Source organism: Pseudophryne corroboree, chromosome 5 (assembly GCF_028390025.1).
Source record: "Pseudophryne corroboree isolate aPseCor3 chromosome 5, aPseCor3.hap2, whole genome shotgun sequence".
Classification (NCBI taxonomy): domain Eukaryota; kingdom Metazoa; phylum Chordata; class Amphibia; order Anura; family Myobatrachidae; genus Pseudophryne; species Pseudophryne corroboree.
Window position 1 is genome coordinate 647503359 of NC_086448.1, and position 576716 is coordinate 648080074.

Here is a 576716-nt window from a genome sequence, read left to right on the forward strand (position 1 = left end):
CGAAGCTTAATTTACAACACGTACGGCACGATGATACATGACCCCCCAAACACGGATTCATACACACATGCTTCTGCTATCTCACTAGGTCATACCCTCTTCACACCTACTCCTCTCTCCTCCCTTACCCAACCATGGAAATGAATTAACCCCTAACATATATTTTTCTCCTTTTGAAATGTTTTCAGGAAGTGGCAGTTATTGTTGACTGCCAAAGGGTGGACTGTCAAAGTCAGAAAAATATCTCTATGCACACTGCCATATTTGCACCTCATTCAGGTCCGCGCTGCGCATGCGTGCGCTCTCCCGTGAGTGCGCATACCCGCTGTTGCGTGCACCCGCTGGTGCTCGGTATGCGTATTTACGGTAAAGTTTGTGTAGTCGTAGCGTGCGACTCAATCGTTACATATTTTCACTAATAAGGTATTTTATAGATCATGGTCCCTTTGATAGATTCTGAAAGTTTGGTTAACATAGCATGTTCCTGAACGGAGAGATTCCTCTTTGTATTGTACGAAGGGTCTAACAGGGGTCATACAGTAGTGTTTGGTACCCATCGGAAGAGTATTTAAATAGCAATATTCCGGTGTTGGTTTGGAGCGGATAAATCGCTCGTGCGAATAGTTATGGACATAAGAAGTTTATGTCCATTTACTATTATTTGTTCTTACTTAGTCATGCGGCGGGAAACCCAGTATCCCACCCACCTGAACAGTTGGAAACAGTCACAGCCCACCTGTATGAATCAACCTATGACCTTTTGTTATAATGCGAAGCCGAATTCCTGTGTCCAATGGACAATGAGATTGTAGGGACCATTGAATTGTATTGTGTGTGGGGCATAAATAGGCAGGCCGACCATATCCAGATTCACTCTCATCAACGGTTCTAATTGCTGATAATCGGGAGCTGGATATCGAGGCGCATGCGATCGTTCCCCTTGTGCGTAAGTTTTCTCCGTAATCATATTGTCTTACTGTGAGCCATCTCTCTCTCTCTCTCTACTCTTTCTCTCGTATTTTCCTTTAATTGTATTGTATTGTATTTCCTGTGTAGTTATCTGGTTAGTTGGTTTATGTTATATTGTAGTGTATCATTTGTACTGTGATTTCTTTTGCAAGTATAATAGTTATAATACATATAATAGGTTTTGGACCCTAAGCCCAGGTATCTGTGTATTCTTTATAGGGTTAAGTATTCTCTGAGCGTCGGTGACGCTCAAGCAGCTTTGTAGTTAATCAGGTTACACCAGGTTGCACTTACACTCTGTCTCTACACTAAGGTATACTGTGTATCTCATTGTTAAAGGTATAGATATAAAGGTTTTAACGTTGTAAGCGTCTGCACCGCTGGTGATCTCCTCGTGGTCCCGAGCGTACGCTACGCTATAGCGAATCATTACGTTAGTCGGCAGCCAATAGCGAGCCTGCCTGTGATCACTGGGCCGTAAGCGAACGTGACGCTTGAGCGTCTCGACTACGGTTGAGCGATCGCTACACAACTTGCGTACCCTTACGGTACTTCTTACGTAGATAGCGTACAGTGTTCTTAGACCTCTTAAAGTGTTTTATATACGATAAATATTTGGCTTTATCAGGAGGGAGCCAGCGGAGGAATGGGAGAGCTGCACGGGGAGGGAGCCAGCGGAGGAAGGGGAGAGCCACACGGGGACGGAGCCGCCTGAGGAAGGGGAGAGCCGCACGGGGGAGGGAGCCGCCTGAAGAAGGGGAGAGCCACACGGGGAGGTAGCCGCCTGAGGAAGGGGAGAGCTGCACGGGGGAGGGAGCCAGTGGAGGAAAGAGAGAGCCGCACGGGGGAGGGAGCCGGCAGATGAAGGGGAGAGCCGCACGGGGGAGGGAGCCGGCAGATGAAGGGGAGAGCCGCACGGGGAGGGAGCCGGCTGAGGAAGGGGAGATCCGCAGAATGCCGCTCTTGTCAGCGGCGGAGGAGGACGGGGGTAAATGCCGCACACACTGCAGACGCTTCCCGCCGGGACTCGCCGCCTCCAGCGCCGCGTGTGGGCGTGATTGGACAAGTGGATCCAGCCCTGGATCTGCTGTCCAATCACAGGTGCCTCGCTGACATGGGGGTGGTGTCCCTGTCAGCGAGGCACTTGTATAAGTGCCGCTTCCCCATCTGTTTTGAATGGGCTTTTACAGCCCAGTGCTTGGCCCCGCCCCCCGCTCAGTCCCGTTTCAATTCTGTATGAGAGGCACCTGCTGTCAGTGCCTCCCAAGCACATTAAACCGCAAAAATTATTAGAATTAATTAAAGAAGATACTTATGACACAGAATATGTGTCATAAGTATCTTCTTTATATTATTTTAATAATTAATCACAGGGGAGGCACTGCCTCCCCTGCCTCCCCTGACTGCACGTCCCTGCAGTGTACATTGATTTTCACTGCACCCTGGAATTATTACAGCATACACTACAGGGCTAGTGTTCATTGATTTTCATTGCACCCTAGAATTATTACTGCATATAAGACAGGGCCAGTGTACATTGATTTTCACTGCACCTTTGAGTTATTACAGCATACAAGACAGGGCCAGTGTACATTGATTTTCCTTGCACCCTGGAATAATTACATCATACAAGACAGAGCTAGTGTACATTGATTTTCACTGCACCCTAGAATTATTACAGCATGCAAGACAGGGCCAACGTATATTGATTTTCACTGAACCCAGCAATAATTACAGCATGCAAGACAGGGCTAGTGTACGTTGATTTTCACTGCACCCTAGAATTATTACAGCATACAAGACAGGGCCAGTGTATATTAATTTTCACTGCACCCATGAATTTTTATAGCATACAGGGCCAGCAGCACCCCAATATTTTACAGCATACAGGAGCAGTGTGCTTTTATTTTTTAACAGCTGCACCTCTGAATTTTTACAACATACAGGGCCAGCCGCACCCCTATATTTTAAAGCATACAGGAGCAATGTGCTTCTAATTTTTAACAACTGCACCCCTGAATTTTTATAGCATTCATGGCCAGTGTAATGTTATTTGAACAGCAACACCCCCTATATTTTACAGCATACAATAGTGTGCTTTTAAATTTTAACAACTGCACTCCTGTATTTTTATAGCATACAGGGCCAGTGTAATGTTATTTGAACAGCAACACCCCTATTTTTTACAGCACACAGCAGTGTGCTTTTAATTTTTAACAATTGCACTGCTGAATTTTTATAGCATACAGGGCCAGTGTAATGTTATTTGAACAGCAACACCCCTATATTTGACAGCATACAGCAGTGTGCTTTTAATTTTTAACAACTGCACCCCTCAAATGTTATAGCATACAGGGACAGTGTAATGTTATTTGGACAGCATCACCCCTATATTTTACAGCATACAGCAGTGTGCTTTCATTTTTAACAACTGCACCTCTGAATTTTTATAGCATACAGGGGCAGTTTAATGTTATTTGAACAGCAACACCCCTATATTTTACAGCATACAGCAGTGTGCTTTTAATTTTTAACTGCACCCTGAATTATTATAGCATACAAGGCTAGTGTAATATTTGAACAGCAATACCCCTATATTTTACAGAATATAGCAGTGTGCTTTTCATTTTTAACTGCACCCCTGAAGCTTTACAACATACAGGGTCAGCAGCACCGCAATATGTTACAGCATACAGAAGCAGTGTGCTTTAAAATTTTAGCAACTGCACCTCTGAATTTTTACAACATACAGGCCCAGCAGCACCCCAATAATTTAAAGCATACAGGAGCAGTGTGCTTTTAAATTTTAACAACTGCATCCCTGAATTTTTATAGCATACAAGGCCAGTGTTATTTGAACAGCAACACCCCTATATTTTACAGCATACAGCAGTATTCTTTTAATTTTTAACAACTGCATCCCTCAATTTTTACAACATACAGGGCCAGCAGTGCCCCAATATTTCACAGCATACAGGAGCAGTGTGCTTTTATTTTTTTTAACAACCGCACCTCTGAATTTTTACAACATACAGGGTCATCAGCACTCCAATATTTTAAAGCATACAGGAGCAGTGTGCTTTTAATTTTTAACAACTGCCCCCCTCAATTTTTACAACATACAGAGCCAGCAGCACCCCTATATTTTCCAGCATACAGGAGGACAGCGCCCCTGCACCCTGTACAACACAGTGACAGCCAGGACAGCAACACCCATGTACAGCTGCAGCACATGAAACACCAGTGACAGCCAGTGACAGCCAGGATAGCACCCCTAACAGCACAGGTATACCACAGTGACTGCAGCAGCACCCCTACAGAGCACACACTAACCCCACCCGACGCCACCACCCACAGAGAGAGACAGAGGTATGTCTCCCTCACTCTCCAAGTCCAGAGTGAAAATGACGGTGACAAGCGGATGTTTATATGGGATCCAAATCCCACGAGAATCCGACAGCGGGATGATGACGTTTTGCCTTGTTCTGGTTTCCGAGTCTGGCAGGAAATCCCGAGCCAGGCTAGGAACCGGGCTCATAGAACCAAACCCGCTCATCTATAGTGTCTACCCAGCTTAACCTGACCACAGGACTTTCAGCAGAATAACTGAGTACTAGTAACATTTTCATAGATAAAAATTATAACTCAGATTCTATTCACTTATATTTTCCATACTGGCACTTTAATCACTAGTTATCAGAAATGTAGTGGCTAAATCATTGGGACATCTATTCAGTCCTCTGTAATCTAGAACAGACAGCAGTCTTACTACATAGGTCCTATTTTCAGTAGGGATGTGCACCTGAAATTTTTCGGGTTTTGTGTTTTGGTTTTGGGTTCGGTTCCGTGGCCGTGTTTTGGGTTCGAACGCGTTTTGGCAAAACCTCACCGAATTTTTTTTGTCGGATTCGGGTGTGTTTTGGATTCGGGTGTTTTTTTCAAAAAACCCTAAAAAACAGCTTAAATCATAGAATTTGGGGGTCATTTTGATCCCATAGTATTATTAACCTCAATAACCATAATTTCCACTCATTTTCAGTCTATTCTGAACACCTCACACCTCACAATATTATTTTTAGTCCTAAAATTTGCACAGAGGTCGCTGGATGGCTAAGCTAAGCGACCCAAGTGGCCGACACAAACACCTGGCCCATCTAGGAGTGGCACTGCAGTGTCAGGCAGGATGGCCCTTCCAAAAAATACTCCCCAAACAGCACATGACGCAAAGAAGAAAAAAAAGAGGCGCAATGAGGTAGCTGTGTGAGTAAGCTAAGCGACCCTAGTGGCCGACACAAACACCTGGCCCATCTAGGAGTGGCACTGCAGTGTCACGCAGGATGGCCCTTCCAAAAAATACTCCCCAAACAGCACATGACGCAAAGAAGAAAAAAAAGAGGCGCAATGAGGTAGCTGTGTGAGTAAGCTAAGCGACCCTAGTGGCCGACACAAACACCTGGCCCATCTAGGAGTGGCACTGCAGTGTCACGCAGGATGGCCCTTCCAAAAAATACTCCCCAAACAGCACATGACGCAAAGAAGAAAAAAAAGAGGTGCAATGAGGTAGCTGTGTGAGTAAGCTAAGCGACCCTAGTGGCCGACACAAACACCTGGCCCATCTAGGAGTGGCACTGCAGTGTCACGCAGGATGGCCCTTCCAAAAAATACTCCCCAAACAGCACATAACGCAAAGAAGAAAAAAAGAAAAAAGAGGTGCAAGATGGAATTGTCCTTGGGCCCTCCCACCCACCCTTATGTTGTATAAACAGGACATGCACACTTTAACCAACCCATCATTTCAGCGACAGGGTCTGCCACACGACTGTGACTGAAATGACTGGTTGGTTTGGGCCCCCACCAAAAAAGAAGCAATCAATCTCTCCATGCACAAACTGGCTCTACAGAGGCAAGATGTCCACCTCATCATCATCGTCCGATTCATCACCCCTTTCACTGTGTACATCCCCCTCCTCACAGATTATTAATTCGTCCCCACTGGAATCCACCATCTCAGATCCCCGTGTACTTTCTGGAGGCAATTGCTGCTGGTGAATGTCTCCATGGAGTAATTGATTATAATTCATTTTAATGAACATCATCTTCTCCACATTTTCTGGAAGTAACCTCGTACGCCGATTGCTGACAAGGTGAGCGGCGGCACTAAACACTCTTTCGGAGTACACACTGGAGGGAGGGCAACTTAGGTAGAATAAAGCCAGTTTGTGCAAGGGCCTCCAAATTGCCTCTTTTCCCTGCCAGTATACGTACGGACTGTCTGACGTGCCTACTTGGATGCGGTCACTCATATAATCCTCCACCATTCTTTCAATGGTGAGAGAATCATATGCAGTGACAGTAGACGGCATGTCAGTAATCGTTGGCAGGTCCTTCAGTCCGGACCAGATGTCAGCATCAGCAGTCGCTCCAGACTGCCCTGCATCACCGCCAGCGGGTGGGCTCGGAATTCGTAGCCTTTTCCTCGCACCCCCAGTTGCGGGAGAATGTGAAGGAGGAGATGTTGACAGGTCGCGTTCCGCTTGACTTGACAATTTTCTCACCAGCAGTTCTTTGAACCCCTGCAGACTTGTGTCTGCCAGAAAGAGAGATCCAACGTAGGTTTTAAATCTAGGATCGAGCACGGTGGCCAAAATGTAGTGCTCTGATTTCAACAGATTGACCACACGTGAATCCTGGTTAAGCGAATGAAGGGCTCAATCCACAAGTCCCACATGCCTAGCGGAATCGCTCTGTTTTAGCTCCTCCTTCAATGCCTCCAGCTTCTTCTGCAAAAGCCTGATGAGGGGAATGACCTGACTCAGGCTGGCAGTGTCTGAACTGACTTCACGTGTGGCAAGTTCAAAGGGCAGCAGAACCTTGCACAACGTTGAAATCATTCTCCACTGCGCTTGAGACAGGTGCATTCCACCTCCTTTGCCTATATCGTGGGCAGATGTATAGGCTTGAATGGCCTTTCGCTGCTCCTCCATCCTCTGAAGCATATAGAGGGTTGAATTCCACCTCGTTACCACCTCTTGCTTCAGATGATGGCAGGGCAGGTTCAGGTTTTTTTGGTGGTGCTCCATTCTTCTGTACGCGGTGCCTGCACGCCGAAAGTGGCCCGCAATTCTTCTGGCCACCGACAGCATCTCTTGCACGCCCCTTTCGTTTTTAAATAATTCTGCACCACCAAATTCAAGGTATGTGCAAAACATGGGACGTGCTGGAATTTGCCCAGATGTAATGCACGCACAATTTTGCTGGCGTTGTCCGATGCCACAAATCCCCAGGAGAGTCCAATTGGGGTAAGCCATTCTGCGATGATCTTCCTCAGTTGCCGTAAGAGGTTTTCAGCTGTGTGCGTATTCTGGAAAGCAGTGATACAAAGCGTAGCCTGCCTAGGAACGAGTTGGCGTTTGCGAGATGCTGCTACTGGTGCCGCCGCTGCTGTTCTTGCAGCGGGAGGCAATACATCTACCCAGTGGTTTGTCACAGTCATGTAGTCCTGAGTCTGCCCTGCTCCACTTGTCCACATGTCCGTGGTTAAGTGGACATTGGGTACAACTGCATTTTTTAGGACACTGTGGAGTCTTTTTCTGACGTCCGTGTACATTCTCGGTATCGCCTGCCTAGAGAAGTGGAACCTAGATGGTATTTGGTAACGGGGGCACACTACCTCAAGAAATTGTCTAGTTCCCTGTGAACTAACGGCGGATACCGGACGCACGTCTAACACCAACATAGTTGTCAAGGCCTCAGTTATTCGCTTTGCAACAGGATGACTGCTGTGATATTTCATCTTCCTCGCAAAGGACTGTTGGACAGTCAATTGCTTACTGGAAGTAGTACAAGTGGTCTTCCGACTTCCCCTCTGGGATGACGATCGACTCCCAGCAGCAACAACAGCAGCGCCAGCAGCAGTAGGCGTTACACTCAAGGATGCATCGGAGGAATCCCAGGCAGGAGAGGACTCGTCAGACTTGCCAGTGACATGGCCTGCAGGACTATTGGCTTTCCTGGGTAAGGAGGAAATTGACACTGAGGGAGTTGGTGGTGTGGTTTGCGCGAGCTTGGTTACAAGAGGAAGGGATTTATTGGTCGATGGACTGCTTCCGCTGTCGCCCAAAGTTTTTGAACTTGTCACTGACTTATTATGAATGCGCTGCAGGTGACGTATAAGGGAGGATGTTCCGAGGTGGTTAACGTCCTTACCCCTACTTATTACAGCTTGACAAAGGCAACACACGGCTTGACAAATGTTGTCCGCATTTCTGTTGAAATACTTCCACACTGAAGAGCTGATTTTTTTGGTATTTTCACCAGGCATGTCAATGGCCATATTCCTCCCACGGACAACAGGTGTCTCCCCGGGTGCCTGACTTAAACAAACCACCTCACCATCAGAATCCTCCTTGTCAATTTCCTCCCCAGCGCCAGCAACACCCATATCCTCATCCTGGTGTACTTCAACACTGACATCTTCAATTTCACTATCAGGAACTGGACTGCGGGTGCTCCTTTCAACACTTGCAGGGGGCGTGCAAATGGTGGAAGGCGCAAGCTCTTCCCGTCCAGTGTTGGGAAGGTCAGGCATCGCAACCGACACAATTGGACTCTCCTTTGGGATTTGGGATTTCGAAGAACGCACAGTTCTTTGCTGTGCTTTTGCCGCAAGTCTTTTCTTTTTTCTAGCGAGAGGATGAGTGCTTCCATCCTCATGTGAAGCTGAACCACTAGTAATGAACACAGGCCAGGGCCTCAGCCGTTCCTTGCCACTCCGTGTCGTAAATGGCATATTGGCAAGTTTACGCTTCTCCTCAGACGCTTTTAATTTTGATTTTTAGGTCATTTTTTTACTGATCTTTTGTGTTTTGGATTTTACATGCTCTGTACTATGACATTGGGCATCGGCCTTGGCAGACGACGTTGATGGCATTTCATCGTCTTGGCCATGACTAATGGCAGCAGCTTCAGCACGAGGTGGAAGTGGATCTTGATCTTTCCCTATTTTTTTTAACCTCCACATTTTTGTTCTCCATATTTTGCGCACAACTAAAAGCCACCACAGGTATACAATGTAGATGAAACGGAGTGAAAGGAGCGCTTAAGATGTATGAAAAAATAAGGGAAAAAGAAAATAATAATAAATTAAAATGAAAAATAATTTTTCTGCAAACACCTGTGAAAAGAAAAAATGGTTAGTGAGAAATGTTTACAGCACTTTCGTGCTAATGTGAGTGGTCCTGTGTGGGAGTCCTTTTTATAAATGCCGGCACTTTTGTCCGTACTGCGGCTGCAGTTGGGACGTCTAGCTAACTATCCCTATTGCTGCCTACCTTTCAGTCACGTCCAGACTGTAATTCTTTCTTGCGGATCGCGTCCTGCCGGCTGGTCCCAATGCTGGTGCACGCGCTCCCGTCTTTACACCTGTTCGGCGCAGGTGGGATGACGTCAGGGCTTCACTCACAGATTGTTTGCCAACGCGTTTCGGACTTGCTGGTCCTTAATCCTGGCTGATAGAGACACTTCCCAAAAGGTTCTCTTTATATAGCTTTATTGTTTAATTGGCTTGATTGGAGAAGGCTCGTTAAGTTAAAAACAGCTGAATAAAATTTGTCAGAAGCTTTTTCTCACTCATTTGACACAGGTGTTTGCAATTTTAAAGGGAAAAAGGGTGATTGTATAAAATAAAGGTTATGAGAAATAATTTAAATCAATCAATTATGAAATTAATTATAAAAAATTCATTATAAAAAGGAATTAAGCTCAAAATCTATATTGAGACCAGTGGGTTCCAGAGTTTGTAACATAAAAGTCCATTTTGCTTCTGCTCTTTTGAGCTTGTCCACTATGTCTCCTCCTCTCCAATTGGGTATGATTCGTTGAATCCCCAAAAAAGATAAAAGTTTGGGATCTTTGTTGTGTTTGTCCGCAAAATGTTTAGACACACTATGGGTTTGTAGTCCTTTTTTAATATTATAAATATGCTCTGCTAATCGGATTTTGAGCTTTCTTTTAGTCTGACCAACGTATTGTAGGCCGCAAGGGCATTGCAGGAGATAAACTACTCCCTCTGTTTCACAAGTTATTCTGTCTTTTACTTTATAGCTTTTATTTGTTGTATTGCAGGTAAATGTGGTTTCAGATTTAGTTGATGATTTTTTCGCTGTCCTGCATGGTAAACATTTTAAACATGAGAAAAAGCCTTTAGTTTCTTCTCTTTGTCTGGTTTCTTCAGGAATAAAGCTTTTTACTAATTCCTGCTTGATTGAAGTTGCTCTTTTATAAATGATGCGTGGTTTATCTTGTATCATGGGTGCTAGTTCCTTGTCCAGTGCTAAAATGTGCCAATGTCTGTTTAATATTTTTTCAAATGCTAAATATTGGCTGTTGAACTGGGTGATGAACAATAATTGAAAGTCTTTTTGTGTTCTTTGTTTATACTTCAAAGTCTCATTTCTGTCTATATTGGCTATCCGGTCAAGATGAGTATTCAATGCTTCTTCTTTGTAACCACTTTGAAGAAATCTCTTTTTCATCTGTATTGCTTGTTCATTGAATGTTTCTACCTGTGAACAGTTTCTTTTCAATCGTCGAAATTGCCCGCCTGGGATATTCTTTATCCAATTGATGTGATGATTGCTACATGTGGAGATGGTGTTATTGCCACTAACGTTCTTTGTATGAGTTCTTGTTTGAATAGTATTGTTTTGTATGAAAATCTCCAAGTCGAGGTATATGACCATGGTGTCACTGGTGACTGACGAAAACTCCAATTTGTAAGAGTTATTGTTGATATATTGCAGAAAATTGTGAAGTTCTTGTTGTGGACCATTCCAGATGAAAAACAGGTCATCTATGTATCTCTTCCAAGTTTGTATATATTGTAAATAGGGGTTGTTATTCCAGATATGGTCTTCCTCCCATTTTGACACATATAAATTTGCATACCCTGGTGCGAAAGAACTACCCATCGCGGTCCCCTGTATTTGGTTATAATAGATTCCATTGTTCCAGAAAAAATTGTGATGTAAAATGAAGTTAATGCAGGTTACTAAAAAATTAACTTGTGCATTAGGTAGTGATGTCTCTGTAGAAAGGAAGAATCTTATTGCTTCACACCCCTTTGTGTGGGGAATACATGTGTACAATGATCTGACATCACTTGTGCAAAGAATGAAATGATTTTTCACAGGTGTTTGCAGAAAAATTATTTTTCATTTTAATTTATTATTATTTTCTTTTTCCCTTATTTTTTCATACATCTTAAGCGCTCCTTTCACTCCGTTTTATTGTTACCATTTTTTAAAGGAGCAGCTCCACATTATTTCTAAAGCGCGGGTTATCCATTACATATACTGCAAAAAGTTTTTTATCACCTGCTGCTTTTTCATCATGAGTGTTCACATTACACATACACATAGAAACAATTTAGAAAGCATCTTCACAATTAACAATACACCAGTAGATTCAAAGATAGAGGACGAAAGATTTTGTTCTTTATATCTTATGTTAGAAAAATTCTACAATCAAGAAATTAGACAATGGTGGGAAATCACCACCCTATCCAAATATCAGGAATTAGGTTTAATTCCAAGGGGTTTACGGTTACAAAAAAATCCCACATTTGAGCCGGCCCAATCTAATTTCTTTGCCAAGTGGAATGATGTTTTAGATAAATGTTCAAATGAGCTTGTATCTTTAATAATAGAGGATAGAAAAATTTCTTTGGAACGGATTAATGACAATATCAAAAAAATTGAGGACAAATTTGAACCGTTAAAATCAATGGAGGATTATAGGAATTTAATGAAATTAACCAATGCAAAAATGCAAAAATTTGAAGAAGACATCATTAGCCAAAAGCAAAGGAAGTTCCAAAGAGACCATATAGAAAACCAAACTATACAAAAAAATGAGAGAAGAAAAATGAATCAAATAATGGAAACAAATAGAAATACATACAGAAAAACATTCAAACCGCAGAATCAATATCAAATTAGGAACACTAAACAGAATTTTCAATCAAAACAAAATATTCAAAGGACAAATCAAGGAAAGGGGAAAGATCCCTTAATTGACAAATACCCACATTCATCATCCCAGAGGAAAGATTATTTACCATACAACCCAAAGAACTTCACATATTCAAGAGAATCTCCAAGAGCACATCTTATTAGAAATTCATATCAGAAAGGAATAAACTCAGCCATTGCAGAAGAAAAATCTCATGCACTGGCCCTCATGCAAAATATAGAATCACGAAACTCCGAAGAAGAACAGAAAAATGGAGCAAGATCAAAGAAGAGAGCCTACACAATGGAAGAAGATGAATTTGAAGATGAGGAAAGTTTTTTAGAGTTTATCACAGACATAGAGAAACCCCCAGAGAGACTGAATCCAACAAACTGCCAGAAAAAACAAAGAACAGTGTTTTCCCCAGGAGAAGGGGTGTCCGGGGTGGCAAGTCGAAGAAACTTATGAAGAAAGGTCCCATAAATGAAGGGATTTACAACCTGAGCAGAATCTCTCTTACAGATGAACAATTATCCTTATTACGGAAAGGTCTCAAATTCTGCCCCCATTCAAGCGCAAATCAATTTGATCTATACATCGATACCCACAGGTTTATACGAAAACTCTGCATTAAGAAATTCTTCGCCCGCAAAGAAAATAACACTGAAGTACAATCCTCAGAAAACCAATTTAAACACACAACATTGAAAACCACATCAAAATTTTTCCCAAATCACGTTAAAGGTGCGCATATAGAAACGTTCCAAAAGCTAGTGGAAAAGGACATCAGAGCCATGACCGGCAAAGAGAAAATGAAATTCAACCTCACAATATCCGAAAAAAATGCCCTGAGGGAGCTGAAAGAGAATAAGGACATCATCATAAAGCCGGCAGACAAGGGGGGTGGCCTCGTTATCCAAAATAAGGAAGATTATGAAGCCGTAATCACAGACCTCCTAAAGGACGATTCCACGTATGCAGTACTAAAAGGGAACCCAACAGAACAATATCAGAAGGAATTAAAGGAAATATTGGACGAAGGTTTGGAAATTGGTATATTAACAAAAAAGGAATATGATTTTATATATATAAATCACCCGCTCGTACCTACTTTTTACCAATTACCCAAAATACATAAAGACCAAAAGCATCCTCCGGGGCGTCCAATTGTATCAGGTATCAACTCACTGTCTGCAAATTTATCCAGATATGTAGATTCCTTTTTGCAAGAGGTGGCACAATCACAAAAAAAGCTATCTCCGGGACACAATACACATTTTACAGATACTAAAAGAAATCCAATGGGAAAATCATTTCATTCTTTGCACAAGTGATGTCAGATCATTGTACACATGTATTCCCCACACAAAGGGGTGTGAAGCAATAAGATTCTTCCTTTCTACAGAGACATCACTACCTAATGCACAAGTTAATTTTTTAGTAACCTGCATTAACTTCATTTTACATCACAATTTTTTCTGGAACAATGGAATCTATTATAACCAAATACAGGGGACCGCGATGGGTAGTTCTTTCGCACCAGGGTATGCAAATTTATATGTGTCAAAATGGGAGGAAGACCATATCTGGAATAACAACCCCTATTTACAATATATACAAACTTGGAAGAGATACATAGATGACCTGTTTTTCATCTGGAATGGTCCACAACAAGAACTTCACAATTTTCTGCAATATATCAATAATAACTCTTACAAATTGGAGTTTTCGTCAGTCACCAGTGACACCATGGTCATATACCTCGACTTGGAGATTTTCATACAAAACAATACTATTCAAACAAGAACTCATACAAAGAACGTTAGTGGCAATAACACCATCTCCACATGTAGCAATCATCACATCAATTGGATAAAGAATATCCCAGGCGGGCAATTTCGACGATTGAAAAGAAACTGTTCACAGGTAGAAACATTCAATGAACAAGCAATACAGATGAAAAAGAGATTTCTTCAAAGTGGTTACAAAGAAGAAGCATTGAATACTCATCTTGACCGGATAGCCAATATAGACAGAAATGAGACTTTGAAGTATAAACAAAGAACACAAAAAGACTTTCAATTATTGTTCATCACCCAGTTCAACAGCCAATATTTAGCATTTGAAAAAATATTAAACAGACATTGGCACATTTTAGCACTGGACAAGGAACTAGCACCCATGATACAAGATAAACCACGCATCATTTATAAAAGAGCAACTTCAATCAAGCAGGAATTAGTAAAAAGCTTTATTCCTGAAGAAACCAGACAAAGAGAAGAAACTAAAGGCTTTTTCTCATGTTTAAAATGTTTACCATGCAGGACAGCGAAAAAATCATCAACTAAATCTGAAACCACATTTACCTGCAATACAACAAATAAAAGCTATAAAGTAAAAGACAGAATAACTTGTGAAACAGAGGGAGTAGTTTATCTCCTGCAATGCCCTTGCGGCCTACAATACGTTGGTCAGACTAAAAGAAAGCTCAAAATCCGATTAGCAGAGCATATTTATAATATTAAAAAAGGACTACAAACCCATAGTGTGTCTAAACATTTTGCGGACAAACACAACAAAGATCCCAAACTTTTATCTTTTTTGGGGATTCAACGAATCATACCCAATTGGAGAGGAGGAGACATAGTGGACAAGCTCAAAAGAGCAGAAGCAAAATGGACTTTTATGTTACAAACTCTGGAACCCACTGGTCTCAATATAGATTTTGAGCTTAATTCCTTTTTATAATGAATTTTTGATAATTAATTTCATAATTGATTGATTTAAATTATTTCTCATAACCTTTATTTTATACAATCACCCTTTTTCCCTTTAAAATTGCAACCACCTGTGTCAAATGAGTGAGAAAAAGCTTCTGACAAATTTTATTCAGCTGTTTTTAACTTAACGAGCCTTCTCCAATCAAGCCAATTAAACAATAAAGCTATATAAAGAGAACCTTTTGGGAAGTGTCTCTATCAGCCAGGATTAAGGACCAGCAAGTCCGAAACGCGTTGGCAAACAATCTGTGAGTGAAGCCCTGACGTCATCCCACCTGCGCCGAACAGGTGTAAAGACGGGAGCGCGTGCACCAGCATTGGGACCAGCCGGCAGGACGCGATCCGCAAGAAAGAATTACAGTCTGGACGTGACTGAAAGGTAGGCAGCAATAGGGATAGTTAGCTAGACGTCCCAACTGCAGCCGCAGTACGGACAAAAGTGCCGGCATTTATAAAAAGGACTCCCACACAGGACCACTCACATTAGCACGAAAGTGCTGTAAACATTTCTCACTAACCATTTTTTCTTTTCACAGGTGTTTGCAGAAAAATTATTTTTCATTTTAATTTATTATTATTTTCTTTTTCCCTTATTTTTTCATACATCTTAAGCGCTCCTTTCACTCCGTTTTATTGTTACCATTTTTTAAAGGAGCAGCTCCACATTATTTCTAAAGCGCGGGTTATCCATTACATATAATACAATGTAGATGGATGGATAGTATAGTATTACTTATACTTATGGACGATGAGTGCACTGACGACACAGAGGTAGGTACAGCCGTGGCCTACCGTACTGCTCCTTAGTGCTTATATATAAATATAATATACTGTATAACGGACCTGGTGGACATTGTCAGCAGACTGCTAAACTAGTATGAAGAAAGAAAAAAAAACCACAGGTATACAAAGTAGATGAATGGATAGTATAGTATTACTTATACTTATGGACGACGAGTGCACTGACGACACAGAGGTAGGTACAGCCGTGGCCTACCGTACTGCTGCTTAGTGCTTATATATAAATATAATATACTGTGTGTATAACGGACCTGGTGGACAGTGTCAGCAGACTGCTAAACTAGTATGAAGAAAGAAAAAAAAACCACCACAGGTATACAATGTAGATGGATGGATAGTATAGTATTACTTATACTTATGGACGACGAGTGACGACACAGAGGTAGGTACAGCCGTGGCCTACCGTACTGCTGCTTAGTGCTTATATATAAATATAATATACTGTATAACGGACCTGGTGGACAGTGTCAGCAGCAGACTGCTAAACTAGTATGAAGAAAGAAAAAAAAAACACCACAGGTATACAATGTAGATGGATGGATAGTATTACTTATACTTATGGACGACGAGTGACGAGTCGACACAGAGGTAGGTACAGCCGTGGCCTACCGTACTGCTGCTTAGTGCCTAATTATATATATAATATACTGTATAACGGACCTGGTGGACAGTGTCAGCAGACTGCTAAACTAGTATGAAGAAAGGGAAAAAAAACCACCACAGGTATACAATGTAGATGGATGGATAGTATAGTATTACTTATACTTATGGACGACGAGTGACGACACAGAGGTAGGTACAGCCGTGGCCTACCGTACTGCTGCTTAGTGCTTATATATAAATATAATATACTGTATAACGGACCTGGTGGACAGTGTCAGCAGACTGCTAAACTAGTATGAAGAAAAGAAAAACACCACAGGTATACAATGTAGATGGATGGATAGTATAGTATTACTTATACTTATGGACGACGAGTGACGACACAGAGGTAGGTACAGCCGTGGCCTACCGTACTGCTGCTTAGTGCTTATATATAAATATAATATACTGTATAACGGACCTGGTGGACAGTGTCAGCAGACTGCTAAACTAGTATGAAGAAAGAAAAAAAAACCACCACAGGTATACAATGTAGATGGATGGATAGTATAGTATTACTTATACTTATGGACGACGAGTGCACTGACGGCACAGAGGTAGGTACAGCCGTGGCCTACCGTACTGCTGCTTAGTGCTTATATATAAATATAATATACTGTATAACGGACCTGGTGGACAGTGTCAGCAGACTGCTAAACTAGTATGAAGAAAGAAAAAAAAACCACCACAGGTATACAATGTAGATGGATGGATAGTATAGTATTACTTATACTTATGGACGACGAGTGCACTGACGACACAGAGGTAGGTACAGCCGTGGCCTACCGTACTGCTGCTTGGTGCTTATATATAAATATAATATACTGTGTGTATAACGGACCTGGTGGACAGTGTCAGCAGACTGCTAAACTAGTATGAAGAAAGAAAAAAAAAACACCACAGGTATACAATGTAGATGGATGGATAGTATAGTATTACTTATACTTATGGACGACGAGTGACGACACAGAGGTAGGTACAGCCGTGGCCTACCGTACTGCTGCTTAGTGCTTATATATAAATATAATATACTGTATAACGGACCTGGTGGACAGTGTCAGCAGCAGACTGCTAAACTAGTATGAAGAAAGAAAAAAAAAACACCACAGGTATACAATGTAGATGGATTGATAGTATTACTTATACTTATGGACGACGAGTGACGAGTCGACACAGAGGTAGGTACAGCCGTGGCCTACCGTACTGCTGCTTAGTGCTTAATTATATATATAATATACTGTATAACGGACCTGGTGGACAGTGTCAGCAGACTGCTAAACTAGTAAGAAGAAAGAAAAAAAAACCACCACAGGTATACAATGTAGATGGATGGATAGTATAGTATTACTTATACTTATGGACGATGAGTGACGACACAGAGGTAGGTACAGCCGTGGCCTACCGTACTGCTGCTTAGTGCTTATATATAAATATAATATACTGTATAACGGACCTGGTGGACAGTGTCAGCAGACTGCTAAACTAGTATGAAGAAAGGAAAAAAAAACCACCACAGGTATACAATGTAGATGGATGGATAGTATAGTATTACTTATACTTATGGACGACGAGTGACGACACAGAGGTAGGTACAGCCGTGGCCTACCGTACTGCTGCTTAGTGCTTATATATAAATATAATATACTGTATAACGGACCTGGTGGACAGTGTCAGCAGACTGCTAAACTAGTATGAAGAAAGAAAAAAAAACCACCACAGGTATACAATGTAGATGGATGGATAGTATAGTATTACTTATACTTATGGACGACGAGTAACGACACAGAGGTTGGTACAGCCGTGGCCTACCGTACTGCTGCTTAGTGCTTATATATAAATATAATATACTGTATAACGGACCTGGTGGACAGTGTCAGCAGACTGCTAAACTAGTATGAAGAAAGAAAAAAAAAACACCACAGGTATACAATGTAGATGGATGGATAGTATAGTATTACTTATACTTATGGACGACGAGTGCACTGACGACACAGAGGTAGGTACAGCCGTGGCCTACCGTACTGCTGCTTAGTGCTTATATATAAATATAATATACTGTGTGTATAACGGACCTGGTGGACAGTGTCAGCAGACTGCTAAACTAGTATGAAGAAAGAAAAAAAAAACACCACAGGTATACAATGTAGATGGATGGATAGTATAGTATTACTTATACTTATGGACGACGAGTGACGACACAGAGGTAGGTACAGCCGTGGCCTACCGTACTGCTGCTTAGTGCTTATATATAAATATAATTTACTGTATAACGGACCTGGTGGACAGTGTCAGCAGCAGACTGCTAAACTAGTATGAAGAAAGAAAAAAAAAACACCACAGGTATACAATGTAGATGGATGGATAGTATTACTTATACTTATGGATGACGAGTGCACTGTCGACACAGAGGTAGGTACAGCCGTGGCCTACCGTACTGCTGCTTAGTGCTTAATTATATATATAATATACTGTATAACGGACCTGGTGGACCCTGCAGTGTCAGCAGACTGCTAAACAAACTAGCATGAAGAAAGAAAAAAAAAAAACACCACAGTGTTTTTCAGGCAGACAAACGTATACTGGACTGGTGGTCACTGTCAGCAAAACTGTGCACTGTACTCCTGCTATAACTGCTCCCCAGTCCCCACAATTAGGCAGTGTGAGCAGTGCACTCAGCACAGATATATCATGCAGCAGTGCAGCACACTGAGTGAGCACAGATATGGTGGAGCGTTTTTTTTCAGGCAGAGAAACAACGGATTAAACTCAAAACCCTGCACTGTACTCCCTAACAGCTGCTCCCCGTCCCCAATCCTCCCCACAATTATAACTAACTAAGTTCTAATATAATACAACGGACTCGGAGAGGACGCCAGCCACGTCCTCTCCCTATCAATCTCAATGCACGTGTGAAAATGGCGGCGACGCGCGGCTCCTTATATAGAATCCGAGTCTCGCGAGAATCCGACAGCGGGATGATGACGTTCGGGCGCGCTCGGGTTAACCGAGCAAGGCGGGAGGATCTGAGTCGCTCGGACCCGTGTAAAAAAAAAGGTGAAGTTCGGGCGGGTTCGGATTCCGAGGAACCGAACCCGCTCATCACTAATTTTCAGGCAGCTCACAGACTATCCCATTCACTTAATTACATAAAATGCATCAAAGCTATATCTCATGAGTGACATATTTTCATAGTCATTTCTCCTTTACATGAACCTGCAAAAGGCTTGACCTCCACTAACTGTACACATTACTAAGCCATCTAAATACACCACATATTCCTAGTATTGCACAAGGATGCACAGAACTATGGACCCATGTTGTTGGGTTCATGGTCTGTTATATGTCTAGGTGACACCCCCTCTACAAATCATGGAGCTTGGTGACCAACAGCATTGTGTACATCTGATAATGCTTTGTTTGATTAATGTCCAAGTTATCATGAAGATCATAAACTTTAATGGCAATGCCCTCGAATAACTGACCTTTTACTCACATTTTAGGCAGTAACTACGGATTATGATGTTCTGTTCACAGGATTATTCTCACAATGACTTATATTTATTTATTAATTATATTCTATACAATTCTTACAAATGATATCTCACAAGTGTTTGTGTACTAAGAGCCTCTTTTAAATGTAAAACCAAATCCAACTAATGAGTTTCAGCATTGCAATTAGATAACCCATGTTGGGGTGCAAATGGGGTGCATCCATGTTTGGGTTTATTCATTTATTCAGAGAAAATACTGCTTGTTTTGTAAATAGCACAGAAATCTTGGGCAGCTGTTCAGAGTTTAGTAACATGTTTCCCACCCAACTATAAATTTATCTGCACATTTTGGAGTGAGGCTGAGGGATACAGGAGTGATTAGGTCTTTAATACTTAATTAGGTCTTTAATATGCAATGGCCATTTTCCTGGGGATCTGTGCTTGCGCAGTAGAAAAATCGCAACCGCACCATTTGTAACTTTAGTCTGGAGCACCAGGAGATTCACTTAGCAGTTGTATTTTGTTCATTTATTAGCCATTACGCTTATATTTTTTATACTTTTATTGTTATTGCTTCATACTCAGATGCGTGCTTTTTTAATTGCATTAAAGGTTTTTTTCATTTACATTTTACACTGTCTCTGTGTGTACAAGTGCCACCCAGCTTTTTTTGTTCACTTCTCTTCATACGTGAAATGGGAATTTCAAGGTACCAACTGGGCAGATATTAGGCATACGCATGAAAAGAAACTGTCTTGCGTGAGTTTCATGGGAGTGCCGTAGGTGTGTAGCCAGAGTTTCCTTCTATGCTGAGTCACGTGTATTTATTATTATTATTATTATTATTATTATTATTATTATTATTATTATTCTTTATTTATATGGTGCCATAAGGGATCTGCAGCGCCCATTACACAGTACATAATCAAATGAGAAAACAAGAAAACAGCACTTACAGTACAAGACAATATAGGACAGGTATAGAAAACCCGGGGTTAGGTGCCATCAAAGGGAGTATGGAGTATAAGATAGTGTAAGTGAGAAATGGAAAGGCACATGAGGAAAGAAGTCCCTGCTCTTGCGAGCTTACAATCTAAAAGGTGAGGGGCTAACAGATCGGTTGACACAGAAGGGGTAGACAGCGAGCATAGACAAGAGGGTTAGGAGGACAGTTGGCTGGGTTTGTATGCCAATGAAATGCCCAATTCAAACTGATCTCTTGTATCCAGCGTAGGATAGGTGGAAGTGCTGAAACTAGTCATGGCGGCTGTGCTAGCAGGGCGGAATACAGTGGAGCGGTGCGATGCATACGAATAAAGAGCATACAGACCTCAGAGTCAGGCCCATTAGGCACCTTTTTGTATTGGTGATATCACCAGGGTTACTGATTGTGGGAAGGGGTAAGTACTGTATTTACACTTCTCTTGGGGTGGCAGATCATAGAGGGGCAAATGGGATGACTTCCTGGAAGCCTTCCTCCCATCCATGGCCCCACCTGATTGGATTATAGATGGGCACGTGACTTCCTGTTGGTCACACTCCCTGTTAGGCAGGTGGTGCAGCACCAGCTTTGCAAGGGACTGCATACACAGAGGGACACAGCAAAAGACTGCAGCAAGAGGGCATGCTGTTTCTCTAGAAGATGGTACTACTTATTGCCAATATCGCTGCAAATCTCTTCAGCAGTGGCCCAATTAGATTTACAGGCTTGCCATTAACACTAAACTAATCACCAAAGGAATCAGTGTTACTTGTTAAAATTACTCATAATAGTAAAAAAAATTAATGTAAAGAATCAAATCTGCAAAAGTTGAAAGAAATTCTTCACATGGCTAATCTCTACAAACAAGGGCTATGTATGAGTTACTTATTTTCTTATTGATTACTAAGCAAATACTCTGAATCAGCAGGTTTGCCATTATATAGGCACTAGTTTGCTCCTTATGGCATTCAGTATAAATCCTATAGCTTGATTGCTTTATTTTTGGCACAACATTATTGTGCACACATCACAGCAAGAATGACTTACTTCAATTTTGCTGCTTTATTAGCTGCAATTTTAATTTTTTCTGACGTCGTCCAACAGGTAAGTTATAACAGTATTTATATTAAAACAATTGGGAAGGGGGGGGGGGGGATTGAGATTTGGAAACTGTGTATACATGACTTTTAGATAAAGTGCACAACTTGGTATTTTGATTTGAGCTGGTGTTTTGCACCTTTTGCATCTGCCTTTTGCACAACCGCTTGTGCACAGAGGCCCTCATTCCGAGTTGTTCGCTCGCAAGCTGCTTTTAGCAGCATTGCACACGCTAAGCCGCCGCCTACTGGGAGTGAATCTTAGCTTAGCAGAATTGCGAACGAAAGATTCTCAAAATTGCGAATAGAAATTTCTTTGCAGCTTCTGAGTAGCTCGGGACTTACTCTGCCACTGCGATCAGTTCAGTCAGTTTCGTTCCTGGTTTGACGTCACAAACACACCCAGCGTTCGCCCAGGCACTCCCCCGTTTCTCCAGCCACTCCCGCGTTTTTCCCAGAAACGGCAGCGTTTTTTCACACACTCCCATAAAACGGCCAGTTTCTGCCCAGAAACACCCACTTCCTGTCAATCACACTCCGATTACCAGAACGAAGAAAAATCCTCGTAATGCCGTGAGTAAAATACCAAACTTCTTAGCAAATTTACTTGACGCAGCCGCAGTGCGAACATTGCGAATGCGCAGTTAGCGGAAAATCGCTGCGATGCGAAGGAAAATAACGAGCGAACAACTCGGAATGAGGGCCAGAGAGGGGTCAGAATCGTCCATGTGCAGGTGCAGAACAATATTATTATTTGGGGTAACATATTTGAAATATGCTGCTTATTAAGTGTAAATGATGTAACTCCACAAGATGATGCTTTCTGTATTTGCACTGGACACATGGACAGTGTATATGCTGTATTAAGATGAGTGTGACACAAAAATGTTATTGTGGATTGGTTTATGCATGCAAATCTAAATACATTTCTATAAGTATTTGTAGCACTAATGCAGGCAGTGTGTAATAAAAACCTCTGGCTGGTTGGAACTACAAGCCCCAGCATGACAGAGCAACCTTGCACTTCTTCTGTTGTGGAAGCGCAGGCTGCTTACAGTACAACAACTTGAATAACTACAAAGCAAAACTGTATTTCTCCGTATAAGTCCAATTCTGAATTTGAGAGAAATTTAAATTTGTTAAAAAAATTATTGTATTTTATATGCTTTTTTATGTAAATACGCTTAAGAATTGTTGTTTTTTCCTAGTGTACTACATCATATTTCTGAATTTACGTTGCTTGTGTCATTATCATGATTTTTTTAAATGTTACTATGCCTTGTATGATTATAGTGTCCTTTGTTTCTTGTGTGATTATTGGGGGTAATTCAGAGTTCATCGCAGCAGCAAATTTGTTAGCAGTTGGGAAAAACCGTGTGCACTGCAGGGGGTGGGGGCAGAGCCGGCCATAGGCATAGGCAAACTAGGCAATTGCCTAGGGCATTTAATATGCCTAGGGGCATCAGCAGCTTCTGCTGATTAAAATGATATGCGACATGCCTATATTCTGTGTGTAGCATTTCATATGCAGAAACAGCCACAGTCTCACACAGTATATAGGCATGCTGCATATCATTTTAATCAGTAGAAGCTGCTTGTGCATCCTAGCCACATAGCAATGCAAATAAAATGCATTTTCATTAAAAAAAAGGTGCCAGATGTTAGCATTGAGGCAATATTTATGAGGACACATCTGTATCCAAGCAGAGGCAGAGGTCACAGTGTTAGTGGCAGTGTGATTGCAGTGTGCATGTGAGTGGGAGAAAATGTGTATACTGGCGCCGGCTGTAAGTCAAATAATGATATACATAATACAAATATAAAATAGAAACACTCATTTTGATTAAACAATCTTATCAGATTCTAATGGTTAAAATATATATATATATATATATATATATATAGCAATTGCTCAAAATGGTAAATAATAGGTTAAAAATAGGAGGTACCACTGGTTATTCCCTTTGAAAATAAATGTCCAGAACTCCTGGCTAGGACTCTATTCCACTTATGCTCATAAGTTCAATTGATGAAATTAATTGTTACCAGACTTGCTTCCGGAAAAAAAATCCCCCTAGGTATCTCTTACATGAAGATCCAAATTGGCAAGCAGGGAAATATCCGGATCTGTAGATGACTTGTGGTGGAATTTTATCCGGTGGATGCAAAAGAGTCCATACCGTCAGGAATGTCAATAGGGAAAAACACCTTGTGGTCCTTAGATATAGCTGAACGCGTTTCGCTGGTCTTGTAACTGCCAGCTTCCTCAGGAGCATAAAACCAATGTGTTACTGGTATCCTTTATATACCCTTATAATCAAGGGCAACACAAAACATGACAGATGTGTCACATAAAAATGCATTAATAATGTGCAACATATGTGTAAGGGGCACTATGCGTGTCATTATGTGTATAAAGGCATTAATAATGTGCAGCATATGTGTAAAAGGGTACTACTGTATGTGTGTCATTATGTGTATAGGGGCACTAATAATGTGCAGCAAATGTGCAGGGGGCACTATGTGTGTCATTAGGTGTATAAGGGCATTAATAATGTGCGGCTTATGTGTAAGGGACATTATGTGTAAAAGGGCATTAATAAAGGTTGTCATAATGTGTAAGGCACATTATGTTTATAAGGACATTAATAATGTGTCTCATATGTGTAAGGGGCATTACTGTTTGGAATTATGTGTATACATGCATTACTAATGTGTGGCATTATGTGTATAAGGTGCTCTACTATGTGGCGTTGCATATAGAAAGGGCACTACTGTGTCGTCTAATGTGAATAAAGAGCAATAGGGTGTGATGTAATGTGAATAAGGGGCTCTACTGTGAGTAGTAACGTTTATAAGGTAAAGTGATACTACTGTGGGATGTAATATGAATTATGAACACTATCGCATGATCAAATGTGAATTAAGTTGCAGTACTGTGTGGCGTAATTGGAATTGGGCTTACTATTGTGTGGTCATGCCCCTTGCCAGCAAAAACACACTCCTTTTTGGGCTGTGCGCCAAATGTGCAAACTGTTCCTATTTAAAATATAGGGGATACAAACACCAAAATAAGGACTGCTATGGGCGAGGGGTGATGGTGCTGGGAAAGAGGTACAAGGTCAGAGGTGGAACCAGCGGTGGTGCTAGGGGGCACCAGCCAAAATCTTGCCTAGGGCATCATATTGGTTAGGGCCGGCTCTGGGTGGAGGGGGGGGGGGACAGATATACCATGTGCAGAGAGAGTTAGATTTGGGTGGGTTATTTTGTGTCTGTGCACAGTAAATACTGGCTGCTTTATTTTTACACCCCACCCAACTCTAACTCTCTCTGCACATGTTACATCTGCCCCCCCCTGCAGTGCACATGGTTTTGCCAAACTGCTAACAAATTTGCTGCTGCGATCAACTCTGAATTAGGCCCATAGGCCCTCATTCCGAGTTGTTCGCTCGCTAGCTGCTTTTAGTAGCAGTGCAAACGCTAAGCCGCCGCCCTCTGGGAGTGTATCTTAGCTCAACAGAAGTATGAACGAAAGGATCGCAGCGCGGCTACAAAAAAAGATTGTGTAGTTTCTGAGCAGACCTACTCCTACCTTACGTTCACTTCAGATTATTTAGTTCCTGTTTTGACGTTACGAACACGCCCTGCGTTTGGCCAGCCACAACCGGCGTTTCCCCTGGCACGCCTGCATTTGTATCTGACACGCCAGCGTTTTTACACACACTGCCCGAAAACGGTCAGTTACCTCCCAGAAACGCCCCTTTCCTGTCAATCACTCAGCGGCGAACAGTGTGACTTAAAAGCGTTGCTAGACATTGTGTGAAACTATGTCGGCTGTTGTGAAAGTACGTTGCACGTGCGCATTACGCCGCATACGCATGCGCAGAAGTGCTGTTTTTTTGCCTGATCGCTGCGCAGCGACCGAAAACAACAAGCGAACAACTCGGAATGACCACCATAGTGTCTTGTGTTTTTGCAAATTGTTTAATATTTGCTTATGATGAGTTTATTTGAAATTTTCAATCCTACATTACATTTCTTCTGCTATTAGCTATATAATACCTAAATTGCTGCTTGCTACTGTTTCATGTAGCTATTTTACATTCCAGGACAGTTATTTGTCATTTATTTTACTTTAAGACATTATTTTGGAGTTATAGCTTTTACTTTATTAACTGGTTTGCCCTCAGTCAGAAATTGTGCCTCCTAGATAGTCACAGGACTCTTTTGTAGGTAACTTTATTGTTTAAATAACAACAAATGTCTCTATAATTTGATATTACAATTTTTATATACAATTTAAGATTTTTACTTCTTGGCTTACCATACTTTACTAATATACTAAGACCTACTGTTTATTTTGAGACATTTAAAGGCTTTAGATGTATTTGTACAACATCTGTTGTTACCTAGTCAACTGAATTTTATGTTTGTGCATTTAGTATAAATCGGATATTTTTAATAACCTTTTAAGTGTTTTATCCATGTATTTATTTACAATGGTGTCATTTTTGCAATTTTTAAGCAAATCAACTTGTTTTACTTAGTTTTACCTTTACCTGTAACTTTTGTATGTTTGTCTGACCATGAAACTTACCAGACAAATACAGGTTGAGTATCCCATATCCAAAATGCTAGGGACCAGAAGTATTTTGGATATTAGATTTTTCCATATTTTGGAATAATTGCATACCATAATGAGATATCATGGCGATGGGACCCAGCTCTAAGCACAGAATGCATTTATGTTTCATATACACCTTATACACACATCCGGAAGGTAATTTTAGCCAATATTTTTAATAAATTTGTGCATTAAACAAAGTTTGTGAACATACACAATTCATTTATGTTTCATATACACCTTATACACACAGCCTGAAGGTCATTTAATACAATATTTGTAATAACTTTATGTATTAAAGTTTCTGTTCATTGAGCCATCAAAAAATAAAGGTTTCACTATCTCACTCTCACTCAAAAAATTCTGTATTTCAGAATATATGGATATGGGATACTCAACCTGTATAGAGTATCAGTCATCTCTATAAGAAATCTCAAAGCGATGAAGCACAAAGCACACAAGTTCTGAATCTGAGTGATGGTACACAACTTTGATAATAAAATACCCCCAAATATATTCTTAGTTAATATGTTAATAAACATCAATAACTATGGTTAATAAAAAAAAATCTGTGAGTGTTGCAGATGTTGTACATCTGGGCAGGGGTGCATAGGGGGGTGCAGGGATGTGGTGGCTATTATTTACCCGGACAGGGGCCTATAAGTGCAATCTCCTAGGGCAAATGGAGGATTTCTGTAGGGGGGTTTAGAAATGATTGATTTTAGAGCGATTGTTGCCAGCCCATGAAGGATGCATAATTAGCATGTAACAAGATATTACAGATGAGCGGGTTCGGTTCTCAGAGAACTTAAACCCCCCGGACTTCACGTCACAAGCCCGGATCCGAGTCGGCTCGGGTTTTCCCACCTGACTCGGAAACCAGAACGAGGCAAAACGTCATCATCCCGCTGTCGGATTCTCGCGGGGTTTGGGTTCCATATAAGGAGCCGCGCGTCCCCGCCATTTTCACTCCGACATTGGAGAGTGTAGAGAGGACGTGTCTCCGTCCTCAGTGGTAGTGTCTTGTGCTGCATCTGTCCAGTCACAGTGGTTGTGTCCTCTTCTGCCATATGTCCAGTGCTGCTGTATAAGTCCAGTCCATTGGTGCTGTGTTGTGCTTCATCAGTCCAGTGGTGGTGTCTTGTGCTGCATCAGATCAGTCACAGTGGTGGTGTCCTCTGCTGCCATATGTCCAGTGCTGCTGTATAAGTCCAGTCCAGTGGTGCTGTGTTGTCCTGCATCAGTCCAGTGGTGGTGTCTTGTGCTGCTTCAGTCCAGTCACAGTGGTGGTGTCCTCTGCTGCCATACGTCCAGTGCAGCTGTATAAGTCCAGTCCAGTGGTGCGGTGTTGTGCTGCATCAGTCCAGTGGTGGTGTCTTGTGCAGAATCAGTCCAGTCACAGTGGTGGTGTCCTCTGCTGCCATATGTCTAGTGCTGCTGTATAAGTCCAGTCCAGTGGTGCTGTGTTGTGCTGCATCAGTTCAGTGGTGGTGTCTTGTGCTGCATCAGTCCAGTCACAGTGGTGGTGTCCTCTGCTGCCATATGTCCAGTGGTGTTGTATAAGTCTAGTCCATTGCAGTGGTGCTGTGTTGTCCTGCATCAGACATATATAGTGTGGCAGATGCTCAATTAGCTTAGTGATATCATTCAGGTGTTTAAAAGGGAGGGGTATTTCTAACCAAGAAAAAAAAGGCATTTGGTTTCCCCCAGCACCCTGAATGATAACAGTAACCAACTTTAAATCCCACACAATATTAGAATTCAGAGATCTCGGTTACATATATTTGCGCAAATGTATGAATAAGCCCCAAAGCTTCATCAAGGTGTCTCTGTATATTTGGGGTCCCTAGAGCTATATCTAGGTGCAGGGTGTGGCAACCCAAAACACCAGCATAAGCCAGAAAGCCCAGGGCAGCATACCAGTGAAAAAACTATAGTGTTAAGAAATTAGTGTTAAGACACCGAAGCTATAAAGGTGATACAAAAATGAGATGTCATTAAAATGGAGAAATAGTGTTAAAGAAATTAGTATGTGAAAAGTGTTAATAGTATGCCACACTAAAGCAGGGACGTGCAGTCAGGGGAGGCAGGGGAGGCAGTGCCTCCCCTGTCATAATGATTAAGATAATACAAAGAAGATGCATATGACACATATTCTGTGCCATATGTATCTTCTTAATATTATTCTTAGCGTTGCTGTTTTGTATATGTGTTTGGGAGGCACCGATCGTGGTGCCTCCCGTTGTCACTGGGGAAAGTATGGGGAGCGTGGGGCGGGCACGGGCGGGGACTAGCCATGGGCTGTAAAAGCCCATTGAAAATATATGGGAAAGCGGCACCATTAGTGGTGCCGCTTTCATACAGGGACGTGCTTTCAACCTATGAAAGCACGTCCCTGCCAGTGAGGCCACAGTGATTGGCCAGCGGATCCGTCACTGGATCCGCTGTCAATCACTGTGTGGGCGACGCTGGCGGAGGAGGTGCGGGCGGCTGGATGCGGCGATGGTGCGGGCGGCGGGATGCGGCGTTGGAGCGGGCGTCGGCGGTGCGGGTTGCGGCGGCGGAAATTACCTTTATCCTGCAGAGTTTGGCAGCGGAGCGGCTCCAGTTTCAAAAATGGCGCCTCAGCGTCATTTTTGAAATTCAAGATGGCCGCCGCGAGCCAATCACGACTCGCCACGTCATCGCCCCGCCCCCTCCCCTCCGGCTGACTTATATAAGTCAGCGCGAGGCGGAGGAGAGTCAGTCCGACGGCGGAGGAGGAGCTGTGAAGAGCTCCTGAAGAATGAAGACGCCGGAAGTCCTGGCTGGGCGGCGGCTATGCAAAAGAGCTTAGCAGCCGCCGCCCACCAGGTGAAGACGCTGGAAGCCCTGGGGAGGTGGCGCCCCCCCAGGTGAAGACGCTGGAAGCCCTGGGAAGGCGGCGGCCATGCAAAAGAGCTTAAAGGCCGCCGCCCCCAGGTGAAGATCCAGTTTAATAAAGCTTATTTTCAAGACTGTGTGGTGTTTTTATTTTAATATTTTCTTTACAGGTGGACTACAGGTCCCAGCGGGCACTTTATGTCCAGGCATGCTGGCACTTGTGGTTCTCCAAGTGCCAGCATGCTGGGGCAGGCTTGCTGGGACCTGTAGGCTACCTGTAAAGAACAATATTACTATTCTTTGCAGGTGGACTACAGGTGCCAGCAGGGCCTTTGTGTCCGGGCATGCTGGCACTTGTGGTTCTCCAAGTGCCAGCATGCTGGGGCAGGCTTGCTGGGACCTGTAGGCCACCTGTAAAGAACAATAGTAACACAATGAACCCCGCACCCACCGCCTCCGGGGGTGCGGGGCATAGCACTGGGCTATCAGCCCAGTGCTGGTTATTGCTCGGGAGGGGGGACCCCATTTTTATTTTTTGGGGTTCCCACTTTCCGAGGAATTCCAACCCTGGGCTGACTGGCTGGGGGGCAGATTAATGTTATGGCAGGGGGACCCCACGCTGAGTGTCTCCCCTGCTATGGCATTACTCCCCCTGGCTGGTTCTGCCTAGTGCTGGTTTTACTGGTGTGTTGGGGGACCACACTTTTTTTTTTTCAGGGGGGGGGGGGGGCTTGTTAGCTGCCAGTGCCTCCCCAACCAGTGACCTCACCTTACGTCACTGCACTAAAGCCATCCAGCTCAGCCAGTCCAAAGGCACCACACCCCACACCTCCATTACCCCAATCTGGGTCTTTAACCAGCATGGAGCCACATGATAATGGCTCCTTACTTAAATATATCTAAGCTAAGAGCTACCTACCTTGGTGCAACCCCATAATGCTCCATATGGCATGTCAGGGCCTGCACCTCCTCCTAATGCAGGAACCTCTCTGCCTCTCACAACAGACCAGTCCAGTGGTGGTGTCTCTGTGCTGCCCTATATGTCCAGTGATACTGCCGTATATGTCCAGCAGTACTGCCGTATAAATCCAGTGATCCAGCCATATAATTCCAGTGATCCTGCCGTATAATTCCAGTGCTCCTGCCGTATAATTCCAGTGGTACTGGCGTATAAGTCCAGTGATCCTGCCGTATAATTCCAGTTGTACTGTCGTATAAGTCCAGTACAGTGATACTGCCATATATGTCCAGTGATACTGCCTTATGTGTCCATTGATACTGCCGTATTTGTCCAGCAGTACTGCCGTATAATTCCAGTGATCCTGCCATATAATTCCAGTGATCTTGCCGTATAATTCCAGTGATCCTGCCGTATAAATCCAGTGATTCTGCCGTATAATTCCAGTGGTACTGCCATATAATTCCAGTGATCCTGCCGTATATGTCCATTGATACTGCCATATATGTCCAACGGTACTGCTGTATAATTCCAGTGATCCTGCCGTATAATTCCAGTGGTACTGGCGTATAAATCCAGTGATCCTGCTGTATAATTCCAGTGATACTGCCGTATATGTCCATTGATACTGCCGTATATGTCTAGCGATACTGCCGTATAATTCCAGTGATCCTGCCATATAATTCCAGTAATCCTGTCGTATAAATCCAGTACTCCTGCTGTATAATTCCAGTGATGCTGCCATATAATTCCAGTGATACTGCCATATAATTTCAGTGATACTGCCATATATGTCCATTGATACTGCCGTATATGTCCAGTAGTACTGCCGTATAATTCCAGTGATCCTGCTGTATAAATCCAGTGATCCTACCGTATAAGTACTGTGATACTGCCATATAATTCCTGTGATACTGCCGTGTATGTCCATTAATACTGCCGTATATGTCCAGCGGTACTGCCAAATAATTCCTTTGATTCTGCGTATAATTCCAGTGATCCTGCCGTATAAATCCAGTGATTCTGCTGTATAATTCCAGTTATACTGCCGTATAATTCCAGTGGTACTGTCGTATAAATCCAGTCCAGTGATACTGCCGTATATGTCCAGTAGTACTGCCATATAAATCCAGTGATCCTGCCGTATAATTCCAGTGATCCTTCCATATAATTCCAGTGGTACTGGCATATAAATCCAGTCCAGTGATACTGCCGTATATGTCCAGCGGTACTGTCGTATAAATCCAGTGATCCAGCCATATAATTCCAGTGATCCTGCCATATAATTCCAGTGATCCTGCTGTATAATTCCAGTGTTCCTGTCGTTTAATTCCAGTGGTACTGGCGTATAAATCCAGTGATCCTGCCGTATAATTCCAGTTGTACTGTCGTATAAATCCAGTCCAGTGATACTGTCATATATGTCCAGTGATACTGCCTTATGTGTCCGTTGATACTGCCGTATTTGTCCAGCGGTACTCCAGTATAATTCCAGTGATCCTGCCATATAAATCCAGTGATCTTGCCGTATAATTCCAGTGATCCTGCCGTATAAATCCAGTGATTCTGCCGTATAATTCCAGTGGGACTGCCATATAATTCCAGTAATCCTGTCGTATAAATCCAGTAATCCTACTGTATAATTCCAGTGATGCTGCCATATAATTCCAGTGATACTGCCATATAATTTCAGTGATACTGGCATATATGTCCATTGATACTGCCGTATATGTCCAGTGGTACTGCCGTATAATTCCAGTGATCCTGCTGTATAAATCCAGTGATCCTACCGTATAAATCCAGTGATACTGCCATATAATTCCTGTGATACTGCCGTGTATGTCCATTAATACTGCCGTATATGTCCAGCGGTACTGCCAAATAATTCCATTGATTCTGCGTATGATTCCAGTGATCCTGCCGTATAAATCCAGTGATTCTGCTGTATAATTCCAGTGATCCTGCCGTATAATTCCAGTGATACTGCCGTATAAATCCAGTCCAGTGAAACTGCCATATATGTCCAGTGGTACTGCCATATAAATCCAGTGATCCTGCCGTATAATTCCAGTGATCCTTCCATATAATTCCAGTAGTACTGCCATATAAATCCAGTCCAGTGATACTGCCGTATATGTCCAGTGGTACTGTCGTATAAATCCAGTGATCCTGCCGTATAATTCCAGTGATCCTGCTGTATAATTCCAGTGTTCCTGCCATATAAATTCAGTGATCCTGTCGTATAATTCCAGTGGTACTGGCGTATAATTCCAGTGATCCTGCCATATAATTTCAGCGATACTGCAGTCTAATTCCAGTAATACTGCCGTATATGTCCATTGATACTGCCGTATATGTCCAGCAGCACTGCTGTATAATTCCAGTGATCCTGACGTATAATTCCAGTGATCCTGACGTATAATTCCAGTGATCCTGCCGTATCAGTCCAGTGATCCTGCTGTATAATTCCAGTGATACTGACGTATAATTTCAGTGATACTGCAATATATTTCCATTGATACTGCCGTATATGTCCAGTGGTACTGCCGTATAATTCCAGTGATCCTGCCGTATAAATCCAGTGATACTGCCGTATAATTCTCATGAAACTGCGTATATATGTCCATTAATACTGCCGTATATATGTCCAGCAGTACTGCCGAATAATTCCAGTGATCCTGCGTATAATTCCAGTGATCCTGCCGTATAATTCCAATGGTACTGGCGTATAAATCCAGTCCAGTCATACTGCCGTATATGTCCAGCGATACTGCCATATAAATCCAGTGATCTTGCCGTATAATTCCAATGATCCTGCCGTATAATTCCAGTTGTACTGGTGTATTAGTCCAGTTATCCTGCCACATGATTCCAGTGATACTGCCATATAATTCCAGTGATACTGCCGTATATGTCCAGTAGAACTGCCATATAATTCCAGTGATACTGTTGTGTGTATGTATATATATATATATATATATATATATATACATACCCTGTTGCAAAGCAGATTACCGAGGCCATAACAACTATGCTGGCACTAGACGTGACCTGCAGTGCCAACCCTAGATGGGCCAGGTGTTTGTGCCGCACACTTGTGTCGCTTAGCTTAGTCATATAGCTACCTCATTACCCTCTTTTACTTAAACATAGAAACATAGAAACATAGAATTTGACGGCAGATAAGAACCACTTGGCCCATCTAGTCTGCCCATTTTTTTTATCCTTTAGGTAATCGCAACCATTTTTGAACCTTAATTCTTTGTAAGGATATTCATATGCCTATCCCAAGCATGTTTAAATTGCTCTACAGTCTTAGCCTCTACCACCTCTAATGGGAGGCTATTCCACTTATCCACTACCCTTTGTGTGAAATAATTTTTCCTTAAATTTCCCCTGAACCTGCCTCCCTCCAGTTTCAGTGTATGTCCTCGAGTTCTAATACTTCTCTTCCTTTGAAAAATGTTTCCCTCCTGAACTTTGTTAAAACCTTTGGTATATTTGAAAGTTTCTATCATGTCTCCCCTTTCCCTTCTCTCCTCCATACTATACATGTTAAGATCTTTTAGCCTTTCCGGGTAAGTTTTGTGATGTAGGCCATGCACCATTTTAGTTGCCCCTTCTTTGTACACTCTCTAATGTATTTATATCCTTCTGGAGATATGGTCTCCAGAATTGGACACAGTATTTCAGATGAGGCCGCACCAATGACCTATACAGTGGCATTATTACTTCTCTTTTCCTGCTACTGATTCCTCTCCCTATGCAACCAAGCATCTGACTTGCCTTTCTCATTGCTTTGTTGCATTGCTTTCCTGCCTTTCTTGGCATGATGTGCTGTTGGGTTTTATTTTTTTTAAGTGCCATCCTGTCTGACACTGCAATGCCACTCCTAGATAGGCCAATTGTTTATGTCGCTTAGCTTAGTCATACAGCTACCTCATTGCACCTCTTTTACATCTTTGCATGATATGCTGTTTGGTTCCTTTTTTTTATATCTGCCCTCCTGTCTGACACTGCAGTGCCTCTCCTAGATGGGCCAGGTGTTTGTGCCGCACACTTGTGTCACTTATCTTAGTCATGCAGCAACCTTGGTGCACCTCTTTTTCATCTTTGCATCATGTACTGTTTGGGCCATGGTTTTTTAAAGTGGCATCCTGTTTGACACTGCTGTATAAGTCCAGGGGTACTGCTGTATTAGTCCAGGGGTACTGCCGTATAAGTTCACCAATTGCAGAATTTTTTAAAAATGACAGGGGCGTGCAGGAGATGCTGTCAGTGGACTGAAAAATTGCTGCCTACTTTCGAAACTCAGCCACTGCATGCCACTACTAGATGAGCCAGGTGGTTGTGTCGCTTAGCTTAGTCATACAGCAACCTCGGGGCACCTCTTTTTCTTCTTTCAATCATGTGCTGTTTAGGGCCTATTTTTTAAATCTGCCGTCCTGTCTGACACTGCAGTGCCACTCCTAGATGGGCCAGGTGTTTGTGCCGCACACTTGTGTTGCTTAGCTTAGTCATACAGCCACCTCGGTGCTACCTTTTTGCCTAAAAACAATATTGTGAGGTGTGAGGTGTTCAGAATAGACTGGAAATGAGTGGAAATTAATGTAATTAAGGTTAATAATACAGTAGGATCAAAATTACCCCCAAATTCTGTGATTTTAGCCGTTTTTACGTTTTTTTTCCAAAAATCATCCAGATCCAAAACTAAAACACAAAAGGGTTGTTTTGGCAAAACCAATCCAAAACCAAAACACGAGCGGGGAATTAGAACCAAAACCAAAACACAAAACACAAAAAGTGCCCGCAGCACATCTTTACAAGATATAGGGCCTAATTTAGAGTTGATCGCAGCAGCAAATTTGTTAGCAGTTGGGCAAAACCATGGGGGTCATTTCGAGTTGATCGTAGCTGTGCTAATTTGTACTAATGACATGCGGGGGTCGCCCAGCACAGGGCTAGTCTGCCCCGCATGTCAGTGCCGCCCCCCCCCCCCTGCACAAATACAAAAGCATTGTTTTGTATTTCAGGAGTTACTCCTGGCCAGTGCAGTAGGTCTCACGCAGCCGCCGCGGCCCGCCCCCCCCCCCCCCAATGGTTTGGCTATGCCTGCGTTGACCGGACTGCGCCTCCTAAACGGCGGCTTTACGCTGCCGTTCAGCCCCCTCCCGCCCAGTGACTGCCTCTGTCTCAGAGGCGATCACTAGGCAGCGACGACAGCCATGCGCCGGTGCACTGCAGCGCCGGCACATGCGTGGTTCCGAACCGAACGCTGCGCTGCAACAAACTGCAGCGAGCGATCGGGTCGGAATGACCCCCCATGTGCACTGCAGGTGTGGCAGATATAACATTTGCAGAGAGAGTTAGATTTGGGTGGGTTATGTTTTTCTGTGCAGGGTAAATACTGGCTGCTTTATTTTTACACTGCAATTTAGATTTCAGTTTGAACACACCCCACCCAAATCTAACTCTCTCTGCACATGTTATAGCTGCCCCCCCCCTGCAGTGCACATGGTTTTACCCAACTGCTAACAAATTTGCTGCTGCAATCAACTCTGAATTAGGACCTTAGTCTGCCCCTAACAAAGTGCATAACGTGTAATACAGTACATCAGACAGGGTTCACTACGATATGCCGGCGGTCGGGCTCCCGGCGACCAGCATACCGGCGCCGGGAGCCCGACCGCCGGCTTACCGACAGTGTGGCGAGCGCAAATGAGCCCCTTGCGGGCTCGCTGCGCTCGCCACGCTACGGGCACGGTGGCGCGCTACGCGCGCCACACTATTTTATTCTCCCTCCAGGGGGGTCGTGGACCCCCACGAGGGAGAATAAGTGTCGGTATGCCGGCTGTCGGGCTCCCGGCGCCGGTATGCTGGTCGCCGGGAGCCCGACCGCCGGCATACTGAAGACCACCCCATCAGACATATGCAGGCTCAATGATCACAGTAAGCCACTTTCCAGACTCTCTCTCTGGTGTGATGATTGAGATACACACACACACACACACACACACACACACACACACAGCAGATTTGGTGGGAAATCTGCTGCCACTGGGCATGTGCAGCAGCTAAATTCTGCCCTTTACACTGTATGTAGTGATCGCTGGCCAGTCTGTAGTGAAGGGGGGTTGCCAGGCAACTGGAACCCCCCTGCATTTGCCTATGATCGCCCCCACCTGTAACTTTTCTCTTTTATACATACTACTGCTGTGGCCGCATCTGTATAGACGTGAAGCTGCATTGGCACATCAGGCAGTGAGAGAGAGTTCTGCTGCTGAGATAATAGCAGTCTATCCCACTGGACTGCCTCTCTCATCCTGGAGCCACCCCTGTGTTGGGCACGCAGCAGTGCGCATACTGGGGCAGATGTATTAACCTGGAGACTTGATAAAGCAGTGATAAATACAAGGTGATAACATAGCCTCCAACATTGTACACAAAAAAACCGGGACAAATTAGAAAAGGGGGCGTGGTCACAGGTAAAGGGGTGTGGTCACGCCCCTTTTCCTATGCTTTCAATGGAAATTTGGAGAGTCAAAAATCGGTACAAACCGTAGAAAAAAGGTACTGTGCCTGCCAAAAAGGTACAGTTGGAGGGTATGTGATAACACAGCCGCCAGTCAGCTCCTGTCATTTTTCAAATTCGTAATTATTGGCTGGTGCGTTATCACCTTGCGCTTATCACTGTTTTATCACTGCTTTATCACTTCTCCAGGTTAATACATCTGAGCCAGTGGACTATTTATTAAAGAATCTTGGGAGGGTCATGGAAAGCCCCCCTACCCCTCCACCCGGGGTTTGCCACACCACCAGTAACAGGGCCTGTTGGAGCTCTAGATGGCCTTGCACCTGGGTTTTAAAAATCTGCCATCTACAAGAGTTCCATTTCTTAAAGTGAGAATTCAAAGAGCTGATCTATATGTCATCTACGTTGTTTGAAACTCCACAAGCTACACTACATACTTTTAAAATATAAATATATCTTTCTTTTTGGCTTCTAAAGGCACATGGCACACATGGGCAAGTAGATTCTGAGTGTGCTCTGATGATAAAAGTATTGGATGCTGTAAGAGGGACCCCAGCAGCCAAACTGCGTGCCAAGTTATTGAAACAGAAAGATGACAAAAGCTGGGACCTGCTGAATTCTGGGTAAGTAGCTGGCACCTGCATAGTGTTACATAGTGCTATTCAACAAATACAGCATTAGGAGTTACAATATGCAAAGCGTTTAATGTAAAAAATATTGTAACATTTATTTAAAACAGTTTGTAATGAAACCATTCCTTTAACACTGCATACTCCTGGTTAATAAAGGAGTATTGCAGCCAATCAGATAGGAGCGGATTAAATCCAAGAATAGCCGTGTAAATCCGAACCAGCATATCTCTACGCTATATGGAGCAGTTTTGAGAGTTCCACAGGGAGCATTTTTTTAAACTAATTAACCCCTTGACAAATCAAACTGTTTTAGCGTCAGTCTAACAACTCCATTTAACATAATTAGCCTCTTAAGTCACTGACTGCCACCAGGTTTTATACTGTATGCATTTCCTGTCACTCCGACTCCATCCCCCCAGGGCTATGCCACACACCCTTACCTATAAAGCCCTTAATATCACCTCTTTATAATCCAAGTACTCATATCAAAATGCTCTCCCTGTTGTCCTTTTAGATCCTCCTCTGACCTACTCTTCATATCTGATAGCCGCCTCCCACTTCTGCCTACAAGGCCCATGCCACTACGCACTAATGGAATTCTTTACCACACCTGATGAGACTCTCCTAAAGTCTTTAAATCTTTATAAGCTCCCTAAAAACTCATCTCTTTATTAGTGCTTACCCTACTGCCACCTATACTACCCACACTTATGCAGACTCAGAACCAGTCCCCACTCTGAGCCACACGTGCTCCATTTGTTTCAGTAGTGCCCTTTTTGACTCAGAATGTAAACTCTTTCAGGCTTGGACTGGCCCACAGGGGTACAGGGGAAACCACCAGTGGGCCCCACTGCCTGGGGGCCCACCTCCTGCTCCAAGGATCAGGTTCCAGACTGTGCACTTGAATTATACATCATACATATGTTACCATATGTACCTTATTAATCTGGTACATTATCATGCATGCACCAGCTGAATTATTTACGAAAGGGACCATATGTTGCACCCTCTAATGATTAGTCAAACCAGTGATGTGTCAAGCCACACCCCCTCTGTGGACTGACCACACCCCTAAACATGGGCCCCTACCACTACATCCCCCTGCTGGGCCCTACATGCCCCAGTCCGACACTGAGCTCTTTTATGATCAGGGCCCTCCCTACACTTTGTCTGCATTTATTTTGCCTACTGTACCTTGTATCTCCCTATTTTATGTATGTCCTGTTCTTCCCAACTTCTGCACTGCAGAGCATTGTGGCGCCTTACAAATCAATAATGATAGGCGTTTCTAAACTTTCTTTAAACGGTGCAGTGCATGAGGTGGTGCAGTGAGCGAGTGATTTGCGCATGCGTACTTGAGATGTCACCAGCAACAAGGCGCGGGCCTGATAATTGATAAATAAGTCTTTCTAGCATTAGAATCCATTATTATTAATGCAACGTGAGTTCTGCCATTATTTTATTAGCAGATGCTCACTATTTTATTTTAGAAGTCTAATGCTTTTGCTAACAAAAAAACTGAAAATGACATTGTTGAGTAAAGAAGTAAAAATGAATACATGAATGTGGAAGTCTGTTAACAAATATTTAATAAAATACTGTTTTAAAGGATAACATCTTCCGATGGAGAAATCCACAGCCTCATCACTGAAGAACAATTTGTTGAAGGAATATATAAACTGCAATTTGCAACCAAACCTTTTTGGAGCAAGCTGGGTCTTTCACCATTCCATGAATTTGTTGATGTAAGTGTGTAATATGTAGACATTTTGCCATTTTTAGTCACATTTCATTTTAATATCTATATTTATGTAGTATCCACACATATTATACCTTGGGTTTTATTCAGAAGACTTGGCATTTTCACCCAAAAAATGCTGTTTGCTAAAAGCAAATCTGGGTATTTCTTTTACAACCACCAACACTTTTTTTTAAAGCATGTTTAAAGAGGAGCTGATTCACAGTTGGGAGCAAAGAACAAAAGAAACATTGCACCTGCACACACCATGCTATAATGTAGGGGGAGCAATACATATATACAGGTTGAGTTTCCCTTATCCAAAATGCTTGGGACCAGAGGTATTTTGGATATCGGATTTTTCCGTATTTTGGAATAATTGCATACCATAATGAGATATCATGGTGATGGGACCTAAATCTAAGCACAGAATTCATTTATGTTACATATACACCTTATACACACAGCCTGAAGGTAATATTAGCCAATATTTTTTATAACTTTGTGCATTAAACAAAGTGTGTCTACATTCACACAATTCATGTATGTTTCATATACACCTTATACACACAGCCTGAAGGTCATTTAATACAATATTTTTAATAACTTTGTGTATTAAACAAAGTTTGTGTACATTGAGTCATCAAAAAACCAAGGTTTCACTAACTCACTCTCACTCAAAAAAGTCCGTATTTCGGAATATTCCGTATTTCGGAATATTTGGATATGGGATACTCAACCTGTATACAGTATGTTTGTGCCTGCAGGGTAAGTGCTGGCTCTTTTGCATTGAGACCACAAATGCTAATCACATTGAGTCTGTCCCTCCTGCTGTGCAACATGGGGGGTCATTCTGACCTGATCGCACGCAGGCAGTTTTTTGCACTGCTGCGACCAGATAATCGCCACCTATAGGGGGGAGGGAGCTAGAGCTGTGTTGTGCGATCGGCTGTGCAGAGAGCTGCACAAGCAACAAGTTTGTGCAGTCTCTGCACAGCTCAAGACTTACTCACCCGGGGCGATCATCCTTCCTGAAGCTGACGTCAGGATCCCTCCCTGCAAACGGCCAGGCACGCCTGTGTTTTCTTCGACACTCCCAGAAAACAGTGAGTTGACACCCCTGGCCGGCCTCTTCCTGTCAAACTTCTTGCGTTCGCTGCTGCAAACCCTTTCTCCTTTCAACCCGTCGCTGCTCGGCGATGGCCACAACGACACGCCTGTGCATTGAGGCCCACACGCATGCGCAGTTCAGACCTGATCGCACCGCTGCGAAAAACAGCAGCGTGCGATCAGGTTGGAATGACCCCCATGGTTTTGTCAAGTTGCAAAGTTACTTCCGTTTTATTTTTGCTTTGCTCCCTGCAGGGTATACCATTTTGAAAAATAGACAACCCATTGCATCAAATAAGGGGACCCCTGTGTTTATTAGGATCTGGACATTAGAACCCCCCCATCTCTGGACTTTTGTGTATTATAGGGTGTTACAGTCTGGTGATCACCAAACAATAATTACCATGAAAACAGATTGTTTACAATGGAGGCCACCCTCCTCATGTAAACCGTAATTCATCACTCCATAACACTCGCTGTCATTATTCCACTGTCCAGCTTTAGAACTCTTTACACCATTGTAAGCACTGGACTGCATTCATCTTTGTGATTAGAGGTTAATGAGCAACTGCTCGCCCATAATATCCAAGTGCTGGTAAGAACAAAGTGTTCTTATCAAAACCAGCACATTAGTAGCCATTTGGAACTTGTATGCAATGGTATGCATGGGACGACCCCTGTTTTTTTTTTTTGCAGATCCCTGGTTAGCACTCGCCAATTTCAGGGGTCTTCCATTGTGAGGTGCATTCCTGCAATGACCGTTCCTCTTCTACACATTTCAAGACATTTACATGAGAAACCTTCCAGTGGTTAGGATGAATCACAATTATAATTAGCAGAGTAGGGGTTAATGATTTCTAAGACTGCCAATAAGATAAGAAATAGATATTTTATTTATAATTAATATAACTAGAAAGCTACAAGTCATCTATTCATAAAAATATATTATGGTCTTTAAAAAAGTAACATACCGTATATATATATATATATATATATATATATATATACACACAATAGAGACAGAGTGCGCTATAGCAATACAACTGGTTGATAATTATCACTTCCAGATTCAGGGGAGGGACTTCTCTTGAATTCTTTCCCCTTAGGAAACTCCTGATTGGGGCCTAGAGAAAAACCCTCTCACCAGAAAGAAATCACCCGACAAAAAATTCCAAGTTTAGTAAATTAGTACTTTATATAAAATATTTAATCCATAATCAAAAATTTGACATCATAAAACATCATAAAACAATGTTACAATTATTTAGTACACACATCAAAAATGCTAAAGATGTTATAATGACGATCATCCTCACCTTAACGGTGTGAGCTCTTGGAGGAATAGTCACAACAAAAGGGATAGTGTACATTGTTGTAACATTGTTTTATGATGTCAAATTTTTGATTATGGATTAAATATTTTATATAAAGTACTCATTTACTAAACTGTGAATTTTTTGTCGGGTGATTTCTTTCTGGTGAGAGGGTTTTTCTCTAGGCCCCAATCAGGAGTTTCCTAAGGGGAAAGAACTCAGAGAAGTCCCTCCCCTGAATCTGGAAGTGATAATTATCAACCAGTTGTACTGCTATAGCGCACTCTGTCTCTATTGTGTATTTCTATTGTTAAGATCCTACTAAGAGGGGACCTTTCAGTAGTGCTGCTCAGTTTCAGCGCAGGAAGGGTACTTCTGATTTTTGTCTATTATATATATATATATATGTACAGGTTGAGTATCCCTTATCCAAAATTCAAAATCACACATTTTTGGTTCCCCTTCTGAGATAATGACACATATATGTATATATTATATTATATTTCTATATAATATATCTGTATATACACTTAATATTTAATATATATGTCAATATCTCAGTAGGGGACCCAAAAATTTGGGATTTTGAATTTTGGATAAAGGATACTCAACCTGTATATGTGTGTGTATATATAGCTGTTTGCAGGCATTAGCATTACCCATAGCATGTGGGAAGGTAGATATTGTCCTTGAAATTAGGAATTAGGTTCCTTGAGTTGGGTACCCACAATTTTATAAAAATGTTCAGTAAGAACCTTACATTTATTTCATGTATCTGACTATAAAGCATGTTGCAGAGTTTATTTAGCATTTATTAGACATATACACTATATAGACAAAAGTGATTGGACACCACTCTGCAAGCGAAATGGTGTGCTCCTGCAGCAGACATGAGTTTGTGAAGGTATGAAGGTATAAAATGGGTAGAGGGGCATTGATCAGATAATTTGCTAACAAAATGGCTTGCCAGAAGGAGCTAACCAAGTTTGAAAAGGCGCTCATCGTAGGCTGCTCGCTCGGGGGTATGAGTGTAAGAAGCATTGCGTATGTTAGGAAGATTCCGAAATCCACTGTGTTTTTTGTCATTACTGTGTGGAAGAAGAACGGACATTGCAGGAATGCACCTAGCCATGGAAGACCCCCGAAACGGGAGAGTGCTAACCAGGGAGCTGCGACAAAACAGGGGTCATCCCATGCATACCATTGCATGCAAATTCCAAATGGCCACTAATTTGCCGGTTTTGTAGGGAGGCCCATACACTTGTATATTATGGGCGAGCAGCTGCTCATAAACCCATAATCACAAAGATGAATGCAGTCCAGCGCTTACAATGGTGTAAAGAGTCCAAAAACTGGAGAGTGGAATAAATACAGCGAGTGTTATGGAGTGATGAATCACAGTTTACACGTTAGATCAGATGGACGTTTTTGGGTTTGGAGAGTGCCAGGAGAACGTCTGATGCCAGAGTGTACAGTACCTACAGTAAAGCATGGATGTGGTGACGTTATGCTGTGGTTATGGCATGGGTCCACTAGCTGTAATTCATGGTCACATTAACTCTGAGAAGTATAAAGATGTTCTCAATAACTCTGTGCTCCAGGGGCATTTTAACAGAGAAGGGGGTCCGTGTGCAGACTCCGGGTGGGCCCCCTCCTCTTCATGGTGCAGTAGGCTCTGCCATTGTGTCAGAGTCTACTGCGCAAGCGTAGGTCTCTGGAAATATGGCACACACCATGTTCCGGAGACTAATTTCACTACAGTGCATGCGCTGCGGTCATTTTGGCTGTGATTTTTGCAATGGATGCAGTCCCCGACGTGGGACTCTGGACAGGTAAGCAATGAAATATGGGTGCAGTGTGTGCGGTGTGGGCCCCCCTGGACCCGGGGTTCCATGTGTACCGCACATATTGCACCCATAATAGATACGCCATTGCTGTGCTCCCTACACAACAAATGTTTTTATCAGGACGAAAATGCCACCTGTCACAATGCTGCAAAAGGGATCTGTTAGGCACATAGGGAAAGAAAGGGAGCAGTGCACAAAGGGGGAATTGGTGGGGGACCGTACCAGCCATGAAGTCAGAGATCTGCCCCAGTTGGTGTGCATAATTTTAGTAACAGTTAAGCTTTCTGCAGTTGGGCGTGACCATGCCATATCACATTAGCCTAGTTGGATTGTATCTGTGCCCCGATTTCTCCTCTGCGCACTACTCCACTGTGAACATCCACGGAACAGAAACCAAGGAGTAAGATATGGAGGAAAGAGTGGAAATGTACCATTTCCTTTTGTACATATTTGCCTGAGTACACAGACCCTAGGCATTAAGGGTGTTTAAATAATTTTCTATATAGCCATTCTCAGCGGGTCTGATAGGTAACCCCAGCGTTTGGGAAGCTGGCGGCACCCCGATGTTTAAAATGCCAACAGGGGACGGGAATAGTTAATCTACCTCTCCCCTGTCCCCTTCCTTCATCCTCCTGGGTTGGGGGCTAGGGTTAAGGTAGTGAAGAGGAGGGGGGGGTGGCGAGTAGGGCAAAGACTCGGGGGGGGGGGGGGGGGTGAGGGGGATAGCTGCGGTTAACCTCCTCTGTAGTGTATAACCCTAACACCTCCTCCCCCTAAGGGCCCTAACTCTCACCCCAATACTTACACTCTGCATGCAAGCGGTCGAAGTTCCAATGCCGGAATTCCGAGTGGTGTCAGGATTCCGGCGTCTGTCACCTGAACATCGGCATCTACACCCCGCGGGATGCTAACCGCACCCCTTCTCAGCAACTTTACATACATTTCATGAATTTCAGTAGGAAGACACAGGAACACCAGGGTGCAGGGGGTGGATAATAAGAACTGGTGACCAAACCACCTGCATTTCTGTTTGTTATTTTAGCTGTGAATATTAATTTTAATAGTTTATTGTTTTGAATTGGAAAAGTATATAGCCTGATACCTAAAAGTATTACATGTAGTATATGGGCATGTTACACTGAGATAAATCTGAGTTCCACGAAGAGACTTTTAATCATTGGGACAAATGTCTGTTCATGTAACACTATAGATTTGTTGCTTGTGTTCTAGGTGGTGTTTACTGCTAATGATGCTGGTCACCGTCACTACACAATTGCTGTGCTCCTCACTCCGTATTCCTTCTCCACAACCGCTGTGGTCAGTGATCTGCTGCAGGAAGCCCATGACTGACTGACAGAAATTATCGTCTTTCCTCGTATTCAGTATTCTACGCATAACACATATTTTGTAGCTAACATTATTTTTTTTTTATCTTTTCAAAACAATCTAATGTCCATAGGTTATGTTAACCACAATTTTAAATAAAGTTTTCTTCTAACATATATTTGAATGACTTTTCGGCTATGTTACTTAACTGTTATAGGAATGCTGTCCCTGGGCCTCTCTTATGAAGCAAATATCAGCAAAGGTGCAGCACAGATCCTCTTTGGTGGGGACTTTTTCCAAACTCACAAGTTTGGAGATCTATCTGGTGTGTTTGTTAATGAGGCAAAAACTGCACATGCAAATGGGTGAATGGATAGGATGACAGTACGTATCCTTATAATGTACAAAATAGGCACTGCAGTGTCACACCACAGAGGTGTCTAGCTTTGTGGAGCTGCACTAAAACACGATTTCATTTTGTGGAACGAGACTACTGAAATTAGTTAAAGCGCTCATTGAGGCACATTTTTAGGGGCTATAGGGTCCAGCTTTTCTCACTCAGCAAAATGATTTTCTTGGAACCTGTTTTTGTGCTTTTGTGCATTTCACAAAACGTAATAAAATAACCTTGAGTTTCCCTCTTATAATGAATTTAAGCCAATATACAGTATTATAGGAGAAAATGAAAACATTTAATGTAAGCATAATTACCTACTGTCATGAAACAACTGAATTTTGGGGGTGCTCCTGGTATTCCCAAAAGAATACAGTTAGTAGGTGACCCTCCCGCATCTCACCCACTAATCATTGAAATGGGGAGCACAATGCTGCAAGTAGCAGGTCCATGAGGAGGGGATGGGACCAATATGACGTGATTCTCAAAGAGGGGCTTCATAACAAAAAGCCCCCAGGCAAGCCCCTATTAGTGGTCAGCTGCATGTCGGCAAGTATGAATGTAAGAGGTGGGGGGTTTTTCTTTAACACAATGCATGTCTTGATAGAGTTATTACCTATAGACTGTATTTTTGGCTAAGTAATGCAAAGCAATTGGGCACACATCACTTTCATAGAAATAATAACATATAATGGGGACTGTTATTCATTTTTAAGACTATTAGGGGGCGATTCAATACTCGTTGACGTACGACTGTACACATTAGAGAATTACGGTACCCCAACATTGTACATTTTCCTGCACAACTCTATGAGGTGCAAGGGAAAATATGCGTTATTCATTGATGCGAAGTCATTACAACCAGCACCAGCATTACAAGCGTTTCTCTGGAAGTTTATGACCATCACCGCTATTGGCCTCTCAGAATTCACAGAGGAATTCCATGATCATAGAACCACAGAAGGGCACAGGCCAAGTACCTTCATATAGATCATGCAACACTAAGGTGACTGTTAATATACTTATAATCTAGATAATTCTGAATACATAATCCTTTATTATATTCAAATTATTTTTTAAATGCATGAAATATAAAGTTCTTTAAATAAAATGTGACTGAAAAATCAGAATAAATGGTGTGAGAATTGTGAGACTAATAAATATTTTTGCCAAAGATAAGCATACTTTGCATTATCTGCACAAAGTCACCCTTTTTACTGATTTCATTTTAAGAACAGAATACAAAGTCTGATCCCCCCTCCTGCAGGTGCACTACACTGTTGCACCCATTTTTTCAGTATAATTTTGCACATGTGCGACCTAATGTCTATGCATGCAGAAATTGCACTAAAGTGATATCAATAGCTATTAATTCCCTGTTAAGCTGTTCCCCAGGACATCCTCTTCTTAGAGCATGAACTAATTGATAAATGGCAATAAAAGATCATTTCTTATTGCAGTGATATGTAGCAATATAAAATAATAATTAACAAGGCCTCATCTTGTTTTTTAATTAGTAGGCATCTCAAACTGAGGATAATTTGCAATGCTTTAGCTACTGTTTTCCTTGTATTGTAGTATATAAAATGGCCACTAGATGTCAGTCCTTACATAACAAATGTATAAAGAAATTATTCTTGAAAACCATTTTCCAAACTTTGGAGGGATATGACTGTCTCCAGTATGAGAAAATTGAAAGATTCCAGTGATTTTTTGGTGAGCTGCTAATCGATGTATGTAACAGAATGGTCGTGGCGTCGCAGTCACTAGAAATCCACCAGAATGAAACATGCCTGGCCGCAATCACCATCCTAGTGTTCTATTGTTAAGTATACAAGCCACTACATTTAATAATCAGGAAGATTGCAACTCACCACAAATGTACCATAGACAGTTGACAAACAATATCCCAGGTACGGCTGATGCAACTGTAGAAGGGAGTACACATACAGTGGAGTCCCACTTAGAGATGAGCGCCTGAAATTTTTCGGGTTTTGTGTTTTGGTTTTGGGTTCGGTTCCGCGGCCGTGTTTTGGGTTCGACCGCGTTTTGGCAAAACCTCACCGAATTTTTTTTGTCGGATTCGGGTGTGTTTTGGATTCGGGTGTTTTTTTAAAAAAACACTAAAAAACAGCTTAAATCATAGAATTTGGGGGTCATTTTGATCCCATATTATTATTAACCTCAAAAACCATAATTTCCACTCATTTTCAGTCTATTCTGAATACCTCACACCTCACAATATTATTTTTAGTCCTAAAATTTGCACCAAGGTCGCTGGATGACTAAGCTAAGCGACACTAGTGGCCGACACAAACACCTGGCCCATCTAGGAGTGGCACTGCAGTGTCACGTAGGATGTCCCTTCCAAAAAACCCTCCCCAATCAGCACATGACGCAAAGAAAAAAAGAGGCGCAATGAGGTAGCTGACTGTGTGAGTAAGATTAGCGACCCTAGTGGCCGACACAAACACCGGGCCCATTTAGGAGTGGCACTGCAGTGTCACGCAGGATGTCCCTTCCAAAAAACCCTCCCCAATCAGCACATGACGCAAAGAAAAAAAGAGGCGCAATGAGGTAGCTGACTGTGTGAGTAAGATTAGCGACCCTAGTGGCCGACACAAACACCGGGCCCATTTAGGAGTGTCACTGCAGTGTCACGCAGGATGTCCCTTCCAAAAAACCCTCCCCAATCAGCACATGACGCAAAGAAAAAAAGAGGCGCAATGAGGTAGCTGACTGTGTGAGTAAGATTAGCGACCCTAGTGGCCGACACAAACACCGGGCCCATTTAGGAGTGGCACTGCAGTGTCACGCAGGATGTCCCTTCCAAAAAACCCTCCCCAATCAGCACATGACGCAAAGAAAAAAAGAGGCGCAATGAGGTAGCTGACTGTGTGAGTAAGATTAGCGACCCTAGTGGCCGACACAAACACCGGGCCCATTTAGGAGTGGCACTGCAGTGTCACGCAGGATGTCCCTTCCAAAAAAACCTCCCCAATCAGCACATGACGCAAAGAAAAAAAGAGGCGCAATGAGGTAGCTGACTGTGTGAGTAAGATTAGCGACCCTAGTGGCCGACACAAACACCAGGCCCATTTAGGAGTGGCACTGCAGTGTGACGCAGGATGTCCCTTCCAAAAAACCCTCCCCAATCAGCACATGACGCAAAGAAAAAAAGAGGCGCAATGAGGTAGCTGACTGTGTGAGTAAGATTAGCGACCCTAGTGGCCGACACAAACACCGGGCCCATTTAGGAGTGGCACTGCAGTGTCACGCAGGATGTCCCTTCCAAAAAACCCTCCCCAAACAGCACATGACGCAAAGAAAAATAAAAGAAAAAAGAGGTGCAAGATGGAATTGTCCTTGGGCCCTCCCACCCACCCTTATGTTGTATAAACAAAACAGGACATGCACACTTTAACCAACCCATCATTTCAGTGACAGGGTCTGCCACACGACTGTGACTGATATGACGGGTTGGTTTGGACCCCCCCCCAAAAAAGAAGCAATTAATCTCTCCTTGCACAAACTGGCTCTACAGAGGCAAGATGTCCACCTCATCATCACCCTCCGATATATCACCGTGTACATCCCCCTCCTCACAGATTATCAATTCGTCCCCACTGGAATCCACCATCTCAGCTCCCTGTGTACTTTGTGGAGGCAATTGCTGCTGGTCAATGTCTCCGCGGAGGAATTGATTATAATTCATTTTAATGAACATCATCTTCTCCACATTTTCTGGATGTAACCTCGTACGCCGATTGCTGACAAGGTGAGCGGCGGCACTAAACACTCTTTCGGAGTACACACTTGTGGGAGGGCAACTTAGGTAGAATAAAGCCAGTTTGTGCAATGGCCTCCAAATTGCCTCTTTTTCCTGCCAGTATAAGTATGGACTGTGTGACGTGCCTACTTGGATGCGGTCACTCATATAATCCTCCACCATTCTTTCAATGGTGAGAGAATCATATGCAGTAACAGTAGACGACATGTCCGTAATCGTTGTCAGGTCCTTCAGTCCGGACCAGATGTCAGCATCAGCAGTCGCTCCAGACTGCCCTGCATCACCGCCAGCGGGTGGGCTCGGAATTCTGAGCCTTTTCCTCGCACCCCCAGTTGCGGGAGAATGTGAAGGAGGAGATTTTGACAGGTCGCGTTCCGCTTGACTTGACAATTTTCTCACCAGCAGGTCTTTCAACCCCAGCAGACTTGTGTCTGCCGGAAAGAGAGATCCAAGGTAGGCTTTAAATCTAGGATCGAGCACGGTGGCCAAAATGTAGTGCTCTGATTTCAACAGATTGACCACCCGTGAATCCTTGTTAAGCGAATTAAGGGCTCCATCCACAAGTCCCACATGCCTAGCGGAATCGCTCCGTGTTAGCTCCTCCTTCAATGTCTCCAGCTTCTTCTGCAAAAGCCTGATGAGGGGAATGACCTGACTCAGGCTGGCAGTGTCTGAACTGACTTCACGTGTGGCAAGTTCAAAGGGCATCAGAACCTTGCACAACGTTGAAATCATTCTCCACTGCGCTTGAGACAGGTGCATTCCACCTCCTATATCGTGCTCAATTGTATAGGCTTGAATGGCCTTTTGCTGCTCCTCCAACCTCTGAAGCATATAGAGGGTTGAATTCCATCTCGTTACCACTTCTTGCTTCAGATGATGGCAGGGCAGGTTCAGTAGTTTTTGGTGGTGCTCCAGTCTTCTGTACGTGGTGCCTGTACGCCGAAAGTGTCCCGCAATTTTTCTGCCCACCGACAGCATCTCTTGCACGCCCCTGACGTTTTTTAAATAATTCTGCACCACCAAATTCAAGGTATGTGCAAAACATGGGACGTGCTGGAATTTGCCCATATTTAATGCACACACAATATTGCTGGCGTTGTCCGATGCCACAAATCCACAGGAGAGTCCAATTGGGGTAAGCCATTCCGCGATGATCTTCCTCAGTTGCCGTAAGAGGTTTTCAGCTGTGTGCGTATTCTGGAAACCGGTGATACAAAGCGTAGCCTGCCTAGGAAAGAGTTGGCGTTTGCGAGATGCTGCTACTGGTGCCGCCGCTGCTGTTCTTGCGGCGGGAGTCCATACATCTACCCAGTGGGCTGTCACAGTCATATAGTCCTGACCCTGCCCTGCTCCACTTGTCCACATGTCCGTGGTTAAGTGGACATTGGGTACAACTGCATTTTTTAGGACACTGGTGAGTCTTTTTCTGACGTCCGTGTACGTTCTCGGTATCGCCTGCCTAGAGAAGTGGAACCTAGATGGTATTTGGTAACGGGGGCACACTGCCTCAATAAATTGTCTAGTTCCCTGTGAACTAACGGCGGATACCGGACGCACGTCTAACACCAACATAGTTGTCAAGGCCTCAGTTATCCGCTTTGCAGCAGGATGACTGCTGTGATATTTCATCTTCCTCGCAAAGGACTGTTGAACAGTCAATTGCTTACTGGAAGTAGTACAAGTGGGCTTACGACTTCCCCTCTGGGATGACCATCGACTCCCAGCAGCAACAACAGCAGCGCCAGCAGCAGTAGGCGTTACACGCAAGGATGCATCGGAGGAATCCCAGGCAGGAGAGGACTCGTCAGAATTGCCAGTGACATTGCCTGCAGGACTATTGGCATTCCTGGGGAAGGAGGAAATTGACACTGAGGGAGTTGGTGGGGTGGTTTGCGTGAGCTTGGTTACAAGAGGAAGGGATTTACTGGTCAGTGGACTGCTTCCGCTGTCACCCAAAGTTTTTGAACTTGTCACTGACTTATTATGAATGCGCTGCAGGTGACGTATAAGGGAGGATGTTCCGAGGTGGTTAACGTCCTTACCCCTACTTATTACAGCTTGACAAAGGGAACACACGGCTTGACACCTGTTGTCCGCATTTCTGTTGAAATAGTTCCACACCGAAGAGCTGATTTTTTTGGTATTTTCACCAGGCATGTCAACGGCCATATTCCTCCCACGGACAACAGGTGTCTCCCCGGGTGCCTGACTTAAACAAACCACCTCACCATCAGAATCCTCCTGGTCAATTTCCTCCCCAGCGCCAGCAACACCCATATCCTCCTCATCCTGGTGTACTTCAACACTGACATCTTCAATCTGACTATCAGGAACTGGACTGCGGGTGCTCCTTCCAGCACTTGCAGGGGGCGTGCAAATGGTGGAAGGCGCATGCTCTTCACGTCCAGTGTTGGGAAGGTCAGGCATCGCAACCGACACAATTGGACTCTCCTTGTGGATTTGGGATTTCGAAGAACGCACAGTTCTTTGCGGTGCTACTGCTTTTGCCAGCTTGAGTCTTTTCATTTTTCTAGCGAGAGGCTGAGTGCCTCCATCCTCATGTGAAGCTGAACCACTAGCCATGAACATAGGCCAGGGCCTCAGCCGTTCCTTGCCACTCCGTGTGGTAAATGGCATATTGGCAAGTTTACGCTTCTCCTCCGACAATTTTATTTTAGGTTTTGGAGTCCTTTTTTTACTGATATTTGGTGTTTTGGATTTGACATGCTCTGTACTATGACATTGGGCATCGGCCTTGGCAGACGACGTTGCTGGCATTTCATCGTCTCGGCCATGACTAGTGGCAGCAGCTTCAGCACGAGGTGGAAGTGGATCTTGATCTTTCCCTAATTTTGGAACCTCAACATTTTTGTTCTCCATATTTTAATAGGCACAACTAAAAGGCACCTCAGGTAAACAATGGAGATGGATGGATACTAGTATACAATTATGGACGGACTGCCGAGTGCCGACACAGAGGTAGCTACAGCCGTGAACTACCGTACTGTGTCTGCTGCTAATACAGACTGGTTGATAAAGAGATGTCGTAGTATGTATGTATGAAGAAGAAAGAAAAAAAAACCACGGTTAGGTGGTATACAATTATGGACGGACTGCCGAGTGCCGACACAGAGGTAGCCACAGCCGTGAACTACCGTACTGTACTGTGTCTGCTGCTAATATAGACTGGTTGATAAAGAGATGTCGTAGTATGTATGTATGAAGAAGAAAGAAAAAAAAACCACGGGTAGGTGGTATACAATTATGGACGGACTGCCGAGTGCCGACACAGAGGTAGCCACAGCCGTGAACTACCGTACTGTACTGTGTCTGCTGCTAATATAGACTGGTTGATAAAGAGATGTAGTAGTATGTATGTATAAAGAAGAAAGAAAAAAAACCACGGGTAGGTGGTATACAATTATGGACGGACTGCCGAGTGCCGACACAGAGGTAGCCACAGCCGTGAACTACCGTACTGTACTGTGTCTGCTGCTAATATAGACTGGTTGATAAAGAGATGTCGTAGTATGTATGTATGAAGAAGAAAGAAAAAAAAAACACGGTTAGGTGGTATACAATTATGGACGGACTGCCGAGTGCCGACACAGAGGTAGCCACAGCCGTGAACTACCGTACTGTACTGTGTCTGCTGCTAATATAGACTGGTTGATAAAGAGATGTCGTAGTATGTATGTATAAAGAAGAAAGAAAAAAAAACCACGGTTAGGTGGTATACAATTATGGACGGACTGCCGAGTGCCGACACAGAGGTAGCCACAGCCGTGAACTACCGTACTGTACTGTGTCTGCTGCTAATATAGACTGGTTGATAAAGAGATGTCGTAGTATGTATGTATGAAGAAGAAAGAAAAAAAAACCACGGTTAGGTGGTATACAATTATGGACGGACTGCCGAGTGCCGACACAGAGGTAGCCACAGCCGTGAACTACCGTACTGTACTGTGTCTGCTGCTAATATAGACTGGTTGATAAAGAGATGTCGTAGTATGTATGTATAAAGAAGAAAGAAAAAAAAACCACGGTTAGGTGGTATACAATTATGGACGGACTGCCGAGTGCCGACACAGAGGTAGCCACAGCCGTGAACTAACGTACTGTACTGTGTCTGCTGCTAATATAGACTGGTTGATAAAGAGATGTAGTAGTATGTATGCATAAAGAAGAAAGAAAAAAAAACCACGGGTAGGTGGTATACAATTATGGATGGACTGCCGAGTGCCGACACAGAGGTAGCTACAGCCGTGAACTACCGTACTGTGTCTGCTGCGACTGGATGATAAATAATGATATAAAAAAAATATATATATCACTACTGCAGCCGGACAGGTATATATATTATATAATGACGGACCTGCTGGACACTGTCTGTCAGCAGAATGAGTTTTTTATAGAATAAAAAAAAAACACCACACAAGTGAAGTCACACGACGAGTGTTTAACTTTTTCAGGCAATCACAATATAGTATACTACTAACTATACTGGTGGTCAGTGTGGTCAGGTCACTGGTCAGTCACACTGGCAGTGGCACTCCTGCAGCAAAAGTGTGCACTGTTTAATTTTAATATAATATGTACTCCTGGCTCCTGCTATAACCTATAACTGGCACTGCAGTGCTCCCCAGTCTCCCCCACAATTATAAGCTGTGTGAGCTGAGCACAGTCAGATATATAATATATACATAGATGATGCAGCACACTGGGCTGAGCAGTGCACACAGATATGGTATGTGACTGTCTTGTACTCCTGGCTCCTGCTATAACCTATAACTGGCACTGCAGTGCTCCCCAGTCTCCCCCACAATTATAAGCTGTGTGAGCTGAGCACAGTCAGATATATAATATATACATAGATGATGCAGGCATGCAGCACACTGGGCTGAGCAGTGCACACAGATATGGTATGTGACTGAGTCACTGTGTGTACCGTTTTTTTCAGGCAGAGAACGGATATATTAAATAAAACAACTGCACTACTGGTGGTCACTGTGGTCAGTCACTAAACTCTGCACTCTCTTCTACAGTATCAGCCTCAGGTCAATCTCTCTCTCTCTCTCCTAATCTAAATGGAGAGGACGCCAGCCACGTCCTCTCCCTATCAATCTCAATGCACGTGTGAAAATGGCGGCGACGCGCGGCTCCTTATATAGAATCCGAGTCTCGCGAGAATCCGACAGCGTCATGATGACGTTCGGGCGCGCTCGGGTTAACCGAGCAAGGCGGGAAGATCCGAGTCGCTCGGACCCGTGAAAAAAAACATGAAGTTCGTGCGGGTTCGGATTCAGAGAAACCGAACCCGCTCATCTCTAGTCCCACTGCTGTAGTGGCAATTGACCCTAGGCCAGTGAGCAAGGCACTGTGCTTCCTAAGGGGGTCAGACCTACAATAAAATGTGCTTCCACCCTGAAGAAAATAGCATAGTGCTGATATCACTAGGGCTCATCTCAACTACAGAAGAGCGGGTTCGGTTCCCAGAAAAGGGTTCGGTCCGTCCCCCCTACACCCCCCCCCCCCTCCGAACTTCCCGGTCCAAGCCAGAATCCGAGTCTGGCTCGGGACTTCCTGCCAGACTCAGAAACCAGAACGAGGCAAAACGTCATCATCGCACTGTCAGATTCGCGCGGGTTTTGGATCCCATATAAACAGCCGCGTGTTGCTGCCATTTTCACTCTGGACTTAGAGAGTGAACGAGACAGACCTCTGTCTCTCTGTGGGTGGTGGCATCGGGTGGGGTCAGTGTGTGCTCTGTAGTCTGTAGGGGTGCTGCTATTGTCACTGTGGTGTACCTGTACTGTTAGGGGTGCTGTCCTGGCTGTCACTGGTGTTTCATGTGCTGTTAGGGGTGCTGCAGCTGTTTATGGGTGTTGCTATACTGGCTGTCACTCTGTTGTGCAGGGGGGAGGGGCACTGTCCTCCTGTATGCTGTAAAAATTCAGGGGTGCTCTTGTTAAAATAAAAGCACACTGGTCCTGTATGCTGTGAAAATACAGGGGTGCTGGACCAGTCTTGTATGCTGTAAAAATTCAGGGGTGCAGTTGTTAAAATAAAAGCACACTGGTCCTGTATGCTGTGAAAATACAGAAGTGCTGGCCCAGTCTTGTAGGCTGTGAAATGGAGTACAACAATTTGGAGGAAAAAATAGTGGAAGATCAGGAACCACTTCCAGTTCCTAGTACTAGTGCTGAAGCTGCTGCTGCCACCAGTCATTACATTGATGATGCAATTCCATCAAAGTCATCTGCTAAGGCCGATGCCCAATGTCATAGAGGGCATGTAAAATCCACGAAGCAAAATTTAATATTCAGAAAAAGAAAAGAAATTATCTGATGAGAAACGTAAAATTGTCAATATGCCATTCACGACACGAAGTGGCAAGGAAAGGCTAGGGCCTTGTCCTATGTTCATGACTGGTGGCTCAGCTTCTCATGAGGATTGAAGCCCTCCTCCTACTCGAAAAATTAAGCTTGTTAAAACACAGGAATAAACAACTGTGTGTCCACGGCTGCGATGTCTAGGCCTGAACTTCCCAAGACTGTATGGAAATTAAAGCTTGTTAAAGCACAGGAAAAAACAACTGCGTTCAGAGATATAACAAATCCTCCTGGCGAGTGCAAGTGTGTCGCGGTTGCGATGTCTAGGCCTGACCTTCCCAAGACTGTATGGGAAGAGGAGGCTCCTACCAACATTTGCACGCCCCCTGCAAGTGCTGGGAGCAGCACCGCCAGTACAGTTGCTGATATTGAGATTGAGGATGTCACTGTAGACGTACACAAGAATGAGGAGGATATTGGTATAGCTGGCGCTGAGGAGGAAGTTGACGATAAGGATTCTGATGGTGATGTGGTTTGTTTGAATAAGGCGACAGTGGTTGTCCATGGGATGAGAAAGCCCATTGTCATGCCTGGGCAAAATACCAAAATAAGACACCTCTTCGGTGTGGAATTATTTCTCCACAAATCCGGACAACAGGTGTCAAGCCATGTGCTGCCTTTGTGAATCCATAATAAGTAGGGGTAAGGACGTTAACCACCTAGGACCATCCTCCCTTATACGTCACCTGCAGCGCATTCATCAGAAGTCATTGTCAAGTTCAGAAACTTTGGGTAAGAGTGTAAGCAGTCCACTGACACCTAAATCCCTTCTTCCTGTTGTACCCAAGCTCCTGCAAGCCACATCACCAACTCCCTCAATGTCAATTTCCTCCTCAGTCAGGAACGTAAGTAGTCCTGCAGGCCATGTCACTGGTATGACTGAAGAGTCTTCTCCTAACCGGGATTCCTCCGAAGGATCCTTGAGTGGTACGCCTCCTGCTGCAGCCACTGCTGTTGTTGCTGCTGGCAGTCGATCGTCATCCCAGAGGGGAAGTCGGAAGACAACTTGTATTACTTAAATTAAGCAATTGACTACTTCTTCAACTAAGCAATTGACTGTCCAACAGTCCTTTGCGAGGAAGATTAAATATGACAGCAGGACTTCCGGTGGGTGGCGCATCCAAGATGGCCACGTTTTAATAGAGCTGTGCTCATCAAGACTCTATCTACCGCCATCTACCTGCTTTAAAGATACCCATCGGGGTAAATTGGCCACAGCACCCTTCCCCAAGTGTTGGGAAGCCTGTTGCTGCCTATCTGGAGAGGATCGGTAGAGAGGAGACCCTTTTTCCCCGGAGTCGGGCCCTCGTTGGGGCCGCCGCATGGTGAAGACCCGCCGCCGCCCGCCCTCCTAAACGGATTGCCCTGTGAATGCTGTTGGACTGCGGGAGAAACCAGCCGCGCTGTCCCCTTGTGCCGAAGCTTGTCTACTACTGCGGGGGAGACCTGCCGTGTAGCCCCCTCGAGCCGCTGCTCACCGATCGTGGTGCAGAGACCTGAGCCCGGACACCCGTGGCCGCCCGCCGAGGTGCCTGTAGTGCTGACGGGCCCGAGAACGAGACACCCCAGAAGGAGCGCTCACCTGCCCCAACTCACTCTTGGGACTCCTGCAGACATCGGACCGGGGCTGCGCGAGCGACCTGCGACCCAAGGCGTTCGGGGCTCCGTCGCCTTGGCTGTCGCTAGGTTAGCAAGCGCGCCGGGGTCCCTTTGTGGGAGAAACCGCTACGGATCTGAAGCCCTCACGCTGCCTATACGCCCGCTCGTGTGACCCAGTGGTGAGAGGCACAATATCTACAGAGCCCTGCACCAACCTTGTATTTGACTGACTGTGGAGCTGATCGGGACGGAGGAGAGAGGCTGAGACGCCAGGAGCCGCAGCGCCCGGTCGGTGAGAGACACAGTGCACCAGCCCGCCCTAACACTGCAAGCCTGCTGTTGCTGGCCCTCAGAGATACTGCTGATACGACTGGGAGACTTGGCCAGGCACGGAGCCACAGAGGCGACATTCCCTTTAAAGGGGGAAATAGATGCTCGTTTTGAGTCTGGGGACTGTTGTGAACACCTGATATCCTCACTGTGATAGCTCCTGGGACCTGCTGAATCCTTTGGAAAGTGGTATCACTTTTCTTTCCATTTGTACCTATAATATATAGCACAACTTCTCTTTATTCTTTTACTCTTTCCTCTGAGACCTCTCTCCCCATCCCCCTACCTCCCCTGCACTATTCATTATTTTTCTATTCCTCCTTTTGTTTCCACCATATATCCTATCTTTCCCTATACTGCTCACTGGCCTGATATATATTGCCACCTAGTGGCCGAATACCGTCATTGTGAATATTATATACCTCACTGGTATACTATTGTTACTTTATACTCTGAACCTGTTTAAACTTCTACCCACTGGCCTGGTATACATTGCCATCTTGTGGACGCTTACCGTCATTGTGAATATTATACACTTTACTGGTACAATATTGTTAACTTATACTCGGAATCGGTTTAAACTTTCGCTCACTGGCTTGGCATGCATAGCCACCTTGTGACCGTTTATCGTCATTGTGAATATTATATACCTTACCGGTACAATATTGTTAACTTATACTCTAAACCTGTTCCCGTTACCACCCCTATTAGAATATCTACCACTTTAGAACCTCTCTTTTGATATTAGAGCCTACTGTTACACTACAGGCGTGGTAGATAGTTAGGCGGCGTTGGATTTATATTTAAATATGTGATATCTTATATACCCTACTGGGGCGATATACTCTACGAATTCAGATGCTAATCATCTGATACTCTCACTAACTGGTGAACAGTACCCGATCCTCTTGGATCTTCTTTATTAAACATTCCATAATTAATGGAGAGGTTTTTGAATAGAACTGTATCCGAAACCATGGTAAAAAATAGAAAAGCAAATAAGACAGGTGGCTCCTCCCCACCGCAATCACAGCCTGCAACAACTGAGGATGGGAACCCCGACCTCACGCCCCAACCCGACACGACCCCCCCAGTGTCCCAAACGGCCAAAGAGATTCTCTCGGTGCTAATGCCCCATATTGACAGAAAATTAGACGAATTTAGAGATTCATTTCAAACAGCTCTGAGAGACGTGGCTTCGAACACCTCGAGAATATCGGAGGTGGAGCAGAGAGTCAGTGACATAGAGGATACGGTCCGCAATGTAGAGTCATCATCTGACTCGTCCATTGGCATGATCCGGGAGCTCCAAGACAAGCTAGATGAACTAGAAAATCGAAATAGGAGAAATAATCTTCGCTTTATTGGTATCCCGGAACATGTCAAACCCTCCCTACTGGGCGACTTTATAGCCTCTCAAGTGGTTCCTGCCCTCCACATATCTGACAAAATAGAATTTCCTCAGGTTGAAAGGGTTCACAGGGTGGGGGTCGAACGGGAAGGTCCCAATTCCCCTCCAAGACCGGTGGTGGCCCGTTACTTTGATTATAGGACAAAGGAAACTATACTACGGGCATATAAAAAAATGGGCAAATTAGTTGTTGAAGGCACCCGTATATTGATCTTTCAAGATTTCTCAGTCGTGGTCACCCAAAAACGTAGAGCGTTTTCACCGGTCTGTAAATTTTTAGTAGAATCACAAAAACGCTTTGCATTACTATACCCGGCTAGACTGAGGGTCACAGATAATGGCCGCACCCTTTTCTTTGACGACCCAGAAGAGGCCCGTAGACACTTTCTATCTCCTCTCTCCACACAGAGTTCACCAGTAACATTATCCCAAAGATCCCCCAATCGCTGAATAGATCTGCAAACACAGATGTGATATTTGTAGTACTGCATTGCCTTAAATTTAGCGATAGGGGACAAGGTTCTGTTTTTTATTCGCCCCTAGTCGGTTAACAGTTAACATGATATTATGCAGGAGACTGGCTCTCCAAGTTCAGTTCAGTATTTGTTTTTTGTTGATTCTCGGAGATGGCCGCAGTGTTGTCACTGTGTCCACTCAGATAAATCTTTGGAATGAGAAAATTCAGAAAAGATTATTGAGGCATGACTTCTCATTTTTGGACAATGGTAACATGTTTAAACCACTGTATTTACAAATATTTATGTTATATTTTGGAGAGATGACGGCAGAGAGATGGGAACACCTAGCCGAGAAAGGGCTAGAGAGGTTACCCCCCGCTTGCTGGGACGGGGGACCCCAAAGAATATTATGGAGACCGTGTGGTGAACAGTCCGTAACGCGATTTGGGATCGGATGATGGCAGGTACCACGCACAATTTACCATACAAACCTCCCCATGACTCGATAAAATGCCTGTCATGGAATGTAGGTGGGCTAAACACCCCTATCAAGCGCCAAAAAGTCCTATCCCATCTGAAGAAATTCAGTCCCGATATTATTTTCCTGCAGGAGACCCACTGGAGGGAGGGGGATGGCTCTTCACTTCGCGCTGGCTGGCTTGGCGATTGCTTTTCGGCCTCATTTACTAACAAAACAAGAGGGGTGGCCATCCTTTTTGCACGATACATCCCATACACTATTTTGAACGTTGTCCAAGATCCTGATGGCCGATATATAATGATAGATGTTAAGATTAGAGATGCTACATATACCCTTGTGAATATGTATGCCCCTAACGTACAGGTTTCTGAATTCCTGACTAAAGTAACCTCTCAGATACAACAACGGATGAATTTTCAATTAATACTCGGAGGGGACTTCAACACGGTGCGTGATCCGACTCTGGACAAAACCCCAATCCCGTCCAACTGCCATTCCCCTATTTGGTCTACACTTGCAAAATTTACACTGGGGCTCCAAGTGACCGATGTCTGGAGACTCTTCAACCCATCAGATAAATCTTTCACTTTCCACTCGGGGGTCCATCGTACTGTTTCTCGTATAGACTATTTTTTAGTGGCAGATTCTCTAATATCAGAGGTGACTTCTGCAAACATCGCCGAAATTTTGGTCTCGGATCACGCACCGATTGAGTTTTCATTTAGGTTGCCACATACAGGCCTCACGCACCGTACTTGGAGATTCCCCGCATATCTATTTCAATCAGAAAAATTCAAGGAATACTTGAAACGCAATTGGCTAGACTATATAGACAATAATATCACGCATTGGGATGACCCGGTTCTTTTCTGGGAAGCATCGAAATCTGTGATGCGTGGTAGTATTATCTCATACGTATCGGGGCGCAATAAGACTCAAAAAGATCAATATCGCTCCCTCTCCCACAAGGTCCAGATTACATTTGCCGAATATGTAGCGGACCCTTCGGAGGAGAAACTAACTATATATAACCAGGCTAAATCCGTATTGGAAAACTTTTTGCTTTCCCAGGCCCAATCGAGATTAGACTACACAAAAAATAAATATTATAGATGGGGAGCCAGAACGGGACGCTTATTGGCCTCGTTAACTAAAGGCTATAAACGAAGAAACCACATTGTCTCCATTAAAAATAATAAGACCTCTCCCTGTCTGACAAGCACATCAGACATATCAAAGGCTTTTTATGACTACTATAGCAAATTATACTCCGCAAGACCATCGACCCCAGAATTACTAGAAGAAGTTATCAAGGAGGCCAACTTACCTAGTCTAGACCCAGAACAAACTGATCTATTAAACTCAGAAATTACCGAAGAGGAGATAAGGTTGGCAATCTCATCTCTACACACTGGCAAAGCTCCGGGACCAGATGGATTCTCAGGAGAATACTTCAAAATCCTATCCACAGACATTGTCCCGACGTTATTAGAACTATACCGCACTATTCACAAACAACGCCCACATTATCCCTCTTTTAACGCTGCTTACACAACTCTCATCCCAAAGCCTGATCGTGATCCCACACAATTAAGCTCATATCGCCCTATTACCCTATTAAATGTGGACTTCAAAATTTTATCCAAAATAATGTCGTCTCGATTACAACTATTTTCCTCTTCCCTTTGCTCACCACATCAACTAGGATTTACACGAGGCAGACAGTTAGTTAAGGGTATTCGAACAGCTATTGCTTCTATTGTGGCTTCCAATCAGAATCCCACTATCCCCAATATGCTTTTAAGCTTAGACGCCCAGAAAGCTTTTGATACTGTATCATGGCCATTTTTATTTAGAGTTCTGTCAACCAGAAATTTTGGCTCGGACTTTATCAATCTGATACAGTTCTTCTATAGTTCCCCCACAACTCACCTTTTAGTGAACGGCACGAGAAGCGATCCTATTGTCATGTCCAGGGGCACACGCCAGGGCTGTCCTTTATCCCCACTCCTCTTCAATCTATCCCTCGACCCCTTACTCCGTATAATTGACTCATGGCCTATATTAAAGGGCATCTCGATTGGCTCGGTGGAAGTAAAGCTCACCGCATTTGCAGACGATGTTTTGATATACGTGTCTAATCCTAAACAATCCCTCGGTCCATTGTTAGAACTACTGGATCGGGTGGGATCCCTATCCGGTTTCTTTATCAACTTTGAAAAATCCAACGCACTTTATCTTAAAAAGGGCTTCCACAAACCGACATGGGCAAGGCAGCTACCTCTAGATTGGGCTAAAAAGAAATTGCCATACCTAGGAGTCACCCTTCCCAAAAACATTATGGACCTTTATGATGCCAATATTGGTAAAACACTTTTAAAACTTACAAGGGACATTGAGGCAATGACACAATTGCCACTCTCCTTTTTAGGAAGGGCGAACATAATAAAAATGATTTACTTCCCGAAACTTCTCTACCCACTACAAGTCCTACCCCTCTTACTTTCTAGACAAAATCTCTTACAAATCACGGCGACCTTTAGAAAATTTATTTGGAACAATAAAAGAGCGAAAATTGGTCTGTTCAAACTAGGTCAGCCTAAAACAAATGGGGGAATTAACTTCCCGGACATCCTGACATATAGCTATGCTTCCCACGCTCGTTATATCAAAGATTGGTTGTCCAACACTCACACATACGCTGACTCATCTCTCGAACAAAATTTTATTCCACGGGTGTCCTTGGTAGCCTTTTTACACTTAACTGACGCCGAGATTTTACCTGACTTAATGATCAACCCCCTCTTAATGACCACGAGGAAAGTCTGGTTATCTTTGAGACACAAATACAAACTACACAAACATATATCTATCCATTTGCCCTTTCTAAATAACCCGGGCTTCCAAAATGGAGAAGCTGCCTCCCCCTTCAAGGAATGGAAAACCCTGGGAATATGTAACATAGACCAACTCCTTAATCCTAAATCCCATAAACCATTAACATATGCAGAGGCCCTATCTAAATTCCCTGATATTGGTCCACAGAATTTTGCTTTTTTTCAAGCCCAACATTATATAAGTAAAATTTCCAAATTGATACCCACAACTGACTGGGGGAACCAATTAGATTACATATTGATGAGACCAGAACAAGTTAAAGGGGCTATCTCATTCTACTATAAACAGCTCCACACCGCATTAGACCATTCGGTATACAAAACTGGAATAGCACAATGGTTGGAACAATTCCCCAATCTAGAAGTAGAGGGGCTATTAAGCATGCTACATTTTTCAATAACCACGTTTCCAGCCGCCAAATACACTGAAATGTACCTAGGCATATTCCACAGATCCTACATTTCTCCCCACAGGGGATTCAAGATAGGCCTACTAGCTGACTCTTCTTGTCCGAAGTGTGGCCACCCCTCTGCCGACCTATATCATTGCTTCTGGGCCTGCCCGCTTTTGAGAAGATTCTGGTTAGCAATATGGCGCTTTGCTTCTCAGCGATTAGTGAGTTACACTCCCCTTACACCGGAATGGGCCATATTTGGAATTATACCCCCTGGCATTAGAGTTTCCAAACCTGTCAGGAGGTTGTTATTGGCAATTTCCTCGGCAGCTAGGAAAGCTATCCTGCAAATGTGGGTCCATAGCTCTGCTCCGACACTGGAAATGTTTAGAGACAAACTTTTTTTTATCTGCCATATGGATTGGCTGGAGGCCTCACTGCAAAAAGAGTCTCGCACGGAAATCTTTTTTGAAACATGGGAGAGTTTTGTTGAAACACTTCCTATACATACCAAGGAGGCCATCGGTCAATGCTTTCGCAACACACTTTGGTATGAAACCAGAACCTTTCTTGGAGACCCTCCCATAGAACTTGATGGTGCTAGTTAGATACCCCGATGTGTTCCCATCTCTCTGTGAATATATGACATATTTATAGAGGATATCCGGTATTTTTAAATTTTATGCAAACCGCTTGTATACTGACTCCTTTTTAAGTCATGTACTGTATTTGGTAAACACCATGATATATCCGTCTGTCCTAATGTTACATTCTTAGACTGAAACTTACAATGTCATTGTATCTATTGTTATTTTTGCTCAAAGAAATGCTTCAATAAAGAAAGAAATGTTTAAAAAAAAAAAAATATGACAGCAGTCACCCTATTGCAAAGCGGATTACTGAGGCCATAACAACTATGCTAGTGTTAGACATGCATCCATTAACCGCCATTGGTGCAGTGGGATTTAGACAGTTGATGGACGTACTGTGTCCCCGGTACCAAATCGCGTCTGTATTCCACTTCACTAGGCAAGCGATTCCCGGACTGTACAGGAACATTAAAAAAAGTGTCCTCGGTGTCCTGAAAAATGCGGTAGTACCCAGTGTCCACTTAACCATGGACATGTGGACAAGTGGAGTAGAGCAAACTAAGGATTACATGACTGTGACAGCCCACTGGGTAGATGTGTTGTCTCCCACAGCAACAACAGCAGCGGCACCAGTAGCAACATCTAGCAAATGCCAAATCGTTCCTAGGCAGGCTACACTGTGTATCACTGATTTCCGTAAGAGGCACAGCACTGATAACCTCTTACAAAAACTGAGCTACATCATCGCACAATGGCTTACTCCACTTAGACTCTCCTGGGGATTTGTGATATCTGACAATGCCACCAATATTGTGCATGCATTACATCTGGGCAAATTCCAGCATGTCCCATGTTTTGCACATTCAATTAATTTGGTGGTGCAGAATTTTATTAAAAACTGACAGTGGCGTGCAGGAGATGCTGTCAGTGGCCCGAAAAATTGCGGACCACTTTCGACATTCAGTGACTACGTGTCAAAGACTGGAGTGCCAGCAAACACTGCTGAACCTGCCCTACCATCACCTGAAGCAAGAGGTGGTAACAAGGTGGAACTCAACACTCTACATGCTTCAGATGATGGAGGAGCAGCAAAAGGCCATTCCAGCCTATACATCCACCTACGATATAGGCAAAGGAGGAGGAATGCACCTGACTCAAGTGCAGTCGCGAATGATTTCCATGTTGTGCAAGGTTCTCCAACCCTTCAAACTTGCCACACGTAAAGGCAGTTCAGATACTGCCAGCTTAAGTCAGGTTATTTCCGTCATCAGGCTTTTGCAGAAGCAGCTGGAGAAATTGAAGGATGAGCTAAGATGGAGCGATGCCGCTAAGTATGTGGGACTTGTGGATGGAGCCCTTCATTCGCTTTGCCAGGATTCAAGGGTGGTCAATCTGTTGAAATCAGAGCACTACATTTTGGCTACTGTGGTTGATCCTATGTTTAAAGCCTATGTTGTATCTCTCTTTCCGGCAGACACAAGTCTGCAGAGGTTAAAAAACCTGCTGGTGAGTAAATTGTCAACTCAAGTGGAATGTGATCCGTCAACAGCTCCTCCTTCATATTCTCCCGCAACTGGGGCTGCGAGGAAAAGGATAACATTTCCGCTGGTGGCGATGCAGGGCAGTCAGTAGCAAGTGTTGACATCTGGTCCAGACTGAAGGAGCTGCCAACAATTACTGACATGTCTACTGTCACTGCATATGATGCTGTCACCATTGAAAGAGGATCATATGGGTGACAGCAACCAAGTAGGCATGTCAGACATACTGATAGGAAAAAGAGGCAAGTTGGAGGTCCTTGCACAAACTGGATTTATTTTACCTAAGTTGCCCCTCCTCCAGTGTGTACTTCGAAAGAGTGTTTAGTGCAGCCGGTAACCTTGTCAGCAATTGGAGTAGGAGGTTACTTCCACAAAATGTGGAGAAGATGATGTTCATCAAAATAAATTATAAATTCCTCCACGAACACCTTTACCAGCAATTGCCTCCAGAAAGTACACAGGGACCTGTGATGGTGGATTCCAGTGGGGACGACTTATTACTCTGTGAGGATCAGGATGTACACACTGAAAGGGTTGAGGAATCAGAAGATCACAACAGCTTGCCTCTGTAGAGACAGTTTGTGCAAGGAGAGATTAATTGCTTCTCTTTTGGTGGGGGGATTAATTGCTTCTTTGTTTTGTGGGGGCCAAAACAAACTTAGTCATCCAGCTACCTCATTGCACCGCTTTTTCTTCTTTCCATTATGTGCTCTTTGGGGCCTAGTTTTTAAAACTGCCATCCTGTCTGCCACTACAGTGCCACTCCTAGATGGGCCAGGTGTTTGTGCGGCCCACTAGTGTCGCTTAGCTTAGTCATCCAGCGACCTCTGTGCAACCTTTTGGCCTAAAAACAATATTGTGAAGTGTGAGGTGTTCAGAATAGACTGGAAATGAGTGGAAATGAATGTTATTGAGGTTAATAATACCGTAGGATCAAAATTACCCCCAAACTCTGTGATGTTAGCTGTTTTTATGTTTTTTTTCAAAAATCATCCAGATCCAAAACCAAAACTCGAAAGGGTGGTTTTGGCAAAACCAATCCAGACCCAAAACAAGAGCAGAGATCCAGATCCAAAACTAAAACACAAAACCCGAAAAGCGTCCGCCGCACATCTCTAATCTCAACACCCCAGGGCTGTGGTTGTTGGGGTAATAAATAATGTTAAATGTAAGAAAAATGTAAATGTATTGGCACACTAGAGGTCCCAACAAAAGTAATATATTCTATGGTGCGCAATTAATGTGATAATGGCAGCCATCACATATTATAGGTAACACCCCATCCCTATAAACCACAATACATTAAAAAATATATGTGCAAGCAGGCGCCTTTATAATAAAGATGTATCTAAAAAACTGAATAGGTGTTTCAGGATAAAAACACACTTTTAATACACAATATATACAGCAGAAATGTAATCAACAGACTGGATATAATTGCACTGAACCCAGATATAAATCTCTCACCCTCCAATAGAATTGCGGTGGGCAATTGCTTAGTAAAGCAATAAGGGTCCCGGTCTAGCAACACGGCACCACCGCACAGGCTTGTTCTTTGTTAGAGAGAAACAGTTTTCAGCAGCACAACTCCAGATGTAAAACGTCCATGTCGTCCAAACGACGCATTTCGGAGATAATCTCCTTTATCAAGCTTGGATAACATGGATCCCTCCAGACCTAATACTTATACCCCTCTTAATTAGAACAAATTAGGACAAATTGATTAAAAAAAGCCGCCCATCCACTTCCGGATATGTCAACAGGAAGTGACGTCTGTGTTCCACTACTGACTTCCGGTTGCGTTCCACACAACTCCCATCCACTTCCAGATTCATCAACCGGGAGTGACGTCTGTGTTCCACCGCTGACTTCCGGTTGCATTCCAAACAGCGACCATCTTTCAGGAATGCAACTTGCGCTCCACATAGAGCTTCTGGTTAGCAGTCATCTAATTCATACTCAGATGGAATTTCCAATATATAAGATTCAGTTCCCCATCCTCCTCACCTTTAATTAGCGATACTTTATATTCCAGGCCAGTCCATCCTAATTACTGGGAGAGAAGGAGAACTCAATGGGTCAAAATCTTATAATGATGTCCATTCAGATTTTTATATGCAAAAGAAAAGAGGGCATAAAGATAATAAGAAATACAATATTAAAAATGGGTAAAAATATGTAAAAATATGTTTAAAAATCACTCAAGAAACCATTTCAACTCAAAGTCAGCATTATGACCTCCTGGCTGAAGAGTATTCAAATTAAAAATCCACTTTCTTTGACTTTGAGCTAGCTTTTTCTCTGTTTCTACATCGCTAATTCCCCTTAATTAGTTGGATACCTAAAAATCTCTTTATTGTTCACTCACATTTATTATGTGAGGTTGCAAAATGTTCCGACAGGGGATGAGTGACTAAAGCCTTTTTAATATTATAAATATGTTCAGAGGATCTTGTTTTTAAGCACCTTGTAGTCTTTCCTATGTATATTTTTCCACAAGTACACTCCATAAGGTAGACTACATTCTGTGAATGACACGTAATAAAATCTCTTATTTTGTACCTTTTTCCTTTTACTACAAAATCAGTGGTTTTTCTATTGATGTCACTTCTTGTTGTAGATTTGCACATTAAACAAGAACCACAATGAAGGAACCCAAAACTCCTTTTGCTTGGTCCTTTCTCAGTTTTTAGAGCACTCTGTACTAAGATGTTCTTTAAGGAAGACGCTTTCTTATATGTATACAGTAAATCTAGGTCGCTCTGGTATCACTTCACAAAGAATGGGGTCATCTTTCAAAATCCTCCAATTTTTCTTTGTAATTCATTCAATTTTCTTATGATGAGCCCCATACTTTGTGATGAAAGCTCAGTCGTAAGTATTATCTTTTATATTACACTCAGATTTTTCTTTGAGATGATCGTTTCTTTCAATTTCCTGAACCTTTTGTCTGGCATTAGATAAAACACTATTAGAGTAACCTTTCTGTTGAAAACGAACAGTCATTTCCTCGGTTTGTTCTCGTAAATTGCTTGCATTTGTACATTTTCTCTTTAACCTCTTATACTGCCCAAGAGGAATATTTTCTAACCATCTTTTATGATGTTGACTGGTTATATCAATGTATGAATTTGAATCAGTGGGTTTTCTATATGTTTTTGTGCAAATATCATTAGTCTCAATATAAACCACTAAATCCAGGAAAACAAGTTCTGTAGTGCTTCTATTAAAACTAAAATTGATGTTACAAGAATTTTTATTAAGATCACTACAAAAAACAACCAAAGACTCCTCATCTCCTTTCCAAATAAAAAATGCATATTCAATAAACCACCACAAGCACACCAGGTTCGCCCCTTCTGTCAGCCTGGAATTAATCATTAACCTTTCCCAATAGGCCATAAAAAAAATTGGCAAAACTAGGGGCGAACCTCGTGCCCATGGCGGTCCCTCTAATTTGGAGGTAGTAGGAGCTATTAAAATAAAAATAATTATTTCTAAGGATAAAATCAATAAATTCCAATATAAAACTCTTTGTATCCTCTGAATATTCACAAAAAAAATAAAAAAAATATGACACAACTTCTTTACCCTGCTCCCATTCAATTATAGTATAAAGGCTAGTGACATCTGCACTTATTAATGTACATTCATAGTCCCATATGACACTTTCAAATTCCTCAGAACATCTCCTGTATCTTTCAAAAAGGAGGCAGTTTTGGCCACAAAGGGCTGAAGGAAATGATCCACCATTGATGAGAGATTAGAAGAGATACTATTAGTCCCAACAATGATGGGTCTTCCAGGCGGTCTTGTGGGATGTTTGTTTACTTTTGGTAACACATAACTTGTAGGGACTGTAGGATCTTGGATGTTTACATAATCCATCTTGTCCTTCAATATTATACCACTATTAAAAGCTTTACTCATTAACTCAAAAAGCTTTTAGTGATATTAGAGGTGGGGTCATCCCTTAATTTCTTATAAGTCTGCATATTTTCCAACTGCCTATATATCGGCCGGCTTAATTATGAGATCCTCATTTTTTGGTAATGATTCAATAGCCGCAAATTCTTGTTAAGAAACAATTTTCCTTCTTACATTGGTGAGTTTTTTTATTTCTTTTGTAACAATGGAATTAAAACAATCAATGCTACCATTCCTTAAATGTTTAGGATAAAAATTTCGTTTCATTTGGAAAAACGTATTTATACTCACTTTTCTTATAAACTTTTGAAGGTCCACAAAAACCTCAAAGAGGTTAATATTAGCCATTGGGGCTAACTTCAACCCCTTTTCTAATATTTTCCATTCATCCTTTGTTAAAGAATGATCACTCAAATTAAACACCTTACTTAAACACCCTTGTTCTCCATCTTTAATCAAATGTTCCCTAACAGAAGTTTTTCTCTCTCAAGTTCTGGGGTTTTGCATACCCCCTCTTTTTCATCTATGAGGTTTTTTTCAGATCTAGATGCATCTACTCTCTTCTTGGGGTCCATGGGTCCCATGTAAAAAAAAGACTTGTGTCTAGATTCCATGTGGGATGAGTCCATCCTTAAAGGACTAAATCTATTTCTAACTAGTACATGGAATTCTCTCTCCCGGTTTTCATACCTTGAGTTTCTTCTCCATGTATAATGATCATCCCCTCTATTTTTAAAGGGAATGCTTCTAGAAGATTTCTCTCCAACCACATTTTTTTTCTTTGGATTATACCTCTATTTGTTAACATGCTTGGGATCCCTTTTATATCTATACAGTGTTCTATATTGCTTAGGGAAGGAATTAGTTAGAACAGTTTTCTTTTTATTATTTTAGTTTTTACTTTTATTCCCAAACTGATGAACTTCCTGTGATTTGATCTAAAAAAAATTATATTTCAGATCATCTTCTAGTTCAGTTTCATTTTCTTTCATAATTCCTACATTGCTTATAAACTTGTTATGTTTTTTCATTTTTAACTCTTTGGAACTCCTCTCTAATTTAATCCTGATTTCCTTTTCCCTACATTTGACCTCTTCTAAATCAATAAAGGGATCTATAAGCAATTTAAATTTTTCTATATCATGAAGAAACTCAAGATATGAAAACCAGTAGAGAGAATTCCATGCAGTGTCGGACTGGGGCATGAAGGGCCCACCGGGGCATGCCGTGGTAAGGGCCCATGTTTAGGGGTGTGGTCAGTCTCCAGAGGGGGTGTGGCCAGCTGCTACATTGGTTTGCCTAACCATTAGTGAGTGCATGGGCTGGGCCCTTTGACATATATAGAAATACTGCTAGTGCGTGCATGATAATGTACCAGATAAATATTGGCAATATACTGTAGAGAATACATCATAGTCTTGTGCAGTATAATGTAACATATGTATAATGTATAATTCAAGTACACAGTCTGGAACCTGGTCCCTAAAGGAGGAGGAGGGCCTCCAGGCAGTGGGGCCGACCGGTGGTTTCCCCTGTACCCCTGTGGGCCAGTCCGACCCTGATTCCATGTACTGGTTAGAAATATATTTAGGGCCTAATTCATACCTGGTTGCATGCAGGCTATTTTTTGCACTGCTGCAACCAGGTAATCGCCGCCTACAGGGGAGGGGATAATCGCTGTGCAGGGGTGCGATCGGCTGTGCTGTCAGCTGCACAAACAAAAGTTTGTGCAGTTTCTGCATAGCCCAAGACTTACTCAGCTGCTGCTATGATCCTAGAAGAAGCTGACATCAGGAACCCTCCCCGGAAACGGCCGGGCATGTCTGTGTTTTCCTGGACACTCCCTGAAAACGGTGAGTTGACACCCCCGGACGGCCTCTTCCTGTCAATCTTCTTGTGTTTGCAACTGCAAACGCTTTCTATGTTAGTTCCATTGCTCCGTGGCAACAGCTGTCACCGGCGACCGATACACATGCACATTGCAGCGCATGCGCTGTTCGGTTCCAGTATGCAAGATAGTGTCTAGTTAGACAATCAATAGATAGACACCATATGTTAGAGAGACATTAGGTCGACAGGGTCAAAAGGTCGACATGGTCATAATGTCAACAAGAAAAAGGTCGACATGTCAAAAGGTCGACAGGGTCAAAAGGTCGACATGAAAATGGTCAACATGAAAAAGGTAGACACCATGTTTTTTGCATTTTTGTGGTTTGTGTGGATAGTTTTGTCATCTGGGACCCCCAATTGTAGAAAGGCATACCCTCGCGGGACTCGCTTTGCTCGCCACGCTTCAGGCACGGTGGCTCGCTGCGCTCGCCACAAGGTTTATAACCAACTCTATGCTGACATGGATAGAGAAAGTATGAAATAGTCCAAAAACATGTTACATTAAAAAAACATTTGTCTATCTTTTTTGTCGACCATTTTCATGTCGACCTTTTGACCATGTCGACCTTTTGACCATGTCGACCTTTTGACCATGTCGACCTTTTGACACGTCGACCTTTTTTCATGTCGACCTTTTGACCCTGTCGACCTTTTGACCCTGTCGACCTAATGTCTGTCTAATATATGGTGTCTATCTATTGACTGTCTAACTAGACACTGTCTATCAAATGGATTGGGCGCTGTTCAGACCCGATCACACGGCTGCGAAAAAAGGCAGTGTGCAATCGGGTCTGAATGAATCCCATAGTCCTTTAAGGATGGACTCATCCCACATGGAATCTAGACGCAAGTCTTTTTTTACATGGTATCCATGGACCCCAAGAAGAGAGTAGATGCATCTAGATCTAAAAAAAACTCATAGAGGTAAAAGAGGGGTATACAAAACCCCAAAACTCAAGAGAAAAAAACTTCTGTTAGGGAACATTTGATTAAAGATGGAGAACAAGGATGTTTAAGTAAGGTGTTTAATTTGAGTGATCATTCTTTAACAAAGGATGAACGGAAAATATTAGAAAAGAGGTTGAAGTTAGCCCCAATGGCTAATATTAACCCCTTTGAGGTTTTTGTGGACCTTTAAAAGTTTATAAGGAAAGTGAGTATAAATGAATGGAAATGTTTGTGCTAAATCTGAAGAGACCACCAAAAAAACTCCTTTTAAACATAGGTCAACATTTTTATCCTAAACATTTAAGGAATGGTAGCATTGATTGTTTTAATTCTATTGTAACAAAATAAATAAAAAAACCTCACCAATGTAAAAAGGAAAATTGTTTCTAAACAAGAAGTTGTGGCTATTGAATCATTACCAAAAAATGATGATCTCATAATTAAGCCGGCCGATATGGGGGGAGGGTTTGTAATTATGAATAGGTCCAACTATGTACAGGAGATATATAGGCAGTTGGAAGATCTGCAGACTTATAAGAAATTAAGGGGTGACCCCACCTCTAATATCACTAAAAAGCTTTTTGAGTTAACGAGTAAAGCTTTTAATAGTGGTATAATATCGAAGGACGAGATGGATTATGTAAACATCCAAGATCCTACAGTCCCTACAATTTATGTGTTACCAAAAGTACACAAACATCCCACAAAATCCCTTGGAAGACCCATCATTGTTGGGACTAGTAGTATCTCTTCTAATCTCTCATCAATGGTGGATCATTTCCTTCAGCTCTTGGTGGAGACTGCCATGGGCACCAGGTTCGCCCCTAGTTACGCTAATTTATTTATGGCCTATTGGGAAAGGTTAACGATTAACTCCAAGCTGACAGAAGGGGCGAACCTGGTGTGCTGGTGGCGGTTTATTTATGATGTATTTTTCATTTGGAAAGGAGATGAGGAGTCTTTGGTTGTTTTTTGTAGTGATCGTAATAAAAATTATTTTAACATCAATTTTAGTTTTAATAGGAGCACTACAGAACTTGTTTTCCTGGACTTGGTGGTTTATATTGAGAATAATGCTATTTGCACAAAAACACATAAAAAACCACTGATTCAAATTCATACATTGATATAACCAGTCAACATCATAAAAGATGGTTAGAAAGTATTCCTCTTGGGCAATATAAGAGGTTAAAGAGAATCTGTATAAATGCAAGCACTTTACGAGAACAAACTGAGGAAATGACTGTTCATTTTCATCAGAAAGGTTACTCTAATAGTGTTTTATCTAATGCCAGACAAAAGGTTGAGGAAACTGAGAGAAAAGATCTTCTTAAAGAAAAATCTAAGTGTAATATAAAAGATAATACTTACGACTGGGCTTTCATCACAAAGTATGGGGCTCATCATAAGAAAATTGAAGGAATTATAAAGAAAAATTGGAGGATTATGAAAGATGACCCTATTCTTTGTGAAGTGATACCAGAGCGTCCTAGATTTATATATAAGAAAGCGTCTTCCTTAAAGAACATCTTAGTACAGAGTGCTCTAAAAAATTAGAAAGGGCCAAGCGAAAGGAGTATTAGGTTCCATCGTTGTGGTTCTTGTTTAATGTGCAAATCTACAACAAGTAGTGACATCAATAGAAAAACCACTGATTTTGTAGTAAAATGAAAAGGTACAAAATAAGAGATTTTATTACGTGTCATTCACGGAATGTAGTCTATCTTATGGAGTGTACTTGTGAAAAAATATACATAGGAAAGACTACAAGGTGCTTGAAAACAAGATCCTCTGAACATAATTATAATATTAAAAAGTAGTCACTCATCCCCTGTCGGAACATTTTGCAACCTCACATAATAAATGTGAGTGAGCAATAAAGAGATTTTTAGGTATCCAATTAATTAAGGGGAATTAGAGATGTAGAAACATAGAGAAAAAGCTATCTCAAAGTCAAATGGGGTGGATTTTTAATTTGAATACTCTTCAACCAGAAGGACATAATGCTGACTTTGAGTTAAAATGGTTTCTTGAGTGATGTTTAAACATATTTTTACTTATTTTTACCCATTTTTAATATTGTATTTATTATCTTTATGCCCTCTTTTCTTTTGCATGTAAAAATCTGAATGGACATCATTATAAGATTTCGACCCATTGAGTTCCACTTCTCTCCCGGTAATAGGGATGGACTGGCCCGGAATATAAAGTACGGCTAATTAAAGGTGAGGAGGAAGGGGAACTGAATCTTATATATTGGAAATTCCATCTGAGTATGAATTAGATAACCGCTAACCGGAAGCTCTATGTGGAACGCAAGTTGCATTCCTGAAAGATGGCTGCTGTTTGGAACGCAACCGGAAGTCAGCGGTGGAACGCAGACGTCACTCCCGGTTGACGAATCCGGAAGTGGACAGTGGTTGTGTGGAATGCAACCGGTAGTCAGCAGTGGAACGCAGACGTCACTTCCTGTTGACATATCTGGAAGTGGTTGGGCGTCTTTTTTTAAATCAATTTGTCCTAATTTGTTCTAATTAAGAAAGAAGGGTATAAGTATTAGGTCTGGAGGGATCTATGTTATCCAAGCTTGATAAAGGAGATTATCTCCGAAATGCGTCGTTTGGACGACATGGACGTTTTACATCTGGAGTTGTGCTGCTGAAAACTGTTTCTCTCTAACAAAGAACAAGCCTGTGCGGTGGTGCCGTGTTGCTAGACCGGGACCCTTATTGCTTTACATTCCAATTGCCCAACGCAATTCTATTGGAGGGTGAGAGATTTATATCTGGGATCAGTGCAATTATATCAAGTCTGTTGTTTACATTTCTGCTGTATATATTGTGTATTAAAAGTGTGTTTTAATCCTGAAACACCTATTCAGTTTTTTATATACATCTTTGTTATAAAGGTGTCTTTTTCCACATATGTTTTTTAATGTACACTAGAGGTCCCAGCAAGCCCTGTTATGTGCTATTTTAATGGCTGCCATGGCATTCAGGAACTTGGAGAATCACAAGTACAATCAAGTCCCTGCATCAGTAGGAAGACCCAGTAGGACTCTCTTGTGGGCAACTTGCAAAATCTCCTATCTGAGTGGTGACTGAGACCAGCAGTTGTGAAGCTATTTTTATTTACCTGTGGAACCAAATTGTACCATAGTATGAAAAACAAACATTGGGGTAAATTTACTAAGATGGAAGTTCTATTTAAGATGGGATGTTGCCCATAGCAACTAAAGAAGGAGAAGGTATGGAGCCACAGTTAAGTTGCAAGGACATTCATAAAAATAAGGTAGATGAAAGTACACTTACAGAGGAGAAGGTCCTTACAGAACTTTCAAAACTAAAAGTGGATAAAACAATGAGGCCAAGGATACACCCAAGGACACTAAAAGAGCTAAAAGATGGGCTGGTTACACCTTTAACAGAATTATTTAACCAGTCACTAAATACAGGTGCCATTCCAGAGGACTGAAAAGAGCAAATGTAGTTCCACTGCACAAAAGTGGAAGCAAAGAAGAAGCAAGTAACTACAGACCAGAAAGTCTTACATCAGTAGTAGGGGAAAACTATTAAAAGAAAGAGTTGTGGAATGTCTTAAATCAAACAACTTACAGGATCCAAAATAGCATGGATTTACTGGTGGGAAATCATGCCAAATAACTCTTATTGACTTTTTTGACACTGTGACGAATATAATAGATCAAGGGAGAGCTTGCAGATGTAGCATATCTAGACTTTAGTAAGGCATTTGACACTGTCCCACATCACAGACTGCTAAATAAACTTGAAAGCGTGGGGGTGGATTATAAAACAGTTAAATGGATAAGAACCTGTCTGCAGGATAGGAAACAGACAGTTGCAGTAAATGGAGTGCAATCTATGGAGGTCATTTTACCAGTGGAGTACCCCAGGGATCTGTACTTGGTCCTGTTCTCTTTAATATCTTTGTTGGTGACATTGCAAATGGTATGGAAAGAAAGTATGCCTTTTTGCAGATGATACAAAGATATGCAACACGGTAGACATACCAGGAGGAGTAAAACAAATGATTGATGACCTAGGTAGGCTTGAGAAGTGGTCAAGAATGTGGCAAGTACAGTTTAATGCTAAAAAAAATGCAAAATCATGCACCTGTGTCTCAGAAACCCAAAGGCTAAATATAGTATCAAGGGTACTATAATGGAAACTGCTGAGGAGGAAAGGGATTTAGGAGTCACTATTTCAAGTAACTTGAAGGCAGGAAAGCAATGTAACAAAGCAATGAGAAAGGCAAGTCAGATGCTTGGTTGCATAGGGAGAGGAATCAGTAGCAGGAAAAAAGAAGTAATAATGCCACTGTGTAGGTCATTGGTAGGGCCCCTTCTGGAATACTGTGTCCAGTTCTCGAGACCATATCTCCAGAAGGATATAAATACATTAGAGAGTGTACAAAGAAGGGCAACTAAAATGGTGCATGGCCTACATCACAAAACTTACCCGGAAAGGCTAAAAGATCTTAACATATTACGGTGCACAGTAGTCTCCATTATTCACAGTAGCGCCACTACACCAGGTAGAGCCCCTTTTACACATTATGACAGAAAGATTCCCCTTTTTACACATTGCAGCAGACAGTATCCCCTTTTTTACATATTACGGCAGTGTCCCCTTTTTACACATTATGGCAGACAGAGTCCCCTTTTTTACACATTACGGCAGACAGCGTCCCCTTTTTTACACATTATGGCACACAGTGTCCCCTTTTTACACATTACGGCAGACAGCGTCCCCTCTTTTACACATTACGGCAGACAGCATCCCCTTTTTTACACATTACGGCAGACAGCATCCCCTTATTACACATTACGGCAGACAGTCCCCTTTTTTACATATTACTGCAGACAGAGTTCCCTTTTTTACACATTACGGCAGACAGCGTCCCTTTTTTACACATTATGGCACACAGCGTCCCCTTTTTACACATTATGGCAGACAACGTCCCCTTTTTTTTACATATTATGGCAGACAGCGTCCCCTTTTTTACACATTACGGCAGACAGAGTCCCCTTTTTTACACATTACGGCAGACAGCGTCCCCTTTTTACACATTACGGCAGACAGTGTCCCCTTTTTTTAAACATTACGGCAGACAGCGTCCCCTTTTTTTAAACATTACAGCTTCCCCTTTTTACACATTACGGCAGACAGAGTCCCCTGTTTATACATTACGGCAAACAGCATCCCCTTTTTTACACATTACGGCAGACAGCGTCTCCTTTTTACACATTACGGCAGACAGCGTCCCTTTTTTACACATTACAGCAGAGTCCCTTGTTTTACACATTACGGCAGTTTTACACATTACGGCAGACAGCGTCCTCTTTTTTACACATTACGGCAGACAGCATCCCCTTTTTTACACATTATGGCAGAGTCCCCTTTTTTAAACATTACGGCAGATAGAGTCCCCTTTTTACACATTACGGCAGACAGAGTCCCCTTTTTTACACATTATGGCAGACAGCGTCCCTTTTTTACACATTACGCAGACAGCGTCCCCTTTTTTTACACATTACGGCAGACAGCGTCCCCTTTCTTTACACATTACGGCAGATAGTCCCCCTTTTTACACATTATGGCAGACAGGATAGATAGATAGATAGATAGATAGATAGATAGATAGATAGATAGATAGACAGACAGACAGAACAGATGATACTTTCTCCGCTGGCTCAGGCAGTCAGGCTCCTCGGGGCAGGCAGATCCCGGGCAGGGAACAAGGAGGAGGAGGGAGCCGCAGCAGCGCAATGTAATTGGTGGCGGCACCGCTGCAGCTGTCCCTCTCCTTCAACATTGGCTGGCCGCCGCCGCCACTGTGATGAGGGAAGCGTATCCCAGCATTCACAGCGGCAGGGCCAGCCTATGTGGAAGGAGAGGGACAGCTGCAGCGGTGCCGCCACCAATTACATTGCGCTGCTGCGGCTCCCAAGTCCCTCTCCATCCTCCTCCTTCTCCCCATGGCTGCCGGCTGTGTCCCTGCTCTCTGCTGCTCCTCTCTTTATCGGCCCGCATCACACAGCAGCAGGCGGCATGTAATGAGTCAGTTTGACTCATTACATGCCGCTATCTTTGGGCCCCTTGACAGCGGTGAGGCACCGCTTGCACTAGTGGTAGTTCCGCCACTGCACGTATACATTTATAGACTGCTGCAAGAAAATTGATTTTTAGACACAAATCCTCTATATACCACATTCATGCACTTAACCTGAGAGCTCATTGTTATTTAGTTCCAAAGCCCTTTGTTAAATAACACATTTCAATATATTGCCTTACCCAGGATTTAAACCTATAACCTGTTGAATTCTAAATAAACACTTTACTCATAGAACTATTTAATCCTGCATAAAAACTATCAACACTATATGAAGCTACTGGTACTTTGTAAAAAAAATAATAATCAGCATTGCAATTGAGCAGATCTATGTAGTGTGTAGTCAAACATTTAATCTCTTGCAGCCACACACTACATAGATCTGCTCAGCCGCAATGCTGATAATTCTTTCACAAAGTACAAGGTAAGCTTCAAATAGTTAGAATTAACTAGCTTACAATTATCTATCTTTCTATGCAAGAGCTCAATGAATAGATTGACTGCAATGCCACAGGCAATGAGTTTGAATCCCGGGCATGTCAGCTTCTTGAAATGTAATAAAGGACAGTGTTACTGAATAACAAAGAAATCTCGTTAAGTTCATGAATGCTGTATAGGTGTTAGCGACAGAAGGGGTCAGGGCGGAGACAGCGGCATTCAGGAGATTCTTTGCTTCAAAAAGGGGGGAAGCTGCAAGTGAAAGTGATTAAAACAGATAATTGAGAAATACCGACAACAGCGCCCCCTACCCTGCAGCGATATGTGCGGTGCCCCCTCCGCACATACCTAGTTACTGTCCTCGTATGATACACAGATGTAATTGTGTACTACTCTGAATCAGGCACATTTTTATCAAGTGCTTTTACTCTAAAATACATGGTGCAAATGTACTAAGCCGCATTAACACATAAAGTTAACGCGCATTAACTAAACACACCTATTGCGCAATAATTCTGATTATCGCCATTATGTCCCATTTATCACGCAGTTCAATTATAAAAACGAGGAATTGGCATTTGTGTGATAATTCTTGCTTGTGTTACAGGCGTTAAGTATAGGTGAAAATGGGGAACTCTACCTGTACAAATAAAAAAAGACAAACTAATATAGAATACCAGCATAGAAATCTATTATTGGCCATAAAATAGAGAATTTGGGGTTCTTGAAGTCTGTCAAAATAAATGCTCTTCTTACATTAGGCGTATATAAGCTCTCACGAGCAGGGCCCTCTTCCCTCATGTGCTTATCCTTTGTCTTACTTTAATAATCTTCAACTGTACCACATCCAGCAGTCTTCTGCCACCTGATACTTATTCCAGTGTCATCTGCTGATGTAACTTTATTTACCCTGTACTTGTCCTATACTGTCATCAACTGTAAGTTGCTGTTTTCCTGTTTGATTATTTATGTACTCTGTAATTGGGCGCTGCGGAACCCTTGTGGCGCCATATAAATAAAGGATAATAATAATAATAATGGATAATTGTATATATTTGGGTCATTTAAAGACATTTTTTACAAAAACGAAACCCCCCCGATAACTTCAACCTGCAAGTTTATTAACACCTGTACCACTCATTAAGCACCCCATATACCTGTCCCATACCTTGTACCCCAATTTCCTGCATTTTTTATTTTTTCACCCAAAAAATAACGTCATTATTAGGCAAATGAAGATAATTAAAATTTCTAAGTGCCTAATTAGTCATTAAGGGGGTGTTTCAATGGTCTCAACATTTTTCCCTTAAATAGTGATTTTCCCAAACTTTTCACCTGCTCAGGAGGTGGTGAAAATAAATCCCCATTAAAACATATGGAGAATTACCTCAGGTAGAGAATAATTTGAAAGGTCAGTTTTCTCGAGTTGCGATAAAAGCTCTTTAAACATGAGAAAGGGTTATCGCGACTAATGTAACCCCCCTAAATTCCAACCAATCAGCTTCTAACGGTTGTGTTACAAACTTAGCCTGTAACATGACAGTTAGGAGCTGATTGGCTGGTACTTTATCTCTTTCCTCTTTATCATTCTCCAAGGTTTAGTACATCTACCCCATAATTACATACCTCCCAATTAATTACATACGGCCCTGAAGAGGGGTGTGGCCTCACGGGAATGCCGTAATTGTGAGCCGAGCCTCCGACTGTGGGACACTGTGGCCCGCAGGTGGGATAGCCCCAAATAAATGGGACTGTCCCACAAAAATTGGGACAGTTGGGAGGTATATAACCACAGTATCTATCTTTATGTGTGCATGTGCTTGCATATCTCTGTCACTTGTTCCCACCTTGCCCTTGCAGTCAAGCTACTTTTTGTCAGGGGCGTAAATACCATGCTTGCCTCTTGCACTCTGTGCCCTTGTTTATGCGGCATGCCTATGGGGCCCCCCTCAGTAGATAAAGACAACCTTTCTGTCAAACTGACAGGTGGCAACACCCCCTTTCTCCTAGGCTCCACCCCCTTTAATATTAAATGATAGTGTTTAATATCGCTTTAATATAAAATTTAATATAAAATTTTATATTAAATTTATAGTGTTCGATATTAAACCGTATTAAAAGATAATGACTTTGAAAAGAGTGTCACGCAACACCAGTCGCAGAATGTCACGCAACGCAGCGCGTCAAATCAAGCGGATGAAAGATGCATATTACACAGTGTTAAAACCAGGTAGTTTTAGCGGCATTGATAAATATTATGGGTCGGTTAAAAATAAATTTAATAGATCCGACGTAAGAATGTGGTTACAAGAACAAGACGCCTACACGCTGCACAAGCCAGCAAGAAAAAACTATAAAAGGAACATAATTTGTGTATTGGGTATAAACCAACAGTGGCAATGCGATTTGGTCTCGCTGATACATCTGTCAAAATACAACGATGGTGTTAAATACATATTAACAATCATCGATATATTCAGTAAGAGGGTGTGGGGTGAAAGTCTGACCGCTAAGAACGCAGCAACGGTCACTAATGCTTTTGAAAAAATATTCCAGCGCGGTGATGTGCCGATGAAGCTACAAACCGATAATGGTAAAGAGTTTCTAAACAGAAACCTAAAAAAGGTGTTAGAAAAATACGGTATAAATAATTTCACGACCAATAACGATGTGAAAGCGGCTGTTATAGAGCGCTTCAATAGGACTTTAAAAACACGCATGTGGCGCTATTTCACGGCAAAGAATACCTACAGATATATAGATGTTTTACAAGACTTCATACGCAGCTATAATAACACATACCATAGAACGATTAAGTGCGCTCCAAACGATGTGAATGACTCTAACGCATTGAGTGTCTTCAAAACGACCTACGGTGATTACTTTAGAAGTAAGAAAGCCCCCGTTTGTTTAGGAATCGGTGACCACGTCCGTATTTCTAAATATAAGGACATATTTCAGAAAGGTTACGAACAGAGCTTTTCTGAGGAGATTTTTGTTGTACATAGTGTGAACACTAAAGGGCTTAAACCGCTTTATAAGTTGGCAGATCTGTACGGTGAAGTTATAACAGGTAGTTTTTACCCCGAATAGCTTCAAAGCATACCAAAAAACTATAACAGAGTTTACAAAGTGGAAAAGATTTGAAAAACTAAGACGGTCAGAGGCCGTAAATACGCGTTAGTCAAGTGGCGCGGGTACCCCGCAAAATTTAACAGTTGGGTCGCAGCATCGGTGATAAAAGACATATAAATCTCATCAGTATCTAAACAAGACGAGCGATGGATGACAAGGCGTTCTACATAACCTTACCCAGCAACGCATCGGCTGTTACTTTCCCGCAAAATAAGATTTCTAACTATACGACAAAGTTGGCTAAACCGATAGACTTAAATGGCGAATGGGAAGTAGCACTTACTGAGATACAATACCCGCATACGTGGAATACATTGGATTTACAAGATTGTAGACTGCAATTATCATGGGATGGAACGGCGGACCAGCCGGTGGCGAGAGTCGCGAGTTTGTGCATTAAACCCGGTTTTTATGAAACAATCGAAGCGTTACTGAACGTAATCAACGCTGAAATTGTACAACTGAAACTGGACGTTGGATTAGGACTAACGTATGATCCATTTGCACGCGTTGTAACATGCGACAGTAAACTGTTGTATCAAATCCACGCCGGTTCTAAGCTGACATGGATACTGGGTTTACAACCTAAAACTAATATTTCTAAACCATGCGCCGACATCAAAGGCGGCAAATATACGATGTACGTGTACACAGACATTATCGAACACCAACGGGTCGGGGATAGTTATGTGCCGCTACTTCGCACTGTTGAAATGAAGGGTTATAACAATGAGGTTGTCACAATACGATACGAGAAGCCTGATTACGTACCATTGTGCAAAACACATTTTGACACGATAGCCATAGAGATAAAGAACGACCAAAATGAGAACATGGCATTTAAGTTTGTGAAAGCGATCGTGAAGCTACACTTCAGACGCCGCAAAACTGAATTTTATTAACTAAGCAGAATGGTCGCTTTTAAAAATTATGGCGATCCGGGCCTCTATGCGCAATAATATAAATCTCAAGCCGGTAATGGATTACCAGGTTTTCACGGCAGCGCATACATGTACGGCTGCGGTTTAGGCGGTATTTTTCGAAGTCTTTTCAGAAAAGCTGTTCCTCTTTTCCGGAGAGGTTTAGAGTTGGCTAAACCGCATATGAAGACAGCGGTTCGTAATATAGCGAAAGATGTTATCGGGCAAGCCACAACGGCTGTGGTGAATAAGATACACGAGGCGAACCAAGCAAAGCAAGACGGTTCAGGACTAATATATACAAGAAAAGGCGTGTCTAAAAGAAAACGGAAGCGTATGATAGCGCTTCCGCCTTGGGACATACCCTATTTAAATAAAAAACAGAGTCGACGCAACTCAAAGAAGAAGAGAAAGCCGAAGAGCGCCGTTGGTGATATTTTTTAAACATGTCTTTTATACACCACGAATCCGTTGAATGTGCAAAAACAGAGCTGGATCTCTTTGACGTACCCCCGACACAAACTAGCATAGGGAAAAGTCTATACGTCGAAGTTCAACCTTTAGCGGCGTTATCCGACACAGCTCCGCTTGAATTTTATATAGCAGCCAGCGGTGAACACTACTACGATCTGAACAACACGCTGTTGTACGTGACATGCAAGATCGTACGAATTGATAACACGCCGATACCGCAAGGTGCGCGGGTCGCACTTATTAATTACCCAATAGCGACTTTATTCAACCAAGTAGATGTAACTTTGGGCGACAGGCTCATATCACAATCCAACAATCTTTACGCATACCGCGCGTACATTGAGACTATATTGAATTACAGCTCGGATGCATTGTCAACAAAACACACAACAGGATTATTTTACAAAGATGCGGCTGGTGAATTTAACAACACGGCGCTGGACGGGCCGAATACGGGGTTCAAAAAACGAGCAGGAGCAACAGAGCAGAGTCGCACTGTTGAACTGCTAGGACCGCTTCACTGCAACCTTTTCCATCAACATAAACTAATTTTAAACGCCGTTGATCTGAAGATTAAACTAACCAGAAACAAAGACGCATTCTGCTTAATGTCGTCTAAGGCGGATGCCTTTAAAATACAGATCACAGCGGCATCCCTGTTCGTGAAAAGAGTTCAGGTCTCACCGGCCGTGCGGATTGGGCACACGCAGGCCCTGTTAAACGGTAACGCGAAATACGCGATTGACCGCGTTGGGATGAAAATCTACAGCGTACCAACAGGCAGTAGAGTATTTAATCTAGAAAATCTATTTTTAGGACAAGTGCCGAAAACAGTTATAGCCGGTTTTGTGGATAACGAATCATTTTCAGGAATCCATAACCGGAACCCCCTTTGCTTTGAACATAAAAATTTAAGTTTTGCGTCCCTTTATCTGGATGGAACGCCGCACCCCGCCAAGCCATTTCAACCCGACTTTGAACGCGGTAATGCTGTAAGAGAGTATATGTCACTCATACAGATCACAAATAAGCAGAAATCTGACAATGGTATACTGATTGACCGCGAAGAGTACCTCAGGGGCTACACGCTATTTGCTTTTGACCTTTCACCAGAACAGGAGTGTGGAGAACACCTTTCCCTGATAAGAACAGGCAATCTACGTGCCGAATTCCGCTTTGCAGAAGCGTTGGACCGGACAGTCAATGTGATAATATACGCTCTATTTGATAACATCATCAAGATTAATCAAAGGCGCGATGTGCTGTACGATTATCTATAAATGAAATAAACTAACACTACGCTGCTGAAAAAATGAACACATTACAGATTAACTGTATTCTGTACGCCGTGCAAAGCACAAGGCATATTTTTAAAGGAACGTATCCGTGCGATATGTTACCGGTCAGTAAACTGTCGCAATACCCCTGCGTGTTTGTAATCAATACGCATAGCAGCGGGCAGCCGGGTGAGCACTGGTTGGCCGCTTATTTTAACGAACAGCGTGAATGTTACTTTTTTGATTCTTACGGGTTAGCCCCTGACAGCCCCCTATTCCCAAAAGCAATAATACATTTTTTAAACTTGAATTCAAAAAGTGTTTATCACCAAAATAAGCAGTTGCAAAATTTTAACAGCACCGTTTGCGGTCAATATTGCATATACTTTATATTTTACATGTGTAAAAAATACAAATATGTGGATGTACTGGCCCGTTTTAGTGATGACACAAAACGTAATGATTGTTTTGTTTCAAATTTTGTAAGACGACTCCCAAGAAGCCATTGTCTGAGTCATTATGCATATAGATATATACAGAATTGTGTAACTTGTAACCAACGCTGTGCGTGAAGCGTTTTATGTATAACGCGTCATAACTATGGCACGTTGTACATAAAACGTTTCACGCACAACGTTGTGTGTGAAGCGTGTTACGCACAACGTTGTATTGTTTGTGTAACTTGTAATCAACATTCTGTTTGATACGTTTTATGTACAACGCATCATATCTATGATGTTTTTCTAATAAATAACGTTGTTTATTAAACTTTATATCGCGTGCTTGAAATTTCTTCCGTTTACAGCAATAGAAACAAAGAACAAAACGTTGTTTTATAAAGCATAAGCATATTTTATTGATATATATATATATATATATATATATATATATATATAACACGGTAAAGAAGCATTTAAAACATTACATAAAATATTATTGACATAAGTTAAACATTGTGGCGCAAAATACCAACACAAAATACAGTGTATAAAAATATTATAAATTAGTTATATGTTATAATTTCAGCCACTGTGAATCCTGAAATAGATTTACGGATCTTTTCCTAGGCAGTAAGTAACCGTGCGGTGTTGTTAAACCTGGGGGACTTAAAACACTTATTCGACCTTTGTTAAGGGTTTGTAACGACATGGGCGATGTCACAGCACTATCAGAGGCCTCCTGCATCTCAGCTTTTAAGCGTTCTAAGCACATTCTATTTGCAGCTTTGGCTATGACGGTTGAGGGAATATTTAATTCAGACATTGCCCGCATAAATTCAGGCCACCCATTCGGTATATTACGGATCGACACACCGTGGCTTTGCGTGATGCTTCTTATTAAATCTAACATGTTGGAACCAGGCACAGCGATGCCTTTGTACAGAAACTCCCCTTTACTGTTCCAGTCTGTGATGTGTTTAGAGCGTGTCTTTTTACTCAATAGTATTTCACAGTTTTTCTTATACCGGTCATTAACACCGCTCAAAAGCTCATGATAAACAGCATCGGGCGCAACAGGTTGTGTCGTGTTATTTGATTCATCAACAGATTTTGCAACGGGTGATAAAAGAGCTAAAGTTGACATTTCACTATCAGCCTGTTTACTCAACACCAGATATCTCTGCAACAACATTGTATATCGCTTCGCTTTTTCATATTCTGATAAATCATTATTCTGTAGTATTTTCACGATCTCTGCATCTAGACCGTGCGTTGCTGTTTTACGTATGTCGTCGCTGTTCGGTTTGTTATGTAAACGGTCTATCTGATTCTGAGGCACCAGATACATTTTCTTAGCGTACTCCATCAGCGATTAGACAATAGTCCTGTAATTAGCGGTATAGCAAAACCAAGCAGCGAACCGATTAAACCACCCGACTGTTTAACCAACCTCTTCTTTTTTCCAATGGCACATTTCTTATTACAAAGTGATTTTATAAGCGCTCGCTTCTTTTTAAGGTAGTTCAACTGTCGTTGAGACAGCGATATTTTACCTTTAAGCGTGCTGAGCGCTATCTCACAAATAGCCGTGACTAAATCGTTTGAAGCGTTAGATAAAATATCATTTCTTTGGATTGGTGTTGCTTTAATTAACGTTTTTAAAAGCACCCAATTACGTCTTATCCGTCCCGACATGTTCACCGTTGTTAGAATGACAACAAATGACTAAAGGTTGTACGGTTATAGCTTTATAGAACCACGCTTCTTAATAACAAAAGCGACAGGCGTGTCTGGTGGGAATAAGCCGCTTCATAAACGATAATCGTCAAGAGCGTTGTTTCTTAAATCAACCAGTAAATACCCATAAGAGGCAGCCATCGCGGATTCATAGGATTCGAGAAAAAAACGATGTTTCGATGGGTACATTTGTCTAGCCAGAATGCCCATCTGCATTTTATCCCTGGGGTTTTTGAACAGGACCATATATTTTGTGTTTAAATGTATAGTTCTGCTCTTTTTACCTTGACAAAATATGTTTTGGACAAGGTACAGGATACTGAGATTACGATGGTGTACATACTTTGTGAAAGCTTTCTCAACCTCAGAATTATTTCTTGCGGCGTCCATCAAATCATCAATCACTGTTAAATTAATCTTATCAGGGGGAAAAAGTTGATCATCGCTAAAAGACTCTGGTAAGCCCTCTATAAAATGCGTACCGGGGTAATCACACAGAAGTTGGTCGTATATAGGTTGCCAACAGGTGTAAAACCAAACAACATTATCAGGTACATGAGTCATATGTGTTGCAGCGTGTTGCAACAGCGTTTTCACAAAATAACTTTTACCCGAATTGGACGGACCCGCTAAAATACATAAGAAAGGGTGCTGAAATCTGGTGTCCATCTTAATAGCCGAACGGCAGTGTTGTGAAGTTGTCCGTAAGAGACCGTTTAGTATAAACACACCTTTGCGTCTTCTGCAAAGTACGCGTCTCTATCTGCCAGCACTTTTTCACACGTACTATACCGGGTTGACGGATCACAACCTTTTTCTGGTCATCGCCTTCGGGGTTTAAAGGATAATCTAAGACCAGTTCTTTCAGGCTGTCAAAGTTAACGTGCTGCGCATTATCAACATTGAGCGTTATACCTTTAACTTTTAAACAGGTCTTTCCGTTGTTTAGTCGATAGCCGTATGACTTGGGACCGGCTGAGACAAATTCTGTTATATGGGTGCCTGTGGGTAGTTCGCTGGTCAACTCGCCTAAATAATCACCCAATGGCGGGCTCCAGTCACCGGGTCTACTGACAAAAATTACAGAATCTGTGTCGTGATAAAGACATCTATCTTGTAATCTATACAGTAGTTTGTACAGTTCAACACGTGCATAAGCAGTTGTAAAGATGGCTATAGTTACATTTGAAATTGCGCTCCTGGTGTAATGATCTTTGGCATACTTCCAATTTACCATAACTGTATCATCGTCAACAAAGTCCAAAGCGGACACGTCATAGTACGGTAAGAACGCGTATTCAAAAAGTTTGTCGGGATCGGTCACTAGACACGTATTGGGCATGTTGCTACGTTGACCAAATTTACCCCATAAGGAATTTAAAAACAATTTTGAAATTTGTCTTTTAGTGGGGTTGATTTCTATGTGATCGGGTCGTAAAGACACGCCTTCATTTTTTTGATAGGCGTCTATATACTCTTGGCATTTCTCGGCGTCTGTACACCATTCGGGATAACCAGAGGCCTCTTGTTTATCCCTGAGGTGCGTTTTAATGTAGCCTGAAAACAATTTGTCAGATCTCTCATCAAAATGCCACACCTCATAGATTTTACACACCATGTACCCCATTTCTACAGCCAAGTTTATTTCCACGGTACACCATGTACCGATGAGTGCACGTTTTTCTGAATCATGAACGCACGGCTCAGTCTGTCCAGACTCAGCGCATGTGCGACATAATGGAAACATTAACTTGCCGCCCATTTTAACCGGCAGAACCGGAAAGAATAGACCACGAGGCGGGTAAACTTTAACCCTGGCAAACCGAAATACTTTGTGACATCACCAAAATCCTTATAAATAATGCGTGGGTGCTGTATAGGATACGTTTTGGTTTTGTTAACATACGGGTACAGACTGGTGAAATCAAAATAGTGAATTTTTTCATCACAGCCTGTTTTGTGATACAGCTTTATGGCGTTTGTGCGCCCGCCATAAAGAGCATCACGCGCCTCCAAGGGTTCGGGTAATTCTTTACCCTTCAGAAAAGCCTGTAGATCCGCATCAGAATCTAGCATAGACTTCCATTCACAACCCCAGATTTCACGTATCTGAAATCCACAACGTTTAAGGTAGTGCAACTTTACCTGCGTCTTGTGGTGTAATTGACCGTAGGTTGTTTTAGTCAGTTTGTTTTTATCATCGGCGTTGTAACAAGCACCACAGCCGTGATAAAAACAACCTTGGAATTCAAAAGCAGTGGGTGTGCCGTTAATCACGGCGTAACCATCCAGGCTGTATTTACCAACTTTCTTCTCACCCCCTTGTAAAGCGTGTCTTATACTCACACCTTCTTTGTGTTCTATGTACATTAACCACTGTATGGCTGGCGTTGAGTAACGCTTCTGAGTCTTGTGATAGTTATCACCCGGTACAAGGGCCAGTGTCTTTTCCTGTAAAAATTTACAACGGTACATGGCCATGCATACGGAAGCCAACGTGACTAATTGAAAAGCTTCGATGTGACGTTTAACCACAACCTTTTTTTTTTCTTTGTTATTAGAAATTCCTGTTCTGTCATGGCTATAACAGCCGATCTGAAAGCATCACAAGCTTTTTGTAATATTTTCACATCTTCTTTACAATATCGTACAAGCTCTTTTTGAAAGTTAAACGGTTTGTGTACATACTGTTTATACCAGGCTGTAAACTCAGATAATTCATCAGGTATCATGTATTGTGGACCAAAATACTCTATTGATGGCATAGCGCCTATGTAATTTTGGTTATCAGCTGTGTTAAAAAAATGTGGGAAATAACCTTTGGTACCGTCAAACCCCATCGCCTTTGGTAACTTGCTAAGCCGCATGGGTAAAAAATTTAAAGAGTCGATAAATCTTATCTTCAAATATTTTACCGTGATGCACATTATGTTGCCGCCTCTAGATAATAATTCCATCTTTAATTTCTCCTTAATCAGCTGGCGCAGCACAAAATACGCATCATAGCGACCTGCATTATGGGCTATGAATGTGTAATGCTCAAATTTTGGTTTCATGAACGTCTTTACAAAGTCTTCGATACACGCAACACCCTTAAACTCACAGTCTTTCTCCCCCGTTAATGTTAAAGCGTAACAGTAGTTTGGTATGTGCACACCCGTCTCCTGCATACACTCAAAATCATAAAAGATGTATTTCTTTGTGGGCTCTTCCGGCTTGATGGTTTGTATATAGCACAAATGGTTCGAAAACCCATCAACGAACACCTTACAAATGGGACACTTTAGGCCTCGACAGTTATGATCTGTTCGCCTGTAGAGACAACACTTGTCACAATATACATGTTCAAGACAGGATATTTTGTGATCAAGAGCTAAAGCTTTGTGTAGCTCTAAACACTCGTTTGATCGACAAAATACCCTACACACCGAACACCTTAACGCAGTCACACCGTCGTCAATACAATCCGGCCTGTGACAAGCCTTACAAAAGAAAAGACAATTGTGATTATTTCTATGATGGTAAGCGCTATGACAACGGATGCAATAATATCGGGCTCCAAGAAACGCTTTGATATCGAGTATCCCATAAAAGTGACAATCGTGATATAGCACAAACAGCGTGTCTTTGTAACGGCTGTCCGTACAGTAGTATTTCCAATCCCCTTGATTGTAATAAAGGAGATTGATCGAAACATTTAAATAATTTTAAAAAATTGCAACATCGCTAAAGCTGACCGCTTTATCAAGCGGCAGATTCAAAGCTTTATGTAGTTGGATCGCTCTCTCCTGTATTACATGATCATTGGCATTGTTACCTTTATCCAGAAGTTTACAGACGCTAGCGGCCACACACAGGTTATTACCGATGCGTCTGAAGTCATAGAGGTATCTCTTTCTTTTATTTATTATTAAACTTTGGGGCAAGCGGTGTAAACTTCTACCGGTCAAACCACTTCCTGGTCTGTTTCTAAAAATAGTGATCACAAATCTTAAGCCTGTGGATAATAAGAATTCAGCGTTACTTTGAAGCGTGTTTGTAATCTGGTTCAAAAAACTGGCAGCGTCTAATGTTTCTTGCGGCTTACGATGCGAATAGATGGCGTTGTGTAACCCACCCCCCTCCAATCTAAGCTGAACGCGGTCGTCAGGATCCACGCCCGCAAGGACGCCATCGAGCATGGCCTGTATAGCAGTATGAATGGCTCGAACCCCCTCTACAAATTATGTAACCCTGTCCAAATTAACAAACCGATAGTGATTGTGGTACTCAACGGCTCTGAAATACGGTCGTTGTCGTTCATAACTGTTAATTGCTTCTAAGTATACATGATGCCGACCTTCGTCATTACCGGGTGACTCAACACAGCTTGCATCATCATATATGGGGCTTGCAATGCGCTCAATATTGTCAGTCTGTGATTCGTCAATCGGTAATGCTTGGGGTGGCGATTGATCTAAATCTACATACATCGCACTCTGCTTCCTGCCTACCACATGTTCCCTGTGCCGCTTGCGCTTTCTCAATCTGGTTAATGTTGTTACAGCCTGTTTCACCTTTGCACATCGGAATAACTGTGAGATCTTGTATGTTAAACAAGGTTTAATTCGTGGGTTTTTTTTACAGGCATTTAAATTTAAAACACGTTTCAAACCATTGCCTAACATGCCTAGTCACGGCTCAGTTTCATTTATTTCTGCAAAATTATGTATGTTGGCTTTAATAAATTCAGTTGTCTTAACTGACCGATCTATGTATTTTGACATGACATTCATATACGTCTCAACAACTTCTTTAACAATGTCTTGTTTACATTTACTACCGTGGCTCACACCTTTAATGTGTTTTAACAAATATCCGGCTTTTACGCCCATGTTCTCAACATCTTCCCGTATCTTACCCAACAACGCGGAAAATTGTATTTCGGCGTCTTGGCCTAATTGTTCTGTATTTTGACATTCATCAACTATGTCGGGCGCTATCCCTCGCGCCGGTGCACAAGCATCAGCCGATGCGTGTACCATGGCTGTCGTTGTAAAAATATTGGGCATTGATGTTACACAATCAACCGTTGTAGTATTACCAGGAATTCCTGCAACGGCTGATAATACTTCATCAGAACTATTCTGCGGTTCTTGTGTCGTTGACTCTACACAGTTTGTAATAAGCTCTTGCCCATTTATGTCATCAATATCTGATATCACAGGATTACCAGCTATGTGTCTTGTTTCTGTTTCAGAGCAATCCTGTGTATCGGGAATAGTGATGACATCGGATTGCGACAATTGCTTAACATTACTTCTTGAGTCAACATTTGATAACAAACCAATGCCTGCTATGTGCCTTGTTTCTGTTTCAGAACAAACCTGTGTATCTGGAATTGTGATTACAGCTGATTGCGGCAATTGCTTAACATTACTTCTTGAGAGACGCGATGCCCTCTTAACCTTTACAGTCTTTGTATTACCAGCGACATCCCGGTCTGCAGTGTTAAACGCTGTGTGTTTTGATGTTACAGCAACATCGTTACTTACGCTTGATACAGTTTGTAACGCGATCCTTCTCCGTTGCGGCTTATCATTTTCGGAATATGACAATTTTCTTTTAAGATCTGTAAATGCTGAATTATGACTTCTCTCATTCGTTCTTGGTCGAGCCGGCCTTCGTTTGTTCGGGTTGATACAACCGTTATGCACTACCATAACCGATGACCTAGCAACATCCTTTAGGCTGTTATGTACAATCGACAGCGTTACGAATTGATGGTTCTCCGTTTCAGCGGCGGTTGTGCGTTTTGATGTTTTCCCGCTCGTACTAGGCCTGTGTATTTGCGCGACGGTATCACGGCCTGTTGGTATCGTAGGATCATATCGCCTTGCTACAGCATCATCTGTAATACATATATTATAAAATAAATATAAACGCCAATGCACGTAAATCAGCATTTAAATCACAGCATAACAATATACCATATAACAGTGTTTGATTACACACCTGCTGTTGCGAAATGATGGTTCTCCGTTTCAGCGGCGGTTGTGCGTTTTGATGTTTTCCCGCTTGTACTAGGCCTGTGTATTTGCGCGACTGTATCACGGCCTGTTGGTATCGTAGGATCATATCGCCTTGCTACAGCATCATCTGTAATACATATATTATAAAATAAATATAAACGCCGATGCACGTAAATCAGCATTTAAATCACAGCATAACAATATACCATATAACAGTGTTTGATTACACACCTGCTGTTGCGAAATGATGGTTCTCCGTTTCAGCGGCGGTTGTGCGTTTTGATGTTTTCCCGCTTGTACTAGGCCTGTGTATTTGCGCGACTGTATCACGGCCTGTTGGTATCGTAGGATCATATCGCCTTGCTACAGCATCATCTGTAATACATATATTATAAAATAAATATAAACGCCGATGCACGTAAATCAGCATTTAAATCACTGCATAACAATATACCATATAACAGTGTTTGATTACACACCTGCTGTTGCGAAATGATGGTTCTCCGTTTCAGCGGCGGTTGTGCGTTTTGATGTTTTCCCGCTTGTACTAGGCTTGTGTATTTGCGCGACTGTATCACGGCCTGTTGGTATCGTAGGATCATATCGCCTTGCTACAGCATCATCTGTAATACATATATTATAAAATAAATATAAACGCCGATGCACGTAAATCAGCATTTAAATCACTGCATAACAATATACCATATAACAGTGTTTGATTACACACCTGCTGTTGCGAAATGATGGTTCTCCGTTTCAGCGGCGGTTGTTCGTTTTGATGTTTTCCCGCTTGTACTAGGCCTGTGTATTTGCGTGACTGTATCACGGCCTGTTGGTATCGTAGGATCATATCGCCTTGCTACAGCATCATCTGTAATACATATATTATAAAATAAATATAAACGCCGATGCACGTAAATCAGCATTTAAATCACAGCATAACAATATACCATATAACAGTGTTTGATTACACACCTGCTGTTGCGAAATGATGGTTCTCCGTTTCAGCGGCGGTTGTGCGTTTTGATGTTTTCCCGCTTGTACTAGGCTTGTGTATTTGCGCGACTGTATCACGGCCTGTTGGTATCGTAGGATCATATCGCCTTGCTACAGCATCATCTGTAATACATATATTATAAAATAAATATAAACGCCGATGCACGTAAATCAGCATTTAAATCACTGCATAACAATATACCATATAACAGTGTTTGAATACACACCTGCTTTATATTCGAATGTTTTAGCCCGACCCCCTGTCGCGTGGGGGAAACACGGTCGCTCATCAACAACATTGCTGGTCTGTATAACGGCGTTGTGACAATATTCAGGTTTGTTCAATATGTCCCGTAGAATACCGTCAGCCGTCGCATCATCCATTTTTGTGGAATCTTTAGCCGGTGAAAAAATGAAAAAATAAATATTACATACGGTATAAAATTAGAATAACATGAAAAAGAGATGTATTATTGAGAATATAAAGTGTGTACAGTTGACAACAAATCAGCACAACTGTACAAGATTTATTTTTAATTCTTTAGCCGTGGAAAAATAAATAAATAAATAAATAAATAAAAATAATAATAAAAATAAATAAATAAAAATATCATGTTACTCACAGGCTGGAGCCAATTCCAAAATATTAGTAAAATCGGGTATAACGCTGAAATCTAAACCAAATGGGCTATCTCCAACCGAATCGAAATTCTCTGTGTTTGTGGTTACTGTCATTAAATTGGGAGAAATAAAAATGAGAAAATAATAATTATTTAATTACTTATCAATGTATCCAGACTGTTGTACGTTCATACTATTTAAACTTTTAAAAATAAGTAAAAATGAACAAATTGTAGACCTTGACTATAATTTCGTACTATTTAAACTTTAAATATAAATAAAAACGTGTCAATGGTATTTATAGACATAGCTTACCATGGGTCGTTTGATAACTTGGCAAATCATCATCGGATCTGGATGTACACATGAAATCATCTTTGTTGTTGATGTTCTGCATTGTCTGTCTCTGAACCAATAATGAAAATGAGATACGATTAATATCTGTCAAACGATTTACATGAAATACAGTGTCGGTGCATTCCCAAAATGAACCACTAGATGGCACTATTACCACATATTTAAACAACCTTCAGGCAGTCACATTAATTAAAAACCAAAAGAAATCCCTGGTGCTCGTATGATCAACTATCCTGCTCGTTTTATCATACACAAAATTAATTAATTTAATCAATACTAAGCGGCTCCCAATGGTACTTACTAACAATACTAAGCTGCTCCCAATGGTACTTACTAAATACCAATTGTAGATTAAAGTGCAAAAGTGGAATATAAAATGTTAGGAAGCGCTTCCTAACATTTTATACACCTTTTTGCACTTTAATCACATTAATTCACAGCTATATTTGTAAAATAAAAAATATGCAATTTGTATAAACATGAGGTCAGTCAAATGATTTACATGAAATACAGTGTCGGTGCATTCCCAAAATGATCCACTAGATGGCACTATTACCACATATTTAATCTGCAACCCTGCATAATAATAATAATAATAATAATAACACTTAAGTGCCTTGGGTCCTATTGGAGAAAGAGCGCTATATACATAAAATTATTATTATTATTATTATTATTATTATTATTATTACTTACCATAATGTCTTCACGTGTGTATAGCGATGCAACTTCGGTTGAAATTCCTTCTCAGTGCTCTGTCCCACTTCAGAGCTGTGTCCTATTCTTATAGTCATGGCTATGAGCCATATGGCCCCCACCAACCTGTGGTATGCCGTCCCACATTTCCAAGATGCTGGGGCGGGGTTTTTAAGCATATAAACTTTGGTTTATACATTAGTAAATGTAATAATTATTTTCAGTTACAATAAAGATATAATCTGTTAGCTGTACCTTACACACCGTACTCAGCGCTTCAAAAACATACCAAATACTTATATATATATATATATGGATGCAGTGGTGGCCGGCACTCCGTTTGTTGCAGCGTAATGGCCTGGGTGCCCTCCTTACCACTAAAAGTGGAATTTACAGTTGGAGGAAAGCTGGTGGCACTCTCAGGACTTTATAAATAATAGTAATATAAAGGCAATCAAAGCCTATAAAGCATCAACGTTTCAGTTTTATTTGAAAAACTTTCGTCAGGATACAGAGCATACAAAAACACATACCTTTATAGAAGAAATCACCCACAGTGTGAACTCGTGGTCCGGAGGCTGCGGCTAGGGTGAGTGATGTCACAACAATTGCGACGGGTGCCGAGTCTGCACCGGAGACCCGTGAGCCGTTGCCAGGAGACCATTACAAACAGACGGAGACATACCAGTGTAAATATACAACCTCAAAAACATATGTCACAGAGAGCATACTGAGCGGGATGTCATAAAAATGATGATGATTGTGTCAAGCAGCACCCATCATGCTGAAATTAATCCTGCAAATTAGTAATATACGTTATTAGTACCGATGATGACAATACCATGTGTAATCAGCATAAGGAGTGTAGTCACTCATGACACTACTTTTGACATTTATTGAGAAAACGGATGACGCTGATATATGTCAATATATCTAAACACCTTACCAACGTCATCACAGTAACACCATGTGTCAATGTCTATAATCAAGTCATATAGTGCGCTAGGCAGATATTTTCAAAAAAGGCGCTTCAGGGAATGGGCTGCGCCGATGCTGATATATACAGGTCATGACACTCGGGAATATACAGGATAAACGACTAGTATTTGCTTCAATATAAATGCATGTCTATACTTAACCATAGCTGGAAAACAACCATGATAAAAAGAGCAGAAGTCACAAGATAACTACATGTAATAGCAAAAAATGATGTCAACAACACATGTGGCAAACTATGTTACAAGTAACAGTTCCATGAAATGTATTCGTTTAGACCGGCTGGAGCAACAGTGTTCAGTTTATGTATCCAGCGGGTCTCCAAACGTAAGAGCTGTTTTGCTCTGTCACCCCCTCTAATACTTATTGGCACATGGTCAATAATCTTGTACTTGAGAGATGATAAATTGTGCTTGTACATTTTAAAATGTCTCGCCACTGGTTGGTCATGATTGGCTCCTTCTAGGGCTTGTCTAATGGCCATGCGATGTGTGGCCATTCGTTCCTTAAACATACATGTGGTCTTGCCAATGTATAGCAGTCCGCATGGGCATCGGATATAGTATATAACGAATCTGGTACTACAGGTAAGTATGTGCTTTATCGGAATACGAATTCCTGTATGTGGATGGTTGAAGTCTTTGCCCGTCTCCATATAGCTGCAGGTTATGCACCCTGTGCATCTGTAGCAACCCGGCTTGCGGCTGAGGAAATGTGACTGATCATTTCTGCTGGTAGTAGAGATGTCATTTCTACACAATAAGTCTTTCAAATTCCTATTCCTAGTGAAACTGGGAAGGATGTTAGTTTTTTTTGTAAACTGCAAATCTGGATCTAGAGCAACTACTGGCCATAGTTGTTTGGCTTTTTTAGAAATGGAAATGCTAAGAGGATGGTACTGTTGTACAAACACTTGTTTCTTCTGTAAGGTAGTTTTGGATAAGGCTGGCGCTAACAATTGTGCCCTGGGGAGGGCGAGTGCTTTCATTTTAGCTTGCATCAGGTCTGCATATTTGTAGCCTCGTTGCATGAACTGTATAATCATGGCATTTATTTCCACATCAGCTTTAGCTTGTGTGTCTGAGATCCTGCATGCTCGCAGAAATTGCGAGTATGGCAGGCCTTTGATGCATGCTGGTGGATGTTGGCTATGTGCATGTAGGTAGGTGTTTCTGTCAGTAGGTTTTTTGTATAGTCCAGTATGTATTGCGCCTTCCTCAAGGGATATGTTCACATCCAGATAGTGGACTTGTGTCTCGCTCATCTCCCATGTGAACTTAATGTTAGGGTCCAAAGTGTTAATATGTGTCAATTGTAATTGCAACTGCAATTTAGTACCTGTCCAAATGAATAGGAGGTCATCTATATAACGGATAATCCAGAGTAGGTTATCCGTAAATTCTCTGTTGGAAAAAAATATATGTCTTGCTCAATTTTAAACATATAGATGTTCGCGAACGACGGAGCTACGCAGGAACCCATCGCGCAGCCCCGTCGCTGGCGATACCATCTGTTGTCAAAAAGAAAATAATTGCGTTTTAAAGTGAGGTCCAACAGGGACAAAAAGAAAGACAAATCTGGTCCAGTGTAGAGCTCATTGTCCGTTAGAAAAGATCTAACAGCCTCTATGCCCAAATCATGCGGGATGTTTGTATATAAGGAAACTACATCTAATGTGCATAATATGCTATGCTCTGGGACTGGTGATACTGAAATTAATTTGTTAATCAAAGTGGTAGTGTCTTTTAGGAACATTTTATGTGTCTGTATGAGAGGTTGAAGGTACGTGTCTAAATATTGAGAGATTTTGTAATAAATCGAGTTTCGTGCCGATTGTTAGCGCCAGCCTTATCCAAAACTACCTTACAGAAGAAACAAGTGTTTGTACAACAGTACCATCCTCTTAGCATTTCCATTTCTAAAAAAGCCAAACAACTATGGCCAGTAGTTGCTCTAGATCCAGATTTGCAGTTTACAAAAAAAACTAACATCCTTCCCAGTTTCACTAGGAATAGGAATTTGAAAGACTTATTGTGTAGAAATGACATCTCTACTACCAGCAGAAATGATCAGTCACATTTCCTCAGCCGCAAGCCAGGTTGCTACAGATGCACAGGGTGCATAACCTGCAGCTATATGGAGACGGGCAAAGACTTCAACCATCCACATACAGGAATTCGTATTCCGATAAAGCACATACTTACCTGTAGTACCAGATTCGTTATATACTATATCCAATGCCCATGCGGACTGCTATACATTGGCAAGACCACATGTATGTTTAAGGAACGAATGGCCACACATCGCATGGCCATTAGACAAGCCCTAGAAGGAGCCAATCATGACCAACCAGTGGCGAGACATTTTAAAATGTACAAGCACAACTTATCATCTCTCAAGTACAAGATTATTGACCATGTGCCAATAAGTATTAGAGGGGGTGACAGAGCAAAACAGCTCTTACGTTTGGAGACCCGCTGGATACATAAACTGAACACTGTTGCTCCAGCCGGTCTAAACGAATACATTTCATGGAACTGTTACTTGTAACATAGTTTGCCACATGTGTTGTTGACATCATTTTTTGCTATTACATTTAGTTATCTTGTGACTTCTGCTCTTTTTATCATGGTTGTTTTCCAGCTATGGTTAAGTATAGACATGCATTTATATTGAAGCATATACTAGTCGTTTATCCTGTATATTCCCGAGTGTCATGACCTGTATATATCAGCATCGGCGCAGCCCATTCCCTGAAGCGCCTTTTTTGAAAATATCTGCCTAGCGCACTATATGACTTGATTATAGACATTGACACATGGTGTTACTGTGATGACGTTGGTAAGGTGTTTAGATATATTGACATATATCAGCGTCATCCGTTTTCTCAATAAATGTCAAAAGTAGTGTCATGAGTGACTACACTCCTTATGCTGATTACACATGGTATTGTCATCATCGGTACTAATAACGTATATTACTAATTTGCAGGATTCATTTCAGCATGATGGGTGCTGCTTGACACAATCATCATCATTTTTATGACATCCCGCTCAGTATGCTCTCTGTGACATATGTTTTTGAGGTTGTATATTTACACTGGTATGTCTCCGTCTGTTTGTAATGGTCTCCTGGCAACGGCTCACGGGTCTCCGGTGCAGACTCGGCACCCGTCGCAATTGTTGTGACATCACTCACCCTAGCCGCAGCCTCCGGACCACGAGTTCACACTGTGGGTGATTTCTTCTATAAAGGTATGTGTTTTTGTATGCTCTGTATCCTGACGAAAGTTTTTCAAATAAAACTGAAACGTTGATGCTTTATAGGCTTTGATTGCCTTTATATTACTATTATTTATAAAGTCCTGAGAGTGCCGCCAGCTTTCCTCCAACTATATATATATATATATATATATATATATACAGAAAAAACTATTCCTGAGTGCTCTAAAGTTCTTGTATAGATTGAACGGAAGTCCTTCCAAATGGGTATATCGTATACTGTAGAAGATGAGGTTTTCTGGATTCCTACAGTGGATAACCAACCACCAAAAAAGTCACCCAAACAAACAATTAGAATAAAATTATTTAATAACAAAATTAATTCATAAAAAGCCCATAAAATTATTTAATAACAAAATTAATTCATAAAAAGCATTATACAGAAGTTCTTATGAACTAATGTTCATGAAAACAAATTATTTTATGATTCCATAAATATCCACTGGCTTACTGATTTGTAGCTAAAATTACTTTCAGGCTGTGTGTATAAGGTGTACATGTAACATAAATGCATTCTGTGCTTAGATTTAGGACCCATCACCATGATATCTCATTATGATATCTAATTAATCCAAAATACGGAAAAATCCGATATCCAAAATACCGCTGGTCCCAAACATTTTGGATAAGGGATATATATATATTTATTTAAAAGCACTGTCATTTGAGTCAACACATAACCCTGTAGGTGGCGCTAATGTTCTTCTACAGAGATAACAAGCTGGTTTAATAAACAGGTGTCATCATTACAAGTTTTGTATTCTGTAGTACTAAGACTTTTGAATTTGTTTTGTCATGGTAGTCCGTAGATCTGTGGATTTTTAAATTGTGCTGTCATCATTTATCACGTATGGTCATTAAAATCAATATGTTTTTAAATTAGTGCCATGTGTGATGCTTCCGTACATCTAAGAAAATGGACATGGTCATATTGTAGTCCGTAGATCTGTGGATTTTTAAAATGTGCTGTCATCATTTATCACGCATGGTCATTAAAATCAATATGTTTTTAAATTAGTGCCATGTGTGATGCTTCCGTACATCTAAGAAAATGGACATGGTCATTAGTCATTATGCTTTTTAAAACTGTACCATGTGTACCAAGCGTGATGTTTAAATTGTTGGAATGTGTGAACTATAACAAAGTAATGTTTGAAAGTGTACAGACTAGTCAAAATAGTGAATTTTTTCATCACAAGCTGGTTTGTGATCTTTATTGCGCATTCTGCGCCTGGTGTTGCGTGACACTCTGTGACTGGCGTTGCGTGACACTCTTTTCAAAGTCATTATCTTTTAATACGGTTTAATATCGAACACTATAAATTTAATATAAAATTTTATATAAAATTTTATATTAAAGCGATATCAAACACTATCATTTAATATTAAAGGGGGTGGAGCCTAGGGGAAAGGGGGTGTTGCCATCTGTCAGTTTGACAGAAAGGTTGTCTTTATCTACTCCCCTCACTTGCATTCAGATAATGCTGCCAGATGCAAGCTGCTGATAGATACCCAGATTGTTCACGGTTCCCCGCTCAGCACTCCCTGTCGTATATATCACGCCGTCTCCTCTGCTGTGTAGTGTACGAGCTAAATGCCTGATATGCACATCAGAGAGTCCACGCAGGATCTTGGTGCCAGAGTATAGAAAGGCACAAAAAATAAGATTTTAAACCTACCGGTAAATCTTTTTCTCGTAGTCCGCAGAGGATGCTGGGGACTCCATAAGGACCATGGGGATAGACGGGCTCCGCAGGAGACATGGGCACTTTAAGAAAGACTTTAGATCTGGTGTGCACTGGCTCCTCCCTCTATGCCCCTCCTCCAGACCTCAGTTAGAGAAACTGTGCCCAGAGGAGACGGACAGTACGAGGAAAGGATTTTTGTTAATCCAAGGGCAATATTCATACCAAAATAACCCAACCTTCCTGGCGCTGTGATTAATCAGGTGAAGTGCCGCAATTCTCAGGGGTAATTGGTCAAGCCCCTTATAATAAAATCCAAGAAAAAGAAATATGGTTTTTTTACAAAAACAATGAGAATGCGCTACCTCAATCTGATATGATTTTTAATATTTATATAAAACAATACACATCACATTGATACCGGCCAGTATCTTAAATCTAGATTTAATCAGATCACCTGTCCATTGCATGTTCCACAGGACACGTCTAGCAGAAATCGACATAGCGTTGACTCTAGAACCCAGTAGACCAATGTCTCTTTGAGCATGTCTTTATATATAAGACAGCATCTTTTATATATCCTAGGGTCAATAACATGGTATCCTTATCTAGGGTTTCAATCTCCGCTGATAAGGTATCTGTCCACGCTGCTACAGCACTATAAACCCCTGCCGACACAATCGCCGGTCTGAGTAGTGTACCAGGATGTGTGTAAATGGACTTCAAAGTACTTTTCTGCATGCTATCTGCAGGATCCCTGAGGGTAGCTGTATCTTGGTATGTCAGCGCTACCTTTTGGGTAAACGTGTCAACGCCTTGTCCACCCTAGGGGAGGATTCCCATCGTATCCTGGCCCTAGCAGGGAAAGGATACGCCATGAGAATTCTTTTGGGAAACTGCAGTTTCTTGTCTGGAGATTCCCACTCTTTTTCACACAATTCATTTGGTTCATGAGAGGGGGGAAATGTTATCTCAGCTTTCTTCCCCTTAAACATGTGTACCCTCGTGTCAGGGACAGATGGGTCATCAGTGATATGAACAAGAATTTGGGAGGAAAAACGAGAGGAAATCTGCACTGTTGACGCACTGGACAGAATGAATGAATCATAAAATATAACCTTTATTAAGTATATATTAAAATTGGATATATATTAGTGTTATTATCCCAAACTGCAGTGAAACATAAAGGTTAAAATCACAAGACTAACATACATGTGAATAAAGAAAATAAAGAGATGTGAAGAAGAGTTTAAAAAGCGTGTCTACGTGTGGTTATTTTTGAAGGTACAACCCTGACAGGGTTGTTTATATAAATATATATGTTGCTAATAATCACTTTCTAGCATAATGTTATTAAATAGCTGTTAGTGTCTATGTCGTCTGGTACCACTGGGTCTTATCCTATACACCCCCTTCACTCAATTGGGGTTACCTCCCGGGAAGCCATCCCCATTGGCGAATTTATGGGGGTGAATGGGTATGACAGGTAAGCTAACCTCCAATTGTGGAATGTTTTGGTAATTAGCGATTACTATTTCTCTGTGTCTCCTAAGACCATATTCCTAAATCCAATGCCACTGGAGGATAGCTTTCCATATAACGGATACTGAATCACTTAATAAGAAAATCTCCATACATCATGGAAAGGTCATATTTATTAATATCCAAGAGGGAAAATGAATAGCTTTAAATTAGCCGTTTAGGTATAGTTAATTGGCAAGAGATATACCAACAGGTGGGGTTGCCTTAAGGAATATAGCAATTCCAATTCTCATATAAATAGCAACCTTCCTTCATATAATCAGCCAGATCTTATTTAATCTGATCCAGATATAGCCGTTTAGGTATAATTAATTGACAAGATATATCAATAGGTGGGGTTGCCTTAAGGAATATAGCAATTCCAATACTCATGTAGATAGCAACCTTCCTTCATATAATCAGTCAGATCTTATTTAATCTGATCCAGACATAGGCAATATTGCTTTCCTTAGAGGTATAGCCACCTCAATTCTTATTAGAAAGCAGAGTATATATCATAATGGTTTAGTGCTTACTATTTCATATCCAATTTATCTGAGAAATAATTAGTTCCATGTGTCGGAGATTTATTAATTTCTATTTACACTGTTAATGAATTGACCCTTATTATATTACAGTGTAATGAAATTATCATATAGGGAGATGTAGCAATCCCATATACTATATATATAATAGCCCTTAGTGGTCCAGATTCCAGAATAAGAGATTTTCTTTGTTTTATAAACTGCTAGGACACACAGCTGCTTGACTGACTTCCAAATATATATATCACTTTGTAACAGTCTTATGATAGAGATACTGTTACATATTCAGTCACTTAATTATCTAAAAGTTAGCAGATTCTGTGTGAGGGTGGTATAATGTATCCAACACACTGTCAGTGATCGTGGTGACTGGTATAATAATGTGGTATACTGAGTATGCTGGTAAGGCATGCAGCTGCTCTCCAGCCCTTAAGTGTTACCAATCAATTTGTTACACTGTAAAAAAAATTTGGTGTCCTATTAGGACATGCAGCTACTAGGCTGACTCATACAGATTTGTCTATTTGTAACAATTATGTAACAGTTATATACGTGTTACTGGTATTACTTAAAGATAGTATGACACATGCAGCATTATATTAATATCTATAACAGCCAATGTGATATCTCTGCTCTGTCATAATTGTCTGGTTATTACCAATCTAGACGGCAGGAGTAATATATATTCATTGATTAGTGGCTATCTGTATGCACTTTAAACATTATAGCTGCTGAGTGACATCTTTTCTGGTATATTCCTTTCCTATGGCTCAGCTTTTATTCCCTATTAGTGGAGACTAACAGCTAACATCACAATCGTATACATTTGTTTTATAACATTTCATATAGATCAAATACACGCGGACACGCCGTGCCCTACACGCGTGTTTCACTGCATCTATGGCAGCTTCGTCAGGGAGCAACCTGAAATGGATAAATCTTTATGAGTCAGCCTAGTAGCTGCATGTCCTAATAGGACACCAAAAATCTTTTACAGTGTAACAAATTGATTGGTAACACTTAAGGGCTGGAGAGCAGCTGCATGCCTTACCAGCATACTCAGTATACCACATTATTATACCAGTCACCACGATCACTGACAGTGTGTTGGATACATTATACCACCCTCACACAGAATCTGCTAACTTTTAGATAATTAAGTGACTGAATATGTAACAGTATCTCTATCATAAGACTGTTACAAAGTGATATATATATTTGGAAGTCAGTCAAGCAGCTGTGTGTCCTAGCAGTTTATAAAACAAAGAAAATCTCTTATTCTGGAATCTGGACCACTAAGGGCTATTATATATATAGTATATGGGATTGCAACATCTCCCTATATGATAATTTCATTACACTGTAATATAATAAGGGTTAATTCATTAACAGTGTAAATAGAAATTAATAAATCTCCGACACATGGAACTAATTATTTCTCAGATAAATTGGATATGAAATAGTAAGCACTAAACCATTATGATATATACTCTGCTTTCTAATAAGAATTGAGGTGGCTATACCTCTAAGGAAAGCAATATTGCCTATGTCTGGATCAGATTAAATAAGATCTGACTGATTATATGAAGGAAGGTTGCTATCTACATGAGTATTGGAATTGCTATATTCCTTAAGGCAACCCCACCTATTGATATATCTTGTCAATTAATTATACCTAAACGGCTATATCTGGATCAGATTAAATAAGATCTGGCTGATTATATGAAGGAAGGTTGCTATTTATATGAGAATTGGAATTGCTATATTCCTTAAGGCAACCCCACCTGTTGGTATATCTCTTGGCAATTAACTATACCTAAACGGCTAAATTAAAGCTATTCATTTTCCCTCTTGGATATTAATAAATATGACCTTTCCATGATGTATGGAGATTTTCTTATTAAGTGATTCAGTATCCGTTATATGGAAAGCTATCCTCCAGTGGCATTGGATTTAGGAATATGGTCTTAGGAGACACAGAGAAATAGTGATCCCTAATTACCAAAACATTCCACAATTGGAGGTTAGCTTACCTGTCATACCCATTCACCCCCATAAATTCGCCAATGGGGATGGCTTCCCGGGAGGTAACCCCAATTGAGTGAAGGGGGTGTATAGGATAAGACCCAGTGGTACCAGACGACATAGACACTAACAGCTATTTAATAACATTATGCTAGAAAGTGATTATTAGCAACATATATATTTATATAAACAACCCTGTCAGGGTTGTACCTTCAAAAATAACCACACGTGGACACGCTTTTTAAACTCTTCTTCACATCTCTTTATTTTCTTTATTCACATGTATGTTAGTGTTGTGATTTTAACCTTTATGTTTCACTGCAGTTTGGGATAATAACACTAATATATATCCAATTTTAATATATACTTAATAAAGGTTATATTTTATGATTCATTCATTCTGTCCAGTGCGTCAACAGTGCAGATTTCCTCTCGTTTTTCCTCCCAAATTCTTGTTCATATACACTGTAGTTGACAGCACCCCCTTATACAATAACATTGTTAATTATTGGGGAAAAGGGGTTTCCATCAAGTGGGTATATGTTGATGAATTACATATGCCCATGATACTCTAATACTGTAAGAGTGTGCAGATACCAAGTTTGTGTGTCATCAGTGATATGCAAAACATCTTTTATTACAATAATTATATATTGAATACTTTTCTGCCATTTTTGGCTGTAACTTTGCATCATCGCAGTCGACACTAGAGTCAGACTCCGTGTCGGTATCAGGGTCTATTATTTTGGATAGTGGGCGTTTTGACACTCTGAAGGTCCCTGCGACATAGGGACAGCCATGGGTAGATTCCCTGTCTGTTCTCTAATCTTTTGTGCAATAAATTTACCTCAGTACTTAATTCCACATATCCAGTCAGGTGTCTGCGTTGTCGACGGAGACACCACACACACACATTTGCTCCATCTCCTCCTTAGAAGAACCTTTTACCTCAGACATGTCGACACACACGTACCGACACACCACACACTCAGGGAATCCTCTAATCTGAAGACAGTTCCCACCCAAGAGCCCTTTGGAGAGACAGAGAGAGAGTATGCCAGCACACACCCAGCGCTAATACTCCAGGAAAAACACACAATGTGTTTACCCAGTAGCGCTGTAATACTATTATTTGCTGCCAATTATGTGGCCCCCCCCTCTTCTCTGAAACCCCCTTTCACCGTGGATAAGCAGGGGAGAGTCCGGGAGCTTCCTCTCAGCGCTGTGCTGTGGAGTAAATGGCGCTGGTGAGTGCTGAGGGAAAAGCCCCGCCCCCTCGGCGGCGGGCTTCTGTCCTGCTTAAATATAATAAAAACTGGCGGGGGCTCTTTATATATACAGTGCCTAGCTGTATATATATCTCTTTTGCCAGAAATGAGGTTTATATTGCTGCCCAGGGCGCTCCCCCTGCGCCCTGCACCCTTACAGTGACTGCCGTGTGTGAGGTGTGTGGGAGCAATGGCGCACAGCTGCACTGCTGTGCGTTACCTCAGTGAAGATCATGAAGTCTTCTGCCGCCTCTGAAGTCTTCTTTTCTTCTCATACTCACCCAGGTTCTATCTTCCGGCTCTGTGAGGAGGACGGCGGCGCGGCTCCGGGACGAACTCCAGGGTGAGACCTGTGTTCTGACTCCCTCTGGAGCTAATGGTGTCCAGTAGCCTAAGAAGCAGAGCCTTGAAACTCACAGAAGTAGGTCTGCTTCTCTCCCCTCAGTCCATCGATGCAGGGAGTCTGTTGCCAGCAGGCTCCCTGAAAATAAAAAACCTAACAAATATACTTTCTGTCAGAAAGCTCAGGAGAGCTCTCTGAAAAGCACCCAGACTCCACTGGGCACAGTATCAAACTGAGGTCTGGAGGAGGGGCATAGAGGGAGGAGCCAGTGCACACCAGATCTAAAGTCTTTCTTAAAGTGCCCATGTCTCCTGCGGAGCCCGTCTATCCCCATGGTCCTTACGGAGTCCCCAGCATCCTCTAGGACGTAAGAGAAAGAGCAGATAACTACTGAGGAGTAGGAGAAGGTGAGGCAGAGAGCCAGCAGTGATATGAACCACACAAGTACAGAACCACCAGGAGGAGCTGAAGTAAGGCAGTGTTGCTGGAACATAAATACTCTGACCATAGAATGCAGAGTAGACAGCCACGGCCCATGGCTGCAATCTGTCAAACAACGGACAGGGTACTACAGGCAAGTCCAGATCCATTTGACTTGGGTAAATGGGCAATGCTCACAAAAACAAAGGAGCCTTTCTCTCTCATTCTGGGGGAGATGTAATAAGCTTGGAGAGTGATAAAGTGGAGAGAGATAAAGTACAAACCAATCAGCTCCTTACTGCCATTTTACAGGTTGTGTTTGAAAAATGTCAGTTAGGAGCTGATTGGTTGGAATTTTATTTCTCTACACTTTATCACTTTCCAAGGCTTAGTACATCTGACCCTCTATATTGTACTGTAAATGATCTCTATCAATGCCATCTCTGATTTCATTAGCAACAAATACTGTATAATTGTGCCCAATATCATACTCGCACTCTCCCGAGGTGACAAACAAAAATCTGCGAATGTCAATCTTTTTGATGCCCAAATGCAGCATGCCCAGTACTTTAGGCAGTTTAAAGGAAATTTTAAATTTTCTGATCAGTAGCATCTTTAAAACCACTTAACTGACAATTTTTTCCCTAAGAAAACGCTTAGAAATTATCATTTTTATATGAGTGTATTATGAATTTAACCCTATTCAAAATGATTTTAGTTTAAAAAAAAATTTCCCCAAACATCAGAAAATCGATCGGGAACATTGCGACCATAAGAACATCGGTAACATCGTGACCATTGCGACTTTAGTTTTTTCCAGCCCGGACAGCTGCCAGGTACACAGGGGGGTCTGGGGGTGGCTTGGGGCGATGATATACACTTACCAATGGCTGCTATTGTCTGCAGCCGCTGGGGGTGGGGGATCCTGCCGTGCTGACCGATCAGCAATGATCAGCAGCATGGCAACACTGGGGGCTGGGTGCTGGAAGGCAGAGGGACCTTCCGGTCCCTCTGTGAGCAGCAGCGGAGGGAAGTTTCTCTTCCCTGACGCTGCTAACACTGTTTATCTGACTGGTCACATCCTGTGCGACCAAGTCAGGTAAAGCACTTGTAGGCATGGTCGCATCTGACGTGACCATGCCAGGCAAGTGGTTAAGGGATAATGCATATGGAATAGGGAACCTGACTAGACGAGCAGCGTGGGCATCCATGGAAGGTGGAGTCTCCCACGTGGTCCTATCCTTAGCTGGCAGGGTATAGAAAGAAGCTGTGCATTTGGAAACTTCCTTGAAGGCTGTGCCCAAGCCATCTCCAGGAGGTCCTCTAGCTGTGCAGAAGGAGAGAACTCGGTTGTCACCTTCTTCTGAAGCTTAAACACTGGACCCTTGTTCCGTGGAGTTTGCTCTGAATCCTCCACCAGGAGAACAGATCTGACTACCTTGAATACAGCCTCCAATTCCGCCTAAGACATAGACTCACCTGGCATGGAGGAGCACCAGCGTTCTGTTCTAAGGAAAAATCATTATCGGATTCATTCTCCAACAGGGGGGTGAAGGTCTTCCTCCTAGAAGATAAAGTATAAAACGAATGGTTTGTAACCTAACTATGCTCATCCCCTACATTTCTGAATGATTGTAAATGAATTTTAATCGAGTACACCAGGTAGTAGTTGGTCAAAATAATAAGTTTTACTAAGATACTGATTGACCCAAAAATAAAATGATTGTATTGACACACAAATATGCAGTGAAGTGAAAAAGGAAAATATAATGAAACAAAATGAAATAAAATGAAATTGTAGTTATAGGTAATAGACTCCAATAGTGAGCACTTCAAGTAATTTCCTACAAATGCTCTGTCCTTGTACCACTAATGTTAATGGTAAATTCCTTGTGGTATATAGCATGAATGAAGTGGCACACAGAATAATGGAACTGGAAATGGAAATTTGAGTCAAAAATGCTGTAGAGGCTTTCTTATGAGTCTATAATGCACATGGGTATAAAGATATCCCTAGTCCTGATCGGACTGTAAAGGTTCTTTCAGTGTCTCTCCTTACAGTAGAGGACGGCGTCCCGTACCTCTGTAAGTGAAAGCAGGTGTTAGTGCACTTTCGTTACGGCCGTAGTGATAAGGGGTACAGGTGCGGGGGGGCTGCGGGATCTCTCGGCGGCTCCGGACAGACTTACCACTCTGCTCGTGTGCCCGCTCTACCGGTTCGGCCTGCTGCGGATCTCCCCGTGAGTTTGCAACAGTCGCCGGGCTAGTCGTAATCAGGGGGGAGGGTGGTTAGTCGCAGGGTCTGAATGGAACCTGTGACAATAGCGCACCTCCCCACAATGGAGATCTCACCTGTGGGATCCACTTGCTGCCCGTCCATCTGTACGGCTTACCGGTGTCTGCGCCGTGGGTCTCAAGATCTTGCAGCACTCTCCTGTTGTCCGCTGATGTGTGTTTAGCGTCCTTGTTAATCTACAACGCGTTTCAACCGATTTGGTCTTCCTCTGGGAGTCTTTCCTCCTAGAAGGCTTATGCTTGGCTGACCTATCCTTGTTCAGAAGTTGCTGAACAGAGGCTGAAACCTGCACCTGTACAGATTGTGCAAATGATTGCATCCACAGAGGCTCCATCATAGAGATTCATAAAGCATAGAAGAGCCCTGTTTTGCGGAAAACAGGGTTTTTCTCTGCTTTGTGCTAATCATGGAGCAGGTTACTGTGGAATAGTCCTTGACTTCTCCAGCGGCCCTCGTGCTCAGTGGCTGAATCGCATCACCATACTTGGGTATGGTGAGTGCAATGTATGAAGGTAAGCTTTCCAATGGAGTTCAGGTTCTCCATCTCAGGATGGCGTAACCTGAATTGCGTTGCGGTAACTTCAGGGAAGCTCAATGCTTCCCTGCTCTCTGTCCGGCACCCGATGGTAGTGCCGTCCCGGTGACCTCCCATCAGCCACTGCAGCCTTCCGGGAGGTCAGCTGGTGGTGCATGCGCAGAGGGACCTGCCAGCTGACTATAACATTGCAGAGGAACACCGCTGGAGGAGACAGGATTTTTTTACTTACCCTAAAATCCCTTCCTCGAAGTCCATCTGGTTGGTGCCATTACTTTGGGTTATATATCTGTCCTATCGGAGTCTGGTACTAAACAATCACTTCTTACCTTCCTCGGTCTGCATTTAGCAAAGCCACCCAATACCAACAAGGAATCTGTACATCGAAGAGATGCCGTACGTTCCAAATAAATATGTAACCACATCCAAGAGAAATGAAGGTGAACCATCTTCAGAGATCGATGCCTGTTTAAATGACAATGTCCTGGTTCATGTGAAATCTGGAAACTACCTTCAGATGAAAAGATGGTTTTGTGCGCAAAACCACCCTATACAAATGGAAAATAATGAGTGGAGGTTTACAAGAAACTCTTCTTGCTGGGGAAATAGCCATAAACAAAAAAAAGCCTTCAACGTAAGGTTACATAATCCACTGATTTGAGGTTCAAAAAGAGCCTTCTGTAAAGCCTCAAAGACTAAATTTAAATCCCACAGGGGAACTGGAGGAACATAAGGGAGTTGAATACATAAGACACCCTGGAGGAAAGTATGAACCTGTGGAATGTAATCCAACCTCCTTTGAAAAAGGATAGATAAGGCCGATAACTGTCCCTTAACTACTTAACTGACGATTTAGTTCGCCGAAAACCGCTCCGAAATTGTTGGGGGGTTTTATGAGTGAATTAAGTGAAGAACATGAATACAACCCTATCCCAAATGATTTTAGTTAAAAAAAAAAGGAAAAAAAATATTTTTCAAAAAAATATTTTTCAAACATCGAAACATGGGCCCTCATTCCGAGTTGATCGGTCGCAAGGCGAATTTAGCAGAGTTACACACGCTAAGCCGCCGCCTACTGGGAGTGAATCTTAGCTTCTTAAAATTGCGACCGATGTATTCGCAATATTGCGATTACTAACTACTTAGCAGTTTCAGAGTAGCTTCAGACTTACTCTGCCTGTGCGATCAGTTCAGTGCTTGTCGTTCCTGTTTGACGTCACAAACACACCCAGCGTTCGCCCAGGCACTCCCACCGTTTCTCCGGCCACTCCTGCGTTTTTTCCGGAAACGGTAGCGTTTTCAGCCACACGCCCCTGAAACGCCGTGTTTCCGCCCAGTAACACCCATTTCCTGTCAATCACATTACGATCGCCGGAGCGATGAAAAAGCCGTGAGTAAAATGACTTTCTACATAGCAAAGTTACTTGGCGCAGTCGCAGTGCGAACATTGCGCATGCGTACTAAGCGGATTTTCATTGCGATGCGATGAAAAATACCGAGCGAACAACTCGGAATGAGGGCCATGGATCGGGAACATCGCGACCATCGGAACACCGGGAACATCGCAACTACCGCGGCTTTCATTCTGAAAGCCGGGACAGCCTGCAGGTATGCAGTGGGGGGGATCCTGCCGTGCTGACCAATCAGCAGTGATCGGCAGCACGGCAGACAAAGGGGGAGAGTGCAGGGAGGCAGAGGGACCGGAGCAGAGGAGGGAAGTTTATCTTCCCTGCCCGTGGCGCTACCGTAACCACAAAAAGTCCAAAGCGTCTTTTTATTGGTTCCACTCACATAGATAAACTTTTATCAGTGCATATCATCCTCATACGAGGTGTATCCAATTCTCCATTTGGTATTCCTGCGCTTCCATTATTTGGTAATCGACTCTACACCTAACGTCTCTGGCAGCTGGGATTCCTTTCTGGATGCAGAGGGACTTTGGTTCGGTGCAGTGGCGGGATATCAATTGACATACTACGTGATTGGTGATATATGCCCTTTATCTTTTTTAAATTGTGAGTGTATATTATATTTTTTTTATTACATTTTGTTTCTTTTAAGACTATATTGCACCATATTGGTCTTTTTAAGTCTTCAGTATTTCGCTGGGAATTTCTGGATATTCCTCTTATAAGGATGACGCATACAGATTAATTTCATCTATTATCCTGCTGATGACCCCTGGATACACCTCGTATGAGGATGATATGCACTGATAAAAGTTTATCTATGTGAGTGGAACCAATAAAAACACGCTTTGGACTTTTATCATTATATATTACACTATTGTGTTTATTTCTTTTATTGTTCTAGAATCCAGTTATATCTATGTAAGTGGATTATACTTTGGTCTTGGTGAATCATAGACCACCTTTTCTGAATGTGTTTTTGGTTACGGTAGCGCCACGAGTTCTCATTTTGGTTTTTGTATGGTGTATAGATAAAGTCTTGGTGAAGGCTTTTTTGTGGGAACACGGGCTGTCATCTTAACCTGTAAGCACGGTTCTGGGATAAAACCTATATTTTCCATATCTTCCCTGCCGCTGCAAACACTATCTGACTGGTCGCATCCTGTGCGACCAGGTCAGAGAGAGCACTTGCAGGCATGGTCGCATCTGATGCGACCATGCCAGGCAAGTGGTTAAAGGTGGTTACACACTATGCGATATGCTTCATGAGCGTTATGCATAGTGTTTCCCCAAACCTCCCAGGCCACAGACATAGTGCATACACACTGTGCGATAATGTAAGTGATATCGCACAGTGACATCATGACGCGGCTGGCCCTGCATGTACAGCCGACAGCGGGGGTTGAAGCGCGCATCGGGCATCGCTCGTAGCATACACATTGGGCAATTGGGGATCATTCTGACCCGATCACACACTGCAGTTTATCGCAGCAGTGTGATTGGGTCAAAACTGCGCATGCGCCGGCGCATGCCAGACGGCCGAAGGCTGACGTTGCCTAGCGATCGCCTCTGCCTGATTGACAGGCAGAGGCGGTACTGGGCGGTAGGGGGCTGGACGGCGGCATTAAGCCACCGCTTAAGGGGCGCAGTCTGGCCAACGCAGGCATGGTCGGACCATTGGGGGGGTGGGCCGCATCATGTCACACGCAGCCGCTGCGACCTGGGCAGCGAAGAGGTTCTCCCGGCCAGCCGTAGGAGCTGCGCTGGCCGGGAGGTACTCCTAAAATGCAAAAGCATTGCCGCTATGCAATGCTTTTGCACTTCTGCGGAGGGGGCAGCACTGGCATGCGGGACGGACTAGCCCTGTGCTGGGCGTACCCCTGCATCAGTGCCAGATTAAGGTCCACACTGGCCTGGAGCTGAAGTTTATGAAGGGCCTATTGTGTGCCATCAAAAGGGGTGTGACCAGCACCACAGGGTGGGTGACTAATGATGTGGAGGGCATAACCAGTGCTTTGGGGAATGATCTGTACAGGAGGTATGTCTAGCAACATGATGGGATTAGTACTGCCTACCTTCGTTTATTTAACCATCTGTAATTCCTCTCACCACCACTCCCTTGTCATCATGCAGACGCACAAACACCCCTCACTCGCCATCATGCCCTGACCACACAGCAGACGCACAAAACCCCCTCACTCGCAATCATGCCCTGACCACACAGCAGACACACAAACACCCCTCACTCGCCATCATGCCCTGACCACACAATAAACACACAAATATCCTTTCCAAGATCTGACAAAAAAAAAACCCCTAAAGAAAATTGTATAATATTTTCATTTCTTAAATTAATTTGCCCTACCTCTCAGTGTACTCGATGTTATTCATTCCTGCTCCCGCCGGATGTATTAGTTTGAGCTGTTGTTATTATCCAACACTGGCCTGGGACACAGTGGTATCCCACTTTTAAGGGGGGGTTCATAAAAAGCAATAAAAAAAAGGCACAAATACAGTATATAAATTAACACACAGGTAGATAGAATATCTATTATGATTCTAAAGATAATGTTAGTGTAAAGGCTACTTATCTAAATATACTGTATCAACCTCAAAACATCTCATAGAGTAGGTAAATGGGGTCAAGTAATAATAACTGACTATACTGACTACATCCCCATTTACCTTTTTGGGTCTTATATATTTGCACAGATAGCCTTTAATCTAATATTACTATTGCAATCATAATATACATTCTATTTAGATTATTTTTTCCATCTTTGATTTTTTTCTTCTTTAAGTGTCCTCCGTCCTTTCACATATGATTGTACCCCTTTATGTCTAATGTTCTGTATTGTTCCCCCCCCCCTTCTTTCATATCTGTATGTGTTGCCCTAAACTTCCCCCTTCATCTGTATTTTTTGCATTGTGCTCCCGAATTCATGTGTGTTCTGTATTGTGCTACCCCCTCATCTGTATGTACTGCATTGTACATTATTCATTATCCCCAATAAAAAGGAGGAAAAAACTGTACAAAATATTGTTGGTATATATCTGCTTATTGCTAAAATCGATAGGAGTCTTCTCTTTATACAAATAAAACAATATTTATTGTCCTGAACACATATACAAAAAACTTACACAAAACTCAGACATACTGTATATAACAACACATAAATATAAAAGCCCTTTTTAGCTAAATTAGCTTATTCATATAGGTTGTAAATGGTTTCATCCATTGTAGGAAAAATATATTATAATAACAGTTTATACAAAAAATCCACTTATATATATATATTGCAGGTGAATAATATAGGATAAGTTACCATACCACGTTTAGTTCATTAGTAGGTGACTTTTAGATGTAAATCGTCTCTTAAAGTTTGCATGTTCAGGTACCGGCAAGCCACACTGGCATCCAACACGCTTTTGAATTGTTGCCCCGCCGAGCAAGCGGTTAATGAGCCGGATAGTGCAAGATGAGGATATCCCCAGCGTATTGTTGTCTTGCACGTAGTGGTGCCCCACTTCAAGCAGGTTTGGTAGCGCTTGGGAAGCTTAAGTAGATATAGTGATATCCAACAGATACGTATCTGTGGGGATATCTTCATCCTCTCCGGCTCATTAACCTACAGTACCATATTTGCTCGGCGGGGCAACAATCCAAAAGCGTGTCGGGTGCCGGTGTGGCTGGGCGGTACTTGAACATGCAAACTTTAAGAGACGATTTCCATCTAATGCTGCTTTCAGATCGCTAATGCCAGATCCTACCCGGTAAGAGAAACGTGTCCTTACCGGGTGGGATCCGGCATTTGCTCTCCTCTGCTGGCTTTCCGACCGGGTCAGTTGCCATAGCAGCGGGGGGCGCAGCAGCAGCAGGGGCGGGGGTGGAGGCGGCGCTGGGAGATGAGCTCATCTCCTGCACCCCCTCTCCCTATGCTGTGAATGGGAGCCGTGTCGCATCGAAACGGCTCCCATTCACACTGCACCTGACCCGGTATTCAACCCGGTAATAACCCTTCTTTTTAACCGGGTTGAATTACCGGGTCAGGCGACCCGCTAATTCGGCAAAAGCGCTTTCACATCGCACACTGACCCGTTTCTACACGGCAATATGCCGTGTCGATACCGGGTTATTTGTGCGATGTGAAAGGGGTATAAGAGTCACCTACTAATGAACTAAACGTGGTATGGTAACTTATCCTATGTTATTCATCTATATATATATATATATATATAGATGTCCAAGTGGTCGGCACTCCTGATTAAATGAATATAATACCTGGTGCCTTCTCTTGCAGAGTTATCCACTGTATAAACAAATAGAATTGAGCGGCACTCTCAGGACTTTAACAAAGAACGGGTCCTCAGCCCATCATAAGTTTGCAACGTTTCGGTAATTTTATTTCAACCGTCGTCAGGCATAATAACATATATGCTTATATGTTATTATGCCTGACGACGGTTGAAATAAAATTACCGAAACGTTGCAAACTTATGATGGGCTGAGGACCCGTTCTTTGTTAAAGTCCTGAGAGTGCCGCTCAATTCTATTTGTATATATATATATATATATATATATATATATATATATATATATATATATTAATAATATATATTTTTGTATGAACTGTTATTATAATATATTTTTCCTACAACGGGGGAAACCATTTACACCGTATATGAATAAGCTAATTTAGTTAAAAAGGGCTTGCTATTTTTGTATTTGTATATGTCTATGTGGATTTTGTGAAGGTTTTATATGTGTTTAGGATAATAAATATTGTTTTATTTGTACAAAGAGAAGCCTCCTATCAATTGTATCAACAGGCAGATATATATACCAACAATATTTTGCAGTGTGTCGCCCGATGTCCATTATTATGCTCCCCGTGTCAATTATTATGTCGTCTCCTCCTATGCCCATTGTTATTTGTTCCTCCTCTGTTCATTATTATGCCCCTCCCTGTCTATTATTATGTGCCACCCCCCTCTGTGCCCATTATTATGTGCCACCCCCCCTCTGTGTCCATTATTATGTCCCACCCCCCTCTGTGCCCATTATTATGTGCCACCCCCCCTCTGTGTCCATTATTATGTCCCACTCCCCCTCTGTGTCCATTATTATGTCCCACCCCCCCCCTCTGTGTCCATTAATATGTGCCATCACCCCCCTCTGTGTCCATTATTATGTGCCACCCCCCCCCTCTGTGTCCATTATTATGTGCCACCCCCCCTCTGTGTCCATTATTATGTGCCACCCCCCCTGTGTCCATTATTATGTGCCATCCCCCCTGTGTCCATTAATATGTGTCCCCCTCTGTGTCCATTAATTTGTGTCCCCCTCTGTGTACATTATGCACCCCCCTGTATACATTATTAATCCTCCCCTCTGTGCCCATTATTATGTTCTGCCACACCACTGTGTTCATTATGGTGTTCCTCCCCTCCTCCTTTGTAGAGTTAATGCACCCTGAAGTTTACTTACCTTTTCTCTTTTCTGTTCCTCTGACTCGGCTCCTCTTCCAGGCTTACGCGGTCCACGGGTCTCCTCAGCGCTGACAGGAAGGTCAAGAGCTGCCAGCATACAGTGACCGGCAGCATCCGGCAGTCAGGAGGATGCACTGGCGGCCGGTTCCTGTCTTCAGTCCACTGCATGCATAGTTATCGGCGGCACCCGTGCAGAGCGCCTAAGTGACGTCATGCATTGCAGTGTCACATGGCGCAGAGAAGGGGAGGCACACTATGCGGCACAGGGAAGGTTTGGGAAGCCTTCCATTGTGCCCACGCAGCCCTTTCAACGTATGTCTGGGGAGTGGAGGTTGTTGAGGTGGGGTTTGAATTGGCAGAGCGGAGGCTCGGACGGCCGCTGCTGGTGCCAGGAAAACATTTTTTTTTCTGTCTCCAGCGGATCCTCCTTGGTGTTGTGGGCCTATTTTCATGGGGGGGCCTGGAGCTGCAGCTCCACCCGCCCCATTGTTAATCCGGCCCTGCCCTGCATAACTGAGTGTCTGATCGTAGCTGTGCTAAATTTAGCACAGCTATGTTCAACTCGGAATGACCCCCAATATTAATAAACAATATCACTCAGAAGGGTAAAAGTTAGTGGTATTGTTTACAATATCGCCTAGTGCAGTGATCTCCAACCGGTAGCTCGCCGTAGAATTTTCGGTTAGGAGCTGATTGGTAGGAAGTTTATATCTCTACACTTTATGACTTTCCAAGGCTTAGTACACCTGACCCTCTATATTGTAAATGATCTCTATCAATGCCATCTCTGATTTTATTAGCAACAAATACTGTATAATTGTGCCCAATATCATGCTCGCACTCTCCTGAGATGACTAACAGAAATCTGCGAATGTCAATCTTTTGGGTGCCCAAATGCAGCATGCCCAGTACTTTAGGCAGTTTAAAGGAAATTTTTAAATTTCTGATCAGTAGCATCCTTAACCACTTAACAGACGATTTTTTCCCTAAAAAAACACTTAGAAATTGTCATTTTTTTTATGAGTGAATTATGTGAAGAACATGATTTTAGTTTAAAAAAATTAAATTCCCCAAACATCAGAAAATCGATCGGGAACATTGCGACCATCAGAACATTGGTAACATCGTGACCATCGCGACTTTAGTTTTTAGAGCCCGGGCAGCTGCCAGGCACACAGGGGAGTCTGGGGATGGCTTGGGGTGATGATTTACACTTACCAATGGCTGCTATTGTCTGCAGCCGCTGGGGGTGGGGGATCCTGCCGTGCTGACCGATCAGCAATGATCAGCAGCATGGCAACACTGGGGGCTGGGTGCTGGAAGGCAGAGGAACCTTCCGGTCCCTCTGTGAGCAGCAGTGGAGGGAAGATTCTCTTCCCTGACGCTGCTAACACTGTTTATCTGACTGGTCGCTTCCTGTGCGACCAGGTCAGGTAAAGCGACCATGCCAGGCAAGTGGTTAAGGGATGATGCATATGGAATAGGGAACCTGACTAGACGAGCAGCGTGGGCATCCATGGAAGGTGGAGTCTCTCACTTGGCCCTATCCTTAGCTGGCAGGGTATAGAAAGAAACTGTGCGCTTAGAAACTTCCTAGAAGGCTGAGCCCAAGCCATCTCCAGGAGGTCCTCTAGCTGTGCAGAAGGAGGGAACTCGGTTGTCACCTTCTTCTGAAGCTTAAACACTGGACCCTTGTTCCGTGGAGTTTGCTCTGAATCCTCCACCAGGAGAACAGATCTGACCACCTTGAATACAGCCTCCAATTCCGCCTAAGACATAGACTCACCTGGCATGGAGGAGCACCAGCGGCCTGTTCTAAAGAAAAATCATTATCCGATTCATTCTCCAACATTCTCCTCCTAGAAGGCCTATGCTTGTGTGGGCGGGCACCAGGCTGGGGGAGCAAGGGAGGTCTCTTACCTCCGTCTTCCCCGGGCAGGCAGCGGTGGTACGTGGTGGGATGTGGCAGCGCGGCGAGCTTCCGGGATGGAGGGGCTTGCATCTGCTGGGATTCAAGGCACTCCAATCGCGTCGCTGCCATTTGCATTTGGCGCCGGGCAGGAGCCAAACGGGGCTCGTGCCCGGTCAGCCAATAGGAACGGGCCACGACGAGCCAATCAGGGCTCATCGCGTCATAGCTCCGCCCCCTCCCAGCATCATATAACAGAAGCTGCGGAGCGGGAGAGCTCAATCGGGCGCCGGAGCGGTAAAGAGTTCCAGAAGAGGAGAAGGCGGCGGAAGAAGATCCGGCGGTGGAGGAAGAGCCGGCGACGGGAAGAAGAGGAAGCGGCGGCCGAGGAAGAAGAGGAGGCGGAGCCCGGGATCCAGCGGTGGAGGTCCGGTGGAGAGTGCTGCAGTGTGTGGGCAGCAAAGAGCTAACAAAGCTCCCCACTGCAGCCTCTCCCTACGGTCCGGGTAGGTGACCTTGGGCCAACAGCTTATCCTCCTAGACCACCAGGGTGTCAGGCATTAGGCCTGTGGCCACGGATGGGCAATAGGCCCGAGCAGTAGTTAGGAGGAGAGGGGCCCCACATTTATAAGTAATCTTGGCATTAGGCCAAGATTACTATCCCCCATTAGGCAGGCGCTAGGCCTGAGGCTGCAGTCAGGCACTAGGCCTGTGTCACAGATAGGAGAGAAGAGGCCACAACTTGTATAAGTAGTCTTGGCATTAGGCCAAGGCTACACCACCATTGGTAGGCAGGCACTAGGCCTGTGGCCCTAGATAGGCGGGCATTTGGGCCAAGGGGCAATATCGGCAGTAGGCCGCGGGGAAGCTAGATAGGATTTGGATTGTGGCCTCTGCTGTAGGGAGCTCTATTCCAGGGTTGGCACACCATGGGAGAAGTTCACAGTACAGATTCGCCCTCTCTGGCTGGGTACCCCCAGCGGGTGGGCTGTACGGTAGCTTGCTCGGGGCCAGTTGCAGGTCGGGTGCGGAGGGCCGGCTGGCCTTCGTATTCTGTACACCGATTTAGTGTTTTGGAAAGACTGTGAAGAGACTGTCCGGCCTCACACTGCCTATCCCGTGACTCTGGAGTGGGCGGTGGCCCCCGTAGGTAATTAGGTTGCGCAGGCAATTGTCCACCGGCGCGAAGCGGCTGAATCTTCCACCAAACCGGACTAAAGAGGTAACTCACATTTTGGTTTATTGTCATTTTGTTATCCTGTATGTGCTTGTACTGTTTGCTGGAGTTAGGTGTAGTAGCTAATCAGGATGCACTGTTTAGAGTTTATAGTAAATTGGCTCAGTTTCATTGTTTGCCCATTTATTAGTTTGTAGGGAGGCTGCTGTCATTCTCTTTCCAGGAACAGCGACTCGCGGCAGGCAAGCTGACAAGAGTGCCATTGTGAGTATACTCTGTGTGTGTGTGTCCTAGTCCGCGTTGAGCGCCGGTTTGCGAGACCCCGCTAGACCTAGTGGGCTTACTTTTACCTAGGTGCGCAAGTGCTGAGTAGGTGATATTTGGGTGCCTGAGGCCCGTGGGCCAGTGATGACATTCACTCTACCGGTGAATGTCGCGGCCACCCCGGTGTGCCCTCTTCGCCATCGCGGAAGGAGTGGACACACGGTGATAGTGTTTCTTTTTCCTCTAGCCATCGGGCCCTCCAAGCTGAGTCCCCGTCTTGAGGTCTAAAGGAAGGATTTCACCAGATGAAGTGAACACGCGGTTGGGAACAGAGGAAGACAACTTGAGGTAAGGAGCGCGGTACACCTGCATGGCAGCAGACACTACACGGTACTGCCACCCTTACATTTGGCGTAGTCGGCAGGATCCTCTTGTAAGGATGGACCGAAAGGACAAGTCGGAGAGCAACAGTGACAAGTCTCGGGCCAAGCTATCCATTGGGGCAGCCCTGCCCCATCTAGACAAGTTTGATGGACAAAATATGCCCCTGACAGAATGGATCGAACAGTTGGAGACCACTATCGAACGCTACCAGATCCCAAAGAGCGTACAAGTTAATTTGGCATTGAAGGTCCTAACTGGTGACGCCCGGAAGATGGTACAGGTACGCCCCAAAAGGCTCAGGAGGAGCCTGGCGGACGTCTTCAAATTCTAAAGGGCGTATATGGAGACAAGGCTACTATGACCACGCTTTAGAAGCACATTTTTGCGCGGGTCCAAAGGGAGGATGAGACCATCTCCCAATTCTCCAACGCGATACAGGAATATATGACCGAGATTCAGACAAGGGAGGATGAGGAATTGATGACAGTAAATCCGGATTCGACCTTGAGGGGTATCCTAATTGGTGGACTGAGGAGTAGGTCCCTGCGGAACTATCTCCAAGACAAGGTCGATGGGGATGACAAGCTTACCTTCTTTGAAGTATTAGGTATGGCGCTGAAGAAGGAAGAAAATGTGGAATTTAGTTCCAGTGCCATATCCACACAACAAGCTCAACCGGTAGATAGAGTTCGGACACCGGAGGTTAGTCCCTTGGAGGGCTGCATCAAAGCACGACACTCCTGCTCGTCCAGGAAGAGGTGTCCCAATTGAGGCAGAGAGTGGAACGGGCGGAGAGTCGAGATGTCGACCAAGAGAAGAGGGGTTGGGATGAGGAGGATTGTTATAAAGAAAAGTCCCCTCGGAAGAGAATTGAACAGGAGATTACTGGACGTTGGGGAGAGGAGGTGCGCCCGAGGGGATCTAGCGAATTGGTGTGTGCTGGGAGTGTGAGGAGCCTGGACACTTTGCTCGAGACTGCCCAGTCCGCCGACAAGGCAGAGAAGGGCGCAGGAGACCTTTAAACTGAGGTCCCTCGCGGTGGCGGGACAATCCGCGCGGGGGGGGGAGGCGAGCGAGTAGATGTCGTCAACTCATCCGATTTCACTGTAGTAGCGAAGTTTGGAGGGAGGGATCAACGTTGTCTTTTGGATACCGGATCACAAGTGTCCACTATGTCTGGGAAACGCTTTAAAGAAGACTATGCCCATCTCACGACGACCAGTGTCGGGAATTGGGTGACCCTCGTGGCTGCGAACAATCTCCTTATTCCCGTAAAGGGGGTCGTGTAGATCGAGGTGGAGGTGTATGGACAATCCCTCGGGAAGAAAGGGTTTGTAGTGGTCAGTGGAGAAGAATTCCAACATGGACCGGTGATCCCGGGGATGAACATCCTTTGGAGTCTGGACCAAGTTCTCGTTCAAGACAAGGGTCCACAGTAATGGAAGTACCTCGGAGTACAGAAACCGGTGCAACAAGCTTTTCAGAGGGTCGTCCGGCGGAATGAAGAGGCCGCCTCCGTGGAGTCTTCACGTCCCCTAGGTCTGATCAAGACACGGCACAATCAAAAGGTGAGGATCCCAGCAAGACAAGAGGTGGTCCTGGAATTGACCGTCCATTCGCAGCAGCGGTTGGATGGGAGAGAGGTTGTGATAGAACCTTGTTGATTCAGACAAGTGAAGGCCGGTTTGCTGCTGGCCAGAGCCATAGCGGTGGTGAGGGATGGCGTTGTACCCCTACGTGTGTGCAACCTGGGAAACTCTCCAATCAAGATTCCTGCTAGATTGGTGTTGGCCCATCTGGAGGCTATTCCTGAGGATGGTATTGAACCTGGCCCCAGGGTTACCCTAAGGCCTGATGCATGTGAGCCTTGGACATTGGCCGTCACCATCGAGGAGAAACAAAAGCCAACCGCTGAATGGAATGGGAGAGTAATTCTGGAACTAATGGACGTATCACTGGAGGGCCTTAGTAAAGCAGAGGTAAACAGGGTGGAGCAGATGCTGTGGGCACGACAGAAATCGTTTTTACGTAATGAGGAAGACTTCGGTCACACGACGGAGATAGAGCATGAAATTAACACTGGAGACAGTTCGCCTGCTCGGGAGCAATATCGACAGATTCCCCCAAAGCTGTACCAGGAGGTCAAAACTATGATTCAGCAAATGTTGACCAACGGTGTCATCAAGGAGAGTAAGAGTCCATGGGCTGCCCCGATTATTTTGGTGAAGAAGAAGGATGGGACGATTCGATTTTGTTGATTATCGGAAGTTGAACCGCTGCACTGTTCGGGACGCCTATTCGTTGCCCCATATCGAGGAATCACTGGCTGCTTTGGGAAAGTCTCTGTATTTTTCCACGCTGGATCTGGCCAGTGGGTACTGGCAGGTGCCCGTGGTGGAAATAGATCAGGCGAAAACAGCGTTCATCACTCCCATGGGACTCTTTGATTTCTGTCGAATACCCTTTGGGCTCTCCAATGCACCGGCCATGTTCCAATGCCTCTGGGACTTAAACTTTGAGGCGATTCTTATCTATTTGGATGACATCATAGTGTTTGCCCCTACTTTGGAGGAACACTTGCATAGATTGGAAAAAGTGCTCCAACGATTGGAGCAGTACGGTCTCAAACTAAAACCGAGGAAATGCCATCTCTTGAAGTCCAGTCTGGAATACCTGGGACATGTGGTCTCGGAGGAAGGGGTGAGGCCCACCCCCAACAAAATTTTGCCACAGTCCAAGGGTGGAAAACTCCAGGCAATGTGACGGAGTTGAGAGCATTTCTTGGATTGGTGGGCTACTACAGGCGGTTTATACGAGACTTTGCTAAGATCTCGGGACTACTACATGAATTACTGCGAGGTGTTGCTACCGATGTACGGAACTGGGTGGTTGCATGGAATCATGCTCAAGAGGATGCCTTCACTTGTCTGAAACAGGCCCTCACCCAGGCTCCAGTACTGGCTTATGCCGACTTTGATAAGCCGATTATATTATACACTGACGGGAGTCACCAAGGACTGGGAGCTGTACTCTCCCAGATACAGGAGGACCAGGAACGAGTGATTGCTTACGGGAGCCGGAGCCTCCGAGAATCAGAGCGGAATCCAGACAACTATAGTTAATTCAAGCTGGAGCTACTGGCAGTCGTCTGGGCGGTTACCAAAAAGTTTGCGGAGTACCTAACTGCCGCCGACTTTGAAGTTGTCACAGATAACAACCCTTTGTCACACCTGAATACAGCCAAGATGGGCACTCTGGAACAGCGCTGGGTGGCTCGCTTGGCAAAATTCTCATTCAAAATTCGATACCAACCAGGAAAGGTGAATACGAATGCGGATGCCCTGTCCCGCTATCCAGTGGAGTTACCTACTGGTCCCACAGATGAGGAGCAAGAAGGACAGGAGATCCCTGACCTCGCCAGGATGATTCCCCCTTCGACAGAACCAAAGATGACGTGTGGAATTTGACTACACAAGACCTTGCCGGACTGGGCTATAGAACAAGGGCGGAATCAGGAGGTGCAATGGGTCCGCAGGTGGAAGGAACGGGATCACTGGCCTTCCTCTTCGGAAAGACTACAACTTAGCCCGTGGGGTAGGAAGCTGCTACATCAATGGGATCGGATGGCCATACGGGAAGGGGTGTTATGTCGTCAGACTAACCTTGAGCAGGAGCTTCGGAATGTGTGGCAGATCGTTCTCCCTAAAGATTTAGCCTGTGCTCTGGTGACAGAAGCGCACGAAGAAGGGGCCCATTTCGGAGCTGAGAAGATGCTACAGTGGATCCGTCATCAGTATTTCTTCCCTAGCTTGCAGACACTGGTTGAAGGGGTATGCCAGACATGTAGAAGATGTGCTGTTACGAAGGGTGATGAGCAGCGGGCACCGGTACAGACCATTAGGACCACAAGACCCCTTGAACTCCTCATGGTGGACTATGTTTTGATAGGGGAGTTGGTGCGTGGGTATCAATATGCTATTGTGATGACCGACCACTTTACTAAATTTACGGTAGTTGTCCCTACCATGGACCAAACGGCCGGCACGGCGGCCAAGGCTATTGTTGAACATTTTATCCGCAGATATGGCTGCCCGGAGCGCATCCATTCCGATCAAGGTGCGTGTTTCCAAGGCTGGGTAATGGAGCGGCAGTGCCGCACCTATGGCATGCACAAGTCAAGGACCACACCATACCACCTGCAGGGAAATGGAGCCTGTGAGCGATTTAATCGGACTTTGCTTCAGATGTTGAGGGACCTAGAGGCTGAAAAGAAGCGGCGCTGGCCTGACTTCGTTCCGGAATTGGTATGGGTGTATAACAATAGGGTTCACCGGATCACTGGTTTCTCGCCGTATTTTTTGCTGTTTGGCCGACCAGGGAAGGAATTGCAAGACGTTGATATGTCCCTACCCATGGAGGATGATCAGTGGATGCACAGTGGATGGATCGAGGAGCAGAAACGGCGCCTAAAATTTGCCAGGGATGTGGCGGCGGGGAACATTGGATCCAAACTGCATCCTAGTCCTGGACGGACGTTGGGAGGACCGTTTGCCGAGGGTCAAAGGGTGCTAGTTCGAGAGAAGCGACCTGGGAACAAGTTGAGCGAGCAATGGGAGGTGACGCCTTATATCGTACAGCTGACAACCCGGTCTATGAGGTGAAGGCAGAAGACGGAAGCGGACGTGTCTGCACTTTACATCGGAACATGCTGCGACCTTACCTCTTCGAGGATTTGTCTCCCCTTGAAGCGGTCCCAGTGGCCACCCATGGACTGGATGAAGATGATTGGTGGGTTCCTCCATCTGATGTAACACAAGAGCCCTTGCCATCGGAAAGATCAGCAGAGGCCGCGGATCCAGAAGGATCTGTTTCGCCCCCAGCTACTCTGCCTAGGCGTACCCGAGCGACGTTGGGAGTACCAGCCCCCCGTTTTGCAGATCCAAACTTTGAGTGGGCGACGGCTCGCATCTTTGTAGGGACTACAAAGGAAACACGGGGGAAATGTGAGCGGGCACCAGGCTGGGGGAACAAGGGAGGTCTCTTACCTCCGTCTTCCCCTGGCAGGTGGCGGCGGTACGGAGGGGCTTGCATCCACTGGGATTCAAGGCACTCCAATCGTGTCGCGGCCATTTGAATTTGGCGTCGGGCGGGAGCCAATCGGAGCTCACGCCCGGTCAGCCAATAGGAACGGGCGACGATGAGCCAATCAGTGCTCGTTGCATCATAGCTCCGCCCCCTCCCAGCGTTATATAACAGACGCTGCGGAGCGGGAGAGCTCAGTCAGGCGCCGGAGCGGTGAAGAGCTCCAGAAGAGGAGAAGGTGGCGAAAGAAGACCTGGCGGCAGAAGAAGACCCAGCGGTGGAGGAAGAGCCGGCGGCGGGAAGAAGAGGAAGCGGCGGCCGAGGAAGAAGAGGAGGCGGAGCCCGGGATCCAGCGGCGGAGGTGTGGCGGAGAGTGCTGCAGTGTGTGGGCAGCAAAATAGCTAACAAAGCTCCCCACTGCAGCCTCTCCCTACGGTCCGGGTAGGTGGCCTTGGGCCAACAGCTTATCCTCCTAGACCACCAGGGTGTCAGGCATTAGGCCTGTGGCCACGGACGGGCAATAGGCCCGAGCAGTAGTTAGGAGGAGAGGGGCCCCACATTTATAAGTAATCTTCGCAATAAGCCAAGATTACTATCCCCCATTAGGCAGGCGCTAGGCCTGAGGCTGCAGTCAGGACCTAGGCCTGTGTCAAAGATAGGAGAGAAGAGGCCACAACTTGTATAAGTAGTCTTGGCATTAGACCAAGACTACACCACCATTGGTAGGCAGGCACTAGGCCTGTGGCCCTAGATAGGCGGGCATTAGGCCCAAGGGCAATATCGGCAGTAGGCCGCGGGGAAGCTAGATAGGACTTGGATTGTGGCCTCTGCTGTAGGGAGCTCTATTCCAGGGTTGGCACACCGTGGGAGAAGTTCACAGTACAGATTCCCCCTCTCTAGCTGGCTACCCCCAGTGGGTGGGCTGTACGGTAGCTCGTTCGGGGCCAGTTGCAGGTCGGGTGCGGAGAGCCGGCTGGCCCTCGTATTCTGTACACCGCTTTATGTTCGGAAAGACTGTGGAGAGACTGTGCGGCCTCACATGGCCTATCCCGTGACTCTGGAGTGGGCGGTGGCCCCCGTAGGTAATTAGGTTGCGAAGGCAATTGTCCACCGGCGCGAAGTGGCTGAATCCTCCACCAAACCGGACTAGAGAGGTAACTCACATTTTGTTCTATTGTCATTTTGTTATCCTGTATGTGGTTGTACTGTTTGCTGGAGTTAGGTGTAGTAGCTAATCAGGTTGCACTGTTTAGAGTTTATAGTAAATTGGCTCAGTTTCGTTGTTTGCCCATTTATTAGTTTGTAGGGAGGCTGCTGTCATTCTCTTTCCAGGAACAGCGACTTGCGGCAGGCAAGCTGACAAGAGTGCCATTGTGAGTATACTCTGTGTGTGTGTGTGTCCTAGTCCGCGTTGAGCGCCGGTTTGTAAGACCCCGCTAGGCCTAGTGGGCTCGCTTTCACTTAGGTGCGCAAGTGCAGAGTAGGTGATGTTTGGGTGGCTGAAGCCCGCGGGCCAGTGATGACATTCACCTAACTGGTGAACGTCGCGGCCAGCCCGATGTGCCCTGTTCCCCATCGCGGAAGGAGTGGACACACGGTGATAGTGTTTCTTTTTCCCCTAGCCGTCGGGCCCTCCAGGCTGAGTCCCCGTCTTGAGGTCTAAAGGAAGGATTTCACCAGACGAAGTGAACACGCGGTCGGGAACAGAGGAAGACAACTTGAGGTAAGGAACGTGGTACACCTGCATGGCAGCAGACACTACAAGGTACCGCCACCCTTACACTTGGCTGACCTATCCTTGTCCAGAAGTTGCTGAACAGAGGCTGAAACCTGCACCTGTACAGATTGTGCAAATGATTGCATCCACAGAGGCTCCATCCTAGAGATTCATAAAGCATAGAAGAGCCCTGTTTTGCGGAAAACAGGGCTTTTCTCTGCTTTGTGCTAATCATGGAGCAGGTTACCGTGGAATAGTCCTTGACTTCTCCAGCGGCCCTCGTGCTCAGTGGCTGAATCGCATCACCATACTTGGGTATGGTGAGTGCAATGTATGAAGGTAAGCTTCCCAATGGAGTTCAGGTTCTCCATCTAAGTATGGCGTAACCTGAATTGTGGTGCCGGCACCCGATGGTAGTGCCGTCCCTCTGACCTCCCATCAGCCACTGCAGCCTTCCAGGAGGTCAGCTGGTGGTGCATGCGCAGAGGGACCTGCCGGCTGACTACAACATTGCAGAGGAACACCGCTGGAGGAGACAGGATTTTTTACTTACCCTAAAATCCCTTCCTCGAAGTCCATCTGGGTGGTGCCATTACTTTGGGTTATATATCTGTCCTATCGGAGTCTGGCACTAAACAATCAGCTGACTCCCTCCCCTACATAACTCCTCCTACTTCTACCTTCCTCAGTCTGCATTTAGCAAAGCCACCCGGGGAAAGAAAGAAAAATGCTAATACACACAATCCACAATGATAATGTGCAAAGAAAATGGTACAAACCAGACAAACAGGGAGGGAGCTGAGTGTCCCCCGGATGGACCTTCTAGGAAAAGATTTTATGGTAAGTAAAAAATCCAATTTCCTCTATCATCAATCTGGAGGACATAATTTCTCTGGGATTTCTCAAAGCAAGTTAATCATGGGAGGGAATGTCAGAAGAAACGTTTCACAGGATCTTAAGCCCAACACTGGTGTGACTTGCTCCAAAAGAATGGAAGCGATAACATTTTGTAATGGTGTGTGCCAATGATCAGGTAGCTGCCCTGTACAACTGATCCACAGATGCGCCATGTCGCCCAGCCCAAGAAGCTCCTACAGCACGAGTCCAGTGAGCTTGAATGGTGTCAAGTCACATAAGAGGCTGCCCATTCACGTTATGGTGCATCTACCAATACCAACAAGGAATCTGTACATCGAAGAGATGCCGTACGTTACAAATAAATATGTAAAACACGGACCACATCCAAGAGAAATGAAGGTGAACCATCTTCAAAGATCGATGCCTGTTTAAATGACAATGTCCTGGTTCATGTGAAATCTGGAAACTACTTTCAGATGAAAAGATGGTTTTGTGCGCAAAACCACCCTATACAAATGGAAAATAATGAGTGGAGGTTTACAAGAAACTCTTCTTGCTGAGGAAATAGCCATAAACAAAAAAAGCCTTCAGCGCAAGGTAACACTGATTTGAGGTTCAAAAAGAGCCTTCTGTAAAGCCTCCAAGACTAAATTTAAGTCCCACAGGGGAACTGGAGGAACATAAGGAAGTTGAATACATAAGACACCTTGGAGGAAAGTATGAACTTCCGGAATGTAATCCAACCTCCTTTGAAAAAGGATAGAGAAGGCCGATAACTTTCCCTTAAAGGTGGGTACACACTATGCGATATGCTTCATGAGCGATATGCTAAGTGTTTCCCCTCCCGGGCCACAGACATAGTGCATTCACACTGTGCGATAATGTAAGTGATATCGCACAGTGACATCATGCCGCGGCTGGCCCGAACATACGGCTTCTGAGAATATTGTCAGCTTGAGCTGCATGTACAGCCGACAGCGGGGGTTGAAGTGCGCATCGGGCATCACTCGAAGCATACACATTGGGCAATGGGGATCTTTCTGACCCGATCGCACGCTGCAGTTTATCGCAGCGGTGCGATCGGGTCAGTACTGCGCATGCCAGACGGTCGAAGGCTGACGTTGTCAATCAGGCAGAGGCAGTACTGGGGCTGAATGGCGGCATTAAGCCGCCGCTTAAGGGGCCCAGTCTGGCCAATGCAGGCGTGGCTGGACCATTGGGGGGGGGCGGGCCGCATCATGTCACATGCAGCCGCTGCGACCCGGGCAGCGAAGAGGTTCTCCCGGCCAGCCGCAGGAGCTGCGCTGGCCGGGAGGTACTCCTAAAATGCAAAAGCATTGCCGCTGTGCAATGCTTTTGCACTTCTGTGGAGGGGTAGGGCGGCACTGACATGCGGGACGGACTAGCCCTGTGCAGGGCGTACCCCCGCATAACTGAGTGCCTGATCGTAGTGTGTTAAATTTAGCACAGCTATGATCAACTCGAAATGACCACCAATATTAATAAACAATATCACTCAGAAGGGTAAAAGTTAGTGGTATTGTTTACAATATTGCCTAGTGCAGTGATCTCCAACCCGTAGCTCGCGAGCTACCGGTAACTCGCCATAGTATTTTCGGTAGCTCACAGAGCGCACGGGCTTGGGCAGTCACTGGCACTCCTTCTCCCTTCATTTTTAATATGGTGCCGGCCGTCAGCAATCAGAGCTCGTGGACCGGCAGTGGTGGCACCTGATTGGCTGCCGGACCGCAAGTTTTGATTGGCTCACTTACCAACACCATATTTTAAATGCTCGCCGCCGCCGGAGACTCTGTCACCCTCACCGCAGCCGCTCTTCAGACTTCACAGGAGAGGCACGCGCTGCGCTCTCCTCCCCTTCTGTCCCTCATACAGGAGGAGCAGTACCGACGGCAGTAGAAGATGCCAGCAAGGGTTAGCACTGTGTGGTGCACTGTATCGGACACTGCGGGGTAACATTTTATTTGGCGCTGCAGGGGGCAATTTTAAATGGCACGGCGGGGGAAATTGTATCTGGCACTGGTGGGGGCATTGTATCTGGCACTGCTGGGGGAATTATTTGTGTATCTGGCACTGCTTGGGGCATTATTTGTGTATCTGGCACTGCTGGGAGGCATTATCTGTATATCTGGCACTGCTGAGGGGCATTATTTGTGTATCTGGCACTACGCGGGGGGGGGGGGGGCATTACTTGTATTTGTGACTCCACATCCACTTTCACAGTAACGTATGCGCATTGGGGGATGGGGTAGCTCCTTCAGAGGTTTTATTTTCCGAAAGTAGCTCACACCCCAATTAAGGTTGGAGACCACTGGCCTAGTGTGTATGCACCTTATGAGAAGACAAGTGAAGGCACTCTGAAAAACGTTCCTTGAGAAAAGACAAAATACGAGAGACACGAAAAACCTCTGGTTGCCAGTTATGACATTCACATCAGGAAATGTATTTGTTTCCATATACAATGACAAATCCTTGAGGTATCTGACTTGCTGGCCTGACTCATGGTTTCTACTACCTTAAGGGAAAACCTTTAGCTCTCAGAATTTTGGATTCAAGACCCAAATCCGTCAAAGCCAACCAATTCAAATCAGGGTGAAGACATGGCCATTGATCTGGGTGTAATGGAAGATCTTGATGTAATGGAAAACAGATTGGGTCTTCGGCCACCATGTCCTGAAGAATGGTGAACCACCGATGGTGTGGCCAGTATGGTGCTATGAGAATGACTGACCGAGCTTCCGATTAATTTGCTGAATCACCTGAGGAAGCATGGGCAGAGGCGGAAAGCTGTATCCCAGCTGGAATGTCCAGGGGGCTGTCACGGCATCCACTAGAAATGCCTTTGGATCCTTTGGCTGAGCCCTGTATGCCAGAAGCTTATTGTTCAGACCTGAGGCCATGAAGCTGATGTCTGGGATCTGGATACAATCTCCAGAAATACCTCCTGGTGTAATTCAAAACTCTCCAGGGTGTATCTTGTGGCAACTTAAAAAGTCCATCTGACAATTGCCCACCAGTGGAATGTAAATTGCTAAGATTGATGGAATCCAAATCTCTGCCCACCTGAGGATGTGGGAAACCTCCTGCATTATCCACCAGCTCCTTGTTCCACCTTGCTTGCTGATATAAGCCACTGTTTATCTTAAATCCGTACAGGTAAATTCTGCAGAAAGGACTTGATCTTTATTAATGCCAAATGAATCATTCTCATTTCCAAAATGTTGATTGGCAATGTGGCTTCCTGAATTAACCGTTGCCCTTGCAAATGTATGTTTTGTACCCCCCACGCCCAGGGCCAGATTAAGCCTTGAGGAGAGCCCAGACAGGGGGGCACGGGTGAAGGGGGGGAGGTATATTAAATTGTGATACTTTAAATGGGAACCTGGACATGCTGTGATATTTGCTTTAAGTGCTGGCTGAATTTGGAGACTGACTATATACGGCACTCAAAGGTTATGATTGACATTTCATGGTTTTTATATCATCCTGAAGAAATGGTATAAACAACATGAAACGTCGATCATAACCTGTGTATTACAGTGTTGTGATTTGCAAGATGCCTTTGAGTGCCACCTCAGAAGCAAACCTCTCTCTCTCTCTCTCTCTCTCTCTCTCTAAATAATAGTACATATAGGGAGCACACACACACACATATATATATATATATATATATATGTATGCATATATACGGTAAATGTATATATATATATATATATAGAAAGACTGTGAGGACCGGCACTCCCCCTCCAGGACTCAGTGCTTAGGTGCCATCTCAGGTGAAGATGGGTAGAGAGAACAAGTAAAGCGGCACTCTAAGTCTGTCAAAAGTCAAATGTATTTCACACACAAAGTGATCCGACGTTTCGGGGTCCAAGCGCCCCTTTGTCAAAGTGAACAATACAATACATAGTGAAACTCATACCTTATAAAGATGAAGAAAACCCGTCAGTGTCCGTTCACGCCCGCCTGGCCGCGTGTGTTCCGTCCCCTCTTCCGGCTCCCTCAATCGACGTCATGCACAGCGCGACTCGCATGTGCGTCGTAACCATGGTGACCCGATGCTGTAACCGGCCGGGCTGCGGCGCTAATGAAAGATAAAGTAAAGTGCATAATACTTACAGTACAGAAACCCACACACCATAAGGATAAAACAGATTGAAACAGATTAAGAGACACTCAGTTTGTCTGAAGTGGTAACTAAAAGTACACATAAAGGAAAAACAAGACAATGCAGCTATGTAGACCCCCCTTTTTTTTGCCCGCTGAAGTGCCGCCCTTCGCCATCAGACGATCTAGCAGACACTCTATTAATACAATATTGATGTTGTTATTCATCTTAATATTCTCTATTGGGCTCCCCAGGCCAAATCCGCATAAGGACCTTCAAGTACCACCTCAGTCAAAATGTATAATGTCCCCTGGATAGAATACCTAATACATATATGGGACTATCCTCAATTAATTGATACTACTATGACAATTGATGCTGCAATCAGAAAAAAAACAATCCATCTGTACTAAATGCACCTAAAACTTATTTAAAAATGTTCCAACTCAGTTTCTCATTCAATCCATGGGGATTGGTCGTGTTCAGTTCGAAAATCCCTTTTGCTTCTAGTTGTAGAAGCCTGCCATCTCTGTCCCCACCTCTTATGTGCTTAGGGACATGGTCGATGATAATGTGTCGAAGATCATTCATGGTGTTTGGCCACTGCAAAGTGCCTTGCCACTGGTTGCTCCGATTCTTTACCTGCCAATGCTTGCTTGATGTTCTTACTGACTTGCCCACATAGTGGAGTCCACATGGACATTTTATGAGATATACTATGTGTGTGGTTGTACAAGTAAGTACAAAATTGATCTTATAGGTTTTGTCCCGATGTGGATTGTCAAACTTGGAGCCAGTTATCATGTTCTCACAAGTAGTACATTTAATGCACTTGTAGCATCCAGGTTGAGGTGGTACTTGAAGGTCCTTATGCGGATTTGGCCTGGGGAGCCCAATAGAGAATATTAAGATGAATAACAACATCAATATTGTATTAATAGAGTGTCTGCTAGATCGTCTGATGGCAAAGGGCGGCACTTCAGCGGGCAAAAAAAAGGGGGGTCTACATAGCTGCATTGTCTTGTTTTTCCTTTATGTGTACTTTTAGTTACCACTTCAGACAAACTGAGTGTCTCTTAATCTGTTTCAATCTGTTTTATCCTTATGGTGTGTGGGTTTCTGTACTGTAAGTATTATGCACTTTACTTTATCTTTCATTAGCACCGCAGCCCGGCCGGTTACAGCATCGGGTCACCATGGTTACGACGCACATGCGAGTCGCGCTGTGCATGACGTCGATTGAGGGAGCCGGAAGAGGGGACGGAACACACGCGGCCGGGCGGGCGTGAACGGACACTGGCGGGTTTTCTTCATCTTTATAAGGTATGAGTTTCACTATGTATTGTATTGTTAACCTTGACAAAGGGGCGCTTGGACCCCGAAACGTCGGATCACTTTGTGTGTGAAATACATTTGACTTTTGATAGACTTAGAGTGCCGCTTTACTTGTTCTCTCTCTCTCTCTCTCTCTCTATATATATATATATATATATATGAGATGTGCGGCGGACACTTTTCGTGTTTTGTGTTTTGGTTTTGGATCTGGATCTCCGTTCATGTTTAGGATCTGGATTGGTTTTGCCAAAACCACGGTTTTGGATCTGGATTTTTTGGAAAAAAAACATAAAAACAGCTAAAATCACAGAATTTGGGCGTATTTTTGATCCCATGGTATTATTAACCTCAATAACATTAATTTCCACTCATTTCTAGTCTATTCCGAACACCTCACAATATTGTTTTTAGGCCAAAAGTTTGCACCAAGGTAGCTGGATGACTAAGCTAAGCGACACAAGTGGGAGGCACAAACACCTGACCCATCTAGGAGTGGCACTGCAGTGGAAGACAGGATGGCAGTTTTAAAAACTAGGCCCCAAAGAGCACATAATGCAAAGGAAAAAAAGAGGTGCAAGATGGAATTGTCTTGGGACCTCCCATCCTTATGTTGTTTAAACAGGACATGCACAGTTTAATAAACCCATCATTTCAGCGACAGGTGGTCCCCCTGGAAAAAGCTCGCCACTTCTCCGAATCATAACTAGCTACAAACAGACCACCTCCTTCTTTGATGACTTTTCACATTATGAGAAGAGGCAAGAGGAAGAGGACAGTGTCAAGAAGGTGATTAAAAATTAGAGAGGCACAAACAATCAGGAACACCACACAGGCTTTAACCTCTACTCCTATATTGGTGGGGAATGGAAAAGACTTCAACCAAGCAAATATATAATTACCACATTACTGGACAAACTCAAAAACTAAGGGCCAAAGCCTCCACATTTGTACCCCCTTCTCCATTTTCAGGGATTAAGATAATCTCGGATTTAATGCTGGGATGCAAATAAACTTGTGTATACCACAGGATCAAGATTGGATATTTTCCCCTCCACAGAGTCTGGAGACTTAGGGCCAAATGTAATAGAGTGAGAGTTTCAGAAAGTGAGAGATTTGGTAAGGTTTTTTCCAGTTTTTTTTAAAGTGGCAATAATTTACACTGTAAAACCAGATTGATCTTGCTGTGTAAATGATTGCCACTTTTAAAAAAAACTGCAAAACCTTACCAAATGTCTCACTTTTTGAAACTCTCCCTCTATTACATTTGGCGCATATTTTGTGAAAATCTTGTGGGTTTCATTTTTCCATTTTTAAATTGTATTTATATTTACATATTTTGTGGCAGATGCCTTATTTTCATTTTTCACAGCTCCCAGTGCATGCATGTGAGCATACCTGTGTGTCCCAGTTACACACATATGAGCATGCCTGTGTGTCTTGTTTATTTTATTTTTTAAATAAAGCAGCCCCTTAGATGTTTTAGCAGCCCCTCCTTAGCCCCCATAGCAGCCCCGGATGGGGCAAGTTGAGTTAGGGTGGGTTCGGTACAGTACTAAGCAGGACTGTGCAGTGAATTTTTTGTTACTGAGCCCCTGCCCTAGTGGAGTTTACCACTCTACTGTCGAAACTCATTTCATACTATAAGTAGGACTGTGGGAGGAAGCAATGCTAACCTCTGTGCCCACAGCATGCCTCAGCCTGGCAAGCCAGACTACTTTCTGGCTGTAAGCCACCATAAGACTCTATACTGGGCCTTATTCAGTAACGGTTTGTGCCTCACAGGAGTTTCTGGCCCATCTAGTGTTGCAGTGCAATGGAAAGCTGATGCAATGCAAGATCACTGAAACTGTTTTTCTAACATTGCGAGGTCTTGTGATATCCCTACGCAGCCCTTAGGAAAAGAACCCTGTACAACAAATGCGCATCTTGTAAATAAATAATCTTAAAATGTGGAACATTTATAATAATAAATCAAATTAAGGTTGACTAATTGGAGCCATTCATTTGAGTGAGTCCCTAACAGGAAATAATTGAGAAGTCCTATCTTTAATGCTGGGTTCATAGTGCACACTAGAAGATGTAGATGAGCGGGATCAGACAGGGCACCCCTGGAATTATATGGCAGACATATAGACATTTTTCTCCGGCATTTGCGCTGGATTATGATTCTGTCTCTTCTGAGTCTGACTGACTTTGGCCACAAATGTGGTATCATTGGTAAACTTTGCCAAAATTGCAATTTCCATGTCCACCTTTGCGGATATATGTTTTCACAAATCTGTTTGTGATGTTGAAGCTTGTTTCATATGCTAGGCTTTAATTTAAACCTACAAGTAAGTACAGCAGCACCACTGGAATTATACGGCAGCTCCTCTGGACTTATACAGCAGATAGGCAGCACCCCTGGATTTATACAGCATAGGCAGCACCCCTGGAGAATTACATAGCACAGCAGACAGGCAACAGCACCCCTGAATTTCAACAGCAGTGGGGCAGCACCCCTGGACTGATAGGGCAGAGGGGCAGCACCCCTGGAATGATGTGGCAGACAATGAAAAGACGGGCAAGATGGAATTGTCCTTGGGTCTCCCCCACCCACCCTTGTATATACAGAATATGCACACTTTAACAAACCAATCGTTTCAGCGAAAAGGGTCTGCCACACGACTGTGGCTGAAATGATTGCTTTGTTTGGGCCCCCACCAAAAAAGAAGCAATAAATCTCTCCTTGCACAAACTGGCTCTACAGAGGCAAGTTGTCATCCTCATCCTCAGATCCCCCCCTTCAGTGTTTACATCCTCAACCTCACAGAGAAATAGTATTCAAACAAACCACATCATTTAGGTGTCAGTGGACTACTTACGCTATTACCCAAAGTTTCCGAACTTGACAATGACTTATGATGAATGCAATGCAGGTGACGTATAAGGGAGGATGTTCCTAGGTGGTTAATGTCCTTACCCCTACTTATTATGGATTGACAAAGGCAACAGATGGTTTGACACCTGTTGTCTGGATTTGTGGAGAAATAATTCCACACAGAAGAGGTGTCTTTTTTGGTATTTTACCCAGGCTTTTTCATCACATGGCCAACAACTGTCTCCACTGGTGCCTTATTCAAACAACCACATAACTATCAGAATCCTCATCGTCAACTTCCTCCTCAGTTCCAGCTACACCAATATCCTCCTCATTCTGGTGTATTTCTACAGTGACATCCTCAATCTCAATATCAGCAACTGTACTGGCAGTGCACCTCCCAGCACTTGCAGGGGGTGTGCAAATGGCGGTAGGAGCTTCCTCTTTCCATCAAGTCTTGGGAAGTTCAGGCCAAGACATCGCAACCATGACACACTTGCACTCGCCACGAGGATTTGTGATATCTCTGAACGCACAGTTGTTTTTTCCTGTGCTTTAACAAGCTTTATTTTTTTAATTTTTCAAGAGGGAGGAGGGAATCCATCTTCATGAGAAGCTGAACCACCAGTCATGAACATAGGCCAAGGCCTTAGCCTTTCCTTGCCACTTCGTGTCGTGAATGGCATATTGTCAATTTAAATTTCTTATCAGATAATTATGTGGCTTTTTTGGTTCTTAATTTTTGCTTCTTGGATTTAACATGCCCTCTATGACATTGGGCATCGGCTTTAGTAGACAACGTTTATGGAATTGCATCGTCAATGTCTAAACTGGTGGCAGCTGCATTAGTGCTATTTTTCCTCCAAATTTTTGTTCTCCATTTCATAGAACAGCACCCCTTTATTATTACAGCACATAGAATAGTGCCCCTGAATTTTTACAGCATACAAGACAGAGCCAGTGTACATTTATTTTCACAGCACCCCTGAATTTTTAAAGCATACAGGACAGTGGCAGCACCCCTGTATTTTCATAACACCCCTGAATTTTTACAGCATACAAGACAGTGCCAGTGTACATTTATTTTCACTGCACCCCTGAATTTTTATAGCATACAAGACAGGGCCAGTGTACATTTATTTTCACTGCACCCCTGAATTTTTATAGCATACAAGACAGGGCCAGTGAACATTTATTTTCACTGCACCCCTGAATTTTTACAGCATATAAGACAAGGGCAGTGTACATTTAATTTCACAGAACCCATATATTTTTTTACAGCATACAAGACAGGGCCAGCACCCCTGTAATCACAGCATACAGCAGGACAGTGCCCCTGTACAGCACAGTGACAGCCTGGACAGCAACAACCATGCACAGCTGCAGCACCCCTAACAGCACATGAAACACCAGTGACAGATAGGACATCACCCCTAACATCACAGGGACACCACAGTTCAAGGACAGCACCCATAGAAAGCACACACTGACCCCACCCAACGCCAACACCCACAGAGAGAGACTGTATGTAGTGCCGGTTTTTGATAAAGCAGTCAGGAGTCGCTCAGCCTGCCCTGCATACGGCGACGCCGTGCCAGCGTTTGGCAGTGCAGTGAGGGAGCTGGGAGCCCACTTACCCCCAGGTGCCCCCACCCCTTAAGCCGGTTCTGCGCACGCCCCACCCTGTAAGACTGGCATCTGTGGTAACAATCACCCAATTCCAGATTGTCATCAGAGAACCTCTTGTTAAATTTGTATAACCACCAAAGCAGTAACTGACAAGTTTGTGGTGATAGTCTGAACATCTGCCTGTCTTATCAGTCATCTGTCTTCAACCAGGGATCGAGCAACTGGTTCTGTAGTGGCCTGAGATGAAATCTGGCTAACAGGACTGCTTCGAAAGATGCCACCATCTTTCCCACCAGCTGCATGGCCCTGAGAATTGAGACCTGAGACAGTAACAAAAGGTTTCCTACTCCATATTGGATCTCGAGAACAGTTTATTGTGGAAACAAAAAACTGCGACACTGTGCGTCAAAAAGAGACCAAGAAACCGCATCCTCTGTGAGGGATGTAAGTGGGATTTGGGAAAATTTACCATCCATCTGAAGTTTTGGAGTGTGTCTAAAGACAATTGAAGATGTTGCTGCAACAGGCTTACTGACTGAGCCTTGATCAGCAGATCGTCCAGATTTGATATAATCTTTATACCTAAATTCCTGTGGAGAGAGATCATATGGGCTATGACCTTTGTAAAAACTTTGGGCGTTGGTGACGGACCGAAAGGTTCCCTACCACAAATCTTTGTAAATGGTGATGTCCTTTCCATTTGGAAATATGGAGATAGGCATCCTTGATATCTACAGAAGCAAAGTATTCTCCTTCTTCCATGGAACTGATCACTGATCGCATTGACTCCATCTTGAATTTTCCCAAATGAAGGGAAGGATTTAACTACTTTAAGTTGATAATTGGATGGACTGATCCATCCAGTTTCTCTACTAAGAAAAGACTTGAATAAAAACCCTGGCCTTGTTGATGTTTTGGAAGTGGAACAATTACCCCAGACTCTAGAGAATGGGCTGCCTGTATGCTTGCTCTTCTCTTGTCCTGATCCTGAGGGAGAGAAGAGACCAAAAAATGGTGTTGAACTGGACTTTCCATATGTAGAATGTAACCTCAAGAAACAATTCTGGTAGCCCTATAGTCTGGTTTAGATTGAATCCAAACATCCTGAAACTTGAGTAAAAGGGCCCCTACCCTATGCATATGAAGTGGAGCCCCAACCCGTCATGCAGATTGCTTGTCTGGTGTTTTGACCAGGGGTACCCCATCCTCTAAATCAGGGCTGGCCAAACCAGTCCTCGAGATCTACCAACAGCTCATGTTTTCCTGGCCTCCTGGAGATCTGTAGAATTGTCAGTTAGGAATTAATGCAGCACATCTTAATTAGTAATGACTACACCTGTGCACCAGCTAGGTGGTCTGGAAAATGTGAACTGTTGGTAGATCTCGAGGACTGGTTTGGCCAGCCCTGCTCTAAATTAATTTAGTATGATATCCCGGTTGTTGGGATGCCGGTGGTCACATGACCGACACAGACATCCTGACATTGACCATCCCAACATTGTAGGGGGTAAGTATTTTTACCTCCCTGTCCCCTACCTCTCCAGGGTGGTAACTAGGACTAACCCACAGGGGGAGGGCAGCTAGGGCTAACCGTACCCTAGTGCCTAACTCCCCAGGCATTAACCCCAAAAACAATATTTTACTTGTGACTTTTATGCGCTATAAATACAAGTGCATGAAATGACTAGAGACCACATCAATGTAATAGAAATATGTATATAGAAAGTTTCTTTTATGTAAACATTAAAAAACTTATATAAACAGATATTTAATATCACTTAAAACGACAACTTCAAATGGCATCCAGTGTTATACATAATGTCAAAGTCGAAAAATATTGTAATGCATACATCATGTACTAACCACACACACATGCCCGCTGCGCGTGCACTTGTTCCTCCGTGCGTGCACATATCCGCAATTTGCGTATGATCGCTCCCGCGATTCTGCGCGTGGTATGGGTATTTACGGCAGAGTTTGTGAGCGCATAGAGGGTTATCAGAACATTACATATTAAACCCAAATAGTGCACTTTGTACACATAGCTCCCTGCACCACATCAGAAAGTATCAACAGTTTAAATGATTCCAGGACTAAAGGATTCACCTTTGCATGATAGGAAGGGACAGACAAAGGTTATAGGGTGATGTCTAGTATCCAGCTGTAGGGTATTTTAAGGGTAACATTCCGGTGTTGGTTAGAGAAAGATTGCATGTTCCTGCGTATAGTTATGTGCAGAAGTAGAATATAGATATAAACTGTATTTACTGTATATTATTTATGCGGCGGGAATCCAGAGGAGACCACCCACAAGAGCAGTTGAGAAAGACATCGCCCACCTTTTCAAATCAACCTATGACCTCTCCTGTAATGTAAAGATGCATCTCTGTGTCCAATAGACAAAGGGATTACAGTGACCATTGTATTGTATATGGAAGTAGTGTATAAAAAGCCTGTTGCTGCCTGGCTGGTCAGAAGACTCTGAACGCTATCTACCTGATGAGCGGAGGACTGGTCCAGGTTGCGCAAGCGAACATTCTCACATATGTACATTGACTGTAGCCATTATTCTGTTGTAGATTTATCTTGTTAGCCTTGTAGTGTATAACTTGTACTGTTATCCCTTTCAATTAATCCACTGTGGTGTTAGAACCCAGCGGTTAACTACAAATCGGTGTTGTGTCCTCATTTCCCTGCTAGGGTTTAAAGTGTATTTAACTGTATAAGGTTTAAGAGTGTATTGATAAGATGTGTACGCACAGCAAGTACTTTATACCGTCAGCGCTGCGTAAGGTTTAAGGTGTAACATCATTACAGTGCTTTGCGGCACATGGTTTAGAGTGTAAGAATAACATTGCATTGCATTACGAATAAGGTTTAAAGTTTATAAGGAGTGTGTGCACGCTGTGCGTACTTTGTACTCCCAGCGCGGCGTGTGTATGCTAAGTACGTACAACGTACGGGACTCTGTACGCAAATAGCGTACAAAGTGCGTAGCGTGTATATTAAGTCTAGCGGCCGCAGCGGCTCCATGGTAAAAGTGTGTTTAAAGGTATGGCTTTATGGTTTAAGATAATATCGACATTATCAATTGGAGGCAACGTCCGGTTTTTCCTCATACCCGCAACCTAGCAGGTTACAGCAGACTTTATCTATCAGCAAAGGGCGGACAGGTATCCACGTAAGCCTTCTCCTGGTTGGTGAATACACTGGTAAACCCTATCTCAATTGCTGATAAGATAAGCGTCTGCTCTGCATGGTTTGTAGGGATGCTGGTGGGATCCGTAAGGTAAATACGCAAAGCTATTTTAAAAGTGTAAATCTCTGTTTGGCGCCAAATACGCACATAACACACGCATACACCTGTATTTCTGTATTTTGTACTTTGTATACCTGCTCGCATTGTTGCCATAAGTAGTGATTATTAGATTAATTTTGACCTGTACTGAGAAATTTGTTGCTATTTAGTTAAAACATAGACTAGATATTAAGGAAGTAAAACGTAAAACACAAATACAGTCTGGCCTAGTTAAACAGGTTTATACAGAAAGATACTGTGTTGTGTTAAGTAAACGATTATAGGTAATATCGCTTACATTTATATAAGTGTGGGATTTGTACTACTGCGGACGTACGGTCTTTGTACACGTGTCTCGGACAAAGTACGGGACTGCGTACGCAACGTAAAGACATACGCACGGTCGCGTGTTTATGCAACGTGCGTAAAGGTACGACCGCTAAGTCCAAATTACACAAAAGCAGTGTTTAGTTAGGCGCGAAACGGTAGCCACGCGATAATAGCACAGATTGCTCAGTGTCCAAGATTTAGTTTAAATAAAATCTTTTTTACTGTATTACCTCTGGTACTAAGGCTGTTTATCTGAATGAAAGTTAATTTTCTGTACAGAAAAACCAAAGTGTATTTGAGTGAACGAGCGTGAGTGTGCAAACAATAATGGTTTTGTGGACCCAGGGAATTCGGGATCCCGTAGGAGACCACACCAGGTGAGTGGGGACTTGGTGGCGTGAGACTAGCTTGCTCACGTTAACATAGATTAAAGTACAAAGGAGCAAGGTAGCAGATACCGCAGGCCAGAAGGTCAGCGAAGGTTTAGAGTACCGCAGACGAAAGGTCAGCGAGGTTGTTGTTTAGGTGCCGCAGCCCAAGGGGTTAGCGAAGAACCCATATAGGCCCGATTCGATACGCTCCGGCTGAGGTTTCGCAGCCTGAAAAATCGATTCCATTGGTCGTACGGTGGATAAGTAACAGTTACCTATACGCTGTGCGATTGGACCGCGCGTTCGTGAGTGCAATACTTAGCGCAAGGTGATACCCTTTTTACGAGCTTTGCATAAAATCGCGGGATCATTAGCGCTAGGTGTAGCATACGCAAGCGTGATTTGTGTAAAAAAAATTTTGTTTTAAGGGAGTTTCGCTGGTCACTCAGGAAATCTCCAACAACCAATATTTACTGGAAAGGGTAAGTCACTCCCATATACTTCCAGTGAATAGAGGTTACATAGGGGCCCTAGGTTGGGTACGTACCGGCGCTGACGACAGTGTTTGGGGGTATTGGCCAACGTGGGCGGTGAGTGGGTGAGAGCACTCGTTGAACTTTCACCGTTGCCTTATATTGAGTATTTTTTTTTTTGTGGGAATTAGCTGAGAAGGCAATACCTGCAAAATATGGGGGCCAGTTGCTCAAGTAAGGGACGCTCAACCAGGGTTCAGGTTGATATTCCGCGGCCCAGGGGGTCAGCGAGGTACATAATGTGTGAGAAGCATGGATCACACACTGAAGTTTTATGCAATGAATGGGAACATATGACTGCGGAAGATGGGGAACCATTCCCTAAGGTAGGCAGTTTTGAACCAGAGGTGTTGCAGAATTTAAGGTTTAGGATATGTCTGATAAAATCCCAAAAGCAAAGGGTCAGACACACAAACTGTTTAAATTTATGGCAGCAAGAGGGCGATATGCAGAGGGAACTAGCTCACGCAGCCGGTTCCAAACCTAGCAGGAAACTGATGGCAACCGCACCACCACCACCGTATATTAAAGGGGAGGAAATGGCTACAGACAATGGCATATTGGTATATGATAAGAGTAAAGTTGATAAATGTACTAATGCTAACCCGTGCAAGTTGTATCCCATTTTAAACTTCCCTCAGGACTGCGAGCAAGAAGATGAGCCCAGCACGATATCGGCACTCTCTCTAGCAGCCACCATACAAGACACCCAGGTTGGCACGGCCCAACCAGTAAGAGCAGTAGCAAAGGCCCCTAGCGGAGGGATAGGTGAGGTCGTGTCCACAGGTAAGTACGGTACTGTACATTATGCAGAGACAATAGCACCTCAGATTGTAGAGTCAACTCAAAATGATGTAATTGAACTAAATCCTGTCAGGGTGATCGCAGTACCCAATGGGAAGACTGAAGCTCAGGTAATCACTCCCGTCAGGAACATTGCTATGCATTGTCCATGGTCCCGGACAGAATTGAGGACAATTATGTCTGAATTTCCCGATCCCAGAAAGGATCTAGCCGCATGTCAGAGGTTTATTAAAGAATTAGGTAATGCCACCGAACCCACAAACAAAGATTGGTGAACAGTGCTATGGGCATGTTTACCCTCCAATATTGACCCCGCAAAATTCATTACTGATTGTAAATTAGACGTAGAGGTACCTCTCACTGATGAGTACACTCAGGAGAATGTACGACAGATCAATCTACAATTAGGAGTATATTTCCCTCCTGTTGTCAAATGGAATAAAATCTTTTCCATAAGAAAAAAAGAAGGTAAAACGGCATCTGAATATTTAAATCGAGCACTGCAGGAAATGGCTAGATACACTGGGGTCAAGGACATTAAGGAAAATGTACATCACATGGAGGTAGCTGTGTCAGTATTAATGGACGGGTTAAAAGACACACTGAGAACCAGGGTACAAACCTCTCTACCGAACTGGAGAGGTATCTCGGTGGCTGCATTAAGAGAGTCCGCTATCGAGCACGATCGGAACATCATTAAGCACAGGGAGTCACAGGGGGATAAGCTGATGACAGTAAGTATAAGTGCCCTTACAACCAAACCACATCAGCCAAAACCCCAGACCCCTGATGGTAAGTCGCATGAAGTAGTATGTTATAACTGTAAGAGGAAAGGACACTATGCACGCAATTGTAGGTATAGGGACTAAGGTATACCGACCCCCTAGACCAGGATATGAACCACATTATGATACACGTAATTGGGACCAGGGATCGCATAGGAGGAGTTATGAGCCACATGCAGGGGAAACAAGGAGGTACCCACCTAGGAGGGACTGGCAGACCTCTGAAAATTCTCAGCTACCCCCCCCCCCCACATATTGTAGCTGCCAGCGCGCTGCGGGAGGGTCACAATATACAATAGGGGTTAGGCCACACCTGTAGTCTGCAGCCAGTAAAGTTGGTTGCTAGCCTAGGTCGTGAACCTGAGGTCACAGTTGATGTAGCTGGTAGATCACTACCTTTTCTTGTAGGTACAGGGGCGGCCAGGTCAGTGTTAAATTCAACGGTAGGTATGAAAACCACGGGTAAAACAATTTCAGCAATGGGAGTAACAGGAATAGTGCAACACTACCCTTTAAGTAGACCAGCGGAGATTACGAAAGGCCTTTGCAGACCAAGCATGCCTTTTTGCTAGCTGCATCGGCTCCGACTAATCTACTTGGGAGAGATTTATTGTGTAAAATGAGGTGTGTCATATATTGTACTCCTGAGGGTGTCTTCTTGGATATACCCGAGAATCACGTTCAGGAAGTGCAGGATATGTTAGACACCCCACAAAGGTTGATGTCACACTCTGCTGTTATAGACAGGTGTCCATCCAAGGTAGAGGAAATGATCTCCCAGATACCGGAATCCCTCTGGACCAAAGATGGACACGACACTGGATTGATGGCAAACGTAGCTCCTGTAGTAGTGCAAGTAAAAGATGGTAGGATAGCTCCAAAAATCCCACAGTATCCTCTGAAGCCAGAGGTGGAATTAGGAGTGTACCCAGTCATAGAGCGCTTGCTACAACAGGGCATCCTAGTTAGGACGTCCAGCACTGCCAATAGTCCCATCTTCCCTGTGAAAAAGAGTGGGGGGAGGGGTTACAGGCTAGTGCAGGATCTAAGGGGGATAAACAAGATAGTTGAGAGACAATTCCCCGTAGTGCCAAATCCAGCTGTCATTCTCATGCAAATTGCCCCTACTGCAACATTTTTCACTGTAATTGACCTCTGTTCTGCTTTCTTTTCGGTCCCTCTGCACCCTGACAGCCAATACTTGTTTGCATTCACATACAGGGGAGTACAGTACACCTGGACTCGCCTACCCCAAGGTTTCATTGACAGCCCAAGTATTTTCTCCCAGGCTTTGCATGACTGTTTACAATCCTTTCAACCTGAGAGCGGGTCAGTATTAATACAGTATGTAGATGACTTACTGCTGTGTTCTGATTCACTCGAATCGTCCTTGAAAGACACAAAACAGCTTCTGTCTCACCTTTCTAATACAGGACACAAGGTTTCAAAGGACAAGTTGCAGTTGTGCCAGACCAAGGTAAAATATTTGGGACATTGCTTGACACAAGGACTTAGACACCTCACCGCTGATAGAATACAGGCGATTCGCGACATGAAAGTAATACAGAACAACAAAAGAAACTACTTGTTCAGCGCCTCAAACAAATCAATCATTTAAATAAAACCAACAGATTAAGGTACAACAGGCTCCTGAGACACTGCGCTTGCCACACCACTATGTGAGATGGATTGGAAGACTATAGAGCAAGAAAAGTGGCTGCGCTGTGTGTCAGCAGCTATATAAAATAGAGAGCACAACGTATAAAATGTAAAGAATTTATTCTCTTAATCAATATAGTTATAAAACATGTAGGTTAATAATACACCTATATCTGTCTCAGGTGATATAAAGGTTCAGCCGTGTGAAAAAAATGGCTATCCAATATATTAAATCCTAATTGTGCAATAGGGAGGGAACAGGAGAATTTGTAGATGTAGTTCCAGATAAATGTAAACATATACTACCTCTCCGGCAAGGGCTGGTATAAACTTGGCCGGGCGTCCCCGGCTAGTGAGTCCTGCGTTGCCCGATGTTCTGCACAGAGGAGTATTGCGGTGCCCAGTGCCGAGCACCTCCCAATAGAAAGAGATGTATGCTCGTCTCCTGTATTCCTGATCGCCAGCCGGCGATGAAGCAAGCTGCTGAAATGCACAATGTGATTGCACAGCGGAGCGGAAAGGTGGGTAACCCAATACTGAGTACCTGCCGCCAGGAGGAAATGTGCGGTCGTCTCCTGTTCTCGTAATCGCTGGCCGGCGGTGATAGCAAGCTGCTGTCGGAAAGTCAAAGGCGGTTTCTTGCATTTCAGCAGCTTGCTTCATCGCCGGGTGGCGATCAGGAATACAGGAGACGATCATACATCTCTTTCTATTGGGAGGTGCTCGGCACTGGGCACCGCAATACTCCTCTCCTCTGTGCAGAACATCGGGCAACGCAGGACTCACTAGCCGGGGACGCCCGGCCAAGTTTATACCAGCCCTTGCCGGAGAGGTAGTATATGTTTACATTTATCTGGAACTACATCTACAAATTCTCCTGTTCCCTCCCTATTGCACAATTAGGATTTAATATATTGGATAGCCATTTTTTTCACACGGCTGAACCTTTATATCACCTGAGACAGATATAGGTGTATTATTAACCTACATGTTTTATAACTATATTGATTAAGAGAATAAATTCTTTACATTTTATACGTTGTGCTCTCTATTTTATATAGCTGCTGACACACAGCGCAGCCACTTTTCTTGCTCTAGATTCGCGACATGACTCTGCCACAAACCCAGCAACAGATCCGCACTTTTCTTGGAATGTGTGGGTACTGCCGAAACTGGATCCCAGGGTTCTCCATACTGGCTTTACCTTTGCAGGAAATGGTCTCCTCGAACAAACCAGATCAGATCTCTCACACAGATGAGTCCGAACTGGCATTTGAGAGACTTAAACAGTGCCTATCACAGGCACCTGCATTAGGCATGCCAGATTATGGGAAACCCTTTGAATTGTACGGTACGGAAAGTGCTGGGTGCGCGGCAGGTGTCCTAACCCAGAGACATGGTGATGCCAGTAGGCCGGTAGCTTACTACAGTGCACAGTTGGACACCGTAGCGCGGTCTCTCCCCAAATGCTTGCGAAGTGTTGCAGCGATAGCTTTGCTAGTGAGTAAAAGCGAAAACGTAGTGTTAGGACACAACCTGACCATCCATACACCTCATGCAGTGTCAGCCTTACTGAACTCTGCCCAAACCAGACATGTCTCATCTGCACGGTTTACAAGGTGGGAATTAGCACTAATGGCCCCTGTAAACATCACCATAAAGAGATGCAGCGCACTAAATCCTGCAACTTATCTGCCAAGTGTGCCTGGACAGGCACAAAGGGTGGAGGATGAGACTGATGGTGAAGGAGGATTTAGTAGACACTGACACACATGATTGTATGGAATATCTGAACCAAACTTTCACTGCAAGACCTGACATTAGTGACAACCCACTGGAAGGCGTAGATTTTACTTTTTACACTGACGGTAGTTGCCACAGACAGACGGACTCGGGAGACTTGTGTACTGGATACGCAGTCGTAGATGACAGAGGTATCATAGAAGCTGAGCCCCTGGGCCCACCGCACTCAGCACAAGTTGCTGAGCTGGTCGCCCTAACCAGAGCGTGTGAATTGGCCAAGGGAAATTCAGCCAATATATATACAGATTCTAGGTATGCCTTTGGAGTAGTGCATGATTTTGGGGCCCTATAGCACCTCAGAAATTTCATGACGGCAGCTGGCACACCTGTAGCGCATGCATCCCATATAAAATGGCTTCTAACAGTGATACAAGAACCAGAGTGGCTGTTATCAAGTGCAAAGCCCACACTTACAGTCAAGACCCAGTGTCACTTGGTAACAGCTGGGCAGACGAAGCTGCTAAATCAGCAGCCAGTACCCCCATACAAACAGATATTACATCACTGATGATATTCAACACCGTCAACACGCAAAAATTAAGTGAAATGCAAAATTTGTGTTCCCCACAGGAAAAGGCAGTCTGGAGGTCAAAGGGGTATGGCCAGGAGTCCTCAGGACTCTGGACAGATGGACAGGGTAAGCCAGTAGCCCCCAGAGCATATCTTCCAAGCTTAGCTGAGGCGGCACACGGTCTGACTCATCTGGGTAAAGAGGGTATGTGTAAGCTGGTGAAAGCCTACTGGTGTGTGCCAGGATTCTCTTCTCATGCGGGTAAGAGAGCAATGACATGTCTTATCTGCTTGAGGAAGAATATTGGAAAGTCAATACCAACAGAACCATCCCATATCCCGCCGGCAAACGGCCCTTTCCAGGTAATACAGATTGATTTCATACAGTTACCACCCTGCAGAAATTTAAAATATGTGTTAGTCTGTATTGATGTGTTTTCTAATTGGGTAGAAGTGTTCCCTGCTGCCACAAATACTGCTACGTTCACTGCAAAGAAAATTGTGCAGGAATTTGTGTGCAGATATGGTATCCCTAGAATAATTGAAAGCGATAGGGGTACCCATTTTACAGGTGAAGTCTTTCAGGTTATGTGTAAACTGATGGGAATTAATAGCAAGCTGCATACTCCGTACCGCCCACAGGCGAGTGCAAAGGTGGAGAGAGTAAACAGCACTATTAAGAACATGCTGAGCAAAGTGATGGCTGAAACTGGATTGTTGTGGCCAGAAGCTTTGCCACTTGTATTGTACAGCATCAGAACCACTCCCAGGTCCCCACTTAACCTATCACCCTTTGAGATTCTTTTTGGTCGACAACCCCATGTAATGATTGACCCCCAAGATGATTTGAAATGCAATAACGAAGTGACTGTAAAATATTTGGTTAAGATGAGCCAGCAGCTGAGGAATCAAAACAGAAATCTAAATCTGGTGATTCCTGACCTACCGAACAGTAATTGTCATGACATTGAACCTGGGGATTATGTAATGATTCAAAATTTTCTACGCTCAGGTTGTCTCATTGACAGGTGGGAAGGACCGTACCAAGTCTTACTAACCAGCACGACAGCATTAAAGGTTGCCGAAAAAGAGACTTGGGTCCACTCGTCCCACTGTAAGAAGGTCGCTGACCCAGAGAGAATCCGTGACAAAGAGCAGAGTGTAGAGAACATCGTATCACTGGAGTGTCTGTTCCGGGAAGGCTGAGAGGCAGGACTGTTGTCACTGCACCTGAGCGCGGAGAACAACAAGACCAGAGGCGGTTGTCGCACCAGTTTTCTTTTTCCTTTTTGTTATTTTCTCCATCTCCCATTACCCTCCTTTCCTCCCCCTTCTTGTTCCCTTTCTCTCCCCTTAACAAGATGGACTTACCCCAAGAGACTGCGTTCCGGGTTTTCCTGTTAATCCTGTTGTTGACGAGGACAGTCTGTTTCGGTGAAAGTACCAGTGAGGTCGAGAAAGGATCTGGAATGGGTTCTGATGGCAAGGACGGATTTGTAGAATTCCAAGAGCAACACATCCATCGAGCAAAGGCGAGTATCAGAAAATGATCTGGTAGTCAGGAAACTAGGAGGCACTGTGAAGGGTTATTGGCTGAGGAAAATTGCATTTGTAGGAATTGTGAGAACATAGTTGAGGATGGGTGCATCCAGAGATGTCAGTCCAGCCTTAATATCAACATGGACCGTCATCCATTGAGTGATTACCACTCACTATTGGGTAAGGTCTTAAACCAGACAGAATTCTGGGTGTGCTCACAAGTACCTCAAGGTCAGAGCAAGTCAGGATTAGTACCGTACCCTTTAGCAATAGATGAGGTACTCGAATTACTGGGTGGGAGACCGGTGGACAAGAAATTTAATATTTCTAGGCCCCCTAGTTTGAAGCTCCACCAGTATCATGTAGATAGATCCTTAGTGTGTTTCAACATTTCCAATTCCCGAAAGCCGGGAAATTGGGAGGTGACATGGAATAACCAGACCATGGCACAGAGCTGATAGGATACCTGTAGACTCTGAACTTATACGCCAAATAGCCAACAGTGGAAGGTATTTTCGGTATAGGTATACCCAAGGAAGTAAGACCATGCGGGTTGGAGAAGTATCACCAGGGTACTGTGCTCATATCATACAGCCAGATACTTGTACTGAACAGATGAGAGTTAGGGATAGGATTTTTCACCTGGAAAGTTTGTAATATGGTAATGTCATATTCTGTCCCATATGTTCTCCCCGATCATGCTTATTTCTTATGTGGGAGGAAGGCGTATAAGTGGCTTGCCCCAAACTCAAAGGGATTGTGTTACATTGGAAGAGTGTTGCCAGAGGTCATGACCATAACCCATGATAAGATGAAAGACGTTCACCGCAGTGCTAAAGCTCCTTATACTCATACTCATTATGAACACATCGTTAAGAGACACCTCATAGATAGGACAGAGCACGTAGCCTCTGATTTGATCCACGAATCCACCGGGATTCAATTCCTTCTCGCATTAGATATCACCCGTACTGCCAGAGGAATTATAAATTATAGGTATATCCATGCGCTAGCGAACCTGATAGATAATATCACTGAGATGTATGACGACACCTTCAGGTATACGGGTAGGGAGTTGCAAGCTTACAAAACGGAACTGATCCAGCACAGGATGGTCCTCAATTATATCACAGCCGTGACGGGTGGGTACTGTGTCACTTTGGCAACTCAATATGGTGTGTAGTGCTGCACGTATATTACAAACAGCACTGATGACCCAACCGAGATCATCGATCAAAAGATGGACGATATCTTGCAGTTGAAGTGGGAGTTCCGAAGGAGACACAACCTTACCCTGACAGCTGTGAGTAATCAACTGACCGGCTGGGTCTCATGGTTGAACCCACGCAATTGGTTCTCAGGTTTAGGAGAATGGGCTCAAAATGTTATGATGAGTGTAGGAAAGTTTCTCCTTTGTATCCTGGGAGCCGTCATAATTATTGGCTTGATATTTAGGTGTGTTCGAATTTTAACACGGCACAAAATTGATGAGTCTAAGGAGCAGGGGCATTGTTACAGCAACATATTTAATTTACGACCCATCCATAGAAACAATGTTGTGATAAGGATTGCGAATGAATTCCACGGCCCGTTTCTTTCACCCGTTTTTCCTGTGTTTCCCCCTCAGCAAAAATACACCCATCCGGAAAAAACTTCGATCAACACCCAAGAATGATTACGCAAATGTTATGTGAATGTATTGTACATATGCGTCTTATCTTCATCTCTACAACCTTCAGTTAGTGACACACATAGTCGACAGGTGATATCCACATATATTAGCACTCACATATGTTCCCCCTCCATGTATCATCAACTAAATGTGCACCCCATTTGTTGGAACAAGAAGCCGAAAAGAGCTCGGTAGTGTTTGTTGGCCCACTTACAGACCCTTAATATGGGATGAGAAGGATTTAATGTATACTTCACAATACCTCGAAGCTTATCTAGAACATATACGGCATGATGATACATGCCCCTCAGAGATGAATTCATACACACATGCTTTTACTATCCCACTATGTCATACATTTCCCACCTACACCTCTCCTCCTACCATCATCCAATCATCTGTAGATATTGTATTGTATATTTTTCTGTTTAATGTTTAGATAGTGGCAGTTATTGTTGACTGTCAAAGTCGAAAAATATTGTAATGCATACATCATGTACTAACCACACACACATGCCCGCTGCGCGTGCACTTGTTCCTCCGTGCGTGCACATATCCGCAATTTGCGTATGATCGCTCCCGCGATTCTGCACGTGGTATGGGTATTTACGGCAGAGTTTGTGAGCGCATAGAGGGTTATCAGAACATTACATATTAAACCCAAATAGTGCACTTTGTACACATAGCTCCCCTGCACCACATCAGCAAGTATCAACAGTTTAAATGATTCCAGGACTAAGGGATTCACCTTTGCATGATAGGAAGGGACAGACAAAGGTTATAGGGTGATGTCTAGTATCCAGCTGTAGGGTATTTTAAGGGTAACATTCCGGTGTTGGTTAGAGAAAGATCGCATGTTCCTGCGTATAGTTATGTGCAGAAGTAGAATATAGATATAAACTATATTTACTGTATATTATGTATGCGGCGGGAATCCAGAGGAGACCACCCACAAGAGCAGTTGAGAAAGACATCGCCCACCTTTTCAAATCAACCTATGATCTCTCCTGTAATGTAAAGATGCATCTCTGTGTCCAATAGACAAAGGGATTACAGTGACCATTGTATTATATATGGAAGTAGTGTATAAAAAGCCTGTTGCTGCCTGGCTGGTCAGAAGACTCTGAACGCTATATACCTGATGAGCGGAGGACTGGTCCAGGTTGCGCAAGCGAACATCCTCACGTATGTACATTGACTGTAGCCATTATTCTGTTGTAGATTTATCTTGTTAGCCTTGTAGTGTATAACTTGTACTGTTATCCCTTTCAATTAATCCACTGTGGTGTTAGAACCCAGCGGTTAACTACAAATCTGTGTCCTCATTTCCCTGCTAGGGTTTAAAGTGTATTTAACTGTATAAGGTTTAAGAGTGTATTGATAAGGTGTGTACGCACAGCAAGTACTTTATACCGTCAGCGCTGCGTAAGGTTTAAGGTGTAACATCATTACAGTGCTTTGCAGCACATGGTTTAGAGTGTAAGAATAACATTGCATTGCATTACGAATAAGGTTTAAAGTTTATAAGGAGTGTGCGCGCGCTGTGCGTACTTTGTACACCCAGCGCGGCGTGTGTATGCTAAGTACGTACAACGTACGGGACTCTGTACGCAAATAGCGTACAAAGTGCGTAGCGTGTATATTAAGTCTAGCGGCCGCAGTGGCTCCATGGTAAAAATGTGTTTAAAAGTATAGCTTTATGGTTTAAGATAATATCGACATTATCAATAATTTATCAAATGGATTGTTTGTATAGCCACGTGACTCTTCCTGTATTGAATACAGATACAATGTATAAATATGTCCTCATTCAATAAATTGTATTAAAAAGTTACCCTGATACTTACCTTCTGGGTGGCGGCTGTCGGTCTTCTGGCGCTGGTCTCCCGAGTGGTGTCAGGATTCCGGCGTCTGTCACATGGCCACCGGCATCCCGACTGCCAAAATGTTCTTCTACGCGAAACTCTTGGTACCTGAATGGCATCTAATAAGGCATCTACACAAAAGCCAAAGCCTCACTAATAAGCTCAAATAAGTAGTTAGCTGCAAAAGAGTCCCCTGACTCTCAACCAACTGAGCCACCCAGGCACTAGCCAAAATAGGTTGCAAGGAGATCCCAGACAGAGATTACACTGTAGGAATGGCTGTAGTCCTAGCTAATCCAGTTATAGGCGCATCCACTTTAGGTGGAACCTCACAAGGGTTAGTGTAATTCTCTTTAAAGGGATAAAGGTCTTTGAATTTCCTTGGCACCTGAAATTTACTGTCAGGTTCTAGCCATGCCTCTCCAAAATGGGAAAATTCTGGAAAAACAGATACCCGTTTCTTTTATGAAGCTAAACTGGTTACTGGAGTATTATCATCAACCTGTAATTGTAAAGTCTGACAGACTGCATCAATAAATAGATCCATTTCTGAACTGGGTAGGGAACCCCTCTCCCAAGCAGAAGTATCTTCCCAGGATGCGACTAGTCATATAGCGAGTGTCTGCAGCAGCAGAGAAACTTCCCTCTGCTGCTGCTCTCAGAGGGACTGGAAGGTCCCTCTGCCTCCCCGCACTCTCTCCTGTTTGCCGTACTGCTAATCACTGCTGAGTGACTAGCACGACATGACCCCCCACCCAGCGGCTACAGACAATACCAGCCACTGGGGAAGTGAAATGAAACCCCCCAAGCCCCCCTCCACCCCGTGTACCTGGTGGCTGTCCCGGCTTTCAAAATGAAAGCCACGATGGTCGGGATGTTTCTGACGGTCACAATGGTGGCGACCGATGTTCTGATGCTTGAAAAATAAATCAAAAAACCATTATAAATTTTATATATATATATATATAATTGTTTTCTTTTTAACTAAAATCATTTTTAATAAGGTCTAATACACATTATACAATTACTTTACTCGTAAAAAAAACCTGACACTTTCTGAGCGTTTTTTTCTGAAAGTAATTAGTCAGTTAAGTGGTTAATGTGCATCTTTAGTGAGGCAGTGGGTTGGATTTCAGCTGCCTCCTCATCCAATAATCATTGATGAGAAATACCATGATGTAAACCAACTCTGTACAAAATGGTATATTTTCTTCCCCCTGTCATGACTTACAAATCATTTCCCTTGCTGCTCGCACCATGGGGGTTATTCAAAGTTGTTAGCAAACCAATAAAGCACACAAATGGACTAATGGGCAAACCCGCAGGTGGGGCAGATGTAACGAGAACTGGGAATTAGATTTGGGTGTGGTGTGTTCAAACTGAAATCTAAATTGCAGTGTAAAAATAAAGCAGCCAGTACTTACCCTGCACAGAAACAAAATAACCAACCCAAATCTAATTCTGTCTGCACGTTATATCTGCCCCACCTGCAGTGCACATGGTTTTGCCCAATTGCTAACTTTTTTGGTTTACCAACAACTCTGAATAAACCCCCCCCATGTCTTTAACCAATTGCTAAATCTGATCCTACCATCCCCAGACTTGAGAAACCTGCAAAACAACTAAGGACACAGAGGACCTTATCTGCCCAAGGGGGAATTCAATTGATGTCGCCATTCGATCTCCCATCTAAAGTGACGGGAGATCGCAGGGGCAATATTCAATTGATGTCGGTTATCACACCCAATAGTGTTAGGTTTAGCTGTGTAAAAGCAGGTAAACCCGACCAAACTAATGGTCACGATTACGAAAAGTGCCGTTTGGACGCCCAAATGGGAAACACTTCACACATTTCAGCTCTTCAGCTCAGGGAACTGCGAGCTGAAATGTGTCTCCCCGCAGGTCAGCGCACCCAAACGGAGCTACAAAAGAATTGCTCCGTTGGGCACCATCTAATGGTGGCTACGGAGAGAATCCCCCAAATGTCTTTCCTACGAGACAAAGGGGTATATTCAATTGAAGTCGAAAGCTGCGGTCTGTCGAAAAGACGGCAGTTCTCGACTTTAGGTCGGAAGGAGTTCCGACCTATTCAATCTAACCCCAAATTATTCGACAAGTCGAGGAATTCGACTTGTTGAAAAGCGCGTGAATCGGCGGAATAACTGCCGATCCGCGTGCTTGTGTCGAAAATGGGGCCAAAACAGACAGGTTTTGGTCCCCTTTTCGACCATTTCAATTCAACTTTAAAAAAAGTCGAAGTGAGATGCGGAAGCAGAGATGGGGAGAGCTGCGGGCAGACGGGGGAGAGCAGCGCCGCAGGATGTCACAGCTGCCGCTCACAGCAGCGTCCACTAGGTTCCAGCAAGCGAGACCTTGCTTGCTGGAGCCGGGTGGACGCTGCCGTGAGCGGCGGCTGTGAAGCGGGTGCAGAGACAGGGGAGAGGAGATGGGAGAGCCGCAGGCAGCGGACAGAGTTGTCGCTTGCTGCAGCCGGGTGGACGCTGCTGTGAGTGGCGGCTGTGACATCCTCCGACTACGCTGCCCGCTGCTGCAGCGCTGCTCTCCCCCGTCTCAGCTCCCGCATCTCAATTCGACTTTTTTTTATAATCGAATTGAGATTGCATTGAATAGCCCAGGTCGGATCCATTCCAACAAATGAATGTTGGAATGGATCTGACTTCGATTGAATATACCCAAAAATGCTCTGCACTGTTCCATCATAACAGATATGTTATTAGTAACATGTACTATACATCACCATAACAATCCAATCCCCTAATTCCGCAGCTTTACCATGCACCTCCCCTCATTCTGAGCAGAAGCTTTTGGCTGGCATCTAACCTCTATTTCCTTCAGAGCCAACATCCATATTAATACCGCCTACAAAATCATCCCTTATACAGGCACCTTACACTCAATAGACTCTACTTGGGGGAAATCACTACTTACATTACCATTAAATTCCTGGTGGCTTGTACCAAATGCCTCCTCCATTAACACCACAACTAAAATATCACTTATGTTCAGTGTGAACAGAGCAAGAATTATATAAAAGGGACAACAGCTGGAATATCTGATGGTACAGGTTATAATCAACAGTCTCAAGAGATACTACAGTGGTCAAAATTGCTCTTCTCCTAGGAAGTGGCAGCATCCAGGAACCTGCTGAGTTTAGAGTAACCTTGACAGTGTTATTATTTGCAAATATACCCCATCTTATTATGAAAATTGTAGACCGATAAATTAATCCTTAGATCTACAAGCAACAAAATAATCGTAAAGTACATGAAATGTGTACACAGAACGCGAGTGCTTTGGCCCTTAAAAAGGTGCAACAAAAAATGGTGTTTCCCAATTATTTAGAAAAAATTAAACTGTCAAATTAGATTTTTTGACATATTCTACTTGCAGCTGAGACATGGCAATGCAGGAATGTCTAACAATGCATTAGAATTGTTTGTCACAGTAGACTCGCATTGAAGAAAAGCATCTGTATGTCACAACCCTAAACGCAGTCACATGAATGGGTGTTAGAAAAAAGGCTCATAATCTGAATATATAAACAAACAAGTTTGATTTTATTTCAAGTTTATTATGTAACCAAGGTGGAATAACTGCAAAATAGGATGACCTTTATTGAGACATGCAATGCAAAGAAAAGTACTTTTGTTCATATTCAGTCTACTACAAATTAAATAGTGTAAGCGTCCCAGTTCATAGACATTATTGCTATTGTACTGAAGAGCAACATTCTCTTCCAAGACTGCATAACCGTTAGCCTATTTAATAAATAAAGCACTTAACTTAAATAATATAGTCTTCATGCCTTTATATTACAAAATGTCACACTTCACAAGATCCCATACAGTATTTCAATACTATCCAAATTAATTAATAAACAAGGCACAGTAAACATGGCCTAGATTTTGTTTCTCCTTTGAGAGAAGAATGCACTCAATGTTTAATTAGCAGTTAAGTGTCTTGAGGACTGTGTCTAGAGGTTTTCTTTACAAAATGTAGAGAAAAGGTTGCAGATATGAGAGTGCTCCTGTGAACAGTGAAAGCAGCCACTGTGGCATATCGCGTCAATAGTAACCAGTCATATTCTATAAATTGGTGAGCACATAAAATGGCTGCCTGCACATCACAAGTGACATGGGCTTGTTGATATTTTGGTACATTATATAAATGTGAGTAAAAGCATATATTTCGTTCCTTTCCTACCTTTCTCGACAGATCATTAAAAATGCATATTGTTCGATATACAGTACTTAAACAATTGAATGAGTTGATGTATCAAGCCAGTTTTAGTAAACTTAAGCCTTCAAAAAGGTACAGTACTTTAACTTAATATAGAAAGTGTACTAAGGCAACCCTCCCCCCCCCCCCACCCCATAACAAAAAAAGTATATAAAACAAATCTTAGTGTATCTTGGTGAAAATTGCACCATGTCAGTCATACAGAGCTCTCTCATGGGATTCAAGATGGCAGCCTCCTCTGAAGTAACTTTTTTGCCAGCAAGCACAGCATAGTGAACCACACCACCACCAAGTGCTATGACACAGATAGGATGACCTTTACCCCACAATGACTCCAACCACAAGTTGCCATTAAAATGGTCCTGTACAGAATTACAAAGTGTCAAAGACTTGTTAAGAATGATTTTCCAATTGTCACCGCTTATATTGTATAAAACAATGCTAATTAAGTGCTTCACTAAATTACCGTGAGAAATGGGAAGTAGGTTTAAGACCACAGATGTACAGTAGTCTTGAAAAGATGAAACATATAAGGTCGCTGTATAAGTTCAGTAAGGACATTACTTGAACAGAGTGGCATCTTGTGGATGGAGTTACCTTGTTGGAAAGGGCAGTATGTCCAGTCAACTCCTTACTGATTCCAGATGAGCACCATGAATGTTTTAATGAAGGTTCAATTTTAAAAAATTAAAAAGCTTTGCTTTTGCTATACTATATAGTACTTTTTTTTCCTGTTCTACTGTTTGTACTATAGGAATATTAACAGAAGGGAGAGAGATGTACTACGTACGAGCCAAAAGGATAACCTTTAATGGCTACACATTTAGCAGGTAGAATGTATACCAGGCCCAGTCAACCTGGGCCTCACCAGCTGTTGTGAAACTAAAAGTCTCAACATCCCTCTCACAATTTTACTATTAGGGAATGCAAAAACTGTGGCAGGGCATGCTGGGATGTGTAGTTTCACAAAAGCTGGAAAGCCACAGGTTGTCCAGGTCTGGTCTATAACACATGGTAGTGGTGTCGTTTATATACTACAAAAGTAGGCTTCCTGATCTGTATATTATTTTCAGAATACTTTATATTAATTTGATGTTGGAAATGACCCTACATTTAACAGGAACTATAAAGAATATAAAAAAAAATCTCTAAAATTCACAAGGGTGGATAATGCTGAACTGTAAAGCTTTTCTGATTGCTAGAATGAAGCATTGCATCCATTGTATACCATATGTAAACTAAGCTAAATCTCCTAACATTCCTGCATGGGCACATTTATGAAAACTGGTTGTTCACACAGACCTTATGTACGTAGAGAGATTATTTGCTTTCATTTTGCAAACTATACTAGTCTAGAACAGTATTTTATTAGTGTTGATGGTGCAATAAGGCTGAGCTGCATTCAGATGCTTGCTAAACACAGATTAAACATCTAAATTGTAGTCCCTAGTTATGCCCTATGAGAATGTCCACACGGAATGGGGCAATGGACAGTAAGTAACTGAAGCAATTTATTCAACCCTATGTTCAATGTATAGTTGATTATAGAGAGGTGTTACAGCAGGTGGAAAGCCCTAGTTGCTTCTCAATATTTATTGTCATTGATTGGACAAGCCTGTAATAGCATGGTGTTTCTGGCCAAAGAGGGTGCAGTTAGAATAGCAGCGTTCCTACCCTGGATGCCCTCTTAGGCTAGGTAAGTGCGACTGCTGCCAAGTCCCCTTGCAGCAGAATATTCCTGCATCACACCTTATGTACCTTGCCCTAACCTGATTGGTTACAGAACCTTTTTCCTGCACATCAGTATTCATAAATGTTCATGGAAGTGTGATGAATGAAGTGCTTCTCAACACCAAAGCAATTTGTTTTGCATTCTTCAGCACAAAGTATCAAATGTTGAACACAGGTTTACATTTTAGAACTTGTAACATAAAAAGACATAGCAAATACACCAAACTTATTTACCTCCGAAAATGGAGAATAAAGTACGTAATATATTCTCTGAAGCAATGTGAATTATATTGTACTCTTAGAAAAACATCACCAATATAATATGTAATACAAGAACATATTTTTTGGCTCATTCTGAATTTCACAAGAAGTAATGTGCTGAAAATAAAAATATACAGTATAAAAAAAACCTTAAAAATAAATTAGCAATGTAAAAACAAAAACACAAAACAAAATGTATTCTTGGCATCAACTCCCTGACATTTAACAAAGTTGGCACAATTTTTTTTTTTTTACAACCTGTATGTATATAATGATATGTACCTTTTTTTTTTAGATACAATTTACAATACAGATGCCATAGAATAAATCATAATATTATAAATGATATGGGGACTAGCTGTACATTCTGTAGCACTGTGGCTGCGGCTGTATTTGATCAATTTATTACAGGACCCTTTGTCGTTCAACTGAAGAGATGACAATTAAGAAATGAACCCCTAACAGACTATTCAATAAGGCCTTAAGCTCACAAACCTTTATAACAGTTTACAGTCATAGCTGGCCGTTAATTATAAACATTTCCTTCATTTTACATAAAGCGTAAACATTTTTTTAAAATTCTAATATGTACATGTTCCTTTTTTTCATGCAAATGAAGACAATGCTGTATTAAAAAAAATACAGTTATAGCATAAAGACATGCAAGGTGTAAAACAGGGGTCATTAAAAATCGCTGGGAGGAACTTTACATCAATCCGTGTGTGCATACATGAATGTAAGTACACATATATACACACAAATATAACCAATGTATTTACAAAAATCAAACTAATATATACATAAACATGTACACCTGCTGAATACAAAAATAATAATAAAAAGGCCTAATTTTCCTTTTTTTTTTTTTTTTAGACAGGGTCAAAGAGCACATTTAACTTAAGCAGCTGTAGATTGGTGCAAAAATGATAATAAATTCTGTTCTTGGAAAAGAAAATCACGGCAGAGTGGAGTGAGAGATGGAAAAGTCTAGCATTTGGTGAGACAAGGCTTGCAGTATGAGCAGTCTTCTGCTGTAAACACTGATATATAGCAGCTGCTGGCTTCAGACGTAATGCATGGTCACACATTCAGAGAACTGGAATTTGATATCAGTCACTAGTATCACATTGGAGGTGGTCCATTACTTCCGTTCCTGATCCAGTAGGCATCACATTGGTTTTATGTCAGCGAGGCTCCCATTAATAGTCCTTTACTGGAGCCAGCTCTGGCACTAGATTTACAGTGATGTTTTTATACAACTTGTCTATGATGATATTTGGAGCGTATATCAAATTATTCAATCCATCAAGATACTGACGTTCTTTAGAGTATCGTAACAACTTGTACCTGCCAAAATAATGCAAGAAGATAGTTAGTATCTATACTTGAACAATATGACTTAATAATCCTAGAATATGTACAAGTGCATAAGCATTGAAATGTACACATATTGGGCATGGTGCACAGTAAAACATACGCCATTCATGGAGTGTATCATACACAATTTCGCACTACGCATGCTCCAAAAATGTTTGCACACACACGTACAGATTCTAGAGTCATAGGTATTTAGAACACCTCTACACATATGCCTGTAAAGGTGTAGCAGGAAGCTTTTACCTAGGCCATGCAACCATGGGCCAAACAGACATGGACGTAACCATAGGTTTTGGATTGGGGGTTGCAAAGAGTCTATGTACTGGGTCACAAAGCGCAAAGCGTCTGCCTCTAAGCTTTCTCCTCCTTTCTCCCCACAGCCGTTCTCCAATCGCCCCCACGGCTCTCCTTCACTCTGCACTCAGCTCCACTTCCTGCTGTGTGCGGCTGGGACCAGCCCGGCGCCCTTCTCACCTCTCACTTCATATGTTCCTTCACTCCTCCCCCATTGTACTTTTTATACCGCCTCACAGCACTCACAATCTTAGAATATGTGCACACATATTCCACAGCACTTTAGAGAGACTACTTGGCCATTCTCATAAGTCCCTGCCCCAGTGGAGTTTACAATCTGTAGTCCCTATCACATGTACACCACACACATTCACTTTAAGGTTATTTTTGTTGGGAGCCAATTAACCTACCAGTATATTTTTGGATTGTAGGAGGAAACCGGAATGCCCGGAGAAAAACCATGCAAGCACATTTAGGGCCATTGTGGGAATCAAACTCATGACCTCAGTGCTGCTCAAATCTACATAAAATAGATATATATCCATCTCTGTCAGGCAGGTGTTGTGGGTGACTTTCAACAATTTAGGGGCACCACAATGAAATTCTAACTTGCCCCCCCAACTTAAAAATTTTGTGGCGCCTCTGGATGGAACAAAAAAAATAAGATTTTACTCACCGGTAAATCTATTTCTCGTAGTCCGTAGTGGATGCTGGGAACTCCGTAAGGACCATGGGGAATAGACGGGCTCCGCAGGAGACTGGGCACTCTATAAGAAAGATTTGGTACTATCTGGTGTGCACTGGCTCCTCCCTCTATGCCCCTCCTCCAGACCTCAGTTAGGATACTGTGCCCGGAAGAGCTGACACAATAAGGAAGGATTTTGAATCCCGGGTAAGACTCATACCAGCCACACCAATCACACCGTATAACTCGTGATACTATACCCAGTTAACAGTATGAAATATAACAGAGCCTCTCAACAGATGGCTCAACAATAACCCTTTAGTTAGGCAATAACTATATACAAGTATTGCAGACAATCCACACTTGGGATGGGCGCCCAGCATCCACTACGGACTACGAGAAATAGATTTACCGGTGAGTAAAATCTTATTTTCTCTGACGTCCTAGTGGATGCTGGGAACTCCGTAAGGACCATGGGGATTATACCAAAGCTCCCAAACGGGCGGGAGAGTGCGGATGACTCTGCAGCACCGAATGAGAGAACTCAAGGTCCTCCTCAGCCAGGGTATCAAATTTGTAGAATTTAGCAAACGTGTTTGCCCTGACCAAGTTGCAGCTTGGCAAAGTTGTAAAGCCGAGACCCCTCGGGCAGCTGCCCAAGATGAGCCCACCTTCCTCGTGGAATGGGCTTTCACTGATTTAGGATGCGGCAATCCAGCCGCAGAATGCTCCAACTGAATTGTGCTACAAATTCAGCGAGCAATAGTCTGCTTAGAAGCAGGAGCACCTATTTTGTTGGGTGCGTACAGGATAAGAAGCGAGTCAGTTTTCCTGACTCCAGCCGTCCTGGAAATATAATTTTTTAAGGCCCTGACTACGTCCAGTAACTTGGAATCTTCCAAGTCCCTAGTAGCCGCAGGCACTACAATAGGTTGGTTCAAGTGAAAAGCTGATACAGGTTGAGTCTCCCTTATCCAAAATGCTTGGGACCAGAGGTATTTTGGACATGGGATTTTTCCGTATTTTGGAATAATTGCATACCATAATGAGATATCATGGTGATGGGACCTAAATCTAAGCACAGAATGCATTTATGTCACATATACACCTTATACACACAGCCTGAAGGTCATTTTAGCCAATATTTTTTATAACTTTGTGCATTAAACAAAGTGTGTGTACATTCACACAATTCATTTATGTTCCATATACACCTTATACACACAGCCTGAAGGTCATTTAATACAATATTTTTAATAACTGTGTGTATTAAACAAAGTTTGTGTACATTGAGCCATCAAAAAACAAAAGTTTCACTATCTCAGTCTCTCAAAAATGTCCGTATTTCGGAATATTCCGTATTTCGGATATTTGGATATGGGATACTCAACCTGTACCACCTTAGGGAGAAACTGGGGACGAGTCCTCAATTCTGCCCTATCCATATGGAAAATCAGATAAGGGCTTTTACATGACAAAGCCGCCAATTCTGACACACGCCTGGCCGAAGCCAAGGCCAATAACATGACCACTTTCCACGTGAGATATTTCAGATCCACAGTTTTAAGTGGCTCAAACCAATGTGATTTCAGGAAACTCAACACCACGTTGAGATCCCACGGTGCCACAGGAGGCACAAAAGGGGGCTGAATATGTAGCACTCCCTTTACAAAAGTCTGAACTTCAGGCAGTGAAGCCAGTTCTTTCTGGAAGAAAATCGACAGAGCCGAAATCTGGACTTTAATGGAACCCAATTTTAGGCCCATAGTCACTCCCGACTGTAGGAAGTGCAGAAAACGACCCAGCTGAAATTCCTCTGTTGGAGCCTTCCTGGCCTCACACCACGCAACCTATTTTCGCCAAATACGGTGATAATGGTTTGCGGTTACTTCTTTCCTGGCTTTTATCAGCGTAGGAATGACTTCCTCCGGAATGCCCGTATGCTTTAGGATCCGGAATTCAACCGCCATGCCGTCCAACGCAGCCGCGGTAAGTCTTGGAACAGACAGGGCCCCTGCTGTAGTAGATCCTGTCTGAGCGGTAGAGGCCATGGGTCCTCTGATATTATTTCTGTAAGTTCTGGGTAGCAAGCTCTTCTTGGCCAATCCGGAACCACGAGTATCGTTCTTCCTCCTCGTTTTCTTATTATTCTCAGTACCTTTGGTATGAGAGGCAGAGAAGGGAATACATAAACCGACTGGTACACCCACGGTGTCACTAGAGCGTCCACAGCTATTGCCTGAGGGTCCCTTGACCTGGCGCAATATCTAGTTTTTTGTTTAGGCGGGACGCCATCATGTTCACCTGTGGCCTTTACCAACGGTTTACCAACAGTTGGAAGACTTCTGGATGATGTCCCCACTCTCCCGGGTGTCGGTCGTGTCTGCTGAGGAAGTCTGCTTCCCAGTTGTCCACTCCCGGAATGAACACTGCTGACAGCGCTAAGACGTGATTTTCCGCCCATCGGAGAATCCTTGTGGCTTCTGCCATCGCCATCCTGCTTCTTGTGCCGCCCTGTCGGTTTACATGGGCGACTGCCGTGATGTTGTCTGATTGGATCAGTACCGGCTGGTTTTGAAGCAGAGGCCTTGCCAGACTTAGGGCATTGTAAATGTCCCTCAGTTCCAGAATATTTATGTGTAGGGACGACTCCTGACTTGACCAAAGTCCTTGGAAGTTTCTTCCCTGTGTGACTGCCCCCCAGCCTCGAAGGCTGGCATCCATGGTTACCAGGACCCAGTCCTGTATGCCGAATCTGCGGCCATCCTGAAGATGAGCACTCTGCAGCCACCACAGTAGCGATACCCTGGTCCTAGGAGACAGGGTTATCAGCCGATGCATCTGAAGATGCGATCCCGACCACTTGTTCAAGAGGTCCCACTAAAAGGTTCTTGTATGGAACCTGCCGAATGGAATTTTGCTTCGCAAGAAGCTACCATTTTTCCCAGGACTCGTGTGCAGTGATGCACCGATACCTGTTTTGATTTCAGGAGGTCTCTGACTAGAGATGACAGCTCCTTGGCTTTCTCCTGCAGGAGAAACACTTTTTTCTGTTCTGTGTCCAGAACCATCCCCAGGAACAGTAGGCGTGTGGTAGGAACCAGCTGTGACTTTGGAATGTATAGAATCCATCCGTGCTGTTGTAGCACTTCCCGAGATAGTGCTACTCCGACCAACAACTGCTCCTTGGACCTCGCCTTTATAAGGAGATCGTCCAAGTACGGGATAATTAAAACTCCCTTTTTTCGAAGGAGTATCATCATTTCTGCCATTACCTTGGTAAAGACCCTCGGTGCCGTGGACAGTCCAAACGGCAGTGTTTGGAATTGGTAATGGCAATCCTGTACCACAAATCTGAGGTACTCCTGGTGAGGATGGTAAATGGGGACATGCAGGTAAGCATCCTTGATGTCCAGGGATACCATGTAATCCCCCTCCTCCAGGCTTGCAATAACCGCCCTGAGCGATTCCATCTTGAACTTGAATTTTTTAATGTATGTGTTCAAGGATTTCAAATTAAAAATGGGTCTCACCGAACCGTCCGGTTTCGGTACCACAACCAGTGTGGAATAGTAACCCCGTCCTTGTTGAAGTAGGGGCACCTTGACTATCACCTGCTGGGAATACAGCTTGTGAATTGCCTCTAGCACAGCCTCCCTGCCTGAGGGATGTGTCGGCAAGGCAGATTTGAGGAAACGGCGGGGGGGAGACGCCTCGAATTCCAGCTTGTACCCCTGAGATACTACTTGAAGGATCCAGGGATCCACCTGTGAGCGAGCCCACTGATCGCTGAAATTTTTGAGGCGGACCCCACCGTACCTGGCTACGCCTGTGGAGCCCCCGCGTCATGCGGTGGACTCAGAGGAAGCAGGGGAAGAATTTTGATTCTGGGAACTGGCTGCTGGTGCAGCTTTTTCCCTCTTCCCTCGTCTCTGTGCAGAAAGGAAGCGCCTTTGACCCGCTTGCTTTTCTGAAGCCGAAAGGACTGTACCTGATAATACAGTGCTTTTCGTAGGCTGTGAGGAAACCTGAGGTAAAAAATTTTCATCCCAGCTGTTGCTGTGGATACGAGGTCCCAGAGACCATCCCCAAATAATTCCTCACCCTTATTAGGCTCTATGTGCCTTTTAAAGTCAGCATCACCTGTCCAGTGTCGGGTCTCTAATACCCTCCTGACAGGATGGACATTGCAATAATTCTGGATGCCAGCCGGCAAAATATCCCTCTGTGCATCCCTCATATATAAGACGACGTCTTATGTTCGCAAAATAGTATCCCTGTTTGAAAGGGGTACAGACCACGCTGCAGCAGCACTATCTGCAGGTCTCAGTCTAGTACCTGAGTATGTAAATACAGACTTCAGGATAGCCTCCTGCTATTTATCAGCAGGTACCTTCAAAGTGGCCGTATCCTAAGACGGCAGTGCCACCTTTTTTGACAAACGTGTGAGCGCCTTATCCACCCTAGGGGATATCTCCCAGCGTAACTTATCCTCTGGCGGGAAAGTGTACGCCATCAGTAACTTGTTAGAAATTACCAGTTTCTTATCGGGGGAACCCACGGTTTTTCACACTTCATTCACTCATTTGATGGGGGAACAAAACACTGCCTGCTTTTTCTCCCCACACATAAAACCCTTTTTTGTTTTTAGTGGTACTTGGGTTAATGTCAGAAATGTGTAACACATTTTTTATTGCCGGGATCAAGTAACGGATGTTCCTAGTGGATTGTGTATATGTCTCAACCTCGTCGACACTGGAGTCAGACTTCGTGTCGACATCTGTGTCTGCCATCTGAGGGAGCGGGCGTTTTTAAGCCCCTGATGGCCTTTGAGACGCCTGGGCAGGCGCGGGCTGAGAAGCCGGCTGTCCCATAGCTGTTACGTCATCCAGCCTTTTATGTAAGGAGTTGACACTGTCGGTTAATACCTTCCACCTATCCATCCACTCTGGTGTCGGCCCACAGGGCATCTGCTCCGCCTCCACATAAGCCTCCTCATCAAACATGTCGACACAGCCGTACAGACACACCGCACACACACAGGGAATGCTCTGACTGAGGACAGGACCCCACACAGCCCTTTGGGGAGACAGAGAGAGAGTATGCCAGCACACACCGGAGCGCTATATAATGTAGGGATAAACACTATCACTGAGTGAATTTTCCCCAATAGCTGCTTGTATAAACAATATTGCGCCTAAATTTAGTGCCCCCCCTCTCTTTTTAACCCTTTGAGCCTGAAAACTACAGGGGAGAGCCTGGGGAGCTGTCTTCCAGCTACACTGTGAAGAGAAAATGGCGCCGGTGTGCTGAGGGAGATGGCTCCGCCCTTTTCGGCGGACTTTTCTCCCGCATTTTTCTGTATTCTGGCAGGGGTAATTACCACATATATAGCCCCTGGGGCTATATATTGTGGCTATTTTGCCAGCCAAGGTGTTTTTATTGCTGCTCAGGGCGCCCCCCCCCCAGCGCCCTGCACCCTCAGTGACCGGAGTGTGAAGTGTGTATGAGGAGCAATGGCGCACAGCTGCAGTGCTGTGCGCTACCTTGGTGAAGACTGAAGTCTTCTGCCGCCGATTTTCCGGACCATCTTCATGCTTCTGGCTCTGTAAGGGGGACGGCGGTGCGGCTCCGGGAACGAACACCAAGGACGGGTCCTGCGGTCGATCCCTCTGGAGCTAATGGTGTCCAGTAGCCTAAGAAGCCCAAGCTAGCTGCAAGCAGGTAGGTTCGCTTCTTCTCCCCTTAGTCCCTCGATGCAGTGAGCCTGTTGCCAGCAGGTCTCACTGTAAAATAAAAAACCTAATTTAAACTTTCTTTCTAGAAGCTCAGGAGAGCCCCTAGTGTGCAACCAGCTCGGGCCGGGCACAGAAATCTAACGGAGGTCTGGAGGAGGGGCATAGAGGGAGGAGCCAGTGCACACCAGATAGTACCAAATCTTTCTTATAGAGTGCCCAGTCTCCTGCGGAGCCCGTCTATTCCCCATGGTCCTTACGGAGTTACCAGCATCCACTAGGACATCAGAGAAATAAAAATAAATGTTTTTCAGAGGCTGGTGCAAATGGGCTTTGTTAACTAGTACCAAACCAAGCTAACAGACAGAGGGCTGGTGAACCGCAAGAGTTCTACAACTTTGCATAGGGGTAAATCTTGCCCCCTGTCCCATGGGGTCTGGGACTCCAGGTCGACAACAAAAAGGTCGACACACCTTAGGTCGACATGGGCAAAAGGTCGACATGGGCAAAAGGTCAACATGAGTTTTTTGTGTTTTTTTGGTGTCGTTTTCTTCGTAGAGTGACCGGGAACCCCAATTAGTGCACCGCGTCCCCTCGCATTGCTAGCGAACTTCGGGCATGGTGCCTTCGCTCGGCACAGATTACCGTTCCAATCGTAGTCCACGTGGATCGTTAAGTATGAAAAGGTTCCAAAAAAGAAAAAAATTGTGAAAAACTCATGTCGACCTTTTGTCCATGTCGACTTGTTCCTGCCGTCCTTTTGTCCATGTCGACCTTAGGTGTCTCGACCAATTGGCGTCGACCTAAGGTGTGTCGACCTTTTTGTTGTCAACCTGGAGTCCGGATACCGTCCCTGTACGCAGTGAGGGAGCATGTCCGGACAAATTTCGTACAATTCTACCTCATGACCATTCAGAGTAGGTGGAAAAAGGTGTTTTTTTAAAGTCTTGTCCATGTTTTGTTCTCTTGGCCTGAAATAGCACCATGAGCAGTTCAAAGATTACCCCAATGCTCAATAACTCATTTAAAACCAATCACCAGATCATGTTTATACAGGTTTCCTACATCGGTCGAAAAGATGGTTCTAAAGGCCCGTTTGTGCTGCCATCTACTGTCTCAGTAAACTGAGGTTTGTCATAAAGTACCTGGCATAAACAACTATACTGAAATTTAATCTTGCATCATCACAAATTGAAAGGACAGCAAACAAAAAATGGGGTCCTCCTGATGCGATTTTTATACTACACAGATACAAATTGGCACAAAGAAACTAGTGGTTCTGGCAAAGGAAGAACATTTATTCTAAAAGACAAAGTGATAGAAGAAGTTGCTAGAAGGAGAGTCTGATAGACTTTGAATTACAGTGCATCCGGAAAGTATTCACAGCGCTTCACTTTTACCACATTTTGTTATGTTACAACCTTATTCCAAAATAGAATAAATTAATTTTTCCCTCAAAATTCTACACAAGACCCCATAATGACAACGTGAAAAAAAATTTTGGAAGCTTCTTGCTAATTTATTAAAAATAAAAAACTAATAAATCACATGTACACAAGTATTCACAGCCTTTGCTCAATACTTTGTTGTTACACCTTTGGCAGCAATTACAGCCGAAAGTATTTTTGAATATGATACCACAAGCTTGGCACACCTATCTTTGGCCAGTTTCACCCATTCCTCTTTGCAGTACCTCTCAAGCTCCATCAGGTTGGATGGGAAGCGTTGGTGCACAGCCATTTTCAGATCTCTCCAGAGATGTTTAATCGTATTCAAGTCTGGGCTCTGGCTACGCCAGTCAAGGACATTCACAGAGCTGTCCTGAAGCCAGTGCCGTTTCTTGCGGCGGGCGAGCCGTGCAACTTCTTGAGCACTAAATCCCCCCTCTCCTCCTGAGTGCCCAGCTCGGGGGGCGGGGTTTCGCGGAATGACGCGTTTGCATCGTGACGTCACGACGCAATCGCGTCATTCTGCGAAACCCCGCCCCCCGAGCTGGGCACTCGGGAGGAGGGAGAAGGGGGAGCCAAGCCGGCCGGTGCCGCACAGACGTGGGAGAGGCGGCTGAAGAGCAGGAAGAACCGCTTCAAATGTAAGTCAGCCCCTCTCCCTCTCTCTCCCCCCCTGCCGTACTGTGTCAAATGGGGACACTTGCCTGCCGTAATATGTAAAATGGGGACTCTTGCCTGCCGGAATGTGTAAAATGGGGACTCTTGCCTGCCGGAATGTGTAAAATGGGGACTCTTGCCTTGCGTATTGTGTAAAATGGGGGCACCTGTCTGCCATAATATGTAAAATGGGGACTCTTGCCTGCCGGAATGTGTAAAATGGGGACGCAGTCTGCCGGAATGTGTAAAATGGGGACTCTTGCCTTGCGTATTGTGTAAAATGGGGACACCTGTCTGCCGTAATGTGTAAAATGGGGACTCTTGCCTGCCGTAATGTGTAAACTGGGGACTCTTGCCTTGCATATTGTGTAAAATGGAGACACCTGTCTGCCGTAATATGTAAAATGGGGACTCTTGCCTGCCGGAATGTGTAAAATGGGGACGCAGTCTGCCGGAAAGTGTAAAATGGGGACTCTCTTGCCTTGCATATTGTGTAAAATGGAGACACCTGTCTGCCGTAATGTGTAAAATGGGGACACTTGCCTGCCGGAATGTGTAAAATGGGGGCACGTGCCTGCCGCAATGTGTAAAATGGGGGCACGTGCCCGCCGTACTGTGTAAAATGGGGGCACGTGCCCGCCGTACTGTGTAAAATGGGGACACTTGCCTGCCGCAATGTGTAAAATGGGGACACTTGCCTGCCGCAATGTGTAAAATGGGGACACTTGCCTGCCGCAATGTGTAAAATGGGGACACTTGCCTGCCGCAATGTGTAAAATGGGGACACTTACCTGCCGTACTGTGTAAAATGGGGGCACGTGCCTGCCGCAATGTGTAAAATGGGGACACTTTCCTGCCGCAATGTGTAAAATGGGGACACTTTCCTGCCGCAATGTGTAAAATGGGGACACTTTCCTGCCGCAATGTGTAAAATGGGGACACTTGCCTACCGTGCTGTGTAAAATGGGGACATTTGCCTGTCGTGCTGTGTAAAATGGGGTCGCGTGCCTGCTGTAATGTGTAAAATGAGGACTTTTTTTTTTTTGTATTATCCTGTGGCGGCCGTGATGATGAGATCAGATGAGGCCACGCCCATCTTAAAACCACGCCCCCTTGCAGGGAGCGCGCGCGCATGGTTTTCCTCCTAATATCTATGGGGGGGGCGCATTTTTTCTATGGGGGGGGGGGCATTTTTTAATCTCGCACTGGGAGCCAAATTGGCTAGCAACAGCCCTGCCTGAAGCCATTCCTTTGATATCTTGGCTGTGTGCTTAGGGTCGTTGTCCTGCTGAAAGATGAACCGTCGCCCCAGTCTGAGGTCAAGAGCGCTCTGGAGCAGGTTTTCATCCAGGATTTCTCTGTACATTGCTGCATTCATCTTTCCCTCTGTCCTGACTAGTCTCCCAGTTCCTGCTGCTGAAAAACATCCCCACAACATGATGCTGCCACCACCATGCTTCACTGTAGGGATGGTACTGGCCTGGTGATGAGCAGGTGCCTGATTTCCTTCAAACAGGACGCCTGGCATTCACGCCAAAAAGTTTAATCTTTGTCTCCTCAGACAAGAGAATTTTGTTTCTCATGGTCTGAGACTTCTTCAGGTGCATTTTGGCAAACTCCAGGCGGGCTGCCATGTGCTTTTTACTAAGGAGTAGCTTCCGTCTGGCCACTATACCATACAGGTCTGATTGGTGGATTGCTGCAGAGATGGTTGTCCTTCTGGAAGGGTCTCCTCTCTCCACAGAGGAATGCTGTAGCTCTGACAGAATGACCATCAGGTTCTTGGTCACCTCCCTAACTAGGGCCATTCTCTCCCGATCGCTCACTGTAGACAGCTCTAGGAAGAGTCCTGGTGGTTCCAAACTTCTTCCATTTACGGATGATGTAGGCCACTGTGCTCATTGGGACCTTCAAAGCAGCAGATATTTTTCTGCACCCTTCCCCAGATTTGTGCCTCGAAACAATCCTGTCTCGGAGGTCTACAGACAATTCCTTTGACTTCATGCTTGGTTTGTGCTCAGACTTGTACTGTCAAGTGTGGGACCTTATGTAGACAGGTGTGTGCCTTCCCAAATCATGTCCAATCAACTGAATTTACAACAGGTGGACTCCAATTAAGCTGTAGAAACATCTCAAGGATGATCAGTGGAAACAGGATGCACCCGAGCTCAATTTTGAGCTTCATAGTAAAGGCTGTGAATACTTATGTATATGTGATTTCTTAGTTTTTTTATTTTTAATACATGTGCAAAAATCTAAAAAAAAACAAAAAAACTTTTTCCACATTGTCATTATGGGGTATTGTGTGTAGAATTTTGAGGGATAAAATTAATTTATTTCATTTTGGAATAAGGCTGTAACATAACAAAATGTAGAAAAAGTGAAGCACTGTGAATACTTTCCAGATGCACTGTATCTGTCAGATCCCCTGTCTTGTAGCAACATTTTTTCATCTGGTCATTGAACCATGATGACATCATGTCAATATAGGGCTTGCCCCATCTTTTCACACTCGCATGTTGAAAAACTTCCAGTCCATGGGATGTTTTCTTGACTGGAGTACACGTCATACTTGCTGAGAAAATCTGCTTCTACCCCAGGGAAAGAATATCTACACACAAGCTGGAACATTCCATTTTGCATTCCATGGGCCATGGGGTATAGGGCTGTAGAAAGGATATCTTTCTCCATATCAGGTTAAGAATAGTGTCTAGATCAAAAAAGATATTTGAAGAGATGGGTAGGGGTTCCAGAGACCTTATGGCATGCAATTCCCAGGCACTAAACCAGAAGAATAGTCAAGCTGAGACTGCAGAGACTTAAAATCCAGCCCAGCATCCAGCGCTGCTACCCTTCGCATCCAGTGCTACTATCCTTTACCACTCTGCAGACCTTCTACCAGTTACTCTACCCATCACTCAACATCCTTACTGGCCAAAGACAAAGCAAACATGGGTACAAAGAATGCCCTTGCAGCAATGTAAAGTCCCATAGTCCTGCTGTCCCATAGGTCCACAGTATTCACAATCAGAATAATTGGTATTTGTAGACAAAGGCATTAGTGGGAGCATGCAACTGCAGAAGAACTTCCCTTTTACTGTATCAGCAGCAGTGAGATAATGGTCTGCAATCTTTGTGAGACCTGAAGCCTCAGATTAGATCGGGTCCATGATTCACTTAATAGGTCTTACGACTGAGTAGAAGAGGACAAGGAAATTCTATTTTTTCTCCAAAGCATCAAACTAAACAACTGCCGAGTATACTGCCAAACTGCAGTGTGCAATTGTAAAACGGACACAGGCTCCACAGCAAAGTGACTGAGAAGAATCTCAGTCACAAAACCTCCCCTCACATAACTTCCTTTCAAAAAGGTAGAAGGAGAGCAGCTGGTTTATGTCTGTATCCCATTTGGCAAGCTTGCCTACCGATGCCCTCCACAACGGTTGTGGAAATTCCAGTTACACCAGAAGAGTAAAATAAAGGAAAAATAAAAAGGTCAACAATCCAGCTACTTAAGAGCAGCCCAATTGCAGCGGACCCTTGAAACAATGGGAGGTATCTCTACATTTCAACAAATGTTTTGCCAAGGAGCTATAAACACTATGGCCCAGATTTATGAAGCCTTGGAGAGTGATAAATTGCACAGTGATAGAGCACCAACCAATCAGCTCCTGTTATTTTTTTTTAAACACAGCCTGTAACATGGTAGTTAGGAGCTGATTGGTTGGTACTTTATCACTCTGCAATTTTTCACTCTCCAATGCTTGATAAATCTGGGCCTACGAATTTTAGGATAAATTAAACATTTCAGAGTACCATTTTATAGCGTTTCCACTAGGCTGTTTTAGCACGGCACTGTGTTCTGCCCGTGTTTTTTTTTTTTACTGTTAATATATACCCTGCCTTGTTTGCAAAGGCCAGCATACCCCCACAGTGATAGAAACAGGAGGGGTGGGCCACAAGGCCATTCACCATCCCCACAAGACCACGTCCCTTTCAGGCACACACGCTAAAGGCATGTGCAGGCGAGTCCTCCTTCGTAAGCGGCACCCTGAGCTATAGAGTGAACAATATTTTACGTATAGAAAGGTACTTAAAGTAAAAAAAAAAAAAGGGAGCCTAAATGGGATTATAAAAAAAATACTTATTTTAACACTATTGCAAGTGCACACTGTATGTATATATTGTTCTTCTGTCATTCATTAATAGATTACCGATTAGAAAGGAAAGATAAATTTAATTTAAAACCACATTTTCTACGACAACACGTTTGTTACTTTTCAATGTACTGTTTGCAAATTAGTGCCAGACATATAAGAGGTAAGTAACCTAATGACACTTACCGGCCTAAGAACTGGACCTCTCCCCTGTGGTGATGAGGAATGGACTTGTATTTCCCGAGGTCTCCTTCTGGTCTAGATACATTAAATCCAGCATAATGCACCCTGGAGTGATCAACAAACATAATACAAATGAATAGATTCATAAAAACTACAGATGCACACAATGAGAAGGTGTCTGCAGACATATACAGTAAGCTGTAAAGCTGTTTAGAACTGGTAACAACTGTCTACTTTGAAAAGTGTATAGCAAAACATAAGGCAACACTGGGACCAGGTTTGCTAAAAAGTTGTGGTTTTTTTTTTCTTACTCAGAATTTTATTTTTTAAAGGTAAGAATGGTCATATGACAGAAGTGATTTGCAGTCACTAGTGTTCCATAATGTGTGATGCCACTCAGTGTACAGTATTTTTTATTATACTTAATAAAGCACTGACCTATTACACAGCGCTGTACGTTAAATGAATCATGATACAAATAAAAAGCATACAATGACATGAAATAAAAGGTAATGAGATTCCCACTGTCCACACACTTAGAATTAAGTGCACTGGGTAGCGTAGTAAGTCTACATGATTGGCATACAGATGGCAGTTAGAGGTGGTGGCACTTTAAATAAGCTCACAAATTTGTGATCTTAGGTTATATATGCAGTTCTGGAACTACAACTTTAGGGTGAAAAGTGTCATACAAGATGTGAGCAAGTTTAATATCTTAAAGGCCAGATTTGGAATCTAAATATATCACTGGTACAGTAACTATGAAATCTTGATGGGTTGTACCTCAATGGTAGTTATACTGTTGTGCTGCGGGAGAATGCGATAGAATGGCTGAAGGACACATTGCGCTAAAAACTGCAAGAGAAATCAAAGAAGACGTGCACAATATACAGATGTGCCCTCAGACAGTTAGCCTCAATACACCATGCACTGTAAGATGCCACGCTGGAGTAAGCTTGCAGTTCCCGGACAGCTCTGCTAATGTCGGGTATCTTTTTTGCTGAAAATGCGTCTTATTCGCATTGCTATGTGACTAGGACACACAAGCAGATTCTGCTCATTAAATTGATATGTGGTATGCGTATATTCTGTGTGTGACTGAGCCTGTATCTGCATACAAAATGCTACAGGAAAACACAGTAACATAGCATGTCATATGCAGATACAACTCCAGCAGAACGTAGTATATATGCATATCAGAGTCTGCTTGTGCATCTTATTCAAACAGTGATGCGAATTACAGTAAGGTGCATTTTTTTGGGGGGAAATGCACAAAAAGATGCCCGGCATTAGTAAACGCACTCACACTACCCACAACTAGAAGGGCTGTTAAACGTGACTGCAGCAAGGAGGTAGGAGGACACATCTGTAGTGTAGACAGGTTACAGGGCTTAGTCAAGTGAAATAGAGTAGGGATTAAAAATTCAGGATATTAATGGACCCTGACCTTTTCAACCCTTGTATTAATGGCCTTGTAGATAGCCTAGAATGTAATGTAACTGTACTTGCTGACAGTAAGCAATGTAGTTATAGCACAAAACAGGATGGTAATTTCCTGAAGAAAGATTTACACAAAATGGTAAATGAAGACAAGACATGACAGATAAATCTGAATATACACACACTATACGGCTTAAAGTATATGGGTATCCCTTCTAATTAGAGTGTTTGGCAATTTCAGCCACACTCAATCCTAATCAGTAAACCATACAGCCATGTAATACCTATAGTCAAACAGTCTTAAAAGCTACAAAAGCAGGCTTTGCTACATAGGAAGGACTCATAATTAATTCAAATGTGGTGTACATATAACGTAACCAAGTACAAATATGAAATAAGTAAGAATGTATATCAATGTAAGAATATGGATAATCTCATCTGGGGACTTTGGCGAAGTTGGTCAGCTTAACAAATGTTACACCAAGTCTACATAGGTATGGGACTCTAGGACGACACCAATTAGGTCAACACCCATTGGTCGACAGTGGATAGGTCGACACTAGGAATATGTCGACACTACCGTTAGGTTGACATGAGTTTTTAGGTTTTTTTTGGTGTCGTTTTCTCCGTCAAGTGACCGGAAACCCTAATTAGTGCACCGCGTCCCCTTGCATGGCAAGCGCAGGCTTGCTTCGCTCGCCATGCTGCGGGCAAGGTGCCTCGCTGCGATCAGCACAGGTTACCGTTCCCAATCGCAGTCCACATAGATCGTAAAGTATGAAAAAGTCCCCCCAAAAAAGTGAAAAACTCATGTTGACCTTGTTCATATTGTCATATCCACTGTCGACCTAGAGTCCGGATACTGTCTACATACAAAGGCATTGTTTCCTTCCAGGTACATCCATTCAGCCACAAGAATATATGCGACTCCTGCATGTACGAGATAGAATAACCCTAAGACACATACACTCGGCCTAACCGCATATACAGTGCTAACAATTAAAAGATTTGTCTGCAAAACAAAGCATCTCTTGGATGCAAGTCTGATTCATCTCCAAGTGCTGATGATCCAGTTCTCTGCATATTTCCAGCGTCACGCTTTCACACTAAAGACTATCTGGGTCGGTTCGGGTTCCACCCTGGTTGCAACACACAACTAGGGTAGACCCTTTCACACCAATCCAGGATCCAGGTTCCCCCCGGCAACATCCTAGGTTGGAGGCTTGCTCCAAAAGGGGTATAACTGGGAGCTTTAAACAAAAGATCTCCTATGAGCCTCGCAAAATGTTACTGGTGTAAATAATTGCTTATTTTTGCTTAAACCTTTATACAAATAAGGTCGGTTTTCTGCAGCGTAATATCTAGAAATGTGCACGGAGTCTGAAAGGCCATTCCACCGTCACGTACGGGACATTTGTACACATTTTAACATAATCAATTCTTGTTAAAACTTAACACAAAGAAGTATTTTTTAGGTAGAAGAAAAAAAGAAAAGAAAAGAAGTTCTCCTTTATACCAAGCACAATATCACAAAATGTAGTTGTAACATACAGGATAAGCGAAGTCCACCACCGTTTTGGAAAGGAAACTTCTACTTAATACATCTCCAAATTAAGGGCCTAATGACTGTATGGAATTACACTGCCGCAAGGAAGCAGGTGTTTAATACCATTTCATTAAAATGCAAATGCAACAGGAGGCGTCTACAGGAGATAGATGTATTTTGTTTGCATTTGTGAGATCAGAGTACTGCGTCTGAGGAAGCAGCCTCGGATCACCATCCTGACCATTGGCTGTGATTCGCAATGGTTTCAGGCACCGGCCGGCCTGCGTAAGCTGAAGCTTACTCAGGCTGACCGTAGGATTCAGTCAGCGGATTTCAGGAAGTCTGTGTCCGACGACACTGCCCTGGACTTGTCACGCGAACAGTGCTGCCCCCCAAAACGCAGCAACCGCTGCGAGCCATATCGCAAGACCCGTTCTGCCTATACGCAGACCCCCAAACATTGTATTTGTATATACACCGTTGGGTTTCCGTACAGATATGAATTAGGCCCTAAGGGACAGTGTTATTTTTTTTTTTTTTTTAAATGCTGAAAAATAAAAAAATAGACCGTTACAGATTTTTTTTTTTTTTTACAGTTTCGTGTATGAAACCTTTTTAATCATTTTCATAAAATGACCCTGAAGCACAAGGTGCAACTGTCATTTCATTAAGCGCAAGGCTAACCTTGTGCTTAACTGAATGATTCAATTCAAAATGGGTAATAGTTGTGAAGGATGAAAGTATGAAACAATCCCAGCATTGTCCTTGCGATTCTTTGTATTCTCAACATTTCTCATTTCATGAACTAAGATTATCTCATTTTTAAAATGTACCATCCTACATATGGCCGGAAATTTACCTGTTCCACAAGTCATCATCCTCACCGCCCCATCCCCAGAACGCATTAGGAAATCCATTGATCTTTCTAAACTGTTCCACAGTCAAACCACTCACCCCTCCAAAGCACTCATTGTATGGTAGACTACAAAACATAAAACAAATGAGGACAAGATTATTATGCAGTTTCCCAACTAGATGATAATCTAAGCATTTTCCCAACTATCCCAACTAATATTCTTTTAGCAAATAATGGAGTCTTACCATACACTTGAAATTGAAGGCTCATAAAGAAACAGAAGACAAACTTGGATCAATAAGCAACTGTAATATAAGTTATCTTTAGCACTCAAAAATGTTTTTCTCTTCCTTTTTTTAGATATAATCTATGGACCCACAAAATGTATCAACGCCAAATAATAGAGAACAGAACAAATCTAAAACAAAGACAAGTTAAAGATGTACAGGGTATATGTGGTGCAATCCGGTTGAAGGAGACATGAGGAAAAAAGGGGCTTTATTCAGATGTGGTTAAGGTGGGTACACATTAGTAGATCATTTTAAATGATATGAACAATATATTGTTAACGATATTTTCGTGCGTATCGTCTAATGTATACGCACTATATCATTAACTATGCACGCTCACGCGCGTGAGGCACGGCTGCAGAAAACTAGGAGGTAACTGTCAAGCTACAGTTATTCTGAAACAGTGAGGTTGCATGGTCTTACACCATGGTCTGAAGCGAGGAAAGGCTGCAAAAAAACTAGAGGTAACGGTTATCATGAAACAGTGAGGCCTCATGGTCTTACACCATGATCTGAAGTGAGGAAAGGCTGCAGAAAACTAAAGGTAACAGTTATCGTGAAGTGAGGTCTCACACCATGATCTGAAGTGAGGAAAGGCTGCAGAAAACTAGAGGTAACAGTTATCGTGAAGTGAGGTCTCATGGTCTTACACCATGATCTGTAGTGAGGAAAGGCTGCAAAAAAACCAGAGGTAACGGTTATCACGAAATAGTGAGATCTCATGGTCTGAAGTGAAGTAAGGCTGCAGAAAAGTAGAGGTAAGAAGCCTGGAATGGAGTCACATTTGACTTATGAAAGCATAAACTCAAGAACAGTTTGCAGTTTTACAGTTAAAAAAGGGTTTTTATGGCACAGGCTTTAGCAATTTAATTTTTTTTACTGTCATTTGCCGAGCGTATACAGTTCTGTAACCTACAAAAAGATTTGTTTCAGGCACTTATCTAGCTTATTACTAATATCACAACGGGTAGGATTGGTATGGAATCCTGGCGGCCGGGATTACGGCGGTCAGAATCCCGACACCAGGCTCCCGGCCGCCAGAATGCCGGCAGCGGGGAAAGCGCTAGAAAGTCCCTTGCGGGCTAGGCGGCTCGCTGCAGATTCTATTCCCACTCTATCGGTGTCGTGGACACCTACGAGTGGGAATAGCCCTGGCGCAGCTGTCGGCATTCTCGGCAGTCGTGATCCCGGCGGCGGTATTCTGACTGCCGGGATATTAAACTACATCCCCAATGGGTCACTTATAATTTGCAGCATGGTAACAACCGATTAGAGACGGCTACTGTAAGCTCACCACGTGTCCTCATTTAGTCAAAACGAAATTAGACACCGGTGTTTACTTATACGTGGGGAAATGGTAAACACAGTCGGAAGTGTCCCCAAACCCCCAAAAACACCTAAACACAAAAGTTCCTGTCTACAAAGACTGACAAGTATGAAGTCACTGGATTTAATGGGCCTGATTTCCATGCCAGATTACAGGCTTTTGCTAGCACTGATAAACACAGATTTAGGCATGCATTTGATACCAGAGGGAATATGAGGTCTTGCAGGTTATGTTTGAACATATTTTACTTTATTAAATTACTCTGAATGCAGTATTCCTTTAAAGTAACTGAATAATGTACTACAGGAAAAGTAAAGCAGAGAAGGTAGAGAGTTTTCTAATACTGACAGCTGCACAGCCTGGAATAACTGAGCGGCGGATGGTAAAGGGTTCGGAAGGAAAAGGCGCAGATAGCCATTGCTACAGAACTGGTAACGGTTTTATAAAGGAGAGAACAAATAAATGGAATTTAGAAGTGACTATTTATGAAACAGAAAAACACTAGATTGAATCCAATTTACTTACATGTACATGTATTTGTCAAGTTTTGTAGCAAAATGACGTGGCATCTCTCCACATCCATAATAATTTCTATCATTTTCAGGAATGAGATCCACATCGTGGAAAACTACACAATCCCATTTCCGGTCCTTCATGGCTTCTTTAAAACCAACATTAAACAGCATTGCTCGATTGAATGTCTGAGTTCCAGCCTGAAAAAACAAGAATAATTATTGAATAGCGGCATGACTGAATCATGTACGTAACATGCGCTACTCACAAACATACAGTGAAGGCAGCTACAGTGTGAAGGGCTCCAATAAACAGGCACCACGTAGAGACAAGATGGAATAATAAACCCAATATATTTGAAGAGTTAAAGTAAATTGCCTGAATGCTTTAGAGGCAGCCAACACGTGCATTAAATCACTATCACAAGAAATAGCTTCAAACTTCTCAATGCCTATTATTATGATGGAAACACGAAGTGCCTCAGCGCAATCACTTGTTTATTATTATTACAATTTACTTAATAGTGCCAGCATATTGTACTGCGCTTAACAATTTATGCAACAATAACAAAAGGAGCTCATCAAACTGCACAGTGCCTCATAGAAGTCACTTGTTCTCAGTGATGTTACTGCAATATATACTGCCTCCACTGTGTAACGACAGGTGTACCAATTGTAATCCACTATATATGAGCAATACTTCAAAATCACTTTTACACTTCTGCCACTAGAGGACACTACAAACAAATCATCGACATTTTGAAAGGAAAAAAACATTGCATTGTGTTTCCCCAAGTTTAAAATGGATTTGCAAATCTAATTTTACAAATAACTTGACAGCATTTGTAGTCAGAGTTTAGGTAACCACTCCTACAGTCAATGTTAGCCTATGTAGGGGCATAGGGAAGGGTTGATCAGTGCAGCTGCAGCGTTGTAAATTAACAAAATTACAAAGTGCCTCGTGAGATATACCTGACTCAGGGCCTAATTCAGACCTGGTTGCACGCAGGCTATTTTTTTGCACTGCTGCGACCAGGTAATCGCCGCCTACAGGACGAGGGGGTAATTGCTGTGCAGGGGTGCGTTCGCTTGTGCTGGGAGCTGCACAAACAAAAAGTTTGTGCAGTCTCTGCACAGCTCAAGACTTAATCAACCGCTGCGATCATCCTTGCTGTAGCTGACGCCAGGAACCCTCAGTGGAAACGGGCGGGCACGTCTGCGTTTTCCTGGACACTCCCAGAAAACAGTGAGTTGACACCCCCGGACGGCCTCTTCCTGTCAATCTTCTTGCGTTCGCCACTGCGATCGCATTCTTCGTTCTTTTCGTCACTGCCCGGTGAAGACCGTCGCTGGTGGCCGACGTGCCTGCACATTGCGGCCCTTACGCATGCGCTGTTCAGATCCAATCGCGCAGCTGCGAAAAAAGCAGCGTGTGATCAGGTCTGAATGACCCCCTCATTCTCTTCCCTTCCATCTATCAATAATGTGCTTGTGCTACTAATTGCCATGTGCAGCAAGTTGCATCCAAGACCTGTCTGACCCAGCCTCCCCCTTCTCTATCCTCCCAGCAAAACCTGCAACTGCACACATCACTGGGCACGTGATAACTTGTCTGGACTCCTCCCCCCTCCCTGCATTGTGAGATTCGAAAATAAAACAATGTGCATGTTACACCCTAATATTACACCTATTTTCAACTTAAATGTTCGCTATAACAATGGTTCAAATGAGAAACGTGTTAATTCACTTGTAGTACATAGCATCCATTACTACAGTACGTAAACGCCAAGACATTGCTTGACTGCTTAAAAACAGCAAGTATTAAACTAAAATAAATACTTATTACCATGTTATGTTATTGTTGCTCTAATAAGTTGAAAATGATTTGGGTAAAGAAAAAAAACTTGTCAGAATTGTGAAACAAAACAGAATTTGCTGCGCTATATAAGAAACGGTCATTAAATTATAAAATAAATAAATAAATAGAACTGGCAGGCCAAAAATCTGTCCTGGTGAAACAACCGTGGTCTGAGCAGAGGTAACTGTCAATCACTTGTAGTTGTTCTGCATTTTGCTGCAAGTTACATCTGCTGTAGTCACACTCCCAATTAATTTTAAATACTTTTAATTATTATTGACAGAATCTGTCATTCAAAGTAAGTTGCTCATATTTATAATGATTAAACCACTTGGTTACCCATACTGCAAACAAAATGTATCAATGGTTATAAACGGAGAATCGTACATGAGCTACACTATTGCAGCAAAATTGGCCAGTATTAAGAGTAAGTTTAACAATTGCTACATCTATACAAATTTCCAGAACTTCAGCAATACCAAAACTAGGTTAGCAAAAATTAAAATGAATATGACAATTGTTAATAATTATATACATTAATTGTAATGAATACATCAGATGTGTAAATAGACTTTTCTATCCACTTTGTAAATATAATCCCTTTCCCTTCCCGTAGCCTAACCCTAACCTATCCTCCCCCTCCTCTTCCTCTTCCCCTCCACAGGTCAACCCTAACCCCCCTGCCTGGTGCCTAAACCTAACCCCTCTCTCTTGGCCCTAAAGCTACGCTGCAGTGTATACTTACGGTCGGGATACCGCTGTCTTTCTCCTGGCCCCTTCGGAGTTCCGGTGTCTGTATTTCGACTGCCGGGATCCCGATAGCAGGCATTGTGACCGCATCCCCATGACACAAAGGTGTATATTGCCATATACACCTTTGAGCTTTCAGTTTAAATCAAGTTTTAGAAATATTTTGGCTTAGTATTTTTAAATTCCTGAAGTTGTCCAAATGGCATGGCAGTAGGGGCAGGCTATACGTAGAAGGCACAGTATAGTTGTCCCCTAAATGTACAAGAGAGGTAAGGGCTAGATACATTCTACTAAACAATGTATCTAACAAGGACAGACAGGTAAGGGTTACATTTGCAAACTTAACCCATACATTCCATACAGTAGGGCCTGTATTTTAAATAAAATTATAAATAGCATGTATAAACTGAAATTACAGCTAAAGAACATAACCGTGTGTCTTATTATAAGCTTGGTTAATTAAACTTTCTGGGGGGAAAACAGTGATGTTGGTGAAAAAAACTATTCAATATTACAAATAGTTTTCCCATTAACAGGAGTTTGAAAGATATGTAACTTCACACTAGTGATCTTAAAAATCTGGAGGGCTGAAGTTACAGGCAGAAACCTAGATACAAAGAAACCTGTATTACAGCATAAACCAGTCTGTATTAAGAGGTGAGACCTGGAAAATTGCTACACCCTATGCAGTATCTGATATTCAGCACTTTATCTCAGAGACTGTGTGCAAGGGGCATCATGCTACATGTATATTGTGATGCAGGTATTTCTGAAATGTGATGCCGAAATAGACTATGTTTATACAAGCCTGACTGCTCTTTTGGATCTCTATGTCAGAACTTTGTGACCTTAAGCTGTCCATATACTTACAGCTTTGCCTAGTCAGAGTTTCCCAATCTCCGCCATTGCAGTCCAGGTTTTAAGGGTATATACATGCTTGAATCCAGATGGCTAAATCAAATTGACTGAGGTTCTAATTAAGTCACATGTGCGCAAGAATGGATATCCTTAAAACCTGGACTGTAATGGTAGAGTTTTGGGAATCTCTGGGACCCTAGCCAATTGGTTGCTACTTGTATGTGTAACCAACCCCCAAATTGTATCAATCAGATGGAGAACTAGACTAATGGTAAACCTACATTAAGATTTTCACTCCAACCTACCAACCTGGATGGAAAAAAAAAAAAAAAAAAAACTGGTAAAGGATGGGAGCAAATGACAATGGAGCAACTTGCTTCCAAACACTGGAAAACAGAGAAAAACGGCCGTTCAGACAAATTAGTAAAATCAAATGGGTTTGATGTAATCCATCTGATGTAACTAGGGAAGCCAATCCCGGGCCGTTTTTTCAATCCCGGGATTCGGGATTGAAAAACGATCAATCCCGGGATTCCCGGGATTGCAGTAGGGATCAGTGAAGAAGGGTGTAGGGAGCAGCGCTGGAGGGTAGGTAGCGGTGCGGGAGGGTGTAGGTAGTGCGGCGGAGAAGGGAGGGAGGGTGTAGGTAGCAGTGCAGTAGTGTGTAGGTAGCTGGGTGGGAGGGTGTAGGTAGCGGTGCGGAGGGTGTAGGTTGCTGGGCGGGAGGGTGTACAGTAGGTAGCGGTGAGGGTTGGTAGCGGCGCAGGAGGGAGGCTGGGTGTAAGTAATAACACTTACTATTAGGTGGGCGCCAGCCATGGACACACTGAACGTGGCAGCATTTCAAATGAAGCGCCGGCCGCCAGCAAACCAGAGCTGGCGGACCAGCAGCCAATCAAGGAAGCGGCCGCAGCAGTCGCTCCTGATTGGCTGCCGCAGCAGCTTCCCTGATTGGCTGGCGGCCGGCGCCACATTTGAAGTGTCGCCGCGTTCAGCGTTCGTCTATGGCTGCCGCCCGCCTAAGTGTAAGTAGTATTACTTACACACACTCCCTCCCGCACATGCGCAGTGCAATCCGATTCAAATCCCGGCATTTTTGGGCCCAAATCCCAGGATCCCGCCGATCCCGATCCCGGGATTGGCCTCCCTAGATGTAACCAATTTGTCTGAATGACCGTTTCTGTCTGTATTCCAGAGTTTGGTTGGTTGGAAAGAAAATCTTAAAATGGCTTAACTGCCCGTTTATGATATGCTAGGGTGTGCAGTCCACAGCTAATCATGCTGGCTGGACTGTAGGGGACCCAAATGATTTCCCACAGTGCTTGGGATGAGCAACAGTTGTAACAGAGTTCAGTATATCAGGGAAATTCCCGTATCCTGAGCTGCATACTATTATGTGACCTTACAGTTACATATATATAAGCCAACAGTTGTTGAACTGCATTCTACAAAAGGTTTATTGATTAATAGTGAGCTGTCTGTCACTGCACATCAAACATGTTTGTACTGTATACTTGCACATACCATACTACAATAGGCACTGTAATGGGAATTTGTCTAGAAATGCCATGCAATGGGTTTACAGGGTGTTACATGAAGCATTATCATTAAAGATGATATTGGACATACAGGGAATACAATGCATGCAATAAGATTTTTAAGGTGAAATTATACATTCAATGAATCAAGTTTTGCTTAACAATGTTATAGCTAGGATTCATTTTTCATTTGAAAGAACCTTTAAAAAAACCAAACCAAACAAAAAAAAAAAAAAAAAAAAAAAAAAAAAAACAGCTGGTATATAGCAATACGCTTGACTTGTACAATATGTAGACATTATAATGTTAAAGCTAGTGACAATGGAAATACATATGCAGAAAAACTCAAAACCCTCTTTATGGTGAACCTGATTTATAAAAAAATAATCATAATTATCATTATAAAAAATAAAATAAAATAGATGACACCGCTGAGGCCAAGTGGAGAAAACATGCAGTGGGTTTGCTCTCTGTTAAGCACAAGGCAGACAATTGTGTGCAGTTAAGGAATTCAAATCTGCACCTCACAGTATTTTGCAGTTGATCAATCTTTATTACAATAGTGCAGGGGTTCTCAGGACCCCACACAGGTCATGTTTTCCAGGTCACCTGTGGCAGATGCACTGTGTATCACCAACCGTCACATTTTAAAAATCCACAGGTGACCTGGAATACATGAACTGTGTGGGGTCCTTAGGACCAAGTTTGAGAACCTGTACAATAGTGTTTGCATTTTGTTTTTCTGCGTGTCCCTATCCTGCCATGCTTATGTCAGAGTCTACTCAGTGAGATCAAGAACAGGAATTTACAGAGAATGCTGTAAATACTTTTTTTTTTTTAAATATTGAAAAAAATAAGAATTTACTCACCGGTAATTCTATTTCTCGTAGTCCGTAGTGGATGCTGGGTACTCCGTAAGGACCATGGGGAATAGACGGGCTCCGCAGGAGACTGGGCACTCTAAAGAAAGATTAGGTACTATATCTGGTGTGCACTGGCTCCTCCCTCTATGCCCCTCCTCCAGACCTCAGTTAAGGAAACTGTGCCCGGAAGAGCTGACAATACTAGGAAAGGATTTGGAATCCAGGGTAAGACTCATACCAGCCACACCGTACAACTTGTGATAACTATACCCAGTTAACAGTATGAAACAACAAATGAGCCTCAGTAACAGATGGCTCATAACAAAAACCCTTTAGTTAAGCAATAACTATATACATGTATTGCAGAGTATCCGCACTTGGGACGGGCTCCCAGCATCCACCTCGGACTACGAGAAATAGAATTACCGGTGAGTAAATTCTTATTTTCTCTGACATCCTAGTGGATGCTGGGTACTCCGTAAGGACCATGGGGATTATACCAAAGCTCCCAAACGGGCGGGAGAGTGCGGATGACTCTGCAGCACCGAATGAGCAAACTCAAGGTCCTCCTCAGCCAGGGTATCAAACTTGTAAAATTTTTCAAAAGTGTTTGAACCCGACCAAGTAGCAGCTCGGCAAAGTTGTAACGCCGAGACCCCTCGGGCAGCCGCCCAAGAAGAGCCCACCTGCCTTGTGGAATGGGCTTTTACAGATTTAGGATGCGGCAGTCCAGCCGCAGAATGTGCAAGTTGAATCGTGCTACAGATCCAGCGAGCAATAGTCTGCTTTGAAGCAGGAGCACCCAGCTTGTTGGGTGCATGCAGGATAAATAGAGAGTCAGTTTTCCTGACTCTAGCCGTCCTGGAAACATAGATTTTCAGGGCCCTGACTACGTCCAGCAACTTGGAATCCTCCAAGTCCCGAGTAGCCGCAGGCACCACAATAGGTTGGTTCAAATGAAACGCTGATACCACCTTAGGAAGAAATTGGGGACGAGTCCTCAATTCCGCCCTATCCATATGGAAAATCAGATAAGGGCTTTTACATGACAAAGCCGCCAATTCTGACACACGCCTGGCCGAAGCCAAGGCCAACAGCATGACCACTTTCCACATGAGATATTTTAGCTCCACGGTTTTAAGTGGCTCAAACCAATGTTACTTTAGGAAATCCAACACCACGTTGAGATCCCAAGGTGTCACTGGAGGCACAAAAGGGGGCTGAATATGCAGCACTCCTTCAACAAATGTCTGGACTTCAGGCAGTGAAGCCAGTTCTTTTTGAAAGAAAATAGACAGAGCCGAAATCTGGACCTTAATGGAACCCAATTTTAGGCCCATAGTCACCCCTGACTGTAGGAAGTGCAGAAATCGACCCAGCTGAAATTCCTCCGTTGGGGCCTTCCTGGCCTCACACCAAGCAACATATTTTCGCCATATGCGGTGATAATGTTTTGCGGTCACATCCTTCCTAGCTTTAATCAGCGTAGGAATGACTTCCTCCGGAATGCCCTTTTCCTTTAGGATCCGGTGTTCATTTTCCTTTAGGATCCGGTGTTCAACCGCCATGCCGTCAAACGCAGCCGCGGTAAGTCTTGGAACAGACAGGGCCCCTGCTGCAGCAGGTCCTGTCTGAGCGGCAGAGGCCATGGGTCCTCTGAGATCATTTCTTGCAGTTCTGGGTACCAAGCTCTTCTTGGCTAATCCGGAACAATGAGTATTGTTCTTACTCCTCTCTTTCTTATTATCCTCAGTACCTTGGGTATGAGAGGAAGAGGAGGGAATACATAAACCGACTGGTACACCCACGGTGTCACTAGAGCGTCCACAGCTATCGCCTGAGGGTCCCTTGACCTGGCGCAATATCTTTTTAGCTTTTTGTTGAGGCGGGACGCCATCATGTCCACCTGTGGCCGTTCCCAACGGTTTACAATCAGCTGGAAGACTTCTGGATGAAGTCCCCACTCTCCCGGGTGGAGGTCGTGCCTGCTGAGGAAGTCGGCTTCCCAGTTGTCCACTCCCGGAATGAACACTGCTGACAGTGCTATCACGTGATTCTCCGCCCATCGAAGAATCCTTGTGGCTTCTGCCATTGCCACCCTGCTTCTTGTGCCGCCCTGGCGGTTTACATGGGCGACCGCTGTGATGTTGTCTGACTGAATCAGAACCGGTTGGTTTTGAAGCAGGGGTTCTGCTTGACTCAGGGCATTGTAAATGGCCCTTAGTTCCAGAATATTTATGTGTAGGGAAGTTCCTGACTCGACCATTGTCCTTGGAAGTTTCTTCCCTGGGTGACTGCCCCCCAACCTCGGAGGCTTGCATCCGTGGTCACCAGGACCCAGTCCTGTATGCCGAATCTGCGGCCTTCGAGAAGGTGCGCACTCTGCAGCCACCACAGCAGAGACACCCTGGCCCTCGGGGACAGGGTGATCAATCGATGCATCTGAAGACGCGATTAACAGATCCCACTGAAAGATCCTCGCATGGAACCTGCCAAAAGGGAATTGCTTCGTAAGAAGCTACCATCTTTCCCAGGACTCGCGTGCAGTGATGCACCGACACCTGCTTTGGTTTCAGGAGGTCCCTGACCAGAGATGATAATTCCTGGGCCTTCTCCTCCGGGAGAGACACTTTCTTCTGTTCTGTGTCCAGAATCATGCCCAAGAACAGCAGACGCGTCGCAGGAATCAGCTGTGACTTTGGGATATTTAGAATCCAGCCGTGCTGAAGTAAGTAGCACGTCCTGAGATAGTGCTACGCTGACTAGTAACTGCTCCTTGGACCTCACCTTTATAAGGAGATCGTCCAAGTATGGGATAATTATAACTCCCTTCCGTCGAAGGAGTATCATCATTTCGGCCATTACCTTGGTAAACACCCGCGGTGCCGTGGACAGACCAAACGGCAACGTCTGGAATTGGTAATGGCAGTCCTGTACCACACACCTGAGGTACTTCTGGTGAGGTGGGTAAATGGGGACATGCAGGTATGCATCCTTGATGTCCAGCGACACCATAAAATCCCCCTCTTCCAGGCTTGCAATAACCGCCCTGAGCGATTCCATCTTGAACTTGAACTTCCTTATATAAGTGTTCAAAGCTTTCAAATTGAGAATGGGTCTCACCGAACCGTCTGGTTTCGGTACCACAAACATTGTGGAATAGTAACCCCGTCCCTGTTGAAGGAGGGGTACTTTGATCATCACCTGCTGAAGGTACAGCTTGTGAACAGCCGCCAGTACTACCTCCCTTTCTCTGGGAGCAGCTGGCAAGGCTGATTTGAGGTAACGTCGAGGGGGAGTAGCCTCGAACTCAAGCTTGTATCCCTGAGATACCACTTGCAGAACCCAGGGATCCACCTGTGAGCGAACCCACTGGTCGCTGAAGTTCCGGAGACGCGCCCCCACCGCACCTGGCTCCGTCTGTGGAGCGCCAGCGTCATGCGGTGGACTTAGTAGAAGAAGGGGAGGATTTTTGTTCCTGGGAACTGGCTGTCTGGTGCAGCTTTTTCCCTCTCCCCCTGCCTCTGGGCAGAAAGGAAGCACCTTTGATCCGCTTGCCTTTCTGAGGCCGAAAGGACTGTACCTGATAGTACGGTGCTTTCTTAGGTTGTGAGGGAGCCTGAGGTAAAAATGTCGATTTCCCAGCTGTTGCTGTGGATACGAGGTCGGAGAGACCATCCCCAAACAATTCCTTACCCTTATAAGGCAAAACCTCCATGTGCCTTTTAGAATCAGCATCACCTGTCCACTGCCGGGTCCATAATACCCTCCTGGCAGAAATGGACATTGCATTAATTCTAGATGCCAGCCGGCAAATATCCCTCTGTGCATCCCTCATATATAAGACGACGTCTTTAATATGCTCTATGGTTAGCAAAATAGTATCCCTGTCGAGGGTATCAATATTATCTGACAGGGTATCAGACTACGCTGCAGCAGCACTACACATCCATGCTGAAGCAATTGCAGGTCTCAGTATAGTACCTGAGTGTGTATATACAGACTTCAGGATAGCCTCCTGCTTTCTATCAGCAGGCTCCTTCAAGGCGGCCGTATCCTGGGACGGCAGTGCCACCTTTTTTGACAAGCGTGTGAGCGCCTTATCCACCCTAGGAGACACCTCCCAACGTGACCTATCCTCTGGCGGGAAAGGGTACGCCATCAGTAACTTTTTAGAAATTACCAGTTTCTTATCGGGGGAACCCCACGCTTCTTCACACACTTCATTCAACTCATCTGATGGGGGAAAAAACACTGGCTGCTTTTTCTCCCCAAACATAATACCCTTTTTAGTGGTACCTGGGTTAATGTCAGAAATGTGTAACACATTTTTCATTGCCGTAATCATGAAACGGATGCCCCTTATGGATTGTGTATATGTCTCATCCTCGTCGACACTGGAGTCAGACTCCGTGTCGACATCTGTGTCTGCCATCTGAGGTAGCGGGCGTTTGTGAGCCCCTGATGGTCTTTGAGACGCCTGGGCAGGCACGGGCTGAGAAGCCGGCTGTCCCACGGCTGTTACGTCATCCAGCCTTTTATGTAAGGAGTTGACACTGTCGGTTAATACCTTCCACATATCCACCCACTCTGGTGTCGGCCCCGCAGGGGGTGACATCACACTTATCGGCACCTGCTCCGCCTCCACATAAGCCTCCTCATCAAACATGTCGACACAGCCGTACCGACACACCGCACACACACAGGGAATGCTCTGACTGAGGACAGGACCCCACAAAGTCCTTTCGGGAGACAGAGAGAGAGTATGCCAGCACACACCACAGCGCTATTTATTTACATATACAGTTTGCGCCTAAATTTAGTGCCCCCCCTCTCTTTTTTACCCTTTGAGCCTGGAAACTGCAGGGGAGAGCCTGGGGAGCTGTCTTCCAGCGGAGCTGTGAAGAGGAAATGGCGCCAGTGTGCTGAGGGAGATAGCCCCGCCCCTTTCTCTGCAGACTTCTCCCGCTCTTATATTTATATTATGGCGGGGGATTTTTGCACATATATAGTTTTTTAGACTATATTATGTGCTGTTTACCAATGTAAGGTACTCTAATTGCAGCCCAGGGCGCCCCGCCCCCCCCCAGCGCCCTGCACCCATCAGTGACCGGAGTATGTGGTGTGCATAGGGAGCAATGGCGCACAGCTGCAGTGCTGTGCGCTACCTTAATGAAGACCGGAGTCTTCAGACGCCGATTTTCAGGATGTTCTTCTTGCAACTGGCTCTGCAAGGGGGACGGCGGCGCGGCTCCGGGACCAGACGACCGAGGCTGAGCCTGTGTTCGATCCCTCTGGAGCTAATGGTGTCCAGTAGCCTAAGAAGCCCAAGCTAGCTGCAAGCAGGTAGGTTCGCTTCTCTCCCCTTAGTCCCTCGTAGCAGTGAGTCTGTTGCCAGCAGATCTCACTGAAAATAAAAAACCTAACAAATACTTTCTTTACTAGAAGCTCAGGAGAGCCCCTAGTGTGCAACCAGCTCGGGCCGGGCACAGATTCTAACTGAGGTCTGGAGGAGGGGCATAGAGGGAGGAGCCAGTGCACACCAGATATAGTACCTTATCTTTCTTTAGAGTGCCCAGTCTCCTGCGGAGCCCGTCTATTCCCCATGGTCCTTACGGAGTACCCAGCATCCACTAGGACGTCAGAGAAATGTGCATTACCTATTGGTATACTGGAAGCCATAAATGTGATTTCACCATGTGTGTGACATTTCAGTTAAGACTTGCAAGCACGTTCTACAGACGCTGAACACTGTACTGTGAGCTGCATGAAATTCCAGTGGATTTATAAAATATCCAAAGAGAGCAATCGCTTTAAGGTAAACCCCCCCACTCCCCCCAAAGGAAAAAAAAAAAAAATATGAACATGGGTCTTTGAACACTAAATAGGTAAGTATGCAGAATTGCCGCAAAAGGCTAGAACATGATTCTAAAATTTACCTGTTCAATTACATAGAAGGAAAACTCTAAACGTTGTCTCTGGAGCATAGGTATAAGATGCCTGAAGAAGACAGGTAAATGTTCATGGCGGTTTCGGAATGGAATAAGGATTGCTACCTGCAAACATGAGAAAAAGCAGAACCATTAACATGCCATACGTTTCTATTTGATTGCCAAACAAATTAGAAGCAAAGGTTCTTGTAGACATTAATAACCATCACAAACAAGATGAGCAGTGAATATTGGGTTTCCATACATTTATGCAGATTACTAACTGGAGTCTGGAGCCGCCCTGATCCGGCAAGTCCCATGACATTTACCATGGTGCAACGGTGTTCTCTTCACTCTGAGGACGTTTGTTATAGGAAACTCACTTCCTGCATGATAATCTGAATAGACAGGAGTGAGGAGTGTCCTGTTAGGTCTGCCGAGTTTCAGGTAGCTACCAAGGTAGGCCGGCGGCCGACATTGAGGGACTGCCCAGTATACCAGTAACATAGGTCACGCTAGTGACAATGAAAATCCTGCTGGTGTGTCCATCACCGTGCAGAATATCTGCAAACAACATAGGGCCTAATTCAGACTGGATCGCTGCACAGTCTGAAGCCCTTGCTGGAGTGCACACCCCGGGAGCCCAGTGAGATGCTATCAGCATCTCAGGGCTGCGATCGCCTCTGCCTGATTGATAGGCAGAGACAGTCGTGGGGAGGGAGGGGGCATGCCAGACCACTGTGGGGGCGGGCAGCGGCGGCTGCTTGACGTCACACGCAGCCGCTGCAACCCGGGAAGTGTTGAGTAGCGGCCTGCCAGCGCAGAAGTGAATTGGTGGGCTCCTGCAGCAGACACGTGTTCGTGGAGGTATAAAACAGAGTAGAGGGGCACTGACTAGCAGAAGGAGATAATCAGTTTTGAAAAGGGGATCATCATAAGCTGCGCGATGTCATGACAGAAATTTCGGTAACCTGGATGAACTGGCCAGCTCAAAGACCAGCTCTGGGACGAACTGGAATTGACGGGTGCATTCTAGACCGACTCAACCTTCTTCAGTGTCGCAGTTGGTCACTGTATTTAAGGTGGAATGGCAAAACATACCACCTGCTGTTGTCCAGGAACTTGTGGACAGTTTACCAAGAAGGGTGTCTGCAGTAATCACTGCATGTGGTGGACCTAAAACGTACTGACGTCAACAAAACCTTGTTGATCTATTTGCTGACAGTGTCCAATCACTTGTCTTCGTAGTGTAGAAATTACTTCAGAACTCAAAGACTTGGTAAAGTGAATTATCCATCCGCTCATTTAAAATGAAACCACTGAAGTCTACGTAATTCAAGGATCACTGCACTAGAATATTATTCAAAGGACACAGACTAAACCCAGCACAGAATAAGGCCTCATTCACGTGCGGAGGATAAGAAAGTAAGTCATTACACAGCTAATGTCTTAGAGCAATGAAATAATCACATTACAAACTATATACAGATCTACTTTATGTAATCCAGTTTATTACAATAATTGTGACATCAAACCAGATGAAAGAAGAGAGGGATCAAATAATTCTACAAAGACCTTTTAATGTAATCTTCCCTGGATCATTATAATTGAATATGTCAAATAAATGGTAAATTGTACAAAGGCAATTTTCTCCACTAGAAAGAACTCCTAATACCAATTATTGCAGCAAGTGTGTTTACAAGTGCGTATTCCATACAAAACCATGACTACTTCCTCAAACGCACAATATCAAAGCACGTGTGGTTATAATGTCATTAGTTTTATGCTTCATTACGGTGGGGGAGATGTACTAAGACTTGGAGAGTGATAAAGGGGAGAGAGATAATGTATCAGCCAACCAGCTTCTGCCATATTACAGGCTGTATTTGACAAATGGCAGTTAGGAGCCAATTGGTTGGTACTTCACCTCTCTCTCCAAGGCTTAGTACATCTGCCCGTGAATGTGTCAATGCCACATATTTGATGGTAACACCAACAAAGCTCATCTCACTGTCCACAGCCAAGTGGACTATTTATATACAGACCGGAAGGTAGCACAAACGTAGCGAACAAGTGCTACACAAACAATACATTTCCCAGCAGTATAACAGCTCTTTGGATGGGTTCGGTATGTAATACCGCCGTCCAGGATGCCGAATGCACTATCCCGACATCGGCATCTCGAGTGGTGGAATGCCGGCAGGGGGGCGAGCGCAACTAAGCACCTTGCGGGCTCGGTGGCGAGCTATGCTCTATTCTTCCTGCATGGGTGTCGTGGACAACCGTAGAGGGGGAATCACCTACCTCGCCAGTATACCGGCAGCAGTATGGTCGGGATCCCTGCGTCTATTGTGACTGACGATCGGTATGCTAACCGCTTACCCTTTAGATTACTATATTACAGTCACATGAAAATTATTTTTCATATACTTTGAGATTTAAAAGATAATTCGCCATTATAACAGCTTAATAATTAATTACTAATTAAGAAATAAGAGAACATTGGTTGCATTTGCATTCCATTACACCCTCACGCATTATCTTTGGAATGCAATAACCACAATGCAACTGCCAGCTGCCTGACAAGTCAGGGATCCAATATCAGCAATTTCAGGGTAATAATCATTTGATCAAAGTGATTTTGGTGCACTTTGAAATCATTACATGATCACTGCCTTGCAGCACAAAACTTCCTTTTATATGAACACTGACACTACATATTCACTTCCCTTGTACATACAGAGCTGTAAACATTTAACTTGACTAGATAGCGGTAATATTTAAGGAAATATAAGGCATATAATATTTATTTTCAGAACTTCATGGCTACACAAGACTGATATTTCTTTGTCTAGATATCTGCAATGTTAACGTCTTTCTAGCCAGGATATTATGCAATTATATACAGTAGCAATCACAATTTTAGGATGTTGCTTAGGAAGTGTGTGTCACAACATTACATATTTCCTATATTAAGAGGATCTATAGTGCACCTGTCCCCTACACACACCCACATACAACTAGCAGCTATTTGTGGCACTGAACCAATATTTATCAGCCAAAGAGAAGCTCTTTAATGGAAAAGAAAAGTCATAGAAACTAAATGTCCTTTCTCTAACGTCCTAAGTGGATGCTGGGGACTCCGTAAGGACCATGGGGAATAGCGGCTCCGCAGGAGACTGGGCACATCTAAAGAAAGCTTTAGGACTAACTGGTGTGCACTGGCTCCTCCCCCTATGACCCTCCTCCAAGCCTCAGTTAGATTTCTGTGCCCGACGAGAAGGGTGCACACTAGGGGCTCTCCTGAGCTTCTTAGTGAAAGTTTTAGTTTAGGTTTGTTATTTTCAGTGAGACCTGCTGGCAACAGGCTCACTGCATCGAGGGACTAAGGGGAGAAGAAGCGAACTCACCTGCGTGCAGAGTGGATTGGGCTTCTTGGCTACTGGACATTAGCTCCAGAGGGACGATCACAGGCCCAGCCTGGATGGGTCCCGGAGCCGCGCCGCCGGCCCCCTTACAGAGCCAGAAGAGCGAAGAGGTCCGGAAAAATCGGCGGCAGAAGACGTTCCTGTCTTCAATAAGGTAGCGCACAGCACTGCAGCTGTGCGCCATTGCTCTCAGCACACTTCATACTCCGGTCACTGAGGGTGCAGGGCGCTGGGGGGGGCGCCCTGAGACGCAATAAAACATGATAAAAATACCTTACATGGCAAAAAATACATCACATATAGCTCCTGGGCTATATGGATGCATTTAACCCCTGCCAGAATATACAGAAAAACGGGAGATAAGGCCGCCGAAAAGGGGGCGGAGCCTATCTCCTCAGCACACTGGCGCCATTTTCCCTCACAGCTCAGTTGGAGGGAAGCTCCCTGGCTCTTCCCTGCAGTCACTACACTACAGAAAGGGTTAAAAAAAAAAGAGAGGGGGGCACTAATTAGGCGCAGTATTAAAACATACAGCAGCTATAAGGGGAAAAACACTTATATAAGGTTATCCCTGTATATATATATAGCGCTCTGGTGTGTGCTGGCATACTCTCCCTCTGTCTCCCCAAAGGGCTAGTGGGGTCCTGTCCTCTATCAGAGCATTCCCTGTGTGTGTGCTGTGTGTCGGTACGTTTGTGTCGACATGTATGAGGAGAAAAATGATGTGGAGACGGAGCAGAGTGTCTGTAACAGTGATGTCACCACCTAGGGGGTCGACACCTGAGTGGATGTACTGTTGAAAATTACGTGACAGTGTCAGCTCTGTATAAAAAAAACAGTGGTTGACATGAGACAGCCGGCTACTCAGCTTGTGCCTGTCCACTAAAAAGGGGTATTATGTTCGGTGAGGGAAAAACTACCTGTAGTTTTCCTGAATCTGAGAAATAAAATGAGGTGTGTGATGATGCGTGGGTTTCCCCCCCGATAACAATTGATAATTTCTTAAAAAGTATTGGCTGTATACCCTTTCCCACCAGAGGTTATGGTGCGTTGGGAAACACCCCCTAGGGGGGATAAGGCGCTCACACGCTTGTAAGAACAAGGGCTCTACCCTCTCATGAGATGGCCGCCCTTAAGGATCCTGCTGATAGAAAGCAGGAGGGTATCCAAAAATGTATTCACACACATACTGGTGATATACTGCGACCAGCAATCGCCTCAGCCTGGAGGTGCAGTGCTGGGTTGGCATGGTCGGATTTCCTGACTGGAAATATTGATATCCTAGATAAGGATAGTATATTATTGCCTATAGAGCATTTAAAAGATGCATTTCTATATATGCATGATGCACAGCGGAATATTTGCCGACTGGCATCAAGTATAAGTGCGTTGTCCAATTCTACCAGTAAAATGGTCAGGTGATGCGGATTCCAAACGGCATTTGGAAGTATTGCCTTTGAAAGGGGACATTTGGGGTCGGTCTTTTAGACCTGGTGGCCACGGCAACAACTGGGAAATCCACGTTTGTACCCCAGGTCGCCTCTCAAAATAAGACGCCGTATTATCAGGCGCAGTCCTTTGTTGGCAAGCGGACAAAAGGTTCCTCTTTTCTGCTCGTGACAGAGGGAGAGGAAAAAGGCTGAAGAGATTACCCAGTTCCCAGGAACAGAAATCCTTTCCCACCTCTGCAAAGCCCTCAGTATGACGCTAGGGCCTTACAAGCTCAGGCACGGTGGGGGCCCGTTCTCAATGAATTTCAGTGCGCAGTGGGCTCACTCGCAAGTAGACCCCTGGATCCTTCAGGTAATATCTCAAGGGTACATATTGAAATTCGAGACGTCTCCCCCTCGCCGTTTCCAAAAGTCGGCTTTACCGACGTCTCCCTCTGACAGGGAGGCAGTTTTGGAAGCCATTCACAAGCTGTATTCCCAGCAGGTGATAATCAAGGTACCCCTCCTGCAACAGGGAACGGGGTATTATTCCACACTATTGTGGTACCGAAGCCAGACGGCTCGGTGAGACCGATTCTAAATCTAAAATCTTTGAACACTTACATACAGAGGTTCAAATTCAAGATTGAGTCACTCAGAGCAGTGATTGCGAACCTGGAAGAAGGGGACTACATGATGTCTCGGGACATCAAGGATGCTTACCTTCATGTCAAAATTTACCCTTCTCACCAAGGGTACCTCAGGTTATGGTACAGAACTATCATTATCAGTTCAGACGCTGCCGTAGGGATGGTCCACGGCACCCCGGGTCTTTACCAAGGTAATGGCCGAAATGATATCCCTTCGAAGGAAGGGAATTTTAGTTATCCCTTACTTGGACGATTCCCTGATAAGGGTAAGATCCAGGGAACAGTTGGAAGTCGGTGTAGCACTATCTCAGGTAGTGTTGCGGCAGCACGATTGGATTCTCAATATTCCAAAATTGCAGCTGGTTCCGACGACTTGTCTTCTGTTTCCTAGGGATGTTCCTGGACACAGTCCAGAAAAAAGGTGTTTCTCCCGGAAGAGAAAGCCAGGGAGTTATCCGAGCTAGTCAGGAACCTCCTAAAACCGAACCAAGTCTCAGTGCATCAATGCACAAGTGTTCTGGGTAAAAATGGTGGCTTCCTACGAAGCAATCCCATTCGTTAGATTCCACGCAAGAACTTTCCAGTGGAACCTACTGGACAAATGGTCCGGGTCGCATTTTCAGATGCATCAGCGGATAACCCTGTCACCAAGGACAAGGGTATCCATCATGTGGTGGTTGCAGAGTGCTCATCTTCTAGAGGGCCGCAGATTCGGCATTCAGGACTGGGTCCTGGTGACCACGGATGCCAGCCTGCGAGGCTGGGGAGCAGTCACACAGGGAAGGAATATCCAGGGCTTAGGGTCAAGCCTGGATACATCACTTCACATAAATATCCTGAAGCTAAGGGCCATTTACAATGCTCTAAGCTTAGCAAGACCTCTGCTTCAAGGTCAGCCGGTGTTGATCCAGTCGGACAACATCATGGCAGTCACCCACGTAAACAGACAGGGTGGCACAAGAAGCAGGAGGGCAATGGCAGAAGCTGCAGGGATTCTTCGCTGGGCGGAAAATCATGTGATAGCACTGTCAACAGTATTCATTCCGGGAGTGGACAACTGGGAAGCAGACTTCCTCAGCACGACCTCCACCCGGGAGAGTGGGGACTTCACCCAGAAGTCGTCCACATGATTAAAAAACTCGACAGGTATTGCGCCAGGTCAAGAGACCCTCAGGCAATAGTTGTAGACGCTCTGGTAACACCGTGGGTGTACCAGTCAGTGTATGTGTTCCCTCCTCTGCCTCTCATACCCAAGGTACTGAGATTGATAAGATGGAGAGGAGAAAGCACTATATTCGTGGCTCCGGATTGGCCAAGAAGGACTTGGTAACCGGAACTTCAAGAGATGCTCACGGAGGATCCGTGGCCTCTACCTCTAGGAAGGGACCTGCTCCAGCAAGGACCCTGTCTGTTCCAAGACTTACCGCGGCTGCGTTTGACGGCATGGCGGTTGAACGCCGGATCCTGAAGGAAAAAAGGCATTCCGGATGAAGTCATCCCTATCCTGATCAAAGCCAGGAAGGATGTAACCGCAAAAACATTATCACCGCAATTGGCGAAAATATGTTGCGTGGTGCGAGGCCAGTAAGGCCCGACGAAGGAAATTCAACTGGGTCGATTCCTACATTTCCTGCAAACAGGAGTGTCTATGGGCCTGAAATTGGGGTCCATTAAGGTTCAAATTTCGGCCCTGTCAATTTTCTTCCAAAAAGAACTAGCTTCAGTCCCTGAAGTTCAGACGTTTGTAAAAGGGGTACTGCATATACAGCCTCCTTTTGTGCCTCCAGTGGCACTTTGGGATCTCAATGTAGTTTGGGTTCCAAAAGTCACATTGGTTTGAACCACTTAAATCTGGGGAGTTAAAATATCTCACATGGAAAGTGGTCATGCTGTTGGCCCTGGCCTGGGCCAGGCGCGTGTCAGAATTGGCGGCTTTATCCTGAAAAAGCCCTTATCTGATGTTCCATTCGGACAGGGCGGAATTGAGGACTCGTCCTCTGTTTCTCCCCAAGGTGGTTTCAGCGTCTCACCTGAACCAACCTATTGGTGGTGCCTGCGGCTACTAGGGACTTGGAGGCCTCCAAGTTGCTAGACGTTGTCAGTGCCCTGAAAATATATGTTTCCAGGACGGCTGGAGTCAGGAAATCTGACTCGCTGTTATCCTGTGTGCACCCAACAAGCTGGGTGCTCCTGCTTCTAAGCAGACTATTGCTCGTTGGATTTGTAGTACAATTCAGCTTGCACATTCTGTGGCAGGCCTGCCACAGCCAAAAATCTGTAAATGCCCACTCCACAAGGAAGGTGGGCTCATCTTGGGCGGCTGCCCGAGGGGTCTCGGCTTTACAACTTTGCCGAGCAGCTACTTGGTCAGGAGCAAATACGTTTGTAAAATTCTACAAAATTGATATCCTGGCTGAGGAGGACCTGGAGTTCTCTCATTTGGTGCTGCAGAGTCATCCGCACTCTCCCGCCCGTTTGGGAGCTTTGGTATAATCCCCATGGTCCTTACGGAGTCCCCAGCATCCACTTAGGACGTTAGAGAAAATAAGAATTTACTTACCGATAATTCTATTTCTCATAGTCCGTAGTGGATGCTGGGCGCCCATCCCAAGTGCGGATTGTCTGCAATACTTGTACATAGTTATTGTTACAAAAATCGGGTTATTATTGTTGTGAGCCATCTTTCAGAGGCTCCTCTGTTATCATGCTGTTAACTGGGTTCAGATCACAGGTTATACGGTGTGATTGGTGTGGCTGGTATGAGTCTTACCCGGGATTCAAAATCCTTCCTTATTGTGTACGCTCGTCCGGGCACAGTATCCTAACTGAGGCTTGGAGGAGGGTCATAGGGGGAGGAGCCAGTGCACACCAGTTAGTCCTAAAGCTTTCTTTAGATGTGCCCAGTCTCCTGCGGAGCCGCTATTCCCCATGGTCCTTACGGAGTCCCCAGCATCCACTACGGACTATGAGAAATAGAATTATCGGTAAGTAAATTCTTATTTTTAAAGTCCTTCCCTCCAACCAGTTTGAAGAATGACCCTTCCTCAGAACCCTGCATTTAGAATTGTGAAGACAATCTGCACAAGTCCCAACTATTTCCAAAATTCTCCACATACCACAAACAGACTGAGCAGTTCTAAAAAAGGGTTCAATGACTAAACAAACCTGGGAATCCCATTGAAGGATCTGGAGTTCTCGTTTTAACTAAATTCTACGTACAATTTCAGTGACAATTTCAAGCACAAGACAGAACAGAATTCAATACAGCGGCACCACTAGTCACTAATTAATTACTGGAGTTAGTAACTTTAAATGTCTGCTGCTTGTTTTATAATGTAATAGCTGATCTCTATGTATGGCATTAAATGCATAATAATTCTATAAGTTATATGCAATGTCTAGAATCCAGTAATTCTGTACAATTGACTGCTTTTATCCAAATTATAAAATAAATGATCCGTAAAACAAGGCTGCGACAGAAGTCTGGGTGTCTGTCGTCTCTTGACATTTTCAGGCTAAATGTATAGGGGGAAATTCACAGCCACACTAATGGATCCCTGGAGCACAATTGGCCCCAACCTCCAGCTGTATCATTGATTTTATTCACCTGCCTGAGGCAGGAGAAAACAGAATATGCGATAAGACCCGTTTTTGTGGCCGCAATCATGAAAACGGTTGAGTCACAAGTTTTACAAGCAGATAGACTTACAAGTTTTTCCAACTATTTACACACACACACAGAGAGAGAGAGAGAGAGAGATTTTATGTACCCCAACATACTGTAGACACTTATTAGCTGCAATACACTTTCTGGCTATAATTTTCCATCATTAATAAAGTAACAACATACAAACCCTTGACACCATACAGGGCATCCTATACTTTCCTTATAGCCATGAACAGCATTATCTTATTTGGATAATTTACCCGCTCTTCCATGCACATTCCATAGGTTGCAGACTGCAGAGTCAATGTGTAACATTGGCACGGCAGCAATTTGCCATTTCTAGCTGAATTGTGTTGGCATTGTGTGCGCGCTTCATGAAAATATCCTGCTTGTTTCATTTAACATGGGTCTTCATAGTACAGAACTACGTTCATTCAATTCAGCCCATAAAATGCAGAAAAAGAATTCCATAGCTAAGCAGCGTAAACCTGTCAGGGGTGAGATGATACACCTGTCCCTTTGTTGGCAGGGGATGCAGTTAAAATACTGGCTGTCGGGATCCCAGCAATCAGGAGACCAACGCTGGAATACCATCATTCAGGAGACCGATGCCAGAATCCCGACAACCGCAGGTCATTCCCACTCGGTTGGTGGGTCCACGCCACCAACCGAGTGGGAATATAACCTGTGGCAAGCGTGGCGAGCGCAGTGAGCCCACAGAGGAACTCACTGCCGGGATTCTGAAAGATGGAATGCCACTGTTGGTTTACTGGTAGCCGGCATCTTGTCTGTCGGTAACACATATGTATTCCGTTGCCAGCTATGCATACATGGAAGGACATGTACTCTAACTGTGAAATGGTTAAACAGAGGTTAACTAATGGGTAGTCCAAAAGGGGGGGAATCCAGTTGTTTTTGGGGTGCACTAAATCTGACAGAGCGATTCATTTGATGCTCTGATGGGCACAAATACTGCAAGCACCCATTATTTCTGCTCGCACCCTTCTGAATCGGTGAGCAGAAATGTACAAAAAGTCCGGCTTTTCGTGCCCAATAGTTGAGACGTGTTTAGTAGCTTTACGCAAACAATATATTACTGCCTGTTTAAAGTGATAGGTGATTGGACGCATTAAAACAACTGAATCTCCCCAATGTTACTTAGGAAACCTTTTAGATGTATAGCAGACAGACTTACACACAGAAATTGGTCATTAATCAGGAAAGAAACTGTTTGATTACAATGAAAAATGTAAAGTAATACGAGTCACACAGATGTATAAATTGTATTTTATACTGATTTCAAATAGGTATGACTGTTTCTGTTATACCAGACACAAATGTGCAGTTTATGCAAAGAAACAAATACAGTGCAGTAAGGATGGTGTAATGGTTAGCAGTATTGCCTCATAGCACTGAGGTCATGGGTTCGATCCCCACCATGGCCCTGTGTGGAGTTTGTATATTCTCCCCATACTTGTGTGGGTTTCCTCCGGGTACTCCGGTTTCCTCCCACAATCCAAAAAATATACTGGTAGGTTAATTGGATCCCAAAAAAAAAAAAAATTGACCCTAGCTTTAATGTGTGTGTGTGTGTACACATGTGGTAGGATATATAGATTATAAACTCCACTGGGGCAGGGACTCATGTGAATGGACAAATATTCCCTGTAAAGAGCGGCGGAATATGTGTGCGCTATATAAATAACGGTTAATAAATAAATAGACCAAACGTCGTCCCTTCATTCTAACATGGGCCTGCTCCCCACTTTATAATGCCCGGTGTACAGTGCAACACACCAGGTGTGTGCACTGTACACAAGTATACTGCTCCTATTACAGGCCACCTACTTTATTACTTCTATCATATGTTGCCACTCTAGCGATCAGGTCAGTTTCAACTTCAGGTGTCCCTTTTTCCATTCTGCACATTTCCCAGTCCTTTTACATAAGATATTACGAGAAAAAAAATTCAGAAGTAAAACCAAATTGTTAAACTTCTTGATGTGTTTAAAAAAAAAAAAAAAAAAAAAAAAAGGAATAATTTTCTGGCAGCCGATGCGAGTGCTAAATAGTGAAAATAAAATACAGTAGCCCTGCTTTCCTACATTCTTTCCATTTACAGTATATCTACTTTTCGGGAAACAGTGGGCAGGGTAGATGAAGCAGATTACTGGAAATAATGCCAGTTTACCTACAGGAAGTACAGGAAGTTTCCCTGGGAAATACCCTATTACATTATTAGCCTTTTGTAATATAAAACTTCTACTATGTTCTGTAGGTCTCCTAGATACAGCTTCCTAGCTGCTCGCATTGCTTGGAGCAAACAGAGTCATGGTTCCAAAAGGGAGGAACAAGGCGGCTTACATTTTATAGACCTTTATCTACTGCGCTTTATTTGCAAGTGGTAGTTAAACACTAAAAAACATTGGGTACAAGTGTTTTCAGATGCAAATATACATATATATATATATATATATATATATATATATATATATATATATATATATATATATATATATATATATATACACATACATATATACATACACACATATATACATACATAGTCCGGCACTCTTGATTAATCAAAGCAACTTAGACCGGCGCCTCCACAAATAAAGTAAATATCACAGCCGAAGGTGCGGCACTCAGGGCACACAATAAAGGACATTGTGCTGACAAAAATCAACACGATTGAGACGTTGACACCAAGCAATATATACCCCGCTTCTGGGGTGGCGAGTGCCGAGGTTATGTGCACACCACCCTATGAGTGGTGAGTGCACTTTTTTTCCCCCGCTTCTGAGGTGGCGAGTGCTGTGGTTTTATATTTCTGTGTATATTGCTGGATTAGTCTAACTCTTATTAACTGTGACCACTAGCTTATTAACCTACCACTCCTATCGTCAGGCCCTGGACACTGCCAAACAAACATATTTCCAATCTGTCATCTCTTCTCACGCCACCAACCCCAAGCGACTTTTTAATACATTTAAATCACTTCTTTACCCTCCCTCACCTCCCCCACTAGCTACTATCCGTGCACAAGAATTTGCTTCCTACTTCAAGGATAAGATTGATAAAATCCGAGATGAAATTGTATGCTCTAACTCAGCCAGTGACCTGCTCAATTCCCTACCTGAACCCTCTGGCACTTTCTCTTTATTTGATCCCACAAGTGAAGATGAAGTATCAACACTCTTTTCATCCTCCTACTCCACTACCTCTCCTCTTGATCCTATACCCTCACAGGTCAGTAAAACTTTGTCTCCTGTGCTTATCCCAACCTTAACTAAAATCTGTAATCTCTCTCTCTCTACTGGTATCTTTCCTTCTCTGTTTAAACATGCAGTCATTACTCCCATTCTAAAAAAACACAACTCTGACCCAAACACACTCTCTAACTACCGTCCCATTTCTCAGCTACCCAGTCCCTCCAAGCTACTTGAGAGACTTGCCTACACTCGCCTTACACACTTTCTTAACTCACACAACTTATTGGACCCACTTCAGTCAGGCTTTCGTGCCCAACACTCCACAGAGACGGAACTGACCAAAGTAGTGAATGATCTAGTCACTGCTAGATCAAAAGGCCATTACACACTACTTATTCTTCTAGATCTCTCTGCTGCTTTTGACACTGTTGACCACTCTCTTCTCATACAAACACTACAATCCCTAGGTCTTCAGGACACAGCCCTTACTTGGTTCTCATCCTACCTATCTAATCGCTCTTTCAGTGTTCACTTCTCTGATTCTACCTCCTCTTCTCTACCTCTATCAGTTGGAGTACCGCAAGGCTCAGTCTTAGGTCCTCTGCTTTTCTCAATCTATACCTCCTCTCTTGGTAAACTAATCAGCTCCTTCGGATTTCAGTATCATTTGTAAGCTGATGATACTCAAATCTACCTATCCTCCCCAGATTTGTCACCATCTGTATTGGCTTGTGTCACTGGATGCCTGTCTGCCCTTTCATCTTGGATGTCATCTCGCCACCTCAAACTCAACATTTCCAATACAGAATTAATTATTTTCCCACCAGCTAAGAGTAGTTACCAACCTGATATCTCCATAACTGTTGACAATGCAACTATCCACCCTACCCCACAAGCTCGTTGCCTAGGTGTCACCCTTGACTCTGAACTGTCCTTTGTTCCACACATTCAATACGTCTCTAAATCATGTTACATGCACCTTAAAAACATATCCAAAATAGACCCTTATCTTACACAAGACACTGCAAAAACTCTAATCCATGCACTCATCATCTCCCGCATTGATTATTGTAATAGTCTCCTTACTGGTCTTCCCAAACATAGGCTCTCACCACTTCAATCCATTTTAAATGCAGCTGCGATACTAATCTTCCTCGCCAGACGTTCTTCATCTGCTGATCCGCTCTGTCAGTCAGTCCCTCCATTGGTTACCGGTATTCTACCGTGTCAAATATAAAATACTTTTACTTACATACAAGGCTATTAACCAAACTGCACCATCATACATCTCCTCATCTCAAAATATCTCCCTACCAGACCTCTCCGCTCTGCACAAGATCTGCGTCTCTCATCCACATGTATTACCTGTTCCCACTCAAAATTACAGGACTTTACCTGGGCTTCACCCACTCTATGGAATGCACTCCCACGCACAATAAGACTCTCCTCTAGACTCCAAACCTTTAAACGTTCCCTGAAAACTCATCTCTTCAGACAAGCCTACCAAATTTCAGACCCACACACATAACCTTCAATGCTTCCCTATCAAGTTACATCCCCTCTGTACAGTCCACATAAACTCACATTTTGTCTTCCAACATTGCTGGGTGATCATATCATACAACCCATTAAGAACCTAGCAATCTGGGGAACCATTATGTAACAGGTAGCATCTATCCTTGTGTATCAATGCCTATTTCCCTATAGATTGTAAGCTTGCGAGCAGGGCCTTCCTACCTCTGTCTGTCTTTGCCCAGTTTTGTTCTATAACTTGTTCTAATTGTAAAGCGCAACGTAATATGCTGCGCTATATAAGAAACTGCTAATAATAATTAATAGCTTTCTCATGCACCCCTATGTAGACTCAATTATCCTTAACCTGTGTCAGCTGTTACTTAGTAATTTATCAGTGTACATTTAAAAGCCATAAGGTGTGTGGCAGGTGCACATTAAACCAAGTAGGCATATTTGCAGTTATATAATGTGTGAAAGAGTTGCCAGGTTTTAAGACTCTGTAATAGTGTAGGACCTGCATGAAGGTGGGGTACCTTGGCGATCGGTTTGTAGGCATTTGTGCATTGGCCAATTCACTAACTAAACCCCCATGTGTTGAGGATAAATGAGCTTGCTATGGTGAGTGCTGGGTTTTCTGGATAGATAGACAGAAAGACAGACAGATGAATAAGTAAAATGAAATATGTCTTACAGATGTCACAGCTCTGTCCTCATACACTGTTGCCCTTACCAGCCAAATAGCCCCTCAAGTGCGCCAGGTCTTGTAGGACATAGCTGTGCATCTTTTTCTCTTGAGATCACCAGACAATAAGCAAAACAGTACACCTTATCTTGCATAGATGTGTCGAGGCAAACGTCCCATACAGCGGTATTTCAAACACTTATTATATATTTTGTGGCTTTAACCTTTTAGCAGGAAACAGTTCTCCTTTCAATATTTGCAGCAATACAAATAAATGTCCATTATAATGACACTCCCAAGAATGTGTGTCTCATGACTGTACGTGTTATGAAGACAGACAGCCAGTGACTCATTTCACTCTCACACAGTCATATACTGCTGGTCTCACCTTCCAGCGAGGAGTGCAGTCTGTAGGTTTCCAATGTCCTCCAGGCCCAATATCCATATTAGAAAATAGCTGGTGAATTTCTTCTAATGTGATCTCGCTCATGTTAATGTCTGTACGCCCGTCTGCATTGAACAACATTCTCAGTTTGGTTAAATAATAATGAAAAGAGGAAGAAAGTGGAAAAAAAAAAGGCCTAATATTTGTGTAACCACAATAAATTACTTCCTGAAAGGTCCAACGCATCTAAAATATAATGATACCATTCAGGAAACCGATAACTTATAAAGTGATGCCATTTACAAACAGATAACCCAGGACAGGATAGGGAGATAAAAAAATTCTTCTCTCTCTCTATCATATATATGAGATAACACGGGCAGCATTCTAGACAGCTTAATGGAAATAACTCTGGATCCCCATTTCTGTATGTGCGGATTATGTATTTCGAATACATACCGGGTTAGATTCAATTAGCTGCCACTCGGGAGGGTTAATGGTTAGGCTGCGGGGGTAGGGAGGTTAGGGTTAGGATGGGGCCAGAGGTGGTTAGGGTTACGCACCACCGGGGGAGGGGGGGATTAGAATTAGGTACTTAAGGGGGAGGGTTTGGGTTGGGCTGCAGGGGGGTTAGGTTTAGGTACTAACCGGGGAGGTTAGTGTTGGGCACTAATGCGGGAGGTTAAATTTAGGCTGCGGTAAGGGAGGGTTAGGGGATGAGTTAGAATGCATAACTCAACCATAGGGATCTTCATCATGGAGATGCCAGCGTCTGTATTCTGACCACCAGCATCCTGTGCACTGGGATCTTATATCCAACTCCATATACCACATAGAACACATCACACACATTTTCCGTGGATGCCCCAATCCATAATATTTGGTCTCCCTGGGTTTCTTACCATCAAGCCCAGACACATAATTGATTGATCCATATAGTAATTCCTGGATCTCACTCATATTGTCCTCTTCTTCCTTCCTCCTCTTTACCAACATCCCGCAATGTTTTTCCTGCTCACGTTTATTTTACTTTCAAGCCCTCCCCCTTTTTTTTTCCATCTTTCCTGGCCCCCATGCTTCCAATAGAACCCTTTAAGGAATTCTAATTATACATTGCCCTAACACAGTGGTTCCCAATCTGTGTGCCGTGGCACCCTGGGATGCCTCGGAACACTTGCAGAGGTGCCTTGGGTTGGTGGTCCAGAACCAATTTAAAATTCTGCATGGTCAATGTAAAAAACAAAACCAGTGTTAATGGCTGCCAATCATAAAATATATTGACAATCAGAAGCAAATCTTGTTCCTCACCACATAAGTTACCCTAAGGATGACATATAAAAACAATTTACTTAATTTAATATTTCTTTCTAAATTTTTCAATATGAAACTATTGGCTTAGGGGTGCCATGAAAAGAATTCTGATACTCTAGGGTGCCGTGATTCAAAAAAGTTTGGGAACCACTGCCCTAACAACATTCATTAAAATGCCATTATTATACAGGATTCATCTTTTTGCCTACCAATAGATGTAAATTGAAGGTTATTGTTATTATCTAATTTTGTATCTACTAATTGTTATCAGTTTCCCTTCTCCCCCTTAGGCGTCTTCCCTTGTAAATATTTGAAAATTCATGTTAATTATATAAATATATAAAAACACAACCACGTGGTGGGCAGGAGATAAACTGAGACTACCGAGGAGCAAGAGAGAATACTGTATGTACCCACTGACATCAACAGATATTATCAAATGGCAGCACTGTGTTGTACACCTGCACAAATGTTTGGACGATGGGAGTCCCTAAGTATAAATGATGCTGCCTGTTAAGTGCAATTGTCTAGTAATCAAATATCACCCAACGCTACGCAGAATCGTGTGTTTTTTATGAAGATATGAGGGGCGGGGGGACATTACATCGGGCATTATCTCTCCCATAACAGCCCGCACACACATGGAGCTCCCTTTTAAAAAAAAAAAAGGGGTGTCTCTTCTTTCGAATGATAAGCCCTCTTAGTAGTTATCATGCAGTGATCACCAGATAATTACATAAAATACAAAAATACGGGCTATGATGCACAGCTGTGCACATATGAGGCATGTATGGTAGTTCCGTCATCACAAGTTATGCCATGGCCTCTATGAGGTGCAAGAGAAAACAAGCGTGCCTGTAGAATGAGACGTAACGTTCCAGAAGTGCACATCGCATCAATACCAGGAATTGAGTCCCTCCCACCCACCCCCACTGATTCTTAAGGTGGGTACACACTGATAGATATATCTGTAGATCAATTGATCTGCAGATATATCTATGGCTGTATCGGGCAGTGTGCTGTGCATACACACTGCCCGATCCGTCTGGTACTGACGTCATGAACTGTGTGGGCGTGTACACACGCCCGCCCAGTTCAGCTGTCAATCACAGCCGGCTGCCGCAGCATGTGTACAGGCAGCCGGCTGGTCGCCCGTACAGACAAAGCGACCAGCCAGCCGCCTGTGCTGCGGAGCTGACTCGATATGTCTGTAAACGACGTAGTTCACAGACATATCGCCCGTACACACTGGCCGACGGACCCACGATATATATCGGCCATTCAATAGAATGGCCGATATATCGGCCAGTGCGTACCCACCTTTAGAGAAGGAATGAAATTACAGATGTGTCCTCATACATCTAGCCTCAATACGTCACGCAGCAGGAGGTTCCAGGCGCTAGTTAGCCGGAAGTTCCTGGGCTGCTCTGCTAATGTCAGACATCTTTCTTTGCCGAAAATCCGGTGGAAGACTCAGCATTTGTGAATAAGGTAAACCATTAACCAAAGAACGCGGATGGCAACTCTGGGCTTGCAATAGCGTGTTTCTATCCGTAGCTTTAGAAAAAAGGCTAGTGTGTATACCACGATTTATAATAGAAACATGCACATCAAGAAAATCTAGCGACACCCTACTGTAAGTATAGGTGAACTTAATTGGGTTATCTGTGGCATTGTGCTCCTCCAATATCGATTGAAGGCCCACAATGTCACCCCGCCAAATCAGGAACAAATCATCTATGTACCTCAGGAGCAACACAATATGCTCCTTAACACTTTCAGAACAGAAAACCAGTTGTTCAATAAAAAACATAACTACGTTGCGGTTTGACTGTGGCATGATTTGCTAACACTGTAGCATAGCATTTTGTATGCAGATACAGCCGCAGTCACACACAGAATACAGGCATGCTGCATATCGTTTTAATCAGCATAAGATACGTGTGTATCCTGTCCCCATTTATACGGAACATAAAGACGCTCGGCGATACCGGGTCACGGCACGGCGTGACTAGAAGGGCTGATTAACGTGACTGAAGCAAGGATGTGGAAGGACACATCTGTATTTATAGAAAATAAGTGGGACTGCCAACAAAGGAGATTTAGCATAAATTAAATAAAGATAAATTCACTAAAGAGAAGAAGACAGAACTATTGTTGCAGTATGTGCTACTTGGTTAGATAACTGGTCACCTTTTGTGACTGTAGTCAGTAGTTTGAAAGCAAGCCATGTACTTTTGTAGTCAAATAATAAGTTGCATAGGAAAAACATATCACACATACCACATTTTCTATTATTAGGTTTGAAAATACAGGATGGTGACTTTGGAAGCTTCCTGCAAATTCCTTGCAAAGACATGTCAGGTTACAATACTTAGACTAAAACTCTGAATAGATAAATGAAAATACTTACGCATAAAAGGCAGCTTTTCTGGACAGAGGTTGTGTGGAGAGAAAGTGAAGTTTTCAGGCAGATACATCATTGACTGCGCAGTGAAATCTGTAGAATTTGTACCATCTGGGTAATCTTAAAAAAAAATAAAGGGGGAAGAGATAAAAACATATCACCAAAGTCCTACTAAAGCAAAGCAGTGCACTACTTTTTGTCCTGTCATAGTTTCCATTTTTTCACTAACGGTGAGTATGCGCATCCAGCATGCTGCTGTGTTGGTAAAGCAGGATAGTAAATGCTATAGATAAGATATAGGACAACAAATAACTGCAACAGCATATCACAATATGGGGGGGGGGGGGGGGGGGGATTAGATTAGCAGCAGTAATTGACTGGGGACCAACTGATCCCCGGGGACTGTTCAATAAACCCAGAAGACAGCCTGCAAATCAGTAAACATATAGGTCTGGGAACTTATCCAGAATTGTATGTGTTAACACCCAAAAACAGTCCGTTTTCTGGGCAAGAAAAAGGGTCTCTAATTGAATAGTCCTGGGTGTTAAAGCCTGAGGCTACCACCCTTTTTCACACCCGTTATTATTATTATTATTATCCTTTATTTATATGGTGCCACAAGGGATCTGCAGCGCCCATTACACATTACATAATCAAATGAGCAAACTAGAAAACCGCACTTGCAGTACATGACAATATAAGACAGGTATAGAAAACCCGGGGTTAGGTGCCATCAAAGGGAGTATGAAGTAAGTAAGAAAAGGAAAGGCACAAGAGGAAAGAAGTCCCTGCTCTTGCGAGCTTACAATCTAAAAGGTGAGGGGCTAACAGATCTGAGTGACACAAAAGGGGTAGACAGTGAGCATAGACAAATTAAATAAACGTGTCAAATTGAATTCCCCCCTAGGCAGGGCCGGCTCCAGGCATGTTCGACTAGAGCGGCCGCGCGGGGCGCCACTCTTACAGGGCGCCGCACGCTGCGGCCGCCATATTCCTGCCTGGAGCCAGCCTCTGTTTGTCCCATTACCGGCCGCTTGTGTGCGCGCTATGCAGCGCGCTGTGCGGCGCCGGCGTCTGACGTTGGACGCCGGCGCCGCGCAGCGTGCATAGCGTGCAGACAGTTTCGAACCTCCGTCCGCGGCCCGCCCGCGCCCACAGCAGTATTCCCGGCTCCCAGCAGCACCGCAGTGTCAGTGACAGGTAAGTTAAAATCTGTCTGGCACTGTGTGGGGCCGTTTATGTTTCTGGCACTGTGGGGGCATTATTTTTCTGGCACTGTGGGGGCATATCTGCACTGTGGGGGCATTATTTTTCTGGCACTGTGGGGGCATTATTTTTCTGGCACTGTGGGGGCATATCTGCACTGTGGGGGCATTATTTTTCTGGCACTGTGGGGGCATATCTGCACTGTGGGGGCATTATTTTTCTGGCACTGTGGGGGCATATCTGCACTGTGGGGGCATTATTTTTCTGGCACTGTGGGGGCATATCTGCACTGTGGGGGCATTATTTTTCTGGCACTGTGGGGGCATATCTGCACTGTGGGGGCATTATTTTTCTGGCACTGTGGGGGCATTATTTTTCTGGCACTGTGGGGGCATATCTGCACTGTGGGGGCATTATTTTTCTGGTACTGTGGGGGCATATCTGCACTGTGGGGGCATTATGTTTCTGGCACTGTGGGGGCATTATGTTTCTGGCACTGTGGGGGCATATCTGCACTGTGGGGGCATTTATGTTTCTGGCACTGTGGGGGCATTTATGTTTCTGGCACTGGGGGCATTTATGTATCTGGCACTGTGGGGGCATATCTGCACTGTGGGGGCTTTTATGTTTTGTGGCACGGCGGGCATTTATTTATCTGGCACTGTGGGGGCATTTATGTTTTGTGGCACTGGGGGCATTTATGTATCTGGCACTTATGTATCTGGCACTGAGGGGTCATTGATGCATCTGGCATTGTGTGGTCATTTATGTATCTGGCATTGTGGGGGCATTTATGTATCTGGCACTGGGGGCATATCTGCACTGTGTGGCCATTTATGTATCTGGCACTGCTGGGGGGCATGTCACGTGTAGCTGGCACTGCTGGGGGGTATGTCACGTGTAGCTGGCACTGCTGGCGGGCATGTCACGTGTAGCTGGCACTGCTGGGGGGCATATCATGTAGTGTATCTACTAGGCGTCTGTGGCTAGGCAATGTGTCTATCGTGCGCTGCCCGGTGCAAAGTGTCTATCGTGCGCTGCCTGGCGCAAAGTGTCTATCGTGCTCTGCCTGGCGCAAAGTGTCTAACGTGCTCTGCCTGGCGCAAAGTGTATAGGAGGTTCTACCTGGTGCAAAGTGTATTAGCTGCACTACTATGTGGTGTAATGCGAATTGCCACTATTCTGTGGTCATGCACCTTCCCCACGAAGCAACGCCCCTAAATTTTTGCTGCGCGCCTTCGGCGCGCACTGTCCCTGCTTCAGCATGTGGGTGGAGGAGCACCAAGCATTACAGTATGTACATCATTTTGCCCTCCTTACTTAAAAATGTGCCCTCCTTGTGATCAGCACCCTGCCCTAAAACGTGAACACTATCATGTGTAGCTGGCACTGCTGGGGGTCTATTGTGTGTAGCTGGCACTGCTGCGGGGCATGTCATGTGTAGCTGGCACTGCTGCGGGGCATGTCATGTGTTGCTGGCACTGCTGCGGGGCATGTCATGTGTAGCTGGCACTACACTGGAGACATTGTGTGTAAGGAACACTACTGTGGCTGTTCTGCATAAGGCTGCTAATTGTGTGCATAGAGGGGGTGTGAAAAAATATATTTATTTATAGTTTAATAATATGAAGTTACGAGGCCACACCCACTTTCCCAGGAGGCCACGCCCACTTTCCCCGAAGCGCGCGCGCCTTCGGCGCGCGCATAGGGGTTGGGGGGCGCTTTTACATTTTCTCGCTCAGGGTGCTAGTATGCCTGGAGCCGGCCCTGCCCCTAGGTCCTAAACAGTGGTGGGATTCAAATAAATTAACAGGTTCTATGTCCTAATGACCATTTTAAGTATAGTAGAGTGGGACTAGCAGAGGACGGAAAAATAAGATTTGAAACCTACCAGTAAATCTTTTTCTCCTAGTCCGTAGAGGATGCTGGGGACTCCGTAAGGACCATGGGGTATAGACGGGCTCCGCAGGAGACATGGGCACTATAAAGAAATTTACAATGGGTGTGCACTGGCTCCTCCCTCTATGCCCCTCCTCCAGACCTCAGTTAGAGAAACTGTGCACAGAGGAGATGGACAATATGAGGAAAGGATTTTGTTAATCTAAGGGCAAGATTCATACCAGCCCACACCATCCACACCGTATAACCTGTAATATACGCAACCAGTTAACAGTATGAATTAAAACCAGTATCAGCTAAAGACTGATCACAACTGTAAAATAACCCTTATGTAAGAAACAACTATATACAAGCCTTGCAGATTTTGTCCGCACTGGGACGGGCGCCCAGCATCCTCTACGGACTAGGAGAAAAAGATTTACCGGTAGGTTTAAAATCTTATTTTCTCTTACGTCCTAGAGGATGCTGGGGACTCCGTAAGGACCATGGGGTTTATACCAAAGCTCCAGACCGGGAGGGAGAGTGCGGACGACTCTGCAGCACCGACTGAGCAAACGCAAGGTCCTCATCAGCCAGGGTATAAAACTTATAGAACTTTGCAAAAGTGTTTGAACCTGACCAGGTAGCTGCTCGGCAAAGTTATAAAGCCGAGACGCCTCGGGCAGCCGCCCAAGAAAAGGCCACCTTCCTAGTGGAATGGGCCTTTACTGAATTTGTTAACGGCAATCCCGTCGTAGAATGAGCCTGTTGAATCGTGTTACAGATCCAGCGAGCAATAGTCTGCTTCGAAGCAGGAGCGCCAACCTTGTTGGCTGCATACAGGACAAACAGTGCTTCTGTTTTCCTAACTCGAGCCGTTCTGGCTACATAGATTTTTAAGGCCCTGACTACATCCAGGGACTTGGAATCCTCCAAGTCACCCGTAGCCACAGGCACCACAATAGGTTGGTTCATATGAAATGAAGAAACCACCTTAGGCAAAAATTGAGGCTGAGTTCTCAATTCTGCTTTATCCACATGGAAGGTCAAATAGGGGCTCTTGTGAGACAAGGCCGCCAATTCGGACACCCGCCTTGCAGATGCCAAGCCAACAACATGAGCATCTTCCAAGTGAGAAATTTCAATTCAACCGTTTGAAGAGGCTCAAACCAGTGAGACTTCAGGAACCGTAACACCACGTTAAGGTCCCAGGGTGCCACTGGGGGCACAAAATGAGGCTGTATGTGCAGCACTCCCTTTACAAATGTCTGGACTTCTGGGAGAGAAGCCAATTCCTTCTAAAAGAAAAAAGATAGGGCCGAAATCTGTACTTTAATGGAGCCTAATTTTAGGCCGATATCCACTCCTGTCTGTAGAAAGTGGAAAAAACGGCCCAGATGGAAATCTTCCGTAGGAGCATTCTTGGCTTCACACCAAGAAACATATTTCCTCCAGATACGGTGATAATGTTTTGCCGTCACCTCCTTCCTAGCCTTTATCAGAGTAGGGATGACCTCCTCTGGAATACCTTTCCCAGCTAGGATTCGGTGTTCAACCGCCATGCCGTCAAATGTAACCGCGGTAAGTCTTGCAACACGCAGGGCCCCTGTTGTAACCGGTCCTTCCTGAGAGGAAGAGACCATGGATCTTCTGTGAGCATCTCCTGAAGATCTGAATACCAGGCGCTTCGAGGCCAATCTGGAACAATGAGTATTGTTCTCACTCTTTTTTGTCTTATGATTCTCAATATTTTTGAGATGAGAGGAAAAGGGGGGAACACATAGACCGACTGAAACACCCAAGGTGTCACCAGGGCGTCCACCGCTTCTGCCTGAGGGTCCCTTGACCTGGCACAATACCTCCGAAGCTTCTTGTTGAGGCGTGAGGCCATCATGTCTATGTAAGGAATTCCCCAAAGACTTGTTATCTCTGTAAAAACGTCTTGATGAAGTCCCCACTCTCCTGGATTGAGATCGTGTCTGCTGAGGAAGTCTGCTTCCCAGTTGTCCACTCCCGGAATGAAGACCGCTGACAAAGCGCTTACGTGATTTTCCGCCCAGCAAAGAATCCTGGTGGCTTCCGCCATTGCCACTCTGCTCCTTGTCCCGCCTTGGCGGTTTACATGAGCCACGGCTGTGACGTTGTCTGATTGAATTAGAACCGGTAGGTCGCGAAGAAGATTCTCCGCTTGTCGTAGGCCGTTGTATATGGCCCTTAATTCCAGTACGTTGATGTGTAGACAAGCCTCCTGGCTTGACCATAGGCCCTGAAAACTTCTTCCCTGTGTGACTGCTCCCCATCCTCGGAGGCTCGAGTCTGTGGTCACCAGAACCCAGTCTTGAATGCCGAACCTGCGACCCTCTAGAAGGTGAGCACTTTGCAGCCACTACAGGAGAGACACCCTGGCCCGAGGGGACAGGCTTATCTTCTGATGTATTAGTAGATGGGACCCTGACCACTTGTCCAGGAGGTCCCACTGAAACGTCCTTGCATGAAACCTGCCGAAGGGGATGGCCTCGTAGGCTGCCACCATTTTCCCCAGAACTCGAGTGCATTGATGAACCGACACCCTTTTTGGTTTTAGCAAGTCTCTGACCATGTTCTGGATGTCCTGGGTTTTTTCCCTCGGGAGAAAAACCCTCTTATGTTCCGTGTCCAGAATCATGCCTAGGAATGATAGTCGAGTCGTTGGAATCAATTGTGACTTTGGCAGATTGAGAATTCAACCGTGTTGTTGTAGCACTCTCAGGGAGAGCGACACGCTCTTCTGTAATTGATCTCTCGATCTTGCTTTTATCAGGAGATCGTCCAAGTATGGAATAATAGTGACACCCTGCCTGCGCAGGAGCACCATCATCTCCGCCATCACCTTGGTGAAAATCCTCGGGGCCGTGGAAAGCCCAAACGGCAACGTCTGAAACTGGTAATGACAGTCCCGTACAGCGAATCTCAGGTACGCCTGATGAGGAGGATATATGGGGACATGAAGGTATGCATCCTTTATGTCGATTGACACCATAAAATCCCACCCTTCCAGACTGGAGATCACAGGCCGGAGCGATTCCATCTTGAATTTGAACTTTTTCAAGTACAGGTTTAGGGATTTTAGATTTAAAATGGGTCTGACCGAACCATCCGGCTTCGGGACCACGAACAGGGTCGAATAGTACCATTTCCCCTGTTGAACTAGGGGAACCTTGACAATCACTTGCTGTTGACACAGCTTTTGAATTGCAGCTAACACTACTTCCCTCTCTGGGGGAAAAGCTGGCAAGGCCGACTTGAAAAATCGGCGAGGGGTCACCTCTTCGAATTCCAGTTTGTAGCCTTGGGATACAATATCCATCGCCCAAGGATGCACGTCTGACAGGACCCAGACCTGGCTGAAGAGTTGAAGACGTGCCCCCACTGGTGTGGACTCCCTCAGTGGAGCCCCAGCATCATGCGGTGGATTTAGCAGAAGCCTGGGAGGACTTCTGCTCCTGGGAACTAGCCGGAGCAGGTTCTCTCTTTCCTCTACCCTTACCTCTGGCGAGGAAAGATGAGCCCCGACCTCTTCTGGACTTATGCGACCGAAAGGACTGCATCTGATATTGTGGAGTTTTCTTTTGCTGCGGGGGAACAAAAGGCAAAAAGGTAGATTTACCCGCGGTAGCTGTGGCAACCAGGTCCGCGAGACCTTCCCCAAATAAAACTTCACCTTTGTATGGCAAAACCTCCATATGCTTCTTTGAGTCGGCATCACCCGTCCATTGGCGGGTCCACAGGGCTCGCCTAGCAGAAATCGCCATGGCGTTGGCTCTCGAACCCAGCAGCCCAACGTCTCTTTGAGCCTCCCTCATATATAAGACTGCGTCTTTAATGTGGCCTAAGGTCAATAAAATGGTATCCCTATCTAGGGTATCAAGGTCAGCTGACAAGGTATCTGTCCAGGCTGCAACTGCACTACACACCCATGCCGATGCTATTGCCGGTCTGAGCAAAGCATCTGTATGCTCATAAATAGACTTTAAAGTAGTTTCCTGTCTGCGATCAGCAGGATCCTTGAGGGCTGCCGTGTCTGGAGACGGTAGCGCCACCTTCTTGGACAGGCGTATTAAAGCCTTGTCCACCCTGGGTGAGGATTCCCAACGTACCCTGTCCTGTGCAGGGAAAGGATACGCCATAAGAATTCTCTTGGGAATCTGCAGTTTTTTATCTGGAGTTTCCCAAGCTTTTTCAAATAACTCGTTAAGCTCATGGGATGGGGGAAAGGTTACCTCAGGTTTCTTTTCCTTATACATGCGCACCCTCGTGTCAGGGACCGAGGGGTCATCTGTGATATGCAAAACATCTTTTATTGCAACAATCATATAATGAATACTTTTTGCCACCCTAGGGTGTAACCTCTCTTCATCGTAGTCGACACTGGAGTCAGAGTCCGTGTCGGTATCAGTGTCTGCTATTTGGGATAGGGGACGTTTTTGAGACCCAGAAGGGCCCGGTGACCCAGCCGAAGCTGTGGATTGACTCCCTGCTTTTTCCCTGGACTCTGCTTTGTCCAATCTCTTATGTAATAAGGTCACATTTGCATTTAAAACATTCCACATGTCCATCCAATCATGAGTCGGCGTTGCCGACGGAGACACCACAATCATCTGCTCCACCTCCTCCTTAGATGAGCCTTCCGCTTCAGACATGCCGACACACACGTACCGACACCCGCACACACTCAGGGATATATCTATATGGAGACAGTTCCCCAATAAGGCCCTTTGGAGAGACAGAGAGAGAGTATGCCAGCACACACCCAGCACCAACTGACACTGGAAAATAAACTCCCAGATAATAGCGTTTTTATATTAATCACTGTGTTAATACACTCACTGCGCCTTACAAGTGCCCCCCCTCCTCTTTTCAGCCCTGTGTCACCGTGTTCAGCAGGGGAGAGCCTGGGGAGCCAGCTTCTCTGCAGCTCTCTGTGGAGAAAATGGCGCTGGTTAGTGCTGAGGGACAAAGCTCCGCCCCCTCCAGCGGCGGGCTTCGGTCCCGCTCAAAGTAACTCAAACTGGCGGGGGATTCAAAGAATTACTGCCTCCGCAGTGTCCAACCTTATAATGCCAGATAGAGAGGTTTTATTGCTGCCCAGGGCGCCCCCCCTGCGCCCTGCACCCATCAGTGCCCGCTAGTGTGTGTAGTGTGTGGTACCAATGGCGCGCAGCGTTACCGCTGCGCGCTTACCTCAGTGAAGATCTGAAGTCTTCTGCCGCCTTGAAGCTTTCTTTTCTTCTTATACTCACCCGGCTTCTATCTTCCGGCTCTGCAAGGAGGACGGCGGCGCGGCTCTGGGACGAACAGCAAGGGGAGACCTGCGTTCCGACTCCCTCTGGAGCTATTGGTGTCCAGTAGCCTAAGAAGCAGAGCCTATCACTTAAGTAGGTCTGCCTCTCTCTCCTCAGTCCCACGATGCAGGGAGCCTGTTGCCAGCAGTACTCCCTGAAAATAAAAAACCTAACAAAATTCTTTATCAGAGAAACTCAGGAGAGCTCCCCTGTAATGCACCCAATCTCCTCTGGGCACAGGATCTAACTGAGGTCTGGAGGAGGGGCATAGAGGGAGGAGCCAGTGCACACCCATTGTAAAGTTCTTTATAGTGCCCATGTCTCCTGCGGAGCCCGTCTATACCCCATGGTCCTTACGGAGTCCCCTGCATCCTCTAGGACGTAAGAGATAGTGGGACTGGCAGAGGGCGGAAAAGTGCATAGAGTATTATATATATATATATATATATATATATATATATATATATATATATATATATATATATACACATATACATATACATATACACACACACACACACACACACACATACATACATACACACACACACGGTGTTGGTGGGGGATATAAGGTAGGATGTTTTAAAAGTTGGATTGTAACCTGATGAAAATCTGTTAAGATTGAAACGTTGTTGCAGACTTGGTTGTCGCCTGTTTTCTTCCTCAAGCCTTGAGTGCCGCGCCGTCGCCTGCCTGCATCCTGTTATTTGCGAGGGCACCGGTTGAAGGTAACCTACATTACAGGAGTGCCGGACATATTGCTCTTTTACATTAGGAACAGGCTCACCACCTGTATCTTGTCAAGGCACCCATGCTGTCTTTTGTTTGAATATTCAGCCGCTTCATCATGTTCAGCCTTGCATATTGCACTGGACTTTTAAACACGTGGTGTTTTAATGTGTGTATTTGTGTGGAGATCTTCATGTTTTAAGCAAACTGATTGGATTAAGACTGTCTATAAAGCATCAGGTTCAACAATTAACAAGTCAAATGAGAATAAGTCTTCTTTAGAGGGAAAATGATCTCTTTGCACCAGCACTTTATGCATTCTTTGATTGATCGCTGCTATAAATGATCTTTTTGCACCAGCACTTTATGCATTCTTTGACGGATCGCTGCTATAAATTTAATTGTATTTTCAGTGTTTTGAAAGTCTTGATAAGTGGATGTTCATTTTCCTGGGGTGATTGTGATTTTCTTAAATCATCAAGATGGCTGAATCCCGTCAGGATGATACTGTATTCAATCCATTGCTATTTCCAATGGAAGAAATGTTTAGTTATTCAGAATCAGAGGCGGAAGTAATCTTGCTTAACGAACAAATGTCAGATCAAATTGAAAATGTACCACTTGAAACTGTGTACCGCGACCTGATAAGACTCAAAAGGAAGGAAGTGGATTACCACCTTCATGGGGTCTCCCTTAGTGACTATTTTAGGTGTAAAAGAATCCCCAGAGGACTGAGCGTGCGTAACTGTCCCACCATAGGTCGCAATGATCCCGTTTTCTGTAAACGATGGATCGCCATCTTGAATAAATGTTCATTTGATTTAATACTACTAATCATTGAACAAACAAGAAAGGAATCTGCCATTCTGAAGGATAAAATCACAGCTTTTGAGAAATCACACATGTGCAATTTGCAGGCTGATACAGAAACCGATTGGGTGAGTAAAATTGCGACCCAAATAGCCACATACAAACGTGATCTTATAAAATTCAAAAGTGAAAAACTGCGGAAGGTGGAGGCAGATTATGAAAACCACCAGGTATACCAGTGGCTAAAGGGTGGTCGCCAAGTTGAACAAAGGAGAAGGCCCTTTTTCAGACATGGCAATCATCCCAAATCAACATTAGACACGGAATCATCATGGGATACTCCAGTTTACAGCAGTGGTTCAGAAACGGGTGGTGCCCGTCGCAAGGTCATCAATAAGAACAAGAATAAAAACAAAGCTGCAACTGCCATCCCTTTAGGACGATTAACCAGGATGCAGGCACGAGGAAGCACAGAAGATTTAACAGGAGGGGTGGACAAAATCAAAGATCAACCGGTCGCCAAGAAACCACCCACCAACAAGAGCAAGTGATTTACAATCTCTCGTCCTAGGAGCTTACTGCTAGTGAAAAAAGTCTCTTGTCAAAAGGTCTGTCTTTTGTGCCCTCCACAGGGTTTGATAAGGTACAATGGCAAATGGAAAAACACCGTTTGATACGGCAGTTAAAACTGAAAGAATTTTTTATGAAACATCCACCATCAATGGATAAAAATGAAACCATGAATATACCTCCAAAACTTCAAGCATTGAAAAAAGCATCCACTTTTGAACCGTTGTCCAACCGTGCCACCATCAAAACATTCTCACGAATGTTAGATGAGGAGGTAGGGGAATGTGTCAAGAATTATAAAACGCATCCCAATTTAAGCCAGTCTGAAAGGACTGCATTAAGAACTCTTTCTCAAAACACCAATCTGATAATACGAGCCGCTGATAAAGGTGGAGGTGTGGTGCTCCAGGATCGAGAAGACTATAAGAAAGATACCTTGCGGCAGTTGGGGGATAAGGAAGTATATAGAATGTTAACCCATGATCCAACTGCTCAGTTTAAAGTAGAACTGAAAAAGGTCCTGTTGGAAGCTTTAGAGGTGGACCTTATCAATGAGGATATTTTTCCATTATTACTTCCGGATTTTCCTAAGACTCCACTCTTATATACCTTACCAAAGGTTCACAAGGGCCTAACACCCCCTCCGGGACGTCCAATTGTGTCCGCCAGGGATTCTTTATTACAACCTACAGCGATTTATTTAGATTCCATTCTCCAACCTATTGTACAAAGTCAAGAATACTTCTTGCTGGACACCACTATGTTACTTAACAAATTAGATAAAGTAAAGCGGATTCCGCATGATGCATGGTTGGTGACTATGGACGTAGTTAGTTTATACACAGTCATTCCGCATAACGACGGGATATTAGCAGTGAAGGAGCATTTAGAAACATACAGTGATCTTGCCACTGAACAGCGAACTGCAGTCTGTAAGCTGTTAAAGTTGATATTGAGTATGAACTATTTTCTTTTTGACAACAATTATTATTTGCAGGTTAGCGGGTGTGCGATGGGGTCATCAGTGGCTCCTGTATATGTTTAAAACTGAAAAGCAAATCTTTTTTGAGGATTTAAATATAGCTGGTAAAATCATTTTTTATACACGGTTCATTGACGACTTGTTGATGATATGGACAGGTAGTAAGGGTGAGCTGATGGATCATATTGAGACACAATTCTTCTGATTCAGTGGTAAAATTCACAGTGACTATGAGCCAAATGTCATTATCCTTTTTGGACGTATTGATTACATTGAATGATGGAGAGCTATGTACCACTGTTTATTCTAAACCCACTGACAGGAACACCCTACTCCATTACAATAGTTGCCACCCAGTTAGTTTGAAGTTGGGTTTACCCTACTCTCAAATGTTAAGAATCTGGAGAATTAACAGCAGTCGGACCGCTGCAGTTCTTCAGCTAGATTCACTTGTAGATAAATTCAGGGAGCGTGGATATGATCGTGACCAGTTGCTGGACATTAAGGATAAAGTCTTGAATATGGATAGAAAGAAGTTATTAATTAAGACGGATAAAGATAAAAATCTTAAGAATATACCATGGGTTAGCAAATACAATACATGTTCGCGTAATGTCAATAGGATTTCCAAAAAGCTTTGGAGGATTGTCAAATCTGACAAGGAACTTCTTTTTAATGATAAAGATCTGATGCCGTGCTATACTCGTTCTAAAAACCTGAAAGATATATTAGTAAAAAACGATCTCTCTAGAACACGGTCAGAGGTTGCCGGTAATTCTGTAAGGTTAGCCAGAGGTTGTACTAGGTGCCCATGTACCACGTGTAAGTACTTGATTCCGGGTGACACCTTCCTACATCCGAATAGTGGTAAGAAATATATCATTAGGGATCACCTTACTTGTAACAGTAGTTATGTCGTATACCAGATTATTTGTCACTGCGGACTTTCATATATTGGAAAGACCCAACGGAAATTCAAGGAGCGGATGGCGGTACATCGTTCCAGCATCAAATTAGCGCTAGAGAGCGGTGCCAGCAAGACATTTCTTAGAGGCACTTCATACTCTAGCTGGCCTCAGATATCGTATGATCGACCATGTCCCAGCATCTGAGAGAGGTGGGGATAGAGGGGCACTGTTGATCAAAAAGGAAACCGAGTGGATTATCCGTTTGGGTGTTATGGCACCTAAAGGGCTTAATGATAAACTAACCTTAGGTGCAATGTTGCAATTATTTAAATTTAACGAAGATTTTTTCTTTTGTTTGATAAGTTTAATGCCTTATGGGTTATTTATAATAAGGATCGAGTCCTATAAGATTGTTATTTACAATATATAGTGTGGTATTATTCCCTTCTGTTGGACTAACTGGTGCATACTCGTTTTATATATGGATATGGATCCTGACATGATGTCGTTCTTACAGACGTATTTGTACTATTTGTACTATTTGTGTTCTTCTTTTCTTAACAGTTTGCATATCACTGTCCGGTTGCTATGGTGATGGGGGCGTGCATCGCGCTTGTGCGCGATGACGTCATCAAGCGGCACTGTGGCCGGGGGCTCCCGTGGTGACTGCGGATGGATGCGTGTTGACGGCATCGGACCGCGGCGGCACGGGTGGGACGCCGGCGCAGACGTCACGCTCACATGGTGTTGGTGGGGGATATAAGGTAGGATGTTTTAAAAGTTTGATTGTAACCTGATTAAAATCTATTAAGATTAAAACGTTGTTGCAGACTTGGTTGTCGCCTGTTGTTTTCTTCCTCAAGCCTTGAGTGCCGCACCGTCGCCTGCCTATATATATATATATATATATATATATACATACACACACACACATACATGTACACACACACATGGTCCAGTGCAATTTAGATTTGATTGACAGTAGTAGCGTAAGAAAAAAAAAAAACCCCAGTACATCTAGCCTTACTTACAGGAGAGGGAGAGCTGGCTCCCCTATCTCCTCCAAGCCGCACACACACAGCCATGCAACCTCCACTGGAATCAAACAGGTTCTCCTTCTTCCCTGCTGCCTGCGCGCCCAGCCAATGACTGAGCCGCAGGCTGCTCCTGTGCACAGACTATTGGACAGCTGATCCGGCGCTCAGCTGTCCTGTGATGCGGCACTGGCGCCAAGAGTGTAAAGTTGGGAGCTGGGAGCGCAACCGCAGATCGGATCGGTAAGAGATCCGATCTGTGGCGGGTGGTGGGGGCTGCAAATGGTTCTCAGAACCATACCTGACATTAGGTATCTATTTCTGCAGAATCGGTGTGAACCGGCTGAATACCACAACTGTCCTAAACAATATAATGCAATTCTGCATCTTAAGTTGATAGACTGATGATAGAGTGGTTAGTATTGCAGCCTCAAAGTGCTGGAGTCATGGCCTTCATTCTGGCCACAACCCTATCTGTATGGAGTATGTTTGCTCACTCAGGGATTGTGTTAGTTTCTTTAAGGTGATCTAGTCCCTTCCCAAAGACATACTGGTAGGTTAATGTGTGCTTCCATTTGACTACTGTGAATTATCAAATATTCTTTGTAAAATGCTATGTGAAAAGAAGGTTTTATATAAATAACAGTTTAAACATAATCTAAGTCCCCCTCATTACAGGTATGTTAAACAATGTAATTTTCACATATTCTCAAGCTTTCAGTGGTATTTAATGCACCTGTCAACTAGGTGCAAAGAATACCACGTATATCTTTCCAGGTTCACAGTCACCCAAACAACATAGTTGTGTGTGTTTTTATCAGTATAACAAAAAACAATTATAACTAGCGCTTCAAACAATGGTGCAGCAAACAGCCCCTAGGGTGGTCACAACAACCCAGAGTTTGATGTTTGCGGTTGTGTGCACCCCTGGGATAATGCACTCTGAACAAGGTACAAGGTACAATTTCCAATCCCTATACAGGTCTCCCCAAGGTACTTCCTATGGAATCTTTCTGTTGATCTTGCCACCAAGTTTATAGAATAATCTCTTCTTTTCCTTCTGGTGGTGTGACTTTGGTGTTCTTTTGCAGTCCACACTCATCCAAAAAGTAAAGGAGAAGAGGATAATGATGAAAGTATGCTTTTAATCCACAATAATAACACAAAAAATATCAAATAATTACGATCCACCAATAATGAAAACACAGTTTGTGTACCAAAATTCGTGGGGTGTCAAGCGTGCCCACCCACAAACCGCATGTATTATCCGATACCCTACCGAATTTTTAGAGTGCCAGTTCTTTCGTGGGGAGCTCGGTGGTATCTGTCCCAACAAAAATCCGGGGTGGCCAACCAGTCAGAGGCAAAGAGCCAGAAAAGATCTGTAGTCAAGAGCAAGAGCCACTATCATGCGCAAATATGGGGGCATGGCCTAGTTATCACAAACACACACCCCATTTTTGTTTGCACACCTTTCATTATGACGTTTGTAGATGTATGACCTCATATCATAACCCCGTTTTTCATCATGTTGTACAGTGCCACATGCATATAATGCCCCAGTACAGTGCCACGTACATATAAAAACGCAAAAAAAATGGGTGCCTCCACAGTGCCAGATACATATATGCCCCCACAATGCCAGATACACGTCCCCTCAGTGCCTGCTATGCCCCCAGTGCCAGATACATATGCCCCCACAGTGCCTGCTATGCCCCCAGTGCCAGATACATATGCCCCCACAGTGCCAGATACACATGTCCCCACTGTGCCTGCTATGCTCCCAGTGCCTGCTATGCCCCCAGTGCCAGATACACATGTTCCCACAGTACCTGCTATGCCCCCAGTGCCAGATACACATGTCCCCACAGAGCCTGCTATGCCCCCAGTGCCTGCTATGCCCCCAGTGCCAGATACACGTCCCCACAGTGCTCACCCAGCCCCCCTGCGCCTCGCTGCTCACTCTCCGGCGGCGGTGTCTCTCTTTAATTAGGAGCCGGTCCGTGAGCCGATCAAAGCTTGCGGTCCAGCAGCCAATCAGAAGCCTTAGCTGCCGGTCAGCGAGCTCTGATTGGCTCACGGGTAGGCGCCGTATTGAAGAGAGACCCCGCCGCCGGAGAGGCGTACGTGTGTCTGGGGCTTGGGGTAGCGGTGGCCAGAAGCCGACCGAGCCGCATGCGGCGGATGTAAGAGCCGTATGCAGCTCGAGAGCAGCGGATTGGCCACCGCTGTGTTAAATAGTTCAACATTCCCTCTACAACTGAAATAATTATTACATCTAGGTGGGAGAAAGTATGTGTCTAATTTTTGACCCTAGCTGGATTTCATATCGGCTGCGTTTGGGAGCAAACAGACTTTTATCATTTGCTCCCACACACTAGAAGAATATCGTCCCAACTTCTTGCCTTGGTTGATATCGTCCAAGTATATGGCCAGCTTGACTCTTACATTCTACAGTAGTTCTGTAAGCAGAGCAAATTACAGTCCATTACCGATAATTGAAGACCCACCCACATATATAGGACAGTCCATATACGACAGTTCAAAAAGCAGAGAATACAGTAATTTGAGCTGCTGTGATATCACTGGTCCTGCCACTGTGTCAACCAAACCACACACTTGCCGTGCAGAAACACACTGTCAGTCACTCTGTTTCGTTTCAGAAGCAGCTCAACACAACAGCTGCTGAGGAGTGAAAAAGCAATGTCAACATATTCAATCATTTCCGCTACTCCGTAATCCAAAACCTTTGGCATATATTAATGTTGAATACTAGATTTATTTGCTATTTAACAACATCACATCATTGACTCAAGCTATTATTTCCATTACTTTCCCCAAAACACCAGAATGCTTTTGTCTGGCTAGAAACCAGTAGTAAGACTGGTTTATATACTACTCCTGAGCTCTTACATTCCTTTGTTTCATACGCACAGGTCCATTGCTGAAAACAGTATCCACATGATAGGTCGACATGTATATGGTCGACATGGTCAAAAGGTTGACAGGCTCAGATGGTCGACATGACTATGGCCGACATGTGTTTTTGATAATTTAAAAAAAAAACTTTTTCAAACTTTACCATCCACGTGGACTACGACTGGGAAACACTCGCCATGCGAGGGGACACGGTACACTAATTGGGGGTCTATGTGCTGGAAGCTAATTTTTTTTAACATCCAATTAAAAAAACTTAAAAAATTAAACACTTTAGTCGACCTTTTTCATATAAACCTTTTGGGGTCGACCTTTTTAATTTTGAACCATGGTCCTAATTCAGACCTGATCGCAGCAGCAAATTCGTTCTCTAATGGGCAAAACCATGTGCACTGCAGGAGGGCGACAGATATAACATGTGCAGAGAGAGTTAGATTTGGGTGGGTTAGATTGTTTCTGTGCAGGGTAAATACTGGCTGCTTTATTTTTACACTGCAATTTAGATTTCAGTTTGAACACACCACACCCAAATCTAACTCTCTCTGCACATGTTATATCTGACGCCCCCCCCCCCCTGCAGTGCACATGGTTTTGCCCATTAGAGAACAGATTTGCTGTTGCGATCAGGTCTGAATTAGGCCCCACATCCGCTGAAAACATGCAGATAACCATCACTTACTGCAGAGTTTCTCAAACTATGCCATTACAGTCTAGGTTTTCAGCCTATCCATGATTAAGCACAGGTGACTTAATTATAGTACCTCAGCCAATTTGATTTAACCATCTTGACTCAAGGATCTCTATAAACCCTGCACTGCAATGTCAGAGTTTGGGAAACTATACCTTACTGTATTTCCTATCAGACTGTAAGCTCTTGAAACGGGCTTCCCCTGCATTTGCCTTTGGTGTTGTGTTCCTTTATTACAGCTAGCTTTGGGAATGTATTGGCAGTCAGTAAAACGAGAATAATATTTAGCACATCACACAGTATGATGAATACGTAAATATTTAGCATGCACTGCATACAGTAAATGGATCTACTACTTGCCCTGCCATAAGGGCAAAAACACTGCATGGACCCCCCTAGTAAGAACTAATGAAATACTGGGGCATATGTATTAACCTGAAGAAGGCATAAGGAAGTGATAAACCAGTGATAAGTGCAAGGTGATAAACACACCAGCCAATCAACTGCAATATGTAAATTGACAGTTAGGAGCTGACTGGCTGGTGCATTTATCACTGGTTTAACACATTTTTATGCCTTTTGCAGGTTAATACATCTGCCCCACTGATTGTCCGGGTTCCAATGTATAGATAGACTGTTAAAAGATAGTCATTAGGTCGACATAGTCAAAAGGGTCGACACCTTGTTTTTTTAGGGTTTTTCATGCTTTTATAACTTTTGACACATTTACTATCCATGTCACAAACTATTACCTTTAGTAACCTTGTGGCAAACGACGTGGAGCAAGGCACTGAGCCCGAAACGTGTGTCGGCCATTTGACCCTGTGGATTTTTTGACAATATGGTGTCGACCTAATGACTGTCCATCTTTTAACCACTACACCATATTGTCCAGTATATCATAACGGAATCAAACCTTTGAAAGAGGACAGATGAAAAAGTTGCCTCTAGCAACCAATCCAGTTCTAGATATCACTTCACATTATGGACTTGATAAATGACAGCTAGAAGCGGATTGCTATATCTCTCCCATGTCCATAGCATACACTCCTATGTCCAGCATACACCATATGCAGTATATCCCATAATATTACCCCATCACAGCCTCATGCAATCATGCCACCACCCTCATAACATGAAGACCCCTCAGCACTGTTATTTGTGTTGTGCTGGTGTTTGGTCCATGAAGCTGCACATTAGCAATGTAATCCGTCACAGGGCTGTGGTCTCCTCCTTTTGGGACAAAATGAAAGAGGAGCATCCGACAGCCATGCAGAGTAGATGCAGCATTACTGGAAGCAACAAAGCATTTTACTGATATATTCCCTGCACAGAGCTCCCCCAGCAATGCTTGTTTATCTCTAATTACCCTCTGCCTCAGTAGCTACATTCAGCACAGCCTCACATGCTGTACCACAATCAGAATGAGACCTCTCTGTTTGTTTAGCTTTCAGTGGTTACAAGAGCAGCCAAACTGGGACAACTGCAAACAGCAGGAAACCCTAATCAGGGCGAGAGAATTTATCTCCATAAAAACTTGCACTTATAAGTTGGCAACACATTTCTCGAAAAATGTCTCTTATTTGTAATGCAATGCGACCACCATACCGGCGCTGGAATCCCGTCCGCCGGCATATCGACATCTTTTCTGCCTCTTGGGGGTCCACGACCCCCCTGGATGGAAAATAGATAGCGTGGCGCGCCACCGAGCCCGCAAGGGGCTCATTTGAGCTCGCCCAGCTGTCGGTATGCCAGCGCCGGGACCCCGACTGCCGGCAAACCATACTACACCCGGACACATATCTGTGCGCCATGGAGTCTGAATCTGCATATGAAGTGCTACAGTATACCATCCGCAGCTTGTTTCCAATATAAGTTTTGTTATGCTCCGTATACAGTCTCAGTCACACAATATACAAGTGTCAAATATCACATTAAGCAGTACAGTGTCCTTTTCTGTTCTAGTCGCATTGTGGCTAAGACCTTTTCGGAAAACAAAAAAGACACCCAATGTTAGCAAAATTGCACGGGACCTGGCGGATCACTCACACCAGGCATCTCACGCTGCATGGCATATGGAGGCTGGTTGTATGAGAAGATATCCGTATATATAGGACACCCACGTAACACCCAAATTCTGTGCCAAGAAAAATACTGTGTGTGTGTGTCCAGTTTTCAAGTTCGGCTGTAGCAAATAAATAATAATGCATAGAGGATTATAAATGTGTCCTCTGTAACTGAAGTGGTTATAATCTTTGCATTGTAAAACAGAAAAGTTAAGCAGAGGGTTAAATTAGATCAATAGTACTCAGGAGGAGACGTTAAAACACCACTGTCACTAGAATAAGAACAAAATAAACGCCTGTTGTTCTACTAGGGTAATACTGTAAGCCGTACATGCTCACTTTCACTCACATCCGAATGCTGTGTTATACAGGCAGCCACAGCAGTGATGCGATTTACAGTTGTGTTCCAGTATGAGAGGTGGCCAGGGACGAGACAACTACATTGTATGAGCTCTAGATTGAAAAAAGAATTCAGCTGCGCAATGAAATTGGAAACATGAACAAAAGCCGACGCATGCGGAGATAAATTATAAAGAAAATTTAATATGACAATAAAATAAAATTTCATACAATAAAACATATAGTCTGGACTTAAACCTTATAAGGAAATAGTAAAATACCCTGTACTGGATATCAGCTAAAACAAGCACTTGTGGTGTGAGCAGTAACAATATGCAACATTTGTATCCAACAAGTAGAAACAGTATCGTATCCTGGATATGAATTGTTAGAATGTGGAGTAATTCAAAAGTTTTAAACTGGTAACTGCAGTCCCATGAATGTATTAATGGAGCTCCTTTATGTAGAAATGCTCCGATGTCAGATGAAGTCAAAATTACCTCTCCCGTGGGCAGGTTTCTAACTGAGCGTCCTTGGTTAGATTATCCTGCGTTGCCCACCACGTAGCTGTCACTGGGAGGGAGAGTGCAAAGCTTGCACCGGGCGAAGACCTACACGGAGACGTTGCTGGAGGTATAAAGGAGCCGTTATGGAGACTGAGTTGCCAATGCTGCTCGGCAGGCCTCAATGTCAGCTGCGGCGTGCAGAGAATAATATGCCACTGCAGGGGCTGCAAGGCCAATATCGGTCTCTTAGTATAGATGAAAGTGCTTGTCATGCAAAAATAAGATTTTACTTACCGATAAATCTATTTCTCGGAGTCCGTAGTGGATGCTGGGGTTCCTGAAAGGACCATGGGGAATAGCGGCTCCGCAGGAGACAGGGCACAAAAAGTAAAGCTTTTCCGATCAGGTGGTGTGCACTGGCTCCTCCCCCTATGACCCTCCTCCAGACTCCAGTTAGGTACTGTGCCCGGACGAGCGTACACAATAAGGGAGGATTTTGAATCCCGGGTAAGACTCATACCAGCCACACCAATCACACCGTACAACTTGTGATCTAAACCCAGTTAACAGTATGATAACAGCGGAGCCTCTGAAAGATGGCTTCCTTTAACAATAACCCGAATTAGTTAACAATAACTATGTACAACTTATGCAGATAATCCGCACTTGGGATGGGCGCCCAGCATCCACTACGGACTCCGAGAAATAGATTTATCGGTAAGTAAAATCTTATTTTCTCTATCGTCCTAGTGGATGCTGGGGTTCCTGAAAGGACCATGGGGATTATACCAAAGCTCCCAAACGGGCGGGAGAGTGCGGATGACTCTGCAGCACCGAATGAGAGAACTCCAGGTCCTCCTTAGCCAGAGTATCAAATTTGTAAAATTTTACAAACGTGTTCTCCCCTGACCACGTAGCTGCTCGGCAAAGTTGTAATGCCGAGACCCCTCGGGCAGCCGCCCAAGATGAGCCCACCTTCCTTGTGGAGTGGGCCTTTACAGATTTAGGCTGTGGCAAGCCTGCCACAGAATGTGCAAGTTGGATTGTGCTACAGATCCAACGAGCAATCGTCTGCTTAGACGCAGGAGCACCCATCTTGTTGGGTGCATACAATATAAACAACGAGTCAGATTTTCTGACTCCAGCTGTCCTTGCAATATATATTTTTAATGCTCTGACAACGTCCAGTAACTTGGAGTCCTCCAAGTCACTTGTAGCCGCAGGCACTACAATAGGCTGGTTCAGATGAAATGCTGACACCACCTTAGGGAGAAAATGCGGACGAGTCCGCAGTTCTGCCCTGTCCGAATGGAAAATCAGATATGGGCTTTTGTAAGATAAAGCTGCCAATTCTGACACTCTCCTGGCAGAAGCCAGGGCTAGAAGCATGGTCACTTTCCATGTGAGATATTTCAAATCCACCTTTTTTAGTGGTTCAAACCAATGAGATTTTAGGAAGTCCAAAACCACATTTAGATCCCACGGTGCCACTGGAGGCACCACAGGAGGCTGTATATGCAGCACTCCCTTAACAAAGGTCTGGACTTCAGGGACTGAAGCCAATTCTTTTTGAAAGAAAATCGACAGGGCCGAAATTTGAACCTTAATAGATCCCAATTTGAGACCCATTGACAATCCTGATTGCAGGAAATGTAGGAATCGACCCAGTTGAAATTCCTCCGTCGGAGCACTCCGATCTTCGCACCACGCAACATATTTTCGCCAAATTCGGTGATAATGTTGCACGGTTACTTCCTTCCTTGCTTTAATCAAAGTAGGAATGACTTCTTCCGGCATGCCTCTTTCCTTTAGGATCCGGCGTTCAACCGCCATGCCGTCAAACGCAGCCGCGGTAAGTCTTGAAACAGACAGGGACCCTGCTGAAGCAAGTCCCTCCTTAGAGGTAGAGGCCACGGATCTTCCGTGATCATCTCTTGAAGTTCCGGGTACCAAGTCCTCCTTGGCCAATCCGGAACCACTAGTATCGTTCTTACGCCTCTTTGCCGTATAATTCTCAATACTTTTGGTATGAGAGGCAGAGGAGGAAACACATACACCGACTGGTACACCCAAGGCGTTACCAGCGCGTCCACAGCTATTGCCTGCGGATCTCTTGACCTGGCGCAATACCTGTCCAGTTTTTTGTTGAGGCGAGACGCCATCATGTCCACCATTGGTCTTTCCCAACGGGTTACCAGCATGTGGAAGACTTCTGGATGAAGTCCCCACTCTCCCGGGTGAAGATCGTGTCTGCTGAGGAAGTCTGCTTCCCAGTTGTCCACTCCCGGGATGAACACTGCTGACAGTGCTATCACATGATTCTCTGCCCAGCGAAGAATCCTTGCAGCTTCTGCCATTGCCCTCCTGCTTCTTGTGCCGCCCTGTCTGTTCACATGGGCGACTGCCGTGATGTTGTCCGACTGGATCAATACCGGTTTTCCCTGAAGCAGAGGTTCTGCCTGGTTTAGAGCATTGTATATTGCTCTTAGTTCCAGAATGTTTATGTGAAGAGACGTTTCCAGGCTCGTCCATACTCCCTGGAAGTTTCTTCCTTGTGTGACTGCTCCCCAGCCTCTCAGGCTGGCGTCCGTGGTCACCAGGATCCAATCCTGTATGCCGAATCTGCGGCCCTCCAATAGATGAGCACTCTGCAACCACCACAGAAGAGACACCCTTGTCCTTGGAGACAGGGTTATCCGTAGGTGCATCTGAAGATGCGACCCTGACCATTTGTCCAACAGATCCCTTTGGAAAATTCTTGCGTGGAATCTGCCGAATGGAATCGCTTCGTAAGAAGCCACCATTTTTCCCAGGACTCTTGTGCATTGATGTACAGACACCTTTCCTGGTTTTAGGAGGTTCCTGACAAGCTCGGATAACTCCTTGGCTTTTTCCTCCGGGAGAAAAACCTTTTTCTGAACCGTGTCCAGAATCATCCCTAGGAACAGCAGACGAGTTGTCGGCATTAACTGGGATTTTGGAATATTCAGAATCCACCCGTGCTGTTTTAGCACTTCTTGAGACAGTGCTAATCCCATCTCTAGCTGTTCTCTGGACCTCGCCCTTATTAGGAGATCGTCCAAGTATGGGATAATTAATACGCCTTTTCTTCGAAGAAGAATCATCATCTCGGCCATTACCTTTGTAAAGATCCGAGGTGCCGTGGACAATCCGAACGGCAGCGTCTGAAACTGATAGTGACAGTTTTGTACAACGAACCTGAGGTACCCCTGGTGTGAGGGGTAAATTGGAACGTGGAGATACGCATCCTTGATGTCCAAGGATACCATAAAGTCCCCCTCTTCCAGGTTCGCTATCACTGCTCTGAGTGACTCCATTTTGAACTTGAACTTCTTTATGTACAGGTTCAAGGACTTCAGATTTTGAATAGGCCTTACCGAGCCATCCGGCTTCGGTACCACAAAAAGAGTGGAATAATACCCCTTCCCTTGTTGCAGAAGAGGTACCTTGACTATCACCTGCTGAGAGTACAGCTTGTGAATGGCTTCCAACACCGTCTCCCTTTCGGAGGGGGACGTTGGTAAAGCAGACCTCAGGAACCGGCGAGGTGGATCTGTCTCTAATTCCAACCTGTATCCCTGAGATATTATCTGCAGGATCCAGGGATCTACTTGCGAGTGAGCCCACTGCGCGCTGTAATTTTTGAGACGACCGCCCACCGTCCCCGAGTCCGCTTGAGAAGCCCCAGCGTCATGCTGAGGCTTTTGTAGAAGCCGGGGAGGGCTTCTGATCCTGGGAAGGAGCTGCGTGTTGCTGTCTCTTCCCTCGACCTTTGCCTCGTGGCAAATATGAATAGCCCTTTGCTCTCTTATTTTTAAAGGAACGAAAGGGCTGCGGTTGAAAAGTCGGTGCCTTTTTCTGTTGGGGAGTGACTTGAGGTAGAAAGGTGGATTTCCCGGCTGTAGCCGTGGCCACCAAATCTGATAGACCGACTCCAAATAACTCCTCCCCCTTATACGGCAAAACTTCCATATGCCGTTTTGAATCCGCATCGCCTGTCCACTGTCGCGTCCATAAAGCTCTTCTGGCCGAAATGGACATAGCACTTACCCGTGATGCCAGTGTGCATATATCCCTCTGTGCATCACGCATATAAAGAAATGCATCCTTTATTTGTTCTAACGACAGTAAAATATTGTCCCTGTCCAGGGTATCAATATTTTCAATCAGGGATTCTGACCAAACTACCCCCGCACTGCCCATCCAGGCAGTTGCTACAGCTGGTCGTAGTATAACACCTGCATGTGTGTATATACTTTTTTGGATATTTTCCATCCTCCTATCTGATGGATCTTTAAGTGCGGCCGTCTCAGGAGAGGGTAACGCCACTTGTTTAGATAAGCGTGTTAGCGCCTTGTCCACCCTAGGAGGTGTTTCCCAGCGCTCCCTAACCACTGGCGGGAAAGGGTATAATGCCAATAATTTCTTTGAAATTATCAGCTTTTTATCAGGGGCAACCCACGCTTCATTACACACGTCATTTAGTTCTTCTGATTCAGGAAAAACTATAGGTAGTTTTTTCATACCCCACATAATACCCTGTTTAGTGGTACCTGTAGTATCAGCTAAATGTAACGCCTCCTTCATTGCCAAAATCATATAACGTGTGGCCCTACTGGAAAATACGGTTGATTCGTCACCGTCACCACTGGAGTCATCGCCTGTGTCTGGGTCTGTGTCGACCGACTGAGGCAAAGGGCGTTTCACAGCCCCTGACGGTGTTTGAGTCGCCTGGACAGGCACTAATTGATTGTCCGGCCGTCTCATGTCGTCAAACGACTGCTTTAGCGTGTTGACACTATCCCGTAGTTCCATAAATAAAGGCATCCATTCTGGTGTCGACCCCCTAGGAGGTGACATCCCCATATTTGGCAATTGCTCCGCCTCCACACCAATATCGTCCTCATACATGTCGACACACACGTACCGACACACAGCAGACACACAGGGAATGCTCCTAATGAAGACAGGACCCACTAGCCCTTTGGGGAGACAGAGGGAGAGTTTGCCAGCACACACCAAAAGCGCTATATATATATATCAGGGATAGCCTTATAATAAGTGCTCCCCTATAGCTGCTTTGTTATATAAAAATATCGCCATAAATTTGCCCCCCCTCTCTGTTTTACCCTGTTTCTGTAGTGCAGTGCAGGGGAGACACCTGGGAGCCGTCCTGACCAGCGGAGCTGTGAGAGGAAATGGCGCCGTGTGCTGAGGAGATAGGCCCCGCCCCTTTTCCGGCGGGCTCGTCTCCCGCTATTTTGAGAAATCAGGCAGGGGTTAAATATCTCCATATAGCCTCTAGGGCTATATGTGAGGTATTTTTAGCCTTTATAGGTACCCATTTTGCCTCCCAGGGCGCCCCCCTCCCAGCGCCCTGCACCCTCAGTGACTGCCGTGTGAAGTGTGCTGAGAGGAAAATGGCGCACAGCTGCAGTGCTGTGCGCTACCTTTAGAAGACTGCAGGAGTCTTCAGCCGCCGATTCTGGACCTCTTCATGTCTTCAGCATCTGCAAGGGGGCCGGCGGCGCGGCTCCGGTGACCATCCAGGCTGTACCTGTGATCGTCCCTCTGGAGCTTGATGTCCAGTAGCCAAGAAGCCAATCCATCCTGCACGCAGGTGAGTTGACTCCTTCTCCCCTCAGTCCCTCGCTGCAGTGATCCTGTTGCCAGCAGGAATCACTGTAACATAAAAAACCTAGCTAAACTTTCTCTAAGCAGCTCTTTAGGAGAGCCACCTAGATTGCACCCTTCTCGGCCGGGCACAAAAATCTAACTGGAGTCTGGAGGAGGGTCATAGGGGGAGGAGCCAGTGCACACCACCTGATCGGAAAAGCTTTACTTTTTGTGCCCTGTCTCCTGCGGAGCCGCTATTCCCCATGGTCCTTTCAGGAACCCCAGCATCCACTAGGACGATAGAGAAATGCTTGTTAGGCAGAGTAGAAGTCCAGTGGGTAAAAAAATAAGATTTTACTCACCGGTAAATCTATTTCTCGTAGTCCGTAGTGGATGCTGGGCCTCCGTAAGGACCATGGGGAATAGCGGCTCCGCAGGAGACTGGGCACAACTAAAGAAAGCTTTAGGACTACCTGGTGTGCACTGGCTCCTCCCACTATGACCCTCCTCCAGACCTCAGTTAGGATACTGTGCCCGGAAGATCTGACACAATAAGGAAGGATTTTGAATCCCGGGTAAGACTCATACCAGCCACACCAATCACACCGTATAACTCGTGATACTATACCCAGTTAACAGTATGAAATATAACTGAGCCTCTCAACAGATGGCTCAACAATAACCCTTTAGTTAGGCAATAACTATATACAAGTATTGCAGACAATCCGCACTTGGGATGGGCGCCCAGCATCCACTACGGACTACGAGAAATAGATTTACCGGTGAGTAAAATCTTATTTTCTCTGACGTCCTAAGTGGATGCTGGGACTCCGTAAGGACCATGGGGATTATACCAAAGCTCTCAAACGGGCGGGAGAGTGCGGATGACTCTGCAGCACCGAATGAGCAAACTCTAGGTCCTCCTCAGCCAGGGTATCAAACTTGTAGACTCTTGCAAAAGTGTTTGAACCCGACCAAGTAACAGCTCAGCAAATTTGTAAAGCCGAGACCCCTCGGGCAGCCGCCCAAGAAGAGCCCACTTTCCTCGTGGAATGGGCTTTTACAGATTTAGGGTGCGGCAGTCCAGCCGCAGAATGTGCAAGTTGAATCGTGCTACAGATCCAGCGAGCAATAGTCTGCTTAGAAGCAGGAGCACCCAGCTTGTTGGGTGCATACAGGATAAATAGCGAGTCAGTTTTCCTGACTCCAGCCATCCTGGAAACATATATTTTTCAGGGCCCTGACTACGTCCAGTAGCCGCAGGCACCACAATAGGTTGGTTCACATGAAAAACTGATACCACCTTAGGAAGGAATTGGGAACAAGTCCTCAATTCCGCCCTATCCATATAAAAAAAATTTAGATAAGGGCTTTTGCATGATAAAGCCGCTAATTCTGATACACGCCTGGCCGACGCCATGGCCAACAGCATGACCACTTTCCACGTGAGGTATTTTAGCTCCACGGATTTAAGTGGCTCAACCCAATGCGACTTCAGGAAATCCAACACCACGTTGAGATCCCACGGTGCCACTGGAGGCACAAACGGGGGATGACTATGCAGCACTCCCTTAACAAAAGTCTGAACTTCAGGCAGTGAAGTCAGTTCTATTTTGGAAGAAAATTGATAGAGCCGAAATCTGGACCTTAATGGAACCCAATTTTAGGCCCATAGTCACCCCTGACTGTAGGAAGTGCAGAAATCGACCTAGCTGAAATTCCTCCGTTGGCGCCTTCCTGGCCTCACAGCACGCAACATATTTCCGCCATATGCGGTGATAATGGTTTGCGTTCACTTCTTTCCTAGCTTTAAGAAGCGTAGGAATAACTTCCTCCGGAATGCCCTTTTCCTTCAGGATCCGGCGTTCAACCGCCATGCCGTCAAACGCAGCCGCGGTACATCTTGGAACAGACAGGCCCCCTGCTGCAGCAGGTCCTGTCTGAGCGGCAGAGGCCATGGGTCCTCTGAGATCATTTCTTGGAGTTCTGGGTACCAAGCTCTTCTTGGCCAATCCGGAACAATGAGTATAGTTCTTACTCCTCTCCTTCTTATTATTCTCATTACCCTGGGTATGAGAGGCAGAGGAGGGAACACATACACCGACTGGTACACCCACGGTGTTACCAGAGCGTCCACAGCTATCGCCTGAGGGTCCCTTGACCTGGCGCAATATCTTTTTAGCTTTTTGTTGAGGCGGGACGCCATCATGTCCACCTGTGGCCTTTCCCAACGGTGTACAATCATTTGGAAGACTTCTGGATGAAGTCCCCACTCTCCCGGGTGGAGGTCGTGTCTGCTGAGAAATTCTGCTTCCCAGTTATCCACTCCGGGAATGAACACTGCTGACAGTGCTAACACATGATTTTCCGCCCATCGGAGAATCCTTGTGGCTTCTGCCATCGCCATCCTGCTTCTTGTGCCGCCCTGTCGGTTTACATGAGCGACCACCGTGATGTTGTCTGACTGGATCAGCACCGGCCGGTGTTGAAGCAGGGGTCTAGCCTGACTTAGGGCATTGTAAATGGCCCTTAGTTCCAGAATATTTTTGTGTAGGGAAGTCTCCTGACTTGTCCATAGTCCTTGGAAGTTTATTCCGTGTGACTGCCCCCCAGCCTCGAAGGCTGGCATCCGTGGTCACCAGGACCCAGTCCTGTATGCCGAATCTGCGGCCCTCTAGAAGATGAGCCCTCTGCAGCCACCACAACAGCGACACCCTGGCCCTTGGAGACAGGGTTATCCGCCGATGCATCTGAAGATGCGACCCGGACCACTTGTCCAACAGATCCCACTGGAAGATCCTTGCATGGGACCTGGCGAATGGAATTTCTTCGTAAGAAGCTACCATCTTTCCCAGGGCTCGCGTGCATTGATGCACCGACACCTGTATTTGTATTTGGAGGTCTCTGTCTAGAGACGACAACTCCTTGGACTTCTCCTCCGGGAGAAACCCTTTTTTCTTGTTCTGTGTCCAGAACCATACCCAGGAACAGTAGACGCGTCGTAGGAACCAGCTGCGACTTTGGAATATTCAGAATCCAGCCGTGCTGTTGTAGCACTTCCCGAGATAGTGCTACTCCGACGAACAACTGCTCCCTGGACCTCGCCTTTATAAGGAGATCGTCCAAGTACGGGATAATTATTTCGGCCATTACCTTGGTAAATACCCTCGGTGCCGGGGACAGACCAACGGCAACGTCTGGAATTAGTAATGACAATCCTGGTGAGGAGGGTAAATAGGGACATGCAGGTAAGCATCCTTGATGTCCAGTGATACCATGAAATTCTCCAGGCTTGCAATAATCGCCCTGAGCGATTCCATTTTGAACTTGAACCTTCGTATATAAGTGTTCAAGGATTTCAATTTTAGAATGGGTCTCACCGAACCGTCTGGTTTCGGTACCACAAACATTTTGGAATAGTAACCCCGGCCTTTGAAGGAGGGGTACCTTGATTTCACCTGCTGGAAGTACAGCTTGTGAATTGCCGCCAGTACTACCTCCCTTTCTCCGAGGGCAGCAGGCAAGACTGATGTGAGGTAACGGCGAGGGGGAGTCGCCTCGAACTCCAGCTTGTATCCCTGTGATACTACTTGCAGAACCTAGGGATCCACCTGTGGGCAAGCCCACTGGTCCCTGAAGTTCCCGAGACGCGCCCCCACCGCACCTGTCTCCACCTGTGGAGCCCCAGCGTCATGCGGTGGACTCAGAGGAAGCGGGGGAAGATTTTTGATCCTGGGAACTGGCTGTCTGGTGCAGCTTTTTCCTTCTTCCCTTGTCTCTGTGCAGAAAGGAAGCGCCTTTGACCCGCTTGCTTTTCTGAAGCCGAAAGGACTGTACCTGAAAATACGGTGCTTTCTAAGGCTGTGAGGAAACCCGAGGTAAATTTTTTTTTTCTTCCCAGCTGTTGCTGTCTATACGAGGTCCCAGAGACCATCCCCAAACAATTCCTCACCCTTAAAAGGCAGAATCTCCATGTGCCTTTTAAAGTCAGCATCACCTGTCCACTGCCGGGTCTCTAATACCCTCCTGGCAGAATGGACATTGCATTAATTCTGGATGCCAGCCGGCAAATATCCCTCTGTGCATCCCTCATATATAAGACGACGTCTTTAAAATGCTCTATGTTAGCAAAATATTATCCCTGTCTAGGGTATTAATATTATCTGACAGGGTATCAGACCACGCTGCAGCAGCACTATTCATGCTGAGGCAATTGCAGGTCTCAGTATAGTACCTGAGTGTGTATATACAGACTTCAGGATAGCCTCCTGCTTTTTATCAGCAGGCTCCTTCAAAGTGGCCGTATCCTAAGACGGCAGTGCCACCTTTTTTGACAAACGTGTGAGCGCCTTATCCACCCTAGGGGATACCTCCCAACGTGACCTATCCTCTGGCGGGAAAGGGTACGCCAGCAGTAACTTTTTAGAAATTACCAGTTTCTTATCGGGGGAACCCACGCTTCTTTACACACTTCATTCACTCATCTGATGGGGGAACAAAACACTGGCTGCTTTTTCTCCCCAAACATAAAACCCCTTTTATGTGGTACTTGGGTTAATGTCAGAAATGTGTAACACATTTTTGATTGCCGAGATCATGCAACGGTTGTTCCTAGTGGATTGTGTATATGTCTCAACCTCGCCGACACTGGAGTCAGACTCCGTGTCGACATCTGTGTCTGCCATCTGAGGTAACGGGCGTTTTTTGAGCCCCTGATGGCCTTTGAGACGCCTGGGCAGGCGCGGGATGAGAAGCCGGCTGTCCCATAGCTGTTACGTCATCCAGCCTTTTATGTAAGGAGTTGACATTGTCGGTTAATACCTTCCACCTATCCATCCACTCTGGTGTCGGCCCCACAGGGGGCGACATCCCATTTATCGGCCTCTGCTCCGCCTCCACGTAACCTTCCTCATCCAACATGTCGACACAGCCGTACCGACACACCGCACACACACAGGGAATGCTCTGACTGAGGACAGGACCCCACAAAGTCCTTTGGGGAGACAGAGAGAGTATGCCAGCACACACCAGAGCGCTATATAATGCAGGGATTAACACTATAACGGAGTGATTTTTTCCCCCAATAGCTGCTTGTATACACATATTGCGCCTAAATTTGGTGCCCCCCCCTCTCTTTTTAACCCTTTGAGCCTGAAAACTACAGGGGAGAGCCTGGGGAGCTGTCTTCCAGCTGCACTGTGTAGAAAAAATGGCGCCAGTGTGCTGAGGGAGATAGCCCCGCCCCTTTTTCGGCTGACTTTTCTCCCGCTTTTTTCATGGATTTTGGCAGGGGTAATTTATCACATATATAGCCCTGGGACTATATATTGTGATTATTTGCCAGCCAAGGTGTTTATATTGCCCTCAGGGCGCACCCCCCCCCCCCCCCCCCAGCGCCCTGCACCCATCAGTGACCGGAGTGTGAGGTGTGCATGAGGAGCAATGGCGCACAGCTGCAGTGCTGTGCGCTACCTTGTTGAAGACAGAAGTCTTCTGCCGCCGATTTTCCGGAACACTTCTTGCTTCTGGCTCTGTAAGGGGGCCGGCGGCGCGGCTCCGGGACCGAACATCGAGGTCGGGTCCTGTGGTCGATCCCTCTGGAGCTAATGGTGTCCAGTAGCCTAAGAAGCCCAAGCTACCACCAGTTAGGTAGGTTCGCTTCTTCTCCCCTTAGTCCCTCGCTGCAGTGAGTCTGTTGCCAGCAGATCTCACTGTAAAATAAAAAACCTAAAATATACTTTCTTTTTAGGAGCTCAGGAGAGCCCCTAGTGTGCATCCAGCTCAGCCGGGCACAAGATTCTAACTGAGGTCTGGAGGAGGGTCATAGTGGGAGGAGCCAGTGCATACCAGGTAGTCCTAAAGCTTTCTTTAGTTGTGCCCAGTCTCCTGCGGAGCCGCTATTCCCCATGGTCCTTACGGAGGCCCAGCATCCACTTAGGACGTCAGAGAAATAAGATTTTAAACCTACCGGTAAATCTTTTTCACCTAGTCCGTAGAGGATGCTAAGGACTCCGTAAGGACCATGGGGTAAAGACGGGCTCCGCAGGAGACATGGGCACTCTAAAGACTTTAGAATGGGTGTGCACTGGCTCCTCCCTCTATGCCCCTCCTCCAGACCTCAGTTAGAGAACTGTGCCCAGAGGAGACGGACAGTACGAGGAAAGGATTTTTGTTAATCTAAGGGCAAGATACATACCATCCACACCGTACAACTTGGAACATACGAACCAGTTAACAGTATGAAACAAAACAGCATCAGCCAGAGATCAAAACTGCTTCATAACCCTTATGTAAGCAATAACTATATACAAGTCTTGCAGAATTTCGTCCGTACTGGGACGGGCGCCCAGCATCCTCTACGGCAGGGCTGGCCAAACCAGTCCTCGAGATCTACCAACGGTTCATGTTTTCCAGGCCTCCTGGAGATCTGTAGAATTGTCAGTTAGGAATGAATGCAGCACATCTTAATTACTAATGACTACACCTGTGCACCAGCTAGGTAGTCTGTAAAATGTGAACTGTTGGTAGATCTCGAGGACTGGTTTGGCCAGCTCTGCTCTACGGACTAGGAGAAAAAGATTTACCGGTAGGTTTAAAATCTTATTTTCTCTTACGTCCTAGAGGATGCTGGGGACCCCGTAAGGACCATGGGGATTATAACAAAGCTCCAGACCGGGCGGGAGAGTGCGGATGACTCTGCAGCACCGATTGAGCAAACATGAGGTCCTCCTCAGCCAAGGTATCAAACTTGTAGAATTTAACAAAATTGTTTGACCCTGACCAAGACGCCGCTCGGCAAAGCTGTAATGCCGAGACGCCTCGGGCAGCCGCCCAAGAAGAGCCCACCTTCCTAGTGGAATGGGCCTTTACCGAATTTGGTAACGGCAATCCAGCCGTAGAATGAGCCTGCTGAATCGTGTTAGAGATCCAGCGAGCAATAGTCTGTTTAGAAGCACGGGTGCCAACCTTGTTGGCTGCATACAGGACAAACAGTGCCTCAGTTTTCCTAACCCGAGCAGTCATGGCTACATAAATTTTTAAGGCCCTGACTACATAAAGGGACTTGGAATCCTCCAAGTCACCCGTAGCCACAGGCACCACAATAGGTTGGTTCATATGAAAAGATGAAACCACCTTTGGCAAAAATTGAGGACGAGTCCTCAATTCTGCTCTATCCACATGGAAAATCAGATAGGGGCTCTTGTGAGACAAAGCCGCCAATTCGGACAACCGCCTTGCAGATGCGAAGGCCAACAACATGACCACCTTCCAAGTGAGAAATTTTAATTCAGCTGTTTGAAGAGGCTCAAACCAGTGAGATTTTAGGAACTGTAACACCACGTTAAGGTCCCATGGTGCCACTGGGGGCACAAAAGGAGGCTGGATATGCAGCACTCCCTTTACAAAAGTCAGGACTTCTGGGAGAGAAGCCAATTCCTTCTGAAAGAAAATTGATAGGCTCCATTAAGGTACAGATTTCGGCCCTAACATTAGGCCCATATCCACCTCCTGTCTGTAGAAAGTGGAGAAAACGGCCAAGATAGAAATCCTCAGTAGGAGCATTCTTGGCTTCACACCAAGATACATACTTCCTCCAGATGCGGTGATAATGTTTCGCCGTCACCTCCTTCCTAGCCTTAATCAGAGTAGGGATGACTTCCTCCGGAATACCCTTCCCCGCTAGGATTTGGTGTTCAACCGCCATGCCGTCAAACGTAACCGCTGAAAGTCTTGGAACACGCAGGGCCCCTGCTGCAACAGGTCTTCCCTGAGAGGAAGAGGCCACGGATTTTCTGTGAGCATTTCCTGTAGATCTGAATACCAGGCCCTTCGAGGCCAATCTGGAACAATGAGGATTGTCTGCACTCTTTTTTTTGTCTTATGATTCTCAGTATTTTTGAGATGAGCGGAAGAGGAGGGAACACATAGACCGACTGAAACACCCAAGGTGTCACCAGGGCATCCACCGCTACTGCCTGAGGGTCCCTTGACCTGGCACAATATCTCCGAAGCTTCTTGTTGAGGCGTGACGCCATCATGTCTATAAATGGAAGTCCCCACTAACTTGTTATCTCTGCAAAAACTTCCTGATGAAGTCCCCACTCTCCTGGATGGAGATCGTGTCTGCTGAGGAAGTCTGCTTCCCAGTTGTCCACTCCTGGAATGAAGACCGCTGACAGATCGCTTACGTGATTTTCCGCCCAGCGAAGAATCCTTGTGGCTTCCGCCATTGCCACTCTGCTCTTTGTCCCGTCTTGGCGGTTTACATGAGCCACAGCTGTGACGTTGTCTGATTGAATTAGAACGGGTAAGTCGCGAAGAATATTCTCCGCTTGTCGTAGCCCGTTGTATATGGCCCTCCACTCCAGTACGTTGATGTGTAGACAAGCCTCCTGGCTTGACCATAGTCCCTGAAAATTTCTTCCTTGTGTGACTGCTCCCCATCCTCGGAGGCTCGCGTCCGTGGTCACCAGAACCCAGTCTTGAATGCCGAACCTGCGACCCTCGAGAAGGTGAGCACTCTGCAGCCACCGCAGGAGAGACACCCTGGCCCTGGGGGACAGGCTTATTTTCCGATGTATTTGTAGATGGGACCCCGACCACTTGTCCAGAAGGTCCCACTGAAACGTCCTCGCATGGAACCTGCCGAAGGGGATGGCCTCGTAGGTCGCCACCATTTTTCCCAGTACTCAAGTGCATTGATGGACTGACACTCTTTTCGGTTTTAACAGGTCTCTGACCATGTTCTGGAGTTCCCGGGCTTTTTCCATCGGGAGAAAAACCCTCTTTAGTTCCGTGTCCAGAATCATGCCTAAGAAAGATAGCCGAGTCGTTGGAATCAACTGTGACTTTGGTAGATTTAGAATCCAGCCATGCTGCTGCAGCACTCTCAGGGAGAGCGACACGCTTTTCTGCAATTGATCTCTCGATCACGCTTTTATCAGGAGATCATCCAAGTACAGGATAATTGTGACTCCCCGTCTGCGCAGGAGCACCATCATTTCCGCCATTACTTTGGTGAAAATCCTCGGGGCCGTGGAAAGTCCAAACGGCAACGTCTGAAACGGGTAATGACAGTCCTGTACAGCGAATCTCAGGTACGCCTGATGAGGGGAATATATATGGGGACATGAAGATATGCATCCTTTATGTCTAGTGACACCATAAAATCCCCCCCCCTTCCAGGCTGGAGATAACTGCCCGGAGCGATTCCATCTTGAATTTGAACTTTTTCAAGTACAGGTTCAGGAATTTTAAATTTAGAATGGGTCTGACCGAGCCATCCGGTTTCGGGACCATAAATAGGGTTGAATAGTACCCCTTCCCCTGTTGAACTAGGGGAACCTCGACAACCACTTGTTGCTGACACAGTTTTTGAATTGCAGCTAAAACTATCTCCCTTTCTGAGGAAGAAGCTGGTAAAGCCGATTTGAAAAACCGGCTAGGAGGCACGTCTTCGAATTCCAGCTTGTAGACTTGGGATACAATTTCCATTGCCCAAGGATCCACGTCTGACTGAACCCAGACGTGGCTGAAGAGTCGAAGACGTGCCCCCACCGGTGCGGACTCCCTCAGTGGAGCCCCAGCGTGCGGTGGATTTAGTAGAAGCCGGGGAGGACTTCTGCTCCTGGGAACTAGCCGTAGCAGGCATTCTTTTCCCTCTACCCTTACCTCTGGCGAGGAAGGAAGAGCCCCGACCTCTTCTGGACTTATGCGACCGAAAGGATTGCATCTGATATTGTGGTGTTTTCTTTTGCTGTGGGGGAAAAAAAGTAGATTTACCCGCGGTAGCTGCGGAAACCAGATCCGCGAGACCTTCCCCAAATAATACCTCACCCTTGTAAGGCAAACCTTCCATGCGCCTCTTTGAGTCGGCATCACCCGTCCATTGGCGGGTCCACAGGGCTCGCCTACCAGAAATCGCCATGGCGTTGGCTCTCGAACCTAGCAGCCCAACGTCTCTCTGAGCGTCTCTCAAATATAAGACTGCGTCTTTAATGTGACCTAAGGTCAATAAAATGGTATCCCTATCTAGGGTATCAATGTCAGCTGACAAGGTATCTGCCCAAGCTGCTACAGCGCTACAAACCCAAGCCAACGCTATTGCCGGTCTGAGCAAGACACACATGTGTATAAATTGATTTTAAGGTAGTTTCCGGTCTGCGATCAGCAGGATCCTTGATGGCTGCCGTGTCTGGAGACGGTAGCGCCACCTTCTTGGACAAGCGCGTTAAAGCCTTGTCCACCCTGGGCGAGGATTTCCACCGTAACCCGTCCTGTGCTGGGAAAGGATACGCCATAAGAATTCTCTTGGGAATCTGCAGTTTTTTGTCTGGAGTCTCCCAAGCCTTTTCAAATAACTCATTAAGCTCATGGGATGGGGGAAAGGTTACCTCATAGAAGATCTTAAGTCTTCTGCCGCCTTTGAAGTCTTCTTTCTTCACATACTCACCCGGCTTCTATCTTCCGGCTCTGTGAGGATGACGGCGGCGCAGCTCCGAGACGAACGGCTAGGGTGAGACCTGCGTTCCGACCCTCTGGAGCTAATGGTGTCCAGTAGCCTAAGAAGCAGAGCCTATCATTTAAGTAGGTCTGCTTCTCTCCCCTCAGTCCCACGATGCAGGGAGCCTGTTGCCAGCAGTGCTCCCTGAAAATAAAAAACCTAACAAAAGTCTTTTTCAGAGAAACTCAGTAGAGCTCCCCTGCAGTGCACCCAGTCTCCTCTGGGCACAGGATCTAACTGAGGTCTGGAGGAGGGGCATAGAGGGAGGAGCCAGTGCACACCCATTCTAAAGTCTTTAGAGTGCCCATGTCTCCTGCGGAGCCTGTCTATACCCCATGGTCCTTACGGAGTCCCCAGCATCCTCTAGGACGTAAGAGAAAAGAATTGAGGAGTCCTAACTGGTTTCGTCACGCTCCACGTGATACCTTTGAGAAAGTCACGTGGAGCGTGACGAAACCAGTTAGGACTCCTCAATTCTTTTTTACCCACTGGACTTCTACACTCTGCCTAACAAGCATTTTGCATGACAACTACTTTCATCTATACTAAGAGACCGATATTGGCCTTGCAGCCCCTGCAGTGGCATATTATTCTCTGCACGCCGCAGCTGATTTTGAGGCCTGCCGAGCAGCATTGGCAACTCAGTCTCCATAGCAGCTCCTTTAAACCTCCAGCAGCGTCTCCGTGTAGGACTCCGCCCGGTGCAAGCTTTGCACTCTCCCTCCAAGTGACAGCTACGTGGTGGGCAACGCAGGATAATCTAACCAAGGACGCTCGGTTAGAAACCTGCCCACGGGAGAGGTAATTTTGACTTCATCTGACATCGGAGCATTTCTACATAAAGGAGCTCCATTAATACATTCATGGGACTGCAGTTACCAGTTTAAAACTTATGAATTACTCCACATTCTAACAATTCATTCATATCCAGGACACGATACTGTTTCTACTTGTTGGATACAAATGTTGCATATTGTTGCCAGGGCCGGTTCTGGCGCTCTGTGCGCCCCGGGCGGCAATAGGGCGCGTGGTTTCGTACAGGGGGCGTGGTCATTTACGCCCCCTGTACAGACTGAAATGATGTGCGGTGCGCGATGACGTCATCGCGCACCGCACAGTAAAGGACCTCTCCACGAAGGGAAACTAGACGCGTACGCGTCTAGTTTCCCTTCACAGGGGCAGCGGCCAGCGGCAGCAGGGGGGCACACAGCAGCAGCGGATCTTGCCCTGGTGCGGCGCCCTCCGGATGGCGCCCTGCGGAAGGCGGCGCCACGGGCAAAAGTCCTACACTCAAATATATTCCTATGAGTAGCAAAAAAGGGAATAAAAATCATAAACCGATGTGGCTTAACAAAAAGATTAAGGAACTTATGGGCAAGAAAAGGCGAGCATTTAAAAAATACAAATCTGACGGGGAAGCAGAGTCATTTCAGCACTATAAGGAATGTAACAAAAATTGCAAAAAGGAAATAAGAGCGGCTAAAGTAGAAACTGAAAAACTAGTAGCAAAGGAAAGCAAAGCGAATCCCAAAAAGTTCTTTAAATACATTAATAGCAAGAGATTAAAAAAGGAGAGTATAGGCCCTTTGAAAGACAAGTTGGGAGTCTTAAGCAAAAATGATAATGACATAGCGGACACACTAAATGAGTTTTTTTCAACAGTATTCACTAGAGAGGACCCAATTCAGGGACTGACACACAATCTCAATAATGACAATATCACACTGATAGGTACTTATTTAAGCGAGGAAGTAGTCTGTGACCGAATAAAACATTTAAAGATTAATAAATCACCAGGGCCCGATGGTATTCATCCAAGGGTTCTAATGGAGCTTCACTCTGAACTGGCAAAACCGCTATCTTTGATCTTTGAGGATTCAGTTATATCAGGTATGGTTCCCAAAGACTGGCGTATAGCGGAAGTAGTGCCTATATTCAAAAAGGGAAGTAAAGCTGAACCAGGTAATTATAGACCAGTTAGTCTTACATCTATAGTGGGGAAAGTATTGGAAGGTATTCTAAGAGATAATATTCAGAAGTTCCTTGAAACCAATAAGGTCATTAAAAGGAATCAACATGGGTTTATGAAGGACAGATCCTGTCAAACCAACTTACTTGGCTTTTATGAAACAGTAAGCGCAAACCTAGATCAGGGTAAAGACGTGGATGTAATCTTTTTAGACTTTGCCAAAGCGTTCGATACTGTACCACACATGAGACTTATATACAAGCTACAAGAATCAGGGCTAGGAAGCACAATATGCACTTGGGTCAAAAACTGGTTAGATAATAGGAAGCAGCGCGTTGTGGTTAATGGATCTTTTTCAACTTGGACTGAAGTGCTAAGTGGTGTGCCGCAAGGCTCAGTATTAGGACCGCTATTGTTCAATATTTTCATTAACGACCTAACAGAAGGTCTAGAGAGCATGGTGTCAATTTTTGCAGATGATACCAAATTGTGTAAGGGTATAAATACAGAGGAGGATGCCGAGTCTCTTCAGAACGACTTAGTTAAATTAGAAGCATGGGCAGCCAAATGGAGAATGCGCTTCAACACAGACAAGTGTAAGGTAATGCACTGTGGTAACAAGAACAAAAATTACACCTACCTACTAAATGGGGTAAAATTAGGGGATTCTGTACTGGAAAAGGACTTAGGTGTCCTCATAGATAGCAAGCTAAGCAGTAGTACCCAAAGTAGGACTGCAGCAAAGAAGGCTAATAAGATATTAGCATGCATAAAACGGGGTATTGATGCTAGGGACGAGAGTATTATACTCCCGTTATATAAATCACTAGTGAGGCCACACCTTGAATACTGTGTACAGTTCTGGGCACCGTACTACAAAAAGGATATCCTGGAGCTTGAAAAGGTACAGAGGAGGGCGACCAAACTAATTAAGGGCATGGAGACGATGGAATACAAGGAAAGGCTTGAAACATTGGAAAAGCGGAGACTGATAGGCCCTACACACTGGCCGATTTTTGGAAAGATATGAACGATCTCGTTCATAAATGAACGAGAACTCGTTCATATCTTTCAGTGTGGAGGCTCCAGCGATGAACGATGCGCGTCCCCGCGCTTGTTCATCGCTGGTCTCCCGTCGGCTGTGCATGCAGGCCAATATGGACGATCTCGTCCATATTTGCCTGCACTTCAATGCAGCCGCGTGACGGGGGGAGTGAAGAAACTTCACTCCCCCCGTCACTGCCACCCTGCCGCCGGGTCGCTCGTCGGCCGTATCCGCCGTCGGGCAGCTCGGCGGCGGATCGGCTAGTGTATAGGGCCCCTAAGAGGGGATATGATCAACATCTACAAATATATAAGGGGACAATACACAGAGCTTGCGCGGGACCTGTTTTTGGTTAGATCAACACAGAGGACTCGTGGACACTCGCTCAGGTTAGAGGAGAGGAGATTCCGCACAATACGGCGTAAAGGCTTTTTCACGGTAAGGACAATACGGGTTTGGAATTCCCTGCCCGAGGGAGTTGTAATGGCGGAATCTGTCAACACCTTTAAGAATGGGTTAGATAAATTCCTATTGGATAAGGATATCCAGGGGTATGGTGCATAGTCATGCATTATAGTTACTATAAATAGGGATAAAATGCAATGGCTGACAGCAGCATCAGTCAGAAATTTTAGTCAAATCATCATGCATAGGACACCACAAATAGGTTGAACTCGATGGACAATTGTCTTTTTTCAACCTCAGATACTATGTTACTGATTGTTACTGCTCACACCACAAGTGCTTGTTTTATCTGATATCCAGGACAGGGTATTTTACTATTTTCCTTATAAGGTTTAAGTCCAGACTATATGTTTTATTGTATGAAATTTATTTTATTGTCATATTAAATTTTCTTTATAATTTATCTCAGCATACGTCAGCTTTTGTAAAAGTTTCCAATTTCATTGCGCAGCGGAGTTCTTTTTTCAATCTAGTTTCCTTCAATTAGGCAAATACACAGTGCCTACACAGCAGCGCATTGAAATTGGGGAATTTTTTTTATATACAGTAGAACAATTTATTGCGAGGCGCTTTCAGCAGTTTTTGTTTGTTTTATTGTATGAGCTCTCCCTACTGTATGCTTTAGCAAGAGCGTGCTTAATGACCCTGTATGCTGCTCTGAAAAAAGGTAGGGCTATATTTCAGATTTCAAAAATGGGCAAGCTGCGGCACCCTGCTGAACTAGCCTAGCAGGAACACTACATAACATGACTAAAGTACAGCACAATATCAACTTGTGCACTTCCAGTTGTGTGCAAGTGCACCTAGCTTTTCCTAAAGCAGATTGGGAATACAGAACAAATTACTGGAGTTTGTGGAGGAGCAGAAGTTTGGACAGGTGACGTGGGGGCTAGGGTTACTAAGAATGGAATAGATTTGGCTACTTTTGCGGAGCAGTCTGAAAACAAGATTTCATTTTGCTTAAGCGAGTCTACAGAGGAGACAACGGGGCAGATAGGTATATCAGAGGCGTTCCTTGCTCTGCATATGGCCCTTGCACTCTGAAAACAAAAAGACTGATTTTCTACCAGCTCAGAGCTTCTGATCTTTGGGTCTCATCAAGGTTGGAAAAATACGTAAAAAAAAAAAAATATATAAATAATAAATATATATCTATATATATTTATATTTTTTTATTACTATTTTTATGTTTTGTTTAAACCTTTTTTTGCATTAATATTTTAAGGGAATAAAAACGTAACAGTGCTGCTTATATTAATACTGTGAAACATTGCTATGTATTATAAACCTTGATCAACCATATTTTAGTGCATTCTAACAAAGTTATTAGGCTTTGATATGATTTATTTTACATCTTTCAATAAAATATTTACCGCTTATTATTCCGGTTACCTGTATATACATGTAGATAGACTAAACCTATCAAAATATATAAAGTAAGAAATTGAAAACTAGGGGGAATTCAATTGTTTTTCATGACAGCTGTGCGTCCAAACTCCCATCTAAGGTGACTGGAGATTGCGGGGCGCAATTCAATAGGTTTTAATTTTTTCACACTTGTTGCGCCCAAAATTTCATCTCCAGGGGCTGCAAGCTGAAATGCCGGAACAAGCAGCTGTTCCATCCCGAACAGAGCAAAAATTTAAATGCTGCAATCAGACGCCGTTTAGTGGCTGCTGAAGCCATAAACAATTGAATTCACCCTTAATGTTAAGCATTAGTCCTACTTATTACTTATAATGAAATAAATCTGAATAGTAACGCAAAATGGAAAATAACTTTTCAGAGATACACACAAAAAAAGGAGTTAAGCATTACATTAGCACTGGGCATGCCACAGGCATTAAACAATATTAATAAAAACACTAGTAGTATAATAGGCTTTTTTATTTAAGAAGTCACGTACCTATGTTTTTTTTGTCATTATTATTATTATTATTATTATTATTATTATTATGCTGTGACTAGAGTGTTTTCATAAAAAAAAATTGGTTTAGGCATGCCAACCCTGGTTCTAATCATAGGTTTTCATATGGGGCACATTTTGCACCTAAAAATTGCACTTCAGTGTAGAAATGAATTACAAAGCACACGCCAAGTCATGCAATAAAATATTTAAAACACACGTGAAAAATGATACGCAATATACAATTATATCCCCCTGACCTTCAGGATAAACTTAAGCCATAAATCAGTAGTTCATAAGAAAAATGCAAGTTTTATTTACTGAAATGGGAGGTTTTAAGTGGTTGGAGTTTAATGTGACGTTCCAATCTTCTTCAGAAGTAGTCATCTCTCTGCACACATAAGCATGCTGCTAGCTCAGAGAGGAGTGCCCTGAGAGTACACTAATAAACTGCAAGAACAATCCCCATAATCACCACAAAGAATAGTATAGTGGGAAGCATTCCCTGATCATGCAAACACGGTCTGAGTGACTTTACATAGGTCACGGGTCTCCGCACCATCTAGTATTTCCATAATCTACAGAATAGGTTTGTTATTCCTAATAATACTAAAATTATATTTTTTACATACATGAAATATAGAGTTGTAAATGTGACTAAAAATAAGACAACGTGATGTGAGAGAGAGGAAGGAAGACACGAGGGAGGAAGAGGTATGTAAAGTTATCTGCACTTGGCTGATTGCCTCTAATTACTACTTGTTGCTTTAACATCAGAGCTCTAAATGCAATCCTGATGTCCCCTCACTGTTAGGAATGAGGCATAAGCACACAGCAGTTCTATTTAAAGTGGTGGATCTAAGGTGGGTGGTATGATTGCAGTTCTGCACAGCGTGCCTCCGGATTTCCCATCAGTGTGGTATATGTCGACATTCATAATATGTCGTCCCTGGCAGTCATGTATATGCGATTTCTGTCGCAGCAGTTCCAGTGAGTATATTTTCCCTCCTATACCTAACCCCCCCACCCCACCCATGTCTAACTGTAACCTCCCCCAAGTGTAATCCTATCCACCAACCCCCTCGTCATGCAGCCTAACCCTAATGTTGACATTTCACTTGCTGACATACACAATAATTCATTGCGATTCCTCTTCTAATTTGCCCGATAGAAATGCTGTTTTTACTTCAGTTTGACATCAGATTGGTCAAAAACTTTTTATCACAAGTGCACACATATTTGCCCTGGGCCAATCAGAAAGCACCCTTTGCAGATGACTTCCAACACATATAATCTCCTTAGAATATATATATGACTGACATCACTGACTATTCACCCAAATTGGGTATCTTCGGCACCAGCAAAAAACCTGGCAGCTATCGTTGCCTATCTTGTACCACTTGTGCTGCTTTGATACCGGGATCAGAGTTTGTCCACCCCTTAACTAAACAGAAATTTAGACTACAACACGTCATGACATGTACCACTCGTTTCATCATTTATTGTATCATTTGCCCTTGTTTACTGATTTATGTAGGTCTTTCTAGTCGCACTTTGAGAGAAAGAATGGCATTACATCGTTCTAACATTAATCAAGCACTAGCCGGCAAGTCTAATGACCAGCCGGTATCTAGGCATTTCTGTGCTAAAGCCCATGCTTTATCTGATTTAAAATATCAGCTTATTGACCATGTTCCCCCCTTATATAGGGGTGGCGATAGAATACTGGCTCTACACAGATTAGAAGCAAGATGGATTTTAAAACTCAATGCCTTACAACCATCTGGCTTAAATGAAAAGATTAATTGGAATGCCCTTCGCACCCTTTGACTGTGTCATTTCTTATGATTAGTCTATTTATTTCTGGCTCACTGCGTTTGTGGTCATTCAGAGTCTTCCAGTTATTTTTAGCTTTTGCATTACATATTATACAGTCTTTCCTTGTCTGTATTGATTCCCCCTGAATATGGATTCTGTTTTTGCAAAATACGTATGTTGATACAGGGTTGGTATATCGCCCCTGATCATATTACTTTATACTTATGCGGTGTATATATTTGCCATATGCCACTACATTGTACTTTTTTATAAGTGATGTGGTTTCTTATACGTTTGTTCTTCCTAACTAGCCTCCCAGTGCAAGGATAATGCGTTCCAAGCGGCGGTGAAGTATGCGGTGCACACGGGTTGCCATGGTAACCGCGCATTGGGATGATGTCACCGGGACTGCGCCCGTCGTCCACCGGAAGCACCACGCCGTTCTGAAGCCGCACATGCAAGCAGGGTGAGTCTATTTAGGTAAGTGTTTTGTGTCGTTTGTATATGTTTGTCTTTTCTTACAGCACTTTCACCTACCTGAAGAAGGGACCCTGCAGGGCCCGAAATGCAGCATCGTTCTGATGATTAAGTGCTTATGGTGATGTACTGATTTTCATGTCTGCTGTTTACATAAAATTATTTCACTGAAAAAGTCCTGTAGTGCCGTGCCTGTTCTGAATGTGGACTATTCTGAACCTTAGTAGATATATATATATATATATATTAGATAGATAATCTAAGGAGATTATGTGTTGGAAATCAGTAAATGAGGGCTTTTGCATGTGTGTGTGTGTCAGACTTGCCTACTCTCCCGGAATGGCCGGGAGGCTCCCGAAAATCGGGTGACCCTCCCGGCCCCCCTGAAGAACAGGCAAGTCTCCCGATTGCAAGGGTTCCCCACTGCCCGGCCGCCCACTTAGCGAGTAAAGTGGGCGGTCCGGGCAGGCGATGACACGATTCTTGTTGAATCGCGTCATCATAACCACGCCCCCTGCTGTATAATGCAGGTAATAGCGGCATTACACAGTGGGGGGCGTGGCTTACGTGACGCGATTTCTGCAGCCACACCCCGTTCCGCCTCTGTCACGCCCCATGACGCCTCTGGCCCGCCCCCTCTTCACTCCCCATCACTGCCCGCCCCGCTGCTGAGCCGACCTGGCTGCTTTCTCCCGTAGAGAGCAGCCAGAAAGTCGGCAAGTATGGTATGTGTGTGTAGCAGTGACGTGCGGTGAGGTCAATGGCTGGGGAGGCACTGGCAAATAACAGGGTCGGATTTACACTAATGTACAGTGTATGAACTTGATGGTTCTGTGGGCATTATACAAAGGTGCAACAGTATCTATTGTATTCAAAAGGTGTTCCACTCTCATTTTAAATATGTTATACAAGCAGCAGATTTATAAAATTTTGAAGTATAATGTAATGAAATAACTTTCTAGCAATTTTCTTATAAATTTTCCCTAACTGTCCTGTGGCATCTGCTGAACACTGAGGAAGAAGGATGCCAGTAATTTTGATGTGTCTGCTCACATACATTTTGGGACACTGCTGAGTGCATTACAATAGTGGCTACCCCATACTTCCCAACTGTCCCTCATTCAGAGGGACAGTCCTATTTTCCAGGGACTTTTCTTTTTGTCGCGCAGGGACCTTCGGCACCAGAGGGGTCCCGCTTCCCAGCTGTTCATAGTTTGGAGGTATGCTATCCTCCCCTGCCTTTCAGAACCTGGCATGTGACAGCCCGGAGAGTGAGCCTGACCTCAGTATGATTACTCAGCATTCCTGGCAGTATAGAACCAGCCTCCCTTTCTCTCACAACAGATTCATGCAGTAGCTTCTATAGTTAAGAGCTCAAGCCTCTGTCTTCCTCTCAGCCAGGGCTGTGCTGCAGCAGCGTGTGTGGGAAAGGGAGGTTCTCAGGTTACTGCTTATCAGTTACACACAGTGTCGGACTGGGGCATTAGGGGCCCACCAGGGAAATGTAACTCCAGGGGCCCACTGAAGGGGTGTGGTCAACTGCTAGTAGGTGTGGTCATCAATGGGAGAGGAGTGACCATCCCCATAAACGACACATATTATGTAGTATAGAAGAAGTATAGAGAACGAATATGGCGCCACCGGCAAAAGCAGCTACCCCTTTGCACCAATGGTATTCCCTTATACCAGTGTGTAATAGTGAAAAAGATAGATTAGGTGCAATAGGGTGCGCTAAATGCGTGAAATACACATAAGAGTAGATTTATGTCTTATGTGCTGAAATAAAAAGTAATACTTCCCTTAATACTACCTGATGAAGGGATATTCCCGAAACGCGTAGCAGCAGGAGAGTGAAGTTGCTGACCAAACCCTCAACAGGTGAAAGGTTATTCCAGACGATTGTAACGTGGACGTGGGAACCCGGTTCCGGAGCCAGTTACCCCAAGGTTACATCTGATACGCTCACTTACTACTCTTATCTGGTAATCCTCCACCTTATTACCCTCCATTTGGGAGAAACAGACTTTTATCATTCCAGATCTGCATTTTATGTGTGTTTTGCATGTTTTATTTTGCATGATATTATTCATATTATTCATTGTATTAAATCTTGCCCTATTCAAATATACTACACTATATGCTGTTTATTCCTCTTTTTACATGTGGAACGAATTCAAGAACATATTCATATAGGTAGTATTAAGGGAAGTATTACTTTTTATTTCAGCACATAAGACATAAATCTACTCTTATGTGTATTTCACGCATTTGACACATATTATGTATTCTCCAATTTTCCAAGAAACAGGACTGTGCACAATTTAATGTACCGTCTTTGGCACTCAGTCACTGCCACATACTCTGTGTCTCTCACACACACTGTGGGCGGGATGTACCAAAGGATCGCGGTACATTTCGCCACTTACTGCATTGATACTAATCGCATATGATTCGGGAGTCCATCGGTGTATGCGCAGAACAGTGGTATCCGCAGGGGATGCTGGGAGGGTTCTGTGACCGAACCCTCTCCACATCGCACTGCGGAAGAAGACCCATAGGCCTCTACAGGGTAACACCAGCAAAAGCTGGCGTTACCCTGTGCGCGTAGAACTGGGGCATGGAGGTAAATACATGTGAAAATGCGTTAAAAACCCAGAAAACAGGGTTTTTGCCACATTTTCACTTTAGTACATCCTGCCCAGTGTCTCTCTCTCTCGCTCTCTCACACACACACACACACACACACATACTGTACCTCTATCTAACACACACACACACTCACAGTGCCACTCTCTCTCACTCACACATACAGTACATGCACTTATTATTACATCATACCCTTAAACCCAGCAACTAGTTTTTACACATTTGTACTTATTGCCACACTGATCCTTTCCTCTGTGTTATATGTGTGCCCCTTCACTATGGCAGTCTGCAGTGGTACTGTATGAGACGTTGAGCAGCCACCGCTTCCTGGTTCCCTCCTATGGGGCCGGGTTGCGCATGTATGTGACAGGAGGAGGGATGGATCAGGCCTGGGCTGGCCAGTGTGGCCATTGCGGTAGCTGGTCCCTGGGGCAGACAGGTAGATTGACATGACACCGGCAGGCAATCGGGCAGGTGGATGTGACACAGTCAGGCAGGTAATATAACACAGTCAGGCAGTCAGACAGGTGGATGTGACAATTGGCACACGGGTAGATGTATGTGACGCAGTGAGGTATATGTGGGTTATATGACACAGGCATGCAGACAGGTAGGTGAACGCGGGGCAGACAGACAGGTAGTGGATGTGACGCAGAGAGAAAGGCAGTAGGTGGATGTGACGCAGTCAGGCAGGTAGTTGTGACGCAGTCAGGTAGGTGGATGTGACAGAGAGAAAGGCAGTAGGTGGATGTGATGTAGTCAGGCAGACAGGTAAGTAGTTGTGACGTAGTCAGATAGACATGTAGGTGGATGTGACGCAGAGAGAAAGGCAGTAGGTGGATGTGACGTAGTCAGGCAGACAGGTAGGTGGATGTGACGCAGAGAGAAAAGCAGTAGGTGGATGTGACAGTCAGGCAGACAGGTAGGTGAATGTGACACAGAGACAGGCAGTAGGTGGTGTTGCCATATGGGTAATTGTCTGCACTTAGTATAATATTAGGCTAATAGATGTTGTCTGAATCAAAATATAATTCATTATAAATAGGCGATGTTACCATAGTGGACAGTATACTGGATATATATAGTAAGGAATAGATATGAAATAAGTTTGAATGTATGAGGTAATGTTTAGCTGATTTAAGAAATTAGGTTTGTGTTTATATAGATATACTGTATATTTGTGTTTTACTGCAAGATGGTAAAACAGTGTAGGGAACAGGTTTATTCTGCTCTAGTCATAAATAAGGCTAGAGAGGTCACATTAAGATCAAGAGTCATTGTAGAGAAAAGGTATTAGGCCATAAATGATAATAGGTATGTGACAGAGCTCTGTTGGTCATTGGAATTCCCAGGTGTGCTTACAGTAGATCAGAATCAAGATTGCAATACCTATCGCAATTATAAAACTGGTTTGTATATTGTCCAGTAAAGGTTAAAGCTAGGGAGCATAAATTAACTACTATGAAAAGAGATCACATCCATTGATAAAACATGGTGTAACCCACCCCAGGAAAACTTGTCAATACAACAGAACTTTGGATGAAAAGACATTCCAGATTTTACAATACTATACTTGCTTAAGGCAGTGTGGACACCACACTTTTATGACACCATGCCTCTGTGAACAGGACACGACAGCCCAGTTCAATGTTTGTTTTATTACACCTTGGAATCTGACAAACCTATAATTACCTATTCCATTGGAAACTATGAGAATATGATAGTTTGAATTGGTAAAATATGGGATAAAAAGCAGCAGACTTTTTAGTTAGGAGTTAGAGGGAGAAGAAGGAGAAGGAAGGAAGTCAGTCAGGAGGAGAAGAAGTCATGGAGAGAACATGCAGGAGGAAAGGATGCAAGTATACATTTTATGTTAGCAATTGAAACTGTTTGTGAAACTTATGTCATGTTGTTTTATGTTATGTAACGAAGGAAGCTTAATATATAATTTATATATATATCACTACTGTGTATATCTTATTCTGTACGATTTGATCTGCCTGTAAATAAATAATCATATAAAAAGAGCGGTAATATTCAAGCTTGAACTCTCTTTAAGGAATCTAAACTTCATAAATTAATAAGTCATATATATAAGGACTGCATCTATTTATCAGTTTGTAAGCCTGACATAATATATTTGCAGATATATATGATAAATGCATATTAATTGAAATATATCAATATATTAAATACCATATATGATATATTAAATATTAATATTCATAAATATGATTCCATAAATCAATAGTGGATAGACGCAGTCAGGCAGAAAGGTAGGTAGTTGTGCCACAGTCAGGCAGACAGGTAGGTGGATGTGACGCAGAAAGAAAAGCAGTAGGTGGATGTGACACAGTCAGGCAGACAGGTAGGTTGATGTGACACAGAGACAGGCAGTAGGTGGATAGACGGAGTCAGGCAGACAGGTAGGTGGATTTGACGCAGACAGGTAGGTGGATTTGACGCAGACAGGTAGGAGGATGTGACGCAGACAGGTAGGAGGATGTGACACAGACAGACAGACAGGTAGTAGGTGGTTGTGACGCAGACAGGCAGTAGGTGGATGTGATGCAGTCAAGTGGATGTGACCCAGTCAGCAGGCAGGTAAGTGGATATGACGCATACAGACAGGCAGTAGGTGGATGTGACGCATACAGACAGGCAGTAGGTGGATGTGACGCAGTCGGGCAGACAGGTAGGTGGATGTGACACAGTTGGGCAGACAGGTAGGTGGTTGTGACACAGACAGGCAGTAGGTGGATGTGACATAGTTGGGCAGACAACAGTTGGTGGATGTTATGCACACAGATAGGTATAGGGATGCAGGCAGAAAGACAGGTAGGTGTATGTGACACAGGCAACTATTTAACACATTTACTCTGTACTTACTCTCACACATGCTTTCCACGTTACATGTATGTCCCTTCATTGCTCGGTGTGGCTGAGGCTCCCTGGTTCCACCTTCTTATTTTCTTCAATTTCTGGCTCTTTTGACTGCTATGCATGGCGCACATGCAGATTGGCTCCTCCCCACTGATTCTTGCTGCTGCTGCACCACGACGGAAACTGCTGCCCGCCTCCTCTCCTCTGTGCACCTCACTAGACAGCACTCCTCCCCACACTGCTGCAGCCGCAGCACTGATTCTAGGAATGTAATCAGTGCAGCCGCCGTCTCTGTGCAAGGACACGGAGCGGCTGCAGCTGGACTCCTCTTTGACCCTTGCTGACGTAATCGCGCTGATTCCAGCAGTAGCGGAATCAGTGCTAATGCTGCTCCTCAAAGGGCTCACTGATTGATCCGGCTGCAGGCTCTAACAATGCAGCGTCCTTGCCCTGGTTATAGTAAACGGCGCTGGCACTGTATGCTCCGCCCTCTCGCAAAAGAGGGCATGTCTAATCATCAGTAGGGCCTACCGGTGGTTTCACCGGCTCCCCGGTGGCCCAGTCCGAGCCTGGTTACACACTCCATCCGTCCGCAGGCAGGAGCCGATGGCTAGAAAACTAACGTTGGAGCAGACACGCAGCCTGCTCCTGACATTACCCTGACCAAGCAGCCTGGCCATGGAACATCAATCTCACTCACCGACAGTCACTGGTTCGGAGGGAGAGCTGGGGATCACCACAATGACAACCATATACAGTCGCTGGCACAGCTCAGTGCTGTCCGCTGTCCAATAACATCAGCTTCACTAGAGAGGCGTTGCTTGATATGGGCTGAAGGCACACCTCTCTCACTGAGGCATATATGCTGGTGCCGCTTATCTGCTCTTTTTTCAATGGCCATTTCCAGCACTTCGGCTTGGCTCCGCCCCCTGCCTGCACCCTGCTCTCGCTGCCTCCCATCCACATTCAACACAGCAAAAATTATTAACAAAATACAAAGCAGAAATCTATCTATAAATAGCTTCTTTGTATTATTTTAATAATTAGGACAGGGGAGGCACTGCCTCCCTGACTGCACGTCCCTGGTGTAGTCTGTCAAACTGGGGGCAGGTTACCCTATACAACCTATTAAAACAGGTAGAAGTCATTACATTGAATATTTGTAGTACTTTAACATTTTATTTTAAAAAATAAAAATAAAATAAAGACCAGAAAGGGGGAAACTGTCACATCTTACGTTACTGAGAGAGTTCCGCCCATTGGTGATGAGCAGTTTCTGCATAGGAGAGCAAGGCCGGACTAGGGGCCACATGGACCTGGTGCTGAAAATGATCACTGGCCTATTGTAAGAAGCAGAGGGGCTGTGACCAATGCCGTGTGGGTGTGTACACCTCCTACATTATCAGTCCCAATGTCTCCTTAAATACATAAAAGTATGTTACATAATTTTGTGAGGAAAACAGAAATAAAACTCTATCATTTATGATTTAATAGCTGCTGTGTGGCCAGCTGAGCAGTTGGTCATCAGTATCCTGTCATGAAGATGGAAATATTTTTATGTGGAAGTCTGGAGCTGTAGTCCCATCCATCCCATTGCTAACCTGGACCTATAGGGGAGGATCTTAGGTTGAACCAGGTGCTGGAGGGGTTGGGGCTGTACTGGAGCCTAGGCGGGGCCAGGTGCTGGAGGGGATGGGGCTGTACTGGAGCCTAGGCTGGACCAGCTGCTGGAGGGGTTGGGGCTGTACTGGAGTTTAGGCTGGACCAGGTGCTGGATTGGTTGGGGCTGTACTGGAGATCAGGCTGGACCAGGTGCTGGATTGGTTGGGGCTGTACTTGAGCTTAGGCTAGTCCAGGTGCTGGGGGAGTTGGGGCTGTACTGGAGCTTAGGCTGGGTCAGCTGCTGGAGGGGTTGGGGCTGTACTGGAGATTAGGCTGGACCAGGTGCTGGAGGGGTTTGGGCTGTACTGGAGCTTAGGCTGCGTCAGGTGCTCGGGGAGTTGGGGCTGTACTAAAGCTTAGGCTGGGCCAGGTGCTGGAGGGGTTGGGGCTGTAACCAGCTGCTGGAGGGGTTGGGGGCTGTACTGGAGCTTAGGCTGGACCAGCTGCTGGAGGGGTTGGGGCTGTACTGGAGCTTAGGATGGGCCAGGTGCGGGATTGGTTGGGGTTGTACTGGAGCTTAGGTTGGACCAGGTGCTGGATTGGTTGGGGCTGTACTGGAGCTTAGACTGGACCAAGTGCTGGAGGGTTTGGGGCTGTATTGGAGCTTAGGTTGGGCCAGGATCTGAGGGGGTTGGGGTTGTACTGGAACTTCGGCTGGGCCAGGTGCTGGAGGGGTTGGGGCTGTACTGGTCAGTGCAATTTGTTTGCTGATCTTGATTAAGATGGAGGGAGAGAGAAGTAGAGGAGTGATGCACAGAATAAGAAGTAGGTTATTGTACACAGACACCACAGCAAAATGAGTTGCTGTTAGAGAAGTATTTTATTACATGCAATAAAAGCCTTTACATAAGCTATAAACTTAGCATTACTCCACAAAGCGATAAAAGATGTGTCATACTGTCCCTAGGAAATGTGGATGACATACGTGCACCAAATCCCCTGTAAATACATACCCAATATTTTGATGGTACAAATAAGTATTCAGAGGAAAGCAGAAAAGCAAGATAGTGTAAAAACAAGAAAGAGGATTTGGGTACAGGTTGAGTATCCCATATCCAAATATTCCGAAATACGGAATATTCCGAAATACGGACTTTTTTGAGTGAGAGTGAGATAGTGAAACCTTTGTTTTTTCATGGCTCAATGTACACAAACTTTGTTTAATACACAAAGTTATTAAAAATATTGTATTAAATGACCTTCAGGCTGTGTGTATAAGGTGTATATGAAACATAAATGAATTGTGTGAATGTAGACACACTTTGTTTAATGCACAAAGTTATAAAAAATATTGGCTAAAATGACCTTCAGGCTGTGTGTATAGGGTGTATATGAAACATAAATGCATTCTGTGCTTAGATTTAGGTCCCATCACCATGATATCTCATTATGGTATGCAATTATTCCAAAATACGGAAAAATCCCATATCCAAAATACCTCTGGTCCCAAGCATTTTGGATAAGGGAGACTCAACCTGTATTACCACAGACAAATACATTCTAGAGCTGGGAACATATAAGGAGGTTGTCTGGCCGAGTTGCTGGCAACTAACTCTCTGGCTAATCAGACCACGCACAGGAAGGTATATTTCAGAAAGGTTTTGCAGTCTTGGGGAGGCTATGTAATAGAGCTTGACTGCTTCAGAAGCAGCAATGCTAACAATTTTGTCTGTAAATTTAAAGCAGCAATAATTTTAAAAGGCAAGGTTTTGCCTCTATAAATCTGCAGCCAGAATTGCCAGAATCGCACTGCTGCCGAAGGCTTGGACCCTATTAAATAGCCCCCTTGGCCTTTTCAGAGGAGAGGCTAAGTAACTGACTCCATACATTCCACATAGCCAGTCACACTAGAACATGTCGAGAGGATTATGAATTATTTCAGTTGTCAAGATTGAATCCAATGTTAGTCACACTTAACAATTGCTGGTGTTCATGTCAGGGTCTCACACACACACACACACACACACACACACACACCATGACAAAGATATGTCCTCATACATCTTTGCCGCAGTCACGCCAAACAGCCCCTCATGCCACGCCAGGTCACATGAAAATCTTCTAGTGTCTGGTGTATTTTTTTGCTTTTTTCTTTTGCCGAAAATGCATCTGATACCCCTTTTCCACTAGCTTTTAAAACACGGGTAAATGCGCGGGGGCGCGCATTTACCCATGTTTTTCCATAGTGGAAAAGGGTCCCCCTGCAAATTCCCGGATCAAGTGATCCGGGAATCCTACCCGGGTAGCTTGCCGGGTTGAACACGTGTTCAACCCGGTAAGCTGTGTAGTGTGAACGGGAGCCGTTTCGTGGCGACACGGCTCCCGTTCACAGTGTATGGGAGGGCGGCGCTGGGAGATCATGTGATCTCCCAGCGCCGCCCCTGCCGCATCAGTAGCAGCGTCACCATCCCGGCAATATGCCGGGTTGGTGAGCACTGTGTGAAAGAGGGCTGTAGCACGGGTCGCAGCCGTGTCAGGCAACACAGCTGCGACCCGTGCTACAGTGGAAAAGGGGTATTAGTCACAAGGCAATGTGAATAGGACACACAAGGAGACCGCTTCATTTGATATATGCCACTTGTATATCTGTGCGAATTAGTCTCTGAATCTGTATATGAAGTGCTGCAATGTAGCAGCCGCAGCTTTTTACCAATACATGTTCTGTTCCGTATACAGACTTACACAATATTCGTCATATATCACATTAATCGGAACAGTCTTCTCATGTGTCCTAGTCGCATTGCTTTGAGACTAAAATAAATTTTCAGCAAAAAAGATGCCCAACGTTAGCAGAGGTCCTGGCAACTCATAGACGCCAGGCATCTCGCATGGCGTAGAGGCTGGATGTAAGGAGGACACATCTGTACGAGGACAAATCTGTAGGTCAAGAATTTAATTTGTATCCCAGATATGCCTTATTAATTCCAAATGAACCCCATCCTCCCCCCACAAATGTTATTGCCTCAAATGACTGCAGTCTTTCCATGCTCACATTATGCATAAAGACGTCATAGTCAAGTACATCTTTCAACAGTCAACCCTGGTAAGGTTAAGGTTTAAAGTTGCACGATAGGGCAGAGGCTCTTAAAAACTCGGTCCTCAAAGCACCCCAGCGGTCCAGGTTTTACATTTATCCATGCTTGGCCACAGGTGACTTAATTAGCACCTCAGTCAATGTGTTTTACCCATCCGTACCGAGACAAGGGTATACCTAAAACCTGGACCATTGGGGTGGCTTGAGGACTGCGTTTTAGAACCTATGACATAGGGAAAATATTTTACTAATGTGCCTCCTTTTGCCTAGCTGGAACACTGGGGTCAGTGTCATACATCTATTCCTCAGGCCTCCACCCTTTCACAACTCTACCTCAGAACTGGAGAAAGTTGAGGGGGGTAGAGTGTGAACAGGAACACTAATCAATATATCCTTCTACTCACCTGACCCCTCTGCTTCCACTAAACAATGGTGAATTTAATGGATTTGCTGGTTCTGTATTTCCCCCCAGTGTTCCGGCTGTAGGGAGGGGACATGTCAGTTAAAATATTTCGCTCTATAGTAGCATAGCTTTAAAACGTATTTATTATATTTTAGGTAAGATATTCAAAATAAGGACTAAAACCGTATATTTAAGGCCACAACCATTGAAGATAATAGATTCCATACCTACATAATCAAAATAACCTGACAAAACTCTATGTAATTAAACTTTACACAACAGAGCACTGCCAATGTTCCCGAGAAAATAAATAGCTCATCTAATTGAGATGGCCTTAATTGAAAACAATGCTGTTATTAAATCAATACATCGGAACAAATGCTAATCATATGTAGATGACAAGCTATTCAGGGTTGCACGACTTGAATCAAACAACGCATTCAACTATGTAAAGAACAAAGTATTTAATAAGAATATTTCATTCATTCAGATCTAGGATGTGTTATTTTAGTGTTCCCTTTATTTTTTTGAGCAGTGTATATACCAAATGAAAACATTTATGGATATTAGACTGAGATGTTCAGGGGAAATATAAAAGGCATGCTGCACAGGGTAAGGAATTATGTGGTGCAGTATAAGGTTCAGTATGGTATGCCGGCGGTCGGGCTCCCGGCGACCAGCATACCGGCGCCGGGAGCCCGACCGCCGGCTTACCGACAGAGTGGCGAGCGCAAATGAGCCCCTTGCGGGCTTGCTGCGCTCGCCACGCTACGGGCACGGTGGCGCGCCACGCTATTTTATTCTCCCTCCAGGGGGGTCGTGGACCCCCACGAGGGAGAATAAGTGTCGGTATGCCGGCTGATGGGATTCCGGCGCCGGTATACTGTGCGCCGGGATCCCGTCAGTCAGCATACTGAAGACCACCCGGTTCATACATAAAATAAATAAATACTGCTGGTGAAAAGATCCAGAACAGCATCAGCAAAAATTATTTTAAAGGGGGGTGGGGGGGGGGGGGGGGGGGGGAGAGAAAAAAGGTTAGCTTGTTCAATTAGGAACTGCTTGCCAAACTAGCATTATACCATTTTTGGGTACAATTGACTAGGCTCAGGACACGTATTGCATTCATTTCTCTAATCAGGGGATACACAGATGAAGAAGCAGGATTAGAGCAATCTGTAGCCAAGCAGAGCACTGGAATGTTAAACAGACTTGCAGAACTCTACAGCTCAGCCATGTGTAGGCCAGTTTGATATGGGTGAGGTTTGATCTACATGTCACCAAATCCAAGCATCTAAACATTAACGGACTGCCAAATGTAAAATAAGTGCGCCACTTCCACTTCTTTCATCAAGTATTTACCCTGCTCATCTCCAGTTATGAAGGGCGTTATAGAGAAAATCTACCAAGGAAGCATTTACCCCTTTCTTGGGGAAGGGGGGATTTAATTCAGCACTATGTGCTGCATGTAACTGCCAATGACAGTGGCCCCTCCGTATTGCAAGTTTTCCTACGCACCTCCGTGAGCTGCATGGCAAATATTTGCAATTTGTTTTCACCGAGAACTGAAATCCTCCCTTACGGTCTAAAGTTTGTAGAAATGTTTAAATTATGCTGAGCAATCTAAAAGATAAATTGAGTGTCTGTTACCTAGAAGCCAACCTAGAACGCAGAAGCTTTTGATCTAGAACGCAGACGCTATATCGCATTATAGAGAAATCTATGTTCTGTATCCCTTCTGGTTAAGCCTCGTACATACTGACCCTAAATTCATGTGCCCCAAGGGCACAGTTCATGCTTTCCAGCAAAGCCTAGCAAATTACACTAATGCTGGGGATCTAAATATAAACGTAAGTATACGGACCAGTACACGAACACATCCTGACAAGCATTTGCTTTGTTTCATGACAATTCTGACACGCTATTTATATTATGGATTAGTATTCTGTGTCCATGTCAGTATCACATAGAAAAACATGTCGGTAACAGTGACCCCTAGAAATATAAAGGAATATAAAATAAGAAAGTAAAACTAAAAACATTTTGTAGCTTTCCCATCTAGGCACTGCAGAAAATACTACAAATTGAGTATCCCATATCCAAATATTCAGAAATATGGAAAATTCCAAAATATAGATTTTTTTGAGTGAGACTGAGATAGTGAAACCTTTCTGATGGCTCAATGTACACAAACTTTGTTTAATACACACAGTTATTAAAAATATTGTATTACATGACCTTCAGGCTGTGTGTATAAGGTGTAGATGAAACATAAATGAATTGTGTGTATGTACACAAACTTTGTGTACTGCACAAAGTTATTAAAAATATTGGCTAAACTGACCTTAAAGCTGTGTGTATATAAGGTGTATATGAAATATAAATGCATTCTGTGCTTAGACTTAGGTCCCATCACCAAATATTTCAAAATACGGAAAAATCCGATATCCAAAATACTTCTGGTCCAAAGCATTTTGGATATGGGATACTCAACCTGTATTGTGTTTTATTAGCTTCCTTGACTTGAAAGTATTGAAATTTCCCCAAATGTAACATGGATATGCAGACATCTATTCACATCCAGCTCTTCAGAGTAAGATGTGCATAAAATTTAGTAATGCGTTTCAGGGGCAAACTGTCCTCTTCCTCAGACTGTGTTTATGTCAATATCGGTTTGTATTCCGTCTTCGTGTTCCCCTTTAATTGGCTGTATTTATTATATCATGAGCTATACTATTGGTTCCGTGCCGCCGTGTCATCAAGTAAGATGATCAGATGCTAAAGACGTAAACACGGCACGGAACGTATCTCTGTATCATATTTATATACATACACACAGAATTAAATAGAATTAATGGAAAGGATGGGGGCAATATCACTCTCTCCCACTGTTTTGCATCAGCTGCGAAATCAGTTCATGTCAAGAGAAGGAAACCATTCCATGTGTGTTAACATGAAGAACATGGAGCTGCGACAACTGCAAAGCAATTGTCTTTCTGTATCTTCACTGAGTCCGTGTATAAAATATTGTCTACTTCAATTAAAATCTAAAAAAGTTTTGTCATTTTATTATTTTCAGGTTTGGGAAATATACACTGCAATTACTTTAAAGCTGGCCATATTTTAACCAACTTGCCTAACCAAGTAAAACAATCATGAAGTGTTCTCCTTACACTACCCAACTGTTTCCTCAGACCAGCCAAATTAATGGCTTTTCTATCCAACTGAACGATTTTCTGTCACAGAAGTAGGCAGATACTGTCTGCACGTTACAAAGTCAGTGGGGACCACACACACACTTCCTTTCATTTTAGAATTTAACACTCATAAGCAGATGAGATGGACATTGTCCCCCTACATCTAATCTGACAGGCTGGGGGGTCAGGAGTTTCCAAATGTAACCCTTTACTGGAACTATAATCTGTTGGTTGGGTTTCTTACAGCAAACATGTTTGATTTAACAAAGATGTTGGAACAAACGTTTTTGGACGTTTAAGCATTTTTCAGCAACCAAACGTTGTTTTCGCTTATACACTGGAAGATTGTCTTTCCTGCCAGCCGGCGGAACAATTATCGTAAAGTGTATGGCCAGCTTAAGAATTTGTTTTTGTTTCCAGGATGGAAAAGACAGAACATCAGAGATGGGGACTATTATTGGACTACTTGTTCCTGGAGCATTTCTAGATCATATTAGGCGATTTTTTTTTTCTTCTGTTTTTCTTTTATAGCAAAATGAAAGTTAAAGTTCCTGCATAAGCACAACCTAGTCGATAATTCAGCTAGAATTCAGTCTAGAGAACATCTTAAGGCCCCCCCATCCACTAGTGCGATATGGCCTGTTTTTATGCCATTGAGACTAACTGCTGAGATGGGCTGCATGAAAAGTGTCACATTGCATGTCCTTTTTGCGCGATTGCGATGCGAGGCGCGGTCCTGTGTGCCTCGCATCGCAAATCACACGGGCTGACCGTTCTATTCATCTCAATTGCACAGAAATATTTTATTATTTATTTATTAACAGTTTCTTATATAGCGCAGCAAATTCCGTTGTGCTTTACAATTAGACACAATGATACAACAAAACTGGGTAATAAACAAACAGTCAGAGGTAGGAAGGCCCTGCTCACAAGCTTACAATCTCTAGAAATAGGTTTAATAACGTTAAATCACATGAGATAAATCACATGTAACAAATACACTCAAGTCGCAAATCGCAATCGCAGGGCTCCCAGAAAGCTCCCAGCCAGATTGCAGGAAAAATGGATCCAACTCATTGCGGAGATAAAACTCCATAGTGGATGGGGGCCTTTACACCTCATGCCATCAGCAAACGCCTCAAACACTGATCTAGGAGTTATGCCAGTGAACATGCTAGCACTGCATGATCACATCTGAATGGGGAGCACATAGTTGATATCCCTATAATCTCACATGTGCTTACACATCATTACTTATACGCACATAGAAAAAGTGGTGCAGTTGTATCTATGGATGGTCTACAGACTTTCCGGTATCCCAACTGGTGAATCTCATTTTATTTAGCACATCAGAGACTTGAAGAGTCAGTCCCTGAAAACCTATTGTAAAAAACTATTTTTTTACCAAACACTTGTGCAAATATAGCAATAATAATTATATTCAACAGAATATCACATACACTGAGAACACATGAAAGATAGAATTCTTCTTACCTGTTCCATTGAGTGTACCATTTTTATTGGTATACTGTCTAAGCATATGCCCAATGGTTCGAACGTTGTCTCTTAGCATTATGCCTTGTGCTTGCACCATGAAGAGGTAGGTGTTTGCTGGAAATACAGAACATCAGAAATCAGTTTGAAAGTCCTCAATATCCTGTAAACAATGATTCCCAATAATAAAACATTCAGATATTGATTTACTAAGTCAATCCAAGGATCAGCAGCAATTACTGACCGATTTCAAATGACACTAGTAATTCAATTCTAACGTCTGATTTAGTATAACGAACTATTGCTATTTGAAATCTATCGGACAAAGCCCCCAATCATCACTGACATTCTGTCTACCCCTTAGAATACTGTTTCTCAAACTCTGGTGCAGATGTATTAACCTGGAGAAGGCATAAGGAAACAAGTGATATGTGCAATGGGATAAAGGCACCAGCCAATCAGATACTAACTGGTGTCTTTATCACCTTGCACATATAACTGGTTTATCACTTCCTTATGCCTTCTCCAGGTTAATACATCTGCCCCTCTGTCCTCAAGGTACACTAATAGGCCCTACACACTGGCCGATCCGCCGCCGAGCTGCCCGACTGCGTATACGGCCGACCCGGTGGCGGAGGGGCAGTGACGGGGGGAGTGAAGTTTCTTCACGTCACCCGGCTGCATTGAAGTGCAGGCAAATATGGACGAGATCGTCCATATTGGCCTGCATGTACAGCCGACGGGGGACCAGCGATGAACGAGCGCGGGGCCACGCATCGTTCATCGCTGGAGCCTCCACACTGCACGATATGAACGTTAACTCGTTCATATCGTGCAGTCATGTCGGCCAGTGTGTAGGGCCCATTACAGTCCAGGTTTTAAAGAAATACATGCTTGTGCACAGATTGTATAATCAAACTCACTGAGGTACCCATTAGGGAGGCCAATCCCGGGATCGGCGGGATCCCGGGATTAAGGCCCAAAAACACTGGGATTTGAATCCCGGGATTGGAGCTTCCAATCCCGGGATTATACTGCACATGCGCAGTTCCCCGCTTCGCTTCCCTCGGCAGCCTCTATACCCGGGCAGCGCTGAGCACTTGGCTCAGACGCTGCCTTTTGAACTAAAAGCGCGGCATCAACGCCTCCTTCCCCCCTCACTGCAGTTTCTGTTCCCGTGCAGCAGCGCTGAGCACTCGGATCAGACGCTGCCTTTTGAAACGTGGCAGCATCGCCTTCTCCCCCCCCCCCCTCCCCCCAGCAGTCTCCCTCCTGGGCAGCGCTGAGCACCCGGCTCAGATGCTTCCTTCTAAAGCCGGGCAGTAAGGGACCCTCACTACCAGACGCCTGCTTTTACTTCCCCTCTGGACCTTGGGGACCGCTCTACTTATTTGTGAGTATGTTTGTTTGTTTTTTACTTGTAACCCCCCTGATCCCCTCCCCCACATACATAAATTAAAGGAGAACAGTTCAATCCCGGGATCCTGGGATTAAAAAAACGTCCCGGGATTGGCCTCCCTAGTACCCATTACCTCATCTGTGCTTAAGCATGGAAATATTTGAAAACTGGACTGTTAAGCTTACCTTGAGGACAGAGGACCTTATTCAGCTTCAGTTGCAGTTTTTCTGTTTTAACATAACTGCAACTACTTGCCATCGCATGTTAGGTGCCGCCCAGCACAGGGCAAAGCCGCCCAGCATGCAAATGCATGGCAGCGATGCGATCACAATTCCATTGCGTTCGCATCGCTGAATTGTGGAAGACGCCCTGCCTCCGCAGCCTGGTGTGATATCACACTGATGCCCCGAACATGCCCCATTTCCGACAGCACGCCCCCTGCAACGCTGTGTCAATGCTCCCGCAATGCCACATAACCGCCCCGCAAACATCTCTGCCTGTCAATCAGAGGCTTTGCATAAGTAAGATGCGATCGCATCTCACCATGTGACCACAAGCAGTACAGCTCCTGCTCACTGAGCATAAATAGTTCAGGATGCGATCCATACTGAATAAGGCCCAGAGTTTGACAACTACGGTCTTAAGAGTAAGTTATTTGCTTTAGATTGTCTAGGTTTTCTTCAAGTAAGGAAATAGGGAAGATCAAGTAAAATACAAATAAAATCAAACAGCCTATACCAGTAGTTACCAAACGCGGTCCCCAGGGCACCACAGCAGTCCAGGTTTTAAGGGGTGTGAATCATAGGGTCGACAGTTACTAGGTCAACATGAAAAAAGGTTGACATTATATTTTTTGGGTGTCATTTTCTTCGTAAAGTGACCGGGAACCCAATTGGTGCACCGTATCCCCCCGCATGGCACGCCATGCTTCAGCCAAGGTGCCTCGCTCCGCTAACACTGCGCTCGCCACAGGCTACTATTCCCAATTGTAGTCCACGCAGATAGTAAAATATGAAAACGTTTTTTTTTTTTTAAATTGGGAAAAAGTGAAAAACTCGACTTTTTCATGTGTCGACCTTTGCTATGTTGACCTAGTGATCATGTCGACCTAATGAGTGTCAACCTAAAGACCGGATAACGTTTTAAGGATATTTATGCTTAGGCACAGGTGACTTAAATGAGTACCTCAGTCAGTTTGATGATGCCATCTGTGTAGAAGCAGGGATATCCCTAAAACCTGGACCGTTGGGTGCCTTGAGGACTGCATTTGGGAACCAGTGGCCTATGCATATCCAAAACATTTATTTGCTATGCAAAACCAAAGTTTAACAAACTTAGCAATTCTAAAGAGATTTAATGACACATGCAAAATATTGCTAATGCGGTATACATCACAGATCCATTAAAAACATCGCTTTAAGTATTTAAAAAAAAAAAAGAAAGAAATCAAAGTTACAACAAAATAAACCCTGAACATGATGAACCCAAATTATTCTTCCAATCAACTGATTGGTCCATGACAATATTCTAATGAACGCGCATCTCCTTTTCCAGTTGGAAACATTCCCTATGGGGTCAGAGAACTGGCACTATTGGTAATCACAACTAAAATATGTCATTTAGTTTTAGTACCTCATACAAGGTGCAAACTGTACATATCTGTTTGCACTCCTGTTGAACTACAAAAATTAGCTACTATACTTCATAGTGCAATCTTACAGTAAAAGCAAGCAGAGACACAGCAATGGATATACAATTGTGTATTTGCCAGGCTAGATCTTTACACAAGAACATAATTTTGGCATTTTCTATGATACCAGTATATAGGCATTGGTTCTCATTTCCCTGGACAGACTAGCAATGTCATGTTCTGTTCCTGGGTTTTCTCTTAAATAAATGATTGCTCTGCTGAAGCCTATACTTCCCCTGACTACTATTAAACAATGCCTCAGAGACGACTGTTGTTTGCACCAGGAAACACTGGCAGATGTCCCAGTAAAGTAGAACTAACTCAATTATGTATCTCCCAAGGTGAGCGATTACTTCCTGCAGTACCATATGGAGCAACAACAAAAAAAAAAACACAGACTGGCACGCCACAACTTAGTCAGTGCTCTGCTACTTTTACATTTTCTAACTGCAGTAAAACTGTATTCATCCATTTATTAAGTGGTTCCGTCAATTCAGCCAAGGTTACTGCAAGTTGAAAAGTAGTATGGATGGTGTGAGTAAACAATGGTGTATCTCGCCGGTTCTTAATTGCAGGCTTGAGAGGTTTTTTTGGTGCATACCCCCCCTACCCCCACCACATTTAACCTGTATAATTAAATGGATGTATTACAGTATATCAGTAAACTAGTTACCAGCCCCTCCAAATGACAAAACATCATAACAGTAATGCTGTGCATGCCTGAACGGAGTAACACTTGAACTTCTCCGTTGGGCACCATCTAATGCTCTTGGATTCCCTCCATAGAGAAGAGGAGCAGCATTAGCCTTTATTATATAGGATAATGTGATACATATGCAAATACAGATGCTACTTGTAATCTAAAAAAAAAAAAAATAGACTAGAGACCAACTAGCACCATGAGCTATAAACTGTACTAGTGAATTTCAAATAGATTTCATCTAAGTTCACTATCAGTTCCTTCCTTGAGATATGAAAACGTGAACGATAAACGCTGGGAGGGGAAAAGTAATCAAAAACCCGTGAGAAATTTCTAAATTTTATTTTATCAGAGTTTAGCCAAGCCTCCCTGGCCAGGGAGTTTAATTCTTTAGATACAGGAAAAGTTGCGGAGGTCTTTGGTCTAACATTAAAGTACAACTCCTCATCTGGTTCTGCCTCCTGATCCGGTATGTGAAGGACCTCTCTTACAGCAAAAATGAGAGCCTCCACCCCAGAGGACAGGGAGCTGTCCTCATCCATATCATCATCATCATCCACATCAGGCTGATCAGAATCAGACTGGAGCACCTGTGGCAGTGAGCGTTTATGTGAAACAACTAGAGGGGGCTGAGAAGCCTTTTTGGTATGCTGCTGCTTTTGCCACACAATCAATAGAGTACTTTAACACCTGTCTCTCCTTTTTTGCTGCAGCTAATTCTGAATTTACATCCTGAATCATGCTTTTAAAACTATCTAGCCAGTCAGGTGCTTGTGAACAGTGTCCCTGTGGAGATCAGGAACATTGTTCACACATGAGTGACCCCGCTGACGATGGGGAAGAGTCACAAGCAGCACACATAACCATGTCAACAGACATCTTACACAACTGTAATACAGCGCAGCTCCTGACAAACACCTCCACACAGACCCTAGAGAGCCCTTGGAGTGACACTGAGGAGCAGACACCAGCACACAGAAGCACAATGTGTATGACCTGATAGGAGTGCAGCGGCGCTACCGCTGGTGTGCTCCCCCCCTTCTATGACCCCATTGTACCAGTACAGAGTCTAACAGCGTGGGTCCCTGGAGGAGCAGCGTGCATGCAGCCTTGAAGATCCGCAGCAGCAGGAAATGGCGCCTTCCTGCCACTGGTCCCGCTCTGGGAAGCCCCGCCCCTTGCAATGGCGCGCGGTCCCTGCTGTATTTGGTTATACTGTTAAAAAAAAAAATTTTATACATACCAGCACACGCAAAACCTTTAGTGACAGTAAGCACTGTGGGGCATAAACCCAAGACAATATTGTCCGCGGCGGGCACCGCAGCTCGTGGCCCGTGACCACCACGTGACATGCCGCCCAAACTGCACCGGGGACCCGCTAACCGGGAACCCGGTATAATACTCACCGCATCTTGAATTTTGGCATCTGTTAGAGGGTGGTGGCTAGCTGCCAGCGTGGGCAAACATACTAACAATACGTGATCAGCACCTAAGGAGCTCAGTGTCCCGTCAGCTGGGATTACGAACCATTAACCCTCAGGGGGTTGGTTCGGTCCCCCCCCTCTAAGTACACGAAGCAGGTAGCCTGGTTGCCAACAAGGGCTACATGAAAATAAATAACTACCGTAAATTAAAAAACAAAAGGAAACTCTCTGGAGATCCAGAGAAATGCACCCGGCTCCTTGGGCACATTTTTCTAAACGGATGTCTTGTAGGAGTGGCATAGAGGGGAGGAGCCAGCATACACATACCCACACTCAAGGTTTTAAGGTGCCAGGCTCCAGTGGTCCCGATCTATACCCCGTGGTACTGAAGTACAGAACCACAGTATCCACTAGGACTAGAAATATAGTTTATAGCACTTTCATGTTATTCAATAACCGTTACGTTCATTACACATGTATTGGGGGTACAAATAGGTGTACCCAGGTGGGAAATGTAGGAGAACCACTGGTCTATATGTTAGATATGCAGAACAAGTATAGTCTACACGGGGAGATTCTGTATAGTGTTTCACTACCGCTAATGTTGCATTGCTTGGATACTCTGACATTAGTTGCGGTAGTGTAATGGTTTGCACAAACTCATTTATTAGAAATGTACACGTAAGCTATACGTGTCATTATGCAATGCACAGATTTGGGGAATTGATGTCCCAATCAGAGTTTCTCCACCTCTGCCGAAACTAGTCCTGGCATGGACTAGCAAAACTGACAGTCAGTACAGCATGTTTATTTTTTTATGATGGGTTTGATCACGCTCTATGGGATATTAAAAGGGTACTTGAAAATAAGAATTTACTTACCGATAATTCTATTTCTCGGAGTCCGTAGTGGATGCTGGGGTTCCTGAAAGGACCAGGGGGATAGCGGCTCCGCAGGAGACAGGGCACAAAAAGTAAAGCTTTAGGATCAGATGGTGTGCACTGGCTCCTCCCCCTATGACCCTCCTCCAAGCCTCAGTTAGGTACTGTGCCCGGACGAGCGTACACAATAAGGAAGGATTTATGAATCCCGGGTAAGACTCATACCAGCCACACCAATCACACTGTACAACCTGTGATCTGAACCCAGTTAACAGTATGATAACAGCGGAGCCTCTGAAAAGATGGCTCACAACAATAATAACCCGATTTTTGTAACTATGTACAAGTAATGCAGATAATCCGCACTTGGGATGGGCGCCCAGCATCCACTACGGACTCCGAGAAATAGAATTATCGGTAAGTAAATTCTTATTTTCTCTATCGTCCTAGTGGATGCTGGGGTTCCTGAAAGGACCATGGGGATTATACCAAAGCTCCCAAACGGGCGGGAGAGTGCGGATGACTCTGCAGCACCGAATGAGAGAACTCCAGGTCCTCCTTAGCCAGGGTATCAAATTTGTAGGATTTTACAAACGTGTTTGCCCCTGATTAAATAGCCGCTCGGCAAAGTTGTAAAGCCGAGACCCCTCGGGCAGCCGCCCAAGATGAGCCCACCTTCCTTGTGGAATGGGCATTTACATATTTTGGCTGTGGCAGGCCTGCCACAGAATGTGCAAGCTGAATTGTATTTTTTTTACACATCCAACTAGCAAAAGTCTGCTTAAAAGCAAGAGCACCCAGTTTGTTGGGTGCATACAGGATAACAGCAAGTCAGTTCTCCTGACTTCAGCCGTCCTGGAACCTATATTTTCAGGGCCCTGACCACATCTAGCAACTTGGAGTCCTCCAAGTCCCTAGTAGGCGCAAGACACCACAATAAGCTGGTTCAGGTTAAACACGGACACCACCTTAGGGAGGAACTGGGGACGAGTCCGCAGCTCTGCCCTGTCCGAATGAGAAAAAAAACCACCAATTTGACACTCGCCTGGTCCAGGCCAGGTCCAAGAGCATGTTCACTTTTCATGTGAGATGCTTCAAATCCACAGATTTGACTGGTTTTAAACCAATGTGTTTTGAGGAATCCCAGAACTACGTTGAGATCCCACAGTGCCACTGGAGGCACAAAAGGGGGTTGTATATGCAATACTCCCTTGACAAACTTCTGGACTTCAGGAACTGAAGCCAATTCTTTCTGGAAGAAAAATCGACAGGGCCGAAATTTGAACCTTAATGGACCCCAATTTGAGGCCCATAGACACTCCTGTTTGCAAGAAATGCAGGAATCGACCGAGTTGAGATTTCTTCGTGGAGCCTTCCTGGCCTCACACCACGCAACATATTTTCGCCACATGTGGTGATAATGTTGTGCGGTCACCTCCTTTCTGGCTTTGACCAGGGTAGGAATGACCTCTTCCTGAATGCCTTTTCCCTTAGGATCCGGCGTTCCACCGCCATGCCGTCAAACGCAGCTGCGGTAAGTCTTGGAACAGACAAGGTACTTGCTGAAACAAGTCCCTTCTTAGCGGCAGAGGCCATAAGTCCTCTGTGAGCATCTCTTGAAGTTCCGGGTACCAAGTCCTTCTTGGCCAATCCGGAGCCATGAGTATAGTTCTTACTCCTCTACGTCTTATAATTCTCAGTACCTTAGGTATGAAAAACAGAGGATGGAACACATACACCGACTGGTACACCCACGGTGTTACCAGAAAAGTCCACAGCTATTGCCTGAGGGTCTCTTAACCTGGCGCAATACCTGTCCCGTTTTTTGTTCAGACGGGACGCCATCATGTCCACCTTTGGTAATTCCCAACGGTTTACAATTATGTGGAAAACTTCCCCATGAAGTTCCCACTCTGCCGGGTGGAGGACGTGCCTACTGAGGAAGTCTGCTTCCCAGTTTCCATTCCCGGAATGAAAAACTGCTGACAGTGCTATCACATGATTTTCCGCCCAGCGAAAAGTCCTTGCAGTTTTTGCCACTGCCCTCCTGCTTCTTGTGCCGCCCTGTCTATTTACGTGGGCGACTGCCGTGATGTTCTATCCCACTGGATCAATACCGGCTGACCTTGAAGCAGAGGTCTTGCTAAGCTTAGAGCATTATAAATTTACCCTTAGCTATATTTATGTGGAGAAAAATCTCCAGACTTGATCACACTCCCTGGAAATTTTTTCCTTGTGTGACTGCTCCCCAGCCTCTCGGGCTGGCCTCCGTGGTCACCAACATCCAAAACTGAATGCCGAATCTGCGGCCCTCTAGAAGATGAGCACTCTGTAACCACCACAGGAGAGACACCCTTGTCCTTGGATATAGGGTTATCCGCTGATGCATCTGAAGATGCGATCCGGACCATTTGTCCAGCAGATCCCACTGAAAAGTTCTTGCATGAAATCTGCCGACTGGAATTGCTTCGAAGGAAGTCACCATTTTTTTTTTACCATGGCCCTTGTGCAATGATGCACTGATTTTAGGAGGTTCCTGACTAGCTCGGATAACTCCCTGGCTTTCTCTTCCGGGAGAAACACCTTTTTCTGGACTGTGTCCAGAATCATCCCTAAGCACAGGAGACTTGTTGTCGGGATCAGCTGCGATTTTGGAATCTTTAGAATCCACCCCTGCTGTTGTAACAGTATCCGAGATAGTGCTACTCCGACCTCCAACTGTTCCCTGGACTTTGCCCTTATCAGGAGATCGTCCAAGTAAGGGATAATTAAGACGCCTTTTCTTCGAAGAAGAACCATCATTTCGGCCATTACCTTGGTAAAGACCCGGGGTGCCGTAGACAATCCAAACGGCAGCGTCTGAAACTGATAGTGACAGTTTTATACCACGAACCTGAGGTACCCTTAGTGATAAGGGCAAATTTGGGACATGGAGGTAAGCATCCCTGATGTCTCGGGACACCAGATAGTCCCCTTCTTCCCGGTTCGTTATCACTGCTCTGAGTGACTCCATCTTGATTTGAACCTTTGTAAGTGTTCAAATTTTTTTAGATTTAGAATAGGTCTCACCTAGCCTTCTGGCTTCAGTACCACAATATAGTGTGGAATAATACCCCTTTTCTTGTTGTAGGAGGGGTAATTTAATTATCACCTGCTGGGAATACAGCTCGTGAATTTTTTCCCATACTGCCTCCTTGTCGGAGGGAGACCTTGGTAAAGCAGCCTTCAGGAGCCTGCGCAGGGGAAACGTCTCGACATTCCAAACTGTACCCCTGGAATACTACTTGTAGGATCCAGGGGTCCTATACGGTCTCAGCGTCATGCTGAGAGCTTGTCAGAAGCGGTGGAACGCTTCTGTTCCTGGGAATGGGCTGCCTGCTGCAGTCTTCTTCCCTTTCCTCTATCCCTGGGCAGATATGACTCTTATAGGGACGAAAGGACTGAAGCTGAAAAGACGGTGTCTTTTTCTGCAGAGATGTGACTTAGGGTAAAAACGGTGGATTTTCCAGCAGTTGCCGTGGCCACCAGGTCCGATGGACCGACCCCAAATAACTCCTCTTCCTTTATACGGCAATACACCTTTGTGCCGTTTGGAATCTGCATCACCTGACCACTGTCGTGTCCATAAACATCTTCTAGCAGATATGGACATCGCACTTACTCTTGATGCCAGAGTGCAAATATCCCTCTGTGCATCTCGCATATATAGAAATACATCCTTTAAATGCTCTATAGTCAATAAAATACTGTCCCTGTCAAGGGTATCAATATTTTTAGTCAGGGAATCCGACCAAGCCACCCCAGCTCTGCACATCCAGGCTGAGGCGATCGCTGGTCGCAGTATAACACCAGTATGTGTGTATATACTTTTTATGATATTTTTCCAGCCTCCTGTCAGCTGGCTCCTTGAGGACGGCCCTATCTATAGACGGTACCGCCACTTGTTCTGATAAGCGTGTGAGCGCCTTATCCACCCTAAGGGGTGTTTCCCAACGCGCCCTAACTTCTGGCAGGAAAGGGTATACCGCCCATATTTTCTATCGGGGGGAACCCACGCATCATCACACACTTCATTTAATTTTTCTGATTCAGGAAAAACTACGGTAGTTTTTTCACATCCCACATAATACCCTCTTTTGTGGTACTTGTAGTATCAGAAATATGTAACACCTCCTTCATTGCCCTTAACGTGTGGCCCTAATAAGGAATACGTTTGTTTATTCACCGTCGACACTGGATTCAGTGTCCCCGTCTGTGTCTGTGTCGACCGACTAAAGTAAACGGGCGTTTTAAAACCCCTGACGGTGTTTTTGAGACGTCTGGACCGGTACTAATTGTTTGTCGGCCGTCTCATGTCGTCAACCGACATTGGCTCGTGTTGACATTATCACGTAATTCCCTAAATAAGCCATCCATTCTGGTGTCGACTCCCTAGAGAGTGACATCACCATTACAGGCAATTGCTCCGCCTCCTCACCAACATCGTCCTCATACATGTCGACACACACGTACCGACACACAGCACACACACAGGGAATGCTCTGATAGAGGACAGGACCCACTAGCCCTTTGGAGAGACAGAGGGAGAGTTTGCCAGCACACACCAAAACGCTATAATTATATAGGGACAACCTTATATAAGTGTTTTCCCTTATAGCATCTTTTTTATAGATTTCTAACGCCAAATTAGTGCCCCCCCTCTCTGTTTTAACCCTGTTTCTGTAGTGCAGTGCAGGGGAGAGCCTGGGAGCCTTCCCTCCAGCCTTTCTGTGAGGGAAAATGGCGCTGTGTGCTGAGGAGATAGGCCCCGCCCCTTTTTCGGCGGCCTCGTCTCCCGCTCTTAACGGATTCTGGCAGGGGTTAAATATCTCCATATAGCCCCTGGAGGCTATATGTGAGGTATTTTTAGCCAAAAAAGGTTTTCATTTGCCTCCCAGGGCGCCCCCCTCCCAGCGCCCTGCACCCTCAGTGACTGCCGTGTGAAGTGTGCTGAGAGGAAAATGGCGCACAGCTGCAGTGCTGTGCGCTACCTTAAGAAGACTGAGGAGTCTTCTGCCGCCGATTCTGGACCTCTTCTCGTTTCAGCATCTGCAAGGGGGCCGGCGGCGAGGCTCCGGTGACCATCCAGGCAGTACCTGTGATCGTCCCTCTGGAGCTAATGTCCAGTAGCCAAGAAGCCAATCCATCCTGCACGCAGGTGAGTTCACTTCTTCTCCCCTAAGTCCCTCGTTGCAGTGATCCTGTTGCCAGCAGGACTCACTGTAAAATAAAAAACCTAAGCTAAACTTTTCTAAGCAGCTCTTTAGGAGAGCCACCTAGATTGCACCCTTCTCGGCCGGGCACAAAAATCTAACTGAGGCTTGGAGGAGGGTCATAGGGGGAGGAGCCAGTGCACACCATCTGATCCTAAAGCTTTACTTTTTGTGCCCTGTCTCCTGCGGAGCCGCTATCCCCCTGGTCCTTTCAGGAACCCCAGCATCCACTAGGACGATAGAGAAATGTTGTTACAGTCTTGGTATTTTTAAATAACCTATTATTACATCCATAGCTAGCTTATAAGCAGGGCTCTCTTGCTCCTCTATCTGTATGACAAAATCAATCCGTGTTTTATTACTGTGTTTGCTTCAGATTGTACAGACACAGAATATGATGGTGCTATATAAACACATGTTCAGAAATACAGAAATTTGGACTTAAATGTATCTTCATGAAGACAATTTGGAAATGCAGTAATTAACCCTGCCACCTCTATTTAAATGTATTTACATTGATATCACTTGCACACTAGGGGATGGTAATCAATTATCTGACTTCTTAGGCCTACCGGATTCTTACATAAATCAATTTTTGTCTATTTTCGATGACGCAAAAGACCTATGGCTTACTTTATGCGACAACAGTCATATATGTTGATCAGTGGTAAGGTTTGCCAACACAATTTTGATTTTAAGAAATAATAATAATGTTAGAAAGTCAGAGCAATACAGCTAAAAGATGACTTAGGTGTCCTCATAGATAGCAAGCTAAGCAGTAGTACCCAAAGTAGGACTGCAGCAAAGAAGGCTAATAAGATATTAGCATGCATAAAACGGGGTATTGATGCTAGGGACGAGAGTATTATACTCCCGTTATATAAATCACTAGTGAGGCCACACCTTGAATACTGTGTACAATTCTGGGCACCGTACTACAAAAAGGATATCCTGGAGCTTGAAAAGGTACAGAGGAGGGCGACCAAACTAATTAAGGGCATGGAGACGATGGAATACAAGGAAAGGCTTGAAAGACTAGGCATGTTTACATTGGAAAAGCGGAGACTAAGAGGGGATATGATCAACATCTACAAATATATAAGGGGACAATACACAGAGCTTGCGCGGGACCTGTTTTTGGTTAGATCAACACAGAGGACTCGTGGACACTCGCTCAGGTTAGAGGAGAGGAGATTCCGCACAATACGGCGTAAAGGCTTTTTCACGGTAAGGACAATACGTGTTTGGAATTCCCTGCCCGAGGAAGTTGTAATGGCGGAATCTGTCAACACCTTTAAGAATGGGTTAGATAAATTCCTAATGGATAAGGATATCCAGGGGTATGGTGCATAATCATGCATTATAGTTACTATAAATAGGGATAAAATGCAACGGCTGACAGCAGCATCAGTCAGAAATTTTAGTCAAATCATCATGCATAGGAGACCACAAATAGGTTGAACTCGATGGACAATTGTCTTTTTTCAACCTCAGATACTATGTTACTATGATTGTTATAGCTAGTCACTGCTAATAACATATATTGCTAAAGGTGAATAATATAAAATGTACTGCAGCAGAATCATGAAACTCTTATGATATATTAAGGGATATACCATATGAGAATATGGTATAATAAGAATTTACTTACCGATAATTCTATTTCTCATAGTCCGTAGTGGATGCTGGGGACTCCGAAAGGACCATGGGGAATAGCGGCTCCGCAGGAGACTGGGCACAAAAGTAAAAAGCTTTAGGACTACCTGGTGTGCACTGGCTCCTCCCCCTATGACCCTCCTCCAAGCCTCAGTTAGGATACTGTGCCCGGACGAGCGTACACAATAAGGAAGGATTTTGAATCCCGGGTAAGACTCATACCAGCCACACCAATCACACCGTACAACTTGTGATCTGAACCCAGTTAACAGCATGATAACAGAAGGAGCCTCTGAAAAGATGGCTCACAACAACAATAACCCGATTTTTGTAACAATAACTATGTACAAGTAATGCAGACAATCCGCACTTGGGATGGGCGCCCAGCATCCACTACGGACTATGAGAAATAGAATTATCGGTAAGTAAATTCTTATTTTCTCTAACGTCCTAGTGGATGCTGGGGACTCCGAAAGGACCATGGGGATTATACCAAAGCTCCCAAACGGGCGGGAGAGTGCGGATGACTCTGCAGCACCGAATGAGAGAACTCCAGGTCCTCCTCAGCCAGGGTATCAAATTTGTAGAATTTAGCAAACGTGTTTTCCCCTGACCAAGTAGCTGCTCGGCAAAGTTGTAAAGCCGAGACCCCTCGGGCAGCCGCCCAAGATGAGCCCACTTTCCGTGTGGAATGGGCTTTTACAGATTTTGGCTGTGGCAGGCCTGCCACAGAATGTGCAAGCTGAATTGTACTACAAATCCAACGAGCAATCGTCTGCTTAGAAGCAGGAGCACCCAGCTTGTTGGGTGCATACAGGATAAACAGCGAATCAGATTTTCTGACTCCAGCCGTCCTGGAAACATATTTTCAGGGCCCTGACTACGTCCAGCAACTTGGAATCCTCCAAGTCCCTAGTAGCCGCAGGCACCACAATAGGCTGGTTTAAGTGAAAAGCTGAAACCACCTTAGGGAGAAATTGAGGACGAGTCCTCAATTCTGCCCTGTCCGTATGAAAAATTAGGTAAGGGCTTTTATAGGATAAAGCCGCCAATTCTGAGACACGCCTGGCTGAAGCCAGGGCTAACAGTATTACCACTTTCCATGTGAGATATTTTAAGTCCACAGTGGTGAGTGGTTCAAACCAATGTGATTTTAGGAATCCCAAAACTACATTGAGATCCCAAGGTGCCACTGGAGGCACAAAAGGAGGCTGTATATGCAGTACTCCCTTGACAAACGTCTGAACTTCAGGAACAGAAGCCAGTTCTTTTTGGAAGAATATTGACAGGGCCGAAATTTGAACCTTAATGGACCCCAATTTGAGGCCCATAGACAGTCCTGTTTGCAGGAAATGCAGGAAACGACCCAGTTGAAATTCCTCTGTAGGGGCCTTCCTGGCCTCGCACCACGCAACATATTTACGCCAAATACGGTGATAATGTTGTACGGTTACATCCTTCCTGGCTTTGATCAGGGTAGGGATGACTTCATCCGGAATGCCTTTTTCCTTCAGGATCCGGCGTTCAACCGCCATGCCGTCAAACGCAGCCGCGGTAAGTCTTGGAACAGACATGGTCCCTGCTGGAGCAGGTCCTTTCTTAGAGGTAGAGGCCACGGGTCTTCCGTGAGCTTCTCTTGAATTTCCGGGTACCAAGTCCTTCTTGGCCAATCCGGAGCCACGAGTATAGTCTTTACTCCTCTCCTTCTTATGATTCTCAGTACTTTTGGTATGAGAGGAAGAGGAGGGAACACATACACTGACTGGTACACCCACGGTGTTACCAGAGCGTCCACAGCTATTGCCTGAGGGTCCCTTGACCTGGCGCAATATCTGTCCAGTTTTTTGTTGAGGCGGGACGCCATCATGTCCACCTTTGGTTTTTCCCAACGGTTCACAATCATGTGGAAGACTTCTGGGTGAAGTCCCCACTCCCCCGGGTGAAGATCGTGTCTGCTGAGGAAGTCTGCTTCCCAGTTGTCCACTCCCGGAATGAACACTGCTGACAGTGCTATCACATGATTCTCCGCCCAGCGAAGAATCCTTGCCACTTCCATCATTGCCCTCCTGCTTCTTGTGCCGCCCTGTCTGTTTACGTGGGCGACTGCCGTGATGTTGTCCGACTGGATCAACACCGGCTGACCCTGAAGCAGAGGTCTTGCCTGACTTAGGGCATTGTAAATGGCCCTTAGTTCCAGGATATTTATGTGAAGTGACGTTTCCATGCTTGACCACAAGCCCTGGAAATTTCTTCCCTGTGTGACTGCTCCCCAGCCTCTCAGGCTGGCATCCGTGGTCACCAGGACCCAATCCTGAATGCCGAATCTGCGGCCCTCTAGGAGATGAGCACTCTGTAACCACCACAGGAGAGACACCCTTGTCCTTGGAGACAGGGTTATCCGCTGATGCATTTGAAGATGCGATCCGGACCATTTGTCCAGCAGATCCCACTGAAAAGTTCTTGCGTGGAATCTGCCGAATGGAATCGCTTCGTAAGAAGCCACCATCTTTCCCAGGACCCTTGTGCATTGATGTACTGACACTTGGCCTGGTCTTAGGAGGTTCCTGACTAGGTCGGATAACTCCTTGGCTTTCTCCTCCGGGAGAAACACCTTTTTCTGTACTGTGTCCAGAATCATCCCTAGGAACAGCAGACGTGTCGTCGGAATCAGCTGCGATTTTGGAATATTTAGAATCCATCCGTGCTGTCGTAGTACTACTTGAGATAGTGCTACTCCGACCTCTAACTGTTCTCTGGACCTTGCCCTTATCAGGAGATCGTCCAAGTAAGGGATAATTAAGACGCCTTTTCTTCGAAGAAGAATCATCATTTCGGCCATTACCTTGGTAAAGACCCGGGGTGCCGTGGACAATCCAAACGGCAGCGTCTGAAACTGATAGTGACAGTTCTGTACCACAAACCTGAGGTACCCTTGGTGAGAAGGGCAAATTGGGACATGGAGGTAAGCATCCTTGATGTCCAGAGACACCATATAGTCCCCTTCTTCCAGGTTCGCTATCACTGCTCTGAGTGACTCCATCTTGAACTTGAACCTTTTTATGTAAGTGTTCAAGGATTTAAGATTTAAAATGGGTCTCACCGAGCCGTCCGGCTACGGTACCACAAACAGCGTGGAATAATACCCCTTTCCCTGTTGTAGGAGGGGTACCTTGATCATCACCTGCTGGGAATACAGCTTGTGAATGGCTTCCAATACCGCCTCCCTGTCGGGGGGAGACGTTGGTAAAGCAGACTTCAGGAACCGGCGAGGGGGAGACGTCTCAAATTCCAATTTGTACCCCTGAGATACTACCTGCAGGATCCAGGGGTCCACTTGCGAGTGAGCCCACTGCGCGCTGAAATTCTTGAGACGGGCCCCCACCGTGCCTGAGTCCGCTTGTAAGGCCCCAGCGTCATGCTGAGGACTTGGCAGAAGCGGGGGAGGGCTTCTGTTCGTGGGAAGAGGCTGTCTGCTGCAGTCTTTTTCCCCTTCCTCTGCCCCGGGGCAGATATGAGTGGCCTTTTGCCCGCTTGCCCTTATGGGGACGAAAGGACTGAGCCTGAAAAGACGGTATCTTTTTCTGCTGCGAGGTGACTTGGGGTAAAAAGGTGGATTTTCCAGCCGTTGCCGTGGCCACCAGTTCCGATAGACCGACCCCAAATAACTCCTCCCCTTTATACGGCAATACTTCCATATGCCGTTTGGAATCCGCATCCCCTGACCACTGTCGCGTCCATAATCCTCTTCTGGCAGAAATGGACATCGCACTTACTCTTGATGCCAGAGTGCAAATATCCCTCTGTGCATCTCGCATATATAGAAATGCATCCTTTAAATGCTCTATAGTCAATAATATATTGTCCCTGTCCAGGGTATCAATATTTTCAGTCAGGGAATCCGACCAAGCCACCCCAGCACTGCACATCCAGGCTGAGGCGATTGCTGGTCGCAGTATAATACCAGTATGTGTGTATATACTTTTAAGGATATTTTCCAGCTTTCTATCAGCTGGTTCCTTGAGGGCAGCCGTATCAGGGGACGGTAACGCCACTTGTTTTGATAAGCGTGTGAGCGCCTTATCTACGCTAGGGGGTGTTTCCCAACGCGCCCTAACCTCTGGCGGGAAAGGGTATAATGCCAATAACTTTTTAGAAATTAGCAGTTTTTTATCGGGGGAAACCCACGCTTCATCACACACCTCATTTAATTCATCTGATTCGGGAAAAACTACAGGTAGTTTTTTCACACCCCACATAATACCCTTTTTTGTGGTACTTGTAGTATCAGAAATGTTCAAAACCTCCTTCATTGCCGTGATCATGTAACGTGTGGCCCTACTGGAAAATACGTTTGTTTCCTCACCGTCGACACTGGAGTCAGTGTCCGTATCGACCTGAGGTAACGGGCGCTTTAGAGCCCCTGACGGTGTTTGAGACGCCTGTACAGGTATTAACTGATTTGCCGGCTGTCTCATGTCGTCAACAGTCTTTTGTAAAGTGCTGACACTATCACGTAATTCTTTCCATAAGACCATCCAGTCAGGTGTCGACTCCCTAGGGGGTGACATCACTAACACAGGCAATTGCTCCGCCTCCACACCATTTTCCTCCTCATACATGTCGACACAACGTACCGACACACAGCACACACACAGGGAATGCTCTGATAGAGGACAGGACCCCACTAGCCCTTTGGGGAGACAGAGGGAGAGTTTGCCAGCACACACCAGAGCGCTATATATATACAGGGATAACCTTATATAAGTGTTTTTCCCTAATATAGCTGCTGTATATATTTATATGCCAATTTAGTGCCCCCCCTCTCTTGTTTTACCCTGTTTCTGTAGTGCAGGACTGCAGGGGAGAGTCAGGGAGCCTTCCTCCAACGGAGCTGTGAGGAAAAAATGGCGCCAGTGTGCTGAGGAGATAGGCTCCGCCCCTTTTTCGGCAGCCTTTCTCCCGCTTTTTTATGTAAAAATAGGCAGGGGTTAAATACATCCATATAGCCCAGGAGCTATATGTGATGTATTTTTTGCCAAAAAGGTGTTTTTATTGCGTCTCAGGGCGCCCCCCCCCCAGCGCCCTGCACCCTCAGTGACCGGAGTGTGAAGTGTGCTGAGAGCAATGGCGCACAGCTGCGGTGCTGTGCGCTACCTTAGTGAAGACAGGACGTCTTCTGCCGCCGATTTTCCGGACCTCTTCAGTCTTCTGGCTCTGTAAGGGGGACGACGGCGCGGCTCCGGGACCCATCCATGGCTGGGCCTGTGATCGTCCCTCTGGAGCTAATGTCCAGTAGCCTAAGAAGCCCAATCCACTCTGCACGCAGGTGAGTTAGCTTCTTCTCCCCTTAGTCCCTCGATGCAGTGAGCCTGTTGCCAGCAGGTCTCACTGAAAATAAAAAAACCTATTTAAACTTTTACTCTAAGCAGCTCAGGAGAGCCACCTAGATTGCACCCTTCTCGTTCGGGCACAAAATCTTAACTGAGGCTTGGAGGAGGGTCATAGGGGGAGGAGCCAGTGCACACCAGGTAGTCCTAAAGCTTTTTACTTTTGTGCCCAGTCTCCTGCGGAGCCGCTATTCCCCATGGTCCTTTCGGAGTCCCCAGCATCCACTAGGACGTTAGAGAAATATTGTTTATTGGCCATAGCTCTATTGATTCTAAACGGTATGAAGTCCTCTGAAAATGAGTGAGTGAGCAAACATCCTCTTTCCCCAAATGCTTGACCATTCAATCCAAAATGCAAATAAAAGATCCAGAGGAATTGTGCAGGTAAAAATAATCGTTATGGTACACTTACCATTGATAACGCTATTTCTCCTAAGTCCACAGGATACCCAGGATAACATTGGGATATGAGGTAGCGACAGCGGATTGGCAACAAACGATCAAAGCTTTCGGGCTCTCCCAGCATGCAACGGGCCCGTCCCTACATTCCGCCTCCTGGCTCAGACAAATCAGTTGTTTTTCCAAAGCTCAAGGCAGGAGCATCATAGACAGCCCTAATCAGGTGAGAAGAACACACATGCACACCCTTACATACAAGAAGGAAGAGGTTAGTGAGTAAAGTATCCTCAAATCAGGTGCGTCAGGGTGGGATCCCTGTGGACTTAGGAGAAATAACGTTATCAACGGTATAACGATTATTTTTCTGGCAGGGTCCACAGGATAACATTGGGATGTCCCAAAGCAATTTAGTGGTGGGGACCCTCCTGATTGGATGGGAGAATCCTTCGCCTGAATTCAGTGTCCTGAGAGGCAAAGGTATAAAAGGCATAATGTCTAATGAATGTGTTAATGGAAGACCATGTGGCTGCCTTACATATCTGTTCTGCTGAAGCACCACATTGTGCTGCCCATGATGGATCTACCTTATGAGTAGAGTGAGCAGAGACATTAGCCCAAACAGGGAGATCAGCTTGAGAATATGCTTCTAAAATCGTCATCCGAAGCCACCTCGCCAGTGTCTGCTTACCAGCAGGCCATCCTCACTTGTGAAATCCGTAGAGAATGAAGAGAGTGTCTGTTTTTTCTGATGGCACTTTTACGATCCACGTAGATCCTTAAGGCATGGACTATGTCCAACAATGCAACTCCCGCGGAAAGGCCCAGCCCTTGGAAGGCCGGGACTATAATTTCTTCATAAAGTTGGAATTTAGACACCACCTTAGGAAGATACCCAGATTTGGTTCTGAGAACCGCTCTATCTGGATAAAAAAAAAAAAAATCAGGAAAGGAGGGAGACATAAAGCCCCTCAATCTGAAACTCTTCTGGCTGAAGCAATAGCCAGTAGAAAGAGAACTTTAGCTGTCAACCATTTAAGATCCACTCGTTTTAGTGGTTCAAATGGGGCAACCTGAAGGGCCTTTAGGACTAAACTTAAGTCCCAAGGCACTGTAGGAGGAACAAAAGGAGGTTGAATGTGCAGCATTCCCTGGAAAAAAGTGCGCACATCCTGTAGGTTAGCAATTTTCTTTTGGAACCATACAGTCAATGCTTACACGTTTGAATTACCTGTTGTGAGAATCCTCTTGCTTTCAGGATGGAAGTCTCAAGAGCCACGCCGTCATAGACAGTCGATACAGGTGCTATTGATAGCAAAGACCCTGAGACAGTAGATCCGGACGTTGAGGGAGTAGGAATGGACCCTTCATCAACATCCTCTGCATATCTGTGTACCAATGTCTTCTGGGCCAAGCTGGAGCTATTAGTGTCACGGCGCCCTTTCCTTGTTTTACCTTTCGCATTGCCCTGGGTAACAGGGCGATAGGTGGAAACACATAGGCCAGATGAAAGTCCCAATTCACTGACAGGGCATCCACAAAGATCGCTTTGGGATCATTTGTTCTTGACCCGTATCCGGGAACTTTGTTGTTCTGACGTGACGCCATGAGATCTATCTCCGGTAACCCCCATTTGTCTACCAGAATTTGGAAGACCTCTGGGTGTAAAGCCCATTCGTTTGCATGAATGGCGTGTCGACTAAGAAAATCCGCTTCCCAGTTTAGGACTCCCGGAATGAACACTGCGGACAAGGCTGGATGATTAAGTTCTGCCCACTTTAACGTGTGACTTACCTCTTTCATTGCATTATGGCTGCGAGTTCCTCCCTGATGGTTGAGGTACGCTACTGCCGTTGCATTTGCCGAGCAGATTTGGACTGGTTTCCCCTGAAGGAGGTACTTTGCCTGCATGAGTGCCATATATATGGCCCGAAGTTCCATTATATTTATTGGCAGGCAACTTTGTTCCTTGGTCCACTGCCCCTGGAAGCAACTCCTTTCTGACACCGCTCCCTAGCCCTGAAGACTGGCATCCGTTGTCAGAATTTCCCATTCTGATATCCAAAAGGGTCTCCCTTTGTCTAAATTGGATGTATGTAGCAAACAGGCTAATGACCTCCTTACTTTCAAAGGAAGGACCATAGTCTGCATTTTTATTGTCTGATGAAAACAATTCCATTTGGAAAGGATCAGACGTTGCAGAGGCCTCGAATGGTATCGAGCATACTCCAGCATGTCGAATGTCGACACCATCAACCCCATCACACGCATTGCGGCGTGAATGGATACCTTTTCACTGTGTAGCAGCTCCTGAATCCTTGACTGAATTTTGGATATTTTGTTCAGAGGTAGAATTACTCTCTGAAGACCTAAATCCAGCACAGCCCCAAATGAGTCATCCATTGTGACGGAATCAGGGACGACTTTGCCCAATTTATGAGCCAACCGTGTCTCTGTAAACAAGCTATTGTCTGTTGCAGTTGACACTGAAGCAATTCCTGAGACTCCGCCAGGATTAATAAGTCGTTGAGGTATTGAAAAATCCATACCCCCTGCTGACGGACTTACCACCAAAATGTTGGTGAATACTCACTCTGGGAGCTATGGCCAGTCCAAATGGTAGGGCCTGAAACTGAAAATGATGCTGGAGGATAGTAAACTTGGAGATAGCGCTGATGGGACAGTGTTATAGGAACATGTAGGTAAGCATCCTGGATATCCAGGGATACCACAAAATCAAACGGCTCCATGGCCAAAATAATGGAACGCAAAGTCTTCATATGAAACCGAAGCACCCAAATATACTTGTTCAGCACTTTGAGACTGAGTATGGGCCAGAACGACCCATTTGGCTTCTGAACTAGAAACAGGTTGGAATAAAAACCTTGTCCTCGTTGCGCAGGAGGAACTGGAATTATCACTCCTGACTGAAGCAACTTCTAAACTGCCTCTTGCAAAGCCCTGGCCTTCGTTTCCACTGAAGATGGGCTGGTACAAAAAAACCTTTGAGGAGGGTGTTTCTTGAACGCAAATGCATAACCGTGAGATACCGCTTTTTGCACCCAGGCATCTGTGGTATATTGCTGCCAGATCTGTGCAAACTGAAGAAGTCGGCCTCCCAACCTGGGGTCCCCCAGGTGGAGGCACACACCATCAGGCTGATGGCTTATCTTCTGATTTGGAAGCCGGTCCTCTGGTAGCCCAATGCTTTTTAGTCTTACCAGACTTGGCAGATTGAGGCTGTTTGCCATAACCCTTTCCTTTTGCTTTTCCTTGAGTCCAAAAGGGCCGAAAAGCTGGAAATTTAGGCTTGGATTTGTGTGTGGAAGGAAACTTTACTTTCTTGGAATCTGCTTCTGACTCCAAAATAGTGTTTAATTCTTTACTAAAAAGAATATTTCCAATAAAAGGCAAAGACTCCAGAACTTTCATGGATTCTGAGTCAGCTTTCCATGTACGTAGCCAAACCGCTCTGCGAGCTGCTACTGCTGAGGTTGATGCCTGAGAGGCAACTGTACCCATATCCAAAGCTGCTTCTTCCATAAAAATAGCCACCTGTTTGATATATGCAATATGCGATTTTTGCTCTCTAGATGCCATTAAAAGATCACCCTTCAATGCATCAGCCCAGGCTGCCCCTGCTTTTGCCATCCAGGCAGAAGCCATGGCTGGTCTTATGATTGCCCCAGACAAAGAAAAAATGTTTTTTAGAAAACCATCTATTTTCCTATCCATGAAATAATTTAATGATGTTGAAGGCAGAGGTAATGTAGATTATTGCACCAATCGAATGATATGCGTATCTAATTTGGGAGCCACCTCCTTTTTTAAACAGTCCCCAGACAGAAAAGGATAATGGGAATTCAATTTCTTTCGAATCCTAAACTTCTTACTGGGCGTAACCCAGGCCTCTTGCATAATTTCCGTTAGCTGATCTGACCCAGGAAACTCATTCCTAACTGTTTTGGGACGTTTAAACACAGGTGCCTTAGATTTTAACAAAGGCTCTGCTGCCTCCTCTAAGGATAGAATGGCTTTCATAGCACTAATTAGCTCAGGTATGTCCACTGAGCTGAGGCCTCACTCCGGGTGAGGCCTCAGCATGCACTCCGGGTCTGTATGCGGGAAACTCGGAGGAAACTGGTCATGAACCAGGGGGAGGGGCGACAAAGGGAGCGTCTTACTCCCTACTGCTCACATCAACCATAGAGATCGCGGCCTCATACTACCCCCTGGAGCCTATGATCCCTGAGACCTAGCGCTGGTGCACCCGATGTGGCAGCCGCGTCAGTGACTGTTCGGTAGTCTCCATCTCGAAACAGTGCAGCTGTGTCTCTCGTTCTCCCCGTACTCCGGCCACAGCCTTGTAACGTCTGCTGGACTTGCTAGTACATCCTACACAGACGCCCGCCGTAACAGCACTGTACACGTGGGTAGGCATTGTCGCGACCCGGTGGGAAGATGATGGAGCGACACTTTCCAAGGTACGTATAGGACGCTTTTTAGAAAGATCGCTCAAAAAACATAGTAAGAATATAAAAATAAAATAAAAAAAGCTTATGGCTGCTAAAAACCAGGAGCCCATTGACCATGGTCCGGCTCCTGCCGCACAAAACAAAAAACTGTTTTTGCCTGAGCCAGGAGGCGGGGCACGTCGCATGCTGGGAGGCAGAAAGCGTTGATTGTTTGGTGCCAATCCGCTGCCGCTACCTCATATCCCAATGTTATCCTGTGGATAACCTGTGGATGATGCCGGAGAAAACATTCCCCCTGCATTACTCCAAAAAGTTAAAGATTGTGGGGTCTATTCATGAAACAGTGAAAAGAGTGGAGAAGTGAGCCAGTGGAGAAGTTGCCCTTGGCAACCAATCAGTATTGAGTTAACATTTATAAAGTGCATTCTACAAAATCAAAAGAAGCAGCTGATTGGTTGCCATGGACAACTTCTCCACTGGCTCATTTCTCCACACTTCTCTAGACCTCTATGTTCTAATGCAATGTGATACAGGTCAAAAGAGTGATAATGAAGACACATCGCACAAGACTCCAATGGGACATAGTGTAAATATTCCAGTTATTTAATTCGCTGAGTATTACTCAGTCATTTATACATTTATTAATGTCAATTAGTGGCTATACATACACACTGAAGTTGTATTGCTTTAAAACAAGCATAGCCTAATTGACTTGCCACACTGGTATTACGGAAACAGCAGAGACCTGAGAAAGGCAGCTGCGTGTAGAAGGTTGCATTGCAGCTTTAAGTAAAAAGCTGTTCAACCTTATAAATTATTACATGTGTGCACATCAAAAGCCAGTGTTTATTTTGTATTTACTTAACACAGTGCGGACCCCACTATAACTATATGATATTCATTGAACAAAACGCAGCCAGTTACCTATAATTGCACCGTTAGAAATAACTCGACTGACCGAAACACTAGGAGTGGCTGGTGATGGTCAGATGAGAGATGTTAAATATATATTAGGGGGAGATTTATTAAACCTCTCTAAAAGCAGTGTTGCCCATTGCAACCAATCAGATTCTAACTATAATTTAATGGGTTTGATTTTCGGTCAGCATTCATAATGTTGACACTGATAAAATGTAGATATGATCAGAAAGTTGACAAAACAGTACTGGTGGTGCAGCTGCTTCATTTACCTGCCCTGTTGGTCAGCTGATGCGGCGTTCCAAAGAAGTAATTTGATGAAGTGGTTCCAGAGGCGAGGACACTAAACCTATACCCTCCCCCTAGAACCTAACCCTAATGTTGGCATTGTGCAGAATGTCAACATTTCACTGGTCAATATTTCAGATGTTGACATTGTAAATATTTATCTAGAACACAGGTTCTCAAACTCGGTCCTCAGGACCCCACACAGTGCATGTTTTGCAGGTCTCCTCACAGAATCGCAAGTGAAATAATTTGCTCCACCTGTGGATCTTTTAAAATGTGTCAGTGAATAATGAATACACCTGTGCACTTGCTGGGTTACCTGCAAAACATGCACTGTGTGAGGTTCTGAGGACAGAGTTTGAGAACCACTGATCTAGAACATTCAATAAATTGATAGCATGAATCTCATTGGTCACTTTAAGCAACATGTTTACTTATCTACTATAGAAGATTTGCAGTGCAATGTGCAATGAGGTAATAAAGAAGACAAAAAGTAAAAAGTAAAAATAGAGAATAGAAAGTAAACTTCCCAATGTCACAGCTAACAGACATGTTCTGTATAGGTTGCAGATCCAATGTCTGATAGATAGGGCAATGTCTTGGATTTTTGCCATTGTACACTGTCATTTCTGTATTTAGCCTTATTCCAGATCCCATTTGTACACTGTCTAATTGTAGATTAGGGTATAGCTATTTGTAATTGGATTGTGGGATGGAAGGGGGTGTATTGAAGTAGTTGCCCCCCTCCCCACACACAAAAGGGGAGGAAGCGCCTATAACACAGGTGTTTTGAACAGCAGCTCTTTCTAGGGGTGGTATTCAGTAAGTCGGCTGTTGGGATCCCGGCGCCCTTTCTAGATGACACTGCTGAAGTGACTGAAAAGCATTCTCTCTCTATCACATGGGAGTGATTACTGTCAGAGAACTATGCATGCAGCCTCTTAGAAGCTAAGTCTCTCCCACATGGAAAGCATGTTCCCCGGTCACTGCAAAGAGTCAGCTTAGTGTGATTTCAGCATGAACGAATGCCAACTTTCAAAGCACCTGTGTAACACCACCCTAAATCTACAAATTCATAAGGTAGAAATCATTGTTTATGGATAGTCGATAAAAAGCAGCTCATTAGAAGAGCTTAAGGACAAACATAGGCTAAAGGAAGACCAAACTTCTTCAGAATTCCAGTATTAGCAGGTTAATGGGGAAGTAAGATGACCACTCTGATCTGCAGTGGAAATTGTGTTTAAATTGAGGGAAGACTGATCAATGAGCAATATAAACTGCTGAACATCGCCATATATAAATAATTAATTTTTATTCCAAACCTTCTAATCTATTAATAATTGAATTATTTTAAACTCAGGAGATTTGAAGTCTACTCTTTTGGACAAAATGGACAGCTTTTCACATTCATTTCAAATGGCAATGGCCGCAGGAAGCCTTTCTGAACTGCAAAGCCGAATGAATGAGGAAATGTCGGCCAATCACAAGCTACTGAGAAAAAGTCAGTCACTAAATAGGAGACTTGGCTAAAAAATAAGAATTTACTTACCGATAATTCTATTTCTCGGAGTCCGTAGTGGATGCTGGGGTTCCTGAAAGGACCATGGGGAATAGCGGCTCCGCAGGAGACAGGGCACAAAAGTAAAGCTTTTACAGGTCAGGTGGTGTGTACTGGCTCCTCCCCCCATGACCCTCCTCCAGACTCCAGTTAGGTACTGTGCCCGGACGAGCGTACACAATAAGGGAGGATTTTGAATCCCGGGTAAGACTCATACCAGCCACACCAATCACACCGTACAACTTGTGATCTAAACCCAGTTAACAGTATGATAACAGAGGAGCCTCTGAAAGATGGCTTCCTAAACAATAACCCGAATTAGTTAACAATAACTATGTACAAGTATTGCAGATAATCCGCACTTGGGATGGGCGCCCAGCATCCACTACGGACTCCGAGAAATAGAATTATCGGTAAGTAAATTCTTATTTTCTCTATCGTCCTAAGTGGATGCTGGGGTTCCTGAAAGGACCATGGGGATTATACCAAAGCTCCCAAACGGGCGGGAGAGTGCGGATGACTCTGCAGCACCGAATGAGAGAACTCCAGGTCCTCCTTTGCCAGGGTATCAAATTTGTAAAAATTTACAAACGTGTTCTCCCCTGACCACGTAGCTGCTCGGCAGAGTTGTAATGCCGAGACCCCTCGGGCAGCCGCCCAAGATGAGCCCACCTTCCTTGCGGAATGGGCCTTAACAGATTTAGGCTGTGGCAGGCCTGCCACAGAATGTACAAGTTGAATTTTGTTACAAATCCAACGAGCAATCGACTGCTTAGAAGCAGGTGCACCCAACTTGTTGGGTGCATACAGTATAAACAGCGAGTCAGATTTTCTGACTCCAGCCGTCCTTTAAATGTATATTTTTAAGGCTCTGACAACGTCCAACAACTTGGAGTCCTTCAAGTCGTCTGTAGCCGCAGGCACTACAATAGGCTGGTTCAGGTGAAACGCTGATACCACCTTAGGGAGAAAATGCGGACGCGTCCGCAGCTCTGCCCTATGTCGAATGGAAAATTAAATAAGGGCTTTTATAAAACAAAGCCGCCAGTTCAGATACTCTCCCGGCCGAAGCCAGGGCCAGTAACATAGTCACTTTCCATGTGAGATATTTCAAATCCACATTCTTTAGTGGTTCAAACCAATTGGATTTGAGGAAATCTAAAACTACATTTAGATCCCACGGTGCCACCTTAGGCACCACAGGAGGCTGTATATGCAGTACTCCTTTGATAAAAATCTGGACCTCAGGGACTGAGGCCAATTCTTTTTGGAAGAATATTGATAGGGCCGAAATTTGAACCTTAATAGATCCCAATTTGAGACCCATAGACAATCCTGATTGCAGGAAATGTAGGAAAACGACCCAGTTGAAATTCCTCCATCGGAGCACTCCGCTGCTCGCACCACGCAACATATTTTCGCCAAATACGGCGATAATGCTTCGCGGTGACTTCCTTCCTTGCCTTTATCAAGGTAGGAATGACTTCTTCTGGAATGCCTTTTCCTTTTAGGATCTGGCATTCAAACGCCATGCCGTCAAACGCAGCCGCGGTAAGTCTTGAAAAAGACAAGGACCCTGCTGAAGCAGGTCCCTTCTCAGAAGTAGAGGCCACGGATCGTCCGTGACCATCTCTTGAAGTTCCGGGTACCAAGTCCTTCTTGGCCAATCCGGAGCCACTAGTCTTACTCCTCTTTGCCGTATAATCCTCAATACCTTTGGTATGAGAGGCAGAGGAGGAAACACATATACGGACTGGTACACCCAAGGTGTTACCAACGCGTCCACAGCTATTGCCTGCGGATCTCTTGACCTGGCGCAATAACTGTCCAGTGTCTTGTTGAGGCGAGACGCCATCATGTCCACCATTGGTTTTACCCAACGGTTTAATAGCATGTGGAAAACTTCTGGATGAAGTACCCACTCTCCCGGGTGAAGTTCGTGTCTGCTGAGGAAGTCTGCTTCCCAGTTGTCCACGCCCGGGATGAATACTGCTGACAGTGCTATCACGTGATTCTCCGCCCAGCGAAGGATCCTGGCAGCTTCTGCCATTCTGTTTCTTGTGCCGCCCTGTCTGTTTACATGGGCGACTGCCGTGATGTTGTCCGACTGGATCAACACCGGTCTTCCTTGAAGCAGAGGTTCCGCCTGGCTTAGAGCATTGTAGATTGCTCTTAGTTCCAGAATGCTTATGTGAAGAGACTTTTTCAGGCTCGACCACACTCCCTGGAAATTTCTTCCCTGTGTGACTGCTCCCCAGCCTCTCAGGCTGGCATCCGTGGTCACCAGGATCCAATCCTGCATGCCGAATCTGCGGCCCTCCAATAGATGAGCCTCCTGCAACCACCACAGAAGGGATACCCTTGTCCTCGGCGACAGGGTTATCCGCAGGTGCATCTGAAGATGCGACCCTGACCATTTGTCCAACAGATCCCTTTGCATGGAATCTGCCGAAAGGGATTGCTTCGTAAGAAGCTACCATTTTTTCCCAGGACTCTTGTGCATTGATGTACAGACACCTTTCCTGGTTTTAGGAGGTTCCTGACCAGGTCAGATAACTCCTTGGCTTTTTCTTCGGGAAGAAAAACCTTTTTCTGAACTGTGTCCAGAATCATCCCCAGGAACAGCAGACGAGTTGTCGGCATTAATTGGGATTTTGGAATATTCAGAATCCATCCGTGCTGCTTTAGCACCTCTTGAGATAGTGCTAAACCCATCTCTAGCTGTTCTCTGGACCTTGTCCTTATTAGGAGATCGTCCAAATATGGGATAATTAATACGCCTTTTCTTCGAAGAAGAAATATTATCTCGGCCATTACCTTTGTAAAGACCCGAGGTGCCGTGGACAAACCAAACGGCAGCGTCTGAAACTGATAGTGACAGTTTTGTACAACGAACCTGAGGTACCCCTGGTGTGAGGGGTAATTGGAACGTGGAGATACGCATCCTTGATGTCCAAGGATACCATAAAGTCCCCTTCTTCCAGGTTCGCTATCACTGCTCTGAGTGACTCCATCTTGAACTTGAACTTCTTTATGTACAGGTTCAAGGACTTCAGATTTAGAATAGGCCTTACCGAGCCATCCGGCTTCGGTACCACAAAAAGAGTGGAATAATACCCCTTCCCTTGTTGTAGAAGAGGTACCTTGACTATCACCTGCTGAGAATACAGCTTGTGAATGGCTTCCAAAACCGTCTCCCTTTCTGAGGGGGACGTTGGTAAAGCCGACTTCAGGAAACGGCGAGGTGGCTCTGTCTCTAATTTCAACCTGTACCCCTGAGATATTATCTGCAGGATCCAGGGATTTACCTGCGAGTGAGCCCACTGCGCGCTGTAATTTTTGAGACGACCGCCTACCGCCCCCAAGTCCGCTTGCGAAGCCCCAGCGTCATGCTGAGGCTTTTGTAGAAGCCGGGGAGGGCTTCTGTTCCTGGGAAGGAGCTGCCTGTTGCTGTCTCTTCCCTCGTCCTCTGCCTCGTGGCAGATATGAATAGCCCTTTGCTCTCTTATTTTTAAAGGAACGAAAAGGCTGCGGTTGAAAAGTCGGTGCCTTTTTCTGTTGGGGAGTGACTTGAGGTAGAAAGGTGGATTTCCCGGCCGTAGCCGTGGCCACCAAATCCGATAGACCGACCCCAAATAACTCCTCTACGCATCGCCTGTCCACTGTCGTGTCCATAAAGCTCTTCTGGCCGAAATGGACATAGCACTTACCCGTGATGCCAGTGTGCAGATATCTCTCTGTGCATCACGCATATAAAGAAATGCATCCTTTATTTGTTCTAACGACAGTAAAATATTGTCCCCGTCCAGGGTATCAATATTTTTGATCAGGGACTCTGACCAAACTACCCCAGCACTGCACATCCAGGCAGTCGCAATAGCTGGTCGTAGTATAACACCTGCATGTGTGTATATACCTTTTTGGATATTTTCCATCCTCCTATCTGATGGATCTTTAAGTGCGGCCGTCTCAGGAGAGGGTAACGCCACTTGTTTTGATAAGCGTGTTAGCGCTTTGTCCACCCTAGGAGGTGTTTCCCAGCGCTCCCTAACCTCTGGCGGGAAAGGGTATAAAGCCAATAACTTCTTTGAAATTAGCAGTTTTTTATCGGGGCACCCCACGCTTCATCACACACGTCATTTAATTCTTCTGATTCGGTAAAAACTACTGGTAGTTTTTTCACACCCCACATAATACCCTGTTTAGTGGTACCTGTAGTATCAGCTAAATGTAACATCTCCTTTATTGCCAAAATCATATAACGTGTGGCCCTACTGGAAAATACGGTTGATTCGTCACCTTCACCACCGGAATCAGTGCCTGTGTCTGGGTCTGTGTCGACCGACTGAGGCAAGGGGCGTTTTACAGCCCCTGACGGTGTTTGAGGCGCCTGGACAGGCACTAATTGAGTGTCCGGCCGCCTCATGTCGGCAAACGACTGCTTAAGCGAGTTGACGCTATCCCGTAATTCCACAAATAAAGGCATCCATTCTGGTGTCGACCCCCTAGGAGGTGACATCCTCATATTTGGCAATTGCTCCGCCTCCACACCAATAACGTCCTCATACATGTCGACACACACGTACCGACACACAGCAGACACACAGGGAATGCTCTATACGAAGACAGGACCCACTAGCCCTTTGGGGAGACAGAGGGAGAGTCTGCCAGCACACACCAAAAAGCGCTATATATGACAGGGATAGCCTTATGATTAAGTGCTCCCTTATAGCTGCTTTTATATTGATATATTGCCATTTATTTTGCCCCCCCTCTCTGTTATACCCTGTTTCTGTAGTGCAGTGCAGGGGAGAGACCTGGGAGCCTTCCTGACCAGCGGAGCTGTGACAGAAAATGGCGCCGTGTGCTGAGGAGATAGGCCCCGCCCCTTTTCCGGCGGGCTCGTCTCCCGCTATTTAGTACATTTAGGCAGGGGTAAATATCTCCATATAGCCTCTGGGGCTATATGTGAGGTATTTTTAGCCTTTTTAAAGGTTTTCATTTGCCTCCCAGGGCGCCCCCCTCCCAGCGCCCTGCACCCTCAGTGACTGCCGTGTGAAGTGTGCTGAGAGGAAAATGGCGCACAGCTGCAGTGCTGTGCGCTACCTTAAGAAGACTGCAGGAGTCTTCAGCCGCCGATTCTGGACCTCTTCTTGCTTCAGCATCTGTGAGGGGGCCGGCGGCGTGGCTCCGGTGACCATCCAGGCTGTACCTGTGATCGTCCCTCTGGAGCTTCATGTCCAGTAGCCAAGAAGCCAATCCATCCTGCACGCAGGTGAGTTCACTTCTTCTCCCCTCTGTCCCTCGTTGCAGTGATCCTGTTGCCAGCAGGAATCACTGTAAAATAAAAACCTAAGCTAAACTCTCTAAGCAGCTCTTTATGAGAGCCACCTAGAATTGCACCCTTCTCGGCCGGGCACAAAAATCTAACTGGAGTCTGGAGGAGGGTCATGGGGGGAGGAGCCAGTACACACCACCTGACCTGTAAAAGCTTTACTTTTGTGCCCTGTCTCCTGCGGAGCCGCTATTCCCCATGGTCCTTTCAGGAACCCCAGCATCCACTTAGGACGATAGAGAAATGACCATTGCCAGATCTCACCCTAAGTGTCGTTTGTCTTGTTTATGCTCATAGAAAATTTACATTTTTGTGTTTAACTTGTTTTCTCCGACGTCCTAGAGGATGCTGGGGACTCCGTAAGGACCATGGGGTATAGATGGGATCTGCAGGAGACATGGGCACACTATAAGACTTTGAATGGGTGTGAACTGGCTCCTCCCTCTATGCCCCTCCTCCAGACCTCAGTTAGACTCTGTGCCCAGGAGTGACTGGACACACACTAGGGGAGCTCTACTGAGTTTCTCTAAAGACTTTATGTTAGGTTTTTTATTTTCAGGGAGACCTGCTGGCTACAGGCTCCCTGCATCGTGGGACTGAGGGGAGAGAAGTCAGACCTACTTCTTCTTAGTTCAAGGGCTCTGCTTCTTAGGCTACTGGACACCATTAGCTCCAAAGGGTTCGATCACTTGGTTCGCCTAGCTGCTTGTTCTCGGAGCCGCGCCGTCACCCCCCTCACAGAAGCCAGAAGAGAGAAGCCGGGTGAGTATGAGAAGTACAGAAGACGTCAGAAGACTTCAGTAACGGAGGTAAGTGCAGCGGTAGAGCTGCGCTCCATGCTCCCACACATCAACGGCACTCACAGGGTGCAGGGCGCTGGGGGGGAGCGCCCTGGGCAGCAGTTACTGAGGTCTCGTTGAGACTGGCAAAAGAGCAGAGTCGGGCCCCGGGCACCGCGTACGATACCCCCGCCAGTCCATAGCAGCGGTCGCGCTGCGCACCAGTGCTCCCACACACCAACGGTTTTACATGGGTGCAGGGAGGGGCGCCCTGGACCGCAATTTATATATTGTTTTAGGATGTGTATAGGGTATATACACTATATACGGCCCCCTGCCTACTTATAGAAGGATAATATAACGGGGCTGAAGCGCGCTGATGTGGGGCGGGGCTTAGCCCTTACACACAGTGTTCAGCGCCATTTTCTCACTGTCCCCGCCAAAATATGTGTACAGCACAAACAAGGGGGGGCACATACTTTTTGTTATGTTGAGGGATATATAAACACTATTTGCTTTTAGGAATGGGTGTGTAATCATTGTTGTGTATAGTCTCTGGGGTCAATTATATTCTCCGACAGTTGAATAGCGCCGGGAATTAGCTCCCGACGCTATTCAATTCAGCTCCAGTTAAGTCGGCGATGGCCCGTTCTCGCCGACTAAACAGGTTGAATTGTCGGGAGAACGGGCATTCTCCGACTTAACTCCCCGACGCGAGGCTGATTCCCGACAGAATCAGCCTTGCGCCGGCCGCGAGGCAGCACTTTTGTCGGGTTTCTTCTCTCATCCCCCGGGGATGAGAGAAGAATTCCCGACAATTGAGGGTCACTCGTCGCTGTATTGAATGGCGCCGGTGTGTGCTCCCTGTCAGATATAACTTCTATAGTTCACTTGTGTCGACATGCGTGAGTGTTCTGTCACAAACACCTATGGGGTTCACTGTCTGCATCGCCGACACCTGTTTTGTACTTGATACAGTAGATGCTGAGTCAACAGGTCGATAGTGGTTTGCTTGTTAAAAGTAAACACTGTATGGGAGACACAGTAGTATGTGGGTGATCCTGTCGGCACCAACTGTTATTACCGGGTGTAAATTGACATGCTGTAACTAACTTATATCTGTATATATCTTTATATGTATATGTATGGTACGGTTCCATGGGCCTGTAGTTCGAGCACAGACATGGTGATATTTGTGGGGGAGTGATATTAAAATTATATATGGATACTTCCCTCGGACCCCTCGGGGTCGCAAGAATGTTATTTTGCCTGGTTATTACTCCCTGCTGTCGACGAATACTAGGTTTTCTGTCGACTATCATGTTTCCTGGTAGATCCACAACTGGGGCATTCAGTACATGATCATACACATTCAGAACACATTAATGTCACTAGGGACACGAAGGCTCCGGACAATCCGCTTATATGTATGTTATATTTATATATTCAGGATGTGTGTATATGTGTATTACAATATGTATATCATACTTGCCTACCTGACCCTCTCCATGAGGGAGAAAATGCTCTGTTCCTGGACTTTCCTGGTAATGTATGATTGCCATCACCTGTGGTGAGCTAGGTAATTGATAAGAAAGGTGTTTCACCACAGGTGATGGCAATCATACATTACCAGGAAAGTCCAGGAACAGAGCATTTTCTCCCTCATGGAGAGGGTCAGGTAGGCAAGTATGATGTATATTCATCTTATGATTTATAATGAATGCTGAAGTAATAGTATTCCTTCTCATGTGCTGGTCGCTCTGTTGATAAAGCTCTAGGTCGGCTGTGACGAGTTGGTCTCACATCCTCTCAAGGAGTCCGAATGTTTATTCTTTTCCCGCGGCGGATAGAATACTGGGAAAGTCAACTCCTGGTCGACACGGGGCCCTGTCACAAAGGATCGTATACAGGAAGCTAAGTGATATTTTATTTCTATGCTTTGGGCTTATTTGCATTACATGCACATAAGGGTGTGTTTATATTCGGAAAAACATCCGATAGAATTATCCTAAAGAGATAGGGGATGTTCCTTATGTTGGTTCTTCTCTATAACATTGCGGCAGGCTGCCGTGCGTATACAGGAGGTGTGGCAGGGGGAATGCTGAGGCTGACTCCGAGAGATACTGGAGTTTTTCCCTGGAACGGTGTACCGCTGTTTGGGGATGCCTCAGTTCAGTCAATCTCGGTGGATACTGCTGGTAAATCTAACTTCGTGAGTTAGATTCCCTCACAACGGTTGGTGACGCATTTTTTTTGTGGGATGCAGTCGCTTTAACTGGTTCGATACCGTTCTTTTTTCCTTTTCTGTGCAGACAGTCGAAGGTGAAAAGGTAAGTGTTCTGCAGCCTTGTTAGGTTCGCAGAAGCAGATGTCGTTTTCTGTCTCTACCACATCCACCACATGGCGCTGTGTCTATCTGGCTGGACCCCACTCCGGTGGCGAGGTCAAGACACAAGTGGTGCAAATCGTTGTTTCTCTCTGACTCTCTTCAACACAGGGAATGGCTGTTCTTCCCAACGATGCAGATGTCGGAGGTGGGTATCAGAGTAGATACTGAACAGTTGAGGTTCTGTGTTTTTCCTGTGGAAAGAGGTCTGAGGATCCAGAGTCGGATCAGATTTGCAGTGACAATCCATCAATATGTTCCGTTAATGAAGCGGATGGGTGCGGCCTAAGAGGCCTTTTCGGTAAGCAGGTCAAATGCCAGAGTGGTTTTCAAGGGACCAATGGGAAATGTGGTCCGGGTCTCACCTGCACATGCACCGGAATATGATCTTAATGGCCTGGACATCGCTCCTGTGGTGTCTGCTCGGGTCTCACCTTCTAGAGGGACGAAGGTTCGGGATCCAGGATTAGATCCTGGTGTCCATGCATGCAGATCTCCGAGGCTGGGGAACAGTCCTTGCAAGGGACGTATTTCCGGAGGAAAAGGTCAAGCTGGGAAGCTTGTCTGCATTATGCTTTCTTGAATTAAGAGCTATTTTCGACAAACATATTCGTGGTCTGCCCGTTTTAGTTCTGTCGGACGACTTGACAGCAGTGGCATAAGTAAGCCGCTAGGGCGGAACAAGGAGCAAGGCGGCAATGGCAGAAGATGCAGAAGTTTGCCGCTGGGTGGAAAGACTGGTAAACGCTATATTAGCGGTCTTCGCTCCGGAAGTAAACGACGGAGAAATAGATTTCCTCTGCAGACGCGATCTCCTTCCGGGAGAAATACAGTCGTCATAGAGAAGTTTTCACAGAAGTGACAAGTCTTTGAGGAGTGCCTCAATTGGACTTGTTGGCGTCTCACTTCAACGAGAGGCCTCAAGGATATTGTTCCAGGTCAAGGGACACTCAAGATATGGCAGTGGACGCCCTCGTGACACCTTGGGTGTTTTCAGTCGGTCTATGTGTCCCCTCCGCTTTCACGCTTTCTGAAGGTGATAAACGTAAGAAAAACAAAGGTTCAGGAGAGCCTCATTGTTCCGGTCTAGCCAAGGAGGGCTTGGTATCCAGTTTTTCATGATTACTCATAGAAGATTCCTGGCCGCTTCCTCTACGTGAGGAACTGTTACAAAGATCTGGGCGTGTATCAAGACTTACCACGACTGCGTTTGACGGCGTGGCGGTTGAATGCCATATCCTAGCCCGAAAGGGTATTCCCAGTGAAGCCGTTTCCACACTTCTTCTGGCTAGAAAAGAAGTAACGGCAAAGTCTTACCACCGTAGTTGGCGTAAAGATGTGTCTTAGTGTGAATCCAAGATGGCTCCTACGGAAGACTTTCAGCTGGGTCGTTCTTCTCTATTCCTTGCAAGCAAGTGTGGATGCAGGCCTAGAGTTAGGCTCCATTTCAGTGCAGTTTTGGCCTTATAAATTTTCTTTAAAAAAAAAAAAAAAGAATTGCCCACCTTTCTGGAAGTTCGGACTTTCGTGAAAGGAGTACTGCACATCCAAACTCTATTTGTGCCCCCATTGGCACCGTGGGTCCTTGACGTGGTGTTGCGTTTTCTTGTGTCACACTGGTGGGAACCTTTATGAAAGGTTGTGTTAAAATTTCTCTCTTGAAGAGTGGTCATGCTACTGGATTTGGCGTCCGTAAGGCGGGTGTCGGAAGTAGCAGCTTTGTCTCACAAGAGTCCCTGTTGGATCTTCCATGTGGATAGAGCGGAATTGAGAACTCGGATAATAGTTCTGCAAAAAAGGTGGTTCTGTGTTTCGCAGAAACCAGCTTATTGTGATGCCTGTGGTTACTTAAGCATTGGCTGATTCAAAGTCTCTCGATGTGGTCGGGGCTTTGAATATTTATGTTGCCACTTTGGCTCAGCTTGGGGAAACAGAGGCTCGGTTTGTCCGGTATGCTCCCAACATGATTGGGGCACCTGCGTCTATGCAGTTTGTTACACGCTGGATCTGTGATACGATTTGGCGTGCTCATTCTACGGCTGGATTGCCGTTACCGTAGTTGGTGGAGACCCATTATACTAGGAAGATGGGCTCTTCTTGGGCAGATGCCCGAGGAGTCTCGGCGGTTCAACTTTGCCGAGCGGCTACTTGGTCGGGTTCAAACTCTTTTGCTAAAGTTCTACAAGTTTGATACCCTGGCTGATGGGGACCTCATGTTTGCTCAATCGGTGCTGTAGAGTCGTCCGCACTCTCCCGCCCGGTCTGGAGCTTTGGTATAAACCCCATGGTCCTTACAGAGTCCCCAGCATCCTCTAGGACGTGTGAGAAAATAAGATTTTACTTACCGGTACATCTATTTCTCGTAGTCCGTAGTGGATGCTGGGGACTCCGTAAGGACCATGGGGAATAGACGGGCTCCGCAGGAGACAGGGCACTTTAAGAAAGAATTTGGATACTGGAGTGCTCTGGCTCCTCCCTCTATGACCCTCCTCCAGACCTCAGTTAGAGAAACTGTGCCCGGAAGAGCTGACAGTACAAGGAAAGGATTTTGGAATCCAGGGCAAGACTCATACCAGTCACACCAATCACACCGTATAACTTGTGATAAACTTACCCAGTTAACAGTATGAACAACAACGGAGCACCAGATCAACCCTGATGCAACCAAACATAACCCTTATTCAAGCAATAACTATATACAAGTATTGCAAAAGAAGTCCGCACTTGGGACGGGCAACTACGAGAAATAGATTTACCGGTAAGTAACATCTTATTTTCTCTAACGTCCTAGTGGATGCTGGGGACTCCGTAAGGACCATGGGGATTATACCAAAGCTCCCAAACGGGCGGGAGAGTGCGGATGACTCTGCAGCACCGAATGAGCAAACACAAGGTCCTCCTCAGCCAGGGTATTAAACGTGTAGAACTTTGCAAAGGTGTTTGAACCCGACCAAGTAGCCGCTTGGCAAAGCTGTAATGCCGAGACCCCTCGGGCAGCCGCCCAAGAAGAGCCCACCTTCCTTGTGGTATGGGCCTTAACTGATTTTGGCAGCGGCAATCCAGCTGCAGAATGAGCCTGCTAAATCGTGTTACAGATCCAGCGAGCAATAGTTTGCTTTGAAGCAGGAGCACCCAGCTTGTTGGGTGCATACAGGATAAACAGCGACTCAGTTTTCCTGACTCTAGCCGTTCTGGCTACATAAACCTTCAAAGCCCTGACCACATCTAGTAACTCGGAATCCTCCAAGCCACAGGCACCACAATAGGTTGGTTCATATGAAAGGATGACACCACCTTTGGCAGAAATTGTGGACGGGTCCGCAATTCTGCCCTGTCCATATGGAAAACCAGATAGGGGCTTTTATGCGACAAAGCCGCTAATTCTGACACACGCCTAGCTGAAGCCAAGGCTAATAGCATGACCGCCTTCCACGTGAGAAATTTTAACTCCACGGTTTTGAGTGGCTCAAACCAGTGTGACTTCAGGAAACTCAACACCACGTTAAGATCCCAAGGTGCCACTGGAGGCACAAAAGGAGGCTGAATATGCAGCACTCCCTTTACAAACGTCTGGACTTCAGGAAGAGAAGCCAGTTCTTTTTGAAAGAAAATGGATAGGGCCGAAATCTGGACCTTAATGGAACCCAATTTCAGGCCCAATGTCACTCCCGACTGTAGGAAGTGAAGGAAACGGCCCAGCTGGAATTCCTCCGTAGGGGCATTCCTGGCCTCACACCAAGCAACATATTTTCGCCATATACGGTGATAATGTTTAGCCGTCACGTCCTTCCTAGCCTTTATCAGCGTAGGAATGACCTCATTCGGAATGCCTTTTTCTGCTAGGATCTGGCGTTCAACCGCCATGCCGTCAAACGCAGCCGCGGAAAGTCTTGGAACAGACAGGGCCCTTGTTTCAATAGGTCTGGTCTTAGAGGCAGAGGCCATGGGTCCTCTGTGAGCATTTCTTGCAGCTCCGGATACCAAGTCCTTCTTGGCCAATCCGGAACAATGAGTATTGTTCTCACTCCTCGTTTCCTTATGATTCTCAGCACCTTGGGTATGAGAGGAAGAGGAGGAAATACATAGACCGACGGGAGCACCCACGGTGTCACCAGTGCGTCCACAGTTATCGCCTGAGGGTCTCTTGACCTGGCGCAATATCTCTGCAGCTTTTTGTTGAGGCGGGATGCCATCATGTCCACCTGTGGCAGTTCCCACCGACTTGCAATCTGCGTGAAGACTTCTTGATGAAGTCCCCACTCTCCCGGGTGGAGGTCGTGCCTGCTGAGGAAGTCTGCTTCCCAGTTGTCCACTCCCAGAATGAACATTGCTGACAGTGCTCTTACGTGATTCTCCGCCCAGGGAAGAATCCTGGTGGCTTCCGCCATCGCCACCCTGCTCCTTGTGCCGCCTTGGCGGTTTACATGAGCCACTGCGGTGATGTTGTCTGACTGAATCAACACCGATTGGTCGCGAAGCAGGGTCTCCGCTTGAATTAGGGCGTTGTATATGGCCCTTAGTTCCAGGATATTGATGTGAAGGCAAGTCTCCTGACATGACCACAGACCTTGGAAATCTCTTCCCTGTGTGACTGCCCCCCACCCTCGGAGGCTTGCATCCGTGGTCACCAGGACCCAGTCCTGAATGCCGAATCTGCGGCCCTCGAGAAGCTGAGCGCTCTGCAGCCACCACAGGAGAGACACCCTGGCCCTGGGGGATAGGGTGATCAGCCGATGCATCTGTAGATGTGATCCGGACCACTTGTCCAACAGATCCCATTGAAAGGTCCTCGCATGGAACCTGCCGAAGGGAATGGCCTCGTATGATGCCACCACCTTTCCCTGGACTCGCGTGCAGTGATGCACCGACACCTGTTTTGGTTTTAATAGATCTCTGACCAGTGTCATGAGCTCCTGAGCCTTCTCCATCGGGAGATAAACCCTCTTCTGGTCTGTGTCTAGAATCATGCCCAGGAAGGGCAGACGAGTCGTAGGAATCAACTGCGACTTTGGAATATTTAGAATCCAGCCATGCTGTTGTAACACTTCCTGAGAGCGTGCTACGCTGATCAGCAACTGCTCTCTGGACCTCGCCTTTATGAGGAGATCTTCCAAGTATGGGATAATTGGGACCCCTTGCTTTCGCAGGAGCACCATCATTTCCGCCATTACCTTGGTAAAAATTCTCGGTGCCGTGGAGAGACCAAACGGCAACGTCTGGAATTGGTAATGACAATCCTGTACCACAAATCTGAGGTATGCCTGATGAGGTGGATAAATGGGGACATGAAGGTATGCATCCTTTATGTCCAGAGACACCATAAAATCCCCCCCTTCCAGGCTTGCGATGACCTCTCGGAGCGATTCCATCTTGAACTTGAACCTTTTCAGGTATATGTTCAAGGATTTTAAATTCAATATGGGTCTGACCGAACCGTCCGGTTTCGGAACCACAAACATGGTCGAATAATAACCCTTTCCTTGTTGAAGGAGGGGAACCTTGACCACCCTCTGCTGAAGATACAATTTGTGAATTGCAACTAACACAATTTCCCTCTCTAAGGGGGAAGCTGGCAGGGCCGATTTGAGGTATCGGTGAGGGGGCATCTCTTCGAATTCCAGCTTGTATCCCTGAGACACAATCTCTATTACCCAGGGATCCACCTGGGAGTGAACCCACTTGTGGCTGAAATTTCGGAGATGCGCCCCCACCGGGCCTAGCTCCGCCTGTGGAGCCCCAGCGTCATGCGGTGGATTTAGTAGAAGCCGGGGAGGACTTCTGTTCCTGGGAACTAGCTGTGTTGTGCAGCTTCTTTCCTCTACCCTTGCCTCTGGCAAGAAAGGACGCACCTCGGACTTTCTTGCCTTTTTGTGAACGAAAGGACTGCATTTGGTAATACGGTGCTTTCTTAGGTTGTGAGGGAACATATGGCAAAAAATTTGACTTTCCAGCAGTAGCTGTGGAGACCAGGTCCGAGAGACCCTCCCCAAACAATTCCTCACCCTTGTAAGGTAAAACCTCCATGTGCCTTTTTGAGTCGGCATCGCCTGTCCATTGCCGAGTCCACAGGACCCTTCTGGCAGAAATCGATATTGCATTTATTCTAGAGCCCAGTAGGCTAATGTCTCTTTGAGCATCTCTCATATACAGGACAGCGTCTTTTATATGCCCCAGGGTCATTAATATAGTATCCCTGTCTAAGGTATCCAGATCCTCAGATAAGGAATCAGTCCATGCTGCTACAGCACTACAGACCCAGGCCGACGCAATTGCCGGCCTTAGTAAGGTACCTGAATGTGTGTAAATGGACTTCAGGGTACCCTCTTGCTTTCTATCCGCAGCATCTTTTAGGGTGGCCGTATCCTGTGACGGCAGGGCTGCCCTCTTGGATAAGCGTGTTAGAGCTTTGTCTACCCTAGGGGAGGATTCCCAGCGTAACCTGTCCGTTGGCGGGAAAGGATACGCCATAAGCATCCGTTTGGAAATCTGCAGTTTTTTATCTGGAGATTCCCAAGCCTTTTCACATAACTCATTTAGCTCATGTGAAGGGGGAAAGGTCACCTCCTGCCTTTTTTCCACATACATATGAACCCTCTTGTCAGGGACAGGGGTTTCCTCTGTGATGTGCAACACCTCCTTCATTGCTATAATCATATTACGTATAGCTTTAGCCAATTTAGGCTGTAACTTTGCATCATCAAAGCCGACACTGGAGTCAGACTCCGTGTCGGTGTCTGTGTCAGCAATTTGGGATAGTGGGCGCTTCTGAGACCCTGACGGCCTCTGCGACATAGGATCAGGCATGGGCTGAGACCCTGACTGTCCTAAGGTTTCAACTTTATCCAACCTTTTATGCGAGGTATTAACATTATCATTTAAAACCTTCCACATATCCATCCAATAAGGTGTCAGCGCCGTCCCCACATTAATTTGCTCCCGCTCTGCTTCCACATAGCCTTCCTCGTCAAACATGTCGACACAAGCGTACCGGCACACCACACACATACAGGGGATGCTCCTTTTGAAGACAGTTCCCCCACAAGGCCCTTTGAAGAGACAGAGAGAGAGTATGCCAGCACACACCCCAGCGCTATATGTCCCAGGAATCACACAGTAACTTAGTGTTAACCCAGTAGCTGCTGTATAAAAAGCTTTTTGCGCCTAAATTATGTGCCCCCCCTCTCTTTTTACCCTCTTCTACCGTGTTTCTGCAGGGGAGAGCCTGGGGAGCTTCCGCTCAGCGGAGCTGTGGAGAGAAAATGGCGCTGGTGAGTGCTGAGGAAGAAGCCCTGCCCCCTCAGCGGCGGGCTTCTGTCCCGCATTTGTGTGTAAAATAATGGCGGGGGCTCATGCATATATACAGTGCCCAACTGTATATATGCTACTTTTTGCCAAAAGGTTTCTAATTGCTGCCCAGGGCGCGCCACCCCCCCCCCCCCCTGCGCCCTACAGTGACCGGAGTGTGTGGGTTTAATGTGGGAGCAATGGCGCACAGCTGCAGTGCTGTGCGCTACCTCAGTATGAAGACTGGAGTCTTCTGCCGCCGATTTTGAAGTCTTCTTGCTTCTGTCACCGGCTTCTGTCTTCCGGCTCTGCGAGGGTGACGGCGGCGCGGCTCCGGGATCGGACGACAAAGGGTGAGATCCTGTGTACGATCCCTCTGGAGCTAATGGTGTCCAGTAGCCTAAGAAGCAGGACCTATCTTCAGTGAGTAGGGCTGCTTCTCTCCCCTCAGTCCCACGCTGCAGAGTCTATTGCCAGCAGATCTCTCTGAAAATAAAAAATCCTAACAAAATACTTTCTTATAACAAGCTCAGGAGAGCTCACTAAGTAGCACCCAGCTCGTCCGGGCACAGATTCAAACTGAGGTCTGGAGGAGGGTCATAGAGGGAGGAGCCAGAGCACACCAATATCCAAATTCTTTCTTAAAGTGCCCTGTCTCCTGCGGAGCCCGTCTATTCTCCATGGTCCTTACGGAGTCCCCAGCATCCACTAGGACGTTAGAGAAAATAGGATTTTAATACCTACCGGTAAATCCTTTTCTCTTAGTCCGTAGAGGATGCTGGGCGCCCGTCCCAGTGCGTACTGTGTTTGCAGTTATCGGTTATGGTTACACTCTTGTGGTGTTTCTTGTTGCCGACGTTGTGCTTGCCATGGCAGGCGGTGTCTTATTATTGGTTGTGTTGACACACTGGTTGTGTTACATATTCTCTCAGCATGTGGCTGTGTATTTTTCATGCCGTTGGCTGGTATTCTATTGAATGCCACGTTCTGCGGTATGTTCGTGGTGTGAGCTGGTATGACACTCACCGGGTTTAAACAATAAATTCTTTCCTCGAAACGTCTGTCTCCCTGGGCACAGTTTTCTAACTGAGGTCTGGAGGAGGGGCATAGAGGGAGGAGACAGTTCACACCCATTCAAAGTCTTATAGTGTGTCCATGTCTCCTGCGGATCTTGTCTATACCCCATGGTCCTTAGGGAGTCCCCAGCATCTTCTACGGACTAAGAGAAAAGGTATTAAAATCCTATTTACAGTAATATCTCAGACTGCCCTTTCAGACATAAGGCAAAACCCTGGGTTTTTTGACATGCATGCAGATCAACCCAGGTTTGGCTTATGTCTCAAACGACCAGGGTTATTTTCAACCTGTCTCAGCGCTCCAACTGTGTTAAAGATATGATCCAGATCACGCCTAAAAAAAATGTAATTGGTGGGTGACAGTAGGGTTTGGAGATTACATCATCTCCAAGTGCCTACTGTAATTCCGGGTACACATTCGGACAGTGTGTACCCAGCAAGACATTGCGGATTATGGGGCCCGGTGGGGGGGGGGGAGGGGGGGTTTACTGGCATATAGACATAAGCACTTGTCAATGCCGGTAGCTAAGCCTGGGGGTACTGGGGGTATGCTGACTCAGCAACATCCCCAGGTTGGGCTGCATGTAAAGATGGCGGGGTATGTCATTAGCAGCCCATAGGGGCGCACATTGCCAGCGACGTAGTGGCGTAGTGGGTACCTATTAGGATGATAACTCGTCGTTATTGGGCAGATCGCTCAAATTGTCAGCTAATGTGTACCCAGCTTTAGCCAGAAGACCTAGGTCACTGGAAGATCTGGGTCTAGTGTGAAGGGTGATGACCCGTGATAACCCAGGTCATCACCAACGTGTGAATGGGGTTAAGTACAGAAAACCTTGACTTCAACCCCTGCTGAGTGTCCCGGCCTGAGCTGGGTTAAAGCAGGGGTTTTATATCTGAAAAGGGCATAAGTTACTGCAAAAAACTACAACTAAGCAAACAGTTCTAAAGAGAACTTAAATAAAATCCTGGTGTCACAGGATATTCTCCTTAAAGGATTTCTCATAGCTGTGCTAGTTATAAGGGATAAGGATAACTGCAGACATGTGTTGGCAGATAATGTAAAATCTGAAATTACCAGTCTCACACAATACATGTTACCTGCGGTCTAAAGCCATGTGGCAGGCAAACACATTTACTTTTCTTTTAAATATATAAACTGTTACAGCATCAGCCCAAGAGTATAGATTATGGACTGCATCACCTGATAACAAAATACGTACTACACCACACCTTAGCAGCACCTGACGTTTACCTGAACAAACAAGTATTGCTTACTTTCTATGGCGTAAATAACCACAAAGGCAGACGGCTTGACACAGGCAGACAGAAATTGCTCAGCAACCAGAAACTTACTACAAAGCACTAACACATGCTTATGCCGAATTTCACGTCATCTTAGAAAACCCAGACTTGTGTCAGCATTGACATTTTCCAACAATTACAATATCATTTCGTATAATTAGGTCTAGAAAACATATAAAAGGGGTACTAGAACCTTTGTGTTTCAAAGCTTTTTAAGATAGGACACTGAAAATAATTATATATATATATATATATATATATATATATATATATATATATATATATACATACATATAATTATATATCATATAATTATATAATTATTATATATAATTATATAATATAATTAAATATATATATCAAGCAGAATTCTGGCACTCACCCAAGCATGTATTACAAGTGAAATAAGCTCCGGTGCCCTCAATATCACACTGCTGTAGAAGCAGTGTTACCAACACAAACTCTCACTGCTGCAGCACTCAGAGGTAAAAAAAATAGGATTTTGGTACCTACCGGTAAATCCTTTTCTCCTAGTCCGTAGAGGATGCTGGGGACTCCGTAAGGACCATGGGGGTATAGACGGATCCGCAGGAGCCTAGGCACACTATAAAGACTTAAACTGGGTGTGAACTGGCTCCTCCCTCTATGCCCCTCCTCCAGACCTCAGTTAGAAAACTGTGCCCAGGAGAGATGGACATTTCGAGGAAAGAATTTATAGGTTAAACACAGTGAGTGTTATACCAACTCACACCACGAACATACCGCAAAACATGGCCTGCAACAGAAAACCAGTCCACGGTAAGAAAAACATCCAGCCATATGCTGAGAGAATATGAAACACAACCTGTGTCAGTGTACCAATAATAAAACCACATGTCATGGCATGAACAACGTCAGCAATAGGCTGACAGAGAAAAAACACCACAAAGTGCCACCAAAATCTACAACTGCAGATATAGTACGCACTGGGACGGGCGCCCAGCATCCTCTACGGACTAGGAGAAAAATGATTTACCGGTAGGTACCAAAATCCTATTTTCTCTTACGTCCTAGAGGATGCTGGGGACTCCGTAAGGATCATGGGGTCTATACCAAAGCTCCAGACCAGGCGGGAGAGTGCGGACGACTCTGCAGCACCAATTGAGCAAACATGAGGCCCCCATCAGCCAGGGTATTAACCTTGTAGAGCACAGCGAAGGTGTTTGAAACCCGACCAAATAGCTGCTCGGCTAAATTGAACCGCCGAGACTCTTCGGACATCCGCCCAGAAGAGCCCATCTTCCTAAGAGGATGGGTCTCCCCCCAACAACGGTAACGGACAACCAGCCGTAGGACGATCACGCCGAAACGTGTCACCGATCCACCATATAACAGGCTGCATAGACGCCGGTGCCCCAATCATGCTGGGAGCATACCGGACAAACAGAGCTTCTGTTTCCCAACCTGAGCCAAAATGGCAACAAATTAGTCAAAGCCCTGATTACATCGAGAGTTCTAAACATTGTGACACAAGAAAACGCAATACCACATCAGGGTCTTCCGGAGCCAATGGGCACAACTGAGATTGGATGTGCAATACTCCGTTCACGAAAGTCCGAACTTCCCGAAAGATGGCATATTCTTTAAGAAAATTTATAAGGCCAAACTGGACTGAAAAGGAGCCTAACTTTAGGCATCATCCCCAACTGCTTGCAAGAAATGGAGAAGAACGACCCAGTCGAAATCTTCCGTAGGAGCCTTCTTGGAACGACACCAAGACATAGCTTTTCGCCAACTACGGTGGTAAGGCCTTGCTGTTACTTCCTTCTAGCCAGAAGAAGTGCGGACACGACTTCACTGGGAATACCTTTTCTGGCTAGGAAATGGCATTCAATCGGAACACCGACAAACACATCCACATTAAGTTTTAATATACATCCTGATCTTTTTAACAGTTCCTCACGTAAAAGCAGCGGCCAGGAATCTTCTATGAATAATCATGAAAAGCTGGAAAACCAAACCCTGCTTGGCTAGACTGGAAATGAGGATCTCCTGAACCCTTATTCATCTTCCCCCGTTATCACCTTCAGAAAAAACCGAAACCGGAGGAAACACATAGATCGACTTAAAACGCCCCAGGTGTCACAAGGGCGTCCACTGTCATGGCTTGAGTGTCCCTTGACCTGGAACAATATCCCTGAGGCCTCTCTTTGAGACAAGACGCCAGCATGTCTAATTGAGACACCCCCCAAAGACTTGTCACTTCTGTGAAAATTCCTCGATGACTACTGTATCTTTTCCGGAAGGAGATCTCGTCTGCAGAGGAAATCTAATTCCCCCTCGTTTACCTCCGGAGCGCTGACTGCAAATATAGCGTTAACCAGTCTTTCCACCCAGCGGCAAACTTTTTCAACCTCTGCAATTGACGCTGTGCTCCATGTTCCGCCCTAGCGGCTCACTCATGCCACTGCTGTCAAATCATCCGAGAGAACTAACACGGGCAGATCACGAATAATATGTTCGTCAAACTTAGCTCCTAGTACCGGAAAACATATTACAGACAAGCTTCCCAGCTTGACCTTTTCTTCCGGAATACGTCCCTTGCAAGGGCTAATTCCTAGTTCCGGAGATCTGTACGCCTGACCACCAGGATCTAAACTTGGATCCCGAACCATCGTCCCTCTAGAAGGTGAGAACCGAGCAGACACTACAGGAGCGAAGTCGTGGCCATTAGAATCATATTCCGGTGCATTGGCAGGTGAGACCCGGACCACATAACCAACTGATCCCTTGAACCCTGTCTGGCAGTTAACCTGTTCCCTTAAACGGCCTCTCAGTCCTCATCCATCTGCTTCATAACGGAACATAATGATGGGTTTTCACTGCAAACCTGATCCGACTCCCGATCCTCGGACCTCCTGCCACAGGAAAAACATAGAACCTGAACCGTGCAGTATCTACTCTGATACCTACCCACAACATCTGCGACGTTGGGAACAATAGCCATTCCCTGTGTTGAGGAATAGTCAGAGAGAAACAACGCTTTGCACCACCTGTTTCTTGACCTCGCCTTAATCAGGAGAGCTTCTCAGTACAGAGTAACAACGGCTCTTATTATTGAAAGAAACCATCATACTGTCATCACTCCGGTGAAATGGCAAGTACAAACCTGGATATCCAGCGAGGTAATCTGAATGCGGAAAACAACGCATTTACACCTTTTTTTTTTTTTTTTTTTTTTTTTTTTTAACAGGGAACAGTAGTACAATGCCCTGAACCTGACGCTCTCTGGTCTGGCGTCGCGTATTATCTCCCCTTCTATAGGGGAACCGGTAAGATCTATTAGAAAACAGTGAGGGGAAACATCTGTAACTCCAGAGTGTCCCCCTCTGGAATTTAAATTTACCTCACGGGTCCTGGTCTATTTCCGTACTAACTGAAAAGTAGTAGACGAGTCCCCACCGGAGTGGAGACCAGCCAGATAGACTCAGCGACATGTGGTGGATGAGTAAGAACCAGAAAACGACATCCGCTTCTGCGAACCTAACACGGCTGCGGAACACTTACCTTTTCACTTTCCATCTGCACAGAAAAGTAAAAAAAGAACGGTATTGAACTAGGTAATGCGACTGCATCCAACAAAAGAATGCGTCACCAACCGTTGTGAGGGAATCTAATTCACGTAGTTAGAGTTACCAGCAGTATCCGCCAAGATTGACTGAACTAAGGCATCCCAAAGAGCGGCACCCGACTCAGGGAAAAAATAAGAATTTACTTACCGATAATTCTATTTCTCGGAGTCCGTAGTGGATGCTGGGGTTCCTGAAAGGACCATGGGGAATAGCGGCTCCGCAGGAGACAGGGCACAAAAAGTAAAGCTTTAGGATCAGGTGGTGTGCACTGGCTCCTCCCCCTATGACCCTCCTCCAAGCCTCAGTTAGGATACTGTGCCCGGACGAGCGTACACAATAAGGAAGGATTTATGAATCCCGGGTAAGACTCATACCAGCCACACCAATCACACTGTACAACCCGTGATCTGAACCCAGTTAACAGTATGATAACAGCGGAGCCTCTGAAAGATGGCTCACAACAATAATAACCCGATTTTTGTAACTATGTACAAGTATTGCAGATAATCCGCACTTGGGATGGGCGCCCAGCATCCACTACGGACTCCGAGAAATAGAATTATCGGTAAGTAAATTCTTATTTTCTCTATCGTCCTAGTGGATGCTGGGGTTCCTGAAAGGACCATGGGGATTATACCAAAGCTCCCAAACGGGCGGGAGAGTGCGGATGACTCTGCAGCACCGAATGAGAGAACTCCAGGTCCTCCTTAGCCAGGTTATCAAATTTGTAGGATTTTACAAACGTGTTTGCCCCTGACTAAATAGCCGCTCGGCAAAGTTGTAATGCCGAGACCCCTCGGGCAGCCGCCCAAGATGAGCCCACCTTCCTTGTGGAATGGGCATTTACATATTTTGGCTGTGGCAGGCCTGCCACAGAATGTGCAAGCTGAATTGTATTACACATCCAACTAGCAAAAGTCTGCTTAGAAGCAAGAGCACCCAGTTTGTTGGGTGCATACAGGATAACAGCAAGTCAGTTTTCCTGACTCCAGCCGTCCTGGAACCTATATTTTCAGGGCCCTGACCACATCTAGCAACTTGGAGTCCTCCAAGTCCCTAGTAGGCGCAAGACACCACAATAAGCTGGTTCAGGTGAAACACTGACACCACCTTAGGGAGAGAACTGGGGACGAGTCCGCAGCTCTGCCCTGTCCGAATGGACAAACAGATATGGGCTTTTTTGAGAAAAAAACCACCAATTTGACACTCGCCTGGTCCAGGCCAGGTCCAAGAGCATGTTCACTTTTCATGTGAGATGCTTCAAATCCACAGATTTGACTGGTTTTAAACCAATGTGTTTTGAGGAATCCCAGAACTACGTTGAGATCCCACAGTGCCACTGGAGGCACAAAAGGGGGTTGTATATGCAATACTCCCTTGACAAACTTCTGGACTTCAGGAACTGAAGCCAATTCTTTCTGGAAGAAAAATCGACAGGGCCGAAATTTGAACCTTAATGGACCCCAATTTGAGGCCCATAGACACTCCTGTTTTCAGGAAATGCAGGAATCGACAGAGTTGAAATTTCTTCGTGGGGCCTTCCTGGCCTCACACCACGCAACATATTTTCGCCACATGTGGTGATAATGTTGTGCGGTCACCTCCTTTCTGGCTTTGACCAGGGTAGGAATGACCTCTTCCTGAATGCCTTTTCCCTTAGGATCCGGCGTTCCACCGCCATGCCGTCAAACGCAGCTGCGGTAAGTCTTGGAACAGACATGGTACTTGCTGAAACAAGTCCCTTCTTAGCGGCAGAGGCCATAAGTCCTCTGTGAGCATCTCTTGAAGTTCCGGGTACCAAGTCCTTCTTGGCCAATCCGGAGCCATGAGTATAGTTCTTACTCCTCTACGTCTTATAATTCTCAGTACCTTAGGTATGAAAAGCAGAGGATGGAACACATACACCGACTGGTACACCCACGGTGTTACCAGAACGTCCACAGCTATTGCCTGAGGGTCTCTTAACCTGGCGCAATACCTGTCCCGTTTTTTGTTCAGACGGGACGCCATCATGTCCACCTTTGGTAATTCCCAACGGTTTACAATCATGTGGAAAACTTCCCCATGAAGTTCCCACTCTGCCGGGTGGAGGTCGTGCCTACTGAGGAAGTCTGCTTCCCAGTTTCCACTCCCGGAATGAAACACTGCTGACAGTGCTATCACATGATTTTCCGCCCAGCGAAAAGTCCTTGCAGTTTTTGCCACTGCCCTCCTGCTTCTTGTGCCGCCCTGTCTATTTACGTGGGCGACTGCCGTGATGTTTTATCCCACTGGATCAATACCGGCTGACCTTGAAGCAGAGGTCTTGCTAAGCTTAGAGCATTATAAATTTACCCTTAGCTATATTTATGTGGAGAAAAGTCTCCAGACTTGATCACACTCCCTGGAAATTTTTTCCTTGTGTGACTGCTCCCCAGCCTCTCGGGCTGGCCTCCGTGGTCACCAACATCCAAAACTGAATGCCGAATCTGCGGCCCTCTAGAAGATGAGCACTCTGTAACCACCACAGGAGAGACACCCTTGTCCTTGGATATAGGGTTATCCGCTGATGCATCTGAAGATGCGATCCGGACCATTTGTCCAGCAGATCCCACTGAAAAGTTCTTGCATGAAATCTGCCGACTGGAATTGCTTCGAAGGAAGTCACCATTTTTTTACCATGGCCCTTGTGCAATGATGCACTGATTTTAGGAGGTTCCTGACTAGCTCGGATAACTCCCTGGCTTTCTCTTCCGGGAGAAACACCTTTTTCTGGACTGTGTCCAGAATCATCCCTATCCCTGGACTTTGCCCTTATCAGGAGATCGTCCAAGTAAGGGATAATTAAGACGCCTTTTCTTCGAAGAAGAACCATCATTTCGGCCATTACCTTGGTAAAGACCCGGGGTGCCGTGGACAATCCAAACGGCAGCGTCTGAAACTGATAGTGACAGTTCTGTACCACGAACCTGAGGTACCCTTAGTGATAAGGGCAAATTTGGGACAGGGAGGTAAGCATCCCTGATGTCTCGGGTCACCATATAGTCCCCTTCTTCCCGGTTCGTTATCACTGCTCTGAGTGACTCCATCTTGATTTGAACCTTTGTAAGTGTTCAAATTTTTTTAGATTTAGAATAGGTCTCACCTAGCCTTCTGGCTTCAGTACCACAATATAGTGTGGAATAATACCCCTTTTCTTGTTGTAGGAGGGGTAATTTAATTATCACCTGCTGGGAATACAGCTCGTGAATTGTTTCCCATACTGCCTCCTTGTCGGAGGGAGACCTTGGTAAAGCAGACTTCAGGAGCCTGCGCAGGGGAAACGTCTCGACATTCCAATCTGTACCCATGGAATACTACTTGTAGGATCCAGGGGTCCTGTACGGTCTCAGCGTCATGCTGAGAGCTTGTCAGAAGCGGTGTAACGCTTCTGTTCCTGGGAATGGGCTGCCTGCTGCAGTCTTCTTCCCTTTCCTCTATCCCTGGGCAGATATGACTCTTATAGGGACGAAAGGACTGAAGCTGAAAAGACGGTGTCTTTTTCTGCAGAGATGTGACTTAGGGTAAAAAACGGTGGATTTTCCAGCAGTTGCCGTGGCCACCAGGTCCGATGGACCGACCCCAAATAACTCCTCTTCCTTTATACGGCAATACACCTTTGTGCCGTTTGGAATCTGCATCACCTGACCACTGTCGTGTCCATAAACATCTTCTGGCAGATATGGACATCGCACTTACTCTTGATGCCAGAGTGCAAATATCCCTCTGTGCATCTCGCATATATAGAAATGCATCCTTTAAATGCTCTATAGTCAATAAAATACTGTCCCTGTCAAGGGTATCAATATTTTTAGTCAGGGAATCCGACCAAGCCACCCCAGCTCTGCACATCCAGGCTGAGGCGATCGCTGGTCGCAGTATAACACCAGTATGTGTGTATATACTTTTTATGATATTTTCCAGCCTCCTGTCAGCTGGCTCCTTGAGGACGGCCCTATCTATAGACGGTACCGCCACTTGTTCTGATAAGCGTGTGAGCGCCTTATCCACCCTAAGGGGTGTTTCCCAACGCGCCCTAACTTCTGGCGGGAAAGGGTATACCGCCCATATTTTCTATCGGGGGGAACCCACGCATCATCACACACTTCATTTAATTTATCTGATTCAGGAAAAACTACGGTAGTTTTTTCACATCCCACATAATACCCTCTTTTGTGGTACTTGTAGTATCAGAAATATGTAACACCTCCTTCATTGCCCTTAACGTGTGGCCCTAATAAGGAATACGTTTGTTTATTCACCGTCAACACTGGATTCAGTGTCCCTGTCTGTGTCGACCGACTAAAGTAAACGGGCGTTTTAAAACCCCTGACGGTGTTTTTGAGACGTCTGGACCGGTACTAATTGTTTGTCGGCCGTCTCATGTCGTCAACCGACCTTGCCGCGTGTTGACATTATCACGTAATTCCCTAAATAAGCCATCCATTCCGGTGTCGACTCCCTAGAGAGTGACATCACCATTACAGGCAATTGCTCCGCCTCCTCACCAACATCGTCCTCATACATGTCGACACACACGTACCGACACACAGCACACACACAGGGAATGCTCTGATAGAGGACAGGACCTACTAGCCCTTTGGAGAGACAGAGGGAGAGTTTGCCAGCACACACCAAAAACGCTATAATTATATAGGGACAACCTTATATAAGTGTTTTCCCTTATAGCATCTTTTTTATATATTTCTAACGCCAAATTAGTGCCCCCCCTCTCTGTTTTAACCCTGTTTCTGTAGTGCAGTGCAGGGGAGAGCCTGGGAGCCTTCCCTCCAGCCTTTCTGTGAGGAAAAATGGCGCTGTGTGCTGAGGAGATAGGCCCCGCCCCTTTTTCGGCGGCCTCGTCTCCCGCTCTTAACGGATTCTGGCAGGGGTTAAATATCTCCATATAGCCCCCGGAGGCTATATGTGAGGTATTTTTAGCCAAAAATAGGTTTTCATTGCCTCCCAGGGCGCCCCCCTTCCAGCGCCCTGCACCCTCAGTGACTGCCGTGTGAAGTGTGCTGAGAGGAAATGGCGCACAGCTGCAGTGCTGTGCGCTACCTTAAGAAGACTGAGGAGTCTTCATGCCGCCGATTCTGGACCTTCTTGTTTCAGCATCTGCAAGGGGGCCGGCGGCGAGGCTCCGGTGACCATCCAGGCTGTACCTGTGATCGTCCCTCTGGAGCTAATGTCCAGTAGCCAAAGAAGCCAATCCATCCTGCACGCAGGTGAGTTCACTTCTTCTCCCCTAAGTCCCTCGTTGCAGTGATCCTGTTGCCAGCAGGACTCACTGTAAAATAAAAAACCTAAGCTAAACTTTTCTAAGCAGCTCTTTAGGAGAGCCACCTAGATTGCACCCTTCTCGGCCGGGCACAAAAATCTAACTGAGGCTTGGAGGAGGGTCATAGGGGGAGGAGCCAGTGCACACCACCTGATCCTAAAGCTTTACTTTTTGTGCCCTGTCTCCTGCGGAGCCGCTATTCCCCATGGTCCTTTCAGGAACCCCAGCATCCACTAGGACGATAGAGAAAACTCTAGTACCTCTCAGAGTCAGCCTCAGTCTTTCTCCGGACACCTCCTGTATACACACTGCAGCGTGTTGTGATATATAGAGAAAACCCAACATAAGGAAAATCTCCTAACACTACAGGATAAATTTCATCGGATGCTGTCCATACAATGCAAATAATAATAGAAATAAAAAATAAGAATTTACTTACCGATAATTCTATTTCTCATAGTCCGTAGTGGATGCTGGGGACTCCGAAAGGACCATGGGGAATAGCGGCTCCGCAGGAGACTGGGCACAAAAGTAAAAAGCTTTAGGACTACCTGGTGTGCACTGGCTCCTCCCCCTATGACCCTCCTCCAAGCCTCAGTTAGGATACTGTGCCCGGACGAGCGTACACAATAAGGAAGGATTTTGAATCCCGGGTAAGACTCATACCAGCCACACCAATCACACCGTACAACTTGTGATCTGAACCCAGTTAACAGCATGATAACAGAAGGAGCCTCTGAAAAGATGGCTCACAACAACAATAACCCGATTTTTGTAACAATAACTATGTACAAGTAATGCAGACAATCCGCACTTGGGATGGGCGCCCAGCATCCACTACGGACTATGAGAAATAGAATTATCGGTAAGTAAATTCTTATTTTCTCTAACGTCCTAGTGGATGCTGGGGACTCCGAAAGGACCATGGGGATTATACCAAAGCTCCCAAACGGGCGGGAGAGTGCGGATGACTCTGCAGCACCGAATGAGAGAACTCCAGGTCCTCCTCAGCCAGGGTATCAAATTTGTAGAATTTAGAAAACGTGTTTGCCCCTGACCAAGTAGCTGCTCGGCAAAGTTGTAAAGCCGAGACCCCTCGGGCAGCCGCCCAAGATGAGCCCACTTTCCGTGTGGAATGGGCTTTTACAGATTTTGGCTGTGGCAGGCCTGCCACAGAATGTGCAAGCTGAATTGTACTACAAATCCAACGAGCAATCGTCTGCTTAGAAGCAGGAGCACCCAGCTTGTTGGGTGCATACAGGATAAACAGCGAATCAGATTTTCTGACTCCAGCCGTCCTGGAAACATATATTTTCAGGGCCCTGACTACGTCCAGCAACTTGGAATCCTCCAAGTCCCTAGTAGCCGCAGGCACCACAATAGGCTGGTTTAAGTGAAATGCTGAAACCACCTTAGGGAGAAATTGAGGACGAGTCCTCAATTCTGCCCTGTCCGTATGAAAAATTAGGTAAGGGCTTTTATAGGATAAAGCCGCCAATTCTGAGACACGCCTGGCTGAAGCCAGGGCTAACAGCATTACCACTTTCCATGTGAGATATTTTAAGTCCACAGTGGTGAGTGGTTCAAACCAATGTGATTTTAGGAATCCCAAAACTACATTGAGATCCCAAGGTGCCACTGGAGGCACAAAAGGAGGCTGTATATGCAGTACTCCCTTGACAAACGTCTGAACTTCAGGAACAGAAGCTAGTTCTTTTTGGAAGAATATTGACAGGGCCGAAATTTGAACCTTATTGGACCCTAATTTGAGGCCCATAGACAGTCCTGTTTGCAGGAAATGTAGGAATCGACCCAGTTGAAATTCCTCTGTAGGGGCCTTCCTGGCCTCGCACCACGCAACATATTTACGCCAAATACGGTGATAATGTTGTACGGTTACATCCTTCCTGGCTTTGATCAGGGTAGGGATGACTTCATCCGGAATGCCTTTTTCCTTCAGGATCCGGCGTTCAACCGCCATGCCGTCAAACGCAGCCGCGGTAAGTCTTGGAACAGACATGGTCCCTGCTGGAGCAGGTCCTTTCTTAGAGGTAGAGGCCACGGGTCTTCCGTGAGCATCTCTTGAATTTCCGGGTACCAAGTCCTTCTTGGCCAATCCGGAGCCACGAGTATAGTCTTTACTCCTCTCCTTCTTATGATTATCAGTACTTTTGGTATGAGAGGAAGAGGAGGGAACACATACAATGACTGGTACACCCACGGTGTTACCAGAGCGTCCACAGCTATTGCCTGAGGGTCCCTTGACCTGGCGCAATATCTGTCCAGTTTTTTGTTGAGGCGGGACGCCATCATGTCCACCTTTGGTTTTTCCCAACGGTTCACAATCATGTGGAAGACTTCTGGGTGAAGTCCCCACTCCCCCGGGTGAAGATCGTGTCTGCTGAGGAAGTCTGCTTCCCAGTTGTCCACTCCCGGAATGAACACTGCTGACAGTGCTATCACATGATTTTCCGCCCAGCGAAGAATCCTTGCCACTTCCATCATTGCCCTCCTGCTTCTTGTGCCGCCCTGTCTGTTTACGTGGGCGACTGCCGTGATGTTGTCCGACTGGATCAACACCGGCTGACCCTGAAGCAGAGGTCTTGCCTGACTTAGGGCATTGTAAATGGCCCTTAGTTCCAGGATATTTATGTGAAGTGACGTTTCCATGCTTGACCACAAGCCCTGGAAATTTCTTCCCTGTGTGACTGCTCCCCAGCCTCTCAGGCTGGCATCCGTGGTCACCAGGACCCAATCCTGAATGCCGAATCTGCGGCCCTCTAGGAGATGAGCACTCTGTAACCACCACAGGAGAGACACCCTTGTCCTTGGAGACAGGGTTATCCGCTGATGCATTTGAAGATGCGATCCGGACCATTTGTCCAGCAGATCCCACTGAAAAGTTCTTGCGTGGAATCTGCCGAATGGAATCGCTTCGTAAGAAGCCACCATCTTTCCCAGGACCCTTGTGCATTGATGTACTGACACTTGGCCTGGTCTTAGGAGGTTCCTGACTAGGTCGGATAACTCCCTGGCTTTCTCTTCCGGGAGAAACACCTTTTTCTGTACTGTGTCCAGAATCATCCCTAGGAACAGCAGACGTGTCGTCGGAATCAGCTGCGATTTTGGAATATTCAGAATCCATCCGTGCTGTCGTAGTACTACTTGAGATAGTGCTACTCCGACCTCTAACTGTTCTCTGGACCTTGCCCTTATCAGGAGATCGTCCAAGTAAGGGATAATTAAGACGCCTTTTCTTCGAAGAAGAATCATCATTTCGGCCATTACCTTGGTAAAGACCCGGGGTACCGTGGACAATCCAAACGGCAGCGTCTGAAACTGATAGTGACAGTTCTGTACCACAAACCTGAGGTACCCTTGGTGAGAAGGGCAAATTGGGACATGGAAGTAAGCATCCTTGATGTCCAGAGACACCATATAGTCCCCTTCTTCCAGGTTCGCTATCACTGCTCTGAGTGACTCCATCTTGAACTTGAACCTTTTTATGTAAGTGTTCAAGGATTTCAGATTTAAAATGGGTCTCACCGAGCCGTCCGGCTTCGGTACCACAAACAGCGTGGAATAATACCCCTTTCCCTGTTGTAGGAGGGGTACCTTGATCATCACCTGCTGGGAATACAGCTTGTGAATGGCTTCCAATACCGCCTCCCTGTCGGGGGGAGACGTTGGTAAAGCAGACTTCAGGAACCGGCGAGGGGGAGACGTCTCGAATTCCAATTTGTACCCCTGAGATACTACCTGCAGGATCCAGGGGTCCACTTGCGAGTGAGCCCACTGCGCGCTGAAATTCTTGAGACGGGCCCTCACCGTGCCTGAGTCCGCTTGTAAGGCCCCAGCGTCATGCTGAGGACTTGGCAGAAGCGGGGGAGGGCTTCTGTTCGTGGGAAGAGGCTGTCTGCTGCAGTCTTTTTCCCCTTCCTCTGCCCCGGGGCAGATATGAGTGGCCTTTTGCCCGCTTGCTCTTATGGGGACGAAAGGACTGAGCCTGAAAAGACGGTATCTTTTTCTGCTGCGAGGTGACTTGGGGTAAAAAGGTGGATTTCCCAGCCGTTGCCGTGGCCACCAGGTCCGATAGACCGACCCCAAATAACTCCTCCCCTTTATACGGTAATACTTCCATATGCCGTTTGGAATCCGCATCCCCTGACCACTGTCGTGTCCATAATCCTCTTCTGGCAGAAATGGACATCGCACTTACTCTTGATGCCAGAGTGCAAATATCCCTCTGTGCATCTCGCATATATAGAAATGCATCCTTTAAATGCTCTATAGTCAATAATATATTGTCCCTGTCCAGGGTATCAATATTTTCAGTCAGGGAATCCGACCAAGCCACCCCAGCACTGCACATCCAGGCTGAGGCGATTGCTGGTCGCAGTATAATACCAGTATGTGTGTATATACTTTTAAGGATATTTTCCAGCTTACTATCAGCTGGTTCCTTGAGGGCGGCCGTATCAGGAGACGGTAACGCCACTTGTTTTGATAAGCGTGTGAGCGCCTTATCTACCCTAGGGGGTGTTTCCCAACGCGCCCTAACCTCTGGCGGGAAAGGGTATAATGCCAATAACTTTTTAGAAATTAGCAGTTTTTTATCGGGGGAAACCCACGCTTCATCACACACCTCATTTGATTCATCTGATTCGGGAAAAACTACGGGTAGTTTTTTCACACCCCACATAATACCCTTTTTTGTGGTACTTGTAGTATCAGAAATGTTCAAAACCTCCTTCATTGCCGTGATCATGTAACGTGTGGCCCTACTGGAAAATACGTTTGTTTCCTCACCGTCGACACTGGAGTCAGTGTCCGTGTCTGTGTCTGTATCGACCTGAGGTAACGGGCGCTTTAGAGCCCCTGACTGTGTTTGAGACGCCTGTACAGGTATTAACTGATTTGCCGGCTGTCTCATGTCGTCAACAGTCTTTTGTAAAGTGCTGACACTATCACGTAATTCTTTCCATAAGACCATCCAGTCAGGTGTCGACTCCCTAGGGGGTGACATCACTAACACAGGCAATTGCTCCGCCTCCACACCATTTTCCTCCTCATACATGTCGACACAACGTACCGACACAGCACACACACAGGGAATGCTCTGATAGAGGACAGGACCCCACTAGCCCTTTGGGGAGACAGAGGGAGAGTTTGCCAGCATACACCAGAGCGCTATATATATATACAGGGATAACCTTATATAAGTGTTTTTCCCTAATATAGCTGCTGTATATATTTATATGCCAATTTAGTGCCCCCCCTCTCTTGTTTTACCCTGTTTCTGTAGTGCAGGACTGCAGGGGAGAGTCAGGGAGCCTTCCTCCAACGGAGCTGTGAGGAAAAAATGGCGCCAGTGTGCTGAGGAGATAGGCTCCGCCCCCTTATCGGCGGCCTTTCTCCCGCTTTTTTATGTAAAAATTGGCAGGGGTTAAATGCATCCATATAGCCCAGGAGCTATATGTGATGTATTTTTTGCCAAAAAAGGTGTTTTTATTGCGTCTCAGGGCGCCCCCCCCAGCGCCCTGCACCCTCAGTGACCGGAGTGTGAAGTGTGCTGAGAGCAATGGCGCACAGCTGCAGTGCTGTGCGCTACCTTATTGAAGACAAGACGTCTTCTGCCGCCGATTTTCCGGACCTCTTCATTCTTCTGGCTCTGTAAGGGGGCCGGCGGCGCGGCTCTGGGACCCATCCATGGCTGGGCCTGTGATCGTCCCTCTGGAGCTAATGTCCAGTAGCCTAAGAAGCCCAATCCACTCTGCACGCAGGTGAGTTCGCTTCTTCTCCCCTTAGTCCCTCGGTGCAGTGAGCCTGTTGCCAGAGGGTCTCACTGAAAATAAAAAACCTACTTTAAACTTTTACACTAAGCAGCTCAGGAGAGCCCCTTAGCCTGCACCCATCTCGTTCGGGCACAAAAATCTAACTGAGGCTTGGAGGAGGGTCATAGGGGGAGGAGCCAGTGCACACCAGGTAGTCCTAAAGCTTTTTACTTTTGTGCCCAGTCTCCTGCGGAGCCGCTATTTCCCATGGTCCTTTCGGAGTCCCCAGCATCCACTAGGACGTTAGAGAAATAAGAATTTACTCACCGGTAATTCTATTTCTCGTAGTCCGTAGTGGATGCTGGGTACTCCGTAAGGACCATGGGGAATAGACGGGCTCCGCAGGAGACTGGGCACTCTAAAAGAAAGATTAGGTACTATCTGGTGTGCACTGGCTCCTCCCTCTATGCCCCTCCTCCAGACCTCAGTTAGGGAAACTATGCCCGGAAGAGCTGACACCACAAGGAAAGGATTTGGAATCCAGGGTAAGACTCATACCAGCCACACCAATCACACCGTACAACTTGTGATAACTATACCCAGTTAACAGTATGAACAACAAATGAGCCTCATTAACAGATGGCTCATAACAAAACCCTTTAGTTAAGCAATAACTATATACACGTATTGCAGAGAGTCCGCACTTGGGACGGGCTCCCAGCATCCACTACGGACTACGAGAAATAGAATTACCGGTGAGTAAATTCTTATTTTCTCTGACGTCGTAGTGGATGCTGGGTACTCCGTAAGGACCATGGGGATTATACCAAAGCTCCCAAACGGGCGGGAGAGTGCGGATGACTCTGCAGCACCGCATGAGCAAACTCAAGGTCCTCCTCAGCCAGGGTATCAAACTTGTAGAATTTTGCAAACGTGTTTGACCCGACCAGGTAGCAGCTCGGCAAGTTGTAATGCCGAGACCCCTTGGGCAGCCGCCCAAGAAGAGCCCCCTTCCTCGTGGAATGGGCTTTTACTGATTTAGGATGCGGCAGTCCAGCCGCAGAATGTGCAAGTTGAATCGTGCTACAGATCCAGCGAGCAATAGTCTGCTTAGAAGCAGGAGCACCCAGCTTGTTGGGTGCATGCAGGATAATAGCGAGTCAGTATTTCTGACTCTAGCCGTCCTGGAAACATAGATTTTCAGGGCCCGGACTACGTCCAGCAACTTGGAGGCCTCCAAGTCCCGAGTAGCCGCAGGCACCACAATAGGTTGGTTCAAATGAAACGCTGATAACTCCTTAGGGAGAAATTGGGGACGAATCCTCAATTCTGCCCTGTCCCTATGGAAGATCAGATAAGGGCTTTCACATGACAAAGCCGCCAATTCTGACACACGCCTAGCCGAAGCCAAGGCCAAATATATATATGACCACTGTCCACGTGAGATACTTCAACTCCACGTTCTGAAGTGGCACAAAACAATGTGATTTTAGGAAATCCAACACTACGTTGAGATCCCAAGGTGCCACTGGAGGCACAAAAGGGGGCTGAATATGCAGCACTCACTTAACAACGTCTGAACTTCAGGCAGCGTCTTTCCTAGCCTTTAACAGCGTAGGAATCACTTCATCTGGAACGCCCTTTTCCGTTAGGATCTGGCGTTTAACCGCCAAGCCTTCCAACGCAGCCAGGGTAAGTCTTGGAACAGACAGGGCCCCTGCAGTAACAGGTCCTGTCTGAGAGACAGAGGCCATGGGTCCTCCGAGATCATTTCTTGTAGTTCTGGGTACCAAGTTCTTCTTGGCCAATCCTGAACTACGAGTATAGTTCTTACTCCTCTTTTACGTACTATCCTCAGTACATTGAGTATGAGAGGAAGAGGAGGGAACACATCAACCGACTGGTACACCCACGGTGTCACTAGTGCGTCCACAACTATCGCCTGAGGGACTCTTGACCTGGCGCAATACTTTTTTAGCTTTTTGTTGAGGCGGGACGCCATCATGTCCACCTGTGGCCGTTCCCAACGGTTCACAATCTGAGTGAAGACTTCTGGATGAAGTCCCCACTCTCCCGGGTGGAGATCGTGCCTGCTGAGGAAGTCTGCTTCCTAGTTTTCCACACCGGGAATGAATACTGCTGACAGTGTTAGCACGTGATACTCCGCCCATCGGAGAATCCTTGTGGCTTCTGCCAACGCCATCCTGCTTCTTGTGCCGCCTTGTCGGTTTACATGGGCGACAGCCGTGATGTTGTCTGACTGAATCAGCACCGGCTGGTTTTGAAGCAGGTGTTCTGCTTGCCTTAGGGCATTGTAAATGGCCCTTAGGTCCAGAATATTTATGTGTAGGGAAGTCTCCTGACTCGACCATTGTCCTTGGAAATTTCTTCCCTGAGTGACTGCTCCCCAACCTCGGAGGCTTGCATCCGTGGTCACCAGGACCCAGTCCTGAATGCCGAATCTGCGGCCCTCGAGAAGATGAGCACTCTGCAGCCACCACAGCAGAGACACCCTGGCCCTCGGGGACAGGGTGATCAGCCGATGCATCTGAAGATGCGATCCTCACTTGTCTAACAGGTCCCACTGAAAGTTCCTTGCATGGAACCTGCCGAAGGGAATTGCTTCGTAAGAAGCTACCATCTTTTCCAGGACTCGCGTGCAATGATGCACCGACACCTATTTTGGTTTCAGGAGGTGTCTGACCAGAGATGACAACTCCTTGGCCTTCTCCTCCGGGAGAAACACCTTCTTCTGTGCTGTGTCCAGAAACATGCCCAATATCAGCAGACGCGTCGTAGGAACCAGCTGCGACTTTGGGATATTCACAATCCAGCCGTGCTGTTGCAGCACTTCCTGAGATAGTGCTACTCCGATCAACGACTGCTCCTTGGACCTCGCCTTTATAAGGAGATCGTCCAAGTACGGGGTAATTATAACTCCCTTCTTTCGAAGGAGTATCATCATTTTGGCCATTACCTTGGAACACACCCTCGGTACCGTGGACAGACCAAACGGCAACGTCTGGAATTGGTAATGGCAGTTCTGTACCACAACCTTGAGGTACTCCTGGTGAGGTGGGTAAATGGGGACATGTAGGTAAGCATCCATGATGTCCAGTGATACCATGTAATCCCCCTCTTCCAGGCTTGCAATAACCGTCCTGAGCGATTCCATTTTGAACTTGAACTTCCTTATATAAGTGTTCAAGGATTTCAAATTTAGAATGGGTCTCACCGAACCGTCTGGTTTCGGTACCACAAACATTGTGGAATAGTAACCCCGTCCCTGTTGAAGGAGGGGAACTTTTATTATCACCTGCTGGAGGTACAGCTTGAGAATTGCCGCTAGTGCTACCTCCCTGTCCTGGGGAGTAGCTGGCAAGGCTGATTTGAGGTAACGGCGAGGGGGAGACGCCTCGAATTCCAGCTTGTATCCCTGAGATGCCACTTGTAGAACCCAGAGATCCACCTGTGAGCAAACCCACTGGTCGCTGAAGTTCCGGAGACGCGCCCCCACCGCACCTGGCTCCGTCTGTGGAGCCCCAGCGTCATGCGGTGGACTTAGTAGAAGCAGGGGAGGATTTTTGTTCCTGGGAACTGGCTGTCTGGTGCAGCTTTTTCCCTCTCCCCCTACCTCTGGGCAGAAAGGAAGCACCTTTGATCCGCTTGCCTTTCTGAGGCCGAAAGGACTGTACCTGATAGTACGGTGCTTTCTTAGGTTGAGAGGGAGCCTGAGGTAAAAATGTCGATTTCCCAGCTGTTGCTGTGGATACGAGGTCCGAGAGACCATCCCCAAACAATTCCTCACCCTTATAAGGCAAAACCTCCATGTGCCTTTTAGAATCAGCATCACCTGTCCACTGCCGGGTCCATAATACCCTCCTGGCAGAAATGGACATTGCATTAATTCTAGATGCCAGCCGGCAAATATCCCTCTGTGCATCCCTCATATATAAGACGACGTCTTTAATATGCTCTATGGTTAGCAAAATAGTATCCCTGTCGAGGGTATCAATATTATCTGACAGGGTTTCAGACCACGCTGCAGCAGCACTACACATCCATGCTGAAGCAATTGCAGGTCTCAGTATAGTACCTGAGTGTGTATATACAGACTTCAGGATAGCCTCCTGCTTTCTATCAGCAGGCTCCTTCAAGGCGGCCGTATCCTGAGACGGCAGTGCCACCTTTTTTGACAAGCGTGTGAGCGCCTTATCCACCCTAGGAGATATCTCCCAACGTGACCTATCCTCTGGCGGGAAAGGGTACCCCATCAGTAACTTTTTAGAAATTACCAGTTTCTTATCGGGGGAACCCCACGCTTCTTCACACTTCATTCAACTCATCTGATGGGGGAAAAAACACTGGCTGCTTTTTCTCCCCAAACATAATACCCTTTTTAGTGGTACCTGGGTTAATGTCAGAAATGTGTAACACATTTTTCAATACCGTAATCATGCAACGGATGCCCCTTGTGGATTGTGTATATGTCTCATCCTCGTCGACACTGGAGTCAGACTCCGTGTCGACATCTGTGTCTGCCATCTGAGGTAGCGGGCGTTTGTGAGCCCCTGATGGTCTTTGAGACGCCTGGGCAGGCACGGGCTGAGAAGCCGGCTGTCCCACGGCTGTTACGTCATCCAGCCTTTTATGTAAGGAGTTGACACTGTCGGTTAATACCTTCCACATATCCACCCACTCTGGTGTCGGCCCCGCAGGGGGTGACATCACACTTATCGGCACCTGCTCCGCCTCCACATAAGCCTCCTCATCAAACATGTCGACACAGCCGTACCGACACACCGCACACACACAGGGAATGCTCTGACTGAGGACAGGACCCCACAAAGTCCTTTGGGGAGACAGAGAGAGAGCATGCCAGCACACACCACAGCGCTATTTAATCAGGGATTTTCACTAACACAAAGTGATTTTTCCCTATAGCTGCTTTACATATACAGTTTGCGCCTAAATTTAGTGGCCCCCCCCCTCTCTTTGTTACCCTTTGAGCCTGGAAACTGCAGGGGAGAGCCTGGGGAGCTGTCTTCCAGCGGAGCTGTGAAGAGGAAATGGCGCCAGTGTGCTGAGGGAGATAGCCCCGCCCCTTTCTCGGCGGACTTCTCCCGCTCTTATATTTATATTATGGCGGGGGATTTTTGCACATATATAGTTTTTAGACTATATTATGTGCTGTTTGCCAATGTAAGGTACTCTAATTGCAGCCCAGGGCGCCGCCCCCCCCCCCCCCCCCCCCCCAGCGCCCTGCACCCATCAGTGACCGAAGTATGTGGTGTGCATAGGGAGCAATGGCGCACAACTGCAGTGCTGTGCGCTACCTTAATGAAGACTGGAGTCTTCAGCCGCCGATTTTCAGGATGCTTCTGGCTCTGCAAGGGGAACGGCGGCGCGGCTCCGGGACCAGACGACCGAGGCTGGGCCTGTGTTCGATCCCTCTGGAGCTAATGGTGTCCAGTAGCCTAAGAAGCCCAAGCTAGCTGCAAGCAGGTAGGTTCGCTTCTTCTCCCCTTAGTCCCTCGATGCAGTGAGCCTGTTGCCAGCAGGTCTCACTGTAAAATAAAAAACCTAAAATAAACTTTCTTTCTAGGAGCTCAGGAGAGCCCCTAGTGTGCATCCAGCTCGGCCGGGCACAGATTCTAACTGAGGTCTGGAGGAGGGGCATAGAGGGAGGAGCCAGTGCACACCAGATAGTACCTAATCTTTCTTTTAGAGTGCCCAGTCTCCTGCGGAGCCCGTCTATTCCCCATGGTCCTTACGGAGTACCCAGCATCCACTAGGACGTCAGAGAAATATCACTTAGCTTCCTGTATCCGATCCTCCGTGGCAGGACGCCGTGTCGACCAGGCGTTGACTTTCACAGTATTCCGTCCGCCACGTGGAAAGAATAAACATTCGGACATCTTGAGAGGACGGGAGACCCACTCGTCACAGCCGACCTAAAGCTTTATCAGCAGAGCGACCAGCACATGAGAAGGAATACTATTACATCAGCATTCATTATAAATCATAAGATGAATATACATAATGTAATACACATATACACACATATCCTACATATATACATATACATATACATTAAGCATACATATAATCGGATTGTCCGGAACCCCTGGGACCCAATCAATGTGTACTGAATGTGTATGACCATGTACTGAAACCGCAGTTGTTGCTCTATCAGGAAGCATTATAGTCGACAGAAAAGGCAGTAATCGTCGACATCAGAGAGTAGTAACCAGGCAAACAATCTACTTGGGACCCCGATGGGTACAAGGGGATTATACATAAATAATTTTAATAATATCCCCCCACAAAAATAACCATGTTTGCGCTCGAGCTACAGACTAATGGAGCCGAACCATATAAATAGATTTAAATATATATCTATACATGTATAAGTTAGTTACAGCATGGTAATTTACACCCGGTAATAACAATAGGTGCCGACAGGGTCACCCGCATACTACTGTGTCTCCCATACCGTGTTTACTATGAACCAGTATACACAACCGAACTGTTGACTCAATATCTACTGTATCAAGTACCAAACAGGTGTCGACGATGCTGACAATGAAACCCAGAGGTGTTAATGACAGAATATTCACCCATGCCGACACAAGTGTATATCAGACAGGGAGCACTTTCCGGAGGGAAATGGCGCTGACTCCTTCATGAGGACGAAGCTCCGCCCCTTCCCGGCGCGCTTAAACCCTCACCTAATATTATAACCAAATACATATAAAATACGTAAACCGGTCTGTCAGTGTATATAGTGTAAAATCACTATTTACCAAAAGAAACAATGCCGCACAGGGCGCTCCCCCCTGTGCGCCCTGCACCCAACAGACCCTCAGCGTGTGGGAGCACTGGCTCTCGACACGCCCCTGCTACTAGACGGCGGGGTTTTCACACGGGACGCCCGGGCTACCAGAGTCCACATATACATAAAAGCTGCCCAGGGCGCCTCCCCCCCCCTCCCCGGCGCCCTGCACCCACGGTAGCCGGCGGCGGGGAGAAATGGCGCGCATCGCGCTACAACATGCTGGCGGCGGTCCGGGACACGGAGCCCCGGCCCCGCCAGTTTAAATCACCAAACATAAATGTTGCCCAGGGCGCCCCCCCCAGCGCCTTGCACCCGCGGGAGCCTGGCGGCGGAGGAGAAAAGGCGCGCAGTGCGCTGTACATAGTGGCGGGGGCCCGGGCCACGGAGCCCCGGTACCGCCCGAGTAATCCTTCACAGTCCCCAAATCAAACTGTAAACTGCTGCCCAGGGCGCTCCCCCCCAGCGCCCTGCACCCGTGGAAGCCGGCGGCGGGGGAATAATGGCGCGCAGCGCGCTGAGAAAAGCTGGCGGGGGTCTGAGACACAGTGCCTCGGCACTGAAACGCTTTTATGCCAGTCTGAAAAAGAAATCAGTAATATGCTGCCCAGGACGCCCCCCCCCCCCCCAAGCGTCCTGCACCCTGTGAGTGCGTTAATGTGTGGGAGCATGGAGTGCAGCACGATCTGTTACCTCCATTACTGAAGTCTTCTGCCGTCACTGAAGTTTTCTTTTCTTCTCATACTCACCCGGCTTCTTTCTTCTTGCTTCTGTGAGGGGGGTGACGGCGTGGCTCCGGGAACAAGCAGCTAGGCGCACCAAGTGATCGAACCCTCTGGAGCTAATGGTGTCCAGTAGCCGAGAAGCAGAGCCTTGAAACTCACAGAAGTAGGTCTGCTTCTCTCCCCTCACTCCCACGCTGCAGGGAGCCTGTAGCCAGCAGGTCTGCCTGAAAATAAAAAACCTAACCTAAAGTCTTTCAGAGAAACTCAGGAGAGCTCCCCTAGTGTGCATCCAGTCACTCCTGGGCACAAAGTCTAACTGAGGTCTGGAGGAGGGGCATAGAGGGAGGAGCCAGTTCACACCCAGTTTAAGTCTTTATAGTGTGCCCAGGCTCCTGCGGATCCATCTATACCCCCATGGTCCTTACGAAGTCCCCAGCATCCTCTAGGACGTAAGAGAAAAGACAATAGGCAGGTCTCCTGGTCAACGTTGCAATGTTCACATATTTTCGTCCTGGCGAAAATGTGTGAACATTGAAACTTTGACCGGGAGACCTGCCCATTGTCTTATTTACTTCTGAGTGCCGCAGCAGTGTGATGTTGTCTGACTGTATCAGAACCGGCTGGTTTTGAAGCAGGGGCATTGCTTGACTTAGGGCATTGTAAATGGCCCTCAGTTCCAGAACATTTATGTGTAGGGAAGTCTCCTGACTTGACCAAAGTCCTTGGAAGTTTCTTCCCCGTGTGACTGCCCCTCAGCCCCGAAGGCTGGCATCCGTGGTCACCAGGACCCAGTCCTGTATGCCGAATATGCGGCCCTCTCTGAGATGAGCACTCTGCAGCCACCACAGCAGAGACACCCTGGTCCTTGGAGCCAGGGTTATCAACCGATGCATTTGAAGATGCGATCCGGACCATTGGTCCAACAGGTCCCACTGAAAGGTTCTGGCATGGAACCTGCCGAATGGAATCGCTTCGTAGGAAGCTACCATCTTTCCCAGGACTCGCGTGCAATGATGTACCGACACCTGTTTTGGTTTCAGGAGGCCTCTCACTAGAGACGACAGCTCCTTGGCTTTCTCCTCTGGGAGAAACACTTTTTTCTGGACTGTGTCCAGAATCATCCCCAGGAACAGTAGACGTGTCGCCGGAACCAGCTGAGACTTTGGAATATTCAGAATCCAACCGTGCTGGTGTAGCATCTCCTGAGATAATGCTACGCCGACCAACAACTGCTCTCTGGACCTTGCCTTTATCAGGAGATCGTCCAAGTATGGGACAATTAAAACTCCCTTTTTCCGAAGGAGTATCATCATTTCGGCCATTACCTTGGTAAATACCCTCGGTGCCGTGGACAGGCCGAACGGCAACGTCTGGAATTGGTAATGACAATCCTGTACCACAAATCTGAGGTACTCCTGGTGAGGATGGTAAATGGGGACATGCAGGTAAGCATCCTTGATGTCCAGAGATACAATGTAATCTCCCTCTTCCAGGCTTGCAATAACCGCCCTGAGCGATTCCATCTTGAACTTGAATTTTCTTAAATATGTGTTCAAGGATTTCAAATTTAAAATGGGTCTCACCGAACCGTCCGGTTTCGGTACCACAAACATTGTGGAATAGTAACCCCGTCCTTGTTGAAGTAGGGGCACCTTGACTATCACCTGCTGGGAATACAGCTTGTGAATTGCCTCTAACACAGCCTCCCTTTCTGAAGGAGTCGTTGGTAAGGCAGATTTGAGGAAACGGCGGGGGGGGGGGGGATGTCTCGAATTCCAGCCTGTACCCCTGAGATACCACTTGAAGGATCCAGGGATCTACCTGTGAGCGAGCCCACTGATTGCTGAAGTTTTTGAGACGGCCCCCCACCGTACCTGGCTCCGCCTGCTGAGCCCCAGCGTCATGCGGCGGACTTAGCAGAAGGAGCGGGGGAGGACTTTTGTTCCTGGGAAGTGGCTGTATGCTGCAGCTTTTTTCCCCTACCTCTGCCTCTGGGCAGAAAGGACGCGCCTCTACCCCGTCTGCTCTTTTGGGGGCGAAAGGACTGCACCTGATAATACGGCGCTCTCTTTGGTTGTGAGGGGACATGTGGCAAAAACGCTGACTTCCCAGCTGTTGCTGTGGACACTAAGTCTGAAAGACCATCCCCGAACAACTCCTCACCCTTATAAGGCAAAACTTCCATGTGCCTTTTGGAATCTGCATCACCTGTCCACTGCCGGGTCCATAACCCTCTCCTGGTACAAATGGACAGTGCACTTATTTTTGATGCCAGCCGGCAAATATCCCTCTGTGCATCTCTTATGTAAAAGACAGTGTCTTTAATATGCTCTACGTTTAGCAATATAGTGTCCCTGTCTAGGGTGTCAATGTTTTCTGACAGGGAGTCTGACCATGCAGCTGCAGCACTGCACATCCATGCTGAGGCAATAGCTGGTCTCAGTATAATACCAGTGTGTGTATATATAGCTTTTTGGAGAGCCTCCTGCTTTCTGTCAGCAGGTTCCTTTAGGGCGGCCGTATCCTGGGACGGCAGTGCCACCTTTTTTGATAAGCGCGTAAGTGCTTTATCCACCCTAGGGGGTGTTTCCCAACGTGACCTATCCTCTGGCGGGAAAGGGTACGCCATTAGTAATTTTTTTGAAATTACGAATTTTTTATCGGGGGAAGCCCACGCTAGTTCACACACTTCATTCAATTCTTCAGAAGGGGGAAAAACTACTGGTAGTTTTTTCTCCCCAAACATAATACCCTTTTTTGTGGTACCTGGGGTTACCTCAGAAATGTGTAAAACATTGTTCATTGCCTCAATCATATAACGAGTGGCCCTATTGGACATTATATTAGTCTCTTCGTCGTCGACACTGGTATCAGTATCCGTGTCGACATCTGTGTCTGCCATCTGAGGTAGCGGGCGTTTTAGAGCCCCTGATGACTTTTGAGACGTCTGGGCAGGCACGGGCTGAGAAGCCGGCTGCCCCGCATTTGGCATGTCGTCAAATTTTTTATGTAAGGAGTCGACACTTTCGCGTAATTCCTTCCACAAGTCCATCCACTCCGGTGTCTGCCCCGCATGGGGTGACAACACATTTATAGGCACCTGCTCCTCCTCCACATAAGTCTCCTCATCAAACATGTCGACACAGCCGTACCGACACACCGCACACACACAGGGAATGCTCTGACAGAAGACAGGACCCCACAAAGCCCTTTGGGGAGACAGAGAGAGAGTATGCCAGCACACACCAGAGCGCTATATAAATCAGGGATTAACTAAATTATATCCCCTTATAGCTGCTATATGTATATTGCGCCTAAATTTAGTGCCCCCCCTCTCTTTTTTACCCTTTTCTGTAGTGTAGACTGCAGGGGAGAGCCAGGGAGCTTCCTTCCAGCGGAGCTGTGAGGGAGAAATGGCGCCAGTGTGCTGAGGGAGATAGCTCCGCCCCTTTTTCGGCTGACTTTTCTCTCGCTTTTTTATGGATTCTGGCAGGGGTATTTATCACATATATAGCCTCTGGGGCTATATATTGTGATATATTTGCCAGCCAAGGTGTATTTATTGCTTCTCAGGGCGCGCCCCCCTCCCAGCGCCCTGCACCCTCAGTGACCGGAGTGTGAAGTGTGTATGAGGAGCAATGGCGCACAGCTGCAGTGCTGTGCGCTACCTTGGTGAAGACGGATGTCTTCTGCCGCCGATTTTCCAGATTCTTCTTGCTTCTGGCTCTGTAAGGGGGCCGGCGGCGCGGCTCCGGGACCGAACACCAATGGCCGGTTCCATGCGGTCGATCCCTCTGGAGCTAATGGTGTCCAGTAGCCTAAGAAGCCCAAGCTACCACCAGTTAGGTAGGTTCGCTTCTTCTCCCCTTAGTCCCTCGCTGCAGTGAGTCTGTTGCCAGCAGATCTCACTGTAAAATAAAAAACCTAAAATATACTCTCTCTCTAGGAGCTCAGGAGAGCCCCTAGTGTGCATCCAGCTCAGCCGGGCACAGGATTCTAACTGAAGTCTGGAGGAGGGTCATAGTGGGAGGAGCCAGTGCACACCAGGTAGTCCTAAATCTTTCTTAGCTGTGCCCAGTCTCCTGCGGAGCCGCTGTTCCCCGTGGTCCTTACGGAGTCCCCAGCATCCACTAGGACGTCAGAGAAATTATTTATTAGATGCTATTCAATGTTAAGCAGCTAAACCTCACCAATGCTATATTATTTTTCTCTATCCCTTCTAAACTTGAACATATAATTACAAAGCTGAAAAATTAAGAAATACATCTAACACACTTGTTATATTAAACCAAAATAAAAAAGGAACATTGTGCTTAGTGCAGCGGGTTTAACCTGTGTTTGAACAAGGAACGAATTAATCAAGTAGTCAATACACAGGGTGGGGATCTGGTTACCGGAGTCAGCTCTACTAGTGCAAAAGTTCAAGTGTGAGACTGTAGCATACTTTACGCATCTGTAGTTTTTCCTACACCAAACACAGTGGTGCTTGAAAGTTTGTGAACCCTTCAGCATTTTCTATATTTCTGCTGAAATTTGGCCTAAAACTACCTCAGATTTTCACACAAGTCCTACAACTAGATAAGGAAAACCAAATTAAATTAAATAAAAGAGATTAAAAAAAAATATACAGGCTCATTTTTCAATTGAGGAAAATGATCCAATATCAAATATCTGTGAGTGACAAACGTATGTGATATTTTGAAGGTGAAACTAGTCAGGTATTTTCAGTCTTTGGGATGACAATCAGGTGTGAGTGGACAACTTATATTTTTAAAACAGGGGTGGGGAACCTGCGGCCCTCCAGCTGTGGTTCAACTAACATCCCAGCATGCCCTGCAACAGTTTTAGTATCGCCAAATAGCAAAACCGTAGCAGGGCATGCTGGTATGTATAGTTCAACAACAGATGGAGGGCCAAAGGTTACCCAGCTGTAGACAGGGATCTATCAAAGTCAGATGTTCAAACTCTTTTGTGGTTCTGTATCATGCCACGAACAAAGGAGATTTCTGAGGACCTCAGAAGAAGTGTTGTTGATGCTTATTAGGCTGGAAAAGCTTACAAAACCATCTCTAAAGAGTTTGGACGCTAAATATACTACTTTCCGGTTTTACGAATCAGCCAGAAAACTAAAAGTTCAGACAATAACAAACTGTACGTCAGTACATCACATCCCGCCAGACCATCAGCAACCAGCCACCTCCTTCCCCTGACCACCCCTCCACATCCCTCTTACCCACTGACATTTTTCTCATTTGCATCTGGTGAGGAAATCATAGCCCTCATCTGTCCGTCCGTCCCTACTTGACCCTATCCCCTCCTGCCTCTTCTGCTACCTCTTTTCTTCCTGTTAAAATCTTGCCCACCTCCTCAACCTCTCTCTTTCATCAGGTTTTATCCCCTCTGCCTTTAAAGCATGCACTCCTCTCCCCTATTCTTAAAAAACCTACCCTAGATCCACATACACGCCAACTACGGACCCATCTCTCTCCTACACTTTGTCTTTGTTTCCTCCCACTCCCTGCTTGATCCATTCCAGCCTGGCATCTGTCCAGCCACTCTCTTCTTCTGCAAATCCTTCACTCCCTTAGTCTGCGTGATATATTGCCCTCTCCTGGCTATCCTCCTAGATCTCTGAACGTTCCTTCTCGGTTTCCTCTCATGACTCCCCCGCCCCCCACACTTCCACCAATTGCAGGTGTCCCCCAAGGTTCTGTTCTCTCTCTCTCTCTATATACATCTTCCCTCATGTGATTTTCCTTCTCTTACTTATACTATCTTCTATTTCATACTAACTTCAACGGTACCAAATCCCTCGGTTTTCTGCCCCCGATTGATACCTATTTCAGTGTCGTCTACGCATGCAGCTATGTTAATATACTCTGTACTTGTCCTAGATTGTCTTGAACTGTAAGTCACTGTTTTCTTGTTTTACTTATCTGTTTATATACTCTGTACTTGGGTACTTGTGGCACCATATAAAATAAGATTTTACTCACCAGTAAATCTATTTCTCGTAGTCCGTAGTGAATGCTGGGAACTCCGTAAGGACCATGGGGAATAGACGGGCTCCGCAGGAGACTGGGCACTCTAAAAGAAAGATTAGGTACTAACTGGTGTGCACTGGCTCCTCCCTCTATGCCCCTCCTCCAGACCTCAGTTAGGATACTGTGCCCGGAAGAGCTGACACAATAAGGAAGGATTTTGAATCCCGGGTAAGACTCATACCAGCCACACCAATCACACCGTATAACTCGTGATACTATACCCAGTTAACAGTATGAAATATAACAGAGCCTCTCAACAGATGGCTCAACAATAACCCTTTAGTTAGGCAATAACTATATACAAGTATTGCAGACAATTCGCACTTGGGATGGGCGCCCAGCATCCACTACGGACTACGAGAAATAGATTTACCGGTGAGTAAAATCTTATTTTCTCTGACGTCCTAGTGGATGCTGGGAACTCCGTAAGGACCATGGGGATTATACCAAAGCTCCCAAACGGGCGGGAGAGTGCGGATGACTCTGCAGCACCGAATGAGAGAACTCAAGGTCCTCCTCAGCCAGGGTATCAAATTTGTAGAATTTTGCAAACGTGTTTGCCCCTGACCAAGTTGCAGCTCGGCAAAGTTGTAAAGCCGAGACCCCTCGGGCAGCCGCCCAAGAAGAGCCCACTTTCCTCGTGGAATGGGCTTTTACTGATTTAGGATGCGGCAATCCAGCCGCAGAATGCGCCAGCTGAATTGTGCTACAAATCCAGCGAGCAATAGTCTGCTTAGAAGCAGGAGCACCTATTTTGTTGGGTGCATACAGGATAAAAAGCGAGTCAGTTTTCCTGACTCCAGCCGTCCTGGAAACATAAATTTTCAAGGCCCTGACTACGTCCAGTAACTTGGAATCTTCCAAGTCCCTAGTAGCCGCAGGTACTACAATAGGTTGGTTCAAGTGAAAAGCTGATACCACCTTAGGGAGAAACTGGGGACGAGTCCTCAATTCTGCCCTATCCATATGGAAAATCAGATAAGGGCTTTTACATGACAAAGCCGCCAATTCTGAAACACGCCTGGCCGGAGTTAAGGCCAATAACATGACCACTTTCCACGTGAGAAATTTCAGATCCACAGTTTTAAGTGGCTCAAACCAATGTGATTTCAGGAAACTCAACACCACGTTGAGATCCCAAGGTGCCACAGGAGGCACAAAAGGGGGCTGAATATGTAGCACTCCCTTTACAAATGTCTGAACTTCAGGCAGTGAAGCCAGTTCTTTTTGAAAGAAAATAGACAGAGCCGAAATCTGGACCTTAATGGAACCCAATTTTAGGCCCATAGTCACTCCCGACTGTAGGAAGTGCAGAAAACGACCCAGCTGAAATTCCTCTGTAGGGGCCTTCCTGGCCTCACACCACGCAACATATTTTCGCCAAATACGGTGATAATGGTTTGCGGTTACTTCTTTCCTGGCTTTTATCAGCGTAGGAATGACTTCCTCCGGAATGCCCTTTTCCTTTAGGATCCGGAATTCAACCGCCATGCCATCAAACGCAGCCGCGGTAAGTCTTGGAACAGACAGGGCCCCTGCTGTAGCAGATCCTGTCTGAGCGGTAGAGGCCATGGGTCCTCTGATATCATTTCTTGAAGTTCTGGGTACCAAGCTCTTCTTGGCCAATCCGGAACCACGAGTATCGTTCTTACTCCTCGCATTCTTATTATTCTCAGTACCTTTGGTATGAGAGGCAGAGGAGGGAACACATAAACCGACTGGTACACCCACGGTGTCACCAGAGCGTCCACAGCTATCGCCTGAGGGTCCCTTGACCTGGCGCAATATCTCTTTAGTTTTTTGTTGAGGCGGGACGCCATCATGTCCACCTGTGGCCTTTCCCAATGGTGTACCAACAGTTGGAAGACTTCTGGATGAAGTCCCCATTCTCCCGGGTGTAGGTCGTGTCTGCTGAGGAAGTCTGCTTCCCAGTTGTCCACTCCCGGAATGAACACTGCTGACAGTGCTAAGACGTGATTTTCCGCCCATCGGAGAATCCTTGTGGCTTCTGCCATCGCCATCCTGCTTCTTGTGCCGCCCTGTCGGTTTACATGGGCGACTGCCGTGATGTTGTCCGATTGGATCAGTACCGGCTGGTTTTGAAGCAGAGGCCTTGCCAGACTTAGGGCATTGTAAATGGCCCTTAGTTCAAGAATATTTATGTGTAGGGACGACTCCTGACTTGACCAAAGTCCTTGGAAATTTCTTCCCTGTGTGACTGCCCCCCAGCCTCGAAGGCTGGCAACCGTGGTTACCAGGACCCAGTCCTGTATGCCGAATCTGCGGCCCTCTTGAAGATGAGCACTCTGCAGCCACCACAGTAGAGATAACCCTGTCTCCAAGGACCAGGGTATCAGCCGATGCATCTGAAGATGCGATCCCGACCACTTGTCCAACAGGTCCCACTGAAAGGTTCTTGCATGGAACCTGCCGAATGGAATTGCTTCGTAAGAAGCTACCATTTTTCCCAGGACTCGTGTGCAGTGATGCACCGATACCTGTTTTGGTTTCAGGAGGTCTCTGACTAGAGATGACAGCTCCTTGGCTTTCTCCTGCGGGAGAAAAACTTTTTTCTGTTCTGTGTCCAGAACCATCCCCAGGAACAGTAGGCGTGTGGTAGGAACCAGCTGTGACTTTGGAATGTTTAGAATCCATCTGTGCTGTTGTAGCACTTCCCGAGATAGTGCTACTCCGACCAACAACTGCTCCTTGGACCTCGCCTTTATAAGGAGATCGTCCAAGTACGAGATAATTAAAACTCCCTTTTTTCGAAGGAATATCATCATTTCTGCCATTACCTTGGTAAAGACCCTCGGTGCCGTGGACAGTCCAAACGGCAGTGTTTGGAATTGGTAATGGCAATCCTGTACCACAAATCTGAGGTACTCCTGGTGAGGATGGTAAATGGGGACATGTAGGTAAGCATCCTTGATGTCCAGGGATACCATGTAATCCCCCTCCTCCAGGTTTGCAATAACCGCCCTGAGCGATTCCATCTTGAACTTGAATTTTTTTATGTATGTGTTCAAGGATTTCAAATTTAAAATGGGTCTCACCGAACCGTCCGGTTTCGGTACCACAAACAGTGTGGAATAGTAACCCCGTCCTTGTTGAAGTAGGGGCACCTTGACTATCACCTGCTGGGAATACAGCATGTGAATTGCCTCTAGCCACAGCCTCCCTGCCTGAGGGAGTTTCGGCAAGGCAGATTTGAGGAAACGGCGGGGGGGAGACGCCTCGAATTCCAGCTTGTACCCCTGAGATACAACTTGAAGGATCCAGGGATCCACCTGTGAGCGAGCCCACTGATCGCTGAAATTTTTGAGGCGGCCCCCCACCGTACTTGGCTACGCCTGTGGAGCCCCCGCGGTATGCGGTGGACTCAGAGGAAGCGGGGGAAGAATTTTTATTCTGGGAACTGGCTGACTGGTGCAGCTTTTTCCCTTTTCCCTCGTCTCTGTGCAGAAAGGAAGCGCCTTTGACCCGCTTGCTTTTCTGAAGCCGAAAGGACTGTACCTGATAATACAGTGCTTTCTTAGGCTGTGAGGAAACCTGAGGTAAAAAAATTTCTTCCCAGCTGTTGCTGTGGATACGAGGTCCCAGAGACCATCCCCAAACAATTCCTCACCCTTATAAGGCAGAATCTCTATGTGCCTTTTAAAGTCAGAATCACCTGTCCAGTGTCGGGTCTCTAATACCCTCCTGACAGAATGGACATTGCATTAATTCTGGATGCCAGCCGGCAAAATATCCCTCTGTGCATCCCTCATATATAAGACGACGTCTTTAATATGCTCTTATGTTCGCAAAATAGTATCCCTGTTTGACAGGGTCACAGACCACGCTGCAGCAGCACTATCTGCAGGTCTCAGTCTAGTACCTGAGTGTGTAAATACAGACTTCAGGATAGCCTCCTGCTTTTTATCAGCAGGTACCTTCAAAGTGGCCGTATCCTAAGACGGCAGTGCCACCTTTTTTGACAAACGTGTGACCGCCTTATCCACCCTAGGGGATATCTCCCAGCGTAACTTATCCTCTGGCGGGAAAGGGTACGCCATCAGTAACTTTTTAGAAATTACCAGTTTCTTATCGGGGGAACCCACGCTTTTCACACACTTCATTCACTCATTTGATGGGGGAACAAAACACTGCCTGCTTTTTCTCCCCAAACATAAAACCCTTTTTTTAGTGGTACTTGGGTTAATGTCAGAAATGTGTAACACATTTTTTATTGCCGGGATCATGTAACGGATGTTCCTAGTGGATTTTGTATATGTCTCAACCTCGTCGACACTGGAGTCAGACTCCGTGTCGACATCTGAGAGCGGGCGTTTTTGAGCCCCTGATGGCCTTTGAGACGCCTGGGCAGGCGCGGGCTGAGAAGCCGGCTGTCCCACAGCTGTTACGTCATCCAGCCTTTTATGTAAGGAGTTGACACTGTCGGTTTATACCTTCCACCTATCCATCCACTCTGGTGTCGGCCCCACAGAGGGCGACATCACATTTATCGGCATCTGCTCTGCCACCACATAAGCCTCCTCATCAAACGTGTCGACACAGCCGTACCGACACACCGCACACACACAGGGAATGCTCTGACCGAGGATAGGACCCCACAAAGCCCTTTGGGGAGACAGAGAGAGAGTATGCCAGCACACACCAGAGCGCTATATAATGTAGGGATTAACACTATATTGAGTGAATTTTTCCCAATAGCTGCTTGTATATACAATATTACGCCTAAATTTAGTGCCCCCCCTCTCTTTTTAACCCTTTGAGCCTGAAAACTACAGGGGAGAGCCTGGGGAGCTGTCTTCCAGCTGCACTGTGAAGAGAAAATTACGCCAGTGTGCTGAGGGAGATAGCTCCGCCCCTTTTTGGCAGACTTTTCTCCCGCTTTTTTATGGATTCTGGCAGGGGTATTTATCACATATACAGCCTCTGGGGCTATATATTGTGATTATTTTGCCAGCCAAGGTGTTTTTATTGCTGCTCAGGGCGCCCCCCCCCAGCGCCCTGCACCCATCAGTGACCGGAGTGTGAGGTGTACATGAGGAGCAATGGCGCACAGCTGCAGTGCTGTGCGCTACCTTGGTGAAGACTGAAGTCTTCTGCCGCCGATTTTCCGGACCATCTTCGTGCTTCTGGCTCTGTAAGGGGTCGGCGGCGCGGCTCCGGGAACGAACACCAAGGACGGGTCCTGCGGTCGATCCCTCTGGAGCTAATGGTGTCCAGTAGCCTAAGAAGCCCAAGCTAGCTGCAAGCAGGTAGGTTCGCTTCTTCTCCCCTTAGTCCCTCGATGCAGTGAGCCTGTTGCCAGCAGGTCTCACTGTAAAATAAAAAACCTAAAATAAACTTTCTTTCTAGGAGCTCAGGAGAGCCCCTAGTGTGCATCCAGCTCGGCCGGGCACAGAAATCTAACGGAGGTCTGGAGGAGGGGCATAGAGGGAGGAGCCAGTGCACACCAGTTAGTACCTAATCTTTCTTTTAGAGTGCCCAGTCTCCTGCGGAGCCCGTCTATTCCCCATGGTCCTTACGGAGTTCCCAGCATCCACTAGGACGTCAGAGAAATAAAGGTTAATAATAATAATAACATAACAAGTAAGCTCACCAGACTATATATTTATTTTTTAAGCAAGTACACACTGGGGATCATTTACAAACCACTAGCACAGAGCAAGGGGCCTTCAAATGTATCTGCGGCTTCACATCTATTTTTAGAGGACTGTGCATAGATATTTGCAAGAGATACACCTCTGAGCTAATCGCAATGAGAGCTCACACGTGTGGTACATAAGTAGAGGAAGGTTCACAGTCCGGCTTGTTATTAACAGTATCCTAAGTGTAAATTTATTTATGCGCAATTATTCACATGTACACATTTATGCATACACAGGTCCATGTAAGCATTTGTTGCGCACATTCATTAGGGTTTTGTAGGTGGGATACAAAGAATAGGGATATTTTTTCTAAGTGAAAATATTACATCAGCAACCCCCCATTCCTCATTTTCAACTTTTCCATTTTCTCCTAAGTTATTGCTTCTTTGTGGTGGCCTGACTCCTAAACGCAAGGGCTATATTTCAAGTAACAAATATTTGATTTCTGCCACCTCCAATTTGCTGGATATGTAACATGTATTCGTTCAGAAAAATAAAGACTTGTAACATCCTGCAAAATCCAGATAAACCATCTTTAGATCTTAAAGCCAGACATGACCTTTCCATCATTATGTTGCGCTACCTACATATGCGCCTGGTCTGCAAAGTACTCATTTCTGTGTGCTTTCATTAGAGTTTTTTCCCATACCTCCCAACATGACCCTCTCCAGGAGGGACACAATGCTCTGCTTCTGGGCTTTTCTCTTAATTTATGATTGCCTGCACCTGTGTTGAACTGGTTAATGGATAAGAAAGGTGTTTCACCACAGGTGACAGCAATCATAATTAAGAGGAAGTCCAGGAGCAGAGCATTCTGTCCCTCCTGGAGAGGGTCATGTCGGGAGGTATGCTTTTTCCAGCCACTGTAATCATCCGTATGGAGGATCAAATCACACTGAGATCACGGGAATTGTTCATGACACAAAGCATTAGTTGCTGCCACCAAAATTTCTCCCCTAACTCAGCTCCCTGAATCCCCAAAAACTCTATAGGGCCCTACACATATAAAGATCCGCCGCCGAGCTGCCCGACGACGGATACGGCCGACCCGGCGGCGGGGGGGGGGGGGGGGGGGCAGTGAAGTTTCTTCACTCCCCCCGTCACCTGGCTCCATTGAAGTGCAGGCAAATATGGACGAGATCGTCCATATTGGCCTGCATGCACAGCCAACGGGGCACCAGCGAAGAATGAGCGCGGGGCCGCGCGTCGTTCATCGCTGGTGCCTCCACACTCAAAGATATGAACGTTATCTCATTCAATAATGAACAAGATCGTTCATATCTTTGAGGAATATCGGCCAGTGTGTAGGGCCTATATGGCCTGGCTCTCTCACTTTCTATCCATTAGCCTTCCCTCTCCTAAGGTGACTTCAATATCCTCATCAACAACCCCACTGATCATATCCCCTCTATAAAAGAGTTCTGCTGTTTCAATGAGAGAGGTCTATATACAGCTATACACACAAAATAAGATTTTACTTACCGGTAAATCTATTTCTCTAACGTCCTAAGTGGATGCTGGGGACTCCGTAAGGACCATGGGGATTAGCGGCTCCGCAGGAGACTGGGCACAACTATAAAGAAAGCTTTTAGACTACTGGTGTGCACTGGCTCCTCCCACTAAGACCCTCCTCCAGACCTCAGTTAGATTCTTGTGCCCGGCTGAGCTGGATGCACACTAGGGGCTCTCCTGAGCACCTAGAAAGAAAGTATATTTAGGTTTTTTATTTTCAGTGAGATCTGCTGGCAACAGACTCACTGCAGCGAGGGACTAAGGGGAGAAGAAGCGAACCTACCTAACAGGTGGTAGTTTGGGCTTCTTAGGCTACTGGACACCATTAGCTCCAGAGGGATCGACCGCAGGACCCGACCTTGGTGTTCGTTCCCGGAGCCGCGCCGCCGTCCCCCTTACAGAGCCAGAAGCACGAAGAAGGTCCGGAAAATCGGCGGCAGAAGACTTCGGTCTTCACCAAGGTAGCGCACAGCACTGCAGCTGTGCGCCATTGCTCCTCATGTACACCTCACACTTCGGTCACTGATGGGTGCAGGGCGCTGGGGGGGGGGGGGGGCGCCCTGAGGGCAATAAATAACACCTTGGCTGGCAAAATATACATCATATATAGTCCCAGAGGCTATATAGATGTAAAATTACCACTGCCAGTATTACAGAAAAAGCGGGAGAAAGTCCGCCGAAAAGGGGGCGGGGCTTCTCCCTCAGCACACTGGCGCCATTTTTCCATCACAGTTCCACTGGAAGGAAGCTCCCTGGCTCTCCCCTGCAGTCTAAGAATACTACAGAAGGGTAAAAAAGAGAGGGGGGGCACTAAATTTAGGCGCAGTATAGATATTATATATATGTAATATATATAAAAAAGCAGCTATAGGGAAAACACTCATTGATAGTGGGATCCCAGTGTTATATAGCGCTCTGGTGTGTGCTGGCATACTCTCTCTCTGTCTCCCCAAAAGGCTTTGTGGGGTCCTGTCCTCTGTCAGAGCATTCCCTGTGTGTTTGCGGTGTGTCGGTACGGCTGTGTCGACATGTTTGATGAGGAGGCTTATGTGGAGGCGGACCAGATGCCTGTAAATGTGATGTCACCCCCTGCGGGGTCGACACCTGAGTAGATGGTGCTGTGGAAGGAATTACGTGATAGTGTCAACTCCTTACATAAAAGGTTTGACGACATACCTAATGTGGGACTGCCGGCTTCTCAGCCTGTGCCTGCCCAGGCGTCTCAAAAACCATCAGGGGGTTGACACAGATGTCGACATGGATACTGACTCCAGTGTCGACGACGAAGAGACTAATGTAACTTCCAGTAGGGCCACACGTTACATGATTGAGGCAATGAAAAATGTGTTGCACATTTCTGATGTTACCCCCGGTACCACAAAAAAGGGTATAATGTTTGGAGAGAAAAAACTACCAGTAGCTTTTCCTCCGTCTGAAGAGTTAAATGAAGTGTGTGAAGAAGCGTGGGCTTCCCCTGATAAATAGATGGTAATTTCTAAGAGGTTACTAATGGCGTACCCTTTCCCGCCAGAGGATAGGTCACGCTGGGAAACATCCCCTAGGGTGGATAAAGCGCTCACACGCTTGTCAAAGAAGGTGGCACTACCGTCTCCAGATACGGCCGCCCTGAAGGAATCTGCTGATAGAAAGCAGGAGGCTATCCTGAAATCTATATATACACACACACAGGTGTGATACTGAGACCGGCTATAGCTTCAGCCTGGATGTGCAGCGCTGCTGCTGCGTGGTCAGATTCCCTGTCAGAAAATATAGATACCCTAGACAGGGACACTATTTTGCTAAACGTAGAGCATATAAAAGACGCACTTTTATACATGAGGGATGCACAGAGGGATATTTGCCGGCTGGCATCCAAAATTAGTGCAATGTCCATTTCTGCCAGGAGAGGGTTATGGACTCGGCAGTGGACAGGTGATGAAGATTCCAAACGACACATGGAAGTTCTGCCTTATAAGGGTGAGGAATTGTTCGGGAATGGTCTCTCGGACCTCGTTTCCACAGCAACAGCTGGGAAGTCTACATTTTTACCCCATGTTCCCTCACAACCAAAGAAAGCACCGTATTATCAGGTACAGTCCTTTCGGCCCAATAGGGGCAAGCGGGTTAAAGGCGCGTCCTTTCTGCCCAGAGGCAGAGGTAGAGGGAAAAAGCTGCAGCATACAGCCAGTTCCCAGAAGCAAAAGTCCTCCCCCGCTTCCTCTAAGTCCACAGCATGACGCTGGGGCTCCACAGGCGGAGCCAGGTACGGTGGGGGCCCGTCTCAAAAATTTCAGCAATCAGTGGGCTCGCTCATGGGTGGATCCCTGGATCCTTCAAGTAGTATCTCAGGGGTACAAACTGGAATTCGAGACATCTCCCCCCGCCGTTTCCTCAAATCTGCCTTGCCAACCACTCCCTCAGGCAGGGAGGCAGTGTTACAGGCAATTCACAAGCTGTATTCACAACAAGTGATAGTAAAGGTGCCCCTACTTCAACAAGGAAGGGGTTACTATTCCACAAAGTTTGTGGTACCGAAACCGGACGGTTCGGTGAGACCCATTTTAAATTTGAAATCCTTGAACACATATATAAAAAAATTCAAGTTCAAGATGGAATCGCTCAGGGCGGTTATTGCAAGCCTGGATGAGGGAGATTACATGGTATCGCTGGACATCAAGGATGCTTACCTACATGTCCCCATTTACCATCCTCACCAGGAGTACCTCAGGTTTGTGGTATAAGATTGTCATTACCAATTTCAGACGTTGCCGTTCGGTCTCTCCACGGCTCCGAGGGTCTTTACCAAGGTAATGGCGGAAATGATGATACTCCTTCGAAGAAAGGGAGTTTTAATTATCCCGTACTTGGACGATCTCCCGATAAAGGCGAGGTCCAGAGAGCAGTTGTTGATAGGGGTAGCACTATCTCGGGAAGTGCTACAACAGCACGGCTGGATTCTAAACATTCCAATGTCACAGCTGGTCCCTACGACACGCCTGCTGTTCCTAGGGATGGTTCTGGATACAGAACAGAGAAAAGTGTTTCTCCCGGAGGAAAAGGCCAAGGAGCTGTCATCTCTAGTCAGAGGCCTCTTAAAACCAAAATAGGTGTCGGTGCATCATTGCACGCGGATCCTGGGAAAAATGGTAGCTTCCTACAAAGCGATTCCATTCGGCAGGTTTCATGCAAGAACCTTTCAGTGGGACCTGTTGGACAAGTGGTCCGGATCGCATCTTCAGATGCATCGTCTGATAACCCTGTCTCCGAGGACAAGGGTGTCTCTGCTGTGGTGGCTGCAGAGTGCTCATCTTCAAGAGGGCCGCAGATTCGGCATACAGGACTGGGTCCTGGTGACCACGGATGCCAGCCTTCGAGGCTGGGGAGCAGTCACACAGGGAAGAAACTTCCAAGGACTATGGTCAAGTCAGGAGACTTCCCTGCACATAAATATTCTGGAACTAAGGGCCATTTACAATGCCCTAAGTCAGGCAAAACCCCTGCTTCAAAACCAGCCGGTACTGATCCACTCAGACAACATCACGGCGGTCGCCCATGTAAATCGACAGGGCGGCACGAGAAGCAGGACGGCGATGGCAGAAGCCACAAGGATTCTCCGATGGGCGGAAAATCACGTGTTAGCACTGTCAGCAGTGTTCATTCCGGGAGTGGACAACTGGGAAGCAGACTTCCTCAGCAGGCACGACCTCCACCCGGGAGAGTGGGGACTTCATCCAGAAGTCTTTCAAATGATTGTAAACCAGTGGGAAAAACCACAGGTGGACATGATGGCGTCCCGCCTAAAAAAGCTAGAAAAATATTGCGCCAGGTCGAGAGACCCGCAGGCGATAGCTGTGGACACTCTGGTAACACCGTGGGTGTACCGATCGGTTTATGTGTTCCCTCCTCTTCCTCTCATACCAAAGGTACTGAGGATAATAAGGAGAAGAGGAGTAAGAACTATACTCATTGTTTCGGATTGGCCAAGAATAGGTATCCGGAACTTCAAGAAATGATGTCAGAGGACCCATGGCCTCTACCGCTCAGACAGGACCTGCTGCAGCAGGGGCCCTGTCTGTTCCAAGACTTACCGTGGCTGCGTTTGACGGCATGGTGCCACTGGAGACACAAAAGGGGGCTGAATATGCAGCACTCCCTTTACAAACGTCTGAACTTCAGATAGAGAAGCCAACTCTTTTTGAAAGAAAATGGATAGGGCCGAAATCTGGACCTTAATGGAACCCAATTTTAGGCCCAAAGTCACTCCGGACTGTAGGAAGTGAAGGAAACGGCCCAGCTGGAATTCCTCCGTAGGAGCATTCCTGGCCTCACACCAAGCAACATATTTTCGCCATATACAGTGATAATGTTGAGCTGTCATGTCCTTCCTAGCCTTTATCAGCGTAGGAATTACCTCATCCGGAATGCCTTTCTCTGCTAGGATCCGGCGTTCAACCGCCATGCCGTCAAACGCAGCAAGTCTTGGAACAGACAGGGCCCCTGTTGCAACAAGTCCTGTCTTAGAGGAAGAGGCCACAGGTCCTCTGTGAGCATTTCTTGCAGATCTGGATACCAAGTCCTTCTTGGCCAATCTGGAACAATGAGTATTGTTCTCACTCCTCTTTTCCTTGGGTATGAGAGGAAGAGGAGGAAATACATAGACCGACTGGAACACCCACGGTGTCACCAGGGCGTCTACAGCTATCGCCTGAGGGTCTCTTGACCTGGCGCAATACCTCTGTAGCTTTTTGTTGAGGCGGGATGCCATCATGTCCACCTGTGGCAGTTCCCACCGACTTGTAATCTGTGCGAAGACTTCCTGATGAAGTCCCCACTCTCCCGGGTGGAGGTCGTGTCTGCTGAGGAAGTCTGCTTCCCAGTTGTCCACTCCCGGGATGAACACTGCCGACAGTGCGCTTACGTGATTCTCCGCCCAGCGAAGAATTCTGGTGGCTTCCGCCATCGCCACTCTGCTCCTTGTGCCGCCTTGGCGGTTTACATGAGCCACTGCGGTGATGTTGTCTGACTGAATCAGAGCCGGCTGGTCGCGAAGCAGGGTCTCCGCTTGACGTAGGGCGTTGTATATGGCCCCTAGTTCCAGGATGTTGATGTGAAGGCAAGTCACTTGACTTGACCACAGACCTTGGAAATTTCTTCCCTGTGTGACTGCACCCCAACCTCGGAGGCTTGCGTCCGTGGTCACCAGGACCCAGTCCTGAATGCCGAACCTGCGGCCCTCGAGAAGGTGAGCTCTCTGCAGCCACCACAGGAGTGATACCCTGGCCCTGGGGGATAGGGTGATTAACCGATGCATCTGAAGATGTGATCCAGACCACTTGTCCAGTAAGTCCCATTGAAAAGTCCTTGCATGGAACCTGCTGAAGGGAATGGCCTCGTATGATGCCACCATCTTTCCCAGGACACGAGTGCAGTGATGCACTGACACCTGTTTTGGTTTTAATAGGTTCCTGACCAGTGTCATGAGTTCCTGAGCTTTCTCCATCGTGAGATAAACCCTTTTCTGGTCTGTGTCTAGAATCATGCCCAGGAAAGGCAGACGAGTCGTAGGAACCAACTGCGACTTTGGAATATTTAGAATCCAGCCGTGTTGCCGTAACACTTCCAGAGAAAGTGCTACGCTGATCAGCAACTGCTCTCTTGATCTCGCTTTTATGAGATCGTCCAAGTATGGGATAATTGTGACTCCTTGCTTCCGCAGGAGTACCATCATTTCCTCCATTACCTTGGTAAATATTCTCGGTGCCGTGGAGAGACCAAACGGCAACGTCTGAAATTGGTAATGACAATCCTGTACCACAAATCTGAGGTACGCCTGATGAGGTGGATAAATGGGGACATGCAGGTATGCATCCTTTATGTCCAGAGACACCATAAAATCCTCCCCTTCCAGGCTTGCGATGACCGCTCTCAGCGATTCCATCTTGAACTTGAACCTTTTCAGGTATATGTTCAGGGATTTTAAATTCAATATGGGTCTGACCGAACCGTCCGGTTTCGGGACTAGAAACATGGTCGAATAATAACCCCTTTCTTGTTGAAGGAGGGGAACCTTGACCACCACCTGTTGAAGATACAATTTGTGAATTGCATTTAACACTATTTCCCTCTCGTGGGGGGAAGCTGGCAGGGCCGATTTGAGGTATCTGTGCGGGGGCATCTCCTCGAATTCCAGCTTGTATCCGTGAGACACAATATCTATTGCCCAGGGATCCAACTGGGAGTGAACCCACTTGTGGGTGAAATTTCGAAGACGTGCCCCCACCGGGCCTAGCTCCGCTTGTGGAGCTCCAGCGTCATGCGGTGGATTTTGTAGAGGCCGGGGAGGACTTCTGTTCCTGGGAACTAGCTGTGTTGTGCAGCTTCTTTCCTCTGCCCCTGCCTCTGGCAAGAAAGGACGCACCTCGGACTTTCTTGTTTTTCTGTGATCGAAAGGACTGCATTTGATAATACGGTGCTCTCTTAGGCTGTGAGGAAACATATGGCAAAAAATTTGACTTTCCAGCAGTAGCTGTGGAGACCAGGTCCGAGAGACCCTCCCCAAACAATTCCTCACCCTTGTAAGGTAAAACCTCCATATGCCTTTTTGAGTCGGCATCACCTGTCCATTGCCGAGTCCACAGGACCCTTTTGGCAGAAATCGACATAGCATTTATTCTAGAACCCAGTAGACTAATGTCTCTTTGAGCATCTCTCATATATAGGACAGCGTCTTTAATATGCCCCAGGGTCAATAATATAATATCCTTGTCTAAGGTATCAAGTTCCTCAGACAGGGTGTCCGTCCACGCTGCTACAGCACTACACACCCAGGCCGACGCGATCGCCGACCTCAGTAAGGTACCTGAATGTGTATAAATGGACTTCAGGGTACCCTCCTGTTTTCTATCCGCAGCATCTTTGAGGGTAGCCGTATCCTGTGACAGCAGGGCTACCTTCTTGGATAAGCGTGTTAAAGCTCTGTCCACCCTAGGGGAGGATACCCAGCGTAACCTGTCCGTTGGCGGGAAAGGATACGCCATAAGAATCCTTTTGGAAATCTGCAGTTTTTTATCTGGAGATTCCCAAGCCTTTTTTACATAACTCATTTAGCTCGTGTGAGGGGGGAAAGGTTACCTGTGGCTTCTTTTCCCCATACATATGTACCCTCCTGTCAGGGACTGGGGTTTCCTCTGTGATGTGCAACACATCCTTAATTGCTATAATCATATAACGGATGGATTTAGCCAATTTTGGCTGTAATTTTGCATCATCGTAATCGACACTGGAGTCAGAATCCATGTCGGTATCCGTGTCAACAATTTGGGAAAGTGGGCGCTTCTGAGACCCTGTCGGCCTCTGCGACATAGGATCAGGCATGGGTTGGGACCCTTACTGTCCTGGAGGCTTCAGCTTTTTCTAACCTTTTATGTAAGGAATTAACATTATCATTTAAAACCTTCCACATATCCATCCAATCAGGTGTCGGCGCCGTCGGCGGAAACACCACATTCATTTGCTCCCGCTCTGCTTCCACATAGCCTTCCTCATCAGACATGTCAACACAAGCGTACCGACACACCACACACACAGGGAATGCCCTTTTTGAAGACCGTTCCCCCACAAGGCCCTTTGGAGAGACAGAGAGTATGCCAGCACACACCCCAGCGCTATAACCCAGGAATAACACAGTAACTTAATGTTAACCCAGTAGCTGCTGTTTATATTGTGTTTTTGCGCCTAATTTATGTGCCCCCCCTCTCTTTTTACCCTCTTCTACCGTGAATCTGCAGGGGAGAGCCTGGGGAGCTTCCTCTCAGCGGAGCTGTGGAGAAAAAATGGCGCTGGTGAGTGCTGAGGAAGAAGCCCCGCCCCCTCGACGGCAGGCTTCTGTCCCGCTTAAATATGCATTTTCTTGGCGGGGGCTCATACATATATACAGTGCCCAACTGTATATATGTTTACTTTTGCCAAAAAGAGGTTCCAAATGCTGCCCAGGGCGCCCCCCCCCCCTGCGCCCTGCACCCTTAGTGTGACCAGAGTATGTGAGGTGTGTGGGAGCAATGGCGCACAGCTGCAGTGCTGTGTGTTACCTCAGTGAAGAACGGAGTCTTCTGCCGCCAATTTGAAGTCTTCTTGCTTCTCATACTCACCCGGCTTCTGTCTTCCGGCTCTGCGAGGGGGACGGCGGCGCGGCTCTGGGATCGGACGGCGAGGGTGAGATCCTGCGTACGATCCCTCTGGAGCTAATGGTGTCCAGTAGCCTAAGAAGCAGGACCTAGCTTCAGAGAGTAGGGCTGCTTCTCTCCCCTCTGTCCCACGATGCAGGGAGTCTGTTGCCAGCAGAGCTCCCTGAAAATAAAAAACCTAACAAAATACTTTCTCTCAGCGAACTCAGGAGAGCTCACTGAAAAGCACCCAGCTCGTCTGGGCACAGTATCAAACTGAGGTCTGGAGGAGGGGCATAGAGGGAGGAGCCACTGCACACCAGAACCTGAATTCTTTCTTAAAGTGCCCATGTCTCCTGCGGAGCCCGTCTATCCCCATGGTCCTTACGGAGTCCCCAGCATCCACTACGGACTACGAGAAATAGATTTACCGGTAAGTAAAATCTTATTTTGTGTGTATAGCTGTATATAGACCTCTCTCATTGAGACAGCAGAACTCTTTTATAGAGGGGATATGCTCAGTGGGGTTGTTGATGAGGATATTGAAGTCACCTTAGGAGAGGGAAGGCTAATGGATAGAAAGTGAGAGAGCCAGGCCATATAGGCCCTACACACTGGCCGATATTCCTCAAAGATATGAACGATCTTGTTCATTATTGAATGAGATAACGTTCATATCTTTGAGTGTGGAGGCACCAGCGATGAACGACGCGCGGCCCCGCGCTCATTCATCGCTGGTGCCCCGTTGGCTGTGCATGCAGGCCAATATGGACGATCTCGTCCATATTTGCCTGCACTTCAATGGAGCCAGGTGACGGGGGGAGTGAAGAAAGTGCCCATGTCTCCTGCGGAGCCCGTCTATCCCCATGGTCCTTACGGAGTCCCTAGCATCCACTAGGACGTTAGAAAAATACTAGATTTGTTTGTAACAAATAAATATGCACAAAACATTTCATCTGCATCAGGTAAACAGAGTCAACTACAGTTTACCTGTATATGTTTGTGTATATAGCTAAAGTATATATTTCTGTGATCCACAGTTCTGCTGTAAGACTTTCAGCTTTGTTTTAATGATGTAATTTAGTTATGCTGTTCACAGACAAGTGTATTGCACAACAGAAAGTTTCAGTGACTAGTAACACATTCATTAAATCTCCCAGCAACGAGTGCATCCCATCTTTCCCAACACAGATGATGTATATTCATTCAGACTTGAGTGATCATTTCATCACACATTTACACACTTCAAATACAATTTGGAGAAACCATTGTTCTCCTGGTGAGCTTGTGCTACCAACCTAGTACAGTAGCAATTGTAGGCTTTCGATGTGATAGTTACTGCGGCTAATGGAGTCCGGCCCACAGCCATAAAAGTGTAACAAGGCAGCAGCTGGGCAGCAGAATCTTGTAAGAAGGTTATTTTACAGAAATACTTAACCCAAACATACGGAACACATTAAAAAATATATATATATTAAAGCTGAACAACTGCTTTTAAAATACATTTAAAAGGTTATTTGACTATAAAGGCTGATGGATTTAATCAGATAAATGTTGTAAGGAAATACGGATATAACTGTAAGGATGCAGAGAGTCTTAAGTAAAAGGAACATAAACACCCATGGCAGCCCTATGTGGGGGAAAGGAAACTATTTCTATAGCAACTAGAAGCTTAGCAGCTGTAAAGAGCAACATGGCCCAGTGTGCAGATTCATGTCTCAAGAGACTTTGCATTACCAGTGGTTTCATGACACACTGCGAACACAAGCTCAGCCAGAGAACACTACCGAGGAACAAACAGTACGGTGTTGCAACAACACCAAGCAGGGAGAAACTTGCTCCACAACTTTAGAAATTGTTGTAGCTAAAACAAAACACATTGCAAGCATACCAAAATAAAATTTCAGAATGAAATCAAATATAAATTAATGTTATTAAATAAAAAAAGGCTAAAATGAAACAATGTATATAAGAAATTACCAATCTAGAGCTCTCATGAGATGCTTATCATTTTCCTGTTTAGGCAGTTTGCTCTGTGCATACCTTAAACTGGTTTAATGTCGTCATAGTACAAGTGATCGGATCAGTCTTGAATACTTAGAAACAGACATGTAAGGCTAGCAGTACATCCGGCATACCTTGCCTTTGGCAAAAGAACAGTATACTATATGGGATGAGTGTGTCACTCCGCCCATGTGCTGAGATCTAGGACCCTTCTACAATCTAGCTACACAAAAGCATACACTGTGTCAATGGGGGTCATTCCGAGTTGATCGCTCGCTGGCTACTTTTAGCAGCCGTGCAAACGCATTATCGCCGCCCACTGGAGAGTGTATTTTCGCTTTGCAGAAGTGCGAACGCTTGTGCAGCAGAGCACCTGCAAAATCAATTTGTGCAAAACAAGACCAGCCCTGTAGTTACTCTTTGTGTGCGTTTATTCTAACGATGGAGGGGCGGCTTTTGACGTCACACACCAGCCCAGCGAACACCCAGCCACGCCTGCGTTTTTTCTGCCACGCCTGCGCTCCCTGAAAATGGTCAGTTGACAGCCAGAAACGCCCACTTCATGTCAATCTTCCGGCGTTCGGCCGTGCGACTGGAATATTCGTGACTCTGTGCAAACCCATGATGCTTATTGTACATGTACGATGCGCCTGAGCATTGCGGTGCATACACATGCGCAGAAATGCAGATTTTTAGCCTGATCGCTATGCTGCGAACAACGGCAGCTAGCGATCAACTCGGAATGACCCCCAATATCGGACATATAAATATATATTTTACTCTATCTATCTGTCTACATACACACACACACACTTACACTTTCCTGGCACAATGAGGACAGTTGTAAGACAGTCTCTCCCCTATCCGCTCTAGCTACGGTCACTACCTATTGTTAAGATGGGATGCAGTTAATGAAACGGTTGTCTGGATCCCGGCGGTCAGGAGACAGACGGCGAAATGCCATCGATCCAAATCCCGACCAAAGCCCTTAGTTCCCACTCAGGTGGTGGTCCACGCCACCACCCAAGGGGGAATATAAAAGCGTGGCGAGCACAGCGGCCCGCAAGGGGACTCGCTGTGCTCGCTGCCGGGATTCTGGCCGTCGGGATTCCGGCATCATTCTTCTGACCGCCGGTATTACATACCGGACCCGTTAGGATCAATACTACTCACCTCCTAGAAAGCAGAGTACACTATAGCCCCCTTACCTAGACCCAGTATTAACAGTTTCACATAAAAAAATAAGATTTTACTCACCGGTAAATCTATTTCTCGTAGTCCGTAGTGGATGCTGGGCCTCCGTAAGGACCATGGGGAATAGCGGCTCCGCAGGAGACTGGGCACAACTAAAGAAAGCTTTAGGACTACCTGGTGTGCACTGGCTCCTCCCACTATGACCCTCCTCCAGACCTCAGTTAGGATACTGTGCCCGGAAGAGCTGACACAATAAGGAAGGATTTTGAATCCCGGGTAAGACTCATACCAGCCACACCAATCACACCGTATAACTCGTGATACTACACCCAGTTAACAGTATGAAATATAACTGAGCCTCTCAACAGATGACTCAGCAATAACCCTTTAGTTAGGCAATAACTATAAACAAGTATTGTAGACAATCCGCACTTGGGATGGGCGCCCAGCATCCACTACGGACTACGAGAAATAGATTTACCGGTGAGTAAAATCTTATTTTCTCTAACGTCCTAAGTGGATGCTGGGACTCCGTAAGGACCATGGGGATTATACCAAAGCTCCCAAACGGGCGGGAGAGTGCGGATGACTCTGCAGCACCGAATGAGCAAACTCTAGGTCCTCCTCAGCCAGGGTATCAAACTTGTAGACTCTTGCAAAAATGTTTGAACCCGACCAAGTAACAGCTCGGCAAAGTTGTAAAGCCGAGACCCCTCGGGCAGCCGCCCAAGAAGAGCCCACTTTCCTCGTGGAATGGGCTTTTACAGATTTAGGGTGCGGCAGTCCAGCCACAGAATGTGCAAGTTGAATCGTGCTACAGATCCAGCGAGCAATAGTCTGCTTAGAAGCAAGAGCACCCAGCTTGTTGGGTGCATACAGGATAAATAGCGAGTCAGTTTTCCTGACTCCAGCCGTCCTGGAAACATATACATTTCAGGGCCCTGACTACGTCCAGTAACTTGGAATCCTCCAAGTCCCAAGTAGCCGCAGGCACCACAATAGGTTGGTTCACATGAAAAACTGATACCACCTTAGGAAGGAATTGGGAACGAGTCCTCAATTCCGCCTTATCCATATAAAATACAGATAAGGGCTTTTGTATGACAAAGCCGCCAATTCTGATACACGCCTGGCCGACGCCAAGGCCCACAGCATGACCACTTTCCACGTGAGGTATTGTAGCTCCACGGATTTAAGTGGCTCAACCCAATGCGACTTCAGGAAATCCAACACCACGTTGAGATCCCACGGTGCCACTGGAGGCACAAACGGGGGCTGACATGCAGCACTCCCTTAACAAAAGTCTGAACTTCAGGTAGTGAAGCCAGTTCTAATTTGGAAGAAAATCGATAGAGCCAAAATCTGGACCTTAATGGAACCCAATTTTAGGCACATAGTCACCTCTGACTGTAGGAAGTGCAGAAATCGACCTTGCTGAAATTCCTCCTTTGGGGCCTTACTGGCCTCACAGCACGCAACATATTTCAGCCATATGCGGTGATAATGGTTTGCGTTCACTTCATTCCTAGATTTAAATAGCGTAGGGATAACTTCCTCCGGAATGCCCTTTTCCTTCAGGATCCGGCGTTCAACCGCCATGCCGTCAACGCAGCCGCGGTACGTCTTGGAACAGACAGGCCCCCTGCTGCAGCAGGTCCTGTCTGAGCGGCAGAGGCCATGGGTCCTCTGAGATCATTTCTTGGAGTTCTGGGCACCAAGCTCTTCTTGGCCAACCCGGAACAATGAGTATAGTTCATACTCCTCTCCTTCTTATTATTCTCATTACCCTGGGTAAGAGAGGCAGAGAAGGGAACACATACACCGACTGGTACACCCACGGTGTTACCAGAGTGTCCACAGCTATCGCCTGAGGGTCCCTTGACCTGGCGCAATATCTTTGTAGCTTTTTGTTGAGGCGGGACGCCATCATGTCCACCTGTGGCCTTTCCCAACGGTGTACAATCATTTGGAAGACTTCTGGATGAAGTCCACACTCTCCCGGGTGGCGGTCGTGTCTTCTGAGAAAGTCTGCTTCTCAGTTGTCCACTCCGGGAATGAACACTGCTGACAGTGCTAACACATGATTTTCCGCCCATCGGAGAATCCTTGTGGCTTCTGCCATCGCCATCCTGCTTCTTGTGCCGCCCTGTCGGTTTACATGAGCGACCGCCGTGATGTTGTCTGACTGGATCAGCACCGGCTGGTGTTGAAGCAGGGGTCTAGCCTGACTTAGGGCATTGTAAATGTAAAAGTAGTTCCAGAATATTTATGTGTAGGGAAGTCTCCTGACTTTTTCATAGCCTTGGAAGTTTCTTCCCTGTGTGACTGCCCCCCAGCCTCGAAGGCTGGCATCCGTGGTCACCAGGACCCAGTCCTGTATGCCGAATCTGCGGTCCCCTAGAAGATGAGCACTCTGCAGCCACCACAACAGCGACACCCTGGCCCTTGGAGACAGGGTTATCCGCCGATGCATCTGAAGATGCGACCCGGACCACTTGTCCAACAGATCCCACTGGAAGATCCTTGCATGGGACCTGGCGAATGGAATTTCTTCGTAAGAAGCTACCATCTTTCCCAGGGCTCGCGTGTATTGATGCACCGACACCTGTATTTGTATTAGGAGGTCTCTGTCTAGAGACGACAACTCCTTGGACTTCTCCTCCGGGAGAAAACCTTTTTTTCCTGTTCTGTGTCCAGAACCATACCCAGGAACAGTAGACGCGTCGTAGGAACCAGCTGCGACTTTGGAATATTCAGAATCCAGCCGTGCTTTTGTAGCACTTCCCGAGATAGTGCTACTCCAACGAACAACTGCTCCCTGGACCTCGCCTTTATAAGGAGATCGTCCAAGTACGGGAAAATTATTTCGGCCATTACCTTGGTAAATACCTCGGTGCCGGGGACAGGCCAACGGCAACGTCTGGAATTGGTAATGACAATCCTGTACCACAATTTTGAGGTACTCCTGGTGAAAAGGGTAAATAGGGACATGCAGGTAAGCATCCTTGATGTCCAGTGATACCATGAAATTCTCCAGGCTTGCAATAATCGCCCTGAGCGATTCCATTTTGAACTTGAACCTTCGTATATAAGTGTTCAAGGATTTCAATTTTAGAATGGGTCTCACCGAACCGTCTGGTTTCGGTACCACAACATTTTGGAATAGTAACCCCGGCCTTGTTGAAAGAGGGGCACCTTGATTTCACCTGCTGGAAGTACAGCTTGTGAATTGCCGCCAGTACTACCTTTCTCCGAGGGCAGCAGGCAAGGCTGATGTGAGGTAACGGCGAGGGGGAGTCGCCTCGAACTCCAGCCTGTATCCCTGTGATACTACTTGCAGAACCTAGGGATCCACCTGTGGGCAAGCCCACTGGTCCCTGAAGTCCCTGAAGTTCCCGAGACGCGCCCCCACCGCACCTGTCTCCACCTGTGAAGCCCCAGCGTCAGAGGAAGCGGGGGAAGATTTTTGATCCTGGGAACTGGCTGTTCCTTCTTCCCTTGTCTCTGTGCAGAAAGGAAGCGCCTTTGACCCGCTTGCCTTTCTGAAGCCGAAAGGACTGTACCTGAAAATACGGTGCTTTCTTAGGCTGTGAGGAAACCTGAGGTAAAAAATTTTCTTCCCAGCTGTTGCTGTGGATACGAGGTCCCAGAGACCATCCCCAAACAATTCCTCACCCTCATAAGGCAGAATCTCCATGTGCCTTTTAAAGGCAGCATCACCTGTCCACTGCCGGGTTTCTAATACCCTCCTGGCAGAATGGACATTGCATTAATTCTGGATGCCAGCCGGCAAATATCCCTCTGTGCATCCTTCATATATAAGACGACATCTTTAATATGCACTATGTTAGCAAAATATTATCCCTGTCTAGGGTTTATCTGACAGGGTATCAGACCACGCTGCAGCAGCACTATTTATGCCGAAGCAATTGCAGGTCTCAGTATAGAACCTGAGTGTGTATATACAGACTTCAGGATAGCCTCCTGCTTTTTATCAGCAGGCTCCTTCAAGGTGGCCGTATCCTAAGACGGCAGTGCCACCTTTTTTGACAAACGTGTGAGCGCCTTATCCACCCTAGGGGATATCTCCCAACGTGACCTATCCTCTGGCGGGAAAGGGTACGCCATCAGTAACTTTTTAGAAATTACCAGTTTCTTATCGGGGGAACCCACGCTTCTTTACACACTTCATTCACTCATCTGATGGGGGAACAAAACACTGGCTGCTTTTTCTCCCCAAAAATAAAACCCCTTTTATGTGGTACTTGGGTTCATGTCAGAAATGTGTAACACATTTTTCGTTGCCGAGATCATGTAACGGATGTTCCTAGTGGATTGTGTATATATCTCAACCTCGTCGACACTGGAGTCAGACTCCGTGTCTACATCTGTGTCTGCCATCTGAGGTAACGGGCGTTTTTTGAGCCCCTGATGGCCTTTGAGACGCCTGGGCAGGCGCGGGCTGAGAAGCCGGCTGTCCCACAGCTGTTACGTCATCCAGCCTTTTATGTAAGGAGTTGACATTGTCGGTTTTTACCTTCCACCTATCCATCCACTCTGGTGTCGGCCCCACAGGGGGCGACATCCCATTTATCGGCCTCTGCTCCGCCTCCACGTAACCTTCCTCATCCAACATGTCGACACAGCCGTACCGACACACCGCACACACACAGGGAATGCTCTGACTGAGGACAGGACCCCACAAAGTCCTTTGGGGAGACAGAGAGAGTATGCCAGCACACACCAGAGCGCTATATAATGCAGGGATTAACACTATAACTGAGTGATTTTTCCCCCAATAGCGGCTTGTATACATATATTGCGCCTAAATTTAGTGCCCCCCCTCTCTTTTTAACCCTTTGAGCTTGAAAACTACAGGGAAGAGCCTGGGGAGCTGTCTTCCAGCTGCACTGTGAAGAAAAAATGGCGCCAGCATGCTGAGGGAGATCGCCCCGCCCCTTTTTCGGCGGACTTTTCTCCCGCTTTTTTATGGATTCTGGCAGGGGTAATTTATCACATATATAGCCCTGGGACTATATATTGTGATGATTTGCCAGCCAAGGTGTCTTATATTGCCCTCAGGGCGCCCCCCCCCCCCCAGCGCCCTGCACCCATCAGTGACCGGAGTGTGAGGTGTGCATGAGGAGCAATGGCGCACAGCTGCAGTGCAGTGCGCTACCTTGTTGAAGACAGAAGTCTTCTGCCGCCGATATTTTCCGGAACACTTCTTGCTTCTGGCTCTGTAAGGGGGCCGGCGGCGCGGCTCCGGGAACGAACACCAAGGTCGGGTCCTGCAGTCGATCCCTCTGGAGCTAATGGTGTCCAGTAGCCTAAGAAGCCCAAACTACCACCTGTTAGGTAGGTTCGCTTCTTCTCCCCTTAGTCCCTCGCTGCAGTGAGTCTGTTGCCAGCAGATCTCACTGAAAATAAAAAACCTAAATATACTTTCTTTCTAGGAGCTCAGGAGAGCCCCTAGTGTGCATCCAGCTCAGCCGGACACAAGAATCTAACTGAGGTCTGGAGGAGGGTCTTAGTGGGAGGAGCCAGTGCACACCAGTAGTCTAAAAGCTTTCTTTATAGTTGTGCCCAGTCTCCTGCGGAGCCGCTAATCCCCATGGTCCTTACGGAGTCCCCAGCATCCACTTAGGACGTTAGAGAAAAAAAGATTGCCTATTTTACTTAATGAATGTGAATATCACATTATTGGTACCCCCCCCTTACATTAATATCACCCCATCAACACACTACAATAGTCCATAATGCCCCACCACCTAACAGCAATGCCTCTAGAATTCCAATAATACCCCCTCGGTTCCTCCATATTCTAGTAACACCCCTTATCCCCTCCATGTGCCAGAGAGGGGACAGAATAGCAGAGAACTCTGCACTGCCACATTAAGTATTCCAGTAGGGAAGTGGTGTAGGATGAGGCCAGGTCCATTTTACTGATATACTGTAGTGTAAAGTAAAACGTAACCAGAAATAGGTAGATTACAGGCAGGCAATACTTCGTCAACACCAATAAAAACCAACCGCTGGAAGATATAAAAATGATAAAATCCTGGCATTATACTAAGGCATGTCACATCTAGCCAGTGATGCAGTGTTGCCAAAGATCAGGTCCGGGCACACTCCTGCCTTCTTCCAGCGCATGTACTGTACTCCCTATACCTTGTTCACTTGGAACTGTGCTCTGCACTTAAGGACTGAAACAGGCAATCTCATTCTCTACGCAGCCGTGGAGCTATTGGGTGGCCCAAGAACAAGAGCAATGTCAAACCGATGACAAGGTGTGGTTGCACAGGGAAGGGGGCTGGAGGGACGTGAGGTGTGGAGAGGGGTGGTCAGGAGGGACCCACCAGATATCACACCAACATCAGGACTGCATGAAGCAGCTGGGCCTGTATGACTGCATAGTCACCGTTTCACAGTGTGCAAGAGACTGAGCTGCAAGGACCTCACCTATGAGTATGTGTACGGTAGCGGTTATGCCTGAATGCATTGGTCATGGGGAACACGACCACAGTCCCCATCCCTGCCCATGGCCACCAGCAGAGTAAAGAATGTCCGTAGGGACATTGAAACAAAAAATAGTATACATATACATATACACACATACATACATATATACATACATATATACATAATTTGGTGGTGAGTGGACTGTAAAAAGATTAGAATAACAAAGGTGATATTAATACAAAGATGATATTTAAAAGTTATAACATCTTCTTTGTATTATTTTAACCATTTTTAGAGTAAAAACTCTGGAGTATGATGGATGAGGGTCTGCCTACCCTGACCGCATGTCAATGATGTAAAGTCATCTTGAATAAGCGCTGTGCTCCAGTATGCATTAAGAGGATATAGAAGACACCACGTATCCAAGTTGATTACCACAGGCAAGCACTTTGCCTACAGGACACAAATTCATGCAGGATAAACAAGTTTTCCTGTAAGCGGTTGCAGAATACAAAAGACAAAAGAGAAAATGTCACCTTTATTAGAATAGTGAAAGCAGATCGTGTGTTTGTACCCATAATGACCAGATATAAGGTTTCATTAGTCTACCACAATGGACAGCGAAAGGCCGACATTCTTAAATAAATTCCTAATTGATTATTCAGTCGCTTACAGTAAATAAAAAAGGTAAACTTGCCACTGATAGGTCCACTTTAATCACAGCTGTGTAATCAGGCGAGTCAGCAGAGCCCTTTTTTGTTTTCTTTACTGGTATATTTTTGGAATATCATTCACACTTAAACCAAAAAAAAACAACATGAATTTATTTCTTCCCTCAAAAGTATTTCCTCCACCTTCTACCAGCATTTCCTTTATTCTCTTTGCTTGGGAAACTGCACACAGGATGGAGCATCTTGCCAACAGAAATATCCCTTCACCAGGTCTTTCCTAGCAGCATAACATTTAGAGGAAATCATTAATTTAAACTGACATGATGGATAGAAGATAAATACATGCTTCCGAGCCAGATACATGGATTCTAGCAGGAGGGAAGCCATATTAAAGACAGCAGGTCACAAAAACAAGTAGCACAACAAACGAAAACGAAAACTTTGGAAGTAAATGAGACACAAAACTCTAATCAATGATACAACACAATAAATTCAAAGGATGTTGCAGTGTGAGTGCTATGCCAGTTTTCATGGTGTGCCTATGTACAGAAAGAGGCGCACACAAATGCGTTATGCATACTTCCCTAACCCTGGCACATATGCCCGGCTGTGCCCTGAGAGGAGAGATAGGAAAAGGGCATTATAAATGTAAGCCAAGCACCGTATGGGTGTGTTAGCACAACTGCGATAGATGCAGTCTAGGACTTAGAAGCATATACCCATGAGAAAATGAGAAAGCTGTATTATTTTCAGGTTGTCATTGCAATATTGCAATAGTGGATGGAGAGGACTGTTAACACTAGCGAACTGCTTCTGATTGGCCGATTATGATAGGCACTTTCTTTGTTACAATACCATAGACCAGTGGTTCCATTAACTCAAGGCACCCCTGCAGGAACTTCACAGCACCCCTGGGTGCCTAGGCACACAGTTTAGCAACCACTGCCATAGACTATGCTTTTGTGTGTCTATGTTAGGAATCGCATTACTTTTCTTCATACGCGATGGAGATATGCAATAGAGGGTTTTTTTTGAAGTACCACTGATGCCTAATAGCAAATGTGTATTTTGAAAGCCAAACAATGGTTAAAAATGTAGGTTTAATTGTATGTGTAGCATTTCTGACATAACCCAGTCACACTTGCTACTAGTGGCAACCTGCACGCATCTTCCAAGGCTTACATCTCAGTATACAGAAGTGTCCTCATACATCCAGCAGGAGATGCCTGGTGTGAAACGCCATGTCCTGTGCAACTTTGCTAGTGTCTGGAGCGTCTTTTTTTTTTTTTACACTGATAAGGCATCTTATTTACACTGCAATGTAGCTAGGATGCACGAGGAGACTGTGCTGATTAATGTGATATATGACACTTGTATATTGTGTGTGACAGAGTCTGTATACGGAGCAGAACAGAACTTGTATTGGGAAAAAAAGCTGCGGCTGCTACACTGTGCGTACATATTCAAAGACTCACACACAATATACAAGCGTCATATCAAATTAATCAGCAGTCTACTCGTGCGTTCTAGTCACATTGCGTTGCGTACAAGATGCATTTCTAGCAAAAAAGACGTCCGCGCTAGTAGCGTCTCCCACAACCTGGCGTGCCAAGATGGGCTGTTTGATGTGACTGCAGCAAAGATGTATGACGACACATCTGTATGATAAAATATACACTATTTACATTCATAAATTAGAATCAATTACAGTTAGCCTAATGTGTAGCCAATTCTGCATCAGGCCCACAGTTTGTATACTAACAAAAACACAGTTATAAGTTAATTTTACAGAATTGACACTCTGGGGCTGAGACTAAAATGCGCAGAGATTAAGGCTGGGTGAACACATCTAAGATTTATCTACCGATTAGGTAAGCTATTCACACCATTTGGCCGCTCGATATGTTGGGCCTGACGTCACAACTGGGCAGGCGTTTACATTTGCCCACCCAGCCGTGGAGGTCAGAGTCGGCGGTCCCTGCAGGAAAATCATAATGCCCACGGAAGAAAAAAAAAAAAAGATTTTACTCACCGGTAAATCTATTTCTCGTAGTCCGTAGTGGATGCTGGGAACTCCGAAAGGACCATGGGGAATAGCGGCTCCGCAGGAGACTGGGCACAACTAAAGAAAGCTTTTAGGTCACCTGGTGTGCACTGGCTCCTCCCACTATGACCCTCCTCCAAGCCTCAGTTAGGACACTGTGCCCGGACGAGCTGACATAGTAAGGAAGGATTTTGGATCCCGGGTAAGACTCCTACCAGCCACACCAATCACACCGTACAACTCGTGATACTATACCCAGTTACCAGTATGAAATAAAACTGAGCCTCTCAACCGATGGCTCAACAATAACCCTTTAGTTAGGCAATAACTATATACAAGTGTTGCAGACAATCCGCACTTGGGATGGGCGCCCAGCATCCACTACGGACTACGAGAAATAGATTTACCGGTGAGTAAAATCTTATTTTCTCTGACGTCCTAGTGGATGCTGGGAACTCCGAAAGGACCATGGGGATTATACCAAAGCTCCCAAACGGGCGGGAGAGTGCGGATGACTCTGCAGCACCGAATGAGAGAACTCAAGGTCCTCCTCAGCCAGGGTATCAAATTTGTAGAATTTTGCAAACGTGTTTGCCCCTGACCAAGTAGCAGCTCGGCAAAGTTGTAAAGCCGAGACCCCTCGGGCAGCCGCCCAAGATGAGCCCACCTTCCTTGTGGAATGGGCTTTTACTGATTTAGGATGCGGCAGTCCAGCCGCAGAATGCGCCAGCTGAATTGTGCTACAAATCCAGCGAGCAATAGTCTGCTTAGAAGCAGGAGCACCCAGTTTGTTGGGTGCATACAGGATAAATAGCGAGTCAGTTTTCCTGACTCTAGCCGTCCTGGAAACATAAATTTTCAAGGCCCTGACTACGTCTAGTAACTTGGAATCCTCCAAGTCCCTAGTAGCCGCAGGCACCACAATAGGTTGGTTCAAGTGAAAAGCTGATACCACCTTAGGGAGAAACTGGGGACGAGTCCTCAATTCCGCCCTATCCATATGGAAAATCAGATAAGGGCTTTTACATGACAAAGCCGCCAATTCTGACACACGCCTGGCTGAAGCCAAGGCCAATAACATGACCACTTTCCACGTGAGATATTTTAGATCCACGGTTTTAAGTGGCTCAAACCAATGTGATTTTAAGAAACTCAACACCACGTTGAGATCCCAAGGTGCCACAGGAGGCACAAACGGGGGCTGAATATGCAGCACTCCTTTCACAAACGTCTAAACTTCAGGTAGTGAAGCTAGTTCTTTCTGGAAGAAAATCGACAGAGCTGAGATCTGTACCTTAATGGAGCCTAATTTCAGGCCCATAGTCACTCCTGCTTGTAGGAAATGCAGAAATCGACCTAGTTGAAATTCCTCTGTTGGGGCCTTTTTGGCCTCACAGCAAGCAACATATTTTCGCCATATGCGGTGATAATGCTTTGCAGTTACATCTTTCCTGGCTTTAATCAGCGTAGGAATGACTTCCTCCGGAATGCCCTTTTCCTTCAGGATCCGGCGTTCAACCGCCATGCCGTTAAACGCAGCCGCGGTAAGTCTTGGAACAGACAGGGCCCCTGCTGCAGCAGGTCCTGTCTGAGCAGCAAAGGCCATGGGTCCTCTGAGATCATCTCTTGAAGTTCCGGGTACAACGCTCGTCTTGGCCAATCCGGAACCACGAGTATTGTTCTTACTCCTCGTTTTCTTATTATTCTCAGTACCCTTGGTATGAGAGGCAGAGGAGGGAACACATAAACTGACTGGTACACCCACGGTGTCACTAGAGTGTCCACAGCTATTGCCTGAGGGTCCCTTGACCTGGCGCAATATCTCTCTAGTTTTTTGTTTAGGCGGGACACCATCATGTCCACCTGTGGCCGTTCCCATCGATTTACAATCAGCGTGAAGACTTCTGGATGCAGTCCCCACTCTCCCGGGTGGAGATCGTGCCTGCTGAGAAAGTCTGCTTCCCAGTTGTCCACTCCCGGAATGAACACTGCTGACAGTGCTAGTACGTGATTTTCCGCCCATCGGAGAATCCTTGTGGCTTCTGCCATTGCCATCCTGCTTCTTGTGCCGCCCTGTCGATTTACATGGGCGACTGCCGTGATGTTGTCTGACTGGATCAGTACCGGCTGGTGTAGAAGCAGGGATTTTGCCTGACTTAGGGCATTGTAAATGGCCCTTAGTTCCAGAATATTTATGTGTAGGGAAGTCTCCTGACTCGACCATAGTCCTTGGAAGTTTCTTCCCTGCGTGACTGCCCCCCAGCCTCGAAGGCTGGCATCCGTGGTCACCAGGACCCAGTCCTGTATGCCGAATCTGCGGCCCTCTAGAAGATGAGCACTCTGCAGCCACCACAGCACAGACACCCTGGTTCTTGGAGACAGGGTTATTAGGCGATGCATCTGAAGATGCGATCCGGACCATTGGTCCAACAGGTCCCACTGAAAGATTCTGGCATGGAACCTGCCGAAAGGAATTGCTTCGTAAGAAGCCACCATCTTTCCCAGGACCCGCGTGCAGTGATGCACCGATACCTGTTTTGGTTTCAGGAGGTCTCTGACTAGAGATGACAGCTCCTTGGCTTTCTCCTCCGGGAGAAACACTTTTTTCTGGACTGTATCCAGAATCATACCCAGGAACAGTAGACGTGTCGTCGGAACCAGCTGTGATTTTGGAATATTCAGAATCCAACCATGCTGGTGTAGCACCTCCTGAGATAGTGCTACTCCCACCAACAACTGCTCCTTGGACCTCGCCTTTATTAGGAGATCGTCCAAGTACGGGATAATTAAAACTCCCTTTCTTCGAAGGAGTATCATCATTTCCGCCATTACCTTGGTAAACACCCTCGGTGCCGTGGAGAGTCCAAACGGCAGCGTCTGGAATTGGTAATGGCAATCCTGTACCACAAATCTGAGGTACTCCTGGTGAGGATAGTAAATGGGGACATGCAGGTAAGCATCCTTGATGTCCAGGGATACCATGTAAGCCCCCCCTCGTCCAGGCTTGCAATAACCGCCCTGAGCGATTCCATCTTGAACTTGAATTTTTTTATGTATGTGTTCAAGGATTTCAAATTTAAAATGGGTCTCACCGAACCGTCCGGTTTCGGTACCACAAACAGTGTGGAATAGTAACCCCGTCCTTGTTGAAGTAGAGGCACCTTGATTATCACCTGCTGGGAATACAGCTTGTGAATTGCCGCTAGCACAGCCTCCCTGTCTGAAGGAGTAATCGGCAAGGCAGATTTTAGGAACCGGTGGGGTGGAGACGCCTCGAATTCCAGTTTGTACCCTTGAGATACTATTTGCAGGATCCAGGGATCCACCTGTGAGCGAGCCCACTGATCGCTGAAATTTTTGGAGGCGGCCCCCCTTTTAGGCTGTGAGGGAACATGGGGTAAAAATGCTGACTTCCCAGCAGTTGCTGTGGAAACTAGGTCCGAGAGACCATCCCCAAATAACTCCTCACCCTTATAAGGCAAAACTTCCATGTGCCTTTTTGAATCTGCATCCCCTGTCCACTGGCGAGTCCATAAGCCTCTCCTAGCAGAAATGGACAATGCACTTATTTTAGATGCCAGCCGGCAGATCTCCCTCTGTGCATCTCTCATGTATAAGACTGAGTCTTTTATATGCTCTATGGTTAGCAGAATAGTGTCCCTGTCTAGGGTGTCAATATTTTTTGACAGGGAATCTGACCACGCAGCGGCAGCACTGCACATCCATGCTGATGCAATAGCTGGTCTAAGTATAATGCCTGAGTGTGTATATACAGACTTCAGGATCGCCTCCTGCTTTCTATCAGCAGGTTCCTTGAGGGCGGCCGTATCCGGAGACGGTAGTGCCACCTTTTTAGACAAACGTGTGAGCGCTTTATCCACCCTAGGGGGTGTCTCCCAACGTGACCTATCCTCTGGCGGGAAAGGGAACGTCATTAGTAACTTCTTAGAGATTACCAATCTTTTATCAGGGAAAGCCCACGCTTCTTCACACACTTCATTTAATTCTTCTGATGGGGGAAAAACTACGGGTAGTTTTTTCTCCCCAAACATAATACCCTTTTTAGTGGTACCTGGGTTTATATCAGAAATTTGTAACACCTCTTTCATTGCTTCAATCATGCAACGAATGGCCTTAGTGGACATTAGACTAGACTCATCGTCGTCGACACTGGTGTCAGTATCCGTGTCGACATCCGCGTCTGCCATCTGAGGTAGCGGGCGTTTTAGAGCCCCCGATGGCCTTTGAGACGCCTGGACAGGCACGAGCTGAGAAGCCGGCTGTCCCGCATTTGGCATGTCGTCAAATTTTTTGTGTAAGGAGTCGACACGTGCACGCAATTCCTTCCATAAGTCCATCCACTCAGGTGTCTGCCCCGCAGGGGGTGACATCCCTTCTATAGGCATCTGCTCCGCCTCCACATCATTATCCTCATCAAACATGTCGACACAGCCGTACCGACACACCGCACACACACAGGGAATGCTCTAACAGAGGACAGGACCCACAAAAGCCCTTTGGGGAGACAGAGTGAGAGTATGCCAGCACACACCAGAGCGCTATATAATGCAGGGACTAACTGAATTATGTCCCCTATAGCTGCTGTTATATATACTGCGCCTAAATTTAGTGCCCCCCCCCTCTCTTTTTTACCCTTTTCTGTAGTGTAGAAATGGCGCCAGTGTGCTGAAGGAGATAGCTCCGCCCCTTTTTCCCCGCTTTTTTATGGATTCTGGCAGGGGTAATTATCACATATATAGCCTCTGGGGCTATATATTGTGGTATTTTTGCCAGCCAAGGTGTTTTTATTGCTGCTCAGGGCGCCCCCCCCTAGCGCCCTGCACCCTCAGTGACCGGAGTGTGAAGTGTGTATGAGGAGCAATGGCGCACAGCTGAAGTGCTGTGCGCTACCTTGGTGAAGACTGATGTCTTCTGCCGCCGATTTTCCGGACCTCTTCTTGCTTCTGGCTCTGTAAGGGGGACGGCGGCGCGGCTCCGGGACCGAACCCCAAGGCCAGTTCCATGCGGTCGATCCCTCTGGAGCTAATGGTGTCCAGTAGCCTAAGAAGCCCAAGCTAGCTGCAAGCAGGTAGGTTCGCTTCTTCTCCCCTTAGTCCCTCGCTGCAGTGAGCCTGTTGCCAGCAGGTCTCACTGTAAAATAAAAAACCTAATTATATACTTTCTTTTTAGAAGCTCAGGAGAGCCCCTAGTGTGCATCCAACCTCGGCCGGGCACAAAATCTAACTGAGGCTTGGAGGAGGGTCATAGTGGGAGGAGCCAGTGCACACCAGGTGACCTAAAAGCTTTCTTTAGTTGTGCCCAGTCTCCTGCGGAGCCGCTATTCCCCATGGTCCTTTCGGAGTTCCCAGCATCCACTAGGACGTCAGAGAAAATGGATTATGCGCATGCCCCAGGTTAGGCATAGGGGGATGTGGTCATGTTACCGGCGCTCGGGATCCCGTATGCTACAAATGTCGCTAGTCGGAATGCTGACCCACAGGGTCTATTCCCACTCGTGGGTGTCCACAACACCCATAGAGTGGGAATAGCTAACTTCCTCCATGAACCTATGCTGGGTTGGGTATGTAATGCTAGATGCCGGAGGTCAGCATACCGGCAGCAGGGGTTTTGTTGCGCTCGCCCCCCCCCCCCCCTCCCCCTCCCCTGCCGGCATTCTGCTGCCGGGATCCATGTGTCAGTATGCTGACTGCCAGGATCCCGGTAGCCGGCAGTACATACCCAACCCAGCATAGGTACATGGAAGAAATTAGCTAGTGCATACAATTGATCGGGTGGTATTCATGTGACCGCCGGTCTGCTGACTGACAGTCACATGTCCTCCTCCACCATCCCGCCGGCTCAGTATCCCGATGGTCGGCATGCCGACCAACAGGGACTATTTCCACTCGTGGGTGTCCACGACACCCATAGAGTGGGAATAGAACCCGTGGCGACCGCAGGTCGCCACCGGGCCCGCAGCGTGGCGAGCCCGCAAGGGGCTTGTTGCACTCGCCACTCCCCGCCGGGATCCCGGCGTCGGTATGCTGCCGGGATCCCGGCGTCGGTAAGCTGACCGGCGGTCAGGAGACCGCCGGTCAGCCATACTACACCCAATTGATCCATGCATTGACAGAGCTCATGATCCATAAAATGTGCGTTTCTGGGCAGGGACTATGCGAGCATACTGAGGTCTTCCGTCCCATAGCAGTGGCACAGGATGCTGGATTCCGTGATCAACTGTAGTGTGTGGATAGAAATGTGACATTTGCTTCATACAGACCCTATGCACCCAGACACTGAAGATGACAGTTCCACTGCAGACATTAAGGGCAGTGGGAGGATTCGGCTTCCACAGGCAGACGCACGGATTTTAGTATACACAAGCGGATTCTCACATTAGTAAGTAGGCTGCCACAGCCATACAGAGAAGCATCTGACTCAGGATCAGTCCATATAGGAGAGATACAATCAAGCGTAAGGTAAAGTTGGAACCTTACCGTATGAGCAGATGCGCGCATAGCGGGACATTTTATGAGGAGAACTCGCACTTGTTTTTTGCTTGCACCTCTATGGGTTGTAAGAGGAAACCAAGTGAAATTATCCTACCTTGTCAACACGCATAGTATTAACGCAAAAAATACTAAGTATTTTTGCATACAACTTTTTCAAATCGTAAATTACGCTAATTTTGCTGCCAACTCTACATGAGGGGCTTAGAATCTGTAAAGTAACGGACAAGGATCCTAATTCTGTTTTGTACCGTACTGCAGAGCTGCAAGGAGAAGGATGTGCAATACCGTACAAATAAAATGCAAGTGCAGTAGGAGGCGTCTGTTGGAAAAAGACACCACCTGCAGACCCTGGGCTCGGCACATTTACAAAACGGAACAGGTTGCCACCAATGCTTTGCCTCCCAAATGATGCAACATATCAATTATGCTATGGCTAAGTGGGGACTACGAGTGATCTCACAGGAACCCCAAACATCAGATTTGTACATAAACCATTGGGTTTACATTCATGTCTGAATCAGGCCCAAAGATACACAAGAGGAGTGAATAAATAGCTTACTGAACAAAGCAGATCATTCAGTGCAAGAGAAGAGACCAGAACTTTGGTGCAGTAAGGCAAATGTCAAGTGGACCAAAGTGCTCACTTAAAGGCCCTACACACTGGCCGATCCGCCACCGAGCTGCCCGACGGCGAATACGGCCGACGGGCGACCCGGCGGCGGGGGGGCAGTGACGGGGGGAGTGAAGTTTCTTCACTCCCCCCGTCACCCGGCTGCATTGAAGTGCAGGCAAATATGGACGAGATCGTCCATATTGGCCTGCATGTACAGCTGACAGGGGACCAGCGATGAACGAGCGCGGGGCCGCGCATCGTTCATCGCTGGTGCCTCCACACTGCACGATATGAACGTTATCTCGTTCATTAATGAACGAGATCGTTCATATCGTGCAGTCATGTCGGCCAGTGTGTAGGGCCCTTTACAAGGCAAAATGTATGCATCAAGGGACAAGACTGCTGTGTGCTGTTTTACTACGTACAATAGGCATTTATTTTATATATAGGTAACTGTATATAAAACTAATGGATACTACCACTGTGACAGCACCAAATTTGGTCATTTTTTTAGTTCAGATAATAAAATAAAAGCAAAACGCTGGTTTACAATGGACACCACCATCTACCAACTTACCTGTTTAATATAACTCAGAAATTATTGCCTATTGTTATACAGATATAAACCTCACAATGGGCCCGATTCCGATTTGGAAGAAAAGCAAAAAATAAAAATAATCAAGGAACTTGGGGCCTAAGTCAGAACTGATCGCAGAAGCAAAATTGCTCTCTAATGGGCAAAACCATGTGCACTGCAGGTGGGGCAGATAAAACATGTGCAGAGATAGAGATTTGGTGGGTTATTTTGTTTCTGTGCAGGGTAAATACTGGCTGCTTTATTTTTACACTGCAATTCAGATTTCAGTTTGAACAATCCCCACCCAAATCTAACTCTCTCTGCACATGTTACATCTGCCCCACCTGCAGTGCACATGGTTTTGCCCATTAGAGAACAATTTTTCTGCTGTGAACAGGTCTAAATTAGGGGGGTAATTCTGATTTGATTGCAGCAGGAACTTTGTTAGCAGTTGGGCAAAACCATGTGCACTGCAGGGAGGCAGATTTAACATGTGCAGAGAGTGTTATAAGCCCTACACACTGGCCGATTTTCTGAAAGATATGAACGATCTCGTTCATAAATGAACGAGAACTCGTTCATATCTTTCAGTGTGGAGACTCCAGCGATGAACGATGCGCGGCCCCGCGCTCGTTCATCGCTGGTCTCCCGTCGGCTGTGCATGCAGGCCAATATGGACGAACTCGTCCATATTTGCCTGCACTTCAATGCAGCCGCGTGACGGGGGGAGTAAAGAAACTTCACTCCCCCCGTCACTGCCCCCCCCCCCCCCCCGCCGGGTCGCTCGTCGGCCGTATCGGCCGTCGGGCACCTCGGCAGCGCATCGTAAAATGTGTAGGGCCCCTTAGATTTGGGTGGGGTGTGTTCAATCTGCAATCTAAATTGCAGTGTAAAAATAAAACAGACAGTATTTACCCTGCACAGAAACAAAATAAAATAAATTATATCTGCCCCCTGCAGTGCACATGGTTTTGCCCAACTGCTAGCAAAATTCCTGCTGCGATCAACTCAGGATTACCCCCTAGGTCCTTTGTATCTGGAACAAACCATGGGGGTAATTCCAAGTTGATCGCAGCAGAAATTTCTGTAGCAGTTGGGCAAAACCATGTGCACTGCAGGGGAGGCAGATATAACATGTGCAGAGAGTGTTAGATTTGGGTGTGGTGTGTTCAATCTGCAATCTAAATTGCAGTGTAAAAATAAAGCAGACAGTATTTACCCTGCACAGAAACAAAATAACCCACCCAAATCTAACTCTCTCTGCACATGTTATATCTGCCTCCCCTGCAGTGCACATGGTTTTGCCCAATTGCTAAAAAAATTCCTGCTGCGATCAACTTGGAATTACCCCCCATGTTGCAATGCAAGGTGAGCAAATACATTTATATTTTTTCTGTGCAGGGTAAATCATGGCCGCTTTTGCATGTAGCCCACAAATGTTAGGCAGCTTTAGTTTTACACTGCAATTTGGATTTCATTTTGGGAACATCCCCTACCCACAAATCTTAAGCAGGGTACACACTGCTCGATGTGTGTACCCAGCGGCATCGATGTCGCGGGCAGAGAGACCCGGCATCGACAAGTGTATACACACTTGCCGATGCCGGCAGCGACGGAGCAACTGCGGATGCCATGCTGCATTCGGCAAAATGGCCTTTGCTAGTGATGTGTGCTGTTGGCCCTGCATGCACTAGACAATGTGCCGGATATGTCGGTCTGATACAGCATATCGGACGATATATCGTTTAGTGTGTACCCAGCATAAATCTCTCTGCATGTTACATCTGCCTGCCTGCAGTGCAACATCTTTAGCCCTGCTGCAGAGTTACTTTCTGGGGGTTGTTTTTTTTTTCTAGCAGCTTTACTTCAAATCAGAATCAGGCCCAATAATAGCAAACGGCTTCTGTAACATAAGGGAATTAATTTGTACTTTTAGACGCCCATAAGTAATGGATGTCTGATGGAGCTATTCAATTGTTTTGTCCATCGGGCAGAATAGCATTATTTCTGTTCACACCCTCCTGAGTCAGCTATTTGGGTGCACTGCTCAGCACTTTGTAAAGGTTTAGCCGCTTTCCTCATCTAAACCTGGTGCATTTGGGAGCGACAACAACTGTACTACCCCTTTCACACTTGAGGAAGGTAGATGGGCAAGCATTAGTATGATTCTGCAATAAAGCCAATGTCACTCCATTTTGTTATATTCGATAGATTATAAACTTACTTTAGCATTAATATATGATATGCTTAAATATGCTGGGGAAACAGAAAAGTATAGAATGATGAAATATTCAGTTAGCAAAAAGAGGAGCTTGTGGGTAAGCCATATCTGATAGAGATAAAGAAAGGAACTTGTGGGTAAGCCATATCTGATAGAGATAAAGAAAGGAACTTGTGGGCAAGCCATGTCTGATAGAGATAAGGAAAAGAACAAGAACAAGACCGTTATCAGGAAGAGGACACAACCCTGAGGTTAAACTGTAAACTCCTCTGAGTTTTTTTTTTCAAGTATATATACATGTATGTAAGAACATTAAACCAGAACTCAGATTGAATACACCAGGCTGAGTGTGTGAATATTTGATTTCTACAGCTGGCTGCACGGCACATATTTTATTCACAGGTAGTTCTGAATGCAAAAGACAGGCTGTTGTTGGAGTCCTCTCAGAGAAGGCTGAGGCTAAAGGAGGTTTACCTCCAACACACTGACAAATATTTCCCGGGTTATTGCACATTAACGCGCATCAACCCGGGAATTTGCTCAGTGTGAAAGGGTCCTGTAAGAATATCCCCGGTCGAGCATCCCGGCATTCCATCCCAGGTCTCGACCTGGGTTGAAGCCGGAATCGACCCGGGATGCGCGCAGTGTGAACGGGTATGCCGTGTCAAGGCGACCCTGCACCCGTTCTCTGCATAGGAGGAGGCGGTGCTTGAAGATGATTATCTCCAAGCACAGCCTCCGGTAGCGTAAGCGGTGACATCACCAACCCGGCAATATGCCAGGTCGGGCCGCAAGTCTGAAGGGGTCTCAAGCCGGGTCGCACCTGGGAAGCACCTGTGTACACATTCCCGGGTGCGACGCGGCTGTTGTCAGTCTGAAAGGGGTATAAGTAATGCAGTCGCGTCCCATCAGTAAAACAAGTGAATAGTTCCGTCAGGGGCCCAATAAACAATTGAATTCCCCCACAGAACACATTGGCTCTTTTTAATTCCATTTATTAGTATAGATATTAGACTCCAGCTCGAGCACAATGTAATGCAATCATACATTAGTTCCATATTTCTCCATAGATAACACCAATAGTGATGTAAGTTTCCTTTGGGTATCCACAATGCTGTGCATTTGGGGTTGCTATATGGATGTTCTCCAAAGGTCGTGAAAACCAGTAAGACTTTGCGATGGCTTGCTTTTCCCCAACCAGTTGTAAAAAAGCCTCAAACGGATTGCGAAAGTAAAAAAAAAGTGCTTTAGATCATTATCAGAACTTATCAACTTTCCCCTAGGTGGTCATGGTACTTTATTGTAGCGTGAAATAATGAAGGTACAAAGTAGCATGCTACAGTATGTTCACATGAGATAAGAAATGGAGAGAATCACAAATTTGCCCTGTGACAGAGGCTGAATGACTGACATTTGCGTGTTAAGAAAAGAGGACTGGCTGTTGACACAACAATATGCTATTAAACTGCAATATGTCTTTCAAATCACGCTAGACTTTCAAAGAGATAAGTCAAAAAGGTCGATAAAATGAAAATACAGCAGGAGGCGTCTGTAGGAAATAGATCACCTGTATGCATTTGTGATCCGAGTTCTGTACCTTAAAGATGCAGCAATGGATCACCGCGATCGTCGCAGCCCTCAGGGAGTCTGCATAAGCCAAAGCGTGCTCAGACTGGCCGCCGGAACTGGCCAGCCAGGTCCAGGAAGTCTGCGTCAGACAGAGCAGACCCTGAGCTTGGCATGCCTACAAAATGGGGCAGACACGTTTTCTAGCACGGACCCAATCTACACGTCAGTCACAATGCAGCTGAAGAGACACTGTGAGCAATCTCACAGGACCCATTCTGAACATGTGCATAATGGGTCTTGCACAAGCACCCCCACCCCTCCCCCCAAACAGGTGTGTATCACATTACCGGCGGCTGGGATGCCCGGCGTTCAGCATCCCGATTGTTTAGCATGCCGACCGTCAGGATAGCGAGAGGGCGGGATGTAAAGGGAGGTGTTGTGACCGGCAGTCAGGATCACAGAACTACATCCCCCCCAAAACACCAGGTTTGTAAGTAACTCATCGGGTTTGCGTACACATCCAAACCAGGGTCACAGTCACAAAACAGCAGAACGACGAACAGGTCTCATACTGAAACTGCTGATGTGCATAGGGGCAACTTGTAATACAGGAATGTCATAGGTCTCACAAAGGGGTTCACTACGGCTGGCCGGCGGTCGGGCTCCCGGCGACCAGCATCCCGGCGCCGGGAGCCCGACCGCCAGCTTACCGACAGCGTGGCGAGCGCAAATGAGCCCCTTGCGGGCTCACTGCGCTCGCCACGCTACGGGCACGGTACGCGCGCCACACTATTTTATTCTCCCTCTATGGGGGTCGTGGACCCCCACGAGGGAAAATAAGTGTCGGTATGCCGGCTGTCGGTATGCCGGCTGTCGGGCTCCCGGCGCCGGTATACTGAGCGCCGGGAGCCCGACCGCCGGCATACAGAAGACCACCCCTCACAAAGTGTCCTGCTGTTAGTTATTTAGCACAGCAGTGTGAGATTTACATATTTCTAAGACAATTACAAGGTAATTACATTAGTATATCACTGCACACGAAGTAACAGAACTTGGCAGGGTATATACCTGCACAAAACCTTACTAAAGTACACATTTTATAATATACATCAACCAGCTTTTATGATGTAATTGCCTAGACGGGGACTAGAACTATATAAACTTCTATCTTTACAACAAAGCCTTTTTACAATTGTTAGTACAGGTTGAGTATCCCAAATATTCCAAAATACGGATTTTTTTGAGTGAGATAGTGAAACCTTTGTTTTCTGATGGCTCAATGTACAAATAAACATTTGATCCTATCACAATACAGGGCACAGCTTTGCACTAGAAGTACACTGGCATTTTGTTTTAATTCCTACCTCACAGGCAAACCAAAAGAGGCACACAGACTTCACTATGAGGGGATGCTTCTGATGGGGATTGATGGAGCAAGTGTGTGTGCCCATATGTCCTGTCATTCTCAATGGAAGCAGCCATAACAAGATTTATACAATTTCTTGACTACATGTTTTTCTTTTTACTTACAGTACTAAAAGTCTGATGACAGAAAGCTGTATTGGAAGGCTTATTATACTATGGAGGTGAGCCAGTTGCTGTACTGTGAGGAGAGTGAGGGGGACATCAGTGCTATATGAGTTAAAGAAGGACAGCAATGGGTGTGGTGGGCTGGGGAGAGGGCACTGGCGGCTATACTATGAGAAGAAAGAGGGGTGCTAACAGTTATGCTGTGGGCATCCACAGGGCAAAAATAAGAAAAATAACTGCCGGAGTTCTTACTCTTGTTTTTTTATTTAAGTTAGTCACAAAGGTTTTCATTTCCAAAGAACGCACCTTCTGATTTGTGCATTCATATTTCACTCAGTCATCTGCCTGTTAATTACCTTTACGTTGCCAGTCAACATGCCAGTCACCAGTGGTTTGTGCAGTTTTCATGTAGGTGGATTATGTGCTGAAAACATGAGGTAAGGAAAATAAGATTTTAAACCTACCGGTAAATCTTTTTCTCCTAGTCCGTAGAGGATGCTGGGGACTAGATGGCTCCGAAGGAGACATCGGCACTGTAAAGACTTTAGAATGGGTGTGCACTGGCTCCTCCTATGCCCCTCCTCCAGACCTCAGTTAGTACTGTGCCCAGAGGAGACGGACAGTACGAGGAAAGGATTTTTGTTAATCTAAGGGCAAGATACATACCAGCCCACACCATACATACCGTACAACATGGAATGAACCAAACCAGTTAACAGTATGAACCAAACAGCATCAGCCAAAGACTGATCTCAACTGTAACATAACCCTTATGTCAGCAACAACTATATACAAGCCTTGCAGAATTTGTCCGCAACGGGACGGGCGCCCAGCATCCTCTACAGACTAGGAGAAAAAGATTTATTGGTAGGTTTAAAATCTTATTTTCTCTTACGTCCTAGAGGATGCTGGGGACTCCGTAAGGACCATGGGAATTATACCAAAGCTCCAAACCGGGCGTGAGAGTGCGGATGACTCTGCAGCACCGATTGAGCAAACAGGAGGTCCTCATCAGCCAGGGTATCAAACTTGTAGAATTTTGCAAAAGTGTTTGAACCCGACCAAGTAGCTGCTCGGCAAAGCTGTAATGCCGAGACACCTCGGGCAGCTGCCCAAGAAGAGCCCACCTTCCTAGTGGAATGGGCCTTTTTTGAATTCGGTAACGGCAATCCAGCCGTAGCATGAGCCTGCTGAATCGTATTACAGATCCAGCGAGCAATAGTCTGCCTTGAAGCAGGAGCGCCAACCTCGTTGGCTGCATACAGGACAAACAGTGCCTCTGTTGTCCTAACTCTAGCCGTCCTGGCTACATACATTTTTAAGGCCCTGACTACCTCAAGTGACTTGGAATCCTCCAAGTCACCCGTAGCCACAGGCACCACAATAGGTTGGTTCATATGAAACGACGAAACCACCTAAGATAGAAACTGAGGGCGAGTTCTTAACTACGCCTGATCCACATGGAAAATCAGATAGGGGCTCTTGTGAGACAAAGCCGCCAATTCGGACACCTGCCTTGCAGATGCCAAGGTCAACAACATGACTACTTTCCAAGTGAGAAATTTTAAGTCAACCGTTTGAAGAGGTTCAAACCAGTGTGATTTAAGGAACTGTAACACCACGTTAAGGTCCCACAGTGCCACTGGGGGCACAAAAGGTGGCTGGATGTGCAGCACTCCCTTTACAAAAGTCTGGACTTCTGGGAGAGAAGCCAATTCCTTCTGAAAGAAAATAGATAAGGCCGAAATCTGCACCTTGATGGAGCCTAACTTGAGGCCCATATCCACTCCTGTCTGCAGGAAGTGGAGAAAACGAACCAGCTGAAAATCCTCCGTAGGAGCATTCTTGGCTTCACACCAATATACATATTTTCCCCAGATACGGTGATAATGCTTCGCCGTTACTTCCTTCCTAGCCTTGATCAGAGTAGGGATGACTTCCCCCGGAATACCTTTCCAAGCTAGGATTTGGTGTTCAACCGCCCTGCCGTCAAACCAACCGCGGTAAGTCTTGGAACACACAGGGCCCCTGTTGCAACAGGTCCTCCCTGGGAGGAAGAGGCCACGGATCTTCTGAGCATTTCCTGAAGATCTGAATACCAGGCCATACCGAGGCCAAACTGGGACAATGAGAATTGTCTGCACTCTTGTTTTTCTCATGATTCTCAATACTTTTGAGATGAGTGGAAGTGGGGGAAACACATACACCGACTGAAACACCGACGGTGTCACTAGGGCGTCCACCGCCACTGCCTGAGGGTCTCTCGACCTGGAACAATACGTCCGAAGCTCCTTCTTGAGGCGTGACGCCATCATGTCTATTTGAGGAAGTCCCCAACGACTTGTTACCTCTGCAAAGACCTCTTGATGAAGCCCCCACTCTCCTGGATGGAGATCGTGTCTGCTGAGGAAGTCTGCTTCCCAGTTGTCTACTCCCGGAAATCAGACTGCTGACAGAGCACTTACATGATTTTCCGCCTAGCGAAGAATCCTGGTGGTTTCTGCCATTGCTGCTCTGCAGCTTGTCCCGCCCTGGCGGTTTACATGCGCCACAGCTGTGACGTCTGACTGAATCAGAACGGGTAGGTTGCGAAGAAGATTCCCCACTGGTAATAGGCCGTTGTATATGGCCCTTAACTCCAGCACATTGATCTGGAGCCACCACAAGAGAGATACCCTGGCCCTGGGGGACAGGCTTATCCTCCGATGCATTTGTAGATGGGACCCTGACCACTTGTCCAGAAGGTCCCACTGAAAAGTTCTCGCATGGAACCTGCGGAACGGAACGGCCTCGTAGGCCGCCACCATCTTTCCCAATACTCGAGTGCATTGATGAACTAACACTCTTTTTGGTTTTAGCAGGTCCTTGATCATGGGGGTCATTCCGAGTTGTTCGCTCGTTAGTTTTTTTTCGCTACGGAGCGATTAGTCGCAAACTGCGCATGCGCAATGTTCGCAGTGCGCCTGCGCCAAGTATATTAGCACAAAAGTTTGGTAATTTACTAACGGCCTAACGAAGATTTTTCATCGTTCTGGTGATCGTAGTATGATTAACAGGAGTGGGTGTTTCTGGGTGGAAACTGAGCGTTTTCCGGGAGTGTGCTAAAAAATGCAGGCGTGTCAGGGAAAAACGTGGGAGTGTCTGGAGAAACAGGGGAGTGGCTGGGCGAACGCTGGGTGTGTTTGTGACGTCAAACCAGGAACGAAACTGACTGAACTGATCGCAGTGTAGGAGTAAGTCTGGAGCTACTCAGAAACTGCTAAGAAATTTCTATTCGCAATTCTGCTAATCTTTCGTTCGCAATTCTGCTAAGCTAAGATACACTCCCAGAGGACGGCGGCTTAGCGTGTGCAATGCTGCTAAAAGCAGCTAGCGAGTGAACAACTCGGAATGAGGGCCCATGTTCTGGAGCTCCTGGGCTTTTTTCACTGGGAGAAAAACCCTCTTTTTTTCCGTGTCCAAAACCATGCCAAAAAATGACAGCTGAGTTGTCGGAACCAACTGCGATTTTGGCAGATTTAGAATCCAGCCGTGTTGTTGTATTACTCTCAGGGAGAGAGCCACGCTTTTTAGCAACTGATCTCTTGATCTTGCCTTTATCAGGAGATCGTCCAAGTATGGGATAATTGTGACTCCTTGCTTGCGCAGGAGCACCATCATTTCACCAAAATCTCAAACCAAGAGGTCTAAGCAGAATAAATTTAGAGCGGTGGCCATATCATAAAAAAGAAATGGGTGAGTGCTAAAATGATAGCAGCAGCTGAAAGAAAATAACATTATTAATAAAAATAAGATTTTACTTACCGATAAATCTATTTCTCGGAGTCCGTAGTGGATGCTGGGGTTCCTGAAAGGACCATGGGGAATAGCGGCTCCGCAGGAGACAGGGCACAAAAAGTAAAGCTTTTCCGATCAGGTGGTGTGCACTGGCTCCTCCCCCTATGACCCTCCTCCAGACTCCAGTTAGGTACTGTGCCCGGACGAGCGTACACAATAAGGGAGGATTTTGAATCCCGGGTAAGACTCATACCAGCCACACCAATCACACCGTACAACTTGTGATCTAAACCCAGTTAACAGTATGATAACAGCGGAGCCTCTGAAAGATGGCTTCCTTTAACAATAACCCGAATTAGTTAACAATAACTATGTACAACTTATGCAGATAATCCGCACTTGGGATGGGCGCCCAGCATCCACTACGGACTCCGAGAAATAGATTTATCGGTAAGTAAAATCTTATTTTCTCTATCGTCCTAGTGGATGCTGGGGTTCCTGAAAGGACCATGGGGATTATACCAAAGCTCCCAAACGGGCGGGAGAGTGCGGATGACTCTGCAGCACCGAATGAGAGAACTCCAGGTCCTCCTTAGCCAGAGTATCAAATTTGTAAAATTTTACAAACGTGTTCTCCCCTGACCACGTAGCTGCTCGGCAAAGTTGTAATGCCGAGACCCCTCGGGCAGCCGCCCAAGATGAGCCCACCTTCCTTGTGGAGTGGGCCTTTACAGATTTAGGCTGTGGCAAGCCTGCCACAGAATGTGCAAGTTGGATTGTGCTACAGATCCAACGAGCAATCGTCTGCTTAGACGCAGGAGCACCCATCTTGTTGGGTGCATACAATATAAACAACGAGTCAGATTTTCTGACTCCAGCTGTCCTTGCAATATATATTTTTAATGCTCTGACAACGTCCAGTAACTTGGAGTCCTCCAAGTCACTTGTAGCCGCAGGCACTACAATAGGCTGGTTCAGATGAAATGCTGACACCACCTTAGGGAGAAAATGCGGACGAGTTCGCAGTTCTGCCCTGTCCGAATGGAAAATCAGATATGGGCTTTTGTAAGATAAAGCTGCCAATTCTGACACTCTCCTGGCAGAAGCCAGGGCTAGAAGCATGGTCACTTTCCATGTGAGATATTTCAAATCCACCTTTTTTAGTGGTTCAAACCAATGAGATTTTAGGAAGTCCAAAACCACATTTAGATCCCACGGTGCCACTGGAGGCACCACAGGAGGCTGTATATGCAGCACTCCCTTAACAAAGGTCTGGACTTCAGGGACTGAAGCCAATTCTTTTTGAAAGAAAATCGACAGGGCCGAAATTTGAACCTTAATAGATCCCAATTTGAGACCCATTGACAATCCTGATTGCAGGAAATGTAGGAATCGACCCAGTTGAAATTCCTCCGTCGGATCACTCCGATCTTCGCACCACGCAACATATTTTCGCCAAATTCGGTGATAATGTTGCACGGTTACTTCCTTCCTTGCTTTAATCAAAGTAGGAATGACTTCTTCCGGCATGCCTCTTTCCTTTAGGATCCGGCGTTCAACCGCCATGCCGTCAAACGCAGCCGCGGTAAGTCTTGAAACAGACAGGGACCCTGCTGAAGCAAGTCCCTCCTTAGAGGTAGAGGCCACGGATCTTCCGTGATCATCTCTTGAAGTTCCGGGTACCAAGTCCTCCTTGGCCAATCCGGAACCACTAGTATCGTTCTTACGCCTCTTTGCCGTATAATTCTCAATACTTTTGGTATGAGAGGCAGAGGAGGAAACACATACACCGACTGGTACACCCAAGGCGTTACCAGCGCGTCCACAGCTATTGCCTGCGGATCTCTTGACCTGGCGCAATACCTGTCCAGTTTTTTGTTGAGGCGAGACGCCATCATGTCCACCATTGGTCTTTCCCAACGGGTTACCAGCATGTGGAAGACTTCTGGATGAAGTCCCCACTCTCCCGGGTGAAGATCGTGTCTGCTGAGGAAGTCTGCTTCCCAGTTGTCCACTCCCGGGATGAACACTGCTGACAGTGCTATCACATGATTCTCTGCCCAGCGAAGAATCCTTGCAGCTTCTGCCATTGCCCTCCTGCTTCTTGTGCCGCCCTGTCTGTTCACATGGGCGACTGCCGTGATGTTGTCCGACTGGATCAATACCGGTTTTCCCTGAAGCAGAGGTTCTGCCTGGTTTAGAGCATTGTATATTGCTCTTAGTTCCAGAATGTTTATGTGAAGAGACGTTTCCAGGCTCGTCCATACTCCCTGGAAGTTTCTTCCTCGTGTGACTGCTCCCCAGCCTCTCAGGCTGGCGTCCGTGGTCACCAGGATCCAATCCTGTATGCCGAATCTGCGGCCCTCCAATAGATGAGCACTCTGCAACCACCACAGAAGAGACACCCTTGTCCTTGGAGACAGGGTTATCCGTAGGTGCATCTGAAGATGCGACCCTGACCATTTGTCCAACAGATCCCTTTGGAAAATTCTTGCGTGGAATCTGCCGAATGGAATCGCTTCGTAAGAAGCCACCATTTTTCCCAGGACTCTTGTGCATTGATGTACAGACACCTTTCCTGGTTTTAGGAGGTTCCTGACAAGCTCGGATAACTCCTTGGCTTTTTCCTCCGGGAGAAAAACCTTTTTCTGAACCGTGTCCAGAATCATCCCTAGGAACAGCAGACGAGTTGTCGGCATTAACTGGGATTTTGGAATATTCAGAATCCACCCGTGCTGTTTTAGCACTTCTTGAGACAGTGCTAATCCCATCTCTAGCTGTTCTCTGGACCTCGCCCTTATTAGGAGATCGTCCAAGTATGGGATAATTAATACGCCTTTTCTTCGAAGAAGAATCATCATCTCGGCCATTACCTTTGTAAAGATCCGAGGTGCCGTGGACAATCCGAACGGCAGCGTCTGAAACTGATAGTGACAGTTTTGTACAACGAACCTGAGGTACCCCTGGTGTGAGGGGTAAATTGGAACGTGGAGATACGCATCCTTGATGTCCAAGGATACCATAAAGTTCCCCTCTTCCAGGTTCGCTATCACTGCTCTGAGTGACTCCATTTTGAACTTGAACTTCTTTATGTACAGGTTCAAGGACTTCAGATTTAGAATAGGCCTTACCGAGCCATCCGGCTTCGGTACCACAAAAAGAGTGGAATAATACCCCTTCCCTTGTTGCAGAAGAGGTACCTTGACTATCACCTGCTGAGAGTACAGCTTGTGAATGGCTTCCAACACCGTCTCCCTTTCGGAGGGGGACGTTGGTAAAGCAGACCTCAGGAAACGGCGAGGTGGATCTGTCTCTAATTCCAACCTGTATCCCTGAGATATTATCTGCAGGATCCAGGGATCTACTTGCGAGTGAGCCCACTGCGCGCTGTAATTTTTGAGACGACCGCCCACCGTCCCCGAGTCCGCTTGAGAAGCCCCAGCGTCATGCTGAGGCTTTTGTAGAAGCCGGGGAGGGCTTCTGATCCTGGGAAGGAGCTGCGTGTTGCTGTCTCTTCCCTCGACCTTTGCCTCGTGGCAAATATGAATAGCCCTTTGCTCTCTTATTTTTAAAGGAACGAAAGGGCTGCGGTTGAAAAGTCGGTGCCTTTTTCTGTTGGGGAGTGACTTGAGGTAGAAAGGTGGATTTCCCGGCTGTAGCCGTGGCCACCAAATCTGATAGACCGACTCCAAATAACTCCTCCCCCTTATACGGCAAAACTTCCATATGCCGTTTTGAATCCGCATCGCCTGTCCACTGTCGCGTCCATAAAGCTCTTCTGGCCGAAATGGACATAGCACTTACCCGTGATGCCAGTGTGCATATATCCCTCTGTGCATCACGCATATAAAGAAATGCATCCTTTATTTGTTCTAACGACAGTAGAATATTGTCCCTGTCCAGGGTATCAATATTTTCAATCAGGGATTCTGACCAAACTACCCCCGCACTGCCCATCCAGGCAGTTGCTACAGCTGGTCGTAGTATAACACCTGCATGTGTGTATATACTTTTTTGGATATTTTCCATCCTCCTATCTGATGGATCTTTAAGTGCGGCCGTCTCAGGAGAGGGTAACGCCACTTGTTTAGATAAGCGTGTTAGCGCCTTGTCCACCCTAGGAGGTGTTTCCCAGCGCTCCCTAACCTCTGGCGGGAAAGGGTATAATGCCAATAATTTCTTTGAAATTATCAGCTTTTTATCAGGGGCAACCCACGCTTCATTACACACGTCATTTAGTTCTTCTGATTCAGGAAAAACTATAGGTAGTTTTTTCATACCCCACATAATACCCTGTTTAGTGGTACCTGTAGTATCAGCTAAATGTAACGCCTCCTTCATTGCCAAAATCATATAACGTGTGGCCCTACTGGAAAATACGGTTGATTCGTCACCGTCACCACTGGAGTCATCGCCTGTGTCTGGGTCTGTGTCGACCGACTGAGGCAAAGGGCGTTTCACAGCCCCTGACGGTGTTTGAGTCGCCTGGACAGGCACTAATTGATTGTCCGGCCGTCTCATGTCGTCAAACGACTGCTTTAGCGTGTTGACACTATCCCGTAGTTCCATAAATAAAGGCATCCATTCTGGTGTCGACCCCCTAGGAGGTGACATCCCCATATTTGGCAATTGCTCCGCCTCCACACCAATATCGTCCTCATACATGTCGACACACACGTACCGACACACAGCAGACACACAGGGAATGCTCCTAATGAAGACAGGACCCACTAGCCCTTTGGGGAGACAGAGGGAGAGTTTGCCAGCACACACCAAAAGCGCTATATATATATATCAGGGATAGCCTTATAATAAGTGCTCCCCTATAGCTGCTTTGTTATATAAAAATATCGCCATAAATTTGCCCCCCCTCTCTGTTTTACCCTGTTTCTGTAGTGCAGTGCAGGGGAGAGACCTGGGAGCCGTCCTGACCAGCGGAGCTGTGAGAGGAAATGGCGCCGTGTGCTGAGGAGATAGGCCCCGCCCCTTTTCCGGCGGGCTCGTCTCCCGCTATTTTGAGAAATCAGGCAGGGGTTAAATATCTCCATATAGCCTCTAGGGCTATATGTGAGGTATTTTTAGCCTTTATAGGTACTCATTTTGCCTCCCAGGGCGCCCCCCTCCCAGCGCCCTGCACCCTCAGTGACTGCCGTGTGAAGTGTGCTGAGAGGAAAATGGCGCACAGCTGCAGTGCTGTGCGCTACCTTTAGAAGACTGCAGGAGTCTTCAGCCGCCGATTCTGGACCTCTTCTGTCTTCAGCATCTGCAAGGGGGCCGGCGGCGCGGCTCCGGTGACCATCCAGGCTGTACCTGTGATCGTCCCTCTGGAGCTTGATGTCCAGTAGCCAAGAAGCCAATCCATCCTGCACGCAGGTGAGTTGACTCCTTCTCCCCTCAGTCCCTCGCTGCAGTGATCCTGTTGCCAGCAGGAATCACTGTAACATAAAAAACCTAGCTAAACTTTCTCTAAGCAGCTCTTTAGGAGAGCCACCTAGATTGCACCCTTCTCGGCCGGGCACAAAAATCTAACTGGAGTCTGGAGGAGGGTCATAGGGGGAGGAGCCAGTGCACACCACCTGATCGGAAAAGCTTTACTTTTTGTGCCCTGTCTCCTGCGGAGCCGCTATTCCCCATGGTCCTTTCAGGAACCCCAGCATCCACTAGGACGATAGAGAAATACTTTTGAGTATGTTTATAGCTCCTTTTGGAGTGTATGGAGTCCGAATAGAGTTCTTGTGCCGCCAGAGATGTAATGCTTGGAGCAAATGGAAACTTGCCCCATCTAACCCTAGCTTGTGAGCCCAGACGTTTGTGGTGATCTCCTCTAGTAATTGGGACTCCAAGCATAGAGTGTTAGAGTCCTTGGTGGCAGGCAAGTTGGGATTAACAGTCCAGTCAGCTGCTCCCGCTGCATGTGTTCCTCCGACGCGTTTCGTGCAATTTATCCAAGATGGCTATGACGTGAAGGCGGCTTCTTTTATATTAAAAAAAACTTTATTGTTGCAATTTTAAAAAAAACAATGGAAATTCCAGACAGAAATTAGCAAAAATGAGTGGCTCCCCCCTTGTTTTGAGGGCCATCTTCATATAATAATAATGATGATCAAGCTAAAAACGATTAAAAGGGATTACAAAGGTGCTACTTGTTAAATGGTAAAAGTAGTGTACAGGTGTGCACTACTTTTACCAGTGCTTTATTGCCCCCGTCATCAGGACCCCAAAACATAGATGTCGCAATAAAGCACTGCATTCATAAAATGTACAAGTGTCCAAGAGCTGCCTGTAACGGTTTACTACATACTGGGGTGTATACTCCACAAGCGAAGGCCCCGGCAGCAAGTATCACAGCAGGGGGGGGGTTGGGACTGCATGAGTGCAGGATCATTTGGATTACTATATATAAGAAAATGTGAATAAATTGTGTGATTTGGAATTTCTATTTCTTTTAACTACCGTATATTCACCCCTATGGAGCTGCTTGATATTTTCCATTAGCACGGCAATACCGTTTTAGTTATTTGTGGCCAGATCACATTATTTCTTTAGAAACCAAGCTGTACAGTCCCAAATTAGACCTCTACTTGTACCTGTACATGGCCAGGTAATTCTCACCACAATGGCAGAAGGAAAGCAATCAGGCAGTCAGTGGAACAGGGCTCAAGATCCTTATCCAGCTATACAGACACACCAACCACCAAATCACGATGAATAGTCCTGAGATTTCCTAAGTTGTCTTAAATACATTTCTTTAATGCACCAAACCAAAATGAGAATACCTACAAATTCCAATCAAGATTATTCCTAAAATCAAAAACTTCCTCCTAAAAAATGATATAGGCTTCCAATAATTCTCTGACTGTAACCAGGATTTAATGTTGTACAGTCCGCACCCAATGTAAATCAGGACCAGGAGTATTCCGGATATGGGATTTTTCCGGATAACAGAATACCTGTTATCCGGATGGGTCCCGGGAGTCAGGCTCAACAGTAGGTGGGAGGATTCCGGGGGTCCACAGTGGGTTTGGCGCGTTGGCATGGGTGTCCACGGCGGGTCCTGGAAACAGTGACGGTGAGGGAATGGTTGCAAAGCCACTCCCCCCAACCTGTCTGTGATTGGCTGCAGACTCCAGTGACGGCCGCATCGTGATGTCACTATAGGGCCGAAATATTCTAATTTTCGGAATATTTCAGGTTACAGGTATGATTTACAAGATAAATAACAAGGAATTTTCTTCACTTTGTATATAAGATCATCAATAGGAGGGCTTACTCAAAACTGAACAAAAACATGGTAATTTGCATTGGAGAAATATGGGGGGAAAAAGATGCAATAGTGTAAAAACGCTAAATTGATACGTACACAACACCTGTGGTGTCTTTTGTCCAGTTACAATTAAAAAATAAAAACATAGCATTAAGCAACCTGCCTTCCAAACTTCATGTCAGCTACAAACATTAAATGGAAGATGAGGAAATTATAACAGAATACAATGGTTCCCAAGCCCCTTAACATTTCTAATGAATGCTTCCAGACTATTTGCATGACGAACAGAACTGGAAAGCATAATTTGAAATTCAACATTTGACTAAAGAAAACTAAAGTTGGGCAACAACAACAAAAAAATTGTACATTTATATTATATATTATTTACCAGCCAGTCAAAATGATGGAACAATAGAACAGCAATGTCAGCGCCTGTGCAAGACTGAGCAGCACAGCGCTGGGACAGGCTATTCAACTAAACAGCCTTTTCCCCACACCTAAAAATCGGGGATCACTGCGCGGAAATGCACTGATTCTGCATCAACTGCAGAATCAAACGGTTTTCTTCATAAGCGTGCCTATTTCTTACTGACTTACTGAGTACACCCTCGAGAATCTACTAACTGAATCATGCACCCGTTAAACCCCACAGCTAATTGAATACGCCCAATAAATCAGGCATGCATGGACACAATCACCTCTCCAGAATGTAACATTGTCAATCAATATAAAAATGGAGCAGGAATTTTTAAGTTTTGCAAGATAGTAAATTTTAAGTATTTCACTGCCATCATAAATAAGGAACAAATATGACACCCCCTATTGTGGTTAATTATTTTTAAAGGATTATTTTAAAAAGGTTTGAAATTCCAAAGTTTTCGGATGAAATAATGAATCTTAACCAACACACAATAAAGAGAAACAGACACCCAAAACAAACCACTTTTGCAATTTGTGGGTGTATCACAATGAGGGAACACAAAGGGAACTTAAAATGCACGGATAGATGGCACGTCAAAGAGGAAGTCGTTTTGTGAAATGAACCAACATTGATGACAATGAAGTCTATGACATCACTGGGACGGTAAGGTCACTTGTTCCAAGTGATTTAATATAATACAATCTTAGCGATGTATCGCTTCCTTGTGAACTGATACTGTATGCTCCAATCTCTATCTTACTGACAGTGACGTCTTATAGTGGACTGATATCTTCATTCTCAGAAATAAACAATACAAAATTGTACTTTTCATTTATTAGCTACCTGTAGACAATGTCTGTAACAGTGGCCATGTACTACCACAAACAACTATAATTGGTATTCCACTAATTTATTTTAAGTGTCCCTACACATATTAGATTGCAAGCCCCTTTTGAAAAGAGCAATATTTACCTTGTGTTTTATGTCACTGTAGGTGTTTGTAGATTGGTTCCCTCAATGGGGTCGATTCAATTCGGCAACTTATGAATAGCGCCGGGAATTAGCTCCCGACGCTATTCAATTCAGCTGCTAGTTACCCGCAATTGTCGGGAATTCTTCTCTCATCCCCGGGGGGTGAGAGAAGAAAACCGACAAAAGTGCTGCCGCGCGGCCGGCGCGAGGCTAATTCTGTCGGGAATCAGCATCGCCGCGGGTAGTTAAGTCGGAAAATGCCTGTTCTCCCGACAAAACTACCTGTTAAGTCGGCGAGAACGGGCATTCGCCGACTTAACTTTAGCTGAATTGAATAGCGTCGGGAGCTAATTCCCGGCACTATTCATAAGTTGCCGAATTGAATCGACCCCAATGTACATAGATAGTATGTTCTTACAAACAGAAGAAGGTAATTCAAAATAATATTGATTCAGCCACCAAAGAAATGTGTCTTTACCATGATTACACTGCCAGCACACTATTATTTTTGCATGCCCAATCTCGCATTTAAAGTGACGGTAGACTGGGAAGCGCAATTCAATTAGGCTATTTTTAAACACGTTGATCGCGTGCAAGCAGATCGGGTTTAGCCGTGTCAAACAATTAAACCTAAAGTGCTGGACACAACATGAAAAGTGTCGTTTGGGTGCCTAACGGGTCACTTTTTGCACCTTTGTTCTTGCCAACATGGGGGGCCGCGAGAAGAAAAATGTTGGCACCAGTAGCATGGGCACCCATATGCAGCACAATTTAATTGCTGCCGGCGGTCAGGTCACCCAGTAAACAATTGAATCCCCCCCTTTAAATTCCAAAGGGGCAATTCAATTGAATGCAATATTGAATAGCGCCAGGAATGGGTGCCCAAGCTATTCAATTGGCCATGCAGTAAACCTGAGACAAAACACCGGGCACTAGACGCAGTGCACTTAAGTGCCAGGCGTGATAAGAACAATTTAATAGTCCAGGCACTCATTTCCGACGCTATTCAAAATCACATTCAATTGAATTCCCCCAAAAGGGAGAGAGTGTAAAAACATGTGTGACAACAACTGATACAGCTGTAACACGAAAAAACCATCCATGTCCTATTAGGACTCTAAGGGGTATATTCAATTAGGGTCGGATCCATTCCGACATGCATTTGTCGGAATGGATCAGACAACCCCTATTCAATCTAATCTCAATTCGACTTTTAAAAAGTCGAATTGAGATGAGGGACCGGAGAAGGAGAAGACCAGCGGGGACAGCCGCGGGCAGACGGAGGAGAGCAGCACCACAGAAGGATGTCTCACAGCCGTCCAGACCTCACGGCAGTGTCCACCCAGCTCCAGCAAGCGTGACCTCACTTACTGGAGCCGGTTGGACGCTGACGTGAGCGGCGCGGCTGTGAGACATCCTGCTGCAGCGCTGTGCTGTAGCGCTGATCTCCCCTGTATGCCCGCGGCTGTCCCCCCCCACCCCTCTCCTCCTCTGGGTCCCACATCTCAGTCCGACATTTTTTTATGTCGGACAGAGATGGTCGGAAACGGGGCCAAATCCTGTCGAATTTGGCCCTGTATCACTCAAAAGTACATGAATCGGCAGCTATACCGCCGATTCACGTACTATTCGACAAGTCGAATTCCACGACTTGTCGAATAAAAACTGCAGGGAGTGAATAGGTCGAATCACTATTCGACCTTAAAAACTGCTGTCTTTTCAACAGACGGTAGTTTTCGACCCTAATTGAATGTACCCCTAAAGCTGGGTACACAGTAGACGACTGGCAATCTTGACAATGGTTGAGGCCAGGCAAGATCTGGTGCACACTAGCTGATGTAATATAGGACGGAACAATCCATACTTTCGTTCGTTACACTGCATGGCACCGCAAACAATATGTTTAGATTGTCCTGCATGTACGACAAATCTGAAGATGCGGCAAACAACATGCGGGAGAGCACACTAGTACACATTGGTTGATTGGTCATTCCTTTATGTCAGAAAAAATATTGTTACAATGTGTGTATTTACTAGGGTGTTTTAATGGCAACCAAACTATGCAAATGAGTATGTGAATGGAACATTGGCTCAGATGACCCCCATGCAGTTTAAGGCAGGAACACAGCAGTGACTTTTAGATGCTGATGCCCCACCTACTTCCAAACGCTGAAGTGAATGTAAGGGGGTCAATGGAAGGGATACAGTTAATTTACCGGCTGTTGGGATCCCGGCGGTCAGGAGACAGACGGCGAAATGCCGCCTGTCAGAATCCCGTCTACGCCACTACCTGAGAGGGAATATAATAGTGTGGCGTTGCTGTGTTCACCACCGGGCCCGAAGCGTGGCGAGCATAGCCAGCCCGAGAGGGGACTCGCTGCGCTCACCGCAGGGATTCCAACATCAGTCACGTGACCGCCAAAGATCCCAACCGCCGGTTTTACATACCGGACCCCAATGGATTATCCTCACAAGTGACTGCTGGTGCAAATGCAAGAGACGTACAATGTGTTGCACATCTGACAAGTGGTGTCACTGGCGTTCATTCTGTAATTGACCTCACACAAGCACATCTACAAATGGGTGTGATACGTTAATATCTTTACGTTTTATGTCTAGTTCCAAATACAAAGGTCATCAACTTTGCACAATCTTTATTGGTCAAACCTGATCAACAATACTAACAAGTATTACTTAAGTTGGTGTAACGCCAGTGCTTTTAACACTTCAAGTGAACACAGTTACTTTTTTTGTTTTATTTAAATCCTATTCCTGTAACACTTTCACATAAAAGTCTGATTTTATTTTTTAAGAATCAAAAAAACATCCACAAACCCTTGAATGAAAAGTAAAAGTAAATTGAGTTTGTCACACCAAGATCCTGAAATACTAATACTATATCAGTGGTCACTTGACAAGGCCAAAACAAAACCTGGAAGTTTGCATGCAAATTAAACCAGAGGCGCAACAAATGATCACATAAGGTCACCTCTCGGCCAAGGTATTTGCAGAAGCTTTAGCGCCAATTACATTTCTCACACGCCTTCTATAAACACAAATAAAGAATGCTTTTACAATTACCACATAAAAATGATTTCCAAAATGAATGGATAGTACCACTACTTTATCACCATACTGATGGCTTATGCCAGAGGAGGTAGAAATTGGGTGCTAGAGAGGCGGACAACAGAACACAAGCACTACATGTACCAGAAAGCCACTACCACTGGAGCAAGAATATAATCCTGTTGTATTAATTGCCATTAATACAACATGATTGCTCAACCCTAGTAATATATGAATATATAGTATCCCCATACACACACATATACAACGCCTTCTCCGTTCCTTGGAGCCGGCCAGGCTACAGGCAGGATTGGGAGCCTGTGGTAATAAATGAGATGCCAGTCATTAGTAGCAGCAGCCACACCAATGCCATCCATCACGACCACTACCCCGGGACTGGATAGGAGTGGCAGGGCCCTGCTGCTGCTGCAAGTAAAATGGTCTCCCCCCCCCCCCCCCCGCCTTGGTGCCACCAGAGCCTCGGAGGGGCCCGTCTCACTCACCTATGCCAGGGGCCACATAGACGAAGTAGAGGCAAGACGAAGACAGCGAGAAGAAGACGATGAAGGCGAAGATGGATCGGTTAGAGACCCGCAGGAGCCTCCGGAAGAGCGGCCTCATGGTGCCCGGGGACGGAAGGCTGCTCTCAGGAGAGCTCGCTGGCGGACAGGCTACGGAGAGGGGACAAGCCCATCGGGTGACAGGAGTGAGGGGACGAGGCAGCAGCACCACACCGGGAGGAGGAGGAGGAGAGCGCTGGGAAATGGCAGCGCAGGAGCTGATACACCTACCCCCGTAGGGAGGAGAGAGGACTCGGCAGCGGGTGGGAGGGGGAAGTCAGTGCGAGCGAGGAGGGCGGAGGAGGAGGAGGCGGGGGGGTTACTGGTGCTAGCTAGGAGGGGGCTAATGTCAATGCTGCTGCTCATCGTCAATTGACGTTTCGGAGCTGCAAGCTCCGTCCTCAGAATGTGGTGTGTATTCTGAGGACGGAGCTTGCAGCTCCGAAACGTCAATTGCTTTAATACACTTTCATTGCTGAAAAAATCTCTGAGTGCTGTCATTGCTGGAAATCTATATATATATATATATATATATATATATATATATATATACACACCCACCCCACAGGGCTGCTGCCCAGTGTATTCTGTACTACATGTATACACACAGGGGGATAGCCCACAGGGCTGGCCAGTATATACTGTGTTATATATACACACACTCAGTGCCGTAACTAGGCATTTTAGCGCTGTGTGCAGGAAACGACATTGGCACCCCCCCCCCCCCCCCCCGTGTAAGATAGGGGGGGCAGTGCGCGCCGCAAGCGCGCAAAAAATATATAGAGGCGTGGCTTCATGGGGAAGGGGCGTGGTCACAAAATAATAGCAATTCATACTACGGTGCACAGTAGTCTACATTATTCAAATTACGCTGCACAGTAGCGCCACTACACCAGGTAGAGCCCCTTTTATACATTACAGCAGACAGCGTCCCCCTTTTTACACATTACAGCAGACAGTCTCCCTTTTAACACAGTGCGGCAGCCAGTCCCCCTTTTTACACATTGCGGCAGACAGCGTCCCCTTTTTTACACATTACAGCAGAGAGCGTCCCCTTTTTTAACATTACGGCAGACAGCGTCCCCGTTTTTACACATTACGGCAGACGTGTCCCCCTTTATACACATTGCGGCAGCCAGTCCCCCTTTTTACACATTACGGCAGCCAGTCCCCCTTTTTACACATTGCGGCAGCCAGTCCCCCTTTTTACACATTGCGGCAGCCAGTCCCCATTTTTACACATTGCGGCAGCCAGTCCCCCTTTTTACACATTGCGGCAGCCAGGCCCCCTTTTTACACATTGCGGCAGCCAGGCCCCCTTTTTACACATTGCGGCAGCCAGGCCCCCTTTTTACACATTGCGGCAGCCAGTCCCCCTTTTTACACATTGCGGCAGCCAGGCCCCCTTTTTACACATTGCGGCAGCCAGTCCCCTTTTTTACACATTGCGGCAGCCAGGCCCCCTTTTTACACATTGCGGCAGCCAGGCCCCCTTTTTACACATTGCGGCAGCCAGTCCCCCTTTTTACACATTACGGCAGCCAGGCCCCCTTTTTACACATTGCGGCAGCCATGCCCCCTTTTTACACATTGCGGCAGCCAGGCCCCCTTTTTACACATTGCGGCAGCTAGGCCCCCTTTTTACACATTGCGGCAGCCAGGCACCCTTTTTACACATTGCGGCAGCCAGTCCCCCTTTTTACACATTGCGGCAGCCAGTCCCCTTTTTACACATTACGGCAGCCAGGCCCCCTTTTTACACATTGCGGCAGCCAGGCCCCCTTTTTACACATTGCGGCAGCCAGTCCCCCTTTTTACACATTACGGCAGCCAGGCCCCCTTTTTACACATTGCGGCAGCCATGCCCCCTTTTTACACATTGCGGCAGCCAGGCCCCCTTTTTACACATTGCGGCAGCCAGGCCCCCTTTTTACACATTGCGGCAGCTAGGCCCCCTTTTTACACATTGCGGCAGCCAGTCCCCCTTTTTACACATTGCGGCAGCCAGTCCCCCTTTTTACACATTGCGGCAGCCAGGCCCCCTTTTTACACATTGCGGCAGCCAGGCCCCCTTTTTACACATTGCGGCAGCCAGGCCCCCTTTTTACACATTGCGGCAGCCAGTCCCCCTTTTTACACATTACGGCAGCCAGGCCCCCTTTTTACACATTGCGGCAGCCATGCCCCCTTTTTACACATTGCGGCAGCCAGGCCCCCTTTTTACACATTGCGGCAGCCAGGCCCCCTTTTTACACATTGCGGCAGCTAGGCCCCCTTTTTACACATTGCGGCAGCCAGTCCCCCTTTTTACACATTGCGGCAGCCAGTCCCCCTTTTTACACATTGCGGCAGCCAGGCCCCCTTTTTACACATTGCGGCAGCCAGGCCCCCTTTTTACACATTGCGGCAGCCAGGCCCCCTTTTTACACATTGCGGCAGCCAGTCCCCTTTTTACACATTGCGGCAGCCAGGCCCCCTTTTTACACATTGCGGCAGCCATGCCCCCTTTTTACACATTGCGGCAGCCAGGCCCCCTTTTTACACATTGCGGCAGCCAGGCCCCCTTTTTACACATTGCGGCAGCTAGGCCCCCTTTTTACACATTGCGGCAGCCAGTCCCCCTTTTTACACATTGCGGCAGCCAGTCCCCCTTTTTACACATTGCGGCAGCCAGGCCCCCTTTTTACACATTGCGGCAGCCAGTCCCCCTTTTTACACATTGCGGCAGCCAGGCCCCCTTTTTACACATTATGGCAGACGGTGTCCCCCCGAGAGAGAGAGAGAGAGAGAGATACTTACCATCTCCCCGCTGACAGGCTCCTCGTGCAGCTCCCTCGGTGCTGGCAGGTGAGAAGGAGGAGGAGGGAGGGGGACTGGAGCCACAGCAGCGCTATTTCATTGGTAGTAAGCGCCGCTGCAGCATCCCCCTTTCCTTCCGTATTGGCTGCCCGGCGCTGCTGTGGATGCTGGGATGGAGGAACCGCATCCCAGCATCCACAGCAGCGCCGGGCAGCCAATACGGAAGGAGAGGGGGATGCTGCAGCGGCGCTTACTACCAATGAAATAGCGCTGCTGCGGCTCCAGTCCTCCTCCTCCTTCTCACCTGCCCGGCGCTGTAGCTCTCCTCCACAGCGCGGCGGCAGCGCACGGCGCAGACTTCAGAGGCATGTAATGAGTCAATTTGACTCATTACATGCCGCTGGCCGTGCGCCCTCAGGGCAACTGCGCTGTGTGCCAAGCCCACTTGGCACACACGTAGTTACGGCCCTGCACACACTATATCTATATGGCAGGGAGAAATCCCACAGGGCTGGCCAGTATATACTGTACTATACATATATATATATATATATATACACACACACACTATATGTACCTGGCAGGGGGATAGCCAACAGGGCTTCTGGCCAGTATACACTGTACTATATATTTTATATATATATATATATATACACACACACACTATATATGCACCTGTCAGGGGTATATCCCACAGGGCTGGCCAGTATATACTGTATTACATATACACACACTATATCTACCTGACAGGGGGATTTCCCACAGAATTGGCAAGTATATACTGTATTATATATACTCACACTATATTTATATGGCAGGGAGATATCCCACAGGGCTGCTGGACAGTATATTCTGTACTATATATACACACACTATATGTATCTATTTGGCAGGGAGATATCCCACGAGTTGGCCAGTATATACTGTATTATATATACTGTATATATAATACAGTATATACTGGCCAACTCGTGGGATATCTCCCTGCCAAATAGATACATATAGTGTGTGTGTATATATAGTACAGAATATACTGGCCAGCAGCCCTGTGGGATATCTCCCTGCCATATAGATATAGTGTGTGTATATAATATACACACACTATATCTATATGGCAGGGAGATATCCCACAGGGCTGCTGGCCAGTATATTCTGTACTATATACACACACACACTATCTATATATATTTGTCAGGGAGATATCCCACAGGGCTGGCCAGTACATACTGTACTATATATTATATATACACAAACACACTATATGCACCTATCCACTAGTAGCCATCACCCGAACTGGCTTAAAAGCATCCCTACAGGGCAATTCACACGATTGAGGAGAAATTGTGCACAGATAGATGATTACAAAGAACAGGGACAGGAATTAAAACAGAAATTCTTTGACAAAAGATATGATAAAGAGACTGTGAATGTCTAAATCCAGGAAAACTACCATCTCTTTACTGTAGATGGTGGTGAATTGTACATTTCGGTCGTTGTCATTAATGTAGGATATGAATTCCTGTAGGTCACTCTCTGTCCCTTTCCAAATAAATAGTATATCATCTATATACCGTCGCCAGAGGATCAGGTTTGCCCCGAAGTCATGCCCCTGCCAGATGTTGTCCTCCTCCCACTTGCTCATGAACAGTTTGGCATAGCTCGGGGCAAACCTGGTCCCCATGGCTGTCCCTGTCCGCTGTTTGTAGTAGCCATTATCAAACCATGTGTAGTTATGTTCTAGAATGAATGTAATGGCCTTTAAGATGAAATCTGTCTGTGTTTTTTGAAGTGTGTCGTCCTGTAAGAGAAAATGTCTTGTGCTTTCAATGCCTTGTGTGTGTTCTATAACTGTATATAGGGATGTTACGTCACTGGTCGCCAATATCATATCTTCTGTCCATACTATGTCTTGCAGTGTTTGGAGTGTGTGTGTGGTATCTCTAAGATATGATTTCTGTTTCGTCACATGTTGTTGTAAAAAGAAATCTGTATATCGGGATAGGTTTGAGGTGAGTGAATTGATGCCTGAAATGATTGGTCTACCTGGCGGGTTTTGTGTGTCTTTGTGGATTTTGGGGAGATAGTAGAATACTGGTATGACTGGATTAATGGGAGTGAGGAAGTCGAGTTCTTTCTTGTTAATGATCCCTAGGGATAAACCTTCGTTTAAAAGCGTCTGAAGTTCCTGTTTGTATTCCTGTGTTGGGTCCCCTGGTAATAGGGTGTAAACCTGTTTATCTCCCAGTAGGCGTCTGGATTCTTTCATATAGCCAGATTTGTTAAGTAGCACTATTCCACCCCCCTTGTCTGCCGGTTTGATGACAATAGTCTTAGTACTCTTGATTTCCTCTAATGCTTGTATTTCTCCCTTAGTTAAGTTTGTCTGTTTGTTGCATGTGGCCTCAATTTTGTCCAGGTCGTTGACCACTAGTTGTTCGAATGTATTCACTATGTGTCCCTTTATGTGTTGGGGGTAAAAAGTGGACGGTGGTTTGTAGCTAGTATGTTTATGGTCTGTGGTTCTTTCTTCTGGTTTGTGCTGTAAACTGGTTTGTGCAAAGTATTTTTTGAGGGTTATTTTCCTGGTGAAGGCCTGTATATCTAGGTATGTCTCAAATGTATTCATCTTTTTGGTGGGCGCGAACTTGAGTCCCTTATTAAGTAATGTTTTGTGTTGTTCCCCCAAATGAAAACTGCTTAGGTTGAATATCCCTTCCGACTGTCCTACTCTGCTTGCGGTGGGGTTGGTTTTGTTTTTTTGGCCTCCCCTGCATCCTCGTCTGGTTCTGTGAGTTTTCTTTTGTTCGTTTGTGTGTGTGTTTTTGGTGAACGGCAGGCCGCAATTCCTGCCTCTAGGTCTAAAAAATCTATATCCCAGTGTTTCCCATTTCCTGTGGATATGGTTGTGTTCTGACTTGGTATGTTTTCTGTACCCATGGTGGTCTTTTGTGTGTTTTCTATTTGTTCTACCGTGTGGTTGCCTGGCCTTTGTAAAATGTGTCCTTTCTCCACAGGTGTCCTTGTGGTAGCTATATGTGGTGGATCTTCTACCCCGTGGATAGAAAAGGAGGAATCCATTTCTTCCATACATGATGTGTCTGTAATGTCTGACTCTGTTTCTGATTCTAAATCTATCGTGGTTGGTCTATCTGAATGTATCAAGGTCATGTATTCCTGATAAGTCAAGGATCTGTTTGTAGTGGGATGTTTGTACTTTTTTGGTCCTATGTACTTGTGAATTTTGGGTTGTGGTCTCGTCTTGTTTGCTGGTTTATTGTTGGGTGTATGGATTGTTCCTTTCTTGCTTTTGTGTGCTGTCTTAACTCCCCACCTGTCCCTTAGGAATTTTTTCTTTTTCTTTTCGATGATACTGTCTTCCCCCTTTTTTAGTCTGTTTTTGGTGAGTGTTTCTATTTTCTGATATTCTTGATCTTGCTGGTATTTTTCCAAATGTTCGTGTGTTGAAATTATGTCCAGGTCTATTGTTTCTAAATCTTTCTCGTGTTGTTGTATTATGATACGTATGAGTTGCAGTGAACAGTCTTTTAGGGTGGTGTTCCACTTGTTCATGAATTCTGAATTGTCCCTGTTATGTGTGGGTATCTTCTTAATCTTTAGACCCTTGGGTATCGTGTTTTCGTCTAAATACCATTGGAGTGCGAAAGTATCCCACCATAATTTGGCTTCTTGTTTTAATAACCGCTCTAATTTGGTGATGTGTGTACAAAAGTCTTGCCCTTTATTAAGTGACGTTGTGTTCTGTTCAAATATTGTAAATGTATGTTTTGCCCTATCTATGCGCTCATTTCGGTAGTCTAGTATTCCCATGTGTGTGTTACTGACGTGTGTGTGAGTATATGTCCACCACAGCCTGTTTAATAGATGAATATGGGTGTATGGTGTTTCGTAGTGAAAGGCAGTCCGGGATTGGGGGTGTGTGCTGCAGTCTCTCAGGGACAGGATACTGTTTAGGAATGGAGAGAGATTGCGCTCACTGGGAAAGAAATTGGTACACAACCACATTCCTCCGACCGAGACCCATCAGATGAAACTAGACGGCACTACCAAAAGACAGGGATTCCACTATTGTGGCTCATGTCTAGGCTGCAGAACCACTAGTACAAGAACGACTAAAAGCATCTCAGAGTTTGTATCAAACACCACAGGACAGAAACATATGGTTAGGGAGGAGTTATCCTGTCACACTAAAGGGATGGTATATCTCATTACATGTTCATGCGGTCTCCAATATATTGGACGCACTATCAGGGCATTAAAGATCAGGATATCAGAACACATACAAAACATTAAAAGAAGCTACGAGAAACACAGTGTATCACAACACTTTAAAGAAAAACACATGCAAGACCCCACTCAGATGCACTTCATGGCAATACAGCAAATAACCAAGAATTGGCGAGTAGGAGACTACTTGAAAAAGATCAATAGAGAAGAACTAAAATGGATCTTCACCTTGAAGACCCTCACACCGAGGGGTTTGAACATAGATTACAACATTACCTCAGTTATGTAATAGGGAAGAAAATCCCCAATTAGGTACCATACCCCCCTTGAACGGATGGCATATCCTCCAAAAGGGAACCCATGTTCATACTTGATCAAGCAGAGGATGAAACATATCCACCTCTTAGTTAAAGGGGTTCACCCGAATACTATAGGAAAATGAACATATTTACTAAAAACACATATTGTATGTGAAGGGATTTATCTTCACCCCATAGGAATGACGAGGTTCCATACAGTGGGAATTTTGACACACACATTTGTGCAATACACACATGGTATAGTCATTTATACACGAGGCTAAATGATGTACAAATAATGGTGATATGTAATTCATCGCATTCACCAATAAGATCTGCACAAATCTTTCCCCTTTTAATATTTCATTATCTCACGATTTGGGATTTTAACCATAATACATCATACAAAGCATCCAGGCAAATGGAACAGACTTTAAATGAACTTGATTGACAGCTGAGGGACGAGAAGCACCCAATTGGAAAAGAGGGCGTCAATTACTCACAACCAATCACGCATCTGACACTAGTTTAAATGCTACCCAGATTATCAGGAATGTAATCCTAGAAAAAGGTTTATATGCTGAAACGCGTTGGAGACCTGAGACCTGACACACACACAGACTTTTTTTCATTTAATCACACCCTTCTCCGGCCGGAGAAGAAGAAACACACAGCTTCGGACCTGCATTGCCCGCTCACGTGATCCTGCACGTGACACCGGCACCAGGAAGAAGCAGACGAGACCCCGGAAGCAGGAGAGAGACCGCAGCGCCTGTGACAGAGATGGGGACCGGCGCCACAGAAAGGACACACGGAGGCAACGCAGGAAGCGGTACGGGACCGCAGACACCGGCGGCAGGCGCGCCAGCTTTGCCCCCGGCGGTAAGTGAGATCTCACAGCCCCACACCCACTACCCACAGCCGAGGACAACACACAGAGTCTGACAGGCGGGACGCCGCAAACTGTCATACTCACAAAACTGCATTAATAGTAAACCAACCAGAAGTACATAGGCCCACCACACCTATGGTAAAGGTGACCCGTAAACAGGGTACACCCGACATTAACCCCAGCTGGGGTCCTTCTGAGAGGGTATACCATCAGGAGGGTATACACATAAAGGGTGGTCTGCAAGACACACCTGATAGTGGTAATTGGACACATTGACTACAAGGGCCCCAACACAGGTGTACCATCTAGGAGGGTACACCCAGAAAGGGTAGTCTGCAGGACATACCTGAAGAGGGGGTTTCACCCACGTATAACACTCAATTAATAAATATACACAACCCATTTTTGCCTCACGAGGTATCATTGTACCTACAAGAAAGATATATATTGTTGGTATCCTCATACAAGCATAAATCAATCCCCCCCCCTTTTTTCTTCCCCCCCCTCTCCTCAATATATACACCCCCAGAGCGCGCTGACCTACTTCTTCCAATTATCTGTAACAGGAGGTAGGACACCTCCAGGTCAAGCAGCACTCATCCTTACCTTTCCCCCAGTGAGCGCAATCTCTCTCCATTCCTAAACAATATCTGTATCTGGCACTGTGGGGGCATATCTGGCAATGTGGGCACATGGCACTGTGGGGGCATATCTGTATCTGGCACTGTGGGGGCATATCTGTATCTGGCACTGTGGCATCATATGTGGCACTGTGGGGGCATATCTAGCACTGTGGGCACATGGCACCCACTATCTCCCTGTGACCCCAGCCTCCTCAGTCACCCACTATCTCCATCACCTCTGCCACCCAGTCACGCACTTTCTTCCTGTCACTGACAATCTCCCTGGACCCCTGGGGGTACTATTGTGTGGCCACGCCCCTTCCTTGTGAGACCACACCTCTTTTAAAATTTGATGCCATCAAGGGGCGCTAAATTCTAAATTTGCTTACCAAAAAAATTAAGCTTGGGCCGGCCCTGCCAGTATATACTGTATTATATATACTCACACTATCGATATCTGGCAGGGAGATATCCCACAGGGCTGGCAAGTATATACTGTATTATGGGCCCTATTCAACTTGGGACGGAATTGAGATGCAATGGCATCTCCCCACCTGGCACCGTTGTGCATAGGTGCGAGACCCACACTGCGCTTGCGTGGGCCTGGGAAATGCGATCGCATCTCACTATGCAAACGCCTCTGAGTGACAGGCAGAAACGTTTGTGGTGGCGGTGTTGCGGGGGCGTCAACTCGGCGTTGGGCGGGTTGACAGAAATGGGGGCAGGTTCGGGGCGGTGTGGTGTATCCCACAGGGCTGGCCAGTATATACTGTGTTATGGGCCCGATTCAACTTGGGACGGAATTGAGATGCAATGGCATCTCCCCATCTGGCCCCGTTGTGCATAGGTGCAGGACCCACACTGCGCTTGCGCAGGCCGGGGAATTGCGATCGCATCTTACTATGCAAACGCCTCTGAGTGACAGGCAGAAACGTTTGTGGGGGTGGTGTTGCAGGGGTGTTGACTCGGCGTTGGACGGGTCGACAGAAACGGGGACAGGTTCGGGGCGGTGTGGTGTAAGTTGAGTAATGGGCACTACCGTGTGATGTAATGTCACTAACGGACACTACTGTGTAATGTAATGCAAGTAAGGGGCTCTAACATGGCATAATGTGTATAAGAAGTACTACTGTGTGGTGTAATGTGAATTGACACTATTATGTGGCCACGCCCCTTCCCAATGAAGCCATGGCCTTATATTTTGGGAGCACGCCTTAGGCGCAAACTGTCCCTATTTTAAATATGGATGGGGGCACCAATTCTCTTTCTGACACAGGGCACCAAAATGTCTAGTTACGGCACTGGGTCATACTATACACACACACTATGGGTGTGATTGAAATATTATTATGGGCATCTGTCGGAGCTATTCAATTGTTGCTCCGATAAGATGCCCATTATCCGTGGCAAACACATTTTAGCTTGCTAGAGGTGTCGGTCTGAAATCTGCGAAGTCAGCTGTTTTGGCACCCAACCCGCACTTTACCCTGTCGCCCATTACTTTAGTCAGGTTTTGCCGCCCAAAACAATGGGCGCCTACAATTGAATTGCAACAATGGGCACGCACTAATTATAGTGGCTTTAGAAACAATTGAATCACCCCCCTATGTGTATACGTCAGGCAGTACTTAGGGGGACATAATGATATTGTCACACACGGCCGGACAGAATATATGTAATCATACTGTATATACACACTGATGGTTGTGATGTTCATCCCATATGCAATTGCATCTCCCCTGTGCACCTCCTGGTCACATATCTGCATTTTTAAAGACACTCCCCCTTACCTCCATAAAATGGCATCTTCCTGTCAATCACTCTGCGGCTGATTCTCACTGCACGTGGCGTGTGTGCACTGAGATCACAAAGCAGGCACAGTCTTCAAATAATCGCTCAGCTGCAACACCATTAAAGTTGCAACCGCATCTGAAACGTGGCCACTATGTACAGTACAATAGATTTGTCTGACAGGGTATTGGGGGAGTAATGACATATAATACAGGATTGGGCAATATATGTGTGGTTATACTTAGTGATGAGCGGGTTCGGATCCTCGGAATCCGAACCCCCCCGAACGTCACCCTTTTTACACGGGTCCGAGGCAGATTCGAACCTTCCCGCCTTGCTCGGTTAACCCGAGCGCGCCCGAACGTCATCATCCCGCGGTCGTATTCTATATAAGGAGCCGCGCGTCGCCGCCATTTTTCACTCGTGCATTGGAAATGATAGTGAGAGGACGTGGCTGGCGTCCTCTCAGTTTTATTCAGGTGGCTGCAAATATCTGTGCTCACTGCTTTATTGTGGGGACTGGGGACCAGCAGTATTATATAGGAGGAGTACAGTGCAGAGTTTTGCTGACCAATGACCACCAGTATTATACGTTCTCTGCCTGAAAAACGCTCCATATCTGTGCTCAGTGTGCTGCATATATCTGTGCTCACACTGCTTTATTGTGGGGACTGGGGACCAGCAGTATTATATAGGAGTACAGTGCAGAGTTTTGCTGACCAGTGACCACCAGTATTATGCGTTCTTTGCCTGAAAAATGCTCTATATCTGTGCTCAGTGTGCTGCATATATCTGTGCTCACACTGCTTTATTGTGGGGACTGGGGACCAGCAGTATTATATAGGAGGAGTACAGTGCAGAGTTTTGCTGTTCGTGACCACCAGTATTATACGTTCTCTGCCTGAAAAACGCTCCATATCTGTGCTCAGTGTGCTGCATATATCTGTGCTCACACTGCTTTATTGTGGGGACTGGGGACCAGCAGTATTATATAGGAGGAGTACAGTGCAGAGTTTTGCTGACCAGTGACCACCAGTATTATACGTTCTCTGCCTGAAAAACGCTCCATATCTGTGCTCAGTGTGCTGCATATATCTGTGCTCACACTGCTTTATTGTGGGGACTGGGGACCAGCAGTATTATATAGGAGGAGTACAGTGCAGAGTTTTGCTGACCAGTGACCACCAGTATTATACATACTCTGCCTGAAAAATGCTCCATATCTGTGCTGCATTGTAGTATATAGTAGGAGTACAGTGCATAATTTTGCTGACCACCAGTATATAATATATAGTAGTACGGTACAGAAGGCCACTGCTCTACCTACCTCTGTGTCATCAAGCATACTATCCATCCATACCTGTGGAGCATTTCAGTTTTGCACAGTTTGCTGACCACCAGTATATAATATATAGCAGTACGGTACAGAAGGCCACTGCTCTACCTACCTCTGTGTCGTCAAGTATACTATCCATCCATACCTGTGGTGCATTTCAGTTTTGCACAGTTTGCTGACCACCAGTATATAATGTATAGCAGTATGGTACAGAAGGCCACTGCTCTACCTACCTCTGTGTCGTCAAGTATACTATCCATCCATACCTGTGGTGCATTTCAGTTTTGCACAGTTTGCTGACCACCAGTATATAATATATAGCAGTACGGTACATAAGGCCACTGCTCTACCTACCTCTGTGTCGTCAAGTATACTATCCATCCATACCTGTTGCATTTCAGTTTTGCAGTTTGCTGACCACCAGTATATAATATATAGCAATACGGTACAGAAGGCCACTGCTCTACCTACCTCTGTGTCGTCAAGTATACTATCCATCCATACCTGTGGTGCATTTCAGTTTTGCACAGTTTGCTGACCACCAGTATATAGTATATAGCAGTACGGTACAGTAGGCCACTGCTCTACCTACCTCTGTGTCGTCAAGTATACTATCCATCCATACCTGTGGTGCATTTCAGTCTTGCACAGTTTGCTGACCACCAGTATATAGTATATAGCAGTACGGTACAGTAGGCCACTGCCCTACCTACCTCTGTGTCATCAAGTATACTATCCATCCATACCTGTGGTGCATTTCAGTTGTGCGCAGTATATATAGTAGTAGGCCATTGCTATTGATACTGGCATATAATTCCACACATTAAAAAATGGAGAACAAAAATGTGGAGGGTAAAATAGGGAAAGATCAAGATCCACTTCCACCTCGTGCTGAAGCTGCTGCCACTAGTCATGGCCGAGACGATGAAATGCCATCAACGTCGTCTGCCAAGGCCGATGCCCAATGTCATAGTAGAGAGCATGTAAAATCCAAAAAACAAAAGTTCAGTAAAATGACCCAAAAATCAAAATTAAAAGCGTCTGAGGAGAAGTGTCAACTTGCCAATATGCCATTTACGACACGGAGTGGCAAGGAACGGCTGAGGCCCTGGCCTATGTTCATGGCTAGTGGTTCAGATTCACATGAGAATGGAAGCACTCATCCTCTCGCTAGAAAACTGCAGTGCCACTCCTAGATGGGCCAGGTGTTTGTGTCGGCCACTTGGGTCGCTTAGCTTAGTCACACAGCTACCTCATTGCGCCTCTTTTTTTCTTTGCATCATGTGCTGTTTGGGGACTATTTTTTAAATCTGCCATCCTGTCTGACACTGCAGTGCCACTCCTAGATGGGCCAGGTGTTTGTGTCGGCCACTTGGGTCGCTTAGCTTAGTCACACAGCTACCTCATTGCGCCTCTTTTTTTCTTTGCATCATGTGCTGTTTGGGGACTATTTTTTTGAAGTGCCATCCTGCCTGACACTGCAGTGCCACTCCTAGATGGGCCAGGTGTTTGTGTCGGCCACTTGTGTCGCTTAGCTTAGCCATCCAGCGACCTTGGTGCACCTCTTTTTTTCTTTGCATCATGTGCTGTTTGGGGACTATTTTTTTGAAGTGCCATCCTGCCTGACACTGCAGTGCCACTCCTAGATGGGCCAGGTGTTTGTGTCAGCCACTTGGGTCGCTTAGCTTAGTCATCCAGCGACCTCGGTGCAAATTTTAGGACTAAAAATAATATTGTGAGGTGTGAGGTGTTCAGAATAGACTGAAAATTAGTGTAAATTATGGTTATTGAGGTTAATAATACTATGGGATCAAAATGACCCCCAAATTCTATGATTTTAGCTGTTTTTGAGGGGTTTTTGTAAAAAAGCACCCGAATCCAAAACACACCCGAATCCGACAAAAAATTTTCAGGGAGGTTTTGCCAAAACGCGCCCGAATCCAAAACACGGCCGCGGAACCGAATCCAAAACCAAAACCCGAAAAATTTCCGGTGCACATCACTAGTTATACTACAGTATACACGCACAATGTGCCTAATTCAGAGTCGATCGCAGCAGCAAATTTGTTAGCAGTTGGGCAAAACCATGTGCACTGCAGGGGGTCAGGGCATATAAAACATGTGCAGAGATAGTTAGATTTGGGTGGGGTGTGTTGAAACGGAAATCTAATTTGCAGTGTAAAAATAAAGCAGCCAGTATTTACCCTGCACAGAAACAAAATAACCCACCCAAATCTAACGCTCTCTGCAAATGTTATATCTGTCACACCTGCAGTGCACATGGTCTTGCCCAACTGCTAACAAATTTGCTGCTGCGATCAACTCTGAATTACCCCCAATATGGGAGAAATTAAATTTGAAATTTGGATTACACCCGCATTCCTGTGGTCTACGCGGCTCCGGGTGGTCTTCCATCCATCTTTTCACTGTGGAGGGGGCTGCTAGGAGGCTTCGGGACTGATGGGAGGCTTAAGGGTCGCACACACTGGGGGTCACACACTCACTCACCCACATTAGACACACCTACAATACACTCACATGCTCACCGCTGCTGCAGAGGATCGGATCCCGGTGCTGGAGAAGCCACTGCTTCGGAAAGTAATTGCTGACAAAGCTAACTGGAAACTTCCATTTGCTTAATTAGTTATCAGGGGGGGTGCAGCCGGAGTTCCAGAGCAAGTCCCAGTGATTAGGAAAAATCAGAGTTGCTCTTGGGATCGTGAAAAAAGATGCAGTGATTTCTATAGAAATGACCACGTCTCATTTTCAGTCCTGCAATTGAATAGAAAAAACCTGCGTCTGCGGGAAAAACAGATTTAATAGATTTAACAGACAGGGCTAATGGGGAGTAACGACACTTTCAAACAGGATTGGGCAATATATGTGTGGTTATACTGTATACACACACTATGTACAATAGATTTATCAGACACGGTTAATGACACACAGGTCAGTATATATGTGGTCATATTGTATACACACACTGTGGCTGACTCTGAGTCAGATGGGCCTCTATTCAAGGACGTAAATGGCCAGTTGTTGCATATAGCACATGTGCTGATACAAATGTATGCATTTTTTGTATGTCCATCCTATTCTGAGCCATAAGGAATTTGACCAGATCTGTCTTTACAATTGGGCATTTCTTGGCGTCGACAATGTGAGCACACAAACCATCATTTTGTGTAGGTGTGGTGTGTGCGCATGAAAAGCTGTGTGCGATACTGAGAGGTGTTTGTGGAGAAGCCTATTTGTGCTGGATCTGTTGCATACTAATGGTGATGGTTGTAGCGGCTGGCAAATATCAATGTGTGGCACGGCTTACCACTTGCACATGCACAAACCCGCGCATTGGGGGTCATTCCGAGTTGTTCGCTCGTTGCCGATTTTCGCAACGGAGCGATTAAGGCGAAAATGCACATGGTACGCAGTGCGCATGCGCTAAGTATTTTAGTTCATAACTTAGTAGATTTACTCACGTCCGAACTAAGAATTTCCATCGTTGAAGTGATCGGAGTGTGATTGACAGGAAGTGGGTGTTTCTGGGCGGAAACTGACCATTTTCTGGGAGTGTGCGGAAAAACGCAGGCGTGCCAGGATAAACGCGGGAGTGTCTGGAGAAACGGGGGAGTGGCTGGCCGAACGCAGGGCTTGTTTGTGACGTCAAACCAGGAATGAAACGGGCTGAGCTGATCGCAGTGTAGGAGTAAGTCTCGAGCTACTCAGAAACTGCTAAGAATTTTCTATTCGCAATTCTGCTAATCTTTCGTTCGCAATTCTGCTAAGCTAAAATACACTCCCAGAGGGCGGCGGCCTAGCGTGTGCAATGCTGCCAAAATCTGCTAGCGAGCGAACAACTCGGAATGAGGGCCATTAGCTCTATGGATTATCACATTAGCAGAAGGTCGTAAATCATGCTTGGCTGCCCACAAATACAGCCACTTTATGTGTGATACAGAGTCAGCCTTACCATGAATATATATCAGGGAGAGCTTCTGGGGGTATAAGTACACTGCACACAAGATTGGCCAGCATATTTGTTATCATACTACATATATACACACTGTGTATATACAGTATATCAGGCAGGGCTTATGGGGGTATAATGACACGATTACACAGGACTGGGCAGTATATTTGTCGTCATACTATATACACACACTATGTATATACAGTACTGTGGACAAGTTTTAGACAGGTGTGTAAAAATGCTGCAAAGTAAGAATGCTTTTAAAAATAAAAGTGTAAATAGTTTTTCTCTTACGTCCTAGAGGATGCTGGGGACTCCGTAAGAACCATGGGGTATAAACGGGCTCCGCAGGAGACATGGGCACTCTAAAGACTTTAGATGGGTGTGCACTGGCTCCTCCCTCTATGCCCCTCCTCCAGACCTCAGTTAGATCCTGTGCCCAGAGGAGACTGGATGCACTGCAGGGGAGCTCTACTGAGTTTCTCTGAAAAAGACTTTTGTTAGGTTTTTTATTTTCAGGTAGCACTGCTGGCAACAGGCTCCCTGCATCATGGGATTGAGGAGAGAGAATCAGACCTACTTAAATGATAGGCTCTGCTTCTTAGGCTACTGGACACCATTAGCTCCAGAGGGTCGGAACGCAGGTCTCACCCTCGCCGTTCGTCCCGGAGCCGCGCCGCCGTCCTCCTCACAGAGCCGGAAGATTGAAGCCGGGTGAGTATGAGAAGAAAGAAGACTTCAAAGGCAGCAGAAGACTTCAGATCTTCAATGAGGTACCGCGCAGCGGTAACGTTGCGCGCCATTGCTCCAACATTCACACACACACTGGTGGCACTGTATGGGTGCAGAGCGCAGGGGGGGGGGGGGGCGTCCTGGGCAGCAATTATAAACCTCTAGGGACACTGGCATAGATATATATATACTGCGGAGGCAGTATATTACAGAAACCCCCACCAGTATAAAGATTTGAGCGGGACCGAAGCCCGCCGTTGAGGCACTGTACTGACTGGAATTTTATTCCAGTGTCCGGTGGCGCTGGGTGTGTGCTGGCATACTCTCTCTCTGTCTCTCCAAAGGGCCTTATTGGGGGACTATCTCCATATAGATATATATCCCTGAGTGTGTGGGGGTGTCGGTATGTGTGTGTCGGCATGTCTGAAGTGGAAGGCTCATCTAAGGAGGAGGTAGAGCAGATGATTGTGGTGTCTCCGTCGGCGACGCCGACACCTGATTGGTTGGATATGTGGAATGTTTTAAATGCAAATGTGTCTTTATTACATAAGAGAATGGACAAAGCAGAGTCCAGGGAAAAAACAGGAGGTCAATCCATTGCTTTGGCTGTATCACAGGGCCCTTCAGGGTCTCAGAAACGTCCCCTGTCCCAAGTAGCAGACACTGATACTGATAATGTCGATATTATCTTAGACCGCAAAGCTATACCTCTAAATACACTTTTACCGTGGAGCCGCTATGGCCGCTAGACTAAATGCACGTGCTACGCACTTTGTACGCTATTTGCGTACAGAGTCCTGCACGTGGTACGCACTTGGCGTACCCACGCCGCGCTGAGTGTACAGAGAACACAGCGAGCGCACACACAATTGATAACCTTTAAACCTTGTTAATGATATAATGCACTGATATGATTATACTTTTGAACCCTTAGCAGCAAAGTACTGCAACGATGTTATCTCTTAAACCTTAAGTAGCACTGACGGTATAAAGTACCCGCAGTGCGTACACCTTATCAATACCTATACACCTTATACAGATAAATACACTTTAAAGCCCTTGCAGGAAAGTGAAGACACCACACAGATTTGTAGTTGAAACCACAGGGTTCTAAGGCCACAGTGGATGGATTCCAAAAAGGTAAAACAATTCAAATCATACACTACAGGCTAACAAGTAAATCTAAACAGAATAATGGCTACAGAGAATGTACATACGTGAGAATGTTCGCAAGCGCAACCCGGCTCGGTCCTCCGCTAGTCATACAGATAGCGTTCAGAGTCTTCTGACCGGCCAGGCAACAATGGTCTTTTTATACACAACATGCATACACAATACAATGGTCACTGTAATCTCATTGTCCATTGGACACAGGGATGTGTCTTTACATTACAGAAGAGGTCATAGGTGGATTTGAATAGGTGGGCGATGTCTTTCCCCAACTGCTCTTGTGGGTGGTATCCTCTGGATTCCCGCCGCATACATAAAATACAGTAAATACAGTTAATGTTCATATTCTACTTTTGCACATAACTATACGCAGGAACATGCGATCTTTCTCTAACTAACACCGGAATGTTACCCTCAAAATGCCCTACAGCTGGTTACTAGACATCACCTTCCAACCTTTATCTGACCCTTCCTATCATGCAAAGGAGAATCCCTCCGTCCAGGAACTGTTTAAACTATTAATACTCACTGACATGGTGAAAGGGAACTATGGGTACAAAATGCACTATTTGGGTTAAATATGTAATGTTCTAATAACCCGCTACGCGCTCACAAACTCCGCCGTAAATACCCATATCAAACGCATGATCGCCGGAGCGATCCTACACAAATTGCGGATATGTGCACGCACGGCGGACTGAGTGCACGAGCAGCGGGCATGTGCATGGGGTTAGTACAAGGCATATGCATTACGATATTTTTCAACTTTGACAGTCCACCCTTTGGCAGTCAACAATAACTGCCACTATCTAAACATTAAACAGAAAAATATATAATACAATATCTATAAAATAATTGGATGGTAGGAGGAGAGGTGTAGGCGGGAAATGTATGACCTAGTGGGATAGTAAAAGCATGTATGTATGAAATCCATGTCTGAGGGGCATGTATCATTGTGCCGTACATGTTCTATAAATCCTTCTTATCCCGTATCAAGGGTCTGTAATTGGGCCAACTAACACTACCGAGCTCTTTTCATCTTCTTGTTCCAACAAATGGGGTGCACATTTAGTTGATGATACATGGAGGGGGAACACATGTGAATGCTAATATGTGTGTATATATATATATCACCTGTCAACTATGTGTGACACTACCTGAAGGTTGTAGAGATGAAGATAAGACACGTATCACAAATACATTCACATAACATTTGTGCAATCGTTCTTGGGTGTTGGTTGAAGTCTTGTCCGGATGGGTGTATCTTTGCTGAAAGTGTTAATCAAAGTCTTTAGAGTGTCCATCAAAGTCTTTAGAGTGTCCATCAAAGTCTTTAGAGTGTCCATCCAAGTTTCTTCCGAATGGATGTATTTTTGCTTGAGGGAAAACAAAGGAGAAACGGGTGAAAGAGACGGACCGTGGAATCACGTCTTATCACAACATTGTCTCGATTGATGGGTCATAAATTAAATAAGTTGTTGTAACAATGCCCCCGCTCCTCAAACTCATCACTTTGGTACCGCGCTTGCTCCACGTTAAAACTCGAACACATCTAAATATCAAACCAATCATTATGACAACTCCCAGGATACAAAGGAGAAACTTTCCTACACTCACGATAACATTTTCAGCCCATTCTCCTAAACCTGAGAACCAATTTCGTGGGTTCAACCATGAGACCCAGCCGGTCAGTTCATTACAGCAGTAAGGGTAAGGTTGTGTCTCCTTCGGAACTCCCATTTCAACTGCAAGATATCGTCCATCTTTTGATCTATGACCTCGGTTGGGTCATCAGTGCTGTTTGTAATGTACGTGCAGCACTTCACACCATACTGAGTTGCTAGGTGACACAATACCCGCCTGTCACCGCTGTGATATAATTTAGAACCATCCTGTGCTGGATCAGTTCCGTTTTGTAAGCTTGCAACTCCCTCCCTGTATACCTGAAGGTGTCATCATACATCTCGGTGATATTATCTATCAGGTTCGCTAGCGCATGAATATACCTATAATATATAATTCCTCTGGCGGTACGGGTGATATCTAACGCGAGTAGGAATTGAATCCCGGTGGATTCGTGGATCAAATCAGAGGCTGCGGGCTCTGTCCTATCTATAAGGTGTCTCTTAACGATGTGTTCATAGTGAGTATGAGTGTAAGGAGCTTGAGCATTGCGGTGAACGTCTTTCATCTTATTATGGATTATGGTCATTACTTCTGGCAACACTCTTCCAATGTAATACAATCCCTCTGAGTTTGGGGCAAGCCACGTATACGCCTTCCTCCCGCATATGAAATATGCATCATCGGGGAGAACATATGGGACAGAATATGACATTACCATATTGCAAACCTTCCAAATGAAAAATCCTATCCCTAACTCTCTCATCTGTTCAGTACATTTATCAGGCTGTATGATATGCGCACAGTACCCTGGAGATACTTCTCCAACCCGCATGGTCCTACTACCTAAAGTATACCTATACCGAAAATACCTCCCACCTTCGGCTATTTGGCGTATAAGTTCAGTGTCTACGGGCATTCTGTCGGCTCTGTGTGAAAATGCCATGGTTTGGTTATTCCATGTCACTTCCCAATTTCCCGGCTTTCGGGAATTGGAAATATTGAAACATACTAAGGATCTATCCACATGATATTGGTGGAGCTTCAAACTAGGGGGCCTAGAAATATTACATTTCTTGTCCACCAGTCTCCCACCCCTTAATTCAAGTACCTCATCTATTGTTAATGGATACGGTACTAGTCCTGACTTGCTCTGACCTTGAGGTACTTGTGAGCACACCCAGCATTCTGTTTGGTTTAAAACCTTACCCACTAATGAGTGATAATCACTCAATGGATGACGGTCCATGTTGATATTAAGGCTGGACTGACATCTCTGGATGCACCCGTCCTCAACTATGTTTTCACAATTTCTACAGATACAATTTTCCTCAGCCAAAAACCCTTCACAGTGTCTCCTAGTTTCTTGACTACCAGATCGTTTTCTGATACTCGCCTTTGCTCGATGGATGTGTTGCTCTTGGAATTCTACGAATCCGTCCTTGCCATCAGAACCCATTCCGATCCTTTCTCGACCTCTCTGGTACTCTCACCGAAATAGACTGCTCTGGTCAACAACAGGGTCAACAGGAAAACCCGGAATGCAGTCTCTTGGGGTAAGCCCATCTTGTTAAGGGGAGAGAAAAAGGAGCAAGGAAGGGGGGAAAGAAGGGGAATGGGAGATGGAGAAAATAATAAAAAGGAAAAATAAATTTTGGTGCAACAACCGCCTCTGGTCTTGTAGTTCTCTGTGCTCAGGTGCCGTGACAACAGTCCTGCCTCTCAACCTTCCCGGAACAGGCACTCCAGTGATACGATTTCCTCTACACTCTGCTCTTTGTCACGGGCTCTCTCTGGGTCAGAGACCTTCTTACAGTGGGACGAGTGGACCCAAGTCTCTCTCTCGGCAACCTTTAATGCTGTCATGCTGGTCAGTAAGACTTGGTACGGTCCTTCCCACCGGTCAATAAGGCAACCTGAGCGTAGAAAATTTCGAATCATTACATAATCCCCAGGTTCAATGTCATGACAATTACTGTTTGGTAGGTCAGGAATCACCAGCTTTAGATTGCTGTTTTGATTCCTCAACTGCTTGCTCATCTTAACCAAATATTTTACAGTCACTTCATTATTGCATTTCAAATCATCCTGGGGGTCAATCATTACATGGGGTTGTCGACCAAAAAGAATCTCAAAGGGTGATAGGTTAAGGGGGGACCTGGGAGTGGTTCTGATGCTGTACAATACAAGTGGCAAAGCTTCTGGCCATAACAATCCAGTTTCAGCCATCACTTTGCTCAGCTTGTTCTTAATAGTGCTGTTTACTCTTTCCACTTTCGCACTCGCCTGTGGGCGGTACGGAGTATGCAGCTTACTATTAATTCCCATTAGTTTGCACATAACCTGAAAGACTTCACCTGTAAAATGGGTACCCCTATCGCTTTCAATTATCCTAGGGATACCATATCTGCACACAAATTCCTGCACAATCTTCTTTGCAGTGAACGTAGCAGTATTTGTGGCAGTGGGGAACGCTTCTACCCAATTTGAAAACACGTCAATACAAACTAACACATACTTTAAATTTCTGCAGGGTGGCAACTGTATGAAATCAATTTGTATTACCTGAAAAGGGCCGTCTGTTGGCAGGATATGGGATGGTTCTGTTGGTATTGACTTTCCAATATTCTTCCTGAAGCAGATAAGACATGTCATTGCTCTCTTACCCGCATGAGAAGAGAATCCTGGCGCACACCAGTAGGCTCTCACCAGCTTACACATACCCTCTTTGCCCAGATGAGTCAGACCATCTGCTGCCTCAGCTAAGCTTGGAAGATATGCTCTGGGGGCTACTGGCTTACCTTGTCCATCTGTCCAGAGTCCTGAGGACTCCTGGCCATATCCTTTTGACCTCCAGACTGCCTTTTCCTGTGGAGAACACAAATTTTGCATTTCACTTAATTTTTGTGTGTTGACGGTATTGAATACCATCAGTTGTGTGATGTCTGTCTGTATGGGGGTGCTGACTGCTGATTTAGCAGCTTCGTCTGCCCGGCTGTTACCAAGTGATACTGGGTCTTGACTGTAAGTGTGGGCTTTGCACTTGATAACAGCCACTCTGTCAGGTTCCTGTATCGCTGTTAGAAGTCTTTTGATATGGGATGCATGTGCTACAGGTGTGCCAGCTGCCGTCATGACATTTCTGAGGCACCATAGGGCCCCGGAATCATGCACTACTCCAAAGGCATACCTAGAATCTGTATATATATTGGCTGACTTACCCTTAGCCAATTCACACGCTCTGGTTAGGGCGACCAGCTCAGCAACTTGTGCTGAGTGCCGTGGGCCCAGGGGTTCAGCTTCTATGATACCTTTGTCATCTACGACTGCGTATCCAGTACACAAGTCTCCTGAGTCCGTCTGTCTGTGGCAACTACCGTCAGTGAAAAAAGTAAAATCTATGCCTTCCAGTGGGTTGTCAATAATGTCGGGTCTTGCAGTGAAAGTTTGGTTCAGATATTCCATACAATCGTGTGTCAGTGTCTATACTAAATCCTCCTTCACCATCACTCTCATCCTCCACCCTTTGTGCCTGTCTAGGCATACCTGGGAGATACGTTGCAGGATTTAGTGCGCTGCATCTCTTTATGGTGATGTTTACAGGGACCATTAGTGCTAATTCTCACCTTGTAAACCGTGCTGATGAGACATGTGTGGTTTGGGCAGAATTCAGTAAGGCTGACACTGCATGAGGTGTATGGATGGTCAGGTTGTGTCCCAACACTACATCTTCACTTTTACTCACTAGCAAAGCTATCGCTGCAACACTTCGCAAGCATGTGGGGAGAGACCGTGCTACGGTGTCTAGCTGTGCACTGTAGTAAGCTACCGGCCTGCTGGCATCACCATGTCTCTGGGTTAGGACACCTGCCGCACACCCAGCACTTTCCGTACCGTATAACTCAAAAGGTTTCCCATAATCTGGCATACCTAATGCAGGTGCCTGTGATAGGCATTGTTTAAGTCTCTCAAATGCCAGTTCAGACTCATCTGTGTGAGAGATCCGATCTGGTTTGTTCGAGGAGACCATTTCCTGTAAAGGTAAAGCCAGTATGGAGAAACCTGGGATCCAGTTTCGGCAGTACCCACACATTCCAAGGAAAGTGCGGATCTGCTGCTGGGTTTGTGGCAGAGTCATGTCGCGAATCGCCTGTATTCTATCAGCGGTGAGGTATCTCAGTCCTTGTGTTAAGCAATGTCCCAAATATTTCACTTTGGTCTGGCACAACTGTAACTTATCCTTTGAAATCTTGTGTCCCGTATTAGAAAGGTGAAACAGAAGCTGTTTTGTGTCTTTCAAGGACTATTCGAGTGAATCAGAACACAGCAGTAAGTCATCTACATACTGTATTAATACTGATCCGCTCTCAGGTTGAAAGGATTGTAAACAGTCATGCAAAGCCTGGGAGAAAATACTTGGGCTGTCAATGAAACCTTGGGGTAGTGAGTCCAGGTGTACTGTACTCCTCTGTATGTAAATGCAAACAAATATTGGCTGTCAGGGTGCAGAGGGACCGAAAAGAAAGCAGAACAGAGGTCAATGACAGTGAAAAACTTCGCAGTAGGGGGAATTTGCATGAGGATGACAGCTGGATTTGGCACTACGGGGAATTGGCTCTCAACTATCTTGTTTATCCCCCTTAGATCCTGCACTAGCCTGTAACCCCTCCCCCCACTCTTTTTCACAGGGAAGATGGGACTATTGGCAGTGCTGGACGTCCTAACCAGGATGCCCTGTTGTAGCAAGCGCTCTATGACTGGGTACACTCCTAATTCCACCTCTGGCTTCAGAGGATACTGTGGGATTTTTGGGGCTATCCTACCATCTTTTACTTGCACTACTACAGGAGCTACATTTGCCATCAATCCAGTGTCTTGTCCATCTTTGGTCCAGAGGGATTCCGGTATCTGGGAGATCATTTCCTCTAGTGTGACATTAACCTTTGTGGGGTGTCTAACATATCCTGCACTTCCTGAACGTGATTCTCGGGTATATCTAAGAAGACACCCTCAGGAGTACAATATATGACACACCTCATCTTACACAATAAATCTCTCCCAAGTAGATTAGTCGGAGCCGATGCAGCTAGCAAAAAGGAGTGCTTGGTCTGCAAAGGCCCTATCGTAATCTCCGCTGGTCTACTTAAAGGGTAGTGTTGCACTACTCCTGTTACCCCCATTGCTGAAATTGTTTTACCCGTTGTTTTCATACCTACCGTTGAATTTAACACTGACCTGGCCGCCCCTATATCTACAAGGAAAGGTAGTGATCTACCAGCTACATCAACTGTAACCTCGGGTTCATTTCCAAGGCTAGCAATCAACTTCACTGGCTGCAAACTACAGGTGTGGCCTAACCCCTATTGTATGTTGTGACCCTCCCGCAGCGCGCTGGCAGCTACGATATGTGAGGGGGGTAGCTGAGAATTTCCAGAAGTCTGCCAGTCCCTCCTAGGTGGGTACCTCCTTGTTTCCCCTGCATGTGGCTCGTAATTCCTCCTATGCGGTCCCTGATCCCAATTAAGTGTGTTATGCTGTGGGTCATGTTCTGGTCTAGGGGGTCGATATTCATTGCTGTTATAATTACAGTTCCGTGCGTAATGTCCTTCTCTCTGGCACTTATAACATTTCACTACATACGACTTACCATCAGGGGTCTGGGGTTTAGGCTGATGTGGCTTCGTTGTCAGGGCTTTGATACTTACGGTCATCAGCTTATCCCCCTGTGACTCCCTGTGCTTAATGATGTTCCGATCGTGCTCAATAGCGGACTCTCTTAATGCAGCCACCGAGATACCTCTCCAGTTAGGTTGAGTGGTTTGTACCCTTGTTCTCAACGCTTCTTTCAAACCGTCCATTAATACGGACACAGCTACCTCTCTATTATGTACATTTTCCTTAATATCCTCGACCTCAGTGTATCTAGCCATTTCCTGCAGTGCTCAATGGAAATATTCAGAAGCAGTTTCACCTTCTTTTTGTCTTATGGAAAAGATTTTATTCCACTTGACAACAGTAGGGAAATATACTCCTAATTGTAGGTTGATTTGTCGCACATTCTCCTGAGTGTACTCATCAGTGAGAGGTACTTTTTCGTCTAATTTACAATCAGAAATGAATTTCACTGGGTCAATATTGGAGGGCAAACATGCCCGTAGCACTGTCCGCCAATCTTTGTTTGTGGGTTCGGTGGCGTTACCTAGTTCTCTAATAAACCTCTGACATGCGGCTAGATCCTTTCTGGGATCGGGAAATTCAGACATAATTGTCCTCAATTCTGTCCGGGACCAAGGACAATGCAAAGCTATGTTCCTGATGGGAGTGATTCCCTGAGCGTCAGTCTTCCCATTGGGGACTGTGATCACCCTGACAGGATTTAGTTCAATTACATCGTTCTGGGTTGCTTTTACAATGTGAGGTGCAATTGTCTCTGCATAATGTACTGTACTGTACTTACCTGTGGACACGACCTCACTTATCTCTCCACTAGGGGGCTTTACTACTGCTCTTACCGGTTGGGCCGTGCCCACCTGGGTGTCCTGTATGGTGGCTGCTGGAGAAAGTGCCGATATCGTGCTGGGTTCATCTTCTTGCTCGTATTCCTGAGGGAAGTTTAAGATGGGATACAACTTGCATGGGTTAGCATTAATACATTTATTAAGTTCATTCTTATTATCATTACTACATTTATCAATTTTACTCTTAGCATATATCAGTATGTCATTGTCTGTAGCCACTTTCTCCCCTGTAATATACGGTGGTGGTGGTGCAGTTGCAATCAGTTTCCTGCCAGGGTTGGAACCAGCTGCGTGAGCTTGATCCCTTTGCATATCACTCTCTCGTTGCCATAAATGTAAACAGTTTGAGTGTCTGATCCTTTCTTTTCGGGATTTTAACAGACATATCCTAAATTAAATTCTGGAACACTTCTGGATTAAAACTGCCTACCTTAGGGAATGGTTCCCTGTCTTCCGCAGTCATACGTTCCCATTCATTGCATAAAACCTCTGCATGTGAGCCATATTTCTCACACATTATGTACCTCGCCGACCCCTTGGGCCGCGGAATATCAACCTGAACCCTGGTTGATCGTCCCTTACTTGAGCAACTGGCCCCCATCTTTTGCAGGTATTGCCTTCTCAGCTAATTCCTACAAAAAACCAAAATACTCAGTGGTAAGGCAACGGTGAAAGTTCTCTGAGCGCTCTCACCCACGTTGGCCAATACACCTAAACACTGTCATCAGCGCCGGTCGTACCCAACCTAGGGACCCTGTGTAACCTCTATTTACTGAGAGTGTGTGGGAGTGACTTACCCTTCCCAGTAAATATTGGTCGTTGGAGATTTCCTGAGTGACCAGCGAAACTCCCTTAAAACAAAAAAATTGTTACACAAATCACGTTGCGTGTACTACACCTAGCGCCAGTGATCCCGCACAACTCGTAAAAGGGTATCGCGGTGGGCTAAGTATTGCACTCACGAACGCGCGGTACAATCACACAGCGTATAGGTAACTGTTACTTATCCTCCTTGCGACCAATGGAATCTTTTTTTTAGGCTGCGAAACCTCAGCCGGAGCGTATCTGAATGGGCCTATATGGGTACTACGCCAACCCCCGGGGCTGCGCTCTCTACACAAAACCTCGCGGACCTTTTAGGCTGCGGTATTCAGAGCTTCGCGTGACTTTGTCAGCGGTTTTCTGACTTTGCTGACCTCTTGGTCTGCTGTTATACTAATTGCTCCTTTATACCTTAATCAATGTTAACGTGAGCAAGCCACTCTCACGCCACCAAGTGTCCACTCACCTGGTGTGGTCTCCTACGGGATCCCGAATTCCCTGGGTCCACAAAACCTTTATTGTTTGCACACTCACGCTCGTTCACTCATATACACTTTGGTTTTTCTGTACAGAAAATTAACTTTCATTCAGATAAAACAGAATAATTCCAGAGGTGATACAGTAAGAAAGGTATTTAAACTAAATATTGGAAACTGATCAATTTGTGCTATTATCGCGTGGCTACCGTCTCGCGCCTAAACTAAAACAATGCTATTGTGTGATTTGTATTTAGCAGTCATACTTTTACGCACGTTGCATGAACACGCCACGTGTGTATGCCTTTACGTTGCGTACGCAGTCCCGCAAGCTGCCTGAGACACGTGTACGAAGGCCGTATGTCCGCAGTACTACAAATCCCACACTTCTATTAATGTAAGCGATATTTAGCTATAATCGCTCACTTAACACACCACACAGTTTCTACTGTATAAACCTTTACAACTAGGCCAGGCTGCGTGTGCGTCTTACACTTACTTCCTTAACTATTAACTCTATATTTTAACTAAATAGCAACAAATTTTCTCAGTATAGGTCAAAATGAATCTAGTAATCAATGCTTATGGCAATAATGCGAGCAGATATGCAAAGTACAAAATACAGGTGTATGCGTGTGTTGCGTGCGCATTTGGCGCCAAACAGAAATTTGCAGATATAAAAAAAATAGCTTTCGCGTTCTTACCTTACGGATCCCTCCAGCATCCCTTCAAACCGTGCAAGGCAGACGCTTATCTAATCAGCACTAGTGTACCCACCAACCAAGAGAAGGCTTCCGGGGATACCTTTCCACCCTTTGCTGATAGATAAAGTCTGCGTAAACTTGCTAGGCTGCGGGTATGAAAAGGAACCGGACGAGCTCCCAATTGATAATGTCGATATTATCTTAGACCGCAAAGCTATACCTCTAAATACACTTTTACCGTGGAGCCGCTAGACTAAATGCATGTGCTACGCACTTTGTACGCTATTTGCGTACAGAGTCCTGCACGTGGTACGCACTTGGCGTACCCACGCCGCGCTGAGTGTACAGAGAACACACAGCGAGCGCACACACAATTGATAACCTTTAAACCTTGTTAATGATATAATGCACTGATATGATTATACTTTTGAACCCTTAGCAGCAAAGTACTGCAACGATGTTCTCTCTTAAACCTTAAGTAGCACTGATGGTATAAAGTACCCGCAGTGCGTACACCTTATCAATACCTATACACCTTATACAGATAAATACACTTTAAAGCCCTTGCAGGAAAGTGAAGACACCACACCGATTTGTAGTTGAAACCACAGGGTTCTAAGGCCACAGTGGATTGATTCCAAAAAGGTAAAACAATACAAATCATACACTACAGGCTAACAAGTAAATCTAAACAGAATAATGGCTACAGAGAATGTACATACGTGAGAATGTTCGCAAGCGCAACCCGGCTCGGTCCTCCGCTGGTCATACAGATAGCGTTCAGAGTCTTCTGACCGGCCAGGCAACAATGGTCTTTTTATACACAACATGCATACACAATACAATGGTCACTGTAATCTCATTGTCCATTGGACACAGGGATGTGTCTTTACATTACAGAAGAGGTCATAGGTGGATTTGAATAGGTGGGCGATGTCTTTCCCCAACTGCTCTTGTGGGTGGTATCCTCTGGATTCCCGCCGCATACATAAAATACAGTAAATACAGTTAATGTTCATATTCTACTTTTGCACATAACTATACGCAGGAACATGCAATCTTTCTCTAACTAACACCGGAATGTTACCCTCAAAATACCCTACAGCTGGATACTAGACATCACCTTCCAACCTTTATCTGACCCTTCCTATCATGAAAAGGAGAATCCTTCCGTCCAGGAACTGTTTAAACTATTAATACTCGCTGACATGGTGATGTCACAACTGAGGGCCTGAGCTGACGGGAGGCAGCCTCAGTTGTAGGGGCTGAGATGTACCGGAACCTGGGAGGTTGTATCAGACCCCTGGACATGTAAGTAACATGAATAATAACTGCCCGAAGGCGTGACCACGACAACTTGGATAAAAGTCAATGATGTTTATTATGACAACTCCGCAACACAGCAGCAGTAAAAGAAAACGTAAAAGTCAGCAAAGAATAAATACAGTTCCTGGGTACTACAGGATGGCAGGAGCCACAGGGCACTGGTAGTGTGAGATAGTTCTTATGATCTTCTAGATGGAAAGTCCTTACCAGGCCCGACTGTAGCAATGGAGATAACCCAGGATTGTGCCAGCTGGTGTTCCAGGAAAAGCTGGGTTGCTGAAGATAAAACAGCTGCTGTGGATACTGGCTGGAACCAGACTGTTGTTAGCACGGAGTGGATACTGGCTGGAACCAGTTAAATAATAAATGAACTTGGGAGCGATGAAATATGAACTGAAATGTAGAACTTGAGAGCGGAGAAATAATAATACCGGTGGAGAGTGGTAAAGTGTAGAAAGGACACCGGCCCTTTAAGGGAAGCTGTACTCTGCTGGAAGCTGAGCTGGAAGCAGGTAATGTTGTAGCTGGAAACAGATGAATCCACAATGGATTGGAGAGTCAGGCTACACCGCAGGTGGAATGCTGGTGCGGGTCTCTATGGTGGAAGTCTTGAGACAGGAGCTGGAACCTGGAAGACAATCACAGGAGAGAGACAAACAGGAACTAGGTTTGACAACCAAAGCACTGACGCCTTCCTTGCTCAGGCACAGTGTATTTATACCTGCAGCAAGGAAGGGATTGGCTAGGCAATTATGCAGATTATCAATACTGAGAACAGATTGGTGGAAATGATCAGCTGACAGAATCCAAGATGGCTGCGCCCATGCAGACACTTGGAGGGAAGTTTGGTTTGTAATCCATGTGGTAATGAAAACAGTAATGGCGGCGCCGGCCACCGGAGACAGGAGGCGCCAGGCTGACAGATGCACATCCAACCACGCGGACACAGCGGAGGCCGCGGCTGACGTAATCGCCACTCAGACACTCTGCATGCAGAAGTTCAGGGACGGCGGCGGAGGCCGCGGGAGACGCCATGCCAGGTGTAATATGGCGTTTACTGTGACAGCGTCCCAGAGTGACAGGAGAGGATACAGGAATGTACACATCAGGATAACAGATGGGATCCGGTCCTGGAGCGCTGAGCCAGCCTTAGGAGGCATCTGATGGGTAAGAAATGGCGTCCAGATACCCGGATCGTGACAGCACCCCCCCCTTTAGGAGTGGCCCCAGGACACTTCTTTGGCTTTTGAGGAAACTTGGAATGGAATCTCTGGACCAAGGCAGGAGCATGGACATCAGAAGCATTGGTCCATGAACGTTCCTCAGGACCATAACCCTTCCAGTCAATAAGATATTGTAGTTGACCGTAACGGTGACGTGAGTCCAGGATCTTGGCCACTTCATACTCAACGCCTCGTTGAGTTTGGACTTTCGGAGTTGGAGGAAGTGAGGAATGAAACCGATTCAAGATCAGCGGTTTCAACAGGGAAACATGGAATGTCCTGGGTATTTTTAAGAAGGGAGGCAACTGGAGTCTGTAAGCAACAGGATTGATGACTTGTTCTATCTTGAAAGGACCGATATAGCGAGGTGCAAACTTCATACTGGGAACTCTTAACCTCAAATTCTTCGTGGATAACCATACCCGATCACCCACCTTGAGAGCAGGAACTGCTCGACGCTTCTTATCCGCAAACTTCTTGTACCTGAACGATGCCTTGAGCAGAGCTGATCGTACGCTCTTCCAGATATTGGCAAACTGATGCAAGGTGATATCCACTGCGGGAACAGAAGTTGCTGGAAGCGGTTGGAACTCAGGGACTTTAGGGTGGAATCCAAAGTTAGTGAAGAATGGTGTTGAAGCAGATGAAGAATGATACTGGTTGTTATGACAGAACTCGGCCCAGGGAAGTAATTGAACCCAGTCATCTTGAGAGGAGGACACATAGATGCGGAGGAAGGCCTCCAAGTCCTGATTCACCCTCTCGGTTTGACCATTGGTCTGAGGATGGTAAGCCGTGGAAAACTTTAGCTTGACTTGGAGGACTTGACATAAACTTCGCCAGAATTTGGCTGTGAATTGAACTCCTCGATCTGAGATAATTTCTTCAGGAAGACCGTGGAGTCGGAAGATCTCTTGTATGAATACTTGAGCCAACTTGGAAGCTGACGGAAGACCGGTGAGAGGAATGAAGTGTGCCATCTTGGTGAACCGGTCAACTACCACCCAGATGGTATTGAACTTGTTGCACATGGGTAAGTCTGTAATGAAATCCATCGACAAGTGGGTCCATGGTCGACGGGGAACGGATAGTGGAACCAGTTGCCCCGCAGGCGACTGGCGGGATACTTTATGTTGGGCACACTTTGGGCAAGATGCAATAAACTCCAAGACGTCCTTTTTCAGAGTTGGCCACCAATAGGACCTAGAGATAAACTCCAGGGTTTTTTGGATACCTGTATGTCCGGCAAAACGGGAAGCATGGGCCCAATGCATGAGCTTCTTCCTTAGCATCGGCTTCACAAAACTTTTCCCTGATGGGGGCGTAGAGTCCATCCCTACCGTGGAGAATGCCAACGGATTTATAATAGGATGCTTGTCTGAAGACTCTGACTCATTTTCTTGCTCCCATGAGCGGGAAAGGGCATCGGCCTTGCGATTCTGAGAGCCCGGACAGAACTGGAGTTTAAAGTCGAACCTGGAAAAGAAAAGTGCCCATCTGGCCTGACGAGGGTTGAGACATTGTGCGCCCTTCAGGTATAAAAGGTTCTTGTGGTCTGTAAGTATGGTGATTGAATGAGAAGCTCCCTCCAACAGATACCTCCACTCTTCTAGAGCGAGCTTGATGGCTAGCAACTCCTGGTCGCCAATGGCATAGTTGCGCTCAGCTGGGGAGAACTTCCGGGAGAAGAAACTGCAAGGGTGTAAATGGCCATCTTTAGCCCTCTGAGATAACACCGCTCCTACTCCAACGGAGGAGGCATCCACCTCTAAGATGAAAGGAGAGTCGATGTCAGGCTGTTTCAGAACAGGCGCAGAGATGAACCTTTGTTTTAAAAGATGAAATGCTTGCATGGCTTCTTCAGACCACTTGGACGGGTTAGCACCCTTCTTAGTGAAAGCAGTAATAGGCGCCACAATGGTGGAAAAGTCTCGTATAAACTTTCGGTAATAGTTGGCGAACCCTAAGAACCTCTGGACCCCTTTGAGGGTTAAGGGTACCGGCCAATTTTGGATTGCTTGTAGTTTCTCAGGATCCATCTCTAGTCCGGAACCGGACACAATGTACCCTAGAAACGGAATGGACTTGACTTCAAAGACGCATTTTTCTAATTTGCAATAGAGATGATTGACACGGAGACGGGACAGAACCTCTTTAACCCAAAAACGATGTTCCTCTAAATCGTTGGCAAAAATGAGGATATCGTCTAGATAGACCACGACATGACGGTATAGAATGTCTCTGAAGATCTCATTGACAAAATGCTGGAAGACAGCTGGAGCATTGCTCAATCCGAAGGGCATGACGAGGTACTCATAATGTCCGTCACGGGTGTTAAAGGCGGTCTTCCACTCGCCACCCTCACGGATCCGGATGAGATTGTATGCACCTCGCAAGTCCAGCTTTGTAAAGATGGTAGCTCCGCTAACTCTGTCAAAGAGCTCAGTAATCAGGGGTAAAGGATAACGGTTCTTGATGGTAATGTCGTTCAAACCTCTGTAGTCGATGCACGGCCGCAGACCACCATCTTTCTTTTTTACAAAAAAGAAGCCTGCGCCGGCTGGAGAAGAAGAAGGTCGAATGAACCCCTTTGCTAGGTTCTCTTTAATATATTCCTCCATAGAATGCGTCTCAGGCAGAGACAACGGATAAGTTCGGCCTCGAGGTGGAACCTTCCCTGGAACGAGATCAATCGGACAGTCCCATTCTCTATGAGGAGGAAGGATATCAGCAGAAGCTTTACTGAACACATCCGTGAAATCTTGATATGGAGGAGGTGGAACATCAGACGACCTAGGGGAGGAAGAACAGATAGGCAATACTTTAAACAAACATGTCTCAGCACAAGAGGAACCCCATGCCAGGATTTGCGTAGTCGTCCAATCAATTGTAGGATTGTGAAGACGGAGCCATGGAAGGCCCAGGACCACAGGATGTGTGGCTCTTGGAATCACTAAAAAAGAAATAAGTTCGGAATGAAGAACTCCCACTCTCAGACGAACTGGTAGAGTCCTTAAAGAAATAACTGCATCAAAAATTTTGCTGCCATCCACGGCAGTTAAAGAAATGGACGAAGGAAGTCTCTCGGTGGGTAGGGACCACCGTTTAACATAGGCTTCGGTAATAAAGTTCCCAGCTGCTCCGGAATCAAGGAGGGCAATGACGTTCCGATAACGTTGAGCAACTTGAAGCGAGACTGGGAGATTACAATCTTGAGGAGATGGAGAGGAGATCATTACTCCTAGCCGGCCCTCTCCTTGGCGAGCTAGGATTTGGAGTTTCCCGGACGTTTGGGACAGGCATTAATGGTGTGAGACGGAGCTGCACAATAGAGACAGAGAAACTCGGAGAGACGTCTTCGGCGCTCAGCAGGAGTTAAACGGGAACGGCCAAGTTGCATGGGCTCATCTTTAGATGGTGACAGTTGACGAGGAGGAGGAGCAGAAGATTTTGGAGCAGATGATCTTCCACGCTCAGTTGCTCTCTCTCTGAAACGTAAATCAACTTTCGTGCAGAGTGAGATTAGCTCATCTAACTTAGAAGGTAAGTCTCTGGTAGCTAACTCATCTTTAATACGCTCAGATAAGCCATGCCAGAATGCAGCATACAGGGCCTCGTCGTTCCATGCCAGTTCGGATGCCAGGATCTGGAACTGTATCAGATATTGTCCTACAGTACGTGACCCCTGGCGTAAACGGAGAATCTCGAATGAAGCTGAGGTTACCCGGCCTGGCTCGTCGAAGATGCGCCTGAATGTTGACACGAAGGCAGTGTAGGAAGATAGCAGGGTGTCGGACCTCTCCCATAACGGTGATGCCCAATCAAGGGCTGAGCCACTGAGAAGAGAAATAATGTAGGCAATTTTTGTACGGTCACTGGGAAAATTGCCAGGTTGTAGCTCAAACTGAATCTCACACTGGTTGAGAAATCCCCTGCAGAATCTTGGAGATCCGTCAAATTTTGCTGGCGTTGGAAGATGAAGACGTGGAGCAGAAATGGGTAAGGTGGGTGGGGTTATAGCTGGAGTCACTGTGGTTGACGCACCAGACGCGCCTGATCCACGGAGAGTTGTCTGAATCCCATCCAGCCGAGTAGAGAGATCCTGGAGACAGCGGATGATGTGGCCCTGTGCAGCCTCCTGATGTTCTAGTCGGGCTGCCAGTTCTTGCATCGGCCTGGCCGCTTGATCCTGGTCTCCGGCTGGATTCATTAGGTCAGTGCTTACTGTCACAACTGAGGGCCTGAGCTGACGGGAGGCAGCCTCAGTTGTAGGGGCTGAGATGTACCGGAACCTGGGAGGTTGTATCAGACCCCTGGACATGTAAGTAACATGAATAATAACTGCCCGAAGGCGTGACCACGACAACTTGGATAAAAGTCAATGATGTTTATTATGACAACTCCGCAACACAGCAGCAGTAAAAGAAAACGTAAAAGTCAGCAAAGAATAAATACAGTTCCTGGGTACTACAGGATGGCAGGAGCCACAGGGCACTGGTAGTGTGAGATAGTTCTTATGATCTTCTAGATGGAAAGTCCTTACCAGGCCCGACTGTAGCAATGGAGATAACCCAGGATTGTGCCAGCTGGTGTTCCAGGAAAAGCTGGGTTGCTGAAGATAAAACAGCTGCTGTGGATACTGGCTGGAACCAGACTGTTGTTAGCACGGAGTGGATACTGGCTGGAACCAGTTAAATAATAAATGAACTTGGGAGCAATGAAATATGAACTGAAATGTAGAACTTGAGAGCGGAGAAATAATAATACCGGTGGAGAGTGGTAAAGTGTAGAAAGGACACCGGCCCTTTAAGGGAAGCTGTACTCTGCTGGAAGCTGAGCTGGAAGCAGGTAATGTTGTAGCTGGAAACAGATGAATCCACAATGGATTGGAGAGTCAGGCTACACCGCAGGTGGAATGCTGGTGCGGGTCTCTATGGTGGAAGTCTTGAGACAGGAGCTGGAACCTGGAAGACAATCACAGGAGAGAGACAAACAGGAACTAGGTTTGACAACCAAAGCACTGACGCCTTCCTTGCTCAGGCACAGTGTATTTATACCTGCAGCAAGGAAGGGATTGGCTAGGCAATTATGCAGATTATCAATACTGAGAACAGATTGGTGGAAATGATCAGCTGACAGAATCCAAGATGGCTGCGCCCATGCAGACACTTGGAGGGAAGTTTGGTTTGTAATCCATGTGGTAATGAAAACAGTAATGGCGGCGCCGGCCACCGGAGACAGGAGGCGCCAGGCTGACAGATGCACATCCAACCACGCGGACACAGCGGAGGCCGCGGCTGACGTAATCGCCACTCAGACACTCTGCATGCAGAAGTTCAGGGACGGCGGCGGAGGCCGCGGGAGACGCCATGCCAGGTGTAATATGGCGTTTACTGTGACAGCGTCCCAGAGTGACAGGAGAGGATACAGGAATGTACACATCAGGATAACAGATGGGATCCGGTCCTGGAGCGCTGAGCCAGCCTTAGGAGGCATCTGATGGGTAAGAAATGGCGTCCAGATACCCGGATCGTGACAGGTGAAAGGGAACTATGGGTACAAAATACACTATTTGGGTTAAATATGTAATGTTCTAATAACCCGCTACGCGCTCACAAACTCCGGCGTAAATACCCATATCACGCGCATGATCGCCGGAGCGATCCTACGCAAATTGCGGATATGTGCACGCACGGCGGACTGAGTGCACGAGCAGCGGGCATGTGCATGGGGTTAGTACAAGGCATATGCATTACGATATTTTTCGACTTTGACAATACCGACACGGATTCTGACTCCAGTGTCGACTACGATGATGCGAGGTTACACCCAAAGGTGGCCAAAAGTATTCATTACATGATTATTGCAATAAAAGATGTTTTGCATATCACAGATGACCCCTATGTCGCTGACACGAGGGTATGCATGTTTAAGGAAAAGAAACCTGAGGTAACCTTTCCCCCATCTCATGAGCTGAACGCTTTATTTGAAAAGGCTTGGGAAACTCCGGACAAGAAACTGCAGATTCTCAAGAGAATTCTTATGGCGTATCCTTTACCCGCACAGGACAGGTTACAGTGGGAATCCTTGCGCAGGGTGGACAAGGCTTTGACGCGATTGTCCAAAAAGGTGGCACTACCGTCTCCAGACACGGCAGCCCTCAAGGATCCTGCTGATCGCAGACAGGAAACTACCTTAAAATCAATTTATGCACATACGGGCGCCTTGCTCAGACCGGCAGTAGCGTCGGCTTGGATATGTTGCGCAGTAGCAGCATGGGCAGATAACTTGTCATCTGACATTGATACCCTAGATAGGGATAGCATTTTATTGACCTTGGGTCACATCAAAGACGCAGCCTTATATATGAGAGATGCTGCGAGAGACGTTGGGCTGTTAGGTTCAAGAGCCAACGCCATGGCAATTTCTGCTAGGCGAGCCCTGTGGACCCGCCAATGGACGGGTGATGCCGACTCAAAGAGACATATAGAAATTTTGCCTTACAAAGGTGAGGTTTTATTTGGGGAGGGTCTCGCGGACCTGGTTTCCACAGCTACCGCGGGTAAATCTTCTTTTTTACCTTATGTTCCCCCACGGCAAAAGAAAACACCACAATATCAGATGCAGTCCTTTCGGTCGCATAAGCCCAGAAGAGGTTGGGGCTCTTCCTTCCTCGCCAGAGGTAAGGGTAGAAGGAAAAGAATGCCTGCTATGGCTAATTCCCAGGAGCAGAAGTCCTCCCCGGCTTCTACTAAATCCACCACATGACGCTGGGGCTCCACTGAGAGAGTCCGCGCCGGTGGGGGCACGTCTTCGACTCTTCAGCCACGTCTGGGTTCTGTCAGACGTGGATCCTTGGGCGATGGAAATTGTATCCCAAGGCTACAAACTAGAATTCGAAGAGGTGCCTCCTCGACGATTTTTCAAGTCGGCTTTACCAGCTTCTCACCCAGAGAGGGAAATAGTTTTAGCTGCAATTCAAAAACTGTGTCAACAGCAAGTGATTATCAAGGTTCCCCTAGTCCAACAGGGGAAGGGGTACTATTCAACCCTGTTTGTGGTCCCGAAACCAGATGGCTCGGTCAGACCCATTCTGAATCTAAAATCCCTAAACCTGTACTTAAAAAAGTTCAAATTCAAGATGGAATCGCTTCGGGCAGTTATCTCCAGCCTGGAAGGGGGGGATTTTATTGTGTCACTAGACATCAGGCGTACCTGAGATTCACTGTACAGGATTGTCATTACCAGTTTCAGACGTTGCCGTTTGGGCTTTCCACGGCCCCGAGGATTTTCACCAAGGTAATGGCGGAAATGATGGTGCTCCTGCGCAGGCAGGGAGTCACAATTATCCCGTACTTGGACAATCTCCTGATAAAAGCGAGATTGAGAGATCAATTGCTGAAAAGCGTGTCGCTCTCCCTGAGAGTGCTGCAACAGCATGGCTGGATTCTAAATCTACCAAAGTCACAGTTGATTCCAACGACTCGGCTACCTTTTTAGGCATGATTCTGGACACGGAACAGAAGAGGGTTTTTCTCCCAATGGAAAAAGCTCAGGAACTCCAGAACATGGTCAGAGACCTACTAAAACCAAAAAGAGTGTCAGTCCATCAATGCACTCGAGTACTGGGAAAAATGGTGGCGACCTACGAGGCCATCCCCTTTGGCAGGTTCCATGCGAGGACGTTTCAGTGGGACCTTCTGGACAAGTGGTCGGGGTCCCATCTACAAATACATCAGAAAATAAGCCTGTCCCCCAGGGCCAGGGTGTCTTTCCTGTGGTGGCTGCAGAGTGCTCACCTTCTCGAGGGTCGCAGGTTCGGCATTCAAGACTGGGTTCTGGTGACCACGGACGCGAGCCTCCGAGGATGGGGAGCAGTCACACAAGGAAAAAATTTTCAAGGACTATGGTCAAGCCAAGAGGGTTGTCTACATATCAACATACTGGAATTGAGGGCCATATACAATGGCCTACGACAAGCGGAGAATCTTCTTCGCGATGTACCGGTTCTAATTCAAGCAGACAACGTCACAACTGTAGCTCATGTAAACCGCTTAGGCGGGACAAGGAGCAGGGTGGCAATGGCGGAAGCCACCAGGATTCTTCGCTGGGCGGAAAATTACATAAGCGCTCTGTCAGCAGTCTTCATTCCGGGAGTGGACAACTGGGAAGCAGACTTCCTAAGCAGACATGATCTCCATCCAGGAGAGTGGGGACTTCATCAGGAAGTTTTAGCAGAGATAACAAGTCATTGGGGACTTCCGCAAATAGACATGATGGCGTCACGCCTCAACAAGAAGCTTCGAAGGAATTGTGCCAGGTCAAGGGACCCTCAGGCAGTAGCGGGTGGACGCCCTGGTGACACCTTGGGTGTTTCAGTCGGTCTGTGTGTTTCCTCCTCTTCCGCTCATCTCAAAAATACTGAGGATCATAAGACGAAAAAGAGTGCAGACAATACTCATTGTTCCAGATTGGCCTCGAAGGGCCTGGTATTCAGATCTTCAGGAAATGCTCACAGAAGATCCGTGGCCTCTTCCTCTCAGGTAAGACCTGTTGCAGCAGGGGCCCTGCGTGTTCCAAGACTTACCGCGGTTACGTTTGACGGCATGGCGGTTGAACACACAATCCTAGCGGGGAAAGGTATTCCGTAGGAAGTCATCCCTACAAATAAAGGCTAGGAAGGAGGTGACGGTGAAACATTATCACCGTATCTGGAGGAAGTATGTATCTTGGTGTGAAGCCAAGAATGCTCCTACGGAAGATTTCCATCTGGGCCGTTTTCTCCACTTTCTACAGACAGGAGTGGATATGGGCCTAAAACTAGGCTCCATTAAGGTACAGATTTCGGCCCTATCAATTTTCTTTCAGAAAGAATTGGCTTCTCTCCCAGAAGTCCAGGCTTTTGTAAAGGGAGTGCTGCATATCCAGCCTCCTTTTGTGCCCCCAGTGGCACCATGGGACCTTAACGTGGTGTTACAGTTTCTAAAATCTCACTGGTTTGAGCCTCTTCAAACAGTTGACTTAAAATTTCTCGCTTGGAAGATGGTCATGTTGTTGGCCTTGGCATCTGCAAGGCGGGTGTCCGAATTGGCGGCTTTGTTTCACAAGAGCCCCTATCTGATTTTCCATGTGGATAGAGCAGAATTGAGGACTCGCCCTCAATTTTTGCCTAAGGTGATTTCATCTTTTCATATGAACCAACCTATTGTGGTGCCTGTGGCTACGGGTGACTTGGAGGATTCCAAGTCCCTTGATGTAGTCAGGGCCTTAAAGATTTATGTAGCCAGGACGGCTCGGGTTAGGAAAACAGAGGCACTGTTTGTCCTGTATGCAGCCAACAAGGTTGGCGCTCCTGCTTCTAAACAGACTATTGCTCGCTGGATCTGTAACACGATTCAGCAGGCTCATTCTACGGCTGGATTGCCGTTACCAAATTCGGTAAAGGCCCATTCCACTAGGAAGGTGGGCTCTTCTTGGGCGGCTGCCCAAGGTGTCTCGGCATTACAGCTTTGCCGAGCGGCGACTTGGTCGGGTTCAAACACTTTTGCTAAATTCTACAAGTTTGATACCTTAGCTGAGGAGGACCTCATGTTTGCTCAATCGGTGCTGCAGAGTCATCCGCACTCTCCCGCCCGGTCTGGAGCTTTGGTATAATCCCCATGGTCCTTACGGAGTCCCCAGCATCCTCTAGGACGTAAGAAAAAATAAGATTTTAAACCTACCGGTAAATCTCTTTCTCCTAGTCCGTAGAGGATGCTGGGCGCCCGTCCCAGTGCGGATTACATTCTGCAAGACTTGTATATAGTTATTGCTTACATAAGGGTTATGTTACAGTTTTGATCAGTCTCTGGCTGATGCTGTTTTGTTTCATACTGTTAACTGGTTCGTATGTTCCAAGTTGTACGGTGTGGATGGTGTGGGCTGGTATGTATCTTGCCATTAGATTAACAAAAATCCTTTCCTCGTACTGTCCGTCTCCTCTGGGCACAGTTCTCTTACTGAGGTCTGGAGGAGGGGCATAGAGGAAGGAGCCAGTGCACACCCATCTATACCCCATGGTACTTACAAAGTCCCCAGCATCCTCTACGGACTAGGAGAAAAAGATTTACCGGTAGGTTTAAAATCTTATTTTTTTTTATCAATGAACAAAATGCAAAGTGAATGAACAGAAGAGAAATCTAAATCAAATGAATATTTGGTGTGGCCACCCTTTGCCTTCAAAACATTATCAAGTCTTCTAGGTACACTTGCATACAGTTTTTGAAGGAATGTGGTGGCAGGGAGGTTGTTCCAAACATCTTGGAGAACTAACCACAGATCTTCTGTGGATGTAGGCTTGCTCCAATCCTTCTGTCTCTTCATGTAATCCCAGACACTTTTGGCCTGTTTTTGCTCTTACAGTATTATTAACCTCAATAACATTAATTTCCTGTAATTTTCACTCAATTTTGACCACCTCACAATATTCTGTTCATCCAGTGTAAGCCAAAAAGATTGCACCAAGCTACAGTACATCTGGAAAGTATTCACAGCGCTTCACTTTTTCCACATTTTGTTATGTTACAGCCTTATTACAAAATGAAATAAATTCATTTTTTCCCTCAAAATTCTACACACATTTTTGCAAATTTATTAAAAATAAAAAACTAAGAAATCACATGTACATAAGTATTCACAGCCTTTGCTCAATACTTTGTTGATGTACCTTTGGCAGCAATTACAGCCACAAGTCTTAATGAATATGATGCCACAAGCTTGGCACACCTACTTTTGAGCAGTTTTGCCCATTCCTCTTTGCAGCACCTCTCAAGCTCCATCAGGTTGGATGGGAAGCGTTGATGCAGAGCCATTTTCAGATCTCTCCAGAAATGTTCAATCGGATTCAAGTCTGGGTTCTGGGCCACTCAAGGACATTCACAGAGTTGTCCTGAAGCCACTTCTTGGATATCTTGGCTGTGTGCTTGATATCTTGGCTGTGTATGCTATCATTAAAATAATCCTCCACCATTCTTTGGATGTTGACTGTATCAGATGTCGTCATGGTAGAGATGTTGCAAATTTTGGGCAATTCTTTTAGACCCAACCAGATGTCAAAATATTGTGTTGTAGACTCTTCTGCATCACCTGTGGGTCTCTTGGGAAAGCTCAGTTTTTTCCTAACAGCACCAGTTGCCGGAGAAACTGAAGGAGATTTCATCTTCGTGTCACGTGCTGCTTGAAATGACAACTTGCTTTGCATCTTTGCAATTCTTAAGATCTTTGTCCATTGAAAAGAAAGACACGACGTACGACTTCAACCTAGGATCAAGTAGGGTCATCAAAATATAGTGATCCGATATCAAGATATTGACGACCTTTGGATCCTGGCAAACCAGATAAAGAACTTGATCTACAAGTCCAAAAACTTAGCGGGCTCACTTTGTTTCATCTCCTTCAGTTTCTAGAGCTGCTTTTCCAAAAGTCTGATTAAGGAATCACCCGACTCAAGCTGGCAGTGTCTTAAAAATTGAATCGCATCACTGGTGGCTATTAGCATGCTGTACAGCTTTGCTCTGTGCTGTCGCGGCCCCCAACATGCGAGAGCTAGCAGTTTCAGTTTTGCTAAATTAGCAAAACTGAAGCTGAATAAGATCCATAGTTTGGGCTCCCGATTACAGGCTATTTATCGGGGGATTTCTTTTCGGGGGATGCAGTCAAAATACCAGCAGAAGACCAACAGCAGGATCCTGACGGCCATAATATTGACACACCCCGGAGGTAAGTACACAGGTTGGGGTTAGTTAGGCACTAGGAGGAGGGTTAGGCTACGGGAGTGTGGTAGGTTAGGGTTAGGCTGTGCGGGTGTTTAGGGTTAGGCTGCAGGAGGAGGGTGGTTAGGCTAGGCTGCGGTGATGGTTAGAATTAGAGGTAGGGAGAACATACTTACCGGGATGTGTCAGGATTCTGGGCGTTGGGATCCCAACAGGTAGGATTTCGTACCTGTATCAGACCTGAAAACAAAACCCTGTGTGTATATATCAGAATCAGCTTTATTGGCCAGGTATACTTGCGTATACTCGGAATTTGTCTTCGGTTTGCTATACAACAGCCAGATAAGCAGGTGGGGGTGGGGAGGGCAAGTAAAGTCATACAGATAGGCATACCGTAGGGACACAAGTTAGTTACATGTACGTCTAGTCAGTCAATGTTCAGGAGTTCAGCAGGCGGACCGCTTGGGGACCTGGCAGGGACGGCCCTGTAACACCTGCCTGACGGAAGCAAGTTAAACATGCTGTGGCCGGGGTGTAGCTGGTCTTTTAGTATCTTCCTTGCCAGCTTTTTAGCTCTGGACAGGCACAGGTCCTGGACTGAAGGAAGGTCGGCCCCGATTTTATATATATATATATTGTGACAAGAACACTGGGATAGTGTTTGAGGGCACGTATGTTTGTCCCAGGTTCTTGTCTTATATGTATTAGAAAAATGAAAACTTCTAGGAATATATTTTGTTAGAACCTTTTCAGTTTGTTGGAAAAGCTGGGTAAGGGCCCTGAAAGAGAGATGGGGCAAATTCCAGACATTGGGCCCAGTTCCGGTCTTTGGCCTCACAGAAGGCTAATCAGGCTTTCAGCTGTGTAAGAGTGTTATAGAGCTGCTGGCCTGATTAGGGTGTGCAGACTGCCTAGGAAGACTGCAGGATCTCTGTGAGAGAAACACGCTTCCTGATACAAGTGAGCTAAACAGTGTTTGCTGGAGAACTTTGTGGTTTTTGTTTTAGTGATTGATAATGCTGATTTGATTACCTTATAACCTTCACTATATGGGTAAGAGACTCAGTACGCAATTGGCGTATGGGGTACCGCAAGGGTACGCACTTAGCGTAGCATACGCTCGGCCGTGATCGAGACGCACATGCGGCACGCTCGCTCACAGCTTAATGCGTGGCGTCGAGCACGCTATAGGCGGGTGACTACCGTAATGCTACGCTACCAGCGTAGCGGACGCTCGAGACCATGAGGAGATCACGAGCGGCGCAGACGCTCACAAGATGATAATCAGTAAACCTTGAATGTAACACACAGAAAGGATACTCTTATGCTGTAAACCTTGTTAATACTAAAGCTGTTTGAGCGATCGAGATGCTCCTATTACCCTCTGCAAATGTATTGAACACACAATACCGTGCTAAGGTTCCAACACCTTTACTAACAAGCTTTTAGTTATATTGAAAAGGGGAAACAGTTACAAGTCATACACTACAAGCTAACATATAATTCTAACAGAATATCTAGACAGAAAATATACAATGGTGTCACAAACTTATACTATAACAGAGAGAGAGGGAATGGCCAATACAAACAGAGAATAAGTTGGTTTGCAGAGAATTACTTACACACACTGGGAATGATCGCTGCGCAGCTTTCTGGTACCAGCTCCAAGTTAATCAGGATGAAAACCGTTTGTGGAGAGTGAGAGAGCTGCCCAGGCTGGCTGATCTTATATACACTGAGTACAGTATACTACAAAGGGACCTATAATCTCATTGTTCATTGGACACAGGAATGTCTCCTCGCATTATAACAAAAGGTCATAGGTTAGTTTGAACAGGTGGGCTGTGACTATTACAAACAGCTCAGGTGGGAGGGAATCGCCGGATTCCCGCCGCATGGATAATGAACTGCAAATATAAGAAATGTCCAGAAACTACTAATGGCCATAACTATATGCAGGAGCGATTAATCTTTACCTAACCAACACCGGATTGTTGCTATTAAAATACTCTTCGGTTAGGTACCAGACACAACTGTTCTACCTTAATCAGACCCTTTGTACCACGTAAAGAGGGATTCCCAAGTCCGTGAACAAGTCACATTAAACAAATTTACAGTTATCACTAAGGGGAACATTACCTATAAAACCTGCTATATGGATTTATTATTTAACGATTGAGTCGCCCGCTAGACGCACACAAACTCTACCGTAAATGCACATACCACGCGCTCGAGCGCATGGCCGAGGCGCCATCACGCGGCTGCGAGTATCCGCACGCACGGGAGAAAATGTGCACGTGCAGCAGGCACGCGCATGAGGTGAATATATGGCAACGTGCAGCATGATATTTTTCTGACTTTGACAGTCCACCCTTTGGCAGTCATCAATAACTGCCACCTCCTAAAACAGTTCAAAAAGAGAAAAATATATGTTATGTATAATACATTTCTATGATTGGGTAAGGGAGAAGAGAAGAAGGTGGGAAAAAGGTATGACCTAGTGAGATAGTAGAAGCATGTGTGTATGAGTCCATGTTTGAGGGGTCATGTATCATCGTGCCGTACGTGTTTTAAATCAAGCTTCGAGGTATTGCGAAGTATACATTTGAATTCCTTCTTATCCCGTATTACGGGTCTGTGGATGGGCTGTCAAACTTTACCGAGCTCTTTTCGGCTTTTGGTTGCAACAAAATGGGGGAGCACATTTTAGTTGATGATACATAAATGGGGGGATATGTGAGTGCTGATATCTGTGCCTATATTCCCTATCGACTATGTGTGTCATTACCTGAAGGTTGTAGAAATGAAGATAAGAAGCAATTATGGTAAATGCAGTCATAAACTATGTGAGTTTAATATACATTTGTTGATTGAGGTCTTGTCTTGTGTCTTGTCTCGATGTACATGTTGACTGTAGTCTCCCAATGCTTTTGCTATAATTGCTTGAGCAAAAAGCTTCCTCAATGTCCATAGACTTACAATCTTTGAAGTATTGGGCTATCGTGAAAGTTAAAGTCACTAGGGAAAATGGGGGTCTATGGCATTGTCCATCAATGGTCTGTGTAAAAGGTTGTCAAATTCTTCTTCCAAGCGGATGTCTTTGTACCTTAGAGGAAAACAAAGGAGAAACGGGTGAAAGAAACGGACCGTGGAATCACATTTTCATCACAACATTGTCTCTATCGTTGGGTCATAAATCAAATTAGTCGTTGTTATTACAGTATCTTCACTTCTTAAACTCATCACTCGGGCACTGCGTTTACACTTCGTTAAAACCCGAACGCATCTAAATATCAGACCGACCAATATGATGACACCCAGAATACACAAAAGAAATTTCCCTACATCCATGATAATACCTTGGGCCCATTCTCCTAAACCAGAGAACCAATTTCGTGGGTTCAACCATGACACCCAACTGGTCAGCTCATTACCCACAGCAGCAAGGGTGAGATTGTGTTTCCTTCGGAACTCCAATTTTAATTGTAAAATGTCATCCATCTTTTGGTCTATGACCTCGGCTGGGTCCTCCGTGCTGTTTGTAATGTACGTGCAGCACTTGATTCCATATTGAGTTGCCAGGGTAACACAATACCCGCCTGTCACAGCTGTGAGGTTATTGAGAATCATCCTATGCTGAACCAGTTCTGTTTTGTAGGCTTGTAACTCTTTCCCAGTGTACCTGAATGTGTCGTCATACATTTCGGTGATATTGTCTAATAAATTTGTAAGCGCAGATATATATTTGTAATTTATCACTCCTCTGGCGGTACGAGTGATATCTAACGCGATTAGGGATTGAATCCCGGTGGATTCATGGATCAGGTCAGAGGCCGGATGCTCTGTTCTCTCTATCAGGTGCCGTTTAACGATGTGCTCGTAATGAGTGCGAGTATAAGGAGCTTGGGCACTGCGGTGAATATCTTTCATTTTAGTGTGGGATACAGTCATTACCTCAGACAGTACTTTTCCAATATAACATAACCCTTCTGAGTTTGGGGCAAGCCACTTATACGCCTTCCTCCCGCATATGAAATATGCATCATCGGGGAGAACATATGGGACGGAGTATGACATTATCATGTTACAAATTTTCCATGTGAAATCTCCTAACCCTAATTCTCCCATCTGTTTAGTACACGTATCAGTTTGTACGATCTGTGCACAGTATCCTGGTGATACTTCTCCAACTCGCATGATCCTACTTCCTAAGGTGTACCTATACCGAAAGAATTTCCTATGGTCGGCTATCTGGCGTATAAGTTCTGTGTCTATGGGCAATCTGTAGGCTCTATGTGAAAATGTCATGGTATGATTACTCCATGACACTTCCCAATTTCCCGGCTTTCGGGGATTGGAAATGTTAAAGCATACTAAAGACCTATCCACATGATATTGGTGGAGCTTCAAACTAGGAGGACTAGAGATATTAAACCTCTTGTCCACCGGCCTCCCACCACTTAGCTCAAGTACCTCTCCTACAGTTAAAGGGAATGGTACTAGTCCTGATTTGCTATGGCCTTGAGGTACTTAAGAGCATACCCAACAGTCTGTCTGATTTAACACTTTACCCACTAAGGAGTGATAGTCACTCAATGGATGCCGGTCCATGTGGACATTAAAACTGGACTGACATTTCTTTATGCACCCATCCTCAACTATATTGTCACAATGCCTACAGATGCAGTTCTCTTCAGCTAACAATCCTTCACAATTCCTTCTATTGTCAATGCTACCAGATCGTTTTCTGATACTCGCCTTTACTCGGAAATTATGTTGTTCTTGGAAATCTACGCCTGCATCCTGGTCATCAGAACCCATTCCAGATCCTTTCTCGACTTCCATGGTACTCTCACCGAAACAGACTGCTCTGGTCAACATCATGGTTAACAGGAAAATCCGTATCACAGTCTCTTGGGGCAAGTCCATCTTAGAGGAGTAAAAGGAGAAAATAAGAAGGGGGAGGGAAATATGAGGGAGGTGGGAACTGGAGAAAATAACAAATGGGAAAAGAAATCTGGCTCGACAAGCTTCTGGTCTTATTATCCTCAATGCTCAGGTGTCGTCTCAATCTTCCCTGAACAGACACTCTAGTGATACAACCTCTACCGTCTGTTCTTTGTCACGGGACCTCTCTGGATCCGCAACCTTTTTACAATGAGACGTATGGACCCAAGTCTCTCTCTCGGCAACCTTCAAAGCAGTTGTGCTGGTCAATAAGACTTGATATGGTCCTTCCCATCTGTCAATAAGGCAACCTGAGCGTAGAAAATTCCGTATCATTACATAATCCCCAGGTTCAATGTCATGACAATTACTGTCTGGCAGATCAGGAATCACCAACTTTAGATTATCATTCTGATTCCTCAATTGCTTACTCATCTTAACCAAGTACTTTACGGTTACTTCATTGTTACATTTCAAATCATCCTGGGGGTTAATCATAACATGGGGTTGTCGACCAAACAGAATTTCAAAAGGAGACAGATTAAGAGGGGACCTGGGGGTGGTTCTGATGCTGTATAGTACGATTGGCAAAGCTTCAGGCCATAACAATCCTGTTTCAGTCATTACCTTGCTTAATTTATTTTTAATAGTGCTGTTTACTCTTTCTACCTTCGCGCTCGCCTGGGGGCGGTACGGAGTATGCAGCTTACTATTAATTCCCATCAACTTACACATTGGCCCTCATTCCGAGTTGATCGGTCGCAAGGCGAATTTAGCAGAGTTACACACGCTAAGCCGCCGCCTACTGGGAGTGAATCTTAGCTTCTTAAAATTGCGACCGATGTATTCGCAATATTGCGATTACTAACTACTTAGCAGTTTCAGAGTAGCTCCAGACTTACTCTGCCTGTGCGATCAGTTCAGTGCTTGTCGTTCCTGGTTGACGTCACAAACACACCCAGCGTTCGCCCAGGCACTCCCACCGTTTCTCCGGCCACTCCTGCGTTTTTTCCGGAAACGGTAGCGTTTTCAGCCACACGCCCCTGAAACGCCGTGTTTCCGCCCAGTAACACCCATTTCCTGTCAATCACATTACGATCGCCGGAGCGAAGAAAAAGCCGTGAGTAAAAATACTTTCTTCATAGTAAAGTTACTTGGCGCAGTCGCAGTGCGAACATTGCGCATGCGTACTAAGCGGATTTTCACTGCGATGCGATGAAAAATACCGAGCGAACAACTCGGAATGAGGGCCATTGTTTGAAAGACTTCACCTGTGAAATGGGTACCCCTATCACTTTCAATTATTCTAGGGATACCGTACCTACACACAAATTCCTGCACAATTTTCTTTGCAGTAAATACAGCGGTATTTGTGGCCGCGGGAAATGCTTCGACCCAATTTGAGAACACATCAATACAGACCAAAACATACTTTAAATTTCTACAAGGTGGCAATTGTATGAAATCAATTTGTATTACCTGAAAAGGGCCATCTGTCGGAGGGATATGGGATGGCTCTGTCGGTATTGCCTTTCCGATATTCTTCCTCAAGCAGGTAAGGCATGTCATCGCTCTTTTACCCGCATGGGAAGAAAATCCTGGGGCGCACCAATAAGCTCTTACTAGCTTGCACATCCCTTCTTTGCCTAGATGAGTCAGCCCATGTGCTGCTTCCGCTAGACTTGGAAGGTATGCTCTGGGTGCCACTGGTTTACCATGTCCATCTGTCCAGAGTCCTGAGGACTCCTGGCCATATCCTTTTGACCTCCAAACTGCCTTTTCCTGCGGGGAACACAAATTTTGCATTTCACACAATTTCTGTGTGTTTACAGTATTAAATACCATCAGCTGTGTGGTGTCTGTCTGTCTGGGGGTACCTGCTGCTGATTTAGCGGCTTCGTCTGCTCGGCTGTTACCAAGTGATACCGGGTCTTGGCTATACGTGTGAGCTTTACACTTGATAACAGCCACTCTGTCGGGTTCTGTATAGCTGTTAGAAGTCTTTTGATGTGGGCTGCATGCGCTACGGGTGTGCCAGCTGCCGTCATGAAATTTCTGAGGCGCCATAGGGCTCCGAAATCATGGACTACTCCGAAGGCGTACCTAGAATCTGTGTAAATATTGGCTGACTTGCCCTTAGCCAATTCACATGCTCTGGTTAGGGCAACCAGTTCAGCAACTTGTGCTGAGTGAGGTGGGCCTAGCGGTTCTGCTTCTATGGTAACTTGGTCATCTACGACTGCGTATCCAGTACACAAGTCTCCCGAGTCCGTCTGTCTGTGACAACTACCGTCAGTGTAGAAGGTAAAATCTACATCTTCCAGTGGGTTGTCACTGATGTCAGGCCTTGCCGTGAAATTTTGGGTCAAATATTCCATACAATCATGCATGTCATCCCCTGTATTAAATCCTCCTTCACCATCACTCTCATCCTCCACCCTTTGTGCCTGTCCAGGCACACCTGGGAGATACGTTGCAGGATTTAATGCGCTGCATCTCTTTATGGTAATGTTTACGTGGGCCATCAATGCCAACTCCCATCTTGTAAACCGCGCTGATGAGACGTGTCTGGTTTGGGCAGAATTCAGCAAAGCTGACACTGCATGGGGCGTATGAATTGTGAGGTTGTGTCCTAGCACTACATCTTCGCTTTTCGTAACTAGCAATGCTATCGCTGCAACACTTCGTGAGCATGTGGGGAGGGATCGCGCTACCGTATCTAGCTGAGCGCTGTAGTAGGCTACCGGCCTGCTGGCATCACCATGCTTCTGGGTTAAGACACCTGCTGCGCACCCAGCACTCTCTGTTCCGTACAGCTCAAAGGGTTTCCCATAGTCTGGCATACCTAATGCTGGTGCCTGCGTTAGGCACTGTTTAAGTCTCTCAAATGCCATCTCAGATTCGTCTGTGTGCGAAATCTGATCAGGTTTGCTTGATGAGACCATCTCCTGCAAAGGTAAGGCCAGTATGGAAAAACCTGGGATCCAGTTACGGCAATACCCACACATTCCTAAAAACGTTCTAATCTGTTGCTGGGTTTGTGGCAGGGTCATGTCACGAATTGCTTGAATTCTATCAGCGGTGAGGTGTCTCAGTCCTTGTGTTAGACAGTGTCCCAAATACTTCACACGGGTCTGGAATAATTGTAACTTGTCTTTGGAAACCTTGTGTCCTGTGTCTGAAAGATGAAACAGGAGCTGTTTCGTATCTCTCAGGGACGCTTCCAGTGAATCTGAACACAGTAGTAAATCATCCACGTACTGGATCAATACTGATCCACTCTCTGGTTGGAAAGACTGTAAACAATCATGCAAAGCCTGTGAGAAGATACTTGGACTGTCTATGAAACCTTGTGGTAGGCGAGTCCATGTATACTGAACTCCTCTGTATGTAAATGCAAATAAGTATTGACTGTCAGGGTGCAGAGGTACCGAGAAGAAAGCGGAGCAGAGGTCAATCACAGTGAAAAATTTGGCAGTGGGAGGGATTTGCATTAGGATAACAGCTGGATTTGGCACTACGGGGAATTGACTCTCAACTATTTTGTTGATCCCTCTTAGATCCTGCACTAATCTGTAACCCCTCCCCCCACTCTTTTTAACAGGGAAGATGGGACTATTTGCAGTGCTGGACGTCCTTACCAGAATGCCCTGTTGTAGCAAGCGCTCTATTACAGGGAAAACTCCTAACTCCACCTCTGGCTTCAGAGGATATTGTGGGATTTTTGGAGCTATCCTACCATCTTTTACTTGCACAACTACTGGGGCTACGTTTGCCATCAATCCAGTGTCTTGTCCATCCTTGGTCCAAAGTGATTCCGGTATCTGGGAAATCATTTCCTCTACCTTGGACGGACACCTATTTACAACAACAGTGTGTGACATTAATCTTGTTGGGGAGTCTAGCATATCCTGCGCTTCCTGAGCGTGGTTTTCGGGTATGTCCAAGAACACACCTTCAGGAGTACAGTATATGACGCATCCCATTTTGCACAGTAAATCTCTCCCTAGGAGATTAGTCGGAGCCGATGCAGCCAGCAGAAAAGAATGCTTGGTATGCAAAGGCCCTATCGTAATCTCTGCAGGTTTGCTTAAAGGGTAGTGCTGTACTACTCCTGTTACTCCCATGGCTGGAATTGTTTTACCAGTGGTTCTCATGCCCACGGTCGAATTTATCACTGACTTGGCCGCCCCCGTATCTACAAGGAAATTTAGAGATTTACCAGCTACATCAATTGTGACCTCGGGTTCACTTCACTGGCTGCAGATTACAGGTGTAGCCACACCCCTATGGTGCATGGTGACCTCCCTGTATTGCAGTGGCAGCTATTACCTGTGAAGGGGGTAAATGGGATCTATTAGTGACTTGCCAGTCTCTTTTTGGGGGATACCTTTTTGTTTCCCTTGCGTGTGGCTCATAACTCCGTCTCTGCGGTCCTTGATCCCAATTTCGTGTGTCATGTCGTTGTCTAGGGGGTTGATATGATTTTTGTGCATTTTTCAATCTACAGTCTCGTGCAAAATGTCCCTCTTTATGACAGTAATAACAAGTTATAACAAGCGCAACGGAATATGCTGCGCTATATAAGAAACTGTTAATAAATAAATAAATAAGTTACCACTTTTGACTTACCCACAGGGATCGGAGATTTATACAAAGGTTGCCTGGTGGTCAGGGTCTGTATACTTACGGCCATTAACTTATCACTTTGTGACTCCCTGTGTCTGGTGATATTCCGATCATGATCAATAGCGGCCTCTCTCAAAGTAGCCACCGACAGACCTCGCCAACATGGTTGGGTGGTCTGTACCCTCGTCCTCAATACTTCCTTTAAACCATCCATTAACACAGATACTGCTACTTCTCTATGATTCACATTTGTCTTAATGTCTTCTATGCCTGTATACTTAGCCATATCCTGTAGTGCCCGATGAAAATAATCAGCTGCTGTTTCTCCCTCTTTCTGTTTGATGGAGAAAATTTTGTTCCATTTGACAACAGCTGGAAAATACTCTTTTAACTGTAAATTTATTCTCTTTACATTATCTTGGTTGTACACATCCGTAAGGGGTACATCCTCATCTAATTTACAGTCAGCTAAAAATTTTGCTGAGTCGACATTGGAGGGTAAACATGCCCTCAGCAATATCTGCCAGTCTTTGTTATTGGGCTCCACAGTATTTCCTAGCTCTCTAATGTATTCCTGGCTAGCAACTAGATCTTTTCTAGGATCAGGGAATTCAGACACCATTGCTCTTAATTCCATTCGGGAAAAAGGGCAGTGCATGGCGATGTGTCTGAGAGGAGTGACTCCTGAAGTGTCAGTTTTCCCATTTGGCACTGCAATTACCCTAACGGGATTAAGTCCAATAACATCATTCTGAGTAGATTCTACAACATGTGGTGAAATGGTTTCAGTATATTGTATGGTGCCGTACTTACCAGTTGATACGATCTCACCTGTCCCTCCACTAGGGGCCTTTGATACTAATCTTACGGGTTGGGCCGTGCCCACTGTTGTTTCTGCTATGGTGGCTGCTAGAGAGAGTGCCGATATTGTGGTTGGCTCATCCTCTTGGTCACAATCCTGGGGAAAGTTTAAAACAGGGTACAGCTTGCACGGGTTAACATTAGCATCAACAATCTTGGTTACATTAGGCTTAACAGTTATACAGTTACTAAGTGCATGTTTATCATTCACCAGTGTGCCATTCTCTGCAACCACCTTCTCTCCCGTTATGTATGGTGGTGGTGGCGCGGTGGCTATCAGTTTTCAGATAGGGTTAGATACACCCGCTTGAGCCAATCCTCTTTGTATTTCACCTTCCTGTTGCCATAACTGTAAATAATCATAATGTTTGATCCGTCTCTTTGCAGATTTAATGAGACATATCCTTCTCTTTAGATTCTGTAACACCTCGGGACTAAAACTGCCTACCTGTGGGAACTTTTCCCCATCGTGCACAGTCATTCTTTCCCATTCATCGCACAAAACTTCTGTGTGTGAACCGTATTTCTCACACATTACATACCTTGCCGACCCGATTGGTCGGTTTACTAAGTCAACCCGAACCGAGGTTGATCGCCCCCTACCTGAACAACTGGCCCCCATCTTTGCAGGTGTTGCTTTCACTACCTCTGACCTTCAAATCAGGGTCTTCAGCGAACCCTTACAAAAACCAAGATGTCCTGGGTAGGCCGGCGGCGGAAGTTTACCGAGTACTCCACTCACTCGCCCACGTCGACCAATACGCCCACACACTGCTCTAGCGCTGGCGTACTCGACCTAGGGCCCCTGCGACCTGAACCTCTATTTACTGGAACATGTGGGTGTGATCCGAAGAGCACTTAACCCTTTCCAGTAACTATTGGTTGTTGGATAGTTCCCGAGTGACCAGCGAACCTCCCTTAAAATAAAAAAAATTACACAAATCACGTTAGAATGTACAAATAGCGTTTATGACCCCTCTAGCGTACGCAAATGGTACTGGGTCAAATTACTAACTAATGCACACAATTACGTGCGGTACAATCGTTCTGCACATAAGCAACTAATCTTATGTGCGGAGCGACCAGTGGAATCGAAAATTGTGGCTGCGAATTCCTTCAGCCTGAGCTTAATGGCCTATATGGGTACCGCACCAACCCTTTCTGGTGTTGTGCTTTTTTTTTTTTTTTATAGCGGACTTCTTAGTCTGCTGTACCTGGACCTCCTGGTCTGTCTGGACCTCCTGGTCTGTGCTACAGTAGACCTTCTGGTCCGCCATACTCTAATGCTCTTTTTTTAAATGTTTAACAAGGGATGCCTCCCAAGCCACCATGCAGTCACTTACACGTATGTACCTTCACGAGAACTCGATGATTTCCTTTGGTTCAACCCCAAAAATTAGAAACTTATATATATGTATACACACTTTTTCACCTCATATACTCTTTTACTTTCGTTTCTGCGCAGAAATCCCTTTCATTCAGTATCACAGGCTAATCCCGAGGAGTTGCAACTAGAGAAGGATCTATTAGCTTAAAATTTTGGACACTGAGATCGATTTGCGCTATTATCGCGTTGCTTCCTTATCGCCTAACTAAAACAATACTATCGTGTTACTTGTATTATGTGGGCGTACCCAGACGCTCCGTTGCGTAATATACGCTCCGTGCGTCGGCCCTTGCGTCGCGTACGCTAGTCTCACCCTTTGTTAGAGACACGTGTACGCAAGCCAGGTATATCCACAGAAACACAATTAACACGTTTATATCAATGTAGATGATCTTTAACTGTAATCATCTACCGAACACCACACCGAACTTCCTTGTATCTTAGGCAAGCCGTGCGCGTGTTTTACAAATTACACCTTAACGTATTAATATTACTTTTAACTACCAATAGCAACAAATCTTTCTCAGCACGTTATCAATTGTGAAATGGCAAACAGGAAAGTGATATGTGAAAATACACAAATTAAAAGAAATACAGGTGTGTGCGTGCGTGCGTGTGTGCGTACGCAAAACAGAAATAAACAGTTTTAAAAGACAATAGCGTATTGTTCTTACCTCCGGTTCCGGATTCCACCAGCACTCCTACAACGTATCGAAACAGACGCTTATCTAGCCAGCACTACTGCCTTCCCGCCCTTGCTGGCAGATCACGTCTGCTTTCGTCAGTGTGGATATGTGGAGGACGGACGAGCCGCCAATTGATAATGCTGATTTGATTACCTTATAACCTTCACTATATGGGTAAGAGACTCAGTACGCAATTGGCGTATGGGGTACCGTAAGGGTACGCACTTAGCGTAGCATACGCTCGGCCGTGATCGAGACGCACATGCGGCACGCTCGCTCACAGCTTAATGCGTGGCGTCGAGCACGCTATAGGCGGGTGACTACCATAATGCTACGCTACCAGCGTAGCGGACGCTCGAGACCACGAGGAGATCACGAGCGGCGCAGATGCTCACAAGATGATAATCAGTAAACCTTGAATGTAACACACAGAAAGGATACTCTTATGCTGTAAACCTTGTTAATACTAAAGCTGTTTGAGCGATCGAGACGCTCCTATTACCCTCTGCAAATGTATTGAACACACGATACCGTGCTAAGGTTCCAACACCTTTACTAACAAGCTTTTAGTTATATTGAAAAGGGGAAACAGTTACAAGTCATACACTACAAGCTAACATATAATTCTAACAGAATATCTAGACAGAAAATATACAATGGCGTCACAAACTTATACTATAGCAGAGAGAGAGGGAATGGCCAATACAAACAGAGAATAAGTTGGTTTGCAGAGAATTACTTACACACACTGGGAATGATCGCTGCGCAGCTTTCTGGTACCAGCTCCAAGTTAATCAGGATGAAAACCGTTTGTGGAGAGTGAGAGAGCTGCCCAGGCTGGCTGATCTTATATACACTGAGTACAGTATACTACAAAGGGACCTATAATCTCATTGTTCATTGGACACAGGAATGTCTCCTCGCATTATAACAAAAGGTCATAGGTTAGTTTGAACAGGTGGGCTGTGACTATTACAAACAGCTCAGGTGGGAGGGAATCGCCGGATTCCCGCCGCATGGATAATGAACTGCAAATATAAGAAATGTCCAGAAACTACTAATGGCCATAACTATATGCAGGAGCGATTAATCTTTACCTAACCAACACCGGATTGTTGCTATTAAAATACTCTTCGGTTAGGTACCAGACACAACTGTTCTACCTTAATCAGACCCTTTGTACCACGTAAAGAGGGATTCCCAAGTCCGTGAACAAGTCACATTAAACAAATTTACAGTTATCACTAAGGGGAACATTACCTATAAAACCTGCTATATGGATTTATTATTTAACGATTGAGTCGCCCGCTAGACGCACACAAACTCTACCGTAAATGCACATACCACGCGCTCGAGCGCATGGCCGAGGCGCCATCACGCGGCTGCGAGTATCCGCATGCACGGGAGAGAATGTGCACGTGCAGCAGGCACGCGCATGAGGTGAATATATGGCAACGTGTAGCATGATATTTTTATGACTTTGACATGATAGTTAGGAACATCTTGTGTTTAGTTAGTGCCGGACAGGCAAGGTATTTTCTTTTGCTGTTTGTTTTATTTTCTGTACAATAAAACTGGCTGGGGCCAGCTGTACCAGAAACTGGACTTGTGTTGTTCCTCAGCTGCTGCGTGCTGCCATATACCCAGGAAACGGCACCTTGCACACTTACAGTGTTACAACTTGGTGGAGAATGCGAGCAGTCCGTTCTGCACATAAGTGAAAGCAGCAGCTTTATGAGGCCTGCAGAAAACGGTGGTTTATGCAGATACAGCCCAGTGTGAAGTTGCTGAGACTCACCCCTGAGGGTTTGATATATGTCCTGGGTGAAAGCAGCTACAAAGCCGCCTGAAAAATCTGTCGACATGGAGGAACTGCTTAACGCCTTGCTGCAAGCTACAGCGGCTCAGCAGGAGGCCAACAGACAGCAGCAGGTGGCAATGGAGGAAAATTGGAGACTACAGCAGGAGGCCAACAGACAGCAGCAGGTGGCAATGGAGGAAAATAGGAGTCAACAGCAGGCAGCTGTTGACGAACTTTACAGGCAACAGCGTCAGGATAGAGAGGCCTTAACAGAAGTGGTGCAGAGCCTTGCAGCCCGGATTCGACATGTGGCCGTCAGTGCTCCGACCAGCTCTAGTTCTATATGGGCCAGTCACTTCCTGCAGAAAATGACAGAGGTTGATGATGTGGAGGCCTACCTGACCACGTTTGAAAGGACTGTCGAGCGTGAGAACTGGCCGAAAGCACAGTGGGCCAGTCTGCTGGCACCTTTCCTGTCAGGTGAGCCCCAAAAAGCGTACTTTGATTTAAGCCCTGCTGAGGCTCGGGACTATGATAAACTAAAGACTGAGATCCTGACCCGCCTGGGAGTCACGCTGTCAGTACGAGCACAACGGGTGCACCGGTGGGTGTACGCCATGGAGAAGCCTCCTCGCTCCCAGATGCACGACCTTATTCAGCTAACAAAAAAATGGTTACAGCCAGAGACATTAACTGGTCCCCAGATGGTTGAAAGAGTCGTCATGGACCGCTACTTGAGATCTTTGCCCATGGTCCTGCGCAAGTGGGTGAGCCATGGAAACCCGTGTACTGCTGACCAATTAGTGGACATGGTAGAGAGGTATTTGGCAGCAGAGGAACTACTGATGACCACCCAGCAACCCATAGATCCTCGACAGCGCCCTTCAGTAAAGACTGGTAAGACTGTTCCTTGGGAAAATGTTGCTGGGCGGATAAGAGAACGCAAGGCTGGAGAGACTGTAAACACTGGCCCTGGAGACAGGCCAATGGGGCTAGAACGGTCTATGCTGCCCAAACGGGTTGATAATCGTGTGGTTGAATGTTTTAGGTGTGGTATGCCAGGTCATGTTATTGCCAATTGCCCAGTCACGCAAGAACCCATGCAATGTGATGCTGCCTTTGAATGTCGCAGAATGTCTTTCTTTGCTAGGTTAGCCTGTACTGTGGTACCTTCACCCGAGCTGGAAAAACAAATGTGTGATGTGTTCTTAGAGGGTAACCGGGTAGAGGCCTTGCTAGATTCAGGAAGTTTAGTTACCCTCGTGAAAGCTGGGTTAGTGAACCCCTTAAAGGTCCAGCAAATACCTATTGGGGTAACTTGCATACATGGGGATACCCAACATTATGTCACTGCTGAAGTGAATATAGAAACTTGTTGTGGGTCAGCAATTGTTAAAGTAGGACTGGTCCCCACCTTGGTGCATGAGGCCATAATAGGGAGGGATTTTCCTCATTTTTGGAAACTGTGGGAATCGCGGTTATCAACAGATGTGAGAAGTAAAGAGCCAGTTGATAATACCGGTGATTTTATGGATGTACGTGTGTCTTCGGAACTTTCTGACCCTTTGCCTTTTGCTAGTTTGGCTGGGGAAGTGACAGATGGGGAGTCCAGTGAGGACCCTCTTGCTGGGAACAGAGACATAGTAGTTAGAACTGAAAGCGTGCCTGACCTGGAGGTAAAGAAGGATCTGTTTGCGTCTGAACAGTTAAAGGATCCTACCTTAATAAAGGCTAGGGAGAATGTTAAGGTTGTTAATGGGGAACCTGTGGTACCAGGTGACAGGGTTACGTATCCCCACATGGCCATCTGTAATGAGCTCTTGTACCACATTGTCAAAAGGGGTGAGGATGTGGTGGAACAGCTGGTAGTTCCCCAGCCTTATCGGAGAACGGTACTAGATTTAGCTCATAGTCACGTTACCGCAGGACATTTAGGGGCAGAAAAAACCACTGAAAGAGTTTTACAAAGGTTCTTTTGGCCAGGGGTTTATAAAGAAGTGTCTGAATATTGTTCCTCCTGTCCTGAATGCCAGTTTCATGCCCCTAGAACCCATTTCAGGAGCCCACTAGTTCCCATGCCTATTATAGAGGTCCCGTTTGACAGAATAGCCATGGATCTCGTGGGGCCCTTGTTAAAGTCTGCTCGGGGCCATCAGTATATCCTGGTAATTATGGACTATGCCACTCGATATCCTGAGGCTGTCCCTTTACGCACTATCACAACCAAGGCAATAGCTAGGGAGCTGGTGCAGGTTTTTAGTAGAGTGGGAATACCAAAAGAAATTTTGACTGACCAAGGTACTCCATTTATGTCAAGGATCATGAAGGAGTTGTGCAAATTATTTAAGGTCACTCACCTCAGGACGTCTATCTACCATCCCCAAACAGACGGGTTGGTGGAAAGGTTTAATAAAACATTAAAAAGTATGTTAAAAAAGGTTGTTGAGAGAGATGGGAAAAACTGGGATTGTTTGTTGCCCTACTTGTTAATGGCCATCAGAGAAGTTCCTCAGTCCTCTACGGGGTTTTCTCCATTTGATTTGTTGTATGGTAGACACCCCAGAGGGCTGTTGGACATTGCCAAAGAGACGTGGGAAGGACAGCCCACTCCTTATAGAAGCGTTATTGAACATGTATCACAAATGCAGGATAGGATTGCAGCCGTGGTACCTATTGTCAGAGAGCACATGGAACAGGCCCAAAGTGCTCAACAGAGGGTATATAACCGGAGTGCCAAGATACGGGAATTTGCTCCTGGAGATAGAGTTCTTGTTTTGGTACCCACTGTGGAAAGCAAATTCCTAGCTAAATGGCAGGGTCCATTTGAGATTAGGGAAAAAGTGAATGAGGTTAATTACAAAGTATACCAGCCGGGAAAGAGAAAACCCGAACAAATCTACCATGTTAACTTAATCAAACCCTGGAAAGATAGGTTGTCTCTGTCAGCGGAGCCTTGCCCTTCGGTGTCTTCACCTCGGTTGCTTCCCGCAGTAAAGGTGTCAGAGACATTATCAGCTGACCAGAACAATCAGGTTAAAGAATTTCTCATCCAAAATAGGGAGATATTTTCAGAGCTGCCTGGCCGAACGACCATAATAAAACATGACATTGTCAAAGAACCAGGGGTCAGGGTTCATTTAAAGCCATATAGGATTCCTGAAGCTCAGCGAGAAGCTGTTACTAAAGAAGTTAAAACCATGTTAGAGCTTGGAGTCATAGAGGAATCTAACAGTGAGTGGTCCAGTCCCATAGTTCTCATCCTGAAGCCCGACGGTAGCATACGCTTCTGTAATGACTTTCGTAAGTTAAATGAGGTGTCCAAGTTTGACGCGTACCCCATGCCCCGTGTGGATGAGCTTATAGAAAGGCTGGGAACAGCCAGGTTTCTCACCACGTTGGACCTGACCAAAGGTTACTGGCAAATACCTTTATCTGATAGCGCAAGAGAAAAAACAGCCTTTTCGGTTCCGGAGGGGCTGTACCAGTATAAGATGTTACCCTTAGGGTTGCATGGGGCTCGAGCAACCTTTCAACGGGCGATGGATAAAATTTTGAGGCCCCATAGAAAATATGCAGCTGCCTATTTGGATGATGTGGTAATTCACAGTACAGACTGGGGGTCCCATTTGGTTAAAGTACAAGCAGTACTGGACTCAATCAGAGAGGCAGGGTTAACTGCTAACCCAAAGAAGTGCTGCCTCGCAATGGAGGAGGTCAAATACTTGGGCTTCACCATAGGCAGAGGTCTAATTAGGCCCCAATTGAATAAAATTGATGCTATTCAAAACTGGCCTCGTCCAGTGAATAAAAAACAGGTAAGGGCTTTTTTGGGAATAACTGGGTACTATAGACGGTTTATTCCCAATTTTGCGACCACAGCGGTGCCGTTGTCAGACCTTACCAAAGGGAAGCAGTCAAATATGGTGAAATGGAACCCTGATGCAGAAAAAGCGTTCCAAGCGTTAAAAGTGGCTTTGTGTTCACAACCGGTATTGATAACACCAGATTTTTCAAAAGAATTTGTGGTACAGACAGATGCCTCAGAGGTAGGGATAGGCGCTGTGCTGTCCCAAACCAGAGATGGGGACGAACACCCTATCATTTATTTGAGTAGGAAACTCAATGAGCATGAAAAAAGGTATGCCATTGTGGAAAAGGAGGCTTTGGCCATTAAGTGGGCACTAGATACCTTGAGATATTACCTCTTGGGTAGACCATTCAGACTAGTGACGGATCATGCCCCTTTAAAATGGATGTATGTAAATAGAGGCAAGAATGCTTGTGTAACTAGATGGTTTCTAGCGTTGCAGGATTTTAAGTTTACTGTCGAACATAGACCAGGTACACAATTGGCCAACGCAGATGCATTGTCCCGCATCTTCTGTTTGGGGGCTACAAGTGTTCCGGCCCCTAGGTCGAAACAGGGGAGGGGGATATGTGACAAGAACACTGGGATAGTGTTTGAGGGCAGGTATGTTTGTCCCAGGTTCTTGTCTTATATGTATTAGAAAAATGAAAACTTCTAGGAATATGTTTTGTTTTGTTAGAACCTTTTCAGTTTGTTGGAAAAGCTGGGTAAGGGCCCTAAAAGAGAGATGGGGCAAGTTCCAGACATTGGGCCCAGTTCTGGTCTTTGGCCTCACAGAAGGCTAATCAGGCTTTCAGCTGTGTAAGAGTATTATAGAGCTGCTGGCCTGATTAGGGTGTGCAGACTGCCTGGGAAGACTGCAGGATCTCTGTGAGAGATACACGCTTCCTGATACAAGTGAGCTAAACAGTGTTTGCTGGAGAACTCTGTGGTTTTGTTTTAGTGATAGTTAGGAACATCTTGTGTTTAGTTAGTGCCGGACAGGCAAGGTATTTTCTTTTGCTGTTTGTTTTATTTTCTGTACAATAAAACTGGCTGGGGCCAGTTGTACCAGAAACTGGACTTGTGTTGTTCCTCAGCTGCTGCGTGCTGCCATATACCCCAGGAAACGGCACCTTGCACCCTTACAGTGTTACAATATATATATATATATATATATATATATATAGTTTGAAAAAAGGACTGCGGCACTCAGGGTCTTCTACGATTACAAGACCCTGAGTGCCGCAGTCCTTTTTTCAAACTGTTAATCACCGTTGAGGAGGGCACCGGGGCACATCATTTTGAGGAGGAGTGCCGGGCTTTGTATGTTGTGTGTGTATATATATATATATATATATTAGGGCTGGGCAAGTTAACGCGTTAATATCACGTTAACGCATTAACTAATTAACGGCGACAATTATTTTAACGCTGCGCACCGGCAGCTGCATTGGAAGGACAGAGGCTAAGCTGCGGCACTATTCTAACTACAATGCCGTCCGTAAGCCAATCGGAGGTCACGGACCGGCAGCCAATCAGGAGCTGCCATTTGGCAGCTCCTGTTTGGCTGCCGGTCCGTGACCTCCGATTAGCTCACGGCAGGCTCTGTACTAATAATAGCGTTGCGGCTCTGTTCCTCCATGCCATGGCTGCCTGGCGGTTCGCAGGCAGCTGGCCCTGTCCCGGTCTTTGCTGCTGCCTCCCGGGCCCCCTCAAAATGTAAGTTTTGTAGAATGCAGGGGGGAGGAATGGGGCAGCGTTTGTGTGGGGAGGGGGGCCCTGCCTCATTTGTCAGTCCCGGGCCCCTTCATTTCTGATGGCAGCCATAGCGGAGGGTGATTGTGGCGATCACCCCCCCTAGCACTGTGCAGTTGTAATCAGCTCTCTTCGTCCTCCCAGCTGTTGGTGCATACAGTAGTTAGCTGCAGGCAGCCATGGAGACCGTGACAGCGCCGGTGCCATTTCAAGTGTATTGCTGGCCGCCAGCGAACCAATCGGAATTCGAGGACTGGCAGCCAATCAGGAGTGCAATACACTACTTTTGAATTCATTATTGAAACTTGCGCATAACAATGCGATTAATCTGAGAAAATCATGCGATTAATCGCGATTAGAAATAAATCGTTGCCCACCACTTATATATATATATATATATATATATATATATATATGTTCAAATCACAGTTGGAACTCCAGGCAATATCGTCACAAACCATAGCATGAGACAATGTGTATGGTCAACGTTTCGGGGACCGATATCCCTTTTATCAAGACATGTCTTGATAAAAGGGATATCGGACCCTGAAACGTTAATCATACACATTGTCTCATGCTGTGGATTGTGACAATATTGCCTGGAGTGCCAACTGTGATTTGAACATTATGCATTGTAAGATGAGACTGCGGCACCCGGTTTGTTGAGGTACATGGTTATTGCGAGTGCAGGATAAGGACTCCATTTATATATATATAGATATATAGGCTCTCATTCCGAGTTGTTCGCTCGCAAGCTGCTTTTAGCAGCATTGCACACGCTAAGCCGCCGCCTACTGGGAGTGAATCTTAGCTTAGCAGAATTGCAAACGAAAGAATCGCAATATTGCGAAAAGATTTTTCTGTGCAGTTTCTGAGTAGCTCGAGACTTACTCTTCCAGTGCGATCAGTTCAGTCAGTTATGTTCCTGGTTTGACGTCACAAACACACCCAGCGTTCGCCCAGACACTCCCCCGTTTCTCCAGCCACTCCCGCATTTTTTCCAGAAACGGCAGCGTTTTTTCACACACACCCATAAAACGGCCAGTTTCCGCCCAGAAACACCCACTTCCTGTCAATCACACTCCGATCACCAGAACGAAGAAAAAAACCTTGTAATGCCGTGAGTAAAATACCTAACTTCTTAGCAAATTTACTTGGCGCAGCCGCAGTGCGAACATTGCGCATGCGGTTTGCGGAAAATCGCTGCGATGCGAAGAAAATTAACGAGCGAACAACTCGGAATGAGGGCCATAGATAGATAGATATACATATATATATAAAGATATGGATATAAATAAAAAATGTATTTCTTTTTTCGTTATCCTGACGAAAATCAATTAGATTGAAAGGTTGATGTGAAACACTGTGCGGTGTGTCTTCATTAAGATTCCGGAGTGCCGCACTTCCTACTGCTTTGTTTATCTTTCTTTGGGGGCACCGCTCCTGATTGGCTGCCGGTCCACGGCAGATTTGAAATAGTAGCGCCGCAGTCATCATCATAGGCATGTGCACCAGGCACCCCCTTAATGTCCAACCCCCACCTGGCTAACCGTTTCCTCACCCTGGCCCCACCCCTGGTGCGTTCTGGCCAGCCCCAAGAGCAGTGAGGAGGAGGCAGACGAGTACAAGGCAGAGTTGGTGAAACCATACATGAAGAGGCAGCGGCCTGCTCACAGACTGCCTCAGCAGACCAGCTCTTTCAGACCGGGACCCAGCGCCATCAACTGGGACAAGCAGATTCTGCAGGTCCCAGAGGAGGTAATCCCCCACTGAAGCAGTGGAGGGGGGCCTGGGTGCACTTAGTAATAGGGTGACAGAGGGGTCAGGGGACACGTACTGCTGGTGACACTGGGGCACTTTCTGCAGGTGGCAGAGTGGCTGGTGGGCAATTACTGCAGGTGACACAGGGGGCAGGTTACTGTGGGTCACATGACTTGGGGGTGGGGGGGGCATTTACTGCAGATTGGCTCAAGTGGCCACCGGAGGACTACATCAGCAGCGGCAGCCAGAAGCCCAGCAGCGGTGAGCACTACTTGGGGCATTATTTGTATCTGGGACTGCTGGAGGCATACTGTGTGGAGTAATGTGAATTTCGGCTCATACTGTGTGGCGTAATGTGAATTTCTGCTCATACTCATACAAAACAAAATTCTGACCCTAACTCTCTCTCAAACTACCACCCTATCTCTCAGCTCCCTTGTCTCTCTAAGCTACTTGATAGACTTGCCTGCACTCGACTCACACACGTTCTTAACTCACACAATTTATTGGACCCACTTCAGTCAGGTTTCCATTTCCAACACTCCACAGAGGCAGTACTGACTAAAGTGGTTAATGATTTGGTCACTACGAAGTCTAAAGGCCATTACTCACTACTTATTCTTCTAGATCTATCTGCTGCCTTTGACACTGTTGACCACTCTCTTCTCATACAAACACTACAATCCCTAGGTCTTAAAGACACAGCCCTTTCTTGGTTCCTATCTAATCGCTCCTTCAGTGTTCGCTTCTCTGAATCTACCTCCTCTCCGCTACCTCTTTCAGTTGGAGTAACGCAGGGCTCAGTCTTGGGTCCTCTGCTTTTCTCTATCTATACCTCATCTCTTGGTAAACTAATCAGCTCTTTTGGATTTCAGTATCATCTGTACGCAGATGATACTCAAATCTACCTATCCTCCCCTGATTTGTCCCTATCTGTACTGGGCCGTGTCACTGAATGCCTTTCTGCCATTTCATCTTGGATGACATCTCGCTACCTCAAACTTAATATTTAAAAAACAATGTTAATTGTATTTCCACCGGTCAATAGTAGGTACCAACCTGATATCTCTATCACTGTTGAAAACTCGACAATATACCCTACCCCACAAGCTCACTGCCTAGGTGTCATCCTTGACTCTGATCTGTCGTTTGTTCCCCACATTCAATCTGTCTCAAAATCATGTTACATGCATTTAAAAAACATATCCAAAATACGACCATACCTTACACAAGACACTGCTAAAACTCTAATCCATGCTCTCATTATCTCCCGCATTGATTATTGCAATAGTCTCCTAACTGATCTTCCCAAAACGAGACTCTCACCACTACAATCCATTCTGAATGCAGCTGCGAGGCTAATCTTCCTCGCTAGATGTTCATCGTCTGAAGATCCACTCTGTCAGTCCCTCCATTGGCTACCTGTATTCTTCCGTATTCAATATAAAATACTTTTACTCACACACAAGGCCATTAACTAAACTACACCAACTTACATCACTTCGCTTATCTCAAAATATCTCCCAACCCGACTTCTTCGCTCTTCACAAGACCTGCGTCTCTCATCCACACTCATTACTCGCTCCCACTCACGATTGCAGGACTTTCATCAGGGTGCACCCACTCTGTGGAATGCCCTACCACGCTCAATAAGACTCTCATCTAGTCTCCAAACCTTCAAGCGTTCCCTGAAAACTCACCTCTTCAGGCAAGCATATCAAATACATTGGAAAAGCGGAGACTAAGAGGGGATATGATCAACATCTACAAATATATAAGGGGACAATACACAGAGCTTGCGCGGGACCTGTTTTTGGTTAGATCAACACAGAGGACTCGTGGACACTCGCTCAGGTTAGAGGAGAGGAGATTCCGCACAATACGGCATAAAGGCTTTTTCACGGTAAGGACAATACGTGTTTGGAATTCCCTGCCCGAGGGAGTTGTAATGGCGGAATCTGTCAACACCTTTAAGAATGGGTTAGATAAATTCCTAATGGATAAGGATATCCAGGGGTATGGTGCATAGTCATGCATTATAGTTACTATAAATAGGGATAAAATGCAACGGCTGACAGCAGCATCAGTCAGAAATTTTAGTCAAATCATCATGCATAGGAGACCACAAATAGGTTGAACTCGATGGACAATTGTCCTTTTTCAACCTCAGATACTATGTTACTATGTAATTCCAGAACCGCCCACATAACTTTCATAAACCTTCCTATCAAATTGCATCTACTCTGCACAGTCCATACATATCCTCACATGTCTTCTCATTCTTCACTTTCCCTTGCTCTCGACCCCGGTTCATCATTGCTGTACGATCATATCATACAGCCCACCAAGAACCTTTGCAATCTGGTGGACAACTATGCAATAGATAGCACCTATCCTTGTGTATCCATGCCTATTTCCCTATAGATTGTAAGCTTGCAAGCAGGGCCTTCCTACCTCTATGACTGTTTGTTATTACCCAGTTTTGTTATATAATTGTTATTTCCAATTGTAAAGCGCAACGGAATTTGCTGCGCTATATAAGAAACTGTTAATAACTAAATACTATGTGGCGTAATGTGAATTTATGCTCAGACTGTGTGGGGGTTACGGTCGGTAGGTCGACACTCATAAGGTCGACCACTGAGGATCAACAATGCCATTAGGTTGACATGTCAAAAGGTCAACATGAGGGGTTTTTTTTAATTCAATTTTTGGGATTTTTTCATACTTAACGATCCACGTGGACTACGATTGGAACGGTAATCTGTGCGGAGCGAGGCACCTTGCCCGAAACATGACCTTGTCCAAAGCATGGTGAGCAAACATGGTGCAATAATTTGGGTTCCCCGTCACTTTACTGAGAAAACGACACCAAAAACAGTCAAAAACCTCATGTCAACCTTTTGACCTAACGCCCATGTCGACCTAAGTTGGGTTGACCCAACGACCCATACCCGTGTGGCGTAATGTACATTTCGGCTCATACTGTGGCGCAATGTGAATTTCGGCTCATACTGTGGAGTAATGTGAATATTTGCTGCTACTGTGTAGCGTAATGTGAATTTCGTCTGATACTGTGGCGTAATGTGAATTTTGGCTCATTCCGTGTGCTATAATGTGAATTTCGGCTCATACCATGTGCTATAATGTGAATTTCGGCTCATACCATGTGCTATAATGTGAATTTCGGCCCATACCGTACATATAGTATATGGGGTCCTACTATTGTGTTGCAAAATGTGTATAAGGGGTGGTAAACTACACTGAAGGACACGCCCCTTTTGAGTGGCCATGCCCCTTTTTCCGCTGCGCGCATAATTACAACCTTTACTTTTCTATACTCCCACTTCAAAATGTCCACTTCGACCACTGGCTAGCAGTATATATGTGGTCATACTATACAGTCACACACACACACACACACATACTGTGTATACAATATATGTCAGATACAGCTTATGGGGGGGGGGTAATGACATTATCACACAGGGATGGCAGTATATATGTCAGGCTGGGCTTACGCGAGAGTAATCAGTGTCACAGGGCTGGCAGTATATAGGTGGTTATACTATACACACACCATAGCGCCGATTCCGTGGGTGCTCCCAGGCCCGAGCACCCACGGAAAATGATGAGCACCCACGGAGCCGGCCCTGTGCAGGTCCTTACAGTCACCGCCTGTGCTCACCCCTGCTGGCAGCTCATTGAATGTCGCGGCTGGGGGAAGCTGAAGTGCCGTGCCAGGGGCTCCGCTGAGACTATGCTGCGCTCACTCCCACTGGCGGCTCATGTGGTGTATATCTACACCACATGAGCCGCCAGCGGGGGTGAGCGCAGCATATTCTCAGCGGAGCCCCGGGCACGGCACTTCAGCTTCCCCCAGCCGACATTCACCACATAAGCCGGCAGTGGGAGTGTGCGCAGCATAGTCTCAGCGACGCGGAGCCCTGGGCACGGCACTGCAGGTTCCCCCAGCCGACCCTCCCCCCAGCCGCCGAATACGAAAGAGACCAGGAGGCTGACTGTGAGCTGGGGGTGGAGCTGAGGCCGGAAAACACTTGGCCCGTGGCTCCACCCCCAGCTCCCAATCAGCCTCCTGGTCTCTTGCGTGTGCGGCCATGGCGTGACGTAATTACATCCGGCAATATGGCACCCACCAGCAAAAAGAAAAATCAGCGCCCCTGACACACACTATGGTCATTTCAATTAGTCTCACTTGTTTGTAGCTCAATAGGGCTGCAAGAAAAAAATGTGCAAGTCCAGCATTAGAAGGGGCCGTGAGAGGGGGAGAATTCCCATTGCAACAGCAACTCACACCCCCAGATCCTCCCGTGAGCTGCTCACACCTAATTGAATTCCCCCCACTGATTTTTGTTCACAGTCATATATAGCTGCGTACAGGGACGGTGCAAGATCAGCTGATGCTGCCGGCTGCTGATGCACCTGTCAAACTGTATGACAGGCAGTGGGGGCCTTAACACTTCGTGCCCACAAAGTGATGTGCTGCTTCAGACCTCCTCACGATTCTGAGGTTGTGCGGGACGACAAGTTGCTTGGCTATGTTCCAAGGGGAGGACACAGTGATCATCCTGGTCAGTACCCATGTAGAACCTGGGCATTACTGTGGGCATTATGTGTGAAGGGCACTACTACTTTGGGTGTTGCGTATAGGGGGCACTACTGTGTGGTGTAACGTGAATAAGGGGCACTACTATGTGATGTAATGTGAATTAGATTGTGCTACTGTGTGGCATCATCTGAATTGGGGGTATTATTGTGTGGCTACGCTCCTTCTTTGGGAAACCACGCCCCTTCCCCCCCCCCCCCTTTTTTTTTTTGAAGCATGCTAAATTCTTTAATTAACTATGAGGGAGGGCATACATTTATAGTTTGCACAGTGTGTCGATCACCCTAGCACAATCCATGGCTGCATATAAAACCCAAAAGATCAGGGCAAAATGAGGTGCTGTTGCAGGCATTTCCTGGCCATTGCAGCAGTAACCCCACTCCAAGCAATTAATTGAAACAACCCCTAGATATGTCAGGGATTATGGGGGTGTACTGATACATCTATAGGGCTGAGCAATGTATATGTGGTCACCCTACATAGACACACTAGTGGAGGACTAGTACATGAGATAGAAGGCAGCGGGAAAGGCTGTGTAGTGTAATGAAGGAGGAAGCCTTCAATCCACTCCGTGACTGGATGCAGCAAGCGAATCCCCTGGGCGAGGTCCCTTCGAGTAGCCCTGTAGCTGCCGCTGGGATCATCATCAGCCGCTGTTATGGGCAGGGTCTGCTCGGAACTCGGAAGAAGGCGGAGCCCGGGAATGAGGTCTCACCAGCTCATATGTCTGCCCCTATTACACTTGCACCTGTCACATCAGCGCCTTTTCGAGAACGAATCACTACTGCGGAAAACGCTATCGTTTCATGCTGATTGGTCGCGCCTCCTAAAGGGGCGAGCCCTGGATACGCTAAAGCCTTGTGATTTGACAGAGAGCCGGGGACGCTTGCGTAGGCAGGTGGGGCGTGGTTCACATTGTCCCTTTCATAAACTTCCTTTCCTTTGGTATTGCCGAGACTGGCTAAAAATTCAATTGCGCGCGGCTGTATTAGGCATCACTGGGTGGGTGCAGCAGCACGTGACGGCTGTGTCCGGGCTGAGGGAGCGGCTGCCGGCTTCACGTGATGTCACGATGCCCTGGTGTCAAAAGCATACCTCCCAAAATGACCTTCTCAAGGAGGGACAGAATGCTCTGCTTCTGGACTTCCCTCTTACTGTATGATTGCGATCACCTGGGCTGAAACACCTTTCTTGCCCATTAACCTGTTCAACACAGGTGTCGGCAATCATGAATTAGGAGAAAAGTCCAGAAGCAGAGCATTGTGTCCCTCCTGGAGAGGGTCATGTTGGGAGGTATGGTCAAAAGGTGACGTTATCTTCAAGCTGACGTATTATTGCCTTACCAGCATACTACACCGGGACACTCATGAATTACACAAGTTCTGTGGCTGGCTGGCTTCCAGCCTGCATTTCACCTGGTTTTAAGCAGCAAGAGAACCTGTGTAATCCATGAGTGTTCGTTCCTGTTTAAATGGCTAGTATGTAAAGGTTTCATATTCACTGGGTAAATGCATGAAGGGTATCTGGTACTTGGGTCAACCACTATTGGTCGACATGAACAAAGTCGGCATGGAAAAAGGTTGACATGTTTTTCAATGTTTTTTTCATTTTTTGAGCTTTTTTGTACTTTACGATCTACGTGGACTACAATTGTGAACGGTACACGGGTGCACTAATTGGGGGTCCCGGTCACTTTACAACGTTAACGACACCAAAAAAACTCATGTCGACGTAGTGACCACGTCGACCAATAGTGGTCGAACTAGTTACTGTCTATGCTACAATCCACACCCGTATGAAGTGTGTGTGGGGGGGGGGGGGTTATTATTACTGCTTCTCCAAAATGTGCTTAAAGGCAGACTGTGGAGGCCTCTCTTATTAAAGTCTCAAAGTATGAGCACTTTTTAAGCAGCCTTTCGTCACTTGTTGTTTAGGTATACATAATTTATTATTTTTATTTTATTACAAGTTATTTATTTAGCGCACATATATTCCGCAGCGCTTTACAGAGAATATTTGTCCATTCACATCAGTCCCTGCCCCTGTTGAGTTTACAATCTATTCCCTGCCACGTGTACACGTAGTCACATTCATGCTAGGGTTAATTTTGTTGGGAGCCAATTAACCTACCAGTATATTTTTGGATTGTGGAAGGAAACCAGAGTACCCGAAGTAGACCCACGCAAGTACGGGGATTATATACAAACTCCACACAGGGTCATGATGGAAATTTAACCCATGACCTCAGTGCTGTGAGGCAGTAATGCTAACCATTATACTGTCCTTGCTGCCGGGTACACACTTGTATAATATATCTGCAGATCAATGGATCTGCAGATATATCTATAGGCAGATCTGGCAGTGTGTTGTGCATACACACTGCCCGATCAGTCGTGACTGACGTCACAAACTGGGCGGGCAGCACTTACAGGTGCCCGTCCAGTTCAGCCGTCAATCACTGCCGGCTGCTGCAGCATGTGCCGACCGCCTGTACACACAAACGATGCACCAATATATCTGTAGATATATTAGTTGTGCGTGCTGCAGGGCCGACACGATATGTCTGTGAATGGCGATGGCGTTCACAGACGTATCGTTGGTACACACTGTCCGATGGACCCACGATATATCGGCCAGTCTGTACTCAGCATTAGAGTAGCACCAGCCTCAGAGGGCACTATCAGCACTAGGCTGTTGCGATATGGAAGAGACAGAGATTGCCAGAGAGGTGAGTTACCATAACACCTCTCCAATGATTTAAAAAAAAAAAAAAAAAACATTACGAACTGACCAGCTGCTCAAAAGTGGCTGGCATGCAGAGACAGGGCATGGTGCAACACCACTCTCTGAGGCATGCCCCATGTGTGGGGCCACACCCCTTTTCTGTGCGCACAGGAAGGGATGCTGGGCGACATTACAACTCCAGTCAATCCTTTATTCCGGCACTAAGGCTGGGTACACACTTGCCGATGTTAGTGACGTCGTGCAAGATCCCCCTGCAAACAATATCGTTCATACACACTGAATGATATTGTTTGCGTCTCGTCAGTGACGGCATGCACCCACATCCAGATGCATGCCGTCTCATACGATATATATCATCCGACCCGCTAGTTCGGATGATATCTCAGGTGCACATCGGCAAGTGTGTACCTAGCCTAAGACAACCTGCAACACTGCTTAGTACAGTTATTAGGGCACGTTTCACAACTTGCTGGCTGCCCCCTTCAGGATGATGCAACCAGGTCAGCACAGTGGGGGTCATGACGGCATGATCACATCATGATGGCCCTGCTATACGGTGCAGAGATTACTGACATTGTAAAGTATGGGCAGGACTACGATATCAGCCGCTCAGACCGCCTACATCCCAAGGGCAGCTCCAGGAGACTTAAATACTCTTCTGGCCACCCCAGATTTGGGAGTCTCCTGGACATTTCGGGAGAGTAGGCACATCTGTATTAGGGGCATGTTAATGCATTGACCCCTTAGTAGAAAGAAAAACTATGGTGTTGACAACTGTGTGCTGTGTCCAAGGTTTCTTAAGTGTCTCTAAATGTTACATTCTGTAGAGAATACTACGGCAGCAATGCTTTTGTACCTGGCTAGTAGCTCCCTGCCAGCGCAGCTCCTGCACGTTGGCACGGAGCTACCCGCTGCGTTCCGGATCGCAGCGGTTGCGTGTGACGTCACGCAGCCACCATGGCCTGCCCACCCAACGGTCTGGGCACGCCTCCGTTATCCGGACCGCGCCCCGCCAACGGCATTCTAACGCCGTTGGCACGCCCTGCAGAGGCGATCATCATCATCTCACTGTGCTTCCGTGGTGTGCACATGCAGTGCGCCCGCTGCGCGAGTGCGCACTCCACAGAAGTAATTCAGACTGCGATCGCTGCCGCTGCAGCGATGCAGTCTGAATTACCCCCATAGTTAGTACGGGTTCGGTATATTTTACAGTAACACGGCATGCCAAATGTCAGTATACCGACATCGGCATCCCGAGCAGTAGAATAGTATACCTGTTAAACACTACTCACAGTGTGACAGTTGTGGGCTTTCTTGTTACATTTGTTTTCCAAGTGTACTCATCAAGGCATGCTTCCCAACTGTCCCGATTTTGGTGGGACACTCCTGTATTTTGGGCACTGTCCCACCCGCGGGCTGCACTGTCCTGTGGGAGGGGCAGCTGAAAGACCCACTCTCACTTGCTGCTATGCTGTAAATAGACGTTGTGCACATCATCTATTCACCGGGAGAGAGGGACTCGGGGCATGGCCAGCAGCTCACAGAGCGCTGTGCATGCCCCCTCAGTGATGAAAATGGGGGCGTGGCTTGCGTACATGGCACTTCCTGTGAGGCCACACCCCTTAGCTGTGAGACTATGCCCCCTCCCAATCAATGCCCCGCACCCTTTCCGGAAAGAGCACACCTTAGGCATGCGAGGGTCCTGATCTCCTGGACACAAAGGTTGGGAGTTATGATCTAGGCCAGTGGTTCTCAAACTCGGTCCTCAGGACCTCACACAGTTCATGTTTTGCAGGTCACCTAGCAGGTGCGCAGGTGTATTCAGTACTCACTGACACATTTTCAAACATCCACAGGTGGAGCTAATTATTTCACATGTGATTCTGTGAGGAGACCTGGAAATCATGAACAGTTTGGGGTCCTGAGGAACGAGTCTGAGAACCTGTAATGTAGGCTAAATTAGTTTTTTGAATGTAGAGTCTTTTTTAACATCAGTTAACAAGTTTAGCCCTGATTATTGCTTATGAAAATCCATAACAGAATTATTCCACATTATGCAGGAGTCATGTTAGTGGCACAGGTTATTGATACCCCTGAGTCTCCACCCGCACCCCCATATCTCTATCACTATTAATAGCACCGTAATCTCCCCTGTTCCCCAATCCCACTGCTTGGGTGTCACCCTTGACTCCACCCTCTCCTTTGCCAAACAACCCCCTTCCCCCATTCATTCAATCTCTGGCTCAATCCTGTCAGTTCAAGCTAAGCAACATTGCTCGCATCAGGCCCTTCCTCTCTCAGAATGCTACCAAACTGATTATCCACTCACTAATCATTTCTCAGCGCGACTACTGCAACTTTCTCAGTGGCCTCCCACGTTCCCATCTCGCTCCCCTCCGATCTGTTCATAATGCTGCAGCTAGACTCATCTTCCTCTCCACATCCACCAGTCCCTTCTGCCAAAACCTGCATTGGCTCCCATTCCTCTATAGAATCCTCTTCAGACTCACCATCACAGACAAGGCCCTCTCTAACTCCACTGCTCCCTACATCTCCAGCCTCATCTCCTTACATACTCATTCCCAACCTTTTCAGTCTGCCATTGACCATCGCCTCTCACTCTACCCTGGTTACTGCATCTCATGCTCAAATCCAAGATTTTGCCTTTGCAGCCCCCCCTTCACTGAGACAAGCTCTCTCACTCCATCAGTTTCTCGCTGACCCTGCATAACTTAATACGCACTGAAAACTCACCTGTTCATCACAGCGTACCCTTTAACCACATAACCTTGTCATGAGGTCGCTCGCCCCACCCTCCTACCTCAGTCATCTCTATCTCGCCTACCTCCTTCCCTCAGGTCCCATCCACATGCTCACCCCACCATCCACTGTCATATGTCAGTTTCCCCTCTCCCCTACATTGTAAGCTCCTAGGAGCAGGGTCCTCATCCCTCCTGTTTCCACAGCCTCCTTCTCTAGCACTTCTGTGACAACCTTCTACTACTCTCCTACTCAGTGGCCATTTAACCTGGTATTCCTCTTGCCCACAGCCATTTGTCTACTCCTGCTTTTCGTGCCTTTTTTATTGGAGATGGTTTCCACCCATCGCTGATTACTCCCTTGCCTTTCTTGCTTAAAAGCTGTACTGTGTACTGAGAATTGTGGTGTTAATTGTTACCTACTGTATGCTTTGTTTATGTCTTGGGTACTGTAATGTTTGGTGCAAGCAGGAACTGGTTACCGATTAACAGTGGGGCTGCACTTCGCAGCCCGTGTTGTTTTATTTTAAATATTTTTTATTTATTTATTTTTTTTACACTGATCAAGGATCGCTAGGCAGTTCCTTGGACACCGGCACTGCTGCATCATCACCCCCCCCCCCTACCCCCCACAGGCGCTGCAACGCCAGCCAAGGCTTGGGGATTTTGGTAGTATCCCGCAGCCTTCCACTAGCAGGGGCACACATGGGTAACCCGGACACTGGGAGAGGGGTAAGGCGGGTTCCTGCTTGCAGGTCACGCAATCGCAGCAGTCCTATACCGCTGGTACTGACAGTTCTGACATGGATCCAGACCATGGCACGCCTTGGGGCTCCACTAGACCTCTAGAGAAAATATATTACTGGCGCTGGGGGCACGTGTTAAGACCAGGGAACCGGTGGTGGATGTAAGCAAGGGAAGGCAGCACTTCCTCAGTAGCCTCTCCCCCAGCCCAGTTCCCCATTCCGTTGAGGTCTTCCCACCCTGTGCTGCTCCTCCTTTACCCTCCTTCCTCACAGAGAAGCTGGGCAGCCATTACAAGAGCTAAGAAGGCCCTAGAAGCACTTACATACACAGGCACATTTCTTTTTGGACCAGAATTGGCTATATAGAAACGGGGCCTGGACTGCACACCCTAGCTTATTATAATGGGATGTGCTACCTTGCTGGGACTAAGTACTGTAATACTACAACATAGGAACAAAGGGTCAAGATTGTCAATAACCTGGTGACTTCTTAAACAGCTTGCCTACCCTCAGCTTTCTCTACATGGCCTCGGACTTCGTCCTTTCGCCCTCAGGGCAAGGCCAGAGGCCAGACCTTCCTTAGACTGTCACATCCCTTAAAGGCTTCTAAATCCACACCCAAACAGTCATGGACTGCTAGACACCCGACTACCCAACTAGAGGATAAACTCTCAGCCTGACAGGATGAGGGATGTTGAGGAGATTTGTCAAACCTTGTAAAGAGGGCAAGTGAAGGTGTTACCCATACATTTAGGGTTGCCATATCATCCCTTTAATAAGGGACACATATGAATTGCACAGATTCTGTCGCTATAAACCTATCGCAGCATGCTGGGGTGCAGTTGTTACCGGGTCTGATGACACTGGTCCCCCATGGCTCTGAGCACAGGGAGGTGCTGTCTGTCACTCACCGCAGTAGCCCCCTCACTGCCAGTGGTACCTCTTCTGGCTGCTCGTAGGCGCAGATGGCCAGCTCTCTCCAGTGTTTGTAGTTACTGTCATGTGACTGCTGACATAATACCTGTGCTAAATTCAAACAGTCCAGCCTATTTAAACTGCTCTGTCAGTGTATATCACTGCCAGAGTACTAGGCTTCATACCTATACTCCATTGTCTGTTCTCAGTGAACGCCCAATGTAATTCTCTTTTCTCTGACGTCCTAGTGGATGCTGGGGACTCCGTAAGGACCATGGGGAATAGCGGCTCCGCAGGAGACTGGGCACAACTAAGAAAGATTTAGGACTACCTGGTGTGCACTGGCTCCTCCCACTATGACCCTCCTCCAGACTTCAGTTAGAATCCTGTGCCCGGCTGAGCTGGATGCACACTAGGGGCTCTCCTGAGCTCCTAGAGAGAAAGTATATTTTAGGTTTTTTATTTTACAGTGAGATCTGCTGGCAACAGACTCACTGCAGTGAGGGACTAAGGGGAGAAGAAGCGAACCTACCTAACTGGTGGTAGCTTGGGCTTCTTAGGCTACTGGACACCATTAGCTCCAGAGGGATCGACCGCATGGATCCGGCCATTGGTGTTCGGTCCCGGAGCCGCGCCGCCGGCCCCCTTACAGAGCCAGAAGCAAGAAGAATCCGGAAAATCGGCGGCAGAAGACATCAGTCTTCACCAAGGTAGCGCACAGCACTGCAGCTGTGCGCCATTGCTCCTCATACACACTTCACACTCCGGTCACTGAGGGTGCAGGGCGCTGGCGCCCTGAGAAGCAATAAATACACCTTGGCTGGCAAATATATCACAATATATAGCCCCAGGGGCTATATATGTGATAAATACCCCTGCCAGAATCCATAAAAAAGCGGGAGAAAAGTCCGCCGAAAAAGGGGCGGAGCTATCTCCCTCAGCACATTGGCGCCATTTCTCCCTCACAGCTCCGCTGGAAGGAAGCTCCCTGGCTCTCCCCTGCAGTCTACACTACAGAAAAGGGTAAAAAAGAGAGGGGGGGGCACTAAATTTAGGCGCAATATACATATAGCAGCTATAAGGGGATATCATTTAGTTAATCCCTGATTTATATAGCGCTCTGGTGTGTGCTGGCATACTCTCTCTCTGTCTCCCCAAAGGGCTTTGTGGGGTCCTGTCTTCTGTCAGAGCATTCCCTGTGTGTGTGCGGTGTGTCGGTACGGCTGTCGACATGTTTGATGAGGAGACTTATGTGGAGGAGGAGCAGGTGCCTATAAATGTGTTGTCACCCCCTGCGGGGCAGACACCGGAGTGGATGGACTTGTGGAAGGAATTACGCGAAAGTGTCGACTCCTTACATAAAAAATTTGACGACATGCCAAATGCGGGGCAGCCGGCTTCTCAGCCCGTGCCTGCCCAGACGTCTCAAAAGTCATCAGGGGCTCTAAAACGCCCGCTACCTCAGATGGCAGACACAGATGTCGACACGGATACTGATACCAGTGTCGACGACGAAGAGACTAATGTAATGTCCAATAGGGCCACTCGTTATATGATTGAGGCAATGAAAAATGTTTTACACATTTCTGAGGTGACCCCAGGTACCACAAAAAAGGGTATTATGTTTGGGGAGAAAAAACTACCAGTAGTTTTTCCCCCTTCTGAAGAATTGAATGAAGTGTGTGAAGAAGCGTGGGCTTCCCCCGATAAAAAATTGGTAATTTCAAAAAAAATACTAATGGCGTACCCTTTCCCGCCAGAGGATAGGTCACGTTGGGAAACACCCCCTAGGGTGGATAAAACACTTACGCGCTTATCAAAAAAGGTGGCACTGCCGTCCCAGGATACGGCCGCCCTAAAGGAACCTGCTGACAGAAAGCAGGAGGCTCTCCAGAAAGCTATATATACACACACTGGTATTATACTGAGACCAGCTATTGCCTCAGCATGGATGTGCAGTGCTGCAGCTGCATGGTCAGACTCCCTGTCAGAAAACATTGACACCCTAGACAGGGACACTATATTGCTAAACGTAGAGCATATTAAAGACGCTGTCTTTTACATAAGAGATGCACAGAGGGATATTTGCCGGCTGGCATCAAAAATAAGTGCACTGTCCATTTGTGCCAGGAGAGGGTTATGGACCCGGCAGTGGACAGGTGATGCAGATTCTAAAAGGCACATGGAAGTTTTGCCTTATAAGGGTGAGGAGTTGTTCGGGGATGGTCTTTCAGACTTAGTGTCCACAGCAAAAGCTGGGAAGTCAGCATTTTTGCCACATGTCCCCTCACAACCAAAGAGAGCACCGTATTATCAGGTGCAGTCCTTTCGCCCCCAAAAGAGCAGACGGGGTAGAGGCGCGTCCTTTCTGCCCAGAGGCAGAGGTAGGGGAAAAAAGCTGCAGCATACAGCCACTTCCCAGGAACAAAAGTCCTCCCCCGCTTCTTCTGCTAACTCCGCCGCATGACGCTGGGGCTCAGCAGGCGGAGCCAGGTACGGTGGGGGGCCGTCTCAAAAACTTCAGCAATCAGTGGGCTCGCTCACAGGTAGATTCCTGGATCCTTCAAGTGGTATCTCAGGGGTACAGGCTGGAATTCGAGACACCCCCCCCCCCCCCGCCGTTTCCTCAAATCTGCCTTACCAACGACTCCTTCAGAAAGGGAGGCTGTGTTAGAGGCAATTCACAAGCTGTATTCCCAGCAGGTGATAGTCAAGGTGCCCCTACTTCAACAAGGACGGGGTTACTATTCCACAATGTTTGTGGTACCGAAACCGGACGGTTCGGTGAGACCCATTTTAAATTTGAAATCCTTGAACACATATTTAAGAAAATTCAAGTTCAAGATGGAATCGCTCAGGGCGGTTATTGCAAGCCTGGAAGAGGGAGATTACATGGTATCTCTGGACATCAAGGATGCTTACCTGCATGTCCCCATTTACCATCCTCACCAGGAGTACCTCAGATTTGTGGTACAGGATTGTCATTACCAATTCCAGATGTTGCCGTTCGGCCGGCCTGTCCACGGCACCGAGGGTATTTACCAAGGTAATGGCCGAAATGATGATACTCCTTCGGAAAAAGGGAGTTTTAATTATCCCATACTTGGACGATCTCCTGATAAGGGCAAGGTCCAGAGAGCAGTTGTTGGTCGGCGTAGCATTATCTCAGGAGGTGCTACACCAGCACGGTTGGATTCTGAATATTCCAAAGTCTCAGCTGGTTCCGGCGACACGTCTACTGTTCCTGGGGATGATTCTGGACACAGTCCAGAAAAAAGTGTTTCTCCCAGAGGAGAAAGCAGAGGAGCTGTCGTCTCTAGTGAGAGGCCTCCTGAAACCAAAACAGGTGTCGGTGCATCATTGCACGCGAGTCCTTGGAAAGATGGTAGCTTCCTACGAAGCGATTCCATTCGGCAGGTTCCATGCCAGAACCTTTCAGTGGGACCTGTTGGACCAATGGTCCGGATCGCATCTTCAAATGCATCGGTTGATAACCCTGTCTCCAAGGACCAGGGTGTCTCTGCTGTGGTGGCTGCAGAGTGCTCATCTCAGAAAGGGCCGCAGATTCGGCATACAGGACTGGGTCCTGGTGACCACGGATGCCAGCCTTCGGGGCTGGGGTGCAGTCACACGGGGAAGAAACTTCCAAGGACTTTGGTCAAGTCAGGAGACTTCCCTACACATAAATGTTCTGGAACTGAGGGCCATTTACAATGCCCTAAGTCAAGCAAAGCCCCTGCTTCAAAACCAGCCGGTTCTGATCCAGTCAGACAACATCACGGCAGTCGCCCATGTAAATCGACAGGGCGGCACAAGAAGCAGGACGGCGATGGCAGAAGCCACAAGGATTCTCCAATGGGCGGAAAATCACGTGTTAGCACTGTCAGCAGTGTTCATTCCGGGAGTGGACAACTGGGAAGCAGACTTCCTCAGCAGGCACGACCTCCACCCGGGAGAGTGGGGACTTCATCCAGAAGTCTTCCAACTGATTGTAAACCGTTGGGAAAAGCCACAGGTGGACATGATGGCGTCCCGCTTAAACAAAAAGCTGGAAAAATATTGCGCCAGGTCAAGAGACCCTCAGGCGATAGCTGTGGACGCTCTAGTGACACCGTGGGTGTACCGGTCGGTTTATGTGTTCCCTCCTCTTCCTCTCATACCCAAGGTACTGAGGATAATAAAGAAAAGAGGAGTAAGAACTATTCTCATTGTTCCAGATTGGCCAAGAAGGTCTTGGTACCCGGAACTTCAAGAATTAATCTCAGAGGACCCATGGCCTCTGCCGCTCAGACAGGACCTGCTGCTGCAGGGGCCCTGTCTGTTCCAAGACTTACCGCGGCTGCGTTTGACGGCATGGCGGTTGAACACCGGATCCTAAAAGAAAAGGGTATTCCGGAGGAAGTCATTCCTACGCTTATTAAAGCTAGAAAAGATGTAACCGTACAACATTATCACCGCATATGGCGAAAATATGTTGCGTGGTGTGAGGCCAGGAAGGCCCCAACGGAGGAATTCCAGCTAGGTCGATTTCTGCACTTCCTACAGTCAGGGGTGACTATGGGCCTAAAACTGGGTTCCATTAAGGTCCAGATTTCGGCTCTGTCGATTTTCTTCCAAAAAGAACTGACTTCACTGCCTGAAGTTCAGACATTTGTCAAGGGAGTGCTGCATATTCAGCCTCCTTTTGTGCCTCCAGTGGCACCGTGGGACCTCAACGTGGTGTTGGGTTTCCTAAAGTCACATTGGTTTGAGCCACTTTAAACCGTGGATTTAAAATATCTCACGTGGAAAGTGGTCATGCTTTTGGCCTTGGCTTCGGCAAGGCGTGTGTCAGAATTGGCGGCTTTGTCATGTAAAAGCCCCTATTTGATTTTCCATATGGATAGGGCAGAATTGAGGACTCGTCCCCAGTTTCTTCCTAAGGTGGTATCAGCTTTTCACTTGAACCAACCTATCGTGGTGCCTGCGGCTACTAGGGACTTGGAGGACTCCAAGTTACTGGACGTAGTCAGGGCCTTGAAAATGTATGTTTCCAGGACGGCTGGAGTCAGGAAGACTGACTCGCTATTTATTCTGTATGCACCAAACAAGATGGGTGCTCCTGCTTCAAAGCAGACTATTGCTCGCTGGATTTGTAGCACAATTCAGCTTGCGCATTCTGTGGCTGGCCTGCCGCAGCCTAAATCTGTAAAAGCCCAATCCACGAGGAAAGTGGGCTCTTCTTGGGCGGCTGCCCGAGGGGTCTCGGCTTTACAACTTTGCCGAGCTGCTACTTGGTCAGGGGCAAACACGTTTGCAAAATTCTACAAATTTGATACCCTGGCTGAGGAGGACCTTGAGTTCTCTCATTCGGTGCTGCAGAGTCATCCGCACTCTCCCGCCCGTTTGGGAGCTTTGGTATAATCCCCATGGTCCTTACAGAGTCCCCAGCATCCACTAGGACGTCAGAGAAAATAAGATTTTACTCACCGGTAAATCTATTTCTCGTAGTCCGTAGTGGATGCTGGGCGCCCGTCCCAAGTGCGGACTGTCTGCAATACTTGTATATAGTTATTGTTAACTATAAGGGTTATTGTTGAGCCATCTTTTGAGAGGCTCTGTTGTGTTCATACTGTTAACTGGGTATATTATCACGAGTTATACGGTGTGATTGGTGTGGCTGGTATGAGTCTTACCCGGGATTCAAAATCCTTCCTTATTGTGTCAGCTCTTCCGGGCACAGTATCCTTACTGAAGTCTGGAGGAGGGTCATAGTGGGAGGAGCCAGTGCACACCAGGTAGTCCTAAATCTTTCTTAGCTGTGCCCAGTCTCCTGCGGAGCCGCTATTCCCCATGGTCCTTACGGAATCCCCAGCATCCACTACGGACTACGAGAAATAGATTTACCGGTGAGTAAAATCTTATTTTCTCTTACGTCCTAGAGGATGCTGGGGACTCCGTAAGGACCATGGGGATAGACGGGCTCCGCAGGAGACATGGGCACTAAGAAAGAACTTTAGGTATGGGTGTGCACTGGCTCCTCCCACTATGCCCCTCCTCCAGACCTCAGTTTATTACTGTGCCCAAAGGAGACTGGGTGCATTACAGGGAGCTCTCTTGAGTTTCCTGAAAAAGAAAGTATTTGTTAGGTTTTTTATTTTCAGGGAGCCTGCTGGCAACAGACTCCCTGCAGAGAGGGACTGAGGGGAGAGAAACAGACCTACTTTAATGTTAGGCTCTGTTTCTTAGGCTAGTGGACACCATTAGCTCCAGAGGGAACGGAACGCAGGTCTCACCCCGCAGTTCGTCCCAGAGCCGCGCCGCCGTCCTCCTTGCAGAGCCGGAAGATTGAAGCCGGGTGAGTATGTGAAGAAAGAAGACTTCAAAGGCGGCAGAAGACTTCAATCCTAATGAAATTTCAGATTTTCATCCATCCATCACTCCGTTCCCACATGGATGGATGGATGAAAATCTGAAATTCCATTAGGATTGTATCTACTCCCCCACATGCGCATATTGTCTATTAGTTAGACATCTCCCTACGGTACGGATGTTACCTATATACAAAAGAGATCACTGATTCTATGTCATAATTGCACTATTGTATTTCATATGTTTTGTTTGAGGGTCGAATACTGATGGTAATTACCCCGTGTGACCTACATCAGCGCCTGAAGACTCATTGGTGATATTTGTTTTCTTGTCATTTGTTTGGGGTGTGTGGTGACACCTTATTTTCACTGAAAGGTCTATAGGCAGCTTTAGCGCACCGGAAGTCTTCACATCTTTTGTCAATAGGCAGAAGACTTCAGATCTTCACTGAGGTAACGCCATTGCTCCCACACAGCACACACAAACGGCAGTCACTGTAAGGGTGCAGGGAGCAGGGGGGTGCCCTGGGCAGCAATATGGACCTCAAATGGTGGCAATAACCTTATATACAGGCTGGGCACAGTATATAAGAGAGATCCCCCGCCATGTTTTGAAATTTTAAGCGGGACCAAAGCCCGCCGATGAGGGGGCGGTGCTTGTTCCTCAGCACTCACCAGCGCCATTTTCTCCACAGCACACCGCTGAGAGGAAGCTCCCCGGACTCTCCCCTGCTTATCCACGGTGAAAGAGGGTTTTAAAGAAAGGGGGGGGGGGGGGGCACATCATTTGACGAAAAACAGATATTACAGCGCTATCTGGGTAAAACATATAGTGTGTTTTTTTCCTGGGTCATCAGCGCTGGGTGTGTGCTGGCATACTCTCTCTCTGTCTCTTTAAAGGGGCCTTTGTGGGGGAACTGTCTTCAGATAAGAGGTTTCCCTGAGTTTGTGGTGTGTCGGTACACGTGTGTCGGCATGTCTGAGGTAGAAGGCTTTCCTAGAGAGGAGGGGGAGCAAATGAATGTGGTGTCTCCGTCGGCAACACCGACACCTGACTGGGTGGATATGTGGAATGTTTTAAGTGCTAATGTGAATTTATTGCACAAAAGGTTGGACAAAGCTGAAGCCAGGGAACAGGCAGGGAGTCAACCCCTGCCTGCCCCTATGTCGCAGGGACCTTCGGGGTCTTAAAAGCGCCCACTATCCCAAATAGTAGACACTGATACCGTCACGGATTCTGACTCCAGTGTCGACTACGATGATGCAAAGTTACAGCCAAAATTGGCTAAAAATATTCAATATATGATTATTGCAATAAAGGATGTACTGCATATCTCTGATGAGCCCTCTGTCCCTGACACAAGGGTACACATGTTTAAGGGAAAGAAAGCTGAGGTAACCTTTCCCCCTTCTCATGGGCTTAACGAGTTATGTGAAAAAGCTTGGGAATCTCCAGACAAGAAACTGCAGATTCCCAAAAGGGTTCTTATGGTGTATCCTTTCCAGGCAAAGGACAGGATACGGTGGGAATCCTCCCCTAGGGTGGACAAAGCGTTGACACGCCTATCCAAAAAGGTAGCGCTGCCATCCCAAGATACGGCTACCCTCAGGGATCCTGCTGATCGCAAGCAGGAGACGACTTTGAAGTCCATCTACACACATTCTGGTACTTTACTCAGACCGGCGATAGCGTCGGCATGGGTTTGTAGTGCTGTAGCAGCGTGGACAGATACCTTATCGGCGGAATTGGATACCCTGAATAAGGATACCATTTTATTAACCCTGGGTCAATTAAAGATGCTGTCTTATATATAAGAGATGCTCAAAGAGACATTGTCCTGCTGGGTTCTAGAGTCAACGCTATGTCAATTTCTGCCAGACGAGTCCTATGGACCCGACAATGGACAGGTTTTGCCGACTCAAAGAGGCATATGGAGGTTTTGCCTTACAGGGGTGAGGAATTGTTTGGGGACGGTCTATCGGACCTGGTGTCCACTGCTACGGCAGGTAAATCAAATTTTTTGCCTTATATTCCCTCACAGCCTAATTAAGCGCCAAATTATCAAATGCAGTCCTTTCGGTCAAATAAAAACAAGAGAGCACGAGGATCGTCCTTTCTTGCCAGAGGTAAGGGCAGAGGGAAAAAGCTGCCAACCACAGCTAGTTCCCAGGAGCAGAAGTCCTCCCCGGCCTCTACAAAATCCACTGCATGACGCTGGGGCTCCGCTGAGGGAGTCCGCCCCAGTGGGGGCACGTCTTCGACTTTTCAGCCACACCTGGGTTCACTCTCACAGGTGGATCCCTGGGCAATAAAAATTGTTTCCCAGGGTTACAAGCTGGAATTTGAAGAGATGCTTCCTCGACGGTTTTTCAAATCGGCCCTACTAGCTTCTCCCCCAGAAAGGGAGATAGTTTTAAATGCAATTCAAAAATTGTGTCTTCAACAGGTGGTGGTCAAAGTTCCCCTGCTTCAACAAGGGAGGGGGTATTACTCAACCCTATTTGTAATCCCGAAACCGGACGGTTCGGTCAGACCCATTTTAAATTTAAAATCCTTGAACCTATACTTGAAAAGGTTCAAGTTCAAGATGGAATCGCTCAGAGCAGTCATCGCCAGCCTAGAAGGGGGGGATTTTATGGTATCCCTGGACATAAAGGATGCATACCTTCATGTTCCCATATATCCACCTCATCAGGTGTACCTGAGATTTGCGGTAGAGGATTGTCGTTACCAATTTCAGACATTGCCGTTTAGGCTTTCCACGGCCCCGAGGATTTTCACCAAGGTAATGGCGGAAATGATCCTGCACAAGCTGGGTGTCACAATTATCCCGTACTTGGACGATCTCCTAATAAAAGCGAGATCACGAGAACAGTTGTTGAACAGCGTGTCACTTTCACTAAAGGTGTTACAGCAACAAGGCTGGATTCTCAATATTCCGAAGTCACAGTTGGTTCCTACAACTCGTTTGACCTTCTTAGGAATGATTCTGGATACGGACCAGAAAAGGGTTTATCTTCCGATAGAAAAGGCCCAGGAACTCATGACTCTGGTCAGGGACCTATTGAAGCTAAAACAGGTGTCGGTGCATCACTGCACTCGAGTCCTGGGATAAATGGTGGCATCTTACGAGGCCATTCCTTTCGGCAGGTTCCATGCGAGGACCTTCCAATGGGACCTACTGGACAAGTGGTCCGGGTCACATCTACAGATTCATCAGTTGATCACCCTGTCCCCCAGGGCCAGGGTGTCTCTCCTGTGGTGGCTGCAGAGTGCTCACCTGCTGGAGGGTCGCAGATTTGGCATTCAGGACTGGGTTCTGGTGACCACGGACGCGAGCCTCCGAGGTTGGGGAGCAGTCACACAGGGAAGAAACTTCCAAGGTCTTTGGTCAAGTCAAGAGACTTGTCTCCACATCAACGTCCTGGAACTGAGGGCCATATACAACGCCCTTCATCAAGCGGAGACTTTGCTTCACGACTTACCGGTTCTGATCCAGTCAGACAACATCACCGCAGTAGCTCATGTAAACCGCCAAGGCGGCACAAGGAGCAGAGTGGCAATGGCGGAAGCCACCAGGATTCTTCGCTGGGCGGAAAATTATGTAGGCGCACTGTCAGCAGTGTTCATTCCGGAAGTGGACAACTGGGAAGCAGACTTCCTCAGCAGACACGATCTACATCCAGGAGAGTAGGGACTTCATCAGGAAGTCTTCGCACAGATTGCAAGTCAGTGGGGCCTGCCCCAGATAGACATGATGGCGTCCCGCCTAAACAAAAAACTACAGAGGTATTGCGCCAGGTCGAGAGACCCTCAGGCGGTGGCAGTGGACGCCTTAGTGACACCGTGGGTGTTCCAGTCGGTATATGTGTTTCCTCCTCTTCCTCTCATCACCAAGGTGTTGAGAATAATAAGAAAAAGAGGAGTACAAACAATTCTCATTGTTCCAGATTGGCCGCGAAGGGCCTGGTATCCGGATCTGCAGGAGATGCTCACAGAAGATCCGTGGCCTCTTCCTCTAAGACGGGACCTGTTACAACAGGGGCCCTGTCTGTTCCAAGACTTACCGCGACTGCGTTTGACGGCATGGCGGTTTAACGCCGGATCCTAGCGGAAAAGGGCATTCCGGATGAGGTCATTCCTACTCTGATAAAGGCTAGGAAGGACGTGACAGCTAAACATTATCACCGTATATGGCGAAAGTATGTTTCTACGGAAGAATTCCATCTGGGCCGTTTCCTTCACTTCCTACAAACTGGAGTGAATTTGGGCCTAAAATTAGGCTCCATTAAGGTTCAGATTTTGGCCCTATCCATTTTCTTTCAGAAGGAATTAGCTTCTCTCCCAGAAGTACAGACTTTTGTGAAGGGAGTGCTGCATATTCAGCCTCCTTTTGTACCTCCGGTTGCGCCTTGGGACCTTAACGTAGTGTTGAGTTTCCTTAAGTCGCACTGGTTTGAACCACTTAAGACAGTGGAATTAAAATATCTCACTTGGATAGAGCGGAATTGCGGACCCGTCCTCAATTCTTGCCTAAGGTGGTTTCATCTTTTCATATGAACCAACCTATTGTGGTGCCTGTGGCTACACGAGACTTGGAGGATTCCGAGTCCCTTGATGTGGTCAGGGCTTTGAAAATTTACGTAGCCAGATCGGCTAGGGTCAGAAAAACAGAAGCACTGTTTGTCCTGTATGCTGCCAACAAGTTTGGCGCTCCTGCTTCAAAGCAGACTATTGCTCGCTGGATCTGTAACACGATTCAGCAGGCTCATTCAACGGCAGGATTGCCGTTACCAAAATCGATTAAGGCCCATTCCACTAGGAAGGTGGGCTCTTCTTGGGCGGCTGCCCGAGGGGTCTCGGCATTGCAATTGTGCCGAGCTGCTACTTGGTCGGGTTCAAACACCTTTGCAAAGTTTTACTAGTTTGATACCCTGGCTGAGGAGGACCTTCTGTTTGCTCAGTCGGTGCTGAAGAGTCATCCGCACTCTCCCGCCCGTTTGGGAGCTTTGGTATAATCCCCATGGTCCTTACGAAGTCCCCAGCATCCTCTAGGACGTAAGAAAAATAAGATTTCAAACCTACCGGTAAATCTTTTTCTCCTAGTCCGTAGAGGATGCTGGGCGCCCGTCCCAAGTGCGGACTACTTCTGCAAGACTTGTATATAGTTTTTGCTTACATAAGGGTTATGTTACAGTTTTCATCAGTCTCGGTCTGATGCTATGTTGTTTCATACTGTTAACTGGTTCGTATATCCCTAGTTATATGGTGTGAATGGTGTGGTCTGGTATGAATCTTGCCCTTGGATTAACAAAATCCTTTCCTCCTACTATCCGTCTCCTCTGGGCACAGTTTCTCTAACTGAGGTCTGGAGGAGGGGCATAGAGGGAGGAGCCAGTGCACACCCATACCTAAAGTTCTTTCTTAGTGCCCATGTCTCCTGCGGTGCCCGTCTATCCCCATGGTCCTTACGGAGTCCCCAGCATTCTCTACGGACTAGGAGAAAAAGATTTACCGGTAGGTTTAAAATCTTATTTTTCCTGATCCGGTCTGATGATTCTCCTCACTTACTGCTCCTAGTGATTTCCTGGTTCGGACTTTGACTGTTTCCTCTAACAGGGTTGGGCCGGCATAGCACTTTGCAAGCTTTATGGACACCCCCAGTCATGTCTCAATTCTGAATTTGTCAATGTTGGAAAGTATGGACAAAACATACGTTATGGTAAGAACTTACCGTTGATAATGGTATTTCTCCTAAGTCCACAAGTTCCACAGGATAACAATGGGATATGATGGAGCGACAGCAGATTTGCACCAATCAGTCAAATCTTTGCGGCCTCCCAGCATGCAACGGGCCCGTCCATATATCCCCGCCCCCTGGCTCAGGCAAATCAGTTGGATTCCAAAGCAGAAGGCAGGAGCATCATGTAGAGCCCTAATCAGGCGAGAAGAACACACTTGCACACCCTTCCGTACAAGAAGGAAGAGGTTAGTGAGTAAAAGGATCCTCAAATTTGGTGCGTCAGGGTGGAACCTGTGGACTTAGGAGAAATACCGTTATCAACGGTAAGTTCTTACCATAACGTATATTTCTCCGGCAGGGTCCACAGGTTATCCACAGGATAACAATGGGATTTCCCAAAGCAGTTTAGTGGTGGTGACACTCCTGATGCGTATGAGAATCCTTCGCCCGAGTTCAGCACTGTGAGAGGCAAAGGTATCCAAGGCATAATGTCTATTGAATGTGTAAACGGAAGACCATATGGCTGCCTTATAACCCTATTCTGTTTAGGCACCACATTGTGCTGCCCAAAAAGGACCTACCCTAACGGTATAATGAACAGAGACATTACCCAGAATAGGGAGATCAGCTTAGAGAATATGCTTCTGAAATCGTCCTCTGAAGCTATCTTGCCAGCATCTGCTTACCAGCCTGCCATCCTCTCTTGTGAAATTCATAGCGAATGAAGAGGGAATCTCCTTCCTGATGGCACTAGTATAATACACGTAGATCCCTTATGCACGGATCACGTCTAGTGATGCATCTTCCACAGCAAGGCCCGGAACCTGAAAAACCGGGACAACAATTTCTTGGTTAAGGTGGAACTTAGTCATCACCCTGGAAATATACCCAAACCTAGTTCTGAGAACTAGTTTATGTGGATAAAGATCAGAAATGGGGAACAACATGACCATGCCCATAAGTCTGATATTCCTCTAGCTGACACCTTAGTCAGTAGAAACACATTTATGATCCATTTTAACCAATAGTTCAAAATGGGCAACTTGAAGGGCTTTAAGGACTAACACCAGTCCCACGGCACTGTAGGAGGAACAACCAGAGTCTGAACACGCCGCATAACCTGGAAAAAAGTACGCACATCCTGTAAGTTGGTTATTTCATTTTGGAACTCTACAGTCAATGCCATCCCTTGCTTTTCCAAGGGAGCCACCTTCCAAGCTTTGTCCATTCGTGCCCGAAAATATGCTAAGTCCCCAGAACTCTGAACGATCTAATATCCAACCTCACTACAAGCCTGAACATAGGCTTGCCATATTTGGTGATAAAGGCGAGCTAAAGAAGGGTTCCTTGTTCTGACCTCTGTTTAAATCACCTGCTGCAAATATCTTGTTACCTTCAGGATAAATGTATCAAGGCCATGCCATCAAAGACCGTAGATCTAGATGTCTGTGATAACCAGGATCCTGCGTTAGTAGTTCTGGATCTTGGGAGAGCAGAATTGGAGTATCCATTGCCATTCTCTGCTGGTTTTCCTGTTTACCTTTCTCACCACCCTGGGTAATAGGGTGATTGGAGAAACATAAAAACCAGAAGAAAGTCTCATCTTACCGATAAGACAGCCACAAAGATCACTCTGGGATCCATTGTTTTTGACCCCTATGTGAGCACTTTGTTGTTCCGACAAAAAACTCCCTAAGATATATCTCTGACAAACACCTCTAGTTCATCGAAATCCGGAACCCTCCGGGTGTAGAGCCCATTAATTTTCCTGAATGGTGTGTCAGCTTGAGAAAGTTCGCTTCCCCATTTAGGATTCCCGGAATGAAAATAGCGAATATGGTTGAATGATGAAGTTCTGCCAATCTTAGTATGTGCTTTACCTTTTTCATAATTTTTTGGCTGCGAGTTCCTTCTTGATGTTGAGGTACGTGCATTGTCCGCACGGCACTGGACTGGTTTTCCTCGAAGACTCTCCTGTACCTACACCGGTGTCCTATATGTGGCCCAAGGTTCCAGCTTTTATGGCATACAACCTACTTCTTTGGGAACACCACCTTCCTGACACTGTTCCTCAGTGTCAGAATTTTCCCAATCTGATATCCAAAAGGATTTCCCTTTGTCCAGCTGGGATGCCTGTTTCCATCAGGCTGACGACCTTCTTACTTTTATTGTAAGTACCATTTCGTTTTCATTATGTGAAGCATTCCATAATTACTTACAGCACCTTGTATTCCCAGGTGGTTCCTCCAAGTACCAACCCGGATAACACTGTCCATCTTCCACTATCCAATGAGATTGGGCACATTTAGTGTGGTGTGACTGTAGATTCTATTTGGTAAAATTCAGACGCTGCAGAGACATCGAGTGGAATTATGCATACTTCACTCTGTTGATGTAGATACCATCAAACCCATCACCCGCTTTGTTGCATGAATGGATCCGTTTGACTGTGTAACAAAACTTTAATCCTGGACTACACCCTGGATATTTTGTTGCAAGGTAAAAATTACTTCTTGCAGACCTGATACAGTACAGCCCCCAAGTGAATCATCCGATGTGACGGAACTGGAGACACTTAATGGTTCATTATTGATTCACATGTGCCCCTGCATACAGGTTATTGTCTGTTGCAGAGGACATAAGGGTAATCCATGCGTACCAGGATTAAAGATTGTCTAGGTATGAGAAATTTCTTAAACCCTGCTAGCGGAGATAAGATGTGCTCACCTTCATATCTTTGTTAAATAGTCAGGCTAACCCAAAAGGTAACTCCTAAAACTAAAAATGCTGTTGGAAGATAGCAAACCCTTAAATCACACTGATGGACAGTGATATAGTACATGAAAGTAGGCATCCTGTAGATCCAGGGGTAGCCTAATCCCCTGGCTCTATGCCGAGCATAAGGAATATAACAATTGCAAGTGCAACCAAGGTTCCAAATGTATTTATTCAGCATTTTAATATTGCGCCTAGGCCGAAATGACCCGTTTGGCTTTCGAATTTACCAGGTTGGGGTAAAAACGTTGTCCTCGTTTGCAAGAGGAATTGGAATGACTATATTTGCTGAAGCAATTCCTGAACTGCTTCTTTATTTTATTATTATCCTTTATTTATATGGCGCCACAAGGGTTCCGCAGTGCTCAATTACAGAGTACATAAACAAATAATCAAACAGTTGATGACAGTATAGGACAAGTACAATGTAAATAAACATAGTTACATCAGCAGATTACACTGGAATAAGTATCAGGTGGCAGAAGACTGCTGGATTTGGTGCAGTTGAAGATTATTAAAGAAAGGATAAGCACATGAGGGAAGAGGGCCCTGCTCGTCAGAGCTTACATTCTAAAGCCTTGTCCTTCGTCTCTACCCGAGACGGCTGTGAAGGCGAAACCATACCTATTACTGTGTCAGAACTGTATGCCTGAAGAAATCGCCTCCCCCCCATCCCAGCCTGGGGTCCCCAGGTAGAGGCCCATACCATGCTACTGATGGCTAATCTTTCTACAGCACCTGTCCAGACGATCTCGCATCCGAGTATCAACCAAGCTCAACTCTGCTTATCTTCCAAACTCAGATGAGATTGGGCCTATCCAGTGTGGTGTAGCTGTAGATCCCAACCGGACTTTTGGCAGCCCCATGCCTTATTAGTCCTCCTAGGCATCAAAACCAGGGGCCGAAAAGCAGAACTTTAAGTTTAAAACTGTATGTGGAAGAAAGTTGACCTTTCTTGGAGTCCTGCTCCTGATTCCAGAATATCTGTTAATTCTTCACCAAAAAAAACTTTCCAGAAAGGACAACGATTCAGAACCTTTTCTAAATTCTAAATCAGCTTCTACATTCCAGCCAAAACTGCTCTGCGTGCAGATATGATTGGGGCTAATGACCTGGAGGAAATAATGCCCAAATCTATTGGTGCTTCTCCAGGATCATTGCACTATGGGGGTCATTCCGAGTTGTTCGCTCGTTGCCGATTTTCGCTATGCTGCAATTTGCTGCTAAATGCGCATGCGCATGGTACGCAGCGTGCATGCGCTAAGTTATTTAACTAAAAACTTAGCAGTTTTGCTGTGGATCCTGCGGCGCTTTTCAGTCGCTCTGCTGATTGGTGAATGATTGACAGGAAAGGGGCGTTATGGGTGGTAACAGAGCGTTTTCCGGGAGTGTGCTAAAAAATGCAGGCATGTCAGGGAAAAACGTGGGAGTATCTGGAGAAACGGGGGAGTGGCTGGCCGAACGCAGGGCATGTTTGTGACGTCAAACCAGGAACTAAACGGACTGAGCTGATCGCAATCTGTGAGTAGGTCTGGAGCTACTCAGAAACTGCAAAGAATTATTTAGTAGCAGTTCTGCTAATCTTTCGTTTGCAATTCTGCTAAGCTAAGATACACTCCCAGAGGGCAGGGGCCTAGCGTCTGCAATGCTGCTAAAAGCAGCTAGCGAGCGAACAACTCGGAATGACCCCCAATATGAGAATTTTGCCGTTATTGAAAAGATTCTCCTTCAGTTGCATTAGCCCAGGCAACCACTGTCTTTGCCATTGAAGCCAAAACCAAGGCTTGGCCCTATGACTGCCCTAGACAGGGAAAGCAAAGATAAAGTAGATTACTTACATAACTACTTTAGGAGCCACCTCTTTTTAAACATCCCCAACTGGAAGAAGGTAAGTAGAATTCAATTTCTTAGGAATCTAACTTTTTTTTTAAATTCAATAAGTTTTTATTGGTTTTTACAATGCTTTAACATTTAAACATTGCCTAGGGCAAAACATAACAAACATAAATCAAATAACTAAAACAATTAAACAAATAAAAAGTAATACATTCAACAACATGCTTACGGTATTACATAAAAAGCATAGTGTGTCGTGGTGCTATGTAACCCATTCAAAGTCATATATAGCAACAGAGCAGTGATGACCCAGATTTACTATATATTGTACACACATCGTATTATACTTTGTCACGGCAGTATCCTGCATTTGAACCCGGCCGACTATGGGCCACTCACCCCAGAGATCTCCCACATAAATCTCTCCCATCAGTTAGTTACATAAATCTAGGGCTCAGCAGTATTCATCCGTGAAGCGAAATAGCGAGAGCTCATCCACTTTCCCCATATAGCAATAAACTTTTTTTCCGCATTCCTGGCCAGATATACAAATTTTTCATGTATGACAGAGGCATTAACCAGAGCAATCCAGGATTGTGGTGCTGGGGCTTCATTAGCCATCCATAATCTGGCGACGCAAACCTTGGCCAAAGCACAGAGGTTGACAACATAGCGTCGACTGGGCGGATCTAGAACTTCCTCATCTATAGTTGCTAATATACAAGATATAGGTGTAAGTACGGTAGAGGGGATACCCGTATCAACTATAGCACGTATAACCTCCTCCCAAAAAATCGACACCAAGGGACATAGCCATATCATATGCCAAAAGTCTGCTCCCAGACTGCCACATTTGGGACATTTTGAACTGTGGGATCCCCCTATATGCGACAGTCTCAGAGGGGACATATATACCCTGTGTAACACGAACAACTGAATCTGTTGATATCGGACAGATGATGTTGAAAGCCGGCACGATCCCAGAGCACCCTCCCATAGATCATCCGACACTGGGCCTAGATCAGACTCCCACTTGGTCTTGAGGGAGCTAAGGGGGTCTATATGATGCATTTGAAGTAAACGGCCGTATATTTTGGAGACTAAATGACCGGATCCCACCGTCTGCAACAGCAGTTTGACCGGGGAATCAGTAAGCGCCGGCGGGCCATCGGGGAATTGGGCAGACATAGCATGCCGCAATTGGAGGAAGCGAAAGAGGGGACGTTAAATTCCTGTTGAATCTGCTGGAAGGATCTAAAAAACCCATCAGTGTATAAGTGTCCCAGTGAAGTTACTCCCCATGGTTCCCACACCTCCCTGACTTTAAGCTGACACAACTCCGGCAATCCATATTTATTGTCCAGTGGAGTGTCAGGGTCAATGCCCTGTCCTTGCAATATCCTGTGCGCCAGCCTCCAAACTGTAATATATTGTTTAATGATTGGTAGTGCCGACACTTTGACGCCTCCACAGAGAAGCAGTCTCAGTGGGGAACCACCTGGGTACTCCTGCAATACCAACTGCGAGTGCAGACTCGAAATGTCAGAATCATTAACCCATTCCCATAGATGTGCTAATTGTGCTGCAAAGTAATAAAAACGAAAGTTGGGAAGAGCCAGCCCCCCTGAAGTTTTGGGCCTGGTCAAAGTATTAAGTTTCAACCGTGCCCGTTTACTAGCCCAGACCAAAGAGGACAGCAAACCATCTATCTGTTTGAAAGTTTTCTGGGGGATGTATACTGGGGATTGTTGTAGAATGTACAGGAGTTTGGGTTGAAAAACCATTTTCACCATGTTAACCCTCCCTGTAACTGTCAGGGGCAGTTTCCCCCAGACCTTCAATTTATTGCGAAGATAATATATTTGCGGTGTAATATTAAGGGAAGTAAATTTATGAGGGTCGTTGGATACCCAAATGCCCAGATATTTAAAGGAATTCACCCATCTTAGTGGGAGATCAACCAATGGGGAGGCAGGGACCTCGCCCTGAAGCGGGATAATGGAGGATTTCTCCCAGTTGATCAGGAGCCCGGAGTAACATCCGAACTTATTAATAATATCTAAAATCTTAGGCATAGACTCAGCATAGCGATCCACAAATAGCAGGATGTCATCGGCATATAGAGCTATTTTCTCCTCCCTGGTGCCCACAGTATATCCAAAAATCTCAGGGTTCGCTCGCAGAAGACATGCAAGGGGTTCAATGGCCATAGCAAACAGGGTAGGGGACAATGGGCATCCCTGACGAGTACCTCTAGACAATGGAAAGGAATGTGATACAAAACCGTTCACCGCCACCCTAGCCAGGGGAGAGGAATACATCAATCGGACGAATTTGATAAAGCTGGGGCCTATACCAAACTTGTGCATGACACAAATACTCCCACTCCACGGAGTCAAAGGCCTTAGCGGCGTCCAATGATACTACTATGGATGAGGGTGCCTCACGGGAGACCTGGAGATGGGTAAATAATCGTCTAAGATTAATGGATGTTGATTTATTGGGCATAAACCCCGTCTGATCTGGGTGTATGAGCTGCGTAATGACTTGATTCAGTCTACATGCCAGGACCTTGGCCAGGATTTTAATGTCGGTCGGTAGAAGGGAGATAGGTCTATAAGAATCAACCTTCCTATGGTCCTTATCGGGCTTCGGAAGGACAATAATCAATGCCTCCGCCATAGATAATGGGAGGGATTCCTGTGTAAATATCTGATTATGTAACTCAAGTAATTGGGGGACAAAAAAATCTAAATGTCGTTTATATAGCTCAGACGGTATGCCGTCTAGCCCCGAAGCCTTCCCATTGGGAGCAGCATTGATCGCAGCCACAATCTCCTCTGGCGAGATAGGTGCCTCGAGGAAGTCATGCGCCTCACAGGTCAGCAAGGGGAGCTTTATAGTCTGTAGATATTCGTCTAATTGCATCGGGGTACATTCTAGTTTAGAGCTGTATAATCGCCTATAATACGACACGAATTCCGACGCAATCTGTGGGGTCTGCGATAAAGTGGTACCGTCTGAGGCCTCAATTTCAACCACGGTATTAGAGGATCTCTCACCCCGTGCCAGGGAGGCTAAATATGATCCCGGCCTATCCCCGGAGGCGTAAAAGGCGTGAGAGGAGAAGAGGAGTCTATGCTGAGTCTTTTCCATTAGATATTCCCTCCATTCCCCTTGGGCTGACAACCATGCAGATTTGGAACTATCCAAACAGTCCTGTAAATATTGTGCTTCTGCAGCAACACTTAGGGTCTCCAGTTCGGACTCCCGGTGCCTGAAAAAGTTTTTTAAATTAGCCACTCGTTTAATTAGGGTTCCCCGCAAAAAGGCCTTAAACGCATCCCATAAGTTAGAAATAGGCTGCCCAGCCTTGTTTATCTCGAAAAATTCCCGCCACGCGGCCACCAAATCGGAGCCGTCTCCCATATGTACTAGCCAGAACGGATTAAACTTCCACACTGCCTGGCCTCTAGAGCAATTAAAATCCAGGATCAATGTTAAAGGGGAGTGATCCGATATACCCCTAGTCTCATATTTGCTATCCCGGACCCTAGGAATCAGATCGCTCGAGAGAAGAGCCAGGTCAATCCTAGAGAACGAGGAGTGGGAGTGTGAGAAACATGAATATTGTTTAACAGATGGATGTCTCAGTCTCCAGGGATCAACCAGGCCCAACCCCGATACAACATCAGCAAAATCATTTCTACCAGAAAGTGGACCAGAGGGATTAGTAGAGAATCTATCCATCGCTTTACCTAATACATTGTTGAAATCCCCCATACAAACCACAGGTATTCCCGGTGACAGGGCCATAAACCCTGCAACTTTTTTCAGGACATCGGAGGAGTACGGGGGAGGCACATACACGGACAGTAAAAGCAAAGGGGTACAGTGGATCTTACACTTTAAAAACACATATCTCCCCCATGGGTCCGTTTGTACTGACTCCACCACAAAGGGAACAGACTTCTTTACAAGGATAGAGACTCCCCGAGAGGCAGAGGTGTGTGTAGAATGGAATGCCCACCCCACCCAAGGTCTCTTAATGGCCAGGGTCTTGCTGCCCACCAGGTGGGTCTCCATAAGACATATCACATCAGCGGCATACTGCTTAATTTGTCTAAGCACCAGAGATCGTTTAATCATGTCATTGAGTCCCCGCACATTCCATGACAACATCCTAAGTCCAACCATGAGGGGTCGTTGTGATAATAATAGAGGCTACAGCCCACAGCCAGCCAGATCCATCCTCACTGCATACAAGTACAAGGCACCACCGCTCAATGAATAGATTCGTAAGCCACACATACTCAAATTCCAAACATCCATACAAAAAACAACCGTAGCCTTTAACTTCCCCCCTCCCCCCACCCTGTACACTACTCCCAACCTGCAGCATACCTGGATCCCCTAACCTAACACCGGCTCAAACCCAGAGCACACAACGAGTTATACTCTGGGTGGAGCCAAGAATATAATGGCCCTGAGAAAGAGAAAACAAAACACAAACAAAACATCCCCAGCCATTAGACTAAATCACCCCTATAAGATAGAAAAAGGGGCGAAACATACAAAGTCTCCCCCCGGGACTTAAGAACAAAATACAATCGGATATATTCGGACCACTGATATATCCCTCCTCTCCCCCAGCCCTCCCAACCCCCGCATCTCAGCAATATAATTATAATAATTGGTCAGTATGAGGAGAATACCAAAACAAAAAATCAGGTAAATAATTATCCCCCCCACCACCCTCACATCCTCAGGGAGCAGCATTTAGATACTTAAACATTTTCCACATCCTGCATCCCCCCAGTAGATATGCAGATAATCTTATCCTGTACAGAAAATCTCTTGCAACTAGAGTCACAGGAATTAATCACGGATCAGCAAGAGCCCGTCTCGCCGGGAAGCGTCTATCCAGCCATACCATCGCCTCTCGAGGAGCCGCAAAAAATTTGGTTTCACCATCAGCTACCACTCGTAATCGTGATGGAAAGAGCATGGCGTGTGGCAGATCAAGTTCCCGGAGTCTCCTCTTAACAGGCAGAAATTGAGCTCTATCTTTCTGCACCTCCACCGCGAAGTCTGGGAAGACCGATATTGGCGACCCGTTCCATTTTAGGGGGCCTTTCGTGCGAGCAAGTTTCAGAACAGTGTCCCGGTCGCGGAAGTGGAGGAACTTGGAGATGAAGGTACGAGGCGGAGCCCCCGGAGGCAGTGGGCGCATCGGAACTCTATGAGCTCGTTCTATGGTGAAATGAGGCGAGAATTCATCGGATCCAAATGCCTTCCGAAGCCATGTTTCTAGAAATTCCTCAGGAGATGAGCCTTCCTCCTTCTCGGGCAAACCGATGAAGCGGACATTATTGCGACGTAAGCGTCCCTCCATATCCGTTAGTTTTTTGCGCACATCAGTCATCTGAGACTCCAAAGTATCAGTTCGCCGTCCCAGCGGGGTGACAGTATCCTCGACATTGGAGATACGGGTATCAGCCTCACCCACCCTCTCTCTCACCCGTTGTAGGTCTTGATGGATAATGGAGAGGTCGGACTGCACCTGTCCAATTTTATCAGCCAAGCGGGCCTCACTAGCTGTCACAGCATCCAACACTCTTTGTAATGCAGCATCGGGCGGTTCTGATGAGGCAGAGCTGTATGCAGGAGAGGGGGGCGAAGACTCAGCTTGTGTAGTTTCCCTCCTCTGGTGTTGGGGACCGGGATTGCGAACAAACTTCTCCATTGCGCCCGCCGCCGCGTTTTGTTGGCGGCCTTTCACCATTTTGGATAACACAATGCCGCCGTACTCGACCGGATATATATCAAAGCAATGCAGGCAAAGAGAGGGGGCTCAGGTACTAGTACGCTGTGAGAGGGCCAAGAGGTGCGGGACAAATATATATATATAGAAGGACCAGTGGTCTTGGTAGTGTTGCTGAGTGTCGGCACAGTGGATTTGGGAACTGTGTTCTGAATCAGGGAGTCAGGCACTTCCCAGCCGAACAGACGGCACCCCCCTGAGGCAGAGCAATGCAGGGCTCTCAGTATTAGTCTCCAGCCTTCAGTCAGGTTCAGCTGCCCAAACAATATGCGAGAGACACTTCCAGCAGGAGAGGTGTGGTCAGGAGCAGAACCGAGCCCGCTGCCAACCACAAGATGGCGCCCGGAAAACCCCACAAACAGTACAGCCGGTGTTATAGCCCTCAGGGGAGCAAGGCTCGTGTAATATACAGCGGGGGTGCTCTCCAGCCGGCGCACAGGTTGCTCCAAATCCAGCCCAGGACTGTCAGGGGCGGGCGGCGGAGCTCCGTGCACGCGGCCCGCCAACCGCAAGATGGCGCCCGGCGGCTCCCCGCAGTCAGCCCAGCCGCGACAAGTGTCCTGGCCGAGCGACGAGTTGTTCAAGCGGCGGGGCCCCCGTGCTACCCTCCCGCCGGCCGTGAGGTATGTTAGGCAAGCCGGGTGGGAGAGGAATGGTATAGCTCCGGGGCAGCGCCGTCCAAGATGGCGCCGGCCTCATGCAGGTCGGGTCCAGCACACTCCTGTAAACGGTCCCAGCAAGGACACAGGGCACAGAATCACAGTAAAACGTAGCCCAGATCGGACAGCAGGCATTCAGACAGCCGTCCAGGGCCACTTAGGTAGTCACTCAGGGGTAACAGGATATAGTCAGGATACTGTTGGCTGGGGAGCTAGGAGAACACGTCCTACTCCATATCCAATCAGGCCACGCCCCCTAGGATTCTAACTTTTAATTGGGCATAGCCCCAACCTCTTCCCTGGTTACTGTCAGCTGATCTGACTCAGGATACTCAGGTTTAAATACAGGTGCCTAGGTTTTTAACCAGGCTCCCTCAATGCTTTTTTCTCTGACGTCCTAGTGGATGCTGGGGACTCCGTAAGGACCATGGGGAATAGCGGCTCCGCAGGAGACTGGGCACAACTATGAAAGATTTAGGACTACCTGGTGTGCACTGGCTCCTCCCTCTATGCCCCTCCTCCAGACCTCAGTTAGAATCTTGTGCCCGGCCGAGCTGGTTGCACACTAGGGGCTCTCCTGAGCTCTTAGAAAAGAAAGTATATTTAGGTTTTTTATTTTCAGTGAGATCTGCTGGCAACAGACTCACTGCTACGAGGGACTGAGGGGAGAAGAAGCGAACCTACCTGCTTGCAGCTAGCTTGGGCTTCTTAGGCTACTGGACACCATTAGCTCCAGAGGGATCGAACACAGGCCCAGCCTCGGTCGTCCGCCGTCCCCCTTGCAGAGCCAGAAGCAAGAAGAACGTCCAGGAAATCCGCGGCTGAAGACTCCGGTCTTCATTAAGGTAGCGCACAGCACTGCAGCTGTGCGCCATTGCTCCCCATGCACACCACACACTCCGGTCACTGATGGGTGCAGGGCGCTGGGGGGGTGGGGGGCGCCCTGGGCTGCAATAAGAGTACCTTAGCTTGGCAAAAGAACACATAATATAGTCAGTAAGACTATATATGTGTAAAATCCCCTGCCAGAAATATCCTGAAAAAAGCGGGAGAAGTCCGCCGAGAAGGGGGCGGGGCTATCTCCCTCAGCACACTGGCGCCATTTCCTCTCACAGCTCCGCTGGAAGGACGCTCCCACGGCTCTCCCCTGCAGTTTCCAGGCTCAATAGGGTAAAAAAGAGAGGGGGGGGGGGGGGGCACTAAATTTAGGCGCAAACTGTGTATTATAGCAGCTATAGGGGAAAAATCACTGTGTGTAGTGTGTATCCCTGCATTATATAGCGCTCTGGTGTGTGCTGGCATACTCTCTGTCCCTGTCTCCCCAAAGGACTTTGTGGGGTCCTGTCCTCAGTCAGAGCATTCCCTGTGTGTGTGCGGTGTGTCGGTACGGCTGTGTCGACATGTTTGATGAGGAGGCTTATGTGGAGGCGGAGCAGGTGCTGATAAATGTGATGTCACCCCCTGCGGGGTCGACACCTGAATGGATGGACATGTGGAAGGAATTACGCGACAGTGTCAACTCCTTACATAAAAGGTTTGACGACATAGCAGATGTGGGACAGCCGGCTTCTCTGCCCGTGCCTGCCTAGGCGTCTCAAAAGCCATCAGGGGCTCTAAAACGCCCACTACCTCAGATGGCAGACACAGATGTCGACACGGAGTCTGACTCCAGTGTCGACGACGATGAGACTAGTGTACATTCCAATAGAGCCACTCGTTATATGATTACGGCAATGAAAAATGTGTTGCACATTTCTGATATTACCCCAGGTACCACAAAAAAGGGTATTATGTTTGGGGAGAAAAAGCTACCAGTGGTTTTTCCCCCATCTGATGAATTAAATGAAGTGTGTGAAGAAGCGTGGGCTTCCCCCGATAAGAAACTGGTAATTTCTAAAAAGTTACTAATGGCGTACCCTTTCCCGCCAGAGGACAGGTCACGTTGGGAGACATCCCCTAGGGTGGATAAAGTGCTCACACGTCTGTCAAAAAAGGTGGCACTACCGTCTCCGGACACGGCCGCCCTAAAGGAGCCTGCGGATAGAAAGCAGGAGGCTATCCTGAAGTCTGTATATACACACTCAGGAATTATACTGAGACCGGCTATTGCTTCAGCATGGATGTGCAGTGCTGCAGCTGCGTGGTCAGATTCCCTGTCGGAAAACATTGATACCCTAGACAGGGACACTATATTGCTAACCGTAGAGCATATTAAAGACGCTGTCTTATACATGAGAGATGCACAGAGGGATATTTGCCGGCTGGCATCTAAAATAAACGCAATGTCCATTTCTGCCAGGAGAGGATTGTGGACTCGGCAGTGGACAGGAGATACAGATTCTAAAAGGCACATGGAAGTTTTGCCTTACAAGGGTGAGGAGTTGTTTGGGGATGGTCTCTCGGACCTCGTTTCCACAGCGACAGCTGGGAAGTCAGCATTTTTACCCCATGTTCCCTCACAGCCAAAGAAAGCACCGTATTATCAGGTACAGTCCTTTCGGCCCCAGAAAGGCAAGCGGGTTAGAGGCGCGTCCTTTCTGCCCAGAGGCAGAGGTAGAGGTAAAAAGCTGCAACATACAGCCAGTTCCCAGGAACAAAAGTCCTCCCCCGCTTCCTCTAAGTCCACCGCATGACGCTGGGGCTCCACAGGCGGAGCCAGGTACGGTGGAGGCCCGTCTCAAGAACTTCAGCGACCAGTGGGCTCGCTCACGGGTGGATCCCTGGATTCTACAAGTAGTATCTCAGGGGTACAAGCTGGAATTCGAGACGTCTCCCCCTCACTGTTTCCTCAAATCTGCCTTGCCGACAGCTCCCCCGGACAGGGAGGCAGTGCTAGAGGCGATTCACAAGCTGTATTCTCAGCAGGTGATAATCAAGGTACGGGGTTACTATTCAACAACGACGGGGTTACTATTCCACAATGTTTGTGGTACCGAAACCGGACGGTTCGGTGAGACCCATTTCAAATTTAAAATCCTTGAACACTTATATAAGAAGGTTCAAGTTCAAGATGGAATCGCTCAGGGCGGTGATTGCAAGCCTGGACGAGGGGGATTACATGGTATCACTGGACATCAAGGATGCTTACCTGCATGTCCCCATTTACCCTTCTCACCAGGAGTACCTCAGATTTGTGGTACAGGACTGTCATTACCAATTCCAGACGTTGCCGTTTGGTCTGTCCACGGCACCGAGGGTATTTACCAAGGTAATGGCCGAAATGATGATACTCCTTCGGAAAAAGGGAGTTTTAATTATCCCATACTTGGACGATCTCCTTATAAAGGCGAGGTCCAGGGAACAGTTGTTGATCGGAGTAGCACTAGCTCGGGAAGTGCTACAACAGCACGGCTGGATCCTGAATATTCCAAAGTCGCAGCTGGTTCCTACAACGCGTCTACTGTTCCTGGGGATGGTTCTGGACACAGAACAGAAAAAAGTGTTTCTCCCGGAGGAGAAGGCCAAGGAGTTGTCATCTCTAGTCAGAGACCTCCTAAAACCAAAACAGGTGTCGGTGCACCACTGCACGCGAGCCCTGGGAAAGATGGTGGCTTCTTACGAAGCAATTCCATTCGGAAGGTTCCATGCAAGGATCTTTCAGTGGGATCTGTTGGACAAGTGGTCCGGATCGCATCTTCAGATGCATCGGCTGATAACCCTGTCTCCAAGGGCCAGGGTGTCGCTGCTGTGGTGGCTGCAGAGTGCTCATCTTCTAGAGGGCCGCAGATTCGGCATACAGGACTGGATCCTGGTGACCACGGATGCCAGCCTTCGAGGTTGGGGGGCAGTCACACAGGGAAGAAACTTCCAGGGACAATGGTCGAGTCAGGAGACTTCCCTTCACATAAATATTCTGGAACTAAGGGCCATTTACAATGCCCTAAGTCAGGCAAGACCCCTGCTTCAACACCAGCCGGTGCTGATCCAGTCAGACAACATCACGGCGGTCGCCCGTGTAAACCGACAGGGCGGTACAAGAAGCAGGATGGCGATGGCAGAAGCCACAAGGATTCTCCGATGGGCGGAAAATCATGTGTTAGCACTGTCAGCAGTGTTCATTCCCGGAGTGGACAACTGGGAAGCAGACTTTCTCAGCAGACACGACCTCCACCCGGGAGAGTGGGGACTTCATCCAGAAGTCTTCCAAATGGTGGTACACCGGTGGGAAAGGCCACAGGTGGACATGATGGCGTCCCGCCTCAACAAAAAGCTAAAAAGATATTGCGCCAGGTCAAGGGACCCTCAGGCGATAGCTGTGGATGCTTTAGTGACACCGTGGGTGTACCAGTCGGTTTATGTGTTCCCTCCTCTTCCTCTCATACCCAAGGTACTGAGGATAATAAGAAGGAGAATGTCAGATTGTGTTTTGGCTGTGTCCCCGGAGGGGGCGCTAGTGGGTCAGTGGAGGTAGCTGGGAGAAAACGAGGAGGCTGGATAACGTTCCTGCGCATGGGCGCAATGATATTTATTAGCAGATGATATAAACAGAATGGCAGCAGAAATAATAATAACAAATGGAAATGTCAATCACACAGCGTAATAGCTGAAAGTCTATGGCAACAGGATGACAGATGACTGGAGAAATAATAACCGGTAATATGATAAACAGAAGAACAGGTGCTTGTAGAGATGATTCTGGTTAGGAAACCAGTGCAGGTTTTAAACATGAAACTTGGCAGTGAGATGTTAAATGGCAAACCTGGTAGCAGAGGCAGGAGTCTGACTATCCACAGTGCAGGTGGTGAAGCACTGACAGCAGCAAGCTGTATCACAGGTGGAGGAATGGAACACACCTGGAGTCAGTCTCCACTGCAAGGCTGAAGCACACAAGGTGGTGATGAGTGTGAAGCCTGTTTGAAGATTGCAGGTATTGCTGGGCCTTGAAGTTCCACGGAGCTGTGCAGAGTAACCAGGAGTACAAGTCTTTAAGCAGAGAGCCAGGAACACGGAAGGAACAGGAACAGATCCTTTCACATGGGTCGCAGGAGTGACACAAAGTCCAGGATGCCTGCAGACTGATCCTGCAGTCTCTTATGTACCCCTTGGTGCACAGGCATTGGATGAGTGAGGGAAAGTGGGTGCGGCCAAGCACCGGATTGGCCGCTGTATGCTGGTTGTTGTGAACTGTCATGGCGGCGCCCATGCCGCGGCCTAGCGGGAACGCGGCGTGCTACACGCCTGCTGTCTCAGGAGCGCTCCCAGGCCCGTGATGGCGTCCAGAGGCAGGGACACGGACGACAGGTGACCGCAGGGAGCCAGGTCGGAGTCCGCAACGGCGGACGGATGTCAGCTTGGTGAGTCGATTCCTGACAGTACCCCCCCCTTTAAGGGTGGACACCGAACACCCACGTGGCTTGGATGGATGAGTGCTGTGGAAGACACGGACCAACCTTGGAGCATGGACATCCGATGAATTTACCCAACTTCTTTCCTCTGGGCCATAACCGGACCAATCGACCAGGTACTGGAGACGTCCATACCGGCAACGAGAGTCCAGAATTTTGCCAATCTCGAATTCCACGCCCCGCTGAGTTCGAATTTTGGGGCCAACTGGAAGAGCACTCTGAAAACGGTTCAGGACTAGAGGTCTGAGGAGAGAAACATGAAAAGCGTTAGGTATTCGAAGAGAAGGTGGTAACTTCAGTTTATAGGCCACAGGGTTGATGACTCTTTCGACAGGGAAAGGACCAATGAAACGGGGTGCAAACTTCATGGACGGAACCCTAAGACGGAGGTTACGGGTTGACAGCCAAACCTTGTCCCCAGGTTTCAGGTTAGGAACCGCACGTCTCTTGCGGTCGGCAAAGTACTTGTACCGGCTGGAGGCCTTTTTGAGAGACGCGTGAATCTTTCTCCAAATTAATGAGAACTGAGTCAGAGCAGTAGTGGCAGCAGGAACATCCATATGAGGGAGTTCTTGGAAGTCTGGAACACGGGGATGTTGCCCATATACTGCGAAGAATGGTGTTGTTTCAGTAGCAGTATGATAGCGGAAGTTGTGGGCAAACTCGGCCCATGGGAGCAGATCGAACCAGTCATCCTGGGAAGATGAAACATACAATCTTAAAAACGTCTCAAGTTCTTGATTAACCCTCTCTGTCTGCCCATTCGTCTGAGGATGGTACGATGATGAAAACTTCAGCTTGACTTGCATGGCAGAACAGAGGGCCCTCCAAAACCTCGCTACAAACTGTACCCCCCGGTCGGATATTATTTCCGAGGGTAGACCATGTAAGCGGAAAATCTCCCGTAGGAAGATTTGGGCAAGTTTCGGGGCAGAAGGGAGACCCTGGAGAGGAACAAAATGAGCCATCTTGGTGAATCTGTCCACTACAACCCAGATGGTATTGTATCCCTGAGAAGGAGGAAGGTCGGTGATAAAATCCATGGACAGGTGTGACCAGGGACGACTAGGAACAGACAATGGTTGTAACTGACCTGCTGGAGACTGACGAGGAGTCTTATGCTGCACACACTTAGGACAGGATGCCACGAAATCCTTGATGTCAGCCTTCATCTTAGGCCACCAGTACGTCTCAGAGAGAAACTTGAAGGTCTTCAGGACACCAGGATGACCGGTGAACCTGGATTGATGAGCCCAAGATAGCAACTTGGGACGGAGTTCTGGGGAAACAAAAGTCTTACCAGGAGGAGGAGCTGGGGAGACTTGAGATGCAGCGAACACCACTGGACTCAGGATGGAATGAGGCACTGAGTCAGGCGTTTCCTCTTCGAATTCCATAGATCGGGATAAAGCGTCAGCTTTAACATTCTGCGAACCTGGGCGGAAATGAAGCTTAAAATTAAAACGTGAGAAAAACATAGCCCACCTGGACTGGCGAGGATTAAGGCACTGAGCTGCCTTTAAGTATAGCAGGTTTTTATGATCCGTGTAGATGTTGAACGGATGTTTGGCCCCTTCTAGGAGGTATCTCCATTCCTCGAGAGCCAGCTTGATCGCCAATAGTTCTTGATCTCCAACGGAGTAGTTAGCTTCTGCAGGAAGGAATTTGCGAGAATAAAATCCACAAGGGTGGACTTTCCCATCGGTTCCCTTCTGGGAGAGAACAGCTCCAACCCCAACTGTAGAGGCGTCCACCTCCAACTCGAACGGTCTGTTTACATCTGGCTGAGACAGAACTGGGGCAGACATAAAGGCCAGTTTGATCTTCTGGAAGGCTGCTAAGGCTTCTTCTGACCAGTTGGAATGGTTTGCCCCTTTCCGAGTCAGGTTGGTAATAGGAGCGATGAGAGTGGAGAATCCCCGAATAAATTTCCTATAATAGTTGGCAAAACCCAGGAACCGCTGGATAGACTTGAGAGAATTTGGAATGGACCAATTGGCAATAGCTTCCAATTTTGTCGGGTCCATCTGAAGATCCGATCCGGAAATTATATAACCCAGGAAGGGTATAGAGGGAACTTCAAAGGTGCATTTAGAAAGTTTACCGTAGAGCCGGTTCTCACGAAGACGTCGGAGGACTTCACGGACTTGTAGACGATGAGATGGAAGGTCTTGGGAGAAGATGAGGATATCATCCAAGTAAACAACGAGGTACTTATACAGGACATCACGAAAGATTTCGTTCACAAAGTGTTGGAACACTGCTGGAGCATTACTCAACCCAAATGGCATTACCAGGTATTCGTAATGGCCATCTCGAGTGTTAAAAGCAGTCTTCCACTCGTCACCACTCCGGATTCTGATGAGATTGTAGGCACCGCGGAGATCTAACTTGGTGAAGATGCGGGCTCCTTTAACTCTGTCAAATAATTCGGTAATGAGTGGTAATGGATAACTATTTTTAATGGTAATGTCATTGAGACCCCGGTAGTCAATGCATGGACGCAGTCCTCCATCCTTCTTTTTAACAAAGAAGAAACCTGCACCAGCGGGTGATGATGAAGGGCGGATGAATCCCTTTTGTAGATTCTCCCTGATATATTCACTCATCGCCTCGGTTTCAGGAACAGACAACGGGTAGGTGCGCCCCCTAGGTGGCTTCTTGCCAGGAAGGAGATCGATGGGACAATCCCATTCCCTATGGGGCGGTAGGACATCAGCGGCCTTCTCACTGAAGACATCTGAGAAATCTTGATAAACTGCTGGGAGACTTGACTGTGTCTTAACTTCGGTAGACTTTATGGGACACACTTGGGCTAAACAGGACTGATGGCAATGTGAACCCCATGAGGTAAGCTGCAACGTTGACCAGTCAAACTGTGGATTATGTAGCTGGAGCCAGGGCATGCCCAAGACGATCTCCTGGGTGGCTTGAGGGATGACTAAGAACTTAATCAGTTCAGAGTGTAGGAATCCAACTCCCAGAACCACTGGGGCAGTTTGATGAGAAATATTCCCCTTGGAGATTCGACTACCATCCACAGCGGTAATATAAACTGGACAGGAAAGTTCACATATAGGTAAGCAAAATTTATTTACCGCAGCTTGGGTGATGAAGTTACCTGCAGCTCCACAGTCCACTAATGCTGATGCGGACTGGAGCCCAACTGAAGTCTCTAACGTCACAGGAAGGATAAGGTCTTGATTAGAAGGAGCTTGACTAAAAGATCCCAACTTGACTCCTCCTTTACAAGTCAGGATCTGGCGTTTCCCGAACGCACTGTGCAGGAGTTAATCTGATGGCCCGCAGCCGCACAGTACAGACAGAGTCTCTCACGCATTCTTCTTGCCCGCTCTTCAGGAGTTAGGCGGGACCTATTTACCTGCATAGGCTCGTCAGAAGAAGGAGACTGGAACTGTACTGAAGGTATCATCCTTGATCTGCGTGGCTCACTCCGAGCGCGTTCATTATTGCGTTCGCGGATGCGAGAGTCCAACTTAATGCACAAGGAAATCAATTCAGACAATTGTACAGGAAGGTCGCGGGTCGCCAGTTCATCTTTGATCCGGTCAGAAAGTCCATGCCAGAAAGCTGCTACCAGGGCCTGATTATTCCACTGAATCTCTGCGGCCAACGTCTGGAACTGAATGACATATTGTCCCATGCTACGGGTACCTTGACGAAGTTGAATCAGGTCAGCGGAAGCTGATGTTGCACGACCAGGCTCGTCAAAGATCCGTCTGAAGGTTGACACGAAGTCTGTGTAGTTGTTAATCAGAGGGTCAGCACGTTCCCACAGAGGAGACACCCAGCTCAGAGCAGATCCAGAAAGTAAGGAGATGATGTAGGCAACCTTGGATCTTGGCGTGGGGAAATTATGTGGCAACAACTCAAACTGGATTTCACATTGGTTGAGAAACCCGCGACATAACTTTGGACTGCCATCATACTTGCTTGGCACGGGCAGGTGCAGACGTGACACTGGAGCTGATGCAGCCGGCATAGAGGAACTCACAGCACTGGCAGGTGCTGGAGTAACAGGAACAGTAGGAGTAAGTACACTAGGCAGGGATTGCTGTAGTGTATCTATCCGGGAGGACATCCCTTGCAGGAATTGAAACATCTGCTGCTGCGCAGCCTCTTGACCATCCAGACGGGAGACCAGATTTTGCAAGGCCTCTGACCCCACACTCCGTCCACCATCCGAGTCCATCGATCCTGGACTTACTGTCAGATTGTGTTTTGGCTGTGTCCCCGGAGGGGGCGCTAGTGGGTCAGTGGAGGTAGCTGGGAGAAAACGAGGAGGCTGGATAACGTTCCTGCGCATGGGCGCAATGATATTTATTAGCAGATGATATAAACAGAATGGCAGCAGAAATAATAATAACAAATGGAAATGTCAATCACACAGCGTAATAGCTGAAAGTCTATGGCAACAGGATGACAGATGACTGGAGAAATAATAACCGGTAATATGATAAACAGAAGAACAGGTGCTTGTAGAGATGATTCTGGTTAGGAAACCAGTGCAGGTTTTAAACATGAAACTTGGCAGTGAGATGTTAAATGGCAAACCTGGTAGCAGAGGCAGGAGTCTGACTATCCACAGTGCAGGTGGTGAAGCACTGACAGCAGCAAGCTGTATCACAGGTGGAGGAATGGAACACACCTGGAGTCAGTCTCCACTGCAAGGCTGAAGCACACAAGGTGGTGATGAGTGTGAAGCCTGTTTGAAGATTGCAGGTATTGCTGGGCCTTGAAGTTCCACGGAGCTGTGCAGAGTAACCAGGAGTACAAGTCTTTAAGCAGAGAGCCAGGAACACGGAAGGAACAGGAACAGATCCTTTCACATGGGTCGCAGGAGTGACACAAAGTCCAGGATGCCTGCAGACTGATCCTGCAGTCTCTTATGTACCCCTTGGTGCACAGGCATTGGATGAGTGAGGGAAAGTGGGTGCGGCCAAGCACCGGATTGGCCGCTGTATGCTGGTTGTTGTGAACTGTCATGGCGGCGCCCATGCCGCGGCCTAGCGGGAACGCGGCGTGCTACACGCCTGCTGTCTCAGGAGCGCTCCCAGGCCCGTGATGGCGTCCAGAGGCAGGGACACGGACGACAGGTGACCGCAGGGAGCCAGGTCGGAGTCCGCAACGGCGGACGGATGTCAGCTTGGTGAGTCGATTCCTGACAGAGAAGAGTAAGAACTATAATCATTGTTCCGGATTGGCCAAGAAGAGCTTGGTACCCAGAACTTCAAGAAATGATATCAGAGGAACCATGGCCTCTGCCGCTCAGACAGGACCTGCTGCAGCAGGGACCCTGTCTGTTCCAAGACTTACCGCGACTGCGTTTGACGGCATGGCGGTTGAACGCCGGATCCTGAAGGAAAAGGGCATTCCGGAGGAAGTCATCCCTACGCTGATTAAAGCTAGGAAGGAGGTGACCGCAAACCATTATCACCGCATATGGTGAAAATATGTTGCGTGGTGTGAGGCCAGAAGGGCCCCAACGGAGGAATTTCAGCTGGGTCGATTTCTGCACTTCCTACAGTCAGGGGTGACTATGGGCCTCAAATTAGGTTCCATTAAGGTCCAGATTTCGGCTCTGTCGATTTTCTTCCAAAAAGAACTGACTTCACTGCCTGAAGTTCAGACGTTTGTTAAAGGAGTGCTGCATATTCAACCCCCTTTTGTGCCTCCAGTGGCACCTTGGGATCTCAACGTGGCGTTGGATTTCCTTAAGTCACATTGGTTTGAGACACTTAAAACCGTGGAACTAAAATATCTCACGTGGAAAGTGGTCATGCTGTTGGCCTTGGCTTCGGCCAGGCGTGTGTCAGAATTGGCGGCTTTGTCATGTAAAAGCCCTTATCTGATTTTCCATATGGATAGGGCAGAATTGAGGACTCGTCCCCAATTTCTTCCTAAGGTGGTATCAGCTTTTCATTTGAACCAACCTATTGTGGTGCCTGCGGCTACTAAAGACTTGGAGGATTCCAAGTTGCTGGACGTAGTCAGGGCCCTGAAAATCTATGTTTCCAGGACGGCCGGAGTCAGGAAAACTGACTTGCTATTTATCCTGTATGCGCCCAACAAGCTGGGTACTCCTGCTTCAAAGCAGTCTATTGCTCGCTGGATCTGTAGTGCGATTCAACTTGCACATTCTGCGGCTGGACTGCCGCATCCTAAATCTGTAAAAGGCCATTCCACGAGGAAAGTGGGCTCTTCTTGGGCGGCTGCCCGAGGGGTCTCGGCTTTACAACTTTGCCGAGCTGCTACTTGGTCGGGTTCAAACACATTTGCTAAATTCTACAAGTTTGATACCCTGGCTGAGGAGGACCTTGAGTTCTCTCATTCGGTGCTGCAGAGTCATCCGCACTCTCCCGCCCGTTTGGGAGCTTTGGTATAATCCCCATGGTCCTTACGGAGTCCCCAGCATCCACTAGGACGTCAGAGAAAATAAGAATTTACTCACCGGTAATTCTATTTCTCGTAGTCCGTAGTGGATGCTGGGCGCCCATCCCAAGTGCGGATTGTCTGCAATACTTGTATATAGTTATTGCCTAACTAAAGGGTTATTGTTTGGAGCCATCTATTCGAGAGGCTCAGTTGTTGTTCATACTGTTCACTGGGTATAGTATCACGAGTTGTACGGTGTGATTGGTGTGGCTGGTATGAGTCTTACCCGGGATTCAAAATCCTTTCCTTATTGTGTCAGCTCTTCCGGGCACAGTTCCTAACTGAGGTCTGGAGGAGGGTCATAGAGGGAGGAGCCATTGCGGACCAGGTAGTCCTAAATCTTTCTTAGTTGTGCCCAGTCTCCTGCGGAGCCGCTATTTCCCATGGTCCTTACGGAGTCCCCAGCATCCACTACGGACTACGAGAAATAGAATTACCGGTGAGTAAATCCTTATTATTTAGCTCAGCTATATTCCCGCTGAGACCTACCTCTTCTTTGTATAATGAAGTAGAATAACTTGGACTATCATCTTCTGATGAATTCAACAATGTGTAGCCTGCGAATGTGAAGATTTTACTTATCATTGCTCTGAGAAGCTGCTGCTGGGAGGGATGCACCATAGGTGGATCTGCATGTAAAGGCTCTACCTGGTACAGGATTCTGAAGAGATTATCCATTCAGTTTATTGGATAAAATGTGTGCAAAGATAGCCCAATGAGGATACATTTATACCTGAATCTGCTTTGTAATTCTGCTGAAGCTAAACACTATGCACATGAACCATCCTGAACCAGATCATGAGAGGACAATACAGCTTTTGTAAAACAAACATAATATGAGTGTCCTCACCTTTGCAGCTCTTATACATGATAAATAATCAGCACTTCCACAGTATACTACACAATCTTGTGACTGTAATCTTTAAATGATATTCATCCGACCCTCCATGCATCAGCACTGAGGATCTGCAAGACAGACTAAACAGACATATAGTAAAGTCAGTCTAAATACTAGCAGACAGTCACATTAGTATAATAAGCAATATGACTATATCATCAACTAGAAATAACATTTCATTTATGTAGGAGAACACATTTACTGAATCATATTTAAACAGATCTAACGTATTCAGCCGCATTGCGAAAGAAACAACAGTAATGGTAGACTCATATGCAATAGACACTTTGGGGTATATGCAATTGCGGTCGAATTCCCAAAAATGTCGAAAAACGGGGCATTTTCGACACAAAAAAAAATCGACAATGCAATACAGTACTTTTCGACAAAAAAACTGACTTTTCAGATTCGACTTTTTGCAATTCGACATTTTGAAAATTCGACATGTCTGCAGTGGTAAAAATGCGGCAATTCGACAAAAGTATATTCAATTGAAGAATGTTGATTCGACTTTAGTGCTTTTCGACAGTAATATCGTCAATTTCCTTCCGCCTCACTTTGCTGGCGGAATCTATTAAAAAAAATTAAAACGTGTTTTTTTTGTGTTTTTTTATTGCTAATAGCATATCTATTTATATTAGAAGGGATTATGTACTTGGTTTGTCTATTAGAGGGACACAAGTATTATTTATATATTTTTAAAAAGAATATTTTTTTTAACTGACTAAAATAGAGAGAGCATGGTTTTTAGTGGGAAGGGGTGGGACTGGGTTAAAATCAAGAAAAAAAATGCGTGGGGTCCCCCCTCCTAAGCATAACCAGCCTCGGGCTCTTCGAGCCGGTCCTGGTTGTCAAAATACGGGGGGAAAACGGACAGGGGATCCCCCGTATTTTTAGAACCAGCACCGGGCTCTGCGTCCGGTCCTGGTGCAAAAAATACGGGGGACAAAAAGCGTAGGGGTCCCCCGTATTTTTTGTACCAGCACCGGGCTCCACTAGCTGGGGAGATAATGCCACAGCCGGGAGACACTTTTATACCGGTCCCTGCGGCCGTGGCATTAAATACCCAACTAGTCACCCCTGGCCGGGGTACCATGGAGGAGTGGGGACCCCTTAAATCAAGGGGTCCCCCCTCCAGCCACCCAAGGGCCAGGGGTGAAGCCCGAGGCTGTCCCCCCTATCCAAGGGCTGCGGATGGGGGGCTGATAGCCTTGTTGAAAATGAAAGAATATTGTTTTTTTTGCAGAAGAACAACAAGTCCCAGCAAGCCTCCCCCACAAGCTGGTACTTGGAGAACCACAAGTACCAGCATGCGGGGGGGGAACGGGCCCGCTGGTACCTGTAGTTCTTCTGCAAAATAAATACCCAAATAAAAACAGGACACGCACACCTTGACAAGTACAACTTTATTACACACATGCCGACACACACATACTTACCTATGTTCACACGCCGACCTCTGTCCACTTGTCCAAGTAGAATCCGGGGTACCTGAAAATAAAATTATACTCACCTAAATCCAGTGTCCAGTGATATTTGTAATCCACGTACTTGGCAAAAAAACAACAACGCATACCCGATCCACACGGACTGAAAGGGGTCCCATGTTTACACATGGGACCCCTTTCCCCAAATGCTGTGACCCCCCGTGACTCCTGTCACTGAGGGTCCCTTCAGGCAATCAGGGAGCGCCAAGTCCTGGCACTCTCCTGATTGCCTATGCGTGTCTGAGCTGGCAGACAGCGCATCGCACAGCCCCTCCATTATATTCAATGGTCGGATCTTTGCGGTCAGCGGTGAGGTTACCCACGTGGCGTGTTTGTGACGTCAAACCAGGAACGCAGGGCGTGTTTGTGACGTCAAACCAGGAACGAAACTGATTGAACTGATCGCTATTTGTGAGTAAGTCTCGAGCTACTCAGAAACTGCTAAGAAATTTCTATTCGCAATTCTGCTAATCTTTCGTTCGCTATTCTGCTAAGCTAAGATACAGTCCCAGAGGGCGGCGGCCTAGCATCTAAAAGCAGCTAGCGAGCGAACAACTCGGAATCACCCCCTTAGGGCCTAGTTCTGAGTTGCTCGCAGCAGCAATTTTGTTAGCAGTTGGGCAAAACCATGGCCCTCATTCCGAGTTGATCGGTCGGTATTTTTCATCGCATCGCAATGAAAATCCGCTTAGTACGCATGCGCAATATTCGCACTGCGACTGCGCCAAGTAATTTAACAATGAAGATAGTATTTTTACTCACGGCTTTTTCATCGCTCCGGCGATCGTAATGTGATTGACAGGAAATGGGTGTTACTGGGCGGAAACACGGCGTTTTATGGGCGTGTGGATGAAAACGCTACCGTTTCCGGAAAAAACGCAGGAGTGGCTGGAGAAACGGGGGAGTGTCTGAGCGAACGCTGGGTGTGTTTGTGACGTCAAACCAGGAACGACAAGCACTGAACTGATCGCACAGGCAGAGTAAGGTTGAAGTTACTCAGAAACTGCAAAGTAGTTTGTAATCGCAATATTGCGAATACATCGGTCGCAATTTTAAGAAGCTAAGATACACTCCCAGTAGGCGTAGGCTTAGCGTGTGTAACTCTGCTAAATTCGCCTTGCGACCAATCAACTCGGAATGAGGGCCTATGTACACTGCAGGAGGGGCAGATATAACATGTGCAGAGAGAGTTAGATTTGGGTGGGGTGTATTCAAACTGAAATCTAAATTGCAGTGTAAAAATAAAGCAGCCAGTATTTACCCTGCACAGAAACAAAATAACCCACCCAAATCTAACTCTCTCTGCAAATGTTATATCTTGCCCCCCCCTGCAGTGCACATGGTTTTGCCCAATTGCTAACAAACTTGCTGCTGCGATCAACTCAGAATTAGGCCCTTAGTGCTGTATTACCCATACTCAGTAGAGTGGGATACAGGGAGACTCACCCCGCTTCGAAGATCGATCATACATTAAGGAACGCTGAGTGGATCCAGACGCTAGTAGTGTACCCTAACGCTTCCTGACCCAGTGATCACAGACGCTCCGGTCACACAGCCACCTATGCTGTGACCGGATCCCCTCGTGATAGCGCTTAGTGAATACAGACGCTCTGGTTACACAGCTGCCTATGCTGCGACCGGGTCTCCTCGGGGTAGCGCTCAGTGAATACCGACGCACCGGTCACACAGCCACCTATGCTGTGACCGGGTCTCCTCGTCTCCTAGTGTAGCCAGTAGCATCTGAGACGGAAGCGAGTAAACAGTTCATGGCGGGAGACTCGGCGGAAACTGGTCATGAACCGGGGGGAGAGGCGACCAGGAGAGCGTCTGACTCCCCACTACTGACATCAACCCTAGGGATCGCGGCATCATGCTATTCCTGGTGCCTAAGATCCCTAAGACCTAGTGCTGGAGCACCCATGGTGGCTCCTCCCAAAACAGTGTGGCTGTGTCCGTATTCAATCTACTAAGCGAAACCGATGCCTTAACTTCTCTCCGTGCTACCTGCCACAGCCTTGTAACGTCTGATGGACCTTCTAGTATATCCGACACAGACGTCTGCCGAAACAGCGCTGTACTCATGGGTAAGCGTTGTAGCGACCCGGCAGAGAGTTGTTGGAGCGACTCTTTCCAATATGCTTATAAGACGCTGTTTAGAAAGATCACTCAAAAAATAGTAAGACTATAAAAATAAAATAAGAAAGCTTGGTGCTGCTAAGGAAACAGCAGCCCTATGCCCATGGTCCGGCTCCTGCCGCACCAAACCAAAAACTGATTTGCCTGAGCCAGGGGGCGGGGATATATGGACGGACCCATTGCATATGGGGAGGCCGGAAAGCTTTGACTGATTGGTGCAAATCCGCTGTCGCTCCATCATATCCCATTGTTATCCTGTGTATAACCTGTGGACCCTGCCGGAGAAAGAATGAGTAAACATCTAAACCAATGCCCCTCCCTTAATGTCCTAGCAAGAAACTTTTTTTTTAGTTATTACACTAAGGGATGATTACTCAATACTTGTGCCTCCCCCCAAGCTAATTACTTAGGCTTGCCTGGGTAAGCCTTTTCCTAACAATGGATAATAATTGTGTGTCTATCTGCCTCATATACATATGTGCATACTTTACAATATATTATTATACCTGTTCTTCTCTTTGTATCTCCAGGATCTCCGGACAGAATTTCAAATCACAATGCATATGGTAAGTATAAGTAGGTGTGTTTTATTACCACATAGATATTTAAGGATTAAAGGCAAAACATTCTGTCAAGCACAATAAAGGAAACACATTTTCAATCCCATCCCACTGTCTCCCTTTAAAACCTATACAAGTTATTTTGCATGCAATACAAAAAAAATATTGTAATGTTAAGGTTGGAGTTACCCGGGTACTCAAAGAATATAAGTGCAATGTCTGGGCCCTTAATTCAGTGTACACTGGCAAATAACTTACTTGACATCCAAATTTAAATGAGCGGTAAGCCTCTACTTTTTCTCTGTTGGGTTTAGTTCCTTTTTTCCTTTTATAGCAGAATATACTTTACACTGTGTGTCATACTCATATTAACCCGCTCCGGGACTCAATCATAGGATGAGCAGTTTGTGCAGTGTTATGTTCATCTCCTTAATCATACCAGAGTTTTGACATTAGAAGGTAGCAGGCAATGTCTGAGATTCAGTCTGCATGAGATATCCTACACTCTGCTACAATTGTATCCTTTCTTGCTGAAATACTATTTGTTATAGTAGCTGGTGTCCTGTAACTGCATTAGTCTCAACTGCTGCTGCTGTGATGTTTCAATTACTTGACACACTGCAAATTAATGTCCTTGCCAAATCTCCTTTGTAACTTTAAAACTATATATATATATATATATATATATATATATATATATTAATCAGTGCACTTATTCCTCAACTCGGCTAATTTAGACTTTCCATACCACTCTCTTCTTAGGTACTTAGAACTGTCCAACAATATATATATATATATATATATATATATATATATATATATATATATATTCATATAGTTCTCCCTGTCTGATCTATAAGTATTCCTTTGAGGCAATAACTGTTCAACCTCTAAATAAAAAAGGGTGACATGGTATATCTCCTGGCCAGTCTATAAACGCATTGTGGCAGTATCTTATATTAGGACCGAGGGCTGGCGGCGTTGGGCTCAATATTTACTTCAGCCACCCTATTCTGCAAACCACTGGTTGATTCAAGCTGGTTTACATTACAAAAGCCAGTGAGGTGTAGCTGTATGCTGCTCTGCTTAGTCTCACTTACAGCTTGTAGAGTCTGCGCTGCCTTCTCCCCCGACTCCTCCCTCAGGAATGACGGTCTCTGCTGGGCTGGCCCCTCTCTGCAGGCGGCGAATCAGGAGGCTGCAAGGTTAGCTTCCTCTCTGTTGCTGTGGAAGCGATTCCCTCCGTCCTTCCGTCTAACCGGCCGCTTCTCCACACTGCCTCCCCCCAGGCCAGCCGTCCCTTCTCCCGCTGAGCCTCCACCAGGTACTCAGGGTGTAGGCAGTGCTGGGGGGAATCTCCGCTTACCACCTCCGCTCCCCGCCGCTGCTTAGCTTTGCCCTGTATTGGCCGCGCTACTCGGTCTCCAGGCGCTGCCGCACAGCTCTCACAGCAGCGCTGAGGACCCGAGTGCACCCACGAACAGGGGGAACAGCAGTCTGCCTCACAGCCAGCGGGAGCTCTATTTATGCTCCCCCAGACTCGGGCTCGTGCTGTCCCCTTCCCGCTTATGCCTCGCGCTAGCCTTCACTGTAGTACTCGCGGGCGCTCGAGGCACCTCTAGAATTTCTCTGACGTCCTAAGTGGATGCTGGGACTCCGTAAGGACCATGCTGGGACTCCGTAAGGACCATGGGGAATAGCGGCTCCGCAGGAGACTGGGCACAACTAAAGAAAGCTTTAGGACTACCTGGTGTGCACTGGCTCCTCCCACTATGACCCTCCTCCAGACCTCAGTTAGAATCTTGTGCCCGGCTGAGCTGGATGCACACTAGGGGCTCTCCTGAGCTCCTAGAAAGAAAGTATATTTAGGTTTTTTATTTTACAGTGAGATCTGCTGGCAACAGACTCACTGCAGCGAGGGACTAAGGGGAGAAGAAGCGAACCTACCTAACTGGTGGTAGTTTGGGCTTCTTAGGCTACTGGACACCATTAGCTCCAGAGGGATCGACCGCAGGACCCGACCTTGGTGTTCGTTCCCGGAGCCGCGCCGCCGGCCCCCTTACAGAGCCAGAAGCAAGAAGTGTTCCGGAAAATCGGCGGCAGAAGACTTCTGTCTTCAACAAGGTAGCGCACAGCACTGCAGCTGTGCGCCATTGCTCCTCATGCACACCTCACACTCCGGTCACTGATGGGTGCAGGGCGCTGGAGGGGGGCGCCCTGAGGGCAATATAAGACACCTTGGCTGGCAAATCATCACAATATATAGTCCCAGGGCTATATATGTGATAAATTACCACTGCCAGAATCCATAAAAAAGCGGGAGAAAAGTCCGCCGAAAAAGGGGCGGGGCTATCTCCCTCAGCACACTGGCGCCATTTTTTCTTCACAGTGCAGCTGGAAGACAGCTCCCCAGGCTCTCCCCTGTAGTTTTCAGGCTCAAAGGGTTAAAAAGAGAGGGGGGGCACTAAATTTAGGCGCAATATATGTATACAAGCAGCTATTAGGGGAAAAAATCACTCAGTTATAGTGTTAATCCCTGCATTATATAGCGCTCTGGTGTGTGCTGGCATACTCTCTCTCTGTCTCCCCAAAGGACTTTGTGGGGTCCTGTCCTCAGTCAGAGCATTCCCTGTGTGTGTGCGGTGTGTCGGTACGGCTGTGTCGACATGTTGGATGAGGAAGGTTACGTGGAGGCGGAGCAGAGGCCGATAAATGGGATGTCACCCCCTGTGGGGCCGACACCAGAGTGGATGGATAGGTGGAAGGTATTAAATGTCAACTCCTTATATAAAAGGCTGGATGACGTAACAGCTGTGGGACAGCCGGCTTCTCAGCCCGCGCCTGCCCAGGCGTCTCAAAGGCCATCAGGGGCTCAAAAAAAACACCCGTTACCTCAGATGGCAGACACAGATGTCGACACGGAGTCTGACTCCAGTGTTGACGAGGTTGAGATTGATAATGCTGATTTGATTACCTTATAACCTTCATTATATGGGTAAGAGACTCGGTACGCAATTGGCGTATGGGGTACTGTAAGGGTACGCACTTAGCGTAGCATACGCTCGGCCGTGATCGAGACGCACATGCGGCACGCTCGCTCACAGCTTAATGCGTGGTGTCGAGCATGCTATAGGCGGGCGACTACCGTAATGCTACGCTACCAGCGTAGCGGACGCTCGAGACCACGAGGAGATCACGAGCGGCGCAGACGCTCACAAGATGACAATCAGTAAACCTTGAATGTAATACACAGAAAGGATACTCTTATACTGTAAACCTTGTACTGAAACACTGTAGCGATATAACGCTGCTTAACCTTGTTAATACTAAAGCTGTTTGAGCGATCGAGACGCTCCTGTTACCCACTGCAATGTAATGAACACACGATACCGTGCTAAGGTTCCGACACCTTTACTAACAAGCTTTTAAGTTATATCGAAAAAGGTAAAACAGTTCACAAGTCATACACTACAAACTAACATATAATTCTAACAGAATATCTAGACAGAAATATACAATAGCGTCACAATCCTATACTATAACAGGGAGTGGCCAATACAAACAGAGAATAAGTTGGTTTGCAGAGAATTACTTACACACACTGGGAACGATCGCTGCGCAGCTTTCTGGTACCAGCTCCGAGTTAGTCAAGATGAAAACCGTTTGTGGAGAGTGAGAGAGCTGCCCAGGCTGGCTGATCTTATATACACTGAGTACAGTATACTACAAAGGGACCTATAATCTCATTGTTCATTGGACACAGGAATGTCTCCTCGTATCATAACAAAAGGTCATAGGTTAGTTTGAACAGGTGGGCTGTGACTATATCAAACTGCTCAGGTGGGAGGGAATCTGAAGATTCCCGCCGCATGGGTAATGAATCGCAAATATAGTAAATGTCCAGAAAATACTAATGGCCATATCTATACGCAGGAGCGATTAATCTTTACCTAACCAGCACCGGATTGTTTCTAATAAAATGTTCTTTAGTTAGGTACCAGACACAGCTGTTCAAACCCTGTCTGACCCTTCGTACCATACAAAGAGGAATTCCTCTGTCCAGCGACCATTTACATTAAACAAACTTACAGTCATTATTAAGGGGAACATTATCTATAAAACGTACTATTTGGTTTTATTATTTAACGATTGAGTCGCCCGCTAGACGCACACAAACTCTACCGTAAATGCACATACCACGCGCTCGAGCGCATGGCCGAGGCGCCATCACGCGGCTGCGAGTATCCGCACGCACGGGAGAGAATGTGCACGTGCAGCAGGCACGCGCATGAGGTGAATATATGGCAACGTGTAGCATGATATTTTTCTGACTTTGACAGTCCACCCTTTGGCAGTCATCAATAACTGCCACTTCCTAAAACAGTTCAAAAAGAGAAAAATATATGTCATGTATAAATACATTTCTATGATTGGGTAAGGGAGAAGAGAGGAAGGTGGGAAAAAGGTATGACCTAGTGAGATAGTAGAAGCATGTGTGTATTAATCCATGTTTGAGGGGTCATGTATCATCGTGCCGTACGTGTTTTAAATTAAGCTTCGAGGTATTGCGAAGTATACATTTGAATTCCTTCTTATCACGTATTACGGGTCTGTGAATGGGCTGTCAAACTTTACCGAGCTCTTTTCGGCTTTTGGTTGCAACAAAATGGGGGAGCACATTTTAGTTGATGATACATGAATGGGGGGGATATGTGAGTGCTGATATCTGTGCCTATATTCCCTATCAACTATGTGTGTCGTTACCTAGAGGTTGTAGAGGTGAAAATAAGAAGCAATTATGGTAAATGCAGTCATAAACTATGTGAGTTTAATATACATTTGTTGATTGAGGTCTTGTCTTGTGTCTTGTCTCGATGTACATGTTGCCTGATGTCTCTTTGGGCTTTTGCTATAATGCGAGCAAAGCCGTTTCAATGTCCATAAAATTTTAAATCACTAAAGTTCTGGGCTAGCGTTTTCATTAAAGTCACTAGGGATATTGGGGGCCGGCAACATAGTCCATAAAAAAAATCTTTGTATAAATGTGGTCTTCAAATCCTTCTTCCAAGCGAGTCTTTGTACCTTGGAGAAAAACAAAGGAGAAACGGGTGAAAGAAACGGATCGTGGAATCACATTTTATCACAGCGTGGTCTCAATGGTTGGGTCGTAAATCAAATCAATTTTGTTATGCGATACAGTCATTACTTCAGGCGGTACCTTTCCAATATAACATAATCCCTCTGAGTTTGGGGCAAGCCACTCATACGCATTTCTCCCGCATATGAAATATGCATCATCGGGGAGAACATATGGGACTGAATATGTCAAAACCATGTTACACATTTTCCATGTGAACTCTCCTAACCCTAATTCTCCCATCTGTCTAGTACACGTATCCGGTTGTATGATATGTGCACAGTATCCTGGTGATACTTCTCCAACTCTCATTGTCCTACTTCCTAGGGTATACCTATATCGGAAATATTTTCCACTGTGGCGTATAAGCTCTGTATCTGTAGGCATTCTATCGGCTCTATATGAAAAGGTCATGGTTTTGTTATTCCATGACACTTCCCAATTTCCCGGCTTTCGGGGATTGGAAATGTTAAAACACACTATGGACCTATCCACATGATATTGGTGGAGCTTCAAACTAGGAGGACTAGAGATATTAAACCTCTTGTCCACCGGCCTCCCACCACTTAACTCAAGTACCTCCCCTATCGTTAATGGGAATGGTACTAGTCCTGATTTGCTATGACCTTGAGGTACTTGAGAGCATACCCAACAGTCTGTCTGATTTAACACTTTACCCACTAAGGAGTGATAGTCACTCAATGGATGCCGGTCCATGTGGACATTAAAACTGGACTGACATTTCTTTATGCACCCTTCCTCAACTATATTGTCACAATGCCTACAGATGCAATTTTCTTCAGCTAACAATCCTTCACAATTCCTTCTATGGTCAATGCTACCAGATCGTTTTCTGATACTCGCCTTTGCTTGGTGATTATGTTGTTCTTGGAAATCTACGCCTCCATCTCTGTCATCAGAACCTTTCTGGATCCTTTCTCGACCTCACTGGTACTCTCATCGAAACAGACTGCTCTGGTCAACATCATGGTCAACAGGAAAACACGGATCACAGTCTCTTGAGGCGAGTCCATCTTACAGGAGGAGAAAGGAGAAATTTGTAATGGGGGCACAGAAAAACAGTTTGAGGGGGAGAGAAACTTGTTACGATAATTAGTTCTCTAGTCTTGTTGTTCTTCTTGTTCTGTTGTCATCTCAAAGGTGCTGTCTCTCAGTCTTCTAAACATTCTGGTGATACAATATTCTTTCTAGCTCAGTGCTCTTTCTGTAAGGAGAATAAATCTTGCATTACCATTTATCCAACTGGTGTGTGACATACCATCTGTAAAGTATGAGAACATGAGAAAGAAGAAAAAAAAAAAAAAAAAAGAGAGAGAGAGAGCAATTCATATATATATGTTACATAAACCAACAATAAACAACAACAGAAAAAAAAACATTCTCTGATCTTCCGTTCACCATCAGGCTGTCACATCTACATGTCCAATGGTATCTTTGCATAGTCTCTCCCTAGGAGATTAGTCGGAGCCGATGCAGCCAGCAGGAAAGAATGCTTGGTATGCAAAGGCCCTATCGTAATCTCTGCAGGTTTGCTTAAAGGGTAGTGCTGTACTACTCCTGTTACTCCCATGGCTGGAATTGTTTTACCAGTGGTTCTCATGCCCACGGTCGAATTTATCACTGACTTGGCCGTCCCCGTATCTACAAGGAAATTTAGAGATTTACCAGCTACATCAATTGTGACCTCGGGTTCACTTCCAAGGTTCGCAATTAATTTTACTGGCTGCAGATTACAGGTGTGGCCTCGCCCATATGGTGCGTGGTGGCCTCCCTGCATTGCGCTGGCAGCTATTACCTGTGAAGGGGGTAAATGGGATCTATCAGTGACTTGCCAGTCTTTGTTATTGGGCTCCACAGTATTTCCTAGCTCTCTAATGTATTCCTGGCTTGCAACTAGATCTTTCCTAGGATCAGGGAATTCAGACACCATTGATCTTAATTCCATTCGGGAAAAGGGGCAGTGCATGGCAATGTGTCTGAGAGGAGTGACTCCTGAAGTGTCAGTTTTCCCATTTGGCACTGCAATTACCCTAACGGGATTAAGTCCAATAACATCATTCTGAGTAGATTCTACAGCATGTGGTGAAATGGTTTCAGTATATTGTATGGTGCCATACTTACCAGTTGATACGATCTCACCTGTCCCTCCACTAGGGGCCTTTGATACTAATCTTACGGGTTGGGCCGTGCCCACTGTTGTTTCTGCTATGGTGGCTGCTAGAGAGAGTGCCGATATTGTTGTTGGTTCATCCTCTTGGTCACAATCCTGGGGAAAGTTTAAAACAGGGTACAGCTTGCACGGGTTAACATTAGCATCAACAATCTTGGTTACATTAGTCTTAACATTTATACAGTTACTAAGTGCATGTTTATCATTCACCAGTGTGCCATTCTCTGCAACCACCTTCTCTCCCGTTATGTATGGTGGTGGTGGCGCGGTGGCTATCAGTTTTCTGATAGGGTTAGATCCACCCGCTTGAGCCAATCCTCTTTGTATTTCACCTTCCTGTTGCCATAACTGTAAATAATCATAATGTTTGATCCGTCTCTTTGCAGATTTAATGAGACATATCCTTCTCCTTAGATTCTGTAACACCTCGGGACTAAAACTGCCTACCAGTGGGAACTTTTCCCCATCGTGCTGACAATGCTAAATTCCTTTGTCGTATAACAACCCTTTATGAAGCTAAGAACACTGTACGCTGTTTACTTAAGAAGTACCGTAATGGTACGCTAGTTGCGTAACGATCGCTCAGCCGTAGGCGAGACGCTCAAGCGTCACGTTCGCTCACGGCCCAGCGATCACAGGACACGTTATTGGCTATGACTAGAGTAATGATTCGCTATGGCGTAGCGGACGCTCGAGACCACGAGGAGATCACCAGCGGCGCAGACGCTCACAACGCTATACCTTTATGATAAAACCTTATACCAATGAAATACACTGAATACCTTAATGTGAGTACAGGGTGTAAGTGCAACCTTGTGTAACCTGACTAACTACAAAGCTGCTTGAGCGTCACCGACGCTCAAGTGAACACTTAACACTATAGGAAATACACAGATGCTGGTTTAGGTTCCAAGGCCTATTAACTGTATTATATCTAATATACTTGTAAAAGGGGATAACAGTACAAATGATACACTACAATATAACAGAGACTTCCTAACCACAGAACTAAACAATAAATACAAAAAGACAATACTACACTGACCTAAATGCAATACAATACAATACTATCTAATACAATACAATACTAGCCTAGTCTAGGGGAGATATGAGAGAACAGAACAGAGAGAGAGAGAGAGAGAGAGAGAGAGAGAGAGAGAGAGAGATGAGATGAGAGAAATTGGCTCACAGAAGGACAATGATAACGGAGAGAAACTTACGCACAAAGGGTATGATCGCCTGCGCCTCGATATCCAGCTCCCGGCTATCAGCAGATAACCGTTGATGAGAGAGTGAGAGCTGGATGTGGTCGGCCTGCCTATTTATGCCCCACACACAATGCAATCTCCTGGTCCTACAATCCCATTGTCCATTGGCCGAAGGAATTCGGCCCTGTATCATAACAAAAGGTCATAGGGTGATTCATACAGGTGGGCTGTGACGATTTCCAACAGCTCAGGTGGGTGGGAAACTGGGTTTCCCGCCGCATACCTGAGTATGTGTAATTAATAGAAATGGACATAAACTTCTTATGTCCATAACTATTCGCACGAGCGATTAATACGCTCCAAACCAACACCGGAATATTGCTAATTAAATACTCTTCCGATGGGTACCAAACACTGCTGTATGATTCCTGTTAGACCCTTCGTACGATATAAAGAGGGATTCCTCAGCTCTGGGACATTGTATTTTAACCAAACTTTCAGAATCTATCAAAGGGACCATGATCTATAAACTACATTAATTGTGAACATTTGTAACGAATGAGTCGCACGCTACGACTACATAAACTCTACCGTAAATACGCATACCGCGCCTGCGAGTGCACGTTATTGCGGGTATGCGCATCCACGGGAGAGCGCATGCACGCGCAGCGCGGACCAGTGTGCGGTGCAAATATGGCAACGTGCATTGAGACATTTTTCTGACTTTGACAGTCCACCCTTTGGCAGTCAATAATAACTGCCACAAAACATTTAAGGAGAAAAATGTAAGTCAGGGGTTAATTGATTTCCATGGTTGGGTAGGGGAGGAGAGAGGAGAAGGTGTGAAGAGGGTATGACCTAGTGAGATAGCAGAAGCATGTGTGTATGAATCCGTGTTTGGGGGGTCATGTATCATCGTGCCGTACGTGTGGTAAATCAAGCTTCGAGGTATTGCGAAGTATACATTTGAATTCCTTCTTATCCTGTGGTACAGGTCTGTGGATGGGCTGTCAAACTTTACCGAGCTCATTTCGGCTGTGGTTGTAACAAAATGGGGATGCACATTTTAGTTGATGATACATGAATGGGGGAGGTATGTGGTTGCTGATATCTGTGCCTGTATTCCCTATCGTCTATGTGTGTCGTTACCTGAGGGTTGTAGAGATGAAGATAAAGAACACTTACGAAAAATGCAATGATATTCTATGTCAGGGAAATGTACATCTGTCGTCGAAGTTGTGTTCGGTATCTGTTGAGAGTCGTCTTCTTTGCGCTGTATTGCTCCTTAGGCATGAGCAAATAGCTTTGTCAGTGCCATCAGATTTACAAAAATGTTGGGCTAGCGTGAGTTTAAAAATACTAGGGAAACTGGGGATCCATGGCAAAGTTCATCAAGTGTCCATATTTAAAGTTGTCAAATCTTCTTCTTTGGTCAATCCGTTGTCTGTATACATCTCGTCTCGTCAGCTTCCTCGTCCAAGGGGGTCTTTGTATCTTGGAGAAAAGCAGAAAAACAGGTGAAAGAAACGGACCGTATAATCGCATTTTCATCACATCCTGGTTTCTATCATTGGGTCATAAATCAAATCCAGGTTAATTACAGTTTCCTCACTCCTCAAGCTCATCACTTTTGTACTTTGTTTGCACCTCATTAAAGCCTGCCCGCATCTAAATATCAATCCAATCGATATAACGACACCCAAGATACATAGTAGAAACTTTCCAACATCCATTATGACTCCTTGAGCCCACTCTCCTAAACCGGAGAACCAATTTCGCGGGTTCAACCATGACACCCAACCAGTCAGCTCATTACCTACAGCAGCAAGGGTGAGATTGTGTTTTCGACGAAATTCCCACTTTAATTGCAGAATATCATCCATCTTTTGGTCTATGACCTCTACCGGATCCTCGGTGCTATTTGTGATATACGTGCAACACTTTATGCCGTACTGTGTTGCCAATGTAACACAATATCCGCCTGTTACTGCTGTAAGATAATTAAGAACCATCCTATGCTGAACTAGTTCTGTTTTATAAGCTTGAAGTTCTCTTCCAGTGTATCTAAACATGTCATCATACATTTCAGTGATATTATCTAACAAATTGGCGAGTGCGGAAATGTATTTATAATTCATCACTCCTCGAGCGGTACGAGTGAAATCTAACGCTACCAGAACCTGAATCCCGGTGGATTCATGGATAAGATCAGAGGCCGGATGCTCTAACCTTTCTGACAGTTGTCTTTTAACCCGGTGCTCGTAGTGAGTGTGAGTATAAGGAGCTTGGGCACCACGGTGTATGTCCTTCATTTTGTCATGTGTAACAGTCATCACTTCAGGCAATACTTTTCCAATGTAACACAATCCTTCAGAGTTTGGGGCAAGCCACTTGTACGCCTTTCTCCCGCATATGAAATATGCATCATCGGGGAGAACATAAGGGACGGAGAAGGACATGACCATGTTACAAACCTTCCAGGTGAAATCTCCTGACCCCAATTCTTCCATCTGCCTAATGCACGTATCGGTTTGTACGATATGTGCACAGTATCCTGGTGATACCTCTCCAACTCTAGTAATCCTATTTCCTAAGGTATATCGATACCGGAAAGATTTTCCTCTACTGGCTATATGGCGTACGAGCTCTGTATCTGTAGGCATTCTATCTGCTCTGTGTGAAAAGGTCATGGTAAGGTTGCTCCATGACACTTCCCAATTTCCCGGTTTTCTGGGATTGGAGATGTTAAAACATAAGAGGGACCTATCCACATGGTATTGGTGGAGCTTCAAACTAGGAGGGCTGGAGATGTTAAACCTCCGGTCCACCGGTCTCCCACCACTTAGCTCAAGTACCTCCCCTAACGTTAAAGGAAATGGTACTAGCCCTGATTTGCTGTGTCCCTGAGGTACTTGAGAGCATACCCAACAATCTGTTTGGTTTAACACGTTACCCACTAAGGAGTGATAGTCACTCAATGGATGCCGGTCTATATGGATATTAAAACTAGATTGGCATTTCTTTATGCATCCATCTTCAACCAGATTATCACAGAGCCTACAGATACAATTTTCTTCAGCTAACAATCCATCACAATTTCTTCTATCGGATCGTTTTCTGATACTCGCCTTTGCTTGTTGGTTTGGTTGATCTTGGAAAACTACGCCTCCATCATCATAATCGGAACCCATTCCAGAACCTCTCTCGACCTCTATGGTACTCTCGCCGGAACAGACTGCTCTGGTCAACATCATGGTTAACATCAAAATCCGGATCACAGTCTCTTGGGGCAAGTCCATCTTTGAGGAGGAAATAGAGAAGAATGAGAAGGGGGAAAAAGAAATTTTAAGGAAGAGGGGATGGGAAGTGGAGAAAAACAATAAAAGGGAGAGGGGAGTCGACAACTGCTTTCGGTCTTCAAGGCTCAGGTGCCGCCTCAGTCCTCCTGGAACAGACACTCCAGTGATACAACCTCTACCGTCTGTTCCTTATCACGGGACTTCTCTGGATCAGCAACCTTTTTGCAGTGGGACGAATGGACCCAAGTCTCTCTCTCAGCAACCTTCAATGCTGTGGTGCTAGTCAATAAGACCTGGTATGGTCCTTCCCATCTATCAATAAGACAACCTGAGCGTAGAAAATTTCGTATCATTACATAATCCCCAGGTTCAATGTCATGACAATTACTATCTGGTAAATCAGGAATCACCAACTTCAGATTATCATTTTGATTCCTCAACTGTTTACTCATGTTAATTAAGTATTTTACAGTTACTTCATTGTTACATTTCAAATCATCCTGAGGGTTAATCATGACATGCGGTTGTCGACCAAACAAGATTTCAAAAGGAGACAGATTAAGAGGGGACCTGGGAGTGGTTCTGATGCTATACAAAACAATGGGTAAAGCTTCTGGCCACGTCAATCCTGTCTCTGCCATTACTTTACTCAATTTATTTTTAATAGTGCTGTTCACTCTTTCGACCTTCGCACTCGCCTGTGGACGGTACGGAGTGTGCAGCTTGCTATCAATTCCCATCAATTTACACATTCCTTGAAAGACATCACCTGTAAAATGGGTACCCCTATCACTTTCAATGATTCTAGGGATACCATATCTACATACAAATTCCTGCACAATTTTCTTAGCTGTAAACATAGCGGTATTTGTAGCTGCTGGAAAAGCTTCGACCCAATTCGAGAAAACATCTATACAGACAAGTACATATTTCAAATTTCGACATGGGGGTAATTGAATGAAGTCAATTTGTATTACCTGGAAAGGGCCGCCGGCAGGTGGGATATGGGATGGTTCTGTAGGTATTGCTTTTCCAATATTCTTTCTCAGACAGGTAAGGCATGACATTGCTCTTTTACTCGCATGAGAGGAGAATCCTGGGGCGCACCAGTATGCTCTTACCAATTTGCACATCCCCTCCTTGCCTAGATGAGTCAGCCCGTGAGCTGCTTCAGCCAGACATGGAAGGTATGCCCTGGGGGCCACTGGTTTACCATGTCCATCCGTCCAGAGCCCTGAGGACTCCTGGCCATATCCCTTTGCCTTCCAGACTGCTCTTTCCTGTGTGGAACACAGATTCTGCATCTCACACAACTTCTGTGTGTTGATGGTATTAAATACCATCAACTGTGTGGTGTCTGTCCGTGTGGGGGTAGCAGCTGCAAGCTTTGCGGCTTCGTCTGCTCGGCTGTTACCAAGGGATACTGGGTCTTGGCTATATGTATGTGCTTTACATTTGATAACAGCCACTCTGTCGGGTTCCTGTATCGCTGTTAGAAGCCTTTTTATATGAGCTGCATGCGCTATCGGTGTACCAGCCGCCGTCATGAAATTTCTGAGCCGCCATAGCGCTCCGAAATCATGGACTACCCCGAACGCGTATCTGGAATCGGTGTAGATATTGGCTGACTTACCCTTAGCCAATTCACATGCTCTGGTTAGGGCGACCAGTTCAGCAACCTGGGCTGAGTGAGGTGGGCCTAGCGGTTCCGCTTCTATGGTGTCTTGGTCATCTACGACTGCGTATCCAGTACACAAGTCTCCCGAGTCTGACTGTCTGTGACAACTACCATCCGTGTAGAACGTGAGTTCTGCATCTTCCAGTGGATTGTCACTGATGTCAGGCCTTGCGGTAAAATTTTGGGTCAAATATTCCATACAATCATGTGTATCTTCCTTTGCATTAAATCCTCCTTCCCCATCACTCTCACCTTCCACCCTTTGTGTCTGACCAGGCACACCTGGGAGAAATGTTGCAGGATTTAATGCGCTGCATCTCCTTATGGTGATGTTTACGGGGGCCATTAATGCCAATTCCCATCTTGTAAACCTTGCTGATGAGACGTGTCTGGTTTGGGCAGAATTCAATAAGGCAGATACCGCATGCGGTGTATGGATTGTGAGGTTGTGGCCTAGCACAACATCTTCGCTTTTCGTTACTAGCAATGCTATCGCCGCAACGCTACGCAAGCATGTGGGGAGGGATCGCGCTACCGTGTCTAGCTGAGCGCTGTAGTATGCAATTGGCCTGCTGGCATCACCGTGTTTTTGTGTTAGTACACCTGCTGCGCACCCAGCACTTTCTGTTCCGTATAGTTCAAAAGGTTTCCCATAGTCTGGCATACCTAGTGCTGGTGCCTGCGTTAGGCACTGTTTGAGTCTCTCAAATGCTGTTTCAGATTCGTCTGTATGCGAAATCCGATCAGGTTTGTTTGAAGAGACCATTTCCTGCAAAGGTAGCGCCAATATGGAAAACCCTGGGATCCAATTACGGCAATACCCACACATTCCTAAAAACGTCCTGATCTGTTGCTGGGTTTGTGGCAGTGTCATGTCTCTAATGGCTTGGATTCTATCAGCGGTCAGGTGTCTCAGTCCTTGTGTTAGACAGTGTCCCAAATATTTTACCTTAGCTTGGCATAATTGCAACTTGTCTTTGGACACCTTGTGACCTGTGTCTGAAAGATGAAACAGGAGCTGTTTCGTATCCTTCAGGGATGCCTCCAATGAATCAGAACACAGTAGTAGATCATCCACGTACTGTATCAACACTGATCCACTCTCCGGTTGGAAAGACTGTAAACAATCATGCAAAGCTTGAGAAAATATACTTGGACTGTCTATGAAACCTTGGGGTAACCGAGTCCACGTGTATTGGACTCCTCTGTATGTGAATGCAAACAAATATTGGCTGTCAGGGTGCAGAGGTACCGAAAAGAAAGCGGAGCAGAGGTCAATAACAGTGAAAAATTTGGCAGTGGGAGGAATTTGCATTAGGATGACAGCTGGATTAGGCACTACGGGGAACTGACTCTCAACTATTTTGTTAATCCCCCTTAGATCCTGCACTAGCCTGTAACCCCTCCCCCCACTCTTTTTAACAGGGAAGATGGGACTATTTGCGGTGCTGGACGTTCTTACTAGAATGCCCTGTTGTAGCAAGCGCTCTATTACGGGAAAAACTCCTAACTCCACCTCTGGCTTCAGAGGATACTGTGGGATTTTTGGAGCTATCCTACCATCTTTTACTTGCACAACTACTGGAGCTACGTTTGCCATTAATCCAGTGTCCTGTCCATCTTTTGTCCAAAGTGACTCTGGTATCTGAGATATCATCTCTTCTACTTGGGATGGATTCCTATTTGTCATAATGGAATGTGACATTAATTTTGATGGGGAGTCTAGCATGTCTCGTACTTCCTGAGCGTGATTCTCAGGGATGTCCAAGAATACACCTTCAGGAGTACAATAAATGACGCAACCCATTTTACATAGTAAGTCTCTTCCCAGGAGATTAGTTGGTGCAGATGCAGCCAGCAAAAAGGAATGCTTGGTATGCAAAGGCCCTATTGTAATCTCTGCTGGTTTGCTAACAGGGTAGTGCTGGACTACTCCTGTTACTCCCATGGCTGGAATTGTCCTACCAGTGGTTCTCATGCCCACTGTCGAATTTATCACTGACTTGGCCGCCCCTGTGTCTACAAGAAAGTTTAAAGTTTTACCAGCTACATTGATTGCAATTTCTGGTTCGCTTCCAAGACTAGCAATCAACTTAACTGGCTGCAGATTACAGGTATGGCCACACCCCTATTGGGTATGCTGACCTCCCTGAATCCCGCTGGCAGCAACTACTTGTGAGGGAGTTAGTTGGGAACTACCAGAGGCATGCCAATCTCTGTTCGGGGGATATCTTTTTGTTTCCCCTGTATGTGGCTCAAACCTCCGCCTCTGTGGACCCTGCTCCCAATGTCGTGTGTTGTGTTGTTGTCTAGGGGGTTGAAAAGATCTTTGTACATTCTTTGTTCTACATTCTAGTGCAAAGTGTCCCGGTCTGTTACAAGAAAAACATGTTATTACACTTGCCTTACCCACAGGATTCGGTGGTACATACGCAGGCTGCCTTGTGGTCAGCGCCTGTATACTTACGGACATCAACTTATCACTTTGCGACTCCCTGTGCCTAGTGATATTTCTGTCGTGATCAATAGCAGCCTCTCTCAAGGTGGACACTGACAGACCTCGCCAACATGGCTGCGTAGTCTGTACCCTAGCTTTTAATGTTTCTTTCAAACCATCCATCAGTACAGATACTGCTACTTCTCGATGGTTTGGGTTGGTCTTAATGTCTTCTATACCAGTGTACTTTGCCATTTCTAATAGTGCCCGGTGAAAATATTCTGTTGCCGTTTCGGACTCCTTTTGCTTAATGGAAAATATTTTATTCCATTTAACAACGGCAGGGAAATACTCTTTTAGCTGTAAATTTATCCTTTTTACATTATCCTTGTTGTACACGTCTGTAAGCGGTACATCTTTATCCAATGCACAATCAGCTAAAAACTGAGTTGCATCAACATTGGAAGGTAAACAAGCTCTTAGCAGTATCTGCCAATCCTTGTTGTTGGGTTCTACAGTGTTACCTAGATCCCTGATGTATTTTTGGCTAGCAACTAAATCCTTCCTGGGGTCAGGAAATTCGGACACTATTGTTCTTAATTCCATTCTGGAAAATGGAGTGTACATGGCAATGTTCCTTATGGGAGTGGCTCCAGACACATCTGTTTTTCCATTGGGAACTGCTATTACCCTTACAGGAGCAATTCTAACAGCCTCTTCCTGTGTAGATTCTACAGCTTGTTGTGGTACAATTGTTTCAGTGTAGTGCATGGTGCCGTACTTACCCGTTGACACGACCTCACCTATCCCTCCGCTAGGGGCTTTCACTAATCTCGTGGGTGTCGCTGTGCCTACTGTGGTCTCTGCTATGGTGGCTGCAAGAGAGAGAGCTGAAATTGTTGCTGAATCGTCTTCTTGATCACACTCCTGAGGAAGGTTCAAAACAGGGTACATCTTGCACGGGTTAATACTTGCATGAGTTATTTGGTTAACATCATTAACATTTACAGGGTTACTAAGAGTTTGTGTTTTACAACCCAGTGCGTTTCTCTCCGCAATCAACTTCTCTCCTGCAATGTATGGTGGAGGAGGAGCTGTGGCAATCAACTTCCTGACTGCCCCAGATCCCGCCGCCAGAGCCAAACCTCTCTGTATCTCACCTTCCTGGTGCCATAACTGTAAACAATCATGATGTTGAATTCGTCTCTTTGTTGATTTTACGAGACATATCCTCCTCCTTAAATTTTGTAACACTTCTGGACTAAAGCTACCTATTCTTGGGAATTTGTCCCTGTCTTGTACAGTCATTCTCTCCCATTCATCACATAAAGATTCGGTGTGAATTCCATATTTTTCACACATTACATATCGTGCCGACCCAACTGGTCGGTTCACAGAATCAACCTGAACCAGGGTTGATCGCCCCCTACCTGAACAAATGGCCCCCATAATCTGCAGGCGTTGCTTATTCCTCCTTGAATATCAAGGCTTTCAGCGAACCCTTACAAACAAACCAAGATGTCCTTGGGCAGGCCGGCGGTGGTGGTTTATCAAGTACCCCACTTACTTCTCGCCCACGTTGGCCTGTGCTGCAATCACTGTAGCCAGAGCTGCTGTACCCAACCTAGGGCCCCTGTGAACCTTTATTTACTGGAACATATGAGGGTTACCCGCAGGACACTTACTCTTTCCAGTAAAGTTGGGGTTGTTAGATAGTTCCTGAGTGACCAGCGAACTTCCCTTCCAAAAATAAAAAATTACACAAATCACGTCAGAATGTACAGATAGCGTTTGTGACCACTCTACTCTAATGGTATTAGGTCAGATTACTAACTACTGCACACAATAACGTGCGGTCCAATCGTTCAGTATACGAGCACTACTTGTCATGTACTGAAAGATCAATGGAATCTATGTTTCCGGCTGCGATTCCTTCAGCCAGAGCTTGTATGGCCTATATGGGTTCTGCACCAACACCCCAGGCGTTGTGCCACTGGACTTTTATAGCGGACCTTTTACCTTACGACCTCCTGGTCTTGTTACCTTATGACCTCCTGGTCTTGTTACCTTATGACCTCCTGGTCTTGTTACCTTATGACCTCCTGGTCTTGTTACCTTATGGTCCGCTATACTCTAATGCTCAAATATTATTTAACCAGGGATGCCTCCCTAGCCACCGTATATGTCACTTACACGTATGTCCCTTGACGAGTACCCGGCTTTCCTTTTGGTTCCACCTTAAAGTTATATAAACTTTTGTATACAAAACACACTCACTCAACACATGTACACTTTTGTTTCTATATCTATTTCTGCGCAGAAATTGTCTTTAGGCCAAAAGTGTTACCAATTAGGAGCAGGATCTGTTAAACTAAATTTCAGATTTTTTTTTTTTTTCAAAAATAGATTTGCGTTATTTACCGCTTCGCGTTATCTACCGCTGTGCGTTAATTATCGCCTTTGCGTTAATTCAACTTTTTCGTGACTTGAGCTACGTGAGCGTAACCGGACGCTACGTTGCGTAATGAACGCTGCGTGCGTCTGCCTTTTGGATTGCGTACGCTAGTCTTTGTTAGCGACACGTGTACGCAATGCAAAGATCCACCGTAACACAATATATTTTTATCAATGTAAATGATCCCTGATCATCTACCGCAATCCACACTGACTGCCTTGTATCTCAGACAAACCGTGTGTTTGTTCTATACTTTAACTATTACCTCTACTATGAAATAACAGCAAATCTCTTTTTAGCACTTTCTATCAACTATAAAATTGGCAAACAGGAATAGTGATATACGAAAATGAAACAGAAATGCAGATATATGTATGCGTGCGTGTATACGCAAGACAGAAGAGAAATAAAACGGTTTTAAAAGACACAAGCGTTTTGTTCTTACTTCCGGTTCCCGGATTCCTTCAGCACTCTTTATCTAAGCGAAGCAGACGCTTATCCCGTCAGCACTGTGAGACAACCTCCCACCCTTTGCTGGAGGGATAATGTCTGCTGATCTACCTAGTGCAGATATGAGAAGGATAGGACGAGTCCCCAATTGACAATGCTAAATTCCTTTGTCGTATAACAACCCTTTATGAAGCTAAGAACACTGTACGCTGTTTACTTAAGAAGTACCGTAATGGTACGCTAGTTGCGTAACGATCGCTCAGCCGTAGGCGAGACGCTCAAGCGTCACGTTCGCTCACGGCCCAGCGATCACAGGACACGTTATTGGCTATGACTAGAGTAATGATTCGCTATGGCGTAGCGGACGCTCGAGACCACGAGGAGATCACCAGCGGCGCAGACGCTCACAACGCTATACCTTTATGATAAAACCTTATACCAATGAAATACACTGAATACCTTAATGTGAGTACAGGGTGTAAGTGCAACCTTGTGTAACCTGACTAACTACAAAGCTGCTTGAGCGTCACCGACGCTCAAGTGAACACTTAACACTATAGGAAATACACAGATGCTGGTTTAGGTTCCAAGGCCTATTAACTGTATTATATCTAATATACTTGTAAAAGGGGATAACAGTACAAATGATACACTACAATATAACAGAGACTTCCTAACCACAGAACTAAACAATAAATACAAAAAGACAATACTACACTGACCTAAATGCAATACAATACAATACTATCTAATACAATACAATACTAGCCTAGTCTAGGGGAGATATGAGAGAACAGAACAGAGAGAGAGAGAGAGAGAGAGAGAGAGAGAGAGAGAGAGAGAGAGAGAGATGAGATGAGAGAAATTGGCTCACAGAAGGACAATGATAACGGAGAGAAACTTACGCACAAAGGGTATGATCGCCTGCGCCTCGATATCCAGCTCCCGGCTATCAGCAGATAACCGTTGATGAGAGAGTGAGAGCTGGATGTGGTCGGCCTGCCTATTTATGCCCCACACACAATGCAATCTCCTGGTCCTACAATCCCATTGTCCATTGGCCGAAGGAATTCGGCCCTGTATCATAACAAAAGGTCATAGGGTGATTCATACAGGTGGGCTGTGACGATTTCCAACAGCTCAGGTGGGTGGGAAACTGGGTTTCCCGCCGCATACCTGAGTATGTGTAATTAATAGAAATGGACATAAACTTCTTATGTCCATAACTATTCGCACGAGCGATTAATACGCTCCAAACCAACACCGGAATATTGCTAATTAAATACTCTTCCGATGGGTACCAAACACTGCTGTATGATTCCTGTTAGACCCTTCGTACGATATAAAGAGGGATTCCTCAGCTCTGGGACATTGTATTTTAACCAAACTTTCAGAATCTATCAAAGGGACCATGATCTATAAACTACATTAATTGTGAACATTTGTAACGAATGAGTCGCACGCTACGACTACATAAACTCTACCGTAAATACGCATACCGCGCCTGCGAGTGCACGTTATTGCGGGTATGCGCATCCACGGGAGAGCGCATGCACGCGCAGCGCGGACCAGTGTGCGGTGCAAATATGGCAACGTGCATTGAGACATTTTTCTGACTTTGACAGTGCACAGTCATTCTTTCCCATTCATCGCACAAAACTTCTGTGTGTGAACCGTATTTCTCACACATTACATACCTTGCTGACCCGATTGGTCGGTTTACTAAATCAACCCGAACCGAGGTTGATCGCCCCCTACCTGAACAACTGGCCCCCATCTTTGCAGGTGTTGCTTTCACTACCTCTGACCTTCAAATCAGGGTCTTCAGCGAACCCTTACAAAAACCAAGATGTCCGGGGTAGGCCGGCGGTGGCAGTTTACCGAGTACTCCACTCACTAGCCCACGTCGACCAATACGCCCACACACTGCTCTAGCGCTGGCGTACTCGACCTAGGGCCCCTGCAACCTGAACCTCTATTTACTGGAACATGTGGGTGTGATCCGAAGAGCACTTAACCCTTTCCAGTAACTATTGGTTGTTGGATAGTTCCCAAGTGACTAGCGAACTTCCCTTAAAATAAAAAATTACACAAATCACGTTAGAATGTACAAATAGCGTTTATGACCCCTCTAGCGTACGCAAATGGTACTGGGTCAAGTTACTAACTAATGCACACAATTACGTGCGGTACAATCGTTCTGCACATAAGCAACTAATCTTATGTGCGGAGCGACCAGTGGAATCGAAAATTGTGGCTGCGAATTCCTTCAGCCTGAGCTTAATGGCCTATATGGGTACCGCACCAACCCTTTCTGGTGTTGTGCTCTTTTACTCTTTATCTATAGCGGACTTCTTAGTCTGCTGTACCTGGACCACCTGGTCTGTCTACAGTAGACCTCCTGGTCCGCTATACTCTAATGCTCTTTTTTAAATGTTTAACAAGGGATGCCTCCCAAGCCACCATGCAGTCACTTACACGTATGTACCTTCACGAGAACTCGATGATTTCCTTGGTTCAACCCCCAAAATTAGAAACTTATATATATGTATACACACTCTTTCACCTCATGTACTCTTTACTTTCGTTTCTGCGCAGAAATCCCTTTCATTCAGTATCGCAGGCTAATCCCGAGGAGTTACAACTAGAGAAGGATCTATTAGCTTAAAATTTTGGACACTGAGATCGATTTGCGCTATTTTCGCGTTGCCTCCTTATCGCCTAATTAAAACAATACTATCGTGTGATTTGTATTATGTGGGCGTACCCAGACGCTCCGTTGCGTAATATACGCTCCGTGCGTCAGCCCTTGCGTCGCGTACACTAGTCCCGCCCTTTGGTAGAGACACGTGTACGCCAGCCAGGTATATCCACAGAAATACAATTTAACACGTTTATATCAATGTAGATGATCTTTAACTGTAATCATCTACTGAACACCACACCAAACTTCCTTGTATCTTAGGCAAGCCGTGCGCGTGTATTACAAATTACTCCTTAACGTATTATCTTTACTCTTTAACTACCAATAGCAACAAATCTTTCTCAGCACGTTATCAATTGTGAAATGGCAACCAGGAAAGTGATATGTGAAAATACACAAATGAAAAGAAACAGAAATAAACAGTTTTAAAAGACACTAGCGTATTGTTCTTACCTCCGGTTCCGGATTCCACCAGCACTCCTTCAACGTAGCGAAACAGACGCTTATCTAGCCAGCACTACTGTATCCCGATACGAAGGGATACTGCCTTCCCGCCCTTGCTGACAGATAACGTTTGTTTTCGTTAGTGCGGATATGTGGAGGACGGACGAGCCCTCAATTGATAATGCTGATTTGATTACCTTATAACCTTCATTATATGGGTAAGAGACTCAGTACGCATTTGGCGTATGGGGTACCGTAAGGGTACGCACTTAGCGTAGCATACGCTCAGCCGTGATCGAGACGCACATGCGGCACGCTCGCTCACAGCTTAATGCGTGGTGTCGAGCACGCTATAGGCGGGCGACTACCGTAATGCTACGCTACCAGCGTAGCGGACGCTCGAGACCACGAGGAGATCACGAGCGGCGCAGACGCTCACAAGATGACAATCAGTAAACCTTGAATGTAATACACAGAAAGGATACTCTTATACTGTAAACCTTGTACTGAAACACTGTAGCGATATAACGCTGCTTAACCTTGTTAATACTAAAGCTGTTTGAGCGATCGAGACGCTCCTATTACCCACTGCAATGTAATGAACACACGATACCGTGCTAAGGTTCCAACACCTTTACTAACAAGCTTTTAAGTTATATCGAAAATGGTAAAACAGTTCACAAGTCATACACTACAAACTAACATATAATTCTAACAGAATATCTAGACAGAAATATACAATAGCGTCACAATCCTATACTATAACAGGGAGAGGGAATGGCCAATACAAACAGAGAATAAGTTGGTTTGCAGAGAATTACTTACACACACTGGGAACGATCGCTGCGCAGCTTTCTGGTACCAGCTCCGAGTTAGTCAAGATGAAAACCGTTTGTGGAGAGTGAGAGAGCTGCCCAGGCTGGCTGATCTTATATACACTGAGTACAGTATACTACAAAGGGACCTATAATCTCATTGTTCATTGGACACAGGAATGTCTCCTCGTATCATAACAAAAGGTCATAGGTTAGTTTGAACAGGTGGGCTGTGACTATATCAAACTGCTCAGGTGGGAGGGAATCTGAAGATTCCCGCCGCATGGGTAATGAATCGCAAATATAGTAAATGTCCAGAAAATACTAATGGCCATATCTATACGCAGGAGTGATTAATCTTTACCTAACCAGCACCGGATTGTTTCTAATAAAATGTTCTTTAGTTAGGTACCAGACACAGCTGTTCAAACCCTGTCTGACCCTTCGTACCATACAAAGAGGAATTCCTCTGTCCAGCGACCATTTACATTAAACAAACTTACAGTCATTATTAAGGGGAACATTATCTATAAAATGTACTATTTGGTTTTATTATTTAACGATTGAGTCGCCCGCTAGACGCACACAAACTCTACCGTAAATGCACATACCACGCGCTCGAGCGCATGGCCGAGGCGCCATCACGCGGCTGCGAGTATCCGCACGCACAGGAAAGAATGTGCACGTGCAGCAGGCACGCGCATGAGGTGAATATATGGCAACGTGTAGCATGATATTTTTCTGACTTTGACAAGATATATACACAATCCACTAGGACAGAGGTTCCCAAACTGTGTGCCGTGGCTCCCTGGGGTGCCTCGGGACACTTGCAGGGGTGCCCTGGGTTGGTGGTCCGGGACCAATTCAAATTATTCATGGTCAATATAACCGGTAAAATCAGTGCTGGTGGCTGCCAGTCATAAAATATGTGGCCAAACAGAAGCAAATGTTGCCCCTCACCACACAACTGACCCTAAGGATGACATAAACGCAATCTACTTCATGTAATATTTCTTTCTAGATTTCTCAATAAGAAATTTTTGCTTAGGGGTGCCGTGAAAAAAATTCTGATATTCTAGGGCGCCGTGATTCAAAAATGTTTGGAAACCACTGCACTAGGAACATCCGTTACATGATCTCGGCAATGAAAAATGTGTTACACATTTCTGACATGAACCCAAGTACCACATAAAAGGGGTTTTATTTTTGGGGAGAAAAAGCAGCCAGTGTTTTGTTCCCCCATCAGATGAGTGAATGAAGTGTGTAAAGAAGCGTGGGTTCCCCCGATAAGAAACTGGTAATTTCTAAAAAGTTACTGATGGCGTACCCTTTCCCGCCAGAGGATAGGTCACGTTGGGAGATATCCCCTAGGGTGGATAAGGCGCTCACACGTTTGTCAAAAAAGGTGGCACTGCCGTCTTAGGATACGGCCACCTTGAAGGAGCCTGCTGATAAAAAGCAGGAGGCTATCCTGAAGTCTGTATATACACACTCAGGTTCTGTACTGAGACCTGCAATTGCCTCAGCATAAATAGTGCTGCTGCAGCGTGGTCTGATACCCTGTCAGATAATATTAATACTCTAGACAGGGATAATATTTTGCTAACATAGAGCATATTAAAGACGTCGTCTTATATATGAAGGATGCACAGAGGGATATTTGCCGGCTGGCATCCAGAATTAATGCAATGTCCATTCTGCCAGGAGGGTATTAGAAACCCGGCAGTGGACAGGTGATGCTGCCTTTAAAAGGCACATGGATATTCTGCCTTATAAGGGTGAGGAATTGTTTGGGGATGGTCTCTGGGACCTCGTATCCACTGCAACAGCTGGGAAGAAAAATTTTTACCTCAGGTTTCCTCACAGCCTAAGAAAGCACCGTATTTTCAGTTACAGTCCTTTCGGCTTCAGAAAAGCAAGCGGGTCAAAGGCGCTTCCTTTCTGCACAGAGACAAGGGAAGAAGGAAAAAGCTGCACCAGACAGACAGTTCCCAGGGTCAAAAATCTTCCCCCGCTTCCTCTGAGTCCACCGCATGACGCTGGGGCTCCACAGGTGGAGACAGGTGCGGTGGGGGCGCGTCTCGGGAACTTCAGGGACCAGTGGGCTTGCCCACAGGTGGATCCCTAGGTTCTGCAAGTAGTATGTATCACAGGGATACAGGCTGGAGTTTGAGGCGACTCCCCCTCGCCGTTACCTCACATCAGCCTTGCCTGCTGCCCTCGGAGAAAGGTAGTACTGGCGGCAATTCACAAGCTGTACTTCCAGCAGGTGAAATCAAGGTACCCCTCCTTCAACAAGGCCGGGGTTACTATTCCAAAATGTTGTGGTACCGAAACCAGACGGTTCGGTGAGACCCATTCTAAAATTGAAATCCTTGAACACTTATATACGAAGGTTCAAGTTCAAAATGGAATCGCTCAGGGCGATTATTGCAAGCCTGGAGAATTTCATGGTATCACTGGACATCAAGGATGCTTACCTGCATGTCCCTATTTACCCTCTTCACCAGGAGTACCTCAAAATTGTGGTACAGGATTGGTCTGTCCCCGGCACCGAGGTATTTACCAAGGTAATGGCCGAAATAATTATCCCGTACTTGGACGATCTCCTTATAAAGGCGAGGTCCAGGGAGCAGTTGTTCGGCGGAGTAGCACTATCTCGGGAAGTGCTACAACAGCACGGCTGGATTCTGAATATTCCAAAGTCGCAGCTGGTTCCTACGATGCGTCTACTGTTCCTGGACACAGAACAGGATAAAAAGGATTTCTCACCGGAGGAGAAGTCCAAGGAGTTGTCGTCTGTAGACAGAGACCTCCTAATACAAATACAGGTGTCGGTGCATCAATGCACGCGAGCCCTGGGAAAGATGGTAGCTTCTTACGAAGAAATTCCATTCGCCAGGTCCCATGCAAGGATCTTCCAGTGGGATCTGTTGGACAAGTGGTCCGGGTCGCATCAGGGCCAGGGTGTCGCTGTTGTGGTGGCTGCAGAGTGCTCATCTTCTAGGGGGCCGCAGATTCGGCATACATGACTGGGTCCTGGTGACCACGGATGCCAGCCTTCGAGGCTGGGGGCAGTCACACAGGGAAGAAACTTCCAAGGCTATGGAAAAGTCAGGAGACGTCCCTACACATAAATATTCTGGAACTAAGGGCCATTTACAATGCCCTAAGTCAGGCTAGACCCCTGCTTCAACACCGGCCGGTGCTGATCCAGTCAGACAACATCACGGCGGTTGCTCATGTAAACCGACAGGGCGGCACAAGAAGCAGGATGGCGATGGCAGAAGCCACAAGGATTCTCCGATGGGCGGAAAATCATGTGTTAGCACTGTCAGCAGTGTTCATTCCCGGAGTGGACAACTGAGAAGCAGACTTTCTCAGAAGACACGACCTCCACCCGGGAGAGTGGGGACTTCATCCAGAAGTCTTCCAAATGATTGTACACCATTGGGAAAGGCCACAGGTGGACATGATGGCGTCCCGCCTCAACAAAAAGCTACAAAGATATTGCGCCAGGTCAAGGGACCCTCAGGCGATAGCTGTGGACGCTCTGGTAACACCGTGGGTGTACCAGTCTGTGTAAGTGTTCCCTTCTCTGCCTCTCTTACCCAGGGTAATGAGAATAATAAGAAGGAGAGGAGTAAGAACTATGCTCATTGTTCCGGGTTGGCCAAGAAGAGCTTGGTACCCAGAACTCCAAGAAATTATATCAGAGGACCCATGGCCTCTGCCGCTCAGACAGGACCTGCTGCAGCAGGGGGCCTGTCTGTTCCAAGACGTACCGCGGCTGCGTTTGACGGCATGGCGGTTGAACGCCGGATCCTGAAGGAAAAGGGCATTCCGGAGGAAGTTATCCCTACGCTATTTAAAGCTAGGAAAGAAGTGAACGCAAACCATTATCACCGCATATGGCGGAAATATGTTGCGTGCTGTGAGGCCAGGAAGGCCCCAAAGGAGGAATTTCAGCTAGGTCGATTTCTGCTCTTCCTACAGTCAGAGGTGACTATGGGCCTAAAATTGGGTTCCATTAAGGTCCAGATTTCGACTCTATCGATTTTCTTCCAAAATAGAACTGGCTTCACTGCCTGAAGTTCAGACTTTTGTTAAGGGAGGGCTGCATAGTCAGCCCCCGTTTGTGCCTCAAGTGGCACCGTGGGATCTCAACGTGGTGTTGGATTTCCTGAAGTCGCTTTGGGTTGAGCCACTTAAATCCGTGGAGCTACAATACCTCACGTGGAAAGTGGTCATGCTGTGGGCCTTGGCGTCGGCCAGGCGTGTATCAGAATTGGCGGCTTTGTCATACAAAAGCCCTTATCTGTATTTTGTATGGATAAGGCGGAATTGTGGACTCGTTCCCAATTCCTTCCTAAGGTGGTATCAGTTTTCATGTGAACCAACCTATTGTGGTGCCTGCGGCTACTTGGGACTTGGAGGATTCCAAGTTACTGGACGTAGTCGGGGCCCTGAAAAGTATATGTTTCCAGGACGGCTGGAGTCAGGAAAACTGACTCGCTATTTATCCTGTATGCACCCAACAAGCTGGGTGCTCCTGCTTTTAAGCAGACTATTGCTCGCTGGATCTGTAGCACGATTCAACTTGCACATTCTGCGGCTGGACTGCCGCACCCTAAATCTGTAAAAGCCCATTCCACGAGGAAAGTGGGCTCTTCTTGGGCGGCTGCCCGAGGGGTCTCGGCTTTACAAATTTGCCGAGCTGTTACTTGGTCGGGTACAAACATTTTTGCAAGAGTCTACAAGTTTGATACCCTGGCTGAGGAGGACCTAGAGTTTGCTCATTCGGTGCTGCAGAGTCATCCGCACTCTCCCGCCCGTTTGGGAGCTTTGGTATAATCCCCATGGTCCTTACGGAGTCCCAGCATCCACTTAGGACGTCAGAGAAAATAAGATTTTACTCACCGGTAAATCTATTTCTCGTAGTCCGTAGTGGATGCTGGGCACCCATCCCAAGTGCGGATTGTCTGCAATACTTGTTTATAGTTATTGCCTAACTAAAGGGTTATTGTTGAGCCATCTGTTAAGAGGCTCAGTTATATTTCATACTGTTAACTGGGTATAGTATCACGAGTTATACGGTGTGATTGGTGTGGCTGGTATGAGTCTTACCCGGGATTCAAAATCCTTCCTTATTGTGTCAGCTCTTCCGGGCACAGTATCCTAACTGAGGTCTGGAGGAGGGTCATAGTGGGAGGAGCCAGTGCACACCAGGTAGTCCTAAAGCTTTCTTTAGTTGTGCCCAGTCTCCTGCGGAGCCGCTATTCCCCATGGTCCTTACGGAGTCCCAGCATGGTCCTTACGGAGTCCCAGCATCCACTACGGACTACGAGAAATAGATTTACCGGTGAGTAAAATCTTATTTTTCCATCAGCTCTGTCAGTAATAACTATAAGTCTCACTGACAACTGCTTCTGTATTATCCTGCCTCCCTCACAAAGTAATTATCACAAACACACCACACATATTCCCTTCTATACCTAACAGCCTAAATTCATTAAATTATAAACATTTTATACGTTCAACTTATTCCATATTTTTGCTTATACCCCACACTCCTCTTCCTTAATAAATTGATATATATACACAATACATTACATTAAAATTTCCATTAAACTATATATTTCCTCACACATATTTACATTATCAGTCTATTATAAGGCTACACTAGTGCTTGGACAATATTGATGTGATTAGTCTATGACCCTATGTATCACTATGTGCAAATTGTGATTGTTAATTAACATTCCTTTTATGCCGCAAATAGGATAAAATGGTCTTTGGAGCAAATATGCATGGCTCCAGGGCTGTGACCGTACTAGTGAAAAGCTGCTGTACTCGCAAATCTTTAAAGCTTGATATTTGTCTCCAAAAGATGACACTGCCAGGTTCTGTCCTGGCATTGTTACTACACGACTGGGACTACAGGTCATTCATATACACTGAGAGAGGCGGGAGAGGGATTCAAATGGCTTCCTCTTTGCACTCTGGCATCATGCTCATGCTATCTGAAATTGATGTTCCCTATCACAGCTTGATAAATAGCACAATCCTAATGTACTCATTCTGCCATTAGGTCTTGATAAAAAAAACTTTTTACTTATGGGTCTATCTACTAATCTTTGGATGGAAATAAAGTGGACGGAGATAAAGTACCAGTCATTAAGCACCTAGCTGCCATGTTACAGGCTGTGTTTGAAAAATGACAGTTAGGAGCTGGTTGACTGGTACTGTATCTCCATCCAAGGCTTAGTAAATAGACCCCTTAGTGATGATTATATAGAAACTGCTGTTTCAGTATGTTTAAGTGGGCCTAGAGGCTTTATCAACAGGCCCATACTGTGCAAGGAATCTTCTATATTCTTACCTTGGCATGCAGTATTGTGTTGTGCTGATCTGTTACTATTAGATTTGCCAGGATCATCCTGGCAGTAAGGGTTATTTATATTCTGCTTTTGTATCTGCACAAGTGAACCTGTCAGCCAAGCACATTACAATGAGCAGTCTTACAACATGTACCAGAAGGGTGCGCGGCATATAATGCACATGGTGCAAACACATATACCTCCACTTATAGGACTTCCCCTTTTCCAATTGCTTGTAGTTTTATAATATTGTCTGCTATGGCCTCTCTCATTTCTGTTCATGTAAAATCAGTTTTTCTCTTACGTCCTAGAGGATGCTGGGGTCCACATTAGTACCATGGGGGTATAGACGGGTCCACCAGGAGCCATTGGCACTTTAAGAGTTTGAGAGTGTGGCCTGGCTCCTCCCTCTATGCCCCTCCTACCAGATCAGTTTAGAAAATGTGCCCGGAGGAGCCGGTCACAGCTAGGGGAGCTCTACAGAGCTTCTTTAGTAAAGTTTTTTTCTAGAATGTATTATTTTACAGGGAGGCTGCTGGCAACAGCCTCCCTGCATCGTTGGACTAAGGGGGAAGTAGTGTCTGCCCTGCGGGGTCTGAGCCACTATCTCCGCTGACAGGACACTGAGCACCTGAGGGGATAGATTGTTCCCCGCCACAGGGGATCGCTCACCCCAGCAGCATGCCGCCAACCCCTTACAGAGCTGAAGATCAGTGGCAAGTGAGTCACCGACCCCCCTAGCAAGCCGGGGGGCCGGTGTGAAGATGGCGGCAATAGGGTAGGAGCACAGTACTAACTGCGCTCCGGAGGCTCAGCGATACTTAGTGTGGCGCTGTGAGGGGCGCCCTGAGCCAGCGCCTGAACCCTGCACTGGTCAGCAAGCCTGTCCGGGTCCCTGGATCTCAGCCAGCATTTTACCTCAGGCCAGTATAATCCTTGTGAAGAGCGGGAAGACAGCGCCATTTTGGGGACAGAGCTTCTCCTCAGAGTGGACCCAGCAGTGTTCAGCGTCATTTTCCTGCCTGCACAGCGCTGTCCAGGAAGAGCAAGTCCCTCCACAGCATCTCCAGCTATCTCTCACGGTACCAGGGGGTTGTAGAAGGGGGGGGGGGGGGGCTGCATTAAGACTGTGTAGCCTATTAAGGTGCACAGTCAGCGCTAGTGGGTTGACTCCAATCTCTGTGTCACTCTTGCCATTCTTGGTGGTGAAACTCTCTATGTCCTCCACTGTGTGTGTGTGGAGTGTCTGTGGTCTCCATTAAGCAATGTCCAGGGACTCTGTGTCATATGCTGCAGAGGATATGTCCACTCAGGATGATCCCATTCCATGTAATCAGGATTGCACTGGTTTAGCACAGATACCAGCAAGGGAGCCTTAATGGTTATCCTCTATTAAATCTATGATTTCTCAGATTCTGCAACTCAGGCTTTACAGAACTCTATGGCAGTCTGGCCCAGTTCAGGTACCTCAGGGCTCCCCGCTGTATATTCACATAAACGTGCTCTTGCGCAGTTCATGCAGGATGATACGGATACCGATTCTGACACTGCAGACGGTGCTGGGATTGTGTTGCGGGGGGCAGCATCTCTTGCTAAAGGGGTGCAGTTGATGATACAGGCTATTAGATATGTGTTGAATACTGCTGATACAACACCCGAGCAGGTTGAGGAGGCTTACTTCACTGAAAATAAGAAAGCCTCGCTAACCTTCCCTGCGTCAAAGGAATTAAATGCTATTTTTGAAAAGGCTTGGGAAAACCCGGATACAAAATTCCAGATACCTAAAAGGGTTCTGGTGGCATTTCCTTTCCCGGTAGAGGATAGGAAAAAATGGGAAAACCCGCCTATTATTGACGCGTCAGTATCCAGACTCTCAAAAAAGGTGGTTTTACCTGTTCCAGGAGCTACCACCTTGAAAGAGCTGGCTGATCGTAAAATTTATAATACATTCAAATCCATATACACGGCTTCTGGGGCAATACTACATCCCACTATTGCCAGTGCTTGGATTGCCAAAGCTATAGTAAAGTGGTCAGGCACGTTACTTGAAGACTTGGATACTATGGAGAAATGTGATGTTGAATTGTTTTTATGTAACATTCAGGATTCGGCAGGATTTCTAGTAGAATCCATGAAAGACCTGGGTTCCATAGCTGCCGGAATTTCCTCCATGTCAGTATCAGCTCGTCAAGGACTGTGGTTGCGCCAGTGGTCTGCCGACGCTGAATCCAGGAGAAGTGTGGAGACCCTACCCTACACAGGTCAGGCTCTCTTTGGGGAAGTGTTAGATGCTTGGATCTCCATGGCTATGGCTGGTAAGTCACCTTTTCTTCCCTCAGCTACACCTGCTCCGAAGAAACCCTTTTCTTCAACTACATCACAGCCCTTTTGGTCTACCAAGCCCAGAAAGGCAAAACCGTCCAACACCTTCTTTTGGGGAGGTCGGCCCAAGTCCAAGAAACCTGCGGCTGCAGGTTCCCTGGAACAGAAACTTGCTTCAGGTACACCAAAGTCCTCCGCATGACGGTGGACTGCACACCCGGAGGTGGGGCCGGTGAGAGCGAGACTCAGGCATTTCAGTCACATCTGGGTGTCATCCGGTCTGGACCCCTGGGTGCAAGATATTGTGTTTCGGGGTACAGTCTGGAATTTCAAAATCTCCCTCACCGATTTTTCAAATCAGGCTTGCCAGCTCTGCTGGCGGACAGGACTGTCCTGCAAGAAGCCGTCCAGAAGTTGGTGGAGGCACATGTCATTGTGCCAGTACCACCTCATATGCAAAACAAAGGTTACTATTCAAACCTTTTCGTGGTACCAAAACCGGATGGTTCGGTCAGGCCCATTCTGAACTTAAAATCACTAAACCCCTTTCTGAGGGAGTTCAAGTTCAAAATGGAGTCTCTAAAGGCAGTGATATCAGGTCTGGAGGAGGGTGAATTCCTGGTATCCCTGGATATCAAGGATGCGTACCTCCACATTCCGATTTGGCTGCCACATCAAGCTTATATTCAATTCGCACTGTTGGACTGTCATTTTCAGTTCCAGGCCCTACCATTCGGCCTCTCCACAGCACCAAGGGGTATTCACCAAGGTGATGGCGGAAATGATGATTCTCCTCCGCAGACAGGGGTGAACATAATTCTGTATCTGGACAATCTGTTGATAAAGGCATCGTCCAAGGAGAAGCTGTTATGGTCCATAGCTCTCACGACCCAGTTTCTTAGAGAACATGGTGGATCCTGAATCTTCCAAAATCTCATTTGGAACCAACCACGAGGTTGTCCTTTCTGGGAATGATCCTCGACATGGAAGTGCAGAGGGTTTTTCTTCCAGGGGAAAAAGCGTTAGTGCTTCAAACGATGGTCCGGGATGTCCTGAAGCCAACCCGGGTGTCGGTTCATCAGTGCATTCGCCTTCTGGGAAAGATGGTGGCCTCTTACGAGGTCCTGCAGTACAGGAGGTTTCACGCTAGGTCCTTCCAATTGGATCTCCTGGACAAGTGGTCGGGATCCCATCTACACATGCTCCAGAAAATACGTCTCTCACCAAAGGCCAGGATTTCACTCCTCTCGTGGCTGCAACTGCCTCACCTTCTGGAGGGCCGCAGGTTCGGGATTCAGGACTGGATCCTTCTAACCACGGATGCAAGTCTCCGGGGCTGGGGCGCAGTCACTCAAGGGGAAACCTTCCAAGGAAAGTGGTCAAGTCTGGAAGCCGGCCTGCCGATAAACATTCTGGAACTAAGAGCCGTCTACAGTGGTCTTCTCCAAGCAGCCCATCTTCTGAGAAATCGGGCCGTTCAAGTGCAGTCGGACAATATGACAACAGTGGCTTACATAAACCGACAGGGCACAACAAAGAGTAGAGCTGCAATGTCAGAGGTTACAAGAATCATCCTCTGGGCAGAAAAACAGGCGTTGGCGCTGTCAGCAATCTTCATTCCGGGAGTAGACAACTGGGAGGAGTGGGGTCTCCATCTGGAGGTATTCAAGTAGGTCGCAGATCTTTGGGACGTACCCCAGATTGACATGATGGCCTCTCGTCTCAATAAGAAGCTTCGGCGGTATTGTTCCAGGTCGAGGGACTCGCAAGTAGTGGCGGTGGATGCCCGAGTGACTCCGTGGGTGTTCCAGTCGGTGTACGTGTTTCCTCCACTTCCACTCATCCCAAGAGTTCTAAAGCTCATAAGGAGAATAAGGGTTCAAGCGATCCTCATTGCTCCAGACTGGCCAAGAAGGGCTTGGTACTTGAATCTTCTGGATCTACTGCAAGCAGGGGTGTAGCGAGGGTGGCTCCGATGGAGCACAAGCTCCAGGCACCAAAAAAAAGTTAGAGGGCGCGCCACCTCCCCCTCCTAGCACCTCTCTCTTTGCTCAGCTGCTTCAGCAGCTCCCTCTACATTGATGCTGCAGCTCCTCTCTCTGCCCCAGCTGCTGCTGTAGCACTACACTCTGCCTCTCAGGCAGCTGCAGCATCTCTCCGTGACCCCCAGGCTACTGCAGTACCTCTCCCTGCCCCCCAGACTACTGCAGTACCTCTCCCTGCCCCCCAGGCTACTGCAGCACCTCACTCTGCCTCTCAGGCAGCTGCAGCACCTCTCTTTGCCCCCCAGGCTACTGCGGAGCAGCTAGATCTGCCTCTCAGACAATTCTGGGACATTATTTTATCAGGTCTGGGGTGGCAGTTCTAGGGTATTATTTTCATAGAGGCATTGGGGGAATATCAAGTCGGGGGGGGGGCAGTTTTGATACATTATTTTCATTGAGAGCTTGGGGGGAGAGTTCAGGTCTGTGGAGGGGGTGGTCACATTTGGGGCATTATTTTCATTGAGGCATTGGGAGATACATAGTGTATTTTTAATTAAGTGCCTTGAGTCCTATTGGTGAAAGAGCGCTGTATAAATAAAAATATTATTAATTTATTTGAAATAAACAAGTAAATAGTTACATACAGTTATTTTCATAGCGGCGCTTCTGTGTTATAAAATGTATAAGGGGCTCTACCATGGTATAACATGTATAAGCAGCTCTACTGTGTGGTGTAACATGTACAGTATAAGGGGTACTACTGTGTGGTGTAATGTGAATAACAGACACTTTTGTGCGGTGTAATGTGAATTGGTACTATTATGTGGCCACGCCCCTTCCCATAAAGCCACACCTCTATATTTTAGTTACGTGCCTTTGGTGCGCACTGTCCACATTTAAAACATGGGGGCACCCAAAGGAAACTTTCGCACTGCGCTCCACAATGTCTAGAACCGGCCCTGTCACGAATGTAGGATTTTTTCAATATTTTTTTTTTTTCAAATGTAACATGCCACCACATGTTGGCCAGGCCCCCAATTCAGTACAGGGCAGGGGGTGCAAAAACATACCCCTGCTCCGGGCAATATGGCACCTAGCTGCACCTCTGACTGCAAGAAGAGCCGATGCCACTTCCTCTTCGGGAGGACCTGCTGCAGCAGGGGCCGTTCGCCTATCAAGACTTACCACGGCTACGTTTGATGGCATGGAGGTTGAACGCCTGATACTAGCTCGAAAGGGCATTCCAAACAAGGTTATTCCTACCCTGATACAGGCTAGAAAAGGAGTAACGTCTAAACATTACCATCGAATTTGGAAAAAATATGTATCTTGGTGTGAGTCCAAGAAATTTCCTGCGGTGGAGTTTCAACTGGGACGGTTTCTCCTCTTCCTACAAGCCGGTGTGGATATGGGCCTGAGGTTGGGATCTGTGAAGGTCCAGATTTTGGCCCCATCCATTTTCTTCCAGAGGTTCAGACCTTTTTGAAGGGAGTTCTGCACATCCAACCTCCCTTTGTACCGCCTATGGCGCCTTGGGACCTTAACGTGGTGTTGCAGTTCCTCCAATCGGACTGGTTCGAGCCTCTACAGGAGGTTGAGGTCAAATTTCTTACATGGAAGGCTGTCACGTTGTTGGCCTTAGCTTCTGCTAGACGTGTGTCGGAGTTGGGGGCTTTGTCCTGTAAAAGCCCATACTTGATCTTCCACGAAGATAAAGCTGAGCTCCGGACACTTCAACAGTTTCTTCCGAAGGTTGTGTCGGCATTTCATATCAACCAACCTATTGTGGTGCCAGTGGCTACTGACTCCTCAATTTCATCAAAGTCCTTGGATGTTGTAAGGGCTCTGAAAATTTATGTGAAGAGGACTGCTCGTCACAGAAAATTGGACTCTCTGTTTGTCCTGTATGATCCCAAGAAAATTGTGTGTCCTGCTTCTAAGCAGACGATCTCTCACTGGATCAGGTTCACTATCCAGCATGCGTATTCTACGGCAGGATTGCCGTGTCCTACGACTGTCAAGGCCCACTCTACTCGTATGGTGGGGTCTTCTTGGGCGGCTGCCCGTGGTGTCTCGGCGTTACAACTTTGCCGAGCTGCAACTTGGTCTGGGTTGAACACGTTTGCAAAGTTCTACAAGTTCGATACTTTGGCCTCTGATGATCTGAAGTTCAGTCAATCAGTTCTGCAGGAGCCTCCGTGCTCTCCCTCCCATTCTGGGAGATTTGGTACATCCCCATGGTACTAATGTGGACCCCAGCATCCTCTAGGATGTAAGAGAAAATAGGATTTTGGTTACCTACCGGTAAATCCTTTTCTCGTAGTCCATAGAGGATGCTGGATGCCCGTCCAGCGCTTCGTTTTCCAGCTATCGTTATTTGGATCAGTACAACTTCGTTTTAGTTGAATACTGCAGTGTTACTTGGTAAGTAATGTTTCAGAGGTTGCTGAGTTTTCAAGCTAAGTTAGCTTGATGTGCCTTGTATGTGTGAGCTGGTATGAATCTCGCCACTATCTGTGTTAAATCCTTCTCTCGAAGATGTCCGACTCCTCGTGCACAGTTTCTAGACTGAGTCTGGTAGGAGAGGCATAGAGGGAGGAGCCAGCCCACACTCTCAAACTCTTAAAGTGCCAATGGCTCCTGGTGGATCCGTCTATACCCCCATGGTACTAATGTGGACCCCAGCATCCTCTATGGACTACGAGAAAAGGATTTACCGGTAGGTAACCAAAATCCTAATTTTTCTAGTTCAGTGTAAAACTAACTCACTCATACACTCAGTTAGCACTTAGCAAAGAGTGCTAAGACCCAGCAAGCCTCCGCAGGTGTCCCCAAACAGCACATGAAGCAAAGAAAAAAAGAGGCGCACCAAGGTCACTGTGTGACTAAGCTAAGCGACACAAGTGCCGACACAAACACCTGGCACATCTAGGAGTGGCACTGCAGTGTCAGGCAGGGTGGCACTTCAAAAAAATTGTCCCCAAACAGCACATGATGCAAAGAAAAAAAGAGGCGCAATGAGGTAGCTGTGTGACTAAGCTAAGCGACCCAAGTGGCCGACACAAACACCTGGCCCATCTAGGAGTGGCACTGCAGTTTTCTAGCGAGAGGATGAGTGCTTCCATCCTTATGTGAATCTGAACCACTAGCCATGAACATAGGCCAGGGCCTCAGCCGTTAATGGCATATTGGCAAGTTTACGCTTCTCATCAGACTCTTTCAATTTTGATTTTTGGGCCATTTTACTGAACTTTTGTTTTTTGGATTTTACATGCTCTCTACTATGACATTGGGCATCGGCCTTGGCAGACGACGTTGATGGCATTTCATCGTCTCGGCCATGACTAGTGGCAGCAGCTTCAGCACGAGGTGGAAGTGGATCTTGATCTTTCCCTATTTTAACCTCCACATTTTTGTTCTCCATTTTTTAATGTGTGGAATTATATGCCAGTTTCAATAGCAATGGCCTACTACTATATATACTGCGCACAACTAAAATGCACCACAGGTATAGAATGTAGATGGATAGTATACTTGACGACACAGAGGTAGGTACAGCAGTGGCCTTCCGTACCGTACTGCTATATATATGTTATGCACACCAGTGCCAGCAGGAATGTACTAGTGTCTGAACGGAGAGGGATGCAAAACAAATGAACTCACAGACAGACTTGGGAATATGACATTACATACATAGAAGGTGATAGGGTAACAAAATAAACACAACGTGAACAGAGAAGCCCAAAGGCTAAGAAACTGGGTGTCTCCCTAGTATTAGGAATGCTCAGATGGAAAGAAGCGAGATGTTGTGATTTAATACGTAGAGAACCCGAAATGCTGTTGCTAAGGGCAACAGCAAAACCCTAAAGGGTTACCAACGGGTGTGGCAGTAAACTCCTTGGTCAGAGATGGAATAATAGACACAAGGAGAGTCTCCACAATCCTAGTCCTCACTTGCAGTGCACTGGTTCAGCTTACTGCCACTAAACTGACACCTGAACACCTTGCACAGTGAGAAAGGATTTTGGCAGGCAAGTCTGAGAATACAGCCGCAAACTTGCTAGGTTCACATAGTAGAAAAAGAACCCCAGCAGGTTAAATGACTGACTCCAGTCTTACTGCTAGGTCTGGATTGGCAGAGTGTAATACCAAATCCCAAGGCCTATTTGCAGTAAGCAACAAACAAATACAAAGTTTACACAGTACTAGCTAGCTTTCAGGAACTGACTAACCAACAAAGATTCAGCAGCATCTGCCTAACCAGAGAAGAGGGTTTATATAGCAGGTGCTGTCCACGCCCCACTCAGACCTCACAGACTGTGAGCACAAAAACCAGCACCGGATCCCCTGCCGTGCACAGAGCCTGTAACTACTGCACAGCAAAAGACCCGAACCGGAGTATCAGCTACGCTCAGGTTACTCCGCTAGCACTTGTCTCCCGGTTGCCATGACGACATGGCAGCACAGAGCAGGAGACCCTAACAATATACTGGTGGTCACTGTGTCAGCAAACTGCAAAACTAAAATGCACTACACGTATAGAATGTAGATGGATAGTATACTTAATGACGACACAGAGGTAGGTACAGCAGTGGCCTTCCGTACCGTACTGCTATATATAGTATACTGGTGGTCAAACTGCAAAACTAAAATGCACCACAGGTATAGAATGTAGATGGATAGTATACTTAATGACGACACAGAGGTAGGTACAGCAGTGGCCTTCCGTACCGTACTGCTATATATAGTATACTGGTGGTCACTGTGTCAGCAAACTGCAAAACTAAAATGCACCACAGGTATAGAATGTAGATGGATAGTATACTTAATGACGACACAGAGGTAGGTACAGCAGTGGCCTTCCGTACTGTACTGCTATATATAGTATACTGGTGGTCACTGTGTCAGCAAACTGCAAAACTAAAATGCACCACAGGTATAGAATGTAGATGGATAGTATACTTAATGACGACACAGAGGTAGGTACAGCAGTGGCCTTCCGTACCGTACTGCTATATATAGTATACTGGTGGTCACTGTGTCAGCAAACTGCAAAACTAAAATGCACCACAGGTATAGAATGTAGATGGATAGTATACTTAATGACGACACAGAGGTAGGTACAGCAGTGGCCTTCCGTACTGTACTGCTATATATAGTATACTGGTGGTCACTGTGTCAGCAAACTGCAAAACTAAAATGCACCACAGGTATAGAATGTAGATGGATAGTATACTTAATGACGACACAGAGGTAGGTACAGCAGTGGCCTTCCGTACTGTACTGCTATATATACTGGTGGTCACTGTGTCAGCAAACTGCAAAACTAAAATGCACCACAGGTATAGAATGTAGATGGATAGTATACTTAATGACGACACAGAGGTAGGTACAGCAGTGGCCTACTGTACCGTAATGCAATATATTATATACTGGTGGTCACTGGTCAGCAAAACTCTGCACTGTACTCCTCCTATATAATATTATACTGGTGGTCCCCAGTCCCCACAATAAAGCAGCACACTGAGCACAGATATGGAGTGTTTTTCAGGCAGACAACGTATACTGGTGGTCACTGTCAGCAAAACTCTGCACTGTACTCCTGCTATATAATACAGCTGCTCCCCAGTCCCCACAATTAAGCAGTGTGAGCACAGATATATGCAGCACACTGAGCACAGATAAGGAGCGTTTTTTTCAGGCAGAGAACGGATAAAACTGGTGGTCACTGATCAGCAAAACTCTGCACTGTACTCCTCCTATATTATACAGCTGCTCCCCAGTCCTCCCCACAATTAAGCAATAAAGCACAATCAAGTTCAACAATAACGGAGAGGACGCCAGCCACGTCCTCTCCCTAACATTTCCAATGCACGAGTGAAAATGGCGGCGACGCGCGGCTGCTTATATAGAATCCGAATCTCGCGAGAATCCGACAGCGGGATGATGACGTTCGGGCGCGCTCGGGTTAACCGAGCCATACGGGAGAATCCGAGTATGGCTCGGACCCGTGTAAAAAGGGTGACGTTCGGGGGGGTTCGGTTTCCGAGAAACCGAACCCGCTCATCACTAATTCATTTATGATTGCCCTCACCTGTGCTGAAATGCCATTCTTATCCATTAACCTGTTCAAAACAGGTTCCGGCAATCATACATTTAGAGAAAAGTGCAGAAGCGGAGCATTTTGTCCCTCCTGGAGAAGGTCAGGTTGGGCGGTATGATATTGTGACAGAAGACAGAAGCAGCTGGATGAATTCTGAAGTGTATAGAGATATAGGCAGAGCTGGATTAAGGCTTCGGGGGGCCCGGGGTACTTAAGACAGTGGGGCCCTAAAATCTAAAATTAAAATCATAACATCTTTAATTACTACAAAGAAAATTGCAATTTGGTGGTAAATATGAAAGAATCTTTCATATAGGGAGCACATGCATGTATATATAATATATACGTGTGTGTGTGTGTGTGTGTGTGTGTGTGTGTGTGTGTGTGTATATATATATGTATATATATATATATATATATATATATTTATTTTACCTATGTACAGTGGTCGAAGCGGAAATTTTGAAGTGGGGGTATGCAAAAGTGAAGGTTGCAATTATGCAAGCGCCTCCAGGGAAGGGGACGTGGCCACTCAAAAGGAAGCGTATCCTTTAGTGTAGTTTACCACACCATATACCCCTTATACACATTATGCACCACAATAGTAGGACCCCTTATGCTACCTAGTAGTAGTGCACCTTTCTCATTATAGCACACAGAATGAGTGGAAATTCACATTATACCACACAGTATGAGCTGAAATTCACATTATAGCACACAGAATGAGCCGAAATTCACATTATAGCACACGTTATGAGTCAAAATTCACAATATAGCACAAAGAATGAGCCGAAATTCACATTATAGCACACAGAATGAGCCAAAATTCACATTATAGCACACAGAATGAGCCGAAATTCACATTATAGCACACAGAATGAGCCAAAATTCACTTTATAGCACACGGTATGAGCCAAAATTCACATTATAGCACACAGAATGAGCCAAAATTCACTTTATAGCACACGGTATGAGCCAAAATTCACATTATAGCACACAGAATGAGACAAAATTAACAATATAGCACCTGGTATGAGTCGAAATTCACATTATAGCAAACGGTAATGAGACAAAAGTCACATTATAGCACACTGAATGAGCTGAAATTCACCTTGTAGCACACTGAATGAGCCGAAATTCACATTGTAGCACACTGAATGAGCCGAAATTCACCTTGTAGCACACTGAACGAGCCGAAATTCACATTGTAGCACACTGAATGAGCCAAAATTCACATTGTAGCACACTGAATGAGCCAAAATTCACATTGTAGCACACTGAATGAGCCAAAATTCACATTGTAGCACACTGAATGAGCCGACATTAACATTGTAGCACACTGAATGAGCCGAAATTCACATTGTAGCACACTGAACGAGCCGAAATTCACCTTGTAGCACACTGAACGAGCCGAAATTCACATTATAGCACACTGAATGAGCCGAAATTCACATTGTAACACACTGAATGAGCTGAAATTGTGACAGCAGGGGCAGCCAAAGACGACAGGGAGAGAGAGACAGTGACGGCAGGGAGAGGGAGAGTGACGACAGGGAGAGTGACGACAGGGAGAGTGAGTGACGACAGGGAGAGTGAGTGACGACAGGGAGAGAGACAGTGACGACAGGGAGAGACAGTGACGACAGGGGGAGAGAGAGTGACGACAGGGGGAGAGAGTGTGACGACAGGGAGAGTGACGACAGTGACGACAGGGAGAGTGATGACAGTTACAGCAGGGGAACATTACCTCATTTGTTGCTGGCAACAGTGAGCTGTGGGCTGCTGGCGGCGTCGGGCGGCTAGTGGCTGGCACCAGGCGGCTGGTGTCGGGCGACGGGAGGCTGGTGAGCGGTGTGCGCGGACGGCAAGCAGCGGTGAGCGGCTTTGAGCTACTACAGTGCTCTACACAGCCGCCGTCCGCTGCGCAGGGACGGGGAACACCATGTGCAGCAGGATGGACACTTCCCTCGCCTCCTGCTGCACTTTCATGGGCTCATTTCCGAGTCAGTGGAAGAAGTGGCGGTATACCATACCGCCGTATACCGCCCCACTTCGACCACTGTGCGTATATGTGTGTGTATATATATTTATATATATATATATATATATATATACATACATACACATATATATGTATATATACATATATATAAATATATGTATATATCCATATAGATATATATATATATATTTATATATATAAATACATATATATAATATATATATATATATATATATATATATATACATATATATATATAAAGACATATATATATATATATATATATATATATAATAACAACCCAGAACTTAATGTATAGTGGTGCTGGCTGGCTCCACATGCTGTCCTCCCCGCTCCCTGCAGCCTGCGCGCTCAGCCAATAGCTGAGCCACAGGCTGCTGCTCCACAGATAATTGGACAGCTGAGCCGTCGCTCAGCTGTCCTTCCTGTGCACACTGTCTGCGTGCGGCGGTAATGAAGCAGCGGTAATGAAGCAGAGCCGCCGCGGGAGTGGGGACAGTGCCCTGCATGTGGAGCCGCCGTGCCGGCTCCCGGGAGCCGGGAGCGCAGCACCGCAGATCGGACTAGAGATCCGATCTGTGGCAGCAGCGGGGGCCCTTTTAAAAAGGGGGGCCCGGGGTACGTACCCCCGGGGCCCCCCTCTTAATCCGGCTCTGGATATAGGGGGTCATTCCGAGTTGTTCGCTCGTTGCCGATTTTCGCAACGGAGCGATTAAGGCAAAAATGCGCATGTGCATGGTTCGCAGTGCGCATGCGGTTAGTATTTTACCACAAAACTTAGTAGATTTACTCACGCCCGAACAAAGATTTTTCATCGTTGAAGTGATCGTAGTGTGATTGACAGGAAGTGGGTGTTTCTGGGCGGAGACTGGCCGTTTTCTGGGAGTGTGCGGAAAAACGCAGGCGTGTCAGGGAAAAACGCGGGAGTGTCTGGAGAAACGGGGGAGTGGCTGGCCGGACGCTGGGCGTGTGTGTGACATCAAACCAGGAACGAAACGGCCTGAGCTGATCGCTATTTGTGAGTAGGTCTGGAGCTACTCAGAGACTGCTAAGAAATTTATTTTCGCTATTCTGCGAATCTTTCGTTCGCTATTCTGCTATGCTAAGATACACTCCCAGAGGGCGGCGGCTTAGCGTGTGCAATGCTGCTAAAAGCAGCTAGCGAGCGAACAACTCGGAATCACCCCCATAGGGTAAGATGCATCAACCATTGAATTCGGCATGTGATGCATCCAGCCACTCATTGCAAGTATAATGCTGGTCGGGTGTGGTATTGAAAGTCGACAGTAACTAGGTCGACAATATCTAGGTCGACCACTATTGGTCGACAGTAACTAGGTCGACAGGGTGTCTAGGTCGACAGGGTCTTTAGGTCGACATGTTCTAGGTCGACAGGTCAAAAGGTCGACATGAGTTTTTAATGTTATTTTGGTGTCGTTTTCGCATGGCTCGCTTCGGTCGCCATGCTTCGGGCATGGTGCCTTCGCTCCGCTACCGCTTCGCTCGGCACAGATTACCGTTCCTATCGTAGTCCACATGGATCATTAAGTATGAAAAGGTTCAAAAAAAGAAAAAAATTTGTGAAAAACTTATGTCGACCGTTTGACCCGTCGACCTAGAACATGTCGACCTAAAGACCCTGTCGACCTAGACACCCCGTCGGCCTAGTTACTGTTGACCAATAGTGGTCGACCTAGACATTGTCGACCTAGTTACTGTCGACTTTCAATCCGGATCCCATCCGGAGGCAGGACACCAAGTTCCAGAGGGCCATTCCTGCTGAGGAGAGGCTCGTGGCTACGCTGCGCTAACTGGCTGCAGGACTCTCGTTTGAGGACTTCAAGTTTGGGGCCCGCATTCCTGCTCAAGCTTTGGGGCGCATTATCTCTGACACCTGCAAGGCTATCGTCAAGTTGCTGCAGTTCCGTTATTGTAAGGTCATTTAATTAAAAAAATTCACACACCACACCATTTTAAAACTGAAACATGACAAATGTTTATTTAAAAAAAAAAAAATGTAAACCTTAGGGCAAAATATTAATATTTTCTTATTAAGTATGGACAGCACGGCTGCTTAAAAGTGTGTGTGTGTGTGTGTGTGTGTGTGTGTGTATATATATATATATATATATATATATATATATGTATGTGTGCTTTGTACCTCCGGCACTCCGACTGTCTGCTTCGGGAACTGTCCTGCTAGGGTGCCTTCCACAGGGTGGTCACGCCTCAACGATATGTATGAAAAAACGAGGCGGCACTCCGAGACTGTCAATCAAAATAAGCGTGTAATAATGCAAATCAACGTTCCGGGGACCATCTCCCCTTCATCAGGATAAGTGCATACAAACAAATACAGTGCTTACCTAACTAACCCCCCCCCCCCCCCATGTCAGATTCCCCCACCGGCATTCCTCGCTGGCCACGGTAACGCTGACAACAAAACATAATATCAGTGTTAAAAAGCCTTATTAGCGTGCAGCATCAATAAAACATATATTTACACCTAAACTTCCAAAGTGCTAAGTGCATCGCATGATGACTGTTTACACATCTTATATCTCTAATACACAGTCAATTTAGTAATGTCTTCATAAAACATTGTAGTGACTATTCAGTGAAAAACAGGACAAACAATTATAATGTGCAAAATCACAATATTAAAACCTAACACTAAAAGCATACATCCTACATGACAAACAAAATATTAAAATAGGAGTGCGTATCTAGGTACCCTCAGACCACCTTCTCATCCTAACCAAGCTCAAGCGAAATGTGCAAAACTCTACGACTTTTACTGATTTTTTTTTTACTGATTTTAACAAAAAATTTTTAATGTCTTGTAATTGCGTCTCCTAGAACCCGGACGTGCGCCGCTTAACCCAATTCAGAAAAACATCTGGGGAGGCTTACATACAGCCCCTGAGTGTGCTCACCAATACATCATTATTCTACAAGAAATTAATAAAGCCCAAATTCTCATTCATTCCCCCTGGTCTAAGCGTGTTAAGCCTATGAATCCACAAGGATTATAGTTGGAGGAGTTTTTTGCCCCTGTTCCCCCCACGGAGTGATTCTGGGACATGGTCTATGATACAATGTTTAAAAGTGGCCATACTATGTCTAAATTCCACAAAATGTTTGGCCACTGGCTGTTCACCACTGACAGAGGCCAATGCATTCCTTATAGCCAGTCTGTGTTGTGCCATCCTAATTTTAAACTGACATTCGGTTTTCCCAATATAGTATCATTCGCATGGGCATATTATAGCATATATTACAAATTTTGTGGCACATGTAAGAGGCAATCTAATTGGAAACTTCTTGCCAGAAAAAGTGTGAGCAATGTTATCACCTGGTGACATATGAGAACATGTAGTGCATCCTGTGCATTTGAAACACCCATTCTTTCTGGTCAAGAAATTGACAGGGGCAGACTTAAGCTTAGACATATCTGTCTTGACCACAATATCCTTTATATTTCTGCCTCTGGTGTAACTTGGCATAATACGTTTATCATAAAGTGCTCCAAAATCCGGGTCAGAGGACACCATGGGCCATAAACGTTTCATTTTTTTATTTATTTTAATGTGTTCACTCTTTGTGTTCATAGACCCAGGAAATGATCTTGGGACATTGTGCCAACAACACCGAGCAGCAGTCAGCAGCATACCTATCAGGGACTAGGATACTTGCACTTGACTGGTGGTGGGGACATCATAGGCTAAATAGGTTTTCACTGTCCCCCTCATATTCCAGTAATGAGGTATTTACACTGGAGTGGGAAGGTGGTGCAGCACCTTGTTTGGAGGAGGTAGGGGGAACAGCACCTTGTTTGGAAAAGGTGGGTAGAACAGCACCTTGTTTGGGGGAGGTGGATAGAACAGCACCTTGTTTGGGGGAGGTGGGTAGAACAGCACCTTGTTTGGAGGAGGTGGATGGGGGAGCACTTTGGTAGGAGGCCGTGAGTGGGGGAGTGTTTTGGTATGGGGTGGTGGGTTGGGGAGCACTTTGGTAGAAGGCGGTGGGTGGGGGAGCACTTTGGTAGAGGAGGCTGGTTGTGGAGCAGGTTGATAGGAGGGTGCAGGTGGGGAGCTGGTTGGTAGGAGGTGGTGTGTAATTGGACACTGGTGGTAAGTATGTCTGGGGGTATGCTTGGGTTGAATAGTAGGGGGAGGTGGCAGGGCCGGAAGTCTAGCTGGGGGAGAAACAGCTGGTCCATATGTGATGCTCGTCTCTGTGGTTATGAGACTGTTGCTCCCTTTTAAAAGAAGCTCTGATGTGAACTTCCTGCGCAAGAAAGCCAACCAACAAAGGAGAGTGGTTGCAGCTGTGTTGGACGACCCAGACCATCCGGAAGAGATTGCTCAGTTCCCCTCAGTGGCGCTAGCACATATGTGGCCTCCTTCAACGGAGACCGAGTGGTGCCGTGGCAGGAGGAGCACATACAATAAAGAAAAGGGGAAGTGGAGGGGACTGTGGAACAATTGTGTGGCATAAAGACTTTGCTGGGACTGTAGTTACTGAAGGAACATCAGGTGATCCCACTAAATCCTTTTCCTTGGCACTGTCCTCCTCACACTTGGCCATCATGACCAAAGATCTCCGTTCCTGTCGGACAGCGAAGAGTAGCTGCTGATAGTATCATAAGTTGGTTTCATAGAAGTCCTCATTTCCCGCTCCTGACTTCTTGGAGTCCTCTATCGTCTTATACTCCTTGATGAACACAGTACGGAGATTCTGATTCTTCTTACAGACCTATAGGTCTCAATGCTGCGTCGTGAAAGGGCTCACTGTATGCCGCAAGCTCCTTGTATGCCTGTGTACGCTTGATCTTTGCATACTCTTTGGACTTAACCAGCCACAGTCATTCGTGTTACTTGTAGAGCTCGATAAATCCTGCAATAAAATCACGTTCATTATCAAGTGACATATCTAGAAAGTAAAGTTAGACATTTTATATTAATGGACATTATTCTGGCCACCCCCAACAGTGGGGGTGGCCAAAGGATTAGACTATTGTGTTCCCTAAATAATGGGGGCTTAGCTTGACCAAATTATAAACCGTATGATAGTTTATTTTTTGTAAATAAAGTTGTATTTGTTTTTACAGGTGTCAATTATTTTAAATGTATATGATTGCCTATGTATAGAAATGTGGCCAAAAAATTCACTGACAATATTTAACAAAAATTATACAAACAGGGCCCTTTGTGTGAATGGAATCCATATTTGATAAATTTAAATGGCATATAATGCACTTATATGTACCTGTATAGTATGGGGTGCAGTATCTGTAAAATCACCCTTGCACCACATGAGTATAAAAAACCACATGACAATACAGTAGCGGTAAATATGCATTTGGGGTACAGTAGCAAAATGACATGTGAAAACCATCATCCACAAGAAAACCACATAAGAAGACACTAGAGTGTAATATGCATTTGGGGTACAGTAGCAAAATGACATGTGAAAAGAACATATCATCATAAAAATAAAACAATTAGGAAAACACAAGAAACAAAATCTGGGGTACAGTATGTGCATATGGGTATGGGTCGTTGGGTCGACTCAACTTAGGTCGACAGTCATTAGGTCGACCATGGAATGTCGACATGCATTAGGTCGACATGGACAATAGGTTGACGTGGTCATTATGTCGACATGTGCTAGGCTGACATGTCAAAAGGTCGACATGGGTTTTTGGACTTTTTGGGGCGTAGTTTTCTTCGTAAAGTGACGGGAAACCCCAATTAGTGCACCGTGTCCCCTCGCTTCGCTCGCCATGCTTCGTGCAAGGTGCCTCGCTCCGCTTCGCTCGGCACAGATTACCGTTCCCAATTGTAGTCCATGTGGATCGTCAAGTATGAAAAAGTCCAAAAAATTGAGAAAAAAGTGAAAAACTCATATTGACCTTTTGACCTGTCGTCCTAATGGCCATGTCAACCTTCAGTGGTCGACCTAATGACTGTCAACCTACGCTGTGTCGACCTAACGACCGTATCCCGTGCATATATGGCCCTGCAAAACAAGGGTTGACACTAGCAGTATATGTAAACAGTTATATCAGGGTGTGTTAGTACTGCAAAAATACAGGGGTGGACAGTGTGTGAATAATCAGAGTGTGCTGGGCCAAAAATTCATCCTCTCTAGCCATAAGCAAACATTGGTGGACAGTGTGCATGATAAAAAAACAAATACATACTGTGTTGTGGGTGAATACAGGGCCGGATGCTGTCTCCTGCGCTGCTCAGCTCTCCTCTGTGGTGCTGCTGATCGTATGTGCATAAAATATGGGGGTAATTCAGTTCGGATCGCTACTGTGCGTTTTCGTACAGCGTGCGATCAGATCTGAACTGCGCATGCGTCTGAGCCGCACTGCGCTGGCGTGACGGATGGCTGCTATGGGGATCAACGCCCTGCGACGGGATGGTGCGCAGGATCCAGTTGCATGGGCATTGTAGTGGTAAGGAGATTGACGGGAAGAGGCCGTTTGTGGGTGGCAACTAACCGTTTTCCGGGAGTGCCCGGAAAAACGCAGGTAGGCTCAGACTTTTTGAGGGAGGATGTCTGACGTCAGCTCCGGGCCCGATCAGAAGGAATCAATCGCAGCGTCTGAGTAAGTCCTGGGCTGCGCAGAGACTGCACAAGCTGATTTTTGTGCAGCTCTGCTAACGAAGCAATCGCACACTTGCACAGCGCTTTTCCCCTCCCCCTGTAGGCAGCGGCTATCTGATCGCAGGGGAGCAAAAACCGCAGCCCAGCGATCAGATCTAAATTAGGCCCATGCTACGATGTGCATACGATTACGACGGATAATTTGTGCTGATGTATGATTTGTGGATGCGACATTCGACCCGCGGGACCACGCATCGCATTGTAGTGATACCAAAATCATGTACGATGTGCATACAATGCAGCATATGAGGCATCGAAATCGTGTATTTGTACATGATACTGACCTAGTGTATGACCAGCATAACAGTGTTTATTAACGCTATGTTTAAAGAAGATCCCAAAGGCCAGCTCTCCCGGTAAGAGCTGTCTTTTGCAATAGAAGGACTTCTGGGTATAGGAGTGATGCATTTGCCGTGTGAGGCGCTAGGGAAGAACCGATTGGATCCCTATCAGGGGAAACACGGAAAGAAGCCCATAGGCTTCTATACGGTAATGTCCTGGCAAAGCATTTGCTGTCCATGGGTTCCAGACATTGGGCTCCATTCAGATCTGATCACTGCTATGCGTTTTCGCACAGTAGTAGATCAGGTACCGACTGCGTATGCACCGCAATATGCTCGCGCGTCGGACAGCAACAAAGAACATCGCTGGTCGGCGACGGGATGGTGCGAAAAATCCGATTGCACGGGCGTTCGCATGGTGATTGACAGGAGGAAGCCGTTTGTGGGTGATAACTGACCGTTTACTGGGAGTGTCTGGAAAAATGCAGGCGTTCCCAAGTGATTTCAGGGAGGGTGTGTGACGTCAGCTCCAGCCCCGATCAGCCTGATGTGATTGCACTGTAGGAGTAAGTCCTGGGCTGCGCAGAGACTGCACAAAGTGGATTTTAGCATCTCGGCGTACACATACGATCGCATTCTTGCACAGCGAATATACACTCCCCATGGAGGCGGCGACTATCTGAACGCAGGACAGCAAAATTAGCAGCCCAGCGATCAGATCTTAATGACCCCCATGGTCTGCAAAGTTTTCTCTACAGAGTATTAAAAATAAACATTTTATTTTGATTGTTAAATTGTCCAATTACATTTGAGTCCCTGAAAATAGGGGACTGTGCATAAAAATGGTTGCAGTTCCTAAACTTTTCATAAGATATTTTTTTTTTAACCCATTGAATTAAAGCTGAAAGCCTGCACTTAAATTGCATCTCCATTGCTCAATTTCAAATCCATTGCGGTGGTGTACAGATCCCAAATTATGAAAATGTGTCAGTGTCCAAATATATATGGACCTGATCGCAAAAGCAAAATCTTTCTCTAATGGGCAAAACCATGGGTGTAATTCAGATCTGATCGCTGTTGTGGATTTTCGCACAGCGTACAATCAGATCTGAACTGCGCATGCGTGTGAGCCACAATGCGCCGGCGCGTCGCACAATAGCACCGGGCATCAGTGCCTAGCGATGGGATGGTGCGAAAAATCTGGACGCATAGGCGTTCGCAAGAAGACTGACAGGAAAAGGCCATTTGTGGGTGGCAACTGACCGTTTTCCAGGAGTGTCCGGAAAAATGCAGGCGGTACTAGGCATTTTCAAGGAGGGTGTCTGACGTCAGCTGCGACCCCGATCAGCAGGAGACAATCGCGGTGGTAGAGTAAGTCCTGGGCTGCGCAGAGACTGCACAAATCGATGTTTGTGCAGCTCTGCTAATGAAGCGATAGCACACTTGCACAGATTTTTACCCTCCCCCTGTATGCGGCGACTATCTGATCGCAGGGCAGCAAAAAACGCAGCCCAGCGATCAGATCTGAATTTGGACCCATGTGCAGTGCAGGTGGGGCAGATATGATATGTGCAGAGAGATTTACATTTGGGTGGGTATATTGTTTCTGTGCAGGATAAATAGGACTGAGTTTGACAACTTGTACCCTAGGGTACCATGATAGAAAGAAAGTTTGGGAACCACTGTGTTAAGGCATTTTAAAGCGAGAGAGAGAGAGAGAGAGAAAGCGAGAGAGAGAAAGAGAGAGAGAAAGCGAGAGAGAGAGAGAGAGAGAGAAGACAACCAGTCCTGATGTATAGATGACTATACCAGCCGGGATGATTAATAGGTAAACGTTGCTGGTGTCTTCTCTGCGGTGTTAGGCTTCCCTCTCCCACATTTGTGATACGGTGTGCAGTGGTGATGGTACAGCTGCCGATGCATTTGCTCTGCCTGACTCTGCTGCATGCTTCCTGAGTGCTGGAAAGTATTGTGGAGCGCACAGTGGCTTCTTTCGGTGCTCGAGGTCTCCTCAGTCTTAATTTGCTTTTAATAATGTCATGTACTTAATTTGCGGACCATTATTATACGCTACATTCTTAAAACATTATTAGGCGCTGCAGTCCTGATTTTTGTGCTCCTTGTTCCAGGGGCCCTTGTGAACTTCGAGGCCCGGTACAGGTGTCCCTTTCACCCCCCCATGTTGCAGAGCCTAAAAATAGATCATCCCCTCCCTTTAGAACTAAATAACTCCCCTCTCTTCAGACAGCTCATCTCCCTTAGAGTAGAATAGTCCCCTCAGACAGATCTTCTCTCCTTAGCACAGAATAACAAGTTCAATCATCTCTGCTACAGAATATCCCTCATCATTGCCACCCTACACACATGGGTCAATGCCAGCCTACATACACAAACACAGTGGTCGAAGTGGACATTTTTAAGTGGGGGTATGAAAAAAGTGAAGGTTGAAATTATGTGCACCCCATCCGAAAAGGGGCGTGGCCACTTGAAAGGGGGAGTGTCATTTAGTGTAGTTTACCACACCATATACCTCTAATACACATTATGCACCACAATAGTAGGACCCCTTATACTATCTAGCACTGGTGCCCCTTTCACATTATACCACACAGCATGAGCTGAAATTCTCATTATAGCACACAGAATGAGCCAAAATTCACATTATAGCACACTGAATGAGCCGAAATTCACATTATAGCACACTGAATGAGCCAAAATTCACATTATAGCACACTGAATGAACCAAAATTCACATTATAGCACACTGAATGAACCAAAATTCACATTATAGCACACTGAATGAGCCGAAATTCAATTACAGCACACTGAATGAGCCGAAATTCACATTATAGCACACTGAATTAGCCAAAATTCACATTATAGCACACTGAATGGACCAAAATTCACATTAAAGCACACTGAATGAGCCGAAATTCACATTATAGCACACTGAATGAGTCAAAATTCACATTGTAGCATACTGAATGAGCCGAAATTCCCATTATAGCACACTGAATGAGTCAAAATTCCCATTGTAGCATACTGAATGAGCCGAAATTCCCATTATAGCACACTGAATGAGCCAAAATTGACATTGTAGCACACTGAATGAGCCGAAATTTACATTATAGCACACAGAATAAGCCGAAATTCCCATTATGGCACACTGAATGAGCCAAAATTCACATTGTAGCACACTGAATGTGTGTTATGTAAATAAGACTGTGCTATGTGATGTAATCTGAATTGGGGGTACTATTGTGTGGCCACTCCCCTTCCTTGAGATACCACACCCCTTTTGTGTGGCGGAGGGGGCGCCGAACACCCTAGCACCGGCCCTGCGCATAGGTGTAAAACAGTGTGTCCTAGAATTACGAAACTGAACTATTTGTCATAGTTTGCAAGAGAAAAACCTCCCAGGCATTCAGTGTATTTAACTTGATAATAAATTCATAATTATGGTGTCTTCCTAATTTATGGTGCTATAAAACACACATAACGCTGAAATTTGAGCTTAAGTGGCAGTGTGATTAAGCATATGCAAATATAGATATCCGGGAGCTACAAGACAAAATGAAAGGAGATCTAGTGAAGTTAGGAAGGAAGTCTCTCGTAATTCCATTCATTGGAAGCAATGTTAGTTTACTGTAGCATTAGTGTTAGTTATCATACCAATTATGGAATCATATTTTTTCATAGAAAAAAAACCCATGAAAAATCATTTTAATATATTTTATATTGTGTCACTTACACAAGAAAGAATAATAATGTTAAAGTTGCCTTTACAATTTTTAAAATATAAAATCTCTACATCCGCTGTTTATTGCTTTATAAATGAAGTGTGAAGTGTCTTTTCTGCAGCAGTCTGGATGCAAATGAGAAGTAATGCGGCTATGTGGCTGCAGCTTGATATAAAATAGCAGCAACGCTAATGTTTTCCTCGCTACTAGCTGTAGAGATCAGGAGCCTCATTCAGATGCAGTCACACTCACAATGTGGCAGCATTTTGTTTTTGGTGACGGTACTGTGAGGCATTGCAAGTGCAGCAGCTACAACAGACGCCCATCGCCACATTTACAGCAACTGCATACTCCATCACAACCCCTGCATCCTACTGCATACTTACATGGGTGTCGCGGCTGGAAGGTCCAGTCAGGTCCTTAGGCCCATCTCTCACCGACCAGGCAAAATGTATTAGATACAAGTTTTGTTTTTAAAATAATCAACATTAGCTCCGGCTGTATGTTTGCCTGCTAGGCAGCTGCGGGGAGGAGCTCAATATGGATGACCACCCAATGAACTGCTCTGACAACATAGTGATCACTGCCTGTGTGTGGAGGTGTGGTGTGGGCGGAGCAGGAGCTGAGTGTTAATGGAGAGTGGGGATGGGCTCTTGCAATGACAGATTGTCCTGCCCGCCACTCATCTTTAACCCCAACACAGCTGCCTGTGAAAACATGTTGGGGGTGCCAAGGGAAGCGACCCCACTCAGGACCTACAACTGGCCACAATCTGCAGTATGATGACCGTGGTCGCTGTCTCTCTCCATAGGGGGCGCAGGTCTTCCTCTACGCATATTGTGCTCCCTGTGATAAGCTTCTCTACTGGGGGCTCACAGGTAGTATCTCTGCAAATCCATCTCTGCCCCACCTTCCTATACCTCCAGTATGCTGCTGTCTCTTTTCCCTCCCCCAGGCTCAAGTATGGTTTGTTTTGTTTTGTCAGAAGCAGTGGCGTATCTGTACTGTAAGCGTGTAGGTTGTGCAGTGCACACAGACCCCTGGGTTTTGGGGGGCCCACACCTCACTCCCTGCACCCATTTGTTCAATACCACCCTGGAGTTCCGCCCTTGGCAGCAGCGCTGCACAAATCACCAGGAAAATGTTTTATCTGCCATTCTACCAGCATTTCGCACATGCACAGTGATAAAATCACCAGGATAATAGCTGCTGCACCATTTCCTCGGCGACCTATGCATGTGCACTATACTCTGGGACTGTACTAGGGTCTCCTAGTGACCCCATTGCCCAGAGTCTTTGCGCTGCTGGACAGAGAGGAGGGGGCCAAAACAGAAACTACAAACAGAACCCCTCCTCTCTTAATATGACCCTGGCTAGGAGCCAATTAACCTACTGGTATATTTTTAGATTATGAGCGTAAACTCACATAAGCATGGGGAGAATATACAAACTCCACACAGGGCCATGGTGAGACCTGATCCCATGACCTTAGTGTTGTGAGGCAGTAGTGCTAACTAACCATTATACCATCTGTACTGTCCAAGCAACCTGCAAAGAGCTGTATTACACAGAAGTGTGGCTTATTATGTAATATATGACCTGGGGGCACTAGTGTGTAGCATAATACTGATGATGGTGACACCAGCAAAATTATGTATCCAATTCTGATTGTCTTTTGTGTTTTGACTGCTCCAACAGATTGAACTTTGGGGGTTATTCAGGTTTGTTCGCAATCCAAAAAAGTTAGCAATTAGGCAAAAAGCCATATTGCACTGCAGGTCGGGCAGATGTAACATGTGCAGAGAGAGTTATGGTGCCCACACACTGTGCTAGGTGCGATTTGAGCTATACTATGTGTGCTATACGATTTGTACTTTAGTGGGTATGCTATTTGAACTACATGCAATTTGAACTACACCTAGGGCCGGATTAAGCACTTGGGGGGCCCAGGGCACCCAAGACAGGCCCCCCCCCCCCACTAGCAACCACCCCCCGCAGGGGCAAAAGCAGGATTCGGAAAGGGGGTTTCCTTTGATGCACGCACATGTGTGTGTGTGTGTTTGTGTGCGTGTATATATATATATATATATATATATATATATATATACTGTCTATATCAAACCTCCTAAAGTATGGCACTCAGCTGACTTTTTTTATCACATATCACAAACGCCAGCTAGTTCAGCAACATTTCGGGTTTTATTTACCCTTTGTCAAGCAGCACATATACGAAAAAAGGGTAAATAAAACCCGAAACATTGCTGAACTAGCTGGCGTTTGTGATATGTGATTAAGATGTCCACAGAAGTGACCCTTATGCACATAATACCCACAGTAGTAGTGCCCCTTATATACATAATGCCCACTGTAGTACGCCTTATCTCTGCCTCTGTCACTCCAGCAGCTCACCACCCATGTCCCTCCAGCAGCTCAATGCCCTGTGTCCCTCCAGCAGCTTCCCCACCTCTCTGTGTCCCTCCAGCCCCATCTCACTTTGTCTTTAGCATGCACAGAACATGCTGCTTTTCATGGCTCTTCACTTCAGCTGTGGTGGCGGTATGACATCATGACATCACATTGACATGACATTACATATGCAGTGCCGGTAAAGGAAGCCGCTGGGACCTGAGGAGGGGACAAATGCTTGTGTGAGTACCAGGAGGGGCGTGGCACATGTGGTGGAGAACCATATAGCTGCCAGGACCTGAGGAATGAGGAGATGGCTGCAGCTCATCAATGACACTAGCTCCACCTGCATCAGCTATTGACTTAGGTTGTGGGGCAGATTATACGTGATTTATGTGATAACTTCCGTTGTTATGTAATACACATAGGGGGTGATTCCGAGTTGTTCGCTCTGATAATGTTGATTTTTATCTTAAACCATAAAGCTATACCTTTAAACACACCTTTACCATGGAGCTGCTGCGGTCGCTAGCTCACGCTACGTACTTCGTACGCTATTTGCGCACAGAGTCCCGTACCGTATACGCACTCAGCGTACAAACGCCGCACTGTGGGTACAAAGCACACACAGCGAGCGCACACACAATTGATAACCTTTAAACCTTGTTAATGATACAATGTAATGATATGCTTATACTTTAAACCTTTGGCAGCAAAGTACTGCAACGATGTTATACCTTTAAACCTTAAGTAGCGCTGACGGTACAAAGTATCCGCAGTGCGTACACCTTAACAATGCTTATACACCTTAAACAGGTTAATCTACTTTAAAGCCCAGGCAGGAAAGTGAAAACACAACACCGTTTGTAGTTGAAACCACAGGGTTCTAAGGCCTCCGTGGATTGATTCCAAAAAGGTAAAACAATACAATTTATACACTACAGGCTAACAAGTAAATCTAAACAGAAAAATGGCTACAGAGAATGTACATACGTGAGAATGTTTCGCAAGCGCAACCCGAGTCGGTCCTCCGCTGGTCATACAGATAGCGTTCAGAGTCTTGTGTCCCCAAGCCTGCTGCAAGCTCTCTTTATTCACTTCATCCAAAACAATACAATGGTCACTGTAATCCCTTTGTCTATTGGACACAGAGATGTACCTTTTCATTTCGGGAGGGGTCATAGGTTGATTTGAAAAGGTGGGCTATGTCTTTCTCAACTGCTCCTGTGGGTGGTCTCCTCTGGATTCCCCCCGCATACACAATACACAGCAAATAAAGTTTAAACTTATATTCTGCTTCTGCATCTAACTACCCTCAGGAACATGCGATTTTCCTCAAACCAACACCAGAATGTTTCCCTTAAAATACCCTACAGCTGGATATCAAACACCACCTTGTAACCTTGTTCTGTCCCCTCCTATCCTGTAAAGGGGAATCCCTTTGTTCTGTTATCATTTTAAACAGCTATTTCTTTCTGATGTGGTGCAGGGGGCTATGTGTACAATGTGCACTATTTGGGTTAAATATGTAATGTTCTAATAACCCTCTACGCGCTCACAAACTCCGCCGTAACTACCCATATCACGCGCATGATCGCCGGAGCGATCCTACGCAAATTGCGGATATGTGCACGCACGGCGGACTGAGTGCACGAGCAGCGGGCATGTGCATGGGGTTAGTACAAGGCATATGCATTATGATATTTTTTGACTTTGACAGGCCACCCTTTGGCAGTCAACAATAACTGCCACTATCTGAACATTAAACAGAAAAATATACAATACAACACAATACCTATAAATGATTGGGTGGTAGGAGGAGAGGAGTAGGTAGGAAATGTATGACCTAGTGGGATAGTAAAAGCATGTAGGTATGAAATTCATGTCTGAGGGGCATGTATCATTGTGCCGTACATGTTCTAGATAAGCTTCGAGGTATTTCGAAGTATACATTAAATCCTTCTTATCCCGTATTAAGGGTCTGTAAGTGGGCCAACAAACACTGTCGAGCTCTTTTCGGCTTCTTGTTCCAACAAATGGGGTGCACATTTAGTTGATGATACATGGAGGGGGAAAAACATGTGAGTGCTAATATGTGTATATATATATCACCTGTCAACTATGTGTGTCACTACCTGAAGATTGTAGAGATGAAGATAAGACACGTATCACAAATACATTCACATAACATTTGTGCAATCGTTCTTGGGTGTTGATTGAAGTCTTGTCCGTGTGGGTGTATCTTTGCTGTGAGTGTCCATTAAAGTCTTTAGAGTGTCCATTAAAGTCTTTTCCAGATGGATGTATTTTCGCTGAGGGAAAACAAAGGAGAAACAGGTGAAAGAAACGGACCGTGGAATCACGTCTTATCACAACATTGTCTCAATTGAAGGGTCATAAATTAAATCAGTTTGTGTGACAATGCCCCCACTCCTCAAACTCATCACTTTGGTACTGCGCTTGCGCCGCGTTAAAAATCGAACACATCTAAATATCAAACCAATCATTACGACGACTCCCAGGATACAAAAGAGAAACTTTCCTACACTCACTCTCCTAAACCAGAGAACCAATTGCGTGGGTTCAACCATGAGACCCAGCCGGTCAGTTCATTACTCACAGCAGTAAGGGTAAGGTTGTGTCTCCTTCGGAACTCCCATTTCAATTGCAAGATATCGTCCATCTTTTGATTTTCTATCTATCAGTGCTGTTTGTAATATACGTGCAGCACTTCACACCATACTGAGTTTCTAGGGTGACACAGTACCCGCCTGTCACCGCTGTGATATAATTTAGAACCATCCTGTGCTGGATCAGTTCCGTTTTGTAAGCTTGCAATTCCCTCCCAGTATACCTGAAGGTGTCATCATACATCTCGGTGATATTGTCTATCAGGTTCGCTAGCGCATGAATATACCTAAAATTTATAATTCCTCTGGTGGTACGGGTGATATCTAACGCGAGTAGGAATTGAATCCCGGTGGATTCGTGGATCAAATCAGAGGCTGCGTGCTTTGTCCTATCTATAAGGTGTCTCTTAACGATGTGTTCATAATGAGTATGAGTGTAAGGAGCTTGAGCATTGCGGTGAACGTCTTTCATCTTGTTATGGGTTATGGTCATTACTTCTGGCAACACTCTTCCAATGTAACACAATCCCTCTGAGTTTGGGGCAAGCCACTTATACGCCTTCCTCCCGCATATGCATCATCGGGGAGAACATATGGGACAGAATATGACATTACCATATTGCAAACCTTCCAGGTGAAAAATCCTATCCCTAACTCTCTCATCTGTTCAGTACACGTATCAGGCTGTATGATATGCGCACAGTACCCTGGAGATACTTCTCCAACCCGCATGGTCCTACTTCCTAGAGTATACCTGTACCAAAAATATCTTCCAACGTCGGCTATTTGGCGTATAAGTTCTGAGTCTACGGGCATTCTGTCGGCTCTGTGTGAAAATGCAATGGTTTGGTTATTCCATGTCACTTCCCAATTTCCCGGCTTTCGGGGATTGGAAATGTTGAAACATACTAAGGATCTATCCACATGATATTGGTGGAGCTTCAAACTAGGGGGCCTAGAAATATTACATTTCTTGTCCATCGGTCTCCCACCCCTTAATTCAAGTGCCTCATCTATTGTTAAGGGATACGGTACTAGTCCTGACTTGCTCTGACCTTGAGGTACTTGTGAGCACACCCAGCATTCTGTTTGGTTTAAAACCTTACCCACTAATGAGTGATAATCACTCAATGGATGACGGTCCATGTTGATATTAAGGCTGGACTGACATCTCTGGATGCACCCGTCCTCAACTATGTTTTCACAGTTTCTACAAATACAATTTTCCTCAGCCAATAACCCTTCACAGTGCCTCCTAGTTTCATGACTACCAAATCGTTTTCTGATACTCGCCTTTGCTCGGTGAATGTGTTGCTCTTGGAATTCTACAAATCCGTCCTTGTCATCAGAACCCATTCCAGATCCTTTCTCGACCTCTCTGGTACTCTCACCGAAACAGACTGCTCTGGTCAACAACAGGGTCAACAGGAAAGCCCGGAATGCAGTCTCTTGGGGTAAGTCCATCTTGCTAAGGGGAGAGAGAAGGAGCAAGGAAGGGGGGGGGGGGGGAAGGAGGGTAATGGAGAAAATAATAAAAAGGAAAAAGAAAAAAAACTGGTACGACAACCGCCTCTAGTCTTGTTGTTCTCCGTGCTCAGGTGCCTTCTCAATAGTGCTGCCTCTCAACCTTCCTGGAACAGACACTCCAGTGATACGATGTTCTCTCCGAGTCAGCGACCTTTCTGTAGGGAACATAAATCTTGCATTACCATGTGTTTAACTGTTGTGTGAAATAAACCATTCCTTAGAAAATGAAAAAAGAGAGAGAGAATAATAAAAAGAAAATTTGTCAGATTTGCGTTCACCATCAGGCTGTCACACCATCATGTCTATCGGTATCTCTGCATAGTCTCCTTTCACCAGTATTTCCACTCTCCACCCTCTGTGCATGGCCAGGCACAATAATGCTGGTGAGATATACTGGGGTTGGGCAGACCTCTGAAAAGACCGAGTAGATATGTGACGTTTGAGCTGTAAATCTGTCGGTGAACATCAGAGATGAAGAGGAAACTTTAAAGATAAATCACAGAGTTTACCTGGCCGCCCCTGTATCTACAAGAAATGATCTACCAACTACATCAACTGTGACCTCAGGTTTACTACCAAGGCTAGCAATCAACTTCACTGGCTGCAGACTACAGGTGCGGCCCAAAATTTTTCCTATGTGATCCCTGATCCCAATTACGTGTATCATAACTTTGCTCGTGTTCTTGTCTAGGGGGTCTGAATTTATGTGTGCTGTTACAGTTGCTGGCATAATGCCCTTCCCTTTTACACAGATAACAAACTCTTGGCTTCCTCCATGTGCCAGGGGCCTTGGGTTTTGGTCGAGTTGATGCTTCTTCCAGTGCTTGGATGCTCATCACCATCAACCGCTCTCCCTGTGCTTCCCTGGTTCTTTGGATATTACGGTCATGCTCGATAGCGGACTCTCTTAATGCAGCCACCGAAATACCTCTCCAGTTAGGTAGAGAGGTTTGTACCCTGGTTCTTAGTGAGAGGGATTGTGTTCAATTACACCATTTTGTGTTGACTCTACAATGTGAGGTGCTATTATCTCTGCATAATGTACAGTACCGTACTTACCTGTGGACACGACCTCACTTATCCCTCCGCTAGGGGGCTTTACTACTGCTCTTACCGGTTGGGCCGTGCCCACCTGGATGTCCTGTATGGTGGCTGCTAGAGAAAGTGCCGATATCGTGCAGGGTTCATCTTCTTGCTTGTAGTCCTGAGGGAAGTTTAAAATGGGATGCAACTTGCACGGGTTAGAATTAATACATTTATCAGTTTTACTCTTATCGTCATTAATTCATTTATCAACTTTACTCTTATCATATATCGGTATGCCATTGTCTGTAGCCACTTTCTTCCCTGTAATGTACGGTGGTGGTGCAGTTGCTATCAGTTTCCTGCTAGGGTTGGAACCAGCTGTGTAAGCTAGTTCCCTCTGCATATCACTCTCTCGTTGCCATAAATGTAAACAGTTTGTGTGTCTGATCCTTTGTTTTTGAGATTTTATCAGACAGATCCTAAGCCTTAGATTATGCAATACCTCTGAGTCAAAACTACCTATCCCAGGAAATGGTGCTTTATCCCCAACAGTCATTCGTGTCCATTCATCACAAAAGGTCTCAGTGTGGGGACCATACTTCCCCCACATTACTAACCGAACTGACCCCCTGGGTCTGAAATCTGCAGTCTGAACCCTGACTGCTGAACGTCCCTGTGTTGTGCACTTGGCTTCCATTGTGGACCTTTTTAACACGGGAAAACTTCCTAAAATGCACCAAACACAGTAGTCTACCGGTGGAAGTCCTCAAAGTTCTTCCACTAACTTCTTCTGCTCCGAGTATCACGGATCCGCCTTATTTAGCAGACACGTGTAGCCGTTGCAGGCCCTACTTCAGCCTATATCCCCTGGGCCTTTTGGGTACCCAGTGAATATCTGCCTCTGGAGATTTTCCTGAGAGACCAGCGAAAACTCCCTAAACCTTTACTTTACACAAATCACGCTTGCATGTGCTTCACATAACGCTTATGATGACGAGATTTACGCACAAATATGCAAAACTTCGTATCACGTTGCGCCGTGTTGCCCATACAACCGTGCGGTCCAATCGTACCGCTTATAGACACTTGCTATCTATAAGTGGTAGGATCACTGGTGTCTCCACACTGTGCTCCAAAACAGCCGGAGCGTAATACCACGAAAACTTTATCACACTCCGTTGCACGTATTCACCTAGACCGTGCTTCACCTAGCTTCACCAAGCTTCACCAAGATTCACCAAGATCACCAAGTTCACCAAGCGGGATTCAATATATTCACACCCTATTCAGCCCACACTAACATTCTATAGTTTTCTGATCAGAAAATATCCTTTCCTGTTAACTTATAGCTTTCCCCAGAGGTAATACAGTAAAAAAAAGTTTTTTTTAACTACATTTTGGAAACTGAACAAATTTGTGCTATTATCGCATGGCTATCGTCTCGCGCTTAAACTAAAACAATGTTATTGTGTGATTTGTACTTTAGCGGTCGTAATGTTACGCATGTTGCGTAAACACGCCACGTGCGTAGGCCTTTACGTTGCGTACGCAGTCCTGCACGCTGTCCGAGACACGTGTACAAAGGCTGTACATCCGCAGTACTACAAATCCCACACTTCTATAAATGTAAGCGATATTTAACTATAATCGCTTACTTAACACTACACACAGTTTCTACTGTATAAACCTTTACTAGGCCAGGCTGTGTGTGTGTCTTACACTTATTTCCTTAACTATTAACTCTATATTTTAACTAAATAGCAACAAATTTTTCAGTACAGGTCAAAATGAATCTAGTTTTCGCTAATTCAAATGGTATGATTCAGATTGGATAGCTATCTTGCAGAACATACATTGATATAAACACACACATAATTATAATATTATATATATGTACCATTCACTGGTCTCCTGAGACTCATTTACCCATTAAGTGCTTCTAATTTGCATATGAATGCTATGTGCTATTGGCTGCCTGTAAAGGTGTTTTTTTTCCACTGCTAGGAAAAA

At 45.8% G+C, this 576716-nt stretch overlaps 2 protein-coding genes across 2 annotated transcripts; one reads left to right on the top strand and one right to left on the bottom strand.

Annotated features, from left to right (window-relative positions):
• Window positions 1-37059: 37059 nt before the first annotated feature.
• TTR (transthyretin) lies at window positions 37060-44785 on the top strand. Its single transcript, XM_063925228.1, has 4 exons — window positions 37060-37116; window positions 37226-37371; window positions 38990-39125; window positions 44619-44785. Exons 1-4 carry the CDS (start codon window positions 37060-37062, stop codon window positions 44736-44738), a joined length of 459 nt encoding a protein of 152 aa, XP_063781298.1. The 3' UTR covers window positions 44739-44785.
• Window positions 44786-156889: 112104 nt separating this feature from the next.
• On the bottom strand, window positions 156890-399252 carry B4GALT6 (beta-1,4-galactosyltransferase 6). Its single transcript, XM_063923646.1, has 9 exons — window positions 398890-399252; window positions 269679-269795; window positions 210571-210684; window positions 206850-206971; window positions 191884-192000; window positions 180091-180278; window positions 177952-178074; window positions 174110-174211; window positions 156890-160917 (listed from the first exon to the last, which is right to left on the bottom strand). The coding sequence occupies exons 1-9, from the start codon at window positions 399005-399007 to the stop codon at window positions 160770-160772; spliced, it is 1149 nt and encodes a 382-aa protein (XP_063779716.1). The 5' UTR covers window positions 399008-399252; the 3' UTR covers window positions 156890-160769.
• Between the last annotated feature and the right edge of the window lie 177464 nt (window positions 399253-576716).

Coding starts and splice junctions, on each gene's coding strand:
- TTR (XM_063925228.1), top strand. CDS start 37,060: ATGGCCTTGCACCTGGGTTTTAAAAATCTGCCATCTACAAGAGTTCCA. Junction 37,117..37,225: donor CAAGAGTTCCATTTCTTAAA/GTGAGAATTCAA, acceptor TGGCTTCTAAAG/GCACATGGCACACATGGGCA. Junction 37,372..38,989: donor TGGGACCTGCTGAATTCTGG/GTAAGTAGCTGG, acceptor ACTGTTTTAAAG/GATAACATCTTCCGATGGAG.
- B4GALT6 (XM_063923646.1), bottom strand. CDS start 399,007: ATGAGGCCGCTCTTCCGGAGGCTCCTGCGGGTCTCTAACCGATCCATC. Junction 178,075..180,090: donor CTTGACAAATACATGTACAT/GTAAGTAAATTG, acceptor TATGTTTTGTAG/TCTACCATACAATGAGTGCT. Junction 174,212..177,951: donor GATGATGACTTGTGGAACAG/GTAAATTTCCGG, acceptor TGATCACTCCAG/GGTGCATTATGCTGGATTTA.